At 41.7% G+C, this 551722-nt stretch overlaps 157 protein-coding genes across 157 annotated transcripts; 81 read left to right on the top strand and 76 right to left on the bottom strand.

The window, feature by feature from the left end:
- Nucleotides 1–10031: 10031 nt before the first annotated feature.
- Nucleotides 10032–10764, bottom strand: EAE98_004186 (uncharacterized protein; the record flags this gene model as incomplete). Its single annotated transcript, XM_038951806.1, has 2 exons — nucleotides 10032–10611; nucleotides 10670–10764. The coding sequence occupies 2 exons, from the start codon at nucleotides 10762–10764 to the stop codon at nucleotides 10032–10034; spliced, it is 675 nt and encodes a 224-aa protein (XP_038812279.1).
- A 7878-nt stretch (nucleotides 10765–18642) lies between these two features.
- EAE98_004185 (uncharacterized protein) lies at nucleotides 18643–19677 on the top strand (the record flags this gene model as incomplete). Its single annotated transcript, XM_038951805.1, has 4 exons — nucleotides 18643–18704; nucleotides 18760–19151; nucleotides 19210–19342; nucleotides 19407–19677. The coding sequence occupies 4 exons, from the start codon at nucleotides 18643–18645 to the stop codon at nucleotides 19675–19677; spliced, it is 858 nt and encodes a 285-aa protein (XP_038812278.1).
- A 1213-nt stretch (nucleotides 19678–20890) lies between these two features.
- EAE98_004184 (uncharacterized protein) lies at nucleotides 20891–24750 on the bottom strand (the record flags this gene model as incomplete). The annotated part of the gene is made up of 2 exons (XM_038951804.1): nucleotides 20891–24359; nucleotides 24584–24750. The coding sequence occupies 2 exons, from the start codon at nucleotides 24748–24750 to the stop codon at nucleotides 20891–20893; spliced, it is 3636 nt and encodes a 1211-aa protein (XP_038812277.1).
- Nucleotides 24751–34381: 9631 nt separating this feature from the next.
- EAE98_004183 (uncharacterized protein) lies at nucleotides 34382–36591 on the bottom strand (the record flags this gene model as incomplete). Its single annotated transcript, XM_038951803.1, has 3 exons — nucleotides 34382–34969; nucleotides 35131–35754; nucleotides 35805–36591. 3 exons carry the CDS (start codon nucleotides 36589–36591, stop codon nucleotides 34758–34760), a joined length of 1623 nt encoding a protein of 540 aa, XP_038812276.1. The 3' UTR covers nucleotides 34382–34757.
- A 1240-nt stretch (nucleotides 36592–37831) lies between these two features.
- On the bottom strand, nucleotides 37832–39735 carry EAE98_004182 (uncharacterized protein). Its single transcript, XM_038951802.1, has 4 exons — nucleotides 39584–39735; nucleotides 39236–39439; nucleotides 38790–38953; nucleotides 37832–38668 (listed from the first exon to the last, which is right to left on the bottom strand). Exons 1-4 carry the CDS (start codon nucleotides 39662–39664, stop codon nucleotides 38227–38229), a joined length of 891 nt encoding a protein of 296 aa, XP_038812275.1. The 5' UTR covers nucleotides 39665–39735; the 3' UTR covers nucleotides 37832–38226.
- A 244-nt stretch (nucleotides 39736–39979) lies between these two features.
- EAE98_004181 (uncharacterized protein) lies at nucleotides 39980–41296 on the top strand (the record flags this gene model as incomplete). Its single annotated transcript, XM_038951801.1, has 1 exon — nucleotides 39980–41296. One exon carries the CDS (start codon nucleotides 39980–39982, stop codon nucleotides 41294–41296), a length of 1317 nt encoding a protein of 438 aa, XP_038812274.1.
- Nucleotides 41297–43723: 2427 nt separating this feature from the next.
- EAE98_004180 (uncharacterized protein) lies at nucleotides 43724–45322 on the bottom strand (the record flags this gene model as incomplete). Its single annotated transcript, XM_038951800.1, has 1 exon — nucleotides 43724–45322. One exon carries the CDS (start codon nucleotides 45320–45322, stop codon nucleotides 43724–43726), a length of 1599 nt encoding a protein of 532 aa, XP_038812273.1.
- Nucleotides 45323–46201: 879 nt separating this feature from the next.
- Nucleotides 46202–46626, bottom strand: EAE98_004179 (uncharacterized protein; the record flags this gene model as incomplete). Its single annotated transcript, XM_038951799.1, has 2 exons — nucleotides 46202–46430; nucleotides 46466–46626. The coding sequence occupies 2 exons, from the start codon at nucleotides 46624–46626 to the stop codon at nucleotides 46202–46204; spliced, it is 390 nt and encodes a 129-aa protein (XP_038812272.1).
- A 2036-nt stretch (nucleotides 46627–48662) lies between these two features.
- Nucleotides 48663–51809, top strand: EAE98_004178 (uncharacterized protein; the record flags this gene model as incomplete). Its single annotated transcript, XM_038951798.1, has 4 exons — nucleotides 48663–48670; nucleotides 48738–48975; nucleotides 49026–49725; nucleotides 50107–51809. 4 exons carry the CDS (start codon nucleotides 48663–48665, stop codon nucleotides 51807–51809), a joined length of 2649 nt encoding a protein of 882 aa, XP_038812271.1.
- A 1439-nt stretch (nucleotides 51810–53248) lies between these two features.
- EAE98_004177 (uncharacterized protein) lies at nucleotides 53249–56215 on the bottom strand (the record flags this gene model as incomplete). Its single annotated transcript, XM_038951797.1, has 1 exon — nucleotides 53249–56215. One exon carries the CDS (start codon nucleotides 56213–56215, stop codon nucleotides 53249–53251), a length of 2967 nt encoding a protein of 988 aa, XP_038812270.1.
- A 2613-nt stretch (nucleotides 56216–58828) lies between these two features.
- On the bottom strand, nucleotides 58829–60455 carry EAE98_004176 (uncharacterized protein; the record flags this gene model as incomplete). Its single annotated transcript, XM_038951796.1, has 2 exons — nucleotides 58829–59104; nucleotides 59160–60455. 2 exons carry the CDS (start codon nucleotides 60453–60455, stop codon nucleotides 58829–58831), a joined length of 1572 nt encoding a protein of 523 aa, XP_038812269.1.
- A 9299-nt stretch (nucleotides 60456–69754) lies between these two features.
- On the bottom strand, nucleotides 69755–70134 carry EAE98_004175 (uncharacterized protein; the record flags this gene model as incomplete). Its single annotated transcript, XM_038951795.1, has 2 exons — nucleotides 69755–69969; nucleotides 70062–70134. The coding sequence occupies 2 exons, from the start codon at nucleotides 70132–70134 to the stop codon at nucleotides 69755–69757; spliced, it is 288 nt and encodes a 95-aa protein (XP_038812268.1).
- A 1221-nt stretch (nucleotides 70135–71355) lies between these two features.
- On the top strand, nucleotides 71356–73522 carry EAE98_004174 (uncharacterized protein). Its single transcript, XM_038951794.1, has 8 exons — nucleotides 71356–71791; nucleotides 71898–71934; nucleotides 72020–72099; nucleotides 72151–72483; nucleotides 72561–72628; nucleotides 72720–72772; nucleotides 72850–72879; nucleotides 72975–73522. Exons 1-8 carry the CDS (start codon nucleotides 71645–71647, stop codon nucleotides 73334–73336), a joined length of 1110 nt encoding a protein of 369 aa, XP_038812267.1. The 5' UTR covers nucleotides 71356–71644; the 3' UTR covers nucleotides 73337–73522.
- A 260-nt stretch (nucleotides 73523–73782) lies between these two features.
- On the bottom strand, nucleotides 73783–75354 carry EAE98_004173 (uncharacterized protein; the record flags this gene model as incomplete). The annotated part of the gene is made up of 2 exons (XM_038951793.1): nucleotides 73783–74754; nucleotides 74806–75354. 2 exons carry the CDS (start codon nucleotides 75352–75354, stop codon nucleotides 73783–73785), a joined length of 1521 nt encoding a protein of 506 aa, XP_038812266.1.
- Nucleotides 75355–76082: 728 nt separating this feature from the next.
- Nucleotides 76083–77143, top strand: EAE98_004172 (uncharacterized protein). Its single transcript, XM_038951792.1, has 3 exons — nucleotides 76083–76338; nucleotides 76393–76628; nucleotides 76679–77143. The coding sequence occupies exons 1-3, from the start codon at nucleotides 76122–76124 to the stop codon at nucleotides 77021–77023; spliced, it is 798 nt and encodes a 265-aa protein (XP_038812265.1). The 5' UTR covers nucleotides 76083–76121; the 3' UTR covers nucleotides 77024–77143.
- A 601-nt stretch (nucleotides 77144–77744) lies between these two features.
- EAE98_004171 (uncharacterized protein) lies at nucleotides 77745–79095 on the bottom strand. Its single transcript, XM_038951791.1, has 2 exons — nucleotides 78530–79095; nucleotides 77745–78470 (listed from the first exon to the last, which is right to left on the bottom strand). Exons 1-2 carry the CDS (start codon nucleotides 78871–78873, stop codon nucleotides 77894–77896), a joined length of 921 nt encoding a protein of 306 aa, XP_038812264.1. The 5' UTR covers nucleotides 78874–79095; the 3' UTR covers nucleotides 77745–77893.
- Nucleotides 79096–79611: 516 nt separating this feature from the next.
- EAE98_004170 (uncharacterized protein) lies at nucleotides 79612–81616 on the top strand (the record flags this gene model as incomplete). The annotated part of the gene is made up of 3 exons (XM_038951790.1): nucleotides 79612–79794; nucleotides 79843–80998; nucleotides 81074–81616. Exons 2-3 carry the CDS (start codon nucleotides 79904–79906, stop codon nucleotides 81614–81616), a joined length of 1638 nt encoding a protein of 545 aa, XP_038812263.1. The 5' UTR covers nucleotides 79612–79794; nucleotides 79843–79903.
- A 3472-nt stretch (nucleotides 81617–85088) lies between these two features.
- On the top strand, nucleotides 85089–85884 carry EAE98_004169 (uncharacterized protein; the record flags this gene model as incomplete). The annotated part of the gene is made up of 2 exons (XM_038951789.1): nucleotides 85089–85467; nucleotides 85541–85884. 2 exons carry the CDS (start codon nucleotides 85089–85091, stop codon nucleotides 85882–85884), a joined length of 723 nt encoding a protein of 240 aa, XP_038812262.1.
- A 1543-nt stretch (nucleotides 85885–87427) lies between these two features.
- EAE98_004168 (uncharacterized protein) lies at nucleotides 87428–88053 on the top strand (the record flags this gene model as incomplete). The annotated part of the gene is made up of 2 exons (XM_038951788.1): nucleotides 87428–87478; nucleotides 87574–88053. 2 exons carry the CDS (start codon nucleotides 87428–87430, stop codon nucleotides 87718–87720), a joined length of 198 nt encoding a protein of 65 aa, XP_038812261.1. The 3' UTR covers nucleotides 87721–88053.
- A 3781-nt stretch (nucleotides 88054–91834) lies between these two features.
- Nucleotides 91835–94317, bottom strand: EAE98_004167 (uncharacterized protein; the record flags this gene model as incomplete). Its single annotated transcript, XM_038951787.1, has 4 exons — nucleotides 91835–93910; nucleotides 93974–94137; nucleotides 94195–94250; nucleotides 94307–94317. 4 exons carry the CDS (start codon nucleotides 94315–94317, stop codon nucleotides 91835–91837), a joined length of 2307 nt encoding a protein of 768 aa, XP_038812260.1.
- A 3043-nt stretch (nucleotides 94318–97360) lies between these two features.
- On the bottom strand, nucleotides 97361–100973 carry EAE98_004166 (uncharacterized protein; the record flags this gene model as incomplete). Its single annotated transcript, XM_038951786.1, has 2 exons — nucleotides 97361–100351; nucleotides 100401–100973. The coding sequence occupies 2 exons, from the start codon at nucleotides 100971–100973 to the stop codon at nucleotides 97361–97363; spliced, it is 3564 nt and encodes a 1187-aa protein (XP_038812259.1).
- A 14799-nt stretch (nucleotides 100974–115772) lies between these two features.
- Nucleotides 115773–117728, bottom strand: EAE98_004165 (uncharacterized protein; the record flags this gene model as incomplete). The annotated part of the gene is made up of 1 exon (XM_038951785.1): nucleotides 115773–117728. One exon carries the CDS (start codon nucleotides 117726–117728, stop codon nucleotides 115773–115775), a length of 1956 nt encoding a protein of 651 aa, XP_038812258.1.
- Nucleotides 117729–120406: 2678 nt separating this feature from the next.
- On the bottom strand, nucleotides 120407–121204 carry EAE98_004164 (uncharacterized protein; the record flags this gene model as incomplete). Its single annotated transcript, XM_038951784.1, has 1 exon — nucleotides 120407–121204. One exon carries the CDS (start codon nucleotides 121202–121204, stop codon nucleotides 120407–120409), a length of 798 nt encoding a protein of 265 aa, XP_038812257.1.
- Nucleotides 121205–123115: 1911 nt separating this feature from the next.
- EAE98_004163 (uncharacterized protein) lies at nucleotides 123116–124447 on the top strand (the record flags this gene model as incomplete). Its single annotated transcript, XM_038951783.1, has 1 exon — nucleotides 123116–124447. The coding sequence occupies one exon, from the start codon at nucleotides 123116–123118 to the stop codon at nucleotides 124445–124447; it is 1332 nt and encodes a 443-aa protein (XP_038812256.1).
- A 341-nt stretch (nucleotides 124448–124788) lies between these two features.
- On the top strand, nucleotides 124789–126252 carry EAE98_004162 (uncharacterized protein; the record flags this gene model as incomplete). Its single annotated transcript, XM_038951782.1, has 1 exon — nucleotides 124789–126252. The coding sequence occupies one exon, from the start codon at nucleotides 124789–124791 to the stop codon at nucleotides 126250–126252; it is 1464 nt and encodes a 487-aa protein (XP_038812255.1).
- A 199-nt stretch (nucleotides 126253–126451) lies between these two features.
- EAE98_004161 (uncharacterized protein) lies at nucleotides 126452–127605 on the bottom strand (the record flags this gene model as incomplete). Its single annotated transcript, XM_038951781.1, has 4 exons — nucleotides 126452–126579; nucleotides 126645–126737; nucleotides 126801–127469; nucleotides 127521–127605. The coding sequence occupies 4 exons, from the start codon at nucleotides 127603–127605 to the stop codon at nucleotides 126452–126454; spliced, it is 975 nt and encodes a 324-aa protein (XP_038812254.1).
- Nucleotides 127606–128510: 905 nt separating this feature from the next.
- EAE98_004160 (uncharacterized protein) lies at nucleotides 128511–128807 on the top strand (the record flags this gene model as incomplete). The annotated part of the gene is made up of 1 exon (XM_038951780.1): nucleotides 128511–128807. One exon carries the CDS (start codon nucleotides 128511–128513, stop codon nucleotides 128805–128807), a length of 297 nt encoding a protein of 98 aa, XP_038812253.1.
- A 186-nt stretch (nucleotides 128808–128993) lies between these two features.
- On the top strand, nucleotides 128994–129592 carry EAE98_004159 (uncharacterized protein; the record flags this gene model as incomplete). The annotated part of the gene is made up of 2 exons (XM_038951779.1): nucleotides 128994–129103; nucleotides 129154–129592. The coding sequence occupies 2 exons, from the start codon at nucleotides 128994–128996 to the stop codon at nucleotides 129590–129592; spliced, it is 549 nt and encodes a 182-aa protein (XP_038812252.1).
- A 1000-nt stretch (nucleotides 129593–130592) lies between these two features.
- Nucleotides 130593–131290, top strand: EAE98_004158 (uncharacterized protein; the record flags this gene model as incomplete). The annotated part of the gene is made up of 3 exons (XM_038951778.1): nucleotides 130593–130870; nucleotides 130971–131197; nucleotides 131247–131290. The coding sequence occupies 3 exons, from the start codon at nucleotides 130593–130595 to the stop codon at nucleotides 131288–131290; spliced, it is 549 nt and encodes a 182-aa protein (XP_038812251.1).
- A 982-nt stretch (nucleotides 131291–132272) lies between these two features.
- On the top strand, nucleotides 132273–133033 carry EAE98_004157 (uncharacterized protein; the record flags this gene model as incomplete). Its single annotated transcript, XM_038951777.1, has 3 exons — nucleotides 132273–132413; nucleotides 132442–132525; nucleotides 132584–133033. The coding sequence occupies 3 exons, from the start codon at nucleotides 132273–132275 to the stop codon at nucleotides 133031–133033; spliced, it is 675 nt and encodes a 224-aa protein (XP_038812250.1).
- Nucleotides 133034–134520: 1487 nt separating this feature from the next.
- On the top strand, nucleotides 134521–135687 carry EAE98_004156 (uncharacterized protein; the record flags this gene model as incomplete). Its single annotated transcript, XM_038951776.1, has 2 exons — nucleotides 134521–134805; nucleotides 134854–135687. The coding sequence occupies 2 exons, from the start codon at nucleotides 134521–134523 to the stop codon at nucleotides 135685–135687; spliced, it is 1119 nt and encodes a 372-aa protein (XP_038812249.1).
- Nucleotides 135688–140196: 4509 nt separating this feature from the next.
- Nucleotides 140197–141840, top strand: EAE98_004155 (uncharacterized protein; the record flags this gene model as incomplete). Its single annotated transcript, XM_038951775.1, has 5 exons — nucleotides 140197–140211; nucleotides 140686–140980; nucleotides 141052–141104; nucleotides 141382–141484; nucleotides 141563–141840. 5 exons carry the CDS (start codon nucleotides 140197–140199, stop codon nucleotides 141838–141840), a joined length of 744 nt encoding a protein of 247 aa, XP_038812248.1.
- A 2986-nt stretch (nucleotides 141841–144826) lies between these two features.
- Nucleotides 144827–146471, bottom strand: EAE98_004154 (uncharacterized protein). Its single transcript, XM_038951774.1, has 4 exons — nucleotides 145868–146471; nucleotides 145535–145770; nucleotides 145324–145456; nucleotides 144827–145223 (listed from the first exon to the last, which is right to left on the bottom strand). Exons 1-4 carry the CDS (start codon nucleotides 146112–146114, stop codon nucleotides 144949–144951), a joined length of 891 nt encoding a protein of 296 aa, XP_038812247.1. The 5' UTR covers nucleotides 146115–146471; the 3' UTR covers nucleotides 144827–144948.
- Nucleotides 146472–146819: 348 nt separating this feature from the next.
- Nucleotides 146820–147267, top strand: EAE98_004153 (uncharacterized protein; the record flags this gene model as incomplete). The annotated part of the gene is made up of 4 exons (XM_038951773.1): nucleotides 146820–146923; nucleotides 146981–147053; nucleotides 147179–147193; nucleotides 147253–147267. 4 exons carry the CDS (start codon nucleotides 146820–146822, stop codon nucleotides 147265–147267), a joined length of 207 nt encoding a protein of 68 aa, XP_038812246.1.
- A 446-nt stretch (nucleotides 147268–147713) lies between these two features.
- On the bottom strand, nucleotides 147714–148633 carry EAE98_004152 (uncharacterized protein; the record flags this gene model as incomplete). Its single annotated transcript, XM_038951772.1, has 3 exons — nucleotides 147714–147778; nucleotides 147906–148157; nucleotides 148216–148633. The coding sequence occupies 3 exons, from the start codon at nucleotides 148631–148633 to the stop codon at nucleotides 147714–147716; spliced, it is 735 nt and encodes a 244-aa protein (XP_038812245.1).
- Nucleotides 148634–149550: 917 nt separating this feature from the next.
- EAE98_004151 (uncharacterized protein) lies at nucleotides 149551–151163 on the top strand (the record flags this gene model as incomplete). Its single annotated transcript, XM_038951771.1, has 8 exons — nucleotides 149551–149700; nucleotides 149780–149816; nucleotides 149866–149963; nucleotides 150024–150347; nucleotides 150411–150478; nucleotides 150548–150600; nucleotides 150681–150722; nucleotides 150790–151163. 8 exons carry the CDS (start codon nucleotides 149551–149553, stop codon nucleotides 151161–151163), a joined length of 1146 nt encoding a protein of 381 aa, XP_038812244.1.
- A 386-nt stretch (nucleotides 151164–151549) lies between these two features.
- EAE98_004150 (uncharacterized protein) lies at nucleotides 151550–153115 on the top strand (the record flags this gene model as incomplete). The annotated part of the gene is made up of 2 exons (XM_038951770.1): nucleotides 151550–151773; nucleotides 151834–153115. 2 exons carry the CDS (start codon nucleotides 151550–151552, stop codon nucleotides 153113–153115), a joined length of 1506 nt encoding a protein of 501 aa, XP_038812243.1.
- Nucleotides 153116–155167: 2052 nt separating this feature from the next.
- Nucleotides 155168–157040, top strand: EAE98_004149 (uncharacterized protein; the record flags this gene model as incomplete). Its single annotated transcript, XM_038951769.1, has 2 exons — nucleotides 155168–156241; nucleotides 156423–157040. 2 exons carry the CDS (start codon nucleotides 155168–155170, stop codon nucleotides 157038–157040), a joined length of 1692 nt encoding a protein of 563 aa, XP_038812242.1.
- Nucleotides 157041–158386: 1346 nt separating this feature from the next.
- On the bottom strand, nucleotides 158387–159604 carry EAE98_004148 (uncharacterized protein; the record flags this gene model as incomplete). Its single annotated transcript, XM_038951768.1, has 4 exons — nucleotides 158387–158771; nucleotides 158831–159022; nucleotides 159080–159430; nucleotides 159516–159604. The coding sequence occupies 4 exons, from the start codon at nucleotides 159602–159604 to the stop codon at nucleotides 158387–158389; spliced, it is 1017 nt and encodes a 338-aa protein (XP_038812241.1).
- Nucleotides 159605–160303: 699 nt separating this feature from the next.
- On the bottom strand, nucleotides 160304–161743 carry EAE98_004147 (uncharacterized protein; the record flags this gene model as incomplete). Its single annotated transcript, XM_038951767.1, has 1 exon — nucleotides 160304–161743. One exon carries the CDS (start codon nucleotides 161741–161743, stop codon nucleotides 160304–160306), a length of 1440 nt encoding a protein of 479 aa, XP_038812240.1.
- A 2681-nt stretch (nucleotides 161744–164424) lies between these two features.
- Nucleotides 164425–169601, bottom strand: EAE98_004146 (uncharacterized protein; the record flags this gene model as incomplete). Its single annotated transcript, XM_038951766.1, has 4 exons — nucleotides 164425–165886; nucleotides 165952–168399; nucleotides 168555–168959; nucleotides 169012–169601. 4 exons carry the CDS (start codon nucleotides 169599–169601, stop codon nucleotides 164425–164427), a joined length of 4905 nt encoding a protein of 1634 aa, XP_038812239.1.
- Nucleotides 169602–170342: 741 nt separating this feature from the next.
- On the bottom strand, nucleotides 170343–171369 carry EAE98_004145 (uncharacterized protein; the record flags this gene model as incomplete). The annotated part of the gene is made up of 3 exons (XM_038951765.1): nucleotides 170343–170810; nucleotides 170891–171170; nucleotides 171215–171369. The coding sequence occupies 3 exons, from the start codon at nucleotides 171367–171369 to the stop codon at nucleotides 170343–170345; spliced, it is 903 nt and encodes a 300-aa protein (XP_038812238.1).
- Nucleotides 171370–173030: 1661 nt separating this feature from the next.
- EAE98_004144 (uncharacterized protein) lies at nucleotides 173031–175078 on the top strand (the record flags this gene model as incomplete). Its single annotated transcript, XM_038951764.1, has 6 exons — nucleotides 173031–173340; nucleotides 173391–173482; nucleotides 173539–173712; nucleotides 173765–174205; nucleotides 174258–174770; nucleotides 174836–175078. The coding sequence occupies 6 exons, from the start codon at nucleotides 173031–173033 to the stop codon at nucleotides 175076–175078; spliced, it is 1773 nt and encodes a 590-aa protein (XP_038812237.1).
- Nucleotides 175079–182518: 7440 nt separating this feature from the next.
- EAE98_004143 (uncharacterized protein) lies at nucleotides 182519–184728 on the bottom strand (the record flags this gene model as incomplete). Its single annotated transcript, XM_038951763.1, has 2 exons — nucleotides 182519–182724; nucleotides 182817–184728. 2 exons carry the CDS (start codon nucleotides 184726–184728, stop codon nucleotides 182519–182521), a joined length of 2118 nt encoding a protein of 705 aa, XP_038812236.1.
- A 4089-nt stretch (nucleotides 184729–188817) lies between these two features.
- EAE98_004142 (uncharacterized protein) lies at nucleotides 188818–190553 on the top strand (the record flags this gene model as incomplete). Its single annotated transcript, XM_038951762.1, has 3 exons — nucleotides 188818–189414; nucleotides 189468–190096; nucleotides 190145–190553. 3 exons carry the CDS (start codon nucleotides 188818–188820, stop codon nucleotides 190551–190553), a joined length of 1635 nt encoding a protein of 544 aa, XP_038812235.1.
- A 3956-nt stretch (nucleotides 190554–194509) lies between these two features.
- EAE98_004141 (uncharacterized protein) lies at nucleotides 194510–195058 on the bottom strand (the record flags this gene model as incomplete). The annotated part of the gene is made up of 1 exon (XM_038951761.1): nucleotides 194510–195058. One exon carries the CDS (start codon nucleotides 195056–195058, stop codon nucleotides 194510–194512), a length of 549 nt encoding a protein of 182 aa, XP_038812234.1.
- Nucleotides 195059–196710: 1652 nt separating this feature from the next.
- EAE98_004140 (uncharacterized protein) lies at nucleotides 196711–199408 on the bottom strand. The gene is made up of 5 exons (XM_038951760.1): nucleotides 198986–199408; nucleotides 198266–198924; nucleotides 198115–198216; nucleotides 197598–198063; nucleotides 196711–197530 (listed from the first exon to the last, which is right to left on the bottom strand). The coding sequence occupies exons 1-5, from the start codon at nucleotides 199212–199214 to the stop codon at nucleotides 197058–197060; spliced, it is 1929 nt and encodes a 642-aa protein (XP_038812233.1). The 5' UTR covers nucleotides 199215–199408; the 3' UTR covers nucleotides 196711–197057.
- Nucleotides 199409–199580: 172 nt separating this feature from the next.
- On the top strand, nucleotides 199581–202524 carry EAE98_004139 (uncharacterized protein). Its single transcript, XM_038951759.1, has 9 exons — nucleotides 199581–199993; nucleotides 200044–200374; nucleotides 200428–200878; nucleotides 200926–201128; nucleotides 201185–201310; nucleotides 201369–201554; nucleotides 201606–201964; nucleotides 202012–202179; nucleotides 202235–202524. The coding sequence occupies exons 1-9, from the start codon at nucleotides 199918–199920 to the stop codon at nucleotides 202363–202365; spliced, it is 2031 nt and encodes a 676-aa protein (XP_038812232.1). The 5' UTR covers nucleotides 199581–199917; the 3' UTR covers nucleotides 202366–202524.
- EAE98_004138 (uncharacterized protein) lies at nucleotides 202525–204441 on the bottom strand (the record flags this gene model as incomplete). The annotated part of the gene is made up of 7 exons (XM_038951758.1): nucleotides 202525–202867; nucleotides 202917–203228; nucleotides 203280–203339; nucleotides 203399–203630; nucleotides 203687–204129; nucleotides 204177–204248; nucleotides 204304–204441. The coding sequence occupies 7 exons, from the start codon at nucleotides 204439–204441 to the stop codon at nucleotides 202553–202555; spliced, it is 1572 nt and encodes a 523-aa protein (XP_038812231.1). The 3' UTR covers nucleotides 202525–202552.
- A 448-nt stretch (nucleotides 204442–204889) lies between these two features.
- EAE98_004137 (uncharacterized protein) lies at nucleotides 204890–208323 on the top strand (the record flags this gene model as incomplete). The annotated part of the gene is made up of 3 exons (XM_038951757.1): nucleotides 204890–205472; nucleotides 205524–205745; nucleotides 205826–208323. 3 exons carry the CDS (start codon nucleotides 204890–204892, stop codon nucleotides 208321–208323), a joined length of 3303 nt encoding a protein of 1100 aa, XP_038812230.1.
- Nucleotides 208324–211681: 3358 nt separating this feature from the next.
- Nucleotides 211682–213121, bottom strand: EAE98_004136 (uncharacterized protein; the record flags this gene model as incomplete). The annotated part of the gene is made up of 2 exons (XM_038951756.1): nucleotides 211682–212564; nucleotides 212628–213121. 2 exons carry the CDS (start codon nucleotides 213119–213121, stop codon nucleotides 211682–211684), a joined length of 1377 nt encoding a protein of 458 aa, XP_038812229.1.
- Nucleotides 213122–218760: 5639 nt separating this feature from the next.
- EAE98_004135 (uncharacterized protein) lies at nucleotides 218761–219214 on the bottom strand (the record flags this gene model as incomplete). Its single annotated transcript, XM_038951755.1, has 2 exons — nucleotides 218761–218927; nucleotides 219082–219214. The coding sequence occupies 2 exons, from the start codon at nucleotides 219212–219214 to the stop codon at nucleotides 218761–218763; spliced, it is 300 nt and encodes a 99-aa protein (XP_038812228.1).
- Nucleotides 219215–219747: 533 nt separating this feature from the next.
- Nucleotides 219748–222381, bottom strand: EAE98_004134 (uncharacterized protein). Its single transcript, XM_038951754.1, has 2 exons — nucleotides 221336–222381; nucleotides 219748–221289 (listed from the first exon to the last, which is right to left on the bottom strand). The coding sequence occupies exons 1-2, from the start codon at nucleotides 222219–222221 to the stop codon at nucleotides 219956–219958; spliced, it is 2220 nt and encodes a 739-aa protein (XP_038812227.1). The 5' UTR covers nucleotides 222222–222381; the 3' UTR covers nucleotides 219748–219955.
- Nucleotides 222382–222978: 597 nt separating this feature from the next.
- On the top strand, nucleotides 222979–224883 carry EAE98_004133 (uncharacterized protein; the record flags this gene model as incomplete). Its single annotated transcript, XM_038951753.1, has 3 exons — nucleotides 222979–223673; nucleotides 223722–224714; nucleotides 224772–224883. 3 exons carry the CDS (start codon nucleotides 222979–222981, stop codon nucleotides 224881–224883), a joined length of 1800 nt encoding a protein of 599 aa, XP_038812226.1.
- Nucleotides 224884–225682: 799 nt separating this feature from the next.
- EAE98_004132 (uncharacterized protein) lies at nucleotides 225683–227221 on the bottom strand (the record flags this gene model as incomplete). The annotated part of the gene is made up of 1 exon (XM_038951752.1): nucleotides 225683–227221. The coding sequence occupies one exon, from the start codon at nucleotides 227219–227221 to the stop codon at nucleotides 225683–225685; it is 1539 nt and encodes a 512-aa protein (XP_038812225.1).
- A 455-nt stretch (nucleotides 227222–227676) lies between these two features.
- Nucleotides 227677–230051, top strand: EAE98_004131 (uncharacterized protein; the record flags this gene model as incomplete). Its single annotated transcript, XM_038951751.1, has 3 exons — nucleotides 227677–228132; nucleotides 228195–228761; nucleotides 228819–230051. The coding sequence occupies 3 exons, from the start codon at nucleotides 227677–227679 to the stop codon at nucleotides 230049–230051; spliced, it is 2256 nt and encodes a 751-aa protein (XP_038812224.1).
- A 1994-nt stretch (nucleotides 230052–232045) lies between these two features.
- On the top strand, nucleotides 232046–232936 carry EAE98_004130 (uncharacterized protein; the record flags this gene model as incomplete). Its single annotated transcript, XM_038951750.1, has 1 exon — nucleotides 232046–232936. The coding sequence occupies one exon, from the start codon at nucleotides 232046–232048 to the stop codon at nucleotides 232934–232936; it is 891 nt and encodes a 296-aa protein (XP_038812223.1).
- A 165-nt stretch (nucleotides 232937–233101) lies between these two features.
- EAE98_004129 (uncharacterized protein) lies at nucleotides 233102–235085 on the bottom strand. The gene is made up of 4 exons (XM_038951749.1): nucleotides 234605–235085; nucleotides 234377–234544; nucleotides 233280–234326; nucleotides 233102–233228 (listed from the first exon to the last, which is right to left on the bottom strand). Exons 1-4 carry the CDS (start codon nucleotides 234827–234829, stop codon nucleotides 233175–233177), a joined length of 1494 nt encoding a protein of 497 aa, XP_038812222.1. The 5' UTR covers nucleotides 234830–235085; the 3' UTR covers nucleotides 233102–233174.
- Nucleotides 235086–235631: 546 nt separating this feature from the next.
- Nucleotides 235632–236702, bottom strand: EAE98_004128 (uncharacterized protein; the record flags this gene model as incomplete). Its single annotated transcript, XM_038951748.1, has 1 exon — nucleotides 235632–236702. One exon carries the CDS (start codon nucleotides 236700–236702, stop codon nucleotides 235632–235634), a length of 1071 nt encoding a protein of 356 aa, XP_038812221.1.
- An 809-nt stretch (nucleotides 236703–237511) lies between these two features.
- Nucleotides 237512–238750, top strand: EAE98_004127 (uncharacterized protein; the record flags this gene model as incomplete). Its single annotated transcript, XM_038951747.1, has 1 exon — nucleotides 237512–238750. The coding sequence occupies one exon, from the start codon at nucleotides 237512–237514 to the stop codon at nucleotides 238748–238750; it is 1239 nt and encodes a 412-aa protein (XP_038812220.1).
- An 895-nt stretch (nucleotides 238751–239645) lies between these two features.
- Nucleotides 239646–240947, top strand: EAE98_004126 (uncharacterized protein; the record flags this gene model as incomplete). Its single annotated transcript, XM_038951746.1, has 1 exon — nucleotides 239646–240947. The coding sequence occupies one exon, from the start codon at nucleotides 239646–239648 to the stop codon at nucleotides 240945–240947; it is 1302 nt and encodes a 433-aa protein (XP_038812219.1).
- A 379-nt stretch (nucleotides 240948–241326) lies between these two features.
- On the top strand, nucleotides 241327–242967 carry EAE98_004125 (uncharacterized protein; the record flags this gene model as incomplete). The annotated part of the gene is made up of 1 exon (XM_038951745.1): nucleotides 241327–242967. The coding sequence occupies one exon, from the start codon at nucleotides 241327–241329 to the stop codon at nucleotides 242965–242967; it is 1641 nt and encodes a 546-aa protein (XP_038812218.1).
- Nucleotides 242968–243656: 689 nt separating this feature from the next.
- EAE98_004124 (uncharacterized protein) lies at nucleotides 243657–245576 on the bottom strand (the record flags this gene model as incomplete). Its single annotated transcript, XM_038951744.1, has 3 exons — nucleotides 243657–244060; nucleotides 244223–244898; nucleotides 244995–245576. The coding sequence occupies 3 exons, from the start codon at nucleotides 245574–245576 to the stop codon at nucleotides 243657–243659; spliced, it is 1662 nt and encodes a 553-aa protein (XP_038812217.1).
- Nucleotides 245577–246144: 568 nt separating this feature from the next.
- Nucleotides 246145–247755, bottom strand: EAE98_004123 (uncharacterized protein; the record flags this gene model as incomplete). Its single annotated transcript, XM_038951743.1, has 1 exon — nucleotides 246145–247755. One exon carries the CDS (start codon nucleotides 247753–247755, stop codon nucleotides 246145–246147), a length of 1611 nt encoding a protein of 536 aa, XP_038812216.1.
- Nucleotides 247756–249478: 1723 nt separating this feature from the next.
- Nucleotides 249479–250988, bottom strand: EAE98_004122 (uncharacterized protein; the record flags this gene model as incomplete). The annotated part of the gene is made up of 2 exons (XM_038951742.1): nucleotides 249479–250782; nucleotides 250931–250988. 2 exons carry the CDS (start codon nucleotides 250986–250988, stop codon nucleotides 249479–249481), a joined length of 1362 nt encoding a protein of 453 aa, XP_038812215.1.
- Nucleotides 250989–251950: 962 nt separating this feature from the next.
- Nucleotides 251951–254935, top strand: EAE98_004121 (uncharacterized protein; the record flags this gene model as incomplete). Its single annotated transcript, XM_038951741.1, has 2 exons — nucleotides 251951–252182; nucleotides 252237–254935. The coding sequence occupies 2 exons, from the start codon at nucleotides 251951–251953 to the stop codon at nucleotides 254933–254935; spliced, it is 2931 nt and encodes a 976-aa protein (XP_038812214.1).
- Nucleotides 254936–256144: 1209 nt separating this feature from the next.
- On the top strand, nucleotides 256145–257374 carry EAE98_004120 (uncharacterized protein; the record flags this gene model as incomplete). The annotated part of the gene is made up of 2 exons (XM_038951740.1): nucleotides 256145–256796; nucleotides 256845–257374. 2 exons carry the CDS (start codon nucleotides 256145–256147, stop codon nucleotides 257372–257374), a joined length of 1182 nt encoding a protein of 393 aa, XP_038812213.1.
- A 1533-nt stretch (nucleotides 257375–258907) lies between these two features.
- EAE98_004119 (uncharacterized protein) lies at nucleotides 258908–261098 on the bottom strand (the record flags this gene model as incomplete). Its single annotated transcript, XM_038951739.1, has 2 exons — nucleotides 259733–261098; nucleotides 258908–259586 (listed from the first exon to the last, which is right to left on the bottom strand). The coding sequence occupies exons 1-2, from the start codon at nucleotides 260275–260277 to the stop codon at nucleotides 258908–258910; spliced, it is 1224 nt and encodes a 407-aa protein (XP_038812212.1). The 5' UTR covers nucleotides 260278–261098.
- A 1787-nt stretch (nucleotides 261099–262885) lies between these two features.
- EAE98_004118 (uncharacterized protein) lies at nucleotides 262886–264003 on the bottom strand (the record flags this gene model as incomplete). The annotated part of the gene is made up of 2 exons (XM_038951738.1): nucleotides 262886–263811; nucleotides 263916–264003. The coding sequence occupies 2 exons, from the start codon at nucleotides 264001–264003 to the stop codon at nucleotides 262886–262888; spliced, it is 1014 nt and encodes a 337-aa protein (XP_038812211.1).
- A 710-nt stretch (nucleotides 264004–264713) lies between these two features.
- Nucleotides 264714–266825, top strand: EAE98_004117 (uncharacterized protein; the record flags this gene model as incomplete). Its single annotated transcript, XM_038951737.1, has 1 exon — nucleotides 264714–266825. One exon carries the CDS (start codon nucleotides 264714–264716, stop codon nucleotides 266823–266825), a length of 2112 nt encoding a protein of 703 aa, XP_038812210.1.
- A 964-nt stretch (nucleotides 266826–267789) lies between these two features.
- Nucleotides 267790–269512, top strand: EAE98_004116 (uncharacterized protein; the record flags this gene model as incomplete). Its single annotated transcript, XM_038951736.1, has 2 exons — nucleotides 267790–268150; nucleotides 268521–269512. 2 exons carry the CDS (start codon nucleotides 267790–267792, stop codon nucleotides 269510–269512), a joined length of 1353 nt encoding a protein of 450 aa, XP_038812209.1.
- Nucleotides 269513–269924: 412 nt separating this feature from the next.
- On the top strand, nucleotides 269925–270890 carry EAE98_004115 (uncharacterized protein; the record flags this gene model as incomplete). The annotated part of the gene is made up of 2 exons (XM_038951735.1): nucleotides 269925–270624; nucleotides 270682–270890. 2 exons carry the CDS (start codon nucleotides 269925–269927, stop codon nucleotides 270888–270890), a joined length of 909 nt encoding a protein of 302 aa, XP_038812208.1.
- A 684-nt stretch (nucleotides 270891–271574) lies between these two features.
- EAE98_004114 (uncharacterized protein) lies at nucleotides 271575–272390 on the top strand (the record flags this gene model as incomplete). The annotated part of the gene is made up of 2 exons (XM_038951734.1): nucleotides 271575–271974; nucleotides 272023–272390. 2 exons carry the CDS (start codon nucleotides 271575–271577, stop codon nucleotides 272388–272390), a joined length of 768 nt encoding a protein of 255 aa, XP_038812207.1.
- A 608-nt stretch (nucleotides 272391–272998) lies between these two features.
- EAE98_004113 (uncharacterized protein) lies at nucleotides 272999–276376 on the top strand (the record flags this gene model as incomplete). Its single annotated transcript, XM_038951733.1, has 2 exons — nucleotides 272999–275960; nucleotides 276012–276376. 2 exons carry the CDS (start codon nucleotides 272999–273001, stop codon nucleotides 276374–276376), a joined length of 3327 nt encoding a protein of 1108 aa, XP_038812206.1.
- Nucleotides 276377–277603: 1227 nt separating this feature from the next.
- Nucleotides 277604–277933, top strand: EAE98_004112 (uncharacterized protein; the record flags this gene model as incomplete). The annotated part of the gene is made up of 1 exon (XM_038951732.1): nucleotides 277604–277933. The coding sequence occupies one exon, from the start codon at nucleotides 277604–277606 to the stop codon at nucleotides 277931–277933; it is 330 nt and encodes a 109-aa protein (XP_038812205.1).
- A 573-nt stretch (nucleotides 277934–278506) lies between these two features.
- Nucleotides 278507–280405, bottom strand: EAE98_004111 (uncharacterized protein; the record flags this gene model as incomplete). Its single annotated transcript, XM_038951731.1, has 4 exons — nucleotides 278507–278971; nucleotides 279116–279849; nucleotides 279902–280221; nucleotides 280308–280405. The coding sequence occupies 4 exons, from the start codon at nucleotides 280403–280405 to the stop codon at nucleotides 278507–278509; spliced, it is 1617 nt and encodes a 538-aa protein (XP_038812204.1).
- A 2806-nt stretch (nucleotides 280406–283211) lies between these two features.
- Nucleotides 283212–284187, bottom strand: EAE98_004110 (uncharacterized protein; the record flags this gene model as incomplete). Its single annotated transcript, XM_038951730.1, has 2 exons — nucleotides 283212–283263; nucleotides 283361–284187. The coding sequence occupies 2 exons, from the start codon at nucleotides 284185–284187 to the stop codon at nucleotides 283212–283214; spliced, it is 879 nt and encodes a 292-aa protein (XP_038812203.1).
- A 7859-nt stretch (nucleotides 284188–292046) lies between these two features.
- On the bottom strand, nucleotides 292047–294931 carry EAE98_004109 (uncharacterized protein; the record flags this gene model as incomplete). The annotated part of the gene is made up of 12 exons (XM_038951729.1): nucleotides 292047–292656; nucleotides 292713–292926; nucleotides 293013–293101; nucleotides 293161–293662; nucleotides 293715–293823; nucleotides 293879–293920; nucleotides 293970–294063; nucleotides 294116–294293; nucleotides 294347–294568; nucleotides 294627–294643; nucleotides 294715–294742; nucleotides 294792–294931. The coding sequence occupies 12 exons, from the start codon at nucleotides 294929–294931 to the stop codon at nucleotides 292444–292446; spliced, it is 1848 nt and encodes a 615-aa protein (XP_038812202.1). The 3' UTR covers nucleotides 292047–292443.
- Nucleotides 294932–295494: 563 nt separating this feature from the next.
- Nucleotides 295495–300087, top strand: EAE98_004108 (uncharacterized protein). Its single transcript, XM_038951728.1, has 6 exons — nucleotides 295495–296651; nucleotides 296781–297398; nucleotides 297502–298560; nucleotides 298623–299432; nucleotides 299559–299914; nucleotides 299982–300087. The coding sequence occupies exons 1-5, from the start codon at nucleotides 295992–295994 to the stop codon at nucleotides 299748–299750; spliced, it is 3339 nt and encodes a 1112-aa protein (XP_038812201.1). The 5' UTR covers nucleotides 295495–295991; the 3' UTR covers nucleotides 299751–299914; nucleotides 299982–300087.
- Nucleotides 300088–300862: 775 nt separating this feature from the next.
- EAE98_004107 (uncharacterized protein) lies at nucleotides 300863–302703 on the bottom strand (the record flags this gene model as incomplete). The annotated part of the gene is made up of 3 exons (XM_038951727.1): nucleotides 302058–302703; nucleotides 301777–302001; nucleotides 300863–301708 (listed from the first exon to the last, which is right to left on the bottom strand). Exons 2-3 carry the CDS (start codon nucleotides 301951–301953, stop codon nucleotides 300863–300865), a joined length of 1023 nt encoding a protein of 340 aa, XP_038812200.1. The 5' UTR covers nucleotides 301954–302001; nucleotides 302058–302703.
- Nucleotides 302704–305063: 2360 nt separating this feature from the next.
- Nucleotides 305064–305419, top strand: EAE98_004106 (uncharacterized protein; the record flags this gene model as incomplete). Its single annotated transcript, XM_038951726.1, has 2 exons — nucleotides 305064–305197; nucleotides 305350–305419. The coding sequence occupies 2 exons, from the start codon at nucleotides 305064–305066 to the stop codon at nucleotides 305417–305419; spliced, it is 204 nt and encodes a 67-aa protein (XP_038812199.1).
- A 1841-nt stretch (nucleotides 305420–307260) lies between these two features.
- Nucleotides 307261–310684, top strand: EAE98_004105 (uncharacterized protein). The gene is made up of 4 exons (XM_038951725.1): nucleotides 307261–308433; nucleotides 308606–308775; nucleotides 308834–309148; nucleotides 309214–310684. Exons 1-4 carry the CDS (start codon nucleotides 307752–307754, stop codon nucleotides 310399–310401), a joined length of 2355 nt encoding a protein of 784 aa, XP_038812198.1. The 5' UTR covers nucleotides 307261–307751; the 3' UTR covers nucleotides 310402–310684.
- A 3628-nt stretch (nucleotides 310685–314312) lies between these two features.
- EAE98_004104 (uncharacterized protein) lies at nucleotides 314313–315868 on the bottom strand (the record flags this gene model as incomplete). Its single annotated transcript, XM_038951724.1, has 5 exons — nucleotides 314313–314500; nucleotides 314558–314789; nucleotides 314905–315140; nucleotides 315248–315570; nucleotides 315621–315868. 5 exons carry the CDS (start codon nucleotides 315866–315868, stop codon nucleotides 314313–314315), a joined length of 1227 nt encoding a protein of 408 aa, XP_038812197.1.
- A 1240-nt stretch (nucleotides 315869–317108) lies between these two features.
- EAE98_004103 (uncharacterized protein) lies at nucleotides 317109–317480 on the bottom strand (the record flags this gene model as incomplete). Its single annotated transcript, XM_038951723.1, has 3 exons — nucleotides 317109–317192; nucleotides 317249–317410; nucleotides 317478–317480. 3 exons carry the CDS (start codon nucleotides 317478–317480, stop codon nucleotides 317109–317111), a joined length of 249 nt encoding a protein of 82 aa, XP_038812196.1.
- A 1413-nt stretch (nucleotides 317481–318893) lies between these two features.
- EAE98_004102 (uncharacterized protein) lies at nucleotides 318894–320532 on the top strand (the record flags this gene model as incomplete). The annotated part of the gene is made up of 2 exons (XM_038951722.1): nucleotides 318894–319144; nucleotides 319332–320532. The coding sequence occupies 2 exons, from the start codon at nucleotides 318894–318896 to the stop codon at nucleotides 320530–320532; spliced, it is 1452 nt and encodes a 483-aa protein (XP_038812195.1).
- A 1511-nt stretch (nucleotides 320533–322043) lies between these two features.
- Nucleotides 322044–322859, bottom strand: EAE98_004101 (uncharacterized protein; the record flags this gene model as incomplete). Its single annotated transcript, XM_038951721.1, has 1 exon — nucleotides 322044–322859. The coding sequence occupies one exon, from the start codon at nucleotides 322857–322859 to the stop codon at nucleotides 322044–322046; it is 816 nt and encodes a 271-aa protein (XP_038812194.1).
- Nucleotides 322860–324043: 1184 nt separating this feature from the next.
- On the top strand, nucleotides 324044–327535 carry EAE98_004100 (uncharacterized protein; the record flags this gene model as incomplete). The annotated part of the gene is made up of 9 exons (XM_038951720.1): nucleotides 324044–324177; nucleotides 324227–324275; nucleotides 324324–324367; nucleotides 324411–324539; nucleotides 324676–324841; nucleotides 324897–325113; nucleotides 325205–325477; nucleotides 325528–325691; nucleotides 325748–327535. The coding sequence occupies 9 exons, from the start codon at nucleotides 324044–324046 to the stop codon at nucleotides 327533–327535; spliced, it is 2964 nt and encodes a 987-aa protein (XP_038812193.1).
- A 1813-nt stretch (nucleotides 327536–329348) lies between these two features.
- On the bottom strand, nucleotides 329349–331311 carry EAE98_004099 (uncharacterized protein; the record flags this gene model as incomplete). The annotated part of the gene is made up of 2 exons (XM_038951719.1): nucleotides 329349–330676; nucleotides 330792–331311. The coding sequence occupies 2 exons, from the start codon at nucleotides 331309–331311 to the stop codon at nucleotides 329349–329351; spliced, it is 1848 nt and encodes a 615-aa protein (XP_038812192.1).
- A 1834-nt stretch (nucleotides 331312–333145) lies between these two features.
- EAE98_004098 (uncharacterized protein) lies at nucleotides 333146–334908 on the top strand (the record flags this gene model as incomplete). Its single annotated transcript, XM_038951718.1, has 2 exons — nucleotides 333146–333704; nucleotides 333761–334908. The coding sequence occupies 2 exons, from the start codon at nucleotides 333146–333148 to the stop codon at nucleotides 334906–334908; spliced, it is 1707 nt and encodes a 568-aa protein (XP_038812191.1).
- Nucleotides 334909–339201: 4293 nt separating this feature from the next.
- Nucleotides 339202–340651, top strand: EAE98_004097 (uncharacterized protein). The gene is made up of 3 exons (XM_038951717.1): nucleotides 339202–339624; nucleotides 339760–339842; nucleotides 339898–340651. The coding sequence occupies exons 1-3, from the start codon at nucleotides 339454–339456 to the stop codon at nucleotides 340157–340159; spliced, it is 516 nt and encodes a 171-aa protein (XP_038812190.1). The 5' UTR covers nucleotides 339202–339453; the 3' UTR covers nucleotides 340160–340651.
- Nucleotides 340652–344326: 3675 nt separating this feature from the next.
- EAE98_004096 (uncharacterized protein) lies at nucleotides 344327–346495 on the bottom strand (the record flags this gene model as incomplete). Its single annotated transcript, XM_038951716.1, has 2 exons — nucleotides 344327–345231; nucleotides 345286–346495. The coding sequence occupies 2 exons, from the start codon at nucleotides 346493–346495 to the stop codon at nucleotides 344327–344329; spliced, it is 2115 nt and encodes a 704-aa protein (XP_038812189.1).
- Nucleotides 346496–347548: 1053 nt separating this feature from the next.
- EAE98_004095 (uncharacterized protein) lies at nucleotides 347549–348746 on the top strand (the record flags this gene model as incomplete). Its single annotated transcript, XM_038951715.1, has 4 exons — nucleotides 347549–347640; nucleotides 347710–348205; nucleotides 348256–348640; nucleotides 348703–348746. The coding sequence occupies 4 exons, from the start codon at nucleotides 347549–347551 to the stop codon at nucleotides 348744–348746; spliced, it is 1017 nt and encodes a 338-aa protein (XP_038812188.1).
- A 1770-nt stretch (nucleotides 348747–350516) lies between these two features.
- Nucleotides 350517–351228, top strand: EAE98_004094 (uncharacterized protein; the record flags this gene model as incomplete). Its single annotated transcript, XM_038951714.1, has 5 exons — nucleotides 350517–350606; nucleotides 350654–350730; nucleotides 350779–350908; nucleotides 350967–351054; nucleotides 351119–351228. The coding sequence occupies 5 exons, from the start codon at nucleotides 350517–350519 to the stop codon at nucleotides 351226–351228; spliced, it is 495 nt and encodes a 164-aa protein (XP_038812187.1).
- A 1493-nt stretch (nucleotides 351229–352721) lies between these two features.
- Nucleotides 352722–353738, top strand: EAE98_004093 (uncharacterized protein; the record flags this gene model as incomplete). Its single annotated transcript, XM_038951713.1, has 3 exons — nucleotides 352722–353253; nucleotides 353307–353648; nucleotides 353707–353738. The coding sequence occupies 3 exons, from the start codon at nucleotides 352722–352724 to the stop codon at nucleotides 353736–353738; spliced, it is 906 nt and encodes a 301-aa protein (XP_038812186.1).
- Nucleotides 353739–354459: 721 nt separating this feature from the next.
- EAE98_004092 (uncharacterized protein) lies at nucleotides 354460–354761 on the bottom strand (the record flags this gene model as incomplete). Its single annotated transcript, XM_038951712.1, has 2 exons — nucleotides 354460–354639; nucleotides 354684–354761. 2 exons carry the CDS (start codon nucleotides 354759–354761, stop codon nucleotides 354460–354462), a joined length of 258 nt encoding a protein of 85 aa, XP_038812185.1.
- Nucleotides 354762–354957: 196 nt separating this feature from the next.
- EAE98_004091 (uncharacterized protein) lies at nucleotides 354958–355659 on the top strand (the record flags this gene model as incomplete). The annotated part of the gene is made up of 2 exons (XM_038951711.1): nucleotides 354958–355210; nucleotides 355388–355659. 2 exons carry the CDS (start codon nucleotides 354958–354960, stop codon nucleotides 355657–355659), a joined length of 525 nt encoding a protein of 174 aa, XP_038812184.1.
- Nucleotides 355660–358767: 3108 nt separating this feature from the next.
- On the bottom strand, nucleotides 358768–359939 carry EAE98_004090 (uncharacterized protein; the record flags this gene model as incomplete). Its single annotated transcript, XM_038951710.1, has 4 exons — nucleotides 358768–359141; nucleotides 359197–359760; nucleotides 359853–359889; nucleotides 359937–359939. 4 exons carry the CDS (start codon nucleotides 359937–359939, stop codon nucleotides 358768–358770), a joined length of 978 nt encoding a protein of 325 aa, XP_038812183.1.
- Nucleotides 359940–360119: 180 nt separating this feature from the next.
- On the bottom strand, nucleotides 360120–361074 carry EAE98_004089 (uncharacterized protein). Its single transcript, XM_038951709.1, has 2 exons — nucleotides 360650–361074; nucleotides 360120–360597 (listed from the first exon to the last, which is right to left on the bottom strand). The coding sequence occupies exons 1-2, from the start codon at nucleotides 361002–361004 to the stop codon at nucleotides 360338–360340; spliced, it is 615 nt and encodes a 204-aa protein (XP_038812182.1). The 5' UTR covers nucleotides 361005–361074; the 3' UTR covers nucleotides 360120–360337.
- A 299-nt stretch (nucleotides 361075–361373) lies between these two features.
- EAE98_004088 (uncharacterized protein) lies at nucleotides 361374–362520 on the top strand (the record flags this gene model as incomplete). The annotated part of the gene is made up of 3 exons (XM_038951708.1): nucleotides 361374–361509; nucleotides 361576–362138; nucleotides 362188–362520. 3 exons carry the CDS (start codon nucleotides 361374–361376, stop codon nucleotides 362518–362520), a joined length of 1032 nt encoding a protein of 343 aa, XP_038812181.1.
- Nucleotides 362521–363158: 638 nt separating this feature from the next.
- EAE98_004087 (uncharacterized protein) lies at nucleotides 363159–364427 on the top strand (the record flags this gene model as incomplete). Its single annotated transcript, XM_038951707.1, has 3 exons — nucleotides 363159–363288; nucleotides 363432–363751; nucleotides 363883–364427. 3 exons carry the CDS (start codon nucleotides 363159–363161, stop codon nucleotides 364204–364206), a joined length of 774 nt encoding a protein of 257 aa, XP_038812180.1. The 3' UTR covers nucleotides 364207–364427.
- Nucleotides 364428–364667: 240 nt separating this feature from the next.
- Nucleotides 364668–365874, bottom strand: EAE98_004086 (uncharacterized protein). Its single transcript, XM_038951706.1, has 3 exons — nucleotides 365569–365874; nucleotides 365343–365427; nucleotides 364668–365271 (listed from the first exon to the last, which is right to left on the bottom strand). Exons 1-3 carry the CDS (start codon nucleotides 365632–365634, stop codon nucleotides 365219–365221), a joined length of 204 nt encoding a protein of 67 aa, XP_038812179.1. The 5' UTR covers nucleotides 365635–365874; the 3' UTR covers nucleotides 364668–365218.
- A 1456-nt stretch (nucleotides 365875–367330) lies between these two features.
- Nucleotides 367331–368297, top strand: EAE98_004085 (uncharacterized protein; the record flags this gene model as incomplete). The annotated part of the gene is made up of 3 exons (XM_038951705.1): nucleotides 367331–367462; nucleotides 367518–367808; nucleotides 367878–368297. The coding sequence occupies 3 exons, from the start codon at nucleotides 367331–367333 to the stop codon at nucleotides 368295–368297; spliced, it is 843 nt and encodes a 280-aa protein (XP_038812178.1).
- A 1108-nt stretch (nucleotides 368298–369405) lies between these two features.
- EAE98_004084 (uncharacterized protein) lies at nucleotides 369406–373098 on the bottom strand (the record flags this gene model as incomplete). Its single annotated transcript, XM_038951704.1, has 1 exon — nucleotides 369406–373098. The coding sequence occupies one exon, from the start codon at nucleotides 373096–373098 to the stop codon at nucleotides 369406–369408; it is 3693 nt and encodes a 1230-aa protein (XP_038812177.1).
- An 862-nt stretch (nucleotides 373099–373960) lies between these two features.
- Nucleotides 373961–375080, top strand: EAE98_004083 (uncharacterized protein; the record flags this gene model as incomplete). Its single annotated transcript, XM_038951703.1, has 3 exons — nucleotides 373961–374205; nucleotides 374526–374693; nucleotides 374747–375080. 3 exons carry the CDS (start codon nucleotides 373961–373963, stop codon nucleotides 375036–375038), a joined length of 705 nt encoding a protein of 234 aa, XP_038812176.1. The 3' UTR covers nucleotides 375039–375080.
- Nucleotides 375058–376089, bottom strand: EAE98_004082 (uncharacterized protein; the record flags this gene model as incomplete). The annotated part of the gene is made up of 2 exons (XM_038951702.1): nucleotides 375058–375789; nucleotides 376071–376089. 2 exons carry the CDS (start codon nucleotides 376087–376089, stop codon nucleotides 375137–375139), a joined length of 672 nt encoding a protein of 223 aa, XP_038812175.1. The 3' UTR covers nucleotides 375058–375136.
- Nucleotides 376090–376616: 527 nt separating this feature from the next.
- Nucleotides 376617–380492, bottom strand: EAE98_004081 (uncharacterized protein; the record flags this gene model as incomplete). Its single annotated transcript, XM_038951701.1, has 1 exon — nucleotides 376617–380492. The coding sequence occupies one exon, from the start codon at nucleotides 380490–380492 to the stop codon at nucleotides 376617–376619; it is 3876 nt and encodes a 1291-aa protein (XP_038812174.1).
- Nucleotides 380493–380804: 312 nt separating this feature from the next.
- Nucleotides 380805–381431, top strand: EAE98_004080 (uncharacterized protein; the record flags this gene model as incomplete). The annotated part of the gene is made up of 1 exon (XM_038951700.1): nucleotides 380805–381431. The coding sequence occupies one exon, from the start codon at nucleotides 380805–380807 to the stop codon at nucleotides 381429–381431; it is 627 nt and encodes a 208-aa protein (XP_038812173.1).
- Nucleotides 381432–381523: 92 nt separating this feature from the next.
- EAE98_004079 (uncharacterized protein) lies at nucleotides 381524–382751 on the bottom strand (the record flags this gene model as incomplete). The annotated part of the gene is made up of 3 exons (XM_038951699.1): nucleotides 381524–382253; nucleotides 382470–382595; nucleotides 382654–382751. 3 exons carry the CDS (start codon nucleotides 382749–382751, stop codon nucleotides 381599–381601), a joined length of 879 nt encoding a protein of 292 aa, XP_038812172.1. The 3' UTR covers nucleotides 381524–381598.
- Nucleotides 382752–383168: 417 nt separating this feature from the next.
- EAE98_004078 (uncharacterized protein) lies at nucleotides 383169–386812 on the top strand. The gene is made up of 6 exons (XM_038951698.1): nucleotides 383169–383918; nucleotides 384026–384921; nucleotides 384977–385297; nucleotides 385349–385437; nucleotides 385494–385825; nucleotides 385879–386812. The coding sequence occupies exons 1-6, from the start codon at nucleotides 383868–383870 to the stop codon at nucleotides 386584–386586; spliced, it is 2397 nt and encodes a 798-aa protein (XP_038812171.1). The 5' UTR covers nucleotides 383169–383867; the 3' UTR covers nucleotides 386587–386812.
- Nucleotides 386813–387589: 777 nt separating this feature from the next.
- EAE98_004077 (uncharacterized protein) lies at nucleotides 387590–388738 on the bottom strand (the record flags this gene model as incomplete). Its single annotated transcript, XM_038951697.1, has 2 exons — nucleotides 387590–388570; nucleotides 388631–388738. 2 exons carry the CDS (start codon nucleotides 388736–388738, stop codon nucleotides 387590–387592), a joined length of 1089 nt encoding a protein of 362 aa, XP_038812170.1.
- A 468-nt stretch (nucleotides 388739–389206) lies between these two features.
- Nucleotides 389207–391477, top strand: EAE98_004076 (uncharacterized protein; the record flags this gene model as incomplete). Its single annotated transcript, XM_038951696.1, has 3 exons — nucleotides 389207–389388; nucleotides 389438–390130; nucleotides 390178–391477. 3 exons carry the CDS (start codon nucleotides 389207–389209, stop codon nucleotides 391475–391477), a joined length of 2175 nt encoding a protein of 724 aa, XP_038812169.1.
- Nucleotides 391478–391897: 420 nt separating this feature from the next.
- On the bottom strand, nucleotides 391898–392627 carry EAE98_004075 (uncharacterized protein; the record flags this gene model as incomplete). Its single annotated transcript, XM_038951695.1, has 2 exons — nucleotides 391898–392317; nucleotides 392412–392627. 2 exons carry the CDS (start codon nucleotides 392625–392627, stop codon nucleotides 391898–391900), a joined length of 636 nt encoding a protein of 211 aa, XP_038812168.1.
- A 343-nt stretch (nucleotides 392628–392970) lies between these two features.
- Nucleotides 392971–393909, top strand: EAE98_004074 (uncharacterized protein; the record flags this gene model as incomplete). The annotated part of the gene is made up of 2 exons (XM_038951694.1): nucleotides 392971–392991; nucleotides 393073–393909. The coding sequence occupies 2 exons, from the start codon at nucleotides 392971–392973 to the stop codon at nucleotides 393907–393909; spliced, it is 858 nt and encodes a 285-aa protein (XP_038812167.1).
- Nucleotides 393910–394694: 785 nt separating this feature from the next.
- On the bottom strand, nucleotides 394695–399000 carry EAE98_004073 (uncharacterized protein; the record flags this gene model as incomplete). The annotated part of the gene is made up of 4 exons (XM_038951693.1): nucleotides 394695–395175; nucleotides 395226–395324; nucleotides 395376–395916; nucleotides 395964–399000. The coding sequence occupies 4 exons, from the start codon at nucleotides 398998–399000 to the stop codon at nucleotides 394695–394697; spliced, it is 4158 nt and encodes a 1385-aa protein (XP_038812166.1).
- A 1325-nt stretch (nucleotides 399001–400325) lies between these two features.
- On the top strand, nucleotides 400326–402764 carry EAE98_004072 (uncharacterized protein; the record flags this gene model as incomplete). The annotated part of the gene is made up of 1 exon (XM_038951692.1): nucleotides 400326–402764. One exon carries the CDS (start codon nucleotides 400326–400328, stop codon nucleotides 402762–402764), a length of 2439 nt encoding a protein of 812 aa, XP_038812165.1.
- A 936-nt stretch (nucleotides 402765–403700) lies between these two features.
- EAE98_004071 (uncharacterized protein) lies at nucleotides 403701–405458 on the top strand (the record flags this gene model as incomplete). Its single annotated transcript, XM_038951691.1, has 1 exon — nucleotides 403701–405458. The coding sequence occupies one exon, from the start codon at nucleotides 403701–403703 to the stop codon at nucleotides 405456–405458; it is 1758 nt and encodes a 585-aa protein (XP_038812164.1).
- Nucleotides 405459–405735: 277 nt separating this feature from the next.
- On the bottom strand, nucleotides 405736–407593 carry EAE98_004070 (uncharacterized protein; the record flags this gene model as incomplete). The annotated part of the gene is made up of 3 exons (XM_038951690.1): nucleotides 405736–406945; nucleotides 407012–407431; nucleotides 407550–407593. 3 exons carry the CDS (start codon nucleotides 407591–407593, stop codon nucleotides 405736–405738), a joined length of 1674 nt encoding a protein of 557 aa, XP_038812163.1.
- Nucleotides 407594–407784: 191 nt separating this feature from the next.
- EAE98_004069 (uncharacterized protein) lies at nucleotides 407785–408223 on the top strand (the record flags this gene model as incomplete). The annotated part of the gene is made up of 2 exons (XM_038951689.1): nucleotides 407785–407893; nucleotides 408042–408223. 2 exons carry the CDS (start codon nucleotides 407785–407787, stop codon nucleotides 408221–408223), a joined length of 291 nt encoding a protein of 96 aa, XP_038812162.1.
- A 205-nt stretch (nucleotides 408224–408428) lies between these two features.
- EAE98_004068 (uncharacterized protein) lies at nucleotides 408429–409638 on the bottom strand (the record flags this gene model as incomplete). The annotated part of the gene is made up of 3 exons (XM_038951688.1): nucleotides 408429–409010; nucleotides 409066–409193; nucleotides 409254–409638. 3 exons carry the CDS (start codon nucleotides 409636–409638, stop codon nucleotides 408429–408431), a joined length of 1095 nt encoding a protein of 364 aa, XP_038812161.1.
- Nucleotides 409639–410205: 567 nt separating this feature from the next.
- On the top strand, nucleotides 410206–411282 carry EAE98_004067 (uncharacterized protein; the record flags this gene model as incomplete). The annotated part of the gene is made up of 2 exons (XM_038951687.1): nucleotides 410206–410393; nucleotides 410457–411282. The coding sequence occupies 2 exons, from the start codon at nucleotides 410206–410208 to the stop codon at nucleotides 411280–411282; spliced, it is 1014 nt and encodes a 337-aa protein (XP_038812160.1).
- Nucleotides 411283–412843: 1561 nt separating this feature from the next.
- Nucleotides 412844–414178, top strand: EAE98_004066 (uncharacterized protein; the record flags this gene model as incomplete). The annotated part of the gene is made up of 3 exons (XM_038951686.1): nucleotides 412844–412951; nucleotides 413121–413195; nucleotides 413360–414178. 3 exons carry the CDS (start codon nucleotides 412844–412846, stop codon nucleotides 414176–414178), a joined length of 1002 nt encoding a protein of 333 aa, XP_038812159.1.
- A 3955-nt stretch (nucleotides 414179–418133) lies between these two features.
- EAE98_004065 (uncharacterized protein) lies at nucleotides 418134–420146 on the bottom strand (the record flags this gene model as incomplete). Its single annotated transcript, XM_038951685.1, has 2 exons — nucleotides 418134–419919; nucleotides 420040–420146. The coding sequence occupies 2 exons, from the start codon at nucleotides 420144–420146 to the stop codon at nucleotides 418134–418136; spliced, it is 1893 nt and encodes a 630-aa protein (XP_038812158.1).
- A 2251-nt stretch (nucleotides 420147–422397) lies between these two features.
- EAE98_004064 (uncharacterized protein) lies at nucleotides 422398–424295 on the bottom strand (the record flags this gene model as incomplete). Its single annotated transcript, XM_038951684.1, has 2 exons — nucleotides 422398–422840; nucleotides 423119–424295. The coding sequence occupies 2 exons, from the start codon at nucleotides 424293–424295 to the stop codon at nucleotides 422398–422400; spliced, it is 1620 nt and encodes a 539-aa protein (XP_038812157.1).
- A 555-nt stretch (nucleotides 424296–424850) lies between these two features.
- Nucleotides 424851–426000, bottom strand: EAE98_004063 (uncharacterized protein; the record flags this gene model as incomplete). The annotated part of the gene is made up of 3 exons (XM_038951683.1): nucleotides 424851–425150; nucleotides 425198–425487; nucleotides 425559–426000. 3 exons carry the CDS (start codon nucleotides 425998–426000, stop codon nucleotides 424851–424853), a joined length of 1032 nt encoding a protein of 343 aa, XP_038812156.1.
- Nucleotides 426001–426289: 289 nt separating this feature from the next.
- EAE98_004062 (uncharacterized protein) lies at nucleotides 426290–427043 on the top strand (the record flags this gene model as incomplete). Its single annotated transcript, XM_038951682.1, has 3 exons — nucleotides 426290–426617; nucleotides 426680–426821; nucleotides 426872–427043. 3 exons carry the CDS (start codon nucleotides 426290–426292, stop codon nucleotides 427041–427043), a joined length of 642 nt encoding a protein of 213 aa, XP_038812155.1.
- A 1724-nt stretch (nucleotides 427044–428767) lies between these two features.
- On the top strand, nucleotides 428768–430477 carry EAE98_004061 (uncharacterized protein; the record flags this gene model as incomplete). Its single annotated transcript, XM_038951681.1, has 3 exons — nucleotides 428768–429131; nucleotides 429183–429620; nucleotides 429765–430477. 3 exons carry the CDS (start codon nucleotides 428768–428770, stop codon nucleotides 430475–430477), a joined length of 1515 nt encoding a protein of 504 aa, XP_038812154.1.
- Nucleotides 430478–430694: 217 nt separating this feature from the next.
- On the bottom strand, nucleotides 430695–432389 carry EAE98_004060 (uncharacterized protein; the record flags this gene model as incomplete). Its single annotated transcript, XM_038951680.1, has 4 exons — nucleotides 430695–431223; nucleotides 431294–431445; nucleotides 431538–431555; nucleotides 432073–432389. 4 exons carry the CDS (start codon nucleotides 432387–432389, stop codon nucleotides 430817–430819), a joined length of 894 nt encoding a protein of 297 aa, XP_038812153.1. The 3' UTR covers nucleotides 430695–430816.
- Nucleotides 432390–433322: 933 nt separating this feature from the next.
- Nucleotides 433323–435055, bottom strand: EAE98_004059 (uncharacterized protein; the record flags this gene model as incomplete). Its single annotated transcript, XM_038951679.1, has 4 exons — nucleotides 433323–433904; nucleotides 433960–434491; nucleotides 434548–434705; nucleotides 434765–435055. 4 exons carry the CDS (start codon nucleotides 435053–435055, stop codon nucleotides 433323–433325), a joined length of 1563 nt encoding a protein of 520 aa, XP_038812152.1.
- A 1676-nt stretch (nucleotides 435056–436731) lies between these two features.
- Nucleotides 436732–441576, top strand: EAE98_004058 (uncharacterized protein). Its single transcript, XM_038951678.1, has 4 exons — nucleotides 436732–437045; nucleotides 437102–437281; nucleotides 437330–440951; nucleotides 441007–441576. Exons 1-4 carry the CDS (start codon nucleotides 436869–436871, stop codon nucleotides 441249–441251), a joined length of 4224 nt encoding a protein of 1407 aa, XP_038812151.1. The 5' UTR covers nucleotides 436732–436868; the 3' UTR covers nucleotides 441252–441576.
- Nucleotides 441577–442604: 1028 nt separating this feature from the next.
- On the top strand, nucleotides 442605–445730 carry EAE98_004057 (uncharacterized protein; the record flags this gene model as incomplete). The annotated part of the gene is made up of 3 exons (XM_038951677.1): nucleotides 442605–442640; nucleotides 442693–442769; nucleotides 442820–445730. 3 exons carry the CDS (start codon nucleotides 442605–442607, stop codon nucleotides 445728–445730), a joined length of 3024 nt encoding a protein of 1007 aa, XP_038812150.1.
- A 726-nt stretch (nucleotides 445731–446456) lies between these two features.
- EAE98_004056 (uncharacterized protein) lies at nucleotides 446457–447953 on the bottom strand (the record flags this gene model as incomplete). Its single annotated transcript, XM_038951676.1, has 4 exons — nucleotides 446457–446478; nucleotides 446536–447382; nucleotides 447439–447713; nucleotides 447769–447953. 4 exons carry the CDS (start codon nucleotides 447951–447953, stop codon nucleotides 446457–446459), a joined length of 1329 nt encoding a protein of 442 aa, XP_038812149.1.
- A 1773-nt stretch (nucleotides 447954–449726) lies between these two features.
- On the top strand, nucleotides 449727–452466 carry EAE98_004055 (uncharacterized protein; the record flags this gene model as incomplete). The annotated part of the gene is made up of 4 exons (XM_038951675.1): nucleotides 449727–449739; nucleotides 449945–450165; nucleotides 450217–450398; nucleotides 450453–452466. 4 exons carry the CDS (start codon nucleotides 449727–449729, stop codon nucleotides 452464–452466), a joined length of 2430 nt encoding a protein of 809 aa, XP_038812148.1.
- A 4829-nt stretch (nucleotides 452467–457295) lies between these two features.
- EAE98_004054 (uncharacterized protein) lies at nucleotides 457296–458349 on the bottom strand (the record flags this gene model as incomplete). Its single annotated transcript, XM_038951674.1, has 2 exons — nucleotides 457296–457615; nucleotides 457698–458349. 2 exons carry the CDS (start codon nucleotides 458347–458349, stop codon nucleotides 457296–457298), a joined length of 972 nt encoding a protein of 323 aa, XP_038812147.1.
- Nucleotides 458350–466239: 7890 nt separating this feature from the next.
- EAE98_004053 (uncharacterized protein) lies at nucleotides 466240–466598 on the top strand (the record flags this gene model as incomplete). The annotated part of the gene is made up of 2 exons (XM_038951673.1): nucleotides 466240–466325; nucleotides 466421–466598. The coding sequence occupies 2 exons, from the start codon at nucleotides 466240–466242 to the stop codon at nucleotides 466596–466598; spliced, it is 264 nt and encodes an 87-aa protein (XP_038812146.1).
- An 809-nt stretch (nucleotides 466599–467407) lies between these two features.
- EAE98_004052 (uncharacterized protein) lies at nucleotides 467408–467596 on the top strand (the record flags this gene model as incomplete). The annotated part of the gene is made up of 1 exon (XM_038951672.1): nucleotides 467408–467596. One exon carries the CDS (start codon nucleotides 467408–467410, stop codon nucleotides 467594–467596), a length of 189 nt encoding a protein of 62 aa, XP_038812145.1.
- Nucleotides 467597–472878: 5282 nt separating this feature from the next.
- On the top strand, nucleotides 472879–473343 carry EAE98_004051 (uncharacterized protein; the record flags this gene model as incomplete). Its single annotated transcript, XM_038951671.1, has 1 exon — nucleotides 472879–473343. One exon carries the CDS (start codon nucleotides 472879–472881, stop codon nucleotides 473341–473343), a length of 465 nt encoding a protein of 154 aa, XP_038812144.1.
- Nucleotides 473344–477448: 4105 nt separating this feature from the next.
- On the bottom strand, nucleotides 477449–477763 carry EAE98_004050 (uncharacterized protein; the record flags this gene model as incomplete). The annotated part of the gene is made up of 1 exon (XM_038951670.1): nucleotides 477449–477763. One exon carries the CDS (start codon nucleotides 477761–477763, stop codon nucleotides 477449–477451), a length of 315 nt encoding a protein of 104 aa, XP_038812143.1.
- A 3666-nt stretch (nucleotides 477764–481429) lies between these two features.
- On the top strand, nucleotides 481430–481838 carry EAE98_004049 (uncharacterized protein; the record flags this gene model as incomplete). Its single annotated transcript, XM_038951669.1, has 2 exons — nucleotides 481430–481486; nucleotides 481584–481838. The coding sequence occupies 2 exons, from the start codon at nucleotides 481430–481432 to the stop codon at nucleotides 481836–481838; spliced, it is 312 nt and encodes a 103-aa protein (XP_038812142.1).
- A 1472-nt stretch (nucleotides 481839–483310) lies between these two features.
- Nucleotides 483311–483958, bottom strand: EAE98_004048 (uncharacterized protein; the record flags this gene model as incomplete). Its single annotated transcript, XM_038951668.1, has 3 exons — nucleotides 483311–483636; nucleotides 483687–483807; nucleotides 483866–483958. The coding sequence occupies 3 exons, from the start codon at nucleotides 483956–483958 to the stop codon at nucleotides 483311–483313; spliced, it is 540 nt and encodes a 179-aa protein (XP_038812141.1).
- Nucleotides 483959–488104: 4146 nt separating this feature from the next.
- On the top strand, nucleotides 488105–489599 carry EAE98_004047 (uncharacterized protein; the record flags this gene model as incomplete). Its single annotated transcript, XM_038951667.1, has 4 exons — nucleotides 488105–488704; nucleotides 488759–488845; nucleotides 488911–489328; nucleotides 489391–489599. 4 exons carry the CDS (start codon nucleotides 488105–488107, stop codon nucleotides 489597–489599), a joined length of 1314 nt encoding a protein of 437 aa, XP_038812140.1.
- A 1305-nt stretch (nucleotides 489600–490904) lies between these two features.
- EAE98_004046 (uncharacterized protein) lies at nucleotides 490905–492814 on the bottom strand (the record flags this gene model as incomplete). The annotated part of the gene is made up of 4 exons (XM_038951666.1): nucleotides 490905–491197; nucleotides 491265–492059; nucleotides 492106–492581; nucleotides 492636–492814. 4 exons carry the CDS (start codon nucleotides 492812–492814, stop codon nucleotides 490905–490907), a joined length of 1743 nt encoding a protein of 580 aa, XP_038812139.1.
- Nucleotides 492815–493599: 785 nt separating this feature from the next.
- Nucleotides 493600–494439, bottom strand: EAE98_004045 (uncharacterized protein; the record flags this gene model as incomplete). The annotated part of the gene is made up of 1 exon (XM_038951665.1): nucleotides 493600–494439. The coding sequence occupies one exon, from the start codon at nucleotides 494437–494439 to the stop codon at nucleotides 493600–493602; it is 840 nt and encodes a 279-aa protein (XP_038812138.1).
- Nucleotides 494440–495071: 632 nt separating this feature from the next.
- Nucleotides 495072–498737, top strand: EAE98_004044 (uncharacterized protein; the record flags this gene model as incomplete). The annotated part of the gene is made up of 5 exons (XM_038951664.1): nucleotides 495072–495167; nucleotides 495271–495438; nucleotides 495501–496181; nucleotides 496229–498529; nucleotides 498588–498737. The coding sequence occupies 5 exons, from the start codon at nucleotides 495072–495074 to the stop codon at nucleotides 498735–498737; spliced, it is 3396 nt and encodes a 1131-aa protein (XP_038812137.1).
- Nucleotides 498738–499311: 574 nt separating this feature from the next.
- EAE98_004043 (uncharacterized protein) lies at nucleotides 499312–501066 on the top strand (the record flags this gene model as incomplete). Its single annotated transcript, XM_038951663.1, has 4 exons — nucleotides 499312–499383; nucleotides 499439–499730; nucleotides 499853–500045; nucleotides 500297–501066. The coding sequence occupies exons 2-4, from the start codon at nucleotides 499605–499607 to the stop codon at nucleotides 501064–501066; spliced, it is 1089 nt and encodes a 362-aa protein (XP_038812136.1). The 5' UTR covers nucleotides 499312–499383; nucleotides 499439–499604.
- Nucleotides 501067–503541: 2475 nt separating this feature from the next.
- Nucleotides 503542–505450, bottom strand: EAE98_004042 (uncharacterized protein). The gene is made up of 3 exons (XM_038951662.1): nucleotides 505288–505450; nucleotides 504700–505228; nucleotides 503542–504594 (listed from the first exon to the last, which is right to left on the bottom strand). The coding sequence occupies exons 2-3, from the start codon at nucleotides 504934–504936 to the stop codon at nucleotides 503794–503796; spliced, it is 1038 nt and encodes a 345-aa protein (XP_038812135.1). The 5' UTR covers nucleotides 504937–505228; nucleotides 505288–505450; the 3' UTR covers nucleotides 503542–503793.
- Nucleotides 505451–508760: 3310 nt separating this feature from the next.
- EAE98_004041 (uncharacterized protein) lies at nucleotides 508761–510209 on the top strand (the record flags this gene model as incomplete). The annotated part of the gene is made up of 1 exon (XM_038951661.1): nucleotides 508761–510209. The coding sequence occupies one exon, from the start codon at nucleotides 508761–508763 to the stop codon at nucleotides 510207–510209; it is 1449 nt and encodes a 482-aa protein (XP_038812134.1).
- A 3865-nt stretch (nucleotides 510210–514074) lies between these two features.
- On the bottom strand, nucleotides 514075–514587 carry EAE98_004040 (uncharacterized protein; the record flags this gene model as incomplete). The annotated part of the gene is made up of 2 exons (XM_038951660.1): nucleotides 514075–514451; nucleotides 514524–514587. The coding sequence occupies 2 exons, from the start codon at nucleotides 514585–514587 to the stop codon at nucleotides 514075–514077; spliced, it is 441 nt and encodes a 146-aa protein (XP_038812133.1).
- Nucleotides 514588–515059: 472 nt separating this feature from the next.
- EAE98_004039 (uncharacterized protein) lies at nucleotides 515060–515471 on the top strand (the record flags this gene model as incomplete). The annotated part of the gene is made up of 4 exons (XM_038951659.1): nucleotides 515060–515062; nucleotides 515144–515253; nucleotides 515310–515394; nucleotides 515448–515471. 4 exons carry the CDS (start codon nucleotides 515060–515062, stop codon nucleotides 515469–515471), a joined length of 222 nt encoding a protein of 73 aa, XP_038812132.1.
- Nucleotides 515472–515856: 385 nt separating this feature from the next.
- On the bottom strand, nucleotides 515857–516702 carry EAE98_004038 (uncharacterized protein; the record flags this gene model as incomplete). The annotated part of the gene is made up of 1 exon (XM_038951658.1): nucleotides 515857–516702. The coding sequence occupies one exon, from the start codon at nucleotides 516700–516702 to the stop codon at nucleotides 515857–515859; it is 846 nt and encodes a 281-aa protein (XP_038812131.1).
- A 398-nt stretch (nucleotides 516703–517100) lies between these two features.
- Nucleotides 517101–517689, top strand: EAE98_004037 (uncharacterized protein; the record flags this gene model as incomplete). The annotated part of the gene is made up of 2 exons (XM_038951657.1): nucleotides 517101–517359; nucleotides 517511–517689. The coding sequence occupies 2 exons, from the start codon at nucleotides 517101–517103 to the stop codon at nucleotides 517687–517689; spliced, it is 438 nt and encodes a 145-aa protein (XP_038812130.1).
- Nucleotides 517690–518959: 1270 nt separating this feature from the next.
- Nucleotides 518960–520881, bottom strand: EAE98_004036 (uncharacterized protein; the record flags this gene model as incomplete). Its single annotated transcript, XM_038951656.1, has 3 exons — nucleotides 518960–519384; nucleotides 519622–520650; nucleotides 520710–520881. 3 exons carry the CDS (start codon nucleotides 520879–520881, stop codon nucleotides 518960–518962), a joined length of 1626 nt encoding a protein of 541 aa, XP_038812129.1.
- A 5757-nt stretch (nucleotides 520882–526638) lies between these two features.
- Nucleotides 526639–527037, top strand: EAE98_004035 (uncharacterized protein; the record flags this gene model as incomplete). Its single annotated transcript, XM_038951655.1, has 1 exon — nucleotides 526639–527037. The coding sequence occupies one exon, from the start codon at nucleotides 526639–526641 to the stop codon at nucleotides 527035–527037; it is 399 nt and encodes a 132-aa protein (XP_038812128.1).
- A 123-nt stretch (nucleotides 527038–527160) lies between these two features.
- Nucleotides 527161–529375, top strand: EAE98_004034 (uncharacterized protein; the record flags this gene model as incomplete). Its single annotated transcript, XM_038951654.1, has 2 exons — nucleotides 527161–527617; nucleotides 527673–529375. The coding sequence occupies 2 exons, from the start codon at nucleotides 527161–527163 to the stop codon at nucleotides 529361–529363; spliced, it is 2148 nt and encodes a 715-aa protein (XP_038812127.1). The 3' UTR covers nucleotides 529364–529375.
- Nucleotides 529376–531813: 2438 nt separating this feature from the next.
- On the top strand, nucleotides 531814–533274 carry EAE98_004033 (uncharacterized protein; the record flags this gene model as incomplete). Its single annotated transcript, XM_038951653.1, has 2 exons — nucleotides 531814–532874; nucleotides 532923–533274. The coding sequence occupies 2 exons, from the start codon at nucleotides 531814–531816 to the stop codon at nucleotides 533272–533274; spliced, it is 1413 nt and encodes a 470-aa protein (XP_038812126.1).
- A 1025-nt stretch (nucleotides 533275–534299) lies between these two features.
- Nucleotides 534300–535610, top strand: EAE98_004032 (uncharacterized protein; the record flags this gene model as incomplete). The annotated part of the gene is made up of 1 exon (XM_038951652.1): nucleotides 534300–535610. The coding sequence occupies one exon, from the start codon at nucleotides 534300–534302 to the stop codon at nucleotides 535608–535610; it is 1311 nt and encodes a 436-aa protein (XP_038812125.1).
- Nucleotides 535611–536538: 928 nt separating this feature from the next.
- Nucleotides 536539–540270, bottom strand: EAE98_004031 (uncharacterized protein; the record flags this gene model as incomplete). The annotated part of the gene is made up of 1 exon (XM_038951651.1): nucleotides 536539–540270. One exon carries the CDS (start codon nucleotides 540268–540270, stop codon nucleotides 536539–536541), a length of 3732 nt encoding a protein of 1243 aa, XP_038812124.1.
- Nucleotides 540271–542274: 2004 nt separating this feature from the next.
- EAE98_004030 (uncharacterized protein) lies at nucleotides 542275–546874 on the bottom strand. The gene is made up of 3 exons (XM_038951650.1): nucleotides 545708–546874; nucleotides 544488–545476; nucleotides 542275–544435 (listed from the first exon to the last, which is right to left on the bottom strand). The coding sequence occupies exons 2-3, from the start codon at nucleotides 545355–545357 to the stop codon at nucleotides 543230–543232; spliced, it is 2076 nt and encodes a 691-aa protein (XP_038812123.1). The 5' UTR covers nucleotides 545358–545476; nucleotides 545708–546874; the 3' UTR covers nucleotides 542275–543229.
- Nucleotides 546875–551722: the final 4848 nt, after the last annotated feature.

Here is a 551722-nt window from a genome sequence, read left to right as displayed (position 1 = left end):
ACAATTAATAAAATTATATTAATTAATAAATCCATTTCTTTTAAAATATAAATATAAAAAGTGTAATACAAATTCGAAGTGGATTGAATATATATCTAAGTGATATCTCGAATATACACTCCTATACCTGTCTTTCGAATATTTACAGCTAATAAGATTAAAATATATTAACACAATTGTTAAATTGTTGGGGATTATATTAATACAGATATCTTATCAATATCATTATATACTTAAATAACTAATCTCGATTTATAGAATTCAATATCCGTTTTCTTGTTTTTGATTTTATCAACAAATCACAACTTGAAAATTCGTATATCAAAAGGAATATTCAAAAATAATATAACCTCGAATATATCCTTAATTATTAATTTATTAATCTTTTTCTTTCTGGATTCTTTATACAAAATAAAATCCTTAGAATTAGTAATAAAATATTCGGAATAATAATCTTGTATATAAACTCGAATCTGGAATATAATTACTTACAAAAAAGATATCAGAATAGAAATCTAATTGTTCTTAAATAAATCCAAAAAGAATTCTTTTAGATTTGTTAAACGTATAACCACTATTCCTGAAGAAAGCAATATAACTTTACCAGATTTTGGTAAAATTACCTCAAAATCAATATTATAATCAATTTCTTCAATCTCCTCAATACATCCAGCTTCTAATCACTTATAATATGGCTTTACCAATATAAACCTAAATCTCATAAATCCATAAAATAAATCAAAAATACATATTTCCCTTTCCATACTGATAAATAAAAAAGGTCCTTTCCATTTACTAATAGCTATTTCATTACCCTTCTTCCAAACCAAAATCTTACTATTCAGTAATAAATCATAAAATATAATTATAAAAGATCCATTATATATATTCAAAGCCTTTTATACTTACATAAAACTATATAATCTACAAATCTCTATTATAGTTTTAGAAATCGCAGTAGTATACTATTGAATAATAAATATCGGAAAACTGATATCAATCATACAGAGAAATATCCCAAAAACAAATAATATAGATACTAAACCATTAGATTCAGTAATATCATTAATTGCCTTTATAGCTATTTGAAATATAACTACCTTACAAACACCAAATTTATAAACTTCTTTATAAATAATTTTATAAGATCTACACAATAATACATAAAATCTCTCAATAATATTGATTGAATAATACACCTCCACAGGAACTATCTTTATTTGAATAGATATTAACATAACATATTATTGAAACTCTTTTCCAATAAAATTAATATCAACATCATAAATAATATACTTTAATAAACCAATATATATATCAATTCAATACTCACAAAGTTTATTTTATATATATTTCACAAATACATTACTTAGTTATCGAGCAGCTTAAAAATATATAGCTTCATCAATAATATATAAAATCGGATTATTATTAATATAAAGCATATTAATAAATATAATATAATTAAACTCAAAATCCTTATCGAGTAAAGAGAATTTGAATTTACTAGATAACTTATCATAGATTTAATAATAATAACAAAATTTAATTAGTTATTTGATTACCTCAAAGTCTTCATTATATTCAAAACATTTAAGCATCTTATAAAACTTATACACAAATGGATAACCAAACTAATAGTAAATTCATTACAACTCAACTTTGGTGAGATAGCAATTATCACTATTAACAGAATAACTAATCAATCCCTTAATATTGATATTCCACAGCAAAAATATATAATCAAATTGTCAATATATAGGATAAACACCTTTAAATGTAATAACAATATTATCAAGATTATCATACTTAAATCTAAATCTATTTATATCAATCAAAAAAAGCAAAAATGAAAAATCGACTTTTATTATATTCTATTTTATTTTCTCAAATAAAAAATCAATATAAAACAAACCAATAAAAATCGTTACTTTAATATTATACTAAATTATTATCTATTTAATAATAACTATATTATATTCAATATCCTCGATCTTCTTTTATATCAAATACTAATTATATCCAACAAATAATCTCTTAACTGTATTCATATCAATTATAATATCGAAAAACATATCAGCATTGTATCACTTGTTATTCATAGTAAACACTTCAACTATCAATTTATAAGCACTTACAGCATTATTGAAATCAATCACCACTAAAAAACCATTACAAATACCTATAGAAATAAAAAATGTTCTAGAAACCCCTCCAGAACCACTCATATCAATAAGATATTAATCAATAAGATAATCATTATTATTATTACTATTATTATCTTGATTATTGTTTTATCCAATATCAATAACAAACTACTCATATCGCTTTGTAAAACTCTTATCATCGAGATTACTATACTTGATACAATAATCCGTTTTAAGTTAATCTTTCTCTTTTTGTATATACTTGTAATATCTGCAGCCCTTCTTCTTACAACTAAAAAAATAACAATCGTCCTTGCTTTTATTAGCTAATATAAAAAAAGATTATTATTCAATATACTTATTATAAAGTTTCCGAAAGGAAAAGCCCAAAAATCCATTATTATAGAAATATCGATCTATAAGGAATGTCTCAAGTAATATATCTTGTCGATCTGTAAAGAATATCTCAGACAATGTGTCCTGCTTCAGAAATACTTTTTAATAAAAATCAATAGCTTGCTTAATCTAATTAATAAGCTCTATAACAATTAAACAAAAGTTGTATATTGCAAAATAACACTCCAGAACACCATCGCATACAAACAAGATCCTAATATAGTATAATTAGGAATCGCACATATTGCTAGAAATAGTATACTAAATAAAGCACAAATCCGTAATTATTATATTAAACATTTCCTAAGATTCCTTAATCGGGTTCTTCTCAATATAATCCTTAAAAGTAACTCTGTTTCATTTGAAAAGCATATTTCGCTGATATTCAAGTTCTTCGAAATTGTTGATCATTATTTTGCATATACCATTATACATCTTAAAAAGAATACTAAGATTAGCTTGATAAAAATCTCTAACAACATCTAAAAGTATAATAGAGAATATCGTCAAAGTTATTTCGATTAGTACAAATATTTTACAGCAATACTTCATAAATATAGAGATCTTTAACTAAAAAGAATCATTAATACCCTTATACCTGTTATCATCTCTATAGATCTTAAAGAGATCAATAAAACAGCAATTCTGATTACATTAATCATCTTCCTAGTAATTAAGATAATTATAATAACCCCCATTTCCACTATCTCTACTATTACCTCTGCTATTACCTCTGTTATCACCTCTACCGCCTCTACCACCTCGGTTATTATTCTAATTACTATTATTATTATTATTATCTAAACCATTATTATTATTAGGTGATTCTACAAAAGCATTAACCAATGGAACTCTAGAACCTGATAAAGATATATTTCGTATATCCCCAGATTGGAATAGAGATTGGAATAGAGCTAGTCCTCCCATCATATCACCTACAACTTTACCAGATTTCGGCAAAGTTAATTAACCAGCCATATCACCATCCTGAGGTTCAGGAGGTTTGACTTATAATTTCAAATCAAATCCAATAAAAAGATAAACCCATTTTGTTAATACAAATAATTGTATTTCATTAAACTAATATTCCAAAAATTGATTTATAATCTAATTGTAATACTTATTGCAATCAAATACTTCTATAAAAACATTCTTGATACTCATATTAATATTAATATAAACTCCATAACATCACAAAACTATACAAAAGTTATATAATATCAACTTATTAATATTTCTTAATATATCTTTATAAACACAATCAAAATCGAATATAACTATATCCTAAAAAGATACATCGATAATCCCCATATCCGAATACATAATCTTTCTAAAAAAAAAATATTTATCAATATAATACTCTATTCCCAACCTAAACACATATCCTTTATAAAACTATCTAGTTTTATTAAAATCTTTTGAAAAAAAATAATCCTAAAGTTTTCTTTTGAATCCCAATTCCTTTATAATTTCCTAAGCTTTTTTTTCTTTAATTACTTTATCAAAAGGAATATAAGGATTAGGGAAAACGATAAACTGAGAATAAAAAGAAATACTAATCACATTCAAACCTTTATAATAAAAAATACTGAAATCTACTTGTAGAGAATTAGTATTGTTAATTATTATATCGATATACCCTTTTATACTAATAAATTTATTAAATGGAATCGATTTCTTGCTAGTATCGAATTTCTTATCAGAATCGGGTTTCTTGTCAACTTACTTAAAATTAGTATTAGTATTTACTCAAAACATCATAATACTAATAATAGGAAGTAAAAGAAATAAGAGTAAAAAGGTATTTCGAATAAGTAAGTAAAGTAATTTGTAATATCACTAATTAATATTGATTTGAAAAAAATACAAAAAATATGATTCCCACTATATATAAACCCCTAAATGTCTATTTATATTCAATCTAAGGAATTAGCTAAATAAGGGAAATAATAAGCCTTATATAAGCACTACTAAAAGAGCTAGTCTCCTTCACTTTCGCTTAATAACCTTAATACAGTTGCCTTTGTATTGAAGTGAATTCCCTTGAATGAATTCCCTTGTCCATATAAAGATTTTATTTCAATTAGGCTATAATATATCTATAATATATTTACGATATACCAGTGGTATATAATTGATATTATTCAAATCAAGATAACCTTTATCTTATTAAATTGAATTAAAAAAAATTTAAAAAAAAAAAGAAAATGTTTTTATAATTCGAATCCTTCAAAATATCTAAGACATTTTTTACAATATACTATCATAATATACTATCGATATTCTTTCAAAAAAAAAAAGAATAATTGAATAAAAAAAAGAAAGAGAATATAGGAAGGAAAAAGAAAACCTCTTTTACAAAACGATTACAAATTTTATTTTAGATAATAAAATACTAATGATATATTCATTTTATATTATTATATTGTTAAAAACAATAATTGCTTTAAGTATTTTCAGTCCTAAAGGATTTGGGTGGGAAGCTAATAAAGCTCTACTATTTTATAAGATTTCTGTTTTCAAGAAGATAGAGTCCTAATATAGTATTCTACAAAGAGAAGGGTTTAACTAGTTATTTAGATTTTTGTTTTAGTGAGGATAATACCTTTATGTAGTGTTAAAAAAAAGTCTAGTTAATTATTCTGTAGTCAATTAAGATTATTGATTAAAACTAGTTATAAATAATTGATATCATATCAAGTAATTTGCTTATTGGTAAAAGACAAAACAATATTTACTGGAGTCGCTTTACTCTAATAGATAGGCATAAAAAGTTCATTTTTGGGGGCTTTCAGACTTTTCCAGGATTTTCGGGATACCAGGTTTTTTCCGGATATTCCGGATTTTCATTATTTTCGGAATTTCTTTTAGGTTTCGAAGAACTAGTGGGAAGCTTGTAAAGCTCCACTATTTTCAGGATTTTCAAAATTTTTAGGCTTTTTCTAGATTTCCCGGATTTTCAGATCTTTTTTAGGATTTTTAGGATTTTTAGGAATTTTTATTATTTTTAGAATTTTGAATATTATATAATATCAAAAATACTATTTATTTCTAATTTTATAGGTTTTATATATTTTTAAAGATTTATCAAAAAGCTAGCAAAACTCTATTGTTTTTAAAAGAGTTTCAGAATTTTCAGATTTTAAGAATATTAGTTTGATTAGTTTATAGAGTTTTATTATTTTTCAAAAGTTTCAGAACTTTCAGATTTGAGGGAGTTTCAGGATTTTCAGATTTCAAGGATATTAATTTGATTAGTTTATAAAATTCTGTTATTTTTCAAAATTTGAAATATTATTCGCTAACAAACTGCTATCGAATTCTAATTTTATATATTATACTTTCGAAAACAAAAACTGAAAAAGGAAAAAACAAAACCCTATCAAATATAAATATTGAATACAAACTACTACTTTATTAAAAATAAAGTGATTTCTTTTTTCGAATTTTCGAATTTTTCAAGATTTTCAAGGTTTTTAAAGATTCGAATATAAATTGGATTAGTTTTTAATATTTTTGTATTACAATATAGCTTTTTAAAAACTATAAAGAAACTAAACCTCATAAAATAAGAATATAAGCATTACAACTAACTTGTTATAGAAATTAATGAGACTTCGAAAAAAGATCGATTAGCTATCGAATAGCTTTAAAGCTTTCGAGAACAAAAGCCTAAAAAGGAGAACTCTATTATAAACATTAATACAATATAGAATTGATATCAGGCCAACTATTAGTCCAAAAGTGAAGAGTTTATATATATATATAGCTTTAGGAAAGAGATTTCGAAGGAATTAATAAAAAGTCTTATTCTAGTTCTACACCTATATTATACTAGTCGTCACCTTATATTGATTCTAACATAGGCATCTTAGAGAAGGTCTATATGAAATAGTGATTGCTTTATTATTTATATTTATTTTTACCTCTTTAAGCTATAAGTAGAATACTAATGCTTTTAAGCTTATAATGAAGTCTTATTTAGGGGCATTTTATATACTAAACATTAGTACACCTATATATAAATAGCCTTATCTAGTACAAATAAGAACTTCGTCTCTCTTTTATACTTTCTTTATATTATTCTAAATCTCTTATATCTATTGGGATAAGGATCATGTAACTGACCGCGCTAGCGCGTGCGCTAGCGCCCCCGCACTATAGCATATACGTTCGTAGTCTTTAGCTTTTAAAACCTTAAGCAATATTACAATAGTAAACCATTAGTATTATATTACTTCACTATCCCCATGATAATATCAATAATATCTTTTAAATCTTTTAAATCTTTTAAATCTTTTAAATCTTTTAAATCTTTTAAATCTTTTAAATCTTTTAAATCTTTTAAATCTTTTAAATCTTTTAAATCTTTTAAATCTTTTAAATCTTTTAAATCTTTTAAATCTTTTAAATCTTTTAAATCTTTTAAATCTTTTAAATCTTTTAAATCTTTTAAATCTTTTAAATCTTTTAAATCTTTTAAATCTTTTAAATCTTTTAAATCTTTTAAATCTTTTAAATCTTTTAAATCTTTTAAATCACTCAAATCTATATAAAGTACTATATTTGAGTCTTCCTCTATTAGCCTCTTCAAGAAAGCTCTAACGTATAGCTCAGAGGTCAGACTGTCTGTTACATCGTTACTGCCCATTTTCCCATCCGCTTGAACCTCAGAAGTAAGCATGTCATCCTGAACACCAGTCTCAACACCTCCAACGCGAGAGCCAACTTCGGCCTCATCACCGAATACTACCCCCAAATCATCACTTAAATCAATATTGTCTTTATCATCCTCGGGTGCATCCTCATTAATATCCTCAGCGGCCAATATCTTTGCCCTGGCTATAACTTCTTCAAAAAGTTTCCCCGTAATAGTAAGGGCTTCGACTCTAACCTCGTATTCTTGTATTGAGTGGAGTTCCTCGAATTCCTTCCTTATGTGTGCCTGGAGAGTGTATCTCGCCTGTAATCTTGTGCATTTTGATGTACATTTTTTCTCAGCTGATGTGATTGTTTACGTGTATCTTTCGTTTTGTTAAACAAAGGCATTGATAAACTTTTTCTCATTTTCTGAAGAGAGGTTGTAGTAGACTCGATATAATCCGGTCTGGACTATCGACTCTACACACTCTTTCTCTTTATTCAAAGCAATTGTTACCATATCAAGATCAACTATTGCATCGTTGTAGTAATTCTCAAAAATAAAGGCACCTGGGGTGTGTCCTAAGAACGCCCTTGCCTTGTTTCGATCTTTAATCCTGTTAACCCTCACACCAGCCCCCTTTCTTTAAGTATAGAATATTGTTATTTCGGTGTATCCTGTAGTCAATGCTCTACTCTTAAAGAACGCAGAAAGACCTTCAGTCGATAGAGAGCGACTATCTTCATTGTAGCCTTTACCACCTAGATTTCCTGCCAAAAAAACGGGACTGTCGAGATAAACTACTTTGATGCTTAACTTTCTAGTTGTAGAAATCGATAACATTAACAGGTTATCAATGATATCAATCCTATCAAGTATGCCTCATTGGAATATAATTGCGATCAATCTAAGCGCAGGCGAGAATATAATGTTTTCCGCTGATTTCGGATATCGACTATATTGTTTCAATTTATTTGGGTTGGCTTCTCTTCCAGAAGGCATCAATGATCCTGTTCTTCTTGAGGTACATGAAATTGATAGCGCAATCGAATCGTCCAGTATAAATGCCTGCACCCAAGTATAACGTGTTAGCAAGATTAAGATGATGGAATGGTAGATGAAATGTACCTTGACCATCAAAAGCCCGAGTAATCTCAATATCCCTCCATCTCAGAAACTCCTCTAGCCTATCTGATAGTTGTGCCAAAGAGCATGGTCTAACCCCATTAAGACAGTCTAGAATCTATGCTAATTCATGCTGCTAGGAGAACCGAGGGGACAATGCGCAAATCATTTCCCAGTCCAATAACTGACGCAATTCGAATTTCCCGAAGTAAGAATTGCCATTCTATCCTGGTGGAGGAATCCCGCCCCAAAGAGTTCGTGCTGCTAGATGAATTCCCTTAGTAATTTCCATCTTCATTTTTGAAACCGAGCAAATATTATCAGGCCGATGCTTCATAATCGCAAATTTCAACAAAGTTGCACGTCGATATGTCGTAGATGTAATGGAAGGTTGTGAATCGTTCAGTCTTTTTGATATAGCCTTTTCCATCCATCTACCAATTATGAATATGAAGTCTTTGATGAGTATATCTTGTGATTCGTTGAACAAATGTGAATTGTAAGCATTTTTTATAAATTTATCGAAGTTACCCCCTGGAAACTGTCAATTTGTTCATTGCTATCAGACCACCATTGCAATTCGAAATTCCTTGAGATAAGCGTCTTCTGCACGGATTGTACCCGGAGCTCCTTAAAGCAGAGTATAATCAGTTTCATTATTCGATTTCCTCCAACTTTTTGAAAAAGAAAACCTAATTCCTATTCGATGATCTTCTGCGCTTTCAACAATAGCATCAAGTTTGTCGAATAATGCTCGCTCGTTTTCCGCAATATCTCTCATTTTATATACACTATCGTCATTGAGCCATATATATAGCGTCAATCTATTGAGCTATAGATCTTCGAATGGGAGCTCAAGATTGAGGAGGAGGAATTGGAGGGAGTGTGAACTGCATTCTGACACTGACTGGAGATATCCGTTTCTAAACAGAATATAACAAAACTGTAGAAAGAGGTGTAAAGGTATAAAGGTGTAAAGGTGTAGAGAGGGAGGAGAGGTAGAATATCTCTGAATGTGGGGTATTATACATCAAATGGAAGGAGTGAGGTGGGGGACAGGTACCTATCTAAGGTAGGTGCGGGGAAGTTATGCCCCCCTCTGATACTCCACATCTGGTGCCCCATAGAATTCTATATGCTATGATAATTGAAGATAGTTGAGCAAGACGGTTGTCGAGAGTTTGAGGTAGTTGTTGCTATAGATCAAGGAGTAAGAAGATAGTTGTAGTGGAGAGAAGAGAAGTATGTTGTTGAAGGAAGATAGAAAACCAGTAACTATTCCCAGATTTTAGTGCGGTGGAATAATTATTGATCCGTTTCAAATTCACTTGAAAGTAAAGCATTTTTGATAAAAAGATTAGCTGGAGTACTTACCGCAGCTTTGAAGTTCCATTTTCTCAAATAATCCTGCTTCAAATTCACATTAGTGTTCAACGAATCTTCGACTTGGTCGAATACCCAGATATCAATCTATGGTAAGCACTCGTAAACAGGCATTCAATTAAAAATCTTTATAGTACCATATATATATAAGAAGATAGTAGCGAGTAACTAGCAACCAGCACCTTTCTTGTATATCCAGCTCTTAGCTTACATGTCCAGCTCTTGATCTGTTTCTAATAGATATCATACACTCATTGTCATCATTCATAACGGCCAAATTCCTAGCTCTGATTTACCAGCCATATCCACTCTCAATTTCACCACAATGTTTCCCAGATCTACTCCAGAAGTGTCGAACCCTCCAAGTCATCGGCCTCATCATCATCCTCTTCCTCCGACTCGTCCTCCATAGCAATCTTGCGTCTGGTTCTCCTGCCCGTGCGCTTCTTGTTTTCACCTCCAGCTTCCTCTTCGTCTTCCACTCCATCTTCGATGCTCTTTCTTTTCCCTGTCTTGTCATTTCGGACACCTGACTTTCCAGAAGCTTCTTGATTTTCACTCGCCCCATCCTTAGCTTGATGATAGATTCTCGAAACACCCATATATGCGTGTGCAACTTTTTCATCATCCCAACTTTCCACAAGCTCTTTCAAACTGCTTTCGCTATCATCAGCCTTTCCAAATGTTGTCATCAGATAGTCTCTCCACTTCAAATTCCACTCCCTATAATTCTTTCTCTTTGTCTTAAGAAAGAGCCCAGACCCGGCATTGACCCATTCGGTTGAGTAGAACAACAATCGATCGCTGTCATCCTCCGACATGGAAACATCCACTCCAGATCTCTTAAACTGAGAAGAAGCAGTCCGAGTTGTTGAAGATTTAGAGCTTGTGACACCAACTGCTTTTTCACCAAGTAACCTATATCATATCAGTATCAAATTTTCTTTCCTATTCATATATTATGAGGCAAGCTTACTGCTGTAAAAGCGCAAGAGTTGTATTCTGTTTCTCTGCCATAATTTCTAGTGCTTCTGCAATGACCTCCTGTCGCGCCTGTAACGCATCTGCCATAGCACCAAATTGGTTGTAGGGTATTGACAACCATCTTGGGCTACTTCTGATATGAGTGGGATCGAGGACTGAGGAGGTAGAAGTAGATCCAGATATTGTTTCGAGTCAAGATTATGAATAAGATCTAAAATGAAAGTAAATGCTTGATCTTGATTACATATATACAATATGAAAAGTAACCGTTACTAAATTCTGGATTTATTCGAACATAAGAGAGGTATATTGGAGAGAGATGTATTGGAGAGAGATGTATTGGAGAGAGATGTATTGGAGAGAGATGTATTGGAGAGAGATGTATTGGAGAGAGATGTATTGGAGAGAAATGGAAAGTGAAAAGGAAACGACCTTTGACTGTACAGATGGTAACCGATCGCCCCACATCGAAATTTTCAAATGAAGCTTCAATTTGGGAAGGAACCTCCTTCCATTTAAGGGGATGTAAAATGAAGTTTGCTTAATGATGTCCAGCTGACTACAGCCTTATTGTGTTTTGAGGCAACGTTTATAATGACACCTCGTGCTTACAGTACTTGTGAAGGGTTCGGAAACGAAAGAGGAGTTATCATTGAATAGTGTACCTAGTAGTTATTGATGAAGACTAGAAAGGAAGTTGGAAGCGAAGCTTCCAACTCATACTGAAAGAGCTAGCTAAAACGGCTAGTATAGACGGTCACGTGCTAAGAGGGTACGTGCGCCCTCACAGTACTAGGCTAGGCTATTCGTAGGAGAAAAAACAGGCGGAATTCGACCATTTCTAAGATATCCTTTACAATTCAATTATTTCCCTTCAATATGATATAAAAAAAAAATTCGAAATATTTTCTGAATAATAAAAAGCTGATATTTCTTTTGATCTCTTTGAATTTATATAAATCATTTATAAATTATTTTTTATTCAATTAAGTTAGAGGATTTCAATGAAAATTTGAATTATCAAATTCCGCCTGTTTTTTCTCCTACGAATAGCTAGGGCACAGATAGTGGCCGATCACTCAAATTATATCAAAACTCATTATTAAAACCAATAAATTTCAACACAATTAAATGAAAATTTGTAACTTTTGTTTATATAAATTTGTTTACTTTTAATTATAAATTTCAAATTTTTTTATAGTTTATTTTTAAAATTTAAAATCATTATATTATATAGATTTGAAATATAGAGATTTAGAAATTTCAGAATTTATTAGTAAAATAAGCGAAATTTAAAGAACTTTTATAAACTATTATTTTAATAACAAATTTCTGATTATATAATTTATATTAAAACTTTAAAAATAAAGAATATAAATCATTATTATATAAATAATATATATAGAGAAATTCAATTATAAAAATTAATAAATAAGTATACAAAATATAATAAATCGATATTTTTTGATATAATTTAGGTGATCGGCCACTATCTATGTATAGTCGCTATATCTTGAAAAAAAAAGTAGGATTTCGTATTCATTTGCTTCGATTTAGTCACTCCTTAATCAATAGTTTCCAATAGAATAAAACTCGTTGACTGTCGCAGGACCACTAGATTTTTATTTCTATTCAACAAGCTATTCTATATTTTTCTCTCAAATCGGATCCCAGTAGGCTTATGAATTGTTGTTGGAAGTGAAAAGATGAAACAAACATGACCAAACTGGAGCAGACCGCATTTTCTGTAGTAAGCCAGCAGGCTGATAGAATAATAGACTTGCTGTAGATACAATAGTTAAACAGGTTGGAAATATGAGATCATATATAGGCATTGCAGCTAACCGCGTAGGACCAGTAGTCTTTCTGCAGTTAACTACATAGGACTAGTAGCCTTTCTATATTTGACTATATGAGACCAGTAGTCTTTCTGTAGTTGACTATATGAGACCAGTAGTCTTTCTATAGCTGATTGCATAGAATCAATAGCCTTTCTACAGCTGACCATATGGGACTAGTAGTCTTTTAATAGCTGATTATATAGAATCAGCAGTCTTTACATAGCTGACTACGTGAGACCAGTAGCCTTTCTACAGCTGATTGATTTTAAAACGAATTATTAAAGTCAAGTAATCATTAGAAGTTTCCCAATAATAACTAGAGAACTTGATATTTCATATAAGAACTTCAACTAGATTATAATAAAAGTAAAAGCAACATATAGCGTTTCAGTATCTGTCAGTTATAAATCAAAGACTAAAACCCTGAATAAAAGGGAGTAGTGATATCTATATATCTATTATTCTCGTTTCAATTAAAAGTCAAAGTTCTAATAAGTATCTTGGAGGTTAGTTCTTATAATAAGAAGGAATAATATTATTATAAGGATAGTAAAAGATCTAGTTAGTTTAAGCTGTAGGAATAAATCGAATATATAGAATAAAAATTGAATTGAAGTCAATTTAGAAAAGCTAGACTGAATTGAAATGAATTGCTTGCTTTTTCCTAAAATTCCTTTAAAGAATATTCTAGGTTTATATAGTTTATAATGAAATTCCAGTATATTCCATACTTATAAATAAGATTGATTTAAATCGTATCTTATAGAATCGCTTTAGATAATAAAAAGAAAGTATAATCAATCAATTTAGCGAGATTTCCTATATATTTCCATCTAGTTCCATTTCATTCTATTCCATTATAAATCAATTTGATAAGAGATACTATTATACAACTATATGATAATATGATTTTATAATATAAGATCATATCATATGTGTATTAGTCATCAATATATTCCTTATTTGATAAGATATTAGTAAGTGATTTAGTGGACTTATTATGAATCCTCACAAAGTATGTATACCTAGAAGCTTAAAAGTAAAGCGTTTGTTCCGGGTGGAATAGCAATATTGACTGGATGGGGTACCTACCGAAGGATCAATCTCGCAGCATATACCAAATTTATGCTTGTGTGGCCAGAGTAAGATCTTGCAAGGTGATTGAGGGCCACACGAGCATACGAATATAACCATGTACCGAGTTATTAGATATATGTAGTACCTAGGTATGTATATCAAAGTGGGGAAGGTAATAATTGGCGGAAGTGGAGTGCTTAACGAAAATCGAATCACTTCATGAAACGCAAATATGTACAAGGCTAGAAGGGAATACCTATTACCTCCAAGGTTAGGTACATACATATAAAGTATTATGCGAAGGTTACTTGAGATTGGGGTGCTTACCGTAGGTCTCTTAGTTTCACTATTCCGTCAATGAAAGATAAGACTGTGGTGAATCTAGAACTGGATTGGAGTATCTGCTAGATAGCGAGTAAACTGTCGATCTAGATATCTTGAAGGAGATTTGATTACCTAGATACCTCCCTGGAATATAATATCTTAAACATGACATCGCATTTTCGATACAAAAGTAACTAGAACAACATTCCACTATACCAAATGTCAATCTTCGGTAGGTACTCCAAGCAGGCATTCAGCTTGCTCATAATAATATTGTTAAAACTTGAGCAGATCAAATGGAGTTGGAAATCCGATGTACTAACTCACCAAAATGTATGCACACTTTAATATCAATTTCCATCCCAAGTAATCAAGATATATTTAGAGTTACGGTAGGTACCCCGAACCTAAAGTAGTTTTCGTCAGAGTACACATATTTCATCAAGTATATAATATGTCATTGAGTTGGTAGTGAGGTAGTGGAAAATATATTATTGCGCTTACGGTGGGTACCCCAGCTGCAATATAAGTTGATTATTGCGATATGTATCATGAAAAGTTCAAGTCTCATAATAAGGCCGATCCATACGAGAGTGTCGATGGATAATCAATTCACTAGGTTGTAACTGATGTATTCATATTGACATTTGTAAGGTTGCGAATTTCTACGTTTGTTACATGAACTGCGGTGAGTACGCCTTGAAGTTACAATTGGATTAAAAAGAATTTTGTATATTTCAACCTAAGATTCTGAAAACTATGATGTAATAGAACGAGGGAATGATGTGGAGAGTGTGGTGGGAACATAGGAGGGGCGGGGGGAGTATGATGTGGGAATATATGTTGGAGGAAGAATACGATAAGGGAAGAGTGTGGTGGGAAAATAGGGGGAGGAGTATGATGGGAAAAGATTGGTGAGGAAATCTACGATAAACACTTATGATTATCTATGGTCTAAGCTTATCTATGAGGGAGTGAGAAATATGAGAGGAGAGGGAATACCTCGGTAGGTATTCCGACTTTTTCAGAGAAGTAAGGTAGTATATAAAGATTATAACTTGGATTGATGTACTCGAGTATAATAAACCTAAAGAATATGAAAGCTTCGGTAAGTACTCCAAAACACCGCAACATCAAATAATATAGGAAGTTCATTTACTATATATTTAACTAAATCAAAGAAATTATATATAGGAAAACTATTCTTATATTAACTCTTTAAATTATATTTTATTTAAATTGAAGAATTACTCTATATTTATATTTATAATTATTAAATTAGTATCTATTTAAATTAAATAAATATTATAATCGATATAGGAGAGGATATGAATTATATACTCAAGTTAAATTAGAAAAAAATGTGTAAACAAGGATATTCACTTCAAAGGAATAACTTCAATGTAATGGCTACTATATTAAAGGTATTTAGGCGAATGTAAAAGAGACTAGCTCTTTCAGTAGTGCCTATATAAGGCCTACTATTTTCCTCATTAGCTAGCTCTTCAGATTGAATACAAATAGACATTTAGGGGCATACTCATAGTGGGAACCACGTCTTCCGTATCTCTCTCGAACCAACATAAATATAGTCTTTAAGAATATTATAGTAATTTAAAAGTTTTAATATATAAATCTATAATAACTCGACTTTATAAAAATTCTAAAAAAAGAAATTATAATACTATATACTATTATTATATTATGATATTTTGTTATTTATTAGAGGTAAAGTTTGATATTTTGAATTATAAAGAAAAGATCAGCTAAATCTACTAATATGAGATAAGAACTAGATATAGTTATAGAGTCTCATATAAATATAAATAACTAAGTCATTTTACCTTCTAAGTATTGAGATACAGATGTAACTCATTTTCTTTTTCTATCAAAAGACCAAGAATGTTCTTTTATTACCTCAAGGCTCATGAGAGTACAACTCTAAAAGGCCTATACTTTTCATAGAGTTTTTCAACTTAATGTCCCTATGTATGAAACTCATGAACTCGTCTAATCAGTGCATCGTCGATGGATCAGAAGTTCTCTCTTTAGTCGCAAGCTTTAGCGCATTTCCTACTGCTCGCTCGCTCACTTGTATCTCGGGTTTCAATTTCGTTACCATCTTCCCCCTTTCCAGTAAGTTTCTTATCTGGAAAGGCGGGGAAAAATACATTGCCGATTAAGAATTCTTTCAACGTGACCTTTCCGTTTTTCTTGGCAGAATCTGACATAGTCCCAGAGATCAAAGTATCTAATAGATAACCGACAGTTACATACCCTAAGACCGGGTTTAATAGACAATGAACTTACTCACGATTGTTATATTTCCCTATAGTAGTAAAGTTAATACCTATGTGTAAATAAAATATTAATATAAATTCCTATATAAATATATAATATATACATTATTGAATTCAAACATTTTTCATCCCTAACAAAATATATTCTTTGTTATTAATAAATATAATCAGCTCAAATCCGAACTCGTTTATTATTGACATTTTAATAATAGAAAAAAAGAAAATAAAGCTTAAGAAAGCTCTTAGAGATTTTTAGAATAGGTAGACGAAAAGGAAACGAGCGTAAAAGCTAAGAAGAGAAAAGAAGTAAGCATAGAAGCTAGGAAGAAAAGAGAAACAAGCGAGGGAGCTAGAAGGAAAAGGGGAACAAGCGGGAAAGTCAAAGAGCATTAGCCGAAAGTTTAAAGAGAAGAAGCTTTTATATCTTACTACTCACTTTCAATTTATTCTTCAATTAGAAGCTTTATTATTATATTATACAATACAGAATATCCTATTTAAATAAGAATACTAAGTAATTCTAATATATATAGTTATAATTATCATTCGATTATTAATCGATTATTAATCGAATTCAATACAAGTAAACTTTTTTACTTGTAAATATTGTAGCCTTAGACTAAAACTTTTGAAAATCAATAAATTTTGAAAATTTCTCTAAGTCCCTTTAAAGGCAAATTTTCTAATCATGGATATGTATAAAAGTTAATTATATTAATACTTTACAACTCATTTTTTCAATATAATATTAAAGATTAAAAAATTTATTATATTTAACAAAATAATGATTTTGTCAACCACGGATTCTGCCACCACAAGGTTTATGGTGGTTGGGTTTTGCTTATGCTTTATGAATGCTTCTCTGCACATATCTTCAATGTGACTGTACAAATCACGATACACTCTGTCGGCTTCTCGAATGGTTTCAAAAGGCGATAGTGCTAGAAGCCCCACGGGTAAGCTTCAGAGGAAGTTCAAAGGAAGAGAGTATGTATGTTTCAGGATGACTTGCCTCGAATTTTGCTTGGTTAGTTATCTATGATTCCCATCTTGTCGATAGTGGTGAGCATAGCTGCGACGAATCCAGCCCTCTCAACTTGTTCACTACCAGTAGAAGCTTCCATGTAATATTCAAAAGTCAACTCTAGGTTAAAGAATGACTGTGTAACACAGTATAGAGTTAATTCCGACATGCAATCTTTGATAAGAGTAACCTTGGAACTCTTTCAGATCAGCAAATCAGTAAACTTTTTCATCTCAAAAAGTGAAGCTCGCCACATCTTGATGTTGGCGTGAGATCCAATAGCAGGAGCTACCATTTCGCGATGAAATCTCCAGTCATCGTTTATAGCTGTCTGCATATTTGGCCCATGTATGTCAAAGAAGCCAAAGAGCTCCACCGGCTTTACGAACCTAGCTCCATGGCTTAAAATCTGATTGATCGATTCAGGATCTGCATTCCAGAACGTGTTTCCGTTCGGTGAAGAGAGCATAATGTTGACAGTGTTAAGGTCTTTGAACGGAGTAATACGACATGCCAAATGTGGGAAACTCAGCTCATACTAGCACAGCATCAGCCAGTTACGCTTAATGTATTGGGAATAACGCCTACGGGAGAGCCAGCCTCTTGTCTATGACGAAGGCAAACATCTCAATGCTGGAACAAGCTTGGAATAGCTAGCTAGCCACCACACATCAGCTGTGTGTATTCTGCAAAACTGTAAGAATACTGTCATGTTCATATAGAATAAGGTTCTCCTACGGAGATTCATAAACAGGGAAACCGCTTTTGTTCGCAATCTGGAAGTTTGAAGTCCATGAGAGTATCTTCTTAGCGAAGTGAATCAAGAACAGAAATGATGAAATAGGCAGAAGTAGCTGAAGCATAGTGCTTAGAACTAGCAGATAATATGCGTTGAAAAGCGAGGGGAATAATGACGGAGGCAATGAAAGGTGAAGAGATCAAATTATTATCGATTGCGAAACTTAAGTCGAAGTAATTAGAAAGTTTTACATTCATTGCAAGGTGCAAACCATGGTGATTATTTTCTAATATTTAGCTCGCTCGATTTACATTATCAATGCATAATCCCCTTGATGGATGTAGGATGTAGGTTTGTCACTGATGACACCATAAAGAAGTGGGTATATCAGACTGTGGGTATGCAATTAATCCTCGGTAACAATTAGTCTGTGAGGGGGTAGAGGGTTATATTTTCCGTATCTTACTTCCCTGGCTACTCATGTACTACGCCGCTCATGTACTACTACTCCGAGAATGAATTCAGCCTAACATGGCCTTATCTAAGAATTGGTTTTACTCATATTAGAGATCCCCCCCTCAGAAGCTTTGTAGAAGTCCCATTTCTTCTTTTTCCTTCAGCTACCTTAAGCTTGTTGAGTATTTGTACGCCGATACAAAGATGTCCGCGACAGAAGAGCAACGAGAATATATCTTCAAAAGGGATTACAAATCTTCCATGCGGTGAGATTTCCTCTTGGGTGCCGCACGAGTTGATGAAGCTAATAGATACCTGTAGCTTGAATTACAACCACTTTTTGATCAAAGAAGTCTGTGGATACCTCGTGCACCCAAGTATCCCGACAAATCAGACAAAATTGCGAATCGCAGATGTGGGTGCAACAATTGAGCTATGTCTACTAACGAAATTGGCATCAAGGATTTGGGCCTGTGACTTAGCCAGCAAGCTACCCGAGACTGTACGCATCGACGGATTTGATATTTCTGATGCCCAGTACCCCGCACCGGGATTCCGACCAAAGAATGTACACCTGTATGTTCACGATGGATTTGAAGAGTATCCAGCCGAGTTTCTGGGGCAGTACGATATTGTCAATGCTCGGTTTTGGCTAAGTATAGTCAACGATCCTGATGCGAAGCCGTTGCTGCAAAAGCTGCTATCCCTAGTCAGTAAGTTGAAATTATTGTAGAATATACGTCAAGTCATATCTAACATGTATATCTGTAGAGCCTGGCGGCTATCTACAATGGCTGGAGCCTCTGCCTCTATCAGCAAACGTCGTCGTGACACACGAAGGTGCAGAAACTATAGCATCAGAGCGACTTGCGAACACCTTCCATAAACCCAAGCCAGACAGCCAGTATGGGTGAGAAATTCCCCGGATTAGTGGATGAATGCGATTCCTAGATGCTAATTTGAATTAGTTGGGTTGAGGGTCTCAAATCTCTTTTCGAAACAGAAGGCCTCACAGACGTGTCCCGTACTGATTATGCTTGGCCTAATTATCTTCGTCCTCTTTGGTCACAGAGCTCCATGGCAACCACTGCAGATGTCATGGCAAAGATCGATAGTTACAACACAAAAGGTTCCGGTATCGGGATGAAATTTGTTGAGGACTTGGAGGGAGAAAATGCAAATGGAGTTGCTGTGGACACACCGTTCCAGTGTGTCGTTGGACGCAAAGCTTCGGAATGATTTTATATTTGCATTGGACTAGCGGATAAGTATTGATTCTTGATCGTGAATATATACTAGTCTATTTGATAGATATACCATAATGATAGAACATACAAGTTTCGAAAATTTGTAGACTCATCAATGTAGTGATATCTGTACGTTCGCTAAATCGCCGTTTTTAACAACACAGCTTTTCGGAGCTAATAAAGTCGCATTCGGTTCGGCCTATCTTGACAACAAATATGGATATCACATACCCACACCAATGAGGAAAGATCAGGTCTTCTAGTCTTTCATATTCATACATCATATACTAGACTACAATACTGTACAAATACAAACAAAAGTCATCTCATCTCGTATATTCATCTTATTCATATCATTTCGTCTCTTCTCACCTTATCTCTAGGTATCTCATATCAACCTGTCCTACTAACCCTCCTCGCATCCTCACATCTCCCTCTCCCCCATCCCAACCCAATGTCCATGATTATATATATTAAGCAGATTCTCAGCTTAAGAAGTAGTATTCACAACCTTCTCCATGTTCGCCCACCCTCTCTCCCCTTTCCGATATCCGAGTACCATCCATTTCGTGCTCCATCCCAATGGATCTAATCCACACTTCTCTTCAAAGGTACATTCCCTCCACACTCCCTTAAATGCATCAAACCACAATAATGTTTCCACGCCCGCAACTCCTCTTTCAATAAAAGGTACAAAAAAATATCCCATCCCTTTCAATATGCATTGCTTAAAAATATCCGCCAGCATCATAAGAAAAACTAAAACCACAACTTTGCCCAGATCCTATCCATCCATCAGTCCACCCATTTATAATATCTCCTTTCAATCGATTTTCCGAACCTAAAGATCCATCGGGCAAATAACCCTCCTCGAATGGCAAACAAGATAACACGAAATCATAACATGATCCATCATAGCCTACAATTCTTCCCACAAAACAATTGTGATTTCGCAACGAGTTGCGCCCAGACTTCGATTACTTGCTTCATACCTCATCAAGTCTTAAGCTAAAAGGAGTCGTCCTTCGGGATCAAAATATAGTGCTTGCTAATTCTTCGTGATGGATCACGTTCTGATTTCCAAATTAACCTCACAATAACTTTTGGATGGCCATCAGGAAATATAGCAAATGTCAAGAACACATCGCCATAGAGTTTCGTTTCCCACCATTCATGATTATAGAATCACCACACATGACAGAATATCAGCCTTCCATCGATATTTTCTTAGCAGTATCCGTGCTTTCAACACTTGCATTTGTACCTCTTCGACCATGGCTACCTACTGCTGCCAGCTTCATCTTTGGTTTCTTTCTCATCATTGTGAGGCCTTCGTCACTATCTGAATCATCCATGTCCGCGTTCATACTGTTATCACCATCACCGTTGTATCCCTCTTCATCTGTGTCTGCATAAGGATGATTCAAGGCGGGATGGATAACAACATGATCGTCAGAAATTGTAGAAGCTTTAGATTCAGATGATTCTTTGGAAATTACAGGTGGCGTGACTGTTTCAGAAGTATCGTAGATGGTTTGTGAAGGACAGCTACCAGGATCTTGAAGCATATCGCCTTCTGGATCAGCAGAGACGGATGATGAGCCTGATACTAAAGCAGGCAATGAAGGAACCGATGGGAAGAATTGTTCATTCGAACCAAGAGCTATTGATGAAACAGGTGAGTTAACATCGGACGGGAAATTCATGTCACCAGGTGATATGATACTTGTCGAGGTAACTGAGCTATATGACCGAGCACGTCTGGCAGCTTCCTCTTGTTTTTGAGCAAAGATCTCATCGTCAGGTGATGGTGGACAATTTTTCAATGGTGCAGTTTCCAACTTGAGTTTCGAGCTATGAAATTCAAGGCGTTTTGCATTTGCATCTGCTTCCATCTTCCTTCTTCGATCTAGTTGTTCTTGAGCTCTTTGAAATGATTCAGGGGTACTCGCACCATATGTTCGTGGGGCAGGCGTTTTCCCTTCCGGGGTTCGATTAGCTGTGGCAGGTCTATCGTCAAGGATTGATGCGGCATATTGGGTACTCATAACATTAGGCGTTGATGCTGACGAAACCGACTGATGTTTGTCGAAAATGTGCGGGTGGAAAAACAAGGGTGAGGGTATTGGCCTGTCGAAATAAGCGTCAATCGGACTATTCTCGGAGGAATATGTTGGACGGGGGTGTTTAAAAAGTCCAGGGGCAACAGCAGTACTCATTCCAACGATGGCGGATGCATGTTTGTCTTCGGCTTTGAAAAGACTCCTGTCGGCAGATCTAGCCCTCGATGATGCACTTTCATCAATCTCCGTCAAGGATTCTCGACCTCTAGGATTCCATAAATGCCCACCAAATATCTGTCCCATATGATCTGTGAAAGGACCTGGTGTTCTTGGACATTCTTCTGTAGTGGGGCTTCCGGAAAATGCGTGATTTACAGATCTCGAATATGAATGGCCTCTATGAACGACCGTCGCAATCGACGGCGTCCCCGAGATAGTGCGTTCCGGTGGACCTGGTCTCGCATCAAAATTTGATGATGCCAAAGAGGATCCAGAACGTTTGGGAGTGTTTCCTACCAGGGAAGAAAGGGAAAAGTCCTGTTGGAATGGATCGCATTGCAGCGAGTCAGGGCTAGCCGTTTGACTTTGGGCCAAAGGGTGTTCCGTTGATTCTTTATGATGATCATTGTGAGAATCGCCAAACGATGAGAAGTATTCATCTCCACGAAGACTAGCTCGACGAACTATCTCGCGCAAAATAGGAGTATATGGCGGAGCATGGGTGTGGTTTTCGGTACCTGAACTTGTGTTTGTAGCATTGCTTGTAGCTCTCTTACGGGACCCTTCACCCTTATCATTTCTCATCACACTTGTGACCTTGCCTATAGTCTTTTTAAAAGTCGATCGAGCTCGCTCCAGAAATGTAATAGGTACGACAGCCCGTTCCAATTCGCTCTTGTCGACTTCAATCCTACGTCCTGCGGTCTTGCGTGATGGATCTGTATCGTCAAGCCATCCAATAATGTTCTCGATGCCTTTGATCGTCCATGGATGTCGTTTGACTTCTCGAAGTTTGATCCGCTCGGCAGGGTCTTTGATTAACATTCTTCTGAGCAAATCGTATAACTCATCATCGATTTCCTCGTAAGACAAGTCATCCTCACTCCTATATGGCCCATCCCATGGTCCCATCCTTCTGCTAAAGTGTGAGGTTGGATTCCCTGGATCGACAGCCTTCAATCGTTTTCTGGGTATATAGACGTCCTCCTTTGCGATAGCCTTGAACAATTGGTATTCATCCTCGGCCATGAATGGAATGCGAGCATATACTAGGCAGTATAGAGTGATTCCCAAAGACCAAACATCAATTTGTTCAGTAATTCTTGGCTGTTCAATTTCTAGATCTGTGTAGCATAATTCGGGAGCGAAAAAGGCAGGTGTCCCAACAGTCTTAGCCAACTCTAGATCGTCATCAAAGTCGGTTGCGTCAGCCTCGGAAATGTTCTCTTCTGTCTCTCCTTCTCTGATAGGTCGACCGAAATACGAAACACCAAAATCAGATATCTTGACGCGATGATCCTTTGTCCATAATAGATTAGCAGGCTTGATGTCTCGGTGAACGATACCTTCGTAGTGTAAATACTCCAGTCCTAAGACAGTGTCTCTGAAGGCCGACCTAGCTTGATCCAAAGTAAAGCATGGGACATAAGAGAAGTCGTCTTCGAAAGCATCGTGTTGTGTCATGTCATCAACCGAAGACATGTGAGAAATAATACTATCCGCCATGCTAGGAGATCTTCCTCGATACATTGGATCCTCCGCGTAAGACCCGTACATTGTGCCTTCTAAAGCCATGGCTGAAGCTTGTGGAATGTATGAGCCGGGGGTATCCTCTTCATTATCGCTATCTAAAGGCCCTATCTCAAAGTCAACATCGCCACCTCCGGGTAGAGGAGTGGGAGCACGCGAACTTCTTGCAGTTGGTGCTCTAGATGTTGCTCGAGAACTTTTCATAGATCCAGGGGCCGACCGAACTAGAGACGTATGGGACAAGGATACAAAGGAGTCTTTTGTGGTGGCTCGCGATAGGGGTGGTAACTCGGAACGTTCTTCTTCTTTTTCGTCATCATCCCCATGTTCCAAACTCCAGAATTCTCCATTTCCTTGATACTGTAGAAGTTTTGCCCTCTTCATCTCTTTCCTTTCTCGTCGACGTTTAAGTGTCTCGAAATATGCCTCGTCATTTCCCTGATCATCCTCTCCCCTAATTTCTCTTTCGATTCTACGCCGTTCATATAAGGATATCTTGCGAACTCCCTTCCGACGCCACACTATTTCTCCTAATTCGACATGTTCAAGAACCATGTATATTTTTTTCAACTCCGGATCATCAATAACTTCCAATAGGCCGACGACATTGGGGTGACGAATTTTCTTGAGAATGGCAATCTCTCTCTTCGTTTTGTCTTCGGGAGAGACCGTAACTCTCCCAAGTCTTCTTTTCTTTGAAAATCTTTGTATGATTTTGATGGCGACATAATCTTGAGTTTCAAGGCTCCGAGCCAATTTAACTTTTCCATGTACACCTCTCCCAATTTCATCGATGATCTCATATTGATTTATGAGTTTTCTTCCGGTAATGAAATCTTGTTCGACTTGTGCTTTGTGAGTTCTAATTTTGAGAAATAACAAGTTAGTCAATGTTTCAAGACGTAGTGAGTCAGTAGACCGTCGAGGTAGCGGGGCTTGGTAGATTGATGGGTTGTGTTGACAACCCCTCGAGACATGTGAAGGTGATAGAAGGTGTAAATACCCAACGATAAGCTCCGCAGATTGAGGAATTGAAGATCCTTTGAGGAAAGTGAATTGCGCAAGGGGAGGGAGTAATTGACTTACTCTTTTACTTTGTGCATCTGCAAAGGGTGTAAATAAGGACTCGAATGAGGAGTTCCGTGGTCGGACAGAGGTACGGGTTGACGATGGAAGTGGGAAGGACTAAATAGACCTGGACTCGAAGATGGAGTACTTCCCGCAGAGGTTCTTGGAACTGTGGTTGAATCCATTGTAGTGTGATTGTGGTTGTGATACTGGTGGTTGTGAAAGCACGTCGGGTGCAGACATCTTTGGTGGTCAAGTTTCTGGCAATCTTTGCCCCAGGTGAATCAAATCGGAGTAAAAGATTATGAGCGAGCCATCATATACTATTGCAAGTGAGGTGGGAAGGTCGTGAAAGGGTGTTTGATTGTTTCTTCGTTGTTGGGAGGTGGTGAGATGGTGAGGGGAGGCAGTGATGAGGTCAATGTATTCGGTCTTTCTTGGTTGTTGTAGTAGTAATGGCAATGGGTCGTTTCGTCTTCGGCTGGGGTCAATGGTCGTCTGTCTCTTTTTAGTTTGATTATTTTAGCTTTAGCTTTGGTCGTATAATCAGTTAATCAGAAGAAGAAGAAAAAGGGTGGTAAGGGTGTTGCTGCAACTTGGTGAGGTAAAGTTTAATAAAGTAGTGTGAGATGAATTAATGATGAATTGATGGATGGATGGTGCCCTCCCCTGGTGGAGAAAAGAATCCAAGTCATTGATGGATTAGATTGTCCGTGCTCTCTCTCTTACCGTACCGTACCGTACCGTATAGTCCTTTTCTAAAAAAAATTATGATATGACTTCGGATCAGAATCACCAGATGTAGAATATTGAGCCAAGCGTCCTTTTCTTTTCTTTCCTCTCCTCTGTTGTGGTGTTGAATCCCGGTTGGAGTGAAGTCGTGGAGTGGATGAAAAACTGGAGTGAAGTCAGAAGAGGAAAAATAAGTAGAAGAATGAACAACAATAATAAAATCCATGGCAACAATAATAAAATATATCGAACGAGAGCGGTAAATACCTACCTAGATTGGTTAATTGGATTAAATGTACCCCAATAGTACTAGATTGATAGACACTAGTTGGTTGACATCTTCTTTTTCTTTCTTTAATCTTCATCTTACCAGTTAGATCTTTCGCTGCTAATAAGGCTCAAGGCTCGTACCGTGTGGCGGTTCTTCTTAATTATCAAGAGGTTGAATTGGAACTGGGATTCAATACGGTAGTATTGAGGAATGATAACTATCTATCAAAGAATAGATCTATCTGTCTTTGCGAATCCAAAGTCCTTCTCTGCTTGGTGACGATTGTTTCTTTGATATGATTGTGAGTAGCTTAATATCCATAGCATCCTTATTATTGGAACCAGTGACAGTGACAGTGACAGTGACAGTGACAGTGACATCGATGAGGTAAGCCCCGTAAGTCAATGCTAGGTACTCGTCGAGTGTTGACGATGAAGACATAACTAGAAACAAAGGGAATGATAGTTTCCTCCTCTCCCCGCCGGTGTAGAATTGTCGAAGAAGGCTTGAGTGCCCAGATGGGCGTTTGTTGATACTGCAAGGTTATTGTTTTAAAATGTTTGATACTTGCTTGTACTCTCTCCGTACAGAGACAGATACCTGTTGCTACCGGTGTATGAAGAATAACATGGAATATAGTCAAATGTTGGACATTCAATATGATTTTGTTACGAATTAGTTATCTCAGCATGAGAATTGAGTAAAATTCTATCGGATATGTGTACGTGAGTCAATGTCTATTGTCAGTTCATGTCAAATCATTCAATGCCCCTTCATCATGCCCCTTCATCTTGTAGTATCATTGTGAATAACCTTCGAAAGTCTAATAATACCTACCTACACATATCGACAGACAACTAACGAGGTCTTACAAAATGATAGAACTTTCGAAGCCACCTTTAACCAGTCAGAGTTACTAAAGAGATCCGAATTAAATGGATTTCTCGATTCAGTTCCTTATGATAACCAATGATCACTTCGTCCCATGCGAATAACATGTTGATCTTCTTCCTCCTTGGTAGATAATCATCTTAATCAAGGATGACCAACCCCCTTGGTAAAACCTCCAAAGAATACCTAGGTAATGGATGGCTGATTAACTCAAGCCGTGGCTAATGTGGCTAATGTGGCTAAAAATTCCAAGTGTTACAGAGCGGCACAAAATGATTCAGATTCAACCATATCCATCGTTCTTCTCATCCCAAAGCGATCCAACAAAAAAACGGTTGAAAAAGAAGCTATTCGTCGTAGCCAAAATCAAGATAAGGATTTCTTCCCGTCTCTCAAGTTTGCCTCTTACTGCCTTATCAAGTTACTCAATTTCAAACTTCTTTTCCGTTTGCGGACTTGGCGAAGAGAGGTGGACGGGAAGGAAGGAGGACGAATCAACATCGATAGAAAAGGAACATCTACATGATGCATGATGCAAGAAATAATGGAGTCCAAAAAATTGGTCCCTTTTTACTTTCCTTCCCTACGAAGTTCTAACCCCCTTCCACTCGTAACCGCTCGCAATTCATGTTCAAAGCTCCATTTGTTCAAGCAGAGACAGAATATGATCAAATTTATGATACCTTTTGGTCTCTTTCCCAAGCCTCAACGGATGCACATGTGAAAGGAAGAGAGAGATACGGTACCGGTACCGAACTTTCTTCATCCATCTCACCTCACGATATGCTTTCAATGCTTCATGATTCTCGCATTCATCCATATTGAAGAATCTCAACAAATATACATTCATGGTACGACAACGACATGACATACAAATGATTTTATCTCATAGCCGCAGTAAGACACCCAAAAACCCTTTATTAACCTTGGAATTATCCCGATCCTTTGTGGTGTGTATGTATAGCTGCTAGCTCAAGCAGGAATTGGGCTGTTGTGCAACCCTCTTGTATCTTCTAAGACGGTAGGTAATTCAGATACCATACTTTTTTAAGCCATCCCCTCGTCCAGGACTCCATGAAAACCCATCATCTAAATCCTTGAACAATGTGGAGAGGGGGCTGACAATGTATACATGTACCGACCGGTATAGTATATGATGCTTCATTTCTTATTACTTTGAAGTATTTCCCGAGCGACCATTCTTCGATTAGCCAACCATTCACGAATACTCCGCCAACCCAATGCTCTTTTGGACATTACTCCGTGTTCTATTAGAACGCAATATTGGATTCCTCCTCTCTCCTACTCTACTATTATTATATACTTATGCCTTTCCTCTCAAGTGCTTACGGACTAATATCCAAATTGGCGCGGTGCATACAACATCACACAAGGCATATATAAGCCACACCGGTTCGTCGGGCACACCAACACTCCTCTGAGCTACCAAGATTTACATGGGTTTGTTACCATCTTTCGAGATGAGACTACAGAATGCCAATAATTAAAATAGCAAAGAAAACCTTTTCTTCTGCATCATATGATTAGTCTTTTTCCAAGAAGCGTGAGAACCAATCGTTAAGGCTCCTGATCCCCTTGTGTGGCTCTCATACTAAAAAAAAATTTGTTCGTGGAGGGGTAACCTCTACGTCAGACCATCTTCTTTGTCTACTCTCAGTACTCTGTATTTTACCATCAGTAGAAATGATTCTTCCATGGTGCCCTTGTAATCCTCAACTCTTCCCTTCCCTACCTCCTATTAACGAGAATTCCCCTCGATCGCTTCTCCTTCGTGTACCATCGAGGAAGCATCCAAAGTCGAACCCCCATGTCAAGTGAATAGAGACTAAACCAGCCAAACCAAGAAACTCGATTCGATTCACCATTTTGACCATCTCAACGAATCAAAGCCCATTCCCAAAATTCCCTGTCCTCTCGTTGATCACCCAACTGCCAAGTCTTGCACGGCTGCTCGTTGATGTAATTTTAAGTTAAAAGGGATCAATTTACGGCCCGAGTTGATTACGACTTTCTTCTTATTTTGCCTCCCCTATCCTATCCTTCAGAGATCGACGAAGCACGGTTCAAGTCGGGTACTACATCGTTTATTAGTGTCATTCGATACTAGAGTGGATAGAAGGAGAAGGGGGGGGAGGAAGGGGTGCTCACTCTGGACGGAAAAACGGACACACCAAAAATATGTTATCACTTCCGAAATTCATTTTTAAATCAATAATCGATATTTTTAATTTTTGTTTGAAGCAGATTATTTACAGGTTGATATTCTATAATACAATTTTATTATATTTAATTTACTATATTATTTCAAATTGTTATTGAATTTTGAATTAATAGTGTTTTGAAGAAAGTCTTGATTTTAGCGGCTTTGGTGTGCCCGTTTTTCCGTCCAGAGTGAGGGGTGGTAGTTGATTCTTTTGAGGTGATTGAAGAATGTAAAGAGCCTTCTGATACTACCTCCTACGGGATGATTGGACTCGGGGCTTTTAAATGAGAACCTTTGACAGAGTCTCGGGGAATCCAATATTTGAGATGGACCGATATGTAGAATCGCAACTACTAATCAATCATCCATCCTCAATTTAGCAACAACCCAATTTGTCTAATCTCACTTCAAGTATCAATCGAGATTTCTCCAATGGAGCGGAGTGGAATCATTCCGTCATCAATGCAAGATAGAGCAAGCTGGTGGACCTATTTCAGATGTCTCCATTTACAATTTTGACCAGGGGAGTTACCTTGATACAGTAAGTTTACGACTTTGTTACAACTACCCACTTTTTCATGGTACGAGCAAATTCCTTCCTAAAGTTCCTATCTCTCATCAAAATTGTGTCTAATCTACGACATGGTACCAAATATGAAGGAACCTTCAATTTGTACTGCTACCGGTATATCTTAAATCGATGTCAATCAAGCAGCCCATGTGCCTCGTTTGGAAATGTGTTTCCCCTATTTCCCAATATCGATAGTTATACTAACCTCAGACTATAAAACCTCATACTGTAGTGTAGGTAGGTACGTACAGCACATCTCCATCTCCATCTCCCAATCTAAACATCTCCATATCTCCCCACCAGCACACCTAAACACAAGCCCAACCCGCTTCTTCCCGAATCTAATCCTGCATGCACACACGGAGTACTTTGTACATACGTACAACTAGCTCATCATAATATGTAATTACCTACTCTACCATCTCAAACGAGATTAAGAACTCGCGAAAGGGAAAGGGAAAGGGAAAAATACCACACGATACATCATATTTCCACCTCCTCCACACCTCCGTCTCCATGGATTCCTTTCCACTCCAAAGCCAAGAATCATACCACACACTCCTACCGTAATACATCGAGTAACAGATTTCCAGGTCGCCTAATTATCTGTGCGCATACGCTGCATTGATATCTGGTGTCTGGATAGGGTAAGGAGGTTTGATCGTATGGTTAATGCATCCATCAATTCATCCTTCCGATATTGTGTCACCATACCGAGCAGACATCCTTAGAACTTACATGGTTTTCTACAAAGCATGCAAAGCACGGAGCGCAAAATACCTGGGCACGCAAAGCACCCATGATAAATGTAAAGTATTATCTACACGGTATCAACATCAAAATGCCAATCGTTTGCAATCTGGTTTCACTACATCCCGCATTAGTGACCACTTACCTACCTACAGTATCTTGAGAAATTTGGACCATCCAATCGTCCACGTTACGGTTTGCAAAAGGTATCAGAATACGCGGGAACCCATCGGAAAATCGGAGATGGGAACACTATTACGGGATTGACAAGTTTGGGTAAGTATTACTGCTGATGAAATTTCCTAAGGGGGGGGAGGGGGATTGATAGCATGTGGGCATGGAAGTAGATTGATTTGCTGTGTAGTTTTCCCGTTCTGTAGTTTCGTGTTTTTGGATCGAGGGAATCGCCTAGTCCTATTAGATTGGTAGTAATGTTGATGTTGGTATTGGTGTTGGTGTTGATATTGGCATTGATATGATTATCAAGTCATTTCCATCCGTCCAGTGACAGACTAATTACAGTCAAACATAAGCGTACCTAGTATATTGATGCGGGGCAAGTGCAACACAACATAACTCCATCACATCCTCACATCGTTATTAAATTCTTCAAGGGCCCGCTACTATTTGCTCAGATACATAACTAGGGTCTCGAAAGTCTTGTGATTCTTCCCCGCAATTCGGAGTCCTAACCTTCATCAATCTTTCATCATTCATCATTCATTACTTGTACCGCTCTGTCAATGTGATGCCATGCGATGTGATGTGATGGAATATAATAAATGCATTTCAGATATCTGATCGGAGTTACGGCATTGATATTTACCCTTTTAAGCTTTTTTTCCCCTTTAAGAGAAGGTAGAAGCGGTTGGCTATCTATTCGAGATGTGCATGAACCTGGAGATCCTACAGAAAGGGAAATTCATCTCCTGGATTACTGACTCGCATTTCTTGCCATGTATGTACGCACGCACAGAACAGTGCTGAAATCTGGGGTATTGTGAAACGTGAAATGGGGTAGTAGTAGTTTCTAAGAAGCTTGACCTTGAGCTCTGGTAGTTACCAGGTAGTGCTACTATACACGTGACACTACTTTTGTAGAGAGTAGTACTCTGTCGTACTTTGGTATATCAATACGCAATGAGAAGAAAAGAAAACGGGAGTTCTATCATGTGATTGTGTATTTAACATCACCAACCTTTTGATATGTATATCCTGGTGTCTCTTGACACGGGGATATTCACAGTTCCACGAATATTAGCATCAGACTTTTGATGAATTTCAAGATTCTCTCCCATCCTATCGTTGATCAATCACTCGAGCCAACCTACCCTCTCACAAACACCCACGAACTCTTGTCATTCTTCATTCATCCCATTCATTCACATTCTCCTCACTTCCAACTTCCAAATTCATATTCTTTGGGCCATCCATCCTTTCTCACGCAGCCACCACACATCATACGCCACAGTCATACACTTTACCTAATCGTTCGCGCTTCTTCACATGTCAAACTGACATGCAAGAAAAATGGCTTGAATTCAGCCCAAGGCAATGTCTCATTTTCCGATAAGCCAAAATGAAGGATAGCCAATCAATCAAGCTCTAACCAACTTGAGAAGAAGATGCAGAAATCAAGCAGATGGATTTTTTGGATCAACTCAATGGAAATGTGATATATCTCGGATTCGAATTGTGGGATATTATCATGTGATTCTTCCTTTTGGCCAATAGTTTGTCTATCGGAGAGGAAGCGAGGCCAAAAAGCAATCTTCTCTCTTTCAAATTGTACTAGCCATGCATGATTATTACATCACACCATCTCCAAAATTTACATTCCACGAGTCAAATAAAGTTATCTCTCGTTTTACGTATGTATGTGTGGCTTATCTGAAACCATTTCACTCTATCCTCATCAAGCGCGCATATTCAATGTGAGGTACGTACTTGTCTTTGAAACGTACGTATGTATGTCTGTATGCATGTGTCTGTGGCTTGAGAACAAGATATATTTGAACACGAGATTATACATACGTATCAACACATCATCATATATTTGAGAATCAGACACTGGGTAGCAATATAGCTATCATGCGAAGAACAGGAATACACAAATTCGTACAGTGCATCTGCTCCCAAAAGGGGCGGAAAGTGGGAATGTGAAACATTGATTTTCTTCAACGCGGGACAGCCCTTTGCGGAATGCGCGGTTTTCCCGCTGTTGAAATTGTGGTCTCAAATTAATTCTTTGCATCTCCTGTATCGTGTCTTTACTATATTGCTGTAAATGAAAGTCTGTGTTTCTTCACGCGGGATAGATATGCGAGAAAATTTCTACATGTTAAATTTTGTGTCAGGGGCAAAATATACTTGTTAGTTTTCCTCTTTATCTGCGGACAATATATACATACATTCCTCTTTTCCAATCAAGTACCATTCGCATGATAATCAGAACCGAGTGAGATGACTTGAATGCATTACATGTGAATATCTCTGACATCAATTCTATCCCATCCCATCTCACCACATCACATCACCTCTATTACATCCCACGTACCTGCTTGTAGTTTCCACAAAGTCTTTATTCGCTCTGTGTCATTCAGGATGAAATCCTTATGATTCCATCATCTAGCGAGCTCACATTCAATAACCAGAGTAATGTATCCTCAACAACCCAAACTCGAATCCAGCAATAAGACACTTGTGTCATTCCCATCCATATACACCACATCAGAATCTTGGAATTCTGAGAGGTGTAAGAACTTTGTATACTATACCTATATACTGTACAGTTCCTAAGGTATCTAACATCAATTGTTCTATGGATCTTTGGCTTTACTCCCGGCGAGATGGTAGGGACATACATGTTTAATTCATCTCAGCAAGAAATCACTGTGGTGTTCGAGCATATTCGGGTATCTACTGAAGCTTTCGTCTTATTGTGTAAAAGGTAGGTAGGTAGGCGAGCATATATTGTAATTCATACCTACCTACCTACCTACCTATCTACAGAAGTATTAGTTAAAAATTGAGCATTAGTTCCGTTTACTTTCCGACCCGTTTGATATATAGACTCATATCAGAATATAGACTCATCCCATTTAAAACCCCAAGTCCATCTCAATCCATGAATCCATCTTGATCTTCGATTTCATCCAAACATTGAAGTCGATATACTGCCCATCCACCTTTTTCTCAAAATCTCAGCACCTCCAGATCGCTTCTCCTCCGCTTCGTGTAGATATCACAATATGATCTCTGGTTCTCCTTTTCATCTCAATCACTAGTAAATCATAGGTAAATATATCAATACATATAATTCTTTCCGAAAAACCCAGCAACCGTAGTCTTGGAACTGGATTCTACTTGATTGGAAAATCCCGAATCTACTAAAGCAGTACATCTTGGAAGGAGAGAGAAGCACTTTTCTAGCGATACCGAGATGCAAGTTTACTTTGGGATATTATTCATGGAGCTCAGTAGGTCATCTTATTAATCGGGACTGCGGTTTGATATTCTGGAATGTCGGATTTTTACCTCTAAGCAGAATATTCATTTATTCTCACATATTGTAAGATTATATATTTCGATGCATGTTGGATTGTCTTTAGATACCTACCTACCTACCTACACACCTATCAAAAGCACCTAATTATCAGACTTTAATCTGATGATTTAAATCATTAAACAACCATACTTCTCGAATTTGTATACTCGGAGTAAACATCATGACTAATCTCCAACGAGCCAAAAAAAAAAAACGCAAGTCCAACACCCTCATCGCATGCGAGTCTTGCACTTTCGTATTCAGCGCTGGATTCGTGGTTAGAAGTTGACTGTCTATGCATCACAGACTTCTACAAGAATAGGCATAAAGAAATGAAATGAGTATAGAATCGCGATGTGTTGGAGCTATCTTACCTTTACCATTACGATCTTTTTTGTGAATGGGAAGTGGAATTGGATGTTCTGTGGGTAGTTATTCTTTTCATTATTTAGAGAGAAGAAAAAAGGGAGGGGGGTAAGGAATTCATGTCGCAAGAAAAGAGGTACTCTTATGGTTTCATCTGGAAATGAATCATGCTACTTCGATGTACCAGGTCAGTATCTTCAAGGTCATGTTGTCCCAAGGCTCTCACATATTAGGTTTGATCTCCTCGAGACTTCCTTCGTTTACACCAATCCCCTTTTCTTTTCTTTGAAGACCATTCACATCCAACACAGCAACTCCCCATCCATTTACAAAAAAAAAACTAGATATTGAGACTCAAGCCATGACCAATCCGAAGAGTAGGATGATCATTAATTTTCCATACATCACAGTATTAGTTACCAAATTCAAATAGCAGTAATACATAGTAAGTAGTGTAAAGTAAACGTTATAGATATATATTGTCATTATCATTCATTGGTGCAAACTTCTAAATAAAGTGCTAGGTATAAAATACAAATAACCCTCCAGGTCATAACTCATTAATTCCTCCATCTCCTGTTTTTCGCACCGGCTATAAGCCAAGCCAAAGTAAATGAAGTACCGTGTAAAGTGCAAGCAAACAAACAAGCAAGCAATCAGTCGAGCAAGCAGGTAATCGGTATATAAGGGCAGCAAGCATTCGCAAAGGCAAAAACAGAGAACCAAGACAAGACAACATCCAATCGAACTCCTCGCTCCTCATTACCTCCTCATTACCTCCTCTGCAACCTCTCAATTCCCTCACCCTATCCTCATTTTCCTCTTTTGATCCTTTGGGGTTTAACTCAACCGACTTCCCGGTCTCAAACTTCCATTTCTCTTTTCGTATCTCCTGTTTCTCTCTTCCAAGATTTGTTCTCGCTTCTTTTCATTTTGTGTAGGATCATTCTTTGCATCTCCATCTTGACCTGGATTTGCCATTTCGTATTCAAGCATCTTGATGAATTTGTAGAAGAATACTGCGATGGCTGTTCCGACCATTGGTCCGATCCCTGGTAGATAATGTTAGTTTAGGTTTGGAGATGAGTTGAGATGGGAGATTGAATATAGGTAGGCAAGAGAGAAAGGCAGGTGAGTGATGTAGAATGTGGATGCATGGGAAGGAAAGGGTAAGGAAGACAGAAGGTGTGTCAAAGTAGCAGAAGAAACTTACAATAAATCCAATGTTCCTTATCGAAAGATCCACTAACAACACAAGGACCAAAGCTTCTCGCCGGGTTCAAACTTCCTCCAGTATAATAGACACCCACCATTTCGGCAATGAATAAGGCCAAACCAATACCAACCGGCGCAATGAAAGTAGCCTTGTGTTTCTCCTTCGCCAACATGAAGATGGTAAATACCAACTCAGCTGTCAGAATCGCCTCGATAAATACACCTTGTACGGTGGATGTTTCAGCACCGAGCGTAGTTCGTACATTGAATGTAGTAGGGAAGAGACCGAGAACCATTCCACTAGCAGCTATGCCACCGAGGATCTGGGCGAAGAATAGACAGACAGCGCGGGGAATAGGGATGGCACCAACGAGTACCATACCGAGGGTTACAGCGGGGTTGAAGAGACCACCAGAAATACGGAAGAAAATCCATACGTTTACCATGAGGGAGAAACCGAAGATGACTGCGATGTAAAGCTGAACTGCGATGTTGAAACCTGTCGCAGCACCTGTAGTAGTGTTCACTGTGTTACTGTCGATATTGGCCACTTGAGTACCGGCAAAAGCAAAGAAGAGAAACATAGTTGTGCCGACGAATTCACCGATTGTTGCTACGAAGTCTGTCCATCGTTAGTATGTGCACGATCGAAAAGAGAATGAAAAGACTTACGATTCTTGAAATTACTATTCATCCATTGTGTCCATGGTAACCTCATGACCATAGCTCTTTCTTCTGGCGTCAAGTTGTTCAAATCAATCGTTCCTTTCGTTCCACTTCTTTTATGCGATTCGTAGTTATACCCGTCGATACTTTCATCTGTACTCTTTCTTCTAACCTTCTCACCACTGGCCCACTCAGGTGCAGCACCTGCTTCTCTCATACCCTTTTCCAAGTCTCGATCTTTGCCAAGATCACTTCTCGAAGAATCATCAAAATACGATTTCTGAGGACCACTTTCCCATCCTACAACATTGCGATATGTACGTGGAGGACGGGAACGTTCGTGATAATCTGGATGAGGATGATCATCACGAACACGTGTGCGGGACGACATTGAGTTCTCTCTCTCCCGATCGCTATAGTAGAGGTCTTCTCGAGCACGAAGAGCTCTTCCTGTCTCGGACGTGAAACTAAGCTTGGGGTCGTAATCGCCGCCGGAATATCTTCTTGGTGGAGGTACTGATGGCCTTCTTCTTAGACCTGCAGCTGGTCTTGTAAGATCTTCAGATGAGAAGACAGGGTGTTGTGGGGTGAGGTCTGGTGGTGACATGATTGGATGTGATGAAAGGGGAGGCGACCACATTGCTGTATCCTTTTGATATGCCTTAGAAGGAGACGATATAGTATGTGCAATCGGTACCAATTGTTGTTGCGAAGAACCAGGACGATTTATAACATCTCCATCCATAGTTTTACTACTTTGGAATATTGGAAGGTCTGTGCCTTCTCCTGACATTGTTAACTTGAGACTCTCTGCGTCAATGTCTAAGTGGGGTGAAGGGAAATCGTGATAGGGTAGAATGTAGAAAGGACGCTTTTTCAGTGGCTTAGCCGTAATGATGGGTTTGTTTGGTAATAAATAATATATAAAGTATAAGGGGTGTGTATGAAGTTGATGTATTACGATTGATGATTGAGTTGTAAAGTATGATGGGATAAAATAACTTCAACGGATGACCTGAAGAGATATATATTCTGGTTTCACCAACCACTTTCCCCAATTCTAAGCACCATCGCGTAAAAGCATATCGAATCTTGATCTCCTTGAACCTTGGGAACATGATTTCTTCTTTTCCTTGCAATATCTATCAATCTAGCCATCTGCGTACGAAAGTATCTCTACCCAAGATCCACAATCAAGGGTCTTGCTGAACACGGTGATTGAAAAAAGCAAATAACTATATCAAAGGAGAACCATCATACTAAACGATGGATCCCAAGTGGCTGGCTCCTCAAATGAAGAAGTTAAAACTTGACAGGAAAGCCCATGTGTGCATCAATGCATGATAACGTGGACCCTTAAGAATGATTTCGGAAAATCATGGAAAATCATCGCACATCTGCCGTAATGACGTAGATCCTCCGGACTCTCCATAGAGTTCATAATATAAAGCCCGTTGAGCCATATTGAAACGGCAGGAAAAAAGTGGTTTAACTTATGATAATACTTGAGATGAATTATAGGGGAAACGCATGAACACATGGATGGACCTTGTCGTCACGTGGACAACATGTTCTTTTCCAGCCTTCGAAACTTCGGATTTCAAGGACGAACATCCGTAGAAGAACCGTAGAACAAGAATTGCAAGGGAAATGCTCGAAATAGAATTTGAATGGTTGGTATCGAATCTATCGATCTTGACTAGAATGAGAAAGATATGACATCGGAACAGAAATCGGATACAAACCGTCGTTTGAAAGTCTGTGCAGATCGTTCTGCTTAAATTGGAATCTGAAAGTTAAGATGGACTCAATTCAATGCCTTCGAGTTCAATTCATGCATTGATATGAAGATGAAATAACATATAATGATTGAGAACCCTCTGGCCACTTTTTCAAATTTGCTATCGAGATTTGGAATGATTCCAACGGAGATTGCAATTATATCTGTGCAAGTAAGTGGCGATGAGCTGAAAATGAGTCGTGATGCATCAATTGAAGATGTCGGGAAAACTGACTCTACATGTGGAGTTTCAAATTCTCGCTTAAACATAATCATCTTTCATTGGTCAATGCCTTTCCATGGTCAGGGGACATCTTGAGCTATATCATTTGGATGATATAGATTAATGTATGTTCTTATGCTTCTCGTACTTTTAGTCTTTTTTTTTATTTTCAGACTTTCTTTTACTTGGTCAATCTCTCTTCCCAGTTTCTATTCTCGTCCTGATCAACGAGGACTCATTTCCAGCTTCTCTTCACCCTTCCTTTTCCGTCTCTGCCCTATGCACTACTCCAAGAAAGTATCAAAATAGAGCCAGGGATTAAAGTACAGCCACCCAGAACTTTTCTAGAACCTGTCTGGAAAACCTGGAGAACTTTCATTGTTCATGAACGATCTTCACCGCCGATCCGATCCATCTCCCATGACTCACAAAATCCCCGGTATTATAGCCTTTCTTGCCCCAACCTTCTCTCTACCAAACCTCTTCACATACCAAGCTTTTCCTTGTAAAGCTCTTGGTAACATCGTAGTTATCTCATTGATGAGAAAATTTCTTGCAGGCACGCAACCACTTCCAGCCATTATGAAGAAACCAGCCCATTCGATCCACTCACAGAAGTAATGAGGATATAGAATATAATTGAAGAGACCGTTTTGGGGAAGCATGTACACTTTGTCTACTTTGGTATTGCCTTTGTTTTTTCCGGTTGAAGGGTCATTCTGTGCTGCTTGTTTTCGAAGTGCCGCGCGTCTGATTTCACGTAGTTCATCGTCATGAAATATGTTGCCCACGAGACCGAGAAAGAAAATCATCATGCCTAACTCGATCCGTGCTCCATTTACATATGGATTTCCCGATATAGGTTTCCTATAGATGAAATGGTTAGCGCCGCTAACGAAGCGCCATGCCACTCGTATGCTGCACTTATGACATATGTCTGTCCATGATAAGACCATGTGGGAGTGGACGGGACCAAGGAAGAAATTACCAATCAGCTCTTGTAAGAGGCCCATAACCAGCAAAATAACATCCCAGTGATGTAGCATTTGTCACTTGAAATGCAATCGCCGAAAGCCAAACCAAAAAATGTATGGGGGACATAGAAGGAGAGATAAGAGGGCCAATAATGGCACGATTGATGTAATGTATGGTCTAATTTTTTGACATATCGTTAGCATAAATCCATCAATTTGCTTTTTTCAGGCTCGCGCCGACTTTTATTCCGCCACTGGTTCAATAGCTGGTCTCACGTCCACGGAGGAGTTCCATCAATCCCACTAATCAATGGCTATTGAATAGACGCATTGGTTCATCATCTGCTAAACTCTCCCTTTTGAACTCTTTCGCCTCCACTAAGCCACGGTCACTTGATCTAGCTATCCTTTGCCAGCTCACTCCTCCCAACACCTTCCCCCCAAAAGAAAAGAAACTCACATAAAGCCCCGCCATCAGCTTATTCTCCCAAGGCAAGTCATTCAACCCCACCTCATTGGGCAACGTATACATAATGTACAGCATAGTCATCAACCCAGGCAATTCCATCGTAATCCAACCCAGCTTTCCTGGAAGATTAAATCGACTATTGGTTGAGGTCTTGCCTGCACCGTACCATGGTTGAACCCATTGAATGATTGTTACCTATAGTTTTAAGTAAGCATGGGTCATTGGGGGACGGACATGAGAGAATGGAGGAGGGTCATTGGATGAAGGGGGCAGGAGAAATATACGCCCTAGATAAAGAGAGAGATGAGATAACAGTTAGGAGAGAAAAAGACCACACACCAATGGAAACCATTGAAATCCCCAAACGATTAATTCCCAGTTTTCCCTTGAGGGAGGCATCCAATTCTCTACAAGAACCATCTTGACAATTGCTTAGCTCAGACTATTGAACAAGAGAACTATTTGAAGTAAGGAAATCGTCGTTGGAGTAAAGCACAATGCTTCAATGATGTCACCACTTTGCATTGCACTTTCTGTGTCTCACATCGTATGATGTTTACGCGTTTGTCAGCCTTGCATTAGTAGCCAATGATATACGTGTCTCGGATAGCTGATTGAGTAGCTTTCAGCCTTGTAATCGCAATAGCTCGCGATAACGATAACATCGTTTTTGTTTGCTGCGACATCAACTCAAACTTCATATCTTTACCCTCTTCCTCAGATTCACGGCTAGAAATGACACCTTCACCCTCTCGCGTCGCATTCTACACTAGTAATCTGTCATCCTTCATCTCCTCCCCCTCTACCTTTCGCATCCTGCGTACCCTATCTCCGCCCACACCACTACCCCCCATCCCTCCCACCGCCAAAAACCTCACTTCCGTAACCTTCGACGCATACGATGCCTATCGCGGGTCCCTATACTTTCCTCCCACGACTACTAGTACCGTCTCAAACGAATCTTTAGGCCATCCGAAGAACCCAAGTCGAGATCATCAAGCTCCCTCTCATCCCAACACCCCGCAAACCCTCTACATACTCGATTCCTCCTTCAACCCACCTACCCTCGCACACGCACATATTTGTCTTTCCGCTCTAAACGATCACTACTCTTCTTCCGAATTAGGTCACACAAATGCGAGGTTATTAATCCTACTCAGCACGCAGAATGCCGATAAAAAGATTACCGGCGCGAGTTTGGAGGAGAGATTGGTGGGAATGGAATGTTTTGCGAATGATTTATTGACGAATTGGTATTACCCTCATTCAGCTTATCATTACAAGAAAGAGAGACTTGATCGTTTGAATGGGAAATCATCCGAAGTGACTGAATCCGATTCTTCGGACGCCGAATCCTCAGATATCGAATCCAGTTCCGAATCCAAAACCGAGTCAACTGGCCGCACGAAATTCAAATCTTCTCCTCCCCAATCTCCTCCATCTGAATCCCTACTATCTAGTAACACCAACTTGAGGCCTAAAATCAATATAGATATAGGTCTAACATCTCTCCCCTATTTTCACGATAAGTCCGCCGCTATTGAAGCCTCCTCCCTCTATCCGCCCTCAACCACACACATCCACTGCACCGGCTACGACACTCTAATCCGCGTCCTCAATCCCAAATATTACCCACCTACTCATGATCTTTCCCCTCTCATCCCATTCCTCTCAAATCATAAACTGCGCGTAACCTACCGCATCGACAAAGACTACACAAAGGAAGACCAAGATGCATACCTATCAAAAATGCAACATGAACTACCCAGTCTAGGAGGAAAAAAAGAATGGATAGAAGATAAGAAGATATACATGGCTCCAGGCCTCGAAGGAAAAGAAATCAGTTCCACAAAAGTTCGAGCAATGGTTAGACTATACAGCGGACCGGATCCGCACCGCAAAGGCCAGGGAAGTTCGAAATTCAAGGGAAAGGGAAAACAGGAGAACAAGAAGATCAAAGAGGGATTGAAGGCACTCGTAGGAACATCGGTGGGGAAATGGATTACGGGGGAAAAGTTATATTGGTGGGAAGCGAAGGAGAATGCGAAATGAAGAAGAGAGATGTGGGTAGCTAGCTAGCTAGGTCAAAGTCTAGTCGTATTCGTGATGGAGAAAGAATATGAAGTACGGAGACAAAAGAAAGATGTGACATGATTCCATAATCCATCCATCCATCTAACTTACTCGCCATCCCACTCGCAAACTCTCATAGCATATCCTAGCATACCATACCATCGCATCGCAGCTCATCTCACGACGGGGATCATCAATCAATCCTCGAATGCACATACACCTACCTATATATCTACCTATGTACCTACCTAGGTAGTAAGACATACGCGCATTCCCACCGCCAACAACACCCATCACTCACTCATCATTCACTCACTCACCCCCTAACTTCAACTTCAACTTCAACTCCAACTCCAACTCCAATTCCAACTCCAACTCCAACTTTAACTCCAACTTCAACTTCCATCATAAACACAACCATAAACATAAACACAATCATAAACATAAGCACATACATACAAACATACATAACAAATCTCCTCCCCCTCCCCCTCTCCTCCCTCCTCCTCCATCCTCCTCCCTCCTCCTCCCCTCCCGTCCCAAACCCCCATAATTTCCCATCAAAAAGCTATCGACTCGTAGGTTAGGTTGGTTAGGTTGGTTATAAATCCGACATTCGAATTTTTCTGATCAGAGATATTTACCTCTATACCTGCATCTGCATACTTAGGTAGATATATACCTAGATAGATAGATAGATACTATATCTAGGTAAATAGATATATAAATAGATAGATAAATAGATAGATATTATATCTAAATAAATAAATAGATAAATAGATAGATAAATAGATAGATAAATAGATAGATAAATAGATAGATAAATAGATAGATAAATAAATAGATAAATAAATAGATAAATAGATAGATAAATAGATAGATAAATAGATAACTAATAGATAGATAAATAATAGATAAATAAATAGATAATAGAAATAATAGATAGATAAATAAATAGATAAATAAATAGATAATAGATAAATAGATAGATAGATATTATATCTAGATAAATAGATAGATAAATAGATAGATAAATAGATAGATAAATAGATAGATAAATAGATAGATAAATAGATAGATAAATAGATAGATAAATAGATAGATAAATAAATAGATAAATAGATAGATAAATAAATAAATAAATAAATAGATAAATAGATAAATAAATAAATAAATAGATAAATAAATAGATAAATAGATAAAATAGATAAATAAATAGATAAATAAATAGATAATAAATAAATAAATAAATAGATAATAAATAGATAATAAATAGATAATAAATAGATAAATAGATAGATAAATAAATAGATAAATAAATAGATAAATAGATAGATAAATAGATAGATAAATAGATAGATAAATAGATAGATAAATAGATAGATAAATAGATAAATAAATAGATAGATAGATAGATACTATATCTAGGTAAATAGATAGATAAATATATAAATATAAGTAAATATACTCCTATACTCTCACCTCTCCACCTCTCCACCCACCTCACCTCACCTCACCTCACCTCACCTCTCCTCTCCTCACCTCACCTCGCCTCTCTTCTCCTCATATCCAAAAGAAAGCAAAGAAAGTAAAAAAAACAAAACAAAATAAAATAAATACAATACCCATCCATCCACATCCACATCCCCATACATCCACATTCCCATCCATCCCCATCCAGCCAAGTAAATTGACGTAAATTTTGACGTACAAAATCTATCTACATACTCCATCCATCCTTCCATCCATCCACCCATCCTTCCATCCATCCACCCATCCTTCAGCCCTACCCTACAATCGACGTACAGTGCAGTACAGCCCAGCCCTACGATACGATACAATACGATACGCGCTGTCATCACATCATCCACTCTCATTCTTGGCTTGGAGTGACCCCCATTTTCCGTACTACCTACATCACATCACATCATACAAAAGGATTTAAAATTCCCAATTCAAAAATTCCGTGAATAAAGACTTTCTATTATTTGCTCCCCCCCGTTCCATGTCTCATTCTCTTCTAACACACAAACGCTGAAAGAATCAAGGAAGCTTATCCATATTCTATCTGTAGTTACCGGATGATGTATACACCTCTATAACTTTTCTTCTCCCCCCCTCTCCTCTGATCCGCTCTTCATACTTCGAGTATGTATTCCATATATATGTATTCGACAAAACGCCATACCCATGCATTTCTGGTACTATCCGTCTAGCCCAGCCCGACCCGACCCATTCTACCTTGGATTCGCCAAAGAGTGTGTACAAAAAAGGGGAGGATCCGATTTTCCATCCCTAAAGCAAGAAGCCAGAAACGCCCCTTTCGGCATAGAATGTATAAATAAGTCATCAATCAATTCCTCTCCCATTAACATATATTTCTCTCCGTCAAACTCAATTATAATCTCACAGAGTCCAAATCAATTCCAAAACACCATCAACATCATACATTCTCTTTCCATCCTTGTGATCTTTCCACCTCCAATCATCCTTCTTTCGAATATAGGTTTGTCTGACCGTTCCGTCTGCTCTCAATTCCGATTCAGCAAGATCCCATGAAACTTTTCGTCCAGTTTCACGAAGAGGAATTCTTTGAGGTCCAAACATAAAATCGAGATTCCATCCTGTTCCATCATCACCTAATGCATTGAATGTCCTTTCCATTTGATGGAGGTTGAAATCAATACCCTTAGGATAATGAGCAATGGACCAACCATTTGTAAGGATAAAGTTATCTCTGGTTTGGAATCTTTGAAGGAAACAATCTTCACCACAAACTTGCTGAATTTTAGTGGATTCAAAAACTTGAGCTTCATGCCACATTCCTCCCTTGAAATGATGAAGAGAAAGTGGTCTGATACCAGATTCATAGAACCCTGATGGATCACCAACAATATCCAATTGCCAGATATCATGAAGGACAGTCAAACGGACTTCGGTGTTTTCGTATACGCACTTTCGGAGAAGGATATCACCTTGAGAACCCCATCCGGAATTTGCTTCTTCGACCTTTTGTTTAGTGCTGCACTGAGGGAAAAGATCTGTAATTGTCGCGGCCAAAGGAACGGAAAAGAAGACTCCAGCTCCACCATAAGCTTGGCTTCCATGGCGGGCAAGACTACCGACATCCTCAGAAAGATTACCAATATATAAATCTTCACTAGCATCATATGTTGCCATTTTCTTAATGAGAGCATCCATGTTTGGGAAGAATGTGTCGTCGTCGCACATTACCAGCCATTTTCGATGTTTTCTGGACTTGTCGTTATATAAAGCAGGTAGGAGAGAAAAGTAACGCTCGGCCATTTCGATTTTACTGTCTGCAGTGTAGACTTTGGCATCGATTCCATATGCTTTCAACATTTTCTTGATTTCGTCAATTTCCTTTTCCGAAGCATCGACCAATCGTAGGATCAATCCACCTCCATTGGAGTTTCCATGACCATCGGTCAACCAATGCGACCAATCGAGCATGGGGTTAATCTTTGGATCAGTAATTCTCTTGTAGGTGGTAGAAATACCGAAGAGGAACTCGGTAGCATTCACATCTGCAGGAATAGCAGACTTTGGGACCGGTACATCGAGTGGTTTCAGACATTTCGTAGTAGGAGCCGTGTCTTTCTCGATGTTGATTGTATCAAAGTATCGAGGGAATAAGTGTTCGTCGAGTCTGGTAATGGATTTTCGTTCAATATCTTGTCGATGATATCTGACTTGTCTGGAGGCATATTCAATTTTATCATCGAGACCATATTTTGCTTTCAGTTCACGTAGGTGTGTTGAGTTGACGGCACAATCGGGAGAACCATTTTGTGTGGTAAGAATTTCTTGTGAGCTAGGACTGAGTTTTGATTGGATTTGATGCAGCCTCTCTGGTGTAGGTCGACCGGTGAAGAAGATGATTGTGAGGCAAATGAATGTGAATAGCGCAATGCGGGTGAAAGGACTTCGAGGATTGATCAACCTGTTCGGCGATATCGAGGTACCCGTACCTATCATGCCCATTGTGAAGTTGGGAGATGGAAATACTTGCAAGCCAGTAACACCAGATTGTCTATGACGTGATGGAAAGATGCGTACGGAGAACCCCGAGAGCGAGTCGACGAAGATTGAGGTGTAAAAGAAAGAGGTGTATGTAACGACAGTTGTTCTACTTTTTCTAGAAGAAATGGCAGACGGAAGTTCAGGAACGAGTGAGAGAGAGATTATTGATGTAGGAGAGAAAGAGGAAAGATACAAAAGAAGGTTAAGTTGTAGGGCAGATCTAAGAAATTAAAAAGCCAAATCCAAAGCGAGCAAAGCGGAATAAGAAGGAAAGTCGAGCTAAGATAAGCTTGATATTTTGATATTTTGATATGCAGTTACCCTAAACATTAATGCGGAGCGATGAACCTTGTCAATCGAAAAGTTAGAGATGGGTTGAGTTAGTTATATGTAATGAGTAGTACTGATATTGTTGATATTGTTGATATTGCTAATACTACTAATACTACCCGTGGACCTAGTTAATACATAGTACACATGGAATTAATTAATGATGTTGGGAATGAACTACAACGAATTATCATAAAGTTCACTGAATCGAGACTGTCTTGAGCCCTTGAGCCTTGAGCCTTGAGTCTTGAGTCTTGAGTCTTGCCCGTGAGCCTTGAAACTTGAGTCTTGACTCTTGTAACGGGAAGGAGAGGAATCAGTCAAGAATATCTACCCGTCTATGTATCTACCTACTCAGTATCTATGTATCTATCTACTAAATAATAGATATCTCCCTTCCCCTTTCTCTCGTTCCTTCTCTCTCTTCAAAGACTTCATCCTTTCTTCATTCACTTGTTTATTTTTTACAACCCCATCCAAGTTCAACCAATGCCATCCCACCATTCCAAATTATCCTTTTTCGACATCTCCAATTAAAATTTTACCGTGATAGTGAATCCTCAAAAGGGAAGTGTATTTCCGTACGTTAGTCATCTCGATATGAGGTTTGATTCGACACTGCGTAGAGATTTCACAACCATATGAAGTGTAGAGATTGCAGACCTGGTGCTTTGTAGATTGCGTACCACCCTCAGGGGTGATGAATGTGTTCTTGGCCATGAGACCACAGCGCTCCATACTAATAGTCTAATAATACCTACACAACAAACTTACCCAGGCTCGAGCCAGGGAGCGTGATTAGTGCCGGATAAATCAACCAAAAGGTAAGAGTCAGACTCAGACATCTGCGGGCGCCGGGCGGGGAGTGCGCGGACAAGTGGGGATGGAAATTTCTCATTCTTCCAATTCGAGATCGGGCTGGGTAGTGGCTGCATACCAGAATTGATTCCGATGAATGTCTGGATGTCTGGATGTCTGGATGTCTAGATGTGTATGGACGGTTGGACTATTGGACTATGGAACAACACCGGCTGGAACACACAAGACGGTAGCTATTTATTTATAGATTTGAGGCGAATATTGATTGATTGATTGATCAATATAATCAACAATCAATCAACGGGAAAGATACCTGGTGATACTGAAGTCTGGAGAATCGAGATGAACATTGGTTTCAGAGTAAGATTATAAATATCTCGAGGTGAATCAGTGGTGACGTTGTTGTTCTTGATACAGATAAAGAGTTTTTCGTCTCGACATGAAAGTTGATGATTGTTGGGAGTGAAGTTAAAGGAGTGAAGTTCGATAGACATAGGTACATATTATTACTCGTAAACCCCCACACTAGAAAGAATCGTGCAATGTTAGGAATGCCTTCAAAAATATCATCATTTTCTGTATCTCTTCCAAATTCAAAGTGCTCCGTAAACCTTTTAGATAACAAAAATCATACCTACCGACCACTGGCTACCAGGTATCTCCCCTAGTACCCGCAACGATCATCATATAGGGGCAAATCATTTCAATCAGTGCTTCATTCAATCAAGTAATATTCAAGTACCATCATCACGTCAATCTTCCACTCCATGACCAAGAGTAATCCCTTCTCAGGAGTTTTTTTCTAACAACATGAGCATCATAACCTCTTCAAACCAACCTCCAACCTCCAACCAACCTCTCGAAACAACGATTGTCAAAGGTAAGAGAAACGATCGACGCTCGGCATTGCTTTTGAGTTTATTTTTATATTTCATTCATCGACGGTGTACACTGATTTTCCAGAAAGCAACGGGCCGAACCAAGTTTCAATGTAAAGTCGTCGTTTCTGTCTTGGATGATCGTTTGGATGAATGGCAATGCGAGGAGAGGAGTATACACACAGGACTTCCGACCATGCAACGTATTATATCTGCCATCCCATTCTACCATAATCTGGTACGGTAGGGTACCACTATGGCTAGCTGTTTGTCACACATTGATAAAGTAATTTCTCTCTAGAGTTGTTGCGACTGAATATGTGGAGTTGAAACCCTCGAGATCTCAAAGGTGGCTTCGGAAATGGCTTGAATGAGGAATAGGGGGTTTGAAATCGTAGTGATCTGGACTGGCTCTTTGTAGGAGGAACAGCAGGCCGGAATTGACTACTAGCAAAGCCCTTGAATAATCCTATTGTTCCATTCTAATTCAGAGAATTAAATGTTTAAATACTTTTATAAATTGAAGATTATTCAAGGATTTATTAGATATCATTCATTTTTGTATTTTTATTATCTATTGATTTATTATAGAATTTATTAGGGTGATTAATTTTGGCCTCTTTTTTTCTCCCAAGCAGAGACTGGGTCTAAAGATAAAAGGGGTTTGTTTTGTCTGCGAATTTGGGAATGATAAGAATACTCCGTAGCGATATTATCCTATTCAAGTTGTTCTCGATCGAATCTCTTACTTGTTCGCCTGCTGGGTCATCATGCACGATTCTGTACATTCTAGAAGTACAGCATCAACGGTACGGAAGTCTCACTTTGGTGGCACATGTTCTGAGACCACCAGTGGACATCTCACGGAAAATACATTGATATCCAAATATCCAAATGTCTGAAAAGTTCAACCGTAGGTCACAATGGTGAGTGGATTTTGATTTTGATTTCGGTTTGGATCTGGATAATTGACTGAATTGTCAACATCGCTACTGAGGCTACCAATCTTTATTGGTAAACAATACTCATGATTTCACAAATTTCTTTTCTTCACTCACTCCTCGTACAAGAAATCATTGTTGCTTGTGAGCTTGTGAAGCCGTACTGTCAGTCTATTAAATATTTGTGCCTTGTGGCCTCAATTCCTGCCTCATTGATCCCAGCGCAATCGACCCTGTATCAAAATGCGCCCGCATTATTTACATTGGAGAAGTCGATGTCTAGAAGGATTTCCCCTCAAATCATAGACAACCACAAGTCGATCGAAATTCATCATGGCTAGGTAAGTAGGATTTTACATCTAGTATCATACCTTCAGCGAAATCACAAGCTAATCTATCAACTACCAGCAATATTCTCTTTCTGCCATTTCGAAAGGCTACCAACCTACAATTATCAGATGCTATAAAGCAATACATATCCACAAAATATGACCAACATCCGGATATGTTCAAGCAGGACCTTGAGGTTATCGACGCTTTACGGAGAGATGCTATTCATGTCAGGGAACCTCATACCACTGGAATAAGAAAGATATCAGCATATGCAGGTCAACTTTCCTGGTTGGGGGGTAAATTCCCTATAGATGTATGTCAGCCCTCTACGTTCCGCAGATATACACTTACTTATCTGAACAGATCGGAGTAGAGTTTTCATGGTACCCCGCTCTAGGATATAACATCGACCGACTCGTTGTAGAAAACAACCTCAAATTCGAACTCGCAAATGTAATGTTCAACCTCGCGGCTCTCTATTCCCAGCTCGCCATGTCTGCCAATAGAGCAACGGCGGATGGATTGAAAATTGCTTGTAACAACTTTTCTCTTGCGGCGGGAGTACTCAAACATTTAAAGGAGGAAATAATACCCGAATTGCGCACTTCCCCTCCTGAAGATATGGATGATGATACACTGGAATGTCTTCAAAGTCTTATGTTAGCACAAGCCCAAGAATGTTTCTGGGCAAGAGCACGAGGAAACGGGACCAAAGATGCTTTAGTGGCAAAATTGGCTGCGAAAGTGTCAGATTTATATTCGCAAGCTTCGGATTGGGGTATGAAGAGTAATGCTATAAGTTCGGAATGGCTACATCATTCATCGGTTAAACATCATCATTTTGCGGCGGCGGCACAATATCGCATGGCGTGTGATTGTTTGGAGAAGAGAAAATACGGAGAGGAGGTAGCGAGGTTGACAGATAGTATCGTTTGCGCCAATGAGGGGATCAAGGAAATAAAATATGTCAATAAAGCTGTGGCAAGTGAGTTACAGTTGTTAAAGAATACGGTGACGGAATGTTTGAAAAGGGCTGAGAAGGACAATGATTTAATTTATCTTGGTAAGTTTTGTTTCTCCTAAGTTCGTTGATTGGGTGACGCTCCGCTAGCCCTCCGGGGGCCACTGCCGTGGAGGCAGACTATTTGCAAGGCGATTAAGCTTTCTAGCGCAGTGTACTATGAGGATTTGAGAGCTTGCTGCTGGGTAAAAACCGCAGTGGGGAGGGAGGGTATAGCGCAAGCTTCTATGCATTCTTGTAGTTCCTTATAAGAGCGTCGCGAGTTATGACGGCTCGGAGAAAGCCTCCACATTCTCATCTTCAAATTGTAATATGGGAAAGTTCCGAGCGGAGCGAGCTATGGGGGTTTGGGGGCTTGCCCCCATATACAACCGAACAAATAGGACGAATATATATTTCTTCGGATACCAGCTAACTTTGTAGATCCTGTACCACCTAAGAACGAACTGAAACGCCTTGAACGAGCAAGTATGGCCAACCCTATAATCCCAAAAGAAGTTTCTGAACCCATGACGTTCCTTGGAGATCATAAAGAATTTGGACCGCCGCTGTTCTCCAAACTTGTGCCTTTTGCTGTTCATGTAGCAGCCAGTATCTACGAAGAACGTCGCGATCGAATTGTTAATAACAATATCATTGACGAACTTGAGATTTTAACAACCCGGATCCATGATACCCTTCGTTCCCTAAATCTCCCTGGCTCTCTACAAGCCCTTGAAAAACCTTTGGGCCTTCCTCCTACTTTGCTTTCTCATGCGGAAGAGCTTCGTCAAGCAGATGCAATTGGTCGTATCAATCGATCATTTTCCGATGCGGCAAAGCTCAAGGCATCAGATGAAGCTATATTTCTCGAAGCTAAAGAGCTATTACAATCAGAAGCATCTGAAAATGATCGACTACTGAGAAAATTCGGAAGTGATAGATGGGCTCGTTTAGACTCTCGGTCTGCATCCCCGAAATTATATACTCAAGTGGATGAAATCGAAGGATATTTCAAAAGCGCGGCGAACAGTGACCAAGTTGTTATCGTCAAATTTCGCGAGTATGAATCTATTCTTCAGATTCTTACCAGTTCAGACCGAGATATTGGAAATTTCGTCCCTAGCTCTCGACGAGTTAATATACCACCAAATCTTGAAGGGGAAGTTTCCAAACTTAGAAATTCCCTTAACGAAATTTCAAGATTGGAGAGTAGAAGGAGGAGGAAAATCGAAGCTATAAGAGAGAAAGCAAAGAAGGATGACATAAATCATAGCATTCTAGCCGAAACTGCTCGTTTGGAACGAGACTATCCCTCAACACCTGTTGTTCCAGCTCATTTTGAAGATTTCTTCGAGAGACGCCTCTCCCACACCTACGACGCAGATCTCACTTCTCTTAAAACCGAATCGGAAGAACAGGAAAAGCTCCTCCAACAATTGGAAATAGCAAACGGATCATTCATCAAAGCTAGAGCTGGAGATACAAGCACGAGGGAGAGAGAACAGGCCTTACAGAAACTTGAAATGGCATACTATAAGTACAAAGAGATAGTCAATAATGTAGATGGTGGAAGGAAATTCTACAATGATTTGGCGAAGATAGTAGGGAGATTTAGAGATGGTTGTAAGGCTTTTGTACAGGATAGAAGGGAGGAAGCAAGAAGGATGGAAGCGGATTTAAGTATGCCGTTGAAACCGATGAGTAGTCTTAGTTTACATCATCCTCAACCAGGAGTTGGTGGGGGAGTGAGCATAGGAGGACATCATGCGCCGCCACCGCCACAACCGCTCATCCCGGTGCAAATGCAGGGCGGCGAAGTGCCCAGTCCGAGGAGAGAAATGAGCCCGATCCAAGCACCGGTTCCGCAGAGAGCGAGTTTACAGAGTACGCCGGTGAATGTTGGGGGTGCGGGTCCCGGGGGAGTGGGGAATGTAGGAGGTATGCCAGGCGCATTTGCAAATAGCGTTAATATGGGTGGGGGTGCAGGTGCAACGTGGAATCCGGAATTGGGAATCAAATTTGGTGGTAGTGGTGCTGCTGGTAATGCTGTTGGTGGTGGTGGGGAAAATGCACCCCCGCCACAGACGCAAGCGCAGCCCAAACAAACGACGTGGGATCCGAGTGCAGGGTTGAGATTTGGATGAGGCATTGGGGTATGTGGAAGGTTAAGGGGATTAGGGGGTGAACTTTTATGTATGTTTGTATATAATTAAAAGGAACCTCGAGATACGCGCTTATACTTACAATACATATCTGTTCAAGAAATGCTCGTATACATTCAGTATATAAATGTGTATATGTATATGTATATAATAGTATGTAGCAAAACGATTAGTGAACATGCGATCAACGGACAAACAATCAGCGGATAAACAATCAGTGGATAAACGATCAGCGGATAAACGATCAGCGAACAAATAATCAAAAGAACAGTGAGATGAGATGAGAAAAGGTTAAAATTGAGGAAAATGAAAAGGAACATGAGAAGGAAATAATCTATCGATTTATCTTCTCAAATCTCAAATCTCAAATCTCAAATCTCAAATATACTTATATTACCTATTATCTTATCTAATTATTACTACAAAAACTAAATTTCCCTATGTATTTTTCTAAAGAACAATATGATACAATATGATATGATACGATATAATGAATATATTTCGATTTCGATTTCGATATTAGTATTGATATATAGATTATTTTAAAGATTATTTGATATATATATATATATATATATATGTATATGTATATATATGTATGTATGTATATAAAAGGAGGGAGAGGAGGGGGAGGAGGGGGAGGAGGGGGGAGAGACGGGGAGGGGGTTCCGTGAGTACTGATGATATGTGATATGTGATATGTGATATAATGTGATTTGATATGAGAGCGGGCAGATAGATTAAAAGAGAGCTATTTTGTATGCGATATACTGATTGGTTGATTGATTGATTGGTTGATTGAATGATTGATTAAATGAACAACTATCCGACTGATCAAAGGAAGGGGTAAAAGTACTCCCATTTCCATTTCCATTTCAGTACCAGTCCTCAGTCCTCCGCCACAGCCCATTCCATTCCATTCCATCGCTACTACAATCCATGACGACGTATGAAATATATGTATGGATACCAAGGACGAAACCCCTACTGCACTCATTGCTATGCTATATGTAGGCAGAGTACGCGATATGAAATACCAACCGCACCAATGCCTACCACGCTGTATGTGTCAAACCTCTACCTGTTCCCCTATCCATTACCCTACAAAAAAGCAAAAAGCCAAGTGATAAACAAAGGTCGTAATTCATATCCATCCATCCATCCATCCATGATATAATATCCTAACCATCCCAAAGCAAGGCAAGAAATCATACAAGCAGGTAAAGAAATAAATCCTCAAGCCACCAACTCCCATGCTTATTTCAAATCAAAGTAACCCCACTCCGAATCCTCATCCATTCCTGCAAGGTAATGAAGCCCAAGCCCCAGGACGCCTGCCGAAAGGAAGTATACACAGAACCCCAATCCGGGAACCGCGTGAAATGAAATCAAACCACCACCCTTCAAAGATAAAATCCAAATCAAACTTCAACCTCATTCGCAGCCGCAGTCTCAACAACCTCGTACCAGAGTCCATGGGCATCTTTATCAACTCTCCCCATCTTCCCAAGCACCTCCACAATCCCTCCAATCTTCGCCACAAACTCTGGCATGCCCAACCCCGCAATTCCTTCATTGCCATTCCCATCATTCCGTGGGTTTTCCTTTGCCAATCTATGAATAAGATAACCTCTCAATCTAGTCATCAAAAGTTTCATAACCGGTTCACGAAGTTCTCCTTCTGTAGAACTTAGTGCCGAAGCTGCTGCCATAATTCTCTTGACTAATTCACGAATATGATTTTTGGTAGCCATGGGCATACTTCTACTACTTTCCAATGCAGCTGTGATGCCTTGTTCTGCTTGTTCTGATTCCTTGGAATTTTCAAGCACGGAATAAACTCTTGAAGCTTCAATTTTCCATTGACTTCGAACATCTCGCTTAAGGATATTTTTGGCCTGTAGAAGAATTGCTGAAGTGGTGACGATTCGAAGAGTATCTTTCCTTGCCGTCTCAATCCTTGCCATGTCCAACCTTAAGGTTTCTGGCACTGGGCTTCCGGGCGCAGATGTACATATATCTACCAGCATCTGAATGTATGTTTTCTCTGGCGTAGGTCTATTTCTCGCCAACCCGATATTTTCCGGATCTCGACGAGCAGCTTCTGTATAAACCTTTTGACGAGCTTCGCGCCAAGCTCTTGTGGTGATGGTGAGATCGTTATTGGTCTCTTCCATTTCTTCCGAGAAACGTTTAGTTTCATAGGTGGAAGCATGCTTGATCAGTTCAGGAGCCGATTGTTGAAGCATGAAATTGGCATAATCGAGTTGCATTAGATCGATGAAGCGCATCAATGCTTGAAGACGATCGACGAAATCACCTTCTCTGAGAGTATTCTCAGCAAGAATTTTGACCTCATCATCTCGGAAAGGAGCACATAATCGAGGTAAAATATTGCCCATGAAATTGAAGAAAGTTTCGTAAGAAAACCTGCCATTCTTGAGTTCTGATGCTACCAAATCCGTATCGAGTGAATCTTCAATGAGTTTGTACATTGAATTTCCAGGAGTAAGAAGACGTTGAAGTTTACCCTTGATGTTATCGGCCATTGCAAGAACCCAAGGATCACTATTCCCAGCTGCGACTTCTTGTCTCATGGAATCAAAGATAAGTTGATTAACGACCCCTCGCTGTTGAAGACAATCTTCCATCGAGATACGATATTCTTTATTAATGGCCAATTCATGAACCAAAGTTCGATTATCGGGAAGTATCGAATTAACTGATCTTAAATTATCTGCATCGGTAACGTGTCCACGACGTTGTTTGATAGGTGTAGCAGGTGGTGTGAGAGTTTGTAAATGAGATGCAACGGCATTATCGGAAGCATTAAAATCTTCAATAACAGGAGATGCTGATCCAGTTTCCGCCGCACGAGGTTTCGAATCCCCAGTAGGTTTTTTGGTTTGTTTAACCTTTCTTGCTTCTCGGATGGCATTTGAAATCAATCGTTTCCCCTGAACTGGACCGGCAAGTCTCTTGATCCTAACCATCAATTTAAGTTGATTGTCTCTGATTCCATCACGATATGAATCAGTGACAGATTCTTCCGTACTATCTTTCACAGTTTGCCATATCGAATCTAATTCTACAAATTGTAAAACCATCATATCAATGAGCGTACTTGCATCTCTAGATTTCCAAGCGATAAAAGCATTGAAGAATGTTGCATAAACTTCCGACAATGTTGAAAGCTGAGCTGGAGGAGGTGTGTAATTGTTTGCAGTTGTCAATCTAGACAAAACAGTTTCAAAGGAAATAAGTAGATCTCGGGCTTTTGCAACGAGGTCCTGCAATTGTGGATTAGCCAAATCATCCCTCTTCATTGGTTGCGCTCCTACCTGTTCCTGTTCTCCTTTATCACCTTTACTACTCAAAACCTGTGTAGGGTGACCAAGGATAAGGAAAGCGCTGAGAAAGGTTCGGACTGCTGTCATTTCATTGACTGATCCGCTTTCTCCTTCTTTGAGTCCACAAATTCTCAAAATATGTGCCGTACTGAGGAGAACTTTCTCTTGTGCCAATAGATCAACCACTTTCTCAAATGAAGTCTCGCGAACCCCGTCGATTGTGAGCCCCAGTTCTGCAAAATCATGTAATGCCTTCCAACGTCGATGAATTCTCCATCTAGTTTGAATTATCTTGGCTGCCGCTGATTCAGTAAGTGGTGCTTTCTTGTTCTCCGCAACTGGACTTGGACTTGAACTTTTTCTCATATTACTCAGACTTCTTCCTCGTTGTTTGCTGTTGTTGTTTCGACTCAATATTTCCTCTCGCCTCCTTTCAGCCTCGGCAAGTTTTTCCTCCATCTCCTTTCTAAGCTTCTTCCCTTCTAGTTCCCTTCTCTCTTTCATAGTCTCCGCAATTCCCTTTGCCCTCTTCACTTCCTCGGCGCAACTCGCTACTATCTCTGCCAGATTCTTCTCTCTCGCTTGTTGCGCTGCTAAAGCTCTTTCCTCCGTGTTCGTGGTACTTCTCGGTGCTGCCTTGGCTAATGCCGCTCTCAATCTAACTTTCTCCGCATGCGCTGCTCTATCGGCCAATCTAGCCTTTCGATCTTCCAGTATACTCGCTCTACGTAGATGTTGAGCGATATAATTACTCTGCGGACACGGCATACCGGCGTGGCCCGCCGCATGACGACTCGAGCCATGTGAATGAACTGATGAAATGGAATTTCGTCTCGAGGATGCAGCCGAAGATTTCCGTCGATTGTTGGTGGGGCGATAGAATCTTGCAGCGATGCGTGGTGGTGGTGTATGAATTCGATTTGAAGGGGAATCTTCCCTCTCGGATATGAGATCGAGGTCTATGGGGTCTTCTGGCATACCGGTTGATTCCATAATGTTACGGTCGGGATCGCTCATATCTTGAGATGCACGACGCATTGTGTATATGTAGGGTACTTTGGGTGGGGCGGTGGGTTTTTGTCGAGGATGAAAGTTGAAAGCGATCGCAGGTTGCAGATGGTGGTAGTTGCTGGTTGCTTGGTGATGAATAGCTTGGTATGTAAATATGATGTGATTGAAATGGAAATGATGACTGTTTCGCAGAGTGAATCCTGGTATTGAATTGAATTGAATTATGAACCGTGCATTCGATTTGAATCCAAAAGTCCCACGAAGATGGTAAAAATACAATAAAGATGTGAAAGGGGAGAGGGTAGAGGGGAGAGAGTAAAGAGTAGAGAGTAAGAGTAAAGAGTACAGCAATCTTTCGTATCCGCCTTCCAGAAGAATTGAGGATAAGGTAATGTATCGATCGGTAATGCAATGCAATGTAAGATGGAAAGTTGGGTAGAATACCTCAGTACCTAGGCAGGCACGGTTGAATAAAACCGTGGAATGAAGTTGTACAATGAATGGATGAAGAAATGGATGAAGAATGGATGAATGAATGAATGAATGAATGAAGTCTGTTTAATGGAAAAGGCTGGTTTGGATGTGAAAGGTTGAATGCGACCAATGTGAAGATTGAATTCGTAATCTTCGAGTCATGATACTCGTACAGTGCGGGCGAGAGAGAGTGAGGTGTGATAATGGCAATGAATGGTGTCGAGAGAGAATCAAGTTCCAGACATTGACAATGCGAAGGGGCTTTGGGCTTTGGGCTTCGGCCTTTAACCTTTTCTTATTGGGCTTGGCTGAAAACGACGATTATGCGATTGTGCTTAGTGATGGCATGGGAGGGGATGGGGAAAGGAAAGGAAAGAATCACATGGAACATTGAGAGGGAAGAGAAGAAAGAAGATTGTCAATGTTAGTTAATATTGATTTGATGTTAATATCATATCAACAACATCTACAATAAAATCTATATTTAAAATCTATATTCAACATTTTTATTATAATATACAATTTCATCAAATATTCGAGTATGTATCCCTCCCTCACTACTATTCCACCAGACGCATTCTCCTTCAATCAAATCTTCAGACCCTTATCTCCAACTCCCCCCATACGATCCATCAATCAATCATCATGACTCTGCCCACATCATACGCACATACATACTACATACTACATACTACATACATACCACATACTCTACCTATCAAAATACATGCGTGCCATAGAATGTCTTACCTTCCAGACAGACAAATCCCCACCGCATTTCAACATCATACATACCATACCCCGAGTTCCAACTTCCAAGGTCATACTCGTAAGATACACAGTATGCAAAATACGCTTTCTCCTTTCTCATTCGTCGAAAGAGTCTCCTCATACTGATTCCATGACCCATTCCATTCCATCATGATGCATCAGACAGACAAATCACACACCAGACGAGAGTCGAGATGGATATATCAAACAAATGATCTTCCGGGGTACATACTAGATCCAGTATATTATTTCCGATCTCTTCAATTCAAATTTCTTCATTCTGCACTCTCACTCTCCGTTGGAGAAAAAGTTCATTTCGGATGAGGTGTCCAAGAATAGATTTCCCGTTGCTGTGAAATTTAATGCCAGTGCAGTGCAATAAGTGATATGTTTCACTTGTTTTCGAGTCCCCTACTTCGAAAGTGGGAGGTAGCTGAGTAGCCAAATGAATGATTACGAATCTGAGGTTGAGGATGAGATAAGAATGAGAATTGTTAGTACAACTTTCTTTGGGATTCAAGTCAAGAGTAAGATGGCGATGTAGTAATCAAGCCAAATGCTTGAAATCCATCGCGTACCACATGATAGATAGTATTTGTAGTGTGGTATGATTATTCTCCAAAGGAATTAGTACTACCCCTCCACCGTTCTCCATCAACTGTCCAAATCCTCCGTACCCGTGTGGCAAATTCAAATGTTGCAGTCACAGATATTTGTTTATTCACTCATTTCATCACATTATTGTAGAGTTCAGTGTGAAAATCCATGGAACATGGGTACCATCGTTGATTGATTTTAAGCTACCTAGGTATATACAAGAATATAACACTTTGCTGACAAGCAACCTTGTGTACTTGACATCACACTTCCTCAATTGTTTACATCGTCCTGCGCAGCACATCGAAAGAAGAGAAGAATAGAAGATTGCACAATAGCATACAAGGAATACGTTCATGAATCTGTAAATTGAGACGCTGATGCAAAAAACTATCCTCCAAACCCATCGTGGCATCATATGCAAGAACTCCATAGAAGTGTTAAGTCATAACCAGATGACCAAAAACATACAAGCAAGCAAGAGGTTCAATAAAAACACCAAAAACGCATACATAAACTCTAAAAATGATAATGCACAAGAAAGTATTTGGTTTTTGTTTTGTCTTCATTGATATCAATCCCTTACATCAATCCCCAATCTTCTAAACTGTCTGATCCTGCTCCATCTTCAAATCCTCTTCATAAATATTTGGCAATAAAAAAACAATGTACAATTAACAAAGGAAACCTCCACCTCAACATCTTTACTCATACACAATCACTTACTTCGCTGTCAAGAAGCAGTTGATCACATCGAGTTCAAGGATATACAAAATTCATTCCTTTTGTGGAAAGAATTTAGTAACCAGTTGGCTTGGCACCAGTTGGCTTAGCCTTGCTGGTCAAGAAACCAGAAGATGCGCATCTGGACTTCTTGGTGGAAGTAACAACAGTTCCGTTGCCGTACATTGGGATGGAAGTGACAGCGGCGGTGGTAGCTGGGATTGGGACAACGGTAGCAGTGCTAACAACGACGGAAGCATCGGTGGTAGCAGCGGCAGCGTCAGTAGAAACAACAGCGGTTTGGATACCGGAGAGAGCACCAGTGGCATCAGATCCAGCGGCAGCGGCAGTCTAGAGATGATTAGTATGATGAGTTTTTGAAAGGTGCAAATGATTAAAAACTTACAACGGTGACGGTTTGAGCGGCAACGGTAGCAGTGACGGTGACGGTAGCGGCCTCGGCGCAAGCACAGGTCTCAGATCCAGATGATCCGGAACCGGAAGATCCAGATCCAGCTCCAGCTCCAGATCCAGTGGTCTCTCCAGAGGAAGCACCAGCGGAAGCGGATGGGGAAGCGGATCCAGCACCTGAGACAATAGCGCTAACACCAGGGAGACCAGTAGCAGCAGATCCAGATGAAACAGCTGAAACGGTGACGTAGTGGGTAGAGGTGGAGGTACCGTAGACGGTGGTGGTTTGGGAAGTGGTAGATTCACCAGCAGAAACGACACCAGCCTCGGAAGAAGCAGCGGCGGAACCAGCTGGGGAACCGGCACCGGAAGAAGCGGCAACGGTTTGAGTTGGGGTAACGGTGGCGTAGATGGTAGAGGCGGAGGTCTCAATGATGGTGGTGGTGACAACGGTGGTGGAAGAACCGGAGCCGAGAGTGTAGGTTAAGGTGTGGCTAGCGTTAGTAGTGACGGTTTGGACGGCGGAAACGACACCAGTTCCGAGAGGAACGACGACGGAGGATGGGGAAGATCCAGATGGTGCAACAACACCTGAGGCAGCTGGGCTAGTCTCAACACCGAGAGCAGTTGATGCTGCTGACGAGGAGCAAGCAGTTGGGGTGACAAGGGATCCGTTGCTATCATATGGAGAGTATCCGAGGCATGATGCATAGTTGGAAGCACAGGTGGCTCGGTTTGCATCTGGAGCACTTCGGCAAGAGTTGTATGATGCATTACATTGGGATACGCAAGCATCAGCTGTGGCGGACGGTGTGGCGGATAAAGCCGTAGTTGAAGCACCAACAACTCCGCTGGAAGCAGCTGGGAGAGCAACGGTGGTGGTGGCACCGTAGAAAGAGCTTTCACTGGCAGCACTGGCAATGGCAGATGAGAGGGATGCAAGAGCAGATGTCAAGTGCTTGCTAGTGATGGCGGCGCTAGCAGATTCGGCCTCGGTGACTGGGCAAACAGTGGTGGCCAAGGTAACGGTATCGGTAACGACAATAACTTCTGGGGTGGTGGAAGCTCCCTCAGCGGCAGAGGTGGCACGAGCTGGGCAGTTGGTGATGGAAGCAGCGCATGAGGTGATGGTTCGGACGGTGGTAGCGAAAACGGTCAAAGTGGTTTGGCCGTTATCAGTAGCGGTGGCAGAGACGGTACCGTTGTTAATACGCTTTGGGTGGTAGTGAGCTGGTTGATAAGCGGTGGCAGCTCCGGCCAAAAGGGCCAAGGAAGCAGCTGTGAAATGCATGGTGATTGATATCGAAGGATATATGTAAATTCTAGATTCCTCGTAAATGATATGTTCCTTCCTGTTGCGATATATTCCCAAGCAATCAATGCTATCCTAATTGTGTCTAAAAAAATCCAAAGAAGAATGGCTATGTACCCAAAATGTTTTTCTTTTTAGTGTTAAACTTGTGTGTGAGTGGTCGTGATGAATCGTTTGGGTTAAAGAGCGAAAGTCGATTCCGCAAAAAGGTGTATGCTTTCAAGGTAAAGAGTGACTGTAGAGTTGGAAATAGAGAAAGGAACTCTTTTGTGCAAAAGGGACTTGGTAATGACTGTGTAGTGATCAAGGAAGATCTTGTGTTGGAAAAGGAGGGTGGAGGAATCTTTTAAAGAAAGGATGAGGAAGGGTGCGGTGCTCCTCGCTATAGGAGAATTTATTAAAAGGAAATGGGCAAAACGGACGGGGAGGGTGGGCACAGAAAAATAATGAGTGGAACCCTGGACAAGTGGGATTAATTATGAATTGAACATGGATGAGGGGGAGATTCCTGGTTCGAATGCTACCTACTTGGTCCAAGACTCCAAGGAGAATAAAATGTGTTAAGGATGGATCCATGGGGAAGGGGGTTTGTATGGTATGGCTGGTATGGGATGGTACCACTCTCCATTATAACGCTGAGGGAAAAAAGAGACTTTTTTTTCCTTTCGCTTTGCTTGCCACATTTTACATCCAGACGGCGCGGTTCCAAAGCACATGGGTGCGATGCAGGTACAGCTAACCACCCCAGTCATTAAGAGGATCTCACCGCAAGTGACCCTTGAAAGTCATCGGAACCTTGGAAGGCAAACGCTTGGAGGATTGCTCGGTTTTGAGAGGCTATGTGATTATCTGTTCAGGGGTTAGTAATATCCCGATTCCTCATGTTTGTGCGAAGAGAACCAATCACGATGCGCGGTTGCGGGAGAGTTCTGCGTGTTGCATCGTCTCTTCCAATGAGAGGGAAGATAGGGGTATTCTGTAAGAAGCATGGCCACGGATGGGTGGGTGATGGAATCATTACTCAAAGAACACAAGTTTGCACATCGGGATGGAAGCTAGAAGGATAAGATAAAATGCCACTCCGTATAAGGTGATTAGATGAATAGATGAAGAGATGAATTCCGATCCATAATTCTCAGCATCTTCTGGTTTCCTAATGGGCGGAGCAAAACCGGTCCAAGCAAGCATTGAGAAATTGAAGGGCACTAATCTTCGTTTCAAAGGATTCGGTTGGCTTGCTCGACTCAATTTTCATGAGGGTTGGTGAAACCCCGACTATAATTTTTCCCTACGCAGTAGTGTAGTGTAAAGTTGTAAACAGCCTACCTACCCGTGCTACCTACCTACCTACCTCAGCCTACCTATGGTACCTAAAGTCCTAAACAAACAAAACGGACACTAAGTTTGGGTAGAGAAGAAAAGGTTAATTGAAAGATCGTGATTCATCAGATCACACATTCATTCTCCTTTACTTGTCTGCATGAATTTGAATCTTTGGATGATACACTTGCTACTCAGATAAAATGAATCGTTCATCCCGTAGTCGGTATAGTTGGACGATTACGACATTTTGTTTAAGCCTCTTCGTTTTGGATGTTTCTTCTGCTTGAATGCGAATCGAATCGCATGGAATGATCTATGTATGTACTGCATCTATGCATTTAGGTATGTATGCATGTGTGTATGTATGTATGTGTATATGATCTGATATGAAAACATAAATTGTGGATAATTCAATATATCTATGCGCGCAATTTATGTACGAAGTATGTATGTACTGTAAGTAGGTTCCTAGATACTCTTACATCGTATCTCGTAATTCAGGATTCATCTTGTCAATTCATGGCACCACGTACGTATTCCTTAGGCAGATTACAGTTGGACGAATTGGTCAAGAGTATGTAGATGTGATGACGACTTTTCACATATCAAGAGCAACAGACTTTCGGAAATTAATTATCTGTTGGCTAAGATGGGAATGATTGGTGAAGGGAAACTTAGATAGAGGGGATTTTCTTAAATCGCACACAAACTTCCTTTTTTCTCTCTGTACGATGTGTTGTGCTTGGTGCTTGAACTTTTGATTAATCATGATTCATAATTTACTTTTTGAGGTAATTGATATACCAAGAGAGCCAAGCTTTCCGTGGCCGACCTTCAATTTCATCTGACCGTCTTTAATTTCTGTCCAGGTTCATTTCGGCATGTGGTGTAAATTTCCCCAGTCTGGATGTTGAAGTACGAAAACCCCCTCATTGAGACGATACCGGCCGCCCGTGTATTGTCCACTTACTCATGGTCCGATGGTCGTCGAATAATCAAGCCTCAAAGTCTACTCGGTCAAAGGTTTGATAGATTGGTGGTGTTGTTAGTATAATAGTATTAGTGCTATAGCTTGTCAATAATCTATCAAGCGATTCAAGCCCCTTCATCGGGAGCTTCCACTGGCGCTTTAGACCGGACTCCTTTTCGTATTTGCTTCTACATCGTATTTGCTCAGCCATCATCATTCACGACACCCGAAGCTTCAAAAATGTATCAACAACCACGAAGAAGTCAATGATATCGTTACCAAACCCAAGGTAAGGTAAAGTTCACGAGGCGCAGTGTTTTAAAATAATCATCTTAGCATCATGCATCACCACCTCATAAGGCAATAGGGCAAAGCAAAAACAAATCTAATCTCCAATCTTGATCGTCTCTACGAATAAAAAGGTCGATCATAAGGCCACGGCATTTGTTTTTTCTTCAACCGCCTTGATCTTTTCTTTCTTCTTCAGCCCAAAGTGTTCAGTTACTCAAACGCCGAACGAAACGGTTGAACCTACAAAACAAATGCTCATCGTTGTCCAATCTGATCCCCACAACACAGCACAGCTCTTCACTTGAACATATGGCGCATCGCACAACGGTTCATGAAACTGTGCCTGCATAAAAGCAATCTCATGTCCACGACGATCTTCACCCGTCCTGGCCATTTCCCTGCACCCAAAAAAATATTACCCCTGAATATGCAAACGCCTATCAAACACCCCGGACTGATAAGTCATAATCCAAGAGCATTATTGACAAAAATCTATGGGATATCCTTCACGACACACAAGATTGTTCTAGATTTTTCACTCTTGTACTCCGTAAACGCCCAGCTACGCGCTCTCCACTTCTCCAATATGAGATGAGAGTTCGGGAATTGGTCGAAATCGAAAGGAAGGAGAAATTTCATGTCTCGGACCATGGATTCCAATTCATCCATCACTCTCTTCCATTCCTCCAAAATAAAATACTCAATCTCCAAAATGCGTATCCTTCATCTCGTCACTCTAGAAGACTCTTTGAGCGCAAGTCCCCAAAATTAGCCTTCGATCTCATTCTAGCCTTCACACGGATTACTTATACGGAATAGCTTCCTATCCACAAAACATCCATGATCCATCCTTACCTAATCTCGTGTTTTGCCAAGCTTGGTACCCATGTGGCTTTCTAAAAGATGACTTTATATTAACCTTCCCAAGTACAGGCCAAAAAGTGTTTCGTGTTAACGTTAATTCATTTTAAACCTTACGGAATGATGAAAACCTTACAAATGTACAACTAGAAAAGGTAATGGAATTCCTGGCCGTTGAGATTAAACTGGCTGTTTCTGGTAGGTGTTTTGATTTTGTCTTTCGATAGTTAAGTTATTGAGGGAGAAGTTTGGTAGGTTCCACTTGTCTTTGGTAAGGCGGGATGGGAATCATGGGATGAAAGCGCTAGAGGGAGGGAGTGCAGTGTTGAAGATGGGAAAACTAAAGATAGGCTATACGGCGTGTAGAGCATGAGTATGAGTAAATGTGATTGATTACCTATGTAGTTATCGCAATCAGGACTGGTGGACTCGGTATGGCGAAGCGCTGGATGACAGGTTTATTTTCAGCGAATTCATTACCATGGTCTTCCTTCCTTCCATATAAACTTTTTGTAGCTAGAGTACCTAATCCATCATCCAATACTACCTAGCTACAACTCAAATATCAATCAATCAATCAATCAATCATCAGTCATCAGTCATCAGTCAATCAATCAATCAATCCATCAATCAATCAATCACCATCTGAACACAACTAATCCTTCCTCTCCTTCCCTTTCCTTTACGGGAAACGGTATCTTTGGTACGCTCCCAAAATGGGTGGATACTTTGACAATATTTCCCCATTCCAGAGCAAGGACAAACCTGGAGATGTCACTGCTTATTCCATCCAATTCATATATCCTCATTTCGCTTCATCTCGTAACGCCCAGAATTCCGTATCCACTGCCTACAAACGAAACTGGAAGTCAGAGTCCTCCATCTCATGTCATTTTATTAAAATGGAAAAAGCACAGAGGCTAGCTTTATCGATCTATCTATCTATCTATCTATTGATCTACTCGACACCCCGTCCAAACATCTGAACTTCATGGCTTGATGAGGGAAACAGGTTGTTTGATGCGGGTATACGGATAGGTTGCAGATAAAATAAATTGCTGTTTGAGGTTGGTTGGGATGTTTACCTGTTAATATGTAGTATGTAGTATGAAGTCTGAATGGGGAAGTAAGCCCTATAGGAATTAGAACATTCTGGATGTGAGGAAATGGATGTTTGTCATTTTGACTCAAGCTTTAGGGATCGGGTAATCTATCTGAGATCGTGAAGTAGATGGATAGATTCATCGCGGAGATGTGAGAGATGTGATGGTGCCAAGTGGCAATCATCAATTTGACTCTTTTGGAAATATATGAATACGGACGAGATTGGAAAACTTCGGCTCCGAAACTATGCCGAAAGTTGTGGGGGCTTCTTTATTTGGGGAGTGAGAGATTTAGGGGGCGCTGGTGGTGTTGAACTACGTATATACAGCTGTATATTTTCTGCTCGTGATGCGATACAGGATTCTAGTCGGATGTGTCGATGTCAATTGTGAGTTTACACTATTGCCCTCATGTTCATTTAGTGTTTGAATATCTAAAAAATGCTTGATGGTCAATTCACGGTTAGTTCGTATTTACATAGGTCTAGTCGATATGTACTTCCGATTTTCTGGGTAGCTTGCCGTTATGAATGTAGTCATTTCAAAGACGCTCTGCTAGCCCTCCGCGGGCCACTGCCGTGGAGGCAGACTATTTGGAAGCAGATATCAACGATCATAGTTGTTGAATTCTGCCCAGTCAGAAAGGTTATCCATGGCTGTCCAGACTCTTATTTAGATTCTTCATACTTTTTAACACCTTCTTGCTTGTGAGGCATGCTATCGCAGAATCTGTAAGGAGATATAGTCCTACGCTCAAGACATAGCGATACTGCCGCTGATTTCAGAGTATGCCTTTACTGATATAGACTCAAGACCAAGTTAAGTCAGAGGGTTGGAATGACGCTCAAACAGGCATGTCCCCAGGAATACCATTGAGAGCAGTGGAATGCATTCAGAAGTCCCAGAAGCTCTGCCGTAGGGACCTGAAAGGAATCACAATCATGTTTGTGAGCCGATGGTGACGGCAGTAGAAGCGCTCGAGTTCCCGGAGCGGGTCTATCATGCCATTATTTGATCCTAGCGCGCATATGATACAGTATCATGATTGTCAATTGGTATGGCCTCCGCAAGGTTCATGGTAATAATCTGTCTGTAGTCTTCTTTGAAACTTGAGCTCCGGTGGCCTGATTTCGAGTGTGTCTGATACATAATGAAACACGGCAACTGAATAGATATCTTATGCTTCGTGATGACATCGTTAGGAATGATAGCACATGGAAGTGTCTTATTGAAAATTACCCCGATTACGACCCACCCAGAATACGGGGTTGCGTCTCCCAAAGAGAATTATGCGAAACACTGCAGAAGTGGGGAGGAATATACGGTGATGGGTTTCGCGCGAGCAAGCAAATGGCTTGTAGAAAGAAACACTCATCTATACAGGGAGTCCTAGACTCCGGAATCCTCGGTAGGAAAAAGCAAAATGCAATTGTAAGATCTCATATAGTGTCGGTATGATGTCAATGAATGCGATGTACTCGACATCCTGTTGTACCATACTTTCAAATCAATCATGGGAGAGATCCATAAGGTCATTATCGTCAGAGGTTGTTTGTAAATTCTTGAGGGAACAGAGCAGATCTACATGTACCGTCCAAATATCAAACTTCACGGAACATCGTCCTGGCACTCCCATGAGGTCAAAAGATCTAAGATTTACCTGCTACGATCTCACTCCGCGTATGACTCTCTGTGTGTTGCCGCTGATGGATATATACTCTTGTGCCGCTTCAACTTCGTGCCTGCCATCTGACTGAATTCGGATACAAAGGTACTTTGTGTCTCGGAGCGTAGCGAAAGAAACTTATGCGTCGGATTTTACGGTATTTTTGTATGGCGTATATTGATTATATTTCTATACTCAGGAATCCAATTTATATGTAGCTATATGATATGTGTGTAGATAGTTATATGATATATAATATTATAAGTTTAATTGTATAAAGAATTGAAAGAAAAAAAAACTACAAACAAAGAATAAGCTTCACTTTCAATCTTTCGATGTTAAAGGCTTATTAGATACCGAATATTGAGCGCTCTGAAATACTGGCGAGCTGCCTCGCCCCAAATGTAATTCTGGACCAGTAAAAGAAAAAGTTGGACTTTTTCTTTCGAACTTTGACAGTTGTGGCTAAGTGGGAAATCCACATGCCTTTCTTTCAGTGCTAATGACACAGTCGGACTCAGCTTTCATACATACTTCTTTGTTCTATCTATAAAAGTAAGCAGATATCCGACAGCATAAAGATTCTAGGGATGAATCAATGTCTCCAAATCATATTATCGAGATGTATTGATATGAGCAGAGGTGCCTCGCATGAAATGTAAGCATGTCTTTTTCAATGAGAAAGACCCCGGGAGGCAGTGTTCATCCAGATTCAGAGAAGACCACACTGTGAGTTGATTTCAAAATACCCGAGAAGTAAGCGAAACGGAGGGCATCGCTACTGTTTTGACTGTAGCGTATCTGTGAGATAAACACAGTTGTAATAATAGTTTATGATGAAAGTCGTGTCTAGGAGCTTATTCAGTACTTTTATATTCTTGAGTAAAGCTGATGATGGTGTGTATTATGTGTGCTGAGTTGAAGTTATTCTCTGGTGGGATTGTCAACACAATAGGAGTTCAATTTCAAGTTGGCTGTACCATTGAAAGCGCTGTGGACGATTGTAGGATCGTGACGCTAGAAAATGGTACAATACGTATAGAAATCATTCAAGCGTTTGAGATGATTGAGCCTCATTTCATGAGAGGAGAATTTTTGAAATAGTGAATTCTACCATGGAAGTGCAACATGTATTTTTTGAATTTCGCTAATGTGCGTGGAATTGAATTATTTCCAGGAAACTCAAGCACAAAAATCATCTCAATTCATACTTACTGATCATACTTGTCACATTCGTAGTTGTCATTCTTCCACACCCTCGATAAATCACTACCGCCTGCCTTTTGTTCCATGGTATGATCTCGGGGTTCCCCTTTCTCGCTTCGCTCGTTATTATTATCTCTGGCGAGGCCGATGAGATGCTCCATCCTGGCTAATTTTCGTGAACTAACTATCTATATATGCTTAAGCTACTATAAAAATGCACGAAAGATAACCAAGCCATCTAATCATCCCAATCCAGATACATTTCTGCAAATTAAGCACTAGGGAGGTTGGATCTACGGACTTTTTGCCGAGAGAACGTAGTATATATTTTTATGATTCGTAACCTCTGACACATACGACCATAGACTAAGGAGAATTGGGCATCCCGTCCGCTCTGCCATACACAAGCCTTAGATCGGCAGATTAGTAGTTGGGTGGGTGACCACCAGCGAATCCCTGCTGTTGTATGTTCTTTTTGATTGTCTTTCTTTTTGGATTTTGCTAGTGGAGGGATTGGAATTTTGCTATTCTGTTGTGTGGAGATCGCACATTCATCTCGCGATCTTTGAGGTCTACTCGGTCTTTTTTTGCGTCGTGGGGTGGTTCTCTTGAATGTTCTTGTTTGGACAGGATCTTGAGATTCGGAATTTTGAACTGTGGGAATTGTTAGGAGCGGGGTGAGATCATTTGCTTGGCGGTATTAGGGATAATTGGTATATCGTGTTAGCACACAAATAATACACGCCTCTTTCAAAGGGCGAACTTCGTGAAGTTCTGGTATTCTTCGAATTGATGACGAAGCACTAGTTGATCAAAAAAGTGCTAAGTGTTTCTCAGTGAGAAGCAGGGTGTACATAGGTACATACACTCTACGTCCCCCAAAAAACACTAATGATACCCGTGGACTTATCAAAAGAACTCTAATACTTCGGAAGTGGCAATATAAAAGATGCGATTTTAGTGGATTGATACATAATCTAGAACCATAGTATTGATAATTCTACAGTCCTTCTACACCTACAAGAACGACGAGAACGATTTCTTCAGCGAGTGTGATATGCTGATAAATTACGCTGCAGTTGACACTTTTAGCGTTTACTGCAAGTTCCAAGCTGGTTTATAGCATCAAGTTTAATGGAGTGTACGGTATACTGTGGCTTATTGGTGGATTATATGATTGACCATATTACTGTCGGAGATACACCCGATCGATGCTCGCTCTAGATCATGGTACTCTAGGTTATATATCATGAAGAATGAAATAGCCGGGATTTGATTAAAAGATGTAGACCTAGGTATTATCTTGACGAGTCTGTTTGTTGAATGCTATCTGCACGCGGGAGATAAGCTATGAGAATACGAAGTCGACAAAGAGGGGTTGGTCATACAAATCATCCACCCCGAGAACGGATTCTCCCCAGGCTATTCATCAAAGCTATGATTCGGTTTGCACATACTATTGCGCAGCATAAGCAACTACGGAGTCTATCAAAGTAGTGGAAGATGACACAAGGACTAGTGAAAGCATCACAGTTTGCATTCTTGAGCCTCACATTTTTGAAAAGCAGAAGTAGATAATTGCCAACTTCTTTGAAAAAGTGTATGTTATAGACCTTGCATTGATGAAAGCCCTTCTGAGTCCTGACTAGCGACATCCATCCTATATCCCGATAGCCAGCCAAACGGCAAAATCAAACTCAAAACCGCATGCGCTTCAATGGCATTGTTGCGCACGAGCAAAGGATGGCAGAGGAATCTACACGCAAACCCCTATTAGTATCTGTGCCATGTAGGTAATATAACGACCAGTTGAAGGCATTAGCTCGAGGGACTAACCGAAGCCAAGATTGGCTCACATCTAAGCCTTGCTAGAGATTGCCCATTCAATGAGGGGTGTAGGTGCTGTTTCTTCCTCGTTGGAGACAGTTCTTGCGGTCTTCTTTGTATCTGCCCACTCGATTATTGGAGCAAGTGAAGCTTCTTCCTCGTCGGCAATGGTCCTTGCGATTCTTTTTGTGTCTGCCCATTCAATCAGAGGGGCAGGTGAGGCTTCATCGACAGCAATATCATTTACTAGAACATGATGTCAGAAAAATTTGTCAGAAATAGATGAGGTGTAAAAGAAGCCATAAGTAGACCATAGTCATCTAGGGACTAGCACGTACCAGTGCGGGGTCTCAACGGGCTTGCTAATGCGAGGACCGCCATAGAAGAAGTGATAAGTGTGGAGAATAACATGACTCTTGGGTTGAACCTGGTGTTTTGTTGGACAGCTTGATTTCGGCCTATAAACTTATGGAATGGTTTGCTTCAAATGAATACACCTGTGCCAATCTCTTGGAACCCGTATCTACTTATATATGTAGATCTTAATTCAAAGCATTACATGTTGAGTGCCACTTTCAACACACTCTATGAGCTTCTTAATCAAGCAATTATATCACCGACCACTGGGAAGTGAGTGTGCCTAATAACAAAGAAGATGCAGCCAATAAGTCACAGCAACTCAACAAGTAGACAAAAGGTACAAGGAGGCAAAGTAAAAGTGTATTTGAAGAGAATCCTAGTAATAATCTGATGACTCGCTGTGAAGCAACGTCAACGCTGATGCAATAACAAAAAAGGATAATCTCAAACATACCCTGCCGTTTGGTAAAGCAGCAATTGCGATCAACACAGATCTTGTCACTCTTGGCCTCGATTGATATCTTCCCAAGCAAGGTATCCATTTACCATGTCGACCGAGGTAGTAATCTGGGGCATGGTTTTCCAACAGACAGCCAACTGCAGCTGAAAGTATCCAATTGAACCTGTACACACTCGGGTCCGGGTAAATATGAGGTAGTGTGCGAAATATTACGGTGAGATGAGATGTCTATATTGCTCCTTGACACATAACACCCTCAACAATTCCATATCGATAAAGGCATGGATGTATTAATTTTCAAGTCCTGAATAAATAGGATGACTGAATTTTGACCAAACCATGACGATCCTCTCGGTCAAACGAGCCCCGATAGAGAGAAGATGTTGAAGCTTGCATGGGATTGTAACGCGTATTTGAGGCGTAGTGAACCGATAAGGAAGCTCAGAGTGGTGCCAAGCCATCGCGCATTCAAATCAATTGTTGATGTTGAGATAATTTGTGGTATGTATGTTTCTAAGACCATTAGACCGACATATAGGTAAAAAAGTAGGGTACTATAGAATTACCTTGTTCTTAGGATTGTGTCGAAATTGAACAAATTTTCAACAGTTTTGTCAATTAAATAAGATATGGGGGTGTGAACAAGGCCTCGGTTATTTCCTTGGTTGTGTTGAAGGAATCCCTACCCGTGTGGTCGGTATCCTAGTTCCGAGCCGGGGCAAGATACGGCGTAAGACGGAAAATACTTCCCATGTTTAGTGTCAGATAAAATGCTCGTCTAGCAATCCTCCAAGAGCGGGCCACAAGGCTTAATTCGACTTGAAGATTCCTATCTCACAGTTCATACCACCAATTGTAGTCGGGCTAATTCCAAGTTAGATTAAGACTCGGAAGAACTGCGATAAGAATAAGCTTCCACACGGCACCGGGAAACGCATCCGCGCAGCAGAAATGTAGGCCGACTCATTAAGCTTAACCCTAACGCTTATAGATCTCCTGTTTTTCACTTGAGACTTCTGTTTATCCACTTCTTTCACTTCTCTAGAATCTTTCTCAGCATTTCATAAGCTTTCGCTTTGAAGCCGAGTTGAAGCGTCCAACATGTCTACCACCTCTCATGAAGGACTGACTGCTGTTGCCAGTAGCATGCTGGCACTCTCGACTGTGTCTATTGCTCTACGCTTTTATTCTCGCCGTGTACAAAAAGCGCCATTGAAAACAGATGATTGGATTATGCTACCATGCCTTGTACGTAACTATTCTGTTTATCTCTGAAGCTAGCCTAGCCGGGTTACAGGAGCTGGTAAACCTTATTACATTACTCTTGGACTGACTTTGAAGTTTGAATATATAGCTACTTCTTGGCGGCACCTGTGGCACTGCGCTCTATGGTGAGATAAATCTACTGTTCTTGGCCGGCACTGGGACGAACTTACATTTTATTGACTCTCAGTGCTTATTTATCTCTTTCATTAGGCACAAACAAAAAGATCCTAGGCTATCCAACACCTAGTGATAAATCTTTAGCTTTGGAGACTGCTCCCATAGCATCAAAGGTACTCATGATTTGACCTAACTGCCTATAATATCAACTAACATAAGCTCAGCTCTACTTTGCCTTCGATTTGTTCTCAATTCTAACTCTAGGGTGTGTCAAAATTAGCGCACTATGCTTCTACTATCGAATCTTCTGCGAGCATGGGCGCCGTACTGCCTTCCGAATACTTGTCATTATAAGCATCGTCGTATGCTCTCTTTGGGTTACAGCATTTTGTATACTGCTTGGACTGTCATGTGGATCTCACTTCTCAGCCCTATGGACTTCTAGCAAGGCGATATTCTTGCAGTATTGTGGAACAAGACCTCACCAATTCTTGCTGAGTTTGTCTATCTCGGATTTTATACTGGACTTCTGGATCATTGCTCTTCCTATCCCTCAGGTATGTTGCAATTGTAACAAGAGATACTGTCAAACTTGCTCTTTTTATTTTACGAGTTCGCGCGCTAAAAATTGTAGATTTTAACTATCAAAACGACTCTCACACGTCGTTTCGCTATTATTGGCGTGTTTCTCTTAGCATTTGTGTTAATCATTTTCCACTCTGAATCAGCTCTAAAGATACTCGTGTTGATCACCACTGGCATATTTTGACTTAGCTAACATATCATACTATAGAGGCTTCGGAGCTTGCATTGCGAGGCTGGCAGTTTTTGTGGAGCTCGACAATCGTGTGAATTTCCTCATCTTAATCCACCCTCCTTACATCCAGATTCACATAATTGGAAAAGACTAACCTCATAAATAGTTCCCGCGACCAAGAAAGTTGACTCGAGACGTAAGTAGACAGCCCCTAATTTCTAATCAAAGGCACCGAGCTGTCATGAGCTCGCGTAGCTTGGAAAGATCATCAATTTAACAGACAGTTCATAGTAACAAATACGAAATCTATCTATCTATCCATTCTCGAAGTAGGTCTCAGCTGCGTTGCAGTCAACCTTCCGTCGCTTTACTACCTTTCGCACAAAGTCACACCGGAGAACGTGCTTCGCAGTGTACGCAGTATTATTTCTCTTCGATCCATTGGCTCTCAAAACAGCAAAGGATACCAGAAATCAAAATCAAGCAAGGACAACCAAAGCGTTGAGAGTCCTTCATTGTCTAATTTGAGACCAGATGATGTCATGGCTATTGAGACACATGCCATGTATGATTTGGAGAGCACGGGACAAGTCTCTGTTCCAAATGATGTGCATGTCACAAAGACTTTATCGCAATCGTCACAAAGACTGTGATGGTAAATGTATGAGATGGTCTGGATGGCTACTTCAGTGGCTGAGTCATTCTCAAAATACACAGCGGCTGAAGTAAAGTTCTTGATTTCAGTGGAGGGTTTATGAATTAACTCTCAATAAAGTAGCTAGCTATAAGGGCACTATTGATTGTTAATAAAAACATTCGGTATATTCTATCGAAGAAATTGTAATTGAGCAGACTGTGTCTTGATCCTGAGAGGGTATACAGAATAATTTTCGCTGTGTTGAACACATCCTAATTGATAATCCCATTGAAGAAATTCATTCTCTACATCTTTCTCAACAAGAAATAGCAAAAACATGTGAAAAAATAATGGTGGAACAATAGTCTTTGTGAGATTTTATGAGTGAAATTACGGGTATAAGAATTGGATACCCTGTGGTGATGATAGGTTTCGAGATCACGTTCAATATTGAGAAGCTAGTTACACCCGAAATGCAACTTTAACCCCATTTTTGCTCTCCGTCAACGCTTTGACCATACCAACATATTCTTCGACCGGATCCCTATTTTCAATCATGGTAAACTCTCGTGTGAGTCTGACTAAGAGATAGATCGATTGAGTAAGCACTTGCTGTTGAGCTGGGCAAATCCTTGGTCCTCCGAGGAAAGGTACGAACTCCCACTGAAACTGCTTTTTAGGATCGAACCATCGCTGAGGTTTGAATTCATTTACGTCTTTCCCCCAGATATCTTGGTCATGATGAAGACCCCACAAGTTTAAGGCAACTACCGTTCCTTTTTCTACATAAATTGGGGATGTTCCCGAAGGTCCACCACCGGTAGGTAGAACCGTATCTCGTGTTGCGGTTCGGTAAATTCGTCCAGATGGACCTTGATATCTAAGGGTTTCAAAAAGAACGTATTTGAATAGTTGAAGTGATTTGAGGACCTCGAAGGTTAGAGGTCGATCGCCCAATGCCAAGCTGTCATTTCGGAGCTGTGTCCAGATATTTGGATTCCTCGCAAGATGAAAGAGTGTGTTCGAAAGCATGACAGCTGTTGTATCACGAGCTGGTATAAACACATTCAAGACCTGAAATCGAAGCGCGACAGGATCCCGAATCTGCTTGGCCATTTCCAATAGCAGAATGTACCGTGTAGGTTTTTTTGTGTCAGCATCCATGGTCCCAGCTTTTGATTCGGAATTCTCAGTTTCTTTCAAAGCCCGAGCAACATGGACGTCAATGTATGAGTGAACTACCCCACAAGCTTCCTTCCAGCTCTTGTCAAAATTATGCATAAAGCGTTTGAATCTTGAGAGTAATCTTCGTTTTCCTACCCCAGCCAGTGAAGCATCAAATGCCGCAAGTATCTCCGCCGAGTTATTTGGATCATCAGCTAATTGAGAATCGATTGACTGTCCCATTAAGAATTCAGTAGCTGTGTCAAGGAACTATACATCTGTAAGCAGATTTTAGTGTGGGAGTAGACCAAGAAACATTACCAGTTTTCGCAAAGGTAGTTGGAGATCAATGGTAGATCCATCTCGAGGAATCATGTCAATCAGCCTATCCACGTGTTTTCCGATGATCTCAACATCCGATACTTCAGTTTTCGAAAATGTGGGTCGAACCAGCTCTCTAGCATGCTTCCACTCGGCGCCATTCATGAAGAATATACCTTTGCCGAAGAAAGGAGTAGAATGTGTGGTAGAAGCTTTACCCCAGTCTTGAAAGGCAAGTGCGGTGACTTGTTGAAAATTGCGTGCTTCCATCGTATTGATAATTTTTGCGCCTAGGAAATGTTCTTCCCATGTTTTTCCATACAAACCAAAGTGTTCCATGTATAGATCCATTAGGCTGCCATCCTTGGTGGCGTCTGTTCGTGATTTTACAAGCTCAGACTCCTTTGCTTGAGGATATGATGGAGGAGGCTCACAACCATGTTGTTCGATAGTCTTACGAGCTGCTCTAGACGAGACGAGCCGGCTCGAAACATAAACGAGCAGAATGAAAGGTACAACGTACACGAACGTGGGCAAGAAATCGAACATGGTGAGAGTCAACCGATGAGAGGCAGAGTCACTTGCGAAATAAGAGCCTCCACAGGTCCAGAAGTCTCTTGTTGAGGCAAGGTCTCAAGACTTTTGCGTTTATCAAGAGATTAGAGGAGTGAAGGTAGTTCTGGATTTCCCTACGTATTCTTTGAGATGTTCAGGTAGCTTCAACGCCACGCGGAAATAAATCAAAGCTACTGAGCTTACAACCATAGAAGACCAGGTGGAACGTTATTGAGCTGCGTAATCTGCCATTTGATGGTTTGCTTTTCAACCATGTACAATGTGTAATTTATCTCTTATCTGACCTGCCGTTCTCGGCTATCGACAGGGGTATGCCGAGGATTATTAGGCCGACAACCATACATATTGCATGACATTGCCACCAACATACATATGTGCATTTTGCATCAAACTAGGTAAGATCTGCAAATCAACATCCAGATACCGTTGGGGACTTGTAGTCACGCAAATGCTTCATTTTGGCGGTCGCTATAATCAACCTCCGGCTTACATATTTGCGATATCCCTTGTCTGTAGGGTTTTGAGATCCGGTGCAGAAATTGAGCTGGCCGTTTTAACCTTGAAGAAGTGAGGGATCAATAGAACCATGCAGTGTCTACTCAACACCCTTTTTAACATGATTTGGAAAATAGTATTTGAATTCCAAGTGGTGTGCCGTAGAAAAGAAGGCGCTCTCGAGGCTCTTAATAAGTTTCGCTTGACTCATGGGGCAATGAAGCCTACTTTCACGTCTTTCTACAATGGCTCTGCAGGAGTATAAAATTGTGCAGCAAGATGATACAGATCATAGCATCGAGACTTTGATGTATCTCAATTTACAGCGACAACTTCGTTACTTCAAAGGAGTTTCTTTCGCTCTCGGCATTTTCCTTTCATTTTCGCTGTTGTTTAATGCGCTGTGGGCTCACCAGACCTTGCAATCGATGTCGATACCCATATTAACACCCACCAAATACAGTATGCTGCTGGGATCTATTAAATACTGGTAAACTTAGCTAACAAAGCTGGCAGCTGGTCTTGTGCGAAACATATCGACTCCTTTCATCATAGACAACCTGTTTACCAATGAGAATAGAACTATTGCAGATGCAGCTTGGAGCTCCCCGGATCTTGATTCGGAAGTCGGACTCGTGGCTTTGACAGACGAGTACGCCAAGTCGAAAGGACTGCTTCCGGCACAGCGCTGGCCCTGGGATCATTCGAAAGGCATCTACGTTCTGAACGGTTTCCACAACCTTCACTGCCTTGTAGGTATAACGGCGACTTACAATCTTATATCGCTGACACATCTTGGTAGCAACTTGTCCGAAACTTAGTTCTCGAGGCATACGATAATGTGCCCCTAACATATCCACTCGAGCATGTATCTCATTGCCTAAATGTACTTCGTGAAGAAGTAATGTGCAATGCCGATGACACACCAAGATATACTGGTCGACTAAATTCTGAGAAAGGAAAGAAGCATCCAACATCTGGAATTGGTCAGACAAGAATGTGTAACGATTGGGGGAAGCTGAGAAGCTGGGCTGTAGCACATTCAGGCTGCTTCCGAGCTATAAACGAAAGCACACCAAATTTCCCCACTATTGAACGTTATAAATTTTGTCCGGAGGGGATGAATTATTCTTCTCAAGCACCCTGAGCAAGAATGATACACCCGTGCAGTTATCGCAGAAAGGCATTGCTAATAAGGACCTGCGATCTGGTCGTAAAAATCTCTGCGACCATTTGATTCATACTGAAAATGTAGCTAGTTTGACCTGCCACCAGAGTTCCAGACAGACAGAAGAATCCATTTCAAACGTTTCTCATGCCACTTGGCACTGTTGATTTCATGTTTGTTGCTCTCATAACCTTCAATACATCTTCCACACTGATCTTGGGCAGAATTACTGTATGTGACGGGATTATCTGTATCGGTTATCATTTATGTGAGGTTTGTTAGAGATCACCAAGTGCCAAGATTCTGTATTTTCTGCTGATTACAAAAGAGACTAACCTTAACTTGAGCCTTGATTAAATCGAAGCTATTACGTAATAATTAGATATAGTATTGGCCATTCAAGTCACCATCTTTGACAGTTGAACATAGCATATTCAAGAGGTGTCCAAGATCATTATTTCTGTATCTTCATTTCCATTTTATTTTCAGGGTCATTCCATAAGATCAATTACTGCTCACTGACAACCTCGGTAAGATTAAACTTAGGTGAGCGAACGGTCTCCGATGAGGTCAGAATCATCCTGAATGAGATGGCCACTGCAAATTGCTTCTCAACCCCAGCGGCAATTGTTTTGCTTCTTAAAATCTCCATGCATTATACGATTACAGAAGTTGACCATGTTAACTAAGATGGTTTCTAAATCAAATGGAAGTGGCTTAAATATGCCGATCAAGCATTTCAAAATGCTTCTAAATAAATGAGATATTGGTTCAATTTAGATTCATGCTTTCCTTCTTACATATTTCTTACAGTCTCGAAAGTCTTTGCTATGCCCCTTAGAGTTCTCTCTATTCTGTATCATCCGGGTGGAAAACCAATGCCCTAACCTCAATACTCTCTCTCTTCTGCTCTCCCTCATGTTCGGGATTCACAAACGCACTATGCGGAACACGTCTCGCTCTCCCATCAGTCTTGCTATCAAAACACTTGATCAGAAGTACCTCCTCGGGTGTCTGCTTATACAAATAGTTCCATTTATGACCCGGAGCATGACGCACAGAGTAAGTTTCTCCTTCGCGATCAGGATAGATAAGTTTGATTGGAACAAGATCTTTGTCATCAACTGAATTGGCAGCAGCAACACCAAGGGGATCTTTGAGAATTGTCTTGATGGGTCGCCAAACATTGATGATTTGAAAACGTCCTTTGAGAAGTTTCTCGGCTTCCTCAGGAAGATGATGGGTTACGCGGCGGGGGCTGGCGGCATAGGATTGATCGATGTGAACGCGTTGAACAGGGCCGCGGACGACAACTGGGGTGGGATTCTTATTGATTGAATCAGCAGATACAGGTGCTGGGGCTCTCGTATCAAGAGCTTCACGACGGATTGTGTGGTCAAAGATGAAAACTTTGGATGCTCCGGTCCTATTTGCTTGTTAGTAGGCTGTCCAGTTTGAATGCAAGCGCGCGGAGTAAATACTGACTCTCGTTTCAACAATTCTTCGGTTTCTTTATAGTAGTCACTCTTGATCTTCTCATCATCCACAAAATCTTTCTCCCGACTAATATGGTTTACGACCTGGAAACCGGTGGTGTCCAACGTATACTGGTCTTCTGAACCGCGGATATCGTGGACAGTAACCTCTACCGAATGAACGGGACGATCATAAGTGTTAGGCTTATTCACGTAATTGGGCTCTGGAGGACTTCCATCTTCTGGATCAAGGTAATAATTCAAAACTCCTTTTATATCGTGAGGTGTAGTGGAGTTGGTTTCGAGCTTGGTGATATGCTCGGAGGGAGCTTGTTCGGTGAGTGTGGTGGACATTGTGCTAATGAATTTTCTGGGGGTTAATATTTCCAGTCAAGTCTGTTCAATTGTATGATCAAGAGTCTCTTGAAATTGTGGATGTTTTACCACAAACTTCGGATCTTGCAAGTATAAGTACTATTTTTACAACGAGATGAATTGACGTTAAGCACCAAGAAGACCAATATAATTATTAATTCAGTATGATTTCAAAGCACGTCTATTATTCAGATGTTTATTTGACGCTTTCTTCAACCCCGCATTCTTGTGCATGTTTGACGAGAATGGCGCAATGTCATGTTTTAAATAGAATTTGTGGAATGCGAAGGAAGTTTACCTACAACCCGCCGTTAGTCTCGGAAGGAGTCGAGTCAATTTGGTCTCCCATTCCTTAAATTCGGTCGAATCTCACATAAACCCCCTCAAAAAACATCCAACATCTAACATTTGATTTCAAAGCTCATGACAAAAGCAGATAAGAGTTTAGGCAGTTTATTTCAAGGAATCACAAGGCCCGTCGTTTTCCGACGAATCACAAGGGGGGACAAGAGAGCACGCAATTGTTGCATGAGATGATATATAGGTGCTGATCTACATGCAAGCTATTTTGTGTGGCTATGATTCAACATATGTCTTATGTAGTTCATATGGCATCATTGATATGGCTGGGCTTCGGTGGTGGGATGATGGTGAAATTGGGGGAGGGTGAAACATGATGGTGGTTGAGCTGCTATTGATCTAAAAATCGAAGATTGCTAAAGATATAGATTTTATATTGTAGAAATTTACTTCCAAGTCTGAGCCTGCTCGCTGAAGTATTTCTTTGCTCTTTTATGATTGAGTCCATTCTTCTGTCGTCGAATATTGCAATTCTATGTTCCGGGTCGTCACATTCCAACGCGATAACGACTTTACTCGTGGCTTTTATCTCAATACCATGTAATTGTCTGCAGTGTTGTAAGACTTTGCGATGCTAAATCAGTATAGTTATCTAATACCAGCGTATGAAATCATGCGATCGTAGTTGCGCTCTGCAATATCCCCCAAAATGTCGACACCAACAAGTTCCGCCGACTCATCAGCCCTCGAGTCCGAGCCTCTTCTCTCCTCCCGCTCAACCTCTGTCAACTCCCTTTCCCCTCCGCCATCCAAGCTCTCTCGCCAAATAGAAGACGACACTATCCCAGAAACTAGCACTTTAGGTCGTAACCTGTCCTGGTCGAGCGCCTACATACTCGTCATATCCCGAGTAATCGGTTCCGGGATTTTTGCAACACCCGGACCAATCCTCAAAACAACCGGTAGTATCGGTCTTGCCTTGCTTCTCTGGGTTGCTGGTTCTATACTTGCTTGGCTCGGTCTTCAAATTTCTTTAGAATATGGTTGTATGCTTCCTAGATCTGGAGGCGAAAAAGTATACCTTGAGTTTACTTATCCACGACCTCGATTTCTTGCCAGCACGCTTGTAGCTGTTCAAGCAGTACTGCTAGGTTTTACAGCAAGTAACTGCATCGTTTTTGGCGAATATGTGCTTTTTGCTTTTGGAATTGAGGGTACGGAATTAGGGCAAAAAGCCATCGCCTTGGGACTCTTGACCTGGATAACAATCGTCCATGGATGCTTCCTCAAAACGGGAATGTGGATTCAAAACTTCTTAGGATGGATTAAAGTAGGTCTAATCCTCTTCATGGCTCTAACCGGAATATTCGTCGTGGTGTTCGGTATAAAGCTTCCGGAAACAGGAGCTCAAGTCCCTACATTATCCAGACAAGGATTTTCCTGGGATGGACTTTGGACTGGTTCAAATTGGCATTGGGGAACTTTGACAACTGCTGTTTTCAAAGTTTCGTATTCTTATGCAGGACTGTCCAATTTGAATAATGTTCTTAACGAGGTTAAGGACCCAGTCAGAACGTTAAAAACTGTTGCGCCGGCTGCCTTATTTACAGCTTGTTCGTTATATCTATTAGCCAATTTTGCGTACTTATCTGTGGTTCCGCTGGAGGAGGTGAAAGAAAGTGGACAACTTATTGCTGCCTTGTTTTTCGAGAGAGTTTTTGGTGATGTAGGGGGACGGATCTTATTGCCATTAGCTGTGGCGGTTAGTGCGGCCGGAAATGTTATGGTTGTTACTTTTACACTCGTAAGTTCTTAATCATTCGTCTCGCGATCTATGATTCAGCATCCCCCAAAACTCAAATTAACCCTGCGTCATTAGGCTCGCGTAAACCAAGAGATAGCCCGTCAAGGTTTTCTCCCTTATTCTAAGTACCTTTCCTCCTCAGCTCCCTTCGGTGCACCCCTCGGCGGTCTAATAGTCCACTACATTCCCTCCTTCCTTGTCATCGCTATACCTCCTCGAGGTGACGTCTACAACTTCATCCTAGACGTTGAAGGTTATCCGGGTCAATTCGCAGCATTGGCTCTCTCTTTAGGACTGATCCATCTTCGTTATAGTCGACCAGACCTGAAAAGACCTTTCAAAGCATGGTTGCCGGCTGTTTGGATTAGAATAGTGGTTTGTTTGGCGTTGATCGCGGGCCCCTTTTTTAAACCGACGAAGGGAAGCGCGGATGTGGGGTTTTGGTATGCGACATACGCTGTTGTGGGGGTGGGAATCATTCTTTTTGGGGTGGGCTGGTGGGCGGTAGTGTTTTGGGGATTGCCACGGTGGGGTGGGTATAGAGTTGAGGAAGAAGTGGAGATTTTGGGAGACGGAACAAGTGTTACGAGGTTGGTTAGGGTAAAGGGCGAAGAGTGAAGACTGATATAATAGCACTGCGAAGGTTCATTTGAATATTTTGAATGGAAATTGGGTCTGTAACGTAAACATGGCGCGATCCCGGCCAATCTGGTTAATTTGTTACCGGAACAAAGTTCGCAATATTTTCTTCATGCGATGTGAATTCGTAATGGGAACATTGAAGCTCCTGTTGGATAGCCGGGCAGCTGATAATGCCTCGAAGGTTAGAGATCCTGGGCCTCATGGGTAGCTATGAGACAAGAGTTCCTTGGGCCGAATGAGGCTACTTAAAAGCATGACAAAATGGCAGATAACAGGAACGTCACGTCAAGCCATTTGAACATTGATAGAACTAGTACGTGACAAGAGATGAGGGTCCAATTTCGTCTAGAATTCAACTACTTGAAGAACTTACAATGAAGTGACCCGTTCCTGGTACGAAATAAGCACAGCACAAAACTGTGATATTTTTACTTGAAGCTTTGCTTGGTGTGGTCCTAGGAAAGTGGGATGGGTATCACAGATAGGAGAATTGTTCAGTGTTCCAAAATTTCCTTTGTTCGGCAAGATAAATGCAACGTTGTGGTGTAACAGAGCTTGAGAGGTGGAGGGAAGATGAAAGACAAAACAACTCGTGGTAAAGTTCGGTCATTTAAGGAGAGTAATCTAGGCTCCTTTACCATTCCCAAGATTCGCCAACTTCGCAATACGAGACTCTGGCATTGACTTGTAGATAAAGACTTCTTGCTTGCATTTGGAACAGCTATCTCCAGTCTCGCATTCGAGTTTGTCCCTTCACAATCATTCTCGTTATAATTTATCCAGGACTATCAACCAATCCTTTCTAGCCCATTATTGCATCTCATTCTGTTATTAGTTCGAAGTCTTTTCATTCCCGCGGATGATCTCGCTCCGCAGATTTGCAGAGAGGAAAACTCTTCCAGTTATTTTGCTCGACTCTGTGATCTCGCGGGGCGGGCGATGTGTGGAAAGCAGGTGTTGACTGGTGAATTGATCGATATCTATTATCTATTGGGTTGAGCTATGGTTTATAATTAAGTCATGTCGCATACCAATACAGATACCTACTGTTGTTGTAGGTACAGTAATGCCAATGAAGAATAGTGGTACAAAAGTTGTTTAAACAACAGCAACGAAACCACATCAGAGAAGTGTCGTGTTCACCAGTTCAGTTCACCAGTGGGTGCACGGACTCACGGGACAGCGTGACAGGAAAGCACAATTTCATACCAAAAAGAGTGATTTTAATAATTCATTCAAAATTCAATAAATGATTGAATTCTTTGGAAATTGATATGTATAGTTTTTCAAGCATCAAAAACTAGTTTATTGAAGAATTGTTCTAGAAAAGTGAGATTTGAGCTCAAAAATTCAATGGTGCGTTTTCCCACCAAAAATTTTGGTAGGAGATTATATATTCTATTATCAAGACTTCAATTTAGATGATTTTAGTTTAAAATTTATTCTGTATAGAACGTTTATGCTTGAAAACTATACATATTAATTTCAATCAAATCGAATAATAATTTCAATTTTAATTGAATTATTAAAATCGCTCTTTTTGATGTGAAATTGTGCTTTCCCTCTTGAGTGTCCCGTGAGTCCGTGCACCCACTGGTGGTTCGTGTAAGATGCTTAGTCATCAGAAATTCTTATCTGGTGATCCGCCAGATCCTCTGACTCTCGCGTACAAATCGCGTTCACCTCATCTATCATCATAATCCCAATTGTTTATTTGTGCACTGCTGATAGCCACAATTCTATTCATCCATTAAGAAACCGCAAGTGAATCCGCCTCGTTAAGTAGCGGCTACCAAAGGAAACCGCATGTGCAATTCAATCCCAGCCTATCTGGAGGCTCTTCGAGTCATGTTCTTGGGAATGTTCTTTGCTCGCCAGGCTCTCGTATTTCAAAGAGTTAGTGTATGTTGCCAAGCTTTAATATTGAGCTTAAACTTTTCAGCCTCAGTAGTGGGGAACAGATCGAGACCACAGGTGATAGCTCGTGGAAGCTTGCTAGCTAATCGATTCAGCCGTCGGGAAAAAAGAGGCGCTATAGTTGAACATTTACGGCTCGAGTATTTATATCCAACTATGTGTAAGTTTGTATGCCTGATTTTCAATACATTGTTGCCAAGTGCACAAGTACAGCTGGGCAATCTGAAACATTGTTGATATCTCAATCCAATGACTACTCTGGGAGTCTCGAGCTAGCTATTGCCAAGAAGCGAATTTCCAACATCGATACCGTGAAATACCTTAGTGGGGGTTGCTGGTTTTTTATTATAGTATCTCAACTATAAAAATTTATTAGAACTATGATGCACAAAATTTGGTATATTCACAGAGTTGTATTTAGTACTATAATAGAATCGAATACTGTATATAAAAATAAAACTATATAGAGAAACGAACTGTATATAAAAGCAAAACTATATACGAAAGCAAAACTGTATACGCGAAACAAAACTGTATACGCGAATAAATAAATAAATAAATAAAAATAAAATAATCCCCACTTTTCTTTTCCTAAAAAATATTACTATTATTCTTCTTCTTTTTCTTCTTTTCTTATTCTTTTTATTCTTTCCTTATTCTTTTTATTCTTTTCTTATTCTTTTTATTCTTTTATTCTTTTTTAAATTATAAATAGTATATACTACCACTACACTACTAACCCATTTAATTTATTTTTGATAATTAAATTCAATTAAATTAGATTATATAATCGAATTCATTTTTATTAATATATATCTCATCTAAATTAATATTGATTTCCTAATATAATACTAATTTTTTAATATAATATTATTTTTCTAATATAGTATTATTTTTCTAATATAGTATTATCTTCCTAATACAATATTATCTCTCTAATATAGTAATATTATAATTATAATTTAATTTTATATATAGTTTTTCTATATATACAGTTTTGCCTCGCGTATACAGTTTTGCCTCACGTACACAGTTTTGCCTCGCATACACAGTTTTGCTTTCATACACAGTTTTACTTTTTATACACAGTTTTATTTTATATATATAATCTTTTCTTTTAAATACAATTTATACACTGTAATTAAAAACCAGCAACCCCCACTAAGGTAGGCAGAGAAAAGTTCTAGGTGTAAAAACTGTCACAATGAATCGAACTCCCCAATATGGCTTTATTACGGGATCATTGTGCACGATCATGGAAAAAGGCTTTCGCCTCGTAAGTAAACCAATAAGATTCTAGTTTGCATAGTCTTCTTGCTTCTCAGAAATAATGGATGTATTGTCGTCGGTCTCTATTATGGATATTTAAGAATGCGGTCTCATCCCCAGTTCTGAAAAATGCACCTTTGATTCGAAGAACATTTTCTTATATATATTCTCAAGTTCTCGGTTGTTTCCGATTTTGTTCATTTTTTCTCGGAGCAAATTGCATCTGCTCAAATCAAGACTATCATAATTTCCATCTTCCACCATGCTTCTGTCTATAATTACAGTGCTTTTTGTTGTCTCGCCTTTTAGTCTCGCTGCTTCAACCACATGTACAACGTCGAACGCAATTTCTTGGGCCGCAAGTGGTAGCACAACCGGAGGAACAACAAACGGCTCTTCAGGCACATCTTCTTCAGATCCTTGTGCCGAATATGCAAACAATCCAAAAGCTTTACAGGTATGCTATGAGATGCAAAGCCAAGGTGAATGCAATGCTGTAGGAGGATCTGCTTGCGGCGGCGACGACGACGATGACGACGATGATTTGATTCGAAGGACGCGTGAAACTCTCTCTTGTTACAGCGATGAGACATGCTACGAATATACCGATGGATCATTGTTCTGTTTGAATGAAGAGACTGGTGAGCTCTCCGACATGGAAATACTATGTTCTGCAAGATTCATATTAACGAATGAAACTAACTGGTCTTATAGGGGAATATGCAGATGACGTAGGGGGCTCTGGAAATGTCTATACTGGCGTTTATACAGGGCCAGATGGATCGCAAACAACAGTCGAGGGTGCATCCGCAACAGCCGCAACATCATCAAATACTAGAAGTTCTAGTAGCAGCGCGACGGATTCAGACACAAGAACGACCTCTAGTGCTGCCACAGCTACGTCTTCCCCAATTTCCTCGGGCTCGAGGCCTGTCGGAGCCACTGGATCTGTTACTAGTTCTACGACCGCTACTGCACCAACTGCAAACTCGGGTATTGGGAAAGTCAGGCCTGGGTCTGCCATGGGAGTTTTGGGCTTGATCGTAGCATTGATTTAGTGGTTTTACTCTTAGTATATCACTGGAGTGGCAATATCTTATCTTTATGACATTGCCGCCTTTTGTATCTTATCTAATATACCTGCAAAAGCGTCGTAATTTCCACGGCAAGTCATGCACAAATTTCAAGACGAGAGAAATATAGAGCATGGATCGAAGTTCAGACATGCCATTGGCAGACCATTGGTTCAAAATCTCCAGAGATTGATACACTTCGTGGAACTCCTTTCTGTCTTAAGGTTTTTACCTTGGATAGAGGGTTGCAGCATGCTCATTTCCAATTCGCTCTCATTTCATCGTATCTTTTCCAATGCCTTCTTTCATTTCACAAGTTGCATAATCTACATGTATATGGCCAGGCATTAATACTGTGGATTGGATTGATCGGCATATATCTTTCCAAAAAGCAAACCTGTTCTTTTCACCCATACGGACTCTGGAGAGCGATTTCTTTTTCGGACAAGGCCCAGAATGACAATGAATAATCAAACGCCTCGGAATCCAACTGTCCACGCATTTTTGGATATACCTCAAAAAGACCGGGCTCAGAACATCTTACTTTCGCAATATGTGCGTAGCCCGAATTAGTGGAGACATCTTGATTACCTTTGTATGTCGTCACCCCAATCTTACAACACACATGATTACCCCGCGTCCACTAATTTCAGTGATACTGATAATTAATAGTCATTAGTAATACCTCACAGAATATGCAATGCACCCAGCAAAAGTCATGCCAATACTACGCTCATTACTTTTTCGTCAGAGGTCAATCAGATCCTAGGATCAAGCATAGTGACGGGAAGGATGGATGATACTCGCTTAAATCATTAATCATTGGGCGTTTCGCGTTTGCAAACGGAGTTTGCCCATCCAACTAATTAATTGTTCGGTTGACTGAATATCTCAACCTCCGAAAAACGCCTCATGGAGTAGGTGGCCGCAAGGATTTACATCAAATGGACAACAAATTCTGAGACTTGCCGAGCTCTGCTTGATTTCTTTAATTGAAAGGCATGCAGTAAAGCAAACAACACTTACCGCCATTCTCTATTATGTTTTCCCAGTGAAAAATTCGATGACTTGAAACGGGTTGCAACATTCACCGATGGGATCATGCTTTATGATGACCTGCAAGATTTTGTAGAAGCGGTGGGCATGATAGTTGATATTCATTCGCTGTACGTTGATTGAAATGTATGCAGTCAGTGAGCCTCGTCGGCAACATACATCTCATACACTTTGCTCTTTTTCTTGCACGTGAATCGCGGAGCTCTTGCTCCTCAAGTCCTTAGTTTGAGGATATATATTGGCCTTTCTTCCACCCCTCAAATATTTTCCCTTATCAAGCCATTTTATCACAAGACGCATAAATACATACACAGATACAACCAGCCAAAAACTGTGAGTAGTTACTTCTTCATTCTTACACTCCCTTGTGTGTTCTAACTCATTTAAACATCTTCCATTCATATTACTGACCGCTCAACGAAACATTCAAGCCTCAACCTTCTACCTACAAAAAACCCAAGAACTCATAAACATGCCCACAAAAATGACCAAAGAACTTGCTTCACATATCCAATCAACTCAAGTACGTTTCTTCATTTCTTAATTTCTGCCTACTTATTCTACCCAATAGTCTCCGTGGTATATCACCGCAGCCCGAGCTAACACATCATACAACAGGCCCAGGGCGGTAAAGACATGTCCTCTTCAGGATTTGCGGCGCGCGCCCAAGGAGCTGGCGATCGTAATGCAAACACTGGTGGAGCCGCAGTAGGCCAGGGTACTGGTGGTGGAAATGCCGGTCAAACTGGAACAGACAAGAAGTAGGACAGGGCGAGATTAAAACCCAAAATCTTCTTGGTCCAAAAGGCAAATCAAAAGTTTGTTTGATGTCCCGATTATTCTGTTTGTTGGCAGCGTTGTGGAATCGGATTATGAACTTTGGAGGAGACAATGAGAATGGGTAATTTGGATAGGTGATTGAACGATTTTGGATCGGAGATCCTAGCCATTCGTTTTGAGATAGCAATGCAACGCGATCATTGCTAAATTTTTTGCCTTCATTTGGCTGCGTGAAAAGTGATCAAATGTCTTCAATACTACTGTTGTCTGAACATCCAAATGGTTTCTTAATTTTGGAAATGCATACTCCACCAGCTTTGACTTCTCGTTTCGGAATTCCATTGAGTTATACTTATACACTTGCATTCGAATTGGGAACATATATAAATGTCTAAAACTGTGTGTATTCATAAGGGTGCGAAGGACGCGAAAAACTAGTACATCGTATTCGCTTACATCTACCTCGACACCTTGAGTCTATCTATCCCTTCACTAATTTCTCGCTTACTCTGCTATATCCCATCTTTTATCCGCACTGAAAACGGGCAAAATTCTCACAATACATTGCTACTTTATGCAACAGTGGCGTGAAAGTTGTGTTTCGTCACGACCTCACCTTGAAGGACCTCCGTCTCCGCAAACACTGAATACGTAGTAAATACATGTTGGATTTCCTCGAGGTATATCCGTATTCCATCGAAATCAAGATCAGAGTCAACAAGCACATTCACTTCACTAATGACAATATAAATTACATTCCTGCCTGTGAACTCCTGCCAAAACTCTCACACGAAAACTCTTCAAAGTTGATGAGAGATAAGCATGAATCCAATCGAATTATTGAAGTATTTCTAGCTAGTGAATCCAGTAAAATCTGACTCTCCGTATCGTCCCCTTTCCACGTCCCCTCTCCACTCTTGCACCAACAGGTTTAAGAATGACAACAAACAACAGCAAAAATCAGACTGCACCGATTGAAACCGGTGAACATAGAACAGGTGAAATTAATGACAACAGAACAAAATACAAAATCAATGACAATGATGAAAGTCTCTAAGCCCCGCCCCAAAGCCATATTCCCGTCTCTAGTACTACTCTGCTCCCTCCATGCATCTTAATCCATATCGACAACCCTTGCTTGTCACTTCACGATTTCCATCACGAATAGAAACAGACAGCCATTATACTCTGCCCACATCTTAGTTGCAATCTTAATGATCCCAAAACTACGGAATACCTAAGGTTTAAATAACCTCATCTTGCGTCCCAACAATCTCTTGAGTTATGGTGACTAGGTTAGGTTAGGTTAGGTCATGCGCAACGTAGGTAATGTGAATTTGCGCGCATGCACAAGAGAGGAGGTTTATTCACTAATTCCTCCTTATTAGACCCCTCTTTCACCCCTCATCTCTAAGCCTTACCCCGCCCTGCTTGACATTCACCCTCTCTATTCTCATTCTTATCTACACTTTCCTCAGACTGATATTTGAACAAGCTACCTATTGTCTGTTCGTTTCTATCTATCCAGCATAGAGTTTTCTCCTATCGGTACCTCAACCGATGTTGCATAAAATCCAGATGAGATATACATTACGAATGTGAGAAAGAAGACCATGCCATGAGCTAATATCAAATTCATCGGTAGGGTTATCGGAGGATATCCTTAATGTAAAGGTAAAGAGACAAGATTGATTAACGCGTACTGAATAATTAGATGACAACAAGAACTACCTAGATACTCAACTCCTGATCTCCAAATGAGAACGAACAATGGTAAAAATAAAAATGACGACAACAAAATAAACACTAGCCCAAACCCTTACCCTAATCAGTCTTTCCAACCTTAGGTAACTCTCACCATCTTTCCTACCAAATCCATCCTCTCTCCCACTCTTGAATCGGCTTTCAGACTCCAGACTCCAGACTCCGAAAATCACCAATCCTTTGACAGGTATAGTTCACCAATTCCCATCCATAAGGATCAACTCGTCGATCTTCATGTAGGTAACCTCTTCATTCACTTTAAAGAATTCGAAATGCATTATCAATCGCATCCATGAGAGAATGAATATAAGATAGCTGTACCTATTCACTCCTTACGCAAGCTTTTCCTTATGACTCCTCAAGTCAGGTAGGTGCCTTTAGCTTTCCCCTTAGGACCCCGCTTCCTCCAAGGTTACCCGCGTATTTTCTCTGGGTAGGTACCTAGGTAGGCCTACAAAATCAATACATAAATACAATCTCCTCCATCGACTTTGCTCCCCCGACCTAGAAAGCTCAAAAGTGATGGCTGGGCATTCAGAGAAAGGAGGCTCGACAACGAAGATCAGACATCGTGTGCGAGTTTTACACTGGTATTGGTATTGAGGTATTCCATTCCAGCAGTGTGTCTTCTACACAAGGAACTAACTAACTTCTTTGAGAGGAAGAGAAAACATCCGATCAGCGTATCATAGTATGACAACATAGATTTTCCTAAAAATGATGCAGATGATAACCAAACCAAACTAAACCAAACCAACAAACTGAATGAATGACAATGGAATACCATACCTACCTAGTTCTAAAACTTCCCCTCCCCTTCCCTTCCACTTTCCTACTTCTACCCCTCCAATTATAAATTATAAATCCAGCTCTTCCTTCCCATTCCCATTCCCATTCCCACTTACTCCATCACGGGCTCTTTCTACTATACCCTCCAACCCAACCTCCTACTCACTAGGTAAGTTACTTTCACAAATCCTATCCTATTACCGACCGTGAAATCAGCAACCTACCTACCCTACCCAGCAATCTTTCTATACCTACCTAGGTACCTACGCACAAACAATCCGTAATTTTCACAAGCCCCAAGACTACTACTACTGTGACCACCTTCCGACGTACATGGTACCTTTGCTGACAACCTTCAGCCCCCCACTGATCATCTAAATTTAAATTCTCTTGCGAAATACATAAGGTTAATTCCCCAGACATGTCTTGGTATTAATTAGGTAGGTCTGTTCCTACTCGTACTTTCAGCGATACACACACTCAAGCGTAGGGACGATCGATGAATCTAATCTGCAGTGTTTCCAACTCAGCATGGTTGTAGCTAAGATCTACCTTTTGAGACTCGCCTCGCACAGATGCATGCATGAACAGGAGAAGCATGCCATCTGGCACCACAGTGCGAAAAAACTCCCCTCGGTTGTACCGGAAGCATTTCACGAGAACAGATTCTCGATGGTAGCATACACAGGTACATCGCATGGAAGTTTAATCGATTCGCTAAAATCGATGAGTGATGAGACTCTTTAGGATTCTCCATCATTTATCTGGCCTACCTTGATTGGCCCGTTAAAGGAGAAGTGATTGTACCTAGCGAAGGGGAAACCAACATCTTCCCGACCTTTTGAATACGACGAAGGATAAAAAAAGGATTAGAAACCTCAGAATCTGTATCTTTAATCCATGAATATTTTATCACGGGACACTGATAATAGAAGAAGGAAAGTAATCACCAAGAATATTTCCCCCAAAAGGATTCATATTTAACATTCATTTTTGACATCCCAGAAGTAAAACTTTAACTCAAAAAATGATGAGAACCTCAAATACACAGGATAATACAACATCACATCACATCAAACATCATTACAAATAACACAGTCTTTTCCCGGTTGAAGAGGGTATATTTTACTACTTTTATCTTATCTACCATCCTCCATCAAATAACCACTCATTGTCGTCCTCCTTAACCATCATCAAGATAGTAAAGTTGGTTTAACGTCACAAGAGTCCCAAAATCCCTATCCTCTTTTTCTTATTTCCTATCATATTTCATGTCATTCATGCGCCACGCCACCAAGATGTCCGGTTGATGGATCATCTGTTACCCACCGAGGGACTACCGCCCTATGCTGTTGAAAACTCCCAAGTAACGCTCACAATAACAAATCGCTTTTTGTCTTAAATGCCCCAACCAAGAAACGCCGATGTTGAAGTCGTTCCCATTGGTTAAAGAACCGCAGACATTATAATAAATAAAAAAAGGAAAAAGCTCATAACATCATCTTCTAATCACATCCCCTATTAAAATATGGATGGGAAGAGAAATTTATGCCTTGTTGGCATACTTTTGACGGTAAAACTTGGCAGCGTTAACCATGTTGGTCAAAGCAGCCTTAGTCTCAGCCCATTGACGAGTCTTAAGACCACAATCAGGATCAATCCAAAGTTGCTCTGGCTTGAGGAATTGCAACATCTCCTCAATTCTGTCCTTGATCTCTTGCTCGGATGGAACACGAGGAGAGTGAATGTCATAAACACCTGGACCAATGTGACGTGGGTAAGCCTCATCAACAAAGACCTTGAGGAGCTTAGCATCAGACTTGGAGTTCTCAATGGAGAGAACATCAGCGTCAAGAGCAGCAATGGCGTGGAAGAAATCCTGGAACTCAGAGTAACAGAAGTGAGAGTGGATTTGAGTGGAATCTTGAACACCAGAGACGGAAAGTCTGAAAGACTTAACAGCCCAGTCAAGGTAAGCCTCACGCTCCTTTCCACGACGAAGAGGAAGACCCTCACGAAGAGCTGGCTCATCGACTTGAATGACGTAAACACCAGCAGCCTCGAGATCAACAACCTCATCACGGAGAGCCAAAGCAAGTTGCTCAGCTTGGACGGATTGATGAACATCATCACGAGGGAAGGACCATCTCAAACAGGTGATTGGACCAGTCAACATACCCTTCATTGGCTTCTTGGAGATGGAGACAGCGTATTTGGACTCCTTAACGGTCATTGGTGCTGGGCGAGAGATATCACCAACGATGATAGGAGGACGAACACAACGGGAACCATATGATTGAACCCATGCGTGGGTGGTGAAGGCATAACCATCGAGACGTTCACCAAAGTATTGAACCATGTCGTTACGTTCTGGCTCACCGTGAACGTAGACGTCAAGGTCAAGTTCTTCTTGAACCTTGACAACATCTTGAATCTCCTTCTCAATGAACTTCTCGTACTCCTCAGCAGTGATTTCACCCTTGGTGAACTTGTTACGTTGGATACGGATCTCCTTGGTTTGTGGGAAAGAACCAATGGTGGTGGTTGGGAAAAGAGGAAGACCCAAAGCCTTTTGTTGTTGAGCAATACGTTCTGGGAACTCAGAGATTCTGTTGTAATCCTTCTCGACAATCTTGGATTGACGTTCCTTGACCTTGGGGTCGTTGGTTCTCTTGGAAGAAGCACGAGCTTGAATAGACTTGGCGTTAGCCTCGAGCTCGGCACGGACGGAAGCTGGTCCCTCAGTAACAGCCTTAGCGATGATGGCAACTTCAACAACCTTCTCGGAAGCGAAAGAGAACCAATCAGCAATTTCTGGGTCAAGCTTCTTCTCGCTTGCAAGAGTGTGTGGGGTGTGGAGAAGGGAAGAGGAAGTGGCAACGATGACACGGTCCTTTCCGAGCTTTTGAACGGCAGACTCAACAGTCTCAATAGCACGCTTGAGGTTGGTCTTCCAGATGTTACGTCCATCAACAACACCAGCAGACAAGATGGTCTTGGATCCCAAAGCGGAGATGACAGTCTCCAATTGCTCTGGGTTGCGGACCAAGTCAACGTGGACAGCATAGATGTCAGTTGGGAGAGCATCAATGTTGTGAACGATGTCACCAAAGTAGGTGGCGAAGACAATCTTTGGGATCTCATCACCTAAGCTGGCGAGCTTCTCGTAAGTTGGCTTGAAAGCAGCCTTGGTCTTGGATGGAAGATCGAAGACAAGGGTTGGCTCATCAATTTGAACAGTCTCGGCACCAGCAGCCTTAAGTTGCTTGAGGAGCTCAATGTAAACTGGGAGAAGGTTGTCCAAAAGATCAATTGGGTCAACAGTTTGTCCACGGTCTGGCTTTCCGAGGTGGAGGAAAGAAACTGGACCAACCAAGACTGGTCGGGTAGTGATACCAGCATCCTTGGCTTCCTTGAATTCACGGACAGCCTTTGGGTCTGAGGTGAGCTTGAAAGATTGGTTGTCTTGGAGAGTTGGCTTGACGTAATGGTAGTTAGAGTCGAACCACTTTACCATCTCCAAGGATGGAACATCAACACCATCACGTTGGTGACCACGTCCCATGGCAAAGTATTGATCGATTGGGTCGAGACCATGCTTGGTATATCTTTCTGGGGTAGCCTGTAAAGAGGAGAGTTAGTGACATGTTACATGTAGATCTGCGGATGAAATGGGAATGCTTACACCAAAGTCTTGGATGTGAGTAAGAACTTGATCGTAGAGAGCGAAGTCGTTGGATGGGATGATATCGACACCGGCATCCTTTTGGATCTTCCAGTGAGCAAGACGAAGTTTCTTTGCCTCAGCAAGAAGATCATCTTGAGAGATCTTTTGAGCCCAGTACGCCTCTATTGATAATTGTTAGTATTCAATGTGGGGTAGCAATGCGAGGCAACAAATCTTACCAGTAGCTTTCTTGAGATCTCTAAGAGCTCCCATGCGAGGGAAACCAAGAACGGATCTATCATTGACATGGTTAACAGCTGTAGAGATAGATGGCAGATGGATAGAACTTACGATTGAACCATATTTGCGGTATTGAAATGTGATGGAGTTCAAAAGGGAAAAGAAGGGTGAAGTCGAAGTATTTAAACCGACCACGGATTGCGTGCTAGAAGATGAAACTAGACAGCGAAGTCGGAGATTGATCGATTGATTGGTCGAACTCTTTTTTTCTATTCGATTCTGTGGAGAGAACAGAAGAGACGAAAGTCAATTGAAATGAAATGAACACTCTGAATAGATTTTCAAAGTGCACTCTTGATTGTATTTGTAGTAAAAAAGAGGAAGAGAAGATGGGAAGCGGTGTGTGTGTGTGTAGGTGAGAGAGTAAGAAAGATGGAAAGGAAGAAGAGGAGAGAAGCTTTTCTTATTGTCTTGAATAAGTGAGAGAAGAAGATTGGCCGGCGTTTCTTGAAAGGCAACACCCAGCATCCATCACCCACCCCTCTCTTTACTTTTTTTGCATACCCTTGTCTTTGAGGAACCCCGCCTAGGACTAGCGTGGAGAATGGAGTCAGAATTGAGGTACAAGATAAGGATACTAGCACGTGATTTGCAGAGATTTTGGACGTTTGGATCTTCCTGCGGTCCGTGTTGGTGGGTTGGTGGGTTGGTGGGGTCAATGAGTTATCAATATTGCTAGCTGAAATGGTGCAATCATCCATTGCCAGGTGAATTACTATATAGATGTGTAGATATGTGAAGAGGTTATTGGCAATGGCAATTCTTTTCTCTATTGCCACTGAAGATCATGGAATGCATGGATGATCAATTATCAAATGGTTCATGGTTCGGGTTCTGCTTTCATTCAATTCAACAACCACCACTCGATTACTCGATGATGCATGCTCTTCATCTACAAAGCCAAAAGAACAATACCATCTGCTGTATTGTTCTCAAGGGTCCATCCTTCATTGATCCTCTGTCAGCCTCTCTCTCCCTCTCTCTCTCTCTATTTTCAGGATCTTCATCAACGATGACGGGCACACAAAACTGCAAAGACACGTAGACACCACCTACCTCGTACCTATCACCTAGGGATACCAATACCAAGTTCCTCTCTTCACTCCATGGATGAATGCATATAGCATATCTTATGTGTGTATGTGTGTATGTGTGTATGTGTATATGTGTATATGTGTGTATGTGTATCTGTATATCCATATATGCACAACCGTAACACTACACACTACACTACCTAATAGGTACAATACACACTAATTACCCTCCATGTTTCTGATTCATGAATCTACCTATGATCCATCAATAGGAGTACTGTACAAAAACAAACTCACCCAATACAAACGCGTAACCTCTTTCCACCCGTCAAACTCTTCACAATACCTACCTACCTAGTACACACTCATCTCGCCCAGTCTCAGCCAATCAGCTAGTACAACCCCTCTACTCCATAGATACTTCCTCATTCACACATGTTACATAACGATATACACACCAACCACCAACCACCCCTCTATACACACCTCTCAAACTCTCTTCCCTCAAATTTTCCTCCCTTCAATCCCTTCAATCCCTTCAATCCCATCCATCCCATCCATCCATCCCATCCACCCATCCCTCCAACTCACCCCCAAATTCCCAAACTCCCAAACTCCCAACCTTCCCCTCCCAACCTTCCCCTCCCCACCACCAAAACCACCACCCACCAAAAAAACCACCACCCACCAAAACCACCACCCACCAAACTCCAACTCCAACCCCACTCTCCAAAACACCAAAACACCAATACCTAGCTAGCTAGGTATCCCTAACAACAACAATAAAACCCCCCCCCCCTTCGGCCCCCCGAGCCCCCCAGCCCCGTCTACCATCGGTCCCTGGAAATCGGCCTCCGAACATGCACCGCGACCCTTATGCATAGGTACCTTAGGTATGATACCTACCTACCTACCACTACCAGGCCAGGAACATCAATCCTCCGGACTCATCTATTCTTTTTCTCTCTCTCTCTCTCTCTCTCTCTCTCTCTCTCTTCCTTTGATTTCTTCTGCCAATACTTTTTCTATTTTTCATTCAAGGTTTATCCCATTCATCACTCTACATTCATTTTCTTTTGAAATCACGAACACGAACATGGATTGATTGATTGGTTGATTGATTGGTTGATTGATTGATTGGTCGATTAATCGTCACCATCACACACACACACACACACAAATTCATCACCAAAAGCATATACAACACAATATGTTGGTCATAATCTTCATTAACATTTCTCTTTCCCGGCCATATCTTATCTTGCCTTGGATTTTGCCGCCTGGTATTGGTATCTAACTATTGTCCGTCCGTCCGTCCATTCATCCATCCATTCCTCTCCAACCCATTCCCGCCATCCTCATCTAATCATGTCCATGAATCTTCATCTAAAAAATCCTCTCCACTCATTCCACCGGTCAAAACACCAATTCCAGTGTATGACTTAATCAGAATCACAACAAGTCGAGCGCGAGCTCATCCCTATACCAATTGCTTTTGGGTGCCGTACAAACAACCCCTATCAATAATCTGAATGCACCACCTAGAGTTCCCACGCCAAAATGCATGATTTCCTTTTCATATTCCACAACTCCATCCACCCCATCTTTCCCAACCATACCAGACCAGACATACCCTAATGACCCTCAATGCTCACTCATTTCCTTTGAGCTTGTGGAATAAAAACAATACAAGATAGAATCAAAAAGAAAAAGAAAAAGAGCTAGAAAAAGATATGATGTACAATTCCCATTCGACCAGTATACAATTATAAGTATAAGAAGAGCTTTTTTTATCCTTCCCTGGGCCGAGTCTTGATACCCAAATGTGATGGTATTCAAGTATGTAAAAGTGTAATGTGAAACAATTCGAAAGTGACAGCCATACCTTCCATGAGCCACCTGTCAAGAACGCCGTGTATAACTCCTAAGGGTAAAAAGATCATTCGCTAAAACGCTATTCAAAGTGCGGGGGGTATCAAATCAACTGAATATCATGATGATGTGTGTATAATGTGTTCCGAATCCGGAGTAAGTGCGAATGATGAAGGTCGAGAATAATATCAAAGAATGTTTAAATGGGTGTTTGTGCTTTATCCCTTGAATGAGTCCATCCAAAAAGATCAAATTTATCCTTTCCATGCAGAGAGCCGAAAGAAACTGCCGAGTCCACAGGACTGGGCCTCGTAACTAAGATATCGCGTGGCTCCAAAAGTAAAGACTTTCGGTAATATTGCTGAACGTTCTCATTATCCGAGGCGGATTTGACGTGAACAATTTGAGCTTGAAGCCACTCTTGAAGTTCCGGAACTTCTGCCAGGCGATAAGGGATTTGAAAACGTTGTAGTTCGCCGATGATTTTAGCCGTGCGAGTGTGTTTGTCAAAGTTAATGACAGATGTGCCGTCAGCCAATTGCTTTGTGGATGGGTTACCAGCATCAACAAATGTCAAATCTGTGAGGTAGGTACCAACAAATGGAAGGCATGGAGAAACGTGGTCATGGAGTCTACGTCGAAGGCAGGCGTAATTCTTCTCTGGCTCCACAATTGCCTGTAGCCCCTTGAGCATTTCCTTTCGCTTTTGAGATACCAAGTCCCAGGTTTTCTTCAATCTAACAATAGTAGATGAATTAAGCGAGCAAATGATCGCCATCAACGAATCGTAATTGTTGAGCTTGAGGCATTCATGCGCAATTTTGATCCAGTGCTTGATGATAATGGCCCTCTTCTTAACGTCATCGTGTTGCAAGATTGTGTCAGCGACAAGGTTAGAAAGATCTGTTGACAATGTCGACATAGCTCTAACATTTACCGCGCATGAACCACCCTTTCTGGCCTTAGTCCATGCGGCTCCAAGAAGTTCATCTGGCATAATGGAGCGGAAAATATTCATCTCCTTGATGGTTAATTGACGGGCCAATTCAAGGGGATCAAACTCGAGAATAGAGGGATTGCTACCACCCATTTTCCAATTCTTCAAAACTGCGGCTTGGCTTTTTGTTACAACAACAGGAGGGACTGGTACATCGGCTGGTACATATTGACCGAGAGAGGTGCTAGTCTTTCCAATTGAGGAAACGAGCCTTGGCACTAGAGGTCCATCCATCGAAGATACTTTTTGAGCCAACTCTGAAAGTCGTTTGCCAGCTGCGGGAAGAGCAGCCTTAAGTTTATCATCCGCAAAGGTTTCGATAATGGAGAGCGCAGCGTAATCAGACACCTTTCTCCAATGAGATTCCAGCCAGCCCTTGAATACATTGTAAACTCTCAATCTTACCGGTCCTGCGATATGAGGACTCTCGACAACATATTCAAAGCGATCAACTAGAGCTGTGGCAAGCTCAACGGGAGACGCGAATAATCTGAAAGTAAGATAAAAGGTTGAGACAAACATCGAGTCGGGTGTTGAATCGTGTGTAGTCAGTCGTTCTACTAATGCCGCCAGTGAGCCTCCGGTAATTTGACCTTCCTTGTTGTGTAGTAACTCGTGTGCGAACGTCTTCTCAAGCATTCTCGATTCGAGATCATATGGATCATCGGCAGATGTTGATTGGCTCTCAGCTATGCTGATACTTGACAAAGATGGCTGACTTCTTGGTTCGTAAGCTGTTAGATCTGGAGTAGTCGCCCTAGTAGAAGTCTGCGAGACCATGCTCATCTCCGAATCGCGTGTGTAACTACTGCTGGCTCCAGTGCTAGACACTGCGATACTGCCAGATCTATATGATTGAAATTCTCCATCACTTGTTGAGTTACGATCGGAAGGACTATAATCTTCTTGGCTCATCAGAGGAGCACCCATTTTGGGCAGTGGGGGTAGAATGGAGATGTTCGAAAGTCGACTCGACATTCGGTTGACTTCTGCCGCTGGCGGAGAGTCAAGGGGTATTTCTGGCAATGGTTTCTCGTAAACATCTGGAATAACTAGAGGTGGTGGAGGAGGACGCGATGAAAGCTGTTCTGGTACGGCAGCATTAATTTCGGGGCTTCGTGCCGCTTGTTCGACTGTGCCACCTATCGAGGCAACATTAATTCCAAGACCTTCGACTGGTTCGAATTCGAAGTCGCCAATTCGCTCAATCACAAACTTGGTCTTTGCTACTACTTCTCCAGCAGCTTTAACACATCCTGTGGCCGCCATTAGTAACCCTCCATTCTGTTGAGCCATCACAACATCGTCTTCATCAACACCTGATGAGCTAATTATATCCCGAGCTGCCAACGCCAATTTACTGATTTTGTCATACATTGCGTTCCGAGCATTGTTCAACGAGTCGGCGCTTTGGCTGTCGTGAGCACATACTGCTTCGACTACAATCAATAAACCTTGGCCAGCAGTTACTGACTGCCGAACTGACGACAGCAAATCTTGAGAAGACTGGCTTTGTAGATGGAGCCTTCCGATGAACGATCCCAAATATGAGAGAAATGTATCGTGACTAGAGTTTAATCTCTCAGAAACAAGATTTTGGCGTTGTTCAGCGGGCACAGAGGCTATAAGTGAAACACGGTGAGATACGGAAGCCCTTTTAGCCTGAATCGAAGAAATGGATAATGGACGCGATGTTACAGCTGGGTACGCAGTCGATATCCGTTTGTATGACTGTCGTTTGTTCTGCTCTTCCGATTGCAGGGAACTAGAAGCGGCGCTCGTCGAACTTCGGATAGAGCTTCTGTGAGATGCCGTGTCGTATGCAGGGTCTGTATGCGGTGTCCCGCCAAATGACGTCGAGTCCGCTGGTGGAGTGGGTGGAACATAGGATTCCTCAGTAACGGTTGCCATGACTCTATGGACGACCTGTCGTAATTTCGCATCCTCATCCAAATTGTCCAAGAATTTTATACCTCTCACAACAATTTTGAAAGCTTTCAAAATCATCTCATCGATAATGTCGTTTACAGTTTCCGTGTCTGTTCCCACTGAGGAACAGGTAGCAAAATCCTGCAATTGTTTTGCGGTTTTGACCAGAGCCGATAGATCGGACAAAAGAGCCTTTCTATTCTTTCGGAGGTTATCGTTACTCTGTACAATCGGTGATTCACGAGTGAGGCAATTCGATTTTTCCTTTTTCCGTATTAGCAAGCATGATTCCAAAAAGTTACAAGATTCTTACTAGTAAATATCTAACTCCTGCAATAATACCACGCATGAATTGTTGGTTGCCAAATATCTCGCTATCACTAGTTAAACCACTCCGTAGGAGATCCCAAAAGTTTAGCAATGCCTTTAATAAGTTCCTCATGGAATCTGGATCGTAGGCTTCACAATAGTTGGTGGGCAACCAACCACGCGCGCCAGAAACAAGTAGTGTCCCATCTGCCCAACCATTGGTGTGTATTGAATGCACCAAAACCACATCCCCTTCGTTTAGTGGAAGCGTGACCGTAGAATCCGAAATAGCACATTCAGGGTGGAAAGGGTAAAATGCCCTCAGGAAGCTGTGAAATACCGGAGGAGGCTCCATTTGATTTAGATTTTCTTGAGAACCATTGGGAGTGGCGGGGGGCGTGATTTGTGATTGACTTCCTGTTGAAGTTGTGTGGTTACTACTTCTGGATGAAGTATTTCTTTTGTGTTTTGAAGATGATGCGTTGCTGTTTCCGCGCGGTCGACCCTTATGTATTGTAAGAGGTGCTACCTGTGCACTCGTTCGCTTGGAATGCTCAGACTCCTGCGAGTTCACCATGATGATCCGCCTTTCAAAGATATCATGGGTGTTTTCCTATTAATATCCTAGTTGAATGGCTTGGGGTAGATTTGCAAGCTACAGCTATATCGAATGTCCCAAGACGACGTCCAGACTTTTAGTCCTAGGATTCGATATGGCCCAGCGGGATAACAATCCGGAAGCTTTGCGATGCGATTGTAATGCTTTTGTTTTGATGATGTTTTTTCCCCAATGCTTCCTTTGTAGAATCGACCTCTATATTCGTCGAGCGGTAAACACAATCTGATAATGATAGTGGAGATTAGCAAGAACCCTTTGGATAAGGATCGAGTGTTGTTTTGGTTATGGAGAGGAATGAGGAGTGGGGGATGTGTGGAATGTCATGTCATTCTGAGAAGCTTGACTGGGATGGAGAGGTGCATGCCAAAATTGGCTGAACCTTGGTCTCGGGAGAGACTTACCAATGAGCTAGTCGAAAAGACGATTCTCGTAAGTGACTACCAATACTCGAAAAAAGGAAAAGGCGATCGTTTTTCCTTGTGATGTTTCGTATTCAAGGAAGAAAAGTCGTGTATGTTTGATCTCTAGCTTAAATAATTAAGTCGTCGTTGTGGTGAGTGGTGTCGACTAGGAAAGCTTGGTTGACAAGACTGGAGGACCCTGAATCGCAATAAACTTTATGCCACGCGGGAAAAGTTTATTAAAGTCGGGGATGGATTGGACTTTGACACCAGTTGACAGCAAAGCAGTTAGTGTATCAAGTCAAGAGTTCTAAGAACCCTTGATGTGCGGCCGTCGATTTGTCAATCACACTGGGGGGGGGGGGTCTCGGATGCACTTATATGGCTATGATTTTTGTGATGCTCCAAACGCGAGAAATCAATGCGTTGAAACTTGAATTGTCAAAAAAAAGGAAAATCGAGGAATTGGATCGAGACGGGGAAAGGCAATACAATAAACCCCACCCTTTCCGCTCAGTTGTAAGTGGTAAGTAAGTTTTTTTTTTGTTTGTAACTCTGGCACAGCAAGAGTACAAAAGTAAAGGAAGGAGGGAAGGAAGGAAGAATATAGATATGTATGAATGTATGTGTGTGTGTGTGTGTGTGTAGTATGTGTATGTGTGTGGATGTGTGTGGATGTATGTGTATGTGTGTGTGTATGTGTATGTGTATGTGCGTGTATGCAGAATATGCAGGAAATCCAAATTGAATGATTTGAGAGGTGCAAGTAATAAGAAGTTCAAGGTGTTTAAGGTAAGGTACTTGTTCAGGTACTTGTATTTAAAACAAGGGACCTTCAAGGTTGTCAAGGTGGGTGAGTGGATGGTGTATTTTGGCGGTGTTAGGTGTTGGGTATTGGGTGTATGCCCTTGGGTGTACGAGGAAGATGGTATGGATGGGATGGATAGGATGGATGGTATGGTATGGTGTGGTCTGGTATGGTGTGGTATGGTATGGGATAGTATGGTATCGTACCCTATGTATGGACCGGTATGGATGATGCACAGATATAATGCAAGGGTTCAAGGAATTGACTCGGTCGATCGATTTTTCTTCGCATATGCAACCCTTCCTTCTTCTCTTTTCTCTTTAATCAGGCTCTCAGAGGGAGGATTCCAATGGTAACAAGTAGATGATAATTATTAATAAATGAACGAACGAACGAATGAACGAACAGATGAATGAACGGATGAGTGAATGAAGTGAAGTCAAGTGAAGTGAAATAAAGTAAAGTAAGCCGACTTGAAGTTCGTGGAGAGAGATTGCTCGTTCGGAATCTTTCTCAATCGATGGAAAGAGATCCAATCGAATTCGTAGACTGTTTTTATATCAAGATGTAATCGATCGTTGGTCGCCTGTCGCTGTGTGGTATTTTTGGTGGTCGTACTTGGTTGTCGTTGGAGATGTCGATGTGTTGATGTTGATCTCAATGTCAATGTCAAAATCAATATAATTGAAGTTGCAGTTGCAGTTGTAGTTGCAGTCGAAGTGAATGTGGTATTCAAGAGAACCGGTGGAAGGAATTCGCCCTCTTCCCTTTACTCCCACTTCCTCTCTATCTATCGCTCACCCTCACTCTCGCTATCTATCGCTCTCACTCTCACTCTCACTCTCACTCTCACTCTCACTCTCGTTTTCTATTACTCAAGGACCACTATCTTCCTTTTGGCGGAGTTCCTAGGTTTGTACTTCTTCTCTTACCTTGCAACGAAATGGGTCCCCCAGATTTGGGAAATTGTGCACCGTGCAAACAAGAAATCTACCTGGGCAGCTGGAAATGTGGAATTCTGGTGGATGTCGCGGTGGATTTCAGAGCTCAGATTTTAATTCAATGTTTTCTTTTGACGTTTGGTGTCGACGTGTTTTGAAGGGAAAAAAGTACTCTCTAATATCCTGACAATGATTGATGTAATATAATAACGGGATTGTAGCCCTTTCCGCACTCTTCAACTCTTGCGATTAACTTTATTCTCTCTGCCTACCCTCTTCTCTGCTACTGGCACATCTTTTACTCTTTTAATCATTCTTATGAAAATATGAAAAAACCTTAACCAGGATTTGTAATTGATTTTCCGATGATTGTCTGGTAACGTAACGGTCCAAGGAGACGGTTGTAAGAGTACTAGGTATTAATTACTCGTATGTGAGTGAGGTCTTATTTCTCGGTGGCTTTCCAGTAGGGACCGGTGGACGAAATGCTGTTCATCAAATAGCCATCCCCTATCAAAATTATATCAAAAGTACGTTAATATCTCCTCCTCCTCCAATTATATGTACTTCCCAATTCACGGAGTAAACAGTCAGGGTACGAAAAGTAAGGTTTAATGATTAATCATTTAATTCTACGGAAACAAGGATGCTAGCTTTCTCTTCTGTTACTTCGACGACCGACTGACTGTTCGATAATTTGTGCCATTTTCCCTAGCTTCACTTGTGCAAACCTTGTCGCTGCTCTTTGCTTCTTTTCCCTCTTGTAGCTACTAGCTTGTGAGATGCACGCTCGGCACGTTAATCCAATTCGATATGATATGCAAGGGCTACTCGTGAGATTTAGTGGAGTGAGAGAACGCCGAAAGAGGGAGTGACGAAACGGCCGCACCTACCAATTACAGAACTGTGCCTGGGCTGCGCTTTGCTTGATGGATGGTGTAGGATTCTCGGGTTTGCAAGGAGGCGATGAAGGGGTTACGAATTGCTGAACGAGAGAATGGGAGAGTGTTGTGAATAAAGGTAAGAGAGAAGATTGAGAAGCACCCCCACGAATCGAACTGTTACGGGGCAGATTCAAATAAATTCAATATCAATGGCATTCGATTCTAGTCCGAGTTCTCTGGTTTCGTGAAAGATATGACAGGGAAAAATCGAATGCAATGGGAGAAAGTCACGCCAGAGGGAGGGGGGTCCATCCGTCCGGTTTTGGCATTGGTGAGAGCGTCCGAGAGACCAGGCATTAATATGCGACAGGTTGACGGAACAAAAGCATCTGGCCATGATCAACCACCTCTCGCATTCGAACTTTTCTTCAAGGCATGATATTGATGTCTGTTCCCCTCCATGTGATGCGAAGAAAGACGTTGATTCTTCTTCAGCTCTATGCTATGGTGCATTTCATGCTTGTTCAAGGAACGGTCAAGGAGTAAGTACAAGGCAAGGTATTCTATAGGTTGAATCGTGTGATATTGAAATCATATGTGCTTCACAATCCATTCTTCCTTTTCCGGCCAATGCTGAAGGGATAATCGAAGGAATTTCATCCACAGGGGCTCTTGATTGGTAGTAATCATCTAAATTCTTTCCCCCATTTCTGTCCTATTTGGGGTAATACTCGGGGGTCTAACAGCTGCCCTTGAAAGGACCCTCCGAGGTGCCGGCGTACTGCACTCAATCGAGTCTTAGAACCTGCGTATCTTTTTGATATCTATCATGCCCTTGAAGTCCATAAGGCGCAGCGCAGTATCGTATCTGTCCCTAAGAATTGCCGAATGTATGAAAATAGTTATGATTGTTCATCTAGACTGAGACAACTATGAGAAATGGGGACGGTATTTCCTGATTCCTGGAAACGAGAGAGAATCCAGTTGTGCAGCTTCACACGTTGTGTAGTATAAGGTACCAGAAAACCAACTTTCTACCTGCTTCTTTCAAACTCTCATGCTCAGCTACAACAGGTACTCAACCATGGATTGGACCTCACACAGACCCTACATGATGTATACTACATAAACATACCCGGTATATATATATATATATATAGGTATATATATACATTGATGTCGTAGCAGATGAATTAAACAACATCCTTGGCTGGAGCTATTCACGGCTCATCTTTTTGTGTATCATTGACAGCCTCACGATAATCTAGAGGTCGGAAGTATATCTGCCCAAAAGGCCATTTTTCCATCGTTCCAACAAATCATGTTACAAGTGTGGTTACAGCAGCAAGTAAGTTTCAATGTATCGATCGACGTGGGATATTTCTATCAGAACTCTTCTTTTACTTCGATCCGATTGAATACAATCTGTATGCAGTGCGGTCATGGTGTGTGTGGTTGCCGCCATGCTTTTCCCCTTGACTTTGAGTGTCAATGTTATGAGATTTTTGTATCTCCGTCCCCACCACCTCTTCCTTTCATTTTATCTTGGAGTCAAATTCCTGATCAAAGTGCGCGGTCAAATTCGTTTCTAGGAAATTACTGACGTCTTCAATTTACGAGTTAATCAATCAGCAAAAGAAAACATCTCGCCCACGAACCAACGTGCCAACGTTCAAGCACCTTCGCCCATATCCGAAAAGTTGGGGATTCCGTCGCCACTGGCTAGATGTGTCTCTTTTCGTATTCTCTTCTCTCGCAAGCAGCTGGGCGGGGGCTCGGGGACCTATTTCATCGGTTCGAGCTTGGAGCTTCTCCAAGGTTTGTGAGACATTTCTAGGATTTTCCAGGATTTCCATATCCTAGCCATCGCCGTTCCATGCAGCCTCACTGCAGCCAATTTTGGACCTGCGCACGTTCCCCAGGATTATTTCGGGGGTCGGTCCCATATGAGGAAACAACATCCACCTTTCACAATGCCAACCTTTTCTTGATCCAGTAACGGCACGGTTCGGGATGAGAGAGCATCAATCCAAGGTGGAAAATGGTTGGTTCACTGCTCGGGACTGTTACCTTATGGTTACAATCCGTCAACCTACTTCCTTCCGACTGGCTTGGGTCGCTATCAGATATCTTCAACACAACGTTCACAGATTCTGATACTGTACCGATGCTGACAATTGTCCGAACGCGTCACACAGCATCATGATCTGGATTCTGTCCGTCTTGCTTTGTCTTTGTCTAACATGACCTTGTTTCGAAGGTGACGGAGCTCAAGGTGATCGAGTGCGAATCAAACACGTGCGATCACACTCTTCCATTGACCAGTTTCCGCATTGTTAATATAATTATCAATCTATCATGTTGACGAGCTCTCCAATAGCTTCATTTTTGACAGCGGGCAGCGGGTAAGATATTAGCATGGAGGACCAAGCCCAAGTTCAGTCACGACTTTGACCATTTCGGAAAATCAAAAGCCTCACGCCTTGATATGCTGGACTACCTTCTGCATAGAGCACATCACTTGCTCACTTATTCATGTTAAGCAAAATTATGGGATCAATGTGGATAGGATCTCCATGATCATCTACGACTTTATTTCTATTCAATGGGCATTATGGAGACGTGAATTTCGCGCTTAGACAAATTTACATGTAGACCTACATCGGCATTCTCACGGTAGGCGCCGTTACGTCCGACTGGAAATGTTTTGGGTGTAAAACGGGTCAAAAACATGACGATCTTCCACCGACATGATGATGTGATGTGATGTGAAGCAAGCAAACAAGAGCCAAGAGAAACGGGCAACCTCAGTGTTGATAACAATTAGCAATTAGCGGAAGCAGGGGAAATCCAAGCTCCGGAACTCCAAATTCATTGAGATTCCTTCTCGCACCCGTTATGTTAAGAATTTATGTGATGAGACGCTGTATCTTTACTATCTAATAATGGTCATCGAGATGAAAACATTCACATCCACTCATTCATCAATTATCTTCACATCATCATCACAGACGGCCCGCAGTTCGTGATCATACCGTGCAAACCCAATTAAACCCCACGCGAACAGGTATCTGATCAACCATAATCGTCGAGCAGCATTATCACCTTGCATACCTTACCATCTACACTCCACGACATGAGCCCACCCACCAGCATCAGGCTGAAGACTCAAAAGCATGTGACTGGAATGGTTCCAATGTTAACATGACAAGGCAAGGTCGTTGGAAAGGAGAAAGTAACCCAAAGAACATCCCCCGTTCCGAGAAGCAGTCATGATCATCATCATGATGTTATGCTCCGAATCCTTTCGGAGCAAAGCAGTGATATTGAGATTGACATGGGACGGAGATTTGGGGTTTCCCCTCCTACTCTATCTGTAACAGATGCGCCACCAGCATACATACATACGAATTACCACACCTTTCGAGACCTTTCTCCCGCTTCCACACGGTACAGCGAGAACGAATGGAAGGATTTCCAGAACGTGGGATGCGTGCAGCTCGGCCTGAACTCTCTACTCCTTTCCCTCCGGAGACGTTGAAAATTGAAAGCCACCAACACACATCCAACTTCACATCTGAAGGCAGTAATTTTCTGAAAAATCACTTGGAGCATTCTCAGCATTCTAGAATTTGGGATGCATTGGCATGGTATCGACGTATGAAAATATGATACGAGAATTAGATGTTCCAGACTCTCAAATAGACCTCCCTATTCTTTTTGCGCTCCAATAACAATTACTCACTGATAGCGTTGAGGTTAACTTGTGCTGTGGGATTTAGAGTACCGCATACATATACACATATACACACACATACATACATCCATACTCTATACCCCAAATAGCACATAAATACCCCCCTAGATACTAGGTGTTCACCCCCACGCCACCCACTCACAAGCCTTACCAAACATCATCCCACCACTACAAAGTCAATCAAATCTGTAGGTGGGCGGATTCGGCAATGGTATGCACACGCTTGTATTATGTTGGCAAGCAAAATTTACCTTTTATGCTTATGCTTAATCTTATGATGGATAGAGAATGGTCTTTCTTTTGTGGTAGGGTGAGTGCTGATTATCTTAAGGGTAGGGATGGGAAGTATGCGGGGAATTCTTAGGGTTTGAAAGCTTCGTTCGTTCGTAGTGAAGCATGTATCTATCGTACGTATGTATATATCTATTTGGATGGATCTGCATACATGCAGCGGACCTGATGTAGGTACCGTATCGTATGGATTTGCCTCGCTTGCCTTGCTTTGCCTGCCCTGCTATAGTTTTGGAGCTGGAGCATAAAGGAGTGCGAAATGTAGAATGCCAAGAACATGTGACTGGACCACTATAATGATTTGATAATCAGATTCGGAGAACCACCTGGTGAACTTCTGGAATTTGGAAGGAATTTTCAAGAGCTGGGTATCTGTTCCATCCCCTTTTTTTTCGGTCGGAACAAAGACATTCGGTTCGAGATGGGTGAATCAGTGGGAAATTCCCTTGATATCAATTTACGGAGTTGGTAGACATGCGACGATACTATTTATAATGGGACCCTATCCAATATATGTTTCCTCAGAGGACTCTCATGGTGAGATTGCCTTTGCAAGGAGTATCAGAAACCGTACACGGCTTGTAACATAATCTTGCGACCTGACGGAGCTTCCTCGATCCCATAAGCTTGTTTGACCTCGGATTGCCCGTTAGCTTCCCCCTGCGGGTCACTGCTACGGAGTGTAATTTATCATACAAGTATTCTGGAAATGCTTCGCCTCAAAAGGTCTCACCCAGGACTTTGGCTCTGGAAATTGCCCAGTTCCATCGCCAAATGAAAGTCCAGTCGGCACATCGGCTTGCCCCGAAAAGCCAAAACCGTTTTTCGAACAAAGCAAGGAAAGACTGGAGACCGAATGATAGATCATAATCATAGCAGAGAAAACTTGCTCGCGAGCGAAAAGTTGCATTAAATTTTCTGGGAAGTTTGTTTGCTCATTCATTCATTGATACGAGCTGGAAAAGCGGAATCTATGAACCGCAAGATATTATGGGGATGTCTGGGACCAAAGCCGGGCTGGGCGAGAGTGCTTTTATGGGGTATGGATTTGCCTCTATTGATTGGATCGCCAGGGGGTTTTCAGGATGGATGTCCGAAATATGTACATCATCGAATACGAAGATTCTCGAAAACTTTCCAACCCACTTTCTCGATTTCCCATCCATGAATGAAAGTTATGGTTTTTGCGAACAGAACAAGCGCAGAAGTCTGTTAACATTCCCATATCTCAAATCAAATATACTCCGAATTCCAAGGGTCTGGGTTACACTTTGATAGCGTGTATTTAGTGCTTTACACCACCACTAAAGCGATAGGCGGACCCCTAAGCTAAGGCCCTAAAGGATGGATTTTTTTAGTGGCATCACTACATCCCGTACTTAGTTTCTCAAGCCTCAGAGACTTATTTAGTAGTCTAAATAGGTTTCCTCTTACGTGTGATCGCCGTGTTAGCTTCTGACTATGGCGTCGAGATTGGCATCGCGAGTTAAATGTCACGTTTTTCCCACGCTTATTAGTTGATAGTGATGAAGTACAATTTTATTTTTTTGGAGCTCTGTGGCGAAGGCAGTTAGTTTCGATGTCTGATGCCTATGTGCTTTTTTCGGATTGAAAGTTAGCATGTGGCTATTCTGTTGTCTAGCCTTTTGTCTATGATTTCTATGTATCATCATCAACACTACCTACGCAGTAGGGGTCTTCCTAAGATAAATTCTCCTAGTCTTCAAGGAAAAGATACCGCACACATCTTCGAACACTGGCTTCTTAACACAAATTCCAAGAAAAACACGGCACACATTTCGTGATGATCCCGAGATACTTCCATTCTCTCCTAGCGATTTCGATCTAGTACTGCTCCATTGTTACTGCCCTGCTACCCATATAGGCATTCTTTTCCTGACGACAATGAAAGGAGTTTTGTCTTGCAAATTGACTCATGAGCCACAACTCCACGCCTGGAAACAACTGCCGGAACGGCATTGGGCTAAACTTTCTGTTTTGAGAAAGGAAAGGGTGTATTTTATGATGTTCTTTGTAGAGAGATCGTCATGATCTGAAACCTCATCCGAAACAGTCTCAATACCCAGATCTCCATCTACTTATTCCGCTATCATCGGGAATATGAGTCATTGTGCGAATTGATATCATACTATCTTCTATGTTTCATTCTTTATACATGTAATGATATCGCATTTCCATCCCTCGTGAGCAGACTCTCGTTTCACCATCCTTCTTCAAAGTCTAATTAATATCCCTATGGGTATAGAGCATCAGTGCGTAGGACTACTCTCGCCAATCAAATGGCACACATAAGGACGCACGCACGCTCGTCTACATGCTATTTCATACTTTCGTTCATCTCTTCTCAAGAGGCGTTTTTGTTTGACAGACGCCCTTCTGTCCTAAGCGTAATGGATTGGGGTCCTCCCAGCTGTCAAATCCAACTCGAAACGACGAGTCTGGTTCTTGGAATCTTAGTTGTCTTTCTTTTGCTGGCGGAGGAAAGATCATTGGTGAATCGGCATTCATGTTATCCTTGTTTTTGCTGCACATGGTGCACCGCGATTGAAATCTCCACTCTCCTGCATTTCCTACGAGTCATTCCTTATTTCCATGCCCTACTCATCCGCGCGGATCCTTCCGCCGCGTCACTTCCTGCACTGCATATTGAACAAAAGTCTCGTTCCCATCCGCACTCATCCATCATTTACGTAATACTTTCAAGTGCAAAGTATCTTGGAGAACCATAGCTCTTCAAGACTTCAACCACGTCAGATATCTTCCTAGCGCATCATACAGCAAAATATTGTTACATCACTCTAGGCATTTGAACTCGAAAACGCAATCCGGTAGTTTGCGCAGAAACATCGATGATTCATCATGATCTACAACTAGAATCATACTCTATTAATGCACGGTTATAAGATCCTCACATATAGGTCTAGAAATCTTCCGTCTGGCCGCATTAGCTAGCCTCTTCTCCTCCCATCGGTCGCATGGAGACGCACGCATTTTTGTGCAATACCCAGTTTTTGCAGACTCGTTCTCGACACAAATTTTGTGCCTTGCATATTATGACGATCCGAAACTGATAGGCTGGGATGGGCAATCGTGACAAAAGGGGCGGCGGGGAAGTGATTCACATTGCATGCATGCATGATCGATTCCAGCACCGGCCGCAGCGGGATATTTCTTCCGGGCCGCGTCGGGGCCTCCGATTGAAGTGGAGTGGATGATGGGGGTTGATCGTCGCGCGAACAGAATTGGGCTGGCGAAGGGTTGATTCTCCTCTCTGGATTCGTCCGTCTCTTGATTCTTGACCCGTACGGATGGGTCTGCCAGTGGTAGGATCCATCCATTCAATCTTCCCTCACAGTAGTACACTGCGCGCCCATTGTTTGGCTTAGCCAAAGCATACTTGTCTTATAACTTATACACCCAATTCTCTCTTTTTGTCGCGCTGCTAATCTTCCTACATGGGAATCATAATGCTACCCTCGGCTTTCGGTTTTCCATGGTGCGATCGATGTACATATTTATCAAGATTTGCAATGCTATGGACGTCAGTAGAACACTACAGAACTCTCTTTTTCGCAATAGATAGATAAAGATAAACAAGCTTTCCAAAGACCTCTCTCCCTCTCTCGCAGTTCCTCAGGAAATGAATTGCCGATGCCGAAGCCGAAACAAGGATTCCCGGTTTTCGATATTCATGCGTTGTATGCGTAACATTTTCTGTGGGGGTGAGTGCATGGCTCAGTCGTTCTTGAGTGTTATCTCGATCTCTATCTCTTGTTTGGAACGTGAGGGAAGAAGAAAATTGGAGATTTTTTGCTCGGGTGATTATGGTTTTTTTTTGAGTGGGTTGGTTGGTATATACCTACCTATCTGTTGGCTTGAAGTGGAATTCGCTATTGTGTTGTCTATCTATCTATGTATCATGTATGTGTATGTATATATAAATATACATTTCATACTCCATCTAATCATTCTACTCCAATCCAATCCATTTCATTTCAGCTCAATAACCCACGCATAATAAAATAGTAAATTCTAGACTTCGTATAACTTTAACTTGTAGAAAAAAGAATAGTCTAGAAATGGACAAGAGGCTAGACACTCACTATTTACCAAGAGTGTGCGTTATTAGAGATACTGGGATGGAATATATCAGATAGAAGATGGAAGATGGAAGATTAGATATGCAGATATGTAGATCGACAAGGAGATTTATCGGAGGTGTGTGGTTGAGTGTGGTTGAGTGTAGATCAAATTCCGGAGATGAGGTTCTTGGGTGTGAGTCTCGGGATGAGATGGTATGGGATGGGATGAGATGGTATGGGATGGGATGAGATGGTATGGGATGGGATGGGATGGTATGGATGGGACGGGATGGAATGAAATTGTGAAGTTTCTTGGGAATGATGATCGGCGTTGATGTTTTTTTTTTTTGCTAAAAAAATTTCCGGCATACGAGGATACCTATGTTCTTGAGTGTAGATCGGATCCCGGAGATGAGGTTCATGGAAGTAGGTAAATCTCGGAGTTGGATAACATGGGATGGGATGGGATGGGATCGGATAGCATGGATGTTCTTGGTGAATGAAGATCGACGTTTGGATTTTGCAGAGATATTTGCTGGCTGGATGAAAGGTTCGCGGGGGGAAAGATGATTTTCGATTTTGAGGTTGAGGTGTAGGATCTTTGAGGATGGGGATGGGGATGGATGCTGGAGAACTTTTTTGGAATTGGAGGGATGGTTTCTGGGTGGAGAATTGGGAGTAAAATGGCTGGCTGGCTGGCTTTGCTGTGTATTGATGAAAGAAAGAGGTATTGTGATACATGTGTTTTGGAAACGAAAAGCTTTGGGATTCTTCTACTTGATTATGTGTAATGGGGTTTATCGGGTAAATATTCTTCGCTGTGAATTCACTACCGGTGTGGTTGCGATACAATGAGCACTTGTCCTGAGATAGGTATATAGAGTTCTTCGGAGCATCAGATTTTCTTTTCCTCGTGAATACAGAGGAGGATTGAGATTCTCCGGATGTGGACAACACAGGGATCCGGTTTCTCTTCCTGCTCATATATATGCCTCAGTTCTGGATGTCAATTTACATGACTTCAAAACCATGTCTTTGCTAGGAAGAGATATCTTCTATCTATCTTTCTTCTCATTCGCATTGTCATGTATACAGGCTTACGTTCGCTGTCGGAACTGCAATTAAGCTGCCAAATCTTTCGCTTCTTTTGACAACAGAAATATTCCCTCTCCAATATCTATCTTTACATCTCCTCCATAGTTCATAGAATTGTGTACATTTCTACATCGGCAAATATCAGGGATGAACTAAGTTCCACTGCAAGTTAGCAACTTCAAGAAATGCCACGCCTATCTGGTGTATTCGATTGGGTCCTCCTACTTTGCGAAGAAGCAGAGGCGGAAAAGGGGAAGATGTAGGGGTTTTTATACTTAGATCATCATTTTCGAGTGGAAAGTCGTGTGAGTGAATGTATGAGCTTTTATTAGACCTTTTGGGGAACTTTTTAGGCGGGCGGACGGTGAGTTGAGAGTATATATATCATCTATGTCCACGAGGCTTTTAATTATCCACACCAAATACCAAACAAACTTTCAAACTTTACAGACAGTTTGTGGCCACAGAATGTGGTTTCGGTATTGGTGGGTAGCTCAATATGATTAGGATAGTTCTGCATCCATAGAACTCTAAATAGTTGGCTGTTTCTTTCAGTGAGTAAGAATCGCTGCTGCAGTAGATGCTACACTTGATATATTCGCTAGTGGTTTTTGAATGCCTGTTGTCGAAAGAATGATCAATTGTCGGTAGCTTCTTGTTGTCAAAGACCTAACTTTCATCGTTTCGAAGATTATGAATCACGCAGAACACCATTCAACCAAGCTGCTACAAATGAACACTGCAGTTTTGAGGAAATAAACACCGCTGCGTGTCTCACACATCATGGTTGATGGTCGCCTGGAATCAGTAATTGGCTGTCTCGCGGCCCGATATTAAAAAACTGAATTGTGAAGTCGGGCTGTGACTTAGATAGGTATCTGGTGGGTTTCAATTCAGGAGGAGATTTTGCAATATGGATGGAATATTGACTTACTCACATGTGATGATAGTAAGTGACATGAATAGATTGATAGTCTCTGTTGATGATTCACTTTCGAACATTTCTGTGGTATAGACAGGCAGGTAGACAAAAGTATTCCATAGCTAGGTATATAAAGTACCACTGTGTCTCTTCTCAAGGACTTCTTCATAGAGCGTAGACTGGAAATTCTATTATGGGCCATGGCTAGCACAAAGTTGCGGTTTTCACAAAGAAATATGACCTATTAATGAGTTGCTCGAGGACTCTGATTATGTTTGAGCTAGCTATTTGATCCTGGGACGATAACAATGAATGCTGTCTCTGAAACATTTATCATCACCATCTTTTTCTCTTTATTGTCAATGAGCCTTTTACAATATACTTCGCAAACTTCCTTCTTCACCATCTCTCAACCGGAATGAAAGATGATACTGAAAACAAGTCCTTTTAAACACGTCGCTTCTGAAGCTTTCTTGGAATTGCGGAGGAAATCATAGTCCAGAACTCAGCTAATTAACAATCTAATTTTAACGAAGCAGAACTGTCCAGGAAGATCAATCCTTTTATACATCCTCGCCTCAAGAAGGATTTCCAACTCTAAGGACTTCGCAACTGCCATAGTGAATATCTCACAAGGCTCTCAAACTCCATTTTTACTCCCTACAGTGTGAATCACTCACCCGTTCTCGATAAGACGACGTATAGATTATCTTAGAAGTATTATAGTGTTCCTTAAAGTAGTATAAAACGGGACGCGAAACCAGGTATGGTTGTTACATCTCTCGGAAAAATGAAATCATCTGATTGGTAAATTTCAAACCCTTTTTCCACATTCCGGAACCATATCACAATCTGTGTTGCCGCACATCATTGTCTTCAAGGTCGCGTAAATGTCGCAAAATCCTTCATCACTGTCAAACATCCAGCTTGACGCATATATTTTCTGGACTTCACTTCTGTGAAATAGATGAGAAGTAGCAGAAGTGGGCTGTTCCCCAAGAACAACATTTCCCGCTGACGAGGTTTTGAATGCGCGAGGAAGTCCGCAACTTTTGCTTCTAAATTCGTGTCATGAAGCCTTGCTTCTCTCTCTCGTTCTGAAATCAATGTCTAGGAACTTCATTGCAAGATGAATGGGTCTTTATACAGGAGGCTTAAAGATACCTACCTAACTTAGTAGCAGGGACGAAGAATGTAAAGTATAGGTGAAATTTTATTGGTCGACCATGGCTAAATCTAGTGGCTTAGGTGGGAATTTCACAGACACTCAAGAGGCTTCACGGTTTTCCAAATCGGAGCAATTTAATTTCAGCGGGTTACTGCTTGCGCATATTAAAAACAGAGTGGACTGATCGAGAGCTGTTCACCACACTTTGAAATTGACACATGTAGAAAGAGGAATATTTAACACACGTTTCAGGACTCTCGAACATTGACAAGTAAGAATAATTTGTTGCTTAATTGTCATTTTCAATGACGTTAAAATACTGTCAGACACAACTTTGATTACTATTCATTCAGAACACCCATATTTTAGTCCCACTTCTCCCGAATTTTACCCAAACACGTCACTGATGTAGTCGGACAATTGTTTCAGAGGAGGACTAGTTTTGCATTCCACATTGTTGTCTAATTGAATAGTTGATAAGTATGATCCAGCGGGGGCGGGATACAGCAACGCATGTAATGGTCTATCGTTCAAAATCAGCGGTATCAAGGCGTCTCGATGATGTAGAATTAATACGCCCGGATTTTGGTTCCGATGTATGTCAGAGAGATCCGAATTTTCACCTGTTGTCAGAATTTTAAGGTCTTGGCTCACCGGAATGGCCCAGCTATGGAGTGCGAGAAGTACATCAGCGCCTTGCTCTTGTTCTGACTCGCGATTCGATGAGCCGTCGAGAACGTCGTCAGAAGTATCCATGATAGAGTCATCATCTTTGCCTAGTTCGTTGTCGTCATGCTCAACTTTCACCGTGCGCAAAACAGCATATGCCGCAGTCCAATGGTCTGCGGCGTTGTATATAATTTCGGATCTACCCCAAACTACTTTTGCAATGGAATCTCCGTCTCGAACATCTGCATTGACAAGAAACTCCTTCATGGCTGGAAAGATATCCGTCTGTAGATTCGGCCACATGATGGTAACTCTTGATGTCTTTAAATTGGCAGGCAAGAGTTCATTGATATGCTCTTTAGACCATTTCTCATTTTCCTGCCGCCACGTGTTTATATGTTCGAGCAATGTTAAAGGCGCGTACTCCTCAGCTTGAATGTTAAGATTGGCGTGGAGTTCATTCTGTTGAGGAATCTGGCACAATTCCTTGATATCAAGTCTGATATGAGGGTCGATTGCTTTAAGCCAGGAATTAGTCAAATCTGAGGTCGAAGAGGGTAGCCAGTCTGATGGTGAAGGTGGAATTGATCTCAAGTATTCATCCATTTCCAGATTGTGCTCGTTGATATCTAGCCATTCCCTGATCAAATCAAGGACCTGATGCTTCTGTCCAATTTCCAAATCTTCATATGTACTATACACTAATCTTGCAACGGCGTGAAACAGATGAAATGTAGGTTGTTCGTAGTCAATTACCAAGTTTTGTCGGATGAGATCCTCCTTTGGAAGCAGAGAGAGAAGTGCGTATATCTTGTCTCTGGGGTTGGTAGCCTTTGCTGTTTTATACCGGAGAACCAAATCCACAAATGTACCGGATTTTGAATTTGAGCGATGATTGCAAAGTTGTAGGCTAGTAGAATTCATCTCGGCTTCCTGAATGGAATACTCCCGTATTTGACCCCATCTGTAAAAACTACTTGAAGCATCTTCGGAATTCTCCAGAGCATCAGACATACCAAAATCAGCACTCTCTTCTAAGTTTTGCCCCGACACTCTTTGCTCAATGCTCATTAACATGTTAAAATCTTCCCACGAGACGCTTTTCAATCCGTAAAAAAGCGTGATGTCGCGCGCAAGAATAATTTCCTGTTTTATCCATACTCTATCAAAATATGGTATTTGATCAAACCTTCCTCGAAGTTTCTCCCTGGCGATTCTAGCCTCTTCGCCGCCATCGCTTGCTGAGGTGGGCTGTATGGCACCGATCGTGTCACCAGTACCAATACAACTTGCGACCCACAATGCCGATTTGTATATCGAACCCATGATAGCCACCTGGAAGTTCTTCTCTTCATTGTTATCTTGATTGATACACAATGAATCGATCCACAAATAATCCGTAACGCTATGGTGTCTCATCTGCCACAGAGCATACCAGCAATTGAATCGCACTCGCATCCTTTGACCGTTTACTATTATCGGCATGAGTGGGACAAAATCTCCCCAAGTGTACGAAATGGCAATGTATCGTGGGTGATATGCATCATCGCAAAAGTCGTGAACCGTCAGGCTGAAGCAATAGTCATCGCCATCAGGTGATGATTGCTCCAGCCGAAGCAATCTGATTTGCTTATCGGGGTGCAGGAGCGGAAGACCTGCGTAAGGAGACGACATGATGAATGATGGAGAAGTATAAGGAGAGGACTAGAGGAGGAATCATTGATTTGTATTACAGGAAAAGCTGATGCACTTTTGTGCCACGCCTCTCAGCCTCTTTGGTGGGTCTTGATAGTTTTTGGGCGATTTCTCACATTCCCCAAGTAACCTTAAACCTTTGAATATATCGTATGGCGAAGGGATCTGATTGCTTCTGTGTGTAAATCATGGTAAGATCATAAATTATTTGCTTTCCAAGCCTCTTAATTCAAACACATCTTGTAAAGTCCAAAAGTACAGGAATGACTGGGCCCCCAAAGTGACAAGTTGTAGAGCAGTTGAACTCCGCGTGGGGTACGCCGGGGGTTATGTACCTAGGTACTAGGTATGTAAATCAACTTTAACGGCAGCTAACCTTAGACGGATTCCATTTCGTATTTCACCTGCAATAAGGAGTACATCGGGGGAAATTCCTGAAATTGAACTATTTTAAGTTGGATCGTTTGAGCTTGAACAAAGTATAAATGAAGTAAACGGGGGAAATGACGTGCCCTTGCACACCAAAATCAACCTTACCGCCTGCCAAACGCGTCGCGTCTAACACCCAAATTTAGCACTTCAAAAACCATGCACATCAATTGTTCAACCAGACACCGAATATAAACTGAATGAGCGTTGATAAAAACGAGAAAGGATTGATCGAAATGAGATCTGTTAGCTTTTCCTGCAAATACACGATAAACTTACCAGCCAGCCGCACAATTCCGAGCCTAAAAACAGTGGCCACCGAGTATTCATGGACTGGGTATTTCGAAGTTTAGAATCAGATCAGAGGAGCTGTCAGTCTTCTGCCAGCTTCCCCAAAGCCCTATCAATATCAGTTTATGAATCCATTGCCATATTCGGTTCGGTCCAAACATCCGCAACCAATATAGACCGAAATGGTCGTTCCACGCCGTTATAAACCTGACATTGCATAGGTAGGTAGTGGGAGCTATCACCGACGTACAATTCAACAATTTCAAGAAAAGAATCTTTTGAAACCAATGCCTAGGTGCCAAGAATTGACAGAAGCAGAGCTTGAGGAATTCTTCAAACCATTTGTTTACTGGCCATAGCGATGTCGATTTCACATGGGCAGCTCAATATTGCGTTTCGAGATCCTTTCCCATCGCTCCAGGCCGCAAACGGGGTAAATATCGCCGTAGGCTATTAGTCTTGCGCTGCAGAGAGGAACAAGAAACAAACATTGTCGTTAAGTTGAAAACTTCATATCCAGTAGGATGCAATAGCGTGGAGACTGTATTAGCTGAGCAATCAGTTCTCAAACCGTTCTCCCGCAAGTTGCGAAAAGAGCAGGCTGCGATCCGATGCTCGGTTTACCACATACGATTTTACTATCCAGGTCTAATTGAAGCGGTCTAGACCTACAAGCTTGTTGTAGGTAGTATTTTCGATGATATGTTGAACGCGGATATCATCACCATGGCTCACACTCTAGCCTCCAAACCACAATTCCAATCTCAATCACAGTCGAAAACCAAACCACAAGCTGAAGATACCTTCTTTTCCTCTCCCATGCCACCGATCCCATGACGAGTTCGCAGAATTTGTGCGGAAGCCCGACAACAATAAAATTTCCGAGCGGACTGATAAGCGATGACCTCACACCAGACCCTCTAGCCACCGTACAAAAAATTCGGAATTTAGCGTCACCCAGAATGATTTTTAATGGCTGAGATTACTATGCCTGTTCCATGATAAAGCCACTTGCGAAACTACTTGAGTGAATATCTTTTCTTGAACCTCTCGGTCGATGGTTTAATGTCCATGTCGAGTTGGAACAATAAGGGCTGATTGTCTAGTTTCAATCTAAACAATTAGGGCCGATTATTTACTTGAAGTTTAAACAATCAGAACTGATTGTCTTTTTTGCATTTGAACAATAGAGGCTAGTTGTCTACTTGGAATCGAAATGATGAAAGCTTGTTGTCTATATCAAACTAGGGCATTGAGAGCTTATCTTGTTTCAATACTACCTCTATCAACCCACCAAATTGTCGAACAAAATCCTGCAAGTCGACCCAGGAAGTCATGGTGGATTCAAAAGCCTGGTTTTGTCATCGCTATAAGTCAAGAAGTTTGACATGGTAGGATACATATTATCCTCACTCGCAAAAAGTTGAGTGATGCAATATTATTATTTTGAACAAATGTCATTACTCAAAAGATACCTGGGCTAGAAAGAAGACCATGTAGAGAGTACCTAGTGGTGCCTAAATATTTCTAGGGTATCGCGGGGTACATTACGTGAGCTGCGTTTGAAGTCTCAGTAAACTCAGGCACCTGAAACATGTTCACGTACAGAAATCATGTGGGAAATGTGAGATGAGAATAATGGTTTGGTTTTCATTGTTCTCAAAGAAAAAAAAAGGCGATAGTCGCAAAACATATACTGTAATAATCGTTGAACCCTAAGAATATCCATCATCCAAGATTCCCTGCGCACGCTGGCGACTTAGTCCTATAATCCTGAGATACCAAAACTCCTCACTCATACCGCATCAAACTCCGAATAACATCCCGAATCACATCTCGCCTTGATCGTGACCATACCCATATCTTCATTCCGTGTCAAAAAATCTTATTCCATCAACTCCTGAAAACCGCACCCTTTTCCTTGTACAATACGCATCTCATTGTCTCCAAAACTCTTCCCTTTGAGGCCTATTCGACCCCCCAAATGCATAACCTCTTCTTTCTCTTTCATTCAAGTCCTCGTTCCTCGTTCTTGAGCCCGGTACAGTTTCCGTCCTCGCAGGTCTGTACGATGTGGGTACCGCTTTGATGAACCCCTCGGGCTTTTCGTAAACTTTGTTTTTCTGATCATAATAGTTGACATAAATCAATCGTTCGTTGCTCCATGTCTCCGTCCAGGATTTCTGCATGTGTTCTACCAGAAAGTTGAAATCACTTTTAGAAACAATTTGTTGATCTGATCTGACTTTTGGTTCTTGTTTCGGTGATGTGGCGGGAGTTAGAATTTGAGTTGAAGCAGGTGGAGTAATGATTAGACGTTGTGAAAGTCTGATTATGATGTTGGAAGCATCTTCTTCAATGAGTTTCCAGTGTTTAAGAAGTGTACCGAAGCCGGGAAGTTGTCTAGAACCGGAGGTTTGTGTGGTCTTATTGGCGATCTCGTATAGTTTTCTTTTGATATCAGATGATACTGCCCGGAGACATGTGTTCATTGGTTGAATGGATGCTTCATCGCCGACAGCCATCCTGTGCCCGAAACACCGATTTAAAGTATCATATTGAACTGAGAGGGTGGTGTGTGAGTGGAGGAGGGTGTCTTGAAGCTTGTCGAAATTCTCGTGCTTAGTACCTAGTCGTCGAGTTTCTCGGATCTGATGGCAAAATCCAATACAGTCTGACAACTCATTCAGGAGAGTGTCGACTTGTGTTTGAAAGGCAACTCCAGTTGGAGACATAGTTGCGGTCGTGGAAGTGTTTGATGAGTGATAGTAGTGGTAGATAATAATGAGACTAATTCAGTGACTTGATAGACGAACTAATATGCAGCCCTACTGTGGTCTGTGTCGAATGAAACAAAAACCTTTGTATAATCTGAAATGTTTGGAGAAATAAGAAGAAAGGAATTGATCAATGGATAGAACCTATCTTGGTTTTAAAGTCGGATTGGATCGCACAATCTAAAACTCGGAGGCCTTTCACCACAAGGGAAATGTGAGTCCAAGCCTCAGCCACATATGATAACATCCGCATTGTGAATAAACCAGGGGATGCAATTGTGGGTATCCACCACTGGCTCGCCGATGACTTTCAACTGACTCAGATCCTATCCAATAGTAATGAAGCAATAGTTCTGGAAACAATCGGTAGCGATGATTGCCTAGAACCTAGAGGACAGATTATGGTGTGCATTGTGACTAGTACGTCTACGTGATTCCATTTCCTAGGGGTAAATGTGTACAAAATGAGGGGAAATTAAGGCGTAGAGTCATTGCGATAACCAAGCATTACTCAACACTCAGATTTTCGCAAACTTACATTGGTTGGTTCATCGAAACGAAGAGGCAGATGTCAAAAAGAATGCAAGCACGGCAAGTCGCATGGAGCCAAAATTCGGCGCAAGGCAGATTTCGTAAATCACAAGTGCAAGCCAAGCTTTCGAAATTGTGGAAGTAAGCAGCGGGGCTGTGATTTATTGGACGAGCCACAATCCTTCGGGAGAACGAAAATGATTGGTTGAATGGAAGAAAAATCATGTGATCTCAGAACTACGCCTCGTTTTGAGGCTCAACATCTTGAACACTACCTAAGCTGAGCAGAAGAAGAAGATTCCAATGTCCGGTTACATCATTGAGCCTCAATTTGTAACCCGAGTCTACTTCTTATCTCGTGAGTATGAACTGATGGAGCATGCGATGGCTGTAGGCTATGCAGTATTGTATTCCGAATATCGGTTGTGATGAACGTGCTCGTCTCGATGAAGGGGTTCGCGTCTCACTTCGATTAAGGGATTTTCCCGGAACCCTCAATGATCCCATATCGTGTATCTTGGCACACCTCTCCGTTTCTATGTCTGGTATCTATAAGACTTCGGAGCTGAGATTTTGGGCATGAGCTTCCCCATTCCACCACGTGACAGCCCCATCTACACGCGAGTTGATGTGTCAAAAAAGATGCGATCATGGAATCATATATTTTATGCTCTCTACTGTTTGGTCCGAGCCATGTTTCCGATACAATTTCAGCCCTACAGGTGATACCCCAATATGATTTTTGAATATGGTCACGTGAAAGTGGACGATTGCTTCCGTTTCACGAACTTTTGTGTTTTGGAAATGTTTGCTTTAACAATCTCAATCAGCGAGATATGAAACCGATCTCACTTCCTCGCCGGATCAAAACAAAAACACTTCGTCACCAAGTGGAGAGCTAACACGGACCGGCCCACAGTAGTGATCCCGACTTGGCATAGTCTCCACAGATAGATTGCAGGACAGCGATCTTCCCAATAGCAACAGCTGTCGCTGATATACTTCATCAGGTACGATTGGAGGCGTGTTAAAGTCTGAAAAGAACTTTCGGGGCCAATCTGCATTGCAGCCCTCGCAGTCTGAAATAATTTGGACAACAAGAAGTCTCAATGCAGAATTCATTAGATATTTGATTCAAGGGAAGAATGAGGGGCGAGACTTTCAGATACAGTACCCGCATTATAAGCTTGATTATTTTGATACCTGTCCACAGTATCGTCGTAAGCATATGCGAATCTGCTGTACTTGTAGTTTAAAACAAAATTGATGGGTATATCTCAAAAGCTGCATACTCTTTCAGAGCATCATGTTCTTTAATTTCCTCGAAAACACTTGAAAATGGCGAGGTACAAGGGCGCTTCTGTCCTGTTCTTGCTGTATATCTTGCTGATATTTTATTTATGGACAAAAACACCAGATTTGACAACGCAACGAGTTGGAGTTGCTCAGAGGGGCGACTTCGAGGGACCAGGACCATTCAACCCACCCCCGGCTGTGAGAGCTCGACCACCAGGACCGATTCACAAACAACTTTTGAATGTCGAAACCTCTCATGCTTCACGCCAAGTCGTCGATACCTTTCAGTACAAAACTCTTCCTGACATACCATCGTGGAACAGACCTCCCAAAGAGCATGTTGCGGAAAAGACTCCTCTCTTCATAGGTTTCACTCGGAACTGGCCTTTACTACAGCAGTGCGTTCTATCATATATTACTGCAGGGTGGCCTGCAGAGGACATATATGTTGTGGATAATACTGGCACAATGAGATCCAACTTTGCTTCTAAACCGAAGATCACACTTCAGAACCCTTCGTATCTGAATGTCGATCGGCTCAGAAATATCTTTGGTGTAAACGTAATTTCGACGCCAACCCTTCTTACCTTTTCCCAACTTCAGAATTTCTATATTTACACGGCACTCGAAAATGACTGGGAGAATTATTTCTGGAGTCATATGGATGTTATCGTATTGTCCGACGAAGACTTAACCCATGCACCACTGAATCAACAACGCAATCCTGCGACATCTCACAAGTCTCTATACATGCGAGCTGTCGATGAACTTCGGAGGACCTCGGATCCTGATTACGCGAAAGGATACGATGGATGGGGAATTCGCTTCTTCGAGTATGATTGGCTTGCGCTAAATAACGTACAAAGCTTTGTGAAAATGGGGGGATGGGATCCAATGATCAGCTATTACTCTTCTGATTGCGACATGTATCAGAGGCTTCAGATGGCAGGTATTAAGCTAGATACGGCCGAGGCGGGCTGGGTTATGGATGTGGGAAGAACAATTGATCTAAACTTGCTCTTTCGTCGAAAATACAATCCAGATATGCCTCCCAAAACGACAACTGACTTGAATAATTTGGCAGAAGATATGATTGGAGGGGAAGGCTTCCGACAACTGATAAAGTTGGTTCAAGCCGAAGCAGAATGGAAAAACAATGATCCAAGCGCTAGAAATCATTGGCAACGAAGGCAGTTAGGAGGTCAAGGAGAGCCATTTCATCGCGATCCTCGGGGTTTCGAACAAGCACTTGAGATATTAATCCGAAGTGGAGATGAGATATATTCAGAAAAATGGGGGCACATAGGTTGCGATCTTAAAGAATCTGGATTGCAATTAGAGGATGCTTGGATGGTTGAGCATGACTGGGAGTAACAATTCGATTGGGGGATGTTCACTTCACTATCAATTATTCATCAGATGGTATTCACTATAGTATCCATTTCTTTTGTTATTGGGTTTTATTGTACGGCGAATGAGACATAGGATCTTTTACCATTTATGTTTTCATCATTCTTACTCCATTCACGTCTTCCAAAATCGATTGCGTGATTGACAATTTTCTTTAGGAGATTCTAGTTTATTGCCACGCCTGAAGTCTGCAGCTTATTGCCTGCATCCCCCAAAAAACAAATCTCAGAGCCGCATCCAGCATATAAGCCGAAACCTTTCAACCCAGGTTTACCCTTGATATCCCATTCTGATCGTCATCCCGTATGGACTCTGATACTTCTAGCCTGGCCTCGGGCATCACATTTGATAGTGTGCCACTTCGTGAATCATTTTGCGATCCCTATCTCGATGCACTTGTGGAACGGTACAAAGACGATACGCATTCCAAGCTAGATGAGAGCCATGCCAATCGTATTGGAAATGTTGGCGCCGAGAATCTTGATCTCCCAGATGATGACTTCATTAATGAAGACATCATTTCTAACAACTCTTCTATGAGAACCCGATTCCCAACCAAATCATCTACTTACGTGTACGAGCAAGAATCATTTGATACCTACCGCTGTAAAGTCAATCAGTTGTGTATTGATATAGGCCTTGGCGAACCATCAACTATAGAGCGGATGGATGGAGGAAGTTTCACTCGGGTAATTGGCTTGTCATTTCGAAGTGGCTCTGGAATTCAGCGACGTATCCTACGGATCCCGCGAGAATGGGATGCCAAATGGTCGAAGCAAACTGATATCCAAAATCAGGCCGAAATAACTATGTGGCTTCAGCAATTCGCATTCCTTCATGTACCTGAGGTTTTGGCTATCGATACAACCGCTGCGAATTCTCTTAAATCACCATTCGTGTTACAAGAGAGGATTCGAGGAATACCCCTGGACAACTTGTTCTTTGAGACTCCCGCGCAGCTTTCCATGTCTGCGAAACTTGAAGTTGTGAAGACTATTGCTGAGTTCATAATAAAATTAGAGAGAACCACTCTAGATAAGCCGGGAAGACTGGTTGGCACCCATGCTGTACCGTGGACTTCATCTTCGATTGATTCTTCCACACCACGAATTGAATTCGCTGGCTTCTCTGCGAGTTTCATGGAGACCGCACCTCCTCTTGAGAAGCAGAATTTACCGTCATTACTCTCCAATATGATAAAATACCACCAGAGTAACAGAACTGAAGATGATAAAGTGTGGGACATGTTGCTAGTTGTTTTGGAGGAGATGGCGGCAAGACACTTTTTCAAATCATCTGACTCAATCAACGTTTTGTGGCACTGGGATCTCGAGCCTCGTCACATTTTCGTCGAAAAGTCCGAATCTGGAAAGTGGGAAGTTAGCGGAGTCATTGATTGGGATGATGTAAAGTCCATGCCGTTAGTTCTGACTAGAGCTCCTAGGTCCTGGCTCTGGTTCTACGAGGAGCGTTTCGAATACGGTAATAACTTTACATATCCATGGGACGGAGACTATGACGCGCCTTTAGAGCTGCCCCTCAATGAGGATGTAACAATTGTTAAAGAGTATTTTGATCGGATGATGCAGGAGGCGGACCCGACGTATATGGATGATACATACGGAAGAGGTCTTTGGATCCGTCGACTCGCTCGATTTGCAAGGGATGGAATTTATGGTACCTTGCACTTGAGAAAATGTGAGAAGTTTATCGAAGATTGGAACAATTACATTGGTGATGTGGGTTCGATTTTTGGGGAAAACATGTAGCATATATTTCTTGAAGATGGTACGCATCTTTAGACAGAGTGTATCACTTCTCTCGGCAGTCCGTCTTCTCTCAAATAGAAATTCAGTTCGGTATAATCATATCCAAAGTGAGTGCCAGAATCTATTAATTGCTAAAATTTACACTATGCCTCAAGAGCGGCGAGTCTATATCTGTCTTAGTTCTAGTAGAACAATCTTCTTACAAATCGAATTTTTGTCCTACAAGCTTCTCACTCAGCGCCCACAATCGCTCCGCATAGTCTGGGTTGGTGGTATAATCTGCAGTTTCAGCAATTTGACAATCGGCAAGGTAGGCACCCGAGTGATCTGTATGATTTCCAAGTGTTAGCATTGAGAAAGTATGGTAATTTGGGAAGTCATAATGGATTTACCTTTCAAAGCTGGATCAAGAGCCGCAACTAATGTTGTGGATGTGCCAGCTTCTAAGCTCTTCCAAGGCAATGAGCCATCCATTTTTATGTGTCCTTCATTATCTTGTCAGTAAAACTTGGACTATCTTGAATGATGGAATTCGAAGTCTGAATTACCTCTAGAATTGAAACGTTCGGTCATAGAGCCATAATCTTTCTCCGGATCCATCTCTCTTACCAAATTCGTGATGATCACGCCAGGGTGAACAGCAAATGCGTGTACTCCCTTGCTTTTCAATCTCTTTGCCAACTCAACGGTAAATAGAATATTTGCTGATTTGCTTTGGCCATACCCTGACCATTTGTCATAGTCTTTCCCATCATTGAAATTATAGTCATCGAATCTAACTTCGCCCAATGACCATCCCATACTGGAAAGATTGACAATTCGTGCTCCTTCAGATGCAGCAGCAACAATAGCTGGCATGAGTAGGTTTGTTAGAAGGAAATGCCCCACGTGGTTTGCACCAAATTGAACCTCCAGACCTTCGGCGGTAGTGTTGTATTCGGCTGGCGCCATGACACCCGCATTATTGATGAGGGTGTGGATCTTGGGAGTGGTAGCCAGAATAGATTCAGCTGCAGTTTTGATAGATGAATACTTTCCGAGATCACAATGAACGAATTTAACAGTTGTGCTTGGAGAAGCCGCTTTCACTGATTCTACGGCGGGTGCGGCTTTGGATTCGTCGCGTCCGAGGAGGAGAATAGTTGCTGGCTTAGATGCAGCAAGTAGCAAGGCTGTTTGAGCTCCCAGTCCGCCTGGTGTTGGGCCGGTAATAACAACTAAGAATGTTAGAGCAAGTTCATGTGTAAGGGAGAATAGGATGAACTCACATGTCTTGTCAGCGACAGACTTTGGGAATGAAGCGACGACTTCAGCGCCATTTGTCTCTTGGTTGAATTGCTTTTGACTGGCCATTTTGCTGTTTGTATTGAATCGAGATAGGGAACTATCGAAAGATGTGTTGGTGGGTTGATTGTAATGTTGAAGTTGATGATGTGTTGATGAGTAGAAACATTCTGGTGATCGAGAAATGCAGTCTTTATATACATAGTTTCATCGCTCTCGAACTCTATCACAGTTCCTTCCCAATCCACAATATTCTGGGCCCTAATCCATCGGCGAAGGGTATTCAGTTCTCCATCCACAGCATTTGCTTGACATCATCGATGTCACTGCCAAATTTTTGCATTGATGGACTGTACTAATTGAATAGAGTCCGAAATGCTTACCAATGTCCAAGTGAGGAGACCTATAATTCGACCGAAAACTCACATTTCAGTACCCACAAAGTAGCAGTAATTCCGAAAGAGAATGTTAGCATACGGATTAATGAGTTAGAAGTTTGCTTGATGACGGAGTTAGATTTCTGACGGAGTTATGCCATGCGGTTATTGCGTCCGCGAGCGGCCGTTAGACCGCGTCGGATGTAAGTTCAATTTTTGATCTCCAAATCCGATGTTCGCATACCCCCGAGCCCCCATCGTTGAGGACATGATTGATAAAACTTCCGGCGTGCTTCACTCCCATCTTGCGATATTATGCAGCCGAAAATAGAGTTTATGAGTTCATATATTTAACTATCTCCATTTTGGAGTACCAATTCTTACTCTTGGCGATGTCAATGCTGTGTGCCAAACGGGTTTATGAATTCAAGTCGAATTCCGAGATGTTGAGAAATTGTCAAGGTCCCCTCTTCTTTGCTTGGAAAGTGAGATGGTGTAGCAAAATACTCTAAGTTCTTCGTTCTTTGGGCTTTAAATAAAGGAGCCTCACCCGCTTGAAAATATAGCATACATCGCTACTTTCTCGTCTTCTTCAAAATGGTGTTTACACTCCGACTACTACACTCCCAATTTATCGTCAAGGTGCCTAAACCAACCACTTGTTTCAAAGGCAAGACCATCATAATCACCGATGGAAATACAGGTCTAGGCTTCGAAGCAGCGGAGTACTACCTCAAACTCAAAGCATCCAGAGTCATTCTTGCTTGTCGCTCCCTCGAGAAAGCAGATAAAGCCAAGCTCGAGCTGGAACAGACTTTCGCTATAAGAGAAGACATCTTAGCAACATTGCAGGTTGATTGGTCTTCCTACGTACCTGGCATTCAGTTTTTCTGAGAAGGCAAAAACTCTGCCGCGTTTGGATGTCATGCTCCTAAATGCGGGAATCATGACCAAAAACATCGCGTAGTGGAAAATAATGAGTCAACTATCACGGTTAATGTTATTTCGACTTTCTTAATGGCAATCTGAATAATTTTGAAATCGAAAGAAACTACAAACTTTTTCGGTACAACACCACATATGACAATAGTTCCCTCCGATCTGCATTTCCTCAGTGATTTTTTGGAATGGAAATCTGATGATATATTCGCATCTTTGAATGACAAGGAAACCGCTCGTATGAATGATAGGTACAAACATCATCTTCTTCATTAATGCCACACAGCTAAAAATTTCACAGATACAGCGTTCCAAAACTCATGGAAATCCTCGTCGTTCGTCATTTTGTATCTCTACACGGGCCAAACTACCCCGTCATCTTCAACATCGAACAGCCAGGTTGGTGTCAATCAAATCTCTCGACCGAAATAGCCACCCAATTTCAAAAGAAAATAGAGAACTTCATGGGAAGGACTACTGAAGAAGGTGCGAGAAGATTAGTATTTGCAACTTCATTTGGCGAAAAATCTCACGGAAAATATATCGGAAATGGGGGACTCTTATCGTCGGTTCATCACCCTTCCATGATACGCACAGATAGGAAACAGCTTCTTACCTCAAACTACAGGGAGTCGTGTTTTGTGACAAGTCAAGATGGTGCTGCAGCTGGCGAGAAACTGTGGACTCAGTTGTCCAGCAAGTTGGAGAGAATTCAACCAAACGTCATGGAGGGATTCTAGCACTCTTTGAATTTCTCTTGGGTTCATTTTGCGATGTTTGTGATTTCCTATTCAGAAATCCTTGCCATAACAAATCATACAAATATTAACATCAAAATTCTTAATCTAACATTGCTGTCGTACTTTCGTCCTCGCCTAGCTCCGACCACCTGGGCAATAAAGGCAAGTTACTGTGCCACAGTTGGCCGGTGGCTGAGACTCCACACGTGTCCAGGTGCTAGGCAATGGAATCCCCAACACCAACATTTTAATTGTCAATTCCTTCCGACAAACATCAACAGCATCACCGCCTTCATCCTTAAACATATACAACAATTGTAATGTCTTAAATTTGACTCAATATTTCTTTGTGATTCTGCAGAGCGTTCAAGGTCTCAATGCAAGGCTACGACATTCCAAAGTTGGAAGATTCTAGGGTCGCGGTCGCGGTTGGTTGATTGGCCGTGGCCATTGGAGTTGGGATTGGGCCTGTAGTGAGGAAGGCGAAATTAGGCACGAATTGAGAGACTACTGGAGACAACGAGTTCCAAGTTTGATTCAAGTGAGTCAATGAGGATGTGTTTTGAGATCTTGATATCGATGGACTGTGCGTCGGGAGAATTACCCGTGCGATGATTTCTTTGATGATGTTGAAATGTTTCTATAATACAGTAACTATAGGGTCCATGACTTGAATGAATAAAGTCTTATTTAGAAACATCTGAAAGAAAGCCATTGGGACTTCATCATGTCGAGAACGAGGAAAGAATTATTGTTCAGTCTTGGTGCACCTCGTAATCCTGGGCCGTCGCTGTCTCTGACATTGCTTCCATATTTCTTTATCCTCTCGCGATGGCGTACAGAGTCGAATGAAATTGGATGGGTGTATATAATCATTTGTTATTCCTCACTAGGAAAAGTCATTCCGCTCGATATCTCTGGCAGATGAGCATTTTATATCTTGTCCCATACTCTTTTGTCTTTCCAATATCCCAAGGAATTTTATATAGATCTATTCAAGATGAGCACCAGAAATGGACCTGCTTTACAGATACACGAAATTGGCGTGGGATGTATTTTGTGGCTCCCACCTTTCAATGACACTAATGGAGATTTACGACCCCTTTGTCAACGTCACACTGGTATGCGGCACTTAATGGATATCAATGCATTTGATCACCCAGCGGTTGTTCTCAACATTCACAATCGATATGGCCCAGATCCTTCTATTCATTTCATCACAGTAAGTCTTTCAAGCAAGAAAACACTTCGGACCACTAATGAAGATTCCTTGGTTAAGTTCGTATCGTGGTAGTTGCCGCTCTCAATGCGGGCCACGCTACTTGCTTGAGAATGGTGAAGATGTCGAGATTAAGAGTAATTTCTGTATTTGGCATAGATTTGTGCTCAGCTTGTCAAGATTTGATGCGTACAATTGGGGACAAACAAGACCTAGTGATTACCGACTTACTCACCGATCGTATCTATATTTGATGGAAAGATTGGGGCTTCATGCTGATACTTTTCATCCTATATCGCGTATCAATAATGGGTTGCTACAAGCACCATCACCAGCTCCACCGCCACCTACTCAACAACTACAAACCGTGAACCGGCATCGTGAGAGTAAGCCGCATGATCCATTTCTCAAAGTAGATGTACTAATGGAATGCAGACAATCCCTATGCTTACCTAGAGCCAGACGAATGCTGTCCATGAATCGACAGAGAAATGAGCAAGAAAGATCGCGGTCCAGGACCATGTTGTGTAATGTTTCGTGTTAAATTTGAGAATCGTTATGGGTATTTGCTGCAGACAGTGAATATTATTTTGTATACAAATTACGATTACTATATTGTGAAAGTGTAACTTATCACGTTCCTAATAATCTTCATGCAAATGCTCAGATTTTTTAGCCCGGAATGCTGCCTGTCATATTAATATTCCTTCATAATGTGAGAATCGTATAAGGTTGTAGTGAAAATTTAAGAAAAATCGAGTTCTAAGAGTTTAGGGCTGATTCTTGATTTAGGGCGAATATGGAGTGACAAAGAGTATACAGAAGAAGAAAAGAAACGAATGGAGGTTTCCGGTACTCAATTGAAGAAAGTTGATGCATCTAAGTCGAGTGACTTCGGATTCCGAAGTCGCAGTCTGGACAAAGTGCATTGTCTTGGGAAGAGATTTTGTGTTAGATCTCTGAAAGGGATTTCAAATATCTTTAGGATGTTCGAGAAGATGCACTTATTCACGGGCGATGTGCGCAACAATTAATATAATCAATATAATACATTGTATAGAAAGGTTATTTCGAGGTGTTGAAACGGTTATCAAGGCAATGGCCTCTCGTTTCATGAATGCGACAGCTACAGAAAATGGATGATTAGAACTACGGGAAACAATCAGAACCGTCTGTCTCATTCAATTATGGATATTCGCGATTAGGTATCGTGAAGATTCTCGGTGATTATTTTGTGTTTCAAAGTTTGGTGGAGTATAAGATGCAGCCATGATAAATAGGTAATGAGTACTCTGAGTCTCCACGACGATATACCAGCAATCAATCCGGATATCTCCACCAAATTGCGCCTCCAATAGCCTATCTCACTGATCACTTATTTATTTCTCTTCCCGACACATCTATCTTCCTTTAAAGAAAGCCGACCTTGTCCAACGTCTCCTCGCCAGATTTGACGTTGTCATGGTACCAGAGATTGCCCTAAAGAAACATGAGCTTGGTGCAGGCTGCATTGTAAAATTGCGCAGAACGAAAGCCGAAAACACTTGTGAAGGAATTTGTTCGGAGAATCGTTGCCCGAATTTCTGCACGCAGTGTCTAAATGTGTGATGATACCGCAAAACATTGCAAGTTAGAGAAGGGGTCCTATGGACATCCAGCTCTGGTTTTGGGTGTAAGAGAGAGGTATAACATAGCTTATGTTACCTTTGTCATTGTGAGCTCAAGGCTTCTTCATATCTCATTGAATTTCTGTAGACTAACTTGGATCAAAGATTTCAGCGCTTGGGAGCGACTTCAGTACCTTTCAGGAATTCTTGAACAAACGCGGAGATCCTGGAGCACTCACCCCTTGCGCCTTTGGCCCGAAATATCGCTGGCGACCCGAAGAAAATAGTTATGGATTAAAATATGCCGTCGAGCCCAGCGGTATAAATTTCACAAAGCGTTGTTACCTCCAACTTCAGCACAGATATACTCTTGAAATCGACTCTTTCGTCACCTTCAGGCCTAAGAATCATCCCGGCACTAAGCATGCTTATGGTTTGAGATTCACCGAAGAATCTTATAGCAAGATTATGAAGAGAATTGGATTGGAGAAAGAAAAGTTCGTTTCAACTGACGATCTAAAAAGGGGAAGAGGAGGTGCCACAGGAACTACAACCACTCTTGATACAGGGTCATTGCCTTCTGTCGATATTGACAAGCGTCCATATCGCACTTAAAGAATCCTATTCTGCACCGGCTTAGAGACGCCAGTCTTCCAGAGAATAGTTCTAGCTTTATATCTCATCAGCATCCACTCCTAGCCCGACGACAGTACTTGGTCCGATACAGCTGAACTTACTTGGGACACAAGAGCCATGTTGAGCTCTAATAGCGTCCATCAAGCGATCGGATTTCTGAGCCTAAGAATTGATAACATCACCATGCCAATACCCTCTCTCTCTCTTTGTCAAAATCCTCAGTCTGATATAAGCTTACTACATATACTCATATTAGTCCAATCACAACATCTCAATGGTTTCACTCTACCGCCTTTTTTTAGGAAAAAAATCCAAGACTCGGAATTTTGACAGTCTACGTGGTAGTCGTATCAGATAAATCGTGGGTGAATAATATCACGGCGATATTCCTGACCGGAGTTATGGTTTTGATCAATACTGAAAGTTGTCAGTGAATTAGCTCTGTCATCGAAGGAATTGGAGTAGGTTTATTTCGAAAAAGATACCCGCTTGATACTTCGACTTACTTGCCGCTGGCGCCCATTTTTTGGAATCAATAGAAAAATATCATTCAAACAAATATTTATTTAATACATGGCTGAAAAGTTTCAGTGAGGAGCTTTTGCTCGAACGTGTCGAAATGAATAATACTAATTGTAACTTACAATTGGAACTGAACAATCGATTTATTTGATTTATCTGATCGGCAATGGGAACTCTATTACTTTTAACATGGAAATTGAAAATCGAGCCTACTAGACTGTTGATAGTACTGACCAAACTTACTATCAAGTCTTCCTTTCGTCCATATTACTGATGTTTCATGTCTTTTTGATAGCCTCAAGGCCGGCCTGTGGAGAAAATTTGTCGCCTAAAATAGCGAAATTGCCAGGCACCATTTGAGAGAGCTAGGAAGTTTCTTCCGAACATGTTTTGGGTTGAAAATAATATCTCATCATTGATCAAAATGTTTTGCCTCTCGTCATTCTTTGGCCATTGAGGTCTACTGACCTCGCACCCAGCCTTATTTCTACAGTCAGAAATTTATGACCACATCTCAGCCTCGCCGTTGCTATGACCTGAGATGACCCTAAGCGCCGATTCCCTCCAACCTAACAAGCGTCATTCGACCAATCGATTCACTTCCGCAAAATTGTTTTGTGTGCGTGATCAAAAAATGTTGTGTTGGTTCGGTCTGTCCATGCGATCTCGGGGTAAAACATTTCATCGCTCCTCTAAACACGGGGCTTAGGGGAAGGATTCTTTGTGTCTTGGTTGGGTTTGCCAACGATTAACAGGCATTGAATAAATAAAAAGTGCTTATACTTTCACAAACTGTTTGATTTAATGTGCACCTACTAATAACGGGTTGTCATCAAATCATAGAACTATATCATTCTTTGCAATCCCGCCCACATTCCAAAAGGTAGCTGGACACCAGTGAGTCGCAACATTTCTTCGTCGTCGTTCTTTTCTTATCACTTGCAATGGCCATCGCGAACCCGCTTGAGTTGAAGTCTACAAAACCACTTACACCTCCACCAAGTGACGAGAATTTTCCTCGACCAAAAGTACGATCGGGTGATCTATGTGTTGGTTGCATTGTCTGGTTACCTTCAGAGGGTTTCGACAAGAGCATTAAATGCTGCAAAAGAAATTGTTGTGGAAAGGGACTTGGAGAAGATGGATACAATAATCCTGTTGTCGTTCTCAAAATTAGACAAAGAAAAGGCTCGAGTATACGCGGCGATCTAATTTGCTACGTTGCTACCGTACGTTACAATTAATCCCCCTAATAAATACGTACTGACAACTCGCAGATTACCACTTTCAATGATTTGAATTTGGAAAATTATCTGTCGAAATGTCCACACAACTCTGAATTCCAGCAATCATTACCTATTAGTCCGATAGATCAGGATAGCTGCGTCGAAAGTACACCTTCATGGCTTCTTCGACTGCAAAAGGGAGCGCTCAAGAAACAATCCTACATTGATCTTGCTCACATTTTCAAGGTGCCTTCCAACAGCCTCTCCACATTTGGCTTCCGAAATCATCGAGCTTATAAACTTCGACTCTCAGCCACAAGCTATAACAGCCTAATGGCGGAAATGGGTCTTCGAAACGAGCCCTACGAAGAAACCGCTTCGCTTTACAAGACTGCGCGAGCACGTCTCGAGGCACTTGCTTCTCAAAATAGGCAAATTCCATCTCTAATATCAAAAACAGCAGAGGTATCATTTACCCTTCAAAATGAAATAGATATGGAGAAGAAGAAATACCCCACTACTCCCTTCCCAGTTGCCGCACCGGATTGCCCTCATGCTAAAACTGCTCCAACATCTCCTCTTCTCCCGTTAGGCCAACGAAGAAATGTCAGGTTTACCTTGAATGAGATACCTAAATCAAAGAGTCTCCTCAATGTTCCACGTGTGGCTGGTTATGGGACGGTCAACAGTCAGCAACTGCTTACTCCATATCCGATTCAGCCGCCTACTCCATTGACGGCTCGATATCATTCTTTCAGACCGTTTGTCGATCATGGATGGAAAACTGTTGCTCTGAGATTCTGCGTAGGGTGTTTAGGTCTTGGGACAGTATTTGGAGCTTTCAAGATGTTGTGGTCGGCAAAGGTTTTTCCGGTTGATTTTTGATGGGGGTTTCTATGGCATTTATTGGTTTTTATGGATGGCGCATATTTTGAGTGGGTTTAACCGTGGAGTTTGATAAGCATTGAAAGGAGTACATGGATTTCTGCTTGTGGTTTTAAATGTACGATATATTTGGAAAGACGCTGTGAGCACCCACTTGTGACATATGATAGAAGACGAGGTAGTTGATTATTTGACTACTCCACTCATCTACCGGGATATCCGTTTATTAAGAGGACGTGACCCTGACAGATTGCAGCGTTCGCACCTAAATGCAAGTTTCTGGTGCAATCTTGATCAACCTACACCCTGTGGTGGCAAAGTTAATACCTATGTACGAAAAAAATGTCAGTATAAATCCCTATACAAATATTTAATATATATATTACACAATTCAAACTTTTTTCATTCCTAACGAAATATATATTTCATTAATTACGAATCTTTCTAATTCAAAATAAGAATTATTTATTATTAACATTTAAAAAATTGAAAAAAAAATAAAGATTCTTAAAAAAAAGTAAACAGAAAGGGAGCGAATATAAAAGCTAGAAAAAGAAAAGGAATAAGCATAAAAGCTAAAGAAAAAGGGAAACAAATAGGGAAACTAAAAGGTAAGTGGAAGGTATTAGCCGAAAGTCTAAAGAAGAGTCTGTTTACAAATCACTCAGATCACTCACTTCACTTTCGATTTATTCTTTAATCAAGAGCTTTACTACTATACTATATAATACAGAATATACTATTTAAACAAGAATATCACTCAACTTTAACATATATAGTTTTATATTGAATTCGATTAGTAATCGAATTCAATATAAATAAACTTTTTTATTTGCAAATAGCTTTAGACTAAAACTTTCGAAATCCAAGAAATTTTGAAAAATCAATAAATTTCGAAAATTTTTCTAAATCCTCTTAAAATAAAATTTTCTAATTATATATATATAAAAAAGTTAATCACATTAATACTGTATGATCTTTTTTTTCAATATAATATTAATTATTGAAATTTTTAATACAATTGATGAAATAATTTATTCGTTAACTACGGATTCTGCCACCACAGGGACAGCACTCCTTCTGATTGCGTCAGTGGCATGATATAGAATTAATTGCGAAAGGTCCTTTACGTGAGTTTTATCAAGTGATATACACGAGCATGTTGAGTGGCTTATTCTAACATTAAAGGTACATGTATGCATTGTTGATTTTCGCAATCGTGAGATGGGACTGAGATACACTTTAGATTATATAACCGATATCCCTACTATGTGCACAGCCCTACTATGTACACGCTCTTATTATTTATATAAAATATAATATTAAATTGAATTAAAAATCAAAAAAGCAATGAAATCATTTGAAATTTAAAATTAAGATAATTTGAATAAATTAATATAATATTTAGGAATGAGAAATCTGAAATTGTGAAAGATTATAATAAAAAAACTAATAAATAAGATATTGAATTTTAATATAAGAAATTACTTATTTATTAATATATTTTTTAATAGAATCGAAAATATAAGTTTTATTTAAAGAAATTATAAGATTCTTTATATTATAATATGAAATAATTGAAAAAATTAAACTTTTTTATTGAAATTCTGAAATTATATTAATATTAAATTCTAATAATTTTTCAAAAGAATATTTATAAGAATTAATTATTAATATAATAATGAATTTATAATATTTGACTTTACTTTTCAATTATATAATAATGACAGATTTTAAAATCTTATATGAATCTATTAAAATCTATAATTTCCTAATATTATATTTAAATAAAGATTTGAAAATAAATATCAAGAATTTAATTTGATGTAATATTAATAATAATATAAGCTTTTGTTGATAATTATTGAAATTTTAGGTTTTATAATCTTTAAATATATATATTTCGTTTTAATATTAAAGAAGAAAGTTATATTAATTGATTTTTGATTTAATAAGAAATTTCAATATTTGAACTTTCAGGATTTATTAATATTAAAATGATTTTTATTAAGATTTTCTTTTTTTAAAAATTAATTTAATAATATTTTGAATTATAAAAACCTTTATTTTGAAATTGTTTATATTATAATAATAATTTTATTATTAGAATTTCATTATATATCATAAAAATAAGATTTAAAAGATTTTAAAAATAGAATTTTAAAAATAAAAGATTTATTTGAAAATTTTCTTTTGATTGGTTTATAATTTATATATTTTAATATTCAATATCATTTCTTTCAAAAAGATTATAATATTCAAAACTTTAATATTAAATATAAAATTTAAATTCATTTTAAAATTCATTTTTAAAAAAACTTCAAATAATAAAAATAATTAGAAAATCTAATAATCTATATTAAAATCAATTCTTATTACTTTTTTGATTTTTTTGTTTTCTTTATAAAAGCATTAATATCAAAGAATCTATTAAAATGTTTTTTAACTTTATAGATAAACTTTAATATATTTATTATTGAAAATTTATATATCAATATTATATATTCTTTTTATGTTATTATTTAATCAGTTTTTATTTTAATAATTTGAAATTTTAAAAAATCAAAATAAATAATATTATTGAATTCCTAAACTAAATTCTATCTTATTTTAATGATTTTTGAATTTTAAATTGAATTTTATTTTGATGAAAAAAATGTGCATTGTCACGGCGCCAACTACGTTGCCTTCATGCCTCAGGCATACACTATTAGTATGCCCTACTTTTTATAAAAGGGCCTTATCCTTTTATAGTTCTTTTATCTTTATAGTATAATATAAGTTTTTATTTGTATTTTGATAGTTTGTATTATCTTTTTAGAAGTTATTCTAGTTTTATTTTTATTCCAAATCTATCGAAATTCCGATTTGATTGAGTCGATTAGATTTATTACTGTTTTGCTGTTTATTCTAGTTGTTGTTGTTCTGAACTTTAGTTGTAATTATAATCGATTAGGTATTTATATTTAATCTATCCTCTCAGTTTTTGTTTTTGAATTATATTCTCAATTTTGTCGAAATCGATATCTCTTTGTTTACAGATTTATTTAACAATTCAAGTACTGTATATTTTGTAATTGTTTAGATTGTATTCGAATTGATTGAATTATATATAAATATATTCCAAACCTAAGTTATTGATGTTTAGATTAAAGTTAATGAATTAAATGATATAATTAATATATTGAAAATCGTTATTCAAAATAATTTACAAGTTTTGTATTGCTGCAAATATCTTGTTGTTTTTGAGAAATTTAATAGTAATGAATAGGATATTGTGAAGTATTAAAACTAATATATTGTATTTTGTAGTATTATTAATTGTTGTTTAATTGTAGATTATAAGAACAAATTGGAATTTCAGAAAATCATATTTCTTATCAATCTGTTTTCTGGTTTTGTTTATATAAATAATCAAATACATTTTGATGTGATTACTAATAACCTATATGATTTTGATTTTTAGTTTTCTAGATAATATATTATTATAAATATTTAAGACAAATTGAATAAGTAATATCAAACTTTTGATTTTTTTTGTAAAGCTTTTATAGATTATAATAAGTGTAAAATGAAGAAGATTTTGTTTGGTAATTTTATTATTGAATTTAAACAATTTATTATTAGATATAAAAAAACTATTAAATAACAAGTTATAAATCTTAAACTTAAGATTTTATAAAAATCAATTAATATATTTATTAATCGCCTAAATAAATCTTCTATTATTAATATTAAAACATAAATAATTTGATAATAAAATATTTATAATAATTTGAAGGAAAAAGTTTACCTCAATAACCAACAAAAAAACTAAGATATCAATTTCAATTATAATTATCTCAATAATCAATAAAAAAACCAAAATATTAACTTTAATTATAATTAATCAAAACTCTACAATAAAAAGTCGGCTATTACTATATCTCCTTTTATATCTAATTTCTTTAGCGATTTTATATAATTGGATATTATTTAATTAAACTAGTATTTTTCAATTTATTATATTTGGAAGTAATATATCGAATTCGGCCTTTGCCTTTATTGTAAGAAGCTAGGTTATATTAAAAGTAATTATAAGGAGAAATGAGTTAATAATATAAAATATAATATTAATACTAATACAAGATATACTTCTTATACTAATTGTTTCCCTATAATCAATCAATACAAAAATCCGGGATTTCATTACAACACTACTACCCCTTCATACTAGAGTTTGTTTTTATCTACCAATTATTTTTCAATTATATTATTACATTACATCTTTTCGATTCTTTTTGGTTTTATTCAAATATTTGATCTAAAAGATTATATCGAGAATTCTATTTACTCGAAAAAGAATAATAATTCGATTTCTCAGCCAGATATATTAAAAAATTGATTTCGGTTTATAATTGTAAATTGAGGTTTTTTATAGGAAATTTATTTTTATAAATTAAAAGATTTATTATATCTAGAAATCTTTTATATCTTAAATCAATAAATAGCAAATCTCTTAAAATCTCGATGGAAATCTCCCTTGTATTTAATATAATTATCCTATTTATTAGTTTTATAGATAGTAAAACTATAGATTATAGCTTTATTGATAAAAAAATCATCTCCAAGCTCTGAGTATTTATATACCCTTTCCCTCATACTCATTACCTACTTCTAGCTGATAACAAGCTTTTTGATATTCTTTCTTAATATATACTTTTAGATATATAAATTAATAATTATAAAGAAATAGGTCTATTCTATATTACTATTTTATCAATTGTAAACCCTATAATCCTTAATTTCCTATAACTCCAACATCACAATCCCACTATCAATTAGTTGATAATAATATTCAAATTTACATTTACATATTATTCAAAGTATTACTATCCCATTAACACTATAGCAACTACTATTCCCAATATAGAAAATGATTAAAAAATAACTTTATTAAAAAATAGCAAAATTATATCAAATACCCTTAAACCTCCTTTATAAAAACTTATTTCAAAGATAACCTCTATTCCTAATATAACAAATAATCAAAAAATAACTTTATTAAAAAGTAGCAAAGTTATATTCGACATCTCTGAACCTCTCCCACAAAAGCTTATTCCAAAACCAGCTTTTGTAAAAGGAATCATTAACAAAAGCTTTGAAACTACCTCATCACTATCCCAAAACCAATCTATAATCCTCAAATCTATCATTGAAACCTCAGAAATACTCAAATCAGAAATACCCGAATCTATCTCGAAGAATACTCCACTAGTTTCAATATCTTTGGAAAAGTCTAATAAAAAGTATAGTATTTAACAAGAATTAAACAATATTAAATATCTTATTACTACTGGTTTTATTCAATTTTATAAAGATCAGAATATATATATTACAAAACTAATCTGAAACGAGCTGGATATTGTTTGCAAATTGTATTAAATATTAGTGGATGATTTTATTTAGTTATATTGTGGTATTATAGAAAGCGATATTGAAAAATTTATAGAAAAGATTGATTGTCTAATATTATCTATAATCGATATTCAAAGTAGATTATTATTTTAACTGTATAACTTATATATAAGGTTTCTACCCTCACTTACTAATAAGCTTCCCCCTAAACACTTCTAGGATTATAAAATCGAATTTATATCAAATAAAGAATTGCTATATAATAAAAAATATCCAATATCCCTAGCCGAATTCTAGATTATATATAAATGGCTTGACGATAATTTGAATAAAGGATTTATCTACAAATCTTATTTCAGATTGGCTGTTTTATTTCTATTAGCTGTAAAGCCTGGTGAAGGTATTTGTATTTATCAAGACTATTATAAATTGAATAATATTATTATCAAGAATTGATATTCTCTATTATTGATTAAAGAAATTTTTAATACTTTATATTATACAAAAATCTATACCAAGTTGAATATTATTATTACATTTAATAAATTAAGGATTGTAGAAGAATATAAATGGAAAATAGCTTTTATAATTCGCTTTAGCCTTTTCAAGTCTTTAATAATATCTTTTAGTTTTTGTAATGCTTTTGTTTTATTTCAAAATTATATTAATCATGTTTTTTTCGATTTCTTGAATAGAAATTATACTATATACCTAAATAATATTTTGATTTATTTTATTAATACTACAGATTATTGAAAGTAGGTTTGTAAGGTTATATAAAGATTAATTGATATTGGTTTATAAATTGATATTGAAAAATACAAATTCGAAATTATATAAATTAAATATCTTGGATTAATTATTATATTTAATAAAATCGAAATGGATTCAAATAAAATCAAAACAATTCTTGATTAGAAGTTATTAACAAAATTAAAAAATCTTTAATGTTTTTTTGAATTTGCTAATTTCTATCAACATTTTATTTATAACTTTTCTAAGATTATAGAATTATTTAATTATTTATTAAAAAAGAAATCTATATAATAATAGACTATTAATTATAAAATTATTTTTAATAATCTAAAATAAATATTTGTTTTTGTTTTAATTCTTATTATATTCGATTACTATTATTATATAATTATTAAAATAGATATTTCTAATTAAATTATAAAAAAAATTATTTTTTAATATAATGATAAGAGTCGATTATAATTAATTATTTATTTTTTATTAAAATATAGTATAATTGAATATAATTATAAGATTTATAATAAGGAGTTACTAATAATTATTAAATCTTTAAAAAAATGGAAACCTGAGTTATATAAAATTCAGGAATTATTCAAAATTATTACTAATTATAAAAACTTGGAGTATTTTATATCGATAAAAATGTTAAACTAGAGGCAAGCAAGATAAACAGAATTCTTTTCAGAATTCAACTTTTATATTATATATTAATCGGATTATAAAGCAATTTATTCTAATATTTTTAATTAAAAAACAGAAAACCACTTTGTATATATCAATTTCAATAATAATCAAATTAAAAATTGCTTATAAATAATACTTTTAAAATAAATATTTGATATAACTATATATAGGGATTTTATTAGATAAATAAACAATATTATAAATCTTGTTGTAGCCTTTATGAATATTATTATTCCTGATATCAAAAAGTTAATTAATAATTTTATTAATAAAGTATACAATTTATTTATATTAATTATTAGTATATACAAAATGCTTCAAAATCCTATTATTTATTATTAACTATTAATAATCAAAAAAAACCTTTGGATAGCTTTTCAAGATTATAGATTGATTAACGAATGGATATTTTATTAGAATTAATTATTTATTCCCCTATCTATCAAACTCTATATACAAATTATTTATTAAATATATTCAATTAGATTTGCCGGATATTCAGATTGTATCAAAACTATTGATTTTGTTTTTTGTATATACTAATAATCTAATATAATAAAAGAAATTGAAGTTTATATATAAGCCTATTAATTGTATTTTTATATAAAATCTTCTCGTTTTGTAGTTTCCAAATTCCTTGAATTTTTATCAATTCCATTCCAATTTTGGTTTAATATTTTTATTGATTATATTATATTATTGTTAATCTATGAATATTATAATTGTAAGTATAATTATATAATTATTATCATTTATTGTTTAATAAAGATGTGTTATTTTATATTAATAATAAAGTTATCTGCAAAGGAATTTACTAATTGTTTTATTGAGAAAATCTATTGCTTATACGATGTATCCGATAATATTATATCTAATAGAAGCTTGCAATTTATATTAGTATTTTAAATATATTTTTTTGAATGCTTATTAATTATTTTAAAACAATCTTCCTCATTTTATTTTGAATCGGATAATTAAATAGAGAGATTCAATGTTATAATAAAATAATATTTATAAGCTTTTATAAACTTTTATTAGAATGATTGATATAATTGATTATTATTAGTAAAGTTTGTATTCAACAATACTATTTCAGAAATTACCAATGTATTCCTATTTTTTGCTAATTATAGTTTCTATCTACGATTTAAAATTAAACTCTTTTTATTTGTTTTATTGAATCTTTTATATTAATGAAAACACGAATTTCTGAAAACTAACAAGATTGCAAATCAGTTTGATATTATTTTAACGAAGCTGAAAGTCTTAGTTGTTTAAGCTATTTAGAAGTATAAAGATTATACGAATGAGATATATATTGATACCTTTTTATATAAAGAGGGGGATATGGTGTGGGTTAGTACTAAGAATATGAAGACTAACCGACTTATGAAGAAGGGTGATGATAAATAGGTTGGGCTTTATAAGATTCTAAAAGTTTATAAATGTGTTTGTTTATTCTAATTATTCATTATTTTTAAGATCTTTTTAGTATTCTATAATTTACTATTCAGGCCGTTTTATAGCTTAATTAAATTAACCAATTAAGCTATAATTAATAAAACAGAGTTCTATTATAATCAAAGTCGAGTTTTGGAAAGAGATAACAATATAAATAAAGAAATCAAATAATAAGAATTCAATAAATTGTTTGATTATTATAATAAGAATGAATTTCATTATCAAATCAAATAGAAATATTATTCGCTGTTGTAATAATCAATCGAGAATTTCAAAGACTAAGAGGAAACAATTATTACATTTTATTTAGTGAATCCAGATAAATCAAATCCGTCTGTATGGGTAGGATTCAAAAGGTTTGTTATTTTAAATAATCCTATACCAAATATAATTCCAAAACAAGGATAGAGTAGGTTAAGAAAAGAAGATTAATTGATTATAGGTTTTAAAAGAGTTCATTTCAATTCTATAACAGAAATCAGAGTTTTTTAATATTATTCTAAAAGATTTTAGATTCTTATTTAATCAAATTCACTATTTATTTAATTTAAATATAATAATAAACTAACCTTATAGATTAGTTCCTTATTACAACTTTACCGAAAGTTAGCAAAGTTAACCGGATTGTATTTTAGCTTGCTTGGGATAAGCAAGCCCTAAAGAAAGGGTACTATCACAGCACCAACTATATTGCCTTCATGCCTTAGGTATACACTATTAGCGTGCCCTACTTTCTATAAGAGGGCTTTACCCTTCCATAGCTTTTCTACCTTTATGGTACAATATAAGTCTTTACCTGTACCTTGACATGCATATAGTAGGGTCGTGCACGTAGCAGGGATATCGGTTAAGATAATTTTGGATTGTCATTTATAGAACAAATACTGGATTTGAAGCTTGCTGATATGATAGACTTGACAGCGATATTTCTCTCCCAAATGGTTCACTCACTACAGTGTTGAATTAACGCGAGTCCCAAGTAGGAAAGTCCTTGTCGCCATCCCCAAAGGGGGGTTTATGGCCAAACTTTTCAAAGTATTGTTGCATCTTTCCGTAGTACTGCGATTCTTCTTCACAAAACGCAAACATCTCCATTCTGTTTTTCACTCTCCCTTTATAATCACTCCATCGGTGGTAACAGGCGTGTCTCTCTGGTTCTTTTGTCCATTGGATCAGTTGATTAAAGTTTCTACACATGCGAACTTGTTCGTGCCCAATTTTGTTCGGGAAATCGTTCACTGAAGATGATTTATTAGTCGAGATTTTCCGATAGCACTTGTATAACGATCCCCTGCGATAACATCTAAAGCTGGTAGATAGGAACTTCACATCACTCACTAGGCATTGGGGTATCGTCGGCATTGCACATCATATCTTGACGGAGTGCGTCCAGACAGTGGTGGACATGACCGGCAGAACTTCCAACCTCACCACCCCGCTCATAATCGATGAAAGCTCTGCGCAGTACTTTCTGAAAGAATTTTTGATAAGCAGAGCGATATGACAAGTAGTTTTTCCAATCCTCTGGACTGCATCAAAAATTTCTTACCAGGCAATGTAACCCATGGAAAGCTTTCAAAAAGTAGATTCCTTTTGCTTCAGGATCCCATGGAAACCGAAATACTGAAAGCGGCAGTTGGTGCTCAGTTGCCCATTCGTCGTCAAGCGCCACGACCAGTGGGCTTGTATCAATACCGTCCCACATCTCATCTTGGAGGGTGTCATTTTTGCTCATATAATCTGTGTGATTGTAGTATATGAGAGGAGTGTCGTATTTAAGACGTGCTTTCATTTGATCAGTATGAACACAATGATAAATTTTGTAATGTATGCTTTTCGTGTGATAGCATTCAGCTAGTTGAATTATGAATCAAGAACGTACCGTATCTAGAGACAGCTAAGTCATTTTCTGAAGATTTTGTGTCCTCAAGCTTTGTATGATGAAGTAGAAGGAACGTGTTGCTTGATAGTAGACACAAGATGATGAACACCAGAAACTTTGTCATGGAACCAATTTGTGGTTCAATCGTACTGACTACTTGTTTTCCCATCAGAAAGCTAGATGTGGTGTTTTCTTCTGTATCCTGATTGGCTTGCAATAGATGAATTTTTGACTCCATATCTTCCATGATTGATATAATGACTGTAGGATTCACTTCCCAGTAAAAAGATGTCTAGAGCTTTTGACTTCATCGTTCAACTTCAGAAGAATCAAGTATCCTCAATCTAACGGTGCGAGCATATTTCTCGGAAATCTCGGGAAGGAGGTATTCGAAAACCTGCAGCAGTTTCTCAGGTAATGATGTTGGTTGGAACCATTGATTTCAATTTTAGATACCGGCTGTTCAATCCTCCGGACTAGAATATTGGGACTCTTCAATTACTAAACCATTTCAATATTCTAGATTTTATCGAAATCTGAACTCCTGGATGGGTTGATCGTACCCGGCGCTTCAATGTCTCTCATTTTTCGGACAGCAATTCGTCTATCAAAAACCCTGACTGGTTAGCTCCTATGGCGCTGACATTCTTCAAGCAAGATACATTACTAGTAGTGGAGAAAGATAAGAACAGACCCAATGTAGTTTGAGTGATCCCGCTGCATCTCTCAAAAGTGTGGTGAAAAGCTGCAGTTGGCTGTTCAATATTTGGCCAACTGACCATGAACATGTACGTGGGCAATGCTACATTGATACACAGCCTTTACATGCAATGCAACCTTCCTTCTCGGATAAGGTATGCATGAAGGACCAAAGAAAGCTTATCTCTGCGCAGAGGAGGTGCCGAGGCTATGTTCCTCTAATATTATTTCCGTAGTAATAAGGTAAATCGAGATGCCCTATAACAAGCTCCAGGTCAGATCTCTTCGAAACAAATTCTTGAGCCGTTGGTATCAACGAACTGGCATTCTTTGCATAATACCATCCATAAAATCAAAGTAAGCTTTTTTTATTTATGTAGGATACCTCATAGTTGAAAATGCTTACGTTCCTAGCGACCACACTGATCTAGCAATTCCAACACTACACCATGCGCCTTTCACAAACTCTTCAGTTCGTTGCTGTTATGTTTGTCATTGGTACCTCCTGTTTGGCGATCAAAACTAAAGATATGATACGAGAAAATACATTGAAAATTGGCATCATCACAGATGAAGTGCTTGGAGATATTGAATGAGAAACGTCCTTGATAGTTCTTCACGAGGAAGGTAAGAATTGTCATGAGGAATATACATCAAATTTCTTTCCACAGCTGATGCATCTGAAGTGTTTTCTCGAGTAGATATATGGATACTGACAGTGGAATTTGGGGGTTTGCTGCTGAGGGATCAGGTATTTGGTCGTTTAAGATTTGTTTTGAGTTGATCTTTTGAGATTCATATGGTCTATGCCAAGTCAACAGTATTGCCAATATTAAGAACCTTAGCAATGATACTCTGTATCGTTTGATGTCGTGAGACTCTAGAATCATGAGACTGATGTTCCAAACAATCATTTTTCCACACAACTTTTCCATTATCCAGACAGGGCAGGAAATTATTTGCGGTGTATTCAAGGGAAGTATCGTACGGCAAGCTGTAGAAACCAGTGAAGATGAAAGTCTGTTCAGCCACATTCAGCATTGATTGATATATACTGAAGTCGATTTACATGATTAATTGGCTCTAAAACGGCCGCAGGACCGATAGTTCTTCCCAAGCATCGAATATGAAAACTTCTGCGAACATCTCACAAGGGCTGCCATGGGCGAGTCCGTTCACCTTCCTGCACGATGCCATTAAGCGGTCTCCACACTGAAAGGTAGGGTTGTTAGAAGTTTGACATTTCAAATAGAACTCTCTTGACGAAGGGGGGGCTGGGGGGGGGGAATGGGGGGGGGGGGGGGGGGGTTGGATCGATAAGCCGATTATTCAAACTTACTTGCATACCATGGAGGCATTTTGAGGTCATGAGCAAGCTTGTTCCACAAATCCGACTTGTTGGAAGGAATGAACAGATCAAGTTTCATCACAACTCGATATCCCCACTTCTCGTACAAATGCCTACCGAGCTCATTAGCTTCAATGAAACCTTCTATCCCCATTTCGTCGATTCTAGTATTGGCCCATTCCATCATCAGTCCACCAACACCACGAGACCTGTGATCTGGGTGTACGACCATCATGTATAGTCCTAGATAACAGGCTGTTAAGAGTAAACCTCAAGATTATAAGGTGGTATGACAACTCACCAGCATTTCTATCATGCATCCATAAGCTCCTTGGCGTCATGGACTGCCTTATCATCTCTTCGCAAAACTCCCTCGCCTCTCCCTCTGGCCACCAGTATACACTAGGCGTCGGAATACCATCTGGAAATTGATTTCCATCATGCCATTTCCATAAGCAGCCACCGACAATTTTCAAGCTTTCTTTTTCTTCGACAATTATCCAGTGATTGGTCGCAGGATTCGCGGCCAGATGCTCTTTCCACAATCGTTCTTTGGATGCAGCAACCCCTGCAGATCGTTCTTCTAGTGAGTAGCCGGCTACGGGGAAAAAGATCGAGCTTGATGGCATGTATGGAGAATATTGAGCTTTGAAGATAACTTCAACTACCGCGTCGAGCTGCTCCCTCGTTTGGAGTCTCCTCAATGTGTAATCTGACATGATCTATTGTTAAGACTCAATTAAAAGAAAGAATCGAAGGGCAATAAAAAAAAGAGGTGGACATTTCTCACAGCTAAGAGAAAAGTATTCCTGAGGTGCATCTGTTCGTATCTATTAGTGCAACGGGTTCATAGGCTTTGTTTTCCGGTCAGCCCTAGGTCATCGAGGTCATGTATTTTTTGGCCCGTGCCGCCCCCGCAATAAATTGGTTCTATGCACGCCAAAAAGAAGCCAATTTATCAAGGTTATTGTCACTCAGGACCTACACTTAGTATCAAAATCCATGTGCCTGTCTTATCTATCAAGAGACAGCACACACAGCTGGCCAATCCATTTGCAATACTGGAGATATCACTGTTGCACAATGTAGAGAAATCGTACGACAATCATCTTTATGGAACACACTGTTAACTTCTTGCACATGCTCTCATATAACTTTCCATCCGAGGCAAAAGTATTACTACCTTCCATCTTTAGTTGCGAGATACTTATCAAAATCATAGATAGTAACCTTATTGAACTGTGTTGATTCGTTCAAATTAAGCGACAATTTACGCCTCATTTGACCCCTGTGGGATTGAACGGGCTGACCAATGCCCGGATCGAATGATATCTTCAGCCCTGGTATGTATTTGCATCACAACTCAAAATTCATGTCCAGCTTTATCGATATTACTACCATACTCTTTTGCAGGATGGTCAGCAAAATTTATATCGGGAATCCTGTAGAAAATTGTCTAATGATCGTTCCAAAAACACTCGAGTATTCCAGGGCTATGGCGTAAGCTTATTATGCCTTCATTAGGGGCTCAGATGGGATATTTTGTATGCTATATCCGCGCATTTTGTACTAGAAAAATACTTTCCAACTTCTTCCACAATTTTTATCATACCAAAACTTGTGCATTTGGTTGGCTATGGCTCATGACCAAGATCCGGGCTATGTACTTGCAGCGGGTGCTACATTTCTAGTCTTGTGTATTGTATTCGTGTTTTTGCGAATCTTGACGCGATATCTGCAAAAGACTAGGTTGGGCTTAGATGACTGGTTGACTATTCCGGCTCTTGTTAGTTCGTCCCTCATTCAACTCCTCTCACTACTGTTTGCCGTCCCCAAAAGTGGTACTTATCAATGCAAAACTTTAGTTAATGGTGATTGGTTGCTCATTGGTTTTAATCATTGGTATGTTTTGACATCAAGTATCTCATCTTCGGTGTTAACCAAGATTCAGGTGTTGAAAAGAAAGTTCTCGCATACCCTACTCCGCCACCCACAGATCTTGAACACTCTAATGACGAACAAAGCTTTAGCTTTACAACTGTGGAAAAGGTTTGAAATCGATGTCCTGACCTTTTTTTTAAAACATTAAAAATACTAACGGTGAACAAGCTAGAATGGGCTTTCTTCCTCATGCAAATTTTGTCCATGGGCTTTACCAAGCTTAGTTTCATATTTTTCTTCAGAAGAATATTTTTGACTGGGCATCGATCCCATTTCTCAATAGTATCTGCTTGTATTCTGATGGTTGTTGTATTATGGTGCTTGGCATTCTTTTTTTGGTTCCTTCTATCTTGCGGCAATAAGTTTGCTACTAGATGGACCACAATCAACACACTTCACCACAACTGCCCAAGTGACATTCAGAGCGATCTTGCGCTTGCTATTTCCGACTTTTTGACGGATGTCATGATACTGGGTCTTCCTATTCCAATGGTATGGCTCTCCAACCTTCCTGCAAATCTAAGAAGATCACATATTGACGTGCTGGCGGTTTAGGTCCTGAGACTGCAAATGTCAACCGGTAGAAAGGTTGCGGTCTTAGCAGTCTTTGGGCTAGGGTCTATGTGAGCCATTCCTTGAAACATGTTTCGATTTCTTCCTAGGAAAGCATGATTGATTGATGACCGCAACAGAGCTCTCGTCGCATCCATTGTTCGGCTGGCTTTGTTCGTCAACATCACTGGCAGTAAGTCTATGATTCAATATCTTAAGTGCTTGGTTATGCAAACCTCTGTCAAATAGTCACACTAACATAGAGCTTTGCAGTTGCATCGGGCAAGATTAAGGATCCTAATGCAGATAATGATTGTGGGTCCCCAAGAAACCTAACTTTTTTTCGGGAATCGGGACAACTAATACGTATATGTAAATGTAGTACTGACAACGCGTTCTCTATTCTGGTCGATGTTAGAGTCGGGTCTTGCACTTGTGGCATGTTGCTTGCCCTCTCTGAACTCCTTGGCTGGGCTACCTGCATTTCGTTCAATGATTGACAGTCTTCGAAGTATTGCTAGTCTTCATTCATCATCTGAACATTACAAAATAAGCCAAGGGAATGACAACTCCCAGCTCAAAGCTGAAGATCCATCCTCAGCTTCCCGAAAAGCTCTAGTGCCAGAATCTGCTGATTTCGCCGAGATCGAGACATATGCCATGGGTGATGTACCAAAGATTCATCATGGAAAAAGTTCTGGAGAAGACGTCATTTGGGTTGATAAAGTTGTAGAGCAGCGGAATCATATTGTGTAAAATAATAGCGAACTTTTAAACGAACCATAGTCTAGAAATTCGTTGGATGTTGAGAAGTATGGGCCGTCCTCTTCCTAGGTAGATTCGTGATAGAGAAAATGAACTATAAGAATTTGGCAATCTTAGATTTGTCCAAAGACAAGGACATTATGTGCAAGGCTCTGAATACAGTAATTTGTATTCTTCCTGATGAAGACTAACTTGATGATTGGTGCTTACCCCCTTGCTCACTCTTCTTTGTGCCGCAGACATACAGAACGATGTGGGGCTACATGGTGGCAGCCGGCACTTGAGTCTTGTCACCAATAAATAATTGCAGATAAGATCCCATTCTGCTCCTATCTAACAATTTGAAAGACCAATTTCTTTTAGCTCGGTTCTGCATCATGAAGGAAGAAAATGAGAAGGCCGAACATCTGAATGACGCAAGGGTTGGTACTACCACTGCAATCGTACCAGAAGTGCCTGCCCCTGAAACCACACTACTTTCTAGCATCGTCGAAGCTACTGTCGACTATGAAGGACCCCACGATGCTTCAAACCCAAGAAATTGGTCGAAAGCTTATAAATGGAGTCTAATGCTTATAATAAGTGCACTTTCTATGACAACGTAAATTGCTCCACCTGGAACTTCATTCAACCATTTAGTTTTACTAACAAGTTAATCTAGAAATCTCACTGTGCTTATTTGCGCTCCTGCCATACCACAAATCCTGGAAGAATTTCGTTCTGCCAGTGTACTTAACGCTACCCTGATCCTAACAATATGGAACCTAGGAGCTGCTGTTGGCTGTCTATTTATGGGCCCTCTGAGTGAGATGTACGGACGCAGACCAGTCTATAACTTGGCAAACCTCTTGTTTCTCCTCTGTATAATAGCGGAAACCCAAAGCAAGAATGTTGCTATGGTTATTGTTTTTCGATGTCTCGGTGGAGTCAGTACGGCCACGACAGCTCTCAATCCAACTATTGTGGGAGATGTGTTTAATGTTGAAGAGAGAGGAGGTGCTCAGTCTTTACTTTCCCTGATGCCCCTGATAGGTCCTGCGATTGGACCTATATTCGGGGGTTATATAGCTCAGACAGAGGGTTGGAGATGGACCTTTGGTCTAGCTGGTATCACTTCTGGAACATTAAGCATTCTGTTCTTTCTGATCTACCGTGAGAGCTACGATGCAACAATTCTTAGGCGCAAAGCAGCAAAGATGCGCAAGGAGTTCAATGACCCATCAATTCATTCTCGATATGATGAGCAGGGCTCGAAGATAAGTTCAATCGTGAACGCACTCGTGAGACCAATCAAGATATTGGTCGCTCCTATCTTTGCATTGTTGATTTTCTCCATGTGTTTACTCTCTTCGTATGTATATCTGTTAGCATCAACAATCACAGAAGTGTTTCAGACAAATTATGGGTTCTCAGAGGGTGAAGCGGGACTCGCATTTCTTGGGCTAGCCATAGGTATGGCATTAGGCGCAATTCTTTGTTCTGCGGTGCTAGATTGGTATACAAAAAAAATGAAAGTCCTCCATGGCGGCGAGATCAAACCAGAATGGCGCCTTCCTCCGATGACCCTGGGATTCGTAATTGCCCCAATAGGTTTAATCACATACGGATGGACGGCTTATTTTCACGTACACTACATAGTTCCCGTATTTGGAACTGCTCTATGTGGCTTTGCGACCTACACTACAGTAGTCCCTACTACAGTGTATTTGGTCGATATATCAGGAATTTTTCGCGGTTCAGCCATGTCTGCAATGACTATGTCTCGCAATATAATGTCCACCATTTTACCGCTGGCTGGACCACCGCTATATCGATCCCTAGGTTTAGGTTGGGGGAACTCTGTTCTGGCTTTTATTGCTTTATCGTTTGCTCCTCTGCCATTCATTTTGCTTAGGTACGGAGAACGTATTCGGAGCAAATCGCGACTTGAAGACTGGATGTGAGACCCGAGCTTAGCAATCAAAGTCTGGAATAAGGTAGTGGCAGGCGTACCTAGAATTGTTCCTCAAAAGAGGAAGATAATACAAGGGCAAACCTCGCCATGGGGGATGGGGGAAGGGGGTGGGGTTCATGCTTGTGGATAAGCATCATCAGCCGTCAAAGATCAGTATTTGGTCTGGGAGAAACATTTTCTAGTTCTTGACTGAGCCTTTATTAATCTAGTACTTTTTGAAATGCTTTTATGTACCAATGTCAGGCGATACAAGAATCTATTTTACCAAGGCGCACTTGGCTGTGTTGAGATATACGTGAATGCTTGCTGCACAGTAGTCAAACCTGATTCTCACTTTATATAGCTTTAAACTGAGGATGATCGTGGAATTTACATAGGAAAACATTCACATGCTTCCAGTAAAGCTTAAAAGTGAGCCTGAAACATCAGAAGGTGTAAAGCTTCTCGGTCATAAGTGATTTAGTAGATGATTGAGCTGAGATAAACTCAAGGTCACCATTGAGGGCTTCTTTCACTTTCAATACCTACTCAGAGTCAGGCTAAACAAGGCTGCATAGTTTGTAGAGTACACAGCTATATTACCAGTCAAATTTCGAAGGAATGGATATCTCTCGGTGTATTTGATAGCGCGCTCACGTCATCGCTGCCGTTTCTAGAACGTGGCCCATTCGTTCAAGTTCGAGGCTGAACCTTCTACAGCGAAAAGAATCTAGGGGGAACAATTGTGAAAACGACTGCATTTAATTCGTATAAACCCGATTCTCTAAGCCGCTTGCTTCTATGTAAATTCTCTGTCTCAAATAATTCCAAGCCACTGACGCGATTGGGCAGATAGATCAAAATCTATAGACTTTCCGATATTTCAGTAAAGCATCTTACCAAAAATCAGGACAACAAAGCGTCAAAGTTCAGAACACTGAAGTTTATACAATCCGCATCGTACGTGGCAAATGGTCCAGCTGTATATATCAGTAGTCTCAATCTTGTGTATGTATTTTAAAGGTTTGCTGGATGATGACCAGCTGCTCAGCTTGAATTGGCAGATGACTTTCAAGCAATCCACTGTCGAAAACTATATAAATTCCCTTCAATTTCAGTTTACCTGCAAAGTAGGTGCATTGATAGTCTCTTTACGGCAAGCATAGCATTCTTTGCGGGAAATTCACTTGTCATCGTTCGCTAAAATTTCCAATAGCGGTTTGTGGTGGGGGAAGATCTGTGTATTGAAAAAATCTTTCTCGGCTATTGATCTTTTACAAGTGAACGCCTCGCTTAGTCAATCTAAGTATGAAATTCTGACATTTTCATTCACTTAAATTGATCACCTCTGATAGACTAGGGCTTCTTTTGCGAAATGACTCCACAGAATTTGACTGGGGCAATAGACGAAGATAGTCTAAGATGCATAAGCAATTTCATGAGCTGCAGTGAAACTGTAGATTGGAAAGTAGATCCAGTGAATGTATCAATTGAAAGACAAACTTCTAGGAACCATGGGCACGCCCTGATTTGCTTGAAAGATTGCTTGAAAGATCTAAGCAAGCCAACAAGCCTTCCTGCCGATAAAGAAGTAGCAGGAGGCACACTTATCTTTATAGTCCTTATATATAGCAAACAACGACCTCTTTGACCAATAGCCTAAACTCCTTGTCTAAAAATGGGACTTCCTCAGACCTTTCTAAGAACCAAAAATCTAGAGGTAAATCAAAAGTGAAGGGTTCGCTAATTCACCAAAAAAACGACAACAATAAATATTCACTCAATCTCGTTTGTACAGCAGCTACGCACTGTAGCGATTTGACGATGTTCATTCACTACAGTAGAGTCCTTTCGAGGATGCTAAACATTTTCTCATCTTAAAAGTCATCGACTTCTCCGACTTGCCAACAACCATTTTCAAATCATCTTCTTCCATCAATGTCAGAATTGCAAAGATCTTGGAAGCTCTCTTGTTACTTCCAACCTCAAAAGAACATTTTCTTTCTCTATCAAACCAAATCTCGATCGCTTGCCAACCACTTAGATTCTCAAACTGATCAAGATGGCTGACCAAGAGAACAAACCTCCCAGTCATTGGGCGGAGAATTATGGGGAGAACTCACTACCGATGATGCCATACTCTCCAAATCCACAGCTTCAGAATGGAATCACGGACGACAGCACGCAAAGAACTCAAGACGCGGTTGTTCCTCCAGCTCCCAGAGTTGACCAAATGCTCACCCCTGTCCACAGCCCATATCGAAATGGTGACTGTTTTGGTAACTATTCTCACAACAGAGATATGCCGGCGTCTCTACAACATGGATATGACCATCCATCTATGCCTTTCCGCTTGCAAAAATATAACGGCACTCATCCGAATCATGTGCGAGAACACCAAGGCACGAACACTACCCAACACAACGCATTTGTGGGAGTGAGCAGCCCTCTGAATCCGTTTGCTCCTATGCCAAAGGTGAGCAGCCACAATCCAGGCCGTATACTTAATCCAGCTGCGCAAGAGTATACAAATTACAGCAATCCCGTGCCGCAGGTTCATAGCGCGTCACAAGGGTATAGGCCGTTTAATAATGGTTTCCGAACATCTGTATCAGGTACTGCTAGACAACAAGCAATACCCCAATACAACAGTCCTTTGCATGTGACCACACCAGTTGCATCGCATTCGTATGGAGGTACTAGAACGCCAAACTCTAGCCAGTATCCGTCGACTGCCCAGGTCAGTGATAGACCAGGTCAGGGCTTGACACATTCCCAAGTTCTAGGGAAACCACAATGGAGAGTCAAAGGCTCTCCGTTACCACGATCAACACCAGCAGGCAAATCTGACAGCAGTGGCATTGCCACTCCTGAAAATGACGATATTGCCATCCAACGAAAGCCAGCCATGGTACCTAAGACGTACCCTCTGCATGCCGAGCATCTAATGCCTGGGTGCATTGTATGGCTGTCAAACTACCAAGAAGGACATGAACCAATTGTATGTGTCCAGAACCATGAGTGTAACGACAAGGTGAAAGAAAAGGATGGCCATAATCACCCGGTAATGATCCTGAGGATTAACCAGCGTCGTGGTTCCAACATTGTTGGTGACGTCATACTTGACGTTGCACTGGTAAGTCTTCACTAATTTTCTTTCTCATCTTGACCCCTCGTTCCAATTCTCGTCTGTAAAAATCAGATAGACTATACCATTTGCTCCTGTCCTTCCATTGTTCTATCTGCATTTGCAGAACTTCTAAATCACCATGCCCAAATGTTTTAATAAGTATGTTACTAACAGCTGATCCAATTAGATGACAACTCTCGGTGGTCTAACTTTGGACCAGTACGTCAACAAGCTGCGTACACTTGGACCAGACCCTTCAAAACAATGGTATTTTCAAGAGACGATGCCATTGTCTTGGATTCCAATACGAACACCCCAGCAGAAGGGTGACAAGCTTGACGCAGTGCAGAAGCACGAGCAGAACCAAGAGTCGCAGCACCATGCTGAGTTGAATCAGCGCGGCAAAACCTTGTTGTATCTCTCGCGGGGTAGCATGCAGAGACGGTCGTACATGCGTGTTCATCACATCTACGCCGTCCCCATCAAGCAACTGCAAGCTTGCAGCCGGTACGCCAAGCTTGCCCACATGGTCCGCTTGGACGAGGCTGGATACCGGAAAGTGATGGAGGTCTTGAAACTGGTACCCGAACCTTGGGAATCCAGTGTCGAGAGAAGCGTTGCGGCTGCTCCGCAACGCCTTAGAAACCTTCGAGACGAGGAGATGGCACAATTCAATGCCATTCAATTGGCTGAAAGCCAAGCTCGTCAAGATGAAGCTGTCATGCAGCAAGGCCCGAACGTCGCACGGGAAAGCCCATTGGGTGATTTCACTGACGTTGAGGCCGAGGGTCACGAGTTCTATTGAGGTACTCGTGACTCAAATTCTTGGATATATGAAGTTCTTTTGCCTTTCACTTGTTCACACTTGTGGAACCCAGAGAACAACTTTCGCAAACATACAATACTTATACGCACACACATGGTGTTGAGGGGAGAGATTCAGCTTTCTTGATGCAAGTCAGATTAGCGGGTAGAAATTAACGAGTTATTAAAAGGATCGGGTAGATGGGTAGAGCGGCGATGTTCAATTCACTCTTTGGAGTTTGAATCAGCAAAATCCTGGATATTTGATATAATGACAATTGGCAAACAAATTGAGGTTCTATTTTTTTTGACGGGAAATATTATGGAGATGTTATGGTTGGCGTCTAGACAGGTTACTATGGACGAGAGACGATGATAGGAACTGAGCGATCCACTGTATAAAAGTCGAATAATCTTATTTCATCCTTCTGAGAATCTCGTGCATTATGATTGAATTGAAGCTTTGTGCACGTTACGCTAACAGTCAGACCGATTTTAAATCTGGAAGGCAACGTGATTGGACACACCTGATGAACCCACGTGATATCAACTTCTGAAATCATCAGTTTCCATAGACGACCCTTCCCGTCTGTCCTCATTATTTCCCTTCAGTCTCATTTGATCTTCTGTTCGATAGTAAGCCTCACCTTTCACTCACTATTCCCACCCCCTTTGAAAATCTCACAGACTGAATGAACCCCACCAACCCCTCTCGACCCACAAAACCAAAGCAAAACACCACAAAGCTACTGCAACTCCCAACACACGAGCGACATGACTCACCTAACAAAGTATAAGATGAGGCTGGAACCGTTTCCCAGACTTTTAGATTGGTCTGGTCGTGCCGTTTCCTGCTAAGGATTTTCAGACGTGCGACTAATGCAAGAGCTCGAGATTCCCCACAAATACCTCCACACAAATGATGCCACGCATCAGACGACAATTCATCAGGGCTCTCCCGTCATGGACACGAACGCGTTGGGAGCCACGTCTTTCCAGATTCCATGATCAAGAAAGAGGGCAGATAATCTTCGACATACTAGTATGGATTGTGCATTTGGGGCGAATATTTGATGCAATGTGCGTCATTTTAGAACGTTGTTCGAATCATGTAGCCAACAGTCATGGTAAAAGCTCTGATTTATATGATATGGATATCATAGGACCAATCATTGGGGAGAGTGTTTCGTACTTACAATGAAATGATACCTGATATGCTGTCAACTTGAACATCACTATTCTATTGAACCCAGGAGTCACGTAAAATTCTGATGCCAAGAACTTGGGAAAATCTAGTAATTTCAACCTAAAGTGACTGAAAGACGACTGCTGGTACTAAGTATCAGACTATCGCAACTCAGGGGTATCACCGAACAAGAAGCCATTCATGGATTCTGGATATCTCGCACCACCAATCTGGACCTTCTCAATAGCTGTCCTAATCTCTCTCTCCTCTTGTCTGCTAAGTTGCACATGCAAAGCCTCCATATTTTCTTCCAAATACTTGATTTTCTTTGTACCCGGAATCGAAATAATGTCATCACCTTGGGCAGCTAACCATGCTAATGAGAGTTGTCCTGGTGTAACACCTTTCTCAGATGCGATCTTTGCCAGCTCCTTCACGAGCACGAGATTCTTTGGGAAATTCTCTTGGGAGAAACGAGGGGCGCTGAGACGGAAATCGTTAGGTTCAAAGTCAGCTCTGGATTTAATTTGGCCTGTAAGAAAACCACTAGTGATAGGTTAGCATGTTAAATGTAATTATGAGGACTGCTTTGATTGAGGTCATACCGGCCAAGAGGTGAATAGGCAACGATGGCAATGCCAAGCTGGCGACAAGTCTTCAAGACTTCGTTCTGTTCAATATCCAAAGAAAATGGAGAATATTCTACTTGCACGGCGTCGATATGGTGTACTTTCTCTGCACGGCGAATGGTCTTTGGACTGACTTCAGAGAGCCCTAGATATCTGATCTTTCCCTCTCTATTGGCACAATTATCAGCACGAATACAACAACGTATTTTGGTGGTTGCGGCTTACCTCTTCAACTCAGCCATAGCCTCTACTGTCTTTTCGATGGGAGTCTTTCTATCTACTCTATGGCAGTAGTATAGATCGATGGTTTGAACACCGAGTCTTTGTAAACTCTTCGCACACGCAGCCTTAACGTATTCCGGACTGGTATCACAAGTACGAGTTCCATCTTCATTTGTTTTGAAGGCAAACTTGGAGGCTAAGAATATCTGATCCCGCTTTCCTGTGCGTTTGAACCATTTTCCAAGTAGATCTTCGGAGTCGGCATACATGTCTGCGGTGTCCCAGTTGGTCTGTCCAAGTTCGTAAGCGCGATCGAGGACCTTGAAGCGTTCTTCATCGGATTCGGTGCTGCCACTGATGGAGAGTTAGATAGGTTCATCCAAATGAAGACACTATACTGCGTGAAGCCACTGTATGAAGAAGGGTCCGTGGGACTCACTAGAAAGCACTTAAGCCCATGGTTCCGAAGCCTTGGGCGACTACTTCAGGGCCATATCTGCCCAATTTACGAGTTGGAAGTCGAGGCATTTTGGATATTTGTATGTGATGTTATCTGTATTTTCTTCGAAGTGAACAGTTTTTCGATCGAGAAGGTAAGAGACCCTTAAGGTGGGCACCTCTGCTCTCTTTATACGTATCCCCTCGTTCGTCCCATGTCTCCGTTTTCGTCACCTAACTCCATTCCAAGGCTAAACCCCACCATAAGCGTCGGAATCACATGCAGAATTACATAATCTTCGACCAAACATCGTTGTCCATGTATGCAAAGCTCTATTAACGACGACAATGATCTTCATTCGATTTGGTTTGGTGGGTTTGGTGGTGATGTGGTGATAGGTATGAGGTGATGACGATTTAAAGTTTTAGCGTACATATTTTTAGTGGTGTCTCCTCGGAAGAGCCCCTGTAATAAGTACGGATAATTACCCCACCTGGATTCTGGGTCAAGCACATTAATAGATTTCAAAGCATGTGAATTTCGAATCACACAAATCACATACACGACCACACCAATCGGAGCAAATAAGGTTAATGTGATGAGTTGATTGTTATAGAAGGGTTCTATCTCCACGACTTAGTCAGAGGTACAGCCCAGATAATAATTGACGCCTCCCACTTAAAGCCAGAAAACCTCAATAATACATACATGTGTGAAGGCTTCATGGCCTAGCCTTACTCTGCAAGTTTCTAGAGTGACTGCGGAAGTTTGGAACGACAAAAAGAAAGCTATGATAAATTGCCCAGAAGTCCTTGAGTATTTTCTAAGTCTTCCGGCTCTGGGGTGCGGCTAGGTTTCCTTGAGGGGTGACCAGAGAAAATACAAATATTCTTTGCTTTGCACTCTGCAATAAGGTTCAGAAAGAAAGGGGCTTTCTCGCTCATTTCGCAATGTTTCTGACAATCTTTACAATCATATGTGGAATTAGCATCGTCCCAAATCAATTCAATCTGTCGCATCTTGGGAACATATATTTCCTTTTTGGCGACGAGTTCATAAAATTGTTCCAAGCTAACAAAATCGTATTGATCATAAAACGGTTTGCATACAAGAATCCTCAATCCGGGCGGCAAGGAATTGATCAACCGAAATTCATCCTCAATTGTGTTTACACTCGACCATATTGAAGGAGATGGCGAAAGCTTTGCAACCTGCAGTCGTTTGAATTGAGAGAATGAGAGGGGCTGATCATCTGGTAAACGACAAACATTGCTGATGTCGACGTATTTTAATGAGTGTTTCGAAGATGTTAATCCTTTCAAAATATCGTCAACATATGGATGTAATCCATCGAAAGGATACACGATGTCGGTACCTCCACTCAAATAGAATCTTTGAATGCCCGTGAAACGCCCAAGGAAAGTGGCAATGCCATCGCTGAACCAGCATAAAATGAAGCTCAAACTCTCGATGTTGGGTATCGGTTCTATGCATTTTACCCTACGGCTGTTCATCCAGTAGCAATGCCACATCAAGACAACCTTGAATCTTTTCACAGATCTTAAATTCATAAGTGGCACGATGCAATCCAATGCTGTTCTTTCATGGTGAAAATCGGGTGAAATTGTTATGCTTTCTAAATTTGCAAGCACCCTCAGAGGAGCGCTGTCTGGAGATTCAGTTCGCTGGTCTCTTGCGAGTCGAGCAATGAAGTTACTGAATGTAGAGACTTCGTAATGAGCTCCCTTATAATATATTCCCTGCCGAGTGCGCTCTTCTCCCAATGAGGGAAGTCCCAGCACCCTTAATTTTGGAACGAGGCAAAGGAGTACTGATATCAAAGCCCAACATGATATATCCATCAAAACACCGCGTGCCCAGTTAATGATATCCCAAGAAGACGACTTGTTTTGCACCGAAATAGCCTTTTGGAACAGATCAAGCGAAGTTGTCTTCCAGAGGAGTACTCGACTCAACTCATTTAAGTCAAAGCAGCGTAGGTCGAGCCAACGGATGCTGGGTCCAATCACAGATTTTTTAAGAATAGTATTGATCAGTATCTTCAACGATTTCCGATTCCTCACAGTACAGTGATAGTATAGCAACTCAATGCATGCAGCATAGAATTGACTGGAGCATTGTGCTAGCTTTGCAAGGGAATCTCTAGGTAAACATATTCCAATACCAATGATGATCTCCTCCGGTAAGCCATCAAGTGTTGGAGGCATGTTGTTGTGCGGTGAGGGATCTTCGCTAAACAAAATGATATCGAAAGGGAGGTTTTGCAATGGATGTATGTTTTTTTTGTTATTCTATCATTGAAGTAATGATCGAATCACTTAAGGTGGCAAATCTTGTTTAGTCCAGCCGTGCCTACCAAAAAGAACATTATCATAGTAAGGGCAGGAGCAAAAGAGTGACCTCCTCTTCGTTTCTGAATGAGGAGATCGCAGTTTCCTTTCATTGCGAGGAATAAACAAACATGAAGGCTTTGAAAAGTCTTTCGAAGGAACCGTTCTTAACAGTTTCCAGTCGTATTTCAAGAAACACTGACAGATTCAATGGGTAGGGTATTGTACTTGGAACTGAAACGCTAGGCACAAGCTCTGCACCTTTGAAAGCGATATAATATCTATGAAAATTCGGGATACTGTTTGCTTGAATCGATCTATTGGAAGCCTCTGATGATTGAACGGCAGTTTAGTTGGTTCCAAGACAACAAAAGGTTTCGATAACTGACTTGAGGGGATTGTGAATTTTGAAGGACTTCACATATACCGAGTAGAAGCGAGTCACAGAATTGAGACACCAGGGCTACACATAATTCATGATATTAAAATTTGCAAGCTCAGACTATAAAAAGTTTCCAAATTCACGGGATTTGTTCGTTCCTAACGTAACAATTGAATTTCACTCTTAATCTTCCACCGTTTGTACCATTGGAAGCGACATTGGTCTTCACGAAACTTTCAGAGTAATCCCATTCTCCTGACACTCAGCTGAGAGCTCCGCTAAGAAGGGGTGGCGTTGGTATAGTCCACATTCTGTATGGCTTGCGAAGGAGTGAGAATCGTGCCCAGGAAAATATTTGAGATGAAGCTCCTTCAAACTTGTCGTGCCCTCCTTCATTTCTTCCACCAGCCTTTTCATGGGCTGTATTATACTCTTTAGACTACACACGGCTGTTCCTTTGCAATTGAGTTTTAGCGAATGCAGTTTATGAGGAAATACACGGTTCAAAGCCGAGCCTAAAATTGGTGACATGGCAACGTTTGTAGCCGGCAGAAAAGTCCAAACGCTAATCTCCAATACCGTGAGAGCCGAGAAGTCTCGTAGGACCGAAAAATCCGAGCTTCTCTGTGCATGAGTACCTAGAATCACTCTCAAGTCTCTCAAAGTATGCTTGAGATGAGACAGTCCTTCAATAATCTTCCCAAAATCAACGTTGTACTCATCTTCTTCACCATAAAGCTGCCATGGATGTGCGTCGAAATGCAATGATTCCAAGACTTTTAAACTTTTTAGGAATGGGATGAGATATCTGGAAGAGATGTTGGTGGCAGTAATATTTAATCGTAGTAATGTCCAGTTCTCCATGAATTTTGCGTAGTTCGATCTGTTCGGTCTACTCGGCCTTCTCGGAATAATTAAAAAGCGCAAAGTGAGTGTCTGTAGCATCGAGAGCTGAAGGAATATCTGTATTGATCCGCTCTCATAGGATCCCTCGAGAGTTAGATTGTGCAGAGCACTCATTGGACCCTTGAACAGTTCATTTCGCGTCTCGGGTTGCGAAGCGACCAAAGCAGCATAACAAAAAGATCGAAAATCTAGTCGTGCTTGTGGAGCAGCAAAACTAGGAAAGGAGATCTTCTCTAGTCCAGGGAGTAAGTTTAAAGATAAAGCTGTCAAATGCCAGAAAGACTTCTTTTTCTTTTTCGAATAAATCATAGCCTCCAATAAACAGTCATGCCATGGCTTTTTGGGCCCCAAACAAGCTGTGTCTCTGTGTATACAGTCAATGTATCCCCACATGTCCCATATGATTCTGATTAAAACACAAGGAGGGACATGCTCATCTGTATGATCTACCGGCTCTACAAAATAGCATATCCGCTCGGTGTCTCGATCATAAGGACCATGATGATCATCGAAATAGGTCAGGTCTAGAGAATACACCAAAATCGCGAGCTCCCAACGATTGGCGATAGTTTTTATGAATAGTTCCAAAATCTCTGGACCCGTTATTATAACATCGCGGTACAAGCTTGAAATAGAAGCTTTGTAAAGATGTCTTGAGCACCTGTTAAGAGATAGTGTTGGATGGGAATACACATTGCAATAGTGTTCTTCCATCAGCTTCTGTATGATTTTGGCAAGGATCTCATTTGGAAGGCTTTCCAAAGGCATTGCGTGATTACTGTGTTGCTTTGGAGAGGTCTGAACTTTTAGTTATGCTGGGTAGAAATATTGTTGTAAGAATTTTTCGACATCAAGCATATAATTTGCAAAGGCCTGTGAGATGATAGCGAAAAAGCGTGTAGACAATACTTCTGCAATTGAATCATGAATACAGATATTAGATGTCGGTTTCATTACCTATCATTACCCGTTGTAAACGAAATCTGAAGGTGTTTATCTCCAAGTGGAGAAGACTGATGCAAGGAAGGAAAGCGCAACTGAGACTTGGGACTGTGAGATAAGGATGAGATTCTGCTTTCAGCAAGTGCTCCCTATAATTAAAACTTCAATGAAGAACTACTGTTGAAAGATCGCATGTGTAAATGATAAATTTCCATTATAAACAATTTCAAAGTTGGAAGATCCTGAGGCCCGAAACAGGCATATGAAATTGATGAAATTGGTATATTCAAGCTGTAGAAGCGCCAATATTATTTTACTTATGCGCAACTCAGAAGAAATTAGTCATCGCACGCCGCGGAAATAGTGGAGGGTTTTCAAAATCCGAAAATTTTCCAGCATCGTCCTCCACTGTTGCCATTGGTCGTCTTTCACCTTTGACATTTATCTTCGTGGCATCAGGTGTCTCGGTTCTCTCGACTTGTTCCTGGGACGTATGACGGCTTTGACTCTTGACTCCAGAACATGTATTATACGGATCGTTTAAACCTTGATTTGCAGAATGATTGTTCTCGTCTGTGTTCTGTGCTGCTGCTGCCTCAGCCTCTTCGCCTGCTGGTGTCCACTCCAGTAAGAGCTGCTGCACGATCTTGTCGTCAGTATGTTCGGCCCCTGATGCTTCATACGGATTGTATGATTTTCCATCATAGTGATCAGGATAATGTGCAGGTCTTCGATCAAATGGAATGACAGACTCCTGTATAAATTGGTGGGACGGGAGATTATAAGAAGTTGGCCGAGGTGATGACTGAGGTGATAGTGGTTGGATTCTTCTGGATCTGCTCCAATCATTGTGTGCTCTACTAAAGTTGTTCGGCTGAGTTACTTTATGGTTCGCTTCACATCTTTGTCTCCAGTTGAAACTGTCAGATACAGGTCTTGCCACTGAGGCCGCTCTTCTATGCGGGGAGTTTCTTGGTCGACGATTGGGCGCAGAGGCTCTTCCAGCAGATGAATGTGCAGATTGATTGTTATACTGGTGTAAGGAACTTCTTTCTGGTGATGATAGGCTTGAATCATCAGATGATGCTTCACTTCTTGGAGATGGTGGCCTTGCCGGACTTCTTCCAGCAAATGAATTTGTACGAGGACCATATGTTGTGGATTTCCTTATGAAGGGATTGGTGGTATTCCCGCCACCAAACGAGGTTCTCAATGGTGAATGTGATCTTGAGTCGTTATCTGATGAGCTGCTTTCGAGCGGTGGAGTCCTTGATCTATAGTATCTTCTAGATAATGCATGTCTTGGACGATCATCATATGTTGAACTTCTGCCCCGGTCTTTGACCAGGGGTTGAGGAAATCTTCGGTAGGGTACTCTTCCCACCCCATGAGTTCGTTGTGGAGGTTCATCATGTGAGCTGGAATGACTATCTGATTCGTACAGCTCAGGATTCCTTATTCCCCGTCGAAGAGGTATTCTACGACTTTCTGCAAAGCCCACGTGCCGTCTACCATTGTAGCTCTCATCATCACTCACATCATCTCTATCTCCGTAATCTTCATCCCAGGATTTTGTTCTTTTGGACTTTGCCGATGGATTGGTGTTTGATCTTGGGGAATTCGTTTGTTTTTCTGGCTGTGGTTGGTTGAAGTTGTGTTCTTTATCGTAAGCATCACGTCTGTTGGGCGACCCCAAGGTTCTGTAGGCTTCAGTAACGAAGCGTTTCCTAGCAGGAAATTTCAAGGGGTTCAACGTCGGATGAGAGTCCTTGCGTAAGGAGAGATTGGGCCTTCTCAAAATTAGCAATTGAAGACATAGCTTCTAGGGATCAAGAATGAAGAAAAAGATATTTACTTTTTGATAGCAGCAGCATTCGCATTTGTTGGAATCTGTAAAGCTTCATAATAATTGCCAAGCGTTCTCTCGAAGTCAGAAGGATCAACATAAGACGTGTCAGATATACATGAAGTTCTTCTTAGTGACTTGGGGGAGTTCGGAGGAATTGGTTCCGCATCTTTAGTGCCGGGGATCAAAAATTCCAGGGATGTTGTTGGAGGAGATTTCAATGATTTTGTGAAATCAACGCTCTTAAGGTTCGAAGTTGCTTGGATATCATCGGCACCTCTGTCTTTCAACGTTGATGAGGAACTCATAGTCCAGCCACTCTTCTCCGATCTTGAAGTGTTATCTGCTGATTCATTTGAAGTTCCCACAAGATATACTGTTATTGACAGGATTCCGTCACTTGTAGGGCTCAGACACTTCCCATAGACGACTTCGAGCTGTGCAAGTGTCCATATGATGCTACTATTGACTTCGTTGTTTGAGTCGACTATATTTTGAACCTGTCTCTGCTGTGGCACTGTGAGATCCAAAAGCTTCGAAATGACTGTCCCACTACTTGTGCTTAGCTCTAAAATTCTTCCAAGTATGTGTCTTCCTGAGAAATGCTGTTTGACTCCATGAGCGTTTACCCAATCAGGCGATTGAAACGAAGTTTCAATGAGTGCTGGATGAATTGTATAGGCACAATAAAGACAATCTTTATCGTCCATAGCTCGTGCGATGAGTTCCCCAAGCTGCTGGGGACCAAAAGCATTACCATTACTACTTTCTCTCGCATCCACTCGAGTTGGTGCAGATCTGTAGTCAAGGCCAAAGTCTGGCTCCATATCAAGGTTAGCCAGAGGCTTGTTAATGATAATCGCGATGTGACCCTTTTCGCTCCGCGACCACAATCGACTGGACTGTTTCTTTACTTCTTTGAGGCTTATGAGCGCTTTTCTATAGCTAGCTTGAGGTTTTAGAATCTGGGTCAGACTAGTGGTCTCGGTCGATTCAAGAAAACAAAATTCCTTCCACCAATCCTGCTGGGGAGTTTGCGACAGCATCCGCTCGATCTCTGATTTGCGTAATTTAAAATCCCTAACAGTAGGTATTTGCTGATAGCTTTGGCCCTTGATGAAAAATGCAGTAAGAAAGGTACCTTCTGGAATCATCCTGTCCATGTCATCCTCGGCAAGATTATTGCGTCTAAAAATACTTTTGAGACCACCACTCTTGATAAAGCTGTGCTTTGAAAAGTTACTCTTCGATGATTGGTTAGTGCCAACCTCAGAACATCTGACATAGCTTAGAGAATTGGATATTTGAGATGCCGGATAATCTGTGGGGAGTTTTCTGAGATTCGATGGCGGCGAACAATCGAGGTTTGAATTATCGAATAGTAACTCCTTTCGCTGCTTGGGCATCTTCACGGAATCAATTTCGACACTCTGTTGGGAGCGACAATTAGTAGATGATGAGGATGAAGTTTCTATGAATGCTTCTGATGCTCTGCTTTGAGGAATGATTTTATCCTGCGACCCATGGCTTTTGTTCTTGTCTGAGAACTTCTCCAACATCGGCAGACTCACTAACTTTAGTGATTCGGGGATTTCTTCCTTTTTGATGGCGAATTGTTCGTTTGTTTTGCGATCGGGTTGATCGATGGTACCGCGAATTTGTGGCTGGTTAGATGAAATAGGAGCCAAGGCAGCGAGTACCTTTGCCGTTACCGTTTCTACGGCATCATCGGGAGTTTCCCTAGGCGTTGCATCGTAAAAGCATATTTTCGGGGTGATAGGACTCTCCAACTCTCCCATCGTTTCTGTCCGGAGTTCGTCTAGATCTCCAGAAAGCAGGTCATACTGAACGGCTTGTGAGCCTAAGTTTTGCGCTTGGCATATCTCATCAATGACGACCGCAGTCGGTTGTTGCAATGTTGTAATATTGTCACCAAAATCGATGAGATCCTCGGAAGTATCATGAAATGAACCAGGATTCTTCTCTCGATTCTCCGAAACGGACATATTTGGTTCCAGATTAAGCAATATTTCTGGCTGAAGCTGTTTGGTCTGCAGACTATAAGCTTGCCGTGGCATACTGTTTCCTAATTTATTGCGCGAACGGGTTGTTTTATCATTTAATTCGATGTCGTTTATCTCCATCGCTGGCTTTGAAACGTTGCTAGCTTGATTACGGCCAACTTGGTAGTTGGCCGATGGCGCCGGAAAAGCCTGTGATGGGACAATCCCTTCATTTTTATTAGCAGAAACCTTTGGATGCCAAGATTGGGCGTAGGTTCTGGCGTTCCGGCGTTCGTGCCCCTTTTGATTTGGGGGGTCTACCTTGCTATCGGGAGACCTAGAAGCTTCTTCGGCTGGACTCTCTTCGTCTATATTCATGGAAGCTTTTGTACTTTGCTGGGCCACTGTGGAAAGGTTCTGATATCTCTTGTCTTTTTGGCCGGGATAAAATGATCTTAATATGTCTTCGTTGCACAATTTCCCACATCACTCATGAGTTCAGGTTTCCGTCTCGCTTCAGCATCATGATGTGCCATATAACTCTTAGCGGCGTCTATGATTCAATTCCCAGGGGCCATGGCATATCCGGTTTAAGATCTGTGGTTAAACCTGGCATTTGTTTTTCCCTTGGAGTCTTGGCTTTGCAGAGAGCTGCTCTGGGCCTCGGCATTCGTTTTCAAAACAGAGTTCAGCGGATCATCTGGAACAGCTGGAGGAATGACTGTGCGAAACGATGTATTTTCTCTTCGATTTAGCTCGGGATGTTGGAAGAAACTCTGTGGAATATGGGTATAACGATTATCAACATATCGTATCCCACTGGCTAAAGGGATAAGATGTTCTCTGCCGGTTGGATTGATGAACCGATTGTTCAAATGTTGAGTTTCGTACTCATTCATTCTAGGATGAAACATGTAGTTTGTCACTTCTGGGAGCATTCCAACCACTTGCTCGATGCCAGACGAAGTTATGTCATACGGTGAAGCACACATGGCATTGATAGGATTCGATCCTCTACACTTGTGTAAGCTCAATTTCAGATTAGCGAATAAAGTTCTAGACTCACGATCGAGGCCCATTTAATCTGACGCTAATTACTGTGAAAAGCAAATTCAAACTCGCTTGAAGTTGATGAAGTTCTCTTGCATATTGAAGAAGTTTGTGTGTCTGTAACGGGGACAGGTATCTTGTAAACCACGATTCTCTGAGTTTGCGGACTTTCGCTGAAGTTTCATCGACTTTAAGGAATTGCGAAGGCCTTGTTGGATCAAATTTCACATCCTCTTTGTATTCATTCAGCCTATTGGCAATCTTGAGCTCCAGTTCGTTTGAGTCGTCCTTGTACAAGACCCATGCCTCCACTCTCCAAAACACTTTCAAACAATCGTCTGTAATACTTTGAATTTGTCTTATTCCGCGCGCATTAAGTGTCGCCTTTTGTCCTAACTTCAAACGCTCAGTTTCCTGTTTCAGAAAATGATTAACGAATTCGAAAGACGCACTTGCAGCATCAATGTTTCTTAATGTTGCTTTGAGATTCTGAGCCGCTGCGCCAGCATCAGTCACGTACTTCGTCAGGATTTGTACTAATTGGACGCCAAAACTTGCGATACCAATTGCTGAGCTTGCAGCTCCCAATATTGTGACAGGATCCATTAAGCTATCGTTATATCGGACATTCTCACCATCAGAATAGAAATGAGCCAATCTCTCCAAACAATGATTCTTCAGCTTTCTTTGATCAACCTTATAATTATTATCCATCAAGGCTTCGGGCTGAGCAAATAAGCTGCATGGTATTATCTTATCTACATATCTTTACGCGAGCAATGGGCGGAGTTCTGCAAAGTTTTGCAGAGCCTTACAAATGAGCCTCGATGACTGCATGAGTGCGACCCTGTTGATCACATACGTAAGCTTGAATCTTCAAAGAATTGAAAACGACGTCCGAAGCACTTATACTGCAGGTCAGACCTTATAAAATTGATTTTCGTGTGACTTCTAAACCAGATTTCCACCAATCTCCCGCCTCTCGCACCTGTGTCTAGGTATTGTAAGGCGTCCAAGGCATTTCAATGTGCTCTCTTGACACTAGACTCATCAACTACTAATGATTCCGCAACACGACATCTGTCGTGAACAGAATTGATGTAATTAATATACATCATCTGGTCTACTACTGTGCCTTGCCCGACTGCAGGCTGGTGCCTTCTGAGTGTTCATTTTGAACCAATGTAACCATGATGTTTCCGGGGAGCCTTACCCCGCCTCTCGGATAAAATCAAGGTCAAACGAGCCGCATACACTCTTTCTGCATTGAAAAATGATTGATGTTACGTCGCGCGAACTTGAGGGTTCTAGATAACGAACTTCCGGGGTTTCGGGAGCTTTTATAGATTAGCTCCCGACTGTGTTGTTACCTTTTGTGATTCCGTCTACCATATTCCTGATCTTCTCCACTACCACTATGAAATCCTCATCCTCAGCATCAGCAAACCTCACCATAGCGCCGTGCGTCTTCCGTAATTTGACCACGACTTCAAGCTCGCCCTCCCCATCTTTACTCTTCTCTTCTCTCCCACCCGCCCCACCCAAATGCCTGACCTTCTCTTCCTCGCTTGCCATCTCTCTAAACCACACAATATTCCAACCTAAGTGCTCACCCACTGGATCAAATCTCTCACTTCCCATTTTTAGCCACATCATCTCTTTCCTCAACTCCTTCATCTCGCTACTCAATGTGGCTTCTGGCAATGCAAGCACCGTGCTCAGATTTTCCAATCCCATGTTTTTGGCTACTCCGAAGAACAGAAAGGCGTGGGTTGAGACTTGGATATCACTGAAAGGCGGGGCGATTGATATTGCCTAATTTAGTTAGCACGAGTCATTTCTCAACATACAACATGGGAGCAATATTAAACACATCGGATCGAGAGAGTACATACAGCCCGTAATAAGGGACCCCCAAAACTGTGCGCACACCAAATTATTTTCCTTCCTTCACTCTCTGTCACAGTTCTCAACTCTCCAATACTTTTCATTAATCCAACGCCGATAACTTCGACGGGATCTCGACGTGCATATCCATAACTGAGTACTCGAATCTTCACACCTGGATATGTTTCCAAAATTCCAGGTAAAAGATCGCGTAACCAAAGTACTCCATTATCTCTGTTTGTCCAGGAATTGATGGGATGGCCATTTTGACCGTGAATGGCTATGATACTGGAAATGTTAGTTATTGATGAAAGAAGAATATAGAGACGCACTCAATAGTTGCATCGGGAGAATCATGGATCATTTTTAGACCAATCGATGATGGATCTTGGGGTACTATCGGCACGGGTTTGGATGATGGTGGCTGTGGATCATCGTTGTTGTATTTGGAGATCTTCAATCGAAGCTTACCGAAAGCTTTCTTCATTATTGATTATTGGTATGATTTGATGTGATTCTTTTTGATTACTATGTAACTTCTTCAGAGTGGTTATGCAAATCACTAACGACTGAATATATAGAATAGATTATATCGATATTTGGGTCGGCTTGAATGTGTATTGGAGCGTGTTGAGGCACTGGCGTATGCGTCGATTCTCTACGGCATCCTCGAACACACGATTATCCGATAACGATGATGTACACGAGTAATATCAGGGATGCGAGCTTGGATCATCTCTGAGCCGTACATGGTGACAGTGATGTCGGTGGCGATGGTAGATAAGCCAAATTGGTGCATAGCTGTTTGGTTGGAACTAGAAAATTCGTGGAATCGAGTAACCAAACGTGTTTAACCAATAGCATTTTCGTGTGTATATCAAGGTCATGTTCTGAAGATGTTCTAGAGATGTTCTGCTATTATGGAGCCGGTCTGAAGAATCGTGGAATGGCCAGACGAGCCAGAGTGGAGATCAGATGTTCCACATTACGATCATGTGACTTTGAACAATTTATCATCAGCTTCGCGACTGGTTCTTATGACTGAACATGCAATGCAATGTCAGCCCTAGAGTTATAGTGTACTGCATTCGAAGTAATGTTGCACAGGACAGGTCACACAGCAATTCAGCTATCAGGAAATATCTCCGAGTCCACACTCTTCAGACTCATCACGTGCAAAAATCAGAAGAGCGGAAATATCACCCCCTTCATCGCCTCGCTTCATCCGAACTTCCTTTCATAAGACAGCTTCACAGTGCGCAATGCAAAAAACTTGAAGCTAAAAGTCCGGACTTCTAGAGAAAAACAAGAGTCAAGAGCCTACGATAGGTTATAATTTCACGAAGTGGAGTATCCAATTTAATCCAATTTTACACAATTCACCATCGGAAGTTTAATTCACCGATAGCCATTCCGTCTTTTTAAACCGGTATCATATCTTTCCTAGGTACTAGTAGCAGACCGCTATCTGATAGCACGCGGGCACTTCCTTTTCTGGAAGATTCGAAAAAGGTACCAGAAGCTAGTTCAAAGTTCGACATGTCAATTGGTGCGAAGCTATGACATTAGGAGGGATACCGCCGTTTTGAAATTAATCATAAGCTAATATAAATATTAATGGCCAACGCATTATTTGAGAACCACTATGTTATGGCGAAAAACGCCTCGATGTACAAATTGCCAATTCCCATCAAGTTCAGGCGGAAATACGTTCTCTACCGTTATCACATTGAAGATCCTCGTGCTATTGAATTGCCGTATATGATCAATTGCAAGTAATTTTCACCACTCAAAATTCACTCCCTGAATAACATTCTCTATGATTGGCTGTTAAATATTCATGCACATTATCCGAACAACGCCTACGCTATCGCTCGACCACTCGAGCCACTCACCAAGCATTTAATGTTGCCGGGCAGTCCGTCGATCCCCGCTATTACTGACTAACCCTGAAAATATCTGAAAACCATAACTTTAACTTCCAATTCGAGGATTCTTTTCCCCTCCAACCCAGGTCAAAGTGTGATCAAACACCCAAAGACCTGGACAATCATACCCCGCATTCTCTAGTCCTGCACGAGGGGCAGTTGGAAGTTGGAAGTGGAACGACAGGCAGCATAAGAATCCTGGGGACCCCAAGTTTAGAAGATGGCTCTATCTTCAACATCTGACGATCTGGCCGCACAGTCGGATACCGATAACACGATGGGCAACATTCACAATCGCGATCACATTGGAGACAATGAGAAACCTCTTCATTTCCCTGAAGAGGACCATCTCAAAGTCTCGACATCAATGGAACAGATGATTAAGGATGCGAAAGCGTCTACGGAGAAGGAACATAACATGTCACTGCTTCAGGGAATCAAATTGTATCCTAAAGCTATCGGATGGTCTCTTCTGATCTCGACATGTATTGCTATGGAGGGATACGATGTGTGTTTACTGAGCAACTTTTGTAAGCTCAATAGACTCCAGGCTCCAAGATCCATTATACTAATCTTTTAGATGCATTTCCTCAATTCAATGAAAAATACGGTGAACAATTACCTGATGGCACATGGCAGGTGCCAGCAAAATGGCAAGCAGGTTTGAGTAACGTAAGTCAATATTTACATCACTAACTGTTGAATTCAATTACTCACGTGTCGAACAGGGTGCAAATGTTGGTGAAATTATTGGTCTATTTATCAATGGTTGGGTTTCCGAAAAATTTGGATACCGATACACGGTCATGACTTGTTTGAGTTTGATTATTGCATTTACGGCAATTTTTTTTACTGCTCAAGACGTCATCGCGCTAGAAGTTGCTGAAGTTCTATGCGGTATTGTAAGTCTGCCCCAACTCAACGTCGTCTAAACTTTTGTTAATATTTGGATAGCCATGGGGAGTCTTCCAAACACTCACTATCACTTATGCATCAGAAGTCTGTCCTCTTGGACTTCGTGGATACCTCACTACCTATGTCAATTTCTGTTGGGGATTGGGGCAAGTCATTGGTATTGGCGTTATTAAATCTATGTTACCACGGACTGATGAATGGGCTTATAAAATACCTTACAGTCTCCAATGGATGTGGCCAGTTCCACTCCTAGTTGGTATCGCACTCGCTCCAGAATCTCCATGGTGGCTTGTTCGAAAAGGAAGGGTTGCAGAAGCTAAGAAATCGCTTCTTCGATTGACCAGTCTAAACAAGGAAACAAACTTTGATGCTGACGAGACCATTGCAATGATGGTTCATACTACGGCAATTGAGGAGAAAATCACCAAAGGAGCAAGCTATATGGATTGCTTCAGGGGTGTGGACAGACGTAGAACTGAGGTGAAGCTCCCCGTGAAATGATATGGAAAGATTAGAAGTTAACGTTCAACAGATTGTCTGCATGGTATGGGCCATGCAAAACCTTAGTGGAAATTCTTTTTCGGGCTACTCTACCTATTTCCTGCAACAGGCCGGACTGCCCACCTCGACATCCTACGACTTTGCTCTAGGTCAATATGGTATTAACATGGCCGGCGTTTTTGGAGCCTGGTTCCTCATGAGCTTGGGAATTGGTCGAAGATCTCTCTACCTTTATGGTCTTTGTGTTTTGTGTAGTATGCTTTTTATTCTCGGATTCCTAGGTCTCGTCCCAGCTGCTCATAAAACCGAGGCATCGCTTGCTACTGGATCTATTATGTTGGTATGGGCATTGGCATACCAACTTACCGTCGGCACGGTTTGCTATTCTTTGGTCTCTGAGTTGTCTACAAGAAGACTTCAAATCAAGACTGTGGTTTTGGGCAGAAATTTGTATAATATTGTGGGTATTGTCTGCAGTGTTATTACGCCATATATGCTCAATCCTGGTGCTTGGAATTGGAAAAATTATGCAGGATTCTTCTGGGTATGTTGATATAATGTTTTTCTCCAATCGTTTGCTGCGTAATATAGACTAATACCAAATTCTAGGGCGGAATCTGTTTTCTTTGCATCATCTACACCTATTTTCGCCTCCCTGAACCTCAAGGCCGCTCGTTCGCTGAACTCGATCTACTGTTTGAGAGAGGTATTAGTGCTAGAAAGTTTGCAACTACTAAAGTGGATGTTTTTGATGATGATGTGAGTGTGGAGAGTACGAGTGCTGCGGTGAAAAATTATGATGAGAAGAATGCTGCTGGCGCCAGGGCACAGGATATTGGAGCTTCTTCGTGAAATTTTGGTGTAAAATTCGAGATTCAAACGAATTGGAGAGAGATGAATGTGACGGGATGAGCGATATGACGACACGATGATGAGTGGGTGGATATTCTCAAGGAGCTCAATGACGGAACGGCAATCGGCGAAATATGAGCGCTTCAGTGGAAAACAAAGAAAGATTGCATTGCGTCTACTTCAAAAATCGAAGAACGGACACGGCGTTAGGACTTGTAGATATAGTGATGATAATTCATGCGATTGCTGGTTGATGAACGGCAAGTAGTTGGATATGTTAAGATCTTTTAATGCAATGTAGATACTCATTTATTAATACAATATACACAGCTTTCTTCAACCCCAGGCCTTTTTTGTCCTGATTTACTTGCGGAAACTGAGGTCATTGAAATGGCAAGTTTGAATTCTTAGATTGGTGCAGCCATCTCTCGATTTCTTAATGCCAAGCACACTCTCCAGATCCGCGAGGCCACAAACAAGATTGTTTAATTGGAGATGCAGCTTTGACAGAGAGCGGGGTAATTTGAGATCGAGGCCATGACATAGATTTTTGCTTCTTACTCGATCTGCTGATTTGGTCATGCCGAACGAGGTTTGCTCATGGTTTTCGGGATGGTAAGATATTGGTATGAGATTAACGCGACGAGATAGTCAAGATGAAGAATGCTAGCTGCGCAACTTTCTCACAATTTTACAAGTCACTTTGTTCCGAATTTACTTTCTTTAACCAAATACGTTTCTAACGAGTCTGAAGTCGATGTGGAAAGCAGACTTATCTGGGAATCACATTCGTCAGAAGAAATAACCCTATTCAAATGCCGCAAGATTTACAATGTCGATGTCATACTATGGCGACCAGCTTGTCTTATTATCACTAGCTATTTCACCATCATCGGGTGGGAGCATCGTCTTATTTCAACAGCAATACTCTCTCTACATTCTATTTTTACCTTCAAACCCGCCACGACTCTCTCTCTGATCTATTGCAATCTCGAATTCCGTGGTCATCATGGCAGTTGGCAGATTCTTTGCTAGATTTTTCCCGATTGCTGATGTACTGCGAGGCTGGTACAGCGTTATGCGCAACTTGATCTTGTGTCAAACTCCTTTACAGCAGGATTTTGAACGGATATGGAACTTTATATGCTATGCTCCATACCTTTTTTTCGTGGTAATGTGTTAATGTTTCTTATGCCGAATTCACTCCACTATAAGTTTTTCCTTTTTTTTTTCCAAATCAATGTTTAGGTATAAATTTCCTCCGATTTTTCAGACTCTGCTCAATCACCTTCGTAATAATCCATTTTCGAGCAAAAGTACATGGGGATCAACCAGAATGATGAGACGTCGAAAATTGTTAGGCCTACCTATTTGGAGTGAGGGGGTTGACCGTCCTGCTAAAGCCGTGAGGTTATATTTGGATGGCAGTGAGGATTGCATGTTTTCATTTGTTGTCACTGATGAGTCTCATTTATTTCCATGTCAACGTCGTTGTTATTATACTTGTTGCCAATAACTTTATTGCCTTCCATGACGTCCACATCTGGACTCGGGACTCTTCTTACTCCTTTCCAACACTGTATATCCTACACAGTTCTTAGCCCCCACGAAGAACCATTAGCAGCTCTATCTGCAGAATTTAGTGTTACTACGCGATGGAACTAACAGAAAATATCGTCGCTTTCTTATATTCCTATGTTTTAATGTCCTTCTGGGGCAGCAGAATTCCTTATCTTAGGCTCTAAGCCACACAAATTCTCATGAAGCATAATCTATTCACTAATAGCAGGCTCCTAGTCAGTTCACGAACTTGGAAACTCTCATACTTCTGGGTATAAGAATCGTTTTTCGAGCATCTACTCTGTCCACAAGACAACTATTAGCTCTTGAAATAGCACTAGGGGGGGAAGAGAAGCTTCGCCAGCTGACCATCAAAATTTAGGTACTTTTTAGAATCGATGTAGTTTTCTAAGATACGTGATCACAAGATATTGCAATAGACAATTGATACGATCGTACTTTACTATTTTCATCACCGAATGCTTGGTTGTTGCCATCTTATCTTTACCATGCCGTTGTAATTATCACTGTCACCATTCAACTTCTACTCAAGGGTTCTCAAAGCGCATTTCTGGGTATTTGAAATGCACAATTTGATCACAACTTCTGATCTGACCCTCACAGCACTGCTTCAAGAGAAGCTTCATCTCCTGAAAGCTTCCTCAGTCCGGCTCTTTCCAGAATTTTACTTCTATACATGGGATCACAACCGGGGATGTAGAGATCATTTATATAGTCTCCAAGTTCTAAGGACAGATTTGGAAGCTCACCATCCCTATTTTTATTCTCGACTTCAACCAGTCATGGATTGCCACTTCTCTCCAAGCCCCGATTCTGGTAGATTCTTCACATAAGTGTATATAAACTGCAAATTTACCATCCACAAGAACCTCAAGTCCAAGCCGGTAGATAGCTTGCGCTCTTGTAGGTCCGAAAACTCTGAAATCGAACCCAATTCATCAATCTAGATATTGTTGTGTTTCTAGAGGTACCGGAGATTCATAATGATATGAAAAGCCTATTTCAATGAGAAATCTCATGCACCCTTACCATTGTTGCCGTTGGTATCGATACCACAAGCTTGCTGTCACTATTTTACTTCCAAGTTCTAGTTGTGTGAGTGTTATGGCACTAGATTCAACAATGGCGACACAAAGCCCTTGTATTTCTTCTGCAATCATTGCAAAACTTCTGAATCTTCACAAAATACTTGAAGCATATCTAGCTTTTATTTTGAAATCCTCTTATAGCAGGCCCTGTGACAACTTGAAGGAAGTTCCAATTTTCATATACAGATGAACCCTAAGATATCAAGATACATTTATATCCTAAGAATCTGGATCATCAAAAATGGTGCCATTTGTAAACTCCAGTATCGAAGTCACTTTTCTGGGCTCAAACTGATGTGTAATGGTTATATGCTAGCAATAGACATATTACGGTACAAGATCGGCTCTCATCTGCTAATCCATGCATCACTGTACGTGTAGATAAAGACCACCTAGCTTCCTGATATCATAGCCCCTAAACGTCGAAAGGGACTCGAGAAACCCTCTTCTAAGAGAGTTTCAGTATCTTGGGATTCCTGACCGACAGCTAAATATGATTTGAATGACATCATAACAGATCCGGATCTTACATCATTCTTTGCCAGTCTATATTTCTCTCCAATTTCAGAGTCAAAAATGACAAGAGTTGTAGACTTTTATTGTCACTATCGATTCGCCAGATCTATCGCCCTCGTCCCATAGTCATCTTCGCTTTTCCCACGACCATTTCTTCCAGTATTGTTCTCATTTGAATCCTGGACTTTCCACAGTTCCAGACTCCCAGATGAGTTGAGTACAAATCTATACGACAATAACATCAGGCAACACAGCTTACCATGATGTTTGCAACGAGAAATAATCTGAAAAGAGGACATCTTATATATACGTGCCCATAAAACACAGAGAATGGAGTCTTAGGGGACCCATTAATCTTCCTTTTCACTACTCTCTCTTTGAACTCAAAGTTTCATATGCATGGCACCTCTCGCTAATTTGAAAATTTGATACCTCACAAACATCAACCCTCAACTTCTCAATTTCAAACTATATAATAAGTATTGTTACTTACGTCTATCTGTATAGATAATGGCCATATGATTAGCACCGAATGAGGATTTGGGACAAACATCTCCTCGTGGTCTTAATCTCGAGGTTTGTTCAGCTAAACGCAATTTCTCAGATTTCTCTTCTACTTTCCTGCCTCATTTTTTTGGGTCAAAAGTCAAAGAATATGAAGGTCATATAGTATTTCTTGTTGTCATTTGTATTTCATACTAAGATCATCTTTTTATGGTTTCCGGTTTTTTTTCTCTCCATCGTTTCTCATCATGTCTTCAGAATTGACAGCTTTCATTCTTTTACTTTGACCCTTCTAAGACATGCCCTTTGTTGTCTTCTCAGATTTTTCAAATATTCTATTAGTTCCTGATGAACACTAGTTTCCTGTACCACTCCCGATATAGATTGAAACTTCTATACAGAGATCTTGAAGATACTGACGATCTCTTATATACCCCTCTAATTTTTTCCTGTATCCACTATCTCCAAATCAAGCTAGCTCTGTTTCTTCATTCTTCATCCGACTTTGAGAGGATTTTCACATTCACTCTCCGCGCGAGTTTCTTCTCTGGTCCGAAAAATTCACATCTTTCTCAATTCATTCCTTCTTTGTACGTTTGGTATATAAACCCCTCTTACATTTCCATATTCATTAATCACAATTTGAAGAAGGGGTTGTATCCGACTAAGGGCCCAATTTCGTCAGATTAGCCTCGTATATTGTGGAATGCCTCTTTACAAGCTTTCAAGATGTCCAAATCTACCTACTTCCTTCAAAAAGCTAATGACGTAGGAGTTATATAGATTATTACTAGGATACTCGATCACATGTCTTTGCTGTCATCTCATCGATATCTCATTCACTAATGCATACAATTCCCGCTGTCGTCAACTCAAAGAAATTTCATCATCATTCTCAAATTCCATTAGCGTGAATCAACCCCTCCCTTGTTTTCCAGCCCGCAAAGAGTCAAAGTTCTCATACAGAATATCACCAAAATGCTTAAAACTCTCAGCTCTCAAGCACCAAAATGTACTTCTTTGATTGATTCTCCAGCATTTTGTTCTTCTATTCCTCAATACTGACTCGTCTCCATTACTTTTATACCTCTCGCCCTCTACCCTTTCTCCCGAGCATTTCAAACCTGTCCTTAACTCCCAGCTCAGTGAATCTATCTCATCCTCCCATATAAATCAAACCCTGCTCCACTAATCTCAAGCCACCTGACATTTCACCTCTTTGTGTCAATACAATAAATAAACTCTCTCTCCCCCAACCATTAAGTCTCAAGCGGAAATCAAGATAAACCCAATTGCTCCTGCGAGGATGTGATACAAATTCATTGAGCTGCCGTCTTAAGTTTTTACTTCTGCGGATTATGCTTTCTGTCAGTATGAGAACAGAGTTGGAGTCGAGAATGCGAAGTATGTGTTGTTGTCGTTGATTCGTTATTACTATCAATTACATTATTCGAGTAATTTCAAATTTTATTGTCAAATCGGATTTCTTGCTGTCATTGTAATTCTCATTCTCACCATCACTCTCGTCAGAAATTACTCACTCCTCTCGTCCTTCTTTCTCTCTTATTTTTCCTGAATTCGATGACAAATCTCTTTCCTCAAAGACACACCTCTAACACCCTAATACCTCTCTGCATTTTCTTCCCAATCCACAGAAAAACAATCATACAAATCCCTCGCTTATATACTCTTACTTCAAATCTCCTTATGTCAAGCTCCCTCCTTTCACAAAAGAATTCACTCTCCCCTCTGAAATCTCCGTTCACATTTCAATATAGAATCAACATCCCCTACAACCAACATAATCCCATTCTCGGCAAAATCCATTTCACATTAGTACACTATTTAAACCACCTCCTAATTTATATTCTTCATAACATCTATTCTCAATAAAGATATGGTTGAGTCCGTTAAGGCTTTGAAGCACAGAACTGCATTTTTTGGTATCGAAATATAGAATATCAGCTCAAAATCAGATACTAGAGGATATCATATTTATATGTGCATCTATCTATCCTGAGATTCAGTGTCAAAATAAATGATAGTGTAACTAGATGGCAAGAATGAGGCATTGAGGTTAAGTTTTCACTGTCGTCAATACTATCGTCACCATCATATCGCCCTATAATTCCCAGTCATAAATTTCCACTCTTCCTCATCGTTCTCATCATTCCTCTTCCCAACCTTATCTTCACCTCTTCTACATATTCACCGTCACAGCCCTCATCATCACCGCTACTTCTCTATTCATACAACCCAGTCCTCATCCCCATTTCCCTTCCCATTCATCTTCCTCTTCCCCTTCCTCATCACATCCTGTCCAATCCCCTACCCATCTCCCCATCTCCTCACACCCATCCCCAAACCAACACACAAACTCACATACACCTCCTTCGAGAAAATGAGATTATATTTCATATCCACACAGATACCCCATCTCCAATTTCCACTTGTTTTATACGTCTCTCGTTTAATTTTCACCCCTTTCTCTATCTCTATCTTTATCTCCATCTTAATTTTCCTATTTCCTATTTATTAAGGCATATAGTAAAACACGGATTTGGTTCCAGTTGGACCCTCTCTCCAACGACCACATACAAGTCTGGACAAGAGCAGCAGTCCTCGGCCTATTTGGACCAGGTCTCGAGGAACTTAGTATGGGGGATGACGAAGGTCAGAACACTGCTTTGAGAGCTTATCTGGAACACAATACTAGGGTTGACCACTTTAACACTATTAGCCCACAAAAGCGTAGGACAACTCTAATAATCATTGCCAATACCAAAAGGGAGCTTTACATAGGTATATATAATAATAGCAAATATTATAATGAAAGTAACAACAATAGATATAAAAATCCCAATCCAATCCAATCCAATCCAATCCAATCCAATCCAATCCAATCCAATCCAATCCAATCCAATCCAATCCTATAAGAACCACAGATATCATCATTATTCATTTTCATTATCAACAACACCATAGCATAGCATTATCCTACTTCCACAGCACATTACTCTCCTACACCCATTACTCTCCCATACCCATCAGTTTTCCTTGTCTTTTCTACACCTGTTGCTTTTGCTTTTGCTTTCCCCTTACCCTTTTACTTCCCTGTCCCTTTTATCATTATTCCCAGCCTTTTGATATCTCCCTCTCTCCCTTCCCCTCCCCTCTATTCCTCCCCCCTAACCCTTCATCTCCCTAACCCTAACCCCCCAATAACTTCAACCTCCAACCTCCAACCTCCAACCTCCAACCCTCCAACCCTTCAACCCTCCAACCTCCAACCTCCAACCCTCCAACTATTCAAAATCACAAAATCACAGAAAACACAACCAAAAAATAAACAAATAAATAAATAAAATATTCATTACTTCCCACTTCCCCCTTCCCACTTCCCCCTTCCTACTTCCCTCTTCCCACTTTTCATTCTTCATTTTTCCACACTCATCTATTTCTATCCACGTTATTCTATCCCATCCTATCCTATCCTATCCCATCCTATCCTATCCTATCATAGGTACCTTAACATCAAGCATCAAGAATTATAAAAATAATCCATCCATCCATCCATCCATCCATCCATCGCAAACCCATGCATACCTACATACATACATACACCAATTGATATCAATTGAAATCAATTCTCCCAAATCCCCCAAATCCACAATTCCTCTCTCACTCTTCCCCTCCCTAATCTACTCTATTCATATATCACATCAACACATCGACCTCAACAAAACACCACTCACTTCTCCGCCGCAGCACCACTCTTCAACCCGCCCTTTCCGCCAAATTTAAGATCTGTTTCCAGCTCATCTCCTGGTTGATCATGTCTACTATACATTTTATATTCCACTGAATCCTTGAATTCCAACTTCCCCGATTCAACCTGTTTTCTCGTAGCCGTGAGTTTAGATTTAGGAAGACCCATTGATTCGAGGAATTTGACAGCTATTTTATTGTTAGTGAGTGTTTAATGATGTTCGAAGATGGAGAGAAGAAGACGGAATGGCAAAATTTGGGGTTTGCGGAGAAAAACTTACTATCAGTCCACTCAACCTCCTTTCTCTTATTACTCCATCCAAGTTCTCCAGCCATGATATCAATAACCTTTGGTGCCGCCTCCAAAGCAGCCTGTGCATTCAAAAATGCCAATCTAGTTCTTCTCGCAAGCACATCAACTGCGGTTTGCGCATATTCATGTCTAACAGCATATCTAACCTCACCATCGACAAATGGATAAAGTGGAGAAATCTTTTCCCCTCTAACTGGGAATCGTTGTTCGGTAGGGGAAGAAAGTGACGCCACAGTCCAAGCTCTATCACCATAATTCTCAGTCAAATGCTTGGCAACATCTGTTTCCAATCCGAAATGTTGAATAAGGTTAATGAAGAGAGTTTTCGAAAATCCATGTGCACCGACTAATTTAACTTGATGAGTTTGACAAGTACCATTGAGATGAGCACCATCATCATGAAGTTGAGTTCCTGAAACATCTGGTGCATCTCTTACTGGCTTAGTCTTGAGTCCGAATTCCGAAATGGCTTCATCAACACATTCTTCTGCCATTTGACGATAAGTTGTCCATTTACCACCTGCACAAGTCAAGAGACCTGATGGTGAGATATTGATAAGATGATTTCTAACAAGGGATTCCGTGTTTTTCGCATTTGGGTCTTTAACCAAAGGACGAATACCTGACCAAGCAGCTAGAACATCACCTCTTCTAACATTGATATCTGGAGCAAGGTATCTTCGAATTTCCGAAAGAATCCAATCGATTTCCTCTTCTGATGCAACTGGGTTGTATGAGATTTTAGTGGGGGAATCTGTTGTACCAGCGATCGTGTTTCCTTGCCATGGAAGGAAGAAAATGACTCTCCCATCTGAGGTTTTAGGATCAATAAGACCCATCTTTTGAGGACTGTAATAACCAGGAAGAATAACGTGAACACCTGAACTTGGTGCTACAATTTCCTTAACCGCTTCATCATCCATCTTTCTGATTGAATCGCAGAAAGGACCTGTTGCGTTGATCACACCCTTTGCTCTGATTTTGAATTCTTTTGACGTTTTTCCATCCTTCTCATCTATCAAATCTCTAACGGTTGCACCGCACAGTTTTCCATTGGCGTCCTTTTCCAATCCGGTGACTTCGAGATGATTTACCACGGTACCTCCGTATAACGCAGCAGTCATAGCCAACGAGACATTCATTCTCGAATCATTATGAGCGCCATCGTAATAAACCAGAGCTCCGACCAAATTATCCTTCTTCAACATAGGGAAAGCATCGAGAGCCTTACTCCTCGTCAAAAAGTAACTCGTTTCGATACCCTCACTTCCAGCCAAGAAATCATATGCCTTTGTACCTGCCCAATAATAAGGTGCTTTCCACCATTTATCCAAAGGCAGCATAATCGGTAACCAACTCGACAAATGTGGTGCTGTATCCAAAAAGTATTTTCGTTCCCGCAATGCCTCCTTCACCAACGCATATTGATTATAGTCCAACTCCCACACTGCCTTTTCCAAATATCGCACACCTCCATGTACCAGTTTTGTACTCTTGGAACTTGTGCCACTGCTGAAATCATCTCTTTCGACCACTGCCACTTTCAATCCGCGCGTTGCCGCATCGAGGGCTACACCTGCACCTGTGGCTCCGGCTCCTATGACCAACAAATCATATACATCGTCTTCGTTCTGCGGCACACTGATGGAACCTTGAGATCCTCCACTTCTCTTCAAATCTGCAATTTGTTCTAGTCTGCTCTTGATCTTGGGGAATCTAGGAGGAATAAAGTGGCCATCTGCGCCGAAAGGAGGAACGACTGCGGAATCTGAACCGGGAATGTTTCGTGGTCGGTATGTGTAGTAGAGGACGCCACCACCGACTGATGTAGCTCCAATTGTGTATAATAAAGGTTTTGCGAGGCGCTGACGGAACGCCATTATCAATTAATGAAGTATGCGGATGGGAAATTCGTGGGGAGATGGAGAAGAGGAGCAAGAGGAGGTTGCGAGGAATGGAGAGTTGGGGGAGAGTTGGGGGAGAGTTGAAGAGTTGGAGAGTTATGGAGCGGCAAAGTTGTTCTGATCTCAGGCAAAGTCCAAGTGGAGATTTTAATTCGTGTTGGGTTGGTTGTGTATGATGATGAAAGCGCCTGGTATGCCAAACTTGCTAAGTATTAGCTACTAAGTATTAATTGAATGCAGATCAGCCCGCTTAATTGATCCAACTAACAGATTTCAATTGAGTTATGAAGTCGGGAGGGATATCAACCAAAAATCAAAAGGAATTATTCCAAGGGTGGTTTCAAAGCTTGGTTCTTTGAGGAGGGGTGGTGGTGTGGTATTGAGGTTGGGTTGGGAGACTTGAAAGAATCATTAAATGCAAATGATTGAATTCGAGAATAAAATCTGGAATGTCGAATTGTATGAATCTTATATATGTACCTAGGTAGGTGTTGAATGATTCAATAGATGATATTTGATAATAGAAGAAGAAAATGTCAAAGGATCAATCATCTATTTACATTGAGGGGAAAGTTATATGTATATGTATATTCATGTCAATATCAAGTTCAAGATCAAGTTCAAGATCAATATCAATTCAATATCTAATACTATAACCTTATGTCTTTTGTTTAAAGTATCATTTTCTACCTCACCCTTCACTACCCTTCACTTTCACTCCCACCAAACCTCTCCCACCATTCAATCAAGGAACGTGCACCCGGATGTACATATTGGGCCAAGCGCATTTCACAAGTTCTGATCTTTCTCCGTTACACCATTACACACCATTACGCCCCTGTTCCTAAATCTTCCATTCTTCCAAGAAATTCTTCCTCCAATGGAAAAAGAGGAATGTTGGGCTCTGCGCTTGCATAATCTGGGTGCACATGATAGAAGATGGAAATATTACCGCCAACGTACTACGAGTCTACGAGTACACTGGCTGAGACTGGTAGGTACCGGTAGGTAGGTATGTGAAGAGAAGATCGAGAACAGCAATAACATGGATGACATGAATAGGCGCGGAATAACCGGAAAAAGGGGCTTACATCTCTCGTAGGTCTCTAGGTGTACTATATAATTACTCCACCCAAAAAGTCATTCATTCAATCAAATCAAAATTTATTTAATCCGGAAAAGTCATTCATTCCACTTCTTCTTGAACTATGGGAAATGGGAACACTTTATGAGTAAAAGCACTCCAGGACTTGGAAATTACCCCACCTTTTTCTTGTCCCATGGGACATTTTTCTCTGGGGCTCTCGAGGGGCTGAGATGTTGTCCATGTTGATCATTTATGTTCAGTGGCTCGAGTGCTTATTTATACTTCGTATACCGGAATACCACCGAGTCGAATAAGCTGATATCATATATACATACCTTGGACCCTTTCCGGCCGATGGGATACATGGCATTTATGATTTCGAAAGCAGTCCGAAGATCGTGATATCAAACTCAAATTTTATATATTCCTGTCAGTGTCAGACACACATGATTGTTGCAGTTCTAAGCGATCTTTTGAATTTGACACATAGCTTGTTTCTCGGTGCCCGTATTCGGCTTGGGATATCGGTGAGTTAAACTGCACGGGTTTCCTGAAATCATTAGCTCAATGATGATCACCAAATAACCAAGATCTACATGTTTGGGGACAACAGATCACCATTTTCTCACTTACTCAGTTATCCGACCGTTCTATATATATGTTCTCGAGCGCAGCGAGGTAAAGGGGTTTTGGGGGCTTGCCCCCATCAATTCAAAAATCATGCATGAAATAGAATGTCGCTCCGCTGGCCCTTCGGGGACCACTGCCGTGGAGGCAGGCTATTTTGAAAGGGTTTCATCTGTTATCCACTCGTGAATGCTATACGAGTCATACTCCGTATATATAGCTGTGGAAGAACTTAGGATTTGAGGATCGGATCTAAATGCTGACCTCTATGTCGGACACTCAAGAGAATTTGTTCGACTTTGGTGTTGTCTCCATCCATGAGTCCAGCAACAAATGAATATGCTTGTAAGCTTCATCCGGAAAGTATCAGTATAGGTGAGAAGAGAATCGGAAAATCAAACGAGAAGTTGGATTGCTGCCTATTAACATTCAAATGTATCGGCTACCGACGGCAGGCAGCAGGAGCGAGAGAATGGGGCGAAGTATGATTATTCCAACATTACCTTCCCGAACCATTCACATGGATTCGAAATGGAAAGTCAACACACCACCACATATGAATACATATAATCGCCCTGTTTCAAAATATCACGAAGGAAGCGGCGGCCTTCATTTGAAGCCGACAATCCGCAGCTTCATGGGAAAATCGCTACCTTTTGGAAAGTTGGTAATGTGGATGTCAGAGTAACGAAGTCATATCACACACACCAGATATCAATCTCAGGGTCCTTTCGATATTAGGTTCGACTTCGAGGCTGCATACTTCTTCTGATGTCGAATCTTACTGGCCCTTGGCGCTCGATTGGGGTGAAATATTCCATGGCCGCAGGATTATTGCGAATTGCCAGACACGTAAACATCCGATCTTACCGAGGATATGGATCTGGGAGTCATCACTGAATGGCATACTACCCGATAAGCTGTCGAGTAGGCATACTTTAACTGTATACAAGTAGAGCAAAGCCCCGTCATGCAAGAAGCCGGTTGTAGCAAACCACAGAAGAGCTTTCATAGAACCTGGAGGAATGCCTCCTTCAAACCTCAAGGATTCCAGGTTTGTTAGGGCTCCCGATCTCAACTCTAGCTGCGCATAAAAATGCCCTGCACACCATGAGCGTACACGGTTCCCGCGTTTGTTCATTGATATAATTACACGCAACAAACGCCGTTAGCAGATGAGGGTAACATTGATATCGGCAAGGTGCATCGAGGAAATGAGATCTCTAGGATTGACAGAATCCTGCAAGGTTGCTCAAGCTAGCGCCGGCACTGTATTAATATCGAACTTCGATCCCTTTAGCTTCCTTCAAACGTTTCAACCAATAAGGCAAGGAATCCTGAACCGATATATCGGATGAGATACCAACGCTTCCTGAACATTCCCGAGTCATCAAAAGAATCAGTCAAGCTGTAAGATTGATTTATCCCTAGGCAATCTTCTCTCATGGCTTGGCATCGAACGATATTAATCAAATAATTGATTGTTCGTAGGTAAGTGATCAAGTGAGGATCAAATGAGAGGAAGGAATCCCATCAATATCAATTCCTGATATGTCTTGTCATTTCAAGGCCTCGGAGTGTAATTTTCAAGTTACATAATACTATTTGAATTACTGAATTGATATTGAATCGATGATTGGTCAGGAAGTCGGAGTTGAATGTACCGTGTGGCATGATTAATGAATGAAGTGAATTTTTTATCCTCGATGTTCTTGAGTATGGGGTGATGGATGGGCGAGATGGAGGGTGCAGGTGATGGTGATGGTGATGGTGCGGCTCTTTCCTTTTGAAAGGAATTCTCTGATTGGTCATCACGGAGAGGAAGAACACAAAACAGTGGTAGGAAGATTATCGTCCCTTCTCTATTTGATATCGGGACGGAACATTCAAGAAAATCAAAACTACCCGAGGGTCCGAGAGTAGTTTTCGGCATTGCTTGGGTGGTATTTCGAAATTGAATTGAACGCTTATCACTTCTCTCCTCACTCCCTCACTTCTATATCAAACCGCTTTGCGTTCGCGTTCACCTTCAACTTCAAAAGCTTAATTTTGGTCAAATTGATTCCGTCAATTTGAACAGAGCAACAAAATCATCTTCTCCTCTCTGCTTTCTACCCCTCTTCTTCCTTCCTACTTCACAATCTTCAACCCTTTAATCTTCAAACCTTCAGCCGTCAAACCTTCAACCGTCAAACCTTCAACCGTCAAACCTTCACCTCTCAAAATTGAACCTTTTGAGTTTGAATTCGATCTTTATTTAGATCGTCAGCACAAAAACCCTTTCTCATACCTGATTTCTTCGAATAACCCTCAAGCCATTCGAAGAAGATCACAATAGTAAAGTCTTCATCATGACCGACCATTTACAACCACAGTCCGCCATTTCCAATTCTTCCTACTATAGCACGGCAACTATCAAGCCAGTTCCTGCACCTCCATCGGTTTCCAGTGCTCCACCAGGATGGCTCTACAAACGCATTCGCATTGGTAAATATCTTCTTCCCTACTACGCGTCGCCACAAATTCAACTGGTCTTGGTCGCACTTGTATGCTTCCTCTGTGTTGGCATGTATAATGCGCTCAGTGGTCTTGGTGGTGGTGGTCAAATTTCTGCAAAACCAGCAGACAATGCAAACTCAGCTCTCTATTCCACCTTCTCGGTCGTCGGTTTCTTTGCAGGTACCTTTGCAAATCGTCTCGGAATTAGACTCACTTTGAGTTTGGGTGGATTGGGCTATTGCGTCTATGCTTCAAGCTATCTATGCTATAGTCATACCCAAAACACTGGCTATGTTATCTTCGCAGGTGCATTGCTTGGTGTTTGCGCTGGTCTTCTCTGGACAGCACAAGGTGCCATTATGATGTCTTATCCACCGGAAGAATCAAAAGGAAAATATATCTCATGGTTCTGGTCAATCTTCAATCTTGGAGGTGTCTTTGGTGCTTTGGTAAGTTCAATGCGCGGATCCTTTATGACTTACGTACTAATAATTTACTTTAGATCCCTCTTGCCTTGAACATCAAAGACACTTCAAATCATGTTGTTAGCGACGGTACATACATTGGTTTCATCATTCTCATGTTCATTGGAGCACTCAGCGCGTTGTGTCTATGCGATGCGCATAAAGTTCGACGTGCCGATGGATCTCATGTCATTCTCATGAAAAATCCAACTTGGAACACAGAAATCTGGGGACTTTGGTACACACTAAGGAATAACGTCTATGTCTTCCTCCTGTTTCCAATGTTCTTTGCCTCCAATTGGTTTTACACATATCAATTCAATGGTGTCAACGGCGCACATTTCAATACACGAACTCGAGCCCTTAACAACATTTTGTATTGGTTCGCACAAATCATTGGTGCTTTCTTATCTGGTTACGCCTTGGATATTCAAAGATTCAAGAGAACCACCAGAGCTAGAGCTGGCTTGATTGTACTAATCATCCTGACTGCCGCTATTTGGGGTGCAGGTTATGGTTTTCAATCTAGTGTTCCGGATCGTGATGTTACTGGTAAACTTGATTACGAAGGCAAGATGGATTGGACAAGCGAAGGTTACGCTGAAGGTTTGGTGTTATATATCGCCTATGGATTCTATGATGCTGTCTGGCAATTGTCTGTTTACTGGTATGTATTGTTGTTCCAAAATTGTTCATCAAAATTAACACCTGATAGGTTCATGGGTGCACTTTCCAATTCCGGTAGAAAGACAGCAAACTTCGCTGGTTTCTATAAGGGTATCCAATCTGCTGGTGCTGCCATTGCTTGGCGTATTGACGCAATGGATTATCCATACCTTACTCAATTCGCCATTACATGGAGTCTTCTTGCTGGTTCTCTTGTTGTTGCAGCACCTGTTATCTTCTTGAACATCAAAGAAGCTACATCAATTGATGATGATATCCTTGATACTGATCTTAACTATGCGGATATTATCCCTCAAGCTATTCTTCTTGATGAAGATAAAAATTATCATGGTGGTCATAGCAGTTCAACTGACACACGTCGTCCATTTAATCCCACCACGGATGATATGGAACTTCCTCACCTTCGACATGAGAAGAATTCCGAAGATTTGGTTTAAATCGGTCAAAAGATCCAAGAGTAGGTTATCACTGTTAGCAAAGTCTATCCTCTCTTGGAGATGACTGGTTTCTTTTTTTGTTTACAATGTCAATGTTTATTTGCTGATCGGAGGATGGAGAAATTGAAGGTTAAACTTCATTTTCGGTTATTGTTTCTCGTCACACAACACTTTTTACGAGCGACTGATTGTGCACGAGTACCGAGTATATGCTTGAGATAATATTTTCGATTTCGATTTCGACGCGGACGTTTCTCGTTTTTCTGATATTTTACAATGCGACAAAACGATATACGGTTTAACGGTTCGGGAATTTGCTTTTTTTCATGTGTATGGTTGTGGAAAATGGATGTGGGATGCGAGTTCTTAAAAAAAAAAAAAAAGCAAATTGCGAATAAAGGACCAATGTTATATCAGAATGGATGGTTGAGATTTTTGCGATTGAAAAAATGGATTGTACGAATGGGGTGGGTGGTTTTATGGTATGGCTAGGATTCAAAGCATATACTTGTGGTAATGATTCTTCGGATGGATTCAAAACTTGAAGTGGATACTTTATACTTTTACCTCTAGAAGTACCACGGATAGAACTGATCGAAATTCATGAGTTTCGAAATTCTTTTAGATACTTGATGCTTGATGTTTGTTGCTTCAAATGATTTGCTTATTAGAGCATTGAGCATTGAGTTATTACAGATTGAGCAGATACTCTGGGTAGTGAGTGATAGTGATGGTGGTAGTGGTTGTGGTGGAGTAGATAGTTAATTTATGCGTGTTTTTTATTATAATGATTGGGGTGGTGAAGATGATATGATAATGATAATGATGATGATATTGTGTGTTGCTGTGTAGGTGGGTGTTTATGAGTATCTGTAATGAGAAGAGAGTGTGAAATGAATTGTGGTGACTAGGTATCTTTAGGGCTGAATAGGTATTTGGGTAGTTGGTGAGTGTGGTGGGGTGGGGTGGTGTGGTATGTTAAATCATATTTTATTATATTATATTATATTATACTAAATGAAGAGACTACTTAGTTATGGGAATTCTACGGGAATTCTGGAGGAGGATTGGGATTGGGAGAGGGAGAGGGAGAGGGAGAGGGAGAGGGAGAGGGAGAGGGAGAGGGAGAGGGAGAGGGAGAGGGAGAGGGAGAGGGAGAGGGAGAGGGAGAGGGAGAGAGAATTAGTAAGTTGACCGGGAAGATAAGGAGTCGAAATAGAGCTGAGATTATATTAGGGAGTAAAGATGTTTTAATAATTATGATTGTAATTGAGATTGTAATGGAAAGTATATAATTAGATATTAGATATTAGATATATAAAAGAAACAATTACTTTGATTTCTGATTCTTTGATTGTTGATTTTGGAGTGTAGATTTTAATTTTTTTTTTATTGAAAGTTTTTAGGTGGGGGGGGGGGGGGGGAGGTGATCGGGATGAGGTAGTTATAATCATGTGTAGGTATGTGTATGTGTAGAATCGAATTTTACGAAATGCGATGGTGATGGGGATGAGGATAACGATAATGATAATGATGTGTATAATAACACTGAAAAATGACATTGAAAATGATATTGAAAATGACATTGAAAATGACAATGACAATGACAGTGATATGATACGAGACGATAAGATATCATCATTAATGGAGAAGCATCTATATAGAGCAATTTCAAAGCATAATCTATAAATATGAAATCTTCATCTCTATTTTTATCTTTATCTTGATACTTATTTTAATATCTAAGATTTGGGATGTAGATGGAGATGGAGATGGAGATGGAGATAGAGATGAAGATGGAGATAGAAATAGAGATGGAGATAAAGATAGAAATAGAAATAAAAATAGAGATAGAGATGAAAATAGAAATGGAAATGGAGATGGAAATAGAGAGTTTGTGGGTTTATATAGGTTTGATGGGAGTTGGTGAAAGTTGATAGGAGGTATAAGGGATTGGAGGGTGGAATTGAAGACAATTGTTGGTAATATTGGAAATGGTATGAAGTGGGATTGGAGAGTATGGAGTATAAGAAGACTTCAATATTCGGGGTAAGAAAGCTGGAGTTCTGGATAGATTTAATGTTTGTGTGGAGATGTGGATTGGAAGTATAGTGGAAGTGGAGTGTGGTATCATGAATGGAATACTTCGGGTTATTTGAAGAACTTTGAAGTATAAAAGAGATGTTTTTTGACTGTAATAATTAGAACATAAGATCATGACGATCCTGAGCGAATTATTAATGATGTGGATCTCAGAGATAGCTGTCAAATTTTGCGGAATCGATATTCTGAACAAAGGGGTTCTGGGCTGGTTATAATCTAAGATCTCGTGGGTTCGTAGGAGTTTCGATGAAGATGATATTTAAGGATGTTAATCTATTGACGACCGAAGAAAATGAAGGAAGATAACAGTGACAATAGTGAGAAAATAGTCAATACCAATGACAATAAGAAGAGATGGAATATATATTATATATACATTTTCACTAATAGCAAAACGCAAAAGTTCCCCGGGTTGGGATAATGTCCCCACGACTGATTTTTTCCTTGGATATGATTCGAATGACAAGAGCGCCTCAATCCCGTTAATCCATCTTCATAAAATTAGTTTGACGGAGTAGTCTGGAGTGTGGGTTGTTTTTATAGTAGGAGTGTAGATGCGGTTGGGAAATAAAAATTAATGAGTAGACGGTAAAAGGGAGAGAAGCAGGATGGAATAGAGTTGGATAGAGAGTTGTTATTCTAGGGTGGGACTTGGAAGAAAAATAAGAAACTGCGTGTTAAGCTGGGGGTTGAGAAACCGGAAGAGGAAGTATAAAATGGGCTTAATTTTCTGATTGATCGCATCATGGTTGCTGCTTGAGGTCAGAACGCTACACATCAGGAAGTGGATAATAGCAGTACTTCTGTTGGAAAGTAGAGTACTGCTAGCTTGATTATAAATATTCATAGATTGTTTGGATAGTAAGAAGAGTCTGAGTAGGGGATTAGAATGGCAGTGAGAAGTGTGGATAATGATGATGAAAAACCACAATACTGACGAAGAAAATTTGAAGCGCGAGATATAGCGATAAGTATATTATAATTAGAGACGTTTTAGTGTTGAAGATTATATACGTATATATGTCGGAAATGACAACAACACTAGCTCCGATTAGATTGGTGAGTTCAGATATCCTTTTGTGTGAATGAGAGGTGGTTGGAAGATTTTTATGATATGTATATAATGAGCTATAGAAGTGGAACTATGCATTTATGAAGTGGTGATTTGAGAGATTATGGATATATGTGTAAGATTTAGTGATAAACTACCGAGAGCGTTAAGTGAATATGTGTAGGTTAGTTTATGAGCTGGTAAGATTTGATTTTATCCTATGATCCAGAATATAGAAAGAATTGGGTTTGTATTGTGGTGACTGTGGGTCTGTAATATGTGATGAGAAGTGATGGCTGTGGAGATGGCGTAGTTTGGTAAGGATGAGAGGATTTAATGATAGTATGAATAAATCTCATAAGAAAACAAGTAGAACAGGGATGAGAGCTAAATATGAGTTATGATAGTAGCAAAATGAAATAGCGATGGTGCTTCATTTAAAGAGTGTTTGTACAATACCAAACAATTTGGAGGTCCTGAAAGCTATACATTCTTGAACGGGAATATTGCTGAGATAGTAGTGAAAGGGCACTTGTCACTGGCAGCACGTCAATATTAGATGAGACATTATCACATGAAAAGTCCACATTATTTGCATTACAAGAGACTTAAGTGTTGAGGTATAGAATTGATATATATTAATACAAGATTATAAACTATTTCCATTTGTGTACAGAACATGTGACAAACTTCAATCTCCACAAACAATCATCGCTGACCCCAGATACGCTCTAATGAGAAGCAAAACCTCCGCTACAATCCCAAAAATAATGTCCTCCAAACGGAATGAATATCCATGCGCTTAAGAAGAGTAATAAGCGATTCCGGCAGAGATCGCATCACCAATAACCTTAGCGGCTGCTTCAGCTCTGGGGATGACATCCTCGGAGGTTCTCTTGATCAAGAGTCCACCGAAAGTGTTGTAATCGCTCTGTAAGACTACCAACCACGCGAGAACAACTGTTCTTTGATCACTTGTGAAGAATTCTTTTTTGGCTTTCAAAGCGTCGATAGCGTCGGGGATGTCGATAGACAAAGTCTCCTCGATGGTGACTACGACACGGGTGGAATCCTCTGAATTGGCTGGATCCTCGAGAGCTGCATCGGTGACTCCTTGCTGATTTGCGACGTGGAGAGATGTGAAGTCGACGTCTACGGTAGAGGAATCAAGAGTTTTCTCTTTCACTTGGCCGACGGCACTAGTCAAGATGAGGACTTGGGCATCGATATTGGTGATGTCGGTGATGACGCTATCGGCGGTAGTAACAGATTTGACCGCTGCGGCAGGAGCTGCTGAGACGGCGACGGCCATGGTGGCAAGGTAGAAGGCAAGAGCTTTGATGGAGACCATGATTGCGATTGTTGGCTTTTGAAGCGAAGAGTGAAGATAGATATTAAGCTTGGTATTGAACTGGATGTGAAGATTGATGCTTTTTGAAAAAACGAGAGATCTCACTCTGGTATTTATAACATGCCTCAACGACTGGTGAAGCTCATCATCATCCGCAAAATGATAACATCTTGAAGATCTACAGAACTAGTCGATCTCGATCGTCCGGCTTCTACACTTGTAGAATTGAACTCTGGGAAACTAACGGAGAACGCCTCAGTAGATTGAGGCTCAAGATACTGGTGAAAAGTCAAGGAAGATCTAAATCTGGTCTGTTCAACACATAGCTTCCGGTCACCGCTTGGGACCAAATTGTACGATTGCTGGTGCGCTCACTCCAAGGAAATCTTCCATGAAAATAGTGTTTGTTAATCCAAATTTGTGTTTTCTCGTATCCAGTCTTGCTATATCAAAGTTTTTATTCGGCGGTGAGGTATTCCGGTCGTCATGGAAGCTTGATCGCGTCCATTACGACGGATGCGAAGTTGGACTTTAGATGGAAGAAAAGTGGTCAAAGTTCTGGTGTGATTAAGTAATCCCGCTATGTAAACTTGGTCTAGACTTACTCAATGACTTAGCGCGCGCTCTGCAGTGCATGCTACGCTAACTTTCTAGTGAATGAGTGTCTTCAAGAGATATAGAGACCCTCGAACCTTGACACTGACTTTTGCCAGTCTTTCAGATTTGACGCGTCTTTGATTACGGAATTTCATTGCAGAGACGAGAAGATTTATGATTGCCTAGGTTAGGACCTTCACCTACAGTACTGTTGACACATAGAATCAGTATCTCGAACTGAATTTGACAATTGATTATTAATAGATGTTCGAGAAAAGTTACAGAAGACGTCCCGTAGACACATGCATATCATAGAAACAAAAAAGCTTGCAAAAAGGTAGGGAAACACCACAAGAAGATGCGTCAAACATGATACACAGTAAGACTTGATAATGATCTACAATGACTATTGTATAAAATCGATAAATAGCGGTGGGATGAAGGGAAATGAAGCTAATGCCACCCTAAATCAATCCGAGCTAAACCTTATTTCATCGTCGATCCACTAATTGATGTTCCATTCCAGCGCTTGTTTCACATTTCATCTGTACCTGCATTGTATCTTTGAAGGTTTCAAGACTTTATACTTCCATTTTTGGACCAAGGACTTTGTAAGAGTTCTGGAACCTACTTACTGTACATGTAACGCTTTTCCGGCTAAAATATGGGATTATTCAACTTTTTATACCCTAGTTTATTTATTATAATCAAAAATAAAATTGAAAATTCTCTTGAAAAATGTTATTTAATTAATCAAATTTAATAGAAAAATGAATAGAATATTTTTTTCTAATTTTTTAAATAGGATTTAAAACAATTAAAATTGAAAACTCTAAATTTTCATGAAAATTCGCTTATTTTATATGGAAAAAACATTACTTGTTAGAATTTTCGAAAATTTTCGATTTCAATTCCAAATAATTAATCAACAAAAATAATAAAAAATATTTCAATTAATTTTTTATATTTGGATTACAATTGTTTATTATTTCTGATTTTTTTCAAAAATAAATATAAAGATTCCAATTAAACATTAGATTTATTAGTTTATATAAAAAAACTTATTTTTTGTGGGGATTTTGTTATATTTGTTACAGGGGTGTGGTAAGTAGGTTCCAGAACTCTTACTATGTAATGAAATAGCTCCATTAAAAAGAGATGGCCGGAGACGAGATGGGAAGGAAAAGGGGACGGACTCTAGAAGATAGTCACAATTGAATTAGACAATGATTAGATTCCGGATTAAAAGTCTGATACATTCCGTGTAGACTGAAAAACGAAGCAGAGGGGATTGAATGGTATAATGGTACAATTAAACATCTTGAATGTTAATCCTCATTGAAGATGGCTATGGCATCCTTCTAGGGCAGTCTCCTATCAAACATTACACCTTCCGCTCATATTAATGTAGTTGCTTAAGTTCAACCTCATTACTGTGTCCATTCGGATAAGGTATATCTTCATCTTCAGGCACTGACCATTTCTGATAGACCATCTCACCATGTTGTACAAAATGTCCTTCATTATCAATACCAATAACGGGATCTCTCTTCACTTCCAATACAGCGCCACCCAAAAACAAAGGGACTGCAAAACGAAAGACCACGTAATAAATGAAACCAGCTAAGACGAGTGTCCATCCGATTGTGGGAACAATGTACCAAGGTATTGAACTTTCAGAAGACGATTCTGGAATCCATAGTGCGGCAACTGGAAATGCATTGGCAACGAATACAATAATTGCAGTCATGAGACTGAACCACCTGTTTGTGGTGGAGTATGTGTTCCATTCATCTGTCTCTCTTGATCGCATCCATATCATGCCAAAACTGAGACAAATTGCGACCATCGCATCAATTGGGTATGTGTAAATTTCTGCCAGAAGCTGTCAGTAAATATTTGGAAGGTGGAGAACAAAAGTGAGATTCGAAAGTTCACTTACCAACAAGTAATGGGTAAGCATCCCTGGACCGAGGGACCTGAATTGAGGCAAGAATCAGAATCGTGGAGAATGCGCAGTGAAGTACGAGAGCTGGAAATGGAATGGGCTCGAATTCGGCTCGTTCTGGCGTGGTTGTGACTCCTCCCTGTGGAAGATGCTCAACCGGCTCTCCTACTTGTTCCGATCGCTTCAGTTTCTTGGTTGCCCATTCAATAATGTTGACATTCTTGGCAAAGACCAAAGAGAATGGAAGTATTCCTTCTTTCGCAATCTCCTGCTTGACACGAGCAGCGGTAAAAGTAGTGACAATGACGTTGCCTAAGCTTGAGACAGCGAGACATGCATCCATCAGTTGACTTGCTCGCCTTTCATTCCAAGCTTGGCCAATGGTTCGTTTGAAGAATTGTTCGACCACTGATTCACCATCTGGGAATTTTCCATCCTGTGGGACTACTATTACTATCATCTAGAAGTGTTGTCAGCCTGATTTCATTGACCCCTCAAGATTCATACAAACATATGATATGTTAGTTAACAAATACAATAGACACATGAGTCCAACGGTCCAAAGAGAAATGCCTCGAAACCTAGTGGTTGGCTTCTTAATTTCACCGAGTACCTAAAAGAGTGTCAGTCGGACTACAAAGGTTGGCCGATACGGTACCTACATAGTTTGCTTGGTTCCACCCGCCGCATGTGAATATAATATTGAGGTATGCGGCTGCAAACCCACGAGCGTGGTCCCCTTTTCCTAGTTTTTTGAAACTGGTACTTGTATCGAGGTTACTGTACGATAATGGGTCGCGATGGAAGTGTCCAGTATGATTGTTGAGTACCATAAAGCCCAGTATAATTATCATAATGAGCATTGAGACCTTTGTCACAGCAAAAACACTGTTCAAGTGAACACCAAACATCCTGCCTAAAGCATGCAATAAAGTAACGAGCCAGGCAGTACCAAGTGCGATTCCATGCACTGCGCCTTTTGGTGGATCATTCATTCCTGCTGCCGCAAGACAATGAACTGCAAATGAAACGCAATTGGCGGCAGAATTTCCGACGACTACGAATATGAAGCCAAACATACAGATTGCCATGTATTTAGGATGTTTCGCGAGGAATTTAATGTAGTTAAGTTCACCACCACTTCTTGGAACAGCTTGAATTTCGCCAGCCATTTTGCGCCGTGGAATCGTAAGGCCATACTCGACGTACATCAAAGTGCCAGCCATGCTGGCTATAAAGCCCAATGTCCAGAGAATGAGACTCGCCCCGATATTATGATCTTGTTCTAAAATAGTGGTTGGCGACTCGAATATCCCCGTTCCTGAACATGTGTGAGTAATGATCGCTGCAGAGGCAAGCTGGTTTATATGGGAGCGACATACCCATCATCCGATTTATTATGATACAAGCAACTTGGAAACGACTTAACAAATCTTTGTCCTCTGGAGATTTGGTGAATTCCTTCGAAGAGTTACCGATAGCCTGCTGCTCGTCCAAGTACATCAAATCATCAACGCTGAGGCCACCAATACTTATGTTGCTCTGGTCTTGATGCAAACTTTCCGAGTGTACCGCCATGGTTGGTGACTGTGGTTGCGCCGGATGTCCCATTTGATCAATTCAGAGGTCTTGTTTGCGATGAAGCGCAATTTATATGCAAATTAATATCAATTGGCTACATCGAAATGTTGCGTAGTTCAAATATGAAGGAGAGATTGGCTGGGCCATGACGGTTCTGAAGTATTTGAACTAGGCCTCGCCCGCACCCGTAAGGGCTTCGGTGAGTTATTTTGTGTGACAGCCTCATTCTTGATATCTTGTCGGATTGAGACAAGGACAAGAAGCCAAGTTCGCAAAATGAGTGAGATTGGGTCACACTCACGAGGGTGGCAGGGGGGGTTATTTATCAAGACTATTGCCTGCGCCTCCGCGCCCCTCATTCTCTCTAGTCGCACAACGGAACGATAGCTTCACAGGGCTTCGGCGTAGAGTATTCATCTGACAGAAAGATAAATATGGAATTGATAGGATTTGCTCATATTTTCATGTGTTAAGCCGCTATAAAATAATCCGTGTCGTCATTCCATCAAACTACAGCGGTATGATAAGCGGATGGTGGAAATACAATACCTACCTAGGCTCGTAGGCAGCTAGCATTGTAAACAGGGCTACACACTACATTCTGAGAGAGACAAGTACTTGTTATTTTTCACAACTTTCTTTCTAATTGTTGCTGTCTCTATCGCTCTCTTTGCTTTTAACATGATACTACTGCGCGCGATATTGTGGAAATCTCTTGATAAGGGACAAGGTTATGATGATGGAATTTTTTGACCACATGAGGGCCCTTGCTGATAAGCTTCACGATCGCACTCGTATCTCTCTGCCTCGTAAGCAATATCTGTATGCAAATCGTCGCCGGATTTCTAATTTTCGACAGATTCTTACGATTCGAAGTCCGACAATAATTTGGAGGAAGAACTTGACGAACTTATCAAGTATCTATCAACAATCCACGCCCGTTTTCTCGATGTTCAGGGTACCTCGGGCCAGAATGGCGATCCTCGTTCGTCTGGGGACCTTATCAGAATCTTGACCAGCGTTCATGGAAATCTCCAAGTTACATTGCAGTTGATAGAAGAAGAAGACGCGAAGAATTATACAGCGACTGAAAATGTGTTTCTCTGGAAGTCAGAACTGTTAGATTCGGTTACGGAAGCCATAGCCATTGAAAATCACAAATTGAGAGTATTGCTCTGCACATTCGACCCGTAAGTATCTTACCGCCAGCCGATGAGCCTTGCACATATTGACTCTTCCACAGGGATGCAAATGTCGAAGCTGCCATTCCTCTACGATGGATAGAGTGGAGATCGCAAAAAATTGAGGGCTACGTCGAAACAGAAATACAAAGATGTGGGAGACAGGGACGCGAAATAAGCCGACTAGATGGTTATAATTACCAATTCAAGTGGAACAAATTGAACGATGCAGAATACTTGAGCCATATATCTGGAGACAAACTTTGCAAAGTTTCGGCCAAATCTTGGGAAGCTTTTATTCAATGTTTCACTCGAAATCTACAAATCGCACAAGAAGAGTCTTGTGAACCTTCTGATAGGTGGATACATCTTATGATTTGCTCGCACTACTTGATGTCTGCTCGAGGATCGGTGGAGTATCGCCAATTTGCGACACATTTCAGACATCCACAAGATTTATGTATCATTGATACGGGCTTCACTTTACATCATTATATAACGGAGCTGGAAATCGTGAGTAGCTGCCACTCTTTGATTCACTTAAAGCTGACAATCCACAGCTGCTCTTTGGCATTCTTACTGAACTAGACACAGAATACCTCAATCCTGATGCTGTTCAAGAAAGGACCAAAACAAATCACTCACAGCAATCGACGCCCTCAATCCCTCAAACTCCTCCTCTAGTACAAGATAGGCATGAAAGTATCTCAACTGGGTCGACTCAATCCATGAGCATCGATGAATACGGAGTTCTTTTCAAATAGTAACACGATCGGTAATTCCCCGATATATTCATGTACAAATACTAAAACTTGTTAGTCAACTCGGTGGCGAGCAAAATGGTCATGTAATGAAAATTCGAATAGATGCAGAGGGTGCATTGACTTTGGATTTCGACGAGGAATTACATCTTTGGCCTAACACCCTCCGGGAGTTCAGAGAATTGTAAGTCTGCACAATTAAACTGATGACTTGGTGATGATTTCTAATTCCGTCGCAATAGAGATTTACGAAGAGCTTCTATTCATCCCAATTATCTTACCCCTGGAATTTACATGTGTGATTTGACCCTAGAGAGAAAATTACGTGGAAGAACCGAAATCACGAGAGGCCGTTTGTTCTTCCAAAGCTCAACAAATTTGAAGGAATTTCAAAGGGATCTGACGGGATATAAGGTTTTAATAGACTTGTTTGTTCTTTCAATATCGTCTAAACATCAATGTCGCTAATTTTTCCACAGTCAACGGGGCATCAAACTTCGGACCCTTGAGAAGTATCAGTTTGAAAGCAAGAATGCAATTACCGGAAGACTACAAATTTGGCTCAAAGACTTTAGCAGGGGACATGATTCTACTCAAGCTGGCGCAGGCTCTTCGCTTCGTAGAGCATCGACATCTCTCTCAACCATGAGTGGGACCACTTTTGCTTCGATAGCCACACTGAAAGCACAACAAGCTATTCCTGGCTCACAACTAACTACTATTGACGAAGGCAGTGGCTTACAAATAGAAATGCCCGTTCCTCCACTTGTCATTATGTTTGTTGAATCGTCGTCGAGAGATGGGAAGATCCAACGAGGGCAGATCTTAGCATTCAAATGTAAGCAAGCTGAGTTCTATCTCAATCGGTTACTAAAACAATCTTAGTTGCAGAGCACTCAAAGCTCGACCGGAAAAAATGCAAGCCTGATGACAAGTTTCCTCGCTGCTTTGTACTTCACCCTGTTCGTTGCGACCTTGAGATTGGACCTTTGAAATTTCCTCAAAATCCGAAAGAACTCAGCTGGCTCGAAGTCACTTTTTCAAATGATGAAGGTAAACTATGACTTGGTAACAATTTTCGTGACAAATGCTGAAATGTTGTTTACAGAAAGGGAAATTTTTACTAAACAACTTGAAGATGCAAGAAAAATATACCATCGACGTATGGAACAATATAACAAGGGCTTGAAATTTATGCGCCAGGGTCGTCATAATACCAAAGAATACGGCGTGGATTAATAACGATCAATAATGTATAATCTTTCATGATTAACGAAACGAAGGCGATGAAATTGGTAGCATTTAGTGCACCGTGTATATATCTTTTGGGTTCATATGCCTTTTGTATATATTATGATTTCACTTGCTGAAAATCACCTCATAATCTGAGTTTTCCCTATATACATAATGGTTTCTCGTCAATGGGCTAAGCTAGTGTTGTCTCCAACTCATCTTCGGAAAGAAAGGTGCCTCTTCTCCTTGGTGCCGATGGTCCACTGATAATTGTATCACCTCTTCTTTGGGAGGATTCATCTACTGAGGTGGATTGAACGCCGTTCCTCCGCTCTGCCAAGCTACAGACCATACCATCTATGTTGCTTGAAACATCCTCGTAAAGTAGGTCAGATCTACTGCTGTATTTTACCATGCCAGAATGGTCGGAGTTTAAAGGTAGATTTCGTGCACCTGGTGTCGCACTATCTTCTACCATGAGAATTTTCTCGCCTACAATCCCGTTACGCTATTTACATTGTTAGTCGTCCGAAATTTATCATCTAAGAAAGTCTTACTGTTCGAGGCTGGGAATAATGCCTCTCCCAGAAATACAACACTTCTGGTGCATGCGAAGAGGATCTTTCTTTCCGCTTGCAGCAGCTCTCAAATCTGTGTTTTAACTCGATGAGATAAGCGGATGGTGTCCCGTTCTCACGATCACGACATAATTGACCGATCAAAACCTTGTTTGGCTGTGATTTTACAGCTTCAATAAGAGAAGGATTATTAAGACCTGCTATTGGGATACCAAAGCCGACAAGTCCGTGCCAGAAGTCGAAAATCTCCCGCTCGTATGGATCACGACTATCTGCAGCTCTAAGAAGTGACTAAACAGCGTGAGATTAGCATCTACACCTAGAACTCGAGACAAAACTTACTTCCTGAACTATCAGACCCCCAAGACTTTGTCCAATAAAGATTATGGGACGATTTCGTGTCTATAACTCGTGTTAGCAGCAGTCCGTAGCGGCTTAAGCGAGAGAGGTATACCACCTACCGTGGTGTTTCTGCGAAGTAGTGTCAATCTGTTTAAGAAAGTACTCGCTATATCCTCGACCTTTTCCATGGATTGGCCCCCAGAAACAGTGGACGGATACCCATATAAGAGAATGCGAGTGTTTGGGATATCTTTCGGAAGGAAATCTCTCAACCACATTTCATGACTACCAGGAGTTGTGGAACGGAAAGTCCCAAATGCGTGCGTTCCAAGACCCACCACAGCTACGATACTGCAGTTTACGTCAGCCATTAGAGCGAGTCGAGTGAATGATATACATATACATACTCCACATCAGCTTGCAACCTCGCATTATACAAAGTTGTGAAGTTCAGGAAGTCTGCATCATATTGTATCTCCGGTGCATCTGAACGTGATTGGCGTGCTAGGATAACTTTTGGCAATTGCTCCGTTGGAAACCCAAACTCTTCTTTCGGGAATGTGGCGGTAGCACAAAGATGTTCTCTTGTATGGAGTGCGAGACTTTGTATCTTGGGTTTGCTGCGGAATTCCTTCTGAACAATTATCTCAACAACTTCTCTCGTGTATGTCACGGGTATGTTCTTGATACGAATAGTATCTGGTCTGTCTTTTTTTGCAGGTGGTTGGGGGACTTTCTCTGGATCAGAACTTGGAGGTTGCACTAGCCCTTTTCCTTTGTCTGACTTTGGTAGAGGATCGAGTTCTCGCAATAAAGCTTGGACCTTGAGACGACAGAGATTATGTACTTTCTTTAATTCTTAGTGGTATTTCAAGTGGTTATAACATGCTGAAATACCTGTAGTTCCTCAGATTTCGGCGCCTCATTGCCTAGTAGTTGGACTTCATAGTCATAGTTCTGCGCTCCGGACTAAATGAAACGTTAAATTTACATTTAACCCGAGCATTTGATGACAAATACTGACAGCAGACTTCTTTCGAATGACTTTCGCATGTTTACCGAAGAACTTTTGAACAATGCTCTCAATGGCAACGGTACATTCTTTTCGATCACCGGAGACGGTGCATACGCAACGCAAAACATCGTCTGAATTTCGACTCATTGGAAAGACACGCTTTTGATTATACTTGTTCGAAAAAGATAGTAGATTATGTAAATAGAAAAATAAATTTGTTGAGGTATTCCGTACGCGGGATCTGTTAATATGCCTCGACTAGGCTGCAAGGTATACTTCAATGATGAGGCTCAATGTGGAGAGAATACTCGAGCTGATCATTTTACTTGGTTTACTTGGTTCTCGGGGGCTGTGACCCAATGCGGAATCCCTCACATGTACCCATGCATCCTCGGCGTAGTTGTGTGACTAGTCATATGTCTTATCGCTCAGCCCAAAATGTTCGCCCTATGGAATGAAGGCATGCCACCAGGGCAGTGCTCAACTCGTGGTATCGATGTAAACTCGGTGAGGGGTTTGATAAAGAAGAGATGATACCAGGTAATTGGAAACATTACTGCATCAATTCTCAAACTTTCTAACAACCTTCACTGCAATGTCTCCTTTCCGTAAATCCCCAGCGGAAAACGTGGAAAAATCAAGCCGAGTCCCGTCTTACAGGTCAGCTGACTATCCAAACCCCCAATGGCAAGAAGAAGTGAAGATAAAAACGCCTCCATTTGGCACATCAAGCCTTGCGACAGAAACAGAAACGACTAGTTCTTCAATGATATTACCCCAACCGCCAATAAACATTGACGATGTGTGGCGAGAAGTACGAGCACTCGAACGCCACAGGTTCGCATCATCTCGGTACCGCAAAGTCGGGAAGACTATAGAGCCGGTTATAGATTTTTTAACGAGATTTTCTCCTATAGTTGATATGATGGTTCAGGGAACTAGTAGTGCTTCTTTAGTGTGGGGTTCATTGAAAGCTGTATTGATGGTTGCTCAGACTTCGGCTACTTATTTTTATTATATCGACAATGCGATGTTGAAGCTTAGCGACATCCTTTCTATATCAAGTCAGTATGAAAAGATGTTCGCGACGGAAGTCCGTGTCAGAACTGCGTTGTCGGATTTATATGATGAAATTTATCTATTTCTGGAGAAAATACGAAAGTCGGTTTCTGTTAGCTGTTAGTAAAACCCCCACTGTTTTCTTTTATCCGGTCCTGACAAAGCTTTAGCATTGAAGGTCTTTCTCAAGAATTTGAGAAAGTCTTTCGACGCAGAGTTCAAAGATAATCTGGAACATATTGAAAGGTATACTCGGGTTTTCAATGATGAAATCACTCTTGCGCATCGGGAGAGGATGGATGTCTCGACTAAGAAAATCCAACAAATAGTTGGAACTATTGCTTTAGACAATATAGATCTTGCGAGCCGAGTAGATAGTCGAGATGCATATCGTGAGTCGAGCCATACCCATACTAGTCTTTCATTGGACTTCCTATACTTCCTATACCAGTCCGCTGACGAGCAAATGTAGACACCAAAGATGCAATATTGAAATGGTTAACCCAGGTTGACTCTAGAGAAGATTTTTACCGAGCTCTGAAGAGACGCTCACCAGGAACCGGAGTGTGGCTTCGAGACGATCCAAGATTCCGGAGCTGGAGACGCTGCACCGAACCTTCGAATGACCGTTCGATATTGTGGATTCATGGCCGGCCGGGATCAGGCAAGACCGTGCTAAGTACCACTGCCATTGAGCACCTTCAACTTAAGTCAGAAAAGAGTTTGGAAAGATCGGAGAATGAAATAGCCTCTGTGGCTTACTTTTACTGCGATTCCGGAGATGCCAGAAAAAGATCGACGTTAGAGATCCTCGGATCAGTTTTGGCACAGTTGATTGCACCACTGCATGACTTTCCAAGCGGAGTCAACGAAGCGTATGAACGAGCGAGAAAGTATGGAAGACAGCATTTATCAACTGCAGACGATATTATCTCCGTCATCAAACTCGTGGTACAAGACTCTCCATCTTGTTACATTATTATTGATGGAGTAGATGAATGCAGTGATCCAGGTGATCTTTCAAAAACATTTTCGGATATTGCAACAGGCTCGCACAATGTTCGGTTAGCTCTTTTTTCTCGCAATCTTCCTGCTATTGTATTTGAGCTAGAGAAAGTGTCCTATGCAATGATAGAGTTGGAACCTTCTCTAGTACAGCCAGATATTGATAACTTTTTAACGAAATCATTGGACTGTTTACCTGGGAAAGGTACAGGGGCACAAGACCAGGCATTCTCAAAACTGTCTAATGCTTCTGGTGGTATGTTTCTATATGCTGCTCTGGGAATCCAAAGTCTAGCCGAAGCAATTGATTCACAGAGTGTTTTGGATGCTATTGAAAGAATACCCGAAGGACTCAACGGGTTTTATGGTCAGATACTCGAGAGATTAGGTTCACAAAGTATTCGAAGACGGGATCTTGCTCGTAGAATTCTTTTGTGGGTTTGTTGTACAACAAGACCACTATCCTGGAAAGAGCTCCAGTGTGCTCTGTCTTGGGATGAGATAAAGGAGGAGTTTATAGAAGATCAACGGCCTTTTAAAGATGCCGTGCTCGATCTATGCGCTCCTTTGATTGAGTATCGGCCAGAGAAAGATACATTTCATCCAGTTCATACATCAGTTCGCGACTTCTTATGGAGGTCCCATAGTTTCGACTCCATGTCAGCGAAAGCAACTCAGTTTCTCATGACCGAGTCTTACGCACACCAGACTATTGCCGAAGTGGTACTAGCTAGCCTCTCACTACCAGATGTTATACATAACACCCAGGTTGATGACTTTCAATATCCATTGGCGAGATATTCCACAGAAAACTGGTGTCACCATTTATCGTCAGCGTCCTTTGAAGAGAAAGTATGCCAAAAATATGACAAATTTGCGGATTCGTCTTTAGCGCGATCGACATGGATCCTACGTTTTCTTCTCTCAAATAGACAGTCGTTTCCCTTGCAACGTATAGCAAAGTATCAAAAACAGGTCAATGATTGGAAAAATCACAAAGAAAGCTCAACTACCACTTTTTCTGCGGAGGATTTAGCTGATATACAACGAGCATTGATTGAATTGGACCAACTGGACCTCGGCCAAGCAGAATCTATCTCAAATTTTGAGCGCGATCTCATTGTCCGGGATCTGGCACGGGCTTTCACAATGGCAGGGAAAGTAGACCAGGCAATTGATATGTTCGAAAAGGCCCTTGCCCAAGGACTTCCAGGAGACCCATCGCCAGAATCTGTCCGCACCACCTGGCTTTTGAATAGTCTTGGTATAATGTATGACCAAAAGAATCTTACTGATCTTGCTTTGCGCACGCAATTAAAGGCTTTATCCATCCAGGAGAAGTATCTTCCACCTGATCATCTCGATCTTGCATTAACATTGAACGAATTGGGTCGAGAAACACGACATCTTGAGAGATACTCAGAGTCCGAACAATACCATCTCCGCGCCCTCAATATTCTGCGCCAATCTCTTCCCGAGACCGACTTACAAATAATTTGGACCCTCAATACCCTCGCTCGTTGCTACCGCTTCCAAGGTCGCTACCCTGAAGCACTCGCTCTCCATCAGCTTGCACTCAATGGCCAAATCACACTAATGGGGGAAGATCATCCACATCCCATTCGCACGAGATCAGATATCGCGAAAGTATTGAAAGCGCAAGGTAAATTCAGAGAAGCGTTGGAAATCATGGAAGATATGTATGAGAGAAGAGTCAGAGTACTGGGAAATGATAATCCTGATACGTTGTGGACGATGAATGATATTGGGATGGTGTGGGAGGAGATGGGTATGGATAGTGGGGATGTGGAGTGCAGAATAAAAGCAACTGAGTGGCATGAAAGAGCGTGGAATATACAAGTGAGAGTACTGGGGGAGGAGCATAAGCACACGGTTTGGAGTCAGGCAGTTTTGGAGAGGTTGAAGGGGATGGAAAGAATGGGCGATGCTGTTGCAACTTCCTGATTTGGATGAGAGACTTAGAACTCCATCTGGTTTATTTTTATGATGTTTAATAAGATGCATGGCTTTGAAGTAGAATTCAGCGATTCGAAATGGTGTGTTTTGCGCGAGGTAAAGACACTTTTTCTTCTGAGTGAATCAGATAGCTTCAATTTAGCAAATATATTTCATCAAAAGTATCTGACACTATTGCGACAGGGTGACCTTGCGTGATACCTTAAATGAATGTGATCTCGGGGCGGGTGAGGAGTGGTGAATATGGCGAGTCAAGTTCATTGACTCGATTTCAAGAATCCACTATAAAAGGTTCTCCATTTTCCATAATCTGATAAAGCAAAACTTAGAATGAATCACCGCCATTCCACTGACAGGTGCTCGAGATTTAAAATCTCATAAACCAAGATTTTGAAATTGAGTAGTCATATGGATGTCGAGTCAAAATTCTTTGTCTTTGTCACTTTGTGCGCGGCATATCAGCTGCGGCATCAACACTTGCATCTTCAATTGACAATAAACAGCTCTACTTACGAAAATTGATATTGAAGTTTTGAAGTGATAACCAATAGTGAAGTTGATGCCATTTCCAGAGAACTCATTCATGACTGGAATGAGAGCCAGACCCTCCATTCTTGACCTGTAATTTCGATGCACGCAGTTTATCCTAAGGTAGTCCACAGATCCGTCTTTTTTCGAGGGTTTGAAGAGACCTATTCATAACTACAAGTCTCTTATATAGGGCTATCTCTCTTTCTTTCTATTTTTCTTCAAGAAGAGCCTGATTGGAATTGAGATGAACAGAGAAAAATAGGACATGGTTTCAGTAAATATCCCGTTATTGCACGTGTGTTACGAATGCACCAGTCCTCCAGATACAGATATAACTGGATATAAAAGAGCTAGAGGCTCTCAAAAGTCGAAACTCGAAATCAATTACATGCTGGCGTGAGCAAATCAAGGTGCGGAGTGGTGAAAATTTGCATGATGTCCTTTTTAGAAAGATCACCCCTGGTTCTTACTTTCGAAGCAGAAAAGAAAGCTGAAATGGAAGAATGACGACTAGATTAAAGCTGATGATTTTCAATGGCAATGAGAGTGCACTTCCGTGATGGCGAGAAATTTAGCATGTGAATGAATGGACTGGCTCGCTTAAACGCAATAACTCTTCCAATTTTAAAAGCGATCACGAATTCAGGGTTAAAAGATAGTGTCTGGCTACGATAGATATTACAGAGCTTCTCATCTATAAAAAGAGCTTCGCAACACATATGAGGGGATCTTACTAGGCGAAGATGAGTATGTAGGATGTGCGAAGTCTGTAAGGATTGCTACTAAGTAGTCGCTCGAAACATTGTGTGGAACTACTAGTAGATGCCCCAACTATAACTTCGGACTTGATTCTACACTGAATCACAAATAAACCACAAGTAATACAAACTCGCAACTAAAACTGAGCAGCTGAGTAATCCAGCCAAATTTCAAACAACACATATGGCTATAAATTAATCCAAACAAGTTCCTCAACGCAACCAACTTCGCATTTGAATTTCATCTGTCTGCTCTTGGTGCACAATTTTCACTCTGGTCTCAGGCAATTCCAATCTCCGAGTAGATTATTTGTGAGCGGTATAAGAGCGGAAGAAACATAGCAATAAAGTCATATCTTAGCAGCGGAAATCTTCGGTAGCAGAGATGGAGGTAAGACGTTTAATAGTCACGGTAATTATGATGCTTCCAGTAGAATTTAACAACAAACCACGATATAGATACTAGCTGTTTGAACCCAAAAGTGTACGTCCGATTTGATGGATCGAATGGAAAGACTGGTTTGCTTATTTTCTCTGATCGGAGTAAGGAATAACCATTTCGTGAGAACGTTATTTGAGTACCGAAACGGGAACCTATGGATCATTTATATAATACATTTTTCTTTTAGGATTCCAGATACTAGCAGCCCCAGAGCTTGCCGATCTGAGCGTGTGAAATGACACTTTTGATCATCGAGCAAAAAGCGGCAACTCCACCTTTTTGCATTCCAAGCTCACATAAATGTTAGACTATAAAATCTTCTGAATTTTCTAATAAATTCTATAACAACAAAACCATAACATCCCAGCATAATTGAGAAGGAAGTGTACGCAGACGACGTGGAATTTAGCAACATGATCACAACAGTATGTCACGGTCTTTCTAAAAGAGAATCACATGCATCTCAACACCTATGAGACCATTAACAGAGCGATTTTGGTAATGATAATAATAGGATCTGACAGCAAGCCAATTTTGATGACACCATCCCTTTTATATAATCTTTCAATGGTATCAAACCCCTTCAATATGCCCCTCAAACACCCGTTCCATACCAGAACATAACAACCGAGGAACTCAAGCCTGGCTGAATACTTTCTGTCCACATTCCTAGATTATCTTCGTCAATTTGTGCGTCACTCGCTGGACTCCAATACTGAATTATCGATTGATAACGTGTTGACTATTATATGATTTCGACAAGCATGATTAAAATGGACGATTCATCGACAGTGAGAAAGGTAGTGCGTGACAACAGCCGCTTTCAATGGTGGTCAATATTATGATATGTCTGTCCAAAATAACTACTATTCTAGAATAGAAAGCGCGGATTAGGGTAGCATAATTTATTTCACCAGAGACGCGCTACGGACGCTGAAATTCCTTGCAGCATGGTTTACTATATCCAAGAACCTTTTAAGGGTATCCGTGGCTTAGAAAAGGTTTAAAGAATCAACACAGAACGAGATACGCGCTACTTATAATTTCAAAATGTTTTCTCAAAAAAAGCATTCACTACTCAGAACGAAGATGGGAGAAACTTAATGCACAGCTTGCGAATTTCACCTCTGTGTTTGATATACACTACTGTAATTCCACGTCCTGGCTATAAAACAGAGGCGATCAAGAATTGATCTGCTTATCGGGAAAAAACTGAATATCTAGCATACCCTGAGGGGTGAGTGAGAAGGAGGTATGTAGCTTAAGAATTCGCGTTATGTTTTCTGCAGTGTTTCTAATACTGGCAAATGCTCCATAGGTCATGAAGGATGGAAGCAAGAATAGCAGTAGAAATGCACATTAATTGACAATGATGAATATCTGATAGAAAACAGGTAATGATCATAAGCGCCGTTGACTATCTCGACCATGTATATCATGTATGAAGGATGTCGGAGAGAGAAATGCCCACCAGTGAACTCAAACCTTATCACACTTAATGGATGAAGAAGATAATCACAGTACGCAATATAATTAACGAAGGTTAAAAGATTGATATGATGAGCTATAATTGCAAACAAGGGTATTTGATCATTAAAGAATATGTTTCGGAGAATCAAAACCTCGCTTCTACCTTCTTCTCCACGTCACCCAAAGCCCAAGCACTAGTCTTCGTCTTACTCCTCACACTGGTAGCTTGCTGCTCTGTGAATCCTTTTGCCTCGACAGCTGGGTTATAACCCAACTTATTCTTCTTTCCAACTTCTGCAGAATCGACAGGAGCATTTGTTTTTCCATCGGCACGCTTGTAGACAGTCACCACAACGGCGCCACCCAATCCAAGATTGTGTTGTAAAGCTACTCTCGTATCATCAACCAATCGGTTGTTTGCCCATCCGCGAAGATGCCAGACAAGCTCAGCGCACTGTGCAATTCCTGAGGCTCCGAGTGGATGACCCTTTGAGATCAATCCTCCAGAGGGGTTGATGACCATCTTGCCGCCATATGTAATATCTCCAGCTCTCACCATTTCATGAGCCTTTCCTGGTGGAGAAAGACCCAAGGAGTCGATAACAATCATCTCATTGGCCGAGAAGCAATCATGCAACTCGCAGACTTTGATGTCTGCAGGTGTGACCTTTGCTTCCTCCATGGCAGTCTTTGCTGCAAATTGTGTCATCTCGAAACCCATAAGATCGATTGCGGATTTGGAGAATAAGGATGGAGCATCAGTAGCCATGCATTGGCCTGCGATCAATACTGCTTGTTCTTTGAGATGTGGGCGGGCATCGAGGAAATCTTGTGAAACTAAAACGGCTGCGGCTCCTCCATCTGATGTTGGACAGCATTGCAGTTTCGTGAGTGGCTCATGAATCATGGGAGCTTTCATGACTTGTTCCAGAGTATATACATCCTGGAATTGAGAGTATGGGTTTCGTTGTGAATGCTCGTGATTCACTCTCGCAATCTCTGCGAAATCTTCATTTTTGGCACCGTACCTATTTGTGATGAGGAGTTAGCTTTTTGGTACGCTATCAGAGATCGAGTAGTGATAGACGTACTTTTCCATATATTCTCGACCTGCATTACCAAACATTTGCGCAGCCCCGGGTGCATTCGTGACGCCTCTAGTGGCACGCATCATTTCACCCGATGTGCCAGTCGGATTACTACGATCATTCCAGAAACTCTGCAGCGAACCCGGATTCATCTTTTCAAATCCAACCACCAATATACAATCTGCACCCCCATGACTAATGACGTTTCTTGCCAAAGCCAATCCTGTTGAGCCTGTTGAACAGTTGTTGTTCACGTTGTAGATGGGGATCTGGGTCATTCCGAATTGATAAAAGACACGCTGTCCACAGGTCGAATCTCCATAACAATAACATGCCACTCCTTGGTCAACATCGTCGTAATTGATTTGTGCATCAAGCATAGCCTTGATACCAGCTTCAAAACCAAGCTCAGTGTAATCGACTTTACCCCTTGGTTTGATGAATTTGGTCATGCCGACGCCTAGGACGTAACATGGTTCGTTGCGCTTGATAACCATTTTGAGATTATGTATGACTCGAACAAGTTGCAATTATTACTGTGATTTCAATCGTGCAAGAATGGAATTGTCAAGTTGTGGTACAAATTTATAAATGAGAAATGGAGTTGATTAGAGAGCCTTATCATGTTCATTTCTGGGGTAACTTTTGCGGGGAAACTACCGAGGTTCGGAAGTGGACCGTTGCCGTTATATCCGGCACTAAGCGTTTTAAATGCAAGCGCTAATTATTAAGAAAGGGTTAACGATTTTAATAAGGGTTCGTGGCAAACAAGTGTATGAATTACTGTACTAGAATAACGTTTTTCTTGTTTTATAGCAGTTTGAGGACCCTTTTGCCATTATTATTATTGTGCAATATTGCAACAATTGAGGAGTCTACCAGGCGAGAGTCCGCTATGCACTGTTATCATGGCATCTGGAAAGCACAAGGGATAATGTTCTGTTGGGTAGTTGCAAGGCTTGATCGTCCAGCATCCTTGAATCCTGCCACGAAGAATTTATCCACAGCTTAAACTCATTATTTATGAAGTGGAATAGATTTGACGTGAAATGGTCGGGGGTTTTGTCATGCTATGTTGTTCGGTTACATTCGTTTAGTGTCAAGTCCAACCAAGTCCTACATTGTTCATGCTTTGTTATTTCTTGGTTCAATCTACGTGCACCTGTTCTATCTTGATTTATCCTGTTGTTTCATCTGCCAATCAACAATCATTGTGGATATTGAAGCTATCGTGATGACCTCACAGTCGAGCATGGTGTAGGCTTTTGGGAAGGACACACGAGCCAATATTGATGTCGAAGTTTCGGCAGGAAAGGGTGTGCTCTGACTGAACTGATTCCGAATCATAATCCGAATACCAGTCTGTTTGATCACGATATTATTGTCTGGTTATTGTATTAATTCGATGATTCTTGAATCTCTTCCTCGTCTAACCACTCACTCAGTTATCGAGTCTCGTTAATGGTGTAAAATCATTAGTAGATCATGCCTAGCATTACTTTCTTCTCACGCTATACATTGATCTTTAACTCATCGTTTCTACATTTCCAATGGAAGCAAAAAATGGCGAACACACAAGCTTCATTCTAGCCCATGATCTCGCAGTGTGGCAGAAGTCGTACTGCATACCTATTTTCATTCAATTCCGCCGACGTTCATGACCACTTCAAGCATCGCAAAGTAAAACAAAAAAGTTGACACATAACAAGTGTACAAAAGAGTGGCTCTGGATGATTAGCTCCTCTCTTATGCCCTTTCCAATCATCAACTGCCATCGACAGTAGGTAGTGAGCACGAAGGAAGCCCACCCCTCCGTCGCCCTCCTCTCAAAATTTTCCAAAATAGAAAAGTTGCCAAAAGAACATACAACAGTAGGGATTCGCTGGTGGTCACCCACCCAACTACTAATCTACCGATCTGAAGCTTGTGTATGGCAGAGCGGACGGGATGCCCAATTCTCTTCAGTCTGTGGTCGTATGTGACAGCGACGTGGGTTTGAGAGCTTATATAGGATGCTTGTGTTGAGATCTATATGGTGGAAGATGGTGATGGAAAGGGGAATATCAGGAATGGATATTACCTGTGTTCATTTGAAGATTTCGACGCTTGAGGATATGATGTGAAAAAGCTGCTGGATGCTGAAGGTATACCCACCGGAGGGGGTAAGCTGAGGGTAGTTCGGGTGGTAGCCACTTTTCGGAGCAGGATTTAGATGTAAAGACACGCTGTAATCACGGGCACCCTAAGAACAAGTAAATCTCAAACACTCTGCTAATAGAGTCAAGGGTTAACCAACACAGCTACAGAAGATTGTACCTAGAGTCTCTCAATGAATTTAGAATGTTTCGAGCCTCCACTGACATAAAGTGAACGAGAGAACTTGAGATGGTAGACTAATCATATTCAATCACTGACTAGAATATGTCACAATGGCAACCAAAATTGAGAACTGAGAACGACAACTAAAATGACAGATTGATATATAGAGACAACATGATTAAATATGAACATTCAAGCATAAATCGACTAAAAGATAGGGGATGGTTCCCAGAAGCCCCTTTCTACTTGAATCGCAAGACCAAGTTGAAGAAATGCGAGACTTCTTGCGCTGTTGATCAATAGGTAACGCGTGAAACTTAGTTATTTTCAGTCTCTCAACCCGGGTGTTTAAGTACTCCAAGTTTGAGGCCGCTGGGGCGTCGACAAAATGTCGCTGTACCGATTCCAAGGACTCGCATTGTTGAACAGACAAAAATGGCAATTTACTCATCCACACGAATCCACTCAAATAAACCCAAGAAATGAATATAAAACCCCCCTTCCGAATTTGCAGCGAGAGCAAGTGAGCATGCACTGACGGGATTTTTATGCCATGGCGACAGACCGAAAGAAAAAAATCCCCGCGAGACAATTGACTTCCCTGAGAAAAAGTCCATGATACCGTAGCAGTTTGGTAATTCTACCTCTTTTAGTGGATATGGGAATTTTGTCAAGGCAGTAATGAACAACAGTAAATGACAAAAATTGACGAAATCAAAACCAAAAACGCTTCGACAACAGGAAGAATTACTTGCAACTGCTCTGAATCGCCTAGAGCCGACTGCGCACTTCACATACGGCTGAAATAGCAACTCAAACCCAATAATATGAAAATAAAGCCGCCAAGCTCGGAAGACAAGACTGTTTCCAAAAGGCGCAACGCAGCGGAATCCCCCTGAACTTTTGTTGCGCGTAGTCTGATCGAGTTAATAAATTTGAATTCAAAGTTAGAGATTTTATATACCACCAAATGAAGTAAGATCTCGGAATCATATGTAGCGATATCAAACATCTCCCATCTACCCACCCCAACACCCCTTCCCCAGCAATAGCCGCTCAAGACAATACAAACCCTATATCTCACTAAGAAATATTCAATCTGTAAGTATATAAGGCCTCCTCAAACTTCAATCGAAAACCCATAATCTAGTATAGGAAGAGGCCCAAGAAAAAAGCTCATGGATTCGCATGCACCCGAAGTACGGGATCAATAGGATAAAAGGATCTGGTATACTAGTATATCTCTCTACTTAAATATCCACTAGTACGGTATGGTGTCAAATATGTTCAGTGCAGTGATGATAAGTGAATGAACTCAGCATCAATCACGTATACAACGACGACAACGAGAAAGCGTGACTACCGATCCACCAACAGCAAAATCGGAAGAATCTCAACATAACACTGACTAAAACAACAACAATATCAAAATCTCAACTCCCCCAGATCAAAATCTTCAATACATAGTAACTCACAACGCTACCCCCCAACAAACCTAAAGTAACCTCCAAATCTCCGCACAAGAATCTTTGAGTCACTGATACTTTAGTATGGATTGAGTGGCTAGAGGTGATTATAGGGAGATTAAGATCTCTTTCAACATCTCTTATATAGGTAGTACTAAGTACTGGGAGAATGTTGAGCAAAAAGTGAATAACACACTTCCTAAGGAAAACGCAAACTAGTCACCTAGTATTCTATCACCAAGAACCTCGGTATGAATGAGTGGCGGAGCGCCAGCCTACTCGTACCAGAAGACCATTCACTCTTTGAGAATAACTCGATAGATCGAAATGCGGCCCCCGCCCGGTAGGTTAAATAGACAATCAAATCAATACACGGAAAGAGGAATTACACGGGGAGAGGAAGAATGGACCAGAGTAATTGTCGCTGTCAAGGCAAAGCACGGAAGAGATGCTGAAAGGTCGGAGAATCATGCATACACTATAACATCTATTACTAATATTCTCTAGGAGGAGTATTTTCAATCGCGAGCAGGTATTAAGTAACCTCTCATGCTATCTTTCCTCAACTATGAACGGGAAAAGCACAAGGGCTACCGTGGCTCCATGATTCACAGTGAAATGTTCAGCGTAGAATATCTGTTTCTTCTCGACTGCTGCTTTTCAGTATCTAGTCCGATGTGATTTTAATAATTTGTAATTGATATTTTGAGATGAAGGAAATAATAACGCTAGTAATAAGAATAACAACAGTAAAATATATCTCAACCCAATAAAAACACAACAAAAACGACACAAAACCGACAACAACCAAACCTCCCCATCCGACCCAACCCCTCCCGCCCCCGGTCATCTCATCATCTCATCATCTCCCCTTTCTCTACCCTCCGCATACTACCAACATCACACACTCTCACACAAAAATCCTCAAGCCCAGTTTCACAACCCACCAAACCTCCCACTTGAGGATCCAAAAGTTTCTGTCCTACAAACATGGAACTTTCCTTTCTCGTTGACGCAAAATATATATGTAGATATGTAGATATAAAAGCTTCTCTCTCCCTCCCTTGAATTTTAAACAAGGAAATATCTTGCGCCATCTTATCCATTCTCATTATCGGTGAATCCCATCCACCAGAAAGCAAAGGGAAAATTAAGCACGCGTTGACGGTTTGATATGTGAATCATCGAAGAAGGTGGGAACCAAATTTGGAGATCGTGTATTCACTCAGAAATGTAGATAGATCATTGATGATGATTCTCAAAAGACGATTAATCGTACCTTGTTGTTCTGGGTCTTCCCAAGAAGAGCGAAATACGAAAGTAGCTTTAGAGTCTGCCCAGTGAATATCAACACCCCTCCCCCCTCTCTATCAACCCCATTACCATCAAACCCCACAAATCCTCAAACCATTCACATAAAAAACCTCTCCAAACACACATACATACACAAACAGCAAAAATCACTTCAGCACCCAGCGATAGTATTTCTAGACCCAAAGTTTGCGTTGCAAAGCCAATACATCGTAAACTCATCTCCGCATCCAAATCCGTACGCAAGGTGCGCAAGCACTTGTTTTCGGAATCTCACATACATCCACTTGATTGCGGGATGAGCTTGCGAAGAGATGAGAGTAGTAAATGTAATATCTTAGGTATCTTACTTTAAACGACAGTAAGAATAATTTCTCAACGACAAAAGCAACACTCAGAGGAGGGGGGAGAGCACAAACAAAGACAGCAGAATCAAGCAAAATACTAGCCATTACTCGTAGGAATAAATGCTACAAGATAGATCACCACAGTGATTAATTATCCCCTGTCCTTGTATTCGACTCCTGAGAGTAGCTGTTAATTATTTTAATTTGCAGCGACGAGCATTTATATACTGCTCCCATTCGCGAAGATCTCGTCATCACATATTGTATGTACCTATCCGCAGTAAAAATTTGGCGCGGCCCATTATTCATAGCAATTGTTTTTGGTGGTCTTGTTTCGGAGAAGGCAGACTCGTAGAGCCGTCTATATTCTTGAGGGAATGGGCTGGTACTACCAGTCATCGTCTTATCAGCGAGATTCTCTCCCCTCTCAACGTCCAGTCTTGATATGACACACGGAAATTGTACTGAAAGGAAATGTAAAGTAACACCCAGTACACCATACCGAACATCACCAGAACACAGTAAATGTAGGTCATAATTTCGTATTGATCCTCCACATCTATTAGATACCCGCGCAATCTGTATCTCAATCTACCAGTATCTCTCTACCCCATACGTATGTGTATCCCATCATCCGCCATCATCTACCCATCAAACCCTCAAAAATCCATTCCTCTCCTTCTCTCTAACCCCTTATTCAGTCTTAACACCAACATCCTTGCTCACGCCATCCGCCTCCGCCGTATTAATCTTCTTTCCGGTCTTTGCGATCTTCTCCAACACAGTATCAAATTCTAACTCCGGCTTTGCGATGACCGTTGCGGTTTGACCTTCGAGGCTGACTTCGTATGCGCGGACACCTATTCTCTTCGTCAGTGATCTTCTTTTATGCTAAGGTTTTTGATCAAGATGGTTGATAGATATGCGACACCAAGCTGCGCGACGCCCATGTATTTCATGCGCGAAACAGAGAAGAGTAAGATATCAGAGAACAAGAAAACAAAACAAACTCACCATCTAATTTCTTCAAAACTCTATCAACAGCCCCAGAACATCCTCCACAGCTCATCGAAATGTTGAACTTGTATGTATGTTCGCCCTCCTCTGCGATCAAAGCAGCTGGTGTGTTTACTCCGGTGTCTGCCATTATGTTTGATGTATGTGTCTGTTCTTATCGTATCTCTGAGGGTGTAATCGTGAGGTTATGAACAAAGAACAAATCTTAATTCGTAGACGTAGGTATGCGATGTAGTAAAGTAAAAAATCGAGTTTATTGTTGTATGGAAAGTAACGAGAGAAAGAGGATGCGACGACGGATCCTTATAATACTTTCGAAGCTGCGGAAAGGCTGAGAGGGGCACCTGCACTGATAACGCAATGCGCTCGCTTAGAAATCACAAAGCCGATGGACCCTGGCCTGGCGCCAAACAAGGATGAAACTTGCTCAGAACAGATCATTAATTGACTGGCTGAGTCGAGTGGTCATGTCATCACACAAACGGGGATTATGGAATGGAGTACCATCACGGACGGATATTGCTTCTTCGGTGGTGTGAGATGTTATGGGATATTGTGAGCATGTTTTTCAAGGGGTCGAATCCGCTTTCCTAATATCGATATGGATGGTTTAATATTGGGAGCGGGTATCACAGGAGGCAATGGGTAAGAAGGGTTATTTGAAAACGCTTTGGGTTGAAGCTATTTAATTACACAATTACGTCTTCTGAACGTGCAGCATAACCTACAACATGCAATTGTAAATGCAGGTTCAACGTTTGTGCGCACTGATATCACAGGTCCGAGTAATACACATCTGATTTGCGCTGAAGATCATACTATTCACTTTAAAATTGCTCTAGCTGTAATATACAGACGTGAATATTTCCATTCAAGTCAAACCAGGCGTTTCTTCATCGTCGTCCGCATCTTCAACACGTGGCTGCCTATGGTCCACATCTTGTCCCTCTGGGTGACTCAATGCAGGTATTGAATCATTGTCATCCTCCTCATATTCGGAGTTGTCGAAATCTTCCGGTGTTCTCCAAAAGCCAAGATATTGCAAAATTCTTGAAGCTGCAGAAAGTGATGGTCCACGTGGTTGTCCTTCTGATCCTTCTTCAGCGTCTCCCTCCAGTTCCCCTTCCGGTAATCCTTCTGCAAAATTTCTTAATCGTTCAAGTGCGTCTGCTTCATCCTCCGATTCACCGCCACCATCGATATCGTCATCCTCTACTCCACGGGCTCGGAATGCTTCTAATCCTGGAAACCCTGGCATGAGTCGTGCGAGAGCCGCGAGCGGATCATTAAATCTATCTTCAACGGGTTCGTGCTCATTTCCCAGAGTTCTTCTTTGAGATGGGTAGGAGATGGTATTCGAATAAGGTGGTAATGGATCTGAATCTGAGTTGTTGCTTCTATGGAGGAGATTTGATGGAACGAGACTCATCAAATCTGGTTGATTTTCCAAATAAACAAACCTAACAACATCAAGATTTAATTCCCTAAGATCCGAGAGGAGGGAAGCTTCCGATAAATCGGGCTTATCTATTGTATGCGCAATTTCCATGAGTAATGCAGTAGACTCGGTAGTATTCCAAAGATCTTTTGTTTGGAGAACATATAGTTGCGTGAAGAAAGTATCAGACGCAGTTGGTGGTTGCGATCCCCAAATTGACGGAGGTGCGTCAAGGTTTAGTTCTTGAAATAGTCGACAAAACAGCCAAGGTACCTGTTGCATAGATTCCGATAGAAGACTTCTACATTTGACCGCGTCCTTAAGTTGTTGCGCGGCCAGAGCAAATGATGGTTTGGCGTAACTTATTGTGTTTGCCCACTCGGGTATATTTCGACTGGCGGCAAAGTCCAAAAGCCACTGAAACTCATGTGCACGTAAAGCGAGATGGTGTATCATCCATCTCATGCAATATGGATCGGTTTCGGGATCCAAACTCAAGAGCAGTTTTGCCCATTCAAATGCAGTTCGGTAAGTTCCCTTCATGATGAGAGATTTTATGTAGTGATATCCAGCCAACCAAAGTTCTCGATTCTCTGGTCTACTGAAATCTAATCGAGCTTTACCTTTGGCCAATTTAGTACCAAAGGATGATAAAGATATTCGACCAAATGTAAAAAGAGCTCTCTCAACAAGATCCGATGCTAGAGAATGGTCCCCTTGATTCTTGGCAATCTTGCTGACTTGGAGAAGGAGTGAAATGTTGTACGCTATTATTGGTCAGTTAAAGCTACGTGAAGTATAGATTGTACTCACGATATCTCACAATGAATCTAATAAGATTTTGGGGATCACCCATTTCAACCAGACCTTGAAATGTTGCCTGCACAGATTGGTATGATTGATCATGTACAAATCTGTATTCTATGGTGCCATCAACCACATCTTGGTTTTCGACGACTTCCATCGTTAATCCACCCGAGCTAGATTTTGGCCACTCATCCTTCCCCTGTATGAAGAGGTTACGTCGCAAGGTAAGCTCTGGAAGACCTTTGCCAGGTTGATGGTGTCCCTTCAAGACTGTCTCTAAATCCATTTCTTGATTATGTTGCCTTCTTCTTGCTCCGCGGCCAGTAGGTCCTCCAGGATCTTCATTTGGCTCTGTAGCAGCTCGTCCAAATAAGCTTCGCATTTCGTTTGCAACTTTGAGATGCTGCGTGTTGATACCCAAGAGAAAACAAACTCTTCCGTATTCTTCATCCACTTCGATTGAACTCGTCATACTCGTAGCATTTGGATTCTTCAAATTCAACTCTTTCAAAGCTTGGTCAATGTCATCCAGATCGTTCTTCGGTTTAGTTTCAGCAGCTTTTGCGGAGTCTTTCCCTTTTCCAGCATTCTTCACCTTCTTCTTTTTCTTTGGTTTTTTGGGTTTCTTCGCGGTCACAACTGGAGAAGGTTCGCTCAATTCTTCTTCCGCCGGTTCTTCATCATCATCAATGCCCTTCGATTCGTCATCGTCTTCTAAGTCTTCTAACGCTGCAAAATTCGCAAACAGGCTCGGTTTTGATTGTGAAGGTTGTGGCTCTTCATCAGATTCTTCTTCTTCTGCCGCTTCTGCCGCTTCCTCTTGAGCTTGAAGTTTGGCTTGCTGTTCCAGCTCGCGCTGTTGTTGTAACTTTCGTAATTGTCTACTCGACATAATGAGGGAGGGGGAGGGCAGTTGTTATTTGAATTATAGCAATGAAATCAAGACGTATGCGTAGAACTGTGAGGATAAAAGTGGCAATAAATGCGATTGTGAAAAATAGCGGTCCTATTCTATTCTAGAATCATACATTTGTTCCAATAAAAATTGAACGGGGAATGACGCATTTGCTTCACTCACCACTTATTATTACCTACATCTCATAGTCTCGAGCTAGTGGGGTTGATAGACTGGTAGACCACCTGGTGGACCGATAGAGATTGCTTACTTAATTGTTTGATTGGTCATGTTTCAGCTTATTAAGCAGAGAGCAGATCCATTTTACTGCTGGCAAGAGCAACAGTGGAAGACCTCGCAGACTCTGATACACAGACCTAGTAAAAGTGGTACTTGTCTTGTATATAGTAGTGCCTGCTATCGTAGTCGTTCACGTTGTACTTGCTCAACAAAATATTGAGAATATCTACCAATACTCACCTACCCAGTATGTTATATTGATAAGAAGAATACTAGGTCGTCGTCTTTTGGTCTTTATCACCCTTCCTCTACCTGCTACCATTATCATCCTCTCAATTGTCGTAATATCAAATACATATCAATACCGTCCGCCCAGCCACCCCTCTCACGGTCCTGGCAATATCCGGGGTACTACACTACCAAAGCGTTATCTCGGAAATCAAGCTTAGCTAAACCCCCCCCCCAGGAACTCAAAACTTTGGATTTTCCTAAATACTAGAAATCTTCATTTCCAATGCGTCGAGTAGCATTAAAAGCGATTCGCACGGCGAGACAATTACCTGCTCTTCGTAGCACCCGTGGTAGCATCTTTCAACCATCAAACTATGTTCTAAGTGCACGATATTCTTCCGGTAGAACTCCTATTCCCAAATCATCAGCATCATCAGCTTCACCACTTCATACTTCCGTCATCCCAGCCTCGATGTATTGGCGAAGGTTTGGTCTGGCCTTCGTTTCAGGCTTGGTTGGATATGGCGCATGGTATGCATACAACGAAGACGGAACTCTCACTCAAGAAGCCAGTCCAACTTCATCAGTACAACAATCCCGCGGCTTCTCAACTAGCACCATCTATTCAACACCGATCGGGCCCGAAGAGACCGCGGATGCTAGAAAGGCTGTAATTGTCAGCACAGAAGGTCTTTATACTGACACCATTGAAGGTCCAATTTCAAAGGATACCGACGATTCTGGAAGAAAAGTTTTAGAAATGTTAACACCAGAGCAAGCAACTTCAAAATTGAGAAGAAATGAGGAATCTTATTTTGTCGGTCGTGGCAAGGGAGTTGTGCGATACGATGTCGTTCAAATCCCAAGCAATGACCCAATTGAGGATGATCATTCTGAAAAGATTATTGAAACCAATGAAGCAATTGCCGGACAATCACCTTCGGATTGGATGTTTTGGGGTGTTTTCGATGGGCACTCGTATGTTTCTATTCCAATTTACAACCACACTCACTAACATCTTAACAGAGGCTGGACTACTTCTGCGAAATTACGACAAGTATTGATCAATTATGTCGCTAGAGAACTCAATTCTACCTACCAAGCCTCTCCAAACCCTTCTACCGAAGCCATTGAAGCTGCGATGAAGACCGGCTTCACTCGACTCGACAATGAGATTGTACATGAAAGTGCGCAGAAAGTAATGAAAGGCAATTCGAAATTGGTCGCAGCAGAACTGTTAGCCCCAGCATTATCAGGATCTTGCGCGCTCCTCTCCTTCTATGATACCAACACCGGACTCTTGCGCGTCGCATGCACAGGAGATTCACGCGCAATCTTAGGAAGACGAAGCGATAGTGGGAAATGGACTGCTAAAGCTTTATCAATCGATCAAACTGGTAGCAATCAAGATGAAGAAGCCAGAATGAGGAAATTACATCCTGGAGAGGATCACGTCATTAGAAATGGCCGTGTCTTGGGAGGTCTCGAACCAACTCGCGCATTCGGCGACGCCACTTATAAATGGACTCGTCAAGTTTCAGAGAGGCTAAAGGAATCTTTCTTTGGGAGAACACCATCCAGCCTTCTCAGAACCCCACCGTACGTCACTGCGGAACCTGTAGTAACAACTACCAAGATTCAACCGGAGAGTGGAGACTTTGTTGTAATGGCTACGGATGGACTCTGGGAGATGCTCTCAAACGAAGAAGTAGTCGGTTTGGTTGGACAATGGATTGATAAACATTCAGCCGATTCGAATGGAAATTCCGCAAGTTCATGGACTAAAATGTTTACAGCGTCGCAAAAAGGATTACCTGTAGAAACAAGTAAAGATGATGGTAACAGTGGCCAAAAAGCCCCAATTCGACAACGTCAATGGGGCGTCACTGAAAGTGATAGATTTGTTGTTGAGGACAAAAATGTCGCCACACATTTGGTACGAAATGCATTAGGTGGAAAGGATAAGGATATGGTTTGCGCTTTACTGTCACTGCCTGCCCCTTATTCTAGAAGATACCGGTATATTACGCTCTTTACGCTGTTTCTTTCCATGAAACCATGCTGACAAATTTACAGTGATGATCTTACGGTAGAAGTCATCTTCTTCGGCAACGGACCAAAATCTGGCGACATTATTGTCAACAAGGAAGCAAGTGCGAGCGCAAATAACGTCAAGCCTAAACTATAAAATTACTTTTAGATTCAAAGAGAAAGACTACTTCTACTTTTCAGCGTGTATTATTAAGCATTTAGCTTTGATATTGGATTTCAGGGAGGACGAAGGGAATGATTGGTATGGATGGATGGTGGTAATATACCCAGCGTACTGGTCAGTGAGTTTCACAAGACTCGAAGTTATGAAGAGCTCAAACGATTGTTAGCTATAATTGCGAATGGTATATGAATTCTCCGGATTATGTTCATGGTGCTAATGTTGTGACGATTCAAATGTGGATATGAATATGAGCACGTCTCTACAGGCTGTTGGAAATTGATCAAGAGGGGCTCAACTAGTCTGAGAGAGAAGTGCTCTCTTGATTTTACAGTCGATTGTGCTCAGATACCTTGCTGGCTATGACTTTACGGGCTGATGTACCTATCTGCCTACTGGGATCTATTTGTCAGTTGCAAATATCTGATATCTAGCATCTAGTAATAGATGGGGAGGGCAATTTCAAATGCTATTCGTCAGACTCTGGAGATATCCTCATTAATTTATACTTCAGTACCCGTCGACTTTGTTTTCACTACCTCTTTTCTCCTCAGAATCTGATGATCTTTGATTTGTCAAGCAACGCATGCATTCAAAGTGGTCACAGATGGGGTGCATACTAGATGGGTAGGTTAGGGTATAAACTTTTACTTAGTCAATTGACTCGAAAGCGAACGATTTTGATTCTACTGAAATTTAATTTAATGCTTTTTGAAAGTTGAAAATTCGAAAGTTTGCAAGGGTGATTCCGGACTCATTTAGCCATGCGACAATCTTACCTCCCTTTCTGACTCTGCTTGACTCTTCTTTCTCTCAGCTCCTGCAAAAATTCTTTCCTTTTCCTATCCCTCGGGGTGATGATTTGCTTATCAAGACGCTCTTTTTGTTGGCTAGCAACATAGTTATAGTATCTAATCCTATCTTTCGAATCATGAGCTCTTCTTCTCAAATCCTTCATCGATTTCTCTCTCGTGCGTTCAATCAGGGCTTTGACCCGCTCATATTTCTCAAAGGTAAGATTCAGCGCCTCCATTTGATTGAAAATTGTCGGAAAATCGATCGATTCCACATCTGCTTCGTTCTCGTCAACGCTTAAAATCCGCTGGAATTCTGCCATCAAATTTTCGATTTGTGCATTAGCAGCCTTGAGTGATACATCAATGTATATGATCAACTCTTTGATCGTTTCCTCATAGCCCCCCCAATTTTTGTCTTTAGTTCTGCACCGACTAAATCGTTCAAGAAATTGGTATGCCGAGGGAAAATCAAAATTATTCCATTCCTGCTTTTTTGCTTCTTTGGTCATACCGGACTCGGCTTTCCTCAGGGCTTTTTCAAGATTTTTCCTTTCTCTAATGGCTGAGTCAAAAACATTTGAAAATACATCTTTCGTCCTCCACATATTTCTTATCTTTAGTTTCAATCGTTTATAATGATTGATCCAAACTACTCCCGCTTTTCTACAATCTTCTAGATTTAGATTGGCAAGTTCATCTCCCGGTTTCACTTTGGCGAGTTGTTCCCTTAGATGGTCTGTTTCTCGCTTAAAGGTGCCAACATAAACATCCACGAACTTTGAAAACCCTCCAATAGCTTCGGAGACTGTCCAGGCCTGATCTCGAAAACTTCGAATTTTGGTACTTAGTCCTGGAGAAGCTTTTGACAGTTGTGGTAGACCATCTCTCAGTCTGTTAAGTCCATATCGCGCATCGGAATATGCATCTTGTATGACATCAAGCTGAGGACTTATATCTAGATTTGCGAGATCATACAATGGACTGACTAACTCGTAGGGCTCGAGTTGGTGTGAAAAGTGAGATCCATCGCGATTATCATATCCATGTGCAGATTGCTTCTCTTCGCGCTGAAAGTCTTGCTTCCTTTCGCGAAAATTTTCTTCTTCTCTCTCGTGGGGGAAGTCTTTCTCTCCCTCGTGGGTATATTCTTCTTTTTTTTCGTACCAAGGATTCTTCCCCAGGGAGATGCGAATATCAACGATGCGGATGATAAGTACAGTTGCGTAGATAAGAAGAATTATCTTGATGAGTCTTTTTATGGAAATGCGATGGCGAAACGAGGTACTGAATTCAGACCATAGCCTTGGTATGTTGGCTAGCTTCTGTCGCCATGAGGTTTGACGGTTTGGTAATTCGATTTCTTCGGGAAAGACGGGGAAGGAAACTCTTTTTCGTGGACTGGCGGTTATGACTTTGGAGGCTCGTCGAGTGCTTAGTTGTGAGGCTCTAGGGGATTGGGGGGGAGTGAAGAAGGTTAGGCGACTAGGGGAAGAACTGTTGGTGCCGATTGTAGACATGGTATTTGAGAGTCTGTTCAACTGTAAGATTTACCGGATGGGATCATGATTTGTGATGGGGAGAAAATGGGAGAGGATTTTGCTTTGAGAGAATATGAAGGTCTTTATTTTGGTTTCTTGTCCGGATCGGGTGATCCGGCGATACCTCTTTAAGCTAATTCATTAATTTATAGCAACTTGACAAAGGGTCAGATTTGCTATTTGATACCAGCAATACTTTGGCTCTGGGGTTGAAGAAACTTCAAAAATCCTTTGTCTCTATTATTCTGGATTGAGTGGTAACTTTAGTGTACATGCAACAAAGATGGATGTTATGTTTTGCGATTACAACTAGCCAACTGCCATAATCAAACAAAGGAAAGCGTTGCAATCTACCGTATAGCGCGACCACAGCAAGAAAATATTATCTCACAGTATATTTTGGAGACTTCAGAAGACTACATCGCCCGCCAGCCATGTTACGAAACGACCTTCGCCAAAGTCGCAATGTTCCCAAATATGGCGCTTGGTCAGAGAATCCCCAAATATCAGGGCTTACACCCCTCGCCCCTCTTTTCCCCAAAGCACACATGGATCCTGAAGAAATCGTTCTCCGAAATAGAATTGAGGACTTTCAACGAGAGCAATTTGATGGATTTACCGCTCGGGAATTGGCGGATATGGATGTTATCACTGACAGGCACTTGAAAGAGTCTACGTTGGATAATCCCATCATGCCGCTTTTTCAACAAGAGAGATGGGAAATACAGCCTCATCAGCCGGATTTGACGAGGGACCATATGTATCCGCTGATAATTGATGGGGTGCAGAGGGGAGATTGGTCAATGCATAATCCGTTGGTGTATGAGAAATTGAAGCCGGTTTTGCAATTGGCGAGTAGGACTATAATGAGCATGTATACATTACCGTGGGTAGGAACTGATCTGCTGTGAAGCATCTAAGGTTTATTGGATAGGGCTAATTTGGATCATAGTTCGCAGCTCTGATATTTGGTGAAAGAGTTCCGATCGATCCAGCGAGGATTCGTCCAAAAGATGAAGTGCCGGATAATTTGGTATCATTTCTTCCGTACAACATCACAGATTACAGTCTTGTTCGTAAGAGAATGGAAGAGGTATTCGACGATCTAGAAAAGAACTGGAATTGCAAATTCGGCTTCATGTCACCCGATGAAGATCCTCGCGGTCCTGAATATCCCATTGATCCGGAGGATACACTTCCAGATAGTGTGTATGGGCTTACCGTAACAAATTATCAATACATGGAATATCATGAAGCGGAAAATAAGGAGTGGCAGATTTATGTATGGCTTGCTTATTCAAGGCTACAATCACTGTTCAGAAATGATCTATCTACTTCGGAGAGGAAGATGGTGGAGTGGGCAACTGCTATTACTCTTGTGCATGAGATTATTCATGCGATTAATTTTGTTTGTCCGAAGACAGATGGGACGAGAGTGGAGAATCCGGATGATGAGAATCCGCCGTGGTTTTTTGATGAGGAACCATTGGCTGAAGCCGGCTTTAGTTTCGAGGTTGCTGTGAGTTTTCTCTCTTTCCAAAATTGAGATCTTGAGAACTAATCATGGTGGCTATAGTTAAATGGTGGCACGGTCCGTTCTTTCACGACGGTAAAAGGAATGCCATATGGACATTGGTTTGAGACGATTTGGCCATCGGTAGAAAGTCAGGATCTTTGTGGATCGAAGAGTATAACGTTAAGGAACCCTGGCCCCTTCGATTACCAAGAGAAATTTCCAATACCGGCTTCGTTTTATGAAGATATGCAGCAAAAAGAATTTTGGGATTATATGGTGCATAGATTCGGACACAAATTGTTTCACTTCCGATCAATCAACCACGGCGTGCGTCTGAATTTCGACATCTATACAAAAAATAGAACGCCGATAAAATTTAGAGATGTATCAACTATACGTATAGGCGTTGATCATAAATTAGGACACGATAATCAAATCCTAAGAGAGAGATGGGAAAGTGTTCACGCGATACTCGGCGCGCAAGCCGAATCCGAAGAGAGGAAAATCGCTCAGAGTTTCGGAATGTCTTTATTGCAAAGTTCTAAGATTGAGAGCTCGTTCTGGACACACGAAGAGACGCAACGGAGAGGTGTTGCTGCGATATTTGATCATCTCAGTAAACAGGGTGTCTCGGAAGAAGAAAGACTCTCTGGTTTTACACATTTGATTGGATTTATGTGGACGATTGTACAGAATCACAAAAATAAAATTGACGCTCTCTTAAAATCTGGACAAGCCGATGTTCCACAGATCCAGATTCCCACGGAAGAACGTCGAAGAGCTTTACTTGCGTGGAATAGAGGAACATCAATTTTTGTAAAACAATGTTCCCAAGAATTTCCCAACGCTTCAGAAGATCACAGATTCCAAATTTCGACTCTTGGACTTAGTCTTGAGATCTTGCGCTTGCAGCTCTTTTCTCCGAATCTCCAGACCGAAACTATTAAATCCGGGCCTGATTTCACGGAACTGGCTTTGCTAATCCATCTGCAGGATTCATTTCTCAAAGGTGATAGGGCTCTGTGTCGGGATTCTGTGAAGAAGATTAGGGAGATAGAGGGATATTCACTTTTTGCATTTTTGTGTACGTTGTGGATAGATACGATTATTTATGAGGGATCTGAGACGGATTTGGAGAGGATCAAGAGTGTGAGGGGGTTTGAGGAGATGGGGAAATGGTGGAGAGAATTGTGGGGGAAGAGTAGTGGGGGGGAGTGGGAGGAGATGTTTAGGATTTGGGACGGGGTGAGGGAGGAGGCGGAGAAGACACTTAGGAGGGCGCATCATATGTAGGCGGTTGGGTGTATACTGCGGAGCTCACGATATCAATGAACCTCAAAATCGCTAAATATTCTATCATATGAGAGTAATGGCTCGAAAGACCTTATGACGCAAGCGGATACGAATGCTTTGAGTACCTAACTACATTACATTTCATCAGATGTATTTCACTACTGACTCATGATGACAAACCATGTAAAGGCTCCAACTATTCTTTTATACACAATTTCATGTTTATAATTGAGAATGTCCCAATATCCCATAAAGCTTCATGAGATGACATGAAATGAATTCTTCATATACTCCTAAGTCCCAAATTGTAGTAAATACCCCCGGATATTTGAATCCATCCAGTTAGCTCAAACAATTTAATGATTTGAATAACTGAAACCGATTTGTACAATCGAAAGTATCTCAATGTTTACCTTGGCTTTGTGTTATAAAATACTTCAATATAATGAAGTATCCTGAATACCTGATATTGATTTGGACAATCAAGAAAATTCAAATATTTCTATTCTATTGGCTTTGATAATTAATGATATCTCATTGTCTGACTTTGCTTTGCACTATCAGATGCGTTTGGACAATGAAGTGTTCTGGATACTTGATATCGATTTGGACGATTAAGGGCGTCCAATATTTCTATCGTCTTTGTACTATCAAATGTATTGAATACCTCAGGATGGTTGAATAAATGTGATGGATTTCATTATTGAGAATATTTCAATATATGAAGTTGACTTGGAGAATCGAGGGTATCTCAATGTTTTACTTGATGTTAGAATATCAGATGAGTTAAAAACTTCAAGGTAATTCAATGTATGTGACGAGTTTGAATAACGAGAATAGCTCGATAGCTGGAATCTAGTTGAAGAATCAAGAATATTTCAAATTGTAAGTCGGTTTGATAATATGATCAGAATTAGATATCTTGAGATAATTTAATATATGTGATGGGTTTGAATGATGAGATTATGATAACGATTAAAATTGATTTAGAGATTTATAAATATCTCAATGTATTCTTTAGTTTTATATCATCGAGTGCATTACTTGAATTGAGATAATTAAAAAAGTATAACGGGCTGAGAAATGAGAACATGTCAAAAACTAGAATCGACTTGAGCAATTGAGACTATCTCAAAATATCACCTAGTCTTACAACATCAAGTGTCCTAGATATCTTAGGAGAGTTAGATACATTTGACGAGTTTGAATAATGAAGATACCTCGATGAAAAGAATTGATTTGAACAATCGGGAGTATTAATCTAACAATAAGTTCTATCTTGATAAATATACTAGATATCTCAAAGCAATTGAATGTACATGATGGATTTCCTGATGAAATAAGTTCAATCTACCAAATCAATTCCAACACTCAAAACAAAGTATAATACGAGTAAAATTCAATAATCAAATATTGTCCAGTTTGTGAACTAATGATGTAATGACCTTCGAGATCTAGATACTTTATTAACTTTAGCTGTCGCTTAGAGTAAGGGAGCCGAGAAATGATGACAAAACCTTAACTATCAAAGCTAAACAACTTTCTTTGATTTATCTATGTTTTATCTTATGCTAATCGTTGTTCTCACTATTGATTGATTATATGTTTATTGTTTTGGGGTGTCAAAATGTTTACAATGGTCAAGTCTGTGTCTGGGATCTCAAGAATGACTGAACTGAGGTTGTTGAGCTCTGGATTTCAACGACTGCTATTGTATTTCTACCATTATCGTATTTCGAGAGCTTTGATAGCATTTTAATAATACATAGAGTTTATTATGCAACAAGTTCGATATGGTCTTGGCCCAATCTGTAGTATTGACGCGTGATATAGTAGAGTTCATAGTCTAAATAAGAGTTATTTACGATAATTTCACTTTCAAATCTAGTCTCACAAGGTTGATTATCAAAATTGAGCGGTTTTCTCCCATAAATAACCCATTTCAAGAAGTAAAACCACCCACCAACACCCTTTCACACCACCCCACCGCCAAAATGAACAATAACCACCGCCAACCAGCATTCTACCAACTCCCAGGCCATATAAACATCCAAGCCGCACCTCTCCCACCCTATCCCCTCTACTACCTCGGTCTCCCAGTCCCCCAATTCGCAACCCTCACCCAAGCCAACGCCTGGGTCAACCATCCCATCCTCCACCCCAGTTTCGGTCCCCTCCCCCTCCCCGATGACCATCCAGCCGTGCCCTATCCAGCCGAGCCTGGCATGCAATGGCTAGGCTACATTGCTCCTTCTGCCGGCCGCTACATCCCCATGGATAACCCCGCGCATTATATAAATCCATACGATATCGATGGACCACGTGGATTCCCTCCACATCTTCCTCCAGCACGTGCTCTGGTATATCCTCCTACTATCCTCCCTCCTCAAATCACCTACCAACAACCAGCTAGCCATCTAGCTCCAGCTTTACGCCCCCACCACCCCCCTCCACATTATTCTCGCTTCGCTCCCCCTCCTCCTGTCGGCTACCTTGCTGGTGGCCTCCCAGGGCTTCAAAACAGCCTTCTAAATACCAGCCATGGTCTAAATGGCCCCCCAATCGCCAATCCAATGGCTAATTTGGCCGTTATTGGCTACCATGACGAGAACAATGTGGTAGCGATGGAGAATCAGCGAATCTTGCGGCAGATTGAGATTCCGGATCGACCGGAGGTGATGGATGAGTTTTGTGAGGAAACTAGAAGAGAAGTGGAGAGATTACGACCCATTTGGGAGAGAGAGCAAGCTAGCGGTGCTTCTTTGAGCGATTTTGGTCCAATTGGTGCTGATACCAGTGGCGGTGGTGGCGAAATAGGTGCTGGAGAGCTTAGTGGGAGTGAAGAGGATAGTCTCAGTTCGAGCGACATGGACTACGAGGGATAGAGCGATTTTGCCAATTTTTTGTGCGCTGAGCACTTTTATATGTACTTTTAGATCGTTTTTATGCTATCAAAAGGAGGGAGGGCTCTTGAAAAGGAATAGACCTCACCAATAGCTTCATTATATACGAAAATTTCTTCTAAGCTATGAACAATGAGTCCGCCGGGTAGTTTTGTGGATAAAAGTAAATACAAGAAACCGTCTCCTCTCCCCAGATCAATCAGATAGGAAGTATACTATCTCAATACTGACCACACCAGCCTGTTCCAGCAAGTAAATAGAAAGGATAATAAACCTATACATGTGATTAGACTCTCCACGTGTTCATGGAGAGGATTGGACTTACACTTGGCAACCCACTGACAAACGGCACGTTCATCCCACCATTCTCATCCACCATTACATTCCTACAACTCAACACATCCGTCACTACCAGTCCAGCTTCAAATCCCACATTCTTCATCTCAACCGTGTAATCCTCTGCACTCTCACCGATATTGTTCAGTACCATTAGGGTCATACATTTCCCATCACCCTTCCGAAACGCAGTATTATGCGGATCTGAGTAAGCTATTTGAGTTTGATCAGTCGCATATGTATCCGAGCGTGCTATTGCCAAAGAACGTATAGCATTCAATTGCTTGACTAGGACATAAAGTGGGGAACTAGTATCGTAACCTGTGGGCCATATTGGTTCACGATCATAAGGATCAGTTGCGCCATGAAAATGTTGTTCTTGACCTTGATAGATAATTGGGATACCATCGGCTAACATCGTGTATGTGATGATGTTTTTAGCCAATGTAAGATCGCTAGTATAATTTCCGAAGCGGGGTTGATCGTGGTTCTCAGTGAAGGATCCGAGAAGTGTTGTGTCTTTACATCGATAATTTTGGGACTGCAGTTGTCCTATCAAGTTCTCTGACGTTGCGGAGGTGTTGGAAAAGAATTTTGTGAGTTGGTAATACGATGCGTAGGAAAGGAGTCCATCTATGTAATCTTGGTACGGACATAGATAATCTACATCCCCATTTGCCACTTCGCCGACACAATAGACCCCGGCTGCTTCATTGAATAAAGGCCAAAAATCTTTTTCCACATGTCTAACAGTGTCCACCCTCAATCCGTCAATTGAGTAGTTGGCTACTAGTGACTCGATCCAAGTAGTAAAGAGATCTCGAACATCTTGTCGAGTAGTGTTTAGATCTGGTAATGGATACTTCTCTGTTCCAAGTTCGCATAGTTCGACATTCGTCTGATTGTTGTAATCATTAATGAAACAGACATCATGAAAGTATTTGCCGTCGTTGAATGGGTTCATGATGCTGAAATCGACGTTATGCGCAGTATCATCAGATCCCATATGGTTCGCCACGACATCAACCATCAAGTACTGCCATAATCAGCTATCTTTATCTATTCTCATTTTGCATTCAGTCTTACCATTCCTCGATCATGAAGTGCGTTAGCCAATGCTTTCAAATCTGATGCGTCCCCAAAGTGACTGTTTAAACCATATAAATTCTGAGCGGAATACCCGTGAAAACCTCGACCTGGATCCGCGACTTGTTCAACAACTGGTGATATCCAAATTGCTGTGAATCCCATATCCTAGTAGAGTATTAGTACCTAGGACTTCACTAGCGTATGACTGCACCATTCTTCTCATACCTGGATATAATCAAGCTTGTTGATTATGCCTTGCCATGTCCCACCACAATATCCTCTAGTTTGAGAAGGGCAATCCGTGGTATTTGTAACATCTGTTCTAGCGAATCGATCTGTAAATACTTGGTATATTGAACGAGTTCTCCATTCATCAGGCGTCGCTGATTGAACGCCGTTCGAAGAAGCAATGCCTAGCAAGGCGCCTAGCAACATGTTAGAAAAACCCATTTTCCGGCTTTTCTTCTACCGCGAAAATTGAAAAGATTGAAAATTCTCGTGAAAAGAAAGATTTATTAAACTTTTACTAAATCATTTGCGATTTCACCCTATTAACAGTACAATGAGAAATATCGCGAAGAAGTACTCGGAACAAATGTGTCCGGTTCAAATGTCAAGCATGAAATTAAACTGCACAGAAGATGTCACAGGAAGGAAGGCACAACATAAAGGGTGGCCATGAACAGCCAATCTAGTGGCCCTTTGTAGGTAGGTTTATGATTAAAGGTACGAGTAAATCTTTTCAGAAGGTTGCATCCTACATTTACCCCAAATGGGAAGCTTACAGGAACATGGTTGACGATCCTTCTGCGGACGACCCACCTCAAGCAAAGTGTGGTCTGCGGAAAACCAACAAACCTGCACATCATAAATTCTCCTTCCGAATTGATCTTTCTACAGTTTCTTCTTGAGCGTATGTACCCCTTGCTCGAATATCAGCGTCAAGAAGAAATCGGTCCGATGCGAGCTGAATGTTGCGGATGTCACATGGGTAGCCTTGAGTTCAATTGGAATTGTACTCAATATGTTTCAGATAATATTCCAATGATTGAGAGATAATGTTCATCCTACTTGTATGCGTCATGTGCGCTATGGAAATTATAAAAATCGAAAAAGCAATGAAAATCAAATACATCGTTACGTATCAGGTGGTAAAAAGTCTCCTCAAGCTTCCTGCTCACTGTGAAGTGTTGATGCAAAAGAAAAGACCTTACTTGGAAAGGCCTTTTAGTTTGTTAGATTGCAAGTGTAGCTACTGAGAGACATCGGAAACACCCTTTCTTGTTTCTTCAATGATCTTCTCGGCTGGCATTACGCTTTTAATCAGCCCAACTCCAGCACCAGAATATGCAACCATCCTGCCATGTGAGCCCCAAGCCTTATCACCATCTCTTAACTCTTCCTTATACAGACGGACGTTTTCTTCGTCTGTCATTCCAGCTTTCTCGTCTTCATGGCCCTTATTGAGTAAGGCGCGACCATCATATCTTGTTGGCCATCCCACTATTGTCTTCAATCGGTCGCATAAAGTAGACCTTCCGGTACTAACACCACCATCCACTGCTTTGACAAGCTCCCTTTTCCAGCCTTGAGGAATACCTGCTTCTTCAGCCGCTAGAAATCTGGTACCCATCACGGCCCCTGTCGCTCCCAAACACATTGCAGCAGCAACACCTCGTCCATCCATAATTCCGCCAGCTGCAAGTAGTGGTATGGAATTTATTTCCGATTTTCTATCTTCAAGTGCATCTGCAACTTCTGGAAGCAATGAGATAATACTGGCTGATTGAGCTAGACCATGGCCACCAGCATCGGAACCTTGAATGACCAGGACATCAGGTCTCGCTATATCCACGACATCCAAGGCTTCCTTGACACTCCCGACTTGTACCCAAATTGAAACTTTCCCGTCACTAACAGCTCTAAGCTCCTGAGCCCATTCTTTCAAGTCTTCTGTTCTTTCCGGTGCGTAAAGCCAAACTGCTGAAGGTTTGTGATTTTTTGTAGCTTCAACAGCGACACTGATTTTACAGTGCCAATTCAGGAAGCCAATCCCAATAGGAAGACGATCAAATGTCTCAAGTTGCGACGATTTTTGACTCGCAGCTTCAAACAATGACCTCGTTGTGGTAAGCTTTTGATGAAGATCCGCCCCATCGTTACCGCCTGCAAGAAATCCTATACCACCCGCCAGACTCACATTTGTCGCGAGAGCAGGTGTGGTAGCACCCAACATTGGCGCTGACACAATCAATGGGTACTTGATCCATGGAAAAGCCTCTAGCATACGTCGCCTAGCTGTCTGTGAAGAAATTGACGACATTTCGATTGTTTAGATATATGTCGCGTAGGTTGTTGTTGTTGTTTTAGACTCTGCCTTTCGACAGCATTAGGATGGTTTGTGTATGAAGCAAGGTTGAAGTTTCGAAAGCTAAAAATAAACAATAGAATCACAATTCCCAGTATGCTTTGCTATGATTTTAAGAGGAAAAGAGTTCAGTCTTTGGGACTCAGTCAAATCCTCCTGGTGGTGCTTCAATGAATCTGAGAAGCATGGAACTGGTGGAACTCATCAATGCTTACTAATCTGACAAAAAGATCCACCACTGGTGATCCACCATTGATCGGACGGCGGTGATATCGCGGGGATGTCACGGACCGTGATATCCGCAGTTTAGCATTCAAATCTTCAACCCATTTTTCCGAAGTCACCCGGTGCCCCGTTGCATTCATTGGTAAACATTGATAACGTCTCGAAAAGATGAGGTGGACATCTCCCCGGAGATGCTTCAACCCCTGGTGGATATTGTACATAAATCATCAGGATACAATCTTTCCATGTCAGCGGTATCCCTCACTCGGCTCCCAAAAACATGCCACTGTTTATCGTGATAAACCAATTGCAATCGAGGTATATGTATGATTGCAAATGTAATACGGTGAAATCAGGTCAGAATGTATCCATGGGCACGAAAGGGGAAGGTTTTACTTACAGCAGTTTGTAATCTTGGTGCTCGAGGTGGAATTCATACATAAGGATCCTGGGGCCGGTATGTCCAGAATGTTTGGATGTCTAGAATCATCGATACTGGAAAACAATATCACAATCTACTAGATTATTGAAATCCTACCATGTCACTCACACCTCAGCAAATCGACATCATAAAGGCCACAGTGCCTGTAGTCCAAGAGTATGGAACTACCATTACTACCGCCTTTTACAAAAACGTTCTCGATGCAAATCCCGCACTCAATAACATCTTCAACCAAACAAACCAAAAGAATGGAGCTCAACCACGTGCTCTGTCAGGTGCTCTCGCTGCTTATGCGGCCAATATCGATAACCTTGCTGTACTCTCAGATGCTGTGGAAAGAATATGTCAAAAACATGCCTCATTATTCATCCGACCGGAACACTATCCTATCGTTGGAAAGTACCTACTAGAGGCCATGGGCCAAGTACTCGGCGCAGCATTGACGCCAGAGATCCTAGACGCGTGGACGGCTGCCTACAACCAATTGGCCCAGATCATGATTGATAGAGAAGCGCAATTGTATCGAGAAGCTGGCGAATGGAAAGAATGGAGAGACTTCAAGATCGCCAAGAAAGTCAAAGAATCCAGTATTATCACCTCTTTCTACCTAGAACCCGTGGACGGAAAACCTCTCCCTCTTTTCAAACCGGGCCAGTACATCTCAGTCCAGGTCCATGTACCAGACTTCGGATATTTGCAATCCAGACAATACTCATTAAGTGATCGTCCAAATGAGAAATACTACCGTATCAGTGTGAAACGAGAGGATGCTGTTGTCCTACCAGAAGTCAACACGCCAGTTGAAGCAGGTGTGATTTCGAATACTCTCCACGATTCAAAGAACGAGGGTGATATCGTCCAGGTATCTCCACCCCAGGGAGAATTCTTCCTCGATCTACAACAGAATGTCGATTCTCCCGTAGTGTTGATTTCCGCCGGAGTTGGCCTCACACCCATGGTATCCATACTCAACACATTGGTTGAAAGAAGAAGCTCGCGGCCAATATCATATATCCACGCAGCACGCAGCAAAGAAGTTGATGCATTCCATGCCCACGTCCAAGAGATCGCTTCATCGCAGTCGAATGTCAACTCCTGGGTTTTCGTTAAGAATCTACCAGCCGATGATTATGGACATCCGGTTAAGGATCTAGCGGGACGAATGGACTTATCGAAAGTTAAGGATGATGCGTTGCATTTGGATGATTCCTTGACGGTATATTTCATTTGTGGTCCGGGGGGATTCATGAATGATATGAGTAAGAGTTTGCAAACATTTGGAGTGCGCAAAGATAGGATTAAGTTGGAGGTATTCGGGACGGGAGAAGCTCAATGAGGGGGCATAGTCGCATGGCTGATGTAAGGAGGATGGAAAGTGTATATAGAAGATCTCTCGAAGTTTGAATTCCACTAATATTTATAATACCAACAAATATATTCTTGTGAACAATTATCCCAGTATTTTTCTAGCTCATATCTATACTTCAGAAAATATCGGAGTCTTCCATTTGTAATGATTGCGATCTACGATACAGATGGTTTAACAGCTTCACAGTCTCAAGACTTTGTGGAGGTAGATTTTTTGAGTCATTATCTAAGACACGGCAAGTTCTCACATTGAAGCAATAAGTTTCCGTGTAGTCGATCTGCATTCAAACGAGCTAATGAAGTTTAAGGATCTACTACAATAACTTGTGGAAAGTCTCACTTGGGTATATAATACAGTCTTGTAATGGATATATAACTGTAAAAGAGTTTAAGACAAGTGAGGTGGGTATACTATCAGTGGGAATTGTTTTATATACTCCGTTTGATTGAGATTCTACATGGGGGTATGTATTAGGAATACATCTAGAAGGTAGATGGACCAATATATAATCCAGACCTATAGTATCAAAAATTCCACACCTCTTCCACACCTACGACAATGACTCCTCCAGCGCAATTGTTTTTGTCCCGCTCCCCTAACTCCCCGCAATAACCGGACGCGCACCACCCGAGCCAAAGTCGTACGCACTTTTTGTGGGAGAAAATTGGCAATAACCTATAACTGTTGATTTGTTTGCGAATGGGGTTTCATATTCAAAAAAAAATTGAAATTAGAGTCAGTTGCTAGAGTATATAAAGATTTTTTCCAGGACTGGCTTTGGTTCGGAAACATATATTTTGAGATATCATTGTTGATGAGCCTTTCCTTTGCCATCCACAGCTATACATCTGATGATATAACTATGAATGAGTCCGAAAAACAAACGCAGGATGCTCAATTCTCAAGCACCAGTACCGATAATGAATCCCAATCTCAAACTCCAACCCCCAATTCAACAAATCCCGGCCCCCCTCCGGATGGGGGATTCACAGCTTGGCTCCATGTATTCCTCACACATCTCGTCTTCTTCAATAGTTGGGGTTTCGCAAACAGTTATGGAATTTTCCAACAATACTATACCGTCAGCTTAGCTCAAACTTCTTCATCCATCGCTTGGATCGGTAGCGTTCAAGTATTTCTCCTGTTATTCGTCGGAGTGATAGGGGGTCGAGCATCGGATGCTGGTCATTTCCATCTCATCTTCAGAATCGGTGTCTTCCTGCAAATACTGGGTGTCTTTATGACATCTTTGTGCAAGACCTATTGGCAGGTATTTCTTGCTCATGCGGTCTGTGTTGGTTTAGGGAATGGATTGTCGTTCTGTCCTGCTCTATCTGTTTTGTCCACGTATTTCAAGAGAAACAGAGCGTTAGCAGTAGGCCTTGCAGCGGCGGGGGGAGCAAGTGGAGGTTTGGTGTATCCGGCTGCTGTGCATGTATTGATTGGAAAAGTTGGGTTCGCGTGGACGTTGAGGACCGTAGGGTTTATTATGTTGGCAGCTCATATTCCTTCCATTTTCCTCTTTAAGCCAAGATTGCCTCCTTATAAAGCAGGTGCTTTGGTAGAATGGGCGGCATTCAAAGAACTGGCATATACCTTCTTTACCATGGGGATGTTCTTCAATTACTGGGGACTATATTTCGCTTTCTTCTATCTGGGAACATTCGCTCGCGACCGCTTGGGCGCTACGACTGAAACTTCCGTTAGTCTTCTGATGATTTTGAATGGGATTGGAATCATCGGACGCATTATCCCAAACCTCATCGGAGATCGGATCACTGGACCCTTCAACATCCTCATCCCATTCGCTTTCGCAGCATGCGTTTTGGTTTATTGCTGGGCGGCTGTTGATTCAATAAGTGGAATGTATCCATTTGCTATTATATACGGATTTATTGCAGCTGCTCTACAGGCGCTTCTTCCGGCCACTGCTACAATCTTGACGACGGATCCTAAGAAAACGGGGGTAAGGCTGGGTATGATTTTGAGTGTTGTTAGCTTTGCGTGTTTGACTGGTCCACCGATTTCTGGTGCGCTGATTCAGGTTGGAGGAGGAAGTTATCTCTATGCGCAGATCTTTGCGGGAACGTCGATTGCGCTTAGTGGATTGTGTCTTGTAGCGTCTAGAGTATCGACGTCTGGATGGAGTTGGGTCAAGGTCTAGGTCTCCTACGGTAAATGAATGGAATAAAGAATAAAGCATGATAGATTATTGAGACCAGTTCCAGAATAATAGATAGATTTCTATGAGGCGAGAAATAGATATAATACGATCATCTAGAAGATTAATTGACCTGAATAGTTGCTCATTTGTGAGATTTTTCGAAGAAGTAGCGTAGGAGGCGTCGGTGAAAGCCGAGGATTAACCATTGGCTGCTTCAAAATTACGTAATGCACATGCAGCAAACCGACTCCACCATAGCTCTGCCATGTCAGAGCATGAAATGGGCCCGATGAAATGTGATCGCTCAAGAAGGTAAGGAAAAAATTTCTTATTTTATCTCAGCTATTGTTCTCTATGTTAAGAGAATTTTCTCACTGCTATGATGGAGTCACCATTGAAGCGTAAACGCTCTCGAATAGCCTGCGAACCTTGTCGTGACCGCAAAAGAAGATGCGACGGCGGTCAACCATGTGATTCTTGTGTTCGATTCGAATACGAGTGTCAATACAAGAACTATTCCGGACATAGCAAAAGAGCTAGACACAACCATGAGCAATCATCATTATCAGCTCCCACAAAAGCAGAATCCTTACCTCCTCCATCGATAGAAGCGAATTCCGGTGCAACCTTTGCCAGGCAATTAGCGCTGAAAATCGATCCTCAGAATGCACCGAGATTGAATTTATTTTCGTGGAATATTGGAGAAAGGTATAGTAATACCAGATCTAAGCGGGTTTCAACATTATCAACGGAAGATATATCGAGCACGGGCATCGTGGATGAATTGTCTGCCTTCTACTTTGAAAAGGTGGACATCTGTTACAATTTCATTGATCGGGCAAAGTTCTTTCAAAGATGGAAGGTTCGACAACTTGTCAAGAACGAGAGAAAGCCATTTGATGCAATTTTGTTTGGGGTGGCCGCGCTTGGAAGTCTGTTTTCTAATCGAGTTGCACCTTTCTTAGAACTGCAGCTTGTTGAATCCGCGCGATCAATTCTAGATGAATATTCCGGAGAAACACCAACAACAGAAACGATCACAGGACAACTTCTTAGGGTTGTCTATTTGCGTATGACAGCATCACCTCATGTCGCATGGATGTCTAGCTGTACGTTGATGCACATGATTGAAGCAGCAGGTCTTCATATCCCGACTACGACAAATGATCCTTCAATACAACCAGTAGTAGACAGCAATTCAGAGTTACGATGGAGACTATTAGGTGTAGCACAACATCTAAATACGTGGATCTCCTTTGATCTTGGACGGTCTAGGGTAGTGCTCCAAGGAGGAGTGCCCTCAGTCCTCCCATATCTGAATCACCAAGATTCGACGAAAGAGCTTCTTGGCTTATTGCCCATGTCCGAAGCTTTGGATCCAATTAACCAGCAAAATGCATCGAATCTCGAGTCTGCATTTGTGCAAGTCTTGGACAGCAGTCACATACAGCCACCATCAGTAATGGCCCAATGTAATCTGATGCTTTGCATCTACCGACGTCTTCGCGCTTTGAATCTCACTGTCTCTGCGGAACTCTTAGACCGAGCTTTGACACTCATGAGTAAAGCGTTACGTTGTGCTAGAGAAATGGTCCGAACAAATTGTCCATGGCATCATATGGCTAACGTACCCTTCCAAATAATCTGCACAATCCTCGCTATCGACAACCGAAGTTCATTATCGAGACTCGGAGACGCAATGAAGACTCTTGGGGAAGTATCAACCGCATATGATACGAGTGTCATGAGAGAAGCATATAAAACTGCTCGATTACTAGTTTTGCTTTCTCAAAGAAGGAAAGAGGATGATGCGAAGATGCTCAGTGAAGTCATGAAGGCTGATCCACTACCACCTGCTGATGCTACAATGGATCGAAGTAGTGGTCAAACGCTGCAGGATATTGAGTATGGTGATTCGTGGTTGGAATCACTTCTTGCTGACATACCGGGACTAGAGGATATTGAAGCACAGTTCTTGATGCCTAATATGCCATGGACATCCCAAGGTTCAAACGCTTGAGGGTAGTACTAGATTAAACTCTCTGATTGTAGTTGCAAACAAAAAGGGCAAATTACATAGAGACAAAACAAATCGAATCAAAAAGAAGCCAAGTGACTGTAGTACAAAAAATGTCCAATCATCAATAGTATATAGCAAATCAGAACATCAAGAACAATCCATTTCTAAATATCTTCTCGCAGAATCACGCAGATTACTCACACAAGTTGAATCCATAAATGAATCTCCCGTTTCTTGAGCCCAATACTCAATATCACCTGGCAAAAAATCATTCCGTTCAAGCTGTCTTTGTTTGTAATCCCAACTTTCCCGCGTAGCATCTTCCACGACCTCATTCGATTCAACCTTGACAAACGAGCCGTCCTTATAAGAAGATGTGTGATTCTGATATTGAACACTTTTGTAGACGTGTTGGTGAACGAGTTGTGTGGATATAATTAGAATCCAATCCAAATTCAAGGGGAGACTTCAATGAATGAACGTCCTCGCTTCGCTTGGGATTCCATCCAGTTTCCAGAACAATCTTATATTTTAACACTGTTTTTTTATCCTTCGGATTCAAATCTGACGACGGTTCAATCAGTCATTGATCTTCATTTGCTTGAAACGCTATTTCTCAATCACACGCATTGCAATCTCTATAACACCACATCTTTCCTAAGTCCCCACAAGAACCTATTCAGCACCCCTCATACCCTCCCTCTCCCATCCCCTTCTCTCCCTCCATTCCCTTCCCCTTCCCCAATCATCAAACCCTTCCAATCCTTCTCCGTCACCTCAATAGACTGTCCCCCATACCCACCCCCTCCATAGCCATTAAGCAAACACCCACCACTTCCTTCACCCAGTCCCGCACCTCTTAATACTCTCTCCCTTCTCCTTCCTCTCTCATATCTACTTGAAGCACGACGAATAAGCGGTTGTTTTCGTGTATTTGAGCGGTGATGAGAGTAGAAAATTAGTGTTATGAGGAGGGAAAGGGAGATGAGGATTAAGAGGGGGAGGAGAAGATGGGTGGGAGAGTCGTGGGAGGTTCTGGATTGGGGCTTGGGTTTGGGTGGGGAGGGGGGTTTGGCGTTATGTGTGTGAGGACCTGGGATGGTTAGTTTTTCTGGCCTAATCTTGATTCAACTCGTACTTAAAGGTAGAATTAAAAATTTAAGAATCCATGAATCAAAGGACGCTCTCATCAGAACTGTGGAGGTACATCTGTTTCTCACACGGGAAGAAAGATTTCTAGAATTCAACAACTCACCGAAAAATCCTCTCCCAACACCCTCTCCCTTACGCAACACACTAACTCTCCATCCCACACTATCCAGCAATCCCATTTCTTCTCGGTCACTATTTCCTCTCTTATCATCCATCCTTGTAGACGTATTAGCACCAACACCCACACCCACATCCAACACTCCCTCTTCAATCCTCCTATGATAGGCATCCCACACCTCTCCAAAAACCTCTCTCCGACCCATCATTAACTTTTCCCCCTTCTTTAACTTCCCCGTCAAACTCCATGCTCCTATTCTTCTACCACTCCCACTTTTCGCATCTCCTTCAACCCCTGGCGCATTATACCCCATCAACACATCTATCAACTCCACTACAAATCCATGATTCCTCGGAGCGCCCATGATACGTGTTGATAGCGTCCCTTCTACTTTCTCATCTCTGTCATTACTTCCAGATGAAGATAAAGATGAAGATAAAGATAAAGGTTCACACACAACAAACAACCCCAGCATCAAAAATGGATCCAAAGCTCGCAGACAAATCGTATCCACATCCAATACAATCCCACCATATTTATAAAGCAGGAGACATTTCATCGCTTCGACGCGTTGATAATTCGAGGGATAAGATATATATGTTTTGAGAAAAGATGGGTAGTGAGTTTTTATGAACGCGAGGGATTTGTGGGAAGTCCAGAGCTGTGTGTGGGTGATTAGTTTGATCTTCTCAAAGCCCGTTAGGGCAAAAAATGAAGAGCTGAATCAAAAATATATAAGAGATAGATAGATACATACAATATATTTCCACCCATTCTGTTCATTAATCCCCCGACAATGCTCTCTCCTCTCTTCCCATTCATGAGGAATTTCTCCATCGCCTCCGCGTACTTCCCATCCCTCTTTATCTTCCGCGATATTTATTTTTCCCTTCCTCATACCCTCACCATAACTCCCTTCCACTACTTGTGCTCCCGCTTTCTCATCACCACGTCTCTCAACTCTTCTCCCAAATCCTCCTTCCCAATTATGCCACACCTGATGGATAACTTTTTCTCCTTCCCCTCCATTCCCAGATTTTTCGCCATCTCCTCCACCTACTCCCAAAACACCATCTTCTAGTAATTTTTTCAACGCGGGATATTTCCCTTCCTTGATTTTAGCCCGTAGCTGGATGACATTTTGCTGATTAATGGATTTTCCTTCTTTGGTGATATATTTTTGTTTTCTAGATGGAGCAATGGAGTTGGTTATGGATAGGGGATTTAGATTCAGGTTGAAGTTCAATGAATGCGGATATGTGAAATGTAAGAAGAGGATAAGGGAAAGGATGAGTAGGAAGAGAAATAGGAGGATGCGGTGATAGTGGAGAGATATCATTTTTGGTAGGTTTTGGGGTACATGGAAGTCGATCGTCTTTTAGAGTGGTAATCACGGAAAGGAATATTTTCAATAATTGTTTGGGTGAGGAATAGAAAGATAAGGTGAGAAGAGAAGGGAGAAAATTCGATAGTGATAAATGTGAGGAATGTGTAAGGTGTTGTGGGGGGAAAAATGAATTCCCCAGCTGGAATGATGGGATTTGAGATTTTCCATCGCAAGATGTTAACTTGGCAACGTGCAGCCAATAATTGATTGTATGATCTAATTACCAATTTCTATTCAGATAAAAAAAATCAGATGATTTGGATGACATTAGTAAAATAACTGTTCCATGAGTAGCGAGTCGGAAAGAATCGTACTCGAAGACTCAATTCGGTAACGGAGGAAGCAATGATTAAAATATAAGAGTACGATTGTATCTCGTGTTGACTTGAATTGAATGCTATATATACACAAGAACGAATCGTTAACTCGCCGACTCCTTTTGACTTTTTAACGAATACATATACAGAAAGTATTAAGTGCAGAGCCATTTAAACCCAACCCATGATGCATTAAACATCATCTAAACGGGGTTCTGGTACGAAAAGTATTCGGTAATAGCAGCAACTTGGTCTGCACTACCAATAGGAACCTCTCCAAATCCATCACCAACTTCCATAGTCACCATATCTGTCTCTGAATTGGCATTCCATTGTGGTAAGGTTCCATTTCCTTTGTAGGAGCCTCCGTTGTTGGGGTTCAAAGTTTTAGCGAAGTTTGCCCAGTATCCGTTCATCTTGAGAGCAATCTCAAAATCAACAGCTTCCCATGGCTTATCAGTTCCGTAGAGATTGTTAAGAACATAGTTGATTTCAGACTCGTGATAAGCGCCTTGAGTTTGTCCTGGAGGAGCATGATCCCAATAGTATGTCCAGATAGGCGACTTGGACTTAACAGACCAGCGATTGGCGAACGACCAACTGGAGACACGGGAAGTATCGCGCCAATGAGCATTATACTCCATACTTGCTTGAGTGATGTTTGAAGCTGGGTAAAGCTCCAAGAATGTGGATGAAAGGTTGTAAGCACCGTATTGCGCTTCGATTTCAGCTTCGTATTCGGCAACTGTGAGATTAGTGCTTGTGGCTGCTCCGGACTCATCTTTCGTGTTTCCAGTGATGTATGGAACATCGTTTGCTGGGCCAGTGGCAAGTGTCTCGATGTATTTGGCGGGGATAGCATAGCCGTCAAGTACATTACCGAATTTATCGGAGAAGGCACTTCCGAAAAGAGACTCTTCGAGATCAGCGAGAGGGAGAGCTCGCATCTCAGCAATGGTGCTAACGTTCTTGGAAGCCATGTACTCTAAGCCGGATGCGAGAGCATAAGACTGGTTACGATAATTCTCGGCAAGAGTAAGGGCCTCAGGATCGTATGGATCACGGGTTCCTGACTCGGCGATGGCTCCGACAATAAGTCCCTTTGACAATGGACTGTTAACGAAGTGGTAGACAGCAGCTGACCCAGCGGATTGACCCATGACGGTGATATGGTCTGGATCACCACCGAATGCAGCAATGTTGGCATGTACCCATTTCAAAGCGTGGATTTGATCAAGCTGGCCCCAATTTCCGGAACTGTTAGATCCAGTAGCTTTGTACATTTCTGCCGAAAGCTCGGGGGTTGAAAGCCAACCAAGAGCACTAATACGATAGTTGTAATTGACAAACACAATGCCCTGAGATGCCATTCCGGCGCCGTCAAATAAAGGTTGGTCGGCAGCACCACCTGCTGGGAAAGACCAAAAGACAACTGGGAGCTTGGCATCGGTAGATTTACCATTGGTCCAGATGTTAAGGTTCAAACAATCTTCGCTAACAGTGCCGCCCGTTGTAGATGGATTGCCTGGTCCACAAATAGGACCCATCTTATTTGCTTGAAGAGTGGTATTCCAAGGTGTTGCATTCTTTGGAGGTGTCCATCGATTCTCGCCAGAGGTATCGGCACCATATGGAATTCCTTTCCATACTGTGATATCCTCCCAGTTCGAAATGTTGCCATTTGGGGAAGAGTTGAAGGCAGGAATACCTTGAACAGGCCCGTAGTTGGTTTGAATTACTTGGTTGTAAAGTTGTGCTGAGGCGCCATGAGCGAGAGCGGCAGCCCCAAGGACTTGAGAAGTAAACTGCTTCATTGTAAAAAGAATGTGAATTGGAGAGGAGTGAGTAAGGAGAAAACTTCCAATGAGAACAAAACATGTTTCTTTATATATTCATTTGAAAGATATCCTCACTGAAGCTACCTACTCACCATTGCGTACCCCATATATTGTTCGGTCCCGAACAAAGGGTATTGTGCTATTGACTCTTGCTAAATCAAGCTTTGGATCTGCGCATGAGCCAGTGGCTAAGCCTTTATGCATGGTAAAAGATATTAATAAGGGGCTCATAGATTATTAACACCGTTGAAGATTCGTTTCAAGCTTCGGCATTTGTCTACCGCCACCTCAATGCTCCATATCTTCTCAAATTCCGGGATGAGGTTTAGATGCGGTATTGAGCCGGACCACCTAGTTCATCCAGTAAAAGCGGGCTGCAGAAGGATACCAGTCGTCCCAGTACTTTCGTGCAGGAAATTCTAGAACATACGTTGAACTTGCAAAGAAGGCTCTAATCCAACCACATATCGAAACACATGTTTACCTCAAGTTGGTCAGATCGATCCAACGATAAGATATTTTCTTGACAATCCAACAAGTCCATTGTCTCCTTCTCCTCACAATCAAGTGTTCTTACGCAGACATATGGTAATGCTATGCATGTCGCCTAAAATATGTTCCCAGATAGTTCGGAGGTTTCGGACATTTTTCCACTGGTCTCGGCACTTCTTTTTCGAGCGAAAGAAGTTATGCTTGACCCGAAATAGGCTATTTACGTCTCTGCAACGCACAGTTAGTGTACGCGTAGACAAACGCGCAACATGTATATTCAATGTTCTTGGCATCCAACCTCTTTCATATCGATGACCGACAGGAACTTTGAGCAACCAGGCAGAACCGAAGCCGAGGTCAAGCAGTATGGATGCCGTACATGTTGAGCATGGAGTTATCAACCATAGTTTTCCAATAGAGAGTATTTGTACTCTGTAAGTATATTTGGTACAATCCTTCTTACTAGAGACGAAAACACTTGTTCAATGCCCTCGGTTCGGGAAGGCATTTTAGTCGGCGAATCACGTGAACGCGTTTGGACATGATTAAGCAATCGCTTGGCGTTCTGACTTGTGATTAAGAAGAGAGTAAAAATTAGGATTCCTTTCTTATCCAGACACTTTCATCGACCTCTTGCCATAAAGATATTGGAGCAAAGTCAACTCCTCAAAAATGTGTATTCGGAGAATACTTTTCATTCACTTATTTGAAATGCAAAGAGAATTAGTCTAGTGCGGACTACTCGTATATCTCAATACATCTCAGATACTTTGGACGGTAGAGTTGATGTTGATGTTCCATTTTTACTGAACTTGAGTTTGCAGATAAGTTTTGATATTTCAAAAGAATGATCTGATCCCATCAGCTGCAATGGATCACAAACGATATAATTTAAGAAATCTTGAGATGGAATACTTCAGATAATATTTCATGTTTTAAAACCATCTCTTGATTACACACTCACCCCCATGAATATTCTCGAAACCGATAAACAGGAACATTTGGGAATCAAGAACCTAGAAGTTCAATCAAAAATTATCGGGTATCTTTGGTGCATAAACCGTAAATCACAGAACCCAAACACCAACCCACATCTTCCTCGATGTCCATTCTCCGCATTTCTATCCGACCTTAAATCCACTTTCATATTTTGAAACATCGCTCATCCTCATATTCCCTACGCTCCAAATACCAGTCTTATGAAAAATTACTTTTCGTTCTCTTCTTCCAATTCCTCCTTAACAATTTTGTCTTTCGCATCTTCTCCGTCTAGAGTGTGCGTAGTATCTGTGACCACAAGTTCACCATTTTCTCCCCAACCCGAGTTACTTCGACTCAATCTTCCGGTAGAGCCTGTAGGATCGCGTGGACTAGCTAGTGGGCTTCCCGGAGCAGCCATGCCACCGATACTTCCAGAGATGCTGTCTGTCCTGCCATGACCTAATAACCCACTTTTCACACTTCCACCATCATTTGCCAAAGATTGTTTGTTGGCGTAATAACTATTCCTTTCACTTGGTAAAGCTGGAGCAACACCTGTCGAGGAGTAAATGCTAGCTCTCTCATTTGCGATAGGGCGTGGTTGATATAGACCAGTTGGTGATGTGATAGTAGAACCGTCAATTGTAGCACTTAAAACGCTCAATGGTAGACTTTCGCGACTGCCACCAAATACCGAAGAGGGCGCCAAAGCACGAACCGATGCATCAGTATCCATAGATCGCCTTCGTCTGCGTTTAGAAGATGAGGCCAAAGTCAAGATAGATGCGTTATCTGTGAGGAGATTGTTCGCTGTAGCTGTGTTGTATGTTGCAGGGTGACCTCCACTACCTTGTGGGGCCAAATGTGCGGGTAAGGCTGTGGCTGGTGGGGAGGTGGGAAATTGATGTGTGAATTGAATACCTTGTGTGTTATTTGAGGCATGATTGTGCGAAACGGTAGTGCCAGGAGCTCCAGCAGAATGAATCGTTGTAAGAGTCGTAGTCAAAGATCTGACGGATGGTGCCGGAGAAGAAAATGTACTATCAGCACCTCTACCAGTGCTAACCCCGCATCCAATTGTAGCATTTGTAGCTTCACCTGAAGATGGCGCATGGGATGCTGCAATGTCTGATCTTGCAACATCGTGTTCCTCGCCCGTTGTAGGAGCTACGGATTTGTTTCCAATTGTTGGCGGTGGATGTCCATCCTCAGAATATTGTGTTGATCTTCGACTTCTTTCCAACGATGACGTGCTAACCGAGTTGCCGGTTGGTACGGTTGAAAATGACAAATGTCTATCGCGAGAGGCAGGCGCTGCCGCAGTACCGTTTATGCGACCGGATTCTGGATATGGGTTGTTATTCTTCGAAGGAGATTGTTTCTTCAAGCTCGCCTTTGTTTGTTGACCACTTCGTTTCGCGTTAGTGGCTTGATTGGAATTTGCAGTTGAAGAGCCACTTTTGAAATTAGTGAACTTTTTCATCCATGTTGTAAATGGTCTACGACGTCCTCCTACTTGTTCGGAACGGTCTGGCATATCTGTTAGTTGATGATAAGTTGAGAATAAGAGTCAGGCAAAAATGATAGGATATGTTAATGCACGATCAACTAAAAGTATGATCGTGATGAATGAATTATGAGGCTGGGAACGAAAATGGAACTGTAATGTGGCTCATACCATGTTGTTGTGAGTTTGGAGGAGATTGTTGTTGCTGTGCTAACTCCGTGGCCGCCATTGTGCGAAACCTATGTGTCTGGCTTGGCTCGGAGCGGTGTTATGCGGAGAGGATATAGAAAGCGTAGAAAGGATATGAAGGTTGGGGATTGGAGAATGAATGGGAGATATTTGATTGTAGATTCCAAATGGCCGGGTTATCGTGGTTTGATGTGTTATCTCGGTATTTCCCTTTGCTTTGCTTTGCTTCGCCTTGCCTTGCCCTTTGCCCTAGGCAGATAAGAAAGAAAGAAGAAAGAAGGAGTAAAAGGAACAAGACACCAAAATTCTCTCTCACATAAGAAAAATGGGAATTCAGATGTAATTTGATACCTTTACGAGTATCTTTGGCACAATGATAAGAACAAAAGAAGAAGTTCAGACGACGATGATGATTTGGTTTGAATGGAAATTCGCTGATTCATTCTAATGCCCATCACTCTAACCAAGGTCTCTCTTCTCTAGTGCCAAAAACCCTTGGTGCTTGTTTGGTGCTTGATTTGATCGATCAATCCATTGAACCAATCAATCGACTCAATAATGGATTACATAAGCTGCAGCTTACCCTTCGGATGATTCACATCTAAACCTCCGACCGTCATAATTACTACTGCGTGCTAGCTAGTCTAGCTAAGGCTTAGTGTCAGATTAGAAACGGATCATGTGATCTACTCGAATGGTTCTGATGCTTCAACATCGAAAGTTGAAGGGTTTTCATTCATACTTCAGTGGTATACCTATATCTGAATACAACTGTGGCTGCGATACCCCCATATATGTAGGGTTTTCAACGTGGATGACTTCTTCTTCCTACGATGAATTGATCCTTACAGTACTAACCATTCACATGATTTTGGTAGATGGCTCTTGCCCATTCTACTCCTTCCTACAGAGCAATATGATTTCACCCACATGAATCGTGTGTGGTATCTGATCTGTTTATCTGCCCATACTCATATAAACGACCAGCTTATTGCTTTCATTATGTCTATACAACCATTGCCTCCAGATGTAATAGCACAAATAAAATCCTCTTCAACCATTACCACCCTTAATGGTGTCATCTTTGAGCTTGTTAAGAATTGTTTGGATGCTTCTTGCTCCAGGATTGATATGGATGTAGACTATAGCCGTGGCAGTTGTACAGTAGAGGACAATGGACTTGGTATATTGCCATCAGAATTCGGGGAGAATGGAGGCTTGGGAAAGCTCTATCGTATGTTATCACATACCTTCTGACGCATCAAGAGATATAACTTACCTATGCCAGATTCTTCGAAGCTAAATGCCTCGAATCCAACTCATGGGGGCTACGGAACGTTTATTGCCTCGTTATCTGCTTTATCCTTACTCTCAATCACTTCGCATCATCATCTGCACCACTCGCACAATTCAATAAATATGCATAGATCCGAAGTTGTGTCACGTCAAACCCCAGCCCCCGATCAACATCATCTTGCTTCTTTTGAACACGGTACACGTGTTACTGTTCGAGATCTGTTCGGCAGTATGCCAGTACGCGTAAAGCAGAGAGCCATTGCATCTGGAAACAGACAGGTCATTGCTCAGATGTGGGATGGTTTACGTAAAGATATTGTCTCGCTGTTGCTCGCATGGCCAAAAGATATTTCGGTATCTATAAAGGAAAATGGTACAGACCAGAAAATTACCATCCGAAGGTCTCAGGCAACATCTGAATGGCGCCCAGTTGGAAGTGTTGATCTGTTCAATACTTGTAGTATACTCTCCAAAGCCTCATATATCGCAATTGATGAAAAGTCATCCTGGATACCTGTTAGTGCCTCCACGTCAAGCTTGATTGTCAATGGCGCGATTTCTCTGATTCCAAATGCAACCAAGCACATTCAGTTTCTAGCATTTGGGATAGAACCTCTGATTTCTCAAGACAACTGTAATTTCATTTATGATGAAATCAATCGTTGGTTTCTCAATTCCTCGTTCGGAAATCAAGAGGAGGAAAGTGAGCTCGATGAAATTGAATTGAAAAGGAGATCTAAGGACCGAAGGTTTAAGGGTGATGGGTACACCAACAAAGAGCTCAAAGCAGGGAAGAAGAGTGTTGATCGATGGCCAATGTTTTACATCAATGTTCACCAAGTCGATCCATTAAAGCATGCAAGATTAAAGGTTGACGATGTGTTAGACGAGAAGCGGAATACTCTTGACAAGATTCTGGAATTCTTGCACGCGATTGTTGTAGAATTTCTAACCATGAATTATTTCCGGCCAAAACTGGCACGGGGGAATCGCACTAAGAGATCAGAATTGGCCACTTCAACAACAAATTCAGAGATTCTGGAGCAAAGTGGACCAACCAAGACCAACCAATCTTGTCAAGATATGAAGACTTTCCCAACTACGCCGGAGTCTTCTGGTGATGGAGACGAGAATTACAGCCAGAAAAGAGTCAGAATAGATACGCTGGGAACGAAAGTAAAGCTTCCTTCTTTTCGTCAGTCGCATTCCGCGTCTGATTTCCCTTTTGGGTCTTGGTCAAAAATCAAAACAGGGATTGAACAACCACATAGAAAGTTTACAAATACGCCAGAAAACTTTAGTACACCAGTACAAGTTAGCTCAAAGGTGGAGGTGCGAGCAGAAACAGCTCTGTTTTCCAAAGCAGGACAATTGACTCGATATCCTTTCGAAGAAAGTCAAGCACCAATCTCCAAAGCAACACCGTTCACTGATAAAGTGCAAGAATCAGATGTAAATGGAGATGGACTGGCTGTATGGGTCAATCCTGTAAATAAAGTCAAATCTCTAGTGAACAGGCGGACGGGTCTTGTCGTATCTGAAAAGAAAGAGGACAGAAAGCACATAAAACATTTTATTTCCAATTCATCTTCTCGCTTGACTGCGGTCAAAAAGTCTCTTACAAGCGATAAGCAGCCTATTCCATGGATCGATGACATTCTGAATAGGTGGGAGAATCCAGTGTTCGCTCCTGCTCAACCTTCAATACCTCAGGTATCGATGGATGGGCTAGATCTGGAGACACAAGAAATTATACATGGTCGTCATCAACACTGTTCGCAAGCTGAAATCGAGAAGGCATTTGAAGACACTTCATCAGGACTTCATGGGCGCATCTCAAAAGAAGCTTTACGAGACGCAGAGATCATCTCACAAGTAGATAAAAAGTTTATTCTGGCCAATCTTCAAAGAAGATCTATAGCTGGAGAAGATTCGAGTTCTCTTCTTGTGATTATCGATCAGCACGCAGCGGACGAACGAATTCGAATAGAAACTCTTTTATCTGATTTTCTTACATCGCCCACAGTCTCAAACATTCCAGCGTCAGCATCAGTATTCACTACCCCTCTTGAGAAATCCCTTAACTTTAATATCTCAACAAAAGATTCTCAGCTTTTTCGTACCTACATGAATCATTTTTGCTATTGGGGAATCATTTATTCAGTTTCGCCAACGGGTATCACTATCACCGTCCGATATCTTCCACCCTTGATAACTGCCAGACTTGTCGCAAATCCAAGCCTACTCCTTCATATTCTCCGTACAGAGCTTTATTCGTATCATGAGAATCCAACTTTGCATCCTACCGTTACCCCAGCATCCACTTGGATTGAGAGGATAGCTCACATCCCAAAGAGCATCTTGGAGCTGTTGAATAGTAGAGCTTGTAGGACTGCAATTATGTTTAATGATGAACTTGGTGTTGATGAGTGCAGAGAGTTGGTTAGAAGATTGGCAAACTGCAAGTTTCCTTTCATGTGTGCACACGGGCGAGTGAGCATGGTACCACTTGGGGAACTTGAGATGATGACAAATGTGGAAGGAGGTGGTGATTGTTCACATTCAGTACGGTCTGATCAGGGAAACAAAACCGGGAGTAGTCACGGGACGCTTGGCACTAAATGGGGAAAATGGATGAGCCAGCGAAGAAAAAATAGTAAGAAAGAACAAGTTCACTCTAATAAACCGTAACAGTGAATTCCAAACACCTTATTATAATGGTCGGGCGTATTTTATCCGAGCTGGAAACTGCGCGCTAAGCTTTTCAAACTTACCTAGGAGGCTATTCGTAGGAGAAAAAACAGGCGGAATTCGACCATTTCTAAGATATCCTTTACAATTCAATTATTTCCCTTCAATATTATAAAAAATAAAATTTCGAAATATTTTCTGAACAATAAAAAGCTGATATTTCTTTTGGTTATTTTTTATTCAATTAAGTTAGAAGATTTCAATGAAAAATTGAATTGTCAAATTCCGCCTGTTTTTTCTCCTACGAATAGGGAGGAAATGAGGGGTTTTTATGTCCGTAGTATAATGGATGTAGAACCGGTATATAGCCAATTAAATGCTCTTATCTGATTCAAAAAAAAGCTACCAAATAATAATTGAAATGCTGTAATGAATGTAATGGATTCTACGGATATAATGGATTCTATAAATATAATAAATTCTATAGATGTGGAATGGATATAATTCTTGAAATTTTAAATATTAATTAATATATAGAATTGAAACTATTCAGAATACACCTATTTTATAAAGAATTCAATTAATTATCAACTGTATACCAATTATTATACCCCTCCTATATTTTGTATAACGCTATTAAAATGAATTTTAGTTAAATCGAATTATTCTGAATTCAAAAAAATGAATTATATTGATTCTGAAGTTCTAAAACGATATTGAGTAAGTGCTATTAGTTTGGTATAACTTTTATATATTGCCCCTATCAATATTGTATAGTAATTAATTAAAAGAAAAAAAGAAAGTATAATATTTTTGTCAATTAATTTAAAGCTATTAAATATAACTAGATTCAACCTTAAAACTAAAGCAATCGATTTAATCCCTGCAATCATTTTTATTCTTCAATTATTTCGAATTTCAACTTATTATTAGCTTCAACCAAAATATACTATTCTAAATTAGGAGGTCATGATAGCTTCGAATTCGCATCCATTACATATCCATTTCAATAATTACATTCGTTGTACAACAGATTCTATATTACAGGGGTAGTACAACCACCATATATGACCCCCATTCCCTATACGGTAGTTAAAAGCACGAAAACTTCAAGTGCTCGTTGATACAATAACAATCGCATCACAATTATAACCGCAATTACAACCACGACTGCGACTACAAAATCACTGAAAATTCCAGTGCAACAAAATGGAAAATCAGGAGCATCCTTTCGTTTTCGAGGACGGCGACGTGCGAGCCAAAGCCAAACATGATGAACGAATAATCACTTTCAAATTGTCCTCTCATGCGCTTTGCTTCGCCAGCCCAGTTTGGAAGAAGTTCGTGTTTCCTCCATTCCCTCTTCTATCCTCACTTGGAAATGAAGAAGAGCCAAATTCGAAGAAAGCCCGCGCAGTTCCCGAAGAGCCATTTCCCGACATCGAGTTGGATTTCACAGAAGACAATCCAGAAGCTTTGTTAATTCTTCTGCAGATTGCGCATCTGAAATTCTCTAAGATTCCCTCGCAATTACCGTACGAAGTTCTATACAATGTTGCCGTTATCTGCGATCAGTACGACTGTAGAAGTCTGGTTAAACCATGGATTCAGGGTTGGTTGAAAGATGAGGCAAATGAGGCGTATCTACCACACCGAGAAGGATGGTTGTGGATTGCCTATTACTTTGGGAGAAAAGAAGAACTCTACCACATGATGAAAATGCTGGCACTGCGACTATCCGTTGGCAAAGATGGGGGATGTATGCTGCTTGATCCGTCATTATACCGCGAAAATCGCACCCTCAAAACTAAACGCTACCCGTTGGGTCTGGAAAGGAGTCCATTACCTCTGGAAATCACGGGTGAGCTCTATGTCGCGGATTACTTTTCGTTGCATTAATAACCAATAGATGCAATCATTCGCTTGCGCAAAGATATGATTTACAACCTGATGTTAAGATTTACGGCAAATATCATGAAATGCCTCTTGGACCCCAATATGGACAGCCCATGCAAAGAGCTATGCCCATTGGCAATGTACGGGCTCATGAGCAAATGTCTGAGCGAGCGCAATCTGTGGCCTCTACCGAGAAAAGAAAGTTACGATTCGACTCCATTCCAATTGTATAAAACAGTGGTTCGCGCTCTGAATTTGAGCTTCGTTGCCCATAAACCCGTAGCAAACCTATGCATTGGCCGCTGTCGCTTTACGGATCAATTTAAGCAGCGACTCCTGATTCGATTCAAAAATGAAATACGCAATTGCGATGTTCATTGGAATGAAGGAGGAACTGACGGAGAGAGATTTCAGAAATTTATGGATCACGCGGTCAAAGAGGTTGGCAACTTTGACTGTCCCAGTGAAGCGCTACCAGGAGGGGCTCTGGATATACATAGCAAGGAAATATTGGAGCTGTGCCCGATGAAATCATCTAAATGATCCGTTGCTTTGTATTTTATTTTACTTGTCTCGCTTTGCATTTCATGTCCCCGACCAATAGTCAAAACACCGGCTTTGTTACTCCTCTCACGCTCTGAGTGGTTGGCTGGATGGCTAGTTGGCTCGCTCCTAGTTTGTTATTGATGGTTTCTACGACTTTCGAAACATATGTGGTAGGGCATTCGATTTGGAGCACCGCGAAGGAATGATTCCATATGAATCATTGAGTGCTAGAAAACACATATCGCGGTTAGAGCATACAAGGGCACGATGGGAATCGAATCGAGGGCATGATAGAATCATGAGGCTTAAAGTAGTTTCTGGTACATCAATGATATTCATACACTTCAAATTCAAAATGTTTTGCGATGATTTGTACATGATCGAGGTTTTTCTATGAGCTGTACTTTCCACTCCATAATATCGCCATATCAGCTTACTTCACCCCCAAACAAATGATTCCATTCGACCTTGCTTTCTATTCTCATGCATCTTTAGCCATTCGTTACCCTTTTCTAACCAGTCCGTGACATTCCAATTCCAATCCCCATCTCCATCTCATTAATTAGCACCAACAGCAACCCATCCATCCACCTTAACACTTCAACAACCTCCACTCCCCAAACAAAAACACACCCCTATAATCCAAACAACCCAAACCCATCAAAAAATATAATATATGTAATAGGGAATCGTTTCACATAAACCAAACCCACACTGTGGAACCATAGCTTTACATGATATACCAATGTACAAGGAACCTCCCTCCATCTACGCATCCTGCCCCCCACCAAGCGAGAGATCGCTACATGGTTCTTCGTTTGTGGTTCATCTCAATGTTATGCATTTTCTTGCATTTTCTTTCATTTTCTTATCTCAAACATGTGGATAGATAGATGATTTCCGATTTCCGATTTCCGATTCATTGGTTGTGGATTTTTGGGGGGGGGGTTTGAGGTCTTTGGGGTCTAGATTTTCGAATGTGATGGATATGATAGATGGGATGGATTTAGATCGTGTGTGTAAGATCTTACATATGAAATGTGTAAGGCGTTAAACCATGCTATATTGTATGTACCTATGTGCGAACGCTATCTACCTATGTACTATACAGCGTGGAACCTTCCACACTCCTGTCTGTAAATATTCAAACCCGAAGATGTGATTATAAATCAGTCTCAGACTGAATTATCATCATCATACTTCATTCAATTGAACTCCATCCCAAAGAAACTCCCTAAAACGCTCGTGATGATGTATTTTCCAGCCCGCACCCCAAACGCCAAGTGAGATAAATAAATAATACAAATGCAAAGTGGTATCTGTTGTGCCCCCGCCAAGGAAAAGAGAAAAAAATCCACGCTTTGCCTGCTTCCACAGCAATAAATGCGCAAGTTTCCGATGGGGAATTGCTCCAGTAATAAAAGGCGTTTGAGGAATGGGTACATCATTACTTCCTCTCTATCATATCTTCATAACCTGTCCTTCGATCCACATCACGAGTCATCATCTTCATCCCATCCCATCCCATCCCTAATTCAAAGCCGTGATAGCAGCTCCTACAAGCGTATCCAGTGCGCTTCCATCAGTCTGCACACTATACACCGGTTTGGTGGCGCCACTCCAAACCAATCCGAGCATGTTATCACTACTAGTATCCTTGCGAATAATACTCTCTGCATTGAGCGCTAGGAAAGCTCGATACTTGGCGAGAACATCTGCGTCCATGCCGGTAGCTCTGTTAACCATGAATGAGAGATTGCGTGTAAAGACACCTTTGAATTGTTGTTCGTCTCCATTACAGGAATTAGGCTCGCAGGCTTTTTCCTGCAGGATTCCCTCAGAGGTAGTCATGTTGGCGATGACTGAGTTGGCAATTTGAACCGCGAGGGCAGTGTAAGAATGACTTCTTGTGCTCCAGGTGAGTTCGGTCAGACCGGATAGGATAATCCCTTGATTGTAAGTGAACACGATTTTTCCGTTGTTTTTGCATGTGGTCATGGAGATGCCGTCGTTGAAGAGATGAGTAGAGGGGTTCATGGAGGTAGTGATGTTGGTGATAAGGAAGTCGTAAGCAATCAGAGCTTGGGAAAAGTAGTAACCTTGACCTTGAGAGTTCTTTCTCGCGGGGAGGCGGTTGGCGAGTTTGGCGGAGGCGGTGAGGTAGAGCTCATTTTCTACACTGTTGACACCGGCGTGGTTCTTGTCCCACCTGATTGATTGTTAGTATGTTTGTTCAACTTTTGTAACACTGTTTGCGAATGGGGCCACATGACGAGTTGCAAAGAGATTATGTCGTAATTTGTGTAAGGGGAAATGGGTAGTCATTTGACTGAGAGTGAATGGAAATAAACATACCATAAGCCACCACAAGGAGTATTGCCATAAACACTCTTGGAATCTTCATAGATTTCAGCCGCGGTATTAAGATAGGTAACATTTCCAGTCGCATCATAAACTTGAATCCAAGCCAATACCCACCAAAGTTCATCATCATAGTAATCATTAAGAAATCCTTTCGCATACGCTGGGGCATGCGTCAAGATTGTCGCAAAAACATCTGGCATCCATGTAGCCGTGGTTGGGTATTTTCCATAGTAGTTCGCCATCATTGTGAGGACATTGGCGGAAGGCCACCACTGTGGGGAGAACTTTCCGCTCTTGTCATAGGAGCCCCATAGTCCGGAGGGGGCGTTCCAGTATGTTTTCTGGAGAGCATTGATAGCTGATGAGGCGTAGTTTTGAAAGTCCGCTCGGGTCAAGCTTTCTCCAGCCGTTGCGCGCTTCGCTAACAAAGACGACTCGGAATATCGCTGGATCTTTGTTGGGATAGCTTCGACAACCGAAGAAGTGAGGGCTGCTACGGACAGCGAAGCCAAAATATGACGCAGAGAGATATGCATGTTGTCTGGTAGTACTTTGTCTGTGGAAGAGGTTTCGTGCGTTGTTCTTAAGCAGGTTTCAGGACTTTATGAATCAATTAAAATTCGATGATTCACACTACTTTCCTTTTCTGTGAATGGCCGCGTGATAATATAAAGTTTGGTGTAAATGACTTCCTGATTTCTTCAATATGCCTCGTGCCAAGTCTGAAGCCAATAAAGTCACGCTACTAATTTGTGAAAGAGATGAAGGAGCAATAGGATCGGACGTTCCTGTAGACCAGTATGGCAAGCCGAGGAGCGGGAATCGGCAGACTTTATATTCAAGCCCATGATGGCCGCCGGAGCTCCCAAGTAAGCCAAGGCCCAGAATTCTATGGCATTGCTGAGAATCGGTCGGGAAATTGGTTTCTCGATCTTATTGACAGGAAGGCTACGATTCTTTCGAGGTTGAATGGTGGGCTATGTGGCTCGAGCGTTTGTGGTCCTAAAATTGGATCTCTTCGGGGATTTTATTCCAACAAGTCAGGGGTTTAAACGACCCACTACAAAGTAGCTACAAGGTGATCCCACACTGGTGAAGATCATTTGTAAAGCAGTTGAGCCTTGCTCCAGAGTTTTGGTGTCTCATCTTCATATAATTGGATGACGTGAGAACGTGTGTTCATAGATGGATCCTTTCATTTACATTGGATGAGCTCATAGGAAAATCTCAAAGTAAATCTCGAGAGGGGTTGGAAGACAAGAAAATCGCAATTCTGGAGCATTGCTAACCTGTCTTTAGGTAAATGGTCTGCAGACGATCTGAAAGTCCCAATAATGTTTGCGGTATGATAATATCGAGACCCAAAAATCAATAATTGACATAGTCCTATAGCAGGTCAATATCGGTTACCATCACTTTCTATGGCTTGGCCAGCGCGAAGACTTTAGATGAGCTCATCCAAGTGTCGAACCGATCGTTGGTGCTTACAAGAGCACACTTCCTCCGATTGGTGAGTTGTAGGTGAAAGAGCCTAGCCCCTTATTCTATAACCGTTCTTTATACTGATTGGTTAATGTGTTCATCCCACTTTTCTGCATTTGGCTAGTAAAGCAGCTGAATGGATTTTGATCACAGTATTTCGCGTTTCCAGCATTGGTACCAAGTGGAAGGGTAGAAGAAAAACGCCTAACCTTGTCAGATCTATGCCACGAAACGAATTTGTACAGAATTGTGGCATTTTTTGACTTAAGGGCTTGCTCAATTTCCCGAAAGGAGTTTAATATGTCTTCTTTCGTTTCATAGCATTGACCAGTAGCTTGAAGAAAGCGGCTGAACAGTTTCAAGTTCTCAATTCAGATGAACAGTCGTTGCGTTTAGATACATGTATAATTTCAATTTTCTGTGAGAGGATTCTGGCCTAGATAATTCGTAGTTTTCGTATAAATGACTCCTCTGTCGGTATGTTGATTCGTTTTGAAAGGGTATGAGAGCGTCAATATTGATTGAGGTTGATTTTTTCATCTCGAAATTTCATCGGTACGCGCGATGGTGGATGTGCTGATTTGTCATCTGGCTGGCCGTTTTAAAGTAGCGATAGCAGCGTACGAGCTTACCTATAGAATCATTAAAGCAGCTATGAAGACTTCTCTTCGACCAATCACACTCAACACTTATCTTATCAAATATATCTCTCACCGATATCTTTGGCAGCAGGAGTAAACGACGAGGTAAGTTTAACATTAGCAAAAGCGCCACCACATAGCTGGGCGCAATCTTATTAAGTTAATTTTTGTCTCAAGCCAGATCTTTAAGGTTAAATCGACGTTGAAGTGGGCCATGTAACCCCAGGTTTAACGTGATGGCAATATCGAGGGAAAATGCTACCGGCGTTTAACAGGAAAGCTGCGCTAGCTGCTCACAAGTTGTATTAGAGAGTACGCTTATGAAATGTCAAGGTATTTTACGCAAAATGGTGTGGGTTGCTCCTCCTTTTGAATCTAGCGGTCTTCTCAGAATCTCGTATTGGTGTACCAAAGGAGTGGTGTAATCTTAAATCCATGGCATTCTCAAATTCGTTCCGACATATCCGTTGAAGGAAGACAGCTCCTCAGTATCGTTACTCTCAACACATACTAGGCTTCTAACCCTTCTTAATTAAAGATTGGGGGCATTCGTGGCTCGATCCTGTACAGCAAGTGTGCGTTGCTGTTCTGCAATACTAGAATAGATTTCTTGAAATAACGGCGAGCACATGACTGGGTGTTGCTCACCATGTTTCCCCTTGGATAGTAAAACCGTCTCCGGGTAGCTTGCAATGAAGAATAGTATCTAAGGTACGTATCGAATCATGTCCGCTGTAGTTGATACCTCCTTCCCATGCACATCACGAGCTTGAAGCTCGACCTCAGGTACCTTCTCCATGACTCGAAGCTGATTGTTCTGTACCCTTTCCAGTTTTGTTCCTTGATTTTCTACTTCGTCAGACTTTTAGGAGCTAACGCTTTAGTTACGCTGCTCTGGGAAAGAGTAAGAGCCGGAGCACAGGCCAAATGGAATTTGGAAAGAACAAAGTGAAAGATTGAAACACTTGTTCGAAAACACTAATGTATATGCATAAATCTGAAACGCCAAAAAATAATAAATCTACATTTCCAAACTTCGCTTCGTCGCTCTCATCACACTCCTACAATATGCATACCTCACTCTGTCCTCCTCCAGTCCCACCAGCCCCTCAATCGTCGTTCCTCTCGGACTACTGAACTGTTCTCTAATCTCATCGCCCGTCATTCCTTTCGACTTCTCTTTTTGCCAGCCATTCGCTTTCCCATCTCTTTTTCCATCATCCCCACTGCTCTCTTCTCCCTTACCCTCCAACAGTCCTACCAAGCCCTTCAAACTCCTCACCAAGATATCCCTTCCCTCACTCCTCTTAATCCCCTCCTTCACGCCCCCATCTAGTATCCCGTCGAGCGCCACTGTTAAAAACGCCATGCTCGTTGCCGCCATGACACTGGCCGCATCATATTGCCCAGGACCCACCTCCACTATCGATCCTATACATCTAAAAATGTAGCGAACAATAGATTTATTTTGTTGCGAAAGAACCATCGAAGGAGATATTTCCACTACGGTATTTGATTCCCCGAAACTGGCTGCTAGACTCGGCATTGCGCGGACGATGGCAATTTCTTTTCCTTTGCCTTTTCCAATGGAAGATTCTGAGATTCCGATCGCAGCCGTCATTTTTTCCACCGGTGTTCCTACTGCTACACTAATCACCAGTTTTCCTCCCAATGCCTCTTTAACTCCTTGCATTGAGAGTACTCCCTCGATTGTATATGGCTTACACGCTAGTAGAACAATATCCGCCTTTTGCATAGCTTGAAGTACCCCGTCATTCCCAACAAGGATATGAACACGTGATTCGCTCGAATGGAATTGTTTGCGCAATCGTATTACGGAAGCCATTGTGTTGACTGTGGCGATAAATGTGTTTATATTTGAATCTGTAGCAGCGCCTTTGGACTTTGCGTTGAGAATACCAGTGAGAATTGAAGTGCCCATTGTTCCTAAGGAAGCATGTCAGGTGACTTGTCAAGGGGCTGATGAGCTGTGCTCTGTGCAACCTCTCACAAGAGTACAAATAGATGAGCAGAATAGGAGAGATACTTACCACAACCAATAATAGCAAGCGTAAGTCCTCCATTCTCTTTATCTTTGTTCGACATCGTCATATCTGGGAAGGTAGGAGAGGAGGCCATGATTGCAATATCTTGACGTGTTTGTGGGCGATACTCGAGATGTATATATATAATCCGTTTTCACGTCAATGTGTCTCCTCTTTGGATAGATAACGTATTTCAGAAAAATTTCGACGAATCCGCAATTACGAAGGTCACCAATTCTGTGCTTCCTTTCTTTGGAAATAAAATTGCTCCCTGGGGCCTGTACTTTGAGAAGGAGGGGTTGAGGCAAGGTTTACGGCCGCAATCCAACCGCGCTAATCCTATATAGGTGTCCTGCTTATTTTTATGTGAGGCTTTTCATTCGCGGAATAATGGATGTTGATTGATCCATAATTTTTGGGTGTTGTGGGTAATTAGGCAACTTGGTAACACAAGGAAAATACTTACTGCTTTGTACCAACAGATTTAAGGGGTTCGGTTGCGTGTATTGAAGAGAAGCTTTTAGGGGAAAGGAATTCAGATCTGTGCTAGAGGCGTACAAAATGATCAAATCGATCCAGATAAGCTTCCGACTGATCGTCGCTGGAGGATGCGTCTAGCCCGGTAACTGAGTGGGTACCTTTTATCTCTGCATGGGGGCTATAAAAGTTCGTGCAGTCATAGATAAAAAACCTCAGTATTTCTACCGCGTTAGGGTATTTCACAGCTTCTTTTCGTACCACATCGTGATGTGAGAACAACATGTGCAAGTTCCTGTAGAGGGCAGTAGTGATGCACCCTCAGGAATGGAAGGCACAATCGGTTTCTTGCCGAGAAATTCACAGGCAAATTCTATATCCGAATTCCACCATGAATCTTTGTCGAATCCCAAAACATTCATACGATTATTAGAACTTGACAATGTCGACAGGGAAGATACGACGACCGAATTACGTTGTAACGTTAGCACGTGGCATGTTGACCACACACCACCATACCATGCCATATCCTACGTGTGGGGCAGTCCAGAATTCATCACAACTATAAATATTGACGGGAGAAGTCTAACAATAAATAAGAATGCGGATTACGCGTTGCGACAAGCAAAATGGTTTGGCGTCCGATATGTTTGGATGGATTCCATATGTATCGACCAATACAACATCGATGAGAAAGGTGATCAAGTGAAGATGATGGGGCACATATATCGAAACGCTTCCTGTGTCTTGGCTTGTTTAGGTTCCCATGGTGATGACAGCGAGCTAGTGATGAGATTTTTCTGCAAAGCCAAGGTCTTTAAGCCAGGAATTGGCCATATCGATGGAGCCTCTGGGCTTACTGTCATAAAACATACAATTGAATCTCTGATATGGGCCATCAAGACCCAAGACGTCAGAAAGAGAAGGCTTCGCAGAGCATTCTTCACCTTCATGGAGAGACCCTACTTCAAGCGAGTATGGATCTTGCAGGAAGTTTCCATTGCTGGAACTGTGATTGTTTGTTGTGGAAGTGATCATCGTCCCATTGGCGAGCTTTACACACTTCATCACAAGCTACACAGTCTGATAGTGAACACTGGGCCACTTTACTCGTATAATCTTTTGATCATCATTGCTTTCTTGACAATGCATCGACAAAAGATGACACGAGCTTCCATAGTAGCCTGGCAGGACAGCGGCTGCGATCCTGCTTCAAATTCTTGTTGGGGTTACTGTGCAGATCCTTGTTATCGATACTTGGCATATGGGGCGAGCAAAGCAGATCGGCATTTTCTTTTGCTCCCTCTATTAGAGTTGACACGAGACTTGCAATGCCAAGATCCCCGCGACAAGATATATGGAGTTCTCTCAATGGTTGATTGGCAAGATGTGTTGCCTATTGCGCCAGACTACACCGCAGATATTTTTGAACTAGCAGTTCTGGGAATGACTAGAATAATCGAACAATCGAAATGCTCGGAGGGACATTGCTCAGAAGAAAGTTGCTATCGAGCAGCATTACCACTTGCTTACTCACTCGCGCAGAGTATGAAGCTATCCCTCGCACAAAAAGCTCCAGAGAGCGTTGATATACATCAGCACGCAGAAAGAGACATCAACCTTGATGAACCTATCAATTCAAATGCAGAAGACGTAGAATGGTTTTCTTGTAGAATTTTAAAAGGTACGGACAACAATTGGAAGCTCGATGTTCGACCAAATTATAAGTTTCATAAGAAGCACATAGAAGGGGAATTGGGGTGCATGTTTCATCATAATAAAAGCGGTCGCCGGCCAAAACTGATCTTATCTGATTTCGAAGGGGAGATCCCGGAAGATTATGTCAAAATTATGGACAATGAAGGCGGCCTGGTAGCGCTGCTACCCAAAGCTACACAGCGAGGAGACCTGCTCGTGACTCAAGCGTACGCAAATTTTGACCGCAATGAGCCAACTAAGATCAAATACCAAATGCCTCGCTACCTAGTATTACGAGAACACAAGTCGAGCCGTCATTCAATAATCGGGCAAGCTATAGTTGTGGGAGGATGTGTGGCCTCTAGTGCTACTATTGGCCCATGGTTCGACTTGCAATTTGACGTCCGCGACGCGCTTAACTTGACGATCTCTTGGGCACAATGTTCCGCCTACCAAGAAAAAGATCTTTCTTTGCTGACTTGGCCTATGGCAAAAGAGTTATTAGATCTGAAGGTCTGTCGGGGCCCATTATCTTCATTCGCATCTGAGGTATTGCATAACCCGAGGGCAATCGATAACAAATGGCGTGAGAAACTTGGACTTGATCCTTGGACGGCGGAAAAGTCGGGACGACTTAGCACGAGACTCAGAAGGTGGATGATAAGATATGTAGCTCAAGGCGGAATGAGGCGAGCAAGAAGAAACGCCAGATTTGCACTGCAAAATTGGAATAAGTCTTGAAGGATGCGCGAAACTATAGGCCTTGGAATTTGCCGACAGAATGCAATATATCTTCCAGTTGCAGTGTCAAATTCAAAGGACTTACCTGACTTACTTTAAGGTAGCATGTTCATGTACCGCACAATAGAAAACAAGAAAATGTAGCCAAATTCTGTAGCTTAATGATATAAAGTTGTGGATACTTCCGTATTCACTTCATCTGATGAAGTCCCTTCTCCATTCTCTACCCCTCATGGTTTCCAGTGCTCGTGCTTTCACAATCTTGCACTCGCAATCTTTCTGCAGTAAAATTCAGGAGTTACGAAAATCGGGGATCCAAACTTTTCGGAGCTGAGCCAAGTTTTTGAATGGGAATAGATTCTTGGCTCCGTTGCTCGACCAATGGAATGGAGGGAAGCAAAAATACGAAGATGGGAATGAGAAGTGCAAGTAATGACATCAAAACTTCATGAGCACTGAGCAAAGTACCTCTACAAGTAATTCGCGCTAATTTGGTGTGTCATGATGTGATGATCTTGATAGCCCAGATCTGATAGACTTGTCTTCGACTCGGGAATGTCCCATTCTGATTCCTGATGCTCTCTTCCCAAATTCACTAAAAACTTCTCCCACCTCCGGTATTGGTTGGGAAGATAAGAAGGTTTACTCACGACACGCTGAATCAAGAATTTCTCCATTGGGAAAGGCCAGATGTCGAGCACTAAAGTTAGGTAGAGGCACTATCTTCCTAGCTACTGTACAGTACTAGTGAATACTAATAAATACACTACACGTGATTTAGTTATGGTGAAACATGATCTCACTACAGTAAATTACTATTTCAGTACATCCCCATCCTTTTATTAATCGGTTCCGGTCCAAATTCAAATCGATTGAGCTTCATAGCAATTTAATTGAAATCAATTCGACATCATTTATACTTCAATACAACCAAGATTTAAATCAACAAAAACCGCAGCAAAAGATGTCCGACTCCGACGCACCTACCAACGTATCTGTTAGAGATCTCGACTATTCTGGACTCAGAAAAGCCATCGATACAAGACTCAACAAATATTTCGAGAGGTTGGACGCACCAGAGTCTCACGAAAGACCCAAGGACATTCATCGTAACGACTTTTACAAATTTACAATCCGTGCCGAAGAGCCAAATGTAGAATTTATCAAGTTTGTACCAAAAATCATGTGGTGCAGCAAACTGGGAGTCTACAAACACGTTTCCCGTGAGCGGGCTTATGAACTTCGCATTGTTCTTGATGAGTTTTGTGAGGAATGGTGCAGTCAATGGTTGACCGGTGATGCTGGAATATTCTTTGTGCAGATTCGTACGAATCTTCGCAGAGGAAGGAACTTGTGAACCGACGGAGGTTCCTTCCGACCACTGGGGTAGTCAATCACACGTAGCTACTTGTGGCTCCAGGTGTCTGGTCACACGTCATTCTCAGGGTCATCGCTACCCATGACAAATGCAAGAGCGAACACGAAGCAGAAAGCTTTGATTGTTTACAGGCGTGTCCTGACAAAATGAAACATTTAACCAATACCATTCTTTTTCTGATAACCAGAAACAAATCGAAAGCGATGCCACCAAAATAAGAGTAATACTGAATGAATACATCTTAATCGAGACTCAAAATTTTCAGATTGGGGAAGATATGGAACGGAAAAAGTATCCAAGATTTTTCACTGAGGCAGACTTGGGAGCACATCTCACCGATTTTCTTCTAAAGTTGGATGAAGATTTTCTTCGAACAATTATGGCTCAAATTGTCATGGACGAAGGCTACGGATGCCCTATTTACAATGAAAAAAATGAGCCTATCTTCGTGATCAATATTGACCCATCAAAGCTATCCCATAATAATCCGCGAAAGATGGTCACGGCATACACTGCTATGGATGTCGAGGAAATTCGAAAGTTTGTTCGGGATTTGTATTATAAATCTTGTATCGACCAAAGTACTCGTGGAGCCAAGATTCGTTGCGATCTTCGTTTGGAAGGTCAGAGAGTAATCTCCCAAGTCAAACTATGGGAGGAGGGTGACTCAGATTATAATGAAGTTGGAGACGAGGACGAAGATGAATCGCTGTTTGAAGAGGTGCTCGAAGGTCGCAAAAAAGACGAGGATGCCGTCTGGAGACGAAGGATCTGGTTCGCACTCGAAAAAATGAGAGCTCCACAACTTCGGAGGGCTATCCACATGGCATGCGGAGGAGTCTACAAGCTGGATGTGCCCGCTGATGAGGAATATATCAATGAAAAGGACGATTTGACTTTGCGGCGTATAATCGCGGTAATCTTGATAGTTGGCACTCGAGTTGTCCTCACACACGAAGCCGCAACTTGCGATTTATTGGAGAAAATGACTCCTGATGAACTTAGAAAAACCCTTATAGTTTTGTGTAATGCTCAACCTGTCTATTTCTCATTCATTGAAGGCGAGCAACTTATGATAGACGGGAGAACAATTACTCTGGATATTATTGACCGAGTCAAGCCGCAAGATGAGAGCTCCAGTGAGAGCGGAGAACAGGATTCATCAGATGAATATCCAGAAGAAGAGGAAGCAATTGATCATGGAGTGGAAGTTGAAACACCCAACGAAGAACCCGACGAAGAACCTGACGAAGACCCTGATGAGCCTGAGTCCCCAATTCATAGAAAGAGGCCCAGACTGTGGGTTTAGACGAATCAGCTAATTGGAAAAGTACCGTGGTAGTATACCTGTTATTATAGCGACTATTGATATGATAGTGGAATCGAGATCAACCATTTGGTACCTAGTATTGTTTTTGTACACCCGGGGGGGGGGGGGGGGGGGGGGGGGGGCAAGGAGGTTGCATGGGCAGCCAATCAATAGAAAAGCATATAATCGATTAGAGATCCGATAAAACAATGAATACAGGCCAAACAATATCTCTTACGAAAAATGAAGTTGCATAGATTTAAAATTGCCTGAGATTATCTAAGCAAATAGTGAATTCAGTGACTGCAAGGTGCGTTGTTGTTTCGAAATGACTACTCAAGCGCATCCCAGCGATCTACTACATTGACAACGCGAAAAACAACACCGATACAACTTCGTCAATACAACGACAATGACAATGGGTAACCCGAGACTCAAGAATGCCTTCGACGGAATGAACGCACCAAGACTTCGAGAACTTCTCAACAAGCTATGTGAGTGTGGTAAGTTTACTATTGATGATGCGATGGGTAAAATCGAGGTCGAAGTCCGCAACATCGTTATCTCAAATGGTTTCATTGACCTTACTCAAAGTGACGATAGCGATGGTGAGGGCGAGCGAAACAAGAATGGTGGGGTTGGAAATTACAACGACAACGACGAGCTTGCTAAGGAAGAAGGAGACAATGGAGAAGTTGCATTCGTTGACATCGCGAATTTGTCTGAACTCGAGGATATGGAAACAAATCAACAAATGGTAGAGCAAAAGATAGATGAAGAAGCTGGATTAGTAAAATCGGCGGATCAACAGACAAACAAAGACGACGAGGAAGCATTTGAAGGCAAGGAAGGATACAGTGAAGAGGAATCGGAGATTGACTCATGGGACTCTGATGATGACAACGATGTGCCAGCTTTGCGCAAAAGCGAGATCAAGGAACTGCTTTCATCAAAGAAGGACTACTTAGAAAAGATGTACGCTGAAAAGGAAAAGCATTTGCGAGTTTTGGTAGCTTCAAAGAAGAGAAATCTGAAGATATTTGAGTGCGAGAACTGTGGTTCCGACTTCAATATCGAGGAAAACCAAAAGGGCTATTGTTCCTTCCATCCAGGTATGTATTGAAGTGTTCTATCTTCGTGTTACGTTTGGTCATTGACACTCATTCTAGGCATCAGAGAATTAGATGCGAATTATGCGGAGGATTATCATTGGCCGAATCATGGAGAGCCGTGGAAGAGTTTAGATGATCCGGAGTATGCTGATCGTTTCCTCTGGAGTTGTTGTGATCGTTATTCAGATGCGGAAGCGTGTATATTTACAAGACATAAAGCATTGGAGGAAAGAAACAGCAAGAGAACTAAAACTGAGGCTTATTAGTTTGTTATGGTCGTAGCGATAACCATGATGGCGGTTTATACCTAGTCTTGATCTTCCAAACGCAGATAATTCTCTTAAATGCTTGAGGATGAACGTTTAAAGAAGACACGATGAGGGATATTTACATAGATTGATAATACCAGCTCTTCATATCATTCATTGCTTTCAATCTGACAAATCTTTTTTGCATTTGCTGTTTATTTGATGTGAGGGAGACAGATTTACTTTGTGTCTTGCAACCATCTCAGCAATCAAACCACAAGCAGCTGCATAGGCTTTCTTTAACTGTCTTAAACTGTGTAAAGATATGATTTGTATTAATTCCAGACATTCTCGAACAAATCTTTTTGCAGAGAGTGAGGAGTTTGCTCTTATTCACCATAAGATCATTATGTGGTCTGGAATCTCCTTACATCTTTTCCATGCCTTGGACGAATTGTTCCATAGGAATTCCAAGAGGCATCATCGGAATTCACCTCTTAGCTATCACCACTTCATTTTTGTGATGGAAGAGACCGTATCTACTGAGATTAGCGAGTAGATCTGTGTCTCGACCTACTTTCAAATGTATCTGCTTTCCTTCTCAACAACGACTTTCTTTACACCTACCTAGGTAGCCACAGCTCTAGGATCCACAGCTTTTATACTGTTCGTCTTCAAAGGTTGCATCCCAGCGCGTAAAACATGATTGACTCAAGATTATGCGAAGAACTTGAGAAGATGGATGCTCCAGGGCTCCGCAATCTTCTCAAGTTGGTCTGTGACAGCAAAGGCTTTTCTTTGAAGCATCGTCATGGAAAGCTTTTCGTCAAGCCGGAGAAGATATTCTTCGAAGTCGATGGCTTTCATGACGGCAAGCCTAGACTTACTAACTTCAGGGACTGCGATAACTACAAGGAAAGAGAAAAGGATGTTGAAATCGAAGTTGAAGACGTGCCGATCAAGTCCAAGTACGAAATTCATGACTTAGTCAAAGCCAACAAGAGAAAACATCCGGACAACCCTACAATGTTCAAATGCAATAACTGTTATAATTACTTCTGCATCGACAACAATCCGTCCAACGACTGTCTATGGCATCCAGGTACATTCCAAATTTCTCGTCCCATGCCTATCTTGCTAACAATCCCAGGTCAAAGGACAACGGATCCTGACGATATCATATGGGCAGATCATGATCTGAAGAGAGACGGAGCAATTGAGTCTCTTATTGATCACCCGGACTTCGAGGATCGTTGGATTTGGTCTTGCTGTTCACAATTTGGAAGCGATTGGGGTTGCAAGAACACGAGACACGAAGTGTTGGCAGAAGTCAAAGAGCCCAGAAACATGTTCGAAACCACCCCCGAAGACTCATTGAATGACTACGAAGATCATGATGGTTCCGACTCATCTGATGCATCCGAGGACATGCAAAATATTGAGGAACCGGCGGCCAAGAGGGCCAGATATGATTGCGATAGTGTGTACAGGAAACAGAAGACTATACAAGGGTGTTGAATTGAGCATATGAGTACTTCTGTGACCGAGGAACATTCGATTTTTATACTGGGAGAGGACCTTGAGGGAATTGGCGACATTTAAAAGACAAGACCTCGAGGTGGTGAAAAGAATTCATTTTGGAGGGACAGGGTATTGTGGGGGATGGCCATTGAGCTGAGACAGTCTTTGCAATTAGAAGCAACATCGACGATTATATACTCAGGTGTTGATTGAATTCGAGCGTTTGTATCAAAATTTCATGAAATTGTTGCCAAGTTAATCTCAATGTACGTGAAGTGGTGGTGCATTGTCTTTTCATCTTTTAAATTTCACGTGACTGGCAGACAAAATTAGGAGTTACGTAAGCTTGGTGAAGTATGCTGTGACCAGATGAGAGGATAGTAAATAATTCGAAATACAAACAATTGACATGTTCACTGACAATGATTCATTAAGTTGATAGTGTTACATAAAATTGATCAACTATTTATTCCTGTTTTTGGCTTTCAATACTGCCCTTCGCCATGTTGAGATACGAGATAAAGGAAATTTATTTCTGAAAGCTCTCACAAACAAAATAAAAGCACGAACTTTGCCACGCTATACAAGAATTGCACATAGCGGTCATGTCGGACGTCGTTATGGAAGAAGGTCGCAATGACGATTTATCATCACTTGCTAAGCTTGGTACTAAACAACGAATCGAGCAGGCAAAAGTTAGAGCAGCTGAACGAAGAGCTCGTGAAGCTGCAGCAAGACGCGTGGAACAAGCTCCCACAACACCATCCCGGTCACCATTTCCCGCATCGCCTTCCATCACAAATTCTTTGCCATCTACTTCCAATCATGCATCGACAGCAAGCCTTTTTCTTCGGTCACCGACTACAAATCATGAACGCGTTGAGCGGGCTAAAACACTCGAGGCACTCTCAAAGAAGATCGATGCGGCGGGAAACTTTAAGCTTCAGGAACTGATCATGAACATGATCTTGAAATGTCCAGGAGGAAAAGAAGTTGCGGAATCCTTTTTCCTAACGAACGGCGTGGAGGACAACAACGAAGAAGACGGTGAAAATAAAAGAGATGATACGGCGCAATTAGAGGACGCAGACGTGCAAACTACCAATCACGTGACACATGCCCGCGATCATGGCGCGAGTGCTACTTCAAACGTGGACCAAAATCGAGGGGATCAGTTCGAAACTGAAGCAGGCTCTGGATCTCCAGCGAGGGTAGTGCTAAATCGGCAAATTGGTGAAGCAAATGCCAGGCAAGAATATGATTCATCACGTTTACATCCAACTCCTTCTTCAGAGGACAGCTCGATATTGCACAATGACGAGGCAGCCTATCAATCAAGTATCCTGGAACGGAGAAGTCGCTCTGATTCTGTGGACTCGCAAAGCTTAGTCGACAGGCAACTTCTACCCATTCTCAATAGTAATTCAAAGAAAGACCCTGGAACGATCGATAACGTAGGATTGCAAGCAACCTCGATAAACACAACTACGGAAGCGCTTCATACTTCGAATAGTGGCACAATGAAAGAAATTGTGTCCGGCACAGATATTTCGAAAGCGCTAAACACTCTTCTCAGTAGCGTTGCCAACGCACGTGGAATAACTGTCAATGATAATTCTACGAGCGCGACTCCCCAATTCTCGACTCCTGGAGCAAGCGAGTCTGTTACGACTTCAGTAACGACTGATAGACCGCAAGATGACATAATTCAATTAGCCAATGATATTTCAGTCAAATACCTCGCTTTAGCTCGTGCTTCTGGTGTCGCCAATTTTCCTTACGATCAACTTGCAAGTATCGGAGCTGGATCTCCACGCGATGTATCTACTAAAGAGTTTTCGTTTGAAGCGTTCAACAATCTTGTTGACAGTTTTCGGAGGAACATTAAATCAATGCATGAAGCTCATGCGAAAAATGAGATCCTGGGAAATATGAGCCAAGAAGTGCAGGAGGATTTCAGTGACACTAGTGATCTGGGCAGTCCTGTTCCTATCGATATGAATGGTCAGGAGCTGGATGGCAATTTAGTTCGTACAGGCGGCGCCAATCCGGGCGTCGAAAAAACTACGGGCACAGCAGAGTCAACGGACAGCGAGGAAGATGAACATGATTTCCTAGACAACATGCCAAGTAGTCATTACAACTGCGATAGTTGTCGAAAGCCAATCGTGTTACCTGAAGGTTCAATTGTTAGTCCGATGCGTCCAGCACCTACCACATGTCTGCACTGCAAGACTCGGAAAGCTGCGGGGATCACACGTAGAAGACTGGGGGTTGGATCTCGATCAAGCATTGTTACAGAATCTTCCATTTCAGAAATAAGCAATAGACCTTCACCTGATCAAGTTGATGAACCTGTTACAGAGACTTTAATTCAATCTTCGAGACTTGTTGCCGAGACATCGGCGCCACTCCCTGAGCCTACCTCGAAACCACTCCCAGAATGTCTTCCAGAACCGTTACCAGAGCCACTACGAAAATCACTACCAAATCCATTACCAGAACCATTACCGGAACTACTCTCGGGATCACCACGGGAACCATTCATAGAAAACATAGAGCAGCTTTCGAATTCAATAGAAATTGAAGACGACGATTCTTGTGAAACGACTCGGGACTCTGGGTTAGGCGATGGAGGCAATGTAAAACAGGAGCATCATAGAAATACTTTTACCGTTGAGCTTCCGGGATGGCCCAGTTCTGCAAGCCCATGTCTTCCCGCGAATCAACTTTCAGCTAACAGCCAAATATCACCAAAGGGCATGAAGCGCAAGGTTGAGTACATAGAGGGCGAAGCTATCTATTCTTGTCCTATCGGCCCGAAACGACGTCGCGGCAGACCTTTGAAGAATTACCATGCAATTGTTTTAGACTCTTCGCCAGCAAGTTCTTCTCAAGCTTCGACACCGACTTCACGCCAAAGTTCACAAGTGGGTCTGAGTGGCAAGAAACGAGGCCGTCCATTTGGAAGTAAAAACAGGGTCAAATCAGAAACAATAGATCACAATCAGCCAATGGATAGTACAGGAACAATCAGGCCAACGGGCCAGCGTCAATCTGCTAAGAAAACTCGGGAAGTTCTACGCGATATATTTAACAAGGAAGCAGAATTCATGGAAGACGCGACAGTCCGGTCTGGAATACCAACACAGATCCAGACTAATTCTCGTTTGGCCACTAGTTCTGTAATTCTAGACTTGCAGGAACCCTCTGACCGTGTCGTTCCAACAAATAGAAGGGCTCGGCGAGATTTAGATCCTGATTACATGCCAACATGGGAAGCAGAAGTTGGAAGCGACATGATGTCAAATGGTGATTCAAGTTCGTCTTCCTTCGGTGGTGCAGTATCGAACATCAGCAACGACGGCGGCGCAATCGATAATACTTTGACCGGATCTTTGGAGGAAAATGCAAGGGAAAGCGGGACTCATAATCCCCAGAGGAGAAGCTCTGAAGATGGTGCTGAGTTCGGGAAATCTTCGCATCGTTTAGATATGGTTGTCGGGAGACATCATAGAGAAGTTCCTGTCTCTCAGAGCTCGACCTTGGACCAAGAGCAATCTCGTGGTGAATCCCTCCAGCTATCTTGACCGGAACTCATCCCTAACAATCAATTAGTCCACCGACCCATGCATTCGAACGGCTTTTATGGTAACGAAAGTTTACAACCTGGAAGAGAAATTTTCTCAGGAAGAACATTTCCTGGAGAGCCACTGACTGATAACTCATCATCTAGCACATTTCCTGTAGACAGGTTGCCCTGGAATGCATTCAATCAAGACCCGGATCTGACTGCATTACCTGCCTCTTCGCCAACTGTCCAGAGTCTGCAACAACAAGCTCCAATGGCTTGCCGCGGAAAACGAGCTTGCAGACGCAAATGTAAATGCGAAAAGAAACATCGTCTCCGGAGAAAGCAGGAGCGAAGAAGGCAAAATAAACTTTTAGCCAAGAATCGCGGTGGCAAAAATAGCGTCAAATGAATGTGTCTTGCATATAACATTTGAGAGGCACATATTCTCGGGAAAACAAACAGAGGAGTGTATAGCAGTGAGCGATTGAGTGGAGAGTTGAAATTGTGCAGAGATTTGATGAAAGACTAAGTGAATGAAATTTCTATTATGAAATTTCAACTCTATCTGTTTTGATGAGCTCTACTCCGAAACACAATCTCATGGGAAACTGCGGTCGCGGAATTGATACGTAGTGGTAATACCACATACGTTGCATTCATTGTCTATATTCCCAGGGACTTGTGCACATACACAAATCATACAGCATGTTGACGTTTATTCTAAGATGTATCTAGTCTAGAATAGAATCAAATATTACAGGATGCAAATCAATTTGGAAGGTAAATCAAAGAAGCGGCTCGATGGATATACCTACAATGTTATTTAAGTATCCCGTGAAGAAAACATGACATGGAAACTTACATGGATATCGTGTAGAAAGGTCTCTAACTGATGGTGCTGGGGGTAATGGTTGCGCTGAGAAAACGTGATTTATATGAAATGTAGAGCTTCGGGTTTCTAGATGTTTTGATTTCGTGGGATACCAATTCTCAGAATTTTGTTTGGCTTTCAAAGAGAAAAGTGGATGGATATGGGAAGAAGAGAGATGAGGGGAAGGAAGTAGGGCAGAGAAGAAGAATGAGAGGAGATGGCAGGAAACACGACAGAAATTTCAATTCTAGTTCAAATCACAATATCTTTGCATGACTGTGTCAATCACTTGTCCCTAGTTGATATTTAGCACTTTAGTAAAGATCTAACAGACATTCCTAGAGGTTTGAGACAGCTGTATGCTTGTTTATGTGAATACATGGGATAGAATAATTGAGGGGGTACAAGAGGATCGCTACGAGATATTCTGTAACCTGATGGTTTGATGTTGACCCGCGGATTGAGGTTAGTACCACAGCCGACACGAGAAAAGAGAATCTGGTCTGGAGAATAATGATACGGCTTTGGCTACCGGCTACTTCGTACTATTTTATCAGAGATGGTAAAATCAAGTTCTTATTCACACACCGTAATGGAATTTGATCGTTTCCAAATTCTTCAAGATTGGTGAATATCTATTAAGGACACTTGTTCAGTTCTAGTTTCCTGATCTATCAAGCTCATGAAATATAAAAACATCTCTCTTTCTATCTAGATAATTCCAGAATAAAGTCAAAGATCAAAACATCATCTCCACCAAACAAGATGAACAACAACGAAACATATCCCGAAATGGATCCACAATCCCAAAGAATCATCGAAGATCTTGCGGCAAGCATGAGAGCAGATGATGCTTTTGCCGAATACACAACCGATCGAGAGACAGAATTACAGATGTACATCGAGCAGCGCCGAGCGCATCTCAAGATCTTTATAGAGGAGCGTCAACTGTACCGACAGATGTATATTGAGGAGCGCCAGAAACGTCTTGAGAAGGAAAGGAAGGAGGCTCGATTCAGTCTATTCATCAGTCAAGTTATGATCGTGTTGTTTGTCGCTTTTTTTGTACACATCGTGTGCAAGTATTGCGTCTGATGTAAGTATTCCTTTATTCTGAAAAGATTGAAATCTTGCTAACATGTATTTTTTAAACAGAAAGTGGAGTTTTGATCTACTATTTTGCTTTCTGTCGATCAACGTCTGTTCGATTATGCAGAAAATCTACCTCTTCTGTGCACAGGAATGTTCTGCATCGGTCAAAATAAGCAAATCATACTCTTTTGCGCAAAATTGGGGGGAAATACCGTGGTGATGAAGTAAATAGCTTTTAAAGTTGCATTGAGAGAATCAGCCGAAGGCAGTATACCAACAATCAAAATGACACTCTGTTGATCTCGAATACAAGAAAAGTCACTCATTTGTACATCGTTCGTTTGTGACTTCTTCCCGCCGACATTCGATCGTGAGCCCAATCTCATCTCTTGCCATCCCATCGTAGTGTCCATCGCATGATGAAACTTCAAAGCTGGAGCCTCCAAATCGCAAAATAGCATTTTTCAAAATCCACACCCTCGTTTCTTTACTCGATCACCATTGACACAGATATACACAAACTCGAACCCAATTCTCAACTACAGACCCATCTCAGCGCCCATCGGTATAAGAATGCTATTCGCTCGTCACGCGCTCTATTTCTTCTTTCGTTCCTTTCCCAGTATCAATACCCAACTTCCTCTGATCAACAACGCTACTACCACTGCCACTCCCGCTTCCACTGCAATTCTCGGAACCGGTATTTCTGCCCTCCTCATCCAATGCACTTATACCCCCAGACTCCTCATCATCTCTCTCTATACCGCTCAATCTCTCGATCACCCCACGACTTCTCTCAAAGATTTTATCAACTTCTTCTAATTCCAATCCTTTAGTTTCGGGAAAATAGAGATATATGATTGGAATCCAGCACGCATTTAGTACCCCGAATATTATGTAGGTTTTATACCCTACATTGTTTAATGCAATCGGAGTAATTTGTACGACCATGTAATTAAAAATCCAGTTGCATGCTGTTGAGACCGAGGAACCTCGTTGACGAAGACGAAGAGGAAGGATTTCAGAAGGATAGACCCAGACCTAGAAGTGAGGGTCGGTGACTATCAGTAATGGCAAATAGAATAAATGGAGCAGGTAGAATTTTTGAAATATGGAGCCCTTAAAAATTTCAATGAAACTGGCGAGTGTATTCGTAAAGTAATCAAAGATATGAAAAGTACTCACTGTCGCTTGGAATCCAATAGTAAAAGCCCCTTCAAAAATGAACAACATCACCGCCGCACCAATACCACAACCTTTGGCAATTGATGTATTATTTTGCACGTTACAAATCAATCCCGTTTGTACAATCATTACTATTGACATGACCGAAATCATTGACAAAAGTAGAGGGCGTCTCCCAATTCGATCAATAAGTAACCAAGGAATAAAACTGGCGGCAAAGAACCAAGTTTGGAGAAACCCTGACATAAGCGCACTGAGATGATCCGAGAATCCTAGGGATGTCGAGAAAAGAGTATTGGAGTAGTATATCAATGCGTTTATCCCGCCTAATTGTTGGAAAGATTGGATGGCGCATGCAATCAGGAAGCGCCGTTGCGATTGGATTGCGTCATTTTTGAACAGATCACTCCAGGAGCCTGTTCCCAGTGATTTTTCGAACTCGCAAGTGCGGACAATGTCTATATATAAAGAATTTATTTGCTCCTCTGTCATGTGATATGAATGTAATCGAGCGAGGACATTTAAGGATTCATCCGTTTTCTCGTGCGCTGCCAGCCATCGAGGAGATTCAGGAACTATGGCGAGTAAACCAAGCATTGGTACTAAGAACATACATTGGAGAATCGTCGGTACTCTCCAAGAAAACGATGCAGTGTATGATTGCGTAAAGCCGTAATCAACCCAATAAGCTAAGAATATTCCAAAATTCAAAGTCGATAACTGCATACAGACATCTTTGTTATAGTCAGCATAGTGGTTCTTCTAGACATTCGGTATCTTTCTTACACAATCCTCTCGTTGCTTTAGGGCTGAACTCTGCTTGGAAAACAGGAACTGTGCTATTTATAAATCCCATCCCAACCCCAGAAACCACTCGTGCAACGATTATATGAGCTCTCGAGTAAGCTGATGCTTGCAGTAGTGCCCCAATTATCATGATCACTACTCCTATTCCAATTGATTTCTTCCTTCCAATATTCTCTCCAAACAAGGATGTAGCCACGCTCCCGAGGAAACACCCCACTTCATAGATAGCGACGATCAGGCCGACGATGGTGGGGTCAGGATTGTTGAATGTATCTTTGAACCCTGTTGCATTAACGAGTCTGCGCTGAACTGTTAGTTACAAGAGATTCAATGGCAGCGTATAAGATCAAAGAAATGCGGTGAGAATGTATGGAATGGAAACTACCCTCCCATCAATCCATTATCGTATCCTATGAGAAGAAATCCAAGACATGTTAAAGATGTCGCGGCTGTAAATAGAGCTCGACCTTCAAGGTTCGACATTGTGGGAAGAATCGAGTTGGTCAGGAATTGCCGAGTGGAATTTTGAATATGGAAGGTATCCAAGCAGTGCGATTGTATCGATCAACAGATAATCACAGCATCCAAAGGCATTCAAAGCCGTTCCAGAACGTAATGAAGTCGTAAGAAAGTTCACAAATAGTTCATAATCTTTCTTTATATATATTTCATGTAACACTGTTGTATTCTGTGGTGTCTGATGTAGGATGACGAATATTTGAAGTTCAGATATCTCTGTCCTACATTAATCGTAGAACGAAGGACTTTGATTGATAATGAAGGAAACACGAACACATCATAGATTAGATAAAACCTGGGGAAATGTTGAACTGATGTAGGACTGGGGAAGGGACATTTCGGCAATTCAAAGTAAGTGGGGTAGGTGCGTGTGACTGAGGGGTAAACCAGGAAAGAAGAGACCCTGGCAATTCTATAAGTGGGACATGTTTGTTCGGCATATAGTTCATCAAAATACTAATTGAGGCTTAAAATAGATCAATGTTTTGAATCCCCCAATTCTCAATAGCACAATCTAAAGTGACAAATTGATAATTAACAATCATACTGTATGTTAAAGTATACTTTATCGGGATTTCGTAGATTTAAGAGCATTGTATGTCGATTCTGATGTACCGCGCTTATTAGTCGTGTGCCCAGCGCAGTAGCTTCTCGCTAAAAGTTTCTTGTAAGGTTTAGGCCTGAGACGGTGAGACTTCAATAGTACATTATAAACTTTCTTGGATCACGATAATTTGCCGATCAATTAGAAGGGAGAGAGCCTATGATAGAATGTTCAACTGTTCATAATCCCATTGCACTATCCTGGTTCAACTGCCATGAATATGAGGTAATAATAATGACAGCTGTAATGTCGTGAAACAATAGAACTCTCAACGCCTTTGAGACCTCAACACTTCCCATATACATGATTACCAAAAGCTTCCGGAACAAAAAAGATCACAAATATGGTAGACCCACGTGGAAGCATCGAACGCACCCAATCAACAACATTCTCAATTCAATGGGTTCCAAGCTTTCGGTACAAGCTTGCAACCCGTGAGTCGACATTACCATGCGAGAGGTGATATCTGTCGGCTTATAGACTCTAGAAATCAATCCTCGGCTCTCATCAGGGTCAGTCGATGTGCCAAACGGCCTCCAGGACTTTTGGATCGGGTATGCCATTAAATTATGTAGATGATCATTTCCAAATCCGGCACGGAATCAGCTGAGCCTTGGGCAATTACTATTGGGATCAGCACCAGTGCCAGCACCAACGGCAGTAGGTGCTAAAGAATCCAAAGAATGCAATCGATGTCGAAAATCCAAAAGTCTCTGGGCGTGACCATCCCCCAATTAGGAGACAAAGATATACACCATTGACGAATATGGCTTCAACAATATATCTTCTCGTCAACACCACCATTATCATAGAAATAAACTCTATCTCCTACTTTAAACATCATAAGTTCATCCACACGTTAAAGTACAGGACTCTAGGTATGTAGAAAAGACGAACATTACACCATACTACACACATTATGTCACAATGCTATATACATATGGAGTTTTTCGATAAATTTGGAAGTGATTGCGATTGCTATGATGTGACAATGCTACATGTGGCTGGTAATCTTATAAAGACTGAAAATAACATGCATACGAGATGGAATACGCTGCAGATATCAATCAAAAGAAGGAAGGAGGCTCAAAAGAGAGTGGAATGGTGAGAAGAGTAATGATAAAAGGATAGTGATAAGAATAGCAACTTCCAGATTTGCATCACCTCTTTTCTCCAGTTGTCAATTCTACTTTCTCAGTCATTGATTAACTAGTTTCTATACAATAGACATACAAAACAAGACTCTCCAAATGAGAAAGCAGATAAAGCACAGTATACACAGAAACAATATATGGTTAAACATGAAAGCAATTCAGAGTAAACTTCATTAAATAGGGTATCTAAACTATGGAATCCACGTCATAAACTCAACTTTACCAGAGAGAACAAAGAAAAATAACCGCCAGCAGTTATACAGCCCACTCGCCCTATCCAATACTTTTACTTCCAATTCATTCAGTAACCAAACACAGCATGTGTAGGTGTGCTCTCCTCTCTCTACTGAACCAGACAGCAAGCCAAGTCGTCTTTCTGTACCATTCGCCTAGTGATATGACTCGTCCAGCCGCTATTGTATTAGACCTTTGGACACACCGGGGGACGAAAAAGATTGAGTAATCGCGGATCAGACGCTGACAGTAGAAGATGACTATGGCCTAGATGATATGCGGGTACAAGGAAGTGGGACGAAAGACCAGGAGACGATAGGTAGACAGCAAAAATTGAGGATGAAAAAAACGACGACAACGGCAGCGATTATGTATGAGGATAGTGAGAAGACAGCGAGAGAAATACCCAGAATATCTGCTTGTATCGAATAATTTAGAGTTGGGAAAATGTCCTGAATGAAGTTGCGCCTTTATTCCACCAAACAGGGACCCAGTTTCGTTCAAAATGACACTACTGAACTTTTGGGTATGATTTGTTGGCTACCAGGTACCAAGAAACGTCTCGATTGTACTGACGACAAACTGTGAAACAAGAACAGCGAGAATCTGCGAAGTAACTTGAGTGGTGACTAGAAGGCGACAGAGGAAAATGGGCGAAAAGCAAAAAGGTGGACAGAGCTATCGTAGGAAGAAAGAAGCTTCGAGCTCAAGATCGGGTTCAAAGAGTTTTGCTCAATTGGTTTACCAAAAGACCAATCAATGGTCGCTCCTACGCGTCCTATTCTCGCTCTTTGCGCTGCTTCTTCGTTCTCTCTTTCAATTGCTTGTAACTATTCGACAAACAAATAGTTAGAACCTTCCAATACATTGTAAAATTAACAAAGCCTTAATACAAAACGGCCGATCAATGAACTTGTGGTAACTTACTTTGGATGGAACGAACACTTTCCCGCCGAACTTTGATAAGCACAATTCATACAAACTCCTCCCAGTGGCTGTCTATCCCTGTCAGATTGATGTGGAATCACAATACACTCCGCAAAGCGCCCATTACCGGCTTTACAGCCGCTGCAAGGCTCAGGGGCTACTTCGCCCACTAGATATCCGGCTGTTGCATCCCAGTAGTCAGGACGCGAGCGATGAAAAAAGTCGTGTGGTTCTCGTAGAGAGAGTTGTCTGCGCAGCGGCATACCCCTCAGAAGATCAAGTTGTTTACGGTGTGGGACATCAAGAGGAAGAACTGCTGTTCTTGCGTCTCTGGTTAATCTTGTTATGATCGCAGCGCGGATAGGGTCTGGTTTCTCTTCGAAATTAGTACAGACAGGAGCGGCGTCTTGGGCTGGACGCGTGGCTACAGTGGATAAATGACTTCTGGAAGGACCTGATACTCGAGCTCGTAATTGTGCCACCACTGGTCTGGGGCTATCGAGGACCATGGTGTTATCGACATCATCACATATGGCTGGATCGATAGGTATTTGTGGAATTAGTGGACGAGAGAGATATTGAGGAGCATTTTGAGGAATATTAGACGACCCTGGAGGCATGACAGAAGCAAAAGGAAGAGAATCGGTGCGAGTTGGTCCTAATCTGCCAGTGGCCGCTGCCAACTGCGCATTTACAGCATCCAATGGCTCTTGAGGATATTTATAGTCGCACCATGTTTTGTACGTCAAACCATAGTATTCGTATAGAGCGTCTGATGGACGGGATGAGGTAGCGGGATAAGAGGCTTCGTCTCTATTGTATGACATTTTTATTCTCGATGAGAATGAAGTGGAGAAAATATGATTGAATCCGTTGTATCTGGAAATAACTTTAGGCAGAGATTGATTTTCGAGGATGTGCAGTTTTGTTGTTGGAAAATGTAAATGATCAAAACAAGACAGTGCTTTTGTTTTGTGGTGATAATTTTGGTAATTGGTGGTCACCACGTTGATGTCTATTCTTGTGTTGATAGCTGGAATAAATTGACTAACCATAAAAGGACAATCATAAACTTCACTCAAGAACAGAAACACCTAAGCATCGACGATAAATACTTCTTCGGCAAAATTTGCCAGCTTGAAGTATCACCCATGTGTAGGTTCTCTTCCAACACCACCAATTGCTACGAACTTGGTTGTATTCTCTACTTTCGGAACTATGCAACACCTCTCTTTGACTTTCTTGAAAGTTAGCTTTGGGGAGTATCTTCTTGCACATTCATATCTGAGCTTCTCAAAGCCTTTCACCAAGTCCACCCACATAATGAAATTCCTTCGAAATTCACTCAAATAGCAATAGAAACGAAGAAGACAAATCGACCGTCGGATTTCGTCTTTACGGACGGCTGATTCCTACTGCTACCTGTTTAGCCCTCTCATCTCGCTCAGCAGCTGATGTCCTTCCTTGATCGCAGAGGGGATCCGATCAACAATAACCTGCACTTGTTTCTCAAGAGAAATTAGAAGTGATAGTTAGGTAAAGGAATACTGGAAATATTTTCGAAAGCGTGGGCTAGCAATCCTTTAGTTCTTCAAATTCCATATCCGCACGAGATATCTAAGCTTTCCTGAGAAAACACCACTAATTTGAGTTACTGATCGGTGTAGCAGGCTTGATAGCGGCAAAAATAACGTTGCGTTACTTGGTTTGAGGGGAAAAGACCACAATTTTTGCTGTCGACCGTCAATGTAACCATAGCTACCTTGCTAGCTCTGGGACTTGACTCGTTCTCGAGAACCACGGAGCGCGCGCAGAAGACCGCTCATAATTAGGGTTCCAGCAGGGAGAGTTAGTGAGCGACCACAGTCGGCAGCACGAATGCCTCCACCTAGCCTCTCGATAAATCTGAGCGCCATTGATCGGCTAGCCCATGGCTCCCTTCCTCTTTAGCAGCCTGAACCAATCTACTCATCGACTCATAAACATTGGATTGCCGGTGAGAAGTGCCGTTAGGTTGCTAGAATGGGCAGAGAGAGCTGGCGATTTACGGCAATGGCGACCATTTGGCACCTTCTCCCTTCTTTGAAGAAGAATCACCAAAGATTCCGGAAAGAACTGTTTGAGTTCACGATTAAGAGAGAGAAGACGGGGCTTGTTCGACGCGATCAATGATTACCGATGAAATCACCGCTCTTCTCAAGCTGCGAGAGCTAATTAGACCTTGAGAGGTGATTAGTTCGGTTTGATCGACAATATCGTAATAATTGTATGGATTTCACTTCTCATTCAAACCGGCAGCTTTGGTTTAGCTCTCGTCTGCAATACTTGCGGCAGCCTGTCGTCTTTTCCTTCTCGATGGCCTTGCTCTCATTTTGAATCTGGGTTGAAAGACAGGACCACCTCTTTTCAGTAGCGGTTTTACTGAATCAGAATCGTTGATCCTTACATTAATTTGAGCCATATTATAAGGAGCTCTCAGCGAAACCCGGTTTCTAAAAGGGGGCCATGTTCTCAGATTCTTCTCAACGCATCGGTACTGATGCGAAGATAGCTCGCTGGAGCTAATATCAGTCAGTTGATTAAACGACTAAATACAGACTAGAGACAATTTTCCTTTGGATCCAGGCAAGCATCCGCATCTTGGTGTAAGCCGTTATGAAGAAGTGATTCTCTAAGTCTCAGGGTCTTTTCTCTAAGACTAAACCCTTCATCTCACAAATTGAGAGTCCGACAAATACTTGAGAAAGCCGGTCCATATTGGCATTAATGGAAGCAATTGACCTTTTCTGAGGTTCTGCCAGTATCAAAACTCTTTTTCATAATCTCTCTTCGCTCTTTCCAAAAACTTACTAATTTCACATTGAATATCGCCAATCTGCGAATATAGGTAGCTCGAATTCGATTGCACAGTCTCTAAAGATTCCAAATTTAGATTTCAGGAGCATTCGCAAGATAATTCCAATACACAACGGGTCGAGACAGGCTAAAACTTGGCTATCCTTTCAATGTTCTGCAGCGTTTTTGGAGACCTTGAGATTGGGAGGCGCTTGACCACGACAGGCACTGTGTTCGATGATTGACTTAGCTGCCTCAAAATCCTTGTCTTCGGTGTGCTCAAAGATCGTGGTACTTCTAGCTTGTATCTAACATTAGACACATCATTTATGAGCGGGCTCATTTCTTTCCAAGTTGCATATACTATACCAGCCTCAAAAATTAGAGAGAGGCCTCCAACCATAACTGAGTCGATAAAGCATCGAAGTCAAAAGTTCCACTAGAAATCTTCTATCCAAAGAGCTCACTTCGTCAAACTTCGAAGATACAACACTTGCGCAGTGTAAGTATGAGCTCTGTTGCTTCCAAGACAGCTGTCTTCAAGAGCCTAACCAGGTGACAGATGATCTACTCGCAGTATAGCACCTACATCTGATATAGAAGGTACCTAATATTTGGAGCGTTCCCAAAGCCAAGACAAAAGCGACTATCTTGATTGTGTAATCTTGAAATCAAAACACTGAACCAAGACAGCAGGACTCATTCTGGTTCTAGGCAAGCTCCACACATTCGCTTTCCTTGAAACCTGCTGTATGTCTTTTTGTCGAGGTAGATATGGAGTCCTCGTCATCCTACAGATCCATAACCAGCATGAGAGCTAACAGCTTCAAAGGTGGAGATGCCAGAGATACTGCCGTTAGTTCGGAAATCGGCCGAAGATCCATCATAGACTTTTGGTAAGGAGATAGTCGATCTCCGCGCTCATGTTGGCTTGGAACTCGGTGGGAATCTCAAGAGTAGACATTCGACTGATGTATTTAGCCAAGGGGTGGTGCTGATGGCGTCCATGTCCCTCAGTCTACTTGTCACATCGAGAAATTATGCTGGCAATTTTCAATGTCTTTGCCAGGCCCAGCTAAGTGACTAAATCGTGATACTCCGAAAGAAGCTAATACACCGTATATCAGAGGGTGAGCTAGCTAAACTAATTCGAAGGCATGCTTCTCACAATTCTTGATCTTTTTGGCTTATACAGACGAAACGTACTCGATCTACCCCGCACGGTGTATGAAGTGTTAAACAAAAAGCTTCATACCTTGACATTCCAGACAATGTTTATGTTTAAGCGTCATTTCAAGACTCTAGCTTGCCTTGGTATCGAGTCCATGGTGTTACCAGCAGGCTATAAACTCAATGATGGCACGTCTGAATCGTGGGTAGAGGATCGTCGCTAAGGTTATTAGGGCATGAAGCTTAAACTAGATGGCAAGGAACAGCTGTATTTGAGGTATTTCGTGAATATAGCTGATCATTTCGATGTTTATTGGACTCTTCTACAGGTGCATCGATTAGTTGATGACCGAGAGCTTGACTATCATTCAACTTACATATTGTGAGCCGTTACAATTCCCATGTATTCGTTGCGACATTCTTCCTCAATGACTCTACTAAATCCACATCGGTATCCTCTGATACCACCATCTATCGTCGGAGGCTCTAATCCTTTACCAGAACGTAGAGTCTGTTCATACCAGCCGCCGCGAACATGAGCAATTATCACAACCAACTTCGCCTCCCCTTGTGGAATCTGCAGCAGTAACCTCAACATCAGCGGTCTCGCTCTCCTTTCGCATGCTGTCGAGCTTGCTATCTGAATCGACTTCAGGCTTTTCTGGCTCTTTCCAGTAGTCAACTGAGAACTTTGAGGACTGAAGTGGCAAACGTTTCATTCTGCTTCCGCGCGTCATTTTTATGGAAGACTGCGGATTCAAACATGGTAGCTCTAAGTTGGAAAACAAAAGTTAGTAAATGGATTCTTTTTTATTGAGCTCTTGTGTCTCCTTCGAAATATTTCGGGGAAAATTGCCAAGAAACTGCTGAAACAGACGCATACGATTTTCTGTAGGTGATAGTTGATGATCAAATTTACTTCCCTCGTTGTAAAGACTCTTTGATAATGAGAAAAATTCGTTATTATGAGAATACCTACAACAGAATGAAGTAGCAGACCTGCTATAACCAGTCTGCAACCCTTTCCCCCCAAATAATTTGAAGAGCAGATATTCAATTGGAATTTCATAGGAAACTGACAGGAGGACTTCACTTACCCGTTAATGTCAAAAATCTCATCAAAAGCTTGAATTTTGTACACAGTTTTAGTTGTTTTGTTGATTTCTCTGCTTCCAAATAAAGATTGAAATCCCTCCATTCTGAAACAAACGAAAAATAAAGTTTGGAAGCAGACACACTAGATTGACGATTCAATCTCACTTTGCCTCTTTAAGTATATTAGCCGAAGAGGTTCGAGCGCCTCATGCAATTTTCTAATTCAAAACAAACCAAATTCAGACACTTTACATCTTTCATTCAACAACCTATCCTACATCAACAGATTTGACGATGATGATTGCTGGGTACTTTTAGAGTCTCTTGTTTCTTCTTTAAAGTATCATGAGAGACAATTTTATTAGACAAATAAGGTTGATAAAGGATCAAACAGAAGAATTTGTCTGTCTTCACATTGCTTCCAGCCATCAGTGAATCTTCTTAGAATCGGCTTATGAGAGATGGCTTTTCATATTTCAAGCATGAACAATAGCTCAATTTTCTTGCTTCATCTTCATTTACAGCATAAAGAACTGCTATGTTATAATCAACGGGATTTTCACAGGTGGTACAATTGCCACACTCGATAACCTCAAAAGCTATCTCGAGGAAGTCGAGCCAGCAAAATGCATTAACCTATGCGCTTAGACTTCTCGATCTGACCAGAAATACTAGTCGATCCAATATCGGATGCAGGCACTGGCAGGCTGCGATAGCATTGGAAACATCAAACGATGAGAGAGCTGTCTGTCATCGAAGTGACTATAAGGCGAAGAGAAATTCACGATATATGAGTCGACTCATAACTAACCATCCATGCAACCTAATCTGGAGATATAACATGTATCTATGTGTTTTATTGGTAATAAACGGTCAGTGCTGGGCCAATTGGAATTTGCGGGTAGTTTCTAACTGCCAGAACGTACCTACTCCACCCCTTAAATACCTCTTCTCTGACTTCGTCTCATCGTTTACCACTAAAATGCGCTATCTTCGTCACAAACAGAGTGCTGCAGATCCTCTCTTCACTTCCAAATTCTAGTGTTTTTGGTTCAGATCTTTAGGGCAAATATTGATTAGTTCCTTCATCACTTTGCCTCCTTGCGGCTGTCCATATGTATTTCCCGGTTGGTTCATGATGACCACACGTTTAATTTTTAGTAATTATGGCTCATTACCCCGTGAAAGCTAACTCTCCTGCATCTCTTCCCTATTCTCACAGAAAATCTGGCTTTGCGCATGCACATTTTATCTTTACTAGGTAGCAAGATGTGCCTGAAATTATTATCTAGCTCTCTGCGTTTCTTTTCAAAGAAATCAGGTGCAATCTCTCGTTCTATATTTCTGGATCCCGAACTCACGCATATACGACTGGTCATCTTATTCAACACCAATCATCCTCTCCTTTCTTTTTTTATCTTCTACGATATAACTCCACAATATATCAGCCAATCATACCCAACCCATCTCATTGAACCTCTCCACCAATCAACCCCTTAAGTACCCAACCTCGTAAGGATAAATGCAAGTGACAACCTTGGAAAGCCACTTTGTTCCACGTGGTGGCTTTGCTACTATTATTTATTCTTTTTCTATCCTCGGCTTATTTGGATTTGTGATACCTCTAATTTTTGGGCCTCTCGCAAATTTACAATAGGAAATGTACGGAAAGGTGTGACATACACCGTGTAGGCTGATTTTAGGAGACAGATTAATTCGCTTGTTACATCAGTCAGTCCAGTGATACACATATCACTAATCATCTCCATAATGTCTTTCCCTATACATCAGAAGTACACATCCCTCCCGCCCACTTCCTTTATACTACAGATTCTGTATCGCAAAGCGCCAGTGGCATTTCATTTATACCGTCTACTTGACTCCTTCAAGCCACTTTCCCTGCACGCTAATCTCTCACACAAAAGAAACGAATTGAAGGATGCAAAGTTGTGACACCATAAAGCCACCGCAATGATTTTGATATAACCCCTCCCGCATTACAGTAGCAAGTCATCACCGATTAATTAAAAGGATCGCGATAGGATGGCGACAAAAGTTGAAGAAACCCTACTGTTTCCCACCCCCACAACCAATCGGTACATTTGAGAAATAAACATCATGCGATAAAGCATTGGCAATTTCGTACACAAGCGAACACATGTTATTATCGCAACTGCCGAAACTATCATAAATTTATTAGTTAGATATACGAGCAGCGCATTTTGTATGGATGTTATACGAATGATTTCTCACATGTACACCATCATAATTAGTTATCACTACTACCTTACCACACCACTAGACATCGAAATACAACACTGCGTTCATACATCACACCACACCATAATCTCATATAATACAATACAATAAACAATAAAGTTATATGCACAGCACAGCATAGCACTACACTGCGTCGCGCACGAGGCCTATCCTTGAGCCTCCACTGCACCCCGACTTTAATTTATCTTGGGCAGAAAGGTATGGTGAGATTTTAATACCGATATGAGGTTACTCGGCAAGGCAGATAGATGAACGCATGATTATCTTATGCCGTTCCACATGTTGTGCAGACCAGGAAATGGATAGGTGAATGGATATTTTCCGTCGAAATCAGTTCGAAAGTGTTGTTTTAATGGCTAGATTGGTCAAGCATGTGTGATTTTAGACCGAAGGTCTAGCTTATTTGATGGATATTATCCGTTTGGGGAGCACAAGACTAATTTTTCATATCATGCATTGATTCACGGCTTATCTAGCAATATGGATCAATGACTAGCAGTCATTTTGTTCCTGCCACCATTCCCATCCAGTAACCAATCATCATCCTAATCCCTGAGCGACTCCATCATCAACCACTACACAGCATTAGACTCCAAAGTCACTTAACCCTCCACTCCACCCCTAACACCCATCTCCTCATCCATCTATAGATGCCGTACCGTTTTCGAATCACACCTACCCATGTTACCATAAGTAAGATCGGCTTTTCTCTCATCAATCACCCCGGTCCCGATTCACTTTTGCGTCATCCCATAGCATTTCCCCTTCCCGTTCTCCTTCCCGTCCTATTCTCCTCCCGCCTGTCCAATACAGTCCCTACCGGCCCAGCATCCAACACAAACAGGTATCAAACATAAAACATCAGATGAACTCCTCATTGAAATAAATGATCCTATTTAATGTAAACATACCTATACATTCTTACATAGACATATGCCCCAGTACACCTCAATACGTATATGAACACATAAACAACTATCGACACCGAATTACATGAATAGAGTGAGTAAGTGAGTAATATTCCCCCCAGAAAAAGGATATCACAGCATCCTCATCCTCATCCTCATTGTATTCAAATGCACATTCGCATACATACATACATGCATACCGTGCAATCATGCAAGCCATCGTAATATCACCGTTGTTGCCTATATCTGTCGTGCGTTTACACACAAGGTATATACCGAATTCAACCTCGAAAGAGTTAGTTGGTAGGGTAGACTACATACCGGTAGGCTATGGTACGAGCATAGGGCTGAGCCGGTTGCTAATGATGCTTTTAGTGTTTTTGATGAAGCTTGAGTAAGACGATTATAGTAATTTGTTTGATTTTTGATATATTACTTCGCGCGCTAACGAACGCTAATATACTAAATGACGTTCATTATTAACAGGAGTTCTCACTCCCAAGTGTCCCCCCTAGATTATAAAAATGATTTTTGATGGATCGATACTGTGCAATATTCTTTCCTTCGACCTATTCGGCGCCTTTACGCCAATCTTGTTCCATTTGCTGATTTATCCCATCCCTGTATCCTGTATTCTTTCCCATCCTGTATTTCCGTAGCAGCCTCATAAAACAATATTATTTGAGCCTCAATAATCTCTCCATTTCCGATCCATATCCAAGCCGATCTCATTTAATCATAATCCCAATACGAAGTTCCAAAAGCCTCATCACGCTCGTCGTGTTCCAGCACAACCTATCTTGTCCATACCCACATCCAATGCGCCCACGTCTTGAAATTTTCCATACTAATTCCCTCATCCGGAAACTCCAGTCTTCCCTTTCTCTTCTCACTCGCTGCTTGGATCGTGTTCCTCAAATCATTTGATCTTTCCGGTCCCCAATTTCGTATTTTCAGTCCATGTTTATTAATTTTATAGCCTATAATCAGAAGAATAAACACCGGGATCTGTTCAATATTAGTTCAACAAAGTCAATAGGAGAGTCGGGGAAGCTAAAACATACAGATACATAACTCGCAATGAATCTTCTAACATCAAAAGGTCTTTCAAGGAATGCAGAAACACCGTTAAAAGTAACGAGAATAATACATGCAGCCATACCGTAAAACCCTTTAAGCCATTGACCGTGTGATTTGTATGGGTAACGGGGATGATCGCGGTCATAATGTGCTGCTTGCCTTTCCGATGCATTTCCATAGAGTTTGGTATCTTCGAGCCTGTCATCTGTGGCGTTAGTGAGCTGCATGAATGAAACACCAACGGTTGGAAAAAAGCAAGAGGAAAAAAAGAAATTGAGACATACGTCCGAAAAAATCCGAGATAAGTAGCACAAATCGTGGCGTAGACAATAAGAATCGATGAAGTGCAGTTTGATGCCAATTCACTTAGTCGCTATGTTTCCCAATTAATTCTCAAAGTATCGCAATAAAAGGATGGGTACAGGTACTCACAATTGCAGTTGTGCCAGTCCTACCCATGAAGGCCACCAGAGCCATAGCAGCCGTTACTAATACCGCTCTGATTGGAACCCCCGATCTAGTTTGCCTCAATCTCCTAGCGATAAATTCCGGTCCCGCCTGATCCTGTAAAGCCAAAGTATGTAAGACTCTTGATGCCACATACATAGAATTGATGGCGCAAGTAAAGGATGCAAAAGCGAAGATGGCGTTGAAGAAATGGGCCAGAGCTGGTAGTCCCGCTTCGACGACTGCGATAACAAAAATGGAGTGCGCGCCAACCGATTGCCCCTTTCCATTGATGAAAGGATGAGTATATGGCACTATAAAAGATGCTGTAATCATGGCCATGGTGTAGAGAGTGACAATACGAATGGAAATCTTTCTTGCGGCCATTTTCATACTCTCAGCATTAGCAAGCGATTTTGACTCTGCGGCAGTTGCTGCTACAATATCCATTCCAGTGTATGAGAAGATTACGTTAATGATAGTTGTCCTGTAGAGATGGTCAGCTATCGATAGGCGCTGGAGATCGTGATTCGACATACCACATCCCAAGGAATGAGCCAGCGGGGCCTTCAATTTTTCGCTGCAGGTTTCCTTCTTCATCTCGAACGGAGTAGGCGTGGTTGAAAAATCCCCATGGATGACACCAATCTGAACATATTGAATCAGTGAAAAAGCATAGCACTTCGCGGTGATGAATGCTCACATTTAGAGTTTGGGGGTGATGTATAATAAGCATCTGAACTAGCTATCGGGGCGTCAGCGCACAATAGTCAACAAAAGAATACTCTACGTACGTTGCTTAGTGTCAAGAATAAGCATCAAAACAATGACCATTGTGATAAAGATGATCTTGATGCAACCGAAAGCATACTCTAATTCTCCAAAATACTATGTTTTGATCAGTAGCGGTAATGATTAGTGGGTGCTGCTGAATACTCACTTTGACAGGAAACATATTGATAGCAGTAACAATTATTAGGAACAATCCAATCCAAACAGCAGGGTCGACACTTTCCCCAATTGTCCAAGCTAGAAATGTTCTTCCATCATCATAATGAAATCCCAGAGTTCCAGAAACAGCAACCAGTTCTTCTGCGGCAGTGACAGCCCATGCAAACCTTCTGATCGTCAATATTCTCTCTCGATTTGTATCATGATTGAGTTTGCTCACCAATACATCCACCCAACAGCAAACCCAACGCCGCGATCTAAGAATCTTCGGGGAAACTCCACGACTGGGGCATTGACAGGCATAAGAGCAGTCATTTCACCTAAGCAAGATATAACAGACGAAACCACTGTTCCCATAATAATGTACGCCATGACGGCGCCGCCTGGCCCAGCTCCAGCAAGAGATCGACCACTACCAAGAAAAAGTCCATTTCCAATTGTCCTGTAGCCATATTACGTTATTGATATGCTTGGGTAGAATTTGATTTCGAGAAACGTACCCAGAAAACGCTATCATCTGGCACACGATATACGTCGTTAGCCATTGTTTCTGACAAATAAAAGTTCAGCCATAGCTCAGCAACTCACGTTAATGTGCCGTTCACCAAGTGTTCTCCTGATGATAATTAGTGGTCGCAAAGATTAATTGGTACAGATTAGCGCACCACAAACTCTCCCCTCGGCGTTCCCGACGGTCTTCAGGGTGATTGGGCTCTGCATCTGGACTTGTCCGACTTCGAGTTTGATCGATATCGAATTCGAATATGTGCGGTGGAATCACCGCTTCAGGTTTTTCATGATCCATCGTAACAATGTTGCGGTCGAAATTTCGAGTCAAAAATGTGATGACAATACGCGCAAAAGAGGTCGAAGGAATCAGGGTCGCCCAGAATCATATATATCTGCACTGCCTCGATGTAGACAATCCTCCGCATTATTTAGCCCCTGTACGGGCGGAAGGTCTAATGTAACCACATAGAAGGGACCACTAATTATATCGCACAAAGCTGGTGCCTACTTACAGGGACCCCCGCATCCGCTGCTCTTTTGAGTAGTACTTTGTTTCAACCTCGTGACAAAACATACTCCTACAGTATGGTTACAATGTATAAAACCGGATAAATATGAACCTCAAACAGGAAGAAAACAACGATTCTCAAACCAACCAGTCAAATACAGAAGATAAAGTTCTGGAATAAGATCAATCCCGAAAAACCTTAATGTCAGATTCATTTTTGAAGCCGGTTCTTTCGTCTGGAATTTCCACAAGAAGAACCAAGTCTGTGCTATCCTTGTGGACTTTCAACCAGCATTTTCATTGATCCTTAAAGTGGGTTACGTTGCATATGATAAACCTTGATACCGGTTGGGGTTTTCAGCCCTCCGGGTGGCCAGATAGTAAATGATCCAATGGTATACAGGAGATACGAATAGACGAAACGGTCTGTATCCGTAGCTGAGATTGGATGACCTTCCAAATTGGATCAAGCAAAAGAGACAAATCTGGGCCAAGTCTTCCTGAACAAGGGTACTTTTTGAAAAAACATCCTATCCAAAGACCTTGCTTGAACGTTCTCTTGAAGTGACAGCGGGGCCACCACCCTTTTCATCCCTCATGGTACCCTAGCTATTACTGTAAACGGTCGCGGGTTATGGTCGTCAGGAAACAAGCCCAATACGATCCGATCGAGTTGATGATCTTCGCCCTTCATGGTCCATTTTGACACGCATCATACTTATGATATACTCTCAAAGCTTGCCATTATTGCGGCACCAAGTTGAGGGAGTCAGCCCACGTGGCGACCAGACTGCTTCGAATCGTTGAAGCTACTACGTAGATTGAGAGCTCATGCCATCAACACACCATGCCGACTCCAGCCTCGGCCGCATCACCACAATTTACACGTCTAGCAAACATATGGAAACTCTTGTCCCTGCGCAGCGACGTCGATAATATAATATTGGAACTGGTGGGGCAGTTTTCCCTCGAAAAAGTATATTCTGATGGCGATAAGGAAACCTATCAAAATCTCGTAATAACTCTATTTGCTCAACTCAACGCCATTTTTTATATCCAACGCCTCTCTATCCCATCTGCGAAGCTTCAAAAAGATGGATGGTATTTTGGATTTCTGGCCAGCTGGGAGGTGACTCTGCGGATGATCGAATTTGTCTTGCACATTGTTATCGAAGGGCGAGAGAGTTTATGGGAGTCGCGACAATTGAGAGACAAGTACTTGGCCGAGCTGTTATTATCTGCGCTTCGAGTCCTCCAGCTATTACCACAACCACCATCCGATGGACAATCTCAATCGAAAATCGAATTGCAGAGAAAGATTCGTCGAGATAGATTTGGGCGCATTCATCGTTCACTGGAACATATGTTTGACAGTTATCCAGGGCCAAAATCATTTTTGTTGTTGGTTTGCAAAGAAATAACTGAATCGTTGCGGGGTTCGGAGCCTAACCCACTAGCTTTACCCTCTAAATTAAGGGATGAACTGCCAAATGTAGCAGAAGAATTGGTAAGAGCCACTATATTAACGTCTTACTTATGGGGCTCCGCTCGGCCTAAAGCTTTCTACATACCCTTCTAGAACCTTTTAATCAAAATCTAAGAATCTAAACTGACTGACACACTTCTTCATCTACAGTATCCATTGAACGATTGCTTCTCGACAAAATATGTATCTACTCTTATACTCGCAGATGGCTCAGGAGGAGGAGGAGGAGGGGGTACTGGTGGAGGTGGAGGTGGATGGCTCGCACAGTTCCTGGCACTTCGAGACATTACTCAATTCGTCGTCGCAGCTTCGATTCAATATACGATAAATGGAGAAACTCGCGATGCATATCTTCCAGCAGCATCAGAACGAACGAGGAATGCAGTTCTACGAGCGATTGAGAATATGCGAGTACCGACACGATTCTCCAAAGAAGATTTGGTCGGTACTTTTACTGATCAATATCGAATCATCCTTCCAGATACGCCAGATTTGAGGAGACAGTCGATGCAGATAGAAATAGATGATAAGGAATTGGATGCAATAGATGCACTATGTATACGACTTAACGATCGTCAAATCATAAGTCGTGTGAGCGATAGGGAGATGATGCATACTATATCTGAAATTACGAAAAGGATTCTTGCTCTTGATGATCCAAGCCGGCATGCCAAATCGTCAAGACCGAGAATATACACGCTCAATTGCTCAAAATGTCATTTAGCTGGTGCCTCACAGATGAGATACCTAGAGAATCTGAAATTTCCGGTACGCCAAGTATTTTACTAGAATTTAACTTCTGACATGATTATTTGGGAAGGTTCCGAGCAACTTGGAATAGTCTGAATGTGGACTGACGCAAATGGAATAGCATGCTGACGATGATCTCTATGCTCAGTTGGAGAACCCAGATATAAATGAGGTTAGACTACCCTCAAAGACAAAATGCGTTCAATGCGAAGAACCAGTTACAATAATGCGTGAGATGGCACTTGCAAGGCAAGTTTGGGATCTTCTTGAGCCCTTTGAATCTCATGCAGATGCCATGCATCTGGAACGATATGTTCCAACATATTTCCAACTGCCACCGCCGAAAATGGATGTAACAATCCCCTATCATCCAGCCTACGGTAATTCAAGTGCAAGCAATGTGAAGATGCGCACATATGATACTGAGCCACCTTCACCCTTTCACAACAAGACAACTTTTATCTCTGCAGCTGCTCAAGATCGGTCTAGGTCTCTACCTCACACTATGCCGTCTCAAGTATCCCCTACTGTTGGTACTTTCAGCCAAAGACTAGATACCCCTATTACCCTACCTTCTTCCTCTTCTGATTTGGTATCACTGGATGGTTCTAGGTCAGGTGAAACCTCGAGAATACCAGAGCTCCGGAAAAATTCTACTACCACAGACGAGACACCATTTTCTCCAGATTCCGTTGGCAATACTTCACCGAATGACCATACCCCATATGGAATGAACTCTGAAAGCGGGACTTATTTTTTGAACCGACCAACAATGGGCCAGAGCCATTCTGATAGAAAAAAGTCAAAAGGTGGATCCAAATGGACATCGGTTTTCACTGGAACGCGAAAGGAGTCTATTCCAGGACAGTCCGTCGAGACCACATCACTCTCCTCATCAGCACTGGAGGCTCAAAGACTGGACGAAATAAACTTAGAAAGCTTAGTTCGAGTACCAAGAAAGACTTCGAAGAGCAAAAGCGCTAAAGCAATCAATATTTCTTTATCACAGAATTCAACGAATGGCCTATTCTGGACTCAATCTTTGATACAAATTTGGGATATGGGAGCATCCCCTCCCGCGATGACCCGCGTGTTCCCAACGGAGAGTAGCTGTTATAAGGCATCTGTAACCAAAATGTATTTAGCTTATATAATTGGCACCCGAGATCCAAAGCTCACAGTATGTCCTTTCGGTCAATAGCACTTTCCCAACGATTTATCTATTTACTAACATTAAGCTAGCTTAGAATAGTCAACTTGCAAACATCAGCTCCGGTTGTAGAGTATCCTTTACCCCCAAATCTTTGGGCAAGCAGTATAGCCATATCCCCCAACGAAAGCACCGTCGCAGTAGGCTTTACAAACGCAACGGTCTACTTTTTCAAAACCACTCAATCATCCGAACCTAGAGAGGATCGACTTCATAGTCGCATTCATAGTGAATGCGAGGACTGTCCTGAGGTGGAAACCCTCTCCTACTCTGACGATGGGATGCATCTTCTAGCCAGTACCCGAAGTGCCAAAAGCGGAGCCATCCAAATATATTTTTGGATGACTCCAATGCAATCGTCCCAAGAACTAGTTTCTTGTAGATATCATGTTCCATTACATGAGTCAGAAGATAGAGGTCTTTCGTCTGCTATTTTTCGGTCAAGAACGGGTATTGAAGAAGTTCTGGTGTGCATAACGACTTGGACACAATCCGGTGTTCCAGTCCTCGTCCATCCTAAAACAGGTCAAAAAACAGATATCAGAACTGCGCCTAACCGATCTGGAAAGTTGGGAAGTCGTATTCAATGCGCTAGTTTCTCTCCATCTGGAAAAGAATTAGCTATGGTTAATGAAAAGGGGCATTTATATTTGATCTCGGCTTTAAATTCTAGTCCATTGGACATCAGAAAAATAGCAGTTTCAAGAGAACTTACTATTAAATCCGATTCATTCGCAATGGCATTCATGTCATTGCCAGATGAGGAGGCCGCAATTGTTATGGCATGGATTGATCCTTCGAAGGCGGACAGGGGAGTGGTTAGGAAGATTCCTTTGACTGCTGTTAGTATTTTTCTCCGTTCCTTCTTCCTCGAGAGTTCTCGGGAAGTTCACCCACTACATCATCTCGAAAGCGTCTTTGCTTTTTTATATTCGCTCCCAAAATTATATGATACTAACACATAACAGAACGATGCAACTACCACTTCACCCATCCTCCACAAATCAGAAGTAAACTCTGCAACTTCCGTGCCCAATACATATATGTCGGGTGCAATAAATGAATTACCGGGAGACTCAAGACCAACTGAAATGGTGGCTGATGAGGAACCGATTACGAAATATAGGATGATGGGATTTGTTAAGTTTCCTAAAAAATAGAGGGAAAGGGCATGGTAGATTTTGGAACGATGGGACTGAGGGAATATGAGAAGCGGTGATTAGATAAGACAGAAAATAGAAGTTGGAAATGAATGAAAATGCGACGATACTGATGGAAAGTTTTCAGTGGAATATTAGCGGATGAATCAGAGCTTGTTATATTGGTGAGTGGCTTCGTTGGATCACTGGATATATCCTTTGATATAATTGGGTATCTAACGACACAACTAGGATATTATTCAGGTTCATGCATTCATCAAAACCCTTGGAAAACTTGAAAGGAAGATTAAGATTTAAAAGAGTGTATGTAGGAAATGATTAAATCTCAAATTTCAAAAAGATGATAAATAGCTTCAACATGATAGATATGGTGATCTCGAGGTAGACACCTCACTTTTGAGAGCGTAGACGTGATGAGACAAGAAATTGTAAGATGTAAGATTACGAATCTAGAATTTTTGGAATATCCTGTGTAAAATTACTCAACGTCTTCTCGCGATGGTGCTTGTTCCTCCTCTTTCCTTGGATATAGGGTAGTGAGATATTTCTCCACTTCTGCTTTACTTCCTCATCTAGGATTTTTGTTTGAAAGTCGATACCTATACCCAAGTGACACATCGCGCTTCCTACGGTACTTTGTTTTAATATAGATGGGTAAGTAAGAAGGGAAAAGCGGAATCGGTTGAAAATGAGATTAGAAGTCTGGAGAGATGAACAGAGGTAGGTGTATCATATAATACAAAATACAGATATCATACTATAACTACAACTACAACCATAACTAGCAAAACAACATGAAGATTCACCTCGCTTCCCTCATCTTGATTCCTTCTCCTTCTTCCTTTGCTCGAATTGGAAGTGAAAGGCATAATGAGAACATTTATAACCTTGATTGTGATTCTTTGTTCGTAATATGTGGAACTCTTCTTGATGTGGTTAGATGGTTTGAGATTATTGTGTAAACCCTCTGCATAATGAGTTTTGGATTTCTTGCTCCATTACGCAGGGTAGGTACTTATGATCGATTTTCATGAATGTAACCAAATTTTACAGAAAAGGAAAACAAGATTTACGCAAGTCCTTCCCATCCCCCTTCCCGCCCCACCCCAACCCTATCCAAACAACACCACAGCCCCGAAAAACAACCCCACCAGCGCCAGCATCTCGCCCCTCCCCACCTCCTTCCTTCTCCCCATCCCCACAGCCCTCACCGGCGTCCCCGGTTTAACAGTCATCCCCGTCTCATACACACTCCACGTTACATTCCCAATACTATTTCTCGCATCCAATCCCCACTCTACAAATCCCACGTACGTGTTACTCGAGATATATACTTCTCTCCAGAGATAATTGAGCAGGGGGGAGATATCCATTGCGGTGAGGCTTGTGGCGTTGACGGAGGGATACCACGTGTATATCGTTTGTGGGACTTGCGGTTCATCGTTTACTACTGTGGAGGAATTCGAATACGCAGAAGAAGAGGAAGTAGATGGGGAGGTTTGCGATACGTAGAGAGTATATGAGATTCCGGCGAGATTGATGACCGGTCTGGTGATTGTGGATGTGGTGTCGTTGTAACCGAGGGGGATTAAGCCTCCGTAGTTGGCTTGCCAGATGGAGATTTTGGTGGCGGAGAATCGTTTGTCGAGGGAGAGGGAGGGTTCGAGATCGAGATAGATGTTCAGGTAGCAGGCGGCGATGACGGATGCGTTTAGTAGGGAATCGGGGGTGGTGGCGGAGATGGTGTGGAGAGGGTTGCCGGGGTAGAGGGCCCAGTTGTTGGTGATGGGGAAGAGAGAGATGTTGGAGATGGGGATGGGGAGGATGGAGGGGAGATTGAGGGTTAGGGAGGGGAAGGAGTGCGGGGTCGAGATATCGGGGGAGGATGACCAGGAAAAAGTGGTGTTGAATTGAGTTGTTGAGCCTACGCTACCGCTGTTTTCGTCGGCGAGGGAGAACTTGAGAGAGGTCAAATTAGCTTTTTCCCTTATTGTTTCTTCTTTCTGGAGGAGGGAGAACAACTCACATCTGTGCATTGATATCCATCTTTATCAGTCGTTGTAATGTCTGGGAAGAATGTGTATCTTCCAGATTTCGTTGTTGCATTTGTAGAATCACATATCTGTGTCATTTGTGCATGTATTGATAGTGTGAGAAAAGGGAAGAGGTAGATAATGAATTTGTATCGAGGACTGAGAAACATTTCGCAAGGGGTCGACGGGGAAAGAATAGTTTTGATTCAGGTGAGAGACTGGATGATGTAACGATTGAGTGAGTGGTTGGGAAATGAAATCAAAATTGACTTACACAATGGTTGTGAGAACTGCAATGTAAGACTTGGAAAGTCATGAGGACATGAATGCAGTACGTCGAGTGTTCCTTGAATGGTTATTAATGATGAAAGACGGACGGAATGACTGCTTGTGACTGTCCGACAGCAAGATGAATATGAATATAGGAGAATATCTCAAGGAGTGTGAGGAATTGAAGATAAAAACGCTTGTACCAGATGCTTCCCTTGACACAAGATAATAGTATATAACAAAGACGACTTAAATCCTCAATTGAGCGAGAACTAGATGAAGTCCCAGAAATCGACACTGGAGAATTCAAAATTGAGAGAACCAACCAACAAGACGACAATGAACAAGCACTTTCCTCAGGAATCTTCAGTATAGCGATTGTCGGATTATGCTGACTTTTCAGAGGTCTAAATTGTTGGCCAAGAATTCCTACAATATGGAATTTACTGCGCCTTGTAGATTGCAACTTAAAGGTCCTCACTCGAGGTCTATTCAAATCCAACAGAAATTCAGATCCAGGAGACCTACGTTGTTGGTTAACCTTATACTTATGACCATCTGTTGGTACTCGACCCTCTTAAAGGACGTTTTCCATCACCTCACAGAGCGTACATTTGAAAGAAGAACCACACGAAGAGACAACCAAGATACTTGGTCAATTTCGGGGTCTCCACGTCAAACATGTAAGATAATATTATCCTGTATAAATGATTGAGACGAGGTCTAGCCTCTAGGTCTCGTAGTCGGCCATCAAACACGCCTTCGTAAGCGCCGTCATTTGTTTTGAGAAATTCGTCAGCGTTTATGTCACCGGCAAAAGTTTTTCATCGCCTATGATATAGCGCCTTTTCAGCCCTTCATTATCTAGTCCCGTTTTACAAGCCGTGCCGCGTCCTCGGACTTTTCACCACGTTTCTGGTTACCGGTACCTGACTAACTACTTGGCATGAAGTTCGTTTTTTTCTTTTAGTGAATTCATCTGATGTTCATTCTTGTCAGTTGCTGCGTAGATAAGGTTCGGTGCCGAAATGAATTGTGGTGGTTTTATACGGATATTCTTGGTTTCAGGGTTCTTGCTGATAGTGGTAATTACTGAATCATGGCAACCTTACTCAGTGCCCTTACCAGATTGAAAGGGAGCTCGTATAGTTACAGTTCTGTGTTGAATGATTGTTGCTTCTTAATTTACAATCTTGAAGAAAGGGGGAGATGACTTCTGGTTTGCTTTGAGAAAGGTTTTCTCCTCATTCGGACGGAGCCTTCCAATTTTCAGTCGTACGTTGATGTTGCTGCTCTGTAAATTGTTGTGAGGAAACAAAGTGTGGCTAGTGCCTTGCTCGATGAGTGAGGACCTACTGAAATCCACGTGATGATTTAGATAGATCAACAGATTGCTCCAGGGGATGAAAATATCTTCTTCCTTGATTGGTTTCGGGATCACATGAATGCTTTCCGGATTTCCCTTTACGCCAATTAAAACACCAGATTGGCAATCCTGAAATGAGGTCCGGCTGGAAGAATATTGATGTGATGCTTGTGTTGATCGCTAAGGATCGAGCATTTTCCGTTGCACCAAATCCTTTTTGACACATCCAACCGGTAACCAACTTACCCCTCAATTTGATATGAGGTTACAGTGTGAATGTCAACTTCGGTGTTGACTCAAAGGTATCCAGTATTGCTACTCGAGAGTTCGTGATTTCAATGGATCCTCGGAAGTGACAGATTGTGATTTACTTATTCCTCGCAAGCTCATGGAATAATGCGTGGTTTAGCTAGCGGTTATGTACGCTAATTGCCTTGTTTGCAACTTACTCTTGAAGGCACGATTCTCAGGGAATCTATAGAGTGGAAGCATCTCAATCTGATCACGATAACCAACCTCCTTTTCTGTACTGCCGAGGATGCTAAGCCCAGGAGTGGGTGTAGCCCAGGTCGTAAAATTGACCAAGAATCACAGTTTGTTAGTGAAGCCTTGTGAGTCGAGAATCCGGTTAGACTGTTATGATTCGTTAAAACGGCTCGATTTTCCAAGCAAATAGAATCAACTTAGTGCAGAACTGATGGAGGGAGAAACTTCTGACAGCAAGTCATTGGAGCCTCACCGCAGGACAGTCAAGAAGGGACAGCCGTTGAAGAGCAAAATTTCGTCATGGAAAAGTCGATCTCTCTTGCGGATGCTCGCGGCGCCAGTGACATCACTCATCGGATATGACACTCTTTCGGAAAAAACGACGATCGTGAGGAAATACTCCATTTGAGGAGAGAGTGACTGCTTTTACATGATTAGAGTCGATAATCAAAGAGGTTCCGAGGTATTTAAATATGATTTCTAACCAACAAAAGCGGGAAGGTGAATATGCGGAGACCAAGATGGATGTCGATCTTTCTCTTCTGATTTGAGGCTACACCCTCTACCTTTGGAATTTAGCACTTTTTTTCTTTCATCTTATACCCATCAAAGCCGAGAAATAAATAAGAGAACGGAGATTTGGCTTTACTCGCAGATTTTGCGCAGCTTATCGATGTATTTGCTTCACGACCCCTTCATTTCTCTAGCGAACTTTTGCCAAGTCAGTCTTCAAGAACTATCAATATAATCTTCTATGCAGAACTCTTGGGATTGCGCGGTAATCAAAATAGAATAAAACAGATACAATACGAGACTCCTTTTTATAAAGAGCATGAGCTGGCATTTCCTAGAAGCTTCCATGAAAGTATGTTGAGGGTGAATGCCGGTATGAAAAAACTTTACTTTGTTAACCTTAACATAGCGTCATTATTTTCTAATTTAAGAAATCTATTCGGAACAGTCGGTAAGGATATGCTAGAAAGAGGAGCTCCGCGAAAAATATCTCTGGGAATTGATTGATTCTGACGACATTACGGAGTAAGGCATTGCATTTTTCTTGGTCGGGCGGAGCGGAGCAGATGAACACGGAGCTGGGGGCACTTCATGAACCGACTGGATACGATTTGCTGTAAATTATGCAAAACCGCCTGAGTAAAAATGCGTATGTATATCGGAATCTTTGCAAATGCCGGTACTGGTTTCCAACTATTGACTCCTGACCGTTGGATGGAGCTCGAGGGCAAGGAAAGACAGCCAAGCCGGTTGGCTGCTGCATTGACCTTGGAACCCTGGTAAGTGAGGCGCAGCAGAGTATTATGTAATCTGAAGCTAACAACAAATCGTTTGCTCATTCCGATTCCCGAGATTCTGCTTTGTACTATATTTTACTTCATCTGCTGTCCTGTACTTTCGTCCCCTTTATATATATCTTTCCATCCTCAAGGTTCAAGGTAAAGCGAAGCAAAGTCCATACAAGTCTTCCCAGTAAGATCCACTGCATCAATAAGATTTAAGGTTCATAGAAAAATCCATTTCCCTGAGGTTTAAGGCCTCCAAGTACGATTCATACGATGTCCAGCCCGACCAAAAAAAAACATCTCCACTTCAAACCATGCATGTTCCACGCGTCGTCACAGCTTAGCACCACAATTAGTTTCTTTACGATAGAGGAAACAAATGAGCCTTTCATGACAAAGCTGGTGAACCTCCTTCGGAAAAACAAATGAGGCGTTGACAGGTGTTCGTCCAATCTCATCGTTGTAGTTGACATCCATTACGAATCAATGCCGTTTTCAAGTTTTATTAAGGGGATCCTCCACTATCTCCAACATCCACTTTGGGTTTCCTCGATCTAAAAGAGGAGACTTGTCTCCCATTATCGCAAAAGCTCCGATGTGAATTTCCTTTGTCAAGTGAGATTCAAATGAGCTTAGACGATATCATGGGTTAGTACCCGGGCATGAAGCATATCTTGATATATCGGGCCAACTATGGTTGTTGGAAAAAGTTTCCGAATGTCTAGGATATGGCTATCAGAATCAGATGTCGTTTGTCCTGCCGAGTGGATTTCTTACAACCCACTCTCTTGGTTCACAGAGCTGTTGTGGAGACCAACCGTCTTATCCGCCGCATACTCACCTCGTATCTTGTTACAAGGGCTTCCTGTGAGTTTCTTTCTTATCTTGATCCCCGATGCCCCCAAATTGGGATAACCTTGAACACACTACTGCAAGCAAGTTCCATCAACTGCTGTCGCTCAGAGCTTCAGGAAGGTACCTTGTGAGCGTTAGATAGATTCTACGGCGGCTTCCGTGATATCCACTTGAATCGTTAGGAAGCAAGGTCTTCCCTCCAATCGCTGGTGTACCGGCTCACTAAGATGAAACCTTTACACTGGTAAGTTCGGATGAAAATTGTGTTCAACATAGGTATTGTTCGAAATATTCATTGTGGGAGGATATCTTAAGCATAATCATATTTCGTTCAACCTGGTTGGCAGTAATACGGCAATTTTCCGTGGGGGTTCTCGCCAAATTTATACAGCCCGAATGCAGAACTAAAAACATATTGCGTGGAGGGTTTGCGTTGAAGTGGGTCCGAAAGTGGCTCGCTCTCCCTTGTTGTGTTTTCCAATTTAGTAAGCTTTGTCGCGTCCTCCAACTACACACTCAAGTATCGCTACATCGAAGAGATAGTGGAGCAGTCATCTAGAGTTCTCCTTGTACTTTCATGGTATCAACACCATAAATCTGGGTACTATACCCAGTCGTTTTGTCGGCGTTTGCTTAGGTGACTGACAGATCCATACAAACATGTTGACCTACACGGGTTTATGCATCGTTTCTGTTTTTAGACGAACAGTCGAGGATTTCTACGATGCCCTGGATGGCTGATCTGCACTACTTGCAGTCCAAATCCAAAAGAAAGAATCTAGGTTTAGCTTGCTTCTCTCTTTGGATAATAGCTGGAATAGCAATTGTACACCAAGACCTTCCACTTCAAAATCCACACAAGTTGAACTATTCTGAGTAGCAATTTTGATTTCTCCAGCCCGCAGTAAAGAGACGCCTCGGGCTCCCAAGCGTTCTTTAATTGCATGAGCAATTTAATCAGCGAAAATTGCCAGTAAGATCTGTTATAACGATTGAGGCAACTAACTATATACAGTTCAATTGTTCAAACTCTATCTAAGGTCTGTCAAAGATGTCTGATAAACCGGAATAACAATAATTATCATAGCTCATGATCAATTGATTAAAATATTTTATTCTAGAGACTAACACTCTATAATTCAAATAATTTAAATGTTCAAGCATAGCCTAGATAGTTCTAGCTCAAAAGAAAAAAAAGGTCAGTGGGAAAGCGCCCCAAAAAACGACTAACGTTACTAAGTAGTAACATCCCACATATTATCTTGGCGGTGACTTGAGATCTTGAGGCATCTCAAAAATATCTCCTCAATCAATATGTTCCCCACTGGAGCCATCCTTTAACAGTATAAGTGGTTCCGTGAAGCCTTGTACAGATGTTATCCAATACCTTTCACCATTCCAACTCAGGGTTCGAGGCTCTGACAGGGACATGTATGTTTGTCACTAACATCCACTTCGTATCTCTTACTATTTTGGTCTCACAGATATCGTGCATGCGAAATCTCCATCTCTTTAAGAATCAGACGAGTCCTACAGTTCTCTTATTCTTTAGGGTTCATTCGTTTTCCTCATTACATATTCTGGTTACTCATTAACTCATTCAATTGACCTCATTTTTATAGACGTCATCTGAACCTTGAGTCTTCTCTTTTTTCGTTCGCTCACTCAATATTCCGTGGAAACATAATTCGGGATGATACAGTTTCCTCCCACGGCGGCTCACAGTGATAGTGACGACCGCGGAGAGTTCCAATCTCTCCCTCAACCACCATCACCTACAGCAGCAAGATGGGGTGAGTTTCATAACAATGATTCAGTCACCTCTTTAGACACCATTCAAAACAGTCGACCCGGCACTCTGCGATCATCGTCGAACATAAACTTAATAAACAATTATAGCTCGGCAACTTTATTACCTGGCACGTCGACACCTGGCCCTTCAACACCTGGTCCAGCATACGGCTCTTCGTTAAACCCCTTTAATCATAGCCGTTCTTTCTCCGATACCTCATCCTACGATGGAGCAACAGCATGCCCGACACCAGCTTTACAAGATGAAAGTATCAGTTATGAAGAATTCAAGAAGGAAGATCCAGCGACTGCTAGGAAAGTCAGACATTTCAATACTTTCAACAAGCGATTCGATACTTCTGTCTATCAAATCGAAACACTACACAAGTACGATGACGAAATCTTCCTTCCTCCTTGGAAAAGAAACATGTATCGATTATCACCACTTTTCACATTGTTAGCCTGTGGCTCATACTTCCTTTACTACGCATACCGTATCATATGCATTGTTGATGTTCAAAAAGCATATGACAAGGTATATATCATGGCATGGCTTTTCATTGCAGCTGAAGGTTGCGTTGCTTGTAAGTACTTGTGTTTTGACATTTCCTCCGATTCTCCGTGTTCGATGTGTGTTGTTGGAGCCGGAAAATTCCCAGTTTCCTTCACGTAGAAATCCTTCCGCTTATCGCAACTCCCCAAAATTTATTTCTCCTGCCAAGTCTTGCCAAGAGATCGCACACTTACGTCAAATAGGTCCCGCATTACTCCACCAACTGTACCAAATGTTATCCATTCGCGGTCGTTCACGACCAAAGCTTCGTCTTCGTGGTGAAGAAGTACCTACTGTTGATGTTTTCGTTACGTGCTGCGGTGAAGATGTAGATGTTGTTCTTGATACGACCCGAGCTGCTGCTGCTGGCGATGTAAGTGTTTAATTTCCAAACATTCTTCCCATTGCGTAAATGCTAACAAAAACAATAGTACCCTCAAGACCGTTTCCGCGTTGTCGTTCTCGATGATGGAAAAGATCCCGAATTAGAAAAGGCTGTCAACGAACTCTCACTCGAATATCCTAACGTCTATTATCATGCCCGTATCAAGATTAAGGGTGTTCCACATCATTTCAAAGCTGGTAATCTTACAGGTGGAACCAACTTCGTGGTCGATTTGGAAGGAGGTGAAGCCGAGTTTATTGCAGCTTTGGATGCGGATATGATTCCAGAAGCAGATTGGTTGAGAGCTATTATTGCTCATATGGTAATTGATGATAAGATGGCTCTCGTTTGTCCACCTCAGGTATGTGTTTCTCTCAATTTAATCATTCGGAAACATCAGAGCTAGAGAACTAACAACACAACTAGCTTTTCTACAACGTTCCTCAAAATGATCCGCTTTGTCAATCCCTCGATGCCTTTGTTCACGTAATGGAACCTACCAAGGATGCCAATGGAGTAGCATGGTGCACTGGATCCGGTTATGCCATTCGTCGTGCAGCCCTCGACGATATTGGAGGCTGGCCAGTTGGTTCCCTCGCTGAAGATACCTTTACCTCATCCCTCCTTCTCGGTGCCGGTTGGAGAACCGCCTTTTGTCACGAAGCCCTACAATTTGGTACCGTTCCCGACACCATCACCGGTCATCTTAAACAACGTACACGATGGACACTAGGAACGCTACAAACCGCACTTAAATTGAGATTCTGTCTATTTGGAGATTTGGTAAAAGGCATGAGCTTTTTCGCCCGTCTCTCTGCATTCGTCTTTGCCATCGACGCATTTTTCAAAATCTTCCTCTGCATCGCTCTCCTCACCATCCCTATCGTTCTTATTTCTGGTGGTCAACTAGTAGCCTACAACACCGAAACGCAATTAAAATGGCAAATCAGATTATGTTTCATTCAACTCGTGCTTACACGTCTCAACGAATGGGTCACCTATATTCCCTCTGGATATCGTTTGGCGCAACGCGATTCCGGCGCTCAATTGTGGATGGCTCCTTTCCATGCAAAAACAATCATCATGTCCTTTTTGCTCCCTTCCTGGCTCGGTGGAAAACCCATGGCTTTCTCCAGTTCCGGTAGTCAGAAGAGCGACATCAATGAGCGCGATCCACGTACACGTGCAGGAGTCTTCAGACGTCTCTGGGTCATTCTTTGGGATTGTCAATGCTACATGCATCTCCTCTATATTCTCTTCGTCATTGCAGCTGTCACTTACAGTACCGTCCGTGGCCTCGCTCTCGATTCTGAGAATGATACCTTGAAGAAAAAGCTCGTTTACCTTCTTACCCATGCTTTCTGGCCTCCTATGCTCTGGATGATGTGTCTCACAGCTTGTTTTGAGCCTATCCGCTATGCAATTTGGCCACCAACAATGCCAGATAGAGAAGAGCTTTTGGATCGCGATGACAAGACGCAAATTGCGAGACCAAAGGAAGAGTGGAAAAAAGCGAGATACGCAAAGACGACTTTCTTCCACGAGTTTCAGTATACACTTTTGACAGGATTTACATGTATGGTTTTTGTGGGGGCGTTTTTTATCGACATCTAAGATATGGTTTGGCGGGGTAGTGGGGGAAAAGAATGTGTATGTTGATGATTTTACATGGCGTTAATTTAATATACGTATGGGATGTGCAATGGAGCTTGATAGTTGCTATCTAGTAATCTATTTGCTATATGTCTCACTGTACATGAGGGAGTTTGGATACCGAATAATACTTAACGTATATTGTACGAATAGGAGAAAGATGGGGTTAGATAGTAATATAATCTGACAATAGAATCGGATGAGATAATCATCTTGAGGAATGAAAATTAAATAATATCATATGAACAATTCTTTTCTTTTACTTGCAGACTTGACTGAGGTGCATGCTATGGATTCTAGATGATTTGGTGGCTTGCTCTAAATGGATCGACAGGGGCACGGACTACCCTGACCTGACTGGAGCTGGCGATTTCTCTGGAAAGATCAGATCAGAGCAGATCAGATCAGGTAGTTTGAATTCTGACATTCACGATATAACATTGATTCAACAAATGAATCTCCAATTTGGGATTAATGATTGAAAAAATAGACCAGCTACCAAAAGTGTTCTTCCTATCAATACTTGACTCTACTGGTACGGTGGTCTAGAAACCAAACCTTACATCGTACATTTCACGGGATATTCCCATTTAGAAGTTTCGCTGCAGAGGACTCGCGATGATTAATTAGACTTAGAATGGGATTTGTATCTCTTTCGCATTTCAGATCTTCCGCATACAAGTTTCCTTTTTTGTAATACCGATACCGATATTGAAGATTTGGTTAGGCATTTATTCAATACCAACCAATACAATACGACATTCAAGATCGATACAAACTACGATCGGGTTTCTGGAAGTGCAAGCGGAAATTTCCACACAATTAAGCATCATGAAATCCTTTTTCTTAATCTCAATATGGAAAAAGAACGGTATGTTTCCTAAATCCCGGGAATTTGGAATCTTGAAGGTTAAAGTTTCCGATTTGAGTTTTGGGGAAGGCGCGTTAGATGCTAGCGGGTGATGACAAAACATGTGGGAGCTAGGGAGCGGGGAAAGCTAGCCGAGAATTGGACCAAAGGGTTGAATCGCGACGGTGAGGCTTAAGTTTTGATGTGCATTGGGTTGGTGGGGAGGTGCTAGATTGCTAGTATGGGAATTTGAGTTATGGAGTGTATGTGTATGCAAGAAGACGATAGTGAAACGCGGTAGCTGGGAAGGTTGGTATCTAGCCTTGACAATGATGCTATTGGCTGCATCTGTTCTCATCCGCTACAGAGATCAAATCAGTCACTTAACGCTAGATAGCTAGGAAATAATAATTTGAAATTAAATCAATGGCGTGTCTTGTCAATTGATCAGATGAATTGGTCAGCCAATAGGGTTGTGGGTCAGTCATTCTTTAGGGGTAGGATGGCATGTTCCGAAAAGGTAGTATTGAAGGTACAATTTTACTTTCTTGATCGACTACCACGTTTTGAACCCTTTGTTTTGCAGTTGATATAGTGCCATATTTAATGATTATCTTGTAATGGAATCCGCTTGAAGTTCAATTTATTGGATGTGATCTCCAATATGGTAAATCTGGGGAGAATCGTGTAATTGACTCAACTATATGATGGTCGTCATTCCATTTGTCTTGATTAGATCGGGCGTGTATGATGAATTTGGCTGATAACTGAACATACTACAAGTCGATTTAAATTCATCATTACTCAATACTTTACTGTACAATCCTATGTCTAGCAAAAAATAATGATATTTCAACATTTCTAACTTCCCCTATTCAACATCAACGGCAAATACCCTTGGGCGCACAACTAGATTTAACTAGAGGGGCAACGAGCAGGCAAGCTACCAAGGGCTTAGCGTCTCTCATAAAACTCTCATAGATCATCGATGCGAACTATCAGGACCAGATTTCTGGAATTCATTCCTATTCATACTTCGAAGTTCTAGATCTTAATCATGCATGCTAAGAAAATCATCACACGCTCTGATTTAAGTAACCATCTAAAATTACGGACGCGCCTTGTATACGCTACCTCAGAGCCCGTGAGAAGGATTCAGTTTCCCTTTCTGTCTCTCCTTCCCGAGGCGTTCGTTAACTTACTAGTGAAGGGAAAGGAACGGGACGCAGCCTCTTCCCTTAGTGTCAAGTAGGGTTATGTAGGTATTATTAATTCCAATATAATGAATAGAATTATATATTGTTATTCAACCCTACAAGACCTAATTTAAGAGCCCACAACCCTTACGGTATGCAAACCCCTTCCGCAAATCCTAGCGCGATGATCTTCTCAATGGCGCTAAAGCACAAATTTACTACCACATAGGGTAAATAGACGGGTCAAAAAATGGCCAACTGAGTAATGAGTATTTCTTAGGAGATCAATTGAATTGCATCTGATCTAATCGTGATATTCTACAGTAAAAGAAACCAAGCCTTGAAAAGTAACCCCCTGAGCTAACAAACCCTTCACGTCTAGAAGTGCGGGTTGTGGATGGGGAAATTCTACAAGCTTTAAATGCATAAGTAAGTCAATCATCTATTTTCTGGCTACCCATATTTTGAGTACCTTGGGACGATAACCGAATACCTTTCTAAAGCATGTAAGTATTCGTTACATTTATTTTAGTTTAAGACTATTAACAATGTTTTATCATACAAAAATTGAAAGAAATCCCCTAAGACTTCAATTCCTCTTTAGCTTTCTTGATCAAGGTAAATTACCAATGTTCTTTACCTTCTGATAATTTCTTCATAAATCAATTCAAAGAATAATCATACCAATCTGAGTATCATCTTATATATATGTCCTATTGGATGACCTTCATCCACCCACCTTTCCGCAGTCCGAACCGTCGGAGAGAGAAAATTGTGATATGTGTCGGGAAGAGGATAGCCTACCAAGCTTTAAGAACGACAGCCGGTTTCTTTTTATCAACTTCTTCAGTAGCGTCTATTCTACATTCTGCTGTGTAATGCGGTAGTACAAGCTTTGTCTGAGAGGATTTTTGTAGAAGGATACTCAGTTGCTGAACTTTGGTCTTAAATACTTGTTGCCCGCTAGCTGTATGTCCTCTTTTATTTATTGGTAGAGGCATACTCTTGTGGGATTATCATCTATTGTTTACAGGTTCATGACGAACCTAGAGGTATAATTGAGCAAGATCGAATCATATTATATTCAAGACGATGAATTAAGGAAGAAAGAAGGTCGGGGACACCTATTTCTTATATACATGGGAGAAGACAGGTGGGTGAGCTAGAATCATAACAGTAGTAGAGCCATAGAAGAAGTGTTCTTGCCATTGATGCACCTCTCCGAATGATAAATAAATTAATACTAAGGCAATACTGCATCATCTATATGATGTCTGATTTCACTATAGAGATCATATTGTGTAACAACACGATACATGCAGTCATTCATGTGGCATAATATAAGCTTTTGAGAGACGAATATCTATTTTGAGCTCTGTGTAGAAATCTTCCATTTCCAAGATATATGGAGTTATCTCTTACTGATAGATTATTTCATTTTATCTAGATTATCTCATCTCGAGACAGGCGCATTTCATCTTCATGATACAAACAATTAGCTCAACTTTAGCTCGTCTGTCTCACATCGAGAATCGTCTCTGTTCTCGTATAAATTCCGTTGTTAAGCCTTGGGCCTTAAGTCTTTCTCTTACTGCATCAGTAGTTCTCGGTATTGAGGAAAACCCAACACCCTGGATACCGTGATGGAATAATGAGTCGCCGATATCTGTTGTAAAAAGGAGATATCTCATAAGAGCTCCCGTGATCAACAGGGTCATGTAAAGTCCTTCCGAGGGATTACTGTACAGGAAGAGATGCAATGTTAATCCCTCGCTAATTCGGTATCAAAACCGAGAATTTCACCTTCATTTTTGGTGTGTAGATGACTACTCAATCATTTTGTTAATCCAAGGCTCCTCAAGCATCTGTCTCGCCGTTTTTCTGTCTTCAGGACGCCATTGAAGCATCCCACGCATCATTTGCAAAAAGACTTCTTTGTTCTTGCCCTCAAGACGCATCTCGGATTTCTCCAAATCCATGCCTTGCGGAATAGGCACTTCAGCTATCCATTTGCCTATATTCCCAGAGAATTAGCATTTTGCTTCAAGTCTATGGTTCTCCTAGTGCACACCTTCTTTATCCAAAAATTCAGAAGCGCGTACTCCTTTCTCGAGCAGATCTAACGGAGGAGGACCTAGCATCCCAATAACCTCTGCTAGATGCGCGCGAGTAGAGTAGCCTTTCCCATCGGGATCGTTGCCATGGAACATATGCTTGCCCTCAAATAAATCCCATATCATAACACCTACATTCCATATATCGACAGGATAACTCCAGGCAGCTTTTACCATAACTTCAGGCGCCTATCAGGAAATTAGCATGTTCTCTCCAGAGCTTCATGCACTGAGAGCCAATGAAAAATGTTTTGAGATGTAGGCTTTTGAATAAACAAAAATGTAAGTGCAGAATCATACTAACCCTGTAAATCTGGGGTCCCGCATTATGATTTCTTCTTAGATCACCTTGTACTGCTGAGCCAAAATCGCTCAGAACTGAGTCACCGAAGAATTTTGGAACTTCCAGCTGTCTCGAGGCATAGATTGTTACGCCATTGACCAATTTTCGTGGGGAAGGATATTCCATTTCCGCCGCAGTGAAAGCATCAAGGATAGAATCATCCTCTATCTGGGAAAGTATATTGTCGGCTTTGATATCTGCATCGGAATTTTAGTACCTAATTCAATAAGACTAACACAGCAATTAAGAATTTATTTTAATTGTACTTTTCGAATGCCATAGAAGAGATGATGGGGCCTCGCACCTGTATGAACGAGTTTACACTCTGTATGCAGATAGTCTAGTGCCAGGAATAATTGTTGGAGAGCGCCTTTAAGAAGTTCCTCTGTGAAAAGGCCATTTGGAATCCGATGTCTAAGATCTCTGAAACTTTCCCACATGGGCTTTTGTACGAGGCAAGTATGGTCGCCACCAGGGCGAGGTATTGTGAAAGTTTCCAATGCAGTTCTGATATGGGAATAGCCAGGATGCGAATGATTGCCTTTGCTTAATTGTTGATAGATTTTGAATTCCTCTAGTGGGTCTCCATCACGGATATAAACTTTGAGGGTGACGTGCTTATGTGCTCTAATTTTTTTAATCTTCATATACAATTCTTTGCCATAAAGGAAGCTTACTGGAGATCACGAGCCAGCCAAACGGTAGATGATACACCATACCCAAGCTTTCCGTGGACCTGATATTTTGATACAAAGACATCTCCAATATTAACCGGATAATATAACCCTTTTTTGAAGCCATCAAATTGTTCTTCTTCAAAGGTTTGCGCATCACTGAATAAATCAACTCCAGTGCTGGCAAAGCGTAGGGGTGGAGATGGTGCTCTTCGGACAGCGGCTTTTGTCCATTTCAGAAGGGATGCCATTATCGAAGATAAAAATACGTGTTATAAAGTCAGGTTTTAGTTTGGTTCGGTAGGTAGGAAGGTATGTATTGCCTTAGGTAATCACCTAGCCTAGCCTCGAGATAGCATAGCTTGACCCCACAATTTTTTGCCTCAAAATACAGGCTTCACGCTTCGAGCCATGCTATACGTAGGAGAAAAAACGGGCCGGAATTGACCAATACTCTCTACTCGTTGTTTTGGTGAGGGTGCACGTACCATTGCGTAGTGGTCAATTCCGGCCTGTTTTTTCTCCTACGTATAGCCATGCAAGGGAGACTTCTCCAGTACTCTAGTCCAATCACCAAGAGGCTGGCATACACATGCATTATATTGATTCACCCCAATTATCAGCCCGTCGTCGTTTACTCCTATTTCCCAAGGGGAAGAAGCCTCAACCTCAACCTCAACCTCAACCTCATCGTTGCTTTTCCCTTTCGCTAATGATTATAGCACCGTTTCCACGAGCAGGCTATTTCCGCAAGACATGAACAATCAAAATTATCAGACTGTACCATGTTCCCTTGTTTTTGTAGCAATTGTATCGATTGCTATGAGACAAGCACGAGTTGAATGTTTCGATATGCACTCGTAGAGAATGCGTACCGTAGCTTTACAGTGGTGACTTATTTCTTAGCTGACAGCTACTGCACTGTCAGGAATGGCAATGGTGGGATCGCTGATAGTAACAAAATCAGCTATAGAAAGGAGGGGAGGTGGGAGTGGAAATCGGGGTATTTTGCCAAATATCCTGTAACAATGCAACGCATCCTTGAGTTCAAAAAGGAAAAACGAAAGCTGGTTCAAACGAATAGTACTTCTATCAGAGTAAGACGAAGTAATTTGGCAAAAGACAGCACATATGTTGTTTATCGTGACAATTTTAAAGCATGGGGAATGAATGTCGTTGTTCGTGAAAGGCGGAGACAAAACTAGTTAAGGTTACGCGAACCCCGCAATCGAAAATTTGCGGGGAAGATGATGACGTGGTTCGCAATAGAATATGATCATTGGGGTTTTGAGAGTGTGATATGGCATATTAGGCATAAATGTCTTCAAATTGGTTCTCGAATAGTCTGCTTCATCATGCAGATAGACAAGGAGCTGCTCTTTCCATAACTGATGGATGTGTACATGTGAGGCAAAAGATCCAACCTGATGTATATCCTCATGCCTCTTATCAACTTCCAGAAACCAGACGTTCAAGTGAAGAAACTAATCATTATTCCATTTGAAGTTCTTCTGGCTTTTCAGTGGAAGAATCCTCCTCAGGTAGCTTCGTATCAAAGCCTGCCTGCTCGAGGATCTTTCGGGATAGAGTTAGTCTGGTAAAAATAGGCGCTCGGATATAAGAGAGCCCACCTTCATGAGATCGAGTTCTTCCACATCCCCAGATTTCTCCATTTCTACCAAACGCTTTTGTAGGTCGTCCACCGTCTTCTGAAGCTGTGCAACCTGTGCCTCGAGTTTCTTGACTCGATCCTCTGGATTAGTTCCTGTCGCGATATTGTCGATTGTGCGAAACTAATTGAAATGAAATAAGTCAAATGGTAAGAGACATAAAGAGGGTTAATGCAGATGCCAAACGTACCATGGTGGTGAGTTATATTCCTTTACGTTTGTTTTTGTTTTGAAAATGCTTAGCCGAGCTGGAGGAGAGTCGTTAAGCTGTGATAAGGATAGAGCAAGCTTAATGTATAGGCGGGCAATTTGATATATAGGTAAATGATAGTGTGAGTATAGTAGCATGTAGAAGTTGGGCGTCTCCTCCGAGATATACCGGATACAGAGGACTAGTACTATACTCGGATGTTGTTTCTGGGAGCAATGAGGGGTTCGTGCTGCCAAGGTACCTAGAAACGATGAAGCGGGAAGTGATAATCATTTTTGAGAACACAAATTGATCAAATGATGGACATCAAATGCGAACCCCTCTTTGCGGTTGAGACAACAAGTCAGCCTTTGTGGTAGCTGAATATATTGCCTAAATGCACAATGACCCATATGTGGTAAAGCAAACATACTCAGCTAAAGCTACTCAGCTAGAGACTGACTCGAGACTGAGCAGCACTAACTTAGTGTTGTGCATGTCCTCTCAATAATCATGCCCCACTGGCGTTTGATTAGAAGCTGAATTATGCAAGTTGATTGCCGAGTATCATTTGAAGCGGTGGCTGCAGAAAACAGATTGTGACAGCTGAAGCGCTAGCGATGCAGCAATCTCAGGTACAGTAGAACTTCATTATACCGTAATTGATCATACAGGAGTCCCAGATATACCGAAGAATTATGAAGTTTATCTTAGATATTTGATCTAATTTTAATTGAGAAGAGCAAAATCTGAAATTTACGATTTCGATCTGAAATCGTCGTTTCCCGACACCGAGTCAGGAAATTCCTGATTATTGGATTTCGTAGGGTGTAGTTACGACGCCAAGTCGATCACCATGCTTCCGTCTTTGTTAAACCGATTTCGAGAGTGTTCAAAATATGTTACACTGACTGAATCGCTCGATATCCAGCTCAGCCTTCTACGAGAATTTAGCTGAACACAGTCGACGTGGACAATTTTTTGGGACCCGCATGCAGATATGCGGAACGAAACCTAAGTGATGAAACACTTTACTTTACTCGACATTGACTTCTGATCGAAATAATGCAGGATCAGGTAAAGACAGCAGTATCCACGCCGATCTGCTAAAGCGGAGAAACACCTGTGGAACCTCATAGTAGCTGGTGACATAATCTGATACCCGAATGTCGCAGAATTCGGAATAATCAATGTCGACAGCATATTGTGTAAGTGCGCCACACGGTATTAGGCACGAGAGCAGTGCCAGTTGTAGCATGAACCTCGGTCGAGTTTAATGCCACTGTTAGTTGTGGTTTCTTATATCGTAAACATTTCCTGTTAAAACGGATATACTGCACCTGAACTGCGAACTGCACATTCCTCTTCGACTTCCCTTCTACTATACATCTATTCTGCCTTCAACCAAGACATAAAATGGCTGCAGCACCTCGTGAAGGTACAGTGTGGTTCTTGAAAGAAAGTCTCAAGAGCCCAGGCTACGATGGCTCGAAGCCGGAAGACTTCTATTCGTGGATGCTTCTCGAAGTCGTTTACAACGCGACAGAAGACGAAGCATACATGTGGCCCCCGCCATTAAAGTACGGCGGTCACCCAAGAACCGGACAACAAGTCTTTGAGGGGGGCCTTGCCAGCACAGGGTACGGCCGCTATGAATTTATGACCGCGTCAGTACAATACGCTGACCAAGCGCTTTCTTAATGTCTAATTTTCTTCCCATATTTCACCCTCCATTATCCATTTGATGGCTAATAAAGAAGTATCTTTAATTTGCTTCTCAGCCCTTCTATTTCTTCTTTTTTTCTTCTTCAAAATCTTGCTTCAATAGGCAATACTGACTCCCCGATCTTCCAGAATGTACGGCCCTAGCGCCGAGGACATCAAACGCACATATCGCCTCAAATGCAATATCAGTCGTGGTCAGCTGTGGCGTCAAACAGGCTCTGCCGCTGTTTGCTACGTCGCAGTTCCCCGCCCAACTACTCAGGAACGCTTCTTCTGGGTCGATCTGACATACCCTATCAGGGCCATCTACATTCCCTGCGCGTTCAATGCTCATCCTCGGCACAAGGGACATGCAATTTTCTCGCGTGTCGATGTCCGTGGTCAAAAGGGGATACCAAAATCATATGTTCTCAAAAATTATCGCTGGAATTCGATCTCCCAAGTCAATAAAGCTATCGAGGACTGGAACAAAGTAAGGAATCACAACTGGGCCTGGGGTAAGCAAATGAACCAACTCGTTGCAATAAACAATAGATTATGGGATCTGGCCAAAGAAGCTGGAAACGAAGGTCCTCCAATACCGGAGCCTGGACTCACACCTGGCTTTGTCAAGGCTGATGGAAAGGCGCCAAGTCAGGTTTTTGCTAAGGTCAGCTATGCCAAAGACACAGTGGCAGATGACACAACGGGATTGGGGATGCGGCCTCAATGGACACTTCGAATTGATGTTTTCAAATTGGCATGCCAGCTTTTGGTTCCAGAAGATAATCGTACCGAAGAGTGGCAGGATATATATGCTTGCTTTGCCTTGTTCGACAGACGTTGTGTCCATGAATCAAAAGTTATCGCGGATATTGACATGGCTCAATCCATCGATTGGGCCGCTGCACAGGGGAAAGAGGCTGGCCTTAAGATACAATACGTTAAGGAAGAGCCGGAAGATAAGTTTATCAAGGATCTTTTCGTTGGCTTTGTTGCCGTGGGACTGGGATTCATCCCCGTCATTGGACCTCTTGTTGCGTTTGGCTTCACTGTCACGTACGAGCTATTGGAAGATTCGGAAAAGTTCACAAAGGCCGCAGGGATTGGCGGCAAAGGACCGGCTTTTACACAGGCGTGTGTTGATTCTCGTGAGGGATTGAAACCTATGTTCAAAGCGGGTGTCAAGGCTATATTCAAGGGGCACTTGCAAGCGGCTCCTCAAAAAAGCATTCAAGTCGATACTGGCGAAGAGAAAATCGAGGATGGCGATGAAGAAGATAAATTCCATCTTTTCATTGAAGCAGGAGAAGCAGAAGTGTTTCGAGCTCGTGGAAATTTTGTTGCTTAGCTTTTGAATTTGAATTGGTGGGAACTGGGGCTTTTAATGAATTTGAATACGTACTTGAAATATTACACTTATTTACTAATTCGTTATTGTAAAGTCTGCAATTACTCGACTTGCGAATAGGAGAAGAGAGAGTGCACTACAAGAAGAAACAGAGAATGGACGTAACAGAATGTTCATCGTTGTGTGAAGGAAAATTTTCCAGATGTGACGAATGAGTGAGGGAGTAGTGGAAAAGTAGAGGAGAAGAACTATAAAAATGGTACTTGAGATGTTCTTAAATTCATGTACAAATTTCCTTTTGATCCCTGTGGGACTGATTGATAATATTCGCACGGCACAAGAAAGAGGTTGTAGTGACAGCGAATGAGGTTGTATCGGCCTGTCGAGTTAGGCTTCAATTACAATCCTTCAAGTTGGAACTACTTTAGTTTTGTCGCAGCTGTTCGCTAGGACTACAATTTTCTCGATAGTCTATCAGACAGTATAACCGTGGCCGTTATTATTTGAACAGGTGTTTGAATACTTGTGTGTCCGTTATGACATTTAAATGGTAGGGTTGAGAATGTATTTTGATAACATGAGACAACTTTGTCGTGTTGTCAAGGTTGATCTGCCGTCTGACATTGTCTCGAGCGGGTAGATCCGATTACCAACATCAAATTATCATGCATAGACAAGATCTGAGACGTCCCAGGCGTTGACGATATTTTGCCCCCAACTGGGTCTGTTAATCATCTTGATTTTGTTTGCTTGATAAGCTCAAGAAGCGACTCCGCCTCTAAACGTACACATAGGGTGGTGTTGTAAAGTATCTCTTGTCAATGCCAAAATGCGGCAATGAGGTTACACTCCCTTGTGTGAAGATCTTCTCGGGTCGTCTTGTTCCCGGAACAGGTTCTTAAGAATGAAGGATAATGAAAAGATATAGTCCGGCATGATAACTAACAGGACATTTCAAAATCATATATCGCGAGGCTAGACCTCGATGGGCTCACAATAGAGGGAAGGGGCTATACTTATATCTTCGCCGCTATTGTCGTTGAGCCGATGTCATGGGAGTCAGGAGTTCACGGTAAAGCCAATTGAGAGCCACAAAGGGCCCTGTGGACTAAGAAAAAATTATACTGAATCCATTAAGCAACGGCAAACTTTCCACCGAAAATAACTGAATCTTTTCCTTGTGAACCTTTTTCCAAAATGAGATGAAGCTCTTGCCTCCGATGTATCATATCCTACAAGCGATATGAGATCGCGCCAGACCGGTGACCGGCACCGAGTAGCTGTGCCGAAATCAATCGATCCATGAATAACCGTGTATGATATTCTCCCTTGGAAATAAATCTGTCCCAATGGATATGCCGAAACATACTAAACTCCTAACCTAAGTCAATAAATCAAAATCCATATGATGCAAGTATTATCGCATAACCAACCCCAAGTCCCTAAGCCTCGTTCGTCATACATGATCATTATCGCAACCGACCGGCCTGGCGGTATCTGTATGAATCTTTTCAACGTCTTCCTCCAATCTCTTCATATGCAGGTGGCGGATCTTGTGTTTCGCCCGGAATTGTAAGTTCATCTTCTCCCGGAACCGCGATCCTAACTCTCGAGGTATTCGCTCTTGGAATCTCATATACATCGCCCGGCGCAGATGAAGAGCGACCCCGAGTGGGCGCACCAGGCCTCAACATAGACTCAGGTAACTTCTCGGGCGGGTAAGCATATGGTTCGTTCGCGAATGTTGGGTGAAGAGGCTTTTGTGATGTTGGATAAGGCGGATAATGAGGTTGAGAATGATGGTTGAAAGGAGGAGACGTAGTGATTATAGGCGGGGTATTCATGCGTTGTTGAGGAGGTGGTGGAGGAACCCATCGTGTTGAGGATGCGCCAACGGGTGAATGCGCATGTTGTCGCATCTGCGTTTCTGGATGCGGCGCATAATATCCTTTTCGTGGTGGCGAACTGGTATATCTCAGATCCTCCCTACTGCTCCTCTTATCCTCTCTTCGATTATCGCGCTCCCTTTTGTCATATGTATATTTTCTTTCTGGCGAATCTCTTCGTCTGTGTCTGCGCTCCTTACTTCTCTCTCTCCCTCTATCCCTACTCGCATCCCTATCATAAGCGCGATCGTACTCCCGGTCGCGAGACCGTCTCCGTCTCCGATGTCCCGGACCGGCACGATCAGGAGAATAAATGCGATAAGACTGCTCGTCGAGGTCCAGAGCTTCAATCTCGAGGCGCTGCTTCTCTTCTTTGTGTTTGAGATGTTGTTTTAGAAGGTAACCTGCTGCGAGGATTTCAAGGCCGCCGAGGATGACCATATTGATAATATTTATCTATATCTCTTCGAAATATAAATCTCAATTCTATGTGCGCAGTATCTCCTGTACCTTGCTTGGTCAATGTGTATTGTAGTTAGTCCTCAGAAATACGTTGTTGATATAATATGAAGGAGTGAATGATGATTGAGTCACAAATACAAAACATGATCGCAATATCCAGTCAGCTGCCGGGAGCCGCTCACCTCAGCTCAGCTGATGAATATTTCGAGGATTAACCTTTCTGTTACACGAGAATTTTCGTCCCAACTTCCAACTTCATACCAAGACGGGAACATGGCACAATCGAAATCGGCTTGTGGCTGCCGATAGAGGCTGTGCGCGCTTCATTACATCATCATCATCATCATCATCATAAATGCCAAGACAATCATGTGACACGGAAAATTGTTCTTACCACCGGCCTTACCGGATTAGATTTGATCCTTGAACAACCTAATCATACCTACCTAGGTAGGTTGTGGTGCAATGCAATGCAGCAAGTCAACAACAAGTCTGCAACATATGTCACATCAATAACTTTAATGATGGCCAAAGACATTGCATACCTCTTGAAATTCGTTGATATGACTCTATTAAGCCATCCCCATTCAGTTTTATTCCTTTGAACCGAGCCTCCTGTTAGACCTACTCGGTCCAAGATCACATCTCTGATGACCAGTTAAGGCAAGTGGTACCTTATACCATCACTCCTTGATTCATTCTCATCGGAACAATATATATATCATAATTTCTGTAGCCGAGATGCTACTTAAGGTCTTGGTACCTGTTGTGCCTGTCGGGGTATATCAACTTATCACACCCCGAACAATATATACATTGCCGCTCGGTTGAAAGTTCGCCGAGTTATGTCAAATGTTAGCACAAAAAAACTTTGAAAAATCTTCTCTCTAAGATCATCATTTGAACAATGCAATTAGCCAAAAAACAAGACCGGTGTACTATCTCCACTATGGCTTCGGATCTCGAGGAATCCACAATGGTTGTCTTTCTGATTGCTGGAAATCTAATATCTTCCGAGCCGTCGTATTGCGGGGTGCGTCGGCAAGAACATCACCCCTGGATCACAAGCTTTATTTACTAAATGATGCTATTTTCAAATTGCTATATAAGAAATAAGTTGTACTTTGTGATTGATGTTTAGTCCGCTAACACAAAGTGAAATCATGAGGTTACTAAACATCTTCACGACGTTGTGTCTCCTATTGTGGGGTGGAGCTGCTACAAATGATGGATTGACCGATGTTGTAGAATGGGATCCATATAGTTTGACAGTCAATGGCTCTAGAGTGTTCATATTGTGAGATTTTTCAAAGTTATTATTCAATTTTTGCTAATTGCCAGTCAAGCTCTGCCGAGTTTCATTATCAACGGATGCCCGTTCCCGAACTATGGCTCGTACGTTTCTCCCCCCCCAGATCTTACAGAGATCTTACGCTGGTCTAGGATATCTTCCAAAAGTTTCGAGCAAATGGTTTCAACACAATTAGGTAGGATCAATCTTGCACAATTTGCATTGTCTAACTAGTATAGTGTATACTTTTTCTGGTCTTATCACGAGGCCTCAAAAGGAAAATTTGACTTTGAAACATCAGGCAAGAATGTTCAAAGAGTTCTTGATTATGCAAAGGAAGCAGGAATCTGGGTCATTGCTCGAGCCGGGTAAGTTAATTTGGTTCACTACTTCAAATTCTCATTCCCAATGCCCAAATTGACACGCAACTAACCCCTCTTCCTCTTGATTTCCACCAATATCTTTATCTGGAAAGAGGCATTCGCTGACTCCAAAATTACACAGACCTTATTGCAACGCTGAGACCAATGGTGGAGGCTTCGCGTTATGGGGTTCCGATGGAAGTCTGGGGACGTTAAGAAGCAACAATGCTGTATATTATGAATCCTGGCTTCCATGGATCACGGAAATTGGAGGAATTCTAGCAAAGAATCAAATCACTAACGGAGGCGTAAGATTCTTCACATGTGTTAAAAAAGATCAACGCGTGCTAACCCCTAAGACAGCCTGTTATCCTCAATCAGGTTGAGAATGAACTTCAAGAGACAACTCACTCAGCGACTAACTCTTTGGTTCTTTACATGGAACAAATTAAAGCTGCATTTCGAGATGCTGGCATTACTGTCCCTCTTAGTCACAATGAGAAAGGTCAAAGAAGCATATCGTGGAGTACCGATTATCAAAACGTTGGTGGCGCTGTGAATGTTTATGGCTTAGATTCGTGTAAGTACATTACATTGCTGATGCTCAATGTATTTTTGGGTCTAGTTTTATCTTCTATTCCTGCGAATTGGCTGACACAATAATAATGTAGACCCCGGTGGATTGTCATGTACTAACCCTGCCTCTGGTTTTAATCTTGTTCGCAATTATTATCAATGGTTCTCAAATTACTCTTACACACAACCAAATTACTTTCCGGAGTTTGAGGGTGGTTACTTTACTCCATGGGGTGGTAGCTTTTATGATGATTGCCAATCTGAACTTTCGCCTGCCTTTGCAGACGTCTATTACAAGAACAACATTGGGCAAAGAACAACTCTTATGAGCTTATATATGGCTTGGGGTGGTACAAACTGGGGTCATTGTGAGTGTGTCTTGTCAACAAAAATGAATTAATTCTAATAATCTGAATAGCTGCAGCTCCAGTGGTGTACAGTTCTTACGACTACGCAGCTCCTCTTCGGGAAACTCGTCAAATTCGAGACAAACTATCCCAGACCAAACTTATTGGACTTTTCACCAGAGTTTCTACTGATCTGCTCAAGACAGATATGATCGGTAATGGTACTGGATATAGTGTACGTACCTCATTGTATAGACAGACATATACAGAAACAAAACTGATCAATGATAGGTCTCTTCAACTGGCATTTGGTCATGGGTTTTGCGAAACCCTGATACTCAAGCTGGATTTACAACAGTCCAACAAGCGAAGTCCAGCTCAACAGCATCAGTAACATTTGATGTATACCTAAATACCTCCTTGGGTGCTGTGACTGCTTCTAATGTTAATCTAAATGGTCGTCAAAGCAAAATTCTCGTCACAGATTATACATTCGGAAAGCATACACTTCTTTTTGCATCTGCGGATATTCTTACATATGGTGTGTTCGACGTTGACGTTTTAGTTTTATATCTCGAAGAAGGACAAGTTGGTCAATTTGCTTTCAAAACTACAAAAAAATTGACCTATCAAGTTTATGGAAATTCTGTTTTCGCTGCAAATTCCACATCCAACTATACGTCGAGCTCACAAACCTTCACATATACTCAAGGATCTGGTCAAACAGTAGTTAAATTCTCTGATGGAGCTTTAGTATATTTACTCGATCAACCTTCAGCATGGAAATTTTGGGCTCCAGCAACAACATCAAATCCTGATGTCAAGCCAGATGAACAAATATTTGTTTTAGGACCATACCTCGTACGAAATGCAACTACATCTTTCGGGGTGGTTAATATTTCTGGCGATGTCGACAAAACCACAAATATTGAAGTCTTTTCCGGAAATAAATTGATCGAGGCTATTGTATGGAATGGTTTTCCATTATTCACAACAAAGACAAAATATGGTTCATACATCGCAAAACTTCCTGGTACTGAAGGTAGAATTGTTTCTCTGCCAAAATTAACTAATTGGGAATCTGCAAATTCTCTTCCGGAAAAAGAAATCTCCTACGACGATTCAAAATGGACTGTTTGTAACAAAACAACTACATTGAGTCCAATTGCTCCAGCGACTCTCCCTGTCTTATTCTCAAGTGACTATGGATACTACACTGGACCTAAAATCTACCGTGGATATTTCGATGGCTCCAATTACACATCAATTAATATCACCGCATCGGGAGGTTTAGCATTTGGATGGTCTGCCTGGTTAAACGGTGTTTTGATCGGTGGAAACACTGGTAATGCGACTGCAACAACTACCAACGCCATTCTCGATCTTTCAACCCACACCTCTATTATTAAACTCACCAATAACCTTGTCACAGTTGTAGTAGACTATCATGGACACGACGAGACATCCACTGCGAAGGGAGTCGAAAATCCCCGTGGTATCCTCGGCGCATCTCTCCTACCCAAACCAGCTAATTCCACCGGTTTCAAACTTTGGAAAATACAAGGAAATGCAGGAGGTAGTGCAAATATCGATGCAGTACGTGGTCCTATGAATGAGGGTGGTTTCTACGGCGAGAGACTCGGATGGCATTTACCTTCTTCTCCTTCTTTGTCTTCAAAATCTACTCCTTTGGTGGGTCTGAATACTTCTGGAATCTCATGGTATTCTACGACTTTCAATTTGGTACTCGATGCAGACCTCGATGTTCCGCTTGGAATTAAGTTCTCCGCACCAGCGGGCACTGTTGCCAGAGTTATGTTCTGGATCAACGGTTACCAATACGGAAAATACGTACCACATATTGGACCGCAAACAGTGTTCCCTATTCCACCAGGAATCATCAATAACCGAGGAAAGAACAAGTTGGCGATTAGTTTGTGGGCGATGCAAGATGAGGGGGCGAAGTTGGATAGTGTGGAGTTGGTTAGTTATGGGGTTTATGAGAGTGGGTTTGGGTTTAGTAGGGATTGGAGTTATCTGCAGCCAGCTTATAGCAGTGAGAGATTGCAGTATGCTTAGAGTGAGGGGATCTGGGAAGGAGATGTAGGGGGGACAGGATGAGAGGAGAGATATTTTTGGAATATTCTTGCGGAGAAAATAAATTTCCAATTAATTTACAGTCTGATTTCTCTGCTCCTTTATTTTTCATTCTTCCCTTGACAAAGCTTCTCATCAAGACCACACTCTTCCCCTTCCTCCTTCTTTCTCTGCCTATTTTCCATCACTATATAAAGAAAATCCACATTGTCTCATCTACCACCAAGCATCTTCCTAAGAGAGTACATCCCATCGAGTATAAACATGAATACTTTCACATATACCTTCACCCATACAAGTGCTTCTATAGATAAACTAATCTATTACCAAAAGTTCCCAAGAAACAAAATAATAAATGCATCAACTACGATAGATACATGGAATGGAATATTCATTCCCCTACTCGTGATCGGAAGACTTCTTTTTCTATTTTTTCTCTTCGATTCTGAAATCCTGAAAAGTATAACTTGTCATTATAATCTCTCATATGCAGTTTGATTCAAATCTTACATCTCAAATTCAAATCTTAAAATCTAACTTGGTAAGAGGAAATTAATAATAAATGGAAGAAAAGTCAGGTGTTACTCTATCTTTACGGGTAAACTCATTCATGTCTCGAGACATAGGTATGGCAGAATAGATGAAGATGAAGATGAGGTCGAGTACCTCGGTGGATTAAGTGAGATGTTTTTTGTATTTATGCATGCGGCTGGGATTTTTTGATGTGTTTGATTTGATCCATGGATGTGTTTGATAAGGTACCTACTTGTATATCGAGTAGTATGTTATCTTGAAGATTGAAGAGGAGATAGAGAGAGACCTCGGGAGAGAGAAAATCAAAGGGAAGATGTAGGGGGGTGAATGGATGAGTTGTTTGGATTTATTCGGTTAATTTCTCTAAGTAGATAGGTAGGTTAGGTAGGTAATCATAGTAATCATATGGAGGTTACTGATAATTGATCATCATTTTTAATATTCGTGTCGTCAATAATTCTCCCTCCCTCCTCAAGAACCCTCCATCATCTCCTCCTCTTCTCAAGCTCCTCGAATAATCTCTCACTCACCATCGTCTTTTCTACACACTCAGGTCTTGAGATTTTCTCTCGCTCGACCAGATATCTTTCTTCTTTTTCTTCTTCCCTCCCATGTCCCCAATCTCCTCTTCCTATGCAATCCTCTCCAGTCTTCCCTCCCCTCCCCTCTCCAACTTCCCACATCTCTTCTTCTCCACATTCCCCCAAAGCCCTATCCATCTCCCTCATTACCTACCACATAGGAACCCACAAATCTTCCCACTCAACTAGATAGCATTTTTTGTCATGTCGTTGTAGAGACGAATGAAGAGGGCGAGAATGGATTTGAAGAGATAGAGTTTTTTTTGTTGTGATTTTTGGTGATTTCAATTTGGAATTCCGTTTCGGGTTCGGGTTCGATTTCGATTTCCATCCCGGGATTGGAGTGGGAGTTGAGAGTGGATGTGAATACAGATGTAGGTCTGGACATTTGTTCAGATTGGGAAAGACGTGCTGTGCTACCCAACTCTGGAATTCGGTCAGTGCGAAAAGGAAATCCGATGCTAGAAGTGGAAATAAGTCAATCGGATTTCGCAGTGCCAGAATATTTCAGATCTATTACCTCCTTGTATCATATCTACATCCCCCTGAGTCCCCATTCCAATCCCGATCCCGATCAATTATCTTCAACTCGTTCCTCAGGAATCAAATCAACTAATCCTCTCCCACCCATCTCACATTCCCATCTTCTTGTCTGTTTATCGTTTTTGAGATAGGTATCTCTAATTATCTCTAGTAGCATCTCTCGATATCGTGTTTCTGGGGATCGGTCTTCTAGATTTGAGATATTCTATCGGGATCCTGGATTTTGTGGTGGATTTTGCGGTGGTTTGAGGATGAATGGCTTCTTCTCGTTCAGTGGTTTCGATATCGAAATCTGTATCCTCATGCTGCAAATCCTCTTGCTCCTCACTATCTTTATCATTATCCACCGCGCCGACAAAAGAAGACATACGCGAACCAAGGGATACGTCTTTTCTTTCCCTCCCACTGCTGCTTTCATACTCACAATCATTTTCTTCCCTCCTTACCTTCTTCCCAGGTAGTCCCATACCCAAACTCCTAGATTTTCTATCTCCACCCTCTTCCCGTGCACAATTATCACATCCACATTTCGTCTCCAACATCCCACAAACCACCTCCCTCTTCCTCACCGCACCCGCACCCGCAGGAACATCCCCCGCGCTCAAACCATCCTCCGAACTATCTTCTTCGCCAAAAATGCGATCACAAATCGATGTTCCTGTATCAACAAATCGAGTTCTCTCCACTCTCCCTCTTCCATCACTATCACTATCACTCCTATCGAAATCGCGCGATGTAAATGATTGGTCCCGCAAAGAAACCCTCTCCTCATCTTGAAAAACTGCTGATTTCTCTCTGAACTTCTCACCAAACGTCCCTTTCCTCGTGATTTTCGCTGTTGATGTAATTCTTCTCTTTGGGTTTGAATTTTTCTCTTGTTCGTATCCCCTTTCCTTCTCACCATCGCCCCAACTCCATTCTCTCGAGCGCTCATCATCTATACCCCTCATCTCCTCCTCCACTCCCACTTCACCCCCACCCACACTCTCGTCCACAAATCCCCCATCCCCTATATCCTCCGAAATCTTCTCCATTCTTCTAAACGCGCTATCGCGTTTCATTCCCAGCGCACATCTCCTCACATCTCTTTCTATCTCAAATTCTTGTATATCGTTCGCGTGGGGATTCTCTAGAGTCCACTTGAAGACCCCAGGATTATATTTTCTTTCGCGGAGGCTTGGATGTTTGATATGGGAGGATGGATATGGTATCTGAGAAAGGGGAGTATCTCGAATTTGTTCTTGGTCTTGTTTCCGTTGCTGCCCGAATTCAAAATCAAACTCTCCAACAGTACCAGAATTTTCTCGGCCATGCGTAGAGATGCTAGAGTACGAGGAAGCTCTTGCTGTTCCCTCATTTATAAAATCTTCTTCCTTATTCTGGATATGAAATGCATGGTTTGTGTTTGCGTTTGTTGTATTTGGTGTGGGAATAATGGGAGATGGATGCGGAAGATTGTGTGTACCTGTAAAGTTAGTATTCCCTCTACATCATTCATTCCATTTCCATTTTCCATTCCCAAAAACAGACACGCAAGGACACACCCATGCCGAAAAAAAACTGAAAAAAAAAAAACTCACCAGGAATAACCCCCACAACCAAATACGCCTTCCCCCTCAACCCCTCTCCCTCTCTCCTCCCTCCTTTCCCCCATCCCCATCCTCCTCCCTTTCTCCTCCCCTTCCCCTTCCCCTTCCTCCCAGAACCCACCCTCCCATACCTCCCCCTTGTAACCCAACACAACGCACTACTCCTCCCCAACAACTCCTCCAAACAAAACACCACACTCCCCCCCTCCCTCAACCCCTCCCCAGCCACCTCAAAAATCTCCACTCCACCAATCCTCCTCCCCTCCTCCCGCGCATCCTCTTCATCATCCCACAAACTAACCTTCGAACTCTTCCCTGCTCTCCATACCCCCGGGACAAAGATGGAATTCGAGGGTGTAGATGCATACGCACTTTTCTCAGAAAAATGATTTCGTACTAGAGCAAGTATTTCTCTTGGGGAGGAGGGGAGAGGAGTCTGTGTATCTTTCGCAGACCAGCCGTGTTCGGAAGGATTGTACGGTTGAGAGGGCAGGGGCGAGTGGATATCCATCCAATTCTCCGTACGATGAAGTCTATAAAAGACTTCTGGAAATTTTTCCGGCGCAAGGGAAAAGGGGTACTGGTATCCAGGGATCACTTGCTGATTTAGCGGAGTTAATGGATTCTATCACACTGTTTGTTAACGAACTATCCAGATGGGAATTAAGATCTAGATTCATTACTTACATTTACCGAATCATCGATGGGTCCAGGATAATGCGTATTCACAATCGGAGCAGAAATAACCAACTCGTGTCTTTGCTTAAGTTTCCTTTTTCGACACTTAGATTTGAGATGGAGTTTGAGAGGAAATCTAGTCATCAAGTTCGATTTGAAGCTTGGAAAATGCCATCGACGAGCGGAGATTCGGGACGAGGCTTTGAGGTTTCGTGATCGAAATCGAAATCGAGATGGGAAACGAGTTCGAAATCGCCATCGTCTCTTAATACCAAATCTCCTCTTCCCCTGACACCTCTCAATCGAACCTTTTCTCCCTCGAAAAATCGAAAAAGAGGTTTTAAATCTCTCCACCCTCGATCCAATTCTCAAACCCATCTTAGATTTCCTCTCCGGGTATCGCGATTCGCGAGACCGGAAGCGCGAATTTCGTTTCGACAAAAAGGGGAAAGACATCTCCGCTGCACGACTACTGTATGTTGTATTTTAAATTTCGGGAATAAGTGAGATCCTGAATTTTCGTGATTTTTAACGTTTGCTTTGCTCGGTTGAGCTAACTTGGATACCTATGCCAGTATGAGAAGTGTAGTGAATGGTAGAATGTGTATCCAGATATTAACATAAAATACAGCCTTGAGAAAAATTCAATCCCATCCAATCCAATCCAATCCAATCCAAATTTTTCACTTCCTTCTTCTATTCCCCTTCTCTTCCTCTCAGAAGAGAAAGAAAGAAAGGAGATATAAATATCTGAACATCAAGCTTTCTATCCCCTCTTCTCTTCTCTTCCATCGCATTCCCTTTGTTCTCTATCCATCTACTGTCTAATCTCAAGAAATCCCAGCCACTCCTTCCACTCCTCTCGCTCGCTTAATGCATTGCAGAAAGCGAAACACATGTTGCTTTATATCTTGAGTGCCATGACTCACCACCCCCAAATTTCTTTCTTCCACATCTATCTTCATCTTCATTTTGATTTTCGCATAGAAGAAAGAAAGGAAGGAAAGAAGGTGTAAGAAAGTATAAGAAGGTAATCTTACAAGAAAAACATAAAACAAAACCACAAAATAAAAGCTTCTACAGCATATCCATCACAGGAATGACTCCACTTCTATCCACGAGACAATATTTGCTTGTGTGTTTGCTACTCATCACACATCCATTCATTCAAATCTCAATACTTTGAGATTCTTTAACGAGAGTCTTGGGATTTTGGATAGATGTGGAAATAAACAGATAATACGAAATGAAATTTTGGACGGAAGAAATACCTTATAATTTTATTCCAATTGACTCTCAGAGTGACATCAAGATCACTCCTAAGATCAAAATCTCATGACCTTCTCACAAATCTCAGAATGTTTCTATTATACCCCATGACCCTCTATCTGTAAAGCTCTTTCTTTTTCTTTCTTTTTCTCTTCTTTCTCGTCATTCGTGCTATATCGTATTATGTAGTATCAGTATATAAGTAAGTACTTACTCTCTTACTCACCTATCCATTCTTCCCCATCTTCCTCCCCATCAATCCTCTATCCTACAACTCCCCAATCATAATCCCGCCAATATCTCGATTCTTCCCCCAAAATCGTCATTTCATTCCATACCCTCACATACATCTACATCTACATCGAATCCCATCCCCATCCACATCATCTCCATCCACGATGTCCAAACCCAACGAACCCAAAGACTCTCCCGATCCCACTGATCCCAACAAGCAACTCATCAAATCAGTCTCCCTCCCCCAAATCCCCATCCCTTCCACATCCGATTTCCCACCTCAATCTGCTCTATCATTCCCTCCTTCCCCTCCCCAGACAGTTTCTCATTCCCATTCCGCCGATTCTCCCTCCTCTCCTCCTTTTCCTCTTCCCACTACCCTTTCTCTCAGATCTCTAGAAGTCGCACTAGCATCAGAATCACACACACACCCATCCTCACCCTCAAAAGACGAAGAACCCCCCAACCCCCCAACCGAGCCTTCCACCGAAACTCAACCAAGCTCTCCAGCCCCCTACCAACCCGGCCTCTCGCTCCCCCTCTTCGCATTCAGCTCCTCCGAATCTTCAACTCCCCTCCTCGATTGCGAATTTATAACTTTCACTCCCGAGGAACTAGTCCATGCAAGTTATGATTTTCTAGTAGCGCGGGTAATCATCTCCATCGAAAAGAAGCTTCGATCGCAAAGAGAAGAGGCGCAGAAACATGTTGAATGGATGGAAGGTATATTGGAATTCCTGATATTTTGAGGGGTCTAGCTAACGGATGAGATGAGGTAGAGAGTGGAGATGGGGGAGAAGGAGTGATGGGGGATGGGATTGAAGGGGGTGAGATGGTTGTTAGTGGTGTTAGTGGTGTTAGTGGTGTTAGTGGTGTTAGTGGGAGAAATACTCTCACTCATAACCCACTAGGAAATCTAGGGAGTAGAGTGGGAGAAGTAGGTTTAGGGAGCGCATGGAGACGAGAACAAACATCCCCCTTCCACGGAGGAGTATTAGGGATATTTGGTCAACACAAGAGCCAGGGATTAAGGGGGGAAAAAGATCGGAAGAGGAGGTGGGAGTTTCGGATCTATGAGGATCCGGTTGATGGAAAGCCTGAAGGGTCTGAAACCGCAGAGATGAGGGAGATGAGGAGAAGGAGACAGGCGGGGGAAAGGTGGGAAATCGAGCGGGCGAGTGGAGGACCGCGAGCGCGAGAGTGTGCGGGGGAGAATCAGGAGAATCAGGAGAATGAGGAAGGGGGGAGGCGTCGACCAACCCGACAAGCTGGGGATGTTAGAGAAAGTGGGAACGACGAGGTGGATGATGATGATGGTCAACAACCTGCAGAACCGCACTCTACCCGATCCGCACTTCCTCTTCCTCCTCCTCCCACACAATCGCGAATCCCGCTCGCTCCTCTCTCGCGACTCCCCAAACCCAAAGAATGCAAGCCCATCACCCTCTCCATCCACTGGAACCCCGAACCTCTCATCCCTGCCGCATATATCGAAAGAACAACTCGTATGTGTGCTATCGTTTGCGCATCAAGAAGCTCGCTTTTCCATCTTTCGAATCCTGGGGATGGGGATGAAGATGAAGATGAAGGAAACTTAGTCAAGGAAGCTGAGAATTTACCTGCGGAGGATGAAAGGAATAGGGAAGAAGAAGAAGAAGAAGAAGATCCCGCCCAAACCCGCGCCGCCACTCTAAATGACCCCCCCATCGAAATCAGCTCTACAACCGCCCTAGAGAACCCCCCAAAAATGAATCTCACAACCCTCCATCCCTCCTTCCCCACCCACCTACAATTCAGCGATCTCTACGGCAACAGCGATAGCGACAGCAGCACCGCGACCAACTCAGAAGGAATTCGAGAGATGCTTCGATTTTTACAAGAGAGAGGAGGAAGAGATGAGTTGATTGTGGAGTATCTTCTTTTGTAGCTATATGTAGGCTACTATTTATAAAAAGAGAGAGGAAAAACCAGTTAGTTCTAATCAAAAATTTAAAAAATTTAAAAAATTAAATCGATAGCTACCAACTAACTAATCAAACCAATCAAACAAACAAACCAAATCAATCATCAATCAAACAAATCTATGAATCAACTACCTACCTACCTACCTACCTACTAGGTACCTACCTACCTACCTACCTACCTACCCCCTACCTAACTATAGCAACTCCAACCATCATCAACCATCATCAACTCAACTCAACTCAACTCAACCCACCACCCATCACCCATCACCCACCACCCATCACCCATCACCCAACCCAATTCTCAGTCCACCAGGTCTGCACACAGTACCAAGCCAACACCAACAAACTACCTAGCTACCTACCAACATAGTTCTCCCTCATATCATATCATATCACTCGATAATCAACTCACCCACCCCCTCTCACCCCCAAGAAAAAACACCACCCCAGAAATACCCTCAAACCTCAACCTCCAAAATCCATCCATCCATCCATCCATATTCCCATCCATATTCCCATCCCCGTCACTAGAAAATCTTCAAATTTCACCTCACCCACCAGCTTGAAAAAGAAAGAAGAAGAAGAAAGAAGAAAGAAGAAGGATGGAAGGGAAGAGTAAAGACCGAACAATTTTTCAGACATGCAACAAAACGATTTTCTTTTCTGAACAAATGAAAAATTATCACCGTCCACGTGATTAGGTTATGGCAGAATAATTTTGTTCGGTTTTGGTTTGCTCGTTTGTTGCAATTACCTAGGTAATCATCGTCCGCTTCAATACTTGCCGGGTGCTATCGATTAGTATGATTGATCGGGGATGTATGGGTGGTAGGTGGTAAAGTAGAGAGCTGACATTATGTCATGATATGTTGAGATTGAGATTGATTGAAAATGATGTATATATTTGTAACAGAACAGAATATTACTAAAATTGTTCAAAGTAGTCTACAACTGATAGTGATGACTAGAGAGCCGAAATAAAAAGCAAGATCTAAAAGAACAGCCAGGTCTACAGAGGAAACAATAATGAAGTCATTTATTGCTCTGTTATATTATCTGTGTTTTGCTTTGCTTTGCTATCTTTTCGCAAGATCGTAGTGTAAATCTGTAAAGGCGGGATAATTGAAGAGCCCTTCACAGATCTATAGTGCGATTTCATTTCCACAAAGATGTCACTCGTGAAATTGTGATGTGATTCGATAGTTTTGATTTTCCGACTTGGTTACAAATTGTTCGTAGATCCTCTGCGTCCTTAACAACCCATCATAACACAGAAGGTTTAGAATAACAAACGGGATATGTTGTGCATCAAACGGAGATTGGATGTTTGGAAGAGGAGATTGATTAAGACTAATCATTCGCAAAAGGAAAGGGGTGCCAATGATGTCAAGAATATCAAGAATAAGCAAGCAAACATATTTGAACATCTGCATGAGCCAGTCATATTACATGTACCTGCATGTAAAATAGACACCTCAATATGGCAATCGGGAAAGAACTTGCTCTAGATGTGCTTCTATTCATTCAATCAGACAAGGCAAAACATAATAACTGTAGAGAGAACATCGAAAGATCTGGACCTATTCTTCCACATGCGCCGAAATACCCCTTGCTCTCAATGCGTCGATCTTGTACAACGCTGCGGTGGCAAAACCTTCACTATTATCCATCCTGAACATAACATGGCATCTCTTCTCGGGTAGGCGGCTGAAACGGGATACCAAGACGAGCATCTCAAAGACTCAAGTACGTACCCGTCGGAAAATGAAATGATTTGTTGCATCAACAGGGAGTACACCAAATCAGGAATAATTGACTTCGGTTTGTACACTCCGAAGTCTTTTCGCAATTGTGTGAAATGCCATGTCACTTGAACATCATGCATTCTTCTCTGACACACTCCGAATGGACCGATGGTCAGTCTTCCATTTATTTTCTTCTTTTCCAAAGGAATAAGATCCTGGAACTCTTTGTTTGACTGCATGAGAGATTTTTCCCTACAGTAGCAAGAGAATCTTCCCAGTAAGATATCCTTCCCCGCAGCAACTAATCATGCATGATTGCCGTATGCAGGTACAACAAATGATACATTGGTCGATTTTCAACAGGAAAAGATATTCTATCATTTGTGTCTCGGAAGATTTTTGAAGAGAAATTCCAATGTCTAATTGCAATTAATGCAATGTAATTTCTGATTGAGCATTGGAAGAAGTGTCTGGAGTTTAATTGTAAACTTGGATGTGAAGTTGAAATTCATGAAGAAAGAGACATCGTACCCCTCTTGTGGAATGAATGATGGAAAGAAACAATTACACTCATCAGCCAGTCAGTCAGCCAATCATCCAGCCATCCAGCCATCCAGCCAGCAACTAACCAACCAGCTCCTTACCGCTCGGTTTCCACCATCACCCCGGATTTTCTTTATGATCTGTGGGATCCAGGATATGAAAAGCTGGCGTTTGTAATGTAACGGTTATGGGAAGTCATTGGTGGGGAAAGGGTAAATGATATGATAAGGAGAGTGATATGAATATTAATGCAAGGTTTAAGCGGGAGAACCTCATTGTTGTATGTTTGTTTGTTTTTCCTGCTGCAAAAGAAAACAAACACATGTTGTCGTGGAAGATAGCTGGGGCTGGGTATGTAAATTAAAAGAACCAAGAGAATCGGGCCAAGTATTATTGTTATTGTACTTCGTATACGGAGGACATTACCTCGTAATGAAGATGAGAGGCAAAAGAATTGAGTCTTGATCGATCCACTTCAATAATAAAGTTTGGAATATTGATTTCTTGGTGAGTGGAGATTGAATGAATGGATGAGTGAGCGAGTGAGCGAGTGAGCGATGGAGCGGTAACGAATGAGTCTCTATGTAATAAGAAATGCATAAGAAATGCATTTCTACTCTATCGGGGGATTCTCTTCTTTTTGTTTGATTCTCGCGTCATGATGAGACTATTCTTAAACTTTTCTTAAACTTTTTTTGATATTGATCTGGCTTATCTTTAGTCGTCTGGTCGTCGTTAGGATTATTATTATTAGATACCGGTAGAAGTGGTAATCGGTAGGAATGGTAGTCGGTCGGTAGAAGCGATTGTAAGATCTTATTAGTATATCTACGATAGTACGATAGTCTACCAAGTGAGTTTACCCCTGACGCTACTGCAAGACCGAAGAACTTGTAAGGGATCTAGAGACTAGGAGGTACTAGGTAAGCAAACCACATTATATCACATCACATTACTACTAGAAGTGGAAAGGGAAGGGAAAGGAAAGGAGATTGAGATTTAGATATCGATATCTTTTATGATGGATTGATGATTGATGATTGATGAGTTGTGAGTTGTGAGTTGTGAGTTATGAATCAACTGATTATATAATTCATCAGAAAATAAGAGAAGTAACTACTCTGTACTGTAGAAGATGTTCATGACATTAACGATGTTAACGATATTAACGATATTACTTCTTGATCATGAGATTATCTAGATGTGATTAAATCATGTATGGTAGGTAAAGTAGGTACAGTTATCAAGGAAAATGCTTGTGAATAGAATTAAGTGAAGAATGACAGATGGATAGACAACCTTCTTTGACCGTTTTTGACAGTTAACTTATTTATATTAAATCTTCTTCTTTTACTTCTTTCTCTCCTACTCCTTCTCCATCTCCTTCTCCTACTCCATCTCCTACTCCCTCTCCTACTTCCTCTCCTTCTCCCTCTCATTCTCCCTCTCATTCTCCCTCTCACTCCCTCTCTCCTTTCACAAATAACCCACACCACCCATCCATTCTCACAACGTCCCTCTTTGCCCAGTTATCCAAGTGTTGCCAAGACCAAACATTTCAATCCATTCTTCCCATCATCCTCCTGTACAAGTTGTTTGGCTGATCTCTGGGAACCAATGATGATCGCCACCACATCTTCTCATTCGTCCGTCGCCGTAAATTAATGTTGGCATTGATCCAATGATATCCGGTGTGTACCTGCATCGTCCAGACGAGATCTAAACTCCATGTGGCATTAGTCCCCGGATAAAGTTGAGCAGAGGTGATAGAGTTCTCCAAATGATTCTCAAATGATTCTCAAATGATTTTCAAATGATTCTCCAATAATTCTCAAAAGGGATCGATCATTTTCCGTCCTGGTCAAATGCTTTCCCACTTCTTTCCTCTCGTAGAATTTCATCGTGCATACCTGGGTACATAGTATTAATAAAGTTACATGGTCCTGGCTTGGTCATGATCCACTTTCACGATATAAGATCCTCATTATAATCTCTCTCCTGCTCTCACTTCTTTCTTCACTCACTTACCTCATTCACTCCAAATACACCTCACATTCACTCTTTCACCTCTTCGCCTTTTCATCGCAATAATACTCCCTCACCCGACTTTTGGTCACTTACATTCGTTTCTCGTAAACAAAACAAATCCAAACTCTCAAATAATCCAACCATAATCCACCACTTATTCCTTAATAATATCAATCGAAATCTTTCAAGATGCAATTCTCTACCGTCGCCATGATCTCTGCTCTCGCAGTCTCCGCCTCCGCCTACGGAAACTCCAGCATCGCTGCCGTCTGGGTTACTGATGTCGTTACTTCCTTCGTCACCGTCTGCCCAGCTGCAACCAGTTTCTCCTTCAACGGTGTAACTTACACTGCCACCGAGGTACTTCTTCCCACCCGGAACATGAATACAAAGTAGTTTGGCGCGGTCCATTCAGAAGAATCCAGCCACGCGATCTACCATTTCTTTGTTTCAAGCTGGAGTTACCACATCACAAAATACTAATGCGCTTCACAGAGTGAGACGGTCACCATCACCAACTGCCCATGTACAATCTCCAAGCCAGTTTACACCACCTCTTCCGTCATCTGCAACACCTGGTATGTAGTCCCATGACACAGAAGATGAAATCTTCACAATGCTCACATCTTCTAGCACTGCCGCCCCAACTGCTCCAGTTAGCTCTGCTGCCATCAGCTCTGCCCCCGCCTGGGGTAACAACACTGCACCAGCAGCAACCGGTGGCGTTACCACCAGCAAGGGATCATCCGTCGGAACCACCTCTGCCCCAGCCGGATCCAGCCCATCTGCTTCCACCACCGCACCCATCGTTGTATCCAACAACGGAAACCGCGCCATGGCACTCTCTGGTGCCAGCCTTGCTGGTCTCCTCGGTGTTGCTGCTTACATCTTGTAAGAAGTCCATTTCAAAGAAACACGAATCTCCACTTTGCATTTTTTCCCTCGCATAGTTCGTTTCGTTCATGGATGTGAAGATATACCTAGTATCTTCCGACAGATAAACAATCGACCATTCCTGACTGCGCATCGAATCCTTTGCAAGAACTGGACGACATCGCAATCTGGAAATGAAGGAAAGGAGATTTTTCAGTCGAGGGGGAATGGAAATGGGTACAAAATAATTCATATGGATTGAGTGAGTGATGCCAATCACATAACGATGGTGTTTTTATTTTTTCAACTTAGCATTTGAGGATTGGTTTGGAAGGAATGGGATGGAAGGTACTTTTTAATTTTAAATTCATGACTACAATTTTCTCGCTCGAAATGAGATACCTACATACCTACCTACTATTTAAACTACCTATCTTTCTTGTCTTGGCTGTGTATTGTAATGGATTGTGCTTGCTGATTTGTGCTTGCTGATATGTGGTGAGGAGAGGAGAGGAGAGGACAGGAGATGTTATACTATGAGATGCGAGATGGTATCAAGGAGTTCTAGACGAGACGAGAAGAGAGTTTTCTTTCTTTCTTTCTTTCTTCCCTTCCTTTCCTCCTTGAAATACATTACATAACAGAAAGGAAATGAGAGAAAACTTTATAGAGGAGTCAATTAATCAATTAATCAATTGATCAATCAATTAATTAATCACTTTCCTTTTCTAATATCTAATATCTAATATCTAATATCTAATATCTAATATCTAATATCTAATATCTAATATCTAATATCTAATATCTAATATCTAATATCTAATATCTAATATCTAATATCTAATATCTAATATCTAATATCTAATATCTAATATCTAATATCTAATATCTAATACTCATCTCTTATACTCGTTTCTTATACTTATACTTATAATGTAATATATATACTATAGTATATCTCATTCCACTTATTTTATTTTATTTATTTTATTCTATTCCTTTTATTTTAAATAGATAGATGATAGATAATAGATAGATAGATAAATAAATAGAAAGATAAATAAATAGAAAGATAAATAAAATAAATAAATAGATAGAAAGATAGAAAAAAAAAAAATAGATAGATAGATAGATATTAAATATAGAATTGAAATTAAAATTGAAATTAGAATTGGAATCAGAATTGGAATTGAAATTAGAATTGGAATTAGAATTGGAATTGAAATTGGAATTGGAATTGGAATTGGAATTGGAATTGGAATTGGAATTGGAATTGGAATTGGAATTGGAATTGGAATTGGAATTGGAATTGGAATTGGAATTGGAATTGGAATTGGAATTGGAATTGGAATTGGAATTGGAATTGGAATTTATCTACCTATCTATTTATCTATTCATATATTCAGATATTACCATCTCGTCCCAAGACCTAAGATTTTACATATCTGGTAGGCAGAAAGAGAAGTTAGAAGTTAGAAGTCGGAGATTCGAGGTTGGAGGTTGGAGGTTGGAGGTTGGAGGTTGGAGGTTAGAATTTAGAAGTTAGAATTTAGAAGTTAGAAGTTAGAATTTAGAAGTTAGAAGTTAGAATTTAGAAGTTAGAAGTTAGAATTTAGAAGTTAGAAGTTAGAATTTAATGAATTGTACTGTGCTGTGCTGTGCTGTATAGAAGTAAGGGGAAGGGAAGCGAAGGGAAGGGGGGTGAAGGGAAGTAAAGGGATGAGATAGATGAGAAGTCCATTAAGAAGTTCATTAAAAAGTCTATTGAGAAGAAGCTTAGGTCGTGGGCCGGGAAGCTTGAATAATAGAAAGTTTAGATAAATGAAAGCTTAAGTAATGAATGGATAGATATTAAGAAAAAATAATATATAGTTTATTTACATGTATTAATAGATTTATGGGATTATATTTGAGTAGGTGGGTAGATACTAAATAGGTATGGAATTATAAATGGATGTGAATAAATAGATGAGGGGAGGGGGTAAGAGGGATGAGAGGAATGAGAGGGATAAAAGGGATAAGAGGGATGAGAGGGATGAGAGGGATAAGAGGAATAAGAGGAATGAGAGAGATAAAAGAGATGAGAAGAATGAAAGGAATAAAAGAAATAAAAGGAATAAAAAGAATAAAAGGAATAAAAGGAATAAAAGAATAAAAGAGATAAAAGAGATAAAAGGAATAAAAGGAATAAAGGGATAAAGGGATAAGAGGGATAAAAGGGATAAGAGGGATGAGAGGAATGAAAGGGATAAGAGGGATAAGAGGAATAAAAGAGATGAGAGGGATGAGAGGGATAAGGAGAGAAGATAGGGGATAGGGGAAGAATAAATATAGATATAGATATAGTATATTCGAATAGATCTCTTTTTATAAGTATTTAATGTATATATTCAATATACTAGATATATACTCATATATGCTCAAAATATAGTATTTAATATAATTAAGAATTTATAAGATTTATTAACTATCTACCTACTTATCTACTTATCTACTTATTTACTCATCTATTTATTTACTTATTTATTAATCTATTCATTTATTTATCTATTCATCTATTTATCTACTCATCTATTCATCTACTCATCTATTTATCTATTTATCTATCTATTTACTTATCTATTCATTTACTCATCTACTCATCTACTCATCTATCTACCTACTAATATAATAATAGTAAATAATAATCTAAACATTAACTTAAATATTAAATACCTATCTAGATTCTAGTACCTACTAAGTATATATCCATCAAGATATAATATAACATTGAATAGGAGATAGATTTATTCTCTTACTATCTAGGTATGTATTGTTTTTATATGAAAATAATATAATAATACATCTTTTATATATATATATATATATATATATATATAGTTCTATATTCGTATAGTATACTGGGAGCGAATCACTGGATCACCTGACCAAGTCACATGATCATATCACGTGATCGTCGCTTAAGGCCACTAGCCTAGGACGGCCGGAAAACCGATTCTTTATTAGCTCTTTCAACTCATACGTAGCTAGGTTGACGTAACTATAGTGAAATCGAATAAGGAATAAGAAAGAAGAGCTGTATCTAATGGAATGGCCGGAAAAGGAAGAGATCTACGATGGTGGAAAGCTAGATTGGTAGGAAAAAAGCATAAAATAAGGCCTTTCCCCCTCGAATGTAGAATAAGAAATAAGGAATATCATATATTGTTTCATGAAAATCACGTGTTTCATAAGCTATTTAGTTGTTAATACGAGCCAGCTTCCCATAATAGACTAATACTAGTCTAAACCCTCTTATATACTATATATACCATATACTCATATACTAGCTCATGACCTACGATAGTATGTATGTACCTAGTATATATAGTATGAAGTCTATACTCAAAGCTATCATGTTGTGTAGGTAGTTGCGGTGATCCATACCAAAGCATCTATCTCTTCACCATAAGCACCTCTTCATTTCACGTAACTGTCATTGCATACGAAAAGACATTTTTAATAAGTTTTGTCATTATTCTCCTATTTGTTTTGATCTCCTTCAGGTACCTAGGTATTTGACCGTATCCCTCGAATTCAAGCCAGAAGCCCAAACCAAGGCTAGAACCCAAGCCCACTGCACAACTCACTACGCACTATGTACTAAGCAGCTGCAAATTACTCTCCATATCTATACTGGTATCATGACGTAGTGCATCCTCCCTGGTCTAACGGAAATGATGTGCACTGAAGGAAAACTCAAATGATAGCTATGAATATCCCCTGTAAGAAGAGCCATTCTCTCTAATGGATTGAGCACCCTTTAATACATTGGAAAAACGCAAAAGAAAATACAAGAATGACAAAACAAAGACAAAATTTGTCGCCATGATTCCTCCACAACACACCATATAATAACTCAGGCCCGAGTAGAAGAAAATACAGACTCGATTCTGATTATTTTGTGAAAGGATTCGTCAAAAATAAGTGACATAAAGCTCATTGCCCACACTTGCCAAAGGCTCCTCTTCCTTGTGCATCTTCATGTTAAGGATCAAGGAAGGCAAAGTGACAAGTGCGATTCTTGAATGACTATAAAAGTCAAACGTGCTGACCCAACGCTGCCAAACAACTATATGAAGACCATGCTCATAGGTACAGAATGCAGATCCGTCGAGCATAATGTGGTAAATCTAGTATTCCGTACCTCCTATGAAACTTCCGTCTTAAGAGCAGTAGTGAGGTCAGCCTCCAATTCTGCTTCAAACTCAGCATCAAAATCAGCATCAAAACCAGCATCCATAGTGTTTTCAACGCCAGTTTCTTGCTCAACTGTTGGTGTCTCATTGAAACTTTCTTGTGATTGATCTGTCTCGTCGTCCTGATCACTTTCATCATCCAAAACAATCGTCTCAATATGCTTTGGTGGTTGCATCCATGCCTTGGGTTGTGTTCCAAGTGCCGCTCTCAAGGCATTCTGGGTTGCTTTGGAATAATGCAATGGCGTATGATCTCGAGTCTTCTTGGTAGGTGGTGGTAATGAAGCCCATCTGGATTCCGTACTTTCTTGAGCATCTTTATCATCAACAGGAAAAGTAGGTAGTGACTGACGACGAGCAGAATCAACCCAGATGACTGTATTCTTTTCTGCCTTGTCGGACGTATTCCTCGTATGTTCCAAAGACTCAGGGCGTTGAAATTCTGGCGGGGCGGGAAAAGCGGGACCGAAAGGACCAAGTTGTTCAAAGTTCCATGATGCAACAGCTGTATCATCATTAAGATATTGTCGATTCAGCTCATGAACCTTGGCTTTGCATTTAGAGCATCTTTCGCGTCTTTTCCAAACTTTTTTTGTCAAATAGAATTCCTTCTGGACATTGTTACAGGGTTGACCATGTTCCTTGTCGAAGTTCCTACACACCCACGATCTATCGTGTTGAGGATTTGCTCTGAGTTGAGTAAGGAGACCCATTGCTCTGGTTTGCAAGGCTTCTTGAGCGGTGGCATTATCTTGAAGCTCAGTAAGCATATTTTTTAAAGCGTTTTCTCTCTGAGAGGCTTGATGTCTTTCGTTGATAATCTTTTGTTTCAATTCCTCAACTTCCATGCTTCGTGCTGTTATGAATGTTAGCAAATTCTCAATAATAGGTGAATGATTGAAGAACTTACAGGGAAAAACAATGTTAAAAGCGTTTCTGAGATCAGCGTCCATCCTAATCTTGTTTTCAAACTTTTCCATAACTTCTCTAAGCTGAGGTGGAATGGAGCTCCTATCTAAACATTGTGGCAAGGGCTTCTGGGCAGTGGTACCGGAACTTGATGGCCTAGATGGCAGAAAAAGTCTTGTACCCTGCTCTGTAGCTTTTTGTGGAGCTTGATTTGAGTCTCGTGAGCCGGATGTAGCTTGTTGATTAAACGAACGTCGAAATGGCGTAAACCCAAGGTTTTGTGGAGGAAATGCAGTAAATGGTTTTCTCTGAGTATGCGTTTGATTTGGGGAAACTTGATGACCATAGCTATCCGATGCAACTCGCATTTGTGATCCTTGCGGGCTTCGTATGTAGGTGGGTCCTAATGGAACGCCAGTAACTCCACAAGGTTGCTGCTGAACTATTTGGTGAGATTCCGGAATAGACAGTATATGAGTTGCAGAAGGGGTTTGAACGGTTTCTGGTGCAGTGACACTCGTGCTTGTGGTTGGTTGCGAGACGTGACTGTGATTGCTAGCAGAGTAAGCCGAATTGGTGGCCGGTACAGTTTGGATATCTGTGGCCTGACCATTGGGAGATGTAACGGGGCCGTCCGTGTTAGAGGAAATTTGCAATCCAGATGAAGATACTTGGGAGAGAAGTGATTCTTGTCCAATTGTTTGCTGAAAGACTTCACTTGGGGCCTTAGGGGCATTTAATGGTGAGGCTGGTTCTGTCGTCTTTTGGATGGGCATGGCCTGTTGAGAGAAAACGGACAGGGACTCAGTGATTGGACTGGCAGCCTCTTGAGTAGCTGACTCAAAAGATGAAGGCTTAGTAGCTGAGTCTGAATTGAACTTTCTTCTCTTGGGTACTGGTGGTTCGACATAATCGTCGGGACATTTGGGACCGCTATTGTAAAGATCATCGATATTTCCTGTTTCGTTCCAAAGAGAATATTCGTCCAATGCGTTATCCTGGAGGTTATTCTCTTCCATAGAAAAAGAGCCCCATAATGAATAATCATCTTGGAAGCCAAGGGAGTTCTGGTCATTGTACTGCTCAAAGGAAGGAGGTGTAAGTCCAATGAGGTTGTTTTGAGAGGGAACATGAGAATTTTCAGGAGCATAATTACCTCCGATTCTACCAAAGTTATTCTGAACCACACCCATTTCAGATGTGCTCTCCATCTTGAGATATCTTGAGGTCTCTTCGATGTAATCCTTCTAATAGCTGTCTTGAGTCACAATAATATATTCCACCACAAAATTGCGATCGCTTGAACAGAAATGCTTCTGACACTGTGCCTCTGAACGATGATCGCAAGCAATCTCAATGAACAGATTTTGAAGACAAAACTTTGTCGACAACGGCTCGTGATAGTAGCTCGTGTTGAATCCAAGGATCCAGCCGGTAGTTTATACAAATGTATGTTTGGCTTGGTAGCCTAGAGATATTTCAACCTCACAACTTCAAAGTTTACTCAGCTATACTTCTTCTTAAGGCATAAAAAGGGCATTTGATGAAGTCCAGCTTTGTAGAGTTTGAAGTTGTATAGTCAAGAGAAATTTTGGGAGGTTATTTGTGGGAAATATTTCTCATATGTGAATGTATGAAAGTGAACATAATGATTGCAAGGTGAGAAGCTGACTTTCGACTTCAAAAAGTTCTGGTGAAATCATCACGTGAGACTGACTTTTGATTGGCTCGAGCTTTTTTCAGTGGATAATTTTACCTAGTACCTTTTTGTATGTAAGCTCAAGACAAGCTCAGACAAGGCTAAGTTATTACAGCTGCAAGGCTACCAGGTACTCAAACGGTATTTTCTCGGAATAATTAGTTCCGACCAGCTCAATGTAGAAGGCGGTCGATTAGTATCCAGCAGAAGGAGGAGCTCCTAACCGTCACTATCAATATCACGGTTTGATACCTTTAGAACTTTATATACATATTTCTCTACAACCTACTCTACCGGGAAGGTGCAATTGCCAATTCATAACCACTATTTACACATCTTGCCTTTCTTGGTTATTTTCTGTCATTTCATTCAAATTGTATTGGGAAGGAATAGACAATGTCCGTTATTCTGTGTACTGGTAAGTAATGTTTTTCCCTCAACAGCCTACTACAATCTGCAGATGAAGTGGTTCCTTTACCATCACTTGGGGTGAAGTTTATTTTCCACTTCATTCTTTGCGTCCTCTCTTCTTTCTTTCATGGCCATGTTCCATTGCAGACCTCAAATGGCATATCAACCCGTTCTCGTTCACGGACAAGGAGACCCTGTTAACCTTCTTTGCGTTCTCGTTACAGCTGGCTACGACCACACAATCAGGTACGAATTACGCCTCGTCTTGTGTATTATTTACAATGATATGGGTTATTGACGTTCTACAATCCATAGATTTTGGGAGGCCCTCTCTGGTATCTGTTCTCGAACAATTCAACACCCTGATTCTCAAGTCAATCGATTATGCATATCCCCAGATAAGCGTTTCTTAGCTGCGGCTGGCCACCATACTGTCAAGCTTTATGACATTAAGTCAACCAATCCAAATCCGCTCCTCACATTCGAGGGACATACAGGGAATATTACGGGCGTCGCGTTCCATTGCGAAGGAAAATGGATGGTTACAAGCTCGGAGGATGGCACAGTTAAAATCTGGGAGACTCGGAGTGGCACCGTCCAAAGAAGTTATAGTCATGGCTGCCCGGTTAATGATGTAGTGATTCATCCCAATCAAGGAGAAATCATTAGTTGTGATCGCGGAGGTAGTGTTCGTATTTGGGATCTTGCAGAAAATAACTGCTCCCATCAACTTATTCCGGAGGAAGACGTCCCTGTTTCTAGCGTCACTGTCGCAACTGATGGATCAACCTTGTGTGCTGGTACTAACTCGGTAAGAGCATGCGCGAGGGATGCATCAGACTTGTATTAACTCCTGTTTAGGGCAGCGTCTACGTTTGGCAGCTCCTTCAATTCCGCGAAAAGACTCAGCTTATGCCGATTACTCACTTCAAAGCTCACAACCAGTACATCACTAGAGTTCTTCTCTCTCCAGATGTTAAGAAACTCGCAACATGTAGTGCTGACCATACGGCCAAGATCTGGGAGGTAGACTTTACTGCCCTAGCTCCTAATCCAAACCAACCTCAAACAGAAGCAAGAGCATTCAATCTTGAATCAACCTTGACAGGTCATCAAAGATGGGTCTGGGATTGCGCTTTTAGTGCCGATTCGGCTTACCTTGTTACTGCTTGTTCAGATCACTATGCTCGTCTTTGGGAGTTGCATAGTCAGTCAGTAATCAGACAATACAATGGTCATCATCGCGGTACATCTACATCACTTCAAACATACCTCACAGTGCCCCTTCTGACCTAATATCTACTATAGGACTCGTTTGCGTTGCTTTGAATGATTATTCCGAAGCTCGTTAAAACTCGTATCTGCTCGCGTGCATTGATTTAGGCGTTCCACTTTCAACCGGTTGCGGAGTTATAGGATTATACACGTTGCACATCCTGGAAGATTTCATTGAGTCGTCTCTACTGACTATCTAGTCTATCCACCTAGTGGTAATTCTATGCATGGCTTTGGCGTATGTAGGTATGGGCTTCGTTAGCATGGCGTTGTGACACAATGGCGGTGATTCACACGGTGTTGTGCATATCATGGGTGGATGGCTAACGTTCAATGATAAGTCATCAATTTGAATGACGATTATATCAAATCTTATTAATATTTACAAAAGCGAGCATTAATCCATCCGTCTTTCGGTGATCACAATCTAGTCTATCAACATCATCCAAATTCTCCAAAGCACTCTTCGTGACTTCCAACAAGTTGTGTCCCAATCCCTCATTCATCGACTTCGCAATTCTCGCCCATTTACCTTGACACGCTCATCACACCCATTACCCTTCACGTCATTCATCTTCGTCCAGGCTCCTTCCGGCATCTTCGCTTCCCTTCATCCCCGTAATCTTATCCAATTAGAAGACAATTTCATATTCATGACAGCCAGGTACATAGCTATCACCATTATCTCTGGACATTATTTCGCTGCTAAAGATTTGTACACGATGCCGCTAGATGATTTGAACACAACGAAACCGGTCTCCAAAAAGTGGAATGAAAGCATTTGATGTTTCCCTGGGGGAATTCTAGAAGAGAGATCTATTTTGCCGCGAGCATGGAACTGATAAAGATCAAGTGACGTGGTTGTTATATATATGGAGTAGGTGTAGAGGAGAGCCGGGAAGCGAAGAGAAGAGGGAGGAGAACTTTGGCAAGCGGGATGTAGTTTAGGTGATTGGGTTCGAAGTGAATTCCATAGCTATTGTCTGTGAAGCTAGGTGATCATTAATAATGCTGGATTTATGGTAGAGAATATCAATAAGGGGAGCTAGAGGGAGAGAAGGTTTTGTGGGGGTAAGGAGGGGGTTTGTGGAGGCGAGATAAGGAGGGTGGATATCAAATATGAAGTATTATGACTGTGAGTTAGCGAGCTATATATGTACTTCTTGACAAAAAAGAGTTGCTGTTTTATTGTCTTCATCAACTCAGGAGATTATATATCTTGAATCAAGCATAGTCAACATATAATAGTGAAATTTTTCCAATCGTATCGAAAGTTTGATGGAATATATACGGCATGGGCTTATAAGTATATAGAGAGACGTTGAATATAAGACTAGAAAAGACACCAGCCGAAGCCAAGATTCATAGATGAATATAGACTTGGCTTAAAGTGAATTAGCACACCTATCTCATTGGAATCAGGATTCACTCTTTTTTCGCAGGTTTTAACCAATTATTACCTAGGTACTTCTGCAAAGTTTTTGTTGCATGTCTTGAAGAACTCAGTTTTGACACCGACTATTCTCTCGTATCTAAAGTTCAAACTATGAGCAATCAATGGAAGAGATCAAAGTACGGACATTGTCAAGCATACCTGATGCAATCACGTGAAAGTCACGCTTTAATGCGAAAGGCCAAAAAATACATACTGCAATGTAAAAAATGCTATTTCTAAGCTACTTCTAAGCTGGGAGTAAAATTCAAACATCATCAAAAAGTTCCTGATCAATCAATCAATTCTGAAGCAAAGTGGTGTTGTGGTAGAAGAAGTATTCTGTGTAGATCTTGCTGCCTTCAACTTCACGATTTCTTTCACTCTCCACCCATACCTACTATTGCATTGCAAAATGGCGTCAAAAAATAATGCCTCACATGCAGAAGTATGGGATGATTCCACACTCGTAGATTCGTGGAATGAAGCTCTACAAGAATATGAGGTAAAGAATTTGTATCGATTGTGTGAACTCTGCTAATGTCAAAATAGAAATATCATAGTATCCATGCTCGAGGAGAGAAAGTCGAGGATGTGTTGAACGCATTCGAGAACCAAAGTAATGGATTGCAAGTTTGTCTTCTCCCGACTGTTGCCACATTGCTAACCTTTTGTAGAGAAGGGGAGATGAATGAAGATAATGGAGAAGGTGTTGAAGGTGTTGAAGAACCGATGGAAGAAAATGTTGTCATGCAAAGCGAGTTTGAGCAAATCGATGACAACACCCAAACAGCGAACGAACCAAAAGTAAGCATTGAAAACGGTCTATCAATATACAACTTGACTGATTCTTATGTATTATTAGGTTGGTGACAAATCCGCACCAAAAGCGACCAAATTTGGTTCTTCGTCTTCAAAGGCTCCAATGCTACCACCACAGTTAATTGGTCAAGGTAAGACGTGCAAGCGTTTTCATGATATACGTAAGATCGAGACTGACGTGGAATTCTCATACAGTTCACGATGAAAATCTCAAGAATTTATTGATGTCTTGGTACTATGCCGGCTACTATACTGGATTGTATGAAGGCCAACAGCAAAAGCAAGAACCAAGTAAGGGTACATGATGAACATAAGGCATAGGATGGATCCTTTATGAGGGAACTATTATCACTACTGCGACTATCTGTGACACGGATAGTTTGAACCATCTGATCTTATTCAGGCCGGATCATTAAGATTGGCATTGGGATGAAGTCCGAGCTGTGCCATGTTGTGCCGTTGTGACAGATATCATATCCATCAAAAGCATATGAGGGATGATCTTATGTTAGCTTGTACTTCATGGAAGAACCGATGTTACAGCAGGTATAGGAGACATGTATTATATGGTTTCATGATTGATAACGGGTACCTTACATCATTGCGTCTTGAACTAAGTTTCTTTACTCTTCTCACGATTATATCCCCGAAGGAGTTCATGATTATGCTTATGATAAGATGTGGAACTGGGCGACTTCATTCGATAATGGACACCTCAAATTGATAACATCTGGGATAATAAACCGCTGCGTACATTTTATAAAGGATTCTACGGAAGACATTGCTGAATGTGGGCATACGATGAAACGGTCACTTTCATCTCACCCCCTGGTGCCCCTAGCATATCCAACCTCAAAAAACTTCAGTAACGACACTTCCATCAATTCATAATCTTTTCCCGCGCTTCCATCAATTATCAGATAAAATTTCTCCTTCTTTTCATCTCCAAATCTAACGTTCGAGACATTAGCCCTTTCAAGGATTTCAACATTAAAGTTTACCTATATCCAGCCTCCCGTCGTCCCATCATGACAGCTGAGACGAATCTGGCACGCGCCACAGGAGGTGCCAAAACAGTAACTGTTAGGGCTGGACCGGGGTAAAATATTCTCATGGGGCAAAGATTGGAGTTCGATATAGGCTATAGTATAGCCTGTGCATACAATCTTCAGTGACCTTTGGCGTTGGAATACAGGGATAAAAGATCTCTGATTATCTTGTGTTTGGGCTTGGCATGATGACAAGGGTTTTCATCACATCTTCATCCAAACCTCGTTTCTAAAACGTTGGATCTTTGGCTTACAACCTTGAATTAAGTCTTTTAGTAGTACATTTCTCTCTATCATGGCAGTTTAGTTGGATTAGATCCGGACGAGTAGGTCTCCGAGTGGTACGATAAATCCTGGAGGCTTTTTTCCTCCGTTCATTGAGTCGTTTCGACCAAGGATATTCGAAGCAAGTGCTTTTCATTTTGTCTTCAAGTCCTGGTATTGCCATTCTTATGGTTGAATTTATACCAAGACCGTCCCCAAGACCTGATGCATTGTTTTTTGACATTCTATCGTTCATAAACTTGTGAACACTCTCATTCACCTTTTTTGCTTTCTCTATTAATTACTATCACGAGCAGGCCCTCGACAACTGGCTACTTTACTACTCTAGTCAACTCACAATCATTACACAAGCCAAGACAACTTTGATAGTTTAATTCTCCTCCGCAGCGCGGCTTACATATCATTCTTTCATATTCATCTTATACCCATACGGCATTCAGTCTTTATATCCTAATATATTCATCATGAGATCCTCAGTTATCGCAGCATTGTGTGCAGCACAACTGGTATTGGCGAGCAATCTTCAACATGACTTGGCTGGGCGGGGAATAATTACACCGGAATTCGCTGAGAGATCATCAGAGCTCGTTGTCAATAAGAAGGAGATCACGATTGTACAGGCTAAGAGCGAGGAAATCATTATTATCTGGACCAATGATGGCAATGGCGCTGCAACTAAAACAGTGACCGAGACGAAAACGGTTCCTCAAGTAGCTGGTGCGACAGTGGCAGCAGCAGCACAGGCAACCCATACCGTTGTAGTGGGAGGCCCCGCTGGAAAGGTATATACACCTGAGACGGTCAACGCTGCTATAGGGGATATGATCGTATTCAATTTCGAAATGGCAAATCACACACTCACACAATCAGCTTTCACAACACCGTGTGAAAAGCTGGCTACCGGTGGAATGGATAGTGGTTTCGTACCAAATGTTAATAATACCATCAGTCCACCCCCAGCCATGGCTATGCAAGTCATGGTTGATACTCCTCAATGTTAGTATACCACAGATATCATTTAACTACGAACGATACTAATACGGATACAGGGTTCTACTGTCGTCAAGCTGGCCACTGCGGATCAGGAATGGTTTTCAGTATCAACCCCACTGCCGACAAAACTCAAGCGCAGTTCAAAGCAATGGCTGTTGCACAAAATGGTACTGGAACCCAGAGTGCTATTCAAGGAGGATCCTCTGCTGGCGGAGCCAGTAGTGGAACATCTTCAAGTGCTGTTGCTTCAGCTGCCGGTGCAGTTTCTACCGCGACAGTTGCTTCTGGGACAGGGACAGTTGGTTCTGATGGAACATGCTCATGTAGCTGTCTTTGTGGACAAGCTGCGTTCCCAAATGCTGCAGTGCAGGGAGTTGGAATGTTTGGTGGAGTGTCTGGTTAGTATTTTCTTATATGATTATTTATATTCGTCGCTTGACTCTAACACTTATACAGGTGCTATGTCCATGTCTTTGCTAGAGAAATAAATGGACAGATGAGGAATAAAATTATCGCCTCTTCTTCTTTTTCTTCTCGGTATACCTAGTAGGTTAACTATACGTATAATGTTAGAATGGGGGAAATATGAGTTTTCTGTTTATGATATGATGGAAATAGCAGTCGCCCATCAGAGGCTTGACGCTTCGGATAAGAATATGGGAAAACTTCATGTATATGACTGGATCGTATGTTGGATTGGAGTTTTTAGACGGGTGTGAGATGAAGGAAGGATGAATTGCGGGAGATGGCTTAATAATAGTTCTTTTTATAATGTTCGACTACAAATGAATGAATAACACATATTTTATCAACAGCATTATCTACATAATCAATATATATAAGATGTTTATTGATAGAAAAGGGTTTATATCAAATTTCAAATTTTCACGTGCCCATCTCCAGTCTCAAATCACCTCCCCACTCACTTATTAAACTCTAAGGTTAACTCAAATTTTAAAATCTGGATCCCTTTTTTACATGAAGTTCATACGAGGTAAGGTAATTCATTCTTCGATTTCTACCTATCTTATCATCTTCTTCTCAAGTACCTACATCACAATAGATATTCAAAACAGAGCATCCATCAATCCAAGATATAACATCCATCCATCTAAAATCCATCCCATCAATCCAACATATCCCCCCCATTAGTTCCACCATCACAGCCTATAAAAGCCACCCAACCTCGGGTACCTGACACTAAAGCACCTAAAGCCCAACTCTAAAATTAGCGTTGCATGTCCCCCAAATTCCAATCCCTTCCCCGCCAAGCAGGGCCAAGCCCCACCAAACCCCATTCAGCAGATTCATATCAGAACAGGAGGAATGACTGGCGACCTTCATTTCTTTTACGAATGGGAGCTTTGAAACATTTGACAACTTTGCTTTCTACATACATACATACATACATAGATATCTATCTATCTACATACCTTTTTCAAGGAAATTCGATTCGTTAGATTTTGTTGCGTATTGTCGCTGTCCTCTCTTTTATTGATCAATCTATTCATCGTGAAGGTTACATACATACACATTCTTTTAGTTATTCAATTCTTTGATTTTAAATCGACTCTACTGTCGCAATTACAATTCCATTCTCAAACATCAAATCAACCCAAGACTTACGAAAGATTCCAAAACCTAACCTCATCTCCATTCCATACCATACCATACAAATCCAAGCATACCCCAACGCCAAGCGCAAAAATGCAAACCCCAACTCTCCTCACCATCTCTCTCCTCTTCCTCTCCAACGCCCTCTCCGTAACCGCCACTCCTCCCGCATGTCTCCTCGCAGCCATCAACGTTCAATCCGATCCCTCCGATCTCAAGGCTCTGTGCGGAACATTGGAACATGCTGTGACGGGAAATATCACGGATAGATGTTCGGGGGATAAATACAAAGAGGCTGTGAGCTCTTACCAAGCTACTTGTTTTGAGGGTGCGGGGGTTAATATTAGTGAGTTTTTTCCATTCGTTTTCGAATTCTGTTATGCAAGGAATGGCACAGGACGGGAGCGAACAGCGACCAGCAAGTTCCGTAGACCCAGCTTGGGGTGTTCACCAAGAGCATGAGAGGAGAAGGAATATAATGAAAAGGGAAATAAGAAGTGCATCACTCTAACCAATCCAACAGCAATCACATCCTCCTCTGCCTCCGCCACAGGCACAAACACAGCATCTATCTCTGGCTCTGGCTCTGCCTCCGCAAGCGCAACCGCAACCGCAACCGGAAGCGGCGCAAAAGCTACCGGAACCGCTTCCGCAACTGGATCGAGCGGATCGAGCGCTAGCGCGACGGGAAGCACTACTGGTGCGAGCGCGGCTACGGCTACGGGTGCTGCAGGAGCTTTGGTTGTTCCGGGATTCTTGGGAGTTGTGGGATTAGTTGGTGCGGTTCTTTTCTAGGTAGAGGGAGTTGATTGGATTTGGGGAGTGAAATACAGTCGATGGAGAGGGGAAATATAGCCAGGTGCTAGATTGGGATGGGAGAGGATGGTTTCGAGGGGAGATGATGCGGTTTGAGAGGTGGGAGAAGATGAATTTGTGCATATTTTAGAGATACCAGGATTGTTTCTTTACAATTACAATTACAGTTGGTGTTGGTGGAGTGAAGGTTGAGATGGGATGGATAGTTCAATAAATCGAGGATGTTCAAGTGTGTTTTGTTTTGTTTTGTTTTTTTGATTTTATTTTGTTGTTTTGATTTATGAAGTTCCTTTCTGGGTATTATATGTCATATCAAAGATTTAAAGAGTTGATATACTTTCTAGACTCTTGGGCTACACTCCAGAAGACTGCTAGGTACCTACTTCATTTTATTCCATTTCATCATCTCCCAATTTTTTTCCTAATATCAGAAGAATCCAATCTAATGTCGCACACTTCTCAAAGGATATTCTGGAATTTTTATATTTTTATATGTACGATATATATCTGGATATGTATCTTCTTTTTCTCATTGAGTCGATTGGTTTTGTTTTTGTTATTTTATTGGATTATTTTTTTTATTTTGCTTTATTTCATCTCATTCCATCCCTCTCAACTCATCCCTCTCAACTCATCCCTCTCAACTCATCCCTCTCAATTCATCCCTCTCAACTCATCCCTCTCAACTCATCCCTCTCATCTCATCCCTCTCATCTCATCCCTCTCATCTCAAAGAGCAAGTAAGGAAGTAAGGAAGTAAGAAAGTAATATACTCTCCATCTAACTCTCCATCCAACTCTCCATCCAACTCTCCATCCAACTCTCCATCTAACTCTCCATCTAACTCTCCATCTAACTCTCCATCTAACTCTCCATCTAACTCTCCATCTAACTCTCCATCTAACTCTCCATCTAACTCTCCATCTAACTCTCCATCTAACTCTCCATCTAACTCTCCATCTAACTCTCCATCTAACTCTCCATCTAACTCTGATAGTAATTATTACTATCTAGATATATATCTATCGATACCTAGGTATATATATATACCTATATATACATCTAACCTCAATTCTCAATTCTCAAATTCCGAAAGTTCTAAGCTTTATTTATATCTTGAGTAGGTACTGAGGATGGAGTATTGAGTATTGAAGACTGAGTATTGAGTAGAGAATATCGATATTGATTTTGACATTCATTGTGTGTGGTTTCTTTGTTTGTTTGTTTGTGATATTGTATGTGTGTAGTGTGTATGTGTGAATGTGTGTGTGGTGTGTATATATGTGGTTTAGATGTTACGGTAATGGAATTTTGGAACTCTGGAACTCTAGATATCTTGCTTGTGTGAGAGGGGGATGGAGTTTGAGTAGGTTGAGGGAATGATTTGTTCATTCGTTCGTTTGTTTGCTGTGTGGTCAGGAAGAGGGGGAGGGGGGCTGCTGTTGTTATCTGTTAGAGTCTCTGTTGTGTTGTGTTGTTTGTCTGCTTGGATTGGGTGGGCTTAGATTGGATTGTTTCGCATCGTATCGTGTAGATAGATGTATTTATGTGTGTGTATATGAAGCATGTATCTTTGAATCCGCATCTAACTTAATCACTTACTCACTACCGGGGTCCAGATACTTGGGTTCAGTTATAAATCCAGTCTCCGACTCGCTGACTCGCTGACTCGCTGACTCGCTGACTCGCTGACTCGCTGACTCGCTGACTCGCTGCCTCGCTGCCTCGCTGCCTCGCTGCCTCGCTGCCTCGCTGCCTCGCTGCCTCGCTGCCTCGCTGCCTCGCTGCCTCGCTGCCTCGCTGCCTCGCTGCCTCGCTGCCTCGCTGCCTCTCTGCCTCTCTGCAAGATCAAGATGAAGGGTTGAGGAGTATGGATATGGATATGAATGTGGACATCGATATGTATATAGATATTTAGATATCACAATAGCACATCCATCTAATTACCATTCATCAACCAATGATCCATAATTGATTCATCATCTATGCTCGCTCATCCAGATCTCAGATTTAGAGAAATGTGAATATTACAATACAATGATGACATACCCCCTCCTTCCCTCTCAGCTCGTACCAAATCGTCAATTTTGAACAATGCTGACTTGTTATTAACATCTACGTGACATCCAATTAGCTTTACTCTTGCCGGTATCTGAGATTAAGAAATCTCATTTTCGGTACCTCTGGTTTATATCTTGGTTATCTTCTTCTGTCCGCATCTGTATCTGCATCTCGATCTGTATTTTTGTCCATCTTTATCTTTCTCTGCATCTTCATCTCCGTCTATATTTTCCAGACTCGTGTTTGCAGGGTTAAAGTAATGTATAGAAACTCTTTCTCTTAAAACTGTTTTATAGAGAGGGAGCTATGAGTTACCGGAAGGTATATTGATATGATTTATTGACTTGACAACATAATCAGACCAAGCAAGTAGAACATGTCTAGCATAAGCATCAGACACTATCAAGCATCTAGAAGTTTGAAGATTTCAATCAATAGCTCGCAAAACGACATAAACGACCTCATCGGAAGCAGTTATCACTACTAGGTAATCACCTGAAGTATTGGCATTTGATCACTGGAGCTCACGCCAAAATCAAACCCAGGAACTAATAACCAGTAACTCTAGCTAACTAGCTCTCAAAGTCGTTGATCCATTCTCTGGATATCTGGTAAATCTAATAGCTAATTTGAACGTCTAATCCTTTGCTGAGCTTTGACTTTAGCATTGGCTGGACTTCAGTGATATGGCGAGCAGCTTGCATGCGTGATCATGATTAGCTTGTAGATGTAAAGGCAGTGAACGAAGAAAGAAGGAGTGGTGACTAGTGTTTCGGTATCAAAGAATTGCTATGGTATCGCAACTTGCAATATCTTCGCTTGAATTCGTACTTTTGATTTAGCTACTTAGTATGCAAGTGTGCCACATGTAGGCAGCCATTAGAACTTTTAATTATGGCTCAAGATTGAGCTATATCCCTACGCTCATGGTGAGCATGAAACTCGACTCTATAGTCTTGGTGCAGTAGCTTTAGCAAAGCTCACCATTCTCTCATCGCCACCTCTCCTTTTCTCTTGAATATCAACTCAACCACCTGTAGCCTCCCTATAAAAGCTCAAACTCCTATTTGCCCCCGCTGTAACAAACGCCTCACTCTTCCCCTGCACTTTTGGCAACCATTTGACAGCCCAAAGCGCTTTATCCGTCTCACTATGCGTCGCCACGCAATTTCTTCCCTCTACACTCCATACCTTGGCTTTGCCATCCCAAGCACCACTAACTAAATATTCGCCCGTGAAACTCCAGTCGATGCTGAAAATCCAGGCTGTGTGGCCTGTCATATTAGCGACTTGTTCGCCATGGGTAACGGAGTAGAGGGCAATGGTTGTGGAATCGCCAGCAGCAGCCAGATAAGTAGAGAGGGGAGAGAAGGAAATGGTGCGGATGGGTTGGATCAGCCCTAAATTTGTTAGTATGCTAGCTCTTGTCCCATCCAATTGATATTTGAAACTTACCAGGTAAACTATGTACCATTCTCCCCGTATCATTATTAAAAACGTAAACACCTCCATTCTCATGTCCACTGGCCGTAAATCTTCCATCCGCACTAATATCCACGCATAGTCCAAAGCTTCCCTTCGTCTCATACTCTCTCATTTTCTTGCCTACACTTTTCTTTCCCGCATTCTCTTCAGCTCCTTGCAACAAATCCCATACCCCAATCTTCCCATCAATGGTCGTTGCTGCAAGGAAGTTTCCATCAGCACTTAATGCTAGCGCCCAGATTTCACCGGGCTTGTTGCCATCGAGAATATGGCCATGATGAGACCATTCTTCTGATCCTTCTGCGTTTGGAGAAGAGCTCCAAATACTAACTGTACCGTCGAAACCGGCAGATGCTGCGATAGTGCCAGATCGAGAGGTGCAGATGTGGTGACAGCCGAGTTTGTGGGCGGGGAGAGTTTGAGTTAGAGAAGGGGGCGTGGTGAGTGTGCTGTGGACTTTAAGGGAGGATGTACCGGAGGCGGAGAGTATAGAGCTGGGAGTTACGGCGAGGGAAAAGATGTCTGTTTTATGGGCTGGGGTGGGTTAGCATGAAGGCTGGATTTAAGATATAGCTATTGGTGCAAGCGGGGGATGGTGAGGTAGAGGGGCAGTTTGGAGTATTTACCATCATCGATCGTATGCGTTGTAAGGTATTGTTTCGACTTTTGAATATTAGCACATGTACTTTCATATTCAATGGTTTACATACCATTGTCACCGGTTCATTTGAATATTTGGGTATATGGGTTTTGGAAGAAAGGGTGTTTTTGGTGGATGTTGTGAATAAAGTTGAAGCTCTGGAAGCTTTGGCGGGGTTGAAGAAAATATCATGACCTCACAGGTAATTTCAGCAAACGCATTTTACATAACACGAAGATAAGATTTCAAACAAATATTGATGATGCAGTAGGATATTCTTATTTTGATGTACAGTTTAATAAATTGTACCAGTTCTGAGGATATATACCTCACGGTTCAGGATCTCTTCTCCATGTCCCAAACGCCATGGCTGATGCCAAACATGATCATCTCCATTTCTGATTCTCACCAGTTCCTTCGTCTCGCATGCCTTCCAATTCCCTCCAATTCCCTACTACCCCTCAGAGTCACCTAATCAATTCTTCTGGAGCCAATAATCTGCTTAGGATTCTTCTCCTCATATATCTTTCTCGCGGCATCCTTAGCTGCCTTCTTGTCTGCCCGCTTAGTTTCCAACTGCTCTAATTCTGCCTCTCTCTTGGTCTTTTCCTCTGCAGCTCTTGCTTTTCCTGCTTCTATTTTTACTTTCTGCTCAGCTATCTCATCAGCTCTGGCTTCTCTTGCAGCGGCATTTGCTTCGTGTGCATTGGTCTTGAATAAGGTCTTGATTTCTAAATCATTGTTAACCGCCATCCTCTGATATATCATATAGAAGATCTTTACCAGCAACACAATATGGACATAATAAATGTGCTCTCTTAATGTGACCACAAGCAGAGCATCTATTCAAGTTTGTAACATCTTGTAGTCCTTTGCCTGCCATTTGCCTATGTCTCTTCTTCATGTGTGAAGTCTTCTTCTTTGGTACGGCTTTCAATATTCCCTCCCATAATCCTTCGAGAAAGCCGGGAATATTAAGATGTATCGCAGATGGGATGGCGAGTACTGGGAGTAATGGATGTGACAATTGTCGCGAATATAAAGTTGTTGATCTCGTTGCGAAAGTCGCTGTTGCAGGTGCCAATCGTGGAAGAAATGACGAAAGTATCGACGACGTAGTAGCGTGAGCTGCCGCCATTTTGATTGAGATATCGAAGGAGAATTACTAAAGCACGTATGGGTATTCAACCTCACTGTCGATACTGATTCATCAAAATCTTGAATCTTTCACTTCTCGGCTCGCATGGTTAATTCACTAGTTTCCACTCACAGATAAGCTAGCGCATTTTAAGATTAGCTTAGATTTGCCCAATTACTTTCCCCTGAAGTGCACGCTATATTGCCAAAATAATCTGGAGACTGACCTCCTTCCCTAACTTTGTTCTTTATCAACGACTTTTGATTGCATATTACCTTCGAAGACAAATATCTTCATTTTTGTTTTCATTCAATTCAAAGATAACACCCTCGTTTATAAAGACTCAAGCTTTAATACACTCTTTCCAAGATGTCAACAATAACTGATAGACACGCTCCTCAACCTTCGGTATTCCCAAAGAGCCATGTTGGTTTCGATAGTATCACATCACAAATTGAGCGCAAGCTCTTGAAACGCGGTTTCCAGTTCAACGTTATTTGCGTCGGTGAGTTTACTTGGTACATTGTTGACAAGTGATTTGAGTGAGTTTTCTAATAGATTTATCTTGTAGGACAAACCGGTCTCGGAAAATCTACCCTCATCAACACCATTTTCGCCTCACATTTGATCGATTCCAAGGGAAGACTCACCCCAGATGAGCCAGTACGATCTACCACCGAAATTCAAACCGTTTCCCACATCATCGAGGAGAATGGCGTAAAGCTGCGACTCAACATTGTCGATACCCCAGGTTATGGAGATCAAGTCAACAATGATAGATGCTGGGATCCAATCGTCAAGTACATTAAAGATCAACACTCTGCATACCTCCGAAAGGAACTTACTGCTCAAAGAGAGAGATATATTCAAGATACCCGTATTCACTGCTGCTTGTTCTTCATTCAACCTTCTGGCCATGCCTTGAAGCCAATTGACATCGTGGTTCTGAAGAAGCTTTCAGATGTTGTCAATGTCGTACCAGTCATCGCCAAGTCGGATTCTTTGACTTTGGAGGAACGTGCTGCATTCAAGGAGCGCATAAAGGAGGAATTCGCTTTCCACAACTTGAAGATGTTCCCATATGAGAATGATGAGTTTGATGAGGAAGAGAAAGCGTTGAACGCACAAATTAAGGTGAATTATATTGCATTGGTGTCTCAAGCAAGCATACTAACAATATCAGGACATCATTCCATTCGCCGTTGTTGGATCTGAGAAGGATATCATTGTTGGAGGCAAACCAGTTCGAGGACGTCAAAACAGATGGGGTGTTATCAATGTCGAAGACGAGAACCACTGCGAATTCGTCTACTTACGAAACTTCCTTACCCGAACCCATCTCCAAGACCTTATCGAAACTACATCTCAAATCCATTACGAAACATTCCGTGCTAAGCAATTGTTGGCCCTCAAGGAGAGTAGTGCTGCAGGACATGCTGGTAGCAGACCAATCAGTCCATCAGCTGATAGAGAATTGAGCAGAAACTCCCAAAGAATGACCATGAACGGCTATTAGGGGAATCCAAGGGATATGAATGATGGCTAGTTGGTGGTGATGCTGGGATCTGGTGAGTTTGGATGATTGGTTGTGTTTATGATGGCGAGATGGTATTTGCCAAAAGCGACAATTTTTTGACAGGAGATTAGTGGAGAGTTTAATGGACTGCTTTTGTGGAGCCGGGCTTTTCTAAACTGAATATTGCTACATTTCTCCTTTGCTTAATTAGCCCTTTTCTTTAATATCCTAAGGGTTCATTTCAATAGTAAATAATAAGATCTTCTTTTGATTCTTGGGTCTATTCATATCTTGTGATTCCGTCTATGGAAATTGAATGAGTAGTACTTGATCTCACCAATTGACTGTGCATTATTGACATCACATTGATGGATCAAACAAATAGATTGGAATGGCCTTGCTTGATATTACTAGGTACCTACCTAGGTAGGTAGGTCTGGCCATGAGGTTCCATCCAGCGGTCCGCATCAGAGTGTGATGTGGCTGGCTCTCCTGGCCTAAAATCTCCGGCCCCAAAGGACCCCCAAGCGCTAACGTCGATAAGGGGTTTCCCCAGCTTTATCGCACGACCAGCACGCACCAATGATTTAAGCGTCCCTAAAGCACTTCCACTTCCTAAATATCGGTTTTCTACACATATGTGTTTTCTCCAACCGCCACTCCTGCGACATAGTATCCTACGCAAAACCTCAATTGCAATTCGTTTTCCGAGATCTTCTTCGCGGAATCTTAGCACGGGTATTTTTGCAAAAATCGTTAATATGTCTCGTATGTTATGTTCTCTTTCTTATTTCCCTTCTCAGCAGCGAAAGAGAGAAAGACAAAAAAGGAGATCTCGATATTAGAAGAGGAATTGAAAATGAAAATAAACTAAAAAAAAATAAAAACTAACACCACCTCCCCTCTCCTAGCCATCCCCCCCACCACCAACCCCATCATCATCAGCGGGCCCTCGGGCGTCGGAAAAGGCACGCTCTACTCGCGACTCCTGGCCAACCACCCCTCGCTCTTCACCACCTCCATCTCGCACACGACGCGGGCGCCGCGCCCCGGCGAACAGCGCGATGTGGATTATTACTACGTGTCGATGGAGGAGTTTGAGGCGATGATTGCGGCGGGGGATTTTGTCGAGCATGCGAAGTTTGGGGGGAATAGGTATGGGACTAGTAGGAAGATGATTGAGCAGAAGAGAGGGGAGGGGAAGATTGTCGTGTTAGATATTGAGATGGAGGTTTGTTTTTTAGATTTGATTTTTGGAGGAGAGGGGAAGAGGGGGAGAGGGGTTACTTCTCTTCTCTCCTCTCCTCTCCTCTGCCCCTCACTGTTCTGGAGGAATTAACTTGCTAATAAGAGATACCACAGGGCGTAAAACAAATCCACGCGCTCACCCCACCATTCCCAGCACGCTACGTATTCATTTCTCCTCCCTCCACCGCGGAGCTCTCACCCTACCAAGTTCTCGAGAAGAGATTGCGCGGAAGAGGTACGGAAAAGGAAGAATCGATTCAAAAGCGTTTGGAACAGGCAAAGCTGGAATTGGAGTATTCGAAGAAGGAAGGGGTCCATGATAAGATTATTGTGAATGATGACTTGGAGGTTGCGTACAAGGAGTTGGAGGATTATATTTTTGGCAAGGGGGGAAAGGCCGCGGATGAGAAGGAGGCGGGTGTTAGTGTTCAGGACTGAGGTGGAGTGGGTGGTGAGAGGAGAAAATGGTGTTGTGGGGTGCCAACGGTAGTATGATTTGAGCGTGTGAAGAGAAGATTTGCATTGCGAGAAGTTTTCCTCGAATGTGCAGAGGCCATGAAGGGTCATACTTAGAGATTGTGTGGTTCTTCACATGGGGTTGGGTGGACATAGAAAAGACTTTTATACCTAGACAAAAGAATGCATACATTATCAACCTCCAATTTCCTGAAATCCGAATTTCAAATGATGAAATCGTATGTTTCTCGGGTATGGAAAAGGGGCTATAAACTGAACGGGCGATTCTGCAGGCCGGATATTTGAAGCGGTCATCTTCTGTGGGCCATATACTTGGGGGGACCGACTTTTGAGGCAGGTCATATGGAATAGGCCATTTCGCAGCATCCACAATTCCCAGAGGTCAACTACTTCGCACTCAACACCGCAAAAAGAACTCAGTCTCACAGCATCATTGAGAAACTTTATTAAAGGGCCTACCCATATCATATGGTTCTGACATCACACAACGAATTTAACGAATGACTCCCGCCACATTCATCCATCCATCTATCCATACGATCCACCCATCACAGGAAACAAAGCCTAGGTAATCCACGCATTCTAGAACAAACGACCGAATATCAACCCCCCTCACAATAAAAAGATTTCCCACGCGTGCTCTAGAATTTTTATAATTGAAGGACCGAAATGCTGCTCCGACGCTGTAACACCTTGAATGGGAAATTCAAATGTATTGTAATGTATAAGGAAAATGGAAATGGAAATGAAATTCCGGGAGATGAGAAAATTCGGGGGAATTTGCGAAATTCTTTCGCGCCTGCCTGCCTGCCTGCTCGCCTTAAAACTCCATCCTTTCGCTCTGGGAGGGGGAAATTGTTCTTTGAGGGTCGTTCTTGGGATTGTAGGAATTTCTGTAATTTTGTATCATATCATATCGAATTGGAGAGGTCTGGCAACATCGAAAGGTAAGAAATGTTGAATGGAATCGAATCTATTTCTTTCCTTGTGCGGCGGCGAGTGCTTCGGCTGCTTTTCTCTCATCGGCTGGGAGGAGGTTAGTAAGTGTGGACAGATGGATGGATAGAAAGATGAGTAGAGTAGTTGAGGAATCATACCTTTCTTTTGCTTTTCCATTAATAGAACACGGGTCTTATCTTTCTCGGCCTGCATTTGCGATTTCGACATTCCGCTTCCGGCTTTCTGTTTGGAGAGGGGCGGGTTAGTCCATTGGGTTTTAGAAAGAGGGAGAGGGAGAGACAGCAACGGCATATTCATAGTATATCATGCGAATAGAGGTAGGAATTCGAGGAACCTAAAAGCAAAATAGGAAAAAAAACATACAGCAAGTTGAGCTTGTTTCTTAGCATTAGCCTCACGAGACTTTTCTCTCTGATTTCCTCTAGCCATTTTTGAATAATTAAGTATAAAAAGAGTTTGGTATTAGATGTAAATGGTGTGCGAGTGTAAGAAATGTGTTGTGTATCTGCGTGGCCTTTTATCTTTTTGCAAAAATGCAAGTGAGGGTTTGGTCAGATTGTGGAAAAGAGAAAATGAATGGTGAGGCTGAGATACTGTATATGCACGGAGACAGAGAGAGAGAGAGATATGAGAAATGAATGTTCTGGATTATTGATACGGAGAATCGGAGGATGGGTTTAAGCGAAGGGGGATTGAGAGTGTTTGATTGGTGGATTGGGGGATTAGTGAGAATGGATGGATATGGATATGGAAATGGATATCCATGGATGGATAGGACAGGTTAGAAATAGAAATCATAGAATCCCGGAGAGTGTATATAGCAAAATCATGGGATTTGATTGGAGGATGGCGATCTAGAGGTTTCGTTTCAAATGACTGGTGAGTAGGAGATATTTACGAGACTACAGTACTCCCACGAGGTACGAATCTGTTCATCTACATTTGTACGATGGATGAAGTCTGTTTCTATTTACAAACGCAAGTTATAAAAAGAATTGTACGTATACGGTAAGTACATTCATTGTATGCAGTACGTCCCTTACAAAGACCTTTCAACAAGAACAATTGGCCCAAAGTTTCCTTCTTCCTCTCTCTCTCTTCTTTCTCTTCTTTCAACACACACTCGGTATGTAACCTTACATTCAAATCATGAAACATCCTTACCCAAAAGGCATTTTTCATCCAATGATGGGAACTCGACTTTTATATCACGAAACAGAGCTATTTCCAAACCTCTCTCTGACTTGACAATCAATTCATGCATTGCATTTCGACTTCATTGGATGAGAAGGAACTTTGTTACGACGATGATCGATGTCAAGCGCGTCTTTTCAACTCTTTCGCGCCAGAGAGGAGTTCTCCTTAAACACCTTGAAGCAAAGCGAGTTTGGGTGATCAAACCTTACCTATTTTCATCCATTCATTTCTGCCCTTTCGAGATTTCTCTTCTGAATAAGTTCTAGAGGTTGTACATGATGGTCAAAGAATCTCTAGGTAATCTATATGTTATTGGATTTCCTTTCATCTTTTGGTCAATCATGGGATAATAAAGACTTCATTCACCCCACAATAGCTACATCTTTTGGCGTCAAAGTTTGAGTCAAAGGGTTTGGGGGATACTTCTTTCAATCTTCATATACATTCACCTTTTCGTCTTTTGTGTCTATTGTCTACCTTTGAAGACAATAAGACTATTTCGGAAAGATCTTTATTTCTATTGTTAGAATTATTCAAACAATGAAGTCGGCACTTCAATAACGAACAATTATTTTATTTAATATATCTTCTTTTCCTCCTGTTTGAGATCCTGAATCTGTTTCTTCCTTTTTTGACTTTGAAAATTATTATACACTTCTTCACGATCTTTCTAAAAGTTCTATACACAACTACAACTACACAGCACAACTTTACTTGCCAGGTTTCATACTTAGTTTCTACTACACACATACTTTGAAAGTATTCCAAAACTCTTCTATCTACTGCAGGCAGTTACTCCTACTCTTCCTTTCCACAATTGTAAGTTCTTTCTTGCCGTCGACTTGGATATCATCCAATACACTTGGCTAACACATTCTTAGACTCGAAATTTATACACATTTTCGTCCTTTAATACAATATAATCACGATGTTGAACGTCAAACAAGCCGGTCGAGGCTTTGTGATTCTTAACATCATTCGTGTTATGAACATTATAGCACTCCTCGATGTTATCGCAGCAAGTTGGATCATGCTTGTCATGACCGTCAAGACCTCTAACGTAAGTCCCTCTTCCCTCGTTAATTATATCAATACCCAACTAACACTTCATCTAGTTCTTCTTCTTTGATGGAGTCTCTCACTTCATCACCAGCTCTATCGGAATCTTCCTCATTATCTCAGAGCTCTCCCTCTTCAAGAAATACTTTGAGAATTTCTGGCCTCTCCTCTGTCCCCACAATGGCTTTCTCTTCCTCGGTCTCTCCATGTTAGCTCTTGGTTTCAATATCCTCGGAAACTTGAACAAGAATGCCACTTCTGTTCAAAACTTAGGATTACCTATGTGGCGTGTGGTTATTTCTTCGGGATGTCTTTCAGCTATTCTAGGAGGTATCAATTGTATAGCCGTAAGTCCTCTTTCCTTCCACTCCTTCTCCCCCTACTCTTTCATAACAAATCCACTAACACACTCACAGTCCCAAATCTTCACCACCAAAACCAAAACCGCACGCCAACTCCGCGCTCACGGCGCCACCGACACCCCCAACCCCTACGAAAAACGCCTCTCCCTCCCCTCCTCCATCAACAACGATCTCCCCTCCTACTACACCAATCCTGCCGAACGCCGCAAATCGCGCTTCCCCTTCCGTCTCCCTCTTCGCGCTTCGCAATTCCACATCTCCAAACCCGTCATCTCAGACCCGCAGCCCTTCCACCCAGATCTCGAAGTCGGCGAAAGCTACGATCATCAAAAAAATGATAGAAGTAGTCCCATCGTTCCCGGTGTCGAGAGACCACCTACCGCAATGCATCCTGCGAATTTGAGACCCCCGCCTGCACCCAGAAGTAGCATCTATAGTGTTGCGAGTAACGTGACGAGGTTTACTAGGATTTAGTCAGGGGTGGGAAGGTAGATGGTTTTGGGCGTGAGTAGCGTGCCCATTTGGCGGGAAGGGATCAATCGTTCAATCAAAAAGTATAGCATAGCATAGCATAGCGTAGGATAGGATAGGATAGGATAGGATAGGGTAAATAGCGAGATTTTGATAATCCTGGAAGGAATAAGTTACGAGGGAATTGGTGTTTAGGGGTGTTTAGGGGTGTTTAGGGAATGGATGGATATATGGAATACCCCAATGATCCTTTTTTTGCTTTTCTGCTTTTTTGTATTTTTTTTTACCTTCTTGTCTTGTCTTTTTTTTATATACACAAAAGGGGGTTGATGGAGTAGGATGGATAGGATAGGATGGGATGATATGGGATGATATGGATGAATAAATGAACAAATAAATGAATAAATAAATTCCCTAATGATTATTCACAAATTTCAATTTCAATTTCAATTTCATTTTTATTTCATTTCTACGATACGTCTATCCACTTGTAAATAAATTAACCGATTTCTTTTCATAATGCTTACTTACTTGTACTGTTACTTTTACTTCTAACTCACACTTTACTTGACTTTTCGAAATAAATTCCAATTGCTCATTGTGATTACTAGGTAGATTAGATTATACTATTTGATTGATATCTTGACTGATATTCGTATTCTCGTAGAGATATTCGTGTTATTGTAGGTGAGTAAAGTAAGTAATAAGTAATAAGTGAGTAAGTGAGTGAGTGAGTGAGTAACTTTCACAACGCCATATTTGAGATTCCTTCACACCTAGCTAGGTATGTTTCATAACGTGTCTATGCTATGATATGTTATGTTATGCGATGCGATGCTATCCTTGTTACTTCCAATTTGACTCCCGCTCCCGCACTTGCTCTCGCTCGCTCGTTCGTTCGCTCGTCTCCTTGTCCGAATCAAGCTAGAAAATAAAAAATACAAAAACATCCATTCAATTCATTCATTCATCCATCTATCATCAATCCCGCAATCCCAATCCCAATCACAATGCCAAATCCCAATAACCCCTCCATCCCTTCGTCCATCCCTTCGTCCATCCCTCTCCCCCTCCCTTCCCATCCGTCAAACAAAAACAAACCCCAAAACCCTCAAATATACGCGCTAAAATCCCCCTCACTCCCCATCCCCACCCCGTCCCCCTCCCCCTGCCGACCAATCCTCGCCTTCGTACTCCCAATCCTCTTATTCTCCCTCGCATCTACACTTACCGGTCTGCGGCCCGCCCCCTTCACCATCCGCGCATTGGGTCCCACAATGAGATTTCCCATTGTGGGGGATTCTTCGCGCGCTTCGTGGGGGGTTTGTTCTGGATTTTTGTTTTGAGAAAGGGAGTGAGAGTGAGAATGTGAATGAGAATTGGAATTGGAATGAGAATGTGAAGTCGAGTGGGGATGTGAAGCAGAGGTGTAATAACCATCTCCTTTCAAATCCGCTTCTGTTGATCTTCTCAACGCTGGGTTCTGATTTTGTTCATTCCAGATAGAATCCGCAGATTCTCCGAGATCAGGGGTATATGGATTCGATAGAAAAGGCGAGAAGTGCGGGATGGCGAGTGTGGAACTTCTTCCTCTCGATGTGTTTCCCGTCGCGCTTGCACCTCCTATCCCAGATCCGCTCGTACTACCGCCCAAAGGGGGGAGTTGCGGGATTTGGGGAATCGTCGTGGTAGTGCCGTGGCGTATGAAATTAGGCTGCGAATCGACATCTGTGCTTTCGCCCATGCTTTCCCAGCTGCCGGCGCTGAATTCGCTGGGGAGGATGTCGCTGCCATTTTCGGTTTCTGTGGTTTGTTGTCTTGTTCCTCTTTCTCTTTCTCTTTCTCGTTCTCTTCTATCTATTTCTAAAAGCTGCGTATGCCTACTCTGACTCTCAGAAATATTTCCCGAGTTGGGCACTTGCTCTTGACGAATCTGTAATTCCTGCATACTCGGACTCACACTCTCGAACCTACTATCCAAGCTGACCAAACTGTCGCTACCCTTCAATCTGCTTTTGCTAAACGTAGCCTGGATATACGATCTCAACTGTCTGGTTCCTTCTTTAGCGCTCGAATACCCATTCGGATATGTTATTCCCAACGAGTCGTTATTGATTCCCGCACTAGCGGCTTGTACTTCATCTCCAACATGTACTTCTTCCGGCACGGTTGGCGAATCCGCGTAACTTCTTCTTGCCTTGCGACGCACAGAGGCCATACCCCCTCCGCTGAAAAAAGGAGATGCGCCTCCGCGACGAGAGACTGGTCGTGTGTTGATGCTACTATACGACATTCTACTATTTCCTCCGGTTTCCGACTCCCAGATTGGTGCCGGGGCCCGAGGACTCTTAGGTACGGGTTTGATGCTTAACATTCCATTACCGCCGCTTGGCGATACCGTTGCGTGGCCGAATTTCAGAAGATCAGTGGAGGTGGTTGAGTATACGCTTGTTGCACTGCGATGTTTATCAACATCGGTATCCAGAGTATGAACCGTTTTCCACGTGCGAGAATTGCGTGCGAGACTGGGATGTTGACCATGTCCTATACTTCCTCTGCGACCTGGTGAGTTCAAGATATCGAATGAAGAAATAGATTCTCGAGCTCCGTGACCAAGCCCACTCAATCGTTTATCTACACCTTCTGCCAATGCGAAATTGAGATTTCGCGTTGTGGATTTACGATGGGCTCCTTTTCTCTCGTTATTTTGACTTTGTTTGTTTTGTCGTGGTGCAAGAGGTGCTCGGGTTGCTTTACTCCAATCTCCTGATAATACTGAGAAGTCATCCAAAGGAGAAGTTGAAAAGTTACTATCCGTCAAATTCAATATCGTACCATCAGAAGGGTTGGTGCCAAAGAGAGTTTGATTGCCAAGTTGGCTCATTTCACTGTTCCTTAACCTTGGATCGTTACCCACGACATATTGCGATCGTCTCGTGTGTCCTTTCCGTGAGTAGTTCGAATAGTTCCGTTGTAGCATATTAGTACTATTTGTTCTCGCACTATCCAAAGTATAATCCGTTTCTTGAGTATTTCTCCATGTACTCCGATTTGGAGTTTTGCTAAGTGCATTTTCCGAATTTGCACGCGCCCTACTTCCAAAGCTTTGAGATTCGCGAAACTTCGACTTTGGAGCCAAAGTTTGTGAGCGTCGGAGAGATTTGCGATTGTCATGAACCACGATATTGGGGGTAGTCGATGTGTAAACACTAGAACTAGCATCGATGGAGAAGCCAGAGGTATCGAGCTGCAGAGGTGCGATCTTTTTAGCAGAATATGCTCGTTCTATGCTAGACGTGCTTCTTATGGGACCTGAAATATCCTCTTTGGAAGGTCCCCCTGAACGTAACGAGGAGCTGGAACGTTTTCTGCGGTAATAAAACAGACAGAGAATAAGTGCGATAAAAACAATCAATACTGGAACCACAATTGCCGCAATGACTCCTTTGCTCAAATGTCCGCTCGCAGGTGAGTTTACACCAGATGTTGCAGATGTACCCGATGCTGGTGGACCAGCTGTAGATGAGGAGCCATCTGATGCTTGAATGGCTAAATTGAAAGATTCGGAGCTTGAGCGTCTTGATGTTTTAGAGGTTGCTGTAAGTGTGATATTGATGTTTGAGGGTTTAGCAGATGTAGGCACCTTTCCTGATATTTTGAAACTATGAGCATCAAAATATATCCAGTCCGTTGGTGGAGATACTTGTGCTGTTAATGTAGTATCGTAATTGTTTCCAATATAAGCGCCGAGGCTAAAAGAGAATTTGGAACCAATACTTGCATTCACATCTTTTATAGGACCAACGAATAATGCTGTAGCTATTTTGATGAGCACCACAGTATTAACTTGATCCCCATATATATCTACAGCCTGTACGGAGACATTGTACGAGATTGCATCAGATGGTGGTGTGCCGATCAGACTGAGAGTAGTATTATCGAAGTCAAGCCATTCTGGCGTTTGAGCAGTGACTGAGACTATGCTTGAAGCATTGGCGGGCTGTCCATCAAGCTGCAGACTGTTTTGTAGACCTGTGTAGTTGACCTCGACTCCTGGTGTAGCATTAACAACTGAGTTTACTGTACTAAATGCCAGTAGATGTACCCCAACTCTAATGTTGAAGGGAATCGATGCTCCAGAGTATCCTGATACATCCGAAGCAATAAGCTGAACTCCGAAAGTCTGTGGTGGTTGTATGAGGGAAGCATACTCCGGTGTTTGACCGCTAAAAGTAAGGGTGTTCTCGTCGAAAAGAACCCACGAAGGTAGAGGTGTATCGTCGACTGTTAAAGCGTAGTATTTAAGAGCTGTCCCGCTAGGACTTGAGAAAGTTGCCGGGTCGAAGCTGATCTCGAAGGATGATGAAGGATGGTATAATAACGTGGACGGTGCTGAGAAAGGCCCTTCTGAAGCAAGTTGCGATTGGGCTGAAATTTTAATTGTCGGTGGTGAGTTTTTGGACACTACTAGAGTAGTATTCGACGTCACAGATCCCGAGGAGTCGCTTGCAATTACTCCAAAGATAACCTCCGTTACAGTTCCAGTGCCAGTATCACTACTAGATGGTATGCCTGATAATGTTCGAGAAGTACTATCAATGGAGAGCCATTGAGGCGAGTCTGCTAAGCTGTAGCTGAGAGGGGATGTTGAAGTAAATGTTGATTGGGGAAATGTATATGAATAAGGTATTGACACGCGCGCAATAGGAGGGAACTGAGAATTGATCGGGTATGCGATAGATGGTATAGCATCAACGACTGCTCCAAAGATAGCAACACCAGACAAAGTAATCCTCAATGCCATATCCAGAGAGTCTTGCAGATATAATTCTCAGAACGTCAGGATGAAGATACTACTTGCATACAGAATGAGAGATAATACATGTCAACAGAATCTTTGGATGAAAACGGCGACTGGCAGAAGAAATTCGACATAGGAAAAGCTAGATATCATGGACTTGCCATCGCCAGATATTCCAAAGGCGCAGTAGAGGGAGATCCACCTATCGGTATCACCTTACCTGAAATTCGAGAACCATCGTGATGTAAGGGATAAGGAATTATCATACCCCCGCCTTACTAGACAATTGAGATATCTATGGAGGTTGAAATGCTGATTTGAGGCTATACATAGTCAAATTCCATTGACCAGCCCCACCGAGGCTAGTAACATTCTGTAGCAAGTTTGAGGAAACAGGAATAAATTCAAGAAACATATCCAAGTAAAGCTTTAGAAGTGATTTTCGTAGTTCATTCCCTCTCCAGGCAAGATGTAATCTGTGATAATTTCGTAGGATTTTGGCAGCAACAGAAGGAGGTTCAAATCGAAAGTGTAGTCAGTACATAGGGTTATCTGAACCTTTCAACAGCTCATTAATTGTAGACTTCATCAAATCCTGCATCATTATTCGATGGTCTTAGCATTCCTTGCCGAGTATATTCAATTGTTCAGGCCAGGAAAATGCCCTTTTGGTGTTTTAAAAAGGGTTGTCACAGGGAGAACAGATGAAGGGATATCGAAACTCGTTCTAAGACGGTGAACCACATTAGGCGAGATGGCTTACATAACACGGCATAATTCATGGTGGGATGGTGGGGCAATATCAAAAGTCTAGAAGTGCATGAATGTTGTTGCGGCGGGTTTCCAATTTTTTCAAATCCCCAAAATGACTTCTTCCAGATCTCCCTCCCCGGAGTTCTCTCCCCTAGCAATTGGCATTGATCTGGCTCCTCTACCAACCTACAAAGCGGCCACAACCAGCACCGTAAACTTTTCCGGTCTTCTCGAGCCCCCACTAAAACTACACGAAGATCTCTCAAAAGGATGTGGTGGTCAACTTTGGCCTGCGGGTATGGTACTTGCGCAGCACATGCTGCGGTATCATAAAGATACTCTGAAGGATGCTAAGATGTAAGTTTCGTCTCATATCTCATCTCATTTCAAAACCCGCAAAAATCATCTTGTGGAAGGACTTCCAGATTTTGATATCCGGGGAATAGTCATGTGTTGCTTGTTTTTCTACAGTGATATGTAGTTACCATGATATCACGCAATCATATAGTATAGTCTGATCTCTTTGATATCCCAAGGGATCTGGAGGAGGTCTTACATAGGAATGGAAAAGAAATGCAGAAAAGGGAAATAGTGATTCGAGTTATGAGACTTTACAGCACCATATACAAAGCACAGCACAGCACAATCCAAAAGCTCAAGAACTAACGAAGATCCAGACTCGAACTTGGGGCTGGAGGTGGATTAGTTGGGTTAGCCGTAGCTCTAGCATGTGATCTCCAACATCCATTAATCCTCTCCGACATGGAAGTTATGTACGAACTCATGAAGCAAAATATTGCTCTTAACGAAGTTTCCTCGAAAGTCGAGCCGCTGACCTTGAATTGGTATGCTCTGAACCCCCCTCTTCTTATTTATGAGTATAATCTGACTAGTACAGGGGCGAACCATTACCAGAGCTAGTAGTGAAAGACAAACCAGATGTTATTTTAGCAGCTGATTGCGTCTATTTTGAACCCGCATTTCCATTACTACTTCAGACGCTCGAAGAGCTATTGGAATTATCAAAGGATGCGACTATTTACTTCTGTTTCAAGAAGAGGAGAAAGGCAGATATGCAGTTTATGAAGAAAGCTAAGAAGAAGTTCCTAGTCGAGGAAATTGAGGATCAGGATAGGGTCACTTTTACTCGCGAGGGTTTGTTCTTATACACATTTAAACGAAAATCATGATACCCAGAATTTGTAATATCAGGCTTGTGTTGAAGCAATTGCTCTAATATCTATGTCTACTTAATATGCAGTCTAATCGTTCCCATGAACTGAAACTTTTACTCTTCGCTAGCACCCATATTCACACCCAACAAGAATGCCGGTTCATCAACCTTATGATGTTCATAACTCAACACACCTACAGCTCCCGGCTCAAGCATCATGGGCAACGCTCTTCCCAACTCAAACCCAATCCATCTCTTCGCAAACGCTCTCAAAATATGTCCATGCGCAATCAACACAACATCCACCCCCTTCTCCCCATGCATGTACGGACCTTGCATCTCTCTAATCTTTGCAATAACCCCATCCAATCTCTCCTTCACCTCATCCGCGCTTTCTCCATCCTCACATCCATCGGTCCAAATATTCCACGGTCTCTCTGCATCCAAACCCCGTTCCTTCCGCGCAGCTCTGATCTGCGCAGTGAGTAGTCCTTCATAAGCTCCATATTCCCACTCCCTAATATCTTCTGTGACTTCTGTTTTATCTGCAAGTTGTTGCTGTGTTTTTTCGTCAAAGAGAATTTCGAATGTGCGACGAGCGCGGGTTCGGGGGGAGATGAATATGTGCGCGAGCTTTGAAGGATTGATAATTTTGGAGGGACCAACTAGGACGCCAGCGGAAGAGGAAACTTGGGTTTCTCCATGAGGAGTTAGAGGGATGTCACTTCGGCCTGTGTAACGGCCTGAGATGGTCCATTCTGTTTCGCCTGGGAGGTGATGAAGTTAGAAATTTGACTGTTCAAACCTTGAGATCCCTAATGGATATGCGCGGGTTTTAAACAACGCATGATGCAAGTGTGAATTATAATATTAAAAGAGCCATAAATGACTTACCACTGATACAGAGTTAGCATTCATCACCCATCCAATTTGCATCGGGTCGGGACATAAGAATAATATATAACCCATGGAGGATGTTTTGATCGAGGCTTCTCTAGGCTGAGTAGAGCAAATACTTACTGTCTAATGAGAAAGACTCTTGGAGTACCTGCGTCCTTGTCTGGCATGATGAGGTTATTATTGATCCTTCAATTGTTCAATAGACAGCTTCAAATTGCATTGGATTGACAGGAGCACAAGGTAAATAAAACCCCACCAAAAGTTTGGCATACATGATAAGAAACCCCTCGCGCTTATCGATGAGTCTCGCATAAAAACTCTAGTTGAGCTCAAACAGGGGTTCACCGGGAATGTAAACGTGTATGAAGCTCACCGGGCGCACCATCATGAAAGATGTCTTCGCCGCCAATCGCCAAAGATCGTATTCTCATTGATAAAAAGAAACCAATAGAATCGGCAAGTATGGTATGGAGATGAATTTCTAATTCGTCTGTTCTATCATGAGGTATAATACATAGTTGCACATAAGAAAATAAAATAAGCAACACTGTGCCCGGCTCATGATGACGTCTATATCCAAAACAACCCGAATAACCCTAGCCCTATACATCTATACATGTAAAAGTGGTATATATAAAAATTTACAAGCTTTGATCTCACTCTCATCTAAATATGTAATACAATATTTACATCTTCAAGATTGTCGGTCCTTATCATTTTTATCATAGCCGTCAACATGATTTGCTCCCTGCAATAACCCCTTTTCCTGAGAGCTGCGGCGGAATGCTTTTGCTTCAGGCGTCATTATCCATTGTGTCGTTCTTCGGATGATTAGCTTATTGGTTGGCAGCAGTCTCGAATCTCTTTTATCTTCAATCACTAAGTGTCGTTGTCGTTGTTCAGGTTGATCATCTATTTGACTGTGTGGAAGCTGTCCTGAATTCTGTTCGTTGACACTAATTGACTTGTCTGGTTGAGCCGATACCATTGCAGACTCAACTACATCGTCGACAGTTGATCTGCCTGCCTGCTCACTTGGTTGATCCAAAGATTCAGTCGATGCACTTTCAAGTTCGGCCACTTCATCGCTTGTTGGCTCTGTTTCCGGCTCGATAACATTTTCTTCGCCGGCCCGGATCATAGCGTCAAAGATCCAATTAGGATAGACCGGAGAATTGACAGCTTGTAGACGGCGCTTAAGAATACGATATATATCTCCTGTTCTAGAAGTGGTAGCCTCCAAAACTTCTTCATCGATGATATCGTCCTCAGCCATATCTAACATCTCGGACTCAGACTCCATAGCATTGGCTACATCTGCCAGTGATGTCTCATTGCCACCAGAAGCAGATTGCAAGGCTTCACTTAAACGAGCTCTAGCTTGAAATCTGAGCCACCACCTGCTTGCCATGATATGGTCGACAATGAATCCGGCCCGCTTTGTTCGAATGAGGGCATCTGCGGTCATTTGTGGGTCTTGGAGTCTCATGTAGCCCATGGTCAATGCATTCCATGTTGCTTGGTTAGGCTCCAAACCTTCCTTTTCAATCATGATCTGTAACACCTTTTCGGCTGCACGAGGTTGATGACGTTGCATGAATACATTAAGTAATGTAGTCCATGTATGAAGACTTGGAGGGGGTGGCTGGAAAGTATCGTCATTAGCATCAAAAGATGCATCATCTGACTGAGAATCAATGTCGCTCTCTTCCGAGCTACTTGACACTGCAGTCACATCATCCTCATCAAGAGATTGATCAATCTCACTTTCAGTTACCGAGTTCCTTGGTTTTGAATGCGGAGCTTGCATATCAGCAACGATTTTCAAACAGTCGTGCATTGGTGCATCGAGATGGCCGAGCCCAACGAGCAAGTGGTTGTAGATTTGAGCTTTCACCAGTAGAGGAGCGACTATTGGATCTCTTGCAGCTATCAGGGCTTTGAAATGGTTGTAAAATCTCAATAAAGCCTTGTAGTTCCGAACGCTGCCAATGTATGATTTCAGCATCACTATTAAGGTTACATAGTTCGGTTCTAGAAGAGCGTCTTCGGCAGCGGACTCGAGGGGTGGTATGGCAGTTTCGGGTTGGTTTGTAACAGACAAGTCGGGATGATGTGTGTCTTCTTCCACACGACCCTGGATGTCATGGTGGATGTCATCTACGCCATCGTCAGGATTCATCGACCCCAGATCTAAGAAATTCTCATGAAATCTAGGTATAAGTTGAGCCAATGGTTCCACCTCAAAGTTCTTCATATAGATTGGAAGCATCTGTGAGAACGGGGTTGGAAGAGATCTTCTCTCACTGGGGGCGCGCTTGAAATATTCTCGTCTGTGTAAGCGAAATATTGTGTCTAATATGTCTGTGACAGTATAACTGTTTCGAACATTGTCCTCGCTCATCCAATGCGCCAATTTTTCGACCGCAACGTCATCCCCACGAATCTTGGCGTCATTTAGCATGATTGAATAAGTGTACGCGTCCGCCATTACTCGATTTTCAATCATCATATCATAGATTTGCCACGCCGTAAGGTGGTCTCCAGCTTGAAGTGAATTTTGTATCAAGATGTTGTATGTAACAATCCCGGGCTTCAGACCGTGATGTAGCATGAAATCAAAAAGTTCTGTATCGGTAACATGTGCATCATAGTCACGATATCTGCCGGTAAGAAGCACATTGCAGATTTGTGGCCATCTTCCAAGGTTTAGATCAATGCCTTGTCGAGTTGCTTGCTGCAGTACTTGGAAAGCCATATCTGTCTGACGAGACCGTGCAAAACGATAGGCAAATCGTAGTAAGGTCTTGCCAGTGAGATGCTGTCTTGTGCCTGTTAGTATGTGATAGAACGTCTTAAATTCTTGGTCATTCATCATTAATTGCAACAAGTAGATTGAGCGCGCACTCAGCCGGAGACCGCGAAGCTGAAGATATTGTACACTCTCAAATATCTGTCGAAGATCCTCGGCAGTGAAAGATTCTGGAGTGGGTTTGTGCTCTTGTGACCCAAAGTAATGAGATACTGCAAAATCGAGGCAGTCATTTGCCGCCCATCCAGGTGGAAAGAATGGTGCTTGATATGTTGCAAGTAGTAACTTGAGAGTAGATGCAGGATATTGGTCCATCGCTGTGAGCATAAGCTCCTCCCAAACATGAGAACGAATCTCTGTGGGAACTCGACGCCAAATGACAGCTAGGGCAGCGACGTTGTCTTGCTTTATGAATAGTAACCTCGATGCAAGGGGAAACTTCGACACAGCAACATTGTTGTACTTCAACTTAGGAAACCCCTTCAAAGCATCTTCGTGTCGTTGATTGATAATGGCAAATTGGGAAGACCATTTCCACGTTTTTAACTTCATGATGTTGGCTCCTGCATCTATTTTTACTTTGAGATACTTGGTTGAGAGCTCTGGAAGGCCTTGTTGCTGGGCCCAAAGTTCATAATGAGCAACCAATTCCTGGCGCAATCCTGGATCAGTTGTAATGCGCTCAGAGTGTAGGCGTCGCTGATTCAAAGAGATATTCCTATTGACGGACAGTATACCCTTCGGTTGTCGGTGATTCTCACGAAGAAATTTATATCCATTAGGTCTTCGGAAAAAAAGTGACCTTCTCAGAAGGTTATTTTCGAGGCGCGAACCTGTGACCGGCGGATCTTGTCTTTCAGATCTATCGCTGGTAGATCTGTGATGAGTTATTATGAATTTTGTCGTTGCCGCAACGGCGACAGACTGATCTGATGAATTGGTTTCATTGCTAGACTTTTCCGGTAGTAACTTGATCTGTGGAGAAATAGGTGATGTTTTTGAAGGTTGTTTAGGGATGAGTTTTGACAACTTGTGTAGAGGAAGAGCAGTAGAATTTCCAGAGCGACTCGGCTTGGTATTACGTGGCGTAAAAGCATCCTGATTATACAAATGATTTTCGTTGGAAATAGTTTTTGATCGCGAATGGAGTACTCCCGGTCTAGGAGGCACACGATGTGTCTCAAGATGTATGCCTGGACGGTAAAACGATGATGCGGTTGATCGCACGCGACGAGGTCTCAATGAAGAGCTTGTATTCATGAAATCTTCTCTTTTCTCCGAGTCTTGACGAGTTGATGCGGCGGGATTCGGCTGACACTCCAACGGTCCCTTGAATACTGATTCGTATGGTGCTTTTGAGTGGTCTTCAGACGACCGCCCATCCCCATTACTCTCACTTATACTCCCGAAATTACCTTGCGAAGAGAAGTGTCTGATAGACCCATGATCAGGTATGTCTATGCGGGCGAAGGAAGTGGGGGTCGTTCGTCGTTTGCTGAATCTGGCATATCTTGTGTTGGGTTGCACTAGCACATTTGGTGATGAATCTCCCGGACAATTTGAAAATCTGTCTTCCCCCCTCTCAACTGGCGATCGTGCGCGCCTGTCATGGCCTTGGTTTCGTCCCGTTTTCGTTTTCAAATAAACTCTGGCACCCTTGGAGGGCCATGGCTGGAAGACTCTCGGTGCAAGGAACGGAAGAATTGGCAATTCCGATGGCGACCATCGTCTTGGTAGAGAGTTCGAAAATGGAGGCATCAGCTGCCGGCATGCATTTTCTAATCCATTGACTGGCAATTTATACAGTTGGCAGTAAAAGAGAGGGCTACACTTTTAAAATTTGGGCCCGGGAAAAAAATTAAGGTTTACCTTAGCGGCCGGGGTATGACTGACCAGGCTGAGGTTACCGTGAGCCAATCAAAGTCCGCATTAGAACTTCAACATCTCTCCCGGCTGTACGACATAGGTAGATTTATTTGATTTGAACTTCTCAATTGTCCGTAACTGGAACATACAAAAATATTCAATTCAGCTACACGTCCAGATTATCACATCATATAAATCCCGGCAATGTCATCTACACATGCCACTCTAGGCGCCGCCGCAGATGAGCGCAAAGCGCGACTTGCAAAGCTCAAATCCTTAAAAAGAAAGCAACCAGCCGACGAAATTGTAGCACCAGAATCAACGCGCTCACCTTCACCACCTGCCTCCCCCGACGTCGCGAAGCTTCATCTCTCGGGACGTAACTACGACCCTGAAACTAAAGGTCCCAAGCTTGGTTTCGAAGCCCCTCCCACATTAGCACTCGAAAAACCTACACTTGAACAACAGGCTGCAGAGGTTGAGGAGGAAATCAGGAAGAAAGCAGAAGAAGAGGAGCAGGATGATAAGGGGGTAGACTTATTCAAATTGCAACCCAAGAAACCTAATTGGGATTTAAAGAGGGACCTCGAGAAGAAAATGGAAGTATTGAATGTGCGGACGGAGAATGCGATCGCGAGGCTTGTGAGGGAACGGATTGAGAGTGCACAAAAGGCGGCTAGAACGAAAGGTGGGAAAGGCGCAATAAGTGCAAGTGAGGGTGGAGAAGAGCTTGGGATGGAAGGTGTTGCTTTGGTGGAGGGAGTCAAGCTGAGGGAGAAGGAGGAGGAGGAGGAAGAGCGACGGGAGAAGGAAGATGAAGATTTACAATAAGATCACTTCGAGATATTACTTGATTGTATAAAAGGCGTTCAAATGAAGGCAGGCATAGTATGAGGCGTAGGGGCGTCCTAAGTTTTATAGATACAAAAATTGGCAGATAGCCAAGGGGTATTTCATAACCGCGCAACCATTTTCTGCTACTTCCTCCCTCGGAACGCTCACCGGCCCATATTCATTGCTTGCGTTAGTGCCAATCTCTTGCTAAAAGGGCTCATGCTCCTCTCTCTCGGTGGTTGTGCATGAGCTGCAGAGGACGCAAAGGTCTCTCTACGCCCTTCATTGACTCGAGACTCATCAAATCGTCTCCTATCAGTTGAGGCATTCCTTCTACCTCTATATGGACTTCGACTCTCAGTCCTTCTCCCACGAATCTCAGGGCTTCGATCGTTGAACCTCTTTCTGGTACTTCGGCTATTTCCCCTCTCTCTCGAATCTCTCATATCTTCCTTGTCTCTAGAGCTATATGAATCTACGGAAGAGGATGCGTCTCTTCTCCGCTTTTGTCCCGAGTTCTGTACATCTTGTCGGGGCGGTGATGGCGACGGCGACAAGCTAGGAGTTTTACGCTTGTATCGACTGGACGCAGGTCGAGGTGGTGAATGGGAACGTCTAGATTTGTATGTATTCGGTGCGCGTCGAGCTTCTCTTGGTGAGGGCGAACGTGACATGTTTGTAGATATTGTCGAAACCGATGCTGAAGAAGCCGATCTTCTTCGCTTAGAAGCTCCCGTTTCCATGTCTTCATTTTGTCTCTCGCGTTTGCGACCTCGTTCCTGCTCCAATTTCGCAAGCTGCTCATCGGCAATGCCTTTCCTATGATATGTAATCAGCACAAAGCCGTAGCCCCCTTGTAGACTAAACTTTGAACAAATGCTCTGATCTGAAGCGCGCCCCCCAAAATGCGATGTCCCAATTGACTCAACGAGAACTGAGAGCCTGACAACATCCCTCCAGACTAATAGATGGGGAGCCATTAGGGAAAAAGATGGAACCGCAATTATAAAGGCGTGTGCAAGAAGGAATACGTACTTTGTCAAAAGATCTTGTGGTACATCACTTGTCAATTTTGGAACAAGCTTGGGATTGGAAAGCTGTTGTGTACGAGAGGGTCGAGAAACATATGGACGTTCTTGCGCATTTGCTTTGCATTCATAACTGTAGTGTCGTAATGGACAGTTAGCTGTGAAGATCGAAAGTAAGCCAATAGGTGAACATATCTTTTTTGAGGCACTTTTGGCACGTAGTTGTAGCGGACGCTTTTGAAGGACCCCCAATAGTGGCAGGCCTGTTAATCCCATGGTAGCGATTCATGATAGCAATGGCAACGGCAATGGCAATGGCAATGGTGCTGTTGACGATGTTGTTGTTGTGATGGTGGTGTTGTAAGTGGATAGTGAAGAGGGTATGTTAAGAGTGTGGATTTGACTCGTAAAGTCGAATGTGTATATCGTAGATGACACTGGGAACCTCAGAAGCTACAAGGGAGCTTTCACCAAGATATAAATAAAAGTAACTTATCGATAGACCTTATCCGATCAATGTTTGTGCACCACCAATGAAATAGAGTGCCAGGTAGTTCAAGAAAAGGAGTTCAGCAAACAACCTTGGAAAGGAAAGTTTGTGTACTTAAGTATAGTTTTGCGTCAAATGGGGATTGTGTAATGCTGCTGTTCTTTTTTTGAATGTTTCCTATCGTCGCTATCATCATCATCACCTTCATCGGCGGCCTCTTCTTCCTCTCCCTCCTCTTCTATCAGCACAAAATAAGAATTCCTTCACATTGTAGTCGATAACCATGGCCCCACTTTAAATTCAGGATTCCCGCTAAAGAATTCTCGGGGAGCCTTAGCCTTAAACTTCTTGCAATGAACGTCCACACCACCCGGCCAGCACAATCAATCAATCTCTTGATTTGATTTCCCAATAATCTGATGATGCACTTTGGAGATTCTTGAGATCTCCTGTATGTGAACATCGACTTTTTTATCCCGACTATACCAACGGAATATCAGATATTCAGGCAAACTTTTCCCCGTGTATTGATACCCAAGACTTATTTGGAAAGGGAAAATAGTTTGTCGGCAATAGGAGTATCGGCGTATCAATTATCTTTGAAGGAAGTGGGTTGTACCAAAAACCACATCAGGTATTCCACCATACAATTCGGTACCGCGAAACGAATCTTCTAAAAGGACGGAAACCCTCAATTCAAATTACTATTTTACAAAAGCTTGTCGTCCCAACGACAATGACCAGATGTCTATTCTTTCCATTGAACGCTTTTGTTAATCTACTTCCTTAATCTACATCACTTCCAAAGGTATTACTCTTCGACAACCCCTCTGCCAACCTGGGATTTCGACATTGTCCAATCTGGACATATACGCTCATTTCCGCGATTTGATTTACAATTAAAACATACTTTTCATGGCTACTGCGCCAATGACGACAGATCCATCGAGGCTGTCATTCGCAAAGGTGCGCAACTCCACTGGATATTCCTCAGCCCACTTGATGACTTGTCGCTGGTGGACTTTGGCTTCTCTATCATATCTAAGTCCTTTGCTAACAAACATCATCGATAGGTTGCCGCCTCTGCTGGGAAAGATAATGTAGCTCTCGCTTCGTTCGCAAAAATTGCTGCTTCTTCAACCTCTGTACGAGATACGAGATCTGAGAACATAGCTCCAACTGTACACGAAAACAAAGATACAAACATGCCTAGTGCTACACGCAATGATACTGGCAATATGACCACTCTCAAAGAGTCGGGCACATCGACAAACGATCAATCCTCAAAGAAGAGGACAATTACTGAGAGCAAACCTATGGCTGCTAAGAAGGAATCGGATTTGGCTGATGCGGTTAAAGCGATGCAAATCCGTGATATCACACCAAGCCTTGTTGTCAATGGCTCAGGGATTGCACCTCCTACCCACAAACGAGACCTTGGAGAAGGATTTCCAGAAGATCCATTTCAGAGAACAGAATCTGGGTCCGACCTAGGAACGAAGCCTCCAAGTTTGGATGGAAAGAGCATTACCTCAGGCACAACATTCGCTTTGGATGAGAAGGAGTCTTTACGTCCTGATGACAGTGCGAGCGTAAAAGCAGCCGAAGATGATGATACATTTTCGGGTCGCGGTTCTATTGTTGCTGGTTCTAGAATTGGATCTGAAGCAGCTGCAAGAGCTTATCGTGCACAGTTCTATGAGGCCCCTGATCGACGTAGTATACAACTCATGCAGGAGCGTCAAACTCAGGGCATTGTTACTCCTCAAAGTGGATCGTCTGGACAGCAAACCACGGATGACAAATCCAAGCCGCTTGTAGGCCCATCAGGTTCAACTGAAGCAGCATTCACACTCTTCTATCGTCAGACGCCCGATGAAAAACTTTTGGAGGCATTGGAATCGCCAAAAGACCGCATCTTTCTCCTTCGTCTCGAAAAGGATGTTATTGAGTTTGTGAAAGATTCCAAGTTAGTTTCAAATTCTGGACGACCATTTTTACTACCCTAACTAATACACTCACAGGGAACCTTTTATTGATCTCCCACCATGTAACTCATTTTGTAGAATGTTAACTCACAAGTTGGCGGATTATTACCACATGACACATCAAGTTGATGCTGTAGTTGGAGCAGTCCGTATCTTCCGAACACCATTTTGTAGGATTCCGCCATCACTAACAAGCATTTCCAATCCTCCTACCACTGGAAACACCCCACCTCCCAATCTACCCGCAATGAAGATCATGCGCAGAGGTGGTGATGGTGATACTGGACCGAGCCCCTCCAAAGCTACTTCCGAGACTGGAAGCGATAGCAAAGAAAAGGCACAGTCCGCTAAAGAGAAGTATTATATCTGATATCCCTTCAATTGGCTTGAGACTGACTCTGATTAAAGACTTTCGCGAGAGGAGCGAGAAGCAGTTTATCTTGCGGCCCGGGAACGAATTTTCGGCAAAGATGATAAATCTGGCGAGGCTACACCAGGTAAGTTTCCAAAGAATTTTCCTTGAGATCCTATCGGATTGCTAATTGTAAGAAAGAAACCGACGAGGGTAACGAGATGTCGCGTTCCAGCTCTGTCTCCACCAAGGATAAAAGCAAGAGGGGCAAAGTTGGAAAGCAGCGTCGTGACGACTCTGAAAGCTTCGACGTCCGATCTCAATACACTCCATACTTTCCACAACAACAAAACCAGCCAGCTTGGATCCCCACCCAGAATTTCGGCGCAATGGGAGTTCAACAATACAATGGTGTCATGCCAAACAATTATCAAAATCAGATGCAACCTCAATATGCTCCACCGCCGCAACCATTTAATCCTGCTATGATGAGCAATGGAAATATGCAATCATACAATAACATGACACCACCGGTTAGTCAAATCATTTTTTAATGACAATACTGTTTTTACTAACATTTCATAAGCAATTTCCTCAACAAAGTCAACCACGTTACCAACCACACAGTGCTCCAATCACAACTTACGGTACACCTGCACAGTCTCCTCAACCTCCGCAGCAATGGATCCCACAAAATCAATACCCAGGAGGCCAATATCCATCGCGAGGACCTGTTGCAGGAGGACCACCTAATACTATCCCGTACGCTTTTGGACAACTGCCCAGCACGGTAAACCCGGCCGATCCTAAAAGTCAACACCCAATTCCAGGAAGTTTTATTAATAGACACGCATTTAATCCAAAGACGCAGTCGTTCGTCCCTGGCAATCAAGGTCTTCCTATCCCGCAGCCTATGTCTCATCATGGATCTCCTCACCACGGTTCACCACACCATGGATCTCCTCATCTCTCTTACAGCAACTTTTCTCCACCTCAGCAACAGTACGGTGCTGGAATGGGCTATAGCATGGCGAGACAAGGGTCTAATAGCTCTTTGCCGTCGTATCATGCTTCTCCACATATGGCGCATAGGCCAATGATGCATCAGAATATGCCGCAAGGTCTTCCACAAGGCCTTCCTCAGGGTCACCTTCAAGGCTTACCGCAAGTTTTGCCACATGGTATGCCACCAGGAATACCACAGGGCATGGTCCCAAATGGTCAAGTTGGAAGCCACCTTCCCAACTTCGGCAACCCAGCAACTTTACCTCCAAAGCCTCCAACTGGTGTCTAGGTGTCTTTTGAGGATTGCGGATATGTTCTGTGATGAATAAACGGTGGCGTATGGTAGCATTGGTGGAGTTAGCGGGAAATATGGGCATTAAAACGAAAGTCATTTTAAGTACCTGGTTTATATTGGCTGATAGACCTATGATTACAAATACAATACATCTGATTACACTATTTATTTTGCACTGATTTTTACAGCACTCAACAAGTGCATGATATGAATGCTTTACCTGGAACTTTATATTTGTACCGAGGTATGTACGAAGTACGATAAACAGTAGTGAAAGTGTCTGGGGGCATTGTCTACAGGCAGAAAAGAATGTGATTGAGATCGGAATTGTGTGAAGTGCTTTCGAAGCTTGAGCATGCTAGCAAATGGTAGTTGAAGTGATTGTGATTGGCCGGTGTAGTTTGTGGTTCAATGATACAGCACTGACTATATCTCTAAAGAGAGGTGCTAAACGAAGGGGGAAGAGGGGGCGAGTGGAGCACTCTTCTGCTTCTGAAGAAGCTCCTGTGTCTCCCCTTCTTCCCAGATCCTATCGTTATATTCTTGCTTATATCAAAGTTTCAGGCTCTATGAGTGTTAGCTCACACTGTGTTTAATCATGTTTTGATAGGTTGTCGTCTGGCATCTCCTGGTCACTAGGACATTTTGCTGAGAGTGGAAAGAAACTCTTGTGTGTTATGTGGTGTGCCATTTCTTGAAATATATTACTTCACTGTCTAGTATCATGGCAACTAGCAGCTAAACTACATTGCGCGTTAAACTTCGGTGTTCTGTGACCCCAATCACAAGAGAATGGTGAAGTCTTTGCAGATGATTGATTATAGCCTACATTTCCCTCCTACGAAGAGCGTTGATCATAGTAACACACACAATGACAGAAACCATAATTTTGAAATTCTATAAGAATTGGCCTAGAGTCTACCTGAACGCCATACTTTTCCATCCACATGCACAAAGTCTGTAAATTATGGAAAGGCTTTATTTTTATCATCGTCTACTACTCAGCGGGTTCACGGGGCTCTCTTGGCTCTCGTGTTTGTCCGCCTCCTCTGCCACCTCCTCTTCCTCCACGCTTACCACCTCTCTGTCCACGTTGCTCGGATTTCTCTCCTCCTTCTCCACTTCCGGCTGCGGCAAGAACATCTGAGCCTCCCATGGTAAGAGTTGCGGTTGCCAATCTTTGAGAAAGTTCGATTTGGGTGCGGATGGTATTGGCGAGGTAAGATACGACCAGGACATCTTGGATGTGGTTGTTGAAGTCACGTTCAATATCTGCAGCATCAACCTTTGGTGCTAAGGACAATGCGTTCATGAGGAACTGACCAAGAGCATTTGATGGCTCTCTCTCTTCGTCCAAGACTGAACTGACATATTCGGATACTCTTTCCAAAAGATCAAGAGTTTGGTCAACGGCTCGCTCCAGACCTTCGATATCAGAAACTACTGGTGCAGCACGGCTCTCGCTATCCTTGGCGCCAGAGATTAGTTCCAAACCACTCTTCTCAGATTCACCATATCGGATCTCATATGGTACTGGGATGAAAAGACAGCTCTCAGCTGCTCTCTCAGCATTTACACCAACAGGTGCACTAATATATGCCTTTGCCTCGATCTCCTTTCCAGCCTCGGTGCTAACTGTCAAATGAACAGCCGGGTGAGGGAAAGTACCGGTCTCAGGACTGGCGAAGAAGTTTTGGATCAAGGCGCTGAAGCTGTTGAGTTCAAGAGAGGTCGTATACCATCCCAAAAGAACTTCGCGAGGATTGGCCTTCAATTGTAAAGCCAGCATGTTCTTTTGGTACTCGACGTCGACTTCGACTTGGTCTTCGGTCTCGGTGTGGGGAATGGCGAAACAGTTGCGGACTTCGCATTCCATACCATCTTCAGAACGGATTCCGAGAAGGGCTCCGATAACACGGGGGGTTTGTGTCACACTGGTATCGCGACGGATGGCATGGTCGAGAATCGAGAATACGGCCTATTTTTGTACTGATTAGTCTCTGCAGAGTAGAATTTTAGGCCAGGGAAAATATCGTACTTGAGGTTGAATTATGACATTTAAAGGTGCGGTTGTGGGCTGAACACCAATGGAAGCGGGGGCGAGTGGCCGCGCGAGGTGAAGGAAGGACTGTGTACCGACTGCCATGCTGGGCTAAAAACTATTCGGTATCGAGTCTGGCGGACGAGTGTTGGTGGTAGGGTCTGAGATGGGGATGGGCTCGTCGTCGTCGATTGCAAACCAGTTGCGCAAGTGGGATTTTTGTGTGGGCGCGGCGCAAGGATCTAATTTCGCGCTAAGATAAGCTTTCGTTAAAAGTGTAAAGAATTTCCCCTCGATTTTGGTTATAATGTGGTCAAGTTCTGGATTAAAGTCTGGAAATATTAATAAGTAGATTATTTAGGTTTGGCTATCTGAGAGGGGTATATCGAAACTTTTCTTAATATTGTTCTTGACAATAGCATTGATTTGAAAGCTCGTGATCTTTGATCCAGAACTTTTTTTCCTGAGCCCTGATGACGCTAAGATAAGGATTCGCCAGAACTTTTTTTGTACCAGCCATTGAGCATTAGCCATTGAGTACTGCGATTTACATTAATATTTCACAACGCAAAAATGGCATTTGGACAAAGGAACATATCTAGAGGAGGTCGCGGGGGTGGTGGCGGTGGAAGTAGCTTCAGAGGTAGAGGAGGTGGTAGGGGTGGTCCACGAGGAAGGGGTGGAATGAGGGGAGGAAGAGGCAGAGGTAGAGGAAGGCCTGTATTTGACAGTGCTAGATTAGCACAAAAGGAAGAGTAAGTATTCCTCAATTCTTGAGAGAAGGTAATTGGCTCATATATATAGGGACGAAGAAAGTGGTTCTGAATCCGAAGAATCAAGCCAGGATGAAGCGAGTGAAGAGGAATCTAGCGACGACGATGATGATGATGAGCCAGTACCAGCTGTAAAGTCCTATACAGCTTTGATGCAGAGTTTTACTCGCGATTCGGCACCACAAGCTAAACGGAGGAAGCTCAATGTTGACAAGGAGGAAAAAGAAGACGAAGACGCGAATTTAATGGACGAGGATACGAACGATGCGGATCTGGTTGAGGAGGAAGAGGAAGGTCCCGAAACTGCAACAGAGGGTGTGCTCGAGGAGGATGATGAAGAAGACAAAGCGGATCCATTCGAAGCTCATTTTGCCAACCCAGACGATAACATATTGTCAAGAAGGCTACAACATCTGGAAAAAGGACAATGGGCTCTGAGAATGTCATCACTTGCAAAGGTTGGAACGGCTATTACTAGTATCCCCGGTGACGGTGAGCCTAGGGCTATGAAGGCAGTGACTATCAGCAATCCAGATGGTCTCAAGTTGAAACAAAAGCTAGCAAACGTCATTAAGAAACAACGCCCTACTTTCGATGCACTGGAAAAGTCTATAGCTCCTCTTGTGTTTGGCTATCAAGATTTACTATTCACTGAACGCAACACATCTAATGCAGAAAGTCTGAGAAGACTGACTTGTCTTCATGCTGTCAATCATGTGTTCAAGTAAGTCAAACACCTGTTGCTATGCAAGCCCAATCTAACATGTTCAGGACCCGAGACCGTGTTATCAAAAATAACTCTCGCCTTGCCAGAGAAGATAGTAGCGATGATCTAGAACTTCGAGATCAAGGTTTCACAAGGCCTAAGGTTCTGATGCTTTTACCTACTCGCGGATCTTGCGTCAGAATGGTTGATATGATCACTTCACTGTGCGAGCCTGAGCAACAAGAAAATCGAAAACGATTCAATGATTCGTTCGTCGATAAAGAAGAGAATTATTCTACTGATAAACCAGAAGATTTCCGGGAACTTTTTGCAGGTAACGACGATGACATGTTCCGTCTTGGTCTGAAATTTACTAGAAAAACTATCAAGTATTTCTCTCAATTCTACAATTCTGATATCATTTTTGCAAGTCCTCTTGGTCTGAGAATGGCCATTGGAGATGAAGATGCGAAGAAAGTAGACCATGACTTTCTCAGTTCGATTGAGATGGTTATTGTTGATCAAGCAGATGCTCTTCTCATGCAGAACTGGGAGCATGTGGAATTCATTTTCGACCATCTCAACCTTCAGCCAAAGGAAGCTCATGGCTGCGATTTCAGTCGTGTACGAAGTTGGTATTTGGACAACAATGCCAAATACTTCCGTCAGACTATTGCATTGGCGGGTTTCAACACACCAGAGCTTCAAACTATGTTTTATACCCAGTCTCAAAACTGGGAAGGCAAAGCCAAAGTCACCTCTACGTATCCTGGAGCTATTCAAGAATTGGGATTAAAGGTTAAGCAAACCTTTTCCCGAATTGACACAGAATCAATTGCCTCGGATCCAGAATCACGTTTCGAATATTTCACATCAGCAATAATTCCTACTTTGACCCGTAGAAGCAAGGACAGTTCGGGAACTCTCCTCTTCATTCCTTCATACATGGATTTTGTTAAAGTAAGAAATTATTTCTCAACATCAGCTACCACGAGCAGTTTATCATTTGGCAGTATATCAGAATATACAACACCTAAAGAAGTAGCAAGAGCCAGATCCCATTTCTTCAGTGGAAGACACAATGTTCTACTTTATACAGAAAGAGCACATCATTTCCGAAGATATCAAATTAGGGGTGTCAAAAAAGTTATCATGTATGGAATACCCGAGAATCCAATCTTCTACAAGGAAATAGTAGGAGGGTATTTGGGCAGAAGTGTGAGAGAAGGTGATTTGGAACCTGGTGATGGAACTGTACGGGCTGTATTTTCAAAATGGGATAGTATGAAGCTGGAAAGAATTGCGGGCACGGAAAGAGTGAACAAAATGATCAAGGAGAAAGGCGATACTTTTGATTTCTTATAATACCCTTTCTAGTTTACTTAATTTAGGTCTTGCTATCTTTTCTTGTAATATAGATATGGAAAACGCCTTTTCCATGAAAATATGCAAACCATACTTCTATAAATACACATTTGGTACTTTATGAACGCGATTTGCTCATGACCATTTTCTTTGATTGGGTTTCCGTCAACCCTCGTCCCATATTCCATATCCGCTTGAAGACATTGGCTTTCGTAATAAGGACGCATCTTTGCTTCGAGAAAACTTAAGAAGAATAGATGTCCCGTTGGCTGTGGCGCATAACTTCAAGTCTTTAATCTGTACATTCCTCCGCATTTAAGCACTTAGACCTTGATTCCTCCGTCCTATCCCGATACCAGTCTACCAAGAAACCACATCCAGTCTGTCCAGACATCCATCCATCCAGCCCAGGCCAATCTCCTAAATAAAACCACCCCACCTCCTCTCCCTCTTCTTCTTCCCCTCCAGCACTCCCTCCTCCCCTGTCCCATCAAACGGCACATCCATTCTCTTCTTGTCCCTGCCCAACCCCAATTTTCCTACCCTCGACACAAATCTCTCGAACGCCTCTTCTCCCCCCTCGCGAAACTGCGTTACTTTCTCAATATTCCTCTCGGTAATATCATTCATTGGGATCTTCTCTTTACGGAATCGCGCAACGGTTCGGGCGGTCATCGCCCAGCGGGTATCCTTGGGACCATCGACGAGCTCGAGAATAGCGGAGGGTGCTTGATCTTCTTTCAGAGGCTCGATACGGAGAACACGAGTGTAGCCTCCAGGGCGCGAAGCATATCGCTCGCGGAGGGGTCCGAAAAGTTTGGGGAGGAGATCGTGGGGGGTCTGGATGTGGATTAGTATTTATATAAATGCATTGATATTTTTATATGGAAATGAAGAAATCAATCTCTCCCAGGAAATACAGTCGAGAACTTACAAAAAATATACTCAATGCCTTTCTCTTCGAAGCCTCGGTGTTCTTCTTCCCTAATGTAATCAAATGTTCTGCTAATTTCTGCGCTTCCTTCGCTTTGGGATATGTAGTTGAGATGGATTCATGGGTGAAGAGGGAAGTGACCAGGTTTCTGAGGAGTGCTTGACGATGCGAAGAGGTGCGGCCAAGATGGCGATATTTCATGCGTCCGCCTGCCATTTTCGTAGAGGGGAAACGGAAGAGGTGGAAAGGTGGTCGTAGGTGATTTATGTGGTGGAGGGAGGGGAGAGGGGAGGAACACAGACGAGGCGGAAAACTTTTGGCGAGGCCGAAAGATTGGAGATTTCGGGCCGTGACGACGAACGTCAAAATTCTTGGTGGAGGGCATTTCTTTATCTGTTTCTATCAACGACATACTATTTATCCTAGATAATTCCATCCCACGACGCTCTTTCGGGCTGGTAATTTGACAATTGATTTTTTCCCTCTTCTCTTTATTTTGGGAGATAAGTGGTCTTTTATAATACCAAACAGCGCTGTCTGCGCACTTGTATAAGACAATATGGGATTTACTACTGGTTTTGTATGGTTCCCCTCTTAACTTTCTCGCACCAGCTCCCCGCTCTCTACAAATTCATGAAGACTTAACTGACATACTCTCAAGACCGGCGGCGTGACCTTAACTCTCTCTCTGGCCTACCTAACCGTCCTGGCACATCAACGCAACCGCGCTTCTCAATCCCTCCACCTACACCACCAATCCCAAGTCCTGACTTCCCTCCTTGAAAAACAACCCATCCCACCCCCAAAATCGCGCTCCGAACTCGCCCGCGAAGAAAGAAGTACGCTTATTGAAGCTGCAAAGGATAGATGGAATTCCGAGATTGAGAATTCAGTTCGGTGGATCCAGAGGACGGATTGGGAAGATGTGAGATGGAGAATGGAAGGCGCGGTCAGTAGGGCACTAGGATTGGGATTGGAGAGAAGCCGAGAGGGTATTCAATATGGGGAAGAGATCGCCGGGGAGAAATTGAGGGATTTCAGGGAGGAAGCCAGAGAGGACGCAAAGAGACTTGCTACGGGAGCTGTGGCGGGCGTTGAAAGAGGTGTTGCTGGAACAAGGGGAGCGATTGATGCTTCTTCGCAAAAGTTGAAGGAAGCAGAGGCTAGAATTCCTTCGTATCCTGAAATTGAACGGAAAGCGGGAGGAACAATTGATGCCGCTCGTGGTGGGATCCGCAATGCAGTTTCTCGAGGCATCGAAGCCGGCAAAGGATATGCGCAAAAAGCAGGTGCAGCAGTCGGAATTGCAGAGCAGAAAATTGAGGAAAAGGTCGTGCTTATCTCGGGTTCGAGCAAATCTGCGAATTCGGATGTGGAGAGGGCTTTGAGAGAGAGATTTGAGGGTCCATCCCAGTTGGATAAGAGTGTGCAGCAGGCGCTTGAGGAGAGATATACACCAATTAATCAGAGGGATAATGGAACTTTGAGGGGTATATGAGGTATCGAGATGCAATGAATGAAAGGGATGAGTAGTTAAGCGAAGATGGAATGAAGGTGTACCATCAAAAGTGTAAATAGATAAAGTTCTCTGCTATGCTATGGTATGCTTGCTGAGTGTGCAATAGAAAAGTTGATTTGCTTTTGGCTCAGCTCAGGTGGACTTGAGAGGGGTATTGGGGACTTTGTAATACAACCTTGGAATACAAATACTATTTTCTCAGTCGCCCTTGCGGGCTGACTTTGTGTCGTTCATGATATACTGTATGCAACTCATACCAGAGTGTACATTTGCATTGCACGTATTTAATATGAATCTCCAGATGCAACGAGGCGGGTTTTGGGGCAGGCTACAAAGCTGCTTGTCACTCTGAAGCTTCTCATGACACAGCCATCTCATTTCACAATCCTGAAGCAAAATACACGTCTCGAAAACAAAAGATATTCTGACTATCCTGTGGAACTATTTGCAACCAACCTCACAGTAGAGCCAAAAAGCTAAACTGTTAGATGGCTGAATGAAACGTCAAGATTCAACTCAACTGTCAAGACACCCGCTATGAAATACAAAAGTTGGCAAAATTTCTGTCCAACCACGTTGCTATGGCACACCATATGCAAAATTTGACTACTTTGGTCGAACATCATCTTCGTATCCTAGCATAGACTATCATATCACTCCCAATAATGGCCTTGGTATTAGCACAACGACACATAGATCTCTTGGATCTTTCATAACAATTTATCCTGCACTGGCAGTAGTACAAGTTATCTGACGAGGCCTCTTTATGGTGTCTCGAAATAATCCCTGGGGTCTTTGGGGCTCGAGCTCGGACCGATCTCAACCATAAGTCGCTTCGCTCCTTTTTTGACAGTCTTCATAGAAGCTGGAGTTGCGATGGAACCGGCGCGGTGAAGAGAACGACCTCTGGGAAATTCGTCGCTCGATTCCATTGCATTACTACTGGATGAAGCTCCACGTCCATTGTTTGGTTTCATACAATCCTTGGTTGAAAGATGACGAGAAGAACAGCCGGTAGATGAAGCCTTGTTTCCATTGTCGAGTTTAATCTTGTTGCCTGATGAAACGCGGCGAGAAGACGAAGAGGCAATAGCACCGGAAACACGTCTGTTAGTAGGAGTGGGTGGTTGTACTAAGAGCTTGGGGCCACTGCGACGGCGGTGAGAACGAGCCTCGACGTAATCATTGTCTTTGTCGTCGTCTTCCTCGTAGTAGGGTGGATCGCCGTCGCTTACATCGCCAGATCTGTTTGATATTAGTACAACATTTCTCTTCGTGGGATGAGGAGGTCCTACGTCTCTTCGGTATCATCCTCAACAGCAATTTGCTTTCTCTTGTACTTCGATGGCGCCTCGTAATATCCTGGTGGATCGCCATCACTCAGATCACCAGAGCTATTCAATGTCAGTCTAATCTTCCATGCTTACGGGAGAAGGAGGTCCTACTTCTCTTGGAAAACATCTTCAACAGCAACTTCCTTCCCCTTAGACGAGACTTGCATGGACTCATTCTTGGTAGCTAGCTTCGAAGCGATTATAGGAGGAAGTGCGTCATCTTCATGCGCACCCGGAACATCCCAGTCTCTCTTTCTGACATATGAATTAAACATTCTCAATCCGTCAAGGCACTTGCTAAATTCCTTGCCCATAACAGCTTTGTCCATTTTGATCATATGCTTCCATTTGGGGCCTTTCATCATCACACAATCATTTGCGTCTTGAGCAGCTTTCATTGCAGCTTGCATAGCTTTGAGATATTCCATGGTTCCGTAGAAGAGTAGATCAGATGGGTTCTTGATTGTGAAAAGACGAGCGTATGGATCGGCGTTGGGACGAGAAGCTCGCTTCTTGATATTGGTAATTGCAAAATATCGATCCTTCCAATCAGCCAATGTGACGAGATATGCATGAACATCGGTCCATCCATCGTAGATCTGCACTTGGTAGACACGAAAATACTCCTCGAGGTCGCGTGAGGTAAATTTGTCTGCGATTATTAGCAAGAAGTTGTTCACAGAGGCAAGGGTTACTCACCATCAAGCTCAGAATACAATACCACAACAATCGCCTCAACTCCAATCCAAACAGAAATCAATAACTTCTCAATTTCGCATAAAACCTTGATCAACTCAGCAGAATCAGTTTCCGGCTTGGCTGGGTGTTTAATTGTAGGATCGAGAGGACGAATCCATTTAGGTGTCTTGCTCGACAAGCTGATTTGTGGACGTTCGTATTCATCCTTCCAAACTCGGTCATACACTTCCTTGGGAACCACACTGAATAGTGCATGCGACAAAGTAAAGTATTCTCCTTCCTCGGCCAATTTATAAGCTTTCTCGTCAGTGACCATAGATTTTGGTGGAGCCTTTGGAAAGACCGGAACGGTTAAGGCGTCCAGAATTGCTTGTTTGACTTCTGCCTCACTCATGATCCTATCACTTTGGTCTTTGAAAGGGTCCTGCTCAGAATCGCTAGGAATTTGAGCGAGATCAGAGAGTCGTCGATCGTCGAAGTGCATAGTATTTTGATCACCGGCACTCTTGGCAACACCTTTACCTTTGCCTTTTCCTTTTCCTCCGCGTTTACCTTTACGTTTCTTTTGAGCTTCACCAGGTGTAGCAGCCTCGACGGGTGTGCCAATCTCAGTACTTTCATCAATTTCCATTGCGTCGCCCTGAGCAGATGCACTAGCCTCAATGGAGTCATCAGTCTCAGTGGGTTGGACAACACCAACATGCTTGGCAGATGATGTTGATTGTATAGGAATTCTCTGGTTACGGCCGGAGCTTTTTCTTGGAAGTCCGTCGTTTGCAGGTTTGCTGCTTTGTCCATTGTCCCCCAGGGATGCAACAACTTGCAATTCATTTTGATTTTCAAAGAATTCGTCTTTGATGGAATTATCAATTTGAGCCTTGTCGTTTGGCATAAGTCCTACAAGGTCTGGAGAAGTAGCGCGCTCATCACTATTTTGGTTATGATTTTCATGTGCAGAAACCCGGTCTCTTCCTGCGACGACTTGATTGATTCTGGAGGAGGCAAGGTCAGCACTGATTTGATTAATATGCCGTGGCAAATCGTCGAGCTTGGGTGTGGGTGATCGAGACAGAGTTAAATCGATTGTAACCTGCTCTTCGAATTTACGCTGCACAACCTCAGTTTCAGCTTCTGGCTCTGGCTCAGATCCTACCTCCGATTCCGCGAAACCGGCAGGTCTGAAGATTGAAGAGCTCATAATATTTGCTCTTCCTGGGCGGTACTCCGTGTTGCTCTGCGCATCTTCCGTTAAATCCGGCATATCTTCGTCCTGCTCAATTGATTTCTGTACCCGTTCATCCTCTCCAGTCAAATCAATTGCATCCCGCATTTCTTCCTCTCCAGTCAAATCAATTGCGTCCCGTATTTCTTCGTCAGATTGAGTGTGTGCGGTGGGGTGTTTGGAAGCCGGAGAAGCTGCACCGGTGATCACGTTTGGTTCTGTCAAATCAATCAAATATTGCATCTCTTCGTCGGGCCGAATGTGCGATCCTGGTCTCTCAGTTTCAAAATTCACAGGAGTCGCGTGGTTGACAACCTTCGGAGACTGTACTACACTTCCCGTGTCCTGCATCTTTGTATCGATCGAATTTCGCCTGTCGGGACTGTGTTTTTCGGCAACTGGAGACGCCGCTTTAGTTTCCTGGATTGTGGTCTTTTCATTGGCCGGAACTGAAGTCGGTCCAAGTTCCAGAGCCGTGGGAGACTCAGAAACAATATTGAAGCCATTGTCAGACGGAGAAGTTGAACGTCCACCATATGGCCCACGGTAATCACTTTCTTGTCCACTGTCAGGAGGCGATGGAGTCAAATTATACGGTACAGCACCAGGAGTTTGGAATGATGTATTTTCTTTGGGGCCAGACACAGACGGATAGCTTGCCGCAAGGACAGATCCACCTTTTGCTTCTGCCATAGCAGGAGCGGATGTCGGTGTTGACGACAAATCCTTTGGAGCTGAAAGAGAAGATCCCATCTTTGGGGCTAATGATTCCAATGCCGGTCCAACAGGTTCTTTCATTTTGTTAACGCATGAAATTTGTCCAAATGAAGGTAGATATAATTCTCGATAATACTTTGTAGCAAGTGATGTCTCGGAACTAGGAATTGAAGCATTATTTTTGAGCTTCTCTGACAATGTATCAACCTTTATTGGCTTCTGTGTTTGACGATGAGACTTTTCTGACCTTTGATTGTTCTGCTTCAAAGGTAAATTCTGAGATTTTTGCGGAGCGTCAGGCTTGAAATTTCCAGCGGGCTTCGCAGTTGAACTCGGCTCTGTTATCACAGCAGGCTTTGTGGTCGAATCTTGATGCTTATTTTTAGAAGTGGTTATCGTAGTCGAACTTAATTTTGTAGTCGAAGTCGGCTTGGTTTTCGGAGCGGATTTTACGGTCGAATCCTGAATCTTATTCCTAGAAGAGGGTTCTTTGAATCTGCTTGGCTTGGAAGAGTCGATTCTTTCTTGGGTGCTTTTGCTGTAGCTTTCCTCATCTTCTTTAGGAAAGTGAGTGTTTATACAAAGCGCACCTCTATTGAGACGACCTCGGAGATGTTGTTGAGCTTGTCTCTCACGAGGCTCAAGTTTTTCGGCATTGGATTGAGGTCTCATATACCACTTTAAATACCTGAGATTATGTAGCGGTCCTGTATCTTGAGGTTTGTTGTCAAGTATAGGGGTGGGCGAGCTTCCTCTGGCTGACTTGGAAGTGGTTCCCAGCTTATGATCCTTGACCTTTCTTCCTTCATCTTGCGACAGTTTTGGTACGTACACGATTGGTTTGTTTCCAACGCGTCCAGTGGCAGGACCATCAGGAGCATTGACTTTGCTCGAGATTGCTAAGGACGCATGAGGAGAACGAGTACCAAGTGGTCGGTGTGATGATGACGAAGCATCAAGGTATATTTGTGGTGCGCCAGGAGTGTCAGTAGAATTGAGGAAACTTGGTGACGAATTTGATTGTTGTGTTCCTCTTGATGATGAACCTCCTCCACTTGCGATGTTTTGATGCTCGCGGCGACGACGTTTTTCAGCCATCGTTAATGTTGATGTATGAAGAGCTTTTCGAGATTCTCCACTTTGGAATCAGAACATTATTGAGTTCAGTTGTAAGTTCAAGGGAAATGATTTGGTTATGTGCGGGGAAGAAAGTGTGATACTTTGTTGATCTCGAGTGAAGGGATTATTAGTGAATTCCGGGTGTCCTCGGAGCATGTGACACTTATTACTCCAGACTTATTATTCCCTGTTTGACAACTTTCTAATACAGCTGTTCCTCTTGTCCAAGCTTCATGAACTGTTGTGAATTATCATTTGAACCTATCAACTGTTTTGGAAATAGGTTCTTTTATTCTATACCTGAGACCTTTTACCTGCTGAAAAAGGGGTGTGAAGTTTATGACAGAGGTGCGAGGGTACTAATCAAGTTTATTATTGTATGCCTTTCTTGGAGATTGTTCGTTTGAGATTGATATACAAAGTAGGCAGGTACCTCCCTAGCAGTACCATTCTGTTCATTCCACTTCATGCGTTTGGAAAGGATTACTAATAATAATTAATTATAGCCAAGTATACTGCAATGCTTTGATACTCAAGCTAACCACCATCAATCATACTGTTCCATGCTTGGCTCTCCTATATCAAACAAATATCGATTGAATCATTAATGTGCTTGAGCTTTCACTTTGCTTTTAGTCATCTATTGTCAATTCTAATCTTCTTCATACCTCTGTATACAGTATAAGTGCAATATGGGAGGATTTCTAAGTTCTCCCTGCACTTATATTGGATGGAAACACGAATCAAAACTCTGGCCATAAATGAACAACGTAAGATTCTAGTTCTAGTAGACTGTTCCCAAAAGTCGAATAGTGAATCTATATAGAATTCAAAACTTTCGATCTCCTCATGGCCTCATTATTTGGTTTCTACTTGTCAATAATCAACCCTCTTTTGACTTGGAGTTCATTGTTGTCTAGACGATTGGACCAATAATCAATGGGCTGCTGATTTCTTTTTCATGATCACCTCACAACCACCCTTAATTCACAACTTGCTCAAAAATAGCTTCAAAGTTTGAGAACACCAATTTGGTCTCAGCCAGTGTCTTTTCTACTTCATAAAACTTGATTGGCGGATATAAATACCTATCATCAAACAATGTTGAAGCTTGGGAGCCTCTGAGATACAAAGAGGTGTTCCAAGCTAAGTACATACAAAGCATTCCCAAACTTCCTGATTTAGAACTCTTATCAAACAAAGGGTATTACTATCTCAAATTTACCACGAAAAGTTTCTTCCAATATCTACTAGATGACACTCTTTTGGCTTGGTTCTTCAGAATTGATCATAAACTCGAAAATATGGCATATAACGCATCCCAGAGTACAGTACTTTCGGATGACGATGAAGATGCCTCGGCCTTCGTCAACGAAACTTATAGGCCATGTAGAATACTCTATGTAATGACCGGCACTGGTGTGCATTCGCTACGAAACCTCGGTCCAAATTATCGCATACTACTTGTCAAATCAAGATTCATTGCTTCACTATTGAAGAGAGGAGTCATACCTCATTTTGGCTATGACTGCGCATTATCTTACGGAGGTAGAGAGTTGGCAGATAATGAGACATTGGAAAGCTGTCGCATTGGGGATGAAGCAACGGTAAATGCTGTTGTGTGGGAACAGAATGCTAACTCGCCTGGCTTCTCGGGCCATGCAATTTATTCAAGCTCAAGGATCAGACAGGAAGATGAGCAGAAGACCAAGCAGTTCAAGCGCGGTAGAAGTTCATTGGACTTAGCAGAGGAAAATGTATTTGAGGATCGAGTACTTTGGCGTGCTCCAGCTTCGAAAAAGCAAAAGTCAGTTAGATTTGCTGAGCAAGATGATGCTATTCCCAACCTGCCAACATCTTCGCCCCAGTCATTGCCTTCACAAAATCCAAGTCCAGAACATTATGTCATGTCAGGGGTATTAGAACCAACAGATAGACCTCTGGAGTTCCACGATAGCTTGGTCCGAGATAGTCCATTAAGAGGTCTTCAACGAAGGCAATCTCTTGGAGAACTGCCAGGACCCATGATGCCAAAAACGCCTTTCAAATCCCCAAACTTTCACAGTAATTCCGCACGAAAGCCAGAAATACCGATTAGTGCTTCTTATGATGCTTTTTCATATCCTATTACGCCCCGAGACGCTTCTAGAAGAGATCTTCAAAGAAATTATAACCTATTGAGACATTCGGATAGAACTCCTCACCGCAGAATGGAATACGATTCCTCTTCAACTGCAGTACGTTTTACTCCGAGAATCCAAAATGGACATTCACTGACGTCCCATTCTTTTCCTGCAGTACGAAACACCGTGTATGTTCGACCTCCGGGAACTGGGCCAACATCTGGATCTTTATCTTCATCGCCGTTTCTTGGATCGTTAAATCCTGCTCACGTAACAACAACTCTGCCTCCGGTTCCATATCAACCATTGTTTCCTCCTAACTCTCAGGAGATACCTTCATTCAAACCAAAATCACCCATTCGACAAAACCCTTCATTCAAAGATCCTCTAGCATCATATGCGCCATTACCTTCGGGTTCACCATCAATATCAAGCTTATTCATTCACAGGTACCTTTTGTCTCGACGTTCAGATTCGGGTTCCGGGCCAATACTCGAATCAACTCCAACATCAACTTCACCGCATCAGCCATCAGTTCCTTACTTTTTAAGGTCCACACCATCATCTATTCTCCAATCATTGAATTCGTACTTCTCAACACCATCACCGTCACCCCAGCCATTTCAATCACCATCTGTCCTCCAAACACTGAATTCATACTTTTCAAACACATACCCACCTCCTCGGAAATATCCTCCTTCGCAGACACCATCCCACAGCCCTTCATACACCCTACAACCTACGAATTCTAACTCGATGGACTACGATTACTTCCGAGCTGCGCGGTCTAAAAGATCATCCTCACCATCAGAACTCCATCCATTAAATTCTCCTCTTCCATCACTACCGCCGCATCCACCTCATATCAGGGTTGAATCACCATCAGTAACAATCTTTCCGTATGGCGGTCAACCTTCAAATATTCAATGGGATGAATCAACATTTCCATTACCATCGACCAAAGCAGATTATCTGCAGTATCATCCTTTTTCCAAGTCGAATCTAAAGAATAAACCTCAACCAGAAGCACCTGGAAGGTATCCCCCACCACCGCCACCACCGCCACCAACTCGTCCTATTCGCTCAAATTATTACCATATCCCTTCCCCTTCTCGTCCTCCTTCGCCTAACAGAAAAGAAAAACAAAAACAATCCCAACTCCCTCGCAATCCGTCTTTTTACGACTACTATCCTCTTCGATCAACATCTATTTCCGATCCTCTAGCTGCATCTTCTCTTCCAACACCAGAGCCTACACCCCCTCTCACCTTCAATGAGAGTCCCAAAAGAACATCACGAAATCCTCTCGCAACAAAGTCGACTACCTCAAACCAATCATACTACTCTTCTCACTCTCCCCTTCCAGCAGGATCTTCCCTCAAAGGCGCAATCGCAGTTCCTTCGCTTGCACACGAGATGCTACCAGAAGATTTCCTAGGCTATCGGACAGTAAGGCAACTTATAGAACTTCAAGGATGGGAAATGAGCCAGGGAGAATGGCGATCTGTACGGGAAGTGTTGAGAAGGTGCCAAAATGGGGAGAATGGTGCGAGGGGTAATATCGAAGTACTTGCCAGGGGAGTGGTTGAGTTGGAGAAAAATGGTGCTTGGATGAGTTGAGAAATTAAGGTTGTAGGTATCTATTATATGTACAAGCGAGATGGGTTGAAACGGGGATCTTACCTACATATATGGAGTTTGATGGATTATCTCGTGATGAATAGGATGAGGCTAGGGAGGAGAAAAGCTCGTGAACGTCGGCGTTGTACATGTCGCAAGATACACATAAGTTGAACCAATAAGGAAACGGCAATAGTAGGAGCTGTTTAGAAGATAGATTATCTGTCAGATATCAAGAATACCCCGGGGAGTGAATAGAACAGAGCGCAATAGATTCATTTTCAATCATTGTTCGTTTGGTATTCCACGAATGTGAATTGCAAGCATATCAATACTCAATAACTTTATCATAACTTACAGTATGATTAAGTAGTATTCTACTCATGATTGCAAGAGTATAGGGCTACACTATACCCTCCTTCACATGAATAGATACTTTCTAATCAAACCTATAGATTCACAAGTAATGAATATACAGCATAGAATCATTCAGATGAATAACGCAAATCACTGATCCCTCATCTACTTTATCTCTCATCCTCATTCTCACCCTCACCTTACCCTATTCACAAATCTTCGTTTCCATTCATCTGGATGAATGCCACATCATATCACATTATATCAAATCACATTATTTCCAATACATATATATAAGTTCTACCCATGCGAGAACATTTTCTCTCTTCATCTTCATCTTGTTCAACATCTATCTCAGCTTCTACATGTACATGTAAAACATAGTAGTATCATAAAGCACCATACATTCCTCTCTTCTTAGATATTTTCCCACAAATACTCCTATCAATTTCACGTCGTGTCTTCTTCCAATATATCTCCATCACTATCCACTATCCCATTCCTCACCAAAGAAATAATATTAAATTTCTTCACCTTCACACCCCCCTGGATTTCTTACACCCTCCCCTACATCACAAGATGCCATCCTCACCACCGCTCCAAGACCCCCGACCCAAACCCAAACCCAAACCCCCTCATCGAGCCTCCGAAACCGAAGAAGAAAGAGCTGCTCGCCACCGCGCACATCATGAAAAACGACGTCAAGAAAGGAGGTCCACTCCCCGATACGATGATTCCGAGCGGGGAGATAGGAAGAACGAGAGAGGTGATAGGGGAAAGAGTGATAAAACCGAGAAAGAAGAAAAACAAGGACTTTTCAGTAAGAGTCGAAAGAGTATTGGGAGGGGAATTATGGCGTTGGGGAAATGTGTGGCGGGGAATGGGGTTGGAGATGGAGATGGAGATGCAGAGGAGAAGGGGAGGAGGGAAGAGAGAAGGGATGTTGGTGATGGTAGAAAGGGTGAGGATGAGGAGTATAGGAGGAGACGAAGGAGACGACGTAGTAGTGTGGGGGAAGATGATTATGAGGAGAAGAGAAATAGAGATAGAGGTGATGGGGAGAGGAAAGCTCGAGTTGATGCTAAATTTCCTGCGCCAGAAGACAGACCAAGAACCGAGCGAGATAGAGATACGAGGGAGGGAGAACCTCGTAAAACTACACCCCTAGCTAAATCATCACCCTCGCTCCCTCCTAAAACCCTATCTCCCACAGCAAAAGAAAAAGAAGCCCAAATCCTCGCAAGAGAATTCGAAGAACGCAATCTCGCCGAAGCAAAAAAGCTACACATCGCCCAACGAGCCCGCGAAGAACGCACCAAAGAGGAACAAGAGAGGAAAGCCCAAGTTCTCTCAGCCGAGAAAGCTCAAAAAGAGAAAGAAGAACGCGATCGTATCTCACGAGAAACCCTCTTACTCCAGCGCGAAAAGGAAAAGGAAAAAGAAAAAGAAAGAGAAAGAGAAAGAGAAGAAAATCTCCGTCGCGAATCCATCCGTAAAACCACCGAAGAGCGACTCGCGCGGGAGAAGAAAGAACAAGAGAGAAATCTGACTCTCCAAAAAGAACGAGCCGAAAAAGAACTTCGAGCTCGAGAGCAAGAAAACACTCGACGCATGCAAAAAGAACGAGCGGAAAGAGAACATCAAGCACAACTTGCGCGAGAAGAAAAGGCACGTCAAGATCGAGAACGAGAAAAAATAGAGCAAGAGCGAAAACGTCAAGAAACTCTCCATCTCCAACAAAAACAACAAGAACTCGAAGCCCACCGGCAACGTCAAGCACAAGCACAAGCACAAGCCGAAGCCCTCCGCAAAGCCGAAACTGCCCATCTCCTCAAACTCAAACTCAAACTCCAACAACAAAAACTCCAAGCCCAACGCGCCGCTCAAGAAGCCGAAATCGCAGCTGCAGCTGCTCGGAAAAAAGCAGACGCAAAAGCACAGGCAGACGCAAGAGCAAAAGAGAAACTCGCCGCGCAAAACCATCTCGCCGCCCAACGGCTCGCGCTCACCCTCGAGAAACAGCGCGTCAAAGCGCAAGCGCAAGCGCAGGCGCAGGCCCAGGGCGGCGCCGCAAAAACCCTCACGCCCGCCAATCTCCTCGCGGTACCCCAGCAACTGCAAGCCCAGCCCCCGAAATGCATCGGAAACATGGAGCGGACCATCCTCGAAGGCTACGTGCCGATGAGCAGCGCGGAGCTCCTGGCGCGGGATATCGCGCTGGGAGTGGTGGTGCCGCCCCGACCCGTGCGGTGTATTGGGAATATGGAGCGGACGATTTTGGAGGGGTATGTGCCGATGAGTGAGGAGGAGATGAGGAGGAAGAGGGAGGGGAGGTGAGGTGATAGATATGAGAGAAATGGAAGGGGTGAGGTGAGGTTGTTGAGGGTGGGAAGGAAGGGAGGGAGGAAGGAAGATAGAGGGGAGTTGTTATTGGTTAGCCTGAATATTAAATTTTCGATATGCATGATGTTGAGATCAACCGCGTATTTTCCAACACCTAGATATGTTGTGGTTGATTCAATTCAATTGAATGGTATCTTTGCCTTCATGCCTGTAATATACCTATGCATACTCCTCAAGACGCCTGTATCCACCTAGTCCGCGACCAAAATGCTTAACACCTAACCTCAATCCCACCCCTACTGACCGTCAAATACTTAACCCCCTTGTAAGGCTTAACGCCCTCGCCAATCCCTCTACTCTTTCTCGTGTCAACTGTTAAACTCTCCACTTTAATACCACTGGCCAGCCACCCTTTAACCGAGAAACTAACTGCTGCGGAGCTAGGCATCAGAATTTTATTCTGCGCTACTTTCCTTGCATCTTTTCCTTCGTTGTTTGAAGCATTTTCTACCTTTGCTTTCTCTGGAGCGCTTTGATATGTTTCTGTATCGTAGTCATATTCACCATCAAGTCTGAAACCATTTCCATCATATTCTTCTTCGGTTGACAACGGTCCCACAACTGTACATCGTAATGTAGCTCCACCTGCTACCGCATCTCTAGCTGGTATATGCCATTCCAGATTCTTTTCACCTGGGTTATATGTTGTATCGCCTCTACTTGCTTTGATCTCCGAAAGATTCCGTACATCAGCTGGTAGTGGCACTGTGACTACTAAATCTTCGATGATGGGTGATGTGCTGTTACCAGTACTGCCACCGAAATTTCCACCGAGACCACCGCTAAACTGTGATGCAGCCCTGCTTAGTTGTCCTGCCGCATTGCTATTGCTTCTCGAGCTCGAACCTGAAGATATGGAAGAATTGCCCTGGCCAGAAACCTTGACAATGAATAAGCGAACCTCGAAATCTGATCCGGTAGGACCAAGACTAGTTTTGACTTCAATATTGACGGGTAATTTTAGATGAGAGGCATTAGTAGTACCGGATTTTCCGCCCGTAGAAGGAAGTAAATCAACTTCATATCCAGCTAGAACAAATCGTCCATCAGGCGGTACAAAGCTCAACTCCCCTGGCTTTTCTCTCCATCTCGCTAATCTGACACACGGGTGGAATACTGGTAATTCCATAACACTACTAACGTTTTGTCTACCGGATGGTGTGGATAAATTCAAGAGTAGGTCTGGTACTCCAGAGATTTTTGACGTAAAAGCAATAGTTCCACTGGCAAACGCAGCCAATGGACGACCAGACGGCGCAAGAGTAACAGTAAGTGTTTCAACCAGATCCACATATAATTCATTCGAAGTATGTCGTACATTTGCTCTTCTCCACGGTAAAGCTGGTGTATTCGCTGCGAGTGATCCCGTAGACGACAATCCAGACATGCCTGAACTAGAGGGAGTTGCAAAGCCAGGTTTCCTATGGTAGATATCTTAGTTATGTTCCGAAACTTCAACTGCACCCTCTAAAGATATATCTACGAACCCAGGAATATTAATGCCCCCCAAGAACTTCCCAATCCACCCCTCCACCTCCACCATATCCCTCAACGCATTAGGTTCCGTCGAGCTCACCGTGCCCGCATCGCACATCTCATTTAGTAACTGAGCCACTACATCATAGCTACTCTCTATCTTTTGCGCCAATAGCGGCGCACCCACAAATTCCTCTAACACATCGATAACACGGTGTAAGAATTCGAGGGCGAGGAGAGGTTCGATTTCCGAGGAAGATGTGAGACAAAATAATAGATTTGAGTGAATGAGATTAAAGAGTAGAGTGGGCGGAGATGTGTTTGGGAGATATATTAGACTTGGTCTTGGAGCTGGATGAGCGAGGTAGAGAGGAAGAAGTTGTGTAGAGGAGAGGGGGCGCGAAGTGTAAGTGTTTTGGAGGAGAGGTCGACTGTATAGATGATTAGTATGGAAGCTTTGGGGTTTGCGAACCTGGGAGCCAGCGAGTGAGGGAGCAGAGAACGAGCGAAGCAGTGAAGCAAATAGGATTATTTGGTGGAATTACTCACTTGTGTTCATCATAGATATACAATGCCTCAATAGCACCGTTCATGATTTCTATTTAAGAATAATATCAAGACATTTGCATTTGGTTTGCAACTTGTAGCTTGAACAATGATGAATGCATGCTTGCGAACTTGCGGGGCGGCCCGCAGCGGGAAAGCGGCCGCCTCTATTTCTCAAGGTCATCAAGCTTCAATAATGTTTACACGGGTGTGACAAACAGCAGCAAGAACACTCACAATGGCACCTAATTCCGCACAAAGTCTCGATCGACAGGAAAGACTCACGGATGTGCTAAAAAGGGATGAAGCACAATGGAAAGATGACTGTTTACCGTGTCGACTCACTGGTATATCTTCCTTCTGTTACACTGCACCTCCTCACTCCCTCCCTCATTTCTTCCCCCAATTCTCCTCTTCCCCTTGATTTCCATTCGCCTTTTACATTACGAGCCTGCCAGGCTCCTATCTACGCAGCACAAACTAACACTTCCTCAGGATCCTTCGCATTTATCGGCCTCGGAATCTACAGTTACTTCTCCGGGCAATCCCAATTAAAGGCCCAAGAAGCGAAGATTTTAAAGAGCAAGTCTATGTTTGGTATGAAGAGTCGGCAAACTGGTATTACTGGTATTGCATTGACACTCGTTGGAATGGGACTCTGGCGACTGAAAAATTAGGTGCCTCTGACTATGGGACGAAAGAATCTTATGAATGAGGCATGGCGTTTGGGAGTTTCGGGATTCTACTCACTCGGAATGAGATGATTTCACAAGAAAAGTTGCGTTGAGAGGATAAAGGATGAAAAAAATATATGTTCTATGAATCGCACAGTGGTATCTACAATAACAATACTATACAAGTGATGTACGCTCGATGGCTCGCTCAAGCATACTCCGCAACAGCCTGTCCTTCGCCGGCCTCCTTCGTCTCCCAATGTCTTTTCTCTTTTCGCAATTGCATCTTCACAAAAGCCATGGTGATGCAAACCCAAACGAAACCGAAACAATATGGCAATCCCCATCCGACTCCGAAACCAATATTCTCGGGTAAAGTCATTATGATGACTGTTGATATAATGGCAATGCATACGAGACCGATGCCCCAAAACCACGTTAAAACCATCATCATACGTCGAAATATGGGGCTGACTTCGTATCGTCTTAATACATTGCTTCGATATACGACTCCTCCTTGACCTTCGACTCCACCAGCATCCTCGATGATGGCCAACAACGCTGGACGCCAAAGTTTTCCCTTCTCTGTCGACGACATGTTGAATGGCAGTGGCTTCTTTCGCATTGTTTGGACCGCAGAAAATATGAACATGAACCCAAACCAATAGCATATCGTAGGGGAAGGCATAGCGCATAAGCGCACCCATGGGTGGTGTGGAATAGTTCCTATGATAAGTTCGAGTTCCACGAAGGTAATAGCGATCATGAAGTTGATGTGGAGGAACTCAAGCTGGGAGGATTTGTTAGCGACAAATTGAACCCATGGAATGACTTGTGCAGCTTACCATTCCCCATTTAGTCCATCCTACTGGTCTCCATCTCGGCGCTGTTTTGGCGCGGAAGAGTTTCAGGGATCGGAAACCATAATGTGCGAAACTGATCATTCCATATACACTTGTTATGATAGCGAAGACTAATTGTATAAGATTAGAACCGGTGGAACATTTTGCAGGGTGAAGAAAATAGGCCTTACTATCTTGTAACTCTATGTTTGTTCCAAAACTCAAGGCATAGTAATATGTAATCGGCAGACAAGCCAGGTCAAGTGTTACGATGATAAGTCCAACCCATAATATCGTTTTCCTCCTTCGATGTGGTGTATGTAAAGGAGGCAATGGTTCTCTTAATCCAAATGTTTGTGAAGGCGCCGAATTTTCACTTGGTGTTTGAAGATGGTGTGTTGATGATTCCGGCGGTTGAAGGTGTGGCGTGTTTGTGTTTAATTCGTCTTGTGTATTCCTCCTCTCTTCTAAATTCTGTAATTGTGTAGTTGATTCTTCATTATGATGCGCATCTAAATGATTATGATGCTCGCTCTCTTTTATCTCCTCATCTGTGAATGCATTGAACTCCGGCATGTTGATGAAAATCGATTATGCACTTTCCATGGATTCCGGTATCATTCGCTGGAAGGTCAAAAAAAGCAAAACAGTACGACAATGAACGAATGAGAGGATTATCAAGTAACGATTCACAGATCTTTGAAGAATTTCAATGGTTGTTATAAATTGTGTGTGTATGATAAAAAGATTGAAAGAGAGGACTCCGGAGTATTTGATACTTACGAGTATCGTTACCACTGAAGAGCAACATTTCTGCTACTTGGTGTGAATCGTGATCACACAGCGTCAGGTATTGGATGGATGGCTTTGACATATGTTGGGTGATGATGTAATTGGTGATCCTCCATTAAAAAGAAGTGGTTTTCCCTTTGGAATCCACGGACCATATCCTTTTGATTGGTGTTATCCGTCTGGGAACCATTTATCCGCAGACCAAGCCTTCTCAAAATCAAGACTTTCAGCCTTGGCTAAAATTGGCTCTGCAAAGGGTCTCGCTAAGGAAAAACGAGTTTCTTTGGAAGGTTAGAAGCTTGGATTGGTTTGGAGGTGTCAATATCCACAGCCTTGTACAGTTTCTACATCATGGCAATTACTATCATCGCACCAGTTTCTGCTGCGGTACCCTATCACACTGAAGATGAGTCTGATCATTCTGATGATGGAGGTGTTGATATAGAAGGGGATCTTGATATGCAACTGTCCAAACGGGCCAAGCATCAAAATATTGTTACTCCTGGTGAAGTAATCACAGATGATCCTCAATGGATGAGGTACACACATTTCTTACTCTCTGTGGTATTTGCAACTATAAGCATAGCTAACATTCTTCTCAGAGGTCATGGCACATATGTTGCGCCTGCAAGTACAGAAATTATAGGAACCGTCGCAGGTACAGTTCAAAAGACGAATAAACTTCTCTCAGTTCGACCATTACGCGCCCGCTATACCCCAGAAATCGGTGATCTTGTTGTTGGGCGAATTATAGAAGTACAAAGTAAGAGATGGCGTGTTGATATTGGAGCTCCGGTTCTTGCCAATTTACCATTATCTGCAATCAATCTTCCAGGAGGCATTCAAAGAAAGAGAACAGAAACCGATGAGCTTCAAATACGAACATTTTTTTCAGAAGGAGATTTACTAGTTGCCGAAGTCCAACAATTATATCAAGATGGAAGTGCCAGTCTACATACGAGAAGTTTAAAATATGGAAAGCTGAGGAACGGTGTCTTCATGGCTGTCAGTGGAACTGGTGGAGGTGGAGGTGTGGTTCGAGCTAGACGACAAGTTTGGACCATCGATACAGCACACAACGGTGGGAAGGTAGATGTTATTCTAGGAGTCAATGGATTTATCTGGATTTGCAAGACGGTCGAAGTAAAGGAAGGGGAAACCTCAATCACAAGAATCGAGGAAAGTGTTAGCAACGCAGCATATTCAAGTCAGAACGACGAAATTATTCCCGAAACGAGGACGGAGATTGCAAGGATAAAGGGGGTCATTCAACTGTTGGTGGAAGAAGGACTGAGGGTTGACGAAGATATGGTCAACAAAGCATATGGAGCTGCCGTTGAGGTGGATGAGGAAGACGAGGGCGAAAGTAGTGCATATGTCGGAGGAGAAATAGGCAAACGAGTCTTGAGTCTAATAAGCACAACATGAAAAAATAATTAATATAGAAGAAATCAAAGTTGATCAAAGTAAATACGAGTCAGGGTCAAAATGCCATGCGTGCGTGCGTGTACTGTACTGTTTGTATACTTTGTACGAAACGTTGAGAGAGATGAATATTGAAATGAAGGAAGCCGAGGTAAGACGAAAATAATTTAACGAGACCGACTGCTCAACAAGACTATGGCAAGACGGATGAAAAGACTCGTACGATATAAAGGGAAAGGTTAATTGCACGGGATGGGATGGGTTGGGATGGGTTGGATTGAAGGCTTGAAGCTCTTAAATTTTTTGCTTGTTCTGGACTCCAGAAGCTCCGGAGACAAATTGGGATTCGGAGATAATATTTCGGTTAAGGACGTATCATCTTATCACAACACACATTCTCAATGCACTTCATGCACATAATTATGAATAATGCACGAGTCTCCGGTACGTTGGACTTTGTATACCAAATTGATCCAAACAGTCTCAGACAGTCAACTCCTAAGTTTTTCATCTGGCAATCCACATGTGTGAACCATGCATAAATGCTCTCGCCAAGTCTCCTTTGAGCCAATCGTCGTTATTGCCGAAAATAGTTCCTAAGATAGAAACAGTTAGATGCCAAAGTCCGAATCTCCCATCTATGTAATAGGATAAGGCTGAATAAGCATCAAGTACGAGAGTACTCTGGAGTCTGTACGTATCTACTATCTAGGTATCAATATTGACAACTCCGGTCTTTGAAACTCCCACTCTATCTGGGCGTGGAATTCATCCAATCATCGATATCTCCGAACCAACTGTGAACCCTTTTCGTGCTCTTGCTGAGTTCAAATCCCTTGGGCCATGGATTGATTTCGCAACCGCATTTGGTTCATCGGAGTTAGTCCGTTGACTCTCTCGCTCCAACAAGGGTGCTCCATCTTTCCTCCGACGTCATGCCCCTTTGAGTTCCGGTAGATTCCAGAGTTTCTAAGCTCCCGCCGCTATCAAATTCTTTTTTCGCGATATCCGATCACCATCGAAATCTTAACCGGGGCATTGATCAAGTTTTTGCTGCGTAGAACAAAATGGAAGACCAATCACGTGCCCACCATCACCGGATTCTTTCCCTTCTGGGAAAGACATGTAGTTTCGGAGACTACTGACGAAGTATTCTATTTTGACTTTGGCCCTATGGAGTGGATCGTAAACATGCGAAAATATGTCATGGTTTTCGGAGTTTGGAGTTTTGCTGAGAATATTTGCATGATGTTAGGAAATATTCACTGGGTCTGGGGTCGATGGCAACTTGAAGGTTTTGGTATATATACATGAGGTTTGATCTCGTTTTTTATATTCTACTTCTCTATCATCAACAACAACATCATCAACATCATCAACATCATCAACATCATCAACATCATCAACATCATCAACATCATCAACATCATCAACATCATCAACATCATCAATACGATCATCACTTCAATCAACAATCAACTCTTCACATCTTCAATACTCACTTCTCAATCAATAATCAATACCACCTTTTAAATCTTTTACATTTAATACTACATCTATCAAAATGGTTGATTTCACTGTCTTCAAGGGTTCCAAGGAGGGAAAGATCGTTAAGGCTACCACTACCAGAGAGATTGGTCCCAACGATGTCTTGGTCAAGATCACTCACTCGGTAAGAAATGATCCCTCTCCATGATTCCATCCCATCTCAATGCAATTGCAAATGCAACAATCCACCATTCCCAAAGTTGCTCGCATATGCAACCAAATCATTCACGTCTTTTAGCTGCTTAGCTGCATGAAATATTCTCCGATCATACCACTGACATCAGATTTTATAGGGTCTTTGCGGTACCGATGAGCATTACAGACATGCCGATATGGCTCTAGGCCACGAGGGTGCTGGTGTTGCAGCTGTGGGTACTCCTTATCTTCCCGCCTTTTCCACTCGCCTAGCGGGATTTGAGAATCTTGAGCGGAACCATCGCATAACGCAATGGCCACTGTTCATATTCCATCTTCCTTCTAGACGGGGTCCGGAAAATATCATTCTACAAAACAATCACTAATAATTCAATAGGAAATTGGATCTGCTGTTAAGAACATCAAGAAGGGTGATTCCGTCGGATGGGGCTACCAACACGGCTCTTGCAATGACTGCAAGCAATGTCTTACTGGTCACGAGACCCTCTGTGCCGACCGTGTCATGTACGGACAAGCCAACTTGGACCAAGCATCCATGGGAACCCACGCTGTCTGGGATGCCGGATACCTTTACAAGCTCCCAGATAACCTTCCCCGCGAGTACGCTGCTCCTCTCATGTGCGGAGGTGCTACCGTCTACAACGCTCTCCGTTCTTTCAACGGTGGTGTCAAGCCAAATGAGCGTGTTGGTATAATCGGTATTGGAGGACTTGGTCACTTGGCCATCCAATTCGCCGCCAAGATGGGATGTGAAGTCGTTGTCTTCTCTTCCACCGATGCCAAGAAGGAGGAGGCTCTTTCCCTCGGTGCCACCGAATTCGTCGCTACCAAGGGTGTTTCTGAGCTCAAGGTTACCGCCCCAATTGATCACTTGATCGTCACCACCTCTTTCCAACCAAACTGGCATCAATTCATGGATATCATGGCTCCTCAAGCAACTGTCTACCCATTGACTGTTTCTTTTGAAGACATGAAGATCCCATACATGCCAATCATCATGAACGAGTTCAAGATCCAAGGTTCCTTGGTCGCTGCCAGACAAGTTCACAGAGATATGGTTGCTTTCGCTGCTCAACACGAGATCAAGCCAATCATTGAGCAATTCCCAATGACTGAGGAGGGTATCCAAGAGGCCATGAAGAAACTCGAGGATGGAAAGATGAGATACAGAGGTGTCATTGTCGCTCCTCAATAAATTTGAGGTGTGATGAGATGCGCGACTGAATGATTATATGCTTGCATTGGAGGGGATACTATAGACTGGGATGGGTTGAATTTAATGACATGGAGTTGGATATCTGGATGGATGTAATGATAGCGTTGGGAAAACTTTTAGACTTATAGATATTCTCTTATACAATATATTATTGTTAAAACTATACTTTCTGTTCCATACTTTTTTGATTGCATTTCCTTATCACGGATGAATCGTGTTTGCATGAACTTTCTGCCTACTTGTCTATCAGCTTCCTTCCTTCCTTCCTCACAGCTTACCTACAACTTATACCTGATTTTCCACCCAACCCCCATTTTTCCTCGATCCCAAAATCGTGAAAGAGAAAAAAACAACACATAAGCGAAGAGAATTAATTAGATCACAGATTCACAGTACCTGTCTCGAGCCTGCGTAACTAAGAGAGAGAGGTTCATTAAAATCATATATTTGTTGAATTATTGGTTGGTGTTTAGATACTCTGTGTTTAGATACTCTGTGTTCTGTGTTCTAGCATCTTGCTATGGGATAGGATAGGATAGGATGGCTTGAGGATGGATAATTTGGTTGTGGTTGTGGTTGTGGTTGTGGTTGTGGTTGTGGTGTGGTGTGGTGTATGACTAGGTAGGTAGTAGGTAGGTAGTGGGTAGTAGGTATTGTGTGGTTTGTAGTTTGTAGTTTGTTGGGGGGTGGGAGGGTGGTTGGAAGGGTGGTGGAGTATATATGATTGATTGAATTGATTGTGTATTCTTGTTTGTATTAACAATTTATTAATTCAACAATTTAATAAATAGTTTTCTAGTATCAAAACTTGAGCATGAGAATTTTTCTCGAGGGGAAATGAATAAACAGAAGATTTTTATTGATGTGTTAAAAGGAGTAATCTATAATCTAGAAGTTGAAGCTGCGTTTCCAAGAAACCAATACGCGAGTATTTCATTTAGGTATTCTTAGGAGTGCTCTATTTTGTTTAGTATGTGTGTTGTTGGATATATTTATATTTGTACTTATATATATATATATATATATATCTCTTCTAGTACCTACCTACCAGACTTTGAGAATACTATTAAGATGAGAAGAGAAGAGAAGAGAAGAAATTATTGAGCATTTAATCACTTGACTATCTGGTTAGCAACTTCAATTCGAATAGAAATGTTTCTGCTATTTAAATTATACGTGAAGTTTATACTAGACGAGAGATGTGTGAAAGTATCTATCAGGTGTTTTATAATATAATAGTAATAATCATAATAATAATGATGATCAAACCGGAAATTGTGATATCGGCTTTACGTTTACAAGAGGTATTTTCTATATTAATGACTAGATATATAATTTTATACAGACAGCTTCTCTACAGATTCACGAAACTTGATATAAAATCTTGAATTTATATGTATGTGTGTGTGATTACTGTGATGATTCAGTATTTTATTATAATAACAGTCGTAGTGTAGTAAGGCTAATGCAAATTTCTGTATCCTTGTTCCGGAGTCATACTTAGATCTTGAGAATGGATTGGAAATTCAGGTGTGTGATGTGTAGTTGGTTTCGTTGTTTACTACTCATTCATGTGTAGTGTAAAGGTTCTGAGATCTTTGATGTACATAGCAACATAGTAAGGTGAGTTATTATCACTTTTTTGGTTTACTCAAGTATTGCTTTTGATGCATATTTTATTGTTCATATGATATTCATTGAAATTTAAATAAATAGTTATCTAAATATGTAAAATGTCAGTATCAAAACCATGCACAGAGTTGTTTATCCCTGAACCACAATTTTTCGCTTCGAAGGGGGTTTTTCGAAGCGAGATTTTTCACAAGTTACTAGTTATCCAACATTGTAAACATCTTAACCAAAGACTAATCATATAAAAAACAAAATCAGAGCTATAGATAGATTATATATTTAAAACTGATAGTTGTGACTCATAATACCCCTCATGAACAGCCGCAGGGAAATAATAATATAAAGTTCGTTCCTATTCAAAGAACGCTGGTATTAGAGGAGCGGAAAGAATAGCGGGAGAAATCGTTTAGAATCCTAATTCCCGGCCTAGCGATTCTGTTTTCTTTGAAGGAAAATTGAGGTACCTGGATAGGTAGGTAGTGTATAAATTGTATGTAGATAAAATGCACAGGATCAAGTAAAGTAAACAACCCACACCATGTCGAAGAAATCCACGATTCGAAAACTTCGCGAAGGAATCGTCGATTATCAATTAATAATACACAAGTATACTTCATCATGAACCCGTATTTTAATACTATCCCGGGAGTTAGTTTAGGATTCCTTCTTATTCTTCTTGCGATTTTGGTACGTGTATGCATGTCTACGTAACCAATCAGTGGAAATTCTCACAATTCCCGACCTTCTATTCCAGACTAAATTACATTCTCCCTATCTATAAGTCCACGGGTATTCGCGCTAATCTTCCACTTTAATTCAAGCTCCTAGCCAGTGTCCTTCTCCCAAAATTCAGAAACGACCTGTGGATTATCGGTTGCTGGATCGAGACTTCCTTGAATCGAATCGCGTCTGCTCTTCGCGGTCTATCATTGCGTGTTCGTGGAAATGCAGATGGGAACCGAGATTGAGAGGTATCGGTGGATAGGAATGCGATTAGGATGGTGGATTTGGAGAGGGGTAGAAGGGGCATAGCTGGAGGTGATGCGCATGTTGAGGAGAGAGTCGCGAGTTTTGATGGCGAGGAAAGTATTTGATGGAGAGGGGGGGATTGGGATATGAGTTTTCTTAAGCGTGAATGGGTTGATGGAATGAATGAGTTGATTGGTGATCTGTCGGCTTGGGTTCTGTTTTGTTGGGGATGAGGATATATTGACGGTACATTGAATCTTCTCTCTTTGCCTGGCCGCGAAGTTTCTATGTATCTCAATCTCTCTTTTGCTTTGTGTAGATACTATACACTATCTTTTCTCAACAGATAATTGCAATAGAAGCTGTCTTGAAACAATAACGATATAGTAGATCCCATTTGATTGCTTCACATCAAATCTGTTGATTCTTCAAATACCACTCCTCTCCCCTCCACTCTAATCAACTCATACTACACTAGAGAATGGCTGTGAGTTCTTTAAAGCATTTGATTGACTGTTAAGGAAGACTTCAAGCTATACTTCTAACCTCTCTTTTCTAAGACCTCATTTACGACCCCCTTCTCCGAATATTTCAAATGAGACTGTGTGATATTTCATAGATACGCTTTAAGATATTTTCCAGAACTCAAAGGAAGCCCAGCCTATATCCTTAAGTGTTTTTTCTCTAGGGACCTCAATTGAGGATCAATCTTTGAGTGGTATGCTCGTTATCTGGCCCCACCTAAAGAATCTCGAATACTACGAGGAACGAATAAATATGGTATAAGTGTGGTAATATCAGTTCCTTGACTTTGAAGTCATCCCATGAATCTGTACTCTCGTTGCTAATTACCGAGCTTATGGTCGAGTTTAATCGTTGCTAACTTCTCTAGTCGATTTTTTTAACACAGGCCTCTCTTTGCCTTTCACTTTGGAATCATCTTGTAGTAAGTCTTAATCGATGATTCAATATACAGCGCTTTCTAAACTTGTTCCTACATGTCATTCATTCTTGACATCTCAAAATCTCAACATCTCAACCTTGCATGTAGCCATATTTATCCCTGATATTATGATGCTTGAACTACCTAGTATGTATCTACCTATGCTACCTATCTTTCGACACCCAAACGCAAAATTATTGAGATACTCTCTACGCCGAATCCTATTCCCGTGTTCAATGAGAAGCCAGCCCATGAATTAAATACGCGCAACTTCAACCCACCTACCTTTTCACAGCCACAATCACAATCCTCTTCTTTACCACTTCTTTTTCTCTCATTTCTCGTATTTCTCGTCTACTCCTTTGAGAAAGCGCCCCCATCTATAATTTTCTAATGTTCCCCGTGTTTGCTATGCTTTTCATGCTTCCTACGCTCTCCATGATCCGATCTCGGGGCCACCAACCGTTCAATCTCCGCACTCCTCCTCGTCCTCCCGATATTCACACCATGTGACTCCCGCAGACTTGCTATTGGAGTAGGATGCTGAACACGAATTTCCGGAACTGGTCTTTCTCTTCTACGATCCCCAATTGCCCCCAATCGTCTACTTTCACCATGTAACTCCATTCGCTCAACACCTGATATACCACCGCCTGCGCGTTCCTCTTCTGTTTCCTGAATTGTGGCAGGACGATATATATCCATATCTATTCTTACTGCAAATTCAGGCGTTCGTGATCTTTGACCCAGTACTTCATTCCCACCAGCTGTATGTCTTCTCGTCCCATCCCTACGTATCTCTGGACTAACACCCGACAACTCCATTGCATCCGGATACGAACTCCGGAAAGTAGGAGGGGTAGGACCTGCGATTCTTTCATGTCCATGTAGCATCATATCTTGAAAAGCATCATGAACTGCACGTTTTTGAACATCGTTTTGATTGTTATATCCGTTGAGATGGTAATTGTGGGGAGTGACGGGGTAGGGTGGAGCTCTGGGATTGTTTTCCCATGCGCTGGAGGAGACGGGAGTGCGTCGTGGTGGGGGCATGACTGTACTCGTACGAGGATCTGGAGGAGGCTTTATATGGCCGGGCCAGGAATTGTGGGGTTCTTCGTCCTCCATTAGCGATACAGGTCGAAATGGGATCGGAAACCCAAGGGGTGATGCGGCGGATCTGGGTGGTGGGCTTGAGTGTTGGTTGAGACTTGGGGGTAGTTTCGAAGGTAACGGGAGAGGTAGTAGTTTGCCGTCTCCTTGACGTGCTTGGTAATTCTTGAAGAGTCTCTTATCCTCCTCGTATTGACGTCGTCCTCTGGCTGTATCTTCGTAGTAATCCTCATCTGATTCCTCACTTTCCTGAGGGCTGTTCAAAAGTTTTCTCGCTCTTCGCTGTCGAAGAACCTCTTCCTCATTACGACGATTGATAATTGCTAGTTCTGCTAGGTGTTTAGGATTTAATTCTTTGGCTTCCTTTCTTGCTATTGATGGATGCTGCAAATGGGAATGTGGTACAGGCTTTCTTACAGGAATGACTCGAGATGAGATGGGTGCTTCATAGTTTGAATGATGGCGAGAGATTACATCGTTTTGTGCAGCAGCGTCTCGCACAGGGTCAAATTTTAGATGAGGTGACGGCGGTCGTTGGTTAGAATATGGAGGTCCTCGCCGATTGTTACTCTCGTGTGCACTTCTATCTACGCGAGGCACATATTCAGAGGAATTGGCCGATGTCGATAGTCTAGCAGCTTCTCTAGGACTTCCCACATGCAAGTTTCCAGAACTCTCGTAGGGCATTGAATAATCATCCGGAGCTGACTGTGAAATAGAAATTTGTTGACCCCATGGTTTTCCGCTTGGCCCCAGATTGGTATTTGGGTAATCAGAACTCTTCCTTGTATTTTTCACCTGAGGGGAGTCATGCCTAGGCAGTCGATCTGAGTCTGATGAATGGTCTCCGTCCTTAAGCCATATTGACCTTTGATATCCGCCCGTCTTACTATAATCAATCATTGTACCACTTCTAGATGAACCCTCTGGACTATATTTATCCGGAGGGGGACGATGTTTGACTCTCTCGCGGTGTCTTTCTGATCTGACGGTACGGTTATTGAGACGTTCCTCTTCACTGTCGCTCTCCAATCCCATATTACGAGCCATTTGATGTAGCCTCCTGCAAATGAATTGTCAGCGAAGCTATAGATGGGTAGGTAAGAAGCCAACAAGATAGGTCTATCGATTTTTGATTATTCAAATAGAGGCAAATGATTTCAAAGATAATCAAGTTGCGTACCTGCTCTCGATCACATCTGGCCCTACGCAAGCTTCTATAGGTTCCTTGAAAGATTTCCCTTTCTCCCCTTTGAGCCACCGAAGTCCCGCACCAAGTACATCAGGCATTTTTTGATAGTGATTGCAGAGTTCAAGGAACTCTAGCTGCGAATGGATGTGTTTGATCGCAAAAGACCACAAAAGACCAAAAGACCGCAAGACAGTAAAACACCGCAAAAGATCTCAAGACACTTGAAAAACAATCTAATATGTAGGAGACTGTACGCAGTGAGACATGAATAAAGACCCGGAGACTTTGATGAAAATGCTCATTAATGCAGCTTAATGATCAAGATCCAAAACAAATTTAGAGTATGAACGGTGGTTAGAGTTCGTAGAAGATTTAGATTCGAAGAAGGATGGGGAAGCATGTTCGATTACCCCTCGGTGTCTAAGTTGATATTCACTCAGACCCCGCATTATCATCTTCTTCCAAATGACCAGTTCTAAACTCGTTTTGTCGTCACTAATTGGCCAAACTCCTCACGTCCATTTCTGTAAAAAGCATTGATTTGAATTTATGGCACCACTCCCGAATTTTCCTCGAGGAACAGCTGTTGCTTTCCGTATTCTTCCAACCTAACGGATCCCTGGTATATGAACGACTGCGGTCGACATGGGTTGGCCAAGTTTTAATAACACGCTATAGAAGGGTGGGAGACGTTCTCATCTTCATCCAAACTTGCATATGGCCTGCATCGTCTCATGTCTTCGGATATGAGTCAATCGATCTCTGATAGAAACCTAGATTCTGCGACATAGGTATCAAACTCGATGGGTTCTCATCTACTCAAAGGCTTTGTACAAGAAAGCGTATAGGAAGTGAAGAGAAATTGCATCCCACAAGAACTTACTATGCTGAGAGACTTTGGAAGCTTTTGCTCAGTTATAGCTGTACTGGAATCATTAGTAATTTTCCGCCAAAACAGACAGCTTGAGTACATGAACAAGCGTCTTTCTTCCCAAGAAATGATTTCGAACAAGATTTGGAGGATGGCTACTCTGCATAGTAACTTTTCAAATAACCACATCATCTGAAAGACAGTCTCTCGTCAGCTTCTGATGCCCGCATTTCCAAATCTCCAATGCCATCTTTTGAACTCGACGCCTCTTTTTCTCGATTCAAAACTTCCTCTCAGGACTTCCTGATCAAGAATTTGTTATCAACATATACACACCCTAAATATCGAAATCTAGAACGAAGCAACAAATCCATAACGATACGAACACATCGCCCCATTAATGGAATCCCAGAATACCCCATCAAACCACAAAACAAGACTCCTCCTCACAATCCCGCCCAGCACACTGACCCTCATCTCTTCTCCTCAAACTCACGATCCATTCTCGCCCAGCCCATCACTTATCGTTCGACGTGCAACAAAACACCTTCCCTCTTTCCCAAATCCCCTATTCCTCCCGATTCCTTATATCTCCTTAAATACTCCTATCTCTATTCTACTCGTCCGAGAAATTCTACTCGGTGACACGAATGCGGTTTCATTAGTGTGACTCGGATATTCGCGTCCGCATCCGTAACCATCCGGAATCTGCAAGCATGCGTTGCGCAATGATGGATCTTGGCGTTGATGTTCCGATTTCTCTTGGCAGCAGGTTAGTGTCGTTGCACTGCATTTTGGTTTTGGTGGTGTTGGTAAAACTGATAGATGGATAACCTCATATAAATTGTTAAATACTTAACCCGGTGTTCATCTAATTGAACATCGATTTTACAAATACATGAAATGTTACAACACAATCTGATTTTGATGAAATAGATAAAAAAAAACATTATGTAATCCTTTGACGCGAGTCAAACACACAGACGCAATCGCCCTGGCCAGGCAAAGAAGAAAAGACAAATCACAGCTTGGCGATAAAACCCCCTTGGCACCACGCCATCACCACGCAAAACAAAGGAAAAAACTTAAATCCCAAGAAATTTCGATATGCAACAAAACATCAATTTTCACTCTCTAGTCCTTTTCAGTTCTCGCAAGGCCCCTTGGCTCGTCTTGTTTACCTGCATCTTCCCGACAAGTAATGTAACTACCAAGAATCTCCAAGAGATTGCGATATGCAACATTCACGTTGAAGATGAAATCACATTACTTTTTCAATCTTTGAGGCCACCAATGATGGGTTAGTAAAATGTTCGTGGTTGAGTGTGAAATAATCATGTGAAATTGAAGTTGCTAAGCTACTTGCTCTCGAGCAGAAACGAACGTGCTAAAAGGAGGAAATAAAGTAAAGCAAAATGACAGCTCGTTCCGTTCTCCGTGAGTCAATCAAACAGGATTCTCAAGTAAAGAGAATCAAATCATTTCAGATAAGAAGGCAACCCACTACCAAATTTCAAATCCCAAACTTTCTTCGATCCATAAGTAATGAAAGCGAGAACTGCCCACCTGACAAGCACACTCTTAACTCCCTCACCACCAAGACTTGTCACAAAGCCCAGCCAATAACTCAATCCTCTAACTTCATTACCTTCCCTATCGAAGTTTGGTTTCTGCCTACTGGATTTGAGGAATTGGGCAAGCTTGGCATCGGTATATGGTGGGTAGCGAACATTGAGCATTTTTTCGATCCAGCTGGGGGTCGTGACAACAGAACGGAGATGGGTGAAGGCGAGGAAGGATTGCTCGCCTCTATAACAGCCAGTTCCACTAGTTCCTACTCCTCCGAATGGAAGAGTTTGTATTGAGCCGTGGAAGAAAGCGTCGTTGACAGTAGCACCGCCAGATGTAATGCTGCCGAGCACTGGTTGAGATGTTAGTGAGGTACTTTAAAGGATAGTTGGGTTGCGTAAAGTAGTTATGAATATCTGTCACTTGACATTGTTCTTCATGGATATTGTCATAGACAGAGTTTGTAAAAATGAGGTCGATTGCAAACACAGAACTATCTGTATATGGAGCTCGAATATTATGTCATTTGTCGTCCAAATCACTGGTCTAGAGAAGATAGCATCGTCTAGGAATCATCTCCTCTTCGATGCACAAATAACGGGCCAAATACAATGTGAAATTTACACATACTCTTCTCAGTTTCTTCTTTTGTTCCAAATGGATAGAAACCCAATGGAGTTGAGTGGATATCATGAGCGATATTGATAGCTTCATCAAGACTATCAACTGGTAGGATAGGAATCAATGGACCGAAAGATTCATCCACCAACATTGAATCGTTCGGACTATCAACCAAAACGACAGTTGGCGCGATGAAATTCTCGGCTTCATCCAATTCCCCGCCAAGCAGGATCTTTCCTCCGGTGTTATCAAGCATCTTTTTGATTCGTAAAAATTGTCTGTTGTTGACAATTCGGCCATAATCGGGACTTGCTTTGGCGCCATTAGGAAAGAATTCTTTATAGGCAATTCCAAGTTGCTCGATAAAAGCATCTAAGATTTCCTTTTCCACCATGACATAGTTTTGGCCAATGCAAACCTGCCCGGCATTAAGAATCTTACCCCATAATAATCTTCTGGCCGCAAGATTAGGATCCGCGTTCTTCGATATGATAGCTGGATTTCTACCACCAAGTTCTAAAGCAACTGGTGTTAAGGTTTCTGCAGCCTTCTTTGCAATAATGGTTCCCACTGTTTCGCCTCCGGTATAGAAGATTTTGTCCCATTTCTCGTTCAACAAAGCTGTCGTCTCGGGAACAGCTCCATTGACCACTGTATATGCCTCTGGATCGAGACTTTCTTCAATAATCTTCTTCAAAATCATGGCTGTCTTGGGTGACTGCTCAGAGGGCTTCAACACAGCTGTACATCCTGCAGCGATAGCTCCAACAAATGGACCCAAAGCCAATTGAACTGGGAAATTGAATGCACCGATGACCAAAGCCGTGCCCAAAGGTTCCTTTCGAATTCTAGGGCTGAATAAGGTATTTTGGAGGGCCATATCTGGAGCAGCTTGGTCCTTCATCCATTTCTTTAAGTTCTTGCAGACAAATACAATATCATTTTTCATCCATTCTGTTTCCGTAAGAACAGTTTCGAAAGCAGGTTTTCCGAGATCGCTCTTCTCTGCTTCGACAAGAGCATCACTATTATCGACAATGGCCCAGTAGAGCTTGCGAAGTTGCTTCAGACGGTATTCAAGTGGTTTCGTTTTTTGCGAGCGAAAGGTAGTTCGTAGGAGCTTCACTGTGGAGGGAATAGATTCGAGAGAGCTAGGCTCGAATGGAGCTATCTTAATTGACGACATTGTTTCTTTTGTGACCAAGAACCCCGCGAGAGTATTTTTATAGTCGACGTGATTACAAAAACTGATGAAGAATGAGAGTGTTCAATAATAATCCAGTTATCTGGTTGATCTCAAAGGTATGGAGAGCAATTATAAAATAGAAGCAAGTCGACCAACTGGCTAATTGTTAGAGATCGAAGCTCTTGTTATTCCTGTCCATCCATTCGTTTAGTAATCTAATAAACCGAGGCAGGTTGCCTTATCCGGCCGTAAAGATCAGCGGGGTCGGGGCAATATAATGTCTTACAAGTATATTTACAATTTCACATGTGCCATGCAACTCGGAAAACAGTCCAATTCCGTACATGCCGTATATTTCACATTTTAATATTTTAGATTTGCTCCGAGTCGGAAATACAACTTGTTCGACCCGACGTACGGACGACGCCTACAATAGGCTATCAAACCGTTGGTATCACTTGCTTTGCCCCCTACATGTCAACCAACTATCGTAGCTCCTCCAATTTAGATGGCTTAACTTGTACATACGATATCTTACATATTTTGCAGTAACTTTTATACTATCCTCTTGACACCAACCTTCTTGTTCCCAATTATCCTTCCGCCAGCTGCAACTGTTTCAGGAACCGGTTCCTTAGCTATTGGATTAGCCAATCGGTGTCGAATTGTTTCAACTCCATCCACAAGTTGACCAATGTGTTCTCGATTCAAGTCTGTCTCCACCATCTTTTGGCGATAGTCTGCAAGTTCTTGCTTCCTCTCTTTTGTTAATCTCCATTCTACAGGGAATCTCGGCTTCACTTTGAAAACGTGATGGCGTGTATCTAACGGAATATCTTCGAAAGTATCGCCAGTCTGTTTATATTAGTTCATGAGTATCTCAACAACATGATATCACATACCTTTGCTTCTGCCAATAATGAATCAACCATATCACCAAGATATCTCTTGTTTTGGGCCTGTGATGGGTACATTTCACAACTCATTTTAACAATATCCGTTTCTGGGTTGAGTCTTGGTCCAACCAATTTTCTGAGTTTATCCGTTTGGACTTCTGTTAGTCCTGGCATATCTGCGGGACAAAATTCCATAACAACTTTCTTTTCTGCTGGATGTTGTTCGCCCATGTACGAAGTATATCTGAATCGTAAGGGAGTTTCAGCTGAAGGCGGTACGAATGGTTTTGCCAATTCTGTATATCACCAGTTAGAAAAAAGCGATGTTCTGGGTTTGTCCCTCCATGTAAATGCGAAATGAACTCACTGCTCAACATTGGCATTTCCCAAGCTGCTAACCTATTATAATGTCTAATTTCTCGAACCTGTTCCAATTCCATATGCGCCAAAGTCGTGATATCATCGTGGTCATCCTCTCTGTCGTCCTCGTCAAACGGTTCTGGATCTCCCATATTTAGAAAGGTAGGCTTCAACTTCTTCTTCACACCCTCGTCAAATCCATATGATGGTAGATTATTTGCATGTCGAGCACCCGCATTCTCGAACAATTCGTCAATCTCTTCCATGAATTCATCCTCGTCTGGTTCGGTTTCCTGGAGTTCCTTAAATTTCGGATCGATTTTATATTGTCTTGATGTGATTGAAAATAACCTCCGTTGGGCGATTGACTTATTGGTGTATCTGGAGGTAATGTTTCTGCATGAGCAGCATCGCGCTGTCATACGCAGACTTTGTAAGGCCGTGGCCATTGTGGTGATTATGGATGTTTCTTCTGAATGTTGAATCTCCAGATGGAAATCGTCCCGAAATAAACAATTTGGACCTAACCTATCAGGGACTAGTGTTTTATCATCCCACCTAGATCGTACTTCGGATAATCTGCAAGCACCGAAGCAGATCAATCAATTAATCCGGGAGTCATGATTATAAGAACAGAGATGTCCAAGATCCAATAAACTACTTTTAATTGTACTGGTGGAAATCCAGACTTAACAGGGAGCTCAATAATTAGCTCATTGTTATTCCCATCATCCAGTCATGGACTTAGCTGCAGGAGGCACACCGCCAAAGGTTGCTTTCGTTACAGTCGGCGCGACTGCGACTTTTAAAGAGCTCATCGAAGAAGTGTTCGCATTACACACTTTACAGGCACTAGCTCAGGAAGGATACACGAAACTAAGGGTACAAGCTGGGCCCGATGCCGAATACTGGAAAAACAACATACCAGTGGAGAAGGGATCTGGACTCGAGATCGAAGTGTTCGATTTTGACCGTAATGGTTTAGGGCACGAAATGCGACAATGTAAGAGGGGGGGATTTTATGGCACAGGGGAGAGTTCAGAAGGTGTAGTGATTTCACATGCAGGTCGGTAGATTCTCAAACGACTACGTTACATTGAGAAAGTGACTGATGTTGAGATGCTATAGGTTCGGGAACAATCCTGGATGCACTCCGAATTGATGTACCCCTCATCGTAGTGCCCAATACTTCACTTCTCGACAATCATCAAGTAGAGTTGGCAGATGAGCTAGAAAGACAAGGCTACGTCACCAAGGCATCGGGACCCAGGTAGGTAGATTTGGATTATGAAAACAGCGGACTAATACGATTGAATTTAGGGGCTTAGAAGATGCCATTCGCAAAGTAGAGAGAAGGAAGAATGGCAAGCCAGACGGATCGAAAGATTTGCAGGGACGTAAGAATTGGAGGGGACGTGAAAACCCTAGTATTGCACCAGTACTCGACGAAGCTGCCAATTATGAAGAGGAGGTTAGAAGTGTATTGGACTAGTTTTAGAGGAAGTCCCAAGTATATTGATGAATTTATAATGGTGTGTGGAGTTATTGGGAGGGGCCTGGTTCATTTCGGCCACTGGAGTTGGATTGAATTATAAGATACCCCCAAGTTCATACAATAGTTTTGTGGATTCTAACACAATAAGAATTCTGTCAGAAAAAGATCTCGGAATGTCAGACCTTGAAGCTCGGAAGAAGCTTGGGATTTCGGACTCATCTTGCATTGAATCGTCATAATACATTTGAGGAGTGATCTTGTAGTTGTTGTGGTACAAAGTTCAGTTTGTTGCGATTCGATTGTCCGAGAACAAATGTAGTCGTCATAACATGAATTACGTTGTTTGTCCAAACGGGTAAATATGAGGTTATCCCAGCATTGTGCATCGTGCATGCATAAAATTGATGGGCACGTTGATCAGGTGGATGAATCCTTGGCATGATACGCGAATTTCTTCAACAACTCTCCTATCAGTTACACCATGTTTCTTTCAATCATAAATTTCTTAACGAATAGGTTCAAAGCATACTTATAGCAATCTCTTCGTTACGCGTAATCCTCCCTCGGTTACAATGAATATTGGCACCACTGATAGATCTTGGAGGTAACTTTGGAGTGAATGACCTTTACATCGGGAGCCCAGTAAGTAGTTCGCCATTTGGTACTCCGCGTAGTTTCGTTGCTTCTTCCAAGAACTCTTTCTAATCATAATCAAAGCTCGTGAAACCAACAACCCGACTCAAGGATGCCAAGTCCTGCAGGCGATTACTCTCCACGTTTTCTAAGCAGCGTAATCAGATTGCTTCTCTTTACGCTTTCGTACCTGCACTGATCCTGGTCGTTGTGTTCGCGGGATACTCATTACGAAGCCGTTACCATTGTAGGAAGGTATTGAGGTCAGCGAGGCATACTGCATCTCGCATATATCGTATATAGTGTATACACAACATTTCTTCATCATCCCGACATTAACGGAATATCCCCGAGTGATGATCTTCATCGTTTTGGTCTTCATGCTTCAAGTGTCATGAATTCTACTGATCGGCACTGCGGTAGCCCGGCACTGAAAGCTTAACTTTCTTAGTCTGAGTAACCCCTGCGGTATTCGTGGGGAACAGTCGAGCAAGCGTTCTTCTAGTCGGGTGTTTGGACAGAAGCTCGAGAGAAGCTAGATATATGCGATCATGATTCATTACTACCAGAACTAAGAGATTAACCGGCAATCTACAGCGTCTAGTGGCGGTTCGGCAGATGAACCTTCTGAAGATTTCCCAATTCCTTAGGGATTTCACGTGAAAACTTCTCGAGATTTATCATTTATGTACTGTCATACTTTCTTGGTGCTGCCAAGGTGATCGGCGCATTTTCATGATGGACACACTAGAGACGGGTAAATATGTCCACGTCTCAACGCCATTGATTGACTAGTCAATATTCATGTGTACTTTGAGTGCATACGAATCGCTTCTCTGCAGGTCTCCTCATCGGGATTTCGGAAGTTGACTGGTGTAGATGCTACCGTTCCCATGCATCTTGCGAACTAGTTACCTATAATGTTGCTGACAATTTGGCAATGGCTCATGTTGGTAGATATTTGTAGCATACTTATATGACGAGGTTGATATCATTATTATTTTTAAGAAGTATATAAGTACAGAGAATATCTCTTCATCTTCACTCTGAGTCTGAGCACACAGAGGACAATAAAACATCCGTTCACAATGCATTCAATAACTCGCCTGCTCAGTCCATTTGTGGCGACTGGACTTCTTTCAGTAGTTCTTTCAGCTCCTGCACCTAAACCTCAGATGAGCTATGGCGAACAGTCAGTAGCTGTCGCTGGTGTATCAGCACCAGTACCTACAGTTACTGCCGCCACCGGATCACTTTATGGCGATGGATCATTACTAGGCGAAGCTGCAAAACCATCTCCCGTGTCAGGAGGAGATTCTGCCATTGTTTCGAGCGCACCAATGGTCAATGGTCAGGAAGCAGATGCAGACCTAGGTTTATATTTGGATTTCAATAGCGTTCCAAATGCACAACCTATTCGAGGCTCAACAGGCCAAACAGACCCTGGACCACGTGAGTTGAAAGAAGCATCATAAGATTAACGTGAATCTAACATTATCGTAGAAACATACGAATACCAGAAGTTGAATCCTGATCTTTTTGCTCCACCAGGAACAGATAGTGGTGATGTACCACAAGCTCAATGGCCAATGAGTTTATCTCGTAACAGATTAGGTAGTGGTAAGAAATCAGGATGGGCAAGACAGCAAAACACAGGTCAACTCCCTTCCGCGACTGAAATGGCCGGTGTTGATATGCGTCTCGCACCAGGGGCATATCGAGAGTTGCATTGGCATACAGCAAATGAGTGGTCGTTGGTGCTGAAAGGAAGCGTAAGATTATCTGCTGTCAATGATAAGGGTGAAAGCTTCATCGACGATATCAGCGCAGGGGACGTATGGTTCTTTCCAGCTGGGGTTCCACATTCCATTCAAGCGCTGGATGAGGGCTGTGAATTCCTGTTGATTTTCGACGAGGGAGACTTTTCGGAAGATGGCACTTGTAAGTATAATCATTTCTTCCCCAGGTTACATTCTTCGATGTCCGAGCCAATCTGGAGGGGTTTAAACTTCCATTTGAAACCGTCTCAAGTCTTTAGATGCACATGAGCACTTATAAAATAGCAATAACTAACCCCCAATCTAGTCCTCGTCTCCGAAATGTTTCTCCGGAACCCCAAATCTGTGCTTTCCAAAAACTTCCAAACCCCGGTCTCCTCCTTTGACAATCTCCCTTCAGATCAACTATACATCTTCAACGGCACCCCCGCTCCCGCCAACATCTCCACTCAAAACCAAACCAGCGCCGCCGGCCCCCTCCCCCAAAAAGATTCCTACACCTACCACTTCTCACAACAAGCCCCTTACACCGTCCCTGGCGGTTCCGTAAAAATAATCGACACGACCACCTTCCCCATCGCCTCCAACTTCGCCGCCGCCCTCGTCACCATCCAACCCGGCGCCATGCGCGAAATGCACTGGCATCTCACATCCGACGAGTGGAATTACTTCCTCTCCGGCTCCGCACGCATCACTATCTATGCCGCACCCAGTAGCTCTCGAACTTTCGATTACACGGCTGGAGATGTGGGATACATCCCCGCGAGTAATAGTCACTATATTGAAAACACGGGAACGGAAGATGTAGTGTTTTTAGAAGTATTGCAGCAACCTGTCTTTAGCGACATTAGTGTAGCGCAATGGTTAGCGTTGACGCCGAAACAGGTGGTGATGGACACGTTGGGGTTGAGTGAGGAGGTTGTGGATGTGATTCCCAAGGAGAAAACTCTGATTAAGACGGGGAATGCGAATTTGACCGCGTTGGCTGCGGATGAGAAGGGGAGTGGGGCTTATGAGTAGAGGTGAGAATTAGGAGGGAATGAGGATGGGTGATGTATTTAGGGGATGAAATGTTTAGTATAAGGGAGTGGTTGATGCAGAGTGGAACTTCGAGTTTTGGGAGTTTTTATTTTACGTTCTAGGATACCTTGGCATATATCGTATATATATATATATGAATTTGAAGAAGCAAAAATCCCTTCGAATTAATTCATTTGCATGTTTGAACAAAAGCAAGAGACAACATAAAATTTTTCTATGTATTTCGAGTGGAATGTCCAGTCTAAGTCTACCATACTGATACTTATGTAAAATCTCACTCTTATTCCAACACCCATACTATTTTTGAAGCAAAATCATCTACCGCTCCACCCTGCCCACAAAACCCCCCTTCAACACCTCCACTAACTCATCTAACCTCTTCACCACTAAATCGGTACACTCATGTTCCCACAACTCCTCATTAACACTATTCCCCAACAAAACCGTTGCCGCTCCCGCTGCAAACCCAGCTTTCATATCATCGATCGAATCGCCCACCATGATCGTATCTTTGGGATCCACATTCCATTCTTTTGCGATGTGGAGAATTCCAGCGGGATGGGGCTTTGGAGGTCGGAATTCGCGGGTGATGATGGGGGAGAAGGGGGTTTGGGGGAGGTGGGTTGTGAGGAGGTGGTGGACGGGGGGCGGATGGTTGCGGGTGAGGATTGCGAGGGGGAGGGTGGGAGTGAGGGTGGAGAGGTAGGTGAAGAGGGTTTGGAGGCCTGGGATTGGGGGTTGGTTAGTACTTAGGGAGATTGTGGAAGGATTAGGAGGAGAGGGGTGGAGAAATACCGGGTTGGGGAACTTGGGTTAGCATTGCTTCCCGTTCTATGGCTCGGATTTTTTCGTGTGCCGCTTCCTGCTCGGATACAGGGAGAGAATAGATGTGGTCGAGGATGTCGATAGACTTGTCTATTCCTAGAGCATTACGCATTTGGCCGAACCTATGGTGGGATTAGAGAGAAAAAATAACGGAGAGATACTTTAGCCCCTAGTATAGTGAAATACAAAAGATGCTTTGTCATGGGGTACATACATATAAGTCTGAGGTTCACTGTTGAAAAATTAGCACCGTAACATTTGAAAAAAGATGAACAATTAAATGTATGAGTATGACTATGCGAGAAGCATTGAATGAGATTGTTATACAGGAGAGAGCAACCGTATTCTAGATTTTGATATTGTCCATTATCAAGAAACATCAGGAGTGACTACTCATTGGTGAAATCGCAATTTTGCAACACATTACTGAAGATATCAAGTCTTCTTACCCAGCAAACTGGCTTTCTACTTTCCACTCTTTTATCCAACAGTCTTTCGAACTGTAGACAGTAACACCAAGAAGATAGACCCCTGAAACCCCTCTAGAGACGTAAAAACAATAAGAATAGTCATCTCCTATCCAATTTCGCTCATTTTGAAACTTCAAACAAGAGCAAAAAGTTGATTTCCGCCATCTTTCCCCTTTGCAAAAAAGCAGTCTTTCAATTAGAGATTTCCTCTACCCCAGAAACGCAAACAACAAACAAAAACGCCCCCGTAAGAAAAAAGACCCCCCAAAAAAAACTCACCACAAAGTCCCATCCATATCAAAAATAATTCCTCTCAACTTCCTGACACCCTCCTCCCCCTCCCCACTCTTCCCCTCATCCCCCAAAGGAGCAAATCTTCTCACATCCTTTCCTTCTCCTCCCCCTCCTCCAACTACATCTGATACCCGTGTCGTCATACCGAAAGATCTCTTACAATCAACCCTCGCAGCTATGCCCAAAAAGCTTTTACCCCGCGTCTCCGATCCAAGATTCCTCACCAAACAAAATCTTCTCCCAACAACAAATCTAGGCGCTATTCTAACTACTGATGAGAAGGACTTAGAATGAATACTCATCGTATGTAAGCTCTTGCACCAAAAATCCGTGAGATCAAGAATGGGTACATTGACATCAGCCAAAGATAGAAGTGGCGGGGGTGGGGTGGGGTCATGAACCCCACCTCGCCCACGTAGATTACTAGCGCTTCACCATCACTCTGATTCCATTCATGGCGTATTGCACAGCTTTTAGATCACGGTATTGTAATATTGATGGTATCGCGAGTCTTACGCCCGCCCTTCTAAGTCTGTAGGATGCTAATGTTAAAAGTATACAGGGTGATTGCTATCGAATCATAGTCATCATGTGACACATGTCCACCGTCAGTAAAATCACATCTACAACCAACCACAAGATAACTAATTAAGTAAAGACTTTTGGTTAAAACAACAACTAGGCACCTACCTATTCAAATCACTCAGGCTTGTCTTACTTTCAAGATATCAAGTATCAAACTAGGTATATCAGCTCTTCACCATCAAGCACGCATTATCAAATGAGGCCAAGCCAGATACAGACAAAAAGTAGATTCTTCCAAGTGATACAATAAAACGCTTTGTAACAACGTCCCAAGAGTCTGTGTACCACAATATTTAACTATATCCCTATTCCTATGTTTCGCTTTCTTTTGTAATTTCATGCATCGCTTCCTCCCTTCCTCCCTCCCTTCCTCCCTCCATTGCCCCCACCATTTAAACACGCGGAAGACAAAGCAAGCTACCTACACTACATTAACAAATCCCTACTTGCTACAGAGAAGATTTTCCACATCCATAGACAAGATATATGTCTGATTTGGCGACGCTTCTGCTAGCTGGATCCGGCCAGAATCTTGTTATATCAATTTGCTGCACATTTGAGAAATGCGACACTCCAAAAAGATGCTCTTCGCTCCATAATGATATGAGAAAATTGTGCAAATATATCAAGGCGCTATGATGAGATTAGAACTATGAACCCTGGGCTGCATAGCCTGAGCCATATAGGCCATTACCAAAGGTCGCCTGACGTCGACTTTCTTTATGGCTGTTGTCTTCGGAATGCTTTCTGGGTGGCGGTGGTAAGGGACCTGCTGGAGCTGGACGCATTGGAAGGGTTGTGGTGGTAAAATTGGGTGTATTTGCGCTAGAGGGACCATTGCCCTCATGTGGATCAGGTGCGTTCAGTGCTGCAAGTTTTGGTATCGAGTTGGTGGTGCTGCCTCTTATAGGTAGACCAGGATGGAAAGCTACACCTCCTCGACCCGAAATACTACCATTCTTAGTAGGAGAGCGGGATCTCGGGTTATGGTTTTCGTTGTATTGCGGAGAGGTTACCGAGGAACGTGGATCGGCATTTTTAATGGGAATATCTCCCGATGTAGGCGTTTGCGAAGCATTAGGTGAATCATCGCCGCGTAGGACATCTCTACTCGCTGGTGATAATTGAGGTGCAAGATGTGACTTGCGGTTGTCTCTTTCTAACATACTGACAGCCCACTCACGAAGATCCACTGGGGTTCGCTTGGCAGCTTGGACAAAAGGTTCACGTTCCTATTAATCGTTAGTATATAGATCCTCAACATTGATGCTAGAAAATGCAACTCACATAAAGCTCTTGAGGGGTTGGCCTCTCTTCTGGAGTCTTAGACATGCATTTCTGGATCATGTCTTCAAGAATTTGAGGAAAAGCTTCGCTCTTGGGTAGCCTTGGCGCAGGCTCATAAACAATTTGTTGAAGAAGGTCAAGAATACCCGATGGTGCTCCATCTCCATCAGATAAGTGCTCACTAGCGTCGAATGGAAACTTTCCAATTGCGAGCTCCATAATGGCGAGACCAAAACTCCAGACATCAGACTTTACAGTGTATTTCTGTCCTTGAATTCTCTCTGGTGCCATGTATGTAGATGTTCCAACGAAGGTGTCTGCCACTGAATTGACCAATTCTCCTGAAACACCGAAATCACACAGCTTAATCTGACCCTTCGAATTCACCAGGATATTGGATGGCTTAATATCTCGATGCATGATGTGATGTTTGATGTAAAGATACGTGAGGCCTCCGAGGGTAGCTTCTGCGATTTTTCCAAGTACATCGACTCGAACAGGACCGAAATGTGTCGAGATTCTATCTAAAGATCTGACAAGAAGTTAGCTTCAGCATTTCAATCAAGAATTTTCTCCCAGCAACCATACCCAACATCCATATATTCCATACACATGATGACATCGTTGTTATCGCTCAAGAATGCACCATAAAAGTTGACGATGTATTCCGAATTACAGTCGTACATAATTTGTAATTCTCGAACGATTCGACGACGCATTTCCTTTTTGGCTTCGACATGTATAACCTGTGTTTGCATGAGCGATTGTTTACACTTTGAGTCCTCGAGAGTTTGTGCCATCATACCTTTCTCGCCATGACCGTGCCTGTAGCCATATGTCTGACTTTGCTGACGGTTCCTCCATTTCCATGACCGAGATCTTTCAGAACTTCTAAATCCTCCCTCTTCAAATCCAACTTGTATTCGATTCCAATCTCTAGTTGTGCGGTCTGTCTACTACTTTCACTGCTAATCCCACCAGGAATCTGGATATCACTCTCGGATGGTGCCGCAGCACGAGGTGGGGGTGCATTCAATGCTAGACCTTTCACATTCTTCCTCTTCAATGTGCGCACCGAACCAATACCGTCTGACATTTTGTAATGATGGCCTAGAAGCTAGAAGTATTGACTGATGTCGAGACGAAATGAATTTTCAGAATCGCGCAAATTTCTGGGAACGATTTTCCTAGTTGGCGCTTGAAAAAGGTGCTGTCTGCACGAGCGTATGAGCAAGAAATCGACAGCGATGATGATGAGTGAGTGAATAGGTGTTTGGTAGATATTCCTTCAGCCCCTATTATGGATGATTATTCAAAGTAGAACGAAATAATCAGGAGATCGAATAAAGTAGATAGTTCACTTGTCGTCGAGGATTATGGGATTTGGTGGAGGGACAAAGTGAAAGCGGGACAGTCGTTTGGGTTTGGCGCTATGGCAGCTACTACTGTAATAAGAACGTGGAGGCGCGGTTGAAGAGAAATTCTATCTGGAAATATTGTTTAGGAAATGGGGAACAATGAAAAAAGTACCCAAGTGGTGGTAAAAAAAATCAATGGAAAATGTCTTTACCCCTTAATGGATGTGATTGTATTGTATTGGGCAAATCCTTCTCAGAGAGGGGTTGATATTTCATCTCATAGGCCGTTCCCATACGTACTATCTAGCTAGATAGGTATATAATCCAATATTTACAGTATTATTGCCCATGTCATATTTGTGTACTTTCGTACCTGTTGAAGCTATTCGTTCGTGCTTGTCTCATCAATTTAAGTTTCTAACAGAGAAGTTTGCATTGGGCATTATCTGGCAGGCGCGTTTATCGTTTGAACGAATGAGAATGTGAAGACAGCTTTGGGGGCCAATGTTGGAGACGAGGAGACCAGGGAGATTTGAAGCATGAAGCGCTCTGTGCTGTGTGTAGGTATGTAGAGAGGACTTACTATATGACCCCACTGATCGTTAATTTCACACAAGTCAATGGGAGATGTACCCAGTAGATAGTAGCTATTGTTGTGTCATGTAAATGGAGATCCATTTGCCAAACCAAACAAATGGTTGTATTTGGATGGCTTGTAATGAGTAATGTACCTATACCTACCTACTTCTTCAAGAAGATGTTTTAGTTCTATTGGAAATCTGGTACTACTGGGCATCTATCTGTTGCACCTACTAGGGACCTGAACTGAAGCCATCAGATAGTCCGTTTCCTCTGCTCCTTCTTGTACATAGATGGTACATCGATACTAGATAGGCAGCTTTCGGTTTGGGTTAGAGATGCACCAAACATATGTACAACAAGGATTTGTGATATTGATTTTATATCTGGATTGGGAGAGAGGAGCGAGTTTACCTCTTAGCTAGAGCTCGTCACTTCTTGAGGAAATGATTGAAATTCTGTAATTGCAATATCGACCTTTCGCCGAGACGACCACACCTAGGTATACCAATTCTGATGCGAACTCATATTTTCCTCAAAGCGCATGGCCATTAATGATTGTAGTTCTGGTACAAGCAAGCAACAATGTTCGAAACTCTCTGCTCTGATAGTTAGGTATCGCGCGGATCTGGCCATTCACGTCCAGTGTGGCTCATGTGGCTGGAACCTGACCGGGGACCTCGAAGGTTAGGTAGGTAGTACCTAGGCGTAGTAGATATGCAGGTGGTACTTGAACCTCACATATGAGGCTATCAATCACTAGCCACAATTAATAAACTCCCAGTCGCGAGAACTAAAAGGCTGCCAAAAAGTTGTCAAAAGGCGGTTCTTTCAGGTTACTTTCAGCTTTCAAAACTACAATTTCCTTACATGGAATTATCACAATTGCCTTGTATGCAGCAATTGTAACCTCATAGCCTTCGACATTTTCTATAACAATCACCAAAAAACCCAGCAACGAACGCCGCAATCATGAGTATGCGCGATCTGATTGACGGTGACGTTGAGGTTGATGAAGAGGAGAACGATGAGGAATTCGACGAGGAAACTGGTGAAGCTCGCTCCGCGGGACCCCGAAGACAAAATGGAGGCTTGGAAGATGATTCAAGTGAAGAAGAAGATGATGACGATGAGGAGGCAGCTCGTGCAGTACATAGCTCTCCTCCCAAATCTCCATTTGCGCATTATTACTGACACGTTGCCAGATTCGAGAAGGGTTCATCGTAGATGAAGATGAAGAGGACGATGATGATGCGAGAAATAGACGTCGCCGCAGAGAAAAAAAGCGCCGCAGAGAGCAGCGGGAAGAAGAGGGTTTGGATGACGAAGATTTGGATCTCATTGGAGAAGCAAATCCAGAATGGGAGAGAAAGACAACACAGCAGGTTTGTTACATTCGCATATGTCTACCTACTAAGCTAATTTTCATGCAGCCAAAGTTTAAGCGTCTTAAGCGTGGCCACCGAGAAGACAACGATCAGGACCGAGAGCGAGGCCTGGACCAAATCTTCTCTGATGATGAAGAACAAGATGCGCCACACGATTATGAGCGATCCTTCGCACGCCCGGACCATCGTATTGATGAATTCGCAGATTTCATCGAAGAAGACGAGCTTGAGGACGATGAAAGAGACAGACTTGCCGAGGAAAGAGAAGTAGCCCGTCCAAGAGAAAAGGGTTACGTTGGTGGTGCCGAAGCATCAGGTCTCGATAAGGATGCTTTGGATGATATGGAAGCTATCTTTGGAAATGGCGAGGATTACGACTGGGCTCTTGCTTTGGAGGATGAAGCTGAGGCAGCCGAAGCTGGGGACCAGAACCTTGAACTCAAGGATGTCTTTGAACCTTCGCAGCTCGCGGAGAAGTTACTTACAGATGAGGATAACTTTATTCGGTACTCCGATGAACCGGAACGATTCCAGCTCGATCGAAAACCTTACAAGCATTTACAAATCACCGACGAACAATTCAAAGAGGAAGCTCGATGGATCACAAGTCTCATTTGGCCAAAAAAGAACTTCAACGGAGATATGCAAGCTCCATTCACCAAAGCTATTAGCAAAGTCTTGGAGTTCTTTGTTGTGGATGAAGTCGAAGTTCCCTATGTGTTCCAACATCGAAAGGATTATCTCATCCATGCCAGAAAAAATAAAACGCGATCGGATAACCCAGATGCGCCTGAATACGAAGTAAGCGCAGACAAGCTCCTGAACCAAGACGACCTCTGGCGCATTTTGGAACTCGACTTGAAGTTTAGGGCACTGATCGAGAAGCGTAACGTTCTAGACAAGACCTATGAGAACTTAAAGTTGTCCGTTGGTATCAGTGATGCAACCTTCGAGCAAATGTTACCGGACGCCCAAACTATGGAAGAGCTTCAAGATATTCAGGATTACCTGTATTTTCAATACTCCTCGGAAATCAAGTCTCTGCAGGATGCCAACGGTGAAGTCAAAGAAAAGCGAGCTGGCAACAAAGCATCAAGATTTGATCGTGTTCGTAAAAGCAGGGCTTATGAACTCGTGCGAGCTTATGGAATCACGGCCGACGAGGTTGCTGGAAATGTTTTGATGGAAGGCCGCAAAAAATACACAGAAGATCCTCCTTTGAGCCCAATTGATCTCGCCGATACTCTCGCTAGCCCAGAAGATTTCCCTACCGGCGATGGTGTTTTGGTAGCAGCACGAAGCTTATTCGCCGAGGAACTTTTTATGAGCCCAAAGATGCGCCAGCATTTCAGAAAGCATCATTATATGCAAGGACTCGTCAGCTGTGCTAGAACCGATAAAGGTCTCAAAAAGATTGATGAACAACACCCTTACTATGAACTGAAATATCTCAGGAACCAGACTTTCATGGACATTGCAAGCAAGCCTGAAATGTTTTTGAAGATGTTGAAAGCCGAGGAAGAAGGATTACTAGAGGTTCGAGTTTCTCTCCAAAACGAACGCGATTTCAGAAAACAACTCTTTGCGGAGTTCAGGTCCGACAACTACAGTGAGGTCGCTGATGCGTGGAACGATGAAAGACAGAAAGTTCTCGACATAGCATTTTCGAAGCTTGAAAGGACTATCACCAAAGGAGTAAAAGAAAGCATGCGAACAGAGTGCCAAGATTCTATCCTTAAAATCTGTCGAGAAGAATACTCGAGAAAGCTTGACCAGGCGCCATACAAGCCGCGAGGCATGGTTCTGGGTACTATTCCTCGAGTGCTTGCTCTATCTAATGGTAATGGTGACCCCAATCGTGATGCCGTCTGCTGGGCCTACGTTGAAGAAGACGGTCGGGTTCTGGACCATGGAAAGTTCGACAATCTTTCCAGAGACCAGAGAGCTAGGGAAGCATTTGTCGATTTGGTGCGCAGGAAGAAACCCGATGTTCTTGGAGTTAGTGGTTTCTCTGTCGAAACTCATAAGCTTGTATCGAGTCTCAAAGAATTGGTGCAGGAACACTCTCTACGAGGAAATGAGTTTGATAATGAAGATGGTGATGGTGAGCGAAGTGAGCCTCTAGATATTATCGTCGTAAATGACGAAGTTGCTCGACTTTATAAAGACAGCCCAAGAGCTGCTGTCGATCACCCTGCATTTGCTCCACTCGCTAGGTATTGTGTTGGCTTGGCCAAATATCTCCAGAACCCAATGAAAGAGTACGCAGCTCTTGGAAAGGACATTATTTCATTATCATTCCACCCATCTCAACAGTTGCTGCCGGAGGATAAGCTTCGAAGACAATTGGAGACTGCAATGGTTGATATGGTCAATCTTTGTGGTGTCAATATCAACGAAGCGGTCAATGACGCTTACACAGCAAACCTTTTACCTTTTATCTGTGGTCTTGGTCCTCGAAAGGCTACCGCTGTTCTGAAATCTATCAATGCCAATGGTGGAGTGGTGAATACTCGTGAAGAACTTGTGGGTGATCCGGACAACAACAAATTGCCAGTTGTAGGTCCAAGAGTTTGGAACAACTGTGCTAGTTTCCTATACATGGAGTACGAAAGCGCAAATCCTGCGTCTGACTATCTTGACAATACCCGTGTGCATCCAGAGGACTACGAACTCGGTAGGAAGATGGCAGCCGATGCACTCGAACTTGATGAAGAAGACGTCAAGGCAGAAGTAGACGAGGGAGGACCAGGAGCCATTGTCCGGAAGCTCATCAAGGACGATGAGCAGGAGAAGGTGAACGACCTGATTCTTGAAGAGTATGCCGATCAATTGGAGAAAAATTACAATCAACGCAAACGTGCAACGCTCGAGACTATTCGCGCTGAGTTGTTGGCGCCATACGAAGAATTGCGTCGCAACTTTGGCATGTTGTCTGATGACGAAATTTTTACCATGTTGACTGGAGAAACTCACGAGTCGTTATGCGAAGGCATGATTGTATCTGTCAACATCAGAGTGGCAAAGGATGACTTCATTATCGCTAAGCTGGATTCTGGAATCGAAGGCCGTGTCGAGAAAGACGATGGCTCAGATAATTCCAACGCCTCTTTGAACCGTCTATTTTCCGTGGGCCAAACTGCTCAAGCTAAGTTGCTTGACGTTGATCGACGAAATTTTTCTGCCAGATTATCACTACGCGAGTCACAAATGCGACCATACAGGAGACGCATTGACCGCGATATTAGTACCTGGGATATACATCAAGAGCAAAAAGATAGAGAGGAGCTCCGCGAGAAAGACAAGGCCACAGGTCGCGTTCAAAGAGTTGTCAAGCATCCTCTCTTCAGACCATTCAATGCCACCCAAGCGGAGGAATATCTCGGATCACAAGCCCCTGGAGATGCTGTTATTCGCCCTTCATCAAAGGGAAATGACCATCTAGCAGTTACATGGAAAGTCGCCGATGGCGTATATCAGCACCTCGATGTATTAGAGTTACAAAAGGAGAATGAGTTCTCACTTGGTCGACAATTGAGAATCAACAACAAATACAACTACAGTGATCTTGACGAATTGATCGTGGATCACGTTAAGGCTATGTCCAAGAAAGTTGAAGAGATGATGCTGCATGAAAAATTCCAAAAAGGCAGCAGAACCGACACGGGTAAGATTACTTCTTTCGATTATGATAATGATAAATGTACTGACTTCATTCTTAGAACGTTGGTTGACAACCTACACGGAGGCCAATCCCAAGCGATCTGTGTATGCTTTCTGTCTCGATACGAGACATCCTGGGTATTTCCATTTGTGCTTCAAAGCTGGTCAACAAGCGCGCGTTAATTCATGGGCCGTGCGGATCGTTCCCAATGCTTTTGAATTATTAAAGAGTCAATACCCCGATATGAAGGCATTGTGTAATGGATTCAAACTGCGCCACACAGCGGAAATGAATCGAAGATGATGAGGGGTGGGATTTTTCTTGAGGTTAGTGAGCTGAAGGGGGCTGAGGGATAAATCTGATAGACGAGCTACGATGCATCTTTCTACAACATGTAACAAAAGTTCTCGGGGTTTCATAACTTTAGCATTCAAAGGGGTTAAAAATGGACAGGAGCACTATCTATTGGCCTAGAAGCTAGGCAAAATTCGAGCCAAGTTTATAAGAAGTAATTAATTTATACCTACCCAATACCTATTTACATACATAGTACTTCTAGGAAAAGATAGAACAGAATTAGTCTTTGGTTGAATTTCTTGATCCTGCTAATTATATAACCTTTCTCTCTTGCAATTAATGATTTCTTATGCACTATCAATCCCTGAGCTTACTTGAAGTAGTCTCACCAATTCCATAAGCTCGGCGATTATTCATTTACCTAGGATTTGTTGGTATCTTACATGTACTGACTGCACGACGTTAGGTTAATCTTATTACTAGGGATACATAAATTTGTGCTAGAGACGTGTCAAACAAACAACAAGGCTGAGATTAGCCAGAATGACATCTTGACAATTGATCGGTTGTCGTATTTGATACGTAGGTACCTATGTATTTGATAGAGCTTTATTAGCCTCTAGCTCGCTCGGCTTTGGAGATGGTGTAACGGGATGAATGGGGTGTAACCCTGTCTTGGTTTACTCTGCATGATGGCCGGATGATTTACGTAGCCTTTTGGAGAATTTTCTTACTTACCTACACAACCTTACTGGTTGGTTCCTTGAGATATATTGATTTCCAAGGTTCACCAGTTGTTTTGTTATTTCTTCTTGATTTTCATAAATCAATCATAATTTCCTTTCACTCAATGCATCTCCAAACAATCAATTCATAAAAGTGGTGCATGGACCGTTGAGCCGCTGACAGCAAAAGCCCAGCCTTAAGCCAGCCTTCAAGACCAGGTCGAATGCTATTCCAGGGATTACCTACGTAAGAAAGTTATCAAACAAGTAAACATCAGCAAGCATCCGCAAGAAAACCATCCGCGAGCATAGCACAGTAATAAAACCCAATATACGAACGAACAAATGGGATGAACTTTCGTACCGAATACGTGGAATCATCAAAGACGAAACTCTCATTGATTACCTATTGAGGATATCTATGAAGGGAGATCCTAACCTGGCTCCCAATCTCAACACTTCTCCACTTCAAGTTAACATTCTTAATCTGCATTGATTTCCTGGAGTACTCGACCTTCCTAGATATTCCCTTTCCTGCCACGACCAATTCTCAATCAACTTTGAACAACTTCCCCATTTCTCGGAATATTCGGATGAGCCATCAAACGGAAGAAAGGCAATAAAGTAGAGCGCGATGGCCGGCATGGAGCAATTAGAAATTCATAGCAAGGTATGTGTAGTACATGACGTGGATAGTACTATTGTCTAATAGATTTATGCAGTCGTATATTGTTCGATGGGTCAAGGTTGAGGAGAAACACACAATCTCATGGAGTGTTCAACCGCACAAAAAGTCCATGTGGGATAGCTCTATTTTCTAATTTTAGATTGTATTATTGACTATAACAGAAACTTTGGAATTGTCAAGCACCCAGGAACAGGGTCATCAACCAGTGTAGCCTCCACCCCGCGACAACCCAATTTCGACGATGCCGTTCATTCCCTTCATCCAGATTCTAGTTCGCAGAGAAGACTATCCGCTACCACCGATTCGAGAAACGATTCTTCCACCGCACAAGACCAGTTGAAAGCAAAAGGTTTCATATTAGTTGAATGGTGTGGGAAATGCGAAGCAGACAAGGTATCCATGGGCACATTCGCGGTGCCGGTGGGTCATGGGGGAATGTACGGCTTGGTATTCGACAATACATTCTCGAAACAAATATCGAAGACTGCCACTTTCGTTCTTCTGACATATCCATCTAATTCCCCTCCCCATTCGAGCAATCTCCAAAAGCTACAGGGTCTGGATGGTTCGCATGCACAGAACAGCAGAAAGCCAAGTCCAAATCTCTCAACCGCAGCTTCGGAGTCCGTTGAAAGTTTACAGAGTACGGCGATGGGCAGAGGTGCTAGTAGAGGTTCTATGATTAGCAGGAATGATAGTGAAGGTGGCTTTTCAAGCTACCATGTAGGTGTTTTACAAAAGAGAAGAAGAAAGAAGGGACAAGGCTATGCTCGCAGATTCTTCTCTCTGGATTTCGCAAGTTGCACTCTATCCTATTACTATAGTCGCAATTCGTCGGCACTTCGAGGAGCCATTCCATTAAGTTTAGCTGCGATTGCAGCAGATGAGAGGAGGAGAGAAATCAACATCGATTCTGGTGCTGAAATCTGGCATTTGAAAGCAAACAACGCCAAGGATTTCGAGGAATGGACCAAAGCTTTGGAGAAGGCTAGCAATAATGCTAGAGGCCCTATCGGAGGGGTCGAATTGGAATCAATTCCAACACCGAATGTGGGATTGCAAATCAGGACCAGCTATCTACAGGTCCCATCAAATAAAGAAGAAGAAAATGAATGGGTTCAGATTGAAGGTCTTGTGAGTAGGATTGTAGGAACTAGGGATGCTGTTCGTAGATTATCGAAGGATACCGCCACACCAAATAGGCGACACTCACATCTTCTTGGGGCACCTTCCGGAAGTCCTCTCGTCGAAGAAAGTGCTGACTATTTTGCTCCTCAAACCAACCAAACCAGTCAAACGAATGAAAAGAGACCTTTTTGGAAACGAAAGCCGAGTACACCCGCACCTGGTACACCGACAACGATGCAACGCGGTGTGACCGCACAACTTGCAGTTCCAGTGCCCGCGGCAGCGTCTGCTGTTAGTGAGATCGATGTAAATGGCTCAACCCCCCGAAAATCGCGTACTTCACATGAAGAACAGAACATTCATGACCATTGCACATCTTTACTCAAGGATCTAGACGCAGTTCTCTCAGACTTTCAAACTTTGATAGCTAGCAGTAAACGTCGCCGTGCATCAAATGCTGCACCTATGTCTGCTAGGTCTACACACAGTATAGAATCAGCTTCTACAGGAGAATTTTATGACGCAGAGGCTGGAGATCCGGACCATTCACAGGTTATGATCATCAATCGCAAGAGTGGGGAAGAAGAAACTATAAATTCAGAAACAGAAGAGGAGAAGGATGATTGTGGTGCTTCTACGTCTTCTAGTGGAGGAAGTGAAGAAGTCGAACATGTGAATGGTGCAGCAGCACTATTCCCAATCAAGCCCAAAAATCTAGATCCTTTACCAATCAAGGCAGCACCAAAACGTCGAAAAGCTATTCCACCTGCAACAGTTATGCCTCCCAGTTTGATCGGATTCCTTAGAAAGAACGTGGGTAAAGATTTGAGTACTATCAGTATGCCAGTCTCAGCCAATGAACCTCTATCGTTATTACAACGCGTGGCAGAACAGCTTGAATATTGCAACCTCTTGAATACAGCCGCAGATCAAAAGGATCCGATAAAAAGATTGTTACATGTAGCAGCATTTGCAGTATCACAGTTTAGTAATAATCGAGCTAGAGAGCGTGCTATTCGTAAACCTTTTAATCCTATGCTAGGAGAAACTTTCGAGCTTGTGAGAAGCGATCAAGAAGTTCCGGGAGGGTTTAGACTGTTGGTGGAAAAAGTCTCGCATCGTCCGGTTCGGATGGCTTGTCAAGCCGATTCGGCTAAATGGTCATTGGGACAGTCGCCAGCTCCAACCCAAAAGTTCTGGGGGAAATCGGCGGAACTTATTACAGATGGTCGTGTAAGAATGGTTCTGAGACTTCCGGATGGTATTGAAGAAAGATATACTTGGAATGTGGCGACTGTGTTTTTGAGAAATGTAGTGATGGGGGAAAAATACGTGGAACCGGTCGGAAACATGACGGTTACGAATGAAAGTACAGGAGCAAAAGCCTTGGTAGAATTTAAACAAAAGGGTATGTTTGGAGGTAGAAGCGAAGATGTAGGCGTGGAAGCATATGATGGGGAAGGAAAACATACGGGGATTAGTCTCCAGGGAAACTGGACCAGTTCGCTCAAACTGGTCGAAGCGGGACGTTCCGGGACGGAGATCTGGAAAGTGGGAGAGCTGGTGGATCATGCGGCGAGCTGTTATGGGTTGACGACCTTTGCGGCGCAACTTAATGAAATTACGGAGATTGAGATGGGGAAGTTGGCGCAGACGGATAGTAGGTTGAGGCCGGATCAGAGGGCTGCCGAGGGCGGGAGGTTGGATGAGGCGGAAGATGTTAAGGCGAAGTTAGAGGAGGCGCAGCGTAGGAGGAGGAGGAGTATGGAGGAGAGGGGGGAACAGTGGAGGGCGAAGTGGTTTGTTAAGGTTGAGGGGGGTGTGGAGGAAGAAGGGGAAGAGGTGTGGGGATTGAAGGGAGGGAAGGATGGGTATTGGGAAGAGAGGGAGAGGGTTGCGAGGGGAGAGGGAGGATGGAAGGGAGAGAGTGTTTTTGAGGTTTAGAATGGAGATGGATGGAAATCTTGGTGTTGATGTTGATGTAGTTAGGGAATAGATTTCAACATTGATTATGAATGAAAGAATAGAATACCTAGGAATAGGAATAAGAATATGAGATCAATCTACACATCTGATAATTCAGCGCAAATATTGTAGTGGATAACTTTATTGGTTTTCTACTCCACATAGATAATGCATGCATGCATGCTAATGAATCAAGTCTGTCTGTCTGTCTGTCGGACCATCTAATTCGACCTAAAAACTTAGAAACCCGCTCTTGAATTCCGACTTACGTGAGTCAAGAATTCTTTCTTTCTTTCTTTCTTTCTTTCTTTCTTTCTTTCTTTCTTTCTTCCTTCTCCATCTCATCGTCCAAAAATTGTCGACTCGGTGAAGAAAAAAAAGGGGGGTATATCAAATACCACAAAGCATCGCCGACCTAAAACCGCTCGCTCTCTCGGAAAAGAAAAAATCCCAAACTTTTTCCCTTCCGTCCTTCATGACCTTTACCTAAACTGATGTCCATAAACTCCTTGTTGCTGGTATCATTCATGACAAGATAGATACCTTTCAAACCCATGCATGCGTACGCAGAAAGACCGCCCGAAGAAGATTGGATCCGATGGGAATCGGAGAAAGAAATAAATGCTGTAAATCGTTGCTGCGTGAATAAAATGAGAGAATGAAGAGTTGGTCCTCTCACTGAATCGACCATGCAATTTGAGTCATCTAGTTTTTAGTGATTAATGCACTGTTGCTTTGGTTAGTATACTGTGTAGAGGCAAAGAGTGAAGTGATGAATACTCACGGTAGACTTTGCAAGACAACCTCATTATGCTGATAATGGGTCATGAAACCACCCCCTAGAACTCTTCTCAGAGACTGTAGTCTATGTAATTTCCACCACTTATCAATTTTCATGACTCCACTCTTATGAATGCGAACAAACATTCGAGATCCTAGTAAGTGGCCATTCTCATCGATAACATTTGAGTATCTAGGTCCTCGAACTGGGTATTTGACTGTCGCTAAAACATCTCCAAAGGTGGCATGTAATGTTTTTCGGTCTTTCTTGGATATAGATTTCGATGAGGCTTTTGCTAACTCTCCAAGTGTATGTTCGAGTTGATGCCTTTGACGCCATGGCTCGTAGCGTTTTACTTGGCTGACATCGAGAGGGAAACCATGCTCATCTACCTTCTCGTTCTCGCTGGCCTCAGGATCGTCCGATTCTCGTGGTGTGTAACTTTTTTCGTAGATTATGGCGATGTTCTCTCCAGCGGCAATTTGAACTGATGTTGAGGAACTTTCTAATTGGTCGACAAATGCCTCCATCGCTGCCTCGGACTTTTCTTCCAAATCATCCACAAAGGTAGCTAAACTGCCCCATTCTTCGCATGCTGCTGTAACAACTTCCGGACTGTCGGGAGCGTCTACTGAATTGCCATCAGATTCGACTATTTCCAGGAATTCATCCATAATATCATTGATTTCTGTCTCGGATGCGCCACCGTAGGTTGCTAATGCAGCGATTGCTCGTATAGCTGCAGCTTTGACAGTAACATGCTCTGATCTTTGGTAGGCTTGTTTGAGAGATCGAAATATATCTTCGTAAACGTCGTCGGAAGGGCAAGTAATGATTGTAAGGCCAATAGCTGCGACAAGATTAGAAAAAGATACCCATAAATTATATGATGATGATAGCGCATACCTCTCAATGCCAAACAAGCTTCCTTCTCTCCCGTGTCGGCTTTGATACTTTTGCACAAAGCAGGATATAATTCTGCGACTTTACTTTCGATTTCGTCGTAACAATATCTAATCATGAGATAATGATTATATGCCATTAAAGCACGTTCTCGACCCTCCTCGCTGCTTCTTTTCCGATCCACGATTTCCTCAATGCGATCACTTAATTCTTGATCCCAGACATCGGATGTTTCTTGGGGTTCTGGCGCATCGAGCATATCGTCAACGGAATTAACACTGGAAGAATGTGTGAGCATAAAGGTCAAGTTGTGAGTAAAAGGGTGCATCTTACCTCCATGTTGTACTATCATCATCGCTCATATTTCCATCATCCTCATCCGAGCCGTGGCGACTGACATTTCGCGAATTCGTTTTTGAATTCACGGTTGATACTGGTTTCGAACCTACACGCGATGCAGCTTTTTTGGATACCGTCTTATGACTTTCCAGTACTCTTCTTCGTAAATCTCTCGTCATTTTGAACGAGAGTTGCGCAGTGTTTGTGTATGTGGTGGTTGTGAGGTTGTGAGGTTGTGAAGTTGTGAATGTGAATACCTATGTTTGTGATTCTTCGTTCTTCCCAGAGTACCTAGTGCTTGCTTGACTCGGCTTAGACAATGAGAATGTTGCGAGGACTTGGGATAAATATTTGTAAGGTTATTCTTTTGATAGGCTTGCACCGATTGATTTAAATAGAAACAAAATTTCAGAAATGTCTCTCTTCCATACAGGATCTTTATGAGTCATAAAGTCAGAAAATGATCAATTGTGAATCAAGAAATATTTTGAGTGTAATTTTTTTTAGCCTATGATGAAATACATCTTGTGAATAGGATATATAGCTAATAAGGTGGAAGTGCATCCCGTCCAGTGAATCAGGATTATCGAATTATTCAAGCATGTGCGTTTTTTCATGGGGAGATGTCTGTTCCTTGTCGCCACTAGTAGGTCGTCAGATAAGAGCGACTGGTGACGGAATGATTATGTACGACCTCGGGAAGGAGCGATAGTGAACGTGGGAAAAAGGGTGATATGGGGAAGTGGATGGAGAGGTGTGTTCAAGTGTGTCTGCTATATAGATAGATGGCTAGTAGGTGTAAAGTAAAGCCGGAGACATGGAAGAATGGGAAAAGGAATAGGAATTAGATGCAATAAATCAGATTAATATAATAATAATATTTATATAGTCCTATAAAATGTATTTACCAAGTACTACGAGTAGGTAGTACGTAGTCAAATGAGAGTAATCAGAGGGCGATGCAATCAAAATAGATACCTTGCTAGGCACGCAGACATTAGGGCCAGAATAAAACGTAAAATCAAAATGCAGCTTCGTTTGTCATCATTCCGAATGATACTACTAGACTACTAGGTACATATCTAGTAGGTACCGATATGTGACTACCTAGTAGCTACTTCTCAATCATAATACAAAAAAGGAATTCGAGCTGAACGGATCGAAAGTTCACTCATCTTTGCCTGAATATCAAGGCTTCCATTATTCTCACGTGTCTCTATATCATCACCCTCGTGTCTCTACTCCGTATATCATCACCCTCACGTGCCTCTATATCATAAAACCTGGGGTCAATCAACCAATCCACCCCTCGATCAATCCATGACGATGCCTTATCGATAACACTAAAACCTTTAAGGCTCAGAATTTACCATAGCTCATCGATCCATTCGGTCCCACCAATCCCATCAACCATACATATTTCCGTAGTTGCCTACCTAAACCCAGTACCAAACCCAGTACCTGATAAGTACCCAAGTACCTAGTACGGCTTCTGCTTCTGCTTTTGACTCTAACCACACCCGTATCAACCCCTCTTCTACTTCTCCCTCTCCCTCACACACACTCTCTCTCACACTTTCCATTCAACTTCAATATGTTCTTAAAGACCCTCGACTTTATTTAAGGAAAGAAAAACACACACACACATCAAACTCGGTCAAACATTCCACTTTCTTGAAAGATCCGACCTTCAATACAAACCAGACACATATTGAAACATTTGGCTGGCCATTTGCACTACGTCTACCAATATCAACCATTTCAATCTCACCTTCCGAGGGATCCACCGCCAACGAATACAGATAGCCTTGTCGTTGCGTTTCACCATCCTCAACCTGAATAACTTCGTACTATCAATTTCATATTTAATTTCCACAAATCCTAAACACTCGATCGCTTTCTTGACAGCTCGTACAGACTTTTCGAGGTCTTGACAGCTCAAAATCCACAGGATGTCTCATCAAGGTATGTCAAGTATGGATTTCATCTTGCTTATCCACTTTTGATCGTTCATCTATCCTTAAGGCTACAGCTATGGGTCATATCACTTCTCCCTCATTCCCTTAAATATCTGCCCGGTTTTATACTCAGCGAACTCTCGATATCATTTTATGCAGATTCCGTTTCACTATTCGTTCCTTTCGTGAACATTCATACTAAATCTCCATAGTGAACATTCACATACGCCACAAACCAGTCGAATCAGATGAGGACGTTCTATCTTGCGGCGAGAGATTAATCAATCTCGACCCGACACGAACAGTATTGCAAATAGGCAGAGCTTCAAAGAGTCCTAGCAAAGGTCTCTTGGGTGCTATTGATAATGCGTGGTTCGATAGCCCGGTAATGTCTCGAAATCATGCCGAAATTATCTACAACCCTGTGGACAATGTAAGAATACCATATGCTTATTGTTGGTTGGCTTGTATTGACTTCTTCTAGGTTGTCCAAATTCGAGACTTAGGTTCAATGCATGGTACTTTTTTGAACAAAGAAAAGTTGGGAGAAGAAGCCAAGCCTCTTAACTCAAATGATCAAATTGTCTTCGGTGTTGGTGTGAGACGTGGTGTGGATCTATTCCAACCATGTCATTTTGAGATCAACTATGAAGTAATTCCATGGAAGTGAGTATCACTTATGCCGTTTTCTGATAGCACGTACTAACCCTTCTATCGCAGGAGACCCAATAGCTACACTGTACCCGACTCCTCCGACGATGAAGACGATGAAGACGAAGGTTACCATTTCAATGATACAGAAATGTCCGAAGAAGCTTCCAGTCCGGGTGATACATCTATCGAAATGACTCGCTCCAGCCCTACATCTAAGACTGTTGATGCTATCGACCTGACTGTGAACGATACTTCCAGCCCTAGACTGAAGCCGACAAAGCCTTCCGATAGCAATGACGAAAGAATCGAGGAAGACGAGTACACTCCCAAGTCACCAGTCTTAGATAGCATCGTGAGAGATTCTCGCGATGCTGTAGGACCAAAGACAAATCCACCACAAGAAGCTGACCATCCTCGAAAGACGTCTCACACATACACTTTCAATTACGATAGCAATGACGACGAAGATGAAGATATGCTTTCGACACAATCTTATTCCGATGAGTCTGATATAGAAAACGCATCTGAATTGGAAGGTTTTAGGGATTTCGAAGATTTGCCTTCTCATAATGACGTTGATAGCGAAGATGAATCGATGTCTGACGCATCGGAGGAATCAGAGGTTCAAGTTCTGCTGACTGAAAGTCGTGAAGCACTCAATGAGATTCCATCTTCATGTCCTTCAGTGTACTCGGGCTCATCTCGTGCATCCTCTCCTGCTCCTCAGGCTACCCTCGTTCAGACGCTTTCACAGACTCGAACTCCATTTGACAATAATGCGGATATTCCTGAATCTCACGTTAGAACTCAGATTCATACCTCTGAAGAGGTTATCGCTCTAGATCAACAGAACAACGATGATGAAGATGAAGTCGATGATGACGATGATCGAAGTGTTGGACTTTCCGAAGCTGCTAATGAAGGTCTACAAACATTATACAAAGACGGTTTACTCAAGAAAGAACCAGGCACCAATCCCACCGGTCTCATCGGTAGCGGTGGATCTTACGATGAATTCTCCAAGTCCCATCTCGACAGCTACTATGCTACTTGTACTCCTACCTATGATGCTTCACCTTTCGGCTACTATAATCCTCATATAAACCGTGCTTCGATTTCTGCTCGTCAATGCGGAAATCCTCGCAACGACTATTATTCTCTCACGAAACCAAGATCACCATTTGCTTCTTATTACGGCCGAGAGGCTAGTCCTTCATCAGTAGCAATGGCTAGACCACCTTACCAGGAAAGTTACGCCGATCAAACTCCCGAAACCTTATCTGCCAGAAGTTTGGGTGATAAAACTGGCAAGCACGCCTTCTTTGAAGCCAGGGAAGAGAACAAGGTACAATTCCAAGCTCATGTTGATGATGAAGAGAGTCAAGTAAGCCAATTCTCACCATTATCAATGACAACGAGACCAAGCCGGGCTATCAAATTCACAAAGCCCTTGGCTAAATTCGTACAACCTATACTACCCATCAAATATCACGGCAATGGCATCGACCATGGTTTTGTAATTAACGATCGCCCGGTTTCTAATATTGAATCATCTAAAGATCGTCCTTCCATTCATCCATATTACTTCAGTTCAGACGCTTCATCAAGAGCTGTGGAGAGCCCAGTCCTAGAAAGACATCCAACTAGATCTGGCCTAAGTATTGACGACATCATTGACAGCTCTTCAGTTGGCAAGAAGAGAAAGGCTGATGAGATCTCCCATGATGAATTAATCAAAAACGAGGTTCGAGATTGGGTTTCTGGTGTCAACGACTCGACAAAGCCCCAAGCTGCTGTGGTTGCACAAGAAGAAATTCCTGGCCCTGAATCTTCAGCGCATACAACTCATACCATCCATCATGCCCAGAAGGTTCAATCAGATGTGCAACTACCCACAGCTGATGCTGCGATCCAACTTGCAGTCTTGACTACAACAACAAATGATCCTGAACATCGACCAGTCAAGAGACTCAAGATGAGGAAGTTTGTCGAGGCTGTAGGATACTTTGCACTCGGAGGAGCTGCTGTTGGTGCTGGTTTATTTTCGGCACTTGTAGCAACAGCTCCAGAATTCATTTAAGCTTAGAAAGGAATTACGATCCGAGCCGAATCACAATGATTGCTACTCTTACAACATGACAGCAATTTATCGAGAACTTGAAACGGATGGATAACGGAAATAGGAATAGGTATTGGGGAAATAGTGAAAGGGGGGATATTATATCATGGTATTGATGGAAAGAAGCACTGGGTGCATTTCTTATTCTACCGAAATTATGATTGGTTAATGTGTCTAGATATTGACAAAGGATATATGCCGCGTTTTGAACACTGCGTGGCTGGCGTTTGAGGGACTGACGTGCTGGCTGTCAATTTGTCTATGAGGATAGTGGAATGGATGGGTTGGGTTGCGATGGATAAACGATTTCTTTGGTTATTGTGGGATGGATAGGGGATTTTTCATATCACGACATACAATAGGTACTAAGACCTTTCTTCTCATTTGTTTTTTTGTTTATTAGCTTTGGTTTTTACAATGGTGCGGATGGATAGGGGGTAGTTGGGAGTTAGTTGGTGCAACTATCAACGGGGTAGTCCTGAAACATAAATATGCTGAGATAATAAAATATGAATAGGAAATACAAAAAAAAATAGAAAACTTGTAATTGAATAATAAAATGTAATCGTGGTGTATGGTCTTCAGTTGAGTATTTGGAGAGGTATATGATGAAGAATGTTTTGAATGTTTTATATATCATGGGATGGATATTGGATTCGATTTCGGAAGATCTCTGCCCACTTAGAAATTTGAAACTGTAAAATCAAGTTGTTAACTTGTAGGTAAGTACCTATCTAGAGGTGGTTAGAAGTTAGAAATTGGCTGGGTAGTATTGTATTATATTATATTGTATTATATTATATTATTGTATCGTTATATTATATTATTTCTTTCTTATCTAATAGTTGTAAATTATCTATATAAGGAATTAAGAATTGGGAATTAGGAATTGGGAATTGGGAATTGGGAATTGGGAATTGGGAATTGGGAATTGGGAATTGGGAATTGAAAATTGAGAATTGAAAATTGGGAATTGAAAATTGGGAATTGAAAATTGGGAATTGAAAATTGGGAATTGAAAATTGAAAATTGAAAATTAGGAATTGAAAATTAGGAATTGAAAATTGAAAATTGAAAATTGAAAATTGAAAATTAGGAATTGAAAATTGAAAATTGAAAATTAGGAATTGGAAATTAGGAATTGGAAATTAGGAATTGGAAATTAGAAAATTAAATAGAAGGTGAAGGAATTTTTTTAAAAGGGGTTTCTTAGGGGGGGGGGGGGGGGGGGGGGGGGGGGTGTATTTATTATGAGGGATGAAGGGAATGAGATGGGAAAGGGGGAGGGAGAGGGAGAGGGAGAGGGAGAGGGAAAGAATTAAGATTGTCGATTTTAAGATAGCTGTTAATTATATGAAAAAGGAAAACGAATTCTTAGGGGGTTTTTTGGAGGATAGGAAGAGGATGAGGGTATGTGTTAGAGGGGAATATATGAGTGCTGGGTGGAGAGGAATTAGGAGTTAGAAGCCGGGAGCTGGGAGCTGGGAGCTGGGAGCTGGGAGCTGGGAGCTGGGAGCTGGGAGCTGGGAGCTGGGAGCTGGGAGCTGGGAGCTGGGAGCTGGGAGCTGGGAGCTGGGAGCTGGGAGCTGGGAGCTGGGAGCTGGGAGCTGGGAGCTGGGAGCTGGGAGCTGGGAGCTGGGAGCTGGGAGCTGAATGATTGAATTGGTTGAATTGGTATTTTTTGTTATTGTTATTGTTAATGTATGGTAATGAATAAATGGATGGTAATGAATGAATGAATGGTATTATAGTATTATAGTATTATAGTATTATAGTATTATAGTATTATAGTATTATAGTATTATAGTATTATAGTATTATAGTATTATAGTATTATAGTATTATAGTATTATAGTATTATAGTATTATAGTATTATAGTATTATAGTATTAAAGAAGAGAGTAATATAATAGATATTTAGATGTATATATTAGGTATAGGTATAGATATTGATTTAGTAGTAAATCTTAATTATCAGTATAGAGAATTATAGTAGAAAGAAATAAGAGGGGATAATGTAATAAAGTGATAGAGAGAGAGAGAGAGAGAGAGAGAGAGAGAGAAAATATATACTAAACTAATCGAGATGGAGAGAAGAGAGGGTTTAAAGATATTTATTTAGTATATATGTATTGAAGATTAAAGTTGTAATTATTACGAGGATTTTTGTTTATGGTGTTTTATTGTATTTTATTATATTTTACTTTAGAGATTTTTTAGAGGTTAGGGTTAGGGTTTAGAGATTCGATTGTAAAAATGATTATAATATAGAGGAAAGTTAAAAGTTAGAGTGAGATATAGATGATGAGTTTATTAATTCTATTTCATTTTATTATATTATATTCTATATGTTTAACTAGATAGGTATCTATCTGAATTAACGAAAGAGAGAATAAATAATCATACGAAAATTAAGTTGACGAGTTATTATATCTAGCGCAGCTCTAGCTTAATATTCGAATTGTGATGATATGAGAGATTAGTGTTTTAGGTGTAGAGATAGAAAATGAGAATGAGAATGAGAATGAGAATGAGAATGAGAATGAGAATGAGAATGAGAATGAGAATGAGAATGAGAATGAGAATGAGAATGAGAATGAGAATGAGAATGAGAATGAAAGTATAAGAATAAATTAGATAGATGAATAAAAATGTATTTGGTACTTTAATCTGGTGGAGATGGAGATGGAGATGGAGATGATTAGTAGCTCGCTCGCTCGCTTATAAAAGGGGGTACTGGGCTGGGGTGGTGGAGTGGAGTGGGTCTGTGAGTTTTGTCTGATGATTTAGAAATGATAAACAATGAATAAGAGAGAAATAAACAGTAAGGAATAAATGATTATAATATTATATGATGATGATAATTGTATATAAAGATCAAGATGAATAATATAGATTATATTTTTTGAGAAATAGAAGGACTTATTTTCGTACAGGGGATATTCAAGAGTCAGAAGAGATATAATGTAATTAAGAATTATGTTTATGGTTTTGTGAATACAATTACATTAACTGTTTATACTTTTCGAGGAGGTTTTTATTAGTACATATATATCCGTATCAACAATTTAACTTGAAATTTAGTTTTAATTACTACTGAATAACTTATTTCATTTACAGAAAAGGGAAGTCTGATTTTTAGTTCAGTATTAAAGTCATATGCTTAGATTATTAAGACCTGTAACTTTATATATATATACTGATTTTGTTATTTCGTTTCATAGAGTTCATGTTTTTATATATTTGTTCTTGCTAATTTGTAATTAGAGGAGAAGGTATATAGAATTCCTGGTTTGGGGTTTAAAAGAGTATCTAGACGTGTTTTTCGAGTTTCGGCTACTTGATAAATCAGTTACTAACTTTTTTATTCTCGGGCTATAGCTAGAAGCTTGAAGGAGTGATGCGGACGTAAATCAGAGGTTGTGAAGTGAAAGGGATGGAGGAGAAAGGGAGATGTTTGGGGGAATATTGAATTTTTGTGGCTAGGCCAGTGAGCGAGTGTGATAAAGTCTCGGGAATATTTGAAACATTCAAATAATAATGGTTACTAATAACGATTAGACTTCTATTTCAGCAATGGACCTAAAGAATCAAGAAACTCCAGGCCCGCGAAGGAAAAGAGTAAGTCAAAGAAAGTTGCCGAGAGGGTTAAGATATTATTTTCTCTTCGTTGCGCTACCAGAAGTAGAAATGGAATTTATCGCCAAGGAGAAACGAGCCCGGAAAGAGGTATGATATGGTATCGTGGTATGTTCAACATCTTAGATGTCTAATGGCTATTTTAAGATAAGTATTGTTTTGAGAAATAAGCTCCAAAAGGACCTTCTGGCTAAAGAGTAAAAGGCTAAGATGAATGAGATGAAGCTAATGGAGGGATTTTGGTTATCTCTTGTTCGATATTCTATTGATGGATTGGATTTCAACTTATTTATAACAAGAGAGTCAGGATGAAGATCTACATGCTCTAGTGGTAATATATTTGTAGGTGGAGAATATGGTTCCTAAGAGAAGTTCGGTGATGACGATCTCACTGCGCTCAGTATCGTGTTATAGTGCTGATATTAGATATTTATTTATTATTACTCGAGCACGCTATTTGACAGCAGTGAATCGAGGAAACAGGATGAGAAAAGGAGAGAATTTGGAGCGTCAAGTAGTGATCTTCATTACGCTGTGTTAACACACTAACCATGCACATTAGTGTGATCTTTCATTAAATAGCATGCACGGAATAAACTGAACAACACTTCTCGGCTGTTGCGAAAAAATTTAGATTTTCATGATTGAAGTTCACAGTCAAAAATCTGACATCTGCCACTTCATGTGGAGCTGTCAGACTTGCCAGAAAGGCAGAAAGATAGTGCGAGAGATGATAAGAGTAATTCAACAACACTTATGGTGTGTTATGAATCATGAATGTGATAAAAGGATTCAGAAAAAGCATGATATCGAAAAGAGGTGTTGCAAGACAAGCTTGATTCATGATTTTGAATTCATGATGCGTATCTTTGAAGGTTTTTCTAAGACTCAACTAAAATTTAATTTACACTATTCGAGAGTGCTTTATGCACAGATATGTATAGAATGAATTCAATCATGATATTGAGAAGTTATAAAAGCCATTGATGGGAAAATTTTAAAATTTCCAATTTTTTCATCATACACCCGGTAACCCCCCATCGGATATTTCGTATCTACATTGCAACTTGTGCATATTCCAGTCTATCTACAAGCATCTAACCAGCCAATTATTACACAGTAATTTTCCACGATACCGCATCCAGCTTTATCTAGGAGGAGGGTCTAGGGGGGTCCAACACAGGGTGGTTTGTAGTGTCAATTCCCATGGTAATATACCCAATCATTCCCTTGGTGATATCTTCTCCATCAATTGGAACAATATCCATAACTGGATTGTATCCACGTGCGAATCCACCCGTGTAGTAATTATCCTCAGCATTGGTGGTGCGCTCGATTTGAGTATGGCTCACATATGGTTCCTGAGCCATGATTGTCTCGGTAACAGTGTCGTTGAAATAGAATTGACCGATGGAGTTTAAGTTTCCGGTTGAAACGGTACCGTTGGAGTGGAGAACATAGTCAGTGAAAACTACATTTTTGTGTTAGTAAATGAATGCAGAACTTTGATGCGAAAATAAGGATTTATATATGCGGGAAAGAGAAAAATTTACCTTGGGCATGAATGTGAATAGTTCTTTCAGAATAGAAACCAGGGAAAACAGTCTTCATCTCCAACATTCCCTCATCATTCGTAGGCCACATTCCTCTCAACCAAGTTTCATCATCTGTGTGGATATCCGTAACACCGTATACGAAATCCGTGACGTTCAACTCCTGAAGCAGAGTGGGGAACGGAACATTGGCGTCTCGACCGGTGAAACTGGAATAAACACCAGTACCGTTGCAATGCCAAAAGGCAACGAGCGCATTGGGAAGTGGCTCACATGTCGCCATATCGATAACTCCCACATCGAGAATTAGAGGAACACCGACTTGGTCTTCGGTCATATCTTGACGGAGAGTCTCGGATCGAGGCCAGTAGTATGGACCAGCAGTGACGTCGGCGGCCAAGACACAAGTGTCATTTTTGAGGACATCATAGTAAGGCGCTTCGGTGGTGATACTGTATGTTGTGTTTCCAGCTCGTTTGGCGAGAGCTTCTGCATTTCGTCGTTCATATCGACGTTTGTTGTAGCTTGCAGTTCCGGAAGCGCATCGCTTGGAGAGGTCTGCGGAACGTTTAAGCACCTCTGATGAAACTTCTTTGTGGGCAAGAAGTGGTGTGGCTAGAAGGCCGAGGACAGAGAGGTGTTGTAGCTTCATTTTGATGGAATTTTCTGATTTCAAGCTGGAGAAGTAGATGTGCTGCAAACTGTGTTGATACTTCAATGTAGAAGTAGATGATGCTCCCTTATATATGCTTTCCAAACCTCACTTATTACTTTCAGATACACATCATTGGTCAATATACCTACATTCTGAAGGCCCATATGTAAAGATTTACCGCAGATTGTACCTGAATGCAGGACAAATCGCATCACCAGAGGGGTCTTCCGAGTGGGGTCCCGCCCAGATAGCGGGGAGCTAACCGTTAAGGTTAATTAATTTACGCAATGTCGACGGACAACCACTACTGACATAGCAGGAGGAAGTGGATTGGATACACGCGGCAGTGACATTGCCAAGCCTTGGCAATGCAACCTCAATAATTTTCGGAATGCCTATCTCATAACTGATCCTGGGGAATAGTAATCAGATTTCAAGAATTGAAAACCACAGCACTGTGACAAGATACACAAGGTGAATGAATCCACGGACTACAAAAATTTTCTCCTTGCAGCTTACATGTGATTGCTCAGTGATCCTTAAGGGGATGATTGGCCATCTGAGCCAGGATGTCCAAAGCCAGGCGAACCTTTGAGCAAGAATAACAATCCTCCACCTTAACTGATATCGAAGGTCTGTTGTCTTTTGACGTCTGCTTAACTAAACAGATACCATACCATAGTATAGACTTACCCAACCAATTAGAAATTCTGATTTACCAATCACTGGAGCATCATTGAAAGAAGGTATGTTGTCGGCATTGGTATGGTCAACTTAATTATCATGCTTAATTTCCATGTTTAGTGGAGACTAGCTGACGGACATCTGGATAAAGATTTCCCCGCTCTGGTCTCCAGAATAAAACATGGGGCCCGGCAATCTATTGTCTTGTTTGTGCCACCCCTGAGCTATGACAGCCGATCGCTTGCACGCAATAACACATATCGTCAGTACGTCACCATCAAGTCGGGTAAACCACTGGTTTGGTCGCTGAAAGCTCGGCACGTCAACCCACTCTATTCATCACGTTCCTGCTTGATACGAGAGCGATCAATATATCTTTCGAAATATATATTATTCTGCTCTCTAAGAATTTATTCTCTACAGATAACCGCTATGATGATATTTCTTCAGTAAGAATACTTCAGGTTGAAGTATCGACTCTTACTTACGAGAACCACCCAGTGCTACTGCACTTGAGCAGATACTTTCTATAGCTAGATAGACTCTTGAATATCAAAGATTAATGTGTTGTTTAATTGCCCACTTGAAGTTGCCGATGTACTCACCTAAAAGGGTCGAAGTCTCGCTTCCATGATGAAATGCAATGCCAGCATGCTTGTTAGCCAACAGACATACATTGTGCCACTCGGATTAACTCGAAACAACTCTTAGTTGAACTAGCGCAGGGGTTCATGGAGCCTTTGAACTTCCTTTTCAATGAATAGTAATCAGAATACCCCAGATAGATACGCTTAGATCTATGTTGCGGGTATGGACTTTTTGAAATTACCTCGATCACACTGTTCATTTCGGGGTTTTCCCGCAGTAAAACCTTAAGCCATTATGAAATATTCTGACGTAGTTGAACTCAAGCATTCATCAGTATCCATACAACCACTTTTGCCGTTTTGAAAGAAGAAAGACAAAAACAGGTGAGCAAACTATTGAGTGGGACATATACAGCAGGGATTTGGCTACGAAGTTTTTATATGGAGTTACGTAGGAAGTTCTGACCTAAAGTATGTGCACTAGCACCATTATATCTATATCATTTCCACTTCTGTACTTCCAATTTGGTCAGATCAATACGACCTCCATGATCAATACGCATTCCACTAACCAACCTACTTTTTATGTTGTGAAAAAGTTCACTGCGCACAGTGACAACATCATGGATTGTTGTATTGAGACAGATACTCCCAAGCTCCTGACCGAAGATAAAGAGGCTCATAAAGCTCTCAAGTGAACTAAACTCCCTACTATCAAGTTTTCCAACCCGACGTCTTCCAATTCTCCCAACTCACTTTGAGTTATCCACAAAACGAAGAAGATCTCACTAGCAACAATTGGAAATCAAGCATAAAATAAGCATAAACTATAGCAAAGCGCGGTGGAACATATAAAGATCAACAAGCGAGAAGAATATAGCTGGACAACGCTACTACTGCAAGCTCAACTTTGAGATTAACACACATATCGCATCCCCTCTTCCACCCCAAACCCTGGAAAACTTCCTGTCAACTTTATTCCAGCAAGTATTTTTCCAACATATCCCAAAATCATCAGCCTTCAGTCCCACCATTTGTGGAAATAGCCGTTCACCAACCTCACATCCAATCCCAAGCGAACAAATATATTGAAAACACACACATTTCAATCAACTATTTCTTCCTTGAATCCATCTACAATCCCAATAAAAACAACTAAAATAAATAAATCAAGAGCCTCCCAATCCAAAAATCAACTTTTCATCCCCAAAATAACAATTCATCGATTTGCAATCGAATTTTCAAAATGTGATATTTCCAACTTTCTGATATTTTCTTAGCGAAAAAGTTGAATCAACTTTTCATCAAGCCAACTTTTTTCAAAAAACCAAAAAAGTTAAAAAAAAAACCGTGGAAAACCCAGAAAAAAGGAAATCAACTATTTCAGACATGCAACAAACGAGTTCGAAGTGTCAAGATCACGAGGTTGTACTGTTTATTATTGGTTCTTGGAATGGGGGATTGTTTCTCCGAGAGCCGAAGTTGTGCCATGAAGCAATGTTAGGTTAGGGCAGTGAAAGGACTGGAAAGATGTAGGAGGGATGGGTTTAAACAACTTTTATTTGTGGAGTTGTTACTTTAAAGAAAAGGAATGAGTGAGGTTGCTTTTGGGTCTTCTTTGAAAGGTATGTGAATTATGGTTATATTTGTTTTGAAATATTCTAGGGATGGGGCTGGTTTAGAGGGATTTGATACATCTTTACGGGAAAAGGACACCAGGAATTTCAACGTTCTTTCACTGGAGGACAAGACTTGTTAGACATACTTGACTATTGAGAGGGATAAGTGTGGAGAGTCGAATTTGCATATGATTGTTGTAAGCCAAAGTAGCTAGCATGTAGAAAGTAGGATTATAAATTGCTTCCTTTATACTAGCTAGATACAAGAACCAGTCATTCATGATGATCCACTATTCTCAATAGTACACAAATTAAAATGATTTCGTAGCAGCATTAACATCAATACCAAGATTAACACGAACACCAAAACCTCAAAAATCTATCTCTTGAAATTTCTACAAATGTTCATACTAGAACACATATCTCCAAGTCAGAAATTCAGCACTAACCTTATCCCAGAAGCCAAAGAAGATACACAATGATGAATAGATAGCTACCATGAAATAAGAACATATACATTACCCTACCAAAAGCAGGCCAGTAACGTTCACAAACCCGTCATGAAACAGAGACAAGAAGCATGATCACCTACTATACTCCAGTAAAAGATATGTAATCATCAACTAACTCACTCCCTCTACCAAAATCAGTCTCGTACACAAAAAAAAGATAGCAAAACTCCATCTCTCCATCAAATTTGAAATCTCAACTCAAAATTTCCATAGCCGCGAGTTTCAACTACGCAAACTAAAAGCGATAGGTAGGTATATAAAGATGAGTATACTAGAAAACAAGCACCAAAAACCCTAATGACTCCCCCCCCCTTCCATAGGAATAAAAAAAAACTCCCCGATATCCAAATCAAGTCAGAAATCCCGTGCACTACACACTCCACACTCCATACAACATCAACCAAATCCATCAAGACACCATTCTCAATATCCATTTCCAAATCATCCTCACATTCCTAACCTCCAATCTCTAGAGGATTATAGATACGCGTCTAGCGCTAATGAGCTATTTCTCCTTTGCCGAGGATCATGATCTTCTTGTTAAGCAAACTGGAAAAAGAGGAGTAACTTATCTCTCAATACTAGGGAACCCACCTCATGTACATCACTATTTTTCGTATTGGGTCTGAGGATGAAGATTCATGTCCTCCCAGGACATTCATTTCCCACCCACAGCCTCACTACTACCACGCTTTCCCTCTTCCTTCCAACTACAATATTTTTCTTTCCTTCCCATTCCACGCACATTCTGCATTTATTCTCACAAGACTTGATCAAATCTAATCCTTTCCAATCCAATCCAATCCAATCGAATTCATCACCCTCCACCAAGCCGAGCTGAGCCGAGCTGAGCCGAGCTGAATCGAATCCAATGCAAATACTCCCCTGATACATGCATATATACTACATACATGCACATCACATCACTTCACCGAATATCATCATCATCATCATCATCCTTCCCAATTCCCCCCTTCACTCACTCTCACTCTTCATATATCTCCACCACAATACAATGAACACCTTACATTACATTGCATCACATCATATCACAGCGACATATACCAATACAAACTCTCATTTACCCATCTATTTACCCATACTCACCGTGTGAGTAATACACTAGTAATCAACTACACTATACCACCCCCAACCCACAACCCACAACCCCACCCCCAAATTCGCACCTTCCCCAATCATCAACACAATCTAGACTCATCTTCCTCCTTCCAAACCCCAAATTCAAGAAACTGCGTAGTGGGGTAATGAAAGAGCGCGACAGAAAGACAAAGAACCGAAGAGAAAGTAAGCACATAATACGCATACATGACTGCATGCAATATGCACAACGGATGGCTGCACATATATATTACCCATCTATGCGTGTAAGAAAGCCATTTCACGGGATATATAACCACAGTGTCTATTTCTGCAAGAAGGGGATTGGTCAACTTGTGAAGAAATGGGGTGGTGAGTAAGTTTTGAACGAATGTGTGTTTGGGGGCTCTTTTGCTATCAAGGTGGTATGATTTGACGCATGTGGTGAGAATATGGATAGTGATGATGTTTGCAAGCGAATAAGAAGCAACGAAGGGAGTCGGGCTCATAAGTTGACGTACATCATTATTCGACGTAACGTTTCGGATACCGGTTATTTCGATTCGGTCAAATAGCTTACCGTTGGCATCTGAAACCATCGTCACCATGCATGCAATATGCGAAGGACTGTAAGGATCCACGAGGGACCTTGCAAGAACCAAGACACTTATCTATGTCTGTATGGAGATCCTTGAAGTCATCTTCAGAGCTAAGAAATTCATGGATTCAGCATATATAATACCTAACGGCTACTTGCGTATACGGTGAAGAGCCCGACTGAAAGGATCGCGATACTATGCAACCATTGTCCGTTTCAACTCACGCCACTAAGACTAGCTTATGTCCGAGTGGAGAAGTTAAATTAGACTTATCATATCTAATCATGAAGAAACAGTGATCTTGATCGGATGAAACGCGAATTGAAAGGAAGGATGGATGGAAGGAACGGACACTTGCGTCGATTGCGATCTGTCGGAGACCTCTTCTTTCCGACGGCAGGGCTCAATTGGTACTTGAACAATTGGTTCCATGGCCTCGGGAAGGTGTACTTGGGTATGATTGTTCTGACTTAGGAAAGTTGATTGAATCATCTTCCAAATGGGGGAACTAGCCAGGTAGTATTGCGGTTCGTATAGCGGATACGCACATATACGGGTTCTGCCCGACTCCGACGAACGAAACGGCGTTTTAATATGCAATCCAACCTTCAGCCCTGAGGATAATGGTATGATAGATTATATCTTATCAGTCTTGAGATTGTCTGAAAAGAATTTGCAAATGCAGGGACCATACCGTGTGGGATCAGAAAAATGTGCATAGAAGCGGTGACATGCGATTTATCATGTTTCCATCGATGACGCACACCAGTCAAATGTGCAGGAAGTCGATAACCATATGAGAATGTCTGTGGGTAGAGAGTATCTGTGGATAGATCAATGCGAAGATTAAAAAGTAAAATGTAGTAATTGACACAGAATGGACTGATGTGGTACAAAGATGTATATTAGAGTGGAAGTTTATACTTCAACTTTCGACAGGTTTGATCTACTGATTCGCTTGAAAGGGGAGAAAGTAAAAGGTGTAATTGGGGAAGGAAAGCGAGCGCCTCGCCATCTATTACTTCTTACACCTTGGTAACTTGCACAAAAACTTCGTGGCTAGCGCTCATTCGGCCAATGTGAGAATAAGGCTCTTTCCTACTTCTCCAGGGTTCATTATTGTCATCACGACACTTGGCATAACCCCCACTCAACGAGACTCCTCTCATTACCAAACCTCCTTGAAAACCACACATAATGATAACAATGATGATAATGGATTACAACCCCTACATACTCATGTAGATCATCCTATACATATGACATTTCGATTTGCGATTTACAATCGACGGGAGTTAAATCGAATGTATGGAACTATCAATTCCTCGTTTTCGAGGGGCGGTTGCACAGCGTCTCGCACGCACGACATAAGTCGTTGCATATCAGCGAATAGAAGAATGACCAAGTCAGCCACTTATGTTGTAATCCCGAGTTACGGCTAACCGCCTGTTATGTGCATGAAACCTCGAGGTCTCCGGGACGGTGTTGTATATGGTAAATAATAGGGTTGGTTGAACTTACAGAATTCGCTCCAAAAACTATCATGAAATGTATGAATGATTGTTTTGAGAACTGAAGGTCTAGTTTTGTGGTGGGGTATTTAGGAAGAGTGGGAGGTAAGTCTCGGAATGGGGTACGAGGCACCACTACAATGTTAGATGAAACCGGTGGTTTGGAGCCAGCTTCTGTGCATTGGAGACAAGGGGCAACATATCGATGGTACTTTATCCGTCAATTTAGTGTGTGCAAGATTCGTGCCATTGGTTGAGCTATCCCAATCCTGCTACTTTACTATTAGCGAGAGTACACAGTTAATTAAAGCAATTGAAAGATTAACAGGTATCGTGAAGCACCCACGAGTTCAGATCGTTTCGGGTGACAAAAAATTTGTGTTATCTCGTACGAAAGTCGGAGGTTTGCTCTTCCAGTAGGTACTTAATCTCTGTTTCGCAGCGGCCGTTTTGGCGCTATACGCATAGCGCCCTCGACTTTTTGAATTTCAAGCCAAAGTCATCTGTAAAACGTCTCTGCTCATAGAATCTTATGTTGTGTAAGGTCCACTCCGCTGGTAAATCAAAAATGATAGGAAGAAGCCAATCCATAGTTATCGGCAACGATGGCGTAATCAAAATAACCCCCAAGTTTTATATTGTAAAGTATTAGCATATTACCGGCATATCCACTAGGAGAGATATCAGATCAGCGGATCATATTTGAGCCCCTCATAAATTGCTCTTGCTTCGCGAGTAGCCAATGATGGCATGAGAGACAGAGATAAAAGAGAAGAGGACAAGAATTTTCCTTGTTTCAATAATTCAAGTAGGAGCGGTGAGGCCTGTTGAGGAAAGTGGTGCCTAATACCATGTGCATAGATCTATCCGGGTGATTTCTCACGATATCTGACGGTGTATACTGTTTCTTCTCTTCTGCTAAAAACAGAAGCTGACGGTGAGGAAGAAAATGCAAGGGGTGGAATTTGACTGACCTCAATAAAGTGTGGGGGTTCTATCATTGATGGGAGCTGATGGGAGATGCTAGAGAATATGAGATGTATAAGATGAATGGAGATCACTGCAACAAAGTGAGAAATTTGGAATCCTCACAACCCTCCACTTTGTACTTCGAAGAAATTGTGATTTACTCCTACGACCACACACAAGCTAAGAGACTTCTCTGAATTATTGGAAGCCTTCTAGCTTTGACATCATCGAAGATATATCCATCTTCACATACCATTCCACCTTTACCGCAGTTGAGCACCATCAAACTTTGTATCGTCAATTCTATAATGTCGTACTCTAGCGAAGCCTATGACTGCTGTTTCAATGGCAATGTGTTAGGGAATTGTCAGTATTGCGGTGGTTCCCCACGAGAGTATGTATTCATCTTTAATACCTCTATGCCAAGCTTCACTTCCACACCAACCTTATTGTTTTTTCAGATTCATAGACTCTAACAAGATGTCTTAGACCACCTTGTCATCCTTGCGGAGGCACCGGAGTATCTCACCGCCCTTGCCCATATCACTCCAGTTCTGCAAGCTACTATTCCAATAATCTGCAGACTGTACCGGCTCATAGAAATCGGGAAGTGAGGCACTCTTCTGGAAGGAGCAAGAACAGCCATAGTGGCAGAACTGTCAGATAACTGAGCTCCTGATGTACCGCGAGTCGGAAACAGGGGACGAATTTTATCCTTGTTAGATTTTGGCGTTTATTTTTTCTGATGATTTCGGTATCAAATGAATTAGCAGTTCACCCGCTGGTTAGACCCGAATGTGGAGAATGGAATACCTTGCCCTAAAATTTATCCTTAATCAGGTTAGGACTGAGCAGAGATCTGGAACTATGAAGCAAGGGGTCCAAATTTCAGGGTTATAGCATGGAGAGTAGGACCCGGTCATACATGACCATTCGAGGGTTGTTCGGAACGGTAGACACGGAAAGACAGACGGAAGAAGGCTCGAAATTGGGTACCATTGAGACCGATTGTTAGAAGAAATGGAGTTGATGGTTGCGGATCTTTTCTGCGGCTTCGGAAGGATGTGTCTTCATGATCAATCTATCGGGATGCAACTAATTTGTCGGATGTACAAGGGCAGCTTTGTGACTCGGGTCATTTTATGATTCGGAATACTGAACAATGGCATGACGGGAGTCGATGGTTCGAAAACCTTCTCAGTTGCGAGTACCACACTTTGAGAAGCCAATTAAAAGAGTATTTCAACAGGTCATACTATCGAAGGGGGGTGACAGTCCTTTTGCTGGTGTCAAGGTGCCTTTTCCGTATTCTTTCCTTATGGTTTACAGCAAAATTCGGTGCTACCTTGAGATGAAGACTTAACCGCACAAACTCCAGTTTTTCGATCGAGCTTGGTTCGTCAACCTATACCAGTCTTCAGATATTGCACGTGGGATATTGTATCTCTGTACTCTTCATTCGCAGTGTTTATTTACATGAGGGGTTCCGATTTGGTCGAGGCGATTGGAGGAAGCACAAGGAACATGGATGGCGTACAAATGCTGAAATTTGTCACGGGGACATTATTTCTGGGTGTCGACGGTGGGAAAGCGTACCGCGTTACTTTTGCGAGTATGGGAGGTGCCCTTAGGAGTTTTCTGATGATTGCGGATAAAATGAATTGATTTTCCCATTGCCATATTTTGAATGAATGAACATGATTCGGTGTTCGAGATTGAATTCGAAACGAGTTCCAACTTTTCTTCTTCGATTGTTCTCGCTTCCCGTGAGTGTCAAATACGCCACAGGGGGGCACGACATAACTGATGGCAATAGTGCAAACGCGTGTGAGTAAATCTTGTACTGCGGCCAAGAGTCAATTAGCTCATTGCCGATAAGGATAAGGTCTTTGACAAATAATTCCAGGGAATCCTCAACTGCTTCCTGATTTGACCATTGGTGTCTTCCACATTGGGTGAAAACAATCACCAAATACTGGCGCATGCTTTTGAAGCCCATAACCTCACTAAGAAAATGCTTGCACAACATATTCGAATCAACCAATGAAAACTTCATCTTTTTTTGATTGGTGCCAGCATTTCCACACCTTCTTTTGGTGAACCATTGTCGATATGCCATTTCTTCCCTTGGTTCGTTCGTTTGATCCCCAATGAGGAGCACACCTCAACCGGCAGGCTTACAATAGAAAACCCATCTCAGAAAGTGACAGAAAACACAAAATCTCGATATACAGCCAGAACGATTAAGTAGTGCAACATGAAATTAGCGGCTGTAGATGCATGCAACTTGTCAATAGAATGTTCCGACGTTATGGAACCGGCCATCTGACTGATAATATTCCCAAAGAAAATGTAGTGATCGATATGCGAGACGAAGGTCAAGCGAATCAGTTGATCCATTCTCCGGGGCGGGTCACATTTCCTCTTTTTCCGCCTTTTCGCGTGTACTATATGAACCTCGGGATTGTAATATCGTACGTTGCTATCTTCTTGCCACAAAAATGGAACGAATTTCTCCGCATAGTTGTGACATGGTCATGGAGATATACTATACATATGTCCGGTGTGATTGATTCATCTCATCGATATGAACGGCCATAAATTCCGCAGCACGTCCATGAAAGTCGTGCTATATGACAAAAATATGTGAGTGAGGGCGATCAGGTACATCGTGAGCCCTCTTTGGTAATTTTCTGTAGTTTCCGGTGTCCAGATTCGTCAATAGGGATTGAAAGTAACAATCACTGCCAGATGGGTAAAACAAGAAGGTTTTGATCCACTAAGTCTCAATGTGATACCACACCACAGTCACGCGTTTTCCACTGATCCTGTTGCACCACATTAAACAACATCATGATTGTAGGGTTCTGATGAAGACTATCATAGAATTGGCTGATGAAGGAATATGGTTCGATTGAAGGGAGAAGATCTGCATGTGACTGTCAGCATACGTAACTAGTATGTATGAATGAGATTCTACTTGGTAAAGAAATGCCCAATTCCAAGAATGTCCTGATCTTCGTCCTCCATGAGCAAAAGTGTGATATTTTGGGTCCGGGTTTCAAGAATACTGTAATGTGCAATATTGACTTGTTTGCTTTCTTTCGCTCTTGAAGATAACCTATACTTCTGGTGGTCTTCAGCCTTGAAATCCTTTGGTCATACTCTCTCAGCATATTCATATCACTTGGTTAATGAGGAGTCAGTATTGGGTCAAGCCATTTCTGCCCCTAGTAAGCCAGAAAAATTGCTTACCTCGACATTCAGGAACTGTGTGTTTCTTTCGCTTTGTCGTCTGTGGCGAAGTATGCATACACAGTAGAGAAACAAGATTGGCAAATCCGTGTTCTGACATTTGCGATCAAACTTTGTGCATCGAAAGACTAAACAAGGACAATAAGGCTTTATTGAGGGAATTTATATTGTCTCCATCATACATCTTGTACGTTGAAATACTCTATCACATGATGGATAGAATGTTGCTATGATTTCTCATTCTTCGAAATATTTGCTGCGGGTGTGGTAACCTGGTGATGATAGTTTTCTTCACCAAGATTCCTCTGATTCAATGTTGATGGGGATGGAATAGAAGTTTTGTGAAAAAAAATAAAATTCAACAACATCACTTTGGTTGGAATTTAATGAGGATGAAATAGAAATCTCATATGTTTGATAATTTGCGATGAAGAATGAAATTGAAGATGTGGTCAAACCTGCTGTTCCGAGCAAAGGCCGCCACTTAGCGTTGGGACTCCCTCGACTCCTTCCCAAAATCCAAAATTATCATCACGCGAAGTATACCAAGTACCTAAGTATGCACTTACGATTCCTTCCCTTTCTTCCTCGTCTCCCCAAACTTGTGATCAAATCATTGCTGAGACAAATAAAAAATAAAGATATAAATAGAAACCCGCCTTGTACCATTCCATTTCCTCGAGATCATCACAAAATACACACATGGGACTGATCCATGTTCACGAGCTGTATTAAAATCCGATGGCATTTGAGCTCAATACTAAGCTTGAAGAGAAGTATGCATGAGTGGGCGTTTATCTTCACGGATGATTGACTTTGAATACAGACAGAAAGATGGGATGAAAGATCAAACCGTCGTTTCAAGACTTCAAACACGATCGTAATAATTATCCACCCATACGATGGACCAAGAAAATCGTGTACCAAAATCGGAAATCACATACCTACCTGCGCTCTGTCTCCTTTCAATATTCTCATTCAGATTTGACAAGTGGCTCTTCAGACTGAGATGTTCTGGCATGTAATTTGAGTGTGCGATTTTGTCATCCAACGAAGCGCCTCCTATTTTTGGTGAGAAATCAAATCGATCGTATTTGGCTGTTCGCCGGTTAGGCCATAAAGTCAATTGATTCGAGTGGGCGCCGCGCCGCACCGAACCGATGAAGCATCGAATGTATCCTCTAGGATCTCTCCAATTTTCACATTTTGTTTATTGCGAGGTCATATGAGCTGTCAATGCCTGTAATGGGTAGCCTCGGTTTCATGAAATTATGGACAAGGCGAATGTGAGCGATCAAAGTGGAATGAATGAGTGTACGCGTTTAAACTTTATCCTCGCTCTCGGTCTCCTATTCAAAATTTCAACCCTCGGCATTCCGGCTTTGAAGCCCGAGTTCACGATGGAGTCATTTTTCCCCTCCAAGATGCAAATCATGCAATGCTAGAAACGGTTGGCAGATGACTATTGATTGAGAAGCAAGAGTCTCGACCATCCGTTGCTCCATCTTGCGTTTCAACTCCTGATCGCTGTCAATGTTGTCTAATGCACATATGTGGATCTAATGAAAATTTCTTTCATGGGCGTTAAGATTTTGCGGGGGAAAACAAGGGAAGAAGAATGAAGCGGTGTTCTTCAGCCCTGTTGCTTCTACATTGGTAAGGGGTGAGCTTGTGAAGTTGTGGGGAATGGATTAAAAGTTTTCCGTGTGTTGACATCACTAGAAAATCTCTTTTCAGTTCTGACTCTGAATTCTATGGAGCTTTGAGGAGCTGGGAAAGGTTTATTTGGAAAGATGTTCAAGGAAGAAAAAGAAAACAAGGGAGGAAAAAGAGACAGAAGAGAAAATGTCTCTAAATACAATGGTCTCATTGGTTCATTTCTATTAAATGATGGCATTAAAATGACAGTCCATTGAGACATTGAGACATTGAGACATTGAGACATTGAGATATTGAGATATTGAGACATTAAGCCATCATTTCGCCATTTCGCCATCTCGCCATCTCGCCGTCACTGCGGAATATAGCCCTTGTCATAAGTTGTCAGCACACAATTTTGGCTTTTCATGGTACGGTACCTGAAAATCTAAAGCCGGGCGGAGAATTTTGAATTGGATAACTACCTAGGTACAGAACTCTAGGTACAGACAGGTAAACAAGCTCATTGGCGGTAAGACGAGGCTCTTTCGTAGTTTAGGTTAGTTAGGTGAGGTGAGGTTACCCGAGTACGACTCAACACCTGCAGTTGATGGGTAAGCTTACATATATCAGAAAATTGATGAGATCTGGAAAGATTATGGCGATATATGGCGATATTATATTAATCGTTGACAAGACAATTCAATGATTTCTTGTGAAATGATGTTTTCCATAACACGAAGCACGTTTTTCATGGGCACACTTGATACGTAGAGATACTTACATACAAAAGGAGTCAAGTACATACCTACATACATAGACTTACTTGATCAACAATTACCAAACGCATAAGAAACAAATCAACTCATCTCCCCCATACATGGTGCCACTTTCTTTGACACTCTCAGTGACACTCAAGGAAATCTCTCACCGTACCACACACACCACATGGCCAATTCGTAACTTGTCCCAAGCGTAACTTTTCTTCTCTGCTCAATTCATCGACTTGGCACGTTGGCACGCATGAGAGATCTGATGCGAAATTGCTGACGAAATTGGAACTATCCCTATAGTCTCTCACGATGTTGCCATTGCTGCAAGATCGACTGGATGTCCGAATTTCAATTACCCCCAGGTTTGCTCAGAGGCCAGGGACAAGACCAGGAGGCCCAGGATCACACGAACCAGGATAGACAAGGAAGAAGCTAAAAATGATCATTTTCCAGCATTTTCTCCTTAAGCGAATGGAAATAGAAGGATCTAGCGCTCAGTGATTTCGTAATAGTAACCACAAAATTCATCACGAGTGCGAGAACTTTGGGAACTTTGACAACTTTGGCAACTTTGCTTCAAATTGGTTGGTAGGAAGTTGGTACGTGCGAGGGATTGTTATGGAAAATGACTTCCCAAGGTTGATGTTATCCATGTCCCTTGGTTTAGTTCACGGCAAAGCGGAGAGCGGTTACCTCTAACTGCAAAGTGTCAAACATCGTGAGAAATTTAGAATGCGAAATGCGTGGGAAAATTTGAAAGAGAGATTCTTGAACAAGGAAATAATGAAAGGGAAAAAAAACCTTTTGTTTATTTTTAGTTAGATGACTCGTATTGTGAAAAAGAGTCACCTGCACTCCTGCACTAGGTATGTATTCTATATACAAAGTGAGGAGTAATCATAAAAGGATTGAAGAGAAAAAGGATATAAGAAACCGTTGGCCCACATTCCTCTGCTTTTACCTACTATTACTCAAATACATCAGATCAATATCAAACTCCTACTATTACTACCACGTACTCATACAATTGGAAAGCTACTATCGTTTCATCATCGATTCACTTTACAACCTAAACATTTACCACGCTCAACCATAAACTACTTCACTACATCACATCACATCACATCACATCACATCAACTTTACCACCTCATCAACCAATCTTCAAAAAGTACTCATATCATAACCTTTGAATACTTTCAAACACCCTTCAATCAACTACCAAACCAACATCTACACCCTCAACAACCAACTAAACAAACAAACAACCACACCCGCAACCATGACAACCCGATACCAAGTCACCGAACCTCACCCTCACGTCGCCACATCCTCATTCATCCATTCCGGCCGCGGCGGAGCAGGAAACACATTCAAAGCCCCCAAGACCACCGACGGTAGCAACGCCCGAGGCCCCGCCTCCCTCTTCACTCTCGGTCTCCCCCAAACCTCATCTAAATTCAGCAGCGGCCGCGGCGGCGCCGGCAACATTCTCCCCACCTCCAAGAAAGCCCCGTTCTCCTTCGACGAAGAACTCGAGCGACAGAGCACCCGCGAAAAGAAGATGAGCGAAGGAGGCATGTGGCACGTTGGACGGGGCGGCGCCGGAAACTACACTAGCGGACGACCCGCCAGCGAACGCAAGAGCTCGACCAGCTCCGAGGACAGCAATGGGAGTATTCGCAGTGCGCGGAGTGGAGGATTTCTCGAGCGCTGGACTTCGAGGAATTCGACGAGAACGGCGTAGGAGTTGAGAGAATCTCTTTTCGCTTTCTTTTTCCGTCGTGATTAAGGATAGAATAGAAGTCTCGAGACTTGGATTATTCTGCATGCATGTGCATTACGATACCTATGATTTTTTTCTTCGCGGCGCGGTACTATACATTGCATGGATTTGACCTGGGGCAGAAGGGCATACCTCCGCAGTTCAACATTTAAAAGCATTATGATGGCGTTTTCAACATTACATTACTACTTCACTCCCTCTTAATACATACCTACAACCACTCATCTCATCTCATCGCATTCAACACAAACGGCGCAACAAACGGGGAGGGGAAATAAATCCACAAGTCACAAATGGTAAATGGGCAGGAAGGGAAAGGAAAGGAAACGGGGGCACCTAAAAAGTTTTATTTTATTTTGATTTTCATTTTCATTTTGATTTCCATTGTTTCTTCGCTTGAATGAGCGATTGGCGCTGCATGCATGTATCAGGGCAATGTATATTACCTATAACAAGGTTATCACGCAAAATACCTACCTAGCAACACTATGATACCCCGGATTTTTCTATATTTGGGGAGACAGGGGCAGGAAGGAAGGCAGGCAGGAAGGAAAGATGTACTCTGTACGAAGGGGAAACTGGTTATTTAGTTAGTATTTAGGTAGTTGAGTAGGATATTTCTTCGTGGTGAAGATTTATGTATTACACTTGGGTATACGATACGATACAGTACAATACGATTAATACAAATCTCAATCCAATCTGAATCTCAATCTTTACAATTAATAATCATTATGCAAATTTCAAACTCTCGAGCGAATCTTCTTTTCTTGGATTAAAGCAAGTCAGTCAGTCAGTCGGCCACCAAGGTTATTATTACTAACCGTTCAACCAACCGAGCCAACTCAACTCCCGCCAATACCCCACTCGGCACAATCATCATCATCATCATCATCATCATCATCATCATCATCGTTAAAACACTACCTAGGTACCTAGAAATCTAATACATATATGAGTACATACAGCACAGCATACCTTCCCCGCTCCCGGATATTGGGTCTGTCTCATTACTCGATAGACAGGACAGGCTCGTAAGTACCTAGACACTTTTAACTTCTTAATATTCTCTCTTACTCCTTTTTCGTTTTCTTATTCTAATTCTGATTCTGATTCTGATTGCCTTGCTTTTCTTTTTTGGGTGGATTGAGCTGGTGACTTGTGAGGTTCTGGATATTGTGGAAAGGATCTTGGAGATGGAATGGATGGAATGGATGAATAGAATGAATACTCCGTAATTCCCTCATTTCATTTTCATGGAGTCTGTGGAGTACGGACTATGGACTTGAGGGATTATAGGGAGTGGAGGTGTGGATGGGTGGATGGGTGGAGAAATATAAAGGAAGTGGAAATGGAGTGGAAATGGAGTGGAGTATTGAGATGTTATGTGTATATATGGATATGTAAGATGAGATGTATTATATGTATATCCTAAAGGAGATTTTGATTGTGTAACCGGTTAAGAGAATGGATTATCTACCTACCTAGTGATTGATGGGTTTGGTGTGGGAGTTTCTGGTTTATATGTATGGAGAGAGGGAGAGAGGAGAGGGGAGGAGAAGGGGGGAGGGGAGGAGAAGGGGGGAGGGGAGAAGGAGAGGGGAGAGGAGGTTAGAGAATGGGAATATTGATTTAATTTGATTTGATTTGTTTTGTTTTCTTCGTTGTTACTGAGAAGATGGATGGGGGTATTGAAAGGGGGTATACAAAAGGGGGATTGAAACAGAGGGATTGGTGATGAGGCGATGTGAGGTGAGTAGGGTGAGTGAGGTGTGAGTTTCGCGTTTCAGTTGTATGTATTGACATAATCGGGGGTTACGATCCTCTTCACCCCCCATTGTACCAATGATAAGGGGGTGAATAAATATGAACCCCCGATTACACATAATCATAAGATCTTACACACAGAAGAAGCACATTTCCATCTCATCCCATCCATATATCAACAATCCAACAAACGATCCAATTATCAAAAACGTGATTGCGAATTTAGCTAGAGGTAGATGATATAAATCTCATCTCATCTCATCTCATCGTTTCTAGGTATCGTATTATATACTTCACATTATATATACTAGGTACTAGGTAGTTACTTATTTAATTTTTGATATAAGATTACTATTCGTATAATTCCTCGTATAACTAATAGTCCTCTGTATATAAAGTATCTATTATACTTAGATAATACTCTACTTCCCCCTTCCCCCAGTAAAAAATAAACCCGTATATAACCGCTTTTCTTATTTTCCGTTTTTGATATTTAACTTTCTACTTTGCTTGCTTGCTTACTTGTTTAGATACTTACTTACTTACTTATTTCCTTACAAGAATAAAATAAACTAATGCCAAGAAAGCCTAGCTCGCTCGCTCCCCCGGACCCCGCATTATCCGGCCTCGTGGAGATTGTGCGTTATGCTGATAATTAATTACTAATTGGCTTTGTATGTGGCGTTTTGATGGCGAGTTGAATTTTGGGTTTTGAGGTGGGTGCTGGGCTGGGTGCTGGGGAGAGGTTGGGGTCAGGGAGTGAAAGAAGGTGTTGGGGATTGGGGATTGGGGATTTCAGTCGTGTTTACTATGTTGGAGATTGGAAATTTAGAGATAGATGGTATGTATATGATTTTTTGATTTTCTGCATTCATCTGTCTATTTGAAACTAGGTTTTGTCGGGAATTATCCTAAAGATTCTGGGATCCGGAGGTTTGGAGAATCTGGGGTTCGCGGGCTCTACGTAACCGAAAAAAGCGGCGGAAATTGAGAACCATTTCAAAGATCTTTTTTAATAGATTATAAATTCATTTCAAATTAAATATTGAAATTTGAAAAAAGTAAATGAAAATTTGAGTCTTTTCTGTATTATTGTTAAGTGTTTGATTATTTAATATTATATTAAAAAAAGATCTTAGTTATTGGAGTTCTTTTAAATAGTGATCAATTTCCGCCGCTTTTTTCGGTTACGTAGAGGCGGGTTCTTAGAGGTGGCGAGTTGGGTATGGTATACGTACCAGTAGGTACCTGTGAGCCTACCTATCTAATTACCTGGCTCTCTGAAGATAGAGATGAAGATCAGAATCTGGGGAAAATCAGATGGCTTTTATTAGTCGTGGGGGTGATGTGGGTGACGTACTCTGGGGCTTGAGGTTTGGAGTTTGGGGCTCGGGCTCGGGCTGTAGGTATGAGTCATGATTATAATGCCACATGAATCGAATAGATTTGGTGGGTTGGAGAAAGGGGAGGGGATGTTTCGTTTTAGTACTCTGGACTTGTGGGTTTTGGCTGTTTGGGGGAGGGAGGGGTAAGTGGATTCTTGATTTCTGTGCATGTGTTCTGTGATTTGATGTGGAAGGAATGGATGTCGTGTAGATGGATTAATGAAAGGTTTTGTTACAATCCTCTCATGGGGGAGTCTTCATGTGAAATTTGGATATTGTATTGTAAGATCTTATCATACAAGAAAGATGTATCGAGTTGGAAGTTTGATAGATAGATAGATATATTTATATGCGTTTATTTGGGATTCTCTCGTTGCTTTACACGAATGATTATATACGCATATTCAGCATTACCCCGTTGCTTTACATGAATAATTTTGTTTTATTCCCTCCTAACTACAATTAAGATTCATCACAATCTTGAAGTCATGGCCTCTTATTACGAATTCTTAGGAGCTTTATTCCAAGTACATTTCGTGAATGCGGTCATGTTTATGGTTGGATAGTACAAATAGAACACACATAGAATATCATCAGATATTTTACATTTCGCCTATCCCTATAAATAACCCTCTTTCTTCTTGACTCTGGGTTGCCAAACTACATTCCATGTGCATCATACTACAATATGTATAATCGCATCTTAAACACCATAGTTCAATCATCCATTTATTCCTGCATTTCCAGAACATGATTGATATTTTTAAGAATAGCACTTTGCTCCATGTCATCATAATCTCCTTTATCTTTGTCTTAGATTTAGATTTAGAAAAAAACTTTCCTGCGTGTCTGGCGGAATGGACATATCGTTGGCACTTAGAAGTGAAAGCGCTCATATTCAAGTAAATGTAAAATTAAGATGTATATGGTAAGATGGATGGAAAGAACTCAAAATTCCTCTCTCTCTCTCTCTGTCTCTGTCTCTGTCTCTCTCTCTCTCTCTCTCTCTCTGTCTCTGTCTCTGTCTCTGTCTCTGTCTCTGTCTCTGTCTCTGTCTCTGTCTCTGTCTCTGTCTGTCTCTGTCTCTGTCTCTGTCTCTGTCTCTGTCTCTGTCTCTGTCTCTGTCTCTGTCTCTGTCTCTGTCTCTGTCTCTGTCTCTGTCTCTGTCTCTGTCTCTGTCTCTGTCTCAGTCTCTGTCTCTGTCTCTGTCTCTGTCTCTCATGAAGCATGCCCAAAAGCTTGTAAATTGTAAACTCACAAAAGGATTTTTGGTTCTCTCTCATGAGATTCTTTCTCCGGGCGCTGAGGTCGAGTTTCTCTAGGAATGAGATTGTGCAGTATAACTACATCATTAGACTTACAACTCCAGATTCCGAATTAATTTTAATCGGAAACACAAACATGCGATTGTGCCGGAAATCACAAAGAGAGAATCGAAAGTGTCTTGATACAAGACGCGGTAGCTAGATGAAACCCGATACTAGAAGTCCAGATGCGGATGTAAGCATGAAGAGAAATGTTATGGATTAATCTCAAATAAAGAATTTTGATAATAGATTCGCGCTTCATGTATGCGGAAGGATTGGGATAGCACTTCGAGTTGGGGCCGACGAACATGGATCGTAATTTTACTGAGCATCGTCATTAGAGATACTAGGTATGATCGATGATTTGAATGTGTGGGCTCAAATTAAGAATCTGTGTGTCTGAGGAAAATATCATCTAGATAATATGAAATAAATAAGATGTCGAATTTGTAGTGTCTCACAGAGAGGAAAACTTTATGATGTGATGCATGATTGATATTGTTCTATACTATTCTAATCTTCCTGATTGTTCTTCTCCTAGGGAGAGTATATGACCGGGTCATCTGTAATCTTTTCATCTTCTCGGCTTCTGATTTTTTGCATGCTCTGAGATGGGTTTCCGGCTCCTGCGGCTAAGAAGACTTCCTACTCCGGAATTAATGTCTTTCTCTGCTATATTTAATCGCTTATTGCTGATAATTGGTTCCTTGCCTGTTCAGTATATCCCATATTACACATGAAGTTTTCGATTTGAAAGATTTCTCATCCTCTTGTCAGCATCTGGACACCCAGTATAAAATCCCATGCATATCACATGTGTCGATTTTGTATTCGAGGAACTAATCACAAAACCAGTATCACTAGTTTCTTTGCTAGTTTTCTTGCATTCGATCGAGAGACCAGAGTCGGTCTGATTGAGATTCGTGGTGCCGACTTGTACCTATCAATCAATACTTGCTTTGATTTCTATAGTAGTAGACTACTTCTAGATTCGACACTCGAAACAACGCGACTTGTGTTTCCATGTCTAAAGAAAGCAGTCAATGAGTCCTCAAACGTTTTTCATTGAGGCCGTGGTGTTGGTTTGAAAAGTGCTCGTGTGCTTTGGGGATTTCTGGTTGGTCTCGTGGTAGGATGATAGGACTTTTCCTGAGAGAAATGATGAAATGTGTGTAGTGTTTGTAAAATAACTGTGAGATGATACTCCTGCTCTTAATGTGTTTTGGGGTTCGCAGGATGCGATATGCAGATAATTCTGGGAATGTTGTGTCCAACTCGTGGGTTTATATGTGCCGATATATAGAATTCACCCTGACAAATAATCAAGCACTCAAGCTGGTAGCAGTTGAGATGGGCAGAGTGGTGGTGAACAGACCAATATGGTTCTTTCTAGCTGTGGCTGTAGCGGTAAATGTCGGGTTCTCGTTAAAGTAGATTTCCCATGTAGCCCATTCATCTGTTGTAGCTTGTGGTCCTTTTCTTGTTGAGTTGGCGTGCTCTGAGAGGAGGTCTGCGGGAAGCCGAGTATTTGCCATCATGAAGTTGTTGCCTTTCCGTTAATGGAAATAGACGTGAAATTGCGTGCGTATCTGACTCGGTTTGCGCGACATATTGCTTGATTTCTGACGTTGATGTTGACCGGTTTTATGAAGATCTTGAGATCGCTGGATGTATAGTTATAGATCAGATGTTCAGAATGTGGGATATTAAGTACCAATCTCATAGGAGCTGGTCTAGTCACCAATATCTAGCCTGCTGTGGAGTTGCGGGAGTTGATCGAGCAATGAAGACAATGAGTGCGCCACCACCATGAGAGCTGAGTTTCAAATGTCTGTGTATATAGAGGTCGCTCTTGAGGTGTAAGCCGGGTCCGTTTTCTTTTTTGTTTTTGTCTGTATTGAGATTGATACGAACGATCGGGGCTTAAGAAATAGCTGTTACAGACTGCACGTTTCTCAAATCTGCAGTATTATAATGTGTTAGTTTACAATAGTCCGATGATTTTTTCAAGAACTGACTATGATTTGCAGTCTGGTGCTGCTCTGAGCCTTTGAATGAAAGACAGCTCACTTATTTGAGGGGCTCGTATCTTTGCATCTGCCAATACTAAAGTTTTGACACCTTGCACATCTAACAATCGACAGAGTTCTCTGCTTTTTCGAACTCCGGCTAGGGCCAGGTGAAGAGTTTGACTTTGATTTACTCTGAGAGACTGTGTTGCTATCGCCGTGGCGTGGTATGGCAATCGAGTTGTTCGGAATAATTAAGCCATGAGTATTTACGTTTATATTACACGAAATGCGGTATCTAGCATAAGATACTCTAATAGTATATGCAGAAACCATTTTAGATTGAAGAATATGTTAATAGATACACTTCTGAAGAGTTTTCAACCCTGGACCAGAGTGCTGAAGATAAAAGTATTGAGCAATGTTGTGAAGGCAGGATGACGCAATATATACACAGATGCATTGATCTAATAATAGAACTGTAGGATTCATTAAGTTCATTATTTTCCAAGAACCTCAACATTGTTTGTTGTGTTGTGTTAATGAGTCAAGGTTTGTAAGTAGAAAAACATATTTTACCCCGTATTTCACTCGGCTATAAGCGAAAACTTGGCAAGCAATGAGTGATACTATAGTTCAACTATTAACAAACAATAATCCATGAACTATTTGCAAAGGGATTTGTTGAATTGTTTGTTTATTGATTATGAGGCGTCAGTTTACTAGAGTTGTTTGATCATGCTTTAAAATTTCAGATGTGAATTTGCGATTTCCAAACAATCAATAAGTCTAGGTCTTGAAGGAAACTTCAAATTTCTTGAACCTGATTGAGATTAATGGCGCATCCTATCAAATCAATAACCCAAATTGGAATTTGATTGATTGGTAAAGCTAGCGTACCACTGAATACCAATTTCAAGGGCTGAAATCTCAGGCATGCGACAATTAAGAGGTACTTTTTATTTCTAATTGGTTTAGCTAGATACGGGATCTTAATGCGAGAAATGATATGGAGAGGCTCTTTTATCTTCTCTTGTAACTGGCCGACTGATTAAACAAATGTGAATACGCCTTTATGTTGCTCATCTGAAACTCTAGTGCCGTTCTTAAATGAGCTAGTCAGAGGACCCGACTTATTCTATATTCAATATGCTAGCCCGAATATTCTGTAAACTGGATGAATTTTATTGGCTACCTAGTACATTTGAAAGCCCCACTAATTTTACAGACATGCAACAGAAGAGATTGAGATGATGGATAGCTCCGGCGTACCTGTGTCATGTGCTAGAAAGCCCATATGTGAATTTGAAGAGCCAATAAAAGCTTCAGAAAGGTTATCGCAACCTCGTGAGGTTTTAGGAAACAAGAGGAAGGACAGAAACTTAGGTATCTGAGGCGATTAGCGCAGTTATTTTGACCGCTTGGATAGGATCGGTTGAACTTCATGGTAGATACTCATTAGATTATTGAAAGGTTGAAAGGTGCCAAAACAACCACAAATATTATCAATCAATTCAAAATCCTCGGAATTGACAAATCAAAGTCATTCTCGCACAGTATTCGCCACTAGCTCATCAAGATGGATCAGTTCCCCACCGGAACCGTGTTGACGCTTCTCATTGTCGGTTGCGCTCTTGTACGTGTATTATCAAATGCTTTCAGCACAATTTCAAGGGCTTTTCGCAAATTTGCAGCATTTAGATTTGTATTTATACTAATGACTGGTTGCTTAGCTCCTCCTATACTACATCTGCCAGAAATTTGGAGAGTATCACAACGATCCTCTTGCCCGAGAGGTCCACGACTATGAGATGGGAAGACGTGAAAGACGCGGTGCTAGCTTTGGTTATGGTGACGGCGACAGGGAAGGAGGAACCGCTGCTGCCAGAGATATTGAAAATGCTACTGCTGGCGGAGCTGGTCGAGCTCTAGAGGGAGAAGATACTCGAGATATTGGTCTGGCTCGCACCCTACCGCTGGAGGGATGAAGGATAATAGTGTCTCCTGCGCCTGCGGGAAAAGAGACTTGCTTTAATTCACAATCCAGTCTTCCTTCCCACACACAACTTTTATGATCAAATTTCTATGTGCTTTATTGTGATTTTGAACGGCTAGCGAACAGCAAGCGATTGGCAACGAGAGCTACAGATCGACGACAAATAATAAATGGGAAGTCTTCTTTGACCCGTGTCAGATTTTTTGAATGGGCTATTCACTCATTGCTCATACTATTAAAAGTTAGGAATCATACATTGGAGAATAAAGATTCTGGAAAGCTCTGATAGGACATTGTGGGCGATTCAAGGAGACTTCGAAAATTAGAAAAGGAGTTCTGTGGACTATCAATGAAACAGGACGAATAAATGTAAAGGACTTGAATACCAAATACTGGCATCCTTAGCAGCTTCGGTAAGATGGTATTGAGCTACTACAAGGAGACAATAATAACCATTAACTCCCAGTAAACTTTTAGTTGGACAAAGCTAACAATTACAAAGGGTTTATCCACAAAACAAGTGAAGCCTAATTGGCTTTGATAAGGTGGACTGGGTATCTAAAGGCATTTCAAGGTATGGAATAATATCATGCAGAGGCTTTGAGAGAAGGAGCTAACAGTTACAAAGACTCTGCATACAGAAAAAACTACAACCTTAGGAGCTTTGACAAGACAAGATTAAGAACTACGAATTTCTGCTCTTTTAGGCCACATAGACAGGCATCTCATCAAATGTGTTCAGCAAAAACAGAAAAATTCAAAAGCAACAACAAATATGAGAAGCTGTTATCAAAAAATACTGGGGCTGTACCACTCATTGCAGAAAGATTTTTGATGCAACAGTAGTACAAGGATAGAAAAAGTTGAGATAAAAAGGGTACATTTTTGAAAATAAGAACAAAGCTAAATTATATCCACTCGAAGGTTCCTTGCACTGGATACATACATTTTCAAAAATCATAACAAGATTTTTGAAGTTAGGGTCGAGAGGGTGTTGCAAGTTGATCATAAATTGTTGAAAAGTGGTGGATTTGATCATGTCTCTCGTCGAATGTGGTTGGAGTTGGAACTGCTAGATGTGCAAAATGAGAAAGGTTTTTAAACTCTGCAACAAAATTCAGACATTGGCACAGATATACCCCTTAATGATAGAGAAGGATGATAGAAAAGAAGGAATCGCGTGGTTGTTGGTGGATGTAGATCCATTGATTGATACAAGTACAATGGACTGTGAGATGGTGTTGTCAGACGCAGATTTGTGCGTATTTTCTCATGTTATATTAGCAGCATTTACGTAGTTAAATCTAGAGTGATAGGGTTAAGAGCTCACTTGAAGTCTGGATTCTCAATCCCGGGAGTAATTGCTCTTTGATACTTGGCCTTCTGTAAGCATTCCTCATTTCATCTTTGTCCTGTGGACCTGCTTGCTATTATTCAGGAATTAGATGTTGATAAACCTCAGCTTTACAATCCTAAGATTTTCCATGGCTGATGCATTCCCCACGCAATTGCATTTTTATCAAGGCCCAATGCAATGATAATGAGTCCGTCGTGAGCAGACTCGGTCATGTCATTGGAGTCTCCAGTAACTTCCATCTCTTGAGACCTCAAGACGCTGCTGAGATTCTGTGCCATTGTGATGAATTCTGCACCTATGATGTGTAAATCCTTGAAACGTTGGGAGTAAAGAGGATTCTTATGGTTGAGAGATTCTCCTGTCCAGAACACCGAGAAGAATCCTCCTGTCCAGAACACCGAACAAGAAAGTCGTGGATAATTACGATCGGTATCTAGGTTAGTTGCTGGTGGATATCATATTCTTAACTGCCAAATGCATAACTCAGAGGCATTTCCGGCAAATTTGATTCCCATTTCATAGCAAGAAGATGTAAATTGCCCATGTGAGAATCAGCCCACACTCGAAATAGAGCATTGCTCATTGGGAAGGTAGCCTCGAGTAGCTAAGAGATGGTGTCAGAGCGTCTTCACTTCTTCAATCATTCAGCTGTCCTTACCTACTAGGTAGGTATTCAACATCAACACCAACCAAAGGTCGGTCCCTTTTCCACTTCCATCGTGGTTCCAATTGAAACCACATGATTGACGTTGCATGTCTATTTTCTGGGACGGCATGGATGGATGGTAATACCCGAGACATGCAATCAGCCACCTCAATTGTTTGCGCATGTAACCCTGCAAATCGCCATCCAGGGTTGCACAGACTCGCTCGGGAACCCCCCATCATCATGCATACATACTTCACTACCTACAAGAATCCGCTAACTGGCATACTTCATAGTTTTCGAAGATTCCCAATCGATATGGCCATTTACGATAGAACCCCTGCGACGACATGAATCAAAGTATCGGCGATACGGATTTCTTCCTCCAGTTCTTCGATTGTGCCGCTGAGAACGAAAATTCTTCCCCCCGTCTATATATAGGTGTGTCGCAGATAGGTATATACATCGCAGTTGGATAGGTAACATTCAATAGGCAATAGGCAATTGGCTCAGCTATATCACTCTCGAATTTTCTTGCAAAAATACTACAAGGCTGCCTCGAATGCCAATTGCAAAAGTCGAACTTTAGTCTGGACCTGCCCTACAGGCCTGCAAAGCACCATGCTTCATATTCTACTATCAACAGCAATACCTCAGAGCAAGCACCAGTCTTCAGCACATGGCTAAACGGTCACTTTTCTAATCAATTCTCAACTTAACAGCGCTTCAGCACCATGCCCACTTTCTCAATGTCTTCAAGATTGATACAAAAGACCAGTCCTATGGCTCCATCATATCCGCAAATATTTACGTGGGCCTCTTGATAAGAAGTTACAGCAAAGACCCGACTTGATCTGAGAATCAGAGTTGGTCATGAAGCCTTGACATCAACTATCTGCCGCAAAACCGTACTTCATGAAGTTCGAGAACTAGATTGGTGCCGACACTCCATCGGTGTAGAACCCCGAACGTTCTCATTGCCTCTAATATCATTAAAATCCTCTACCATTCTGAGGTCCATCCGAAGTTCCACGAGACAATAAAGTAATTCCGGCAATCTCCGATCTTCTGCTCAAAATTCCACGTGGTAACAGACAAAGATCGTGTCATAATACTATACGCCCCCTCCCCCTCTTCTGCCCCCCTTGGTTGGACGAGATTTTTGGTTTGTATTGGAATGACTGTCTGACAGCGCACGATTATGGATAATGGTACTTTCAGCAACTTGCACTCCTGTGTCCAGCTGATGATACCCGATGAGCACTTTGTACCTTGCGCTTTATATACCATGGCAATGAATCATAGCTGGACGAGGCTAATCTTCAACATACGGTAATTTTTTATGACATGGAAGCTCTGGAGTATATATAATTCAGCGTCTGTGATCGGGAAAACAGTTTGGTCCAGAGAACTCATCAGTAGAACCACAGAACGACTTCATCAAGTGAATAACACTGAAGTCCCAAAGCGTCCTCCTCATCATATAGCAAGTCGAGGGTCTTCCTCTTATTCCTGCACTTGGGGAAGCAACCACAGCCTGATTATCTCGCACTGACCAGCGACAAGCTTGTTCTGACAAATTCAAGTAGACCACTGCTTCAGGCCTCTCTACGAGAAGTTTTCGTATGTCTTGAACCAACATAGTTTGTGACAGAAATTGACAACTAGCCTATTCATAGATGATGAACGAAGATCGCAGGGAGACATAAAAATTGGACGCTTTCTCAGAAATCGGTCCCGACATCCTCACTGGATGTACGTTTCTTGTGTTCTAGTAAATATCAGCAGCGACTTTGGATTCTGGTTCGCGGGTTGATGACACTGTCGGCGCGAGCATGATTAGAAAACCACCAATCCCAAGACCTCATGAGATTTAGTTTTTGGCAACCGCCATATCTCCCCTGACATTCGAAAGCTTTCTGTCAACAGTTCTATCAAGTGCTTCTCAGTGTGTACTGCCTCTTCACAGGACACAGGCCTTTTTATCTTGACAAGAATATTGTACCTTGGGCCATATGAACCTAAACTTGCAGTCACAGAACGGAAATAATAATCTTCTCCTGCTTCTCTAAGAATCTTTTACATTTCACATCGAAAGCCGCGTAAAAGCAACCAAGAAGGTTTTTAGGGGATAAGATCATCTTAGATCCGAGTGGTTCTGAACTCAACATCATTGCAATTCTCCTTTGCTGTTTAAAAGTGTTGTATTCCATGCGTTTCAGAAGTATGCCAAAGTTTGAGTTGAGATATTATTGCTGCATTAAGCTCAGCTCAGCCTCAAATGATACCATTCAAAGCCACATAGACAGAAGACATCCATGTAACAAAAGTTCTTTTGTTGGTGATGATTCATGGCCTAGTGGCTCTTAAAGGGGTCTTGTTTCTTTTACTATGTCCAAGTACACATAGATTGACCTTTGTAGCCTTGATAAGATATATCGAGGCGCGCATATTTCTGGATCTTGTTCTTTCTTGTTCTTTTTGCCACAGAAACTCCTTTGGAGTCTAACCCCAATAACATAGACATGGCAACAAGATGATAGTCGTTCGGCTTTCAGGGATGAAAATCTTTTTTTTTTTTTTGCAAAACCCCTATTCACAAATCCAACCACAGATGATTACCAAGAGGAAAGTGGCTATATCGAGCCTGTGGGCTGGAGGTTCGGATCGAAAATTCACCAAGTGCCCATATACAAACATCAGCGGAGTTAAAACCTTGGAGAATCTAGTGTTTGAGCTTCTCGTGGTGGCAGTTGCATGAATCACCGAGTTTTCGCTTCTAAAGATGCTAGTTGTAAACCACAGCTATGATGACCTCAAAGAGGTATGCGACACATATTTTGGACCATGAAAAGTACACCTGCTCAATTACATATGTTTATGGAGTACGAAGGCGCAAGCATATGCAGAAAGCTTTTCTAACCGACCACATTCAATTATGACATGTAATCGCAGAATTCAATATCTTTATAGAATTTCAAGCCTGAAAGAGATCTACCCCCAAATGGCGTTCTAAACATGAAATTCACAGATAAGACGTGCTACAAAAGGTTCACTCTATAGGATTATCATCTATAAAGATTAACTTGGACCATCTCAATTGGCAGGACCGGAATGCTCCCTCGCAGAGTGGAGGTTGAGGAAGACCTCGGCCCCCTCATGTGATAAATTCCCAAATTCACTCGAAGTATTTGCTGCTGGGTCCTTGGCAGTAACGAGAAAGATGTGCTAAGCCCTAATTTCAGTCAATTTTTAAAGTGCTTACACCTGAGTTGATTTTGGGCTTGGCTACTTCTTATCTCGACCTTACAACTACCTCCAGATGAAATAACTCAGTACTTTCAACACGCTACTTCCTTTTCTGAACTTTCCTGTCTTCTTCTATCATAGATAGAGCTTCCTAAAAGCAAATTGCCTTACTTCTTCCCCTTTTCCTGTACAAATTTTATTGCGTTTTGATTGCTGTGGTTACATCCTCAAATTGTAACTGTCTCAAATTCGCAACCCAAGATCGCAACATACAAACCAGAAACCTCAACATACCTTTTTGCATTCAAACAATAGACCTGTTGATTTACAGGTTCAACCCGATAGCTCAACAGTTCTATCACATCATTTGTACGTATATCGATACTCCTCACCTTATTAATTTTGGTATGTCTGCCATGGCATCACATTGCGCTCCTTGTCAATAATATCAACAAACATCAAACTTAAAAACTCTTGAATCATTTTCTTTTGGGAGAAATTAATCAAAGCAGTGTGTGCGTTTGCTGCAGAGCACCAGTTTCTGTTTCTAGCAACTTCTTCCTCCACAAGTATCCTTGGTCATCAACTTACAATTACATAGGTCTTCAAGTGATCTTTCAAAATCCTTGGAAGTAAGGTAAGCTATCTAATTTCTCATCGTTGTCCCTGCAGCTTGCCCCTGTTTTTAACAGAAGAATTGTGGCCTGTGGCTTACCGCAAACAAGTGCAGCTATCCGCAGGCTTCCAACCTTATTTGGAAGAGCAAACGGGGAAGTTTCATCAGAAGCTTTCATCAAAGCTCTAGAAGAATCCTTATTAGAGGTCTGTTCCAAGAATCATTCTTTATCCTTGTTATTATTCTTAAGAGTGTTGACTAATTCGATTAATCATTTTCCAGGATCTCCAACAATCTCAATTCAATACTTTGCGAATATACACCGTTCGTACCTTTAGTTTTCAAATCTTCTTCATACTCTGATACTTCAACCTTTATCAAATATTCAACATGTCAACTCAAGTCAAAATGTGTTCTAAAACCAAACTTTCCAGCTCTCCTGAGTCTTCTCACGAGAGTTGTGACGCAGTTGATGCGACCGACACAGAAATGATTTCACCGCTAACCTCGATCGATAATGATAGTACCCGTAGTCTTACTCCAGACAAAATGGATCCTTTTCATTCAGCTCGCGAGCGTGAGGAACGTATCCGTAGAAACGGAACAGTGCCCAGCCAAATCCCTATTCAGAACATGGGCATGAACAACAACGGCAACATGAGCAACATGAACAGCAACGGCAACAGCAACGGCAACGGCTGGCGCCGCCCTTCTGTCTGCGACCCGGCCTACACAGGTCAAGAAGGTTTCACTCCGCTGACCATGGTTCGCCCCGGTCCTGTCTATCCTCTTCCTGAACAAATCAGCTCTGCATTTGCTTATGGCATTCGCCGAGCCGATGGCTCTTACACAAGACTTCTTCCAGCTGATGAGCTTCCCGCTCTTAATGGTATTCCTCGTCACCAAGGTCCAGAAGGACTCATCATTGTTCCAGAACTTCAGCATGGTTCACCAAAGCCAGAGTTTGCTACTCCTATGATTCCGAATAAGGTACGTTGAGAGCATTTTGTTTTCAGGTGATATGCTGACATAAGTTGTTTTAAGGTCGTAGCAAAGCTTCCACCGCTTGGCCCACCAATGTTTGGAGTCAATCAGCAAGGTGGTTTCCGTCGACCAGGAGATCAAACTCAGGTAAGAGAATATCTTCATTCCAGATATACCTTTAATGGAAAATATGTACTAACTTCCCTCTCAAGTTGGCGATCGACTCTATCGTTGCCTCAGCTGTTAATCCCCCTGCGAGTGCTTCTCCAGCAAACAATGCCATGATCCCGATGGGTGGTCCATTTCGCCGAGAAAAGATCTACTGTGATAAGTGGGTTCATGAAGGCACTTGCGCTTTCACCCAAGTTGGATGTAAATACAAGCACGAAATGCCGATGGATAAGGCCACGCAAGTTTCTCTTGGTCTTAATCATGGAGTTCCAAACTGGTATCGTCGCCAACATGGTCTTTCTGTCTCTCCACAGACTGGAACAAATGTTCAAATTGAAGCACCTTGTGCAACTCCGACTCCAACTGGTGGAACATCCCGTACGTCTCAATCTTGGCGTCGCAAAGAAGGCACGTCTTTCTCTCTCCCGACCTCAGCTCAAGGTGTTGCAAATGGTCGTGGTATGTCTCTTTTGACATCTCATACTTTTCATGATTAACAGGAACTAATCTTATCATTGCAGATCGTCGTAGCTCTGGTGGCTCATTCGGTCCCATTGGTCCTCCCCACACACGTCGTCTCACAAACTCGTCCTCTGGTGATTCAATGAATAGAAATCATCTTTCTGTCCCAGAGAATGACAATGAGCATGATAACGACACCAATATGCAGTGGACTGGTAGAGCTCGTGGCTATACTAACGGCAACGATCAAAACCGACGTCAACAATAAGTTGACTTGCCAAAACTTACTCTCCAACGATATAGATATCTATCTCAGCATCTTCTGCTCAAAATTCCTACTTCTATATCTCACTTTCCTCGACGTCGGTTCTTTGGGCTATACCTCTTTCTCACTAAATACGATTTGGCTGATCATGGTTTCAAATTCAGGTCAATGGCTTCACCAACTAGATGAAGTGCTGATTGTGATACATGGACTCGGAAACCTGGGATAAACAAAACTTCTTACTTGCTACTATATCTGGGGTTATGACATTTGGTTTCACTTTTCTTTGTGGAATTTTCATTTTTCTTTGGCTACAGAAAATTGCTTAGTATTTCATCATAACAGCATGGTCTTCATATTCGTTTCTACATTCGGGTTTTGCATTTTCACAAATGGCTATGAAGACATTATATGCCCTGGTGGTGTGTAATGAAATGAATGAATGGGTAAGCAGGCTGGTGGGTTGAATAATTTGCATGATTGAATGAATGGGAAGGATGATATGGGAATTATGATGACAATGATTGGGAAGGATTTTTTATGGTAAACATATCAGATAAGGGTCATGAAAAGCGTCTATAAATCAATGGGACGATGGATGATATGGGTTGACGACAACAACATTTTGGGCACGCAGCTCATTCTGCACCGGATGCCTACTGGATAGTACCCCAATTTCTTTGCAATTACCTGTTTTGCGTTGATGAATGTGATCTTTGCTCCCTGTGAGATGTTTTTGGCCGTGTGATGTAGTATGATAATCCATTATAAGAGACCTTAAAGCCGTGCTGGCTGTCCTCTTTTTCTAGTAGGGCTATTGTTCTGAAGTTTTTCAGTATAGATATACTCATTCAAATTAACATTGCTTGAACCCATACCCATTAGAGATGAGGACCTGCATGAAGGCTAGAGTTTGTATCGGATATGGATTGAAGGATACAAACCATGAACTTTGGGTAGTGTGCGGAAGATCTGAGGGTTGGTTTGGCTAGTATTGACTGCGAGTTTAGGTAATATTTCGACGGGTTCTCTTGATTGTTTGGTCAATGTTGAGGAGGGATGTGGTCAAATGATTTTTCTGAGCATTCTGTTGATGAAACTCTGAAAGTTCCATGCTTTCCTTCAGAGATTGAGTTCAATACACAGAGCAAGTGAGACATCAAGTTCAAAGTTTAAAAATATTAATCATTTTGCATATCATTCATAACGTGGTAGTGACAGTATTACTCAAAAGCAAAACGCCAAACGAACTCCAATGACAAATCTCCTCGACTAATTTTCCACACCGAAACAGCAAGCAAACTCATCTCACAATTTTCCTAACCTCTTAACCCATGGTCCCCGGTTCGTCCACTCTTCCTCCCCATCTGCTATTTCTCCAACCATTCTATGACCACTACTCCCCTCTTCCCCCCTCTTAAAAATAACAATCGCCGTATTGGGATTTCGACATAACCCCTGAAGCGAAAGACATTTGTTAGTAGAGCAGCACGTTCTCATGCAGGCGGAACCGATGCCGCAATCGGAGTCGATGGTGCAGGAGGAGAGGGCTGCGCAGGGGGTATCGGCCATGCAGTAGCCTGTGCCGTTTACGGTTGGTTCTGTGAAAAGATACTTGTTAGTGGTTTATATAATTGGAATAGCTTCGGGGGGAAGAGGGAGACATACGACATAAGCAGGTGTTGTCTGAAGAACAATATTGATTTTGACGGCAGGCGGATGGGGCGTTGCATGTAGCTATAAGGGGAGAGACAGGGGATCGAGGGATGGGAGATGAGGATGGGGTGGGGAGAGAAGTAGAGGTAAGAGATCTAGAGCTGTTTGTAACGAGTTGAGATGTGATGGTGGAGAATGTGGATGAGAGGGATGTCAAAGAGGTTATTGAAGATGATAGTACTGGTGCTAAACTGGAAGAGGTGGTCGAAGAGGAAATGGTAGATAAAGTGGTGGGAGTCGATGAAGATAAGGATGGAGAGGTCGAGATCGTTCCTGAGATTAAATTCGAAGAGGATGTTGAGAATTCTGTGCTAGTTGATGATAAAGGTGTAGTATAAGGTGTGTTCAAACTGGAAACCAGAGAATTTGAAGATGAAATAGTCGAAAATGTTGGTGACAGTACAACGGAAGAGGAAAGGAAGCTTCCTGTGCTTGAGGTAAGAGAGTGTGATGAGGAAGTCGTTGATGTACTACGGAATGAAGCCGAGTCTGAACCAAATGTAGTAGAGAGTGAGTGCAGGGTGACTGTCGCCTGCGAAGAAGATCCCGATGATAGACTGCTATCACTAAATGCAAGACTGGATGAAAAAGCACTGGGAGAAATTGTAATAGTAGATGTCGACACTTCAGTATTTAGTGTGGTAGTGGCTGATAGAGTCGAGGATAAATTGATCAATGTTCCGGATGATTGAGCGGAAGAAAATGTTTCGAATGGCAAGCTACTAGATGAAAGAGAGGATATAACAACTGAACACTTTAGCGCAATGATGAAATAGCAGATGAGAATACATACCATTCACAGAAGTTGAGTCAACCCCTACAGTTGAGCTCGAGGTCAAGCTACTGCTAGATGTTGGTCCTTGAACATAACTGGAAGAAACCACACTGATAGTTTCCACAACATTCGAACCGGGCGCAGAGATCGAACCCTCAAACGAGGTTCCTGGTAAGTTCACAGTAGTGTACTCCGTTATATACGAAGTAGAAGCTGTGATGGTGATAGTAGCTATTGCCACGCTCAAGTGACTTCGACATGCTTCAACGTATGCACTATGATTCGGACAAGCACTCGTCGCATATGGCGGGATGGTCTCTGTAGTCGTGCTTGTGATTGCTTCTAGCGTGGTTGTGAGTGTAATGGCGTCTCCAGTGACAGTGACTATAACGACATCTCGTGGTTTCACGTCTCTGGCGGTCACGTACACTATATTTGTGCTGGCTTCCGTATAGGTGATTTCATTAAGAACCACTGTAGTGATTGTGACCAAGCTTGTTTAATCATTAGTATTGGATATACTCAATTGAATGATGGATTGGAAGTACCCAGAAGCTATGTATGACGGTGTAACAGTAGTTCGCATGTAATTAGAGCAATCCAATTCTCGTACATCTCTTGCGACATGATCATGAGAGCCACCAACTATATAGCCACAGGCATCGGAGCCCTGCCACCGATGTGCATTTGATGAACCAAGGAGGAAGAGGGTAGTCAATAACTTCATAGTAGAGACGCTGGTGGGAGTATTGTATGGATAATCGCTCTTTAGCAACACTCGAGAAACATCACATATATAGCAAAAGGATTGGGAATTGATGGGCTACTTATTCACAGATAGAAGGTTAGTCGCGTTGCTCCAAAAATCCTCTCCGTGGCATGGTATGCGTCTTGGAAATTATGTCGCTCCGACGTTTATGACGATCGTTGCGGAATAATGTAGACGTGGATACGTGAAGAATGCTGTAGTAGGCGCAACGATCATTGTAATATTGGATTTCTGGACAATATTGAATATTTCGGTCACTTGTACAAAACCGGAGAATTGCTAAAACATGATGGTTAGAATCTCAAATTTATCATTCGATAGAAAGAAGGGAGGTATTTTTTCGACACTGATCGAGATACTGCCAATGTTTCATCGTATCGCAATTTGAAATGCGGAAAATTCTCTAAAATTAAAAAACTTGAAAACTAACGATGGGTATTTAACTTGATGATTAAAGAAAGAAACATAGTCTATACATAGAGACCCTTAATTGCCCCCATGGACAGGTAAATTCGCTGTCTAATTGACGCCTTCCAATGCACGGTCTTCTGTTCCCCTACTCCATTACCCCCATTTAAATGCTGCTTAGGAAGAAAGTTCCCGAACTTGTGTAGGCATGTTATCGTCAAGGTCGTTACAAATCGTCCATAATCCACCAAATGTAAAGATGTGGTTTAGTACCCTCCATAGAAGGTATAATACATCGCTATGTACACTCTGCACGCAGGGAAGGCGGTGGCCGTTCATACGAATCTTCCCCTCTTTCCGCCCCCACCGAAAGAATCGTCTCCATGCCCTAAATTTCCTAAATCAAAGAAATCCCCGAAGTTTATTTTCCTCTTTTGACCGGCTCCTCTGTTTATCTGCGTCGTTGAAGATCTAGAGTTTAATCGAGACGAGTGATTGCTGTGTCTTGCGTTGGTTCGTGAGGGCCGAGTAAGGGAAATACCCGCTGACTGATTACCGAAATTATCATGGGGTTGAGGGCGATTCTTATCTGATAAATCTAAATCAGACAATAAAATATCGGGATCTTGTGGATATTGCTGCGAAGATCGGAATGTGAATGTGCCTTGTGGAAGCGCTGTAATCGTTGGAGGTTCTGGGTCGGGCAGAACAACGGCCGCAGGTGCAGGCACTGTTTCTGCGCTCATTGGAGAAGCAGTTCTTGTTGGTTTAGGAGTTGATGCCGAAATATGACTTGAACTTTGCGATCTTTGAATTACTGGTGATGATCCCCTATCTCCTTTTTCAAGAACCTCGTCGTCGCTGTCGTTGTGTGATGCTGTGTCCCGACCATCTAATCTCTCAGTCGCCCATCTTCGAATCCTCCAACCCTCGCCATCGCTCAGCCCAATATCTTCTTTATCGAGGAAACTTAAGAGTTCATCCAGTGCATCTTGATAACCTTCAGCCCTAGCTCTTCCTTGATCTGCAGCGGCAGTTTTATAGAGATTGGTGACGGATAAAGCGGCAGCTTTGAATTGTGCGATAAGAACTTGTTGCGGAGGGTCGCTGTTCAATTGTTTTGAAGGTGATTTGCCCCCTGGAAGGGAGGTATTCAAAGATCTCATGGAGTCCATGATTGTTGTTGAAAATGAGTTTGTACTGAGTTCTGTAACAAAGGTGGAAATTAGTCAGATGATGGGTTCCACGGGTAGAGGCAGGATTATGAATGTAATGACCCTTGATTTTAGCCTAGCAACATACCTTTTCGTGGTGAAGGAATCGCAAAAATCCGATCAAATGAAATAATCTCAAACAACTCTCGTATTCAAGCTCAATGCAGAAGAAGAGCTCGGAATATAAATATGACTCCTTAATGAGGATTCGAACAGTTTCTGTACTGTGGAGTGGAGGAAGTTCTGGTTGATTTTTGAAGAGACAAAGAGCAATGACTTTTTCTCGGCCCGTGCTCTGTGAACCACGGCGTGGCAGTTAATCCGTATTCCGTGATCAGTACCGCGTTCATTCACGCCTGTGCTGTAGATTCTATTCAATGAACGCGAAATTCCACTTCAGGTCAATTTCTTGATTTCTGCTTCTCAATCTCAACCTCAATCAACAAACAGTATTGCTCTTTTGATTTCAAGAACCCATTCATCATCAAAACTCCTTATACCTTTCCATCTAGTGAAGCACTTCACCTTCTCGGCGCATAAGTGATACACTTCTTACCATTAAGTGCCCTAGAAAGGGTTGAAGTTATATCAAGATGGCGCCAACACGTTCTTCACGCAATAGTGGCGTCGATACAGATATGTCCATGGCAGATGTCTCTGAAGTCAAAGAACAACATGCCGACCCTATGGTATGTTTCGTTTTGATCTAAAATACATTTACTCTAAAAGCTGTTGAGGCTTTATTTCTACGTACATCGACCTGAAGTGATGATATACTAACTGGCGCATTAGGATGTCGATGAAACCCCAGACTTTACAGAAGATTCCGATACCAATCCAAATACAACGGAGAGCAGCGTTCATGGTGATGCAGGAGATGGACGTAAACGAAGATCAGAAGCTACTCAATTGCGTCGGAGCGTTTTTGGCAAGAAACATGATCGTCTTGGTGAATCCAAGGTACTTTTACTGGCTTTTACTAATCTTCAAGAGTAACAGCTGATTGATCCTCTCTATTATAGGAAGACGACTCCATTCGACGTTTCCGATATCTTCTTGGCCTGACAGATTTATTCAGGCATTTCATTGAAACAAACCCAAATCCACGAATCCAGGAAATTATGCACGAGATTGATCGCCAGAATGAAGAAGCTGAACAAAAGAAGAAGAGTGCGGATAGAAAAGGAGGTGCAGCCAACGAGAGACGCCGCAGAACAGAAGCAGAAGAAGATGCAGAGCTCTTAAAAGATGAAAAGGCTGGAGGCTCTGCGGAGACTGTATTTCGCGAATCGCCAGGTTTTATTCAAGGACAAATGAGAGATTACCAAGTCGCCGGATTGAATTGGCTGGTTTCTCTCCATGAGAATGGTATTTCGGGAATCCTTGCAGATGAGATGGGTCTTGGAAAGACCTTACAGACAATCTCATTTTTAGGTTATTTGAGGCATATTATGGATATCACTGGTCCTCATCTCATTGTTGTCCCGAAATCTACGCTTGACAATTGGAAGAGAGAGTTTATAAGGTGGACGCCAGAGGTCAATGTTTTGGTACTCCAAGGAGCCAAGGAGGAGCGTAATAATTTGATCAACGAGCGACTTATCGATGAAAAGTTCGATGTTTGTATCACGAGTTACGAAATGATTCTTCGAGAGAAATCTCACTTGAAGAAATTTGCGTGGGAATACATCATTATTGATGAGGTAGGACTGTTTATTCCATGAAAATGATCCCTAGCTAACTAAACTAGGCCCATCGTATCAAAAACGAAGAGTCCTCTCTTGCTCAAGTCATTCGTTTATTTAATTCAAGAAATCGACTTTTGATCACCGGTACTCCATTGCAAAATAATTTACATGAGCTTTGGGCCCTTCTCAATTTTTTGCTTCCAGATGTTTTCGGTGATGCTGAGGCATTTGATCAATGGTTTTCTGGCCAACAAGAAGATCAAGATACCGTTGTCCAGCAATTACATCGCGTATTGCGCCCCTTTTTACTTCGTCGTGTCAAGGCGGATGTCGAAAAGAGTTTATTGCCCAAAAAGGAGGTTAATTTGTACATTGGTATGTCCGACATGCAAGTCAAATGGTACAAAAAGATTCTTGAAAAGGATATCGACGCAGTCAACGGTGCGGGTGGAAAACGTGAATCCAAGACACGACTTTTGAACATTGTCATGCAACTTCGAAAATGTTGCAACCATCCATATCTTTTTGAGGGTGCTGAACCCGGACCACCTTACACTACCGATGAGCATTTGGTCTTCAACGCTGGAAAGATGGTCATGTTAGACAAACTTCTTACTCGTATGAAGAAAGCTGGAAGTCGAGTCCTAATCTTCTCTCAGATGAGCAGACTTTTAGACATCCTTGAAGATTACTGTGTTTTCCGTGAATACAAGTATTGTCGAATTGATGGTGGTACAGCACACGAGGATCGTATCCAAGCTATTGATGATTACAACAAGCCAGGAAGCGAAAAATTTGTCTTCCTTTTAACGACCAGAGCTGGTGGTCTTGGTATCAATTTGACCAGTGCTGATATTGTTGTCCTCTACGACAGCGATTGGAACCCTCAAGCAGATTTGCAGGCTATGGATCGAGCACACCGTATTGGACAAACAAAACAAGTTGTTGTTTATCGATTCGTCACTGAGAATGCCATTGAAGAAAAGGTTCTAGAACGTGCTGCACAGAAATTACGTCTAGATCAACTCGTTATTCAACAAGGTCGTGCCCAGATTGCTGCTAAGGCAGCTGCTAATAAGGATGATCTATTGAACATGATTCAGCATGGAGCCGAAAAGGTTTTCGCGACTACTGGACCAACAGGCACTCTTGCAGAAAAGGGTGCAGACCTTGACGATGATGACATTGATGAAATTTTGAAGCATGGTGAGAAGCGTACTGCAGAGCTCAATGCCCGTTACGAGAAACTTGGTATCGACGACCTTCAGAACTTCACGTCAGAATCCGCTTATCAGTGGGATGGTAAAGATTTCAGTAATCAAAAGAAAGACATTGGTATGACTTGGATTAATCCCGCCAAGCGTGAACGCAAGGAACAATCTTATTCCATGGACAAATACTACAAGCAAGCTTTGTCTACTGGCGGTCGTGTTGCCGATCCAAAACCTAAAGCACCTAAAGCGCCTAAACAAGTCACAGTTCATGACTATCAATTCTTTCCACCAACTCTACGAGATTTACAAGATCGTGAGACTGCGTTTCATCGTAAAGAAATCGGTTACAAAGTTCCTCTTGCAGATGGTACAGATGAAGATCTCTCGGATCGTGAGGCTGAACGTAACTTGGAGCAGTTGGAGATTGACAATGCTACTCCTCTTACTGAGGAAGAGCAAGAAGAGAAGCAACTACTTTCTCAACAAGGTTTCGCTGACTGGAATCGTCGAGATTTTCAACAATTTATTAACGGTTCTGCAAAGTATGGCCGTAAAGATTACAATATGATTGCTGAAGAAGTGGACAGCAAGGGACCGGAGGATATCAAAGCTTACGCTAAGATCTTCTGGCAACGATATACCGAAATCGCTGATTATGCTAAACACATCGGTCAGATTGAAGCTGGTGAGGAGAAAACCAGAAAGATGGATCATCAAAGAAAAATGTTGCGCAAGAAAATGCAACAATACCGAGTACCATTACAACAACTCAAGATCAACTACTCAGTATCAACTACAAACAAAAAGGTCTATACTGAGGAAGAAGATCGTTTCTTGCTTGTTCTTCTAGACAAGTACGGAGTTGATAGTGATGGTATTCATGAGAAAATCCGTGATGATATTCGTGAGAGTCCTCTTTTCCGATTTGATTGGTTCTTCTTGAGCAGAACCCCTATTGAGATTAGCAGAAGATGTACAACACTTTTGACAACAGTTGCTAGAGAATTTGATGAACCGGCTGCAGCTAAACCTGCTGCAAATGGTACTGCAAATGGCAAAGCCAAGAGAGAACCTGAAGATGATGAAAATGATGAGGATAGCGTTTTGGGAATGGCTCCTGCCAAAAAGAGGTCGAAGAATGGTGTTAAGGTACGATTATCTATTTTACCGAAGCAAACTTGTACATGATTACTAACTATTCTTTCAGAACAAAGCACTGGATAATGTCAAGTCTACTGCTGGGAGTAAAGCAGCTTCAGCAACTCCATCTTCAAGAGCTTCAAGCGTTGCTTCAAATGCTTCCAGTCCAGCACCAGCTTCGGCTTCGAAGAGCAAGTCTAAGGGTAGAAAGAGATGAAGATGTAGATGAGGACGAAGAAATCGAGTCAAAATAGCTCGGTGTGTTACTATTACGAAAAGGAACTTGTCATGTGTATTCATCCAGAAGGCATGGCTTTGGGTAGGGCGTTATGAGGATTAATTGCTATGCGCTTCGTCATCATAGAGGTCAAGAATGCGTAGTTTTAGATGGATATGTTTACATCATGATATGTAGACAAGTTGTGAATGATTGAATTCCACAAGAATTACAAAATATACTGTTATAAAATACCACAATACATCATCTTTTTCTTTATTACGACTTTATAGACTATTTGGAGGTGAATTCCATTGATCCGCTAGCTGGCATACTTTTCGACCCTCGATTATCTTAAACATACTATTTAGGGTCCTCATGATCGCCTTCATATACCTAAAAACTCCAATATGCAATACAAATTGGTATACACACACAAACACACATAATCCGAACCGACCACCGAAAATTAGTACGAACCTCTAATCTCTAGCATTTATCTTACGTAATGCAAAAATTTAAAAGCACCCCACCATACATCCCACCAACGACGAGCGATCTTTTTCTTGAGCTTTTATGAGAGTCTTGATCAATATTTACGCATATTCTCTAGAAATTCGAGGTTGTCGACATAGTATTTCGATACGTGAGTGCTATTCTCTTCTCTACAGAACTTGTAACTGATCCTCATGATTTATTAGCAACCTTTGATCTAAAATTCTAGTCAGCTTTTGACTAGCACAGCACAAATCAAAAAGATCATACATAGGTACTTGAAGTTTGAAAGAGATTTGAGTTAGGAAAGTTCCTAGTATCTGTAAATAATTTACATTCAAACCCTCAAGTTTCCATCAGAAGAAAAGAAAGATGTCACCCCTTTCCAAATTCGACGGGTTAGAGCTCCCTGCTGCGGCAGATTTTCACGTACATCTACGAGATGGAAAGATGATGGAGACAGTTGTTCCAACCATTAAGTTGGGAGGAGTGGATACCGTAAGTGGTTTTCTATATAGAAAGAGTTTTCGTTTCATTCAGATTTCGAAAGTTTCTCTTCTCGACCACAAAGTCCAGATTATTTAGTTTTTTCTCTGATTTGCTAAACTATCATACAATAGGTCTATGTAATGCCCAATCTCGTTCCACCCGTTACTACAGTGGCTGCAGCTCTGGCCTACAAAGAACGTCTTCTTGCCATCGAGCCAAATGTCAATTATCTCATGACTCTTTATTTACACGAGAGTATTAGCCCTGAAACTGTTCGAGAGGCTAAGAAGGCGGGAATTGTGGGAATTAAAAGTTATCCAGCTGGTTCGTGTTTTTCCTCCAAATTTCTAGTGACCCGGACTGCAGTTTGATGATTAGAAGCTTTCAGTCTTTGGAAGTAATACAACATTCAAAGAGTAGGGAGTTTGAAATACTCTTTACCTTGGATAATGTATTGCTTTCAAGTATCGAGAACTTACAATCTGCCAATTCCCCAGTCCAGACTAATAAATACTCTACTCCATCTATTTCCCTTTCAGAAATAGACTTACATTAATAAAACTAACCAAACACAGGCGTAACAACCAATTCCTCCTCAGGCGTCATCTCCTACGAACCTTTCTACCCCGTCTTCGCCGCCATGGCTGAAGAAGGACTCGTCCTCAATCTCCACGGTGAATGTCCCTCTGACCACAAAAAAGACATCACCATCCTCAACGCCGAAGCTTCATTCCTCCCCACCCTCCTCTCTCTCCACCGCCAATTCCCCACCCTCAAAATCGTCCTCGAACACTGCACCACCGCCGCCGCCATCCACACCGTCAAACAATGCGGTCCCAACGTCGTCGGAACAATCACCGCTCACCACCTCTTCCTCACCATCGACCAATGGGCCGACGACGCTTTCCACTTCTGCAAACCGGTGGCGAAATTACCCAGCGATCGGACCGCGCTGCTCGTCGCCGCAGTCGAGGATTCCGAGAAATTCTTCCTCGGCACCGATAGCGCACCCCACGATATCGGCGCCAAGAAGGGCGGAACGGGAAAGACGGCCGCGGGAGTGTTTACGCAGGCGCATGCGGTGGGTCATGTGATTACGGCGTTGGAAAGGGGGGTGGAGATGGGGGTTTTGAGGGAGGAGGATGTGACGAGGGAGATTTTGGAGGGATTTTTGGGGAAGAGAGGAAGGAAGTTTTATGGGATTGCGGAGGCGGGGACGGGAGAGGGACAGAGAATTGTGTTGCGGAATGGAGAGGAGATTGTGAGAGCGAGTTTTAAGGGGGAGGGAGTGGAGGTTGTGCCGTTTTGGAGGGGTCAGAAAATTTGGAGTGTGCAGTGGAAGTAGATGTTTGGTGTATATGTATATGCGAGAGAGAAATATTCAACCCTTCAAAACACATGTCCTTAATGTTTCTCTATTGAAGAAACTCCTCCTCCTACCCTCATTCATTCATTCATCCATCCATCCAACAAAACTCCCCACCCAGTAAAAGCACTACACATCAAACCCCCAAAATCCAAAACTCATAACATAAACCATAAATAGATACCTACTCAGTACACTAGGTGATATAAAAGCCTAAAGTTTCATCTCACATCTCAAATTTTACAAGAAATATTCGTATCCTTTCCTTTCCCTCTTTTTCTATCTCTATCTCTATCTCTATCTTTAATCTTAACTATAATATACATTCTACTAGCTCTCATTCTACTAACTCTGATTTGAAATATAAATATAAAATATAAAATATAAAATATAAAATATAAAATATAAAATATAAAATATAAAATATAAAATATAAAATATAAAATATAAAATATGAAATATGAAATATAAAATATAAAATATAAAATATAAAATATAAAATATAAAATATAAAATAGAAAATATAAAGGATAAATAACTATTTATTTATTTATTTGTACTTTTATTCATATAAAATAAAAGTGTTATATCTTTTTACTATATTTTATTTTATAAAAGGGATGTTTTTTTTTCTAGGGATATAAAGATATAAAGATATATAGATATATAAGATACGATAGATGAGATAGATAGTATGAGAGATAAGAAAGAATAAGAAAGAGATCAAGAATATAAGAGATAAGAGATAGAATATAAGGATAATTTAAGATTTAAAATCTTTAATCGCTGTATTCCTTAATCTCGGTAATTCTCTTAATTCGTCTTTAATTCTCTTTAATTCTTTTAATTCTCTTTAATTCTCTTTATTTTTTTTTAATTTTTTTTAATTTTTTTAATTTTTTTATTCTCTTAATTCTCTTATTTCTCTTTATTTTTTTTATTCTTTTTATTTTTTTTATTTCTTTTTAATTCTCTTTAATTCTTTCTTTATTTCTTTTTATTTCTTTTTATTTCTTTTATTTCTTTTTATTTCTTTTTAATTTTCTTTAATTCTTTTTAATTCTCTTTAATTCTCTTTAATTCTCTTTAATTCTTTTTTAATTCTTTTAATTCTTTTTAATTCTTTTTAATTCTTTTTAATTTTCTTTAATTCTTTTAATTTTCTGGAAGGCTCGGGAATCGCTGTATTTGCGTTAAGTTTTTTGAATTCGTTTTATTTCTCGTTATTTCTTTTAATCTCTTTAATTCTCTTTATTCTCTTTAATTTTTTTAATTTTTTTTAATCTTTTTATATTCTTTTTAATTCTTTTTAATTTTTTTAATTCTTTTAATTCTTTTTAAATTCTTTTTAATTCTTTTAATTCTTTTAATTCTCTTTAATTCTTTTTAATTCTCTTTATTAATTCTCTTTAATTCTTTTTATTTCTTTTTAATTCTTTTATTAATTCTTTTTATATTCTCCTTTAATTCTCTTAATTCTTTTTATTTTTTTTATTTCTCTCTTATTTCTCTTTAATTTCATCTTTATTTCCTCCTTATTTTACTATTATCCCTTTATTACCCTTCTCTCAATCCTTCTCCCATCCTTCTCTCAATCCTTCTCTCAATCCTTCTCTCAACCCTTCTCTCAATCCTTCTCTCAACCCTCTACCAACCCTTCTCTCAACCCTTTACCAACCCTTCTCTCAATGCAAATACAAATGTAAAACCCAAGTCATACCAACCCCAACCCTAATCCTAATACTTGCATACACGCGCTATAATTTCTCCTCTTCTCTTCTCTCCTCTCCTTCCTCTCCTCTCCTCTCCTCTCCTCTCCTACCCACACCCCCAGTTCCCAAATTCCCACATCTCCTCTAATTCCTACACCTCCTTTCCTACACCTCCTTTCCCACACCTCCTCTCCCACACCTCTCCCACACCTCTCCTATATCTTTCCCATACCTTTCCCACACCTCTCCCACAACTCCTCCAATTCCCACAACTCCTCCAATTCCTACACTTCCTCTCCCCTACACCTCCCCCACACCTCTCCCATACCTTTTTCACACCTCCCATACCTCTCCCACACCTCTCCCCCATATCTCCCAAATTCCCACACCCCCAGTTCCCCAATTCCCCAATTCCCCCCCCCAATTCCCCAATTCCCAAATTCCCATCCTACATACAAAGAAATCCAAAAGACTACCTATATATCCAGCCGTCGATATTCTATCTATCAATATATCAATATATCTATATATCTATATACTAACTAACGCCTTGTCCCGATGTATATCCTAATACCTGATATCCTAATACCTGATATCCTAATACCTGATATCCTAATATCCTAGTTTCATAACTATATGGTTTTGTATATATGTATATGTATATGTATATATGTATAACATAACTATATATATACTTCCGAGGCATATTTAATTTTAATTTTAATTTTTATGCTCTGGGTTGGATGTTGATGTTGATGTTGATGTTGATGTTGATGTTGATGAGGATGAGGATGTTCATCGATGGATATGCATGTGCATGTGCATATCCATATCCGTGTGTTCCACTCACTCTATAATATGTATGATATTCCCAATTCCATCATCTTTTATCCCAAAGGAAAAGAAGAAGAAGAAGAAGTAGGCAGAAAAAAGAACCACCCCCACCGTGGAATCACAAACTAAACCAAACCAAACCTAACCTAACCAACCTAACCTAAACCACTTCCCCCGCCGTCTTCCTCCTCCCAAACCCCGGAATCGTCCTCTTCTTCCCACCCCGCTTCTCCTCCATCCCAACGGGCATAACTCCACTGGAATAAGCCTTCTTACTCCCCATCCTCCTCCCACTCTTCACATCCCTCCTACTAGCCCCACAACAACACATACCCACATGAATCACCCACGCGATAATCACACAGGAAGCACCGATCCACATAAACGCAAACATCTGGGTGCCCACACTCGCGCCAATATTCAAGCCCGCCTGACTCGTCACCGTGTTGCGGAAAATGATAAACATCACCGTGGCGATAATCGCCGCCGTGGTGACGAGAAGCGCAGAGATAAATGTCCAGATGGCGTAGAACCCGGATATCCAGCGGGAGTAGATGGTGAAGAAGGAGAGGAAGATGTTGCAGAAACTCATGACGACACCGGTGATGAAGAAGCCGAACATGATGTGACTGGCGATGCGGATGAGACTGAGGATATTGTTGATTTCAGCGGGAAGAGCAATGGTTGCGCCGGCGAGGAGTTCATTGAGGAGGATATCGACGGGGTTGAACCAGTAGAGGTTTTGGGGAGTGGAGCAAGCGGTGATGCCTTCATCGTTGTAGCCTTCGCAGAAATTCCAGAGGCCGACTTGGTAGAAATCGTGGAGGCCGAGGGAACGGGCGAGAGAGTTTTGCAGGGTGATGCCGCCGCCGACGGATTCGGGAATGATGTTTGTGAGGTCGAGTCGGAAGAACCAGGTATCGCGGATGACGGCACGGTTGTTTATATTGCCGATTATTGTCTGAGATTTGTGTGTTAGTATTAGAAGACGAGGGAGAAGATTGAGATATGGGGGGAATGGCAATGGCAATAGCAATGAGTGACAGTCAAGAAAACCAAAACTTACAAGAATTAAAAAGATGACGGCGATCAAATACAAGAAACTGGTGATGTAAATAGCTCTCTTCCTCGCCTTGGTAGCTCTCTTGATATCCACGCCGGCCGTCGAGACATGATTTGAATTGTCACCGGGAGTTAACGTTCGATCGGAACTTTTATCTGTGATGCGACCTTCTGAGGCTATGGTTCCTGTTTGTTGAGCTGGGATTGCTTCTTGATGTTTTCGATTGGGGAAGAAACCCATGGCGAGATTGGGTGGTGAGGTGAAGTGAGATGAGACGAGATGAGGTTATTGATTGATGTTGAATTGAGATGTGATGAGATGTGATGAGGGAATTGATTTGATGACTATCTCTTTGTACACTTTCACAAATCCTATCTATGTGGATAGATGGATATACAATGTGAGTGGGTGGGTGGGTGAGTGAGTGAGTGATAGACGACGACAGCAATGATCGAATAGCACAATCCAAAAGCCCAATCAATAAACCATCCAAAATCGATCCATCCACAAAATGAAAGACGGTAGAAGGATCCTAGGATAGATATCAGATAATCATCCACTGACGCTCTCCCAAGACACAAACAAGCCTACCTCACTCACACTTCCTCTATGCAATTCTTCACCAAAAGCTTGATTCTCCTTGACCCGTACCCAGTTTTCAGCGACGTTAGTGTATTAGTCGAGAATCGGCATGTATTGTACGAAGAAATGATAGTAATGATAATAAATAATAAATAATAAATAATAAATAATACCGTAAATGAATATTCCCAATGCTCACTCACAAATACAAGAATCGTCAGAATAAAATCAAATAATAAGATTGGAAACAAATTTAGATTTACCCTACGACCCATCTTATCGACATCATCGAAACCATGGTACCGACACCTGCTATCCACACACAGGGGGGCTTGGACATTTGCATGCATGGATTGACATTTTAGTATTTAGTAAAAGAGGGTACGGAGTCATCTTGCGCGTCGAGAACTGGCTGTTCGTGTTGGAGCTTGGAGGATGCTTGACAGTCAATCAATCAATTCTCGAGCATCTAGAGAGATCTGGAGTGATTGGAATGGCTTGAGGATTTGAAACTACGACTCTAGGTGATGGTTGGGAGGTTGGAGGTTGGATTTGTAAGATACAGCAAACAGATTTTTACGGAGTACAGACGAGACTTGGGAAACAGGCGAGACAGGGAGATGGTGAGAAGAGAGGAAAGAAAAAAGAAGAAGAAAAATACGCCGCTGATGTCGTTGTACATAAGTATTCATATGTATATACTCCGTATGTACGACAGTTTTCATCAATCTGGACTCTGGAGACCTTGAAATTATTCAACTAATAAAACTATTGAATTCTCCAAGCAAACTTTGAGAATCTACGAGTAGAGGAGTAGGGATAGATGTCGAATTTGTTGATTGATTACTGGTACCTAGTATGTATGTATGATATGATACACTTTTCAGAAAGCTTGGTGTTGTTGGTTTTGGTGGTGGTGGTGGATACGCTGGATACACTGTGAGAATTCTAGAATTCTAATTCTAGAATTGGGATGAAGAATACCTACCTACCTACCTACCTACCTAAGAATATGAAGAGCATAACGGATAGGAAGATTATCATTATCCCCTTGAACATCATGTTATTCAACTCCCAAGAACCGGAGTAATGGTGGTTCGATAGGTAAGCTTGAGAATGTAACACCTACCTAGTACCTATCTACCTACCCAGCCAGCCAGGACTCATCGATACGGTATTGAGCTTAGGTAGATTGAGGCGCAGCTTGAGGAGTGAGGAAGGCGGAAGGGGGGTTTCTCTCCGATGATAGCGGTAGAGATCTATAGGTCCAGAGGTCATTGACAAGATTGTGAATACGAGAATTGGGATATTTGGGATACCGATACGGTGGTGGAGGTAGTGTACTGTTTGTTTGTAAAAGAAGACCACCGGTACACTTGGCGGTTAATTAACGGATGAGTACTCTGTAAGGTTAGATGATCCTTGGTCTAGACAGATACTAGGGAGGTAACTGTGTTGTGTAAGTTTACTCCGTCCGTACACTTGTCTCGAGAGGAATTTCTTTTGACTTTTCCAAACTCGCACCAGAAGAGTTTTTTCTTTCCCTTCACACTTTAGTTATGCATTGGAATTTGGCGGGAGGATAGGATGCGATGGTATCTATCCTAACTAGACGATCAATCTAGACCCTTAATCAATCATGGTTTACCCTCTGCCGATGTTCTGCACCTCGTTATTTCAAGTGCTGAGGGAGGAAATGCCCGTAATCCTAGACTCGGATCTATGCAGGAAGATGAGGTTGGGTGCTTCCAAATGGATCCAATCCTTGAATAGCCGTCTTGGCCGTCTTGGCCGTGAGAGAAAGGAGGGGCGGGAATGAGGCTTGGACCATGGAATTGGGAGAGAAGGTGGGACTTTTGGTTTTCAGAAGAGAAGAGGTGAGAGGTATGCGAGGTGTGAGAGGGCGATGAGTCGATGACAAGAAGACCCAGAAAATTATGATGAGTTTTTGGAAACTCTATTTGATACAATTGTAAGACATTTGGATGATGTGGTGATGGACTGAAGGGTTTGAAGGGTAAGGGTTTGGGATTGGTTTGGAGATGAATTGTTATATTTGGAGATGAATTGTTATATTTGGAGTTGAATTGTTGTATTTGGAGTTGAATTGTTATATTTCGAGTTCATTGGAGATGAGATGTTTGTGTGTGATTTTTTGCATTAGTTTGACTGGCTGTCACCTTTTGCTTTTCTTCCTATGTAAGACTAATAAGCATGATGACAGGATGAATGATTGATTGAATGCATATGGATAACAGAATGAATGAATGACTGACTGATCGATCAATTGAATAGATGAATGGCCCGTACCCGTTCGCTTGGGACTACCCTTCCTCCTCCCTCCCTCCCTCCCTCCCGCTATGATTCAGGGACAAATGGTACCATAATCCATCGCACCAGTCAAGCACCAGTAGATCTACAAACCAAAGGAAGATCGATATTTCCCAAGAAAAGACTATTTTGGGGGGGATGAAAGCTAAGATTGTATACAGTTAGATTCCTCCTCTGGTCTACGGAATACTCCACCATTCAAATGCACTCGCCATCATCATCATCATCATCATCTAGTATCTAGAATCTGGTATCGTGCATCTAGTATCTAGAATCTATCTCCAACCGTATACTGGCGGTACGCACAAGTAGAAGATTTGTCAATGGTTACATCTTCAAGACTGTCAAGACTTATCGTACACGACTCTCAATTCCTCAAAGGGGGCTTATTTTCCCTTGGTATATTCGCCGAGTATCCGAAGCTATAGTAAAGTGGAATTGCGTATCCACTGTGGTGTCTGTTCTGTGTCTTAAAACAAAACAGACGTTCATTTTCTTCCAATGCGAGTGAGTCCCTTGAATCTTGACTAAGTTGAGCCCCTCCTACCTCCTCCCTCAACTTTCAAGCCTCTTGCATTTCAATATCTACGAAACGAAAGAGAGGTGAAGAAAGAAAACGTACACGGCACACGAAAATAGAAAATAGAAAACAAAACCACTCGATAACGTCATTCATTGCCTTGCCTTTCTTGCCTGCCTTGCCTTTGGAACAACTTCATTTTTTCCTTCTTCAACCGTGCCACCTTATCGTAGTTACTGGGTATTTATTATTCATCTATCCAAGTACTTACTACTCCTATTTTGGACATCTATTCATCAAGATTCAATGTTTGAGCATTCATTCCAAATTAGGTAGTATTGTGCCCTTCACACACCTTTTCCTCGACTCGACTGCTTCCTACAGAGTAATTCTTTTTCTGACGTCGACTTGTGAAATCCCAGTCCCACCTTCACCATCCCAAATTCCTATCGCTATCTAAACTTTTTCCCCAAACTTCTCGAATACGAGTTATACCTACCTCTTCCCCCCCCCAAAGCTTCTCCACTCGCTTGAATCTTCTCTCTACCTTGAATACATTCACCATTCCATCTACTGATCTGCCAAAGTGATTAGGCGTCAAAGGAATCACTGCAGAATCACAGGAGGAAAAATGTTGTTTTCTCGCCTCTTTTCGGTCAGTTTACTGGCTGCGGGAGTGCATGCTCAAGCAACGTCAGAAAGTACTTCGAGTTTGAGTTCGAGGTCAAGTTCGAGATCTAACACAGATTCCACATCAACGGAGACTGATTTAACGACAATAACGGGGTCGGAATTAAGAACTCCCACAGGATCTTATCTTTCTCTTTCCACTACAATTACACTTTCTACATCTTCATCCCCTGTATCGACTAAAGCTATAATCTCGACTTCAACTGGTAGCACCACCACTCGCACCACGACTTTGGGGTCAACTACAATCTATGCATTGGGCACAGAGACGTTGACCGGAAATGCAACAGAATCAACCAGTTCCGCTACGCAGATTGTTCTGACGGGTGGAGGACGTCATACCACCACCACTGCCATCAATGGAACATCCAATTCCACAGCCACATCCACCTCCAGCTCTGCCGTAGCAACTAACACCACTCCCTGTAACAACTATGTTGAATTTTGCGACCGCAGTTACGGAAACATCACCGAAGTATCCGCACACAATTCTCCCTTTGTGAGAAGTGGTAGCGCGGCTGCAAATCAAGCATTGGATGTGACAACCCAACTCAACGATGGCATCAGATTATTACAGGCTCAGATTCAATGGAATGGAAGTATTCCACATTTCTGCCATACTTCCTGTGATATATTGGACGCCGGTCCGATCACAACGTATCTGAGCGAAGTCTACGATTGGGTGCAAGCCCACCCCTTCGACGTCGTCACCATTCTCCTCGGCAATGGAAATTACTCCAAAGTCGACAAATACGTTCCCTTTATCGAAGAATCCGGTCTCCAAAACTTCGCATACGTACCCCCCAAGATTCCCATGGCGCTAGACGATTGGCCCACCCTCGCCAGCATGATTCTCAGCGGCAAGAGAGTCGTCTTCTTCATGGACTACGAAGCAAACCAAACCGCCTATCCATGGATCCTCGACGAATTCACACAAATGTGGGAAACGCCTTTTGATCCTACCAATCGCTCATTCCCATGTACACCACAACGCCCACCCAATCTTCTCGATTCCGATGCGAAATCGCATATCTACATGACGAATCATAATTTGAACTACGACATCAATCTCCTGGGCATTTCACTGTTGGTCCCATATCAAAATTTGCTGAATGAGACGAATAATTCCACGGGATATGGATCGTTGGGAATGAATGTCGAGCAATGTGTGCAGGATTGGGGATTTCCACCAAAATTCCTGAATGTAGATTTCTACAATGTGGGACAAGGAAGTGTGTTTGAAGTCGCCGCTGAGTGGAATAATGTCACATATAATCGAGAATGCTGTGGTAGTTCGGCGAAGAGTGATGCGGGAAGGTTGGATGTGGTAGGGAGAAGTGCAGTCATGCTTGTGATGGGTGTGCTGGGTTTCATGTATTTTGGATTGTGATGTGAGGTGAGGGATCGAATGTGATTTCAGGATGTATGTGTGTATAGATGGTATAATGATTGTTGATATCAGTGCGGTTTTACTTTGATATTCTGGATGGTTGGATAATGCTTTGCACTGCACTGCATTGCTTTGTATTACTTTGCTTTGTATTGTATACATGGAATGGCGTTTTGGATATCTATCTAGCTTGGAGACTTGGATGCTTGAAGCTTGCTTGCATGGGAAATTATGAAATAGATTATTGGTATTAGGTACGTAGATGGGATGGATATATAAAAGATATGTAATCATTGGAATACTTTTTGATGAGTTTTTTTTATGAGTGTGAGTGTGAGTGTGAGTGTGAGTGTGAGTATATTATTGATCTTACTTTTGAAAACTTGTAGTGTTGATGTTGATGTTGATGTTGATATTGGGATTGATAGTGATAGTGATGGTTATATTGATATTAATAGTGATATTAATACTAACAATCGTTTTCTCTCCTCTATTCTCCTCTATTCTCCTCTACTCTTCTCTATTTTCCTCTACTCTTCTTTACTCTTTTCTACTCTCCTCTACTTTCCTCTACTTTTCTCTATTTTTCTCTATTCTTCTCTATTCTCCTCTATTCTTCTCTACTCTTCTCTATTCTCCTTTACTTTCCTTTTCTCTTCTCTATTCTTCTCTACTTTTCCTTTTCTCTTTTTTTTCTTTTCCTTTTCTCTTTCTTTTCTTTTCTTATTCCCTTTTTATTCTCTTCTTCTTTCTATCTATCTATTTATCTATCTATCTATTTATTTATCTATTGGATTGGGTTGAATTGAGTGTTTATATTTTGAGAAGATAAGAGAAGAGAAGAGAAGAAGAGAGGAGAGAAGAGGAGAGGAAAGGAGAGGAGAGAAGACAAGAGGAGAGAAGATAAGAGGAGAGAAGATAAGAGGAGAGAAGAGAAGACAAGAGGAGAGAAGAGAAGAGGAGAGGGTATGGGATTACTAGTTGTTGTTTATTGTGAACTTATCTGTTATATCTATATCTATTTAGATTGTATAGTATTATTTTTATAAAAATATTTTTATACTGATTTGATATTTGATTTATACTGGGATGGGATGGGATGGGATGTATTATAGAATAGATAGGTAGGTATATAGATAGATGTATAGTATTGAGATTGAGATTGAGATTGAGATATTAATAGTATAAATATAATATAATAGTATGAGATAAGAAGAGAAGAGAAGACAAGAGGAGAGAAAAGAAGAGGAGAGGGTATGGGATTACTAGTTGTTGTTTATTGTGAATTTATCTGTTATATCTATATCTATTTAGATTATATAATATTATTTTTATAAAAATATTTTTATACTGATTTGATATTTGATTTATGCTGGAATAGAATGGGATGGGATGTATTATAGAATAGATAGATAGGTATATAGATAGATGTATAATATTGAGATTGAGATTGAGATTGAGATTGAGATTGAGATTGAGATTGAGATTGAGATATTGATAGTATAAATATAATATAATAGTATGAGATGGGAAGAGAAGAGAAGAGAAGAGAAGAGAAGAGAAGAAAAGAAAAGAGAAGAAAAGAAAAGAAAAGAAAAGAGAAGATGACAATACAGATGATACAGATGATACAGTACGGATATAAATCGCAATATCCCTCTCTAAATTTCAGACAAGTTTCACAACCCACCTTTCATTACTCAAAAGATAAGAGCAGAGCAATACGAATTTAAAAATCACGAAAGAATCCTCTTATTACCTACTATCACCCCTTTATTTTGTATCAATTAATAGGTATATAACCGAGAATATTACCTATCTACCTACCTAGATATATAAAGATACTATAAAAGGGGTATATAATTTCAATATCCAATCCATATATATATATATTATAATAGATTAGATTAGATTAGATTGAAAATCAAGTAAAATTCTTTCCATCCATCCATACCATCAATCTCTACCCAACAGCCGCAGATTCTAATCACTTTTGTTGTATATCTATACAATATCTTCTGCAGATATACCTACCGTAGAATAAAGCTCACATGATCTCCGAGATAGACGATTAATCATAGCTAGCTGTAAGCCAAATCATTCCTTGCTGTACAATATTTGAAAATCTGTATACATCGTGGTATTTCTATCAAGTACGGACTGGGATAGAGATATCCTTGGTATGTGATGTAAGACTTACGTTCCTGAAATACTCATTAAGTCGGGTACCCTACTTTCGGGCCACCCCCCTTTTGGGCCACCCTTTTACACCAAAAATCACTTTTTAGACCTATTAATATCTCTATTAATATTCAATATAATTTGATAAAAATTTGTATATATATAATTTAGATCGATTTAAGCTTATTTTAAAAATTTTAGATTTTTAGGATTTTTCTGTATTGAGAGTTAGAGCTTCAAAATATCGATTTTTAAATTTGTATGGGAATTATATATAAATTTAAGTTTTTTATTAAATCTTTAATAACTTTTTAACAACATTAATTAAAAGAAAACTATATATATTTTTGAGATATTTAAGCTTGAATCTATATAGAAATTCAAAAAAATTAACAGATATAGAGATATAGTATACGATGAGTTTAGAGTAGTATAAATAATCCCTGTCATTTTGAGGGTACCCTTATAAATATTTATTTATAAGAAATTTTTTATTTTTTCTGAATCTCTTATATTGAATATACTATAAATTTATAGTAAAATTTTATAGTTTATTTTTAGCAATTTTTATTAGAAAGTTATTAAAGATTTTATAAAAAGTTTAAATTTATATGTGATTTCCATATAAATTTGAAAATCGATATTTTGAAGCTCTAGATCTCAATACAGAAAAATCCTAAAAATCTGAAAATTTCAGAATAAGCTTAAATCGATCTAAATTATATATGTATAAATTTTCATTAAATTCTATCCATAAATAAGAAAGTTATAAATTCCATTTTTAGTGTATTTTGGGTATAAAAAGTGGCCCAAAAGGGGGGTGGCCCGAAAGTAGGGTACCCGACTTACTCATACAGAAAACGATACAGATTCTGGATCGGAAGCTAAATTCTTAAGTTCTCAGCCGAGACTTGGGATTGAGTTTCTTTCGTAGAAAGATATAGTATCTGGACAGAATATACAGCTTGGTTTATCCTATAGCTTGTGTGTAGTTTCGTAGCAGGGTAAGAAATGAATGGAGAGGGAGAAGGAATAGGAAAGCAATTTCAAAATTCATATTTGGTCAAGATAGATGGCAGCGATAGAGATATAGTATGAGAGTCCAAAGACAAAGGATGAAAGCTACTAATAACTGGTTCTAACCTCCCCGTATGTAAGCAGCCTTCTTTGAATAGCCACTGGGAAAATTGAGAAGAGATAACAATTAGAGCATATTACGATCGATGTAGTCTACTTGTGTAGAATATTAAAATATACTGTTCGGTGTGATGAGAACAAAGTAGTATTCTTTCATCATGGTAGATACACTTTGTGAACAGTGTGCGTAAGAGCTAGTACTTCCAGCTTTAATTGGAAATCGAGATGGTGATATAGACCTCTCTTCTCATGAGACTAATGGGACTTGGAATTGTAAACCAATTACAAGTATTTTGAAGAAATCACTTGGATAGATGGAACATCGACAAGTAACGCTGAATGATTGCTTCCACTTGGAGCCAAGATTCAAGAATATCAGTTTCATGAGCTAGCAATTTGTAGAAGGAGGTGAAAATAAAGTCAGTAGACAAAAGACGTAAAAGATTATGATTGATTCCGAAAATGAACTCCTAATATGGGTATCAACCTATCCTATCCAACTCCAAATGCCAGTTTCTCAAAGTATATCTTATTCCCCCATAACTCCCTAATCACTTCCCATCCCTTTCCTACCCTTGACAACATTCACCACATCATCCACATCATCCTCCTCTCCCAACGTCTCTACCTTCCCCCCACTACTCTTCGTCAACTTATCATCCGTCGCATCAAAAGTTTTCTTGGCCTCATCAATAAACATCTTCTTCTCAAACACCTCTGTGATTTTTCCCAAAAATGCTGGATTCTTCCGACAAGCAAATTTAATGTCATCGAGTTTAACTTTTTGTCGACCAGCTATTTGGGCTGCGCGAGATGCTTCAAAACAGAGCTCGATGATGAAATCAGTTACTATTTCATCGAGGGTTTTGGTCGTAGTTTCAAGGGCATGATGAACATCACCGTGAGCGTGGAGGAAAGATTTTACTAGACTGGGTTAGTTTGGGTGTTGATTGGTAGGAATAGAAGAGGAAGTCATAGGGAAAGATTGGAACGTACGTTCTGCTTCGGTGAAGTTTTGTTGACCGCGATTTTTGGCTGCGCGAGCTCTTGGTTCAGACATTTTTTGAGGTAGTGTGAAAGTTTGATTGAAATAGCTGATGTATGATGCGATGGATTGCGCGCGTTTTGGAGAGAAGAAGTCTGATACTAATAATGGGTATGTTCCCAAATTTGATCGTTGTAGTTCTGGTAAATAGTTGTATTTTCAGTCAATTTCTGAATTGATGAATCCGTGAGTACAAGTATCAAGCGCTAGAAATAAGATCTATTGGCGCGTTTCTTGTGATGGTACTATCACTGGGAGGAAATCGAATCTTTGATGTAGAGTAAAGTCGCAGAGCTTCCGCGAGCTATATTACGATTAATAATTTATCCGGAAATCGGGTCTATAGATAGTCCGGCCACCGATTGCCCAATGCATGCATGTGAATGGAAATGTGTTTGGTAGATGGATGGTATTTACAGATTTATATGTTGAGGAACACCCCAATCATCTAAAACTTTTCCTGTGATCTCGACTCTTACCCTACAAAATGGTTTGTCAAGCCCAGAAATTTTAGTTGAGGACTCTGCGTATGCGAAATCCTCTTGCGCAAAGGTACTAACAAGCTATCTAGTCAGCTCTCTTCAATTTCCAATCAGCACTGCTAGTGCTCCTTCTCCTCATATGTACGAGCGCATACGCACATCAATTGTTTCCCAATATCATGGATCGGAATAAAGAAGGGTATGATAGCATTTGTTTTGAAAAGATCAGGGAATTAGAATACTGATGGAAACTAGCACTTTTACCGGGTTGTTCTGGAAATGTGCGAGGATAGGAGAGCGATTGAGTCCTTATATAAGTGTTTGCTGTGTTGTCATGGCTGTGAGTTTTACTCTGCTTGGCTAGACTGGGGAGTTACTAATGAATGGCAATAGGTTTCTCTGTTTGTTGGTAACTGAATGTTTGGGAGAGGGGATTTGCATGGCGTTTGGAGGGAGGATGAATTTATGTCAAATCGAGGTCTGGATCTCAAAGACATTTGGCATAGGAGGTGTGCTTGGAATGTTATGAGAGGGTGGCATTTGAGCCAAAATGATATTACATATACGCATAATCGAAAATTATACCAGATTATTTTACCCTCCTATGCATCCACGCATTCCTTGCAGAAGCTATTCCTTTGCGCCAGTCTCCAGTCTCCAACTTCCGATAACCAAAACGCCTTCGCCAATGCCCATTTGAACGCCCATATATACTATACAGCCAAGACAAGTGCCAAATAATGGATGTAAAAGTCCATTCCTCAATCCTTCAAAATCGAGATTAGAGCTCTTACGTCATGGTTCATGGCAATGAACTTTGAATACTGGCAGTATCCATAGTTTCATTGTCACCCCAAATATCTCGACTCTCTTGTTCCACAGATCTCATTGCAGAAGCTACTTCCTCCAATTTTGCTACCACATCAAGAACTCCTTCATTAACCCTTTGGAAATACCTGTCGTTGGCCTCCCTTCTCTTCCTTGCCAATACAATATCTGCCTTTGTATCCTCCTCCAATTTACTACCCATCTTCTCTCCACCTCCACTATGAACCCCACTAGTGGTCGTACTCCTTCCTCCATCCGTTCCAGATGTCGCCGTCATTCCCGGTCCATCTAGAGCGCTCTTCCCCTCACTTCCCAATGTCCCACCCCCAATATCACCTTTACGTCCCTCATCGACCACATCATCCGCTTCACTCCTAGCCCACGCTTGCGCCAAAGCTATTTGTGTTTTCCGTAGTTCCTCTAAAGCTCTACTATGTTCAGGTCCAAAGACATGTGTCGCATTTACAGCACTAAGCTCAACTTCTTCTAATGTACTTTGCATTTCAGCCCATAATGCATCGGTTCTCGCAGCTTGTTTTTGTCCTTCAGAAGGAGCTTTCCCCGCGCGAGGAAGGGAAGTTATGGGAGCTGTATCGGTGGGTCCATCGAGATTAGTTCGCAATGGTAATCTTTGGGATCGTTGACGGACAAGAGAATTTCTAGAAGTGGTGGGATATAAGTTTGATGATTGATTGGATGGTACAGGTGCTAGAGCACCTTCTAACGATACGTGAGAGGCATTTTGTGAAGGTGTAGTAAAGAGTACTGGAGGTGGATCACGAACGGGTCGTTTTGATTTTGATTTTGGTGATTGATCCATATTGGGTCTTAAAACGAAAAGATTGTATATGTGTATGGAAGTAATTTGGAGAAGTCGGGAGCTATGAGATAGAAGTCATCGAACTTCTTATCAGTGATTGTTATCGCCGACAATCTGCATTAATGTGAATGCCTTAAAATAAATTCAATTCTGACTACTTTCAGGCCACAATTTATTCTGCCCAGAAATTCATTTGTTCGCTTAGCGCATTTTAGCTTCACGCACTCATTGTGATTTTGAAATTCTTCTCTCCAGCTTTCGCAACGACATATCGACAACTAACCATAACCCATCAATTCCCGTTATCGCCTTAATTCGGTACATACCCAATTTCTCTACGATTTATACTCTCAATAAATTCCAATCAGCAGCTAATTCGAAATTTCTCAATAGCAATCATGGGTAAAGGAAAGCCAAGAGGTCTCAACGCCGCTCGCAAACTTCAAAACCATCGTCGCGAGCAAAGATGGTCTGATTTGTCCTACAAGAAGCGTGCTTTGGGTACCGCTTTCAAGTCCTCGCCATTCGGAGGTTCCTCCCACGCCAAGGGTATCGTTCTCGAGAAGGTCGGAGTCGAGGCCAAACAACCTAACTCCGCTATCCGAAAGTGTGTCAGAGTCCAGTTGATCAAGAACGGAAAGAAGGTCACTGCTTTCGGTATGTGGATTATTTTATATCATGGGATTCCTGCGAGGTAGTGAAAGATGGGATGAAGATCTGCGGGCGAGAGAAGGATGATTTGAGGCATTTGGAGAAATGAGAGAATTGAAAATGAAGAAGAGATACTAACATGATTTTTTTTTTACAGTTCCTAACGATGGTTGTCTTAACTTTGTCGATGAGAACGACGAGGTCCTCCTCGCTGGTTTCGGTCGTAAGGGAAAGGCCAAGGGAGATATTCCTGGTGTTCGTTTCAAGGTCGTCAAGGTCTCTGGTGTTGGATTGTCTGCTTTGTGGAAGGAGAAGAAGGAGAAGCCAAGATCATAAACGAATATGTTAACGATTTTGCTTCTTGGGGGGAATGGGATATGGTGTTTTGCTGTCGCGACGATCGATGGCTAGGCTCAGAATCTACATATAGAGCATAGTACTTTCACACCTGCAGCATTTGGGAATGAAATACCTCCATTGATCATGATCACCATCAATTTGTCTTTTGGAACGGATTTGGTTCGTGAAAATGAAATGGTTCTTGTGTGATGAATGTTTGGGGGATTGAAGTGGATTAGAGATGACGGCTGGTTGTCCGTCTCGAGTCGATGTTTGTGGGCTTGGGACGAGTGGCGAAGTGTAGCTTGACTTCAGAATTTCCACTCACTCGATACTCCCAAACGCTCAAGCGCGCAATATGCCAATTCCTAGTGATAATACCTCATCTAATGTTTCTCAGCCATAATATCGAAAATAGTCACACACAAATGCAAAAGAAGCAATTGATATGACGCCGCTGGCTACCTGGGGACTACTGCCATGGTAATTACTAGATACTGTATATTTTTTCAACAGACATCAATACTGCAACTGCCAATGTATATATAGTAGCACACTTACATCCCAAGCATTCCCTCCATGCCTGATAGGCATATTTCGTTCTTATATGCCTTTACTATTTATATTTGTCCTGGTATATACCTCCTAGCCAATAAGATGTCTAATTCTCTTTTCTACATGCCATGATCCTGAAACAGTCACAAAGCTACTGCAGACCCATGAGCTCTTTCCAGGCCTGCATTCACTCACTCTTCCTTACTTGAAACCCATCTGTACGATGTTTCTTTCTGCATTAAAAAAGAAAATCATCCTTTCGGGCGATGATGTTATGGTACTACTCACAAAAGAGGAAAGAAAAATGCAAAAGCTGCAGGCAAGCCCTATATGCTACAATCATTCTCCGAGAGACTAGTGATATGTAATTGCGCGACTCCATTCTCACAAGTACGTTACACCAACCACACTAGCAGGTCTCCGAGTCAGATCATTGAGGATTGGAGTCATGTTTGTAAAGTCTTGCTGTAACGTCTGCATCTATTAACCATTTTCTGTTTCTACTCTAGTCATGCGGAGTTATGATGCAAAACAGAGATCGATTTACCAAACAATTAAATATTACAGAAAAAAACATTAAAATAATAAACTTTTATGTGATACACAGTATCGGCCTCCTCTTCACCCTAATCTCCATCTAGCCCTCCCAAATCATCATACGTTCATCGGAATCACATCTCTTTTCCCTTCCCTCCCCCAATACCCCCATCCACTACTCCCAAGCATTAACCGCCATAGCCAACGCCGCCACATCCGGAGTCCTAATATAATCCACCTCAATCAAGTTCGGTTTTCTTTCTTTCCCTCCCCCCCGTACAAGTCCTTCAAAATTTCTAAACAAACTCCGCTGCGCCAATATCGCATACCCAAGTTTAGAACTCCACCAATTACCGATATCGGCCTGGGAGGTAGGCGGTTGAGTAAGGATCCAGGTTGATTTATGCATTTGTGCGGGGTTTGTGTCGGTGATGGCGGAAGAGGACTTGTGGTGGGAGAGGAGGTGGATTTGGGAGGAGGCTAGCTGTGAAGGCGAGTCGGTGGCGGAGTAGTGTCCGGTTACGGGGAGACGGGTCGGCGGGAGGAGAGTGAAGGGCATCTTGTAGTCGGCGGGGGTGTGGCGGGAGAGGGGATCAGGCACTGGATTCAGTGGTTAGTTTGAGGCTGTTGGGATTTCCTGGGGATCTTGATAGAAATGATGTGCACAAGGGAGTTAAGACGTGAAGATGAAGGGAAATTACGACATAAACGCTGCAATGAATTGGGGAGGAGCTAATGATTTGAGGCTGAATACAGAAGGGAAGACTCTGAAGATTGTAATATTCAGATCGATTTTTAAACTAGGAACTGCAATATGAAAGGACAAGCAATACTTACGAATGCTACCAGGAATTATAGATGCTTTCCGCCTATCAATAAGGGAAGGAGATGGCTCTTGCGAATCGAGCGAATCTGTGGTGTTCAACGGTGAAAGATATTCATCCGAACTAACAGAATCACAGCCAGCTGAAGATGATGTCAGAGTGGTATTTGCATCTCTTTTCCCCCTCCCAGGAAATGTCGAAACCGGTATCGGTGCATCGCAAGGAACCCTCACCAACACCGTACTATTACCCCCCTTGGTTACAAAAGTGTCAAAAGGTAAAAGCGACAAATCCCATTCCAATCTCTGTGGTTCCTGCCAGGCATTACGAATGCGACTCAATAAGTCATAAAACTTCATCCAATCACTCGCATCAAATTTCCTCCATTTGGACTCATTACTTGCATCATGCGATATATCAAGCACAATGAGTTCTCCGGGGTGTCCTTTTGTAAATCTATTCACATCTCCAATTATACTCTCAATACTCTGACCCGTGGCACCCCACATTTTCCCGGAGACAAATGTACCATGGTAAGTCATCCATTTCCCTTCATAAAATACAGGTCGGATATCTAACCACCGGGCTCCGTGAATTAGTTGCATAAACACGGAATTGGATTGTGTTTGTGTGTTGTGTAAGGTGCCTGGCCCATTTAGTGAATCGCTTACGATACTAGCCCCTGCGTTGTGAGCCATGGGCATACTGATTTCACGGAGAGGCCTCGAGGAGAGAGTGGAAAAAGTGCGTTGCATCCAGCGGACTGGAGGATTAGAGCTGACATAGGGGGCTGAGATACCATTTCCTGCGAGAATGAATGGATGCGGATGATTTTTGCTATAAACCAGGTCGATGACTGATTTTTTGGGATTGTTGAGAGAGGAGAGATTTTCATGATAAACAACCTCGACCTTGGTTGGATTTCGATGGGCTCGAACGGTAAAGGATTCAGGGGATGAAGGATTATCAATACGATATGTTGCTTCGGCCTTTGAGTCTCGTAGATGTAAAATCCATGAGATACAGGATTCGGCGCTGGTACCTGTGGTGATTTGTTAGAATTGGGAATTGGGCATGAGGAATAGAACGTAGCTTGAATACCGGATGGAATGGTGGCATTGGGAAACCATTTCGTGTGATGTGTTTCATTAGATATCAAGTGCCAGTCGTATGGTGTTCCATTGACGAGTTCTACATATGCTTTTGTTACTGCAAGAACCGTAGGTAGCAGAAGCAGTAGGACTGCAAATGCATGTAGGGTAGAATTAAACATTATAGATAGCAGACAAGTGGAGACTGTAACGCCTGAGATTCACAAATGCGTACGAATCCAATAACATGCAGAACTCGCAATGTAGATGGTTCACAAGACAAGCAGGTGAAGGAGACAGAATGCACCAGCTGGAAATTGCTAACGTGTCAACACTGCCAACCCCAAGTGTTGTGGGAGGTGTTAACGTCATGATTAAGAATTTAGTGTACTGTCTACAAAAGATCGTCTACCGAACTGAAAATAGTGGACACTCCAAATTTTTTCTCGAGAACATCATATGTCTTATCGATTGCACCCGCACGTTGGGGACAGCAATATAGACATGAATTGTGTTTGAAAAAGACATGGCCGGTAGCGGTCAAAAATGTATGACAGCAATACATATACAAACGCCTTCAACGTTTGAGCGTGAAAATTTGAGATTGTCTTGCGGGCACACCTAGTACGTCATTAATCGTCATGCCCTAATAAATGGTACAAAGTTTGCAAGTTCAGGCGAAACAAGATATTCGAAACGAACTTTGAATTGATACTTTTGTTACTCGTGAATGGAAGCCAAGGAACTTTCTATCAACAAGTTTGTCCTTATTCCTTAATCTTCATGTTCTTTTCGCTGGTCCCGGTACGAATTGCCTGAAAAGAAAAAAACGGTGAGATTCGTGGGAAAAGTCAGATGGTAGTAAAGTTTGGGGAGGATTCGGTTGCTTCGTAAAGCAGACAAATCATGTTGAAGTGTCTCTGCAGAACAAAGTTTTCCATTGGAAAAATGTCTTATCCTATCCATATAGTGGAAAATGCTGAAGAAGAAATATCAGACTCACGTGTCTTGCACATGATCGGAGCCACTAGCTCGATGTTTAAACCTTCCGCAGTCCCAGAAGAAAACTTCACTCAAGGAGAATGGGTTCTGAAACATGTCATTTTACTGCCTGATGATATGTGTCATCCACAGAGTATAAAGGATGACATGAAAAACCAATCAACGCAATCACGACGACATGAACTTAAATGATCCTACACACGTAAAAAACAGGTCAAAGAGCCATTGAATCCTATTTGATGCGATTCATGAGCAGATCATACTTTGTCTCTACCAAGTCTACTCGGCAAATCTAGGGCCCTTTGGCAGCAACGTGAATAGGTGCCTAGTGTCAACTCCTTACGTGAGACTAAGCGCTTCTTCTCAAGCCTGAGCGGCTGAGTTGAAATCTAGTGTAGGAAGATACCATTAGTGCAGCTCAACTAAAGCAAAGCATAAAATTGTTGGCGCGTGGCAAGGCGGCTGGAATCCTGTGGCTCGCGTACACCTTTCCCCTTTTGGGATGTAAGGTTCACACACTAGCAATTAATGTCTGTTCATCAAATTTGGAGTAGGAAGATCAAATAAGCTTTTTGACACCCCTAGAAAAAACCACCTCTGGCACTTTCTGATGGCAGTCCCCCAAATATACATGTGTGACGTGTCAAGGCCTGCTCTTTCAAGTTCAGGTGTATGACATCGTCGACCCGAACAAATGTAGAGGATACGCTCAAATAGTGGAAAGAGGCCGCAAATCTCGGTCCTATGTGGACTACTTGTAAGTAGAGTTTGTTTCAAGGCAAATACATCGAAATTTCCAGAAATGACCTAAATCTCAGCTCCGTCACAACCGATTTAAGCGATTCCGTCGGCTTCATCAATGTTTTGTATCTTTTTTGTACAATATGAGGCTCCACTGATCTCCCGTCGCGAGGATCAGTAATCATGACAAAATATTTGGCAAGCAATGCCAAGCATATACCTCTACTCGGGGAGTTAGTCTTGCAATTGTAACGGAATTACAGCAAAACCTCTCCATAAGGATCCCCCCTATAAGGATAACCTTTATTATCCTTATTTTTTTTTGGTCCCAAAAATTTTCAGGGCTAAAAAAGGCCTATATCCTTAAAACCTCTCTATTAGGATATCCTTATATTCTTTGGTCCCAGAATCATATATATCCTTATTGGATCAGTAGAATTATATAATAAATATATCGATATTTTAGTCAGATTTGATTGAAATGAAAAAAATATCACAGAAATAACCCGATCGGAACTAATCAGAAGGAAATTACTATTATATCAGAATTAAGCGGAACCTCTATATAAGAATACCTCTATATATCCTTAAAAAAGTCTACAAAAACCGGTATCCTTATGGAGAGGTTTTGCTGTAAGAGCAAAGTTTAATAAATTGATATGGACGAAAAAGTAAGATTTTTGCTTTTGAATCCATCAGTCATACATACACGGACTGGTGGGGTGAGCTCTCCAACGCGCGCGTAGTTGCTGGCCACGATGATTGCATGTAATCATTTTGTCTTTCTTTCAAGCTGTCCGAAGAGAACCCGCCCCCCCAAACCGAAGTCCAACCTACACACTTATTTGGACTTCAGATGACATCGTAAACTTGAGAGAGTCGGCCAACAAAAGGTGGGCTCGAGATAGGGCTTGGGAAATAAGCGGATGACAAATGAGCTACCATCAAGTCATTGCCGTACTCCGTACGCGTATCATATTTCATGTGAACCAATCTAGTGGAGATCTATCTCTTTCAGGATTTAGAAACTCTTCATTTAGTGCTGAGCATTGCCGGGACTGTCAGCAAGGCAACTCGGCAGTATTATTTGCGTACAACAGCTAATCAAGAGCAGAGCACGTGCTGACGGCGAGTCAGGGGCACAAAGTTAAACTTTGCATTTGTCGCACCGCTCGGTTATAGACATCCACGACTCTACGCGAAGAAGTTTTGGACATTCTGAGACTAGGATCGGAACCTTGTCCCGAGAAGTTTAAAAGATTGCGATGGAATCTGTACCGTATGTTTTGCATTGCATGTTGAATTAGGATTCACTAGTTGACAGCTGTGAACATGAGGCTGATTGTTGGAAGTAATCAAACAGGCACCAAAATTCGCTACTGAATAAAAGGGTTCTTCCCAGGGCCCAGTAAAGTATTGCGTAGTAATTACCAGGAGTGCGACGTTCGTGCATCAAACGGCTTCTTTCTTATCAGGCCAACGGATATAACAAGTGCCGGGTTTAAATAATATGGAGATTAAATACATGAAGCACTCAAGGGACGGAGATATGTCAAAAAGAAGTAAGGGAGGGTCGCTGACCTCCAAAAAGTGCGGGGCGCGGGAGGGGGCCATCCTTTGGATGATGCTCCCTGACTCCTGAGCTCCTCTGCATTGCGGAAGTATTCCACCAATCAATGGGGCGATTAATTAGAAAGTCTGGATTTGGCTGCCTGTCGTTGTGGCTACAAATCCGAGTTTCCTCGAAATCTCCGAATTTTGTGGCTGGTGTGTCAAGCACGACCTGCAAGTCGATAGATCGACCATATTACCCTTGGATACTTGAAGGGAAGGTAAGGGCTATAGTATCCTTGAACATATGAAGGGGATAGGTAGTGAAGGAGGGGACGGCCAAGAGAGCCAAGATGATAAAAATTCTGGGCAAGGAAAATGCATGTCACTGCACTCTTCTGGGTGAGCGGCAGCTGCGGATATAGCGGGATTATGGCAAGGTCTGTCCTGTTCTCTTGATCCGGGATGGAAATGAGGAGATTGTTGTTTGATTAGAGTTCTAGAAATCCGGGAGGACTTCTCAATGCAGCACGGAGATGGAAAGAATACGGGAAAGAATTGCGAATGCATGAGCCGAGAAGACGGAGATCATCATTTGGATCTTGATACAAGCGATCGTTCAAACACCCAATGCATTGTTGCACTTGTGGAATACAAATCCCAAGAGTTGACTCCAAGTCCGAAGCTATCGTCGGATCCGAGGCATAATTTTTTAATCTTTTGGGATGGGGGTGAGAGGGGTAGAGGATTGAGTTTGCTCCAACATTTGGTGATGTGGCGAGAACGATACTTTCCTTTGAAATCCAGACGTGAAAACTCAATAGAGTATTTATCTAGTAATTGGAAAAATTCAGTAGGTGTTGAAAAAGTTAATCGTATAGCGAAGTTTAACCTTCAGCCAATAAATACCTGAGTCAGCACGAGACATTGACTTTATGCCTTGACTGTTCCCGATTCTGGGATTGCTTATGGTTGAGCAGATGTTTTCCCAAGTCGGTGGCGCCATTCCTCGTGACCCCAGTTGACCCAGCATCGAAATCAGATGTTGAACAGTACTGGATGTGCGCAATCCGTCCCAACGGTGTATCTGTGAACCCCCCTCGCCCCCTCAGCCCCCTAATCTTAAAACAACTTACGAGTTATGTGATAGCTTTGAATATCTGTTCATTGATCGGTCATGGATTGATTCATGGATGGAAACTCTCTTTTAATTCAAATCTGGTGAAGAGAGCCATGAAGAGGTTGATGTGCGAAGAGCGAAGCGCGAGATGATCTGAAATCGCAGGGGAGACGATTATACTTTATTTGTTCCCATTCGCTTAGCAGCAGACTATGGCAGAAGTGGCAGTTGCTCCGTGCTTCTGAGGAAGCTATTAATCATGCTAAAATTATACAGCTCTAATTTTCGAAGTGGTTTCCAAATTTCTAATATATGTCGTTCTTTTCGGTTATAGAGTTCTGCACTCCGTCTTAGCCTAGGGAATTCCATGCTGTTGCTTCTTTTGCCACTAGAACACTTCGGAGGCTCGTTTAGCATGAATGTCTGGCCGCCGGGATAAAGTCTCCGATGAGTCAATGTCATATCAAATTTTATATTGAGATATCTCAATCAGTGTTGGATTTATGTAAGGATTCCAGTCAGCCAACCAAGTACGTGTGTACGTTGAGGATCGAGATCTGATTGTTAGCAGATTGTGCGGTCGGATTTAGGCGTTGTGCTCCGGTCTTGCATTCCTGGTCTAGATTGCTAAATTAGGGTCTTTTTGCAGCTCTGCTGCATCTAAACCCTATCATCTAGTCAAACTTTACAAACGACAAAGACCTTGGTGCTATAATGGTGGTGGTGGGCAAAAGGCGTAGGCTCAAAATCGATGGACCAGTCACCAGGTCACAGTCGTCGGGTAAACGTATGGGAGTGCTAAGAGACAGATGTATGCAAAAACCTTGGTGTCAGAGTTTACTTTTACCGTCGGTACACGGGAGAAACGAGATGAATTCGATTCAAGCACATATCGCAATTTTGCATAAGACGTTTAACTGTTTAACTTTGGGTTGAAACTCCATATTTACTGACTCGATGAATCGACCTATTAGTTAAATTTGGTCTGAAAAATGATGATGTTCTGATTCCCTGCTGTCTGTCCCCAGGGCCCAGGAGCTTTGATGTGATATTTGTGACAGAGCGCGGAAATGTTCCAATTTAATTGGATCTTATACTTTCCACGATACCAGGGTTCAATGTCTGTAATAAGATTTTGGAGACCTATCAGGCGCAAGTCATGAACTTATACTTTTCGAATCTTACTATATAGGACACAACCTCTTCAAGCCAGTCTCTCTGCTTTTGCTTCACTCTTTCCAATAGAATTTCTCCTACCATTACATATCGAAATCATATCGAATCCACTCCTTTAAGATCATCACGCAAGCCCCAAGCAGATATACAACGCGTCGAATCCATCCATTCATCTACGATTACCTTCCCAGAAGAGTTATTGGTCGGACGAGCTGAGCTGCAGTGCTTCCGTAATCAGGCAAAAGCCCGAATCACATCGAGATTCATACAAAGTACTCAAGTACTTATCATCTGACAGCTAATGCAACTGGATAAAACCATTCCGTTTACTACATATTACTCCGTCGCCATGCCTTTCATTCAAGATTCGCACCTTCCTCTTTCGTCGTTTGCTAAGACGCACCTCGATAACCCGGATCATTTCGACCCCTCCTTATCGCTCCATACCATTATGAACGGCCATTTAACCAGCCAAGAGGCGTATAGACAAGCTTCTGTCGGCACTCTTTCAGTATCTCAAGCTTTGGAAATTGCTCGAGACAGTGAGGAAGAAATCAGAGATCCAATCGTCATCGGTGTCTTGGAAGTTGCAATCAACCATATCTGGAGGAAGCTACAAGAAGAACCTACCACATATGTGATGACCCGCGAAGAATTCGGTGTCTTCAATTACTTTCAAAATCGATTCCAAGGCGTTGAGCTCGCCACAGCAGCGCGAAAGAGATATTGGGATTCCCAGCACAGTTGAGAAGTGCCACAATTAACGGTGCCACAGTGGCTCAATTGATTATCGATTTACTGCACCCTCATCCTTACCTTGTCTAATCCACCCTTGTTCCCCGGTGGATCGTTTCCAACTTCAGAAGTCACAATGTCAGCAGGAACAGAAAATCTGTTCGACTCAAAGGGAGACACTTATGTTGGTGATCATCTTGGACCGATTGATACCAATTGTAAGCCCGACAACAAAAATCGAAAAACAATCAAAAATATCAAAATAGTCCTTCTTATTTTATTTAGCTGCGGTCTGTCATCGATATGGCTTTTACGGTCATGCTCTTTAGAGGATGTGGTGGACATTTCACCAAAGTCTAGTTTGGTCAAATATTCTGCTGCACCAGCACCCTCTGCTACTCCTACTTCCACAGTGCTTGAAGTATTTCAGGTTTATCAACCAGTTCTCATTCCACCTGGTGTGTCTGATGAGACAGCATCATACGATGGAGTTGAGGAGACGTCGATAATCGCGTCAACGAATGTTGCAACAAGCTGCAAGGTTGTTCTGATGGAACATACTTTTGGCTACAGCTATGGCATCCCATTTGTTGGTATGGAATTCAGATACAAAATCTTGCAATTGCCAATCAGCTAATGATCTTACAGGCAATTATACGCCACCTAGCTGCACGTTCAATAGAGTTGCCATGAATTTTACAGTCACTTCAAGCGGTCGTCAATTCGACCGTCTTGCAATAATGTATTTTGGAGACTCTGAAGTTTGGAGAACATCCACCGCAGAACCAACTACGGCTGGAATTAGATGGGAGTATCTTAAGGATATGACGGAGTATCTTTATTTTTGGAACTCCCCCCAAACACTCATTTTCGATCTTGGAAATCTGATCGATAGCACATATACTGGATATTACTATACCACGCTTACAGCTACATTTTTCACGAGCCAAGAAACTGTAGAGCCGGCTGATCTGATTCTTCCAATCTCCGCAAGGCACGGTTCAGAAGATGCTGTGAGTGTTTTCACGTTACCAGGTGATAACGCCACAAACACCATTAGCTTCCCACAGAACGTCAATCGTGCCGTCTTCTCTATCTCGGCATGTGGCCAGTCAACTGAAGAATTTTGGTGGGGCAATGTGCTCCAGTCAGATATCGAAACATTTGAGGATTACGATGGAACACTTTATGGATATTCTCCATTTCGTGAAGTCCAAGTTTTGATCGATGGTCAATTAGCCGGTGTGCAATGGCCATTTCCGGTAGTCTTCACTGGTGGTATCGTACCAGGACTTTGGAGACCAATTGTAGGACTTGATACTTTCGACCTACGTGAACACGAGATCGACATCACACCTTGGCTTCCTGTCCTATGTGACGGATCTGAACATACCTTTGAGATCCGAGTTGCAGGGGTTATAGACGATGGTGAGGGAAGCGGTACCCTGATTGACACAGTAGGCAGTTACTGGCTCGTCACTGGCAAAATCTTTATATGGCTTGACTCCAATGACTCTGTCACTACCGGTACTGCACCCACACTCTCGCTTCCAGCTCCTATCATCACTACTTCACAACTCCTCACTCAAAATGCAACCGGCGCAAACGAAACACTCACTTATACAACCAACGTTCAGCGTTCGCTCTCTATTTCATCTACCGTCGTTACAGAAAATGGCACCTCGACTTCAAAATGGACTCAGGAATTAAGCGCTCTGAACTATGGTCAATATACCGCTTTTGGCGCCATTCAAATAAACAACGCAACAACCCGTGGCATCGATACCTCCATAGCCGGAAGTACCACAAAATACAAGTCCGAATACACATACCCCGTCTGGGTGAACACAACCTATCTAGTCCTTTCCTCCACAAACTTCACCCTTGACGCCGTCATAACCCGTGGTCTTGACCTCCTCATATCCGGAGCCTCTGTCTTCCCATCCGGACTTCAACCGTTTGCTTATCTACCCTCCTCTGCTTCTCTCATTTCCGGGTTCTCGGGAACCCGGCTCTCAACCACTCAAAGTGGATCAGCTCATTACTTGGGTACTTCAGCCGGCAGCTCCGGATATGGCAGCACGAGTCAGACTTTTGAATTTGGTGGATTGGACATTAACAATGATGCGATTGATACGGAATTGTATTACCGAGATGTGGAGGCAGTCAATTCAACGATTGTATACGACGAGGAACGATTGGTCGGTGTGGAGATTGGGAAATACACAAATGGCAGACCTGGCGGGGCATATCTAAGTAAGGGTGTGATGAGTGCCAAAGAGGCAATTGGGAGGGGAAAGGGAAGCCCAAAGCAGATGCTTGTTGGTGGGGGGTCTTAGATTGAGGGTTCGACAGAAAGGGAAGGGGGGTGGGTAGCAGGGAGTGGGAGGTGGGGGCGATAAGAGGAAAGGGAGGATGACGAAGGGCTATGAAATCATAGCCGTTAGCTAGTTTACTTCATGTCGCTCATTTGGAATTAGATCCTTGCATGTGTTTGGAGACTCGGTTCTCGGCCTTTATTGTTTGAAGTATCGTTATGTTGCTAGGGGATTGGGCTGGATTCGGTTGTTGTATATACTTTCTGGCTGCTTAGTTAGTACATAAATTATCATAACCATTTACATTATACAGTAGTTTTTATGCAAGAGCATTTCGTTGCTTTGTGAACCTGTGAGATTGGGTATCGAATGTGGCCCTTATGTTTCGGAGCGTAGCGAAAGAAACTTATGCATCGGATTTTACGGACTTTTTATATAGCATATATGGATTATATTTCTATATTCAGGAATCCAATTTGTATGTAATTATACAATCTGAGTATAATACAATATTTTTTATTAATTCAATTATATAAAGAATTAAAAAAACAAAGGTTTAAAAAAAATAAAGAATAAATTTTATCTTTAATTCTTTAATATTAAATGTTTATTATTATTATTATTATTATTATTATTATTAAAAAGGAGATAAACCAACTTCGCCTACAAGCTCCCAATCCACCTATTATTCAAAATTGTATTTTAAAATATACTTTCTTAAAATTTTAATTTACATCTTATTAACACAAGAAATCCAAAAGCTCGCAAACCCCTAGTATTTATAAAAATTGATTCTTAAACTCTTAATTCTTATAATATTCAAATTTAAATTAATAAATTAGATTCTTTTTATTATTATTATCTTTTTAGAATAATCTAAATAATTTAAATAATTTAAATAATCTAAATAATCTAAATAATCTAAATAATCTAAATAATCTAAATAATCTAAATAATCTAAATAATCTAAATAATCTAAATAATCTAAATAATCTAAATAATCTAAATAATCTAAATAATCTAAATGAAAATATAGAAAAAATAATAAAAGAATATTTTTATTATTTTTATTATTTTTATTATTTTTATTATTTTTATTATTTTTATTATTTTTATTATTTTTATTATTTTTATTATTTTTATTGTTTTTATTATTTTTATTATTTTTATTATTTTTATTATTTTTATTATTTTTATTATTTTTATTATTTTTATTATTTTTATTATTTTTATTATTTTTATTATTTTTATTATTTTTATTATTTTTATTATTTTTATTATTTTTATTATTTTTATTATTTTTATTATTTCTCTTATTAGAATAATATAAGAATAATAATAAGAATAATAAGAATAATACACGAATCCTAAATAAATAAGAATAATAAGAATAATCAAGACATAATACGAATATACGAATAATAAGCATAGATATAGTAATATAGATATCAAGACTATATACGAATACTACCGCCTACTCGACTACTAAGACTCATAGCATCATCCGCTCCTAGCAGACTCCGGCCTCTCCGCCTCATAAGCATCCGACTCACATACGCCTACTCGCTACTACCGCTCATCAGCCTCATAGCATCCGCCTACTACGCATCCGCTAGCTCCTCCGACTCTAAGCCCTCCAGCCTCCGACTCCTCAGACTCATCGCCTCCTCCCCTAATCCGCCTCATCCGCTCCCGCTAATCAGCCCTACTAGGTTGGTTTCGAACCCTGGCGAGCTGCTCGTCCCCCGAAAGTACACTAATCATGAGTTATGTTTGAGTTCAAAACATAGTTACAGCTTGCGATGGGCGGTCGTGTAGATTGGTTAGGTCCTATGTAATACACAGATCTCCAGGTCGTCATCCTTAGGTTGGTGGTCTTAAATCCGTTGCTGGGGTCACTTTGAGTGTATGAAGTTCAACCTTTGGTATATGTTTGGACATTCCAATGTCAGACAACTCGAAGAATCCAAATACATATTCACACCCTGGTGAAAATATCTCATATGTCTATACCTGCAAGAGAATTAAGGTAAAAGTCGTGGTGATGCTATCTGGTATTGGAAAAATGGCTCGCTCTTGCCAGTTTCCATCAAGAGTGAATAGGTCTTTTTGCCTTTGGATATTTATATCTTCGTGGCAGCGGCTAGCTGTCTACAACAAACTTCGAGGAGGCAGTCGCATTTTGAGTATATCCATTATATCACCATTCAGCAAATTATTTCTCGTCTCGTCTTGTCTCAGCATAGCGTAGCTTTTGCCGTATACGATAGCATTCATACCTTTGCCGTATACAATAATCATTCATCTTATCTGATATCCAATTATTAACCAGGAAGACTATTCTAGCTATTATTTCTAGGACGTCCTACCGCCGTTGACAAGAATATTACCACTGCCGTCCTAGTCCAAAACATCCGATTCGCACTTCTCAAAGACGCTCTTTCCTGTCCGCCTGGTTTACTGCGGTGATCATGGGTCAACTTATTCACGATTCGTCGCTCTGCGATAGAGCCAAGCGATGCATCGATAATAAGCCAGATTGCTCAAGTTCTCAACATGATCGAAAGCGTGTTCGTTTGAGCAATGAAATTCAAGGACCACCTGTGGGCGGGTCTATTAGTTCAACTGTTCCCAGACAATATACCCTCGTTGAAGCTGCCTCAAACCCATCTCCCAGTGATGGATATTTCCCTGTTCAAAGTGCTCCCAATCGAGATGTTGCAACATACCAAAATTTCATCAACTATACATTTGTCCCTATTCCAGAATCTGCCCGTCAAGATGCTGCTAACCAAGCTGTCCCAAACCGAAGTCGCATCTATACATTTGTTCCAATACAAATTGTTTCCGATGAAAATGTCGCTAGTCCAACTGCCTCAGATGCCTCTAGCCAGACTACCTTAGAACAAGCTATCTCCAACTCTCGTCAAGCTACGACTGTTGATCAAATCAACCAAGCTGACACTGATAAAGCCCTCGTCAATGAATTTGCCACTGTGCTAGCTATAGCCAGTCAAATTCCCCGCCATCAAGCTGCCGCCATTCAGAGACCTGTCAGATTCACAGTCAATCAGTCAATGGCACCCTCCCCTGGGACTCTCTTTCTTCAGATAATGACAATGGGTCGGGAGCGTGAATTATTAAGGCGGTGGGAACCTTCGGATTATGCTCATATCAGGATAAATGAGATCTCTTTCACACTGGGAGATGACTCAGATAATCAACCAATAACCGCTAATCAAACTGCTACTCGTTTGACCGATCAAGCTTTCGCCGATCAAGCTCTCGTCAATCGAGTTATCACAGAGTTAGCTGCCATTCATCCTCTTACCGGCACTCCCAATCAAGTAACCGCGGGTTTCTTCGTGATGCTCTACTCTCGAATGTTCCACGCAGGTGGAATTCGACGTGAAACGGTGAGACGTTGGATTCAATCAGGCAATGCCCGTTTACCCGTAAATATAGAAGTTCCAAGATTTGCGGTTGCATCAGTTCAGAATCCAAATGGGGCAGAAATCGCCGCACAACCGACGTTGGGATATCGAGCAACGGAAGCTATAGAAAATTAGTTCCAGCGTAGGATCCAACTAGAGCGACAGTCAATACCATTATCTCAGCAAGAGCATCTGAATGATTCCAACCTGCGCCACAATCGGGAGGGACCTGTGGCCGTTGAACGATTATGGGACGAAGATCAAGACTCTGACGCTGTAATTTTGTTTCCTAACAACCCATATCTACGCAGTTTTACAAGTGAAGAAACGTATACTCAAATATTAGGGATGGATGATGCGTCTTCTGATGATGAACGCCGCAGAGAGATGAGCAATCGTGGACGAAGAAATGCCATTCAATTTGGGAGGAGTCCAATATCTCCAGGCAACAACGCCACTATTACTTATTCTGGACCTCCAAATGTTGATACTTCATAGATGTTCTAAGGCAGACGGTGAACTATTAGAGTACGATTGGCGACGGTCCAACAGACAAGAGGATTACATATTCGAAGAAGTACGTAAAAAGCCTCGACTTTGACTGGATGGCTTTTTGAACATCTTGTCCAATTTGGTAATCGATACTGACAGAAGTGATACGAGCAGACAGGAATATTAGAGATTAAAGATTTCAGGATCACATTTGGAAAATGGACAAAAATCTCCTTAGTGTTAGGAAACCAGCGTGGGAATATCATCTGCACTAGCAATCCATTTCGATATTGATGGAATTCTTGTAGCGTTACGACATCATTGAAGAAATATTGTGTGCACTGGCAGCAAAATTTGGTTGCATACAGCCAATAATATTCAATATCAGTACTTTTTACTTCGCCCTGCTCCAATATAATTGCAAATGCGTAAGATCGCACGCTCCAGATGAGATGCCCATTTTTCATATGCAGAAACAAGAGCCATACTTTTCTTGTATCAATATTGACCCTGTGATATTTTTGAGTTCGTCAATTTGAGAGGAGTGAGCATACTTGATGAGTATGTATTAGCCACTTGACCCAAAGGAGTGTATTGGTGAGAATGAGTCTCGAGATTCTATCCTCAAGTATAAATTCATTCTATGCCCTTGGTAACCATCCACAACAAAATCCTAGGTATACCTTAATCAAAATTCAATATCAAAACAACAAAGCAATATTTTGCCTGTGAAATCTCTGATAACAAGATTTCATCAAGAAAATATCTTCATTCACTAACCAGAAGAGAGTCAGAATACCTATGTGAATATATTTATATTCAATTTCGAGGAAGAGTCAATTTAAAACTTTCTTCCATTTTTACGAGCTAGCTATTCGGTCAATCGCGAGCAATATCAACTGTATTTGTCATCAATAAATCCCCAATGACATCTTATCGCAACAAGCACCGCACCCCAACATTACCCCTCCAAAGCCTCCCATAAAATTTTCCCCTCCCACCCCAAGAAACCCTCCTCCCAACCCACAACAATGCGACTCCAACACCTCTCCGACTTCAAGCCCCAAGCCGCGACGCGCGCATGGGCATCTATTCCCAATCCCAACGGACTGCCGCTCATCGCTACTGCCACTTCTGATAAATCGGTCCGAGTCTATTCGCTCAATAATTTCACGTTGCATTCGACTTTGGAAGGGGGCCATGAAAGAAGTGTGAGATCTGCGGCGTGGAAACCGGGGGTTAGGAGAGATGGTGCGTTGACGATTGCGACGGGGAGTTTTGATGCGACCATGGGGATTTGGAGACGGAAGGAGGATGCGGGGAATGGTAATGGAAATGATGGCGGGGATGGACCATTGGAGATGGAGATTGGAGCGGATGGAGAGGTGAATAAAGGAGCGCAGTTGAGAAGAGGAGGGGAAGATGAGGAGGATGAAGGGGATGATTGGGAATTCTCGATTGTGTTGGAGGGTCATGATTCGGAGATTAAAAATGTGGCTTATTCGCCCAGTGGACAATGGTTGGCTTCTTGTTCGAGAGATAAGACGATTTGGATATGGGAAGAAATAGGAGAGGAGGGTGAAGATGAATTCGAAACAGTTGCAGTTTTGCAAGATCATAAAGCAGATGTTAAATGTGTTTGTTGGAGAAAAGACGATGGCAATGGAGAAGTTCTTGCGAGTGGTAGTTATGACGATACGATTTTACTATCCCGCGAAGATGGCGAGGGAGACTGGGAGACCGTGGCCACACTAGAGGGTCACGAAGGCACTGTATGGAATCTTGATTGGGAGCCCGAAGTTCTCATGAAGACAGCGTCTAGCGATGAATCCTCGGCGCCAGCAACCCCACGACTCCTCTCCTCATCCGCAGACATGAGCATTCGCATCTGGTCCAAAGTACCTACACCACCACCCCAAAACAAACCCTCCTATTTCAACCCCGGCATCCCCAGTACCATGCGCCCCGGCCCCGAAAACGAGACCTGGGAATGCACGGCCACGCTTCCCAAAGTCCACGATCTACCCATCTACAGCATTAGCTGGAGCAAACAAACCGGTCGTATAGTATCCACCGGCGGAGACGGCAAAATCGCCATCTACGAGGAACAAACCAAGGGACGAAATAGTGTGGGTGGTACCATTGAGAAGGAATGGACGGTTCTCACTGTTCTAGAAGGTGCGCATGGTCCGTATGAAATTAACCATGTGACGTGGTGTCAACGATTCGACAATGGCAAGAAAACCCCCGATGAAGAAATGGTTATTACGACGGGTGACGATGGACTTACGAAAGCATGGAGTATCGAAGAAAATGCGGAAGAAAGCCAAGTAGAAACATAATGGTATGTATGGATAATGGGAAGGTCATTTTCATAAAGAACTCATGGGTTGGTATAAAATCGTCGGGTCAGTTATAAAAATACGCACTACTAGTTAGTTATAAGCATAGCGTTCGGCGTTGTATAGGTCGGGTTAGATTTGCTGGGAATGAACGGGTGAATGCATATACACAACATGTAAATAGCTTTTATACCTCCCTAGATACCAGGAAATGGTTCGCATAGCTTGTTATGTTTATATGTATGTATGTGTATATGTAGATATACAAGATCAACAAACTCAACAGAATAAACACACAATTTCGTTTTCTTCAATCTTTTTATATCGATTTACTAGCATATTATTCCTATCTATCTAGGTACTCATAAGTAGGTATTACAAATTAAATTCTTTTCGAAGAACATGTAAGTACCTAGGTGAGGTGAGTAAGTAAAGTACATGATTGAAATCATTGAAATCATCAAGAAGAATCAAGAACCCAAAGAAAGTAATCAAAGTCGAGTAACTAAAATCCTCCTAGACATACTACAGCTATCCCAAATAACAAAACAGAATAGTTGACGCACACTTTTGAAAAGAAGAGGGAAATGGAAATGGGAAAGGGGAAAGGGGGATATTCAAACAAATGTTCGGCGCGGAATTGAAAGGGGAAAGAAGAGAGAAGAAAAGAGAAATGTGAACTCGTGACGATATCATCGCCGCAATCAACGTCGTCGTCGTCGTCGTCGTCGTCTTCCAACACAAGTCGCGCGAGCGGATCCAAATAATATAAACAGCAATAGCATCGATCGATTTTCTCCAGCATCGATATGATATCTCGGGTTGGTTTCGTCTCATTTCCACGTATACCACTGCATCTCACACCACAGCACACCACAGCACACCAATCCTCCCATCCTCTTCATTCCTCCCTCCCCCATCTCCACAGCTACCCCCTCATCAAATTCCCATGCGGCACCCCCACTCCCCCACCAATCCTCCACCACAAAAAATTCTCCACCGTCTTCCGCACCAGTCCCCGCGCCTTCCTCACCCTCATCCCCTTTTTCAACCGTCGAAAACTCTCGGGTAGTCTTTTCCCATCTGGATCGCGCGCGGTGGCGGACTCCCACCACTCTTCCTCTCTCTTGCATCTTTGCAGGATTTGGGAGACGGTGCATGGGGTGAAGAGGGTGTGGGGTGGAAAACGGATTGGTGACGTGTTTGTGTTTGTATTCGGGGTTGGTTTGGGGGGGTAGGGCGATTGAGAAGACGGAGGGGGATTAGCGCAGAGAGGAATAGCAGGGAGCGTGGTAGTATTTCCCACCGGATGCAGATAACTCATAGGTATCGCCGCCGAAATAGAAGATGCGTAGTCCAGCGGCCACCAATTCGAATTCGAGTCGTACAGAAATTTCTCATCGAGCGTCTGCATGACATGCGCGATGTGATCAGCGTCTAACCCGCGGCCGTGCAGATAGAGAATGAGGGATTGGGCGGGGGGCACCGCATATGCGGAACCGGAACGCGTGAGGTCGACGTAGGAGGTGTTGGAGTTGCTGGAGGAGGTGGAGCTGGGTGGGGCGGAGATCTTGGATTTGCGGGGTTTGAGACGGAGGAGGGGGTGGGGTTTGGATTTGGGTTTGGAGAGGGTGGCTTTGGAGTGTGTGCTTTTGGTTTTGTGGCTGGGTTGGGGGAGCGAGGATTTTTCTCTGGGCTTGTGGTTGTTGAGTTTGGCGATGCTTGCGGTGGAGAGGGAGGATTTGCGGAGGGAGCTGGCGCTTTTGGATGCGGATTTCGAGAAGGTTTCGCATGGAGCGTCTTCTGGGGTTGGGGGGAGAGATCGATTCTTCGCGAAAGCTCGGGAAAGTGATTTTACGGTAGGAACGAAAGATTTCGTGGGTTTCGCAGACTTTGTAGGCGACGGCACCGGTGTCAATGAACCTGTCGAAGATCTCGATCTCGATGACGATCTTCTGGATGTGGGAACGGGATCCAGATAACTCATGATCACCATTTCCGCAGTCGGATCGTGAGGTTTGTGGGTTTCTTCGTGGACGGAATAGCCGAGTATATCTTCCATGAAATCCGCATCCCAGGACGCAGGACGCGCATTTTCTCTTTCCGAAGGCGCAATACCAATGGTGGTACAATCATTAGCTACTTCGTACGGAGGATAGAGTTGGAATGCGTGGGGTGCGAATTTCGATGTACCGATTGCGTAATCTTCTTGACACTCCGTACCATGGTATGAGGAATTACCAAAAGAGTAATTGACAGATACTCCATCATCGCTTTCGTAGTCTTCGTCGTCGTCGGTATCGTATGGTTTTTCGCTGACGAGACTCTCTGCATTTGATGGCGCCAATAGGTCTTGACCGAATCTGCTGTTGAAGGTATAGCTACGTGCCATGCGTCCTCGGAAGCTATCACTGGTGCGTATGTTGGTGTTGGCGCCAGTGCAATGATCATCAGTGATGTCATATCCTTCAACAATCGAACCCGCATAATCTCCTTCTTCAGATCCATCGCCAGATCTATTGCTCAGAGAAACCTCAGAAGGACGGCGAGAGAATCGATCCGCGTCGGAACCTGTGGATTCTGTCGGATCAGAATTTCCCGTACCCTCTCCACCGTTGTAATCATCGTATAGAAAGCCATCACTATCATATTCCGTCGGACTTCCAGTCTTGACATCCTCATCAGAACATCTCCGCTGACCTCTCTCCACACACCCATCATCATCTCCCCCACAACCCTCCAATCGAAACCTCAACTCCAATTCCTTCAAGCCCGGAATCTCCAATCCACGCACCTCTCTCCTATTAACCCCATTCAGACCAACATCATTCGGTTCAAACAACGGCACCCCAAAATAATCCGAATAGTTACTCTTAACATCAAACGCCGGGCCCATTCTCCAATCTCCCACTGCAACAATATGAAAATGTCTCTGCATCTTCGTCATATCTTCCCACTCATGAGCCCATCCCGGCATTCCCAGAAGATCAACCAAATTTTTATGTCTCGGTTCCGATCCCAGTTCAACATCATCATCATCTTCTTCTTCCATCTCCACAATCGAAACAACATCCCCATCATCACCCACCACACTTCCCGCCTTCGAAGTAGGAGGATTAACATACCCCTCGGGAATAAAATCAAAAGGAACCCGAATCTCCGCCCCATACAATCTCTTCAATTCCCTAGTCGTCAACGCAACAACATGATCAGGATCCGCTTCCTCGGTACTATCCGCCCACTCACTCACTTCCTGATACCGATCATACGCCAAATACGGATTATCCGTCTCGGGATTATACCCCGGGATCTCCGCGCCGTACGCCGCCGGATTCTGATAGAAGCGTCGCGCATGCTTATGGTACACGGTATCCGAAGAAATATTATCCCAATTGAGCGAGAACGAGCCGCGGGAACTGTAGTGCCGGGATCGCAGAGAAGGAGAGCGCGAGCGCGCTTCCTGCGGCCCCAGAGTCGAAACGTCGGATTCCGAGCCTGATCTTCTCCTTGACTTTGATTTATCGAACGGCGCGTGCGTATTCTTACTCGGAGTAAATTGTTTAGGGTCGAATCTGGGGAAATCGTGGATCTCGGGATTGCGGCGCGGGCCAATGAATGGTCGTGCGCCATCTCTCGGTTCCATGATATCCTCATCGCCTTGAAAACTCATGTTGAGACTCTTGCCTTCCTCGAAAGAAGAATGGTGGTCTGGAGATTCACTCCCGTCCATTTGCGCTCCAAGCATGACGTGGTCATCTTTTGCAGGTCGGATTGTCTGTGATGAATGTCCCGAGTTATTGCTCCGTCTGCTGAGACTCCGAGTAAAGTTCCATGCCTTGTTTGTTCTAGACTCTACACTGCCGTCGCTTCCTCTTTCTTTATCTCTGTTTCTACCGATTGATAGACTTCCCTTGGGAAGACTTCTTGCTATTTCGCCTTTAGCCTTATCAGACCAGCAATCCTTATTCTCGACCTGAGAATTCCAAGTTGCGTGTAAATCTTGACCAACACTCCTTCCTCTCTCACGCGAAACATTTTCCACAGAACCAGATGACGTTGCAGGCGCATGCTCGTAAGCAATCATAACTCCCGAAGAATCGCGTTCAATTTCTTCAGAACCATCCATTTCACTTACTTGGTACTCGTCATCCCCCAGAGAAGCATTGCGCTTTTCCAAGTCATCCGCCTGAACGGTTGACATGCTCGAGACGGTCGAGGTACTGGCTGTGCTAGAACCCGCTTGCTTTTTTCTTCTCATTCTGTGCAATTCTGGACTCAGAGGCTTGGATATCTTTACCTGTGACATTTTTCCCGTGCCGACAAACAAAGATTCTCCATCATGATCATCATCTCTCTTCTCATCCGCACAAACAGTTTCACCACCCTCTTCCTCCTCCTCCTCCTTCCTCTCCACCCCCGCAGTAATCACCGTCCTCCCCCCAACCCCCCTCTCCACCTCCCCACAAACCACACACACACACCCCTCCACATGTCTCTCCTCCACGCCCGTCCCAAAATCCACATTCAGCGTAATATCCTCTTCGAAGAGAATGCGATCGCCCCCCTCCGTAATCAACGCGCGCGCCTCCACCAACTCATAATATTGTTCGGGCGTCATTGAGAGGGGGCCCGGATAAGGGGGGACTCCTCGAGGAAGCATTTTTTGTTGGTTGAATTTTGAGGGTTGAGTTGAGTTCGAGAATAGTCGAGGATGGGTCGGATGGTTGTTGTGATATTTTGTCTCGGGTGGTTTTCTGATTGAAAAGTAAAAGTAAAAGTAAGAGTAAAAGTAAAACTAAAACCAAAGTACAATATCTTCCTAAATACTTCTCGAATCAATTTCAACTTCAACTTCAACCTATCAATGAATACCCATGAACCTGAACTATAATTTTTCAATTCGAAAACTGAACAAAGCTAGCTAGGTAGCTCAAGAAGCACAATTTTCCTACCTAGTACTTATTCATTAATCAATCAGTGAATCCCTCTCTCTTGACATTAAATTCACAGACACATACCTTTATTATTGTAGGCATTCAAAGCCCACTCACTCTCTAGCAATTATCAGCACTTTGATTGTTACTATATACACTTTCTCTTTATTAATCAAAGAGACGTCGATGTTTTTTATTTTATTTTATTCTTAGAAAACAAGATCAAGACCAAGAATTCAAAAGGTGAGAGTACTATCCATCTCTAGTATATACGCGACGTATCGAAAAGCCAGCCGAGATACCTACCTACCTACCTACCCAATCCATCCATCCATCACTAAAGAAAGAAACAGCCAGAAACTCCAGCTAACTAATACAGATGATATGTAGCAAAACACAAACAATCACGATCCACCTAGTGAAGCATAAAAGCAAATTGCTTATTACAAATATAGACAGAGACCGTATATATAAAAATTTGAGAGCAAATTTAATTACCTACCTACCTACCTACCTAGGTACCTAGGTATATAGGTAATGTGAATGAATGGATGGATGGAAGGATAAATAAAGACTTGCAAAGAAAACCTTATGGTGATTGATGGTAGTGAATGAGATGGTAGTGAATGAGATGAGATGATATGATACCTATGATATAATATGATATTAGGTAACAAGATCAACAGAATCGAAAAGAGTGAATTGAGAAAAAAAATGAAAGCGAGAAAAGTGAGATGAAGAGTAAATGAATGACAAATAGATGGTGAGAGAGTTATAGAAAGATCCATATCTCAGACTGAGATAGGTATGGATCTCTTGTTTCTAGAGAGAGAGAGACTGTGAGTCCAATATAATGGCTACTAGATAGACATGTGTGAGTGAGTGAGTTCAAAGCACCTCTCACCCAATCCCCAATCCCCAATTTCCAACAAGTCTCTCAACTGGTGAACGAATCGCTCCTCTCCATTGTGATTCTTTTGTCCATTATATTATACCTAGTATCCACGAACCTACTTCTCTGTCCAACTGACCTACACCTACACCTGCATCTGCACTTGCATCTAAACTTATCACACTCTCAAACCTCATCATAAATCAACCCATTCAACCTCCAGCTCTCTCAGTTCTTTCAACCAAAATTCCCAATTAGTGTCTCCTTCCTTTCTCCCTTCCTTTCTCCCTTCCTTTCTCCCTTCCTTTCTCCCTTCCTTTCTCCCAAAAACTCCTCTCCATCTTCTCTTCTTCTCTTCCTCTCAGACATCAACCGACTCCCCATTCCCATCTACATCCCCATCTACCTACATCCCCATCTACATTTCCATCATTTCTTGTTTCTATCTTCTATATATACATATATACATATATACATACATACCTAAATACCTACCTAAATACCTACCTAAATACATACCTACATATAAAAAAGTTACCTATCATTCACAAATATACCAATATAAAATCAAAGTCAAAATCAAAATCAAAGTCAAAGTCAAAGTCGATGATGATATATACTTATGCAAGAAACATTTCATGAAATACTCTTTCTGCATTCATTCTATACCAACCACTCCACGACTACTGCACTATGTTCTGCAAAATGTCACCATGAGTGACTGACTTCATCAACAGGGTGTGCATCGGCTACAAATCTAATGCATCGATGGAAATGAACAAAGGCACTTGCCACCATTAGACAAAAACTTCAACACTTCACAAATTCACAGCATCAATCAGTGCAACTTGACATTTTATATTCTGAATGGTTTCCATTTTATTCATTTACTGGCACACAGTTGTCAAGTTATCAAAATATACAACCAACCACGCAATCCAAAACATCCAATCCAATCCTCGCAATTCAAACAGGCCATTTCCTCTCATCGCAATCAAATTCATCCCTTAACCTTTGTTTCCCCCACTGAAAGTCTAGACGAGATCTAACATTATGCACCTGTCATCCCAACCTATCCCGTCCCATTCCGGCATATCCCAAAAAAACAAAAAACACCAATTGAAATCCCAAACTTCGCATACCCAAACATACTAACATGCACCTTGCCAAATTGGTTGGTTGCAAAATAAAGCAAAAAAAAGACGCACATACGCATACTCCAACGTGTTTCTAATAGATAAATCAATCATTTGAAATGATCAGAAAACAAGTTTTGGCCCCAACCGAACCCCTTAAGTGATGCGTGGATTTTAGTTGCTTCCCAGATAATAAACACACCAACCATGAATCATGGTTCGACAACTATTGTACAGATGTTTGTAGTCGATTGATGCGAAGGAAACGACAGACGTTGGGTATCAGAATTTCAAAAATTGAAGAAAAATGCAGGTATGCAAGACCAGAATCCGAACCGACTTGCCCAGCCCCAAATGACTCCAAGAACAATGCGAATTTATAATAGGTGTGGTAAGTAAAGTTAAAAAAAAAAGATTACGAGGCGATTTCCAAACTTTTTAGTATATGTAATAGTAGTAGTTCGTCTCCAGCAGTTCTTGGAGATATTGCTTCTTTCATATTCATATAATGCTTGCCGCAATAACGTATCCGGAGTTTGGCTTGAATATGACTCCGGGTCAGTGGACCTTTTGGAATGCTATTTTTGTGGCTCGGCTCTGCTGTTAAAATGCACCCTCGAAAGATTAATGTTTGCAGATATGCAGTTTGCCAATCCTTCAAGACTCGTCAACTGGCAGATCGGTATCCTGAATCATGTTGACGTCGGCTTCATCCTCAGCATCAGGATTGACAAGATATGCTAATGGTGCCCAAACCCGCCAGTGTAAAATACCGATATGGGCAATTCTGGTTGCAATATCTGAAATTTCCTCCTTTTGTCCGTTTGCTTGGGTATTGAGGTTCATAAGTCCATTCGTAGGTTTTGGCGACGTGGCCGCATCAAATATCTGGAGACTCGTCAAAGGAGTATACGACTCGACAAGCTTTTGTAACTCGGGGAAAAGTTTCGAGATTATGTACGTTTCTGCTTCTTGATAGATCCTGGACTGTGAATTTGAGAGATGAAATTGAAGATGTGATTCGAATACTGGAAGGCGTGCCATAGGTGTTGGTGTTGAGCGAAGAATTTGCAAAGCAATGTTTGAGGATAACACGGCCCACCTATCTTGTGACGAGGAAGAAGCCAGAAGAGCTTGTAGAGAGGTGCGCACTTGTGACGTAGAGTCGGAATTCTGAATGGACAGGTAAAGTGGTGTTACAGGATACGTCTCGGGCGTAGATGCAGTCGTTGATGGGGATGATCTTGGGCTAGACGTTAAGGAGTCCATAGCTTCGTCTTCTAGATTTGGTACCCATACTTGTCGACCCGAAAGTTCTCTCGAGAAATGACCTCTTTCCTGTACCATGTGATTATACTTGCGTTTGGCTGTAAAGTCATTCTCTGAGGGTACAGTCGGCGCCGAGAGTACACCTTCATCTGCAGGAGAAGAGATATAAGACGAAGCAGCAGGTGTATCATCCTGTGGAACAGATCGGGCCTCGTTCGATTTGGATGCCGCATCAAGTTTGTGATAGAGGAACATACAAATCTCAAGGTTAATTAGATCCAGCATATCCGCACGAAGTTTAACAAGGCGCTCCTCATCGAATAGGAAGGTGTGAGGAACAGGTTCCAAGGCTTTCGATGGTAGGGTTAGATTTACAAGTGCTTTCATGAAGTCCCACGTGTTTCCTTGAGTTCGTGTTGATGCATCCGAGGGAAGACTATCTGGCAAATTTGATGCCTTTCTGAACCAATCATGGGCTGAAGCAATGTCTACTCTACCCATTGCAATCTTTCTTACAAAGAATTTTTGCTCAAATTGGACAGTGTCTTCGATGAGCAGCGGGCGCAAACACCTGATCTGATGATTTGCAACATCCTAAATCACCTATCAGTAAATGTCTATCAGGTACATCTCACATAGAACTTACGAGCTTCATAGCTTCCAAGACACCCAGCAGATTTCGCATTCCGGAGACCAACATTGCCACATCTCCGTTTTGGTTACCCTCACTCAAGTGAACGACCATCTCATCAACCCAACTATCTCTCATTGGCGCACAATGGCACTTCAAGAGTTGTGATAGCCACAACGCAAGTTTATTCAGATCAGCAACGCCTTTTCGAAATTGCTGCATTAATAGATCAACGTTAAAGGTCTCCTCGACCGATGACCGATCCCGCTGTGGGACTAATGTTTCGAGAATGCCTTTGATGGCTTTCAGCGTGGCTGGCAAGCACCACTCCGCATCACCTAAATCTTTCTCGAATTGCTCACGATCTTTACTCATCAAGAAGCCTTCAAGTTGCGATCGCATCGTCTCCCAGAAATCGTTGGCCTTCTGGCTCTTCTTGCGTCCCTTTTCTCCATCGAGATTGGGCCTAAAGTGTAAATCCGGATCGAAGTTAATGTCGTGTCGGAGTTTGGGGTTGTGCACTATCTTATTCACATCGAGTTCACTTAATGTTGATTTGGTGACGGGAGGTTCTAATGCTGGCTTGACCACGGTCTGTGTACTTTTCTTTGACGCATCGGAAACTTCTTGGCTAGACGAGGTTGTCGATCGTTCAAAAGGATATCTGGGGGCCGGATTTGTGGGTGGTGAGCTACTACTAGCTGTGAATGTATTGGTCGATTGTAGACCATATCCCTGAGGGTTGTGGCTGTTAATCTCCCTGGATTCTTGCGGTCTCTCTGTTACCTGAGCCTCGGGTACAGCTCTTCCATCATTATTCGCCGGTCTCTCGGGGGTAGTGGTGATGCTATTCCCACGTTGTCTCTTCCCTGCATCGTGCTCCATTTTGCCCTGATTTCCAACCAAACTTTGTGGTGTTTAACTGCAAAAGTTGTCTCCAGATGATCAAGTTGTTATTATTAGAGAAGAATTGCGCCGTAGTGCAAAAGATGCCAAAAGTAAAACTATTAAAGTACCGTGTTAGTAATTGCCTTTTCTAGTGGCTTGGGCTTCCAGGTATAGTTAATGTGTGTGGGCAAACAACGAGTGAGCTCTGTACTTCGAAGAGTATGATCTCGTGGATGCGGTTGCGGGTAGGAACATTTTCTTGTACACCCATTTCGAGGAGTTCTCGAATCCACACGAAAGAGTTGTTTGTACTTATGCACAAGGCCGGGAACTTGCAAAAAACATACCTCTTTGTGAAACCTGATAGATCCTCTTCGCCCCAATGATTTGACAACCAATGTTTTTTTTTAATTGATTTTTTCCCCCGCCGAATTGAATTGCTAGTGGCGACAATGGTAGTTGTACCGGAAAGGACAGGAATTGGCTGGAAAGCCTTGTTGAATGAATGAAGTCGAGAGGAGGTTGTTGAAAGATGACCACAACAAAGGATGTTCTTTGGAAGCAGAACAATCTAATAAAAGAGGAAAGGGCAATGAGAGATGAAAGCAAAAGATATTAAAGAAGTAAGGAAGGAAAACAATTGAGAGAGAAAATGACAATTGAAGTGTATAATAATTACAATTGTGCGAGTGAGAGTAGTGAGGAGTATCGAGTGTGGTAGTTCTTTGGTTTGGGCTTGGGGGGAATTTTGGGATGGCTGTATGCTGATGTGATAGTGAGTGCTGATGCAGTGGATTGCAGTATATGCAATACTGTAATGCTATGTAAGCGTTTTTTGGTTTTTTTGGTTTTTTGGGTTCTTTATTTCTTTCTTTCTTTTCTTTTCTTGTTTTGATCCTTCTGTGGAATGAAGAGACGGCGAGGAGAGAAAGGAAAGAGCAAAGTTTCGAATTCGAAATCGAATGTGAAAAAGCGGAGGGAGAGAAAGAGAAAGAGAGCAGACGAGAGAGGATCTGAGATTGTGATGGGTCGCAATTGAGACAACAGACGTGCTCTGTTTGGAATGAAAGCCAGGGACGCCTTGACCTTTGGGAAATTCAATAAGCCAGGGAATCGTTCCTTCCACAATCGTCTGGCTATATTATTATATAATATAGCGAAATGGATAGTTAATATGTAATATGTAGATGATAGGTGTGGGAAGAGAGGAGAATGAAAGATGGAGAGAGAGAGAGAGAGAGTGTGTGTGTGTGTGTGTATGTATGTGTATGTGTGTGTGTGTGTGTATGTGTATGTGTGTATTCTTCTTTTTTAATTACAAATTTTTATATCGATCAATGCAAGCTGACTCTCTGAACGATGTTACTTTTGCAAGAGGAAATCGACAATATATTAGGTATAGTGTACCTGGGTATACTCTGGAGGTGTAGTAAGTTGGTGGTATATTATATGTAATAAGAGGGTGAGAGGGCGAGAGGGTAAGAGGGTAAAAGGGTAATAAGAGGGTAAAATGGTAAGAGGAGAGGGTAGGAGGTACAAAGTAAGAGGTAAAATACAAAGTAAGAAGTAAGAAGTAAAAAGTGCCTAGGTAACTTCTTAGCATCATCATTAGTACCTATCTAGTATCTATCTAGTCCCTATTTCTAAGTCTCTCTAGTTCTTTAGTTCTAAATCTTCTCATCTTTTCATCCTTTAGTGTTCCTCAGCTGGACCAGATATTCAATAGACCACCAGATATCCATCCTCGCCTCCCCACGCACGAGTCAATACGACCAGATAGGGCTTGGAGACGATACCACCTACTAGTACCTAGGTAGGTATATGTATGGTATGTGTGTCTGAATCAATCCATTCAATACTTCAATACCCAAGAATGAACCTCATGCCTACCTAGTAGCTGATAAATAGGTAGATAGATTCTTCACAAAATCCTCTTTCCGTCTGTATGGTTCGATTGACGACATGGTTAGTTCATTTAGTTGCGTGATTTGACATCATTCCTATTGCTTTCTTTTTCACACCTAGACAATACTCGTACAATACAATACAATGCAATACAATACATACCTACATGGACAGTACATACATACATAAGTTATTTTTATCCTTTACCGACCGTCTTCCTTAAAAAGAGATTGGTGAAAATATCTGAAAATATCTGAAAATATCTGAAAATATCTGAAAATATCTGAAAATATCTGAAAATATCTCCGAGAATGAGAAAAGAATAAGGATTGGTCATTGTCATGTCGACATTGCCATTGCCATTGCCATTGCCATCACCATTGCCACCGTCGCCTTCACCGTCACTGCCGCCCATCCAAATCTTCATTATTTTTCACACCAACAGTTAGGTTAGGGATCACCAGAAAGTTCCGGAAAAGTTAACGCCTCCTATCTCATCTTTAATGTTATTTTAATACGCCCAATTTATTTATTGCCTGCATGTGCATATGCAGCAGCCTTGCTTTCGCATCGGCAGTGAAAGCAGGCGCGCGGTCCATACTTGAGAGGTGATTGGTGAATTTTGCTCAGGCTCCTGGATATCATGCAGAGATGGATCTGATTCTCACATATACCTTCCCACGATTTCCATGATATCACGACATTGTATTGCAACTCTTCGGCATTCACATTAGAGGTCACACTCCCCATCTGGAAACTTAGATTTCAACGGTTGTTAGATCTTCCTTTAGTATTCCCTAGGCAGACCTTAGGAGACACGGGAAGCTGTGGTAAGGGAAGGAATCAGCCGTGGCCCGTATGATACAGAACCCAGGAGCCTAGGTGAGTGGGAGGTGATAACATCCTAGAGGAATACCAAGTCCATTAAGGATTTAGTAAACTTTCTAGTGAGTTTGGGAGTTTGGTTAATCTTAGCCTTGGTGGACGTTGAAGATTACTTTTCATGCTGCTGATGATACACGCATTCATACGCCAATGCGAGATGCTGACTCGTTGATTAAGTGTGAGGGGAGGGAGAGAACTGAGAACTGAGAACTGAGAACTTTACTTCGTAGAACTTAGAACTCAGAACTCAGAACTCAGAACTCAGAACTCCAAAGCAGGGTTGAATGTCGGCGAAACCGATGCAGCTCAAAGTCTATTATCATCCAGCTTAACTCCGTACAGACTCCAGAATACCTAATAAGTAGTACAAAGGCTAACAGTCCGTATACCCTACATTCTACATTCTACATTCTACATTGATTACTCTATCCTCTATCCTCTATCCTCTATATCCTATACTCTATCCTCTGTATACTCCGTACTTCACCTGTACTCGGTACAGCCTTCATACCAGGATCAACACTAGCCTCTTCTAGGCTTGTTCCAGGCCTCATTATTAGAGTTTTGAACTCCATGTGCTAAACCCCTGGTTTAAAGTCATTTCATTTTTCCTTCTCGTTTTAACAATCGGCAGCCGTGCTATGGGGTCGGGGGTGCACTATCCAGTCAGAAACAATTAGGAATCCCGCAACTACCGCCTTTTCTCGCTTTTTAATCCTTATCCATCGATCCCTCGTCTCGCCTGACGGTCTGAGCCGTCTCGCCTGATATCTTCCGCTACCAAAACCACTTCTCTGATACTTTGATTCTACAGAGCATAGCGCGTTTCCTAATTCGATCTTCTGGGATTCCAAACCCTTGTGGCCGGGTTCATCTTTATGTCATAATAGGTTAGATCCCTACCAATTGACTGGGTGCTGGATTGTCCCCTCTTCTTCAGCCTCGTGCTCACCATTTTTTCACCGAATCACCTCAAGTAACCATGGGTATCCTCGAAGCCCGATTATAAACAATCTCTCCATTTCCTTCTAGAAGCTATCGTCTTGTTAGCTCAGAAAGGATATTCCCTACAGGATTCCTCGAAACAATCTGAAAGATACATCCGTATCAGCTTATCAGCACAACAGGGCCAACGAAGGTAAAAAAAATTAGATCGTGGCCAAAACGGACGGGACCTTCTCACCCAACGGATCAATGCTTAACCAAAGAAACGCTCCAACTCGGGTAGGGACACCATCATTGCTGCACGCAGCCTTACCATCTGAAAACATAAGTATGCAGCAGTAGCTGAATTCGCAAAGGTCGCCGTTCAGGAGCATCAAGATTTTATTACTCAGATCATTTCCACCGATGTAGGGCGTCGCCAGGGGCGTCAGATTTCGCTTCTCAAACTGTAATATGACCGATGCGAAAAGCTGTTCATGATCCTACAAGCCCCTTCTCCAGTGTTCACGTCTTACTACGTACTTTTATTCAGATGACGCCCGGGGACACGGAAAATAGATTCAACCGAATGTAATCTCAGACAATCCTCTTCCTCTGAACAACGGGAAATCTTGAAGAAGGACGGGCTCTTGTGACAACAGAGGAATTGCAACATATCTACGTGTATAAAACTCTGTCCCGTCTTTTCCAAATCATCTGCAAGACTTGGTGTTCCTCGCAGGGCTCACACTGTTACTTCGTATATGAGAATCTATACACAACGTAGTCACAACATCGGCAAGCCCGTCGCTCGTCACCTATCCCACACGTAAGAAAGACCAGGTAAAACTCATCAAACACAATTTCACAAGTCTTTTCAATTCTTGCAACCTCCACGTCTATGTCGTACTCAACACGTACATTACTATAAGAGATGGGTCCGATATATTAACTCGCTGCAAAGCTCACGAGAGACGGACATTGGCATACCTGGGTACCTCCTTACTAGACGTACTATTTGATCACAGTCTAATATGAAATCGATATGCAAACAAACGCAAGAAGCGGAACGATCAACTTCTGTTTGTTTGTCCGTTTTATCGAATTCTTTCCCCCTCCTTCCCTCCCCTTTCACTATCGCCTCCGCCTTATCCACTCCCTGCGAACGGAAAGTAGCCCAAAAGAGGTTCGAGGCTACCGAAGAATGCATTGGTAGCAGTAACATGAGTTTCTAGTAACAACCAGGGGTTTCTGCGGCTACGGTGAAATGAAACTTTGGTGTCATGATGGAAGATTATGGATCAAACATCGATAGTTTTGGAGATCGACTCAAGACTCAAGAGAAAACTCAAATCAAAAACACCCGACGCTTCCACCCCCCATCCCCCCCAAAAAAGTGAGGCGTGCGAGATTTTGCGCCACAAAGGGAACGGACGAGTCTCGGACAATCTCATCTTATCTCATCATCACGTGTTGAATGTTTTTGGAAGCAAAAGTCTCGCGATGTTTGGAATCAATGTGGTCAGATTCTAAGACTCTGAGATTCCTCAAAGCAAGCCAAAGCATCCCAAAGCATCCCAAAGCATCTCGAAACCTACTTGTATACAATCGAGTACGACCTGTCTAGGAACACTATCATATCATACCATTGACTCGTATCTCTCGGGCAACTCTTGAAGGTTACCAATCTTACCATACATGACCTACGAGACGGCTTGGGACTATGAAAGTAAGATCAGTAAGATCCTACATGCTCATCCTGCAACCCCCTTGGACGACTGAACGAATGACTCAAGTTGCCAGAGAAGTTACAAGTTTGGAAAATGCGCCGAAGACTTTGAAAAAACAGTTCTTGGTTTATTCATCCGTCTTGCCTCATATGAACCCTTTCTCGGTGCTCACAATCTCAGCCACCACTTGTTCGTAACCTGGAATCTATTAATCGCCGTCAATATTTCAAGGTTCGCTTTGCATATCAATTTTAAAAAAAAAATTGATTGATTTTTCTCTTCCCCATTCATTTATCCATTTCTTATCATTTCTGCCATTTTGATATTACCAAGCTATCCAAAGGTCTGGGGGGGCCAATTTCAAGATTGGAAATCCGGGAGTTACGGCATGAAGTTTTCCGCATGCTTTGATCGTCCAGTTCTCATTTCTCATTTCTCGTACCGGTATCATTACCATCCGACGATGAGATGAACAGTTGTTATCTACTCCATTCTTTCGAAAAGTTTATTGAATCAAGGATAATCCCATTATACTTTTCCAAGGCATCTTCGTTTCAAAATGGATGTCCTTGCATTTTTGCGCTACGTCGCGGTATTGAAAACACACGTCTCGGAATTAATGATCTATGCGGTAAATGAATTATTGAGTGCTTGCACTTGCATACAATAAATTCCAAGGCAATAAATATATTACTTTGCGCGCGGGCGGACTCGGAAGAATTTCAGCCAACCTCATACTTCACGACATATTATCGATATTGATAAATGTGACGTATATACCATAAAGGTTACATGGAATTTTCCATACTTGACAGGTTCACGAATCAAAGTTTCTGTTGGATTCGGAGATGGTCAAGGTGTTACTCAAAACGCTTGGTCCTCGAATGCTTTCTTGCTTTTCCAAGCGATGTGCAGAAT

This window comes from Botrytis deweyae (assembly GCF_014898535.1).
Source record: "Botrytis deweyae strain B1 chromosome Unknown BDEW_007, whole genome shotgun sequence".
NCBI classification, from domain to species: Eukaryota; Fungi; Ascomycota; class Leotiomycetes; order Helotiales; family Sclerotiniaceae; genus Botrytis; species Botrytis deweyae.
Note: the sequence above shows the minus strand (reverse complement) of the source record. Positions and strands in the feature narration are given on the sequence as shown.

Excerpts from the sequence above, each read along its gene's own strand:
- EAE98_004134 (XM_038951754.1), bottom strand. The coding sequence starts at position 222,221 with ATGTCGAGTAGACAATTACGAAAGTTACAACAACAGCGCGAGCTGGAA. Across the intron at positions 221,290-221,335 it reads TAGATTCATTGTGAGATATC|CGTACAACATTTCACTCCTT; the intron begins GTGAGTACAATC and ends GACCAATAATAG.
- EAE98_004172 (XM_038951792.1), top strand. The coding sequence starts at position 76,122 with ATGGCTCTGCAGGAGTATAAAATTGTGCAGCAAGATGATACAGATCAT. Across the intron at positions 76,339-76,392 it reads ATTAACACCCACCAAATACA|CTGGTCTTGTGCGAAACATA; the intron begins GTATGCTGCTGG and ends CAAAGCTGGCAG. Across the intron at positions 76,629-76,678 it reads TCCACAACCTTCACTGCCTT|CAACTTGTCCGAAACTTAGT; the intron begins GTAGGTATAACG and ends ACATCTTGGTAG.
- EAE98_004030 (XM_038951650.1), bottom strand. The coding sequence starts at position 545,357 with ATGGAGCACGATGCAGGGAAGAGACAACGTGGGAATAGCATCACCACT. Across the intron at positions 544,436-544,487 it reads TCTTGGAAGCTATGAAGCTC|GATGTTGCAAATCATCAGAT; the intron begins GTAAGTTCTATG and ends TAGGTGATTTAG.
- EAE98_004058 (XM_038951678.1), top strand. The coding sequence starts at position 436,869 with ATGAGTATGCGCGATCTGATTGACGGTGACGTTGAGGTTGATGAAGAG. Across the intron at positions 437,046-437,101 it reads ATGAGGAGGCAGCTCGTGCA|ATTCGAGAAGGGTTCATCGT; the intron begins GTACATAGCTCT and ends ACACGTTGCCAG. Across the intron at positions 437,282-437,329 it reads AGAGAAAGACAACACAGCAG|CCAAAGTTTAAGCGTCTTAA; the intron begins GTTTGTTACATT and ends ATTTTCATGCAG.
- EAE98_004042 (XM_038951662.1), bottom strand. The coding sequence starts at position 504,936 with ATGGGTTTCTTCCCCAATCGAAAACATCAAGAAGCAATCCCAGCTCAA. Across the intron at positions 504,595-504,699 it reads CCGTCATCTTTTTAATTCTT|ACAATAATCGGCAATATAAA; the intron begins GTAAGTTTTGGT and ends CACAAATCTCAG.
- EAE98_004139 (XM_038951759.1), top strand. The coding sequence starts at position 199,918 with ATGATGATGGAATTTTTTGACCACATGAGGGCCCTTGCTGATAAGCTT. Across the intron at positions 201,555-201,605 it reads TATAAGGTTTTAATAGACTT|TCAACGGGGCATCAAACTTC; the intron begins GTTTGTTCTTTC and ends ATTTTTCCACAG. Across the intron at positions 202,180-202,234 it reads CACTTTTTCAAATGATGAAG|AAAGGGAAATTTTTACTAAA; the intron begins GTAAACTATGAC and ends TGTTGTTTACAG.
- EAE98_004105 (XM_038951725.1), top strand. The coding sequence starts at position 307,752 with ATGATACAGTTTCCTCCCACGGCGGCTCACAGTGATAGTGACGACCGC. Across the intron at positions 308,434-308,605 it reads AGCTGAAGGTTGCGTTGCTT|GTCCCGCATTACTCCACCAA; the intron begins GTAAGTACTTGT and ends TACGTCAAATAG. Across the intron at positions 308,776-308,833 it reads GAGCTGCTGCTGCTGGCGAT|TACCCTCAAGACCGTTTCCG; the intron begins GTAAGTGTTTAA and ends CAAAAACAATAG.
- EAE98_004140 (XM_038951760.1), bottom strand. The coding sequence starts at position 199,214 with ATGGGACATCCGGCGCAACCACAGTCACCAACCATGGCGGTACACTCG. Across the intron at positions 198,925-198,985 it reads CATAATAAATCGGATGATGG|GAACGGGGATATTCGAGTCG; the intron begins GTATGTCGCTCC and ends ACACATGTTCAG. Across the intron at positions 198,064-198,114 it reads TGTTAACTAACATATCATAT|ATGATAGTAATAGTAGTCCC; the intron begins GTTTGTATGAAT and ends CAACACTTCTAG.
- EAE98_004078 (XM_038951698.1), top strand. The coding sequence starts at position 383,868 with ATGGCTACTGCGCCAATGACGACAGATCCATCGAGGCTGTCATTCGCA. Across the intron at positions 385,298-385,348 it reads GCACAGTCCGCTAAAGAGAA|ACTTTCGCGAGAGGAGCGAG; the intron begins GTATTATATCTG and ends CTCTGATTAAAG. Across the intron at positions 385,438-385,493 it reads ATCTGGCGAGGCTACACCAG|AAACCGACGAGGGTAACGAG; the intron begins GTAAGTTTCCAA and ends ATTGTAAGAAAG.
- EAE98_004108 (XM_038951728.1), top strand. The coding sequence starts at position 295,992 with ATGCCGACTCCAGCCTCGGCCGCATCACCACAATTTACACGTCTAGCA. Across the intron at positions 298,561-298,622 it reads CCCGAGATCCAAAGCTCACA|CTTAGAATAGTCAACTTGCA; the intron begins GTATGTCCTTTC and ends ACATTAAGCTAG. Across the intron at positions 299,433-299,558 it reads GGAAGATTCCTTTGACTGCT|AACGATGCAACTACCACTTC; the intron begins GTTAGTATTTTT and ends AACACATAACAG.
- EAE98_004086 (XM_038951706.1), bottom strand. The coding sequence starts at position 365,634 with ATGGCTAGAGGAAATCAGAGAGAAAAGTCTCGTGAGGCTAATGCTAAG. Across the intron at positions 365,428-365,568 it reads AGAAACAAGCTCAACTTGCT|AAAGCCGGAAGCGGAATGTC; the intron begins GTATGTTTTTTT and ends CTCTCCAAACAG. Across the intron at positions 365,272-365,342 it reads AATGGAAAAGCAAAAGAAAG|CCGATGAGAGAAAAGCAGCC; the intron begins GTATGATTCCTC and ends ACCTCCTCCCAG.
- EAE98_004154 (XM_038951774.1), bottom strand. The coding sequence starts at position 146,114 with ATGGAAGATATGGAGTCAAAAATTCATCTATTGCAAGCCAATCAGGAT. Across the intron at positions 145,771-145,867 it reads CTTAGCTGTCTCTAGATACG|CACGTCTTAAATACGACACT; the intron begins GTACGTTCTTGA and ends ATCAAATGAAAG. Across the intron at positions 145,224-145,323 it reads CGACGATACCCCAATGCCTA|TGAACGATTTCCCGAACAAA; the intron begins GTGAGTGATGTG and ends AATCATCTTCAG.
- EAE98_004182 (XM_038951802.1), bottom strand. The coding sequence starts at position 39,664 with ATGGTTCTTGTAGAGAATTGGATGCCTCCCTCAAGGGAAAACTGGGAA. Across the intron at positions 39,440-39,583 it reads GATTTCAATGGTTTCCATTG|GTAACAATCATTCAATGGGT; the intron begins GTGTGTGGTCTT and ends TTAAAACTATAG. Across the intron at positions 38,954-39,235 it reads AGCTGATGGCGGGGCTTTAT|ACCATACATTACATCAATCG; the intron begins GTGAGTTTCTTT and ends TCAAAAAATTAG.
- EAE98_004129 (XM_038951749.1), bottom strand. The coding sequence starts at position 234,829 with ATGGGTTTTTCTAACATGTTGCTAGGCGCCTTGCTAGGCATTGCTTCT. Across the intron at positions 234,327-234,376 it reads CACTTCATGATCGAGGAATG|TACTTGATGGTTGATGTCGT; the intron begins GTAAGACTGAAT and ends TGATTATGGCAG. Across the intron at positions 233,229-233,279 it reads TTGTCAGTGGGTTGCCAAGT|GTTTATTATCCTTTCTATTT; the intron begins GTAAGTCCAATC and ends TCACATGTATAG.
- EAE98_004097 (XM_038951717.1), top strand. The coding sequence starts at position 339,454 with ATGCAATTCTCTACCGTCGCCATGATCTCTGCTCTCGCAGTCTCCGCC. Across the intron at positions 339,625-339,759 it reads TAACTTACACTGCCACCGAG|AGTGAGACGGTCACCATCAC; the intron begins GTACTTCTTCCC and ends TGCGCTTCACAG. Across the intron at positions 339,843-339,897 it reads TCCGTCATCTGCAACACCTG|CACTGCCGCCCCAACTGCTC; the intron begins GTATGTAGTCCC and ends CACATCTTCTAG.
- EAE98_004174 (XM_038951794.1), top strand. The coding sequence starts at position 71,645 with ATGTCTACCACCTCTCATGAAGGACTGACTGCTGTTGCCAGTAGCATG. Across the intron at positions 72,629-72,719 it reads GTGTTTCTCTTAGCATTTGT|AGGCTTCGGAGCTTGCATTG; the intron begins GTTAATCATTTT and ends ATCATACTATAG. Across the intron at positions 72,880-72,974 it reads CAAGAAAGTTGACTCGAGAC|TAACAAATACGAAATCTATC; the intron begins GTAAGTAGACAG and ends GACAGTTCATAG.
- EAE98_004089 (XM_038951709.1), bottom strand. The coding sequence starts at position 361,004 with ATGGCGGCAGCTCACGCTACTACGTCGTCGATACTTTCGTCATTTCTT. Across the intron at positions 360,598-360,649 it reads ATGTCCATATTGTGTTGCTG|AAATCAAGACCTTATTCAAG; the intron begins GTAAAGATCTTC and ends ACAATGATTTAG.
- EAE98_004171 (XM_038951791.1), bottom strand. The coding sequence starts at position 78,873 with ATGTCCACCACACTCACCGAACAAGCTCCCTCCGAGCATATCACCAAG. Across the intron at positions 78,471-78,529 it reads GAAGAATTGTTGAAACGAGA|GACCGGAGCATCCAAAGTTT; the intron begins GTCAGTATTTAC and ends ACAAGCAAATAG.